At 45.4% G+C, this 565,762-nt stretch overlaps 4 protein-coding genes, 2 long non-coding RNA genes and 2 pseudogenes across 18 annotated transcripts; 7 read left to right on the top strand and 1 right to left on the bottom strand.

Moving 5' to 3' along the window:
* The first annotated feature begins 38,321 nt into the window (after positions 1–38,321).
* LOC102119177 (calmodulin-alpha-like) lies at positions 38,322–38,790 on the top strand (annotated as a pseudogene).
* Positions 38,791–56,273: 17,483 nt separating this feature from the next.
* Positions 56,274–68,664, top strand: LOC102118795 (dehydrodolichyl diphosphate synthase complex subunit NUS1 pseudogene; annotated as a pseudogene).
* A 35,798-nt stretch (positions 68,665–104,462) lies between these two features.
* On the top strand, positions 104,463–233,916 carry STK24 (serine/threonine kinase 24). 5 transcript variants are annotated; one of them, XM_065533415.1, is made up of 11 exons: positions 104,463–104,573; positions 165,561–165,791; positions 202,271–202,327; positions 209,541–209,649; positions 209,922–210,079; positions 219,505–219,690; positions 222,220–222,365; positions 224,149–224,272; positions 225,583–225,651; positions 228,717–228,853; positions 232,866–233,916. In XM_065533415.1, exons 3-11 carry the CDS (start codon positions 202,292–202,294, stop codon positions 232,900–232,902), a joined length of 1,002 nt encoding a protein of 333 aa, XP_065389487.1. In that variant the 5' UTR covers positions 104,463–104,573; positions 165,561–165,791; positions 202,271–202,291; the 3' UTR covers positions 232,903–233,916. The 5 variants fall into 5 exon arrangements, with proteins under 5 accessions (XP_065389487.1, XP_005586189.1, XP_073877404.1 ...); XM_005586132.3 differs by lacking the exon at positions 104,463–104,573 and adding an exon at positions 105,017–105,373; XM_074021303.1 differs by lacking the exon at positions 104,463–104,573 and adding an exon at positions 105,883–106,106.
* Positions 178,493–200,889, top strand: LOC135968137 (uncharacterized). Its single transcript, XR_010582646.2, has 2 exons — positions 178,493–182,411; positions 182,517–200,889. It is a non-coding gene; the product is annotated as an uncharacterized lncRNA (long non-coding RNA).
* A 2,261-nt stretch (positions 233,917–236,177) lies between the features above and the next one.
* On the bottom strand, positions 236,178–539,934 carry FARP1 (FERM, ARH/RhoGEF and pleckstrin domain protein 1). 9 transcript variants are annotated; one of them, XM_065533409.2, is made up of 28 exons: positions 539,040–539,413; positions 484,356–484,592; positions 473,273–473,466; positions 343,281–343,385; positions 320,232–320,274; positions 317,567–317,645; positions 308,301–308,398; positions 301,718–301,832; positions 300,733–300,880; positions 298,086–298,181; positions 296,439–296,602; positions 295,683–295,751; positions 292,895–292,970; positions 291,140–291,386; positions 277,041–277,228; positions 275,663–275,752; positions 274,458–274,591; positions 261,742–261,820; positions 255,067–255,304; positions 250,544–250,674; positions 247,379–247,447; positions 247,068–247,157; positions 246,225–246,307; positions 246,033–246,145; positions 245,415–245,581; positions 239,873–239,980; positions 239,282–239,433; positions 236,178–237,673 (listed from the first exon to the last, which is right to left on the bottom strand). In XM_065533409.2, exons 3-28 carry the CDS (start codon positions 473,441–473,443, stop codon positions 237,592–237,594), a joined length of 3,135 nt encoding a protein of 1,044 aa, XP_065389481.1. In that variant the 5' UTR covers positions 473,444–473,466; positions 484,356–484,592; positions 539,040–539,413; the 3' UTR covers positions 236,178–237,591. The 9 variants fall into 9 exon arrangements, with proteins under 9 accessions (XP_065389481.1, XP_065389480.1, XP_065389482.1 ...); XM_065533408.2 differs by having other exon boundaries at positions 484,432–484,592; XM_065533410.2 differs by having other exon boundaries at positions 484,454–484,592.
* Positions 257,964–259,496, top strand: LOC141408900 (uncharacterized). The gene is made up of 2 exons (XR_012426470.1): positions 257,964–258,284; positions 258,539–259,496. It is a non-coding gene; the product is annotated as an uncharacterized lncRNA (long non-coding RNA).
* Positions 496,923–514,763, top strand: RNF113B (ring finger protein 113B). The gene has a single exon (XM_074021304.1). It carries the CDS (start codon positions 505,684–505,686, stop codon positions 506,698–506,700), a length of 1,017 nt encoding a protein of 338 aa, XP_073877405.1. The 5' UTR covers positions 496,923–505,683; the 3' UTR covers positions 506,701–514,763.
* LOC141408935 (uncharacterized) lies at positions 537,528–548,790 on the top strand. The gene is made up of 4 exons (XM_074021580.1): positions 537,528–537,545; positions 538,646–539,824; positions 543,520–543,745; positions 548,295–548,790. Exons 1-3 carry the CDS (start codon positions 537,528–537,530, stop codon positions 543,535–543,537), a joined length of 1,215 nt encoding a protein of 404 aa, XP_073877681.1. The 3' UTR covers positions 543,538–543,745; positions 548,295–548,790.
* Positions 548,791–565,762: the final 16,972 nt, after the last annotated feature.

Genomic DNA, 565,762 nt, shown 5'->3' with positions numbered 1-565,762 from the left:
TGAAAAAACAGTAAAAAAATTGTATTAAAGAATAAACTGAAAGAGGCCAAGTGTCCATGCAGGTTCCCAGGTGACCTTCCAGGAGGGTGGCTCTGGCCAGGTAGGTGGCAGTGTGGTGGTGAGAAGTGGTGGGATTCTGGATATACTTTGGAGTTGATGGAGCCAACAGAATTTTCTGACAAATGGAATGTGGGAGACAAGAGAAAGATATTTGCTACTTTCAACATGGCCTGTTCTAAGGGCTTTAAGCATTTTATTCATTTAATACCCTGAACAGCCCTTGGAGGTAAGCATATCAGCATCCTCATGCCACAGATGAGGAAACTGAGGCACACTGTGGTTCAATAACTTGCTCAAGATCCTACAACTCTGTAAGTGACAGAGACAAACCCAAGCTTGATGATGACTTTCCCGTGCCTCTGTTCCCTTGAATTCTGAGAGTGCCCGCACCTCGGGAGGAAGCAGAGAGTCAACGTTTGTTTCCAACAGAAAGAAAGGTGACTACAGTGGTCTGTGATTAGAAACAGAAACCACAGTTGGGAAGTAGGAAATCCAAGTTCCCATCTGCCTTCCTGCTTAACTAGTCTAGGTATAGACTTCCAGTCTGTAACCATATCAAGGTGGAATTGCTAAGAAGACCATGTTCTCTCTCTCTCTCTCTCTCCTCTCTGTCAGCTCACCTTTAGAATTCGGTTATTTGCCTGATGCATTTCTTCAGAAAGAACTTGGGGACACTTCCCATCCCCTTCACACCTTCACCGTCATAGGAACACGGAAGGCCTTGCGAGCCAGGCAGCCCCGTCTGCGGCACAATGACCTGTGCTGCCTCTCAGGGAATAGCACAGAACGGTGGTGAGAATGCGGGTCGCAGAGTCCAAGATTTGGATTTAAGTCCCTAAGTAGGGAGCTCTTAGGACCTGTGTGATAATGGGCAATTTCTTAGAATTCTGAACCTCAGTCCTCTCATCTGAAATATGGGGATAATGGTAGCGTCAATGTCAGAGAGGGGTTGCCAGAATTTGTTGTAAAGGGACCGAACAACTGCCCTCATTGGTCCAGGACTGAGGGGATTCTCAGGACAGTCCTTGGCCAAACAGGATGAGTTGGTCACTTTAATAAGATAATCTATGTAAAGTGCTTGGACTCGGCACATTTAAGTACTCTTAAATGCTCCAATTATGTTATCTCTTCAACAACATTTATTTAGTAAGCACCTACTATGTGTTCAATGCTGTCTGATACACTGGGAGCAGAAAATAGATAAAACCCTGCCCTCAAGGAGTTTGCAGGTGTTCATGGAATGCTCAGAGCAAATCCTTGGGGTCAAACCATGACGGGGTTAATAGTGGGGCTGTGTCTAAATGAGAGGACAAAGGTCAGGCACTTCTCTCAGCTGTCCCCAGCAGAAACCACCAAACACAGCAGTGACCTCAGTGGCTTCCTGTTTCAAAAACACGGGCGTCTGAGAAGCCGGATGGCCCCAGGGTGTGGTCAAATGACCACAGGTGCTTTGCCAAATGGCTCTGGGCAAGCGTAGCTCCTGAAGCTTTTTAGACTGAGTGAGGTCCAGGCAAACTGTTCGCAAGTTCCCCAGGTTGGCCACGAGATGGCAGGAAAGCACATTTGTAGGAAAACATGGCAACAAAAGGCTTTTCTAAATGTCAGAAATCAGGAAATTTTTTGTGCATACACATCAGAAGGCCTGTCTGAAACTGAGTATTTGTATTTCTAGAAGTCTGAATCTTGGGACTGTCCATAGCGGACTTGCAGTCTGTCTGGACTCAGGTAGGGATTCCAGCAGGGATCTCAGTTCCTCCAGATGGCACCAGGCATCTTGTGAAGCAATGGGCTTTACCTGAATTAGGAGAAATTCAGGAAAGAAATTCACATTTATAAAGCACTTCCTACATGCCGGGGTTTGCATTATTTTACATATGTCCTCATCCATGTATTCATTCATTCAACAAATATTTAGTAAGCACTACTATTTTCCAGGCACGGATGTAGGCCAGATAAACTGACAGAGAATCTAACGTCAGGTGTGGGTAAGTGTCATAAAGCAGAAACAAAGAGACTAAGGAGGCAGAGAGTAACGAAGGCTGATATTTTAGTCAACTCTGATGAGTATTCTTTCAATTTCAGTATTTGAAGAACCTTTTGAAGGCCTCCAATCTGGAGGCCCGTTGTACAGCAGAATTCAGAGAAATCCTTCTAAAACTATGTTGGGTATCGACCATTGTTGGTCTGGATTATGAAACAAGAAACAAAACAAAAAACTATGTTGGGGTCCCCTTCATCTCTCCACTTTGTCACCTCCTGTAACCCGTATCATCTTCTTTCTTGACTAAGAAAGAAAGAAGACCCCTTTTGTGGTGGGGTACTTTTCTGTAGCGACTTCCTGAGAAAGGTAGTAGGGGAGGTAAACTTTTTCTAGGGTCTTGCAGATCTGAAAATGTTTGTATTCTCCCTTCTCTTTTGCTTGACATTTGACTGGGTATAGAATTCCAGCTGGAGACCATTTTCCCTGGCAATTTTGTTTTTAAAGAGATGGGCCCTCACTATGTTGCCCAGGCTGGCATGCAGTGGCTGTACCCAAGCACGATCCCACTATTGATCAGCATGGGAGTTTTGACCTGCTCCGATTCCAACCTGGGCCAATTCACCCTTTCCTAGGCAATCTGGAGGTCCCCCACCCCCGGGAGGTCACTGTATTGATGCTGAACTTAGTGTGGACACCCGATTGGCATAGCACACTACAGCCCAGAACTCCTGAGCTCAAGCGATCCTCCCCCATCAGCCTCCTGAAGAGCTGGGACTACAGGCATGCGCCACCATGCCCAGTGTACTCCAGTAATTTTGAAACTATCACTCCACTGTGTTTTGGCCTTCAATGTTTCAGCTATTGAAAAGCCCAAGGCATTCTGATTATTACTGATCTTGTGTGTAAGCATGTTTTTCTCTCCAGAAGCTTGTAGAATCATCTGTTAGGTTCTAGAAATTTGAAATTTCAAGAGATGTATCTGGCATGGGCCCATTTTTAACCATTGTGCTAATGCTCCAGTGGCCCTTTCAAACTGGAAACTCATGTCCTTTGATTCTGGGACATTTTTATGAATTTTTCTTTTTTAATTTTCTCCCTTCCACTTCTTCTGCTCTCTCCAGACTCCTATTATTTAGAGGTTAGTCCTCCTTGACCAGCTCTCTAATTTTCTTTTTTTTTTTTTTCTTGAGACGGAGTCTCGCTCTGTCGCCCAGGCTGGAGTGCAGTGGTGTGACCTTGGCTCACTGCAAGCTCCGCCTCCTGGGTTCATGCCATTCTCCTGCCTCAGCCTCCCAAGTAGCTGGGACTACAGGCGCCCACCACCACACCCGGCTAATTTTTTTGTATTTTTTAGTAGAGATGGGGTTTCACCATGTTAACCAGGATGGTCTCGATCTCCTGACCTTGTGATCCGCCCGCCTCGGCCTCCCAAAGTGCTGGGATTACAGGCGTGAGTTACCATGCCTGGCTCTAATTTTCTTATCCTTTCTCTCCTAGTTCTTTTTCTCACTTTTTTTTTCTTTTTTTTTTCTCTTTTTTTCTTTTTTTTTGAGACAGAGTCTAACTCTATCGCCCAGGTTGGATTGCAGTGGCATGATCTCAGCTCACTGCAAGCTCTACCTCCCAGGTTCAAGCGATCCTCCTGCTTCAGCCTTCCGAGTAGCTGGGATTACAGGTGCTCACCAACACACCCAGCTAATTTTTTGTATTTTTAGTAGAGACAGGGTTTCACCATGTGGCCAAGCTGGTCTCGAACTCCTGACCTTAAGTGATCTACCTGCCTTGGCCTCCCAAAGTGCTGGTGTTACCGGCATGAGCCACCATGCCCAGCTTCTACTTTGAGATTGCTTTGGCTATGCCCTAAGCTCTCTTGTGTATTTTTTACTTCCTTCATCATGTCTTCAATCCAAAGGGTTTTTTAATTACCTGCACTGTTATTGATTATAGTATCCAGCTTGTACTTCATGATTACCGTGTTTTCTCTTAGAACTTTCAGTCACTTGACCTATGGATTTTGAAGTTTTTTCACCCTATGTAATTTCTATTTTCCCCGAGTTGCCTTTTTTCCTGATGTGCTTGTTTTTTGGTATGTTTTTCAAATAGCAGATCTCATTAGATGTCTTATGACCCTTGGCTGTCTGCTCTATGTTTAAGAGTAGGGGTAGAAAAAGGAATATAAATCATTCTATTATAAGGATACATGCACGCATATGTTCATCGCAGCACTGTTACAGTAGCAAAGACAGGGAACCAACGCAAATGGCCATCAGTGATACACTGGATAAAGAAAATGTGGCACATATTATAAACCCAGAACATCTGAGACAGGCATCAATTCATTTAGAAAGCTTATTTTGCCAAGGTTGAGGACACACCTGTGACACAGCCTCAGGAAGTCCTGACGACACGTGCCCAAGGTGGTCGGGGCACAGCTTGGTTTTACACATTTAGGGAGACATGAGACATCAATCAATACATGTAAGAAGTGCATTGGTTCCATCTGGAAAGGCAGGACAACTTGAAGCAAAGGTAGGAAGACTCGAAGCAGGGAGGGAGCGTCCAGGTCACAGATAGGTGAGGGCATTGTCTTTGGACTAGGGCGCCATGTCTTAAATCCCGCCGGCTTCTCCATGAGGTCCACACAAGCTTTGCCTGAGTTTCACTCCTGCCTCTGGACGAGGTTATTGTGCTGGGTGATTTGCCCTTAACAACTCAGAAGTCCCCTTGCATTTTAGATTTAGGCCTTAAAAATTAGCATATAATTATGGAAATCAGTCACTTGGCTCTTAATATTCCAAATGAAATATTGGGAATTGAAAAATATATCTTAGAATGAAGCAAATTGCCAAATTCCAGTAAAACTCTGAAGATTGCAGTGCCTTCTATCAGTTTTAATCTATGAACCAAATATTTCCAAGGATGGACGACCCAGATTTAGCATAATAGTTCCGCCAGGGAACGCAGCCATCAATTACTACCCCTCTCTGAATAAGCAGGGCTCTCATTCTCATTACATTGTAAAAATGATTAAGTGGTGGCCTCCATGAGAAATGTAAAATGTTTTTCAATTAAAAGATAAATTTGAGGGAAATGATTTTATTTATACATGATAATAACCATATTAGTCAAATTAATGAATTTGTGTTCAACAGGAGTCCAATAAATCATATTTCCATATTGCAAGAATGATTCTGACTTTCCTCACCATACAGATTTGCACATATTAAAATGGTTAGAACTGGGACTTTTAGGACCGAATGAGATTAAAGATCACTATTACAACAAAGAACCAGTTATAAGAATAACAATTGCTGCCATTTATCCAGCCCTTCTCACGCCTGACCCACATGCCTTTGTGCACGTGCTCCCCCCAGTAGCCCTGCAGGACTGACTCTGTTATTGCCTCACTTTTCAGACAGAGCCCAGGTTCTGCTAAATGACAGGCCACATTTTGGCCATTATGCTCTTCATCCTAAGGTTTCACTTATTTAAAACGAAATCCAAGATTTGACTCTTAGAAAGGCTATAATTCAATTGTAATTAATAAGGGCCCAGATTATAAAGTCGAGCATGAGACCGGAAAAGAGGAATGTTCAACAATGAAGACAGATTTTCCCTCAATCGACTTGTAAAATTAACACACTCCATATAAAAATACTAGAAGCTTTTGTTTCTTCAATTGATTGATTTCATTTTCGAACTAGATAATTCTAAGTTTACAGGGACAAGTAGACATGGAAAAATACCAGGAAAACTAAAAAGAAGAGTGCCGAGGAGAGACAACTGTATGAGGCATCAAGGACGGTGAAGAGTCTGATGTTTTGTCCTCTCTCAAGCTAACAAGTTATCCTGCACAGTTTCATGATGCCAGTAGAAGACATGAGATTCCTGGGGAAAGCCATGTGTCTGCATTATCAACATTTTCTTGTGTGGGTTTCCCAACCCCTGATTCCCACAAGGTAGCATAGAGTGGACCAGGTGACACCGGCATGTACTGTGGATTACACTAAGGGGAAGGACCCCTGAGCCTAGGAAAGCCAAATCTTTTACAGTGGGCATACGCATGCCTGTCCTTCGCTTCAGGGAGCTACCATCTCTACCTTTCAAGGCTGTTTGCCATCTAAATATCCTCAGAAAGATAGTCTGAACCAAAGGCATCTTAGGCTCACAAGATGTGGAAAAATGCAAGAGATCCAAAGACAATTGTCTATATCCTCTATACTTAAAACAGGAAATACAGTTGTATGAAAAGACAAGTAAGCAAATGGAATGGAAGATAAAGATCCAAATGAACCCCAATCATATGGGAATTTAGAATTTGATGAAGCTGTCATATCAAATTGGTGGGAGAAAACATGGACTTTTCAACAAATGATGCTAGGAAAGTAAGATAGTTATCTGGAGCAAAATGAAGTTAGATCCACAGGTCACACTGCACTCAGAACAAGTTCCAAATGAAGCAAAGATTTAAATATTTTAAAAAAGAAATACTTTGGAATTATATCCATCAAAGTAATAATTGTGTATACCATACTACTGGGAAACAGTGGAAGTTTGACAGGGGTAATACTTAGTTTTATGTGTCAACTTGACTGGGTTAAATATTTGGTGAAACACCAGAATGTGGCCAGAATGTGGCTGTGAGGGTCTTTTTTAGATGAGCTAAACATTTAAATCAGTAGACTTTGAGCAAAGTAGATTATCCTTTCTAATGGGGGAGGGGGGCCATCCAATCAGCAGAAGGCCTGAAGAGAAAGACTAAGGTCCCCTGAGGAAAAAGGAAATCCTACCTTCAGACTGTCTTCAGACACAAGCTGCAACATCTCCTCTTCCCTGGACCACCAACCTGCCAGCCTGCCCTGCAAATCTTGGACTTGACACCTTCCACAGTTGCAGGAGCCAATTCCTTAAACTAAACCAGTCTCTGTCTGCATGTGCGCACACACACACACACACACGCCTGCACACACACATCCTATTGGTTCTGTTTCTCTGGAGAACCTTGACAAATACAATGGAGCACAGGATATATCTCAAAGCCTATCCCCACAGTTAATTTATTAATTGCAATGGGCAAAAAGGGAACTTAGCAGTGGAGAGACCAGGAGGGTACTACCTTACCTGAGTGATCAGCAATAATGGAACACATTCACATCACATGCCTCTTAATGCGTTGCACTGAGAAGGATCCAACATCATTTATGTAGAAACCCTGCCACAAATGAACAACCTGATTCTAATCAAGACAGCTGATCATAATAGCTAGGAAACAAAGATAAAATGGGGAAATAATCTACAAAGCACATGCCTGTAGCCCTACAAAATGCCAATGTCGTGAAAGATAAATATATATATATATATAATTGAAGACCAAAACTAAAAGGCTGAGGAACTGGTCCTGATAAAGGAAAGTAAAGACACATGATGACCAAATACAAGTTACAATCCTGGGCTAGATCCTGGATCAGAAAGAAATGTTTTAAAGGACATTACTGGGCAGCTGGTTAGGGTTAGAAAAGGATTGCTTTTTGTTTTTTTGTTTGAGACAGAGTCTCGCTCTGTCACCCAGGCCAGAGTGCAATGGCACGATCTTGGCTCGCTGCAACCTCCGTTTCCCAAGTTCAAACGATCCTGCTGCCTCAGCCTCCCAAGTAGCTGGGATTACAGGCATGTGCCACCATGCCTGGCTAATTTTTATATTTTTAATAGAGACAGGTGATCCCCCCGGCTCGGCCTCCCAAAGTGCTGGGGTTACAGATGTGAGCCCCCACGTCCAGGCTACTAGAAGGCTGTTATTATTCAATCTCCTGACTCTGACTAATTGTACTCTAGTTAGGTAACAGAATGCCTTTGTTCTTATGAGAGAGAGAGAAAAGAGAAAGAAAGAATGAGAGCAAGAAAGCAAACGTGTAACAATGGCTAGAATTGGTGGATTCAGGTAAAGAGTGTATGAAATTCGTTGAATTCGTTGTTCTATGTTTTAGTAGAACAGGCTGTAGTGCAGTGGCATGATCTTGGCTCACTGCAACCTCCACCTCTGGGTTCAAGCAATCCTCCCTGCCTCAGCCTCCTGAGTAGCTGGGATTACAGGCGCCCACCACCATGTCTGGCTAATTTTTGTATTTTTTAGCAGAGACGAGGTTTCGCCATGTTGGCCAGGCTGATCTTGAACTCCTGACCTCACATGATTACCTGCCTCGGCCTCCCAAAACGCTGGGATTACAAGCATGAGTCACTGTGCCCAGCCTCATTGTTCTATTCTTTTTTTTTTTTTTTTTTTTTTTTTTTTTGAGACGGAGTCTCGCTCTGTCACCCAGGCTGGAGTGCAGTGGCCGGATCTCAGCTCACTGCAAGCTCCGCCTCCCGGGTTTACGCCATTCTCCGGCCTCAGCCTCCCGAGTAGCTGGGACTACAGGCGCCCGCCACCTCGCCCGGCTAGTTTTTTTTTTGTATTTCTTAATAGAGACGGGGTTTCACCGTGTTAGCCAGGATGGTCTCGATCTCCTGACCTCATGATCCGCCCGTCTCGGCCTCCCAAAGTGCTGGGATTACAGGCTTGAGCCACCGCGCCCGGCATTGTTCTATTCTTATAACTTTTCTGATGCCTGAGATTTTCTTCAGGGTAAAAATTTTGAATAAAAAATGAAAACGTAAGCATTGTAAATTGTTAAATCAAATATTAACAAGCTTGCTTTGGAAAGACAGATGTAAAAGGATTTCCAATTCAGTTAATTCTATGGCAAATATTTCTGAGCATCTGTTCCAGGCATATAATCAAGATGAAGTAAGATATCGTAGCAGTGAGCTTGCCCTCTCCCCATTACCTGCTCTGGGGTCTCATGCGGTCCTCACTCCCATTAACAGATATCATCAGTGTCAGTTCCAAACCAGGTGTTATCTGGCTTGCTACAAGAGCTATTTTTAAAAACGCCTGTACCTATGATGTATTTTTCTTCCTTTATCTGTTTGTTCCAAACATTTCTTGAATACTAGTGTATTTTGCCCTGACAGTCTGACCAAGCCTGCTTCTACACTTAATATGGCAGCCGTGCGCTTGCTACAGGGTTTTCGGAAAAAGCCAGTACAGGAGCAGAACCTACTCAGTCTAGAGAGTGGGGCTCAGCCAGCCAACAGCCACAGGAAGGGGCCATGCAGTGGGACCAAGGCTTAGACTCTGAGAGATGGAAAGTTATTTCAGAGAACCTGACAATGGACAGTAGGGGCAGAGCCATGAACGCAGGACTTCAAAGGTAGACTTAGGGCATGAGGCGAGATCCCAGTGCTAGAGGGACCAAGGCCTCTGGACCAAAGAACTCAGACCAGGAGCAGGACAAGAGAAGGTCCAGTGCTAAAATGCTAGTACCAACCAGGGCCCTGGGCTCAAAGGAGAAATGCAGCTGTCCCTTCCTTTGGAAGAAAAGGAGATTAGTGGAGGGTAAGCTGTAAGACTAATGTTGTCACAAGCTTTTGAGCTCACAACTTCTCCAACTATTTTGGTTACCCCTCGACCTTTGCCCTCCTTGTTCTTCACTGTCCCCACCCCAACCCCTCCGCAGACCAGTCATGGAGAATGAGGTAGAGCCAGCCTGAAGGTCTTTGTGATCACATATGCATCAAATGTTTATTTTGGCCAAACGGGAATGGTTGAAAGTAAAATTCAATATTGAGCTGATGCTGAAGCCAAAAATAATCATCAAAGACTGAACCTCTGGACTACAAAAATAAATCTGAAATTTCAACAAAAGTTATTTATTATTTCAATGTTACCAAGAATTTTAGAAGTCAGTTTTTAAATTTTGACATTTCAACACAAAGCCGATTTCTTTCATTTCAACACAAAACCAGTTTCTTTCGTGGCCACAAAACCACGTTTTTATGAGATTGGTCACTTACTTTCCAATAAAATCGGTGGGGGAGCAAGATTTCTGGGGGGTTACCTTTGCCAGGGCAAGGCATTGGGGTTGATCATGTTTCACCAAGATATTAAGCTTCCCTTCCTCTCTAAGTGGCAAGCGACAAAGGCAAGGATGTATTTGTTCTTTAACTCCTGAGCTTACAGATTTGATCAATGGCAAAAATACAAGCTCATCAAAGCAATCCCATTAACTAAGACCTGTGCATTGCTTAAAGAATGTGTTTTCTGGGTGTTTTTATTACACATTAATCTGGAATATTTACTCATATTTGAAAGCAAGTATTCAGGTATAATAATAAACCTGAACAGCATTCATCACTACATTGATTAGACTTAATGGTAACCTAGGTACATGAGGTCAGGATGTCCAAAAAAGCAATGAAGTTTGCCGTCAGACACTGCAAAGGCAATCTTAACTGCAAAGCTGAATTACAGACTTTGGCCAAATGCATAGGCTAAATGAAATTTCCTTGCATCCTTATCTGCTACCAGATGCTTTTCAAGGTTTCCAAAGGTTTCCCAGTCTTTCCACTGAACAGTTTTCAGGAATATGAGAGACACAGAATTCAGACCACATGGCAGACGACTCCCAAGGGTCCCTGATCACTGCCAGGACCACTTAAGCATCCCTGGGGATGCAAGGCTCAGACCCCACAGCTTGCCACATTTCTTCAATCTGTTGGGGCATACAGAGGCAGAATCTGTCCTAAATCCATACCATCTAGAGTAGTGTCCAATGCAGAGTTGGCCATCAATACATTTGTGTTAAAAGGAATCAACAAGTGAATGAATGTGTGGTCGGTAGAATGTGGCAATGTTGATATTTCATTCAAGATGAGACCAGCAATATCTGGAAAACAAAGGCATTCCTAATTTTGCTTTAAAGATAATAATACGGATTCTTACAAAATATAGTAATTAAAGAAAATCAATCCTTTATCACAAACGCTTGTAGAAGAGCACATCTTCCCATCATCTTTTTTTAATCCTGTATAGATATATATACAAGCATTGTACCTAGGGCGGCCGCGCTCTTCCTCTTACTTTCGGGAACGCCCTACTCTGTTTATGGAGTAGCTTGTTTTTTCACCACTTTACTATCTTATTTGTTTATTTATGTATGTATTTATTTTGAGATGGAGTCTCACTCTGTTGCCAGGCTGGAGTGCAGTGGCACGATTTTTGCTATGCACTGCAGACACACCCGGAATTCTTTCTTGGGCGAGATAAAAGAACCCTCTTTTGGGGTCTAGATCAGGACCCCTTTCCTGTAACAGAGGGAAGGCGTTCAGGCTCTGTGGGGAGAAGGAAAGGTGAGGTAAGCCCTCATAGGTCCCCATCTTGGCCAGAGAAGCGTTCCTAACGTGAATAAGGACCCCCACCCCAGGTCTCGTTCCGGGCTGCAGGGAGCATTTGAAGGGAGAAACTGCCCCACTCCTGCCAGTTTTCATGGGTGGCATCAGTGCCAGGCTTGATCACTGGCAGGTTCCAGGGTCAGCCTCTGAACCAGCCCCTGATTCCTGTAATCAGACAAATACAAATTAAAAACAACAGGGGTAATTCTCCCAGCTGAAAAGAAAGGAAGAGATGCCTCACCTTTCCCTTTTCTTCCAGAAGTTCTTTCTCCATCCTTTTCAAATGTATGTGAACCTTTTTTTTTTTTTTTTGAGACAGGGTCTTGCTCTGTCACCCAAGCTGGAGTGCAGTGGCACAATCTTGGCTCACTGCAACCTCCGCCTCGTAGGTTCAAGTCATTCTTCTGCCTCAGCCTCCTGAGTAGCTGGGATTACAGGCACACACCACCACACCCAGCTAATTTTTGTATTTTTAGTAGAGACAGGGTTTCACCATGTTAGCCACGCTAGTCTTGAACTCCTGACCTCAAGTGATCCACCTGCCCCTTGGCGTCCCAAAGTGCTAGGAGTACAGGTGTGAGCCACCGCACCTGGCCTATGTGAATCTTCTTAATGGTTAAATAAGCCAGCCTTGTGACTCAGGAATGTTTCCTCGAGGAGCCAGGGGGAGCCCCCTCTTTGCAATGGAATCATCTAGGACAGGAGCGTCCCTCCAGTCTCCCACTTTCCTGGGAGGAGAAGAACCTAGAGCATCACCTGACTCCACATTGCAAAATCTGCCTAACATCAGAGCCATGACACCTTTAGCTGCCACCTGCGATGCTCATCTTGTTCTGGTTTAAATGCTTATTCAATGATAACAGTGTCTTCTTCCTCTCTACCTTTCAGGAGAGGTTTTCTGGTCTGAGAGTGGAGTTCTAAAAACTTTAATTCTATTTCACCAACACTTTGAGCAGCACCAGGCCCAGAGACCTCATGTCAGGGCCAAGGCCAGAGACGCAAATCTTCTCTGTTGATCAGACGAAGGGGGGGCCAGACCCCATGCTCTGGCTTCTTCTCCAGATTCCAAGCCACAGATTTTTTCACTCACAGACTTTGTGTTGTGGGCAGAACATGCGCTATCAGCATCAAAATATTGAGCCCAAATCTATAGGAACAGAGTTTCGAAGCTACCCACGCAGGGCTGTTACCAGCCCATGTGCTTTCATTAGGTCTCCAGGCTGAGAGGCCAGGTGGGTGCTGAGGTGCCTATGAATTGCATCACTCCGGGTGGCCTCAGATCCCCTGGCTCACTGTCCTCTCACTCCAGCAAGCCGGCTAAATTCAAGTGTCCCTCCCACTGCACAGGACACCAATCACCTGGGCATCTTTCCCTGAGACACACAGCCCGGAGCTATCATGAATGCCAGCTGTGTTAGCTTCAACCAGCATCTTTTTCAGAGAGGCCGATCACCTGGGCACATTCACATGCCTGCTTTTTTGCCACGCCCACCAAGACCACACTCTGAGAACAGAGCGTTGGAGGCAGAAGGTGAGGACAGAGGAGACGTGGAGAAGGAAAAGGTGTACTGGAGCTGGGCACATAGGTGAGGGCAGTCTGGGGAGAGGCCCTCTCTGGCCTTTATGGGCCAAGCATTGGGAAAGGGCTGGGGAGGGCAGCAAGGCCACCACCTCCAGCCACCAGCCCAGGAAGCCAAACACTAATACCTCCAATAGTGGGCCCCAAATGGCCAGGACTCGATTAATAACTGACCACTTCTCTGATGTGTGTGCCCATTTCGAGCTCAGGACCAGCTAGCTTGCCCCTGACCAATCACGTGGCTGCCCCCAGCTTCTCAAGATCAACAGCTTCCAACAGGGTACACCTGCTCATCTCTCATGTCCGCGGGAAAGCTCTCCCACTCACCTGCCTGTCTTTGAGTCTCTGCCAAATGCTAGGGATGGTGGCCAGCTCCCTTGCTATGGCAAGCTCTGGATAAATTGCTTTTCCTTGTGCTCCTTTGAATGGTCTTTGTTGATTCCTTCCGATGTAAGAACCAGCCTCTCTTGCCTAGGAAGAGAGAAGACCCTTCCAGGGTCAAGGCTGGGTGAGAGCAATGTCCTCCCTGCTGCCAAAGTAAATCCATGGTGCAGTACCCAGGAGGCCGGATGCTTCTCAGGGTGACCAAGGCTTATGAAAGACATCATGCCGTGTGCCAAGGGTGGCATGGAGTCCTCTCCCCTCTAGAACCCTCTACTGCCCACCCAGCCCTCCTGCCACCTCTTCCTGGCCCCTGCTTCCAGCCTGCTTTTCCCAGAGCAGATAATGAGACGGGGGCCTGAGGTGGTGTTCCGATGTTCGGGAGGCACTGCCCAACGTGGACGCTCCAGGCCTTGAGGCATCAGCCTTGCGGGCATCTGGTTAGAGTTTCACAGGAAGTGACACTTGGGAAAGCAAATTAAAGTCTCCAGCAGAATTCACTGTGGTGGAGGAGCAGGCAGCACGGCTGGGGCAGGGAGGAGACGCTAGAGACAACCCCACAGAATTAGTAGCACCCTTGGCAACCCCTGGGCGGATCAGATGACTGGTAGTAGCAGTGACGAGGTACAAAACACGAAGCCTCTCCTCCACGCCAACCACCACTTTTAGGCAAAGACTGAATCGGGGCCCCAGTAGAAACAGTGGGCCCAACTCACGCCTATAATCTCAACATTTTGTGAGGCTGAGGCGGGAGAGTTGTTTGAGCCCAAGGGTTCAAGACCAGCCTGGCAACATGGCGAGACACTGTCTCTACTAAAAACACAAAAAATTAGCAGGACACGTTGGCACATGCCTGTAGTCCCAGTTACCCGGGAGGCTGAGGTGGGAAGATCACCTGGGCCCCAGAGGTTGAGGTTGCAATGAGCCAAGATCCTGCCACTATGCTCCAGCCTGGGTGACAGAGCCAGATCCAATCTCAAGAAAAAACAAACAAACAAAGGAAACAGTGAATCAGACCTCAGCGTAGAGTTCTCCGTGCCTTCTCAGCTCTTCCTTCAAGGAATGGAATAACTTTAATATTCAGAGATGGCCCTTGCTTTTGTCCGTGAAGAGCAGCAAGTTGAAAGTATTTTTTTATTATGATGAGTCAGTGTACATTTTTTTCATCATAAAAAAACAACTCCTAGATGAGGTCAAATTCTTTTCTCATTTAAAGCTGTGTGCCCTCATTTGATCTGGAAGTGTTGGAGCGAGCCTTAGGAAAAGGTTAAACACTAAAGTCTTAGGGAAAAGGCTCCTATCTCACCAAAATGGTTTATCCCATGTTTTGAGAAGGTGTAAATTCAGCTATGTGGAATGTTCTAGGGCAGCGGTTCCCAAACCCCGGGCTGTGGACTGGTACAGGTTGGTGGCCTATTAGGAGCGGGGCCACATGGCAGGAGGTGAGTGGTGGGCCAGTGAGCACGCCTGCCTGAGCTCCGCCTCCTGTCAGATCAGCCACGACAGTAGATTCTCATAGCAGCTCGAACCCTGTTATGAACTGCGCCTGCAAGGGATCTAGGTTGAGCGCTCCTTATGAGAATCTAATGCCTGATGATCTGAGGTGGAACCGTTTCATCCTGAAACCATCCCCGCCATGGAAAAATTGTCTTCCACGAAACCAGTTCCTGGTACCAAAAAGGTTGGGGACTGCTGTTCTACGGGTTGTAAAAAAAAACGTACAGGACCAGGCCCCAAATGTCCATACCATCAGAGACTGGATTAGACACCAAATGTCCTTGCCAATGCCAGTATTATTCTTGGGTTTTTTTTGTTTTTTTTTTTTGAGACAGAGTCTTACTCTGTCACCCAGGCTGGAGTACAGTGGTGCAATCTAGGCTCACTGCAAGCTCCGCCTCCCAGGTTCAAGTGATTCTCATGCCTCAGCGTCCCGAGTAGCTAGGATTACAGGCACCCACCACCACAGCTGGCTAATTTTTGTATTTTGTTCTTTTTAGTAGCGACAGGGTTTCACCATGTTGGCCAGGCTGGTCTCGAACTCCTGACCTTAGTTGATCTGCCGGCCTCAGCCTCCCAAAGTGCTGGGATTACAGGCATAAGCCACCGCACCTGGAACCTTGTTCATTTTTGTGTTTGTTGTTATTGTTCACAAAAATTTTGTAGGCCTTACAGAATTAAGGAACTGGGATGAAAAGAAAGGAATCATGTGCCAACATGGGGGTTGAGATGTGATCTTGTCATTAAAACCTGGCTAACAATGGACAAAGAGCCATTCCCTGCATGGTGACGACAGTCTTGTGGGCTTGGTTCAAGAAGGTTCTCAGAACAACACCGGTGTAAATACTCAACCCGATGAACACACTGAAGTTCCCTTTCTGGATCTTTTTTGAATTAGGAAAAATGCTCTCAAAAATCTCTCCGAGGAGAAGGGCAGAGCATTTGCAAACTCCCTCAGTGTTCCAGAGCCCTTTCCGTATAATTCAGAGGCCCTCTCAGCCGTTCTCAGGTTCATGGGCAGCCTCACATTGGCGCATTTCACTTTCTCTTCCATTCGTGCTTACTCACCTTACGAATTCCTATGCATTCCTGAGCGTTATTTTAGCCAACACAGTTTTCAGTGCAATTAAAATTCCATTAAGAAGAAAACACATGGAAGACAGAACCAAAATGTGCTTGTCAATGGAGAATGCTAACGATTCAGTCAATGGAGATGCTAATGAAAGGTCCCAGTGACCTTTTCATCCCAGGCTCCAAGTAAAAGAAGTGAACCTCCTTTGACCTGGATATCAGTGAATTTCAGAGGACATGTGTTAACCTAATGATGTTAAGATGCTCTGATAAAACTAATTTACCGGATGAAGAACAGCAAGTTGAAAATGTTTTTTATTGGGATGAGTCAGAGTACAGTTTTTTTTCTAACAAAAAATAACTCCTAGACAAGGTCAGATTCTATTCTCATTTAAAGCAGTGGATCTGGAAATGTTCAAGCAAGCCTGAATGATTAATGAAGAACTTGGGGGAAGCACAGGGCTCTGCGAGGGCTTCACTGTTTCCTGCAGGGAAAACAGTTACCTGTGCCCAACCCCAGCCTTGCATCTCACTTGCTCTTTTTTTTTTTTTTGAGATGGAGTCTCGCTCTGTCACCCAGGCTGGAGTGCAGTGGCGCAATCTCGGCTCACTGCAACGTCCGCCTCCCTGGTTCAAGAGATTCTTCTGGCTCAGCCTCCTGAGTAGCTGGGACTACAGGTGCCTGCCACCATGCCCGGCTAATTTTTGTTTTTTTGTTTTTGTTTTTGAGACGGAGTTTCACTCTTGTTGCCCAGGCTAGAGTGCAATCATGTAATCTCGGCTCACTGCAAACTCCACCTCCAGGATTCAAGCGATTCTCCTGCCTCAGCCTCCCAAGTAGCTGGAATTACAGGCACCTGCCACAACCGCTTGCTAATTTTTATATTTTTAGTAGAGACGGGCTTTCACCATGTTGGCCAGGCTGGTCTCGAACTTCTGACCTCAGGTGATCCACCCACCTCAACCTCGCAAAGTGCTGGGATTACAGGCATGAGTCACTGCGCCTGGCCTCATTTTTGTATTTTTAATAAAGACAGGGTTTCACCATATTGGCCAGGCTGGTCTCAAACTCCTGACCTCGTGATCCACCCGCCTCGGCCTCCCAAAGTGCTGGGATTACAGGTGTGAGCCACCGCGTCTGGCCCTCACTTGCTCTTAATCATACTGCAGAAGAATACAATACGATTTCCAAATGAATGAAGTTGACACTTCTCTTAAGAGAACCACCAGATTCAAAGCAATGGCTGGCTTAGACCAGCCTGGGGGCTCACTAAACGTGCAAAAACCATTGACATCAGATATTTTTTACCAAAGTTTCTCAAGATCAATTTCCTGCCTCAGTTGGCATCATATAAAAACTTATTTTTAAGTTTCCTGTGGCAAAAAGCATATGCCCATCACACTGGTATTTCCACTTGGCTTGGCCAGGGTTGCTTCACAGGGCTCTGGGCTCCTCTGCCCCAGGCCCAATCAGAATGCATCTATAGTTTTTCAACTCTGCCTTCAGCTTTAGCTATTCCCTATGAGCTCAGGATCCCACCCCCCTTTTCACCACCTTTGCACACAGAATTTCAGGTCCTTCTCTGCCTGAGGATTCATCATGGCCGTGATTCCCATTTGGCATCACCATCCCACATTTTGCTGCCTCTGAACCTTGTCTGCTGTTATTGTTAAGACTTTCTTGGCATTCAAGGCTTGCATTTATTCCTGGACTTTGATCTTCAATCCTAGCATGTAAGACTTCTGTAACTAAGCCAGCATGGCAGCACATGCCTGTAGTCCCAGATACTTGGGAGGCTGAAGCTGGAGCACGGCTTGAGGTCAGGAGTTCAAGACCAGCCTGGGCAACGTAGTGAGACTTCTGCCTCTTTTTTTTAAAAAAAAAAAAAGCGGGCACAGTGGCTTGCGCTTGTAATCCCAGCACTTTGGGAGGCCGAGGTGGGCAGATCACAAGGTCAGGAGTTTGAGACCAGCCTGGCCAACACAGTGAAACCCCGTCTCTACTAAAAACACAAAAATTAACTGGGCCTGATGGCGGATGCCTGTAATCCCAGTTACTCGGGAGGCTGAGGCAGGAGAATCACTTGAAAGGTGGAGGTTGCAGTGAGCTGAGATCGCACCACTGCACTCCAGCCTGGGCAACAGAGCTAGACTCCATCTCAAAAAACAAACAAACAAACAAGGCTCCTACCTCTAAAAAACAAAAAAACAAAAAAACAGACTCCTTACTCTAGACTATCCCTGTCCAGCCTCAAGTGTGAGTTCCTATATTCCTGGTCGGAGATCTGCTCAAACTTCCTGTCTCCTACTTCTCCCCATGGTCTTCTCTCCTCCAATGTGAACAAAGAGTTCATGGACCAGGTCAGGCCTAGAGGCCTCAAAGTCACTGTTAGAATCCCCAAGAGGCAGCTTCACAAGACTCAGGTGATGATGCCGACCCTCTCTCTAGTCCAGTGGTTTTCAAAGTGTGGTCCCTGGACCAGCAGCATCAGCAGCCTCTGAGAACAACTTAGAAATGCGCCTTCTTAGGCACTGCCACAGCTGTATTGAATCAAACACTCCGCTTTAACCTGCCGCACTTGCGCTCTAACGAGTCTCCAGATGATTCTGATATGGAGAGGGGAAGTGGGCAGGGATTTCAAGGAAGGCTTTCCTGACATCTGTGTGGTTCAGGCCGTCACCCTGAGAATGCACAGTCCTCAGTTGGCCCCCTGGAGCCATAGCCCTGGAGTTTGGGGACTGTATCAGGAAGTCATTCAAATACCCCAAAACAAGAGTCAAAGATTTCCTGAAATGGGACCTTCAGGGAGACAAAGGGGATATGGCTCAAGTCATCCTGCATCCCTGCCACTTCCAAGCCCCCATGCTCCACTGCAAGCCATCATCTTCCTCCCCTCCAGCAAACAGATCACATTGTAATGATCCCAAGGACCACCTGATGCAGACCTGCCTGAGCAAAGTTGATCCAGGAAATCCAGGACTAGGGGTAAGGACCCTAATTTTATTTTTTTCGAGATGGAGTCTCGCTCTGTTGCCCAGGCTGGAATGCCGTGGCTTGATCTTAGCTCACTGCAACCTCTGCCTCCTGGCTTCAAGCAATTCTTGTGCCTCAGCCTCCAGAGTAACTGGGATTACAGGTGCCCACCACCACACCCAGCTAATTTTTGTATTTTTAGTGGAGATGGGGTTTCACCATGTTGGCCAGGCTAGTCTCGCACTCCTGACCTCAGGTAATCCGCCTGCCTCAGCCTCCCAAAGTGCTGGGATTATAGGTGTGAGCCACTGCACCCAGCTATATGTATTTTAATTTGTTTGTCTTTATTTTCTCATGGATACATATGTGTGTGTGTGTGTGTATATATATGACCTGAGCCCCTCATATATATAGTATGTAGTTATGTATATACTGAGCTCCAAGATACCTGGAAAGATGTAAATTAGAATTAGTTCTAATGTTCTAATATCAAGTTAATTAAGTATATTACTGCTACTGACTCATGCTCCAGGCATTTTACTTGGAGTTTCTTGGTTGATCCTCGGAACAACCACGTGTGGAAAATATCTATTGATGGAGGGCTGTGGAATGGTGGAGAGAGCTGGCCGGCAGTCGGATCAGCTGGGATATCTGTTGATGGAGGGCTGTGGAATGGTGGAAGAGCTGGCCGGCAGTCAGATCAGCTGGGATATCTATTGATGGAGGGCTGTTGAATGGTGGAGAGAGCTGGCTGGCAGTTGGATCAGCTGGGATATCTGTTGATGGAGGGCTGTGGAATGGTGGAAGAGCTGGCCGGCAGTCAGATCAGCTGGGATATCTATTGATGGAGGGCTGTTGAATGGTGGAGAGAGCTGGCTGGCAGTTGGATCAGCTGGGATATCTGTTGATGGAGGGCTGTGGAATGGTGGAAGAGCTGGCCAGCAGTCGGATCAGCTGGGATATCTGTTGATGGAGGGCTGTGGAATGGTGGAAGAGCTGGCCAGCAGTCGGATCAGCTGGGATATCTGTTGATGGAGGGCCGTGGAATGGTGGAAGAGCTGGCCGGCAGTCGGATCAGCTGGGTTTGGGTCTAGTTTGCTGCTAATCACAAATTGTTGCATAGGAGATACATAGTACTGAATTTGTGGGCTTTTTCTGATGGCCAGAAAAACAAAGGTGCTCAATGAATAAATCTTGGTTAAGAGTGGAGCCCTCCATTTTACACATACGGAACAAAAAGCTTTGGAGAGGTCAGCCAGAGGTTCTCAGCACCGGCTGTGCATGAGAGTCACCTGGACGGCTTTTAAATGCCTAATCCCTGGTAATCCCCAGACACAGCAGCCTGGTTGAAAAGCCCCGGGTTAAATATGTTGCAGGCAATCCCATGGCCAGCAGGTGGCAGGGCTGTGACTTGAGCCCAGATCTATTGACAGGGGAACCCAAGCTCTGGCTGAAGGAGTCAGTTCCTGGAGCTGGAAGTGCAGGTAACAGCTCCGGGTCACAAAGCAGGTGTACTGTGAAAAGGCTGCCAGTAGAAACTGGGCTTCCCTCGACAAGGCTTGTCATGGAAGGATGCTGTTTTCCCAGTTCCTCCATCTCAGGTTGTGCTGACCACAGAGAGAGAGGGAGAAAGACTTTAGAAACAGCGATGTGTGAAGCCATTGAGAAGAATCTAAAGGTTTCCTTCTAATTAAAGGGATTACTCTGCCACATTTAGGAGACAGAAAAATGCTGCCCCCCTAACATTGTATGGAGCTGTACACATCACAGCATACATCCATACCTACTTCCCAGCTCTGCCACTTCCTAGCTGAGTGTCACTGGGCAAGTTACGTACCCTCTCGGTTTCTCAATTTTCTTATCTGAAAAAGTGGGATAATGACAGTATCTACACCAAAGAGCTTCTGTGATGATCGCATGATATGTGAAGCACTCAGAACAGGGATTGGCCGGTGGAAGGTGCTCAAGAACATCAATTATTACATTTGGACTTCACAACAACACTCTAAGGCTCAATGGCTCACCCCAAGTTAACAGCCAGCAACCCAGAGCTGGCATCGAACCTATGTTTCCTAAGTCTGGGTTGAAAGGACCTGTCTGTCTACACCTGCACTCAAACATCCTGTCTTCATCCTCTCACCTGGGCCAGTCAGTGGCTGCCTACCTGTGTCCCTGTCTCCAGGCCCTTCTTCATCTAATTTATCCTTTTTATTGATATGGTTTTTAAATTTGTATTTATTTTTGTTTTTATTTTCATCTATTTTGTTTTATTTTAAAAGGACAATACTGTATTTGTACAGATGCAATTTGAAAATTGTGGGTTAAGAAAAAACCATCAGTAGTCCCACTGAATCTGGCCACAATTCTTTGCTGCGGTACGATGCCTTGAGCACACAGTTCTTTACATAGTTGACCTCATTCTATAGAGTTCAGAAGAACTGCCTGGAAGACTCATTTAAACTTCAGATTCCTGGACTCTAGCCCCAAAAGCTCTGATCCAGCAGCCCTAGGACTGGAGACCTAGATACTTCTGAGAGCACTGTCTTAGAGAAATCTTCTTGTACAGGGCTGTAATCTGGGCATCAGATACATTCCAATCCTATTTCACTGAACCATTTCACCATAAGCATCTTTCCTTGTTGCCACATGGGCTCCACACTGTAATTTGGCCTTTACAGAGCTCCCATATACATCTTAATAATGTCACAGTGCAGGTGGTATTTTCCTACCCGTCCCAGCTCAAACTCTTCCTCTGCTTTTGTTGATCTCAGATGAAAGGTATAGGATCTGGGAGAAGAAATACAATATTCCATCAAGGGGACACATAGCCATTTCCCTCCATTGGAACCTTTACATTGAATCTGTTTAAGCTCTCCAGGCAAGTCTGGATGTGATTAAGCCAGGGCTCCAGGGTGGGGAACTGGACCAAGATCTGAGCAGGTGCAGTCCACCAAGCAAAGTCAAAGTCTGGAGCAGGAGACTGAAGACCAAAAACATTCCAGAAGCCAGTGGTTGGAGCAGCTGGAAGAAGAAGGCCCAAACCATCAGGGAAGGGACTTGAGTGAGGCAGGTGCCAAGGGCACGGGAGTTAAGGAGGCTGTGCCTTAACCTTTGTTTCACACGGGTCTGCCCCACCCTACTCACCACATAGGCCTTGACAATTGCTCCAGAGAGTCTGCTTTTGAGAATCTCTTTTAGTGTGTTTTACCCTGGAAAAAACTTTTATGTCTACTGATTTGCTAGGGCCCGTCTACCTGACCCATTCCTATGACTTAAAAGGCCCTCCCTGTTTCCTAACCAGGTACCCTACTGTCTTGCTTAACTAATAAGATTATGTCCTCAGCTGGACTAATGGGGGGACAAAATCGTTCTGTGGGTCAGGGAAAGACAAACAATCAGGTGTTTCTGAGACCTTATATCCTCTCTCCATCAGCGATGTCAACCATGAAGGGTTGGACAAGACTGTATCTTTTGGGAGAACCACTCTGGTATGCAAATCTGTGCACTGAGACCCATACCTGCTGAAAACCATTTTTAATACTTGGTTTCTGAAAGACTTTTCCAGAAGCAATGTGGCCCCTCATCTTGTTGCTATGGAGGTTGCCAGAGGCCTCCAGCTCAGTTTCCAGAATCCTCAGTGTTAGAGATCCCGCCATTCAGACTTAACTCAAGGGTGAACAGGCCTTTTCCATAGGCAAGACTCAACAAAACCAACAAGCTTACTTACACATTTACAATGAAAGCAGTCAAATCTTCATTTTAGCAGGTCAATAACCTTGAAAAAAATACATTCGGGTTGGAGTGGTACTGTGAATATGAAATTAAAGTAAAAGAAGCCAGCTGTTGGAAGAAATATTTTTACTAAGCCACGGTCAGCTAACAAGTTCCCATTCTCCACTATTGAGAGACAGATACTGTTTTTCCTGCTTGTGAACCCCTTTCCTCTCTGATTTCTGTGTTTCTGACCATTTCCTTTCTCTTCACCTTTCCCTTTTCAACGCTCCAAGCCAACTCTCAGAACTCAACTCACGAAAACATTGCGTCATCATCATCCTTTGGGTGGAGTTCGTGCCAGTCCTAGTTGCACTTCCTCATTAGGATCTGACTGTTTTATGATCATTTCTCAAAGCTTTTCTTCTCACTCCTTGCTTCTGTCAGTTTGCCCTTCACCAAGTGCTTGGCCTCCTTGTCTAGAACGCCCTTGCGTGCCTTGGAATTCGTGTAATCAAGAAAGAGGAGGCTCGGAAGCATCAGAGCTATGCCACCACACCTCTCGTGACGGCAAGCTTGAGAAACTGGTTTTGCGGGAAGCTTGCTGCAGTGAGAAACAGGTTTTAGAGACAGGGCGATTGGCATGAAGAAGTCTTGTGAAGGTAGGAATGTATGTCACAGGCACAGTTTTGGGACAAAGTCCAGCTCCCTGCGTCCACAGGTGGAGCCGATTCCTGTCAGGTCAGTCTCCATCTAGGCGAAGCCCTTCCGGGAAGGGCACCGAATTCCAGGGCTTGATGACATCACTGGGGCAAAGCCGCAGAACCAGCCCCTGCCCCTGCTCACTCTCTGTGCCCTTTACAAACAATGGCCTGCCACAGGGCACCAGGGTAGAAGCCTCCACACTGTCTTTGCTTCTCTTATCTCCAAAGTACGGTTTCTCAACCTTGGCACTATTGACACTTGGGGCTGGATAATTCTTGGTTATGTGGGCTACCCTGTGCATCGGAGTAACACCCCTGGCCTTGAAACTAGACGCTTCACTTATGTCAAGGAAAAATGTCTTCAGACATTGATAAATATCCCTTCGGTGGGGCAAAATCACCCATGGATGAGAACTACGAATCCCAAGTTGCCCTCCACTTTCAGAGTAATAAGCAAGAGGACACAGGGCCTCTCCTTTCAAGTGGGTGCAGAGAGTAAGACTGGAGAGGGTTGAAGGGAGGGTTGGAGCAAGCAGGTAAATGCTGTCACAGAAGCTTAGGCGATCACCTGCTGCTACATCTCAAACACATGTTTGTGCAACAAATAATTAAATATGCTATGTGCAGAAATCTGTCCATTTGTAGATTCCGGACAATTTCAGAGACACCCTCCCGGCCCCCGCCGCAAGGCTACTTGCATCTGTTATGTTTCCCCTGCCAAGTCAAACACAAGACTCCTCTTTTAAAGTCCTCAAAGCAAAGTTCTCAAAGCCCAAATTCACCACCAGCATCTTAAGAAGTATGCTTGTTGGCCAGGCGCGGTGGCTCATGCCTGTAATCTCAGCACTTTGGGAGGCCAAGGCAGGCAGATCACGAGGTCAGGAGTTCGAGACCAGCCTGGCCAACGTGGTGAAACCCCGTCTCTACTAAAACTACAAAAATTAGCTGGGCATGGTGATGTGCCTGTAATCTCAGCTACTCGGGAGGCTGAGACAGGAGAATCGCTTGAACCCGGAAGGCAGAGGTTGCAATAAGCCGAGATTGCGCCACTGCACTCCAGCCTGGTGACAAAATGAAACTCCATCTCAGAAAAAAAAAAAAAAAAAAGAAGAAATATGATTGTTGTTGTTGATGATGATGTTATTACTGCATAAACAACATTAAGTAAAATTTAAAAAACACACTGGGCTGGGTATGATGGCTCACACCTGTAGTCACAGCCCTTCAAGGATCTGAGATAGAAGGACTGCTTGAGGCCAGGAGTTTGAGACCAGCCTGGGAAACACAGCAAAACACTGTCTCTACAAAAATTAAAACAGATTAGCCAAGTGTGGTGGTGTGCTCCTATATTCCCAGCTTCCTGAGAGGCTGAGGCAGGAGAATCTCTTGAGCCCAGGAGTTTGAGGCTGCAGTGAGCTATGATGGCACCACTGTACTCCAGCCTGGGGGACAGAGCAAGACCCCATCACTTTAACAAAAACCTGACAAATTCTACTTTTATACCATCTTTCCAAATCAAGTGGTTCTCCTTTCTTCATTTCCCTCCGGCCCTTCACCATACAAATACATGATTTTCTTATACATAAAACTCTTGAGTAGACCCATCTTCGATTTTCAACACACCTTCTCCTGAACACTATGGGGTGATGCATACATGAGGAGTCCTTCTGATGTATAAAGATATCCTGAGCCAGGCACGGTGCCTCACACCTATAATCCCAGCACTTTGGGAGGCTGAGGCAGAAGGATTGCTTGAGCTCCGGGGTTCAAGACCAGCCTGGGCCACATACTGAGACCTTGTCTCTACAAACCATCAAAAAAAATCAACCAACTGTGGGAGTGCACACGCATAGTCCCAGTTGCTCAGGAGGCTGAGGTGGAAGGATGGCTTGAGCCCAGGAGAGTGAGGCTGCAGTGAGCTGTGATGGTGCCTCTGTACTCTAGCCTGGGCAAAAGAGTGAGACCTTGTCTAAAAAAAAAAAAAAAAAAAAAAAAAAATTGAAAGAAAATCTATGAACAAATGTACATATCTTTTGCAATAGTTCATTCCACTGTGACCTAATATTTACTATAGGTCGTGGAGGAAGTCAGTTTCAGTCTAGATTCCTCAGAATTGTCTACTTCACTCTACTCAATGATGGAACTTTAAACAAGAAGTGACCTTAGGTATCACCCAGAGTTCTCACCTTACAGGTAAGTTACCTGTGGCCCAGATAAGTTGACTTTTCTGCCAAGAGAACATGAAGAGTAGATAACAAGGCTGGGAAGAAATCCCAGGCCTGCTGACTCCCTGAAACTGGTGGTTTCTCTCCACACCCTTCCCTTATTGTATGTCCATGAAGTTCACTGAAGGAAGCAGAGGTCAGAATGTAACAACAGTATTAGAAAGAAGCTGATACAAACACAGTTGATGTTCGCAAAGTGTTTTATTGTTTGTTTGTTTTTTAGAGACAAGGTCTCACTTTCTTGCCCAAGCTGAAGTGGAAGACAGATTATAGCTCACTGCAACCTCAAGTGATCCTCTTGCCTCAGTAGCTAGGACTATAGGTGTGAGCTATTATACTCAGCCTATATATATATACATACACACACATATTTTAATTATTATTTGTAGAGACAAGATGTTGCCCAGGCTGGTCTCAAACTCCTAGCCTCAAGCAATCTTTCCATTTCAGCCCTCCAAAATACTGGGATTACGGATGTGAGCCATCACACCCATCCAATTTTCACGAAGGGTTTTAATTCAGTTTCTTGTACTGTAAGGGTTACGGTTCTGGGTCTGTGACATACAGTAGAAATTTCCCTAGATTGAAAGTTAGAAAATATGGGTTAAATCTGATCTCTACTAATGAGCCCTAAAACCCAAGATGAATGGCTTTACTTCTCCGAGCCTTGGTTTCTTCATCTGAAAAAATGTCAATAATAGTTCCTATCAAGTGTAAATTAAGAATCTGAAAAGGTTCTATTGTTTAAACCAGTAATCTCATACTTCAGGAGTTTTATCATTAAAAAAAATCTGGTACCTAGAAATAGTATTATGTACAAAAGCACATAACCACTCCTCTGCTGATAACTACCTGCTATGTGATTGCTTCTCTGCTGGTTGAGTTATGTAATGGTCTCTAATCTCCATAACAAATCAGAGAGATGGGTATTACAGTGTTTATTTTACAAAGGAGAAAACTGAAGGCCAGGAAGGAAAAATGCCTTGTCCAAAATCACCCAGATGGTGAGTGGTCAGAGCAGAGGTCAAACTCCCATCTGCTTCTCTCAGCCAATTTTCCTCCTATTATGCCTTGTTACTTTTTGTAATGGCAAATATTTGGAAACAAATCTAAATAACCAATAATAGGGTTTGATTTAAAAATTCCAGAATGGAATATTTTCAGCTATTAAAACATTGTTTCTTTAAGGTTTATTAATCAGTTGTTTTTTTGTTTTTTGTTTTTTGTTTTTTGTTTTTTGTTTTTGTTTTTGTTTTGAGACAGTCTCACTCTGTCACCCAGGCTGGAGTGCAGTGACTCGATCCTGGCTCACTACAACCTCTACCTCCTGGGCTCAAGTGATCCTCCCACATCAGCCTTCCAAGTAACTGGGACTATAGACATGTGCCACCACACCTGGATAATTTTTAAATTTTTTTTTTAGAGACGGTTTCACCATGTTGTCCAGGCTGGTCTTGAACTCCTGGGCCATCTGACCTCTTAAAGTGCCAGGATTACAGGTGTGAGCCACTGCGCCTGACCTTAATTACTTTTAATAAGATGCTTCATGGGCTCTTCTGCCTGATGGAGCTAGAGGGGCACTAAGATGGAAGGGAAGGGTCTCCATGCCCAGGCCTGGGCGGGGAAGGGTGGTGGCAGGATCGGGTCACCCACCTGTGTGATGAGGCATTCACAAAGACACCAGACCAGGGGATCAAAGACCTGAGCAAGTGCAAAGCCAATGAGAACTGAATGTAAACTCACATGCGAAGGTGTATAAGTTAGAATGTAGGTTTGGTTGCTCTAACTGGGAAACTTCTATTTAACAAGATGGAAGTTTAATTTTCTTGCAGAGACATCCAGGCAGGTTTTCTGGGAATCCCAACATCATTAGTTTCTTTTCCTTCTGTGGCCTTACCATTCTCAGCACAGCCTGCATCTCATAGTGCAAGATGACTGCTCCCGCCCCCACATTCTAAAGGAGGAGGAAAGGGGAAGAAAAGAGAACACCCCTTCCCTGCAGGGCCACAGCCTGGAAGTTACATGCGTCAGTTCTAGGCACACCCTGTTGGCTAAAATTTGGTCACGATGATGCATTGGTGCAAAGGGATCTTGGAAATACAGGCAGTAGAGCTACCATATGCCAAACCCAGAATCCCAGCTATAGCAAATAAGGGGAGAATGGATGTCAGAGACAACTAGAACGGAGGGCTGAGGCAAGGCAAGCAAGACACAGGTCATGGTCCCGTTACCATCTCTGGGGACTATTAGGGGTGTGTTAACCACCAAAACACAGCAAAACATCCCCAAATCCATTTTACATCACTCTAATTTTCTAGGAATTCTCCTTGTTACATCTGCTTCAATATCCCCCATTGCCACCTCCATAAGAGATACTGGATAAAGTTTTACATTATTTCTCCTGGCTTTTTTTTTTTTTTCTGAGACTGAATCTTGCTCTGTTGCCCAGGCTGGAGTGCAATGATACAATCTTGGCTCATTGCAACCTCTGCCTCCTGGATTCAAGCAATCTCCTGCCTCAGCCTCCTGAGTAGCTGGGATTATAGCATGTTACCACCATGCCCGGCTAATTTTTCTGTATTTTTAGTAGAGACAGGGTTTCACCATGTTGGCCAGGCTGGTCTCGAACTCCTGACCTCATGATCCACCTGCCTTGGACTCCTAAAGTGTTGGGATTACAGGCGTGAGCCACCGCCCCTGACCTTCTCCTGGCTTTTTAAGGTCACATACGTTTTTGTTGGATAAGACACTGTGCTGAGATTGGTGGCTCAAACTAACAAGTTATTGTTTGCATTATATTAGGTTTAAGAACCAGGACATACGATTGTATGTAAAAGAGAATCACAACTTTGATTTTTAAATGCACATGAAGAAAATTTTGGGGAAAACCTACCATTCTGTGAGTGCATTTTTTGGGTGTTAAGTTTTTTCTTTAAAAATACTATTTTCTAAAATTTCCAAAGTTTCTACAATGAACATCTATTAATTTTGTATTCAGACATTTTAAATGCTTACTTAAAAACTACTTCCTACTTGTCAATTCTTATGTAAAACCAATGAATGTAATATAGGTGAAATGCCTTAAACTTAAAGGAAAAATTGAAAAAGCAAAATTTTTAGTATGTGTTATACTGGTGGTTATCCAAGGAAAGGGTATTACTACAAGGCAGTGGATTTAAGTATAATTGATTCTTCTAACGCTAAGCAGATCAATGGTGTTCTAAAAGAATCCTTTTGGGTATTAAAGTTCTCTGTCATACTGGCTAATATTTAATATTCACTTACTATTTGCGAGACACAAAGTCAAGGGATTTGCACATATAATGATTTTTAATTTTTACAACATTCTTGTGAGAGTCTCTCATTATTCCCTTTTTCAGACAGAAATGGAGCCTTCCATTTCTGATTAAGTAATTAGCCTAAGATACACAGTTAGTGATCTAAGAAAGAAAAACCTCCTGAAAGAAAGACAACTGGAACGTCCTACTAAAAGAACACACTACCTGTCATACCTAGGGAAATTGACTCAGAACAGCCAGCACCAAGTCGTATTTTAGCAAAACAACTGGACAATAGAGGAAGAAAAGGGGATTTTTTTTTTTTTTTTTTAGACAGGGTCTTTCTCTGTCCCCCAGGTTGGAGTGCAGTGGTGTGATTTCAGCTCACTGCAACCTCCATCCCCCAAGTTCAAGTGATTTCTCCTGTCTCAATCTTCCAAGTAGCTAGGATTACAGGCATGCACCACCACGCCCAGCTAATTTTTGTATTTTTATTAGAGATGGGGTTTCACTATATTTGCCAGGCTGGTCTCAAACTCCTGACCTCAGGTGATCTGCCACCTCAGCCTCCTAAAGTGCTAGGATTACATGTATGAGCCACTGCACACAGCCAGAAAAAGGGGATATTGAAGCAAAAAAAAAAAAAAAGGTAGCATTTTTTTTTCAAACTGGTTTAAAAGAGCAGACTCCACTACTCTCCTATATACAAGAGACGCATCTTAAAAAAGATTCAGAAAAATTAATATGTTTTATTTATTTTTTTAAGTTAAAACTTAAAAAACTTAAAACTTAAAAAAAGTAAAAAGTTAAAACTATCATAAAGCAGAACTTAAAGGACATGTGTGAGAAACCAACAAATATGCCAATAAGAGTGGACCTGAGCACTCTCAATAGAAGCCTGATCAAGTAGATAAAAGGAAGAAGGAATACAAAACTAAAAACCTATTTAATAGGTAGGCTGAACAGAGCTTACTCCAAATCCTAACGTTGGAGAATATACTTTTTCAAGTGCATATTCATGAATAACCACATTCTAGGTCACAAAGATAATATCTCAAGAAATGTCAAGAAACAGAAAGAAAGCATACAGTGGTCTCTGAACACAGTGCACCATAACTAGAAATAATGAAAGCAAAATCTTCCATTTGCAAATTTCAAAGTACACTATTAGATAATTGTTGGGTCAAAATAAAATTGAAATGGGAACTTCTTAAAAATAATGAAAATATGATGTATCAGAATCTGTGTGATACTACCAAAGCAGTGATTAGAGGAACATTTATTGCATTAAGTATCTATAAGTATGATTAAGTACCTGGGGGATATGGAAATTAATTGATTAAACCTCCTTTCTAGAAAGCTCACGATAAAACAAGCCAAAAGAAAGCAGAAGGAAAGAAAAAACACAATAAATATAAAAACAGAAATTAATGAGTTGGAAAATAAACAGAACTAATAAATCTAAAAGTTGGTTTTTGAAAATATAAACTAAACAGTTAAACCACTAGGATAAATATACAAAATTAGAAATAACCATAACACAGAGGAAATAAAAAATTGGGCATTACTATACACAACTCCTTGTAAATAAATTTGAAAACTCAGATAAAACACATAATTTTTAAGAAAAACACTACTTATAAAAATTAACCTGTTGAGGCCAGGCACAGTGGCTCATGCCTGTAATCCCAGCACTTTGGGAGGCTGAGGGGGGCAGGTCACAAGGTCAGGAGATCAAGACTATCCTGGCTAACATGGTGAAACCCCATCTCTACTACCATAAAATACAAAAATTAGCCAGGTATGGTGGCGGGTGCCTGTAGTCCCAGGTACTCGGGAGGCTGAGGTAGGAGAAGGGTGTGAACCTGGGAGGCAGAGCTTGCAGTGAGCTGGAACTGCATTACTATACTCCAGCCTGGGTGACAGAGCAAGACTCCATCTCAAAAAAAAAAAAAAAAAAAAAAAATTGTTGAAACAGACTACCTACCTTTGAAGAAATAGAAGAAGTAGCTAAAGAGCTCTTCTCAAAAATAAGCCAAGCCCAGATTTCAAAGGGGAATTCTACCTTCTATCTACTTTATTATTATGTTTTTATTGTAATTTTGTATTGGAAAACAAATATATAACTTGGAATGAATTTGAGGCAAATTGTACTGTAAGTGGATTTTCTTTCAGTGGCTAAACAAAGTTTAAAAAGCAAATAACAATTAAAGAAAATGTTTCTGCTACAGAACCAGCAGTACAAAAAGAGTATACACCAGGTGCCATGGCTCATGCCTATAATCCCAGCACTTTGGGAGGCCAAGGCAGGCAAATCACAAGGTCAGGAGTTTGTGACCAGCCTGGCCAATATGGTGAAACCCCATCTCTACCAAAAATATAAAAATTGGTTCCAAGATGGCCGAATAGGAACAGCTCCAGTCTACAGCTTCCAGTGTGAGTGACGCAGAAGACAGGTGATTTCCGCATTTCCAGCTGAGGTACCGGGTTCATCTCACTGGGGCTTGTCAGACAATGGGTGCAGCCCATGGAGCAGGGCAGGACATTGCCTAACCCAGGAAGTGCAAGGGGCTGGGGAATTCCCTTTCCTAGCCAAGGGAAGACGTGACAGACGGTACCTGGAAAATTGGGACACTCCCACCCTAATAGTGCACTTTTCCAATGGTCTTAGCAAACACTACACCAAGAGATGATATCCCGCAACTTGCTTGGAGGGTCCCACGCCTACGGAGCCTCACTCACTGCTAGCACAGCAGTCTCAGATCCAACTGCAAGGTGGCAGCAAGGCTGGGGGAGGGGTGTCCACCATTGCTGAGGTTTCAGTAGGTAAACAAAGCAGCCAGGAAGTTCGAACTGGGTGGAGCCCACTGCAGCTCAAGGAGGCCTGCCTGCCTCTGTAGATTCCACCTCTAAAGGCAGGGCATAGCTGAATAAAAGGCAGCAGAAACGTCTGCAGACTTAAACATCCCTGTCTGACAGCTTTGAAGAGAATAGTGGTTCTCCCAGCGTAGAGTTTGAGATCTAAGAATGGACAGACTGCCTCCTCAATTAGGTCCCTCACCCCCAAGTAGCCTAACTGGGAGACACCTCCCAGTAGGGGCTGACTGACACCTCATACAGCTGGGTGCCCCTCTGAGATGAAGCTTCCAGAGGAAGGATCAGGCAGCAACATTTACCGTTCTGCAATATTTGCTGTTCTGCAGCCTCCGCTGGTGATACCCAGGTAAAGAGGGTCTGGAGTGGACCTCCAGCAAACTCCAACAGACCTGCAGCTGAGGGTCCTGACTGTTAGAAGGAAAACTAACAAACAGAAAGGACATCCACACCAAAACCCCATCTGTACATCACCATCATCAAAGACCACAGGTAGATAAAACCACAAAGATGGGGAGAAACCAGAGCAGAAACGCTGAAAATTCTAAAAATCAGAGCACCTCTTCTCCTCCAAAGGAATGCACCTCCTTGCCAGCAACAGAACAAAGCTGGATGGAGAATGACTTTGACGAGTTGAGAGAAGAAGGCTTCAGACAATCAGTAGTAACAAACTTCTCTGATCTAAAGGAGGATGTTCAAACACATTGCAAAGAAGCTAAAAACCTTGAAAAAAGATTAGAAGAATGGCTAAGTAGAATAAACAGCATAGAGAAGTACTTAAATGACGTGATGGAGCTGAAAACCATGGCATGATAACTACATGACACATGCACAAGCTTCAGTAGCTAATTTGATCGAGTGGAAGAAAGGGTATCAGTGATTGAAGATCAAATGAATAGCATGAAGCGAGAAGAGAAGTTTAGAGGAAAAAGAGTAAAAAGAAATGAACAAAGTCTCCAAGAAATATGGGACTATGTGAAAAGACCAAATCTACATCTCACTGGTGTACCTGAAAGTGATGGGGAGAATGGAACCAAGTTGGAAAACACTCTTCAGGATATTATCCAGGAGAAATTCCCCAACCTAGCAAGGCAGGCCAACATTCAAATATGGGAAATACAGAGAATGCCACAAAGATACTCCTCAAGAAGAGCAACTCCAAGACACATAATTGTCAGATTCACCAAAGTTGAAATGAAGGGAAAAAATATTAAGGGCAGCCAGAGAGAAAGGTCAGGTTACCCACAAAGGGAAGCCCATCAGATTAACAGCAGATCTCTCAGCAGAAACTCTACGAGCCAGAGGAGAGTGGGGGCCAATATTTAACATTCTTAAAGAAAAGAATTTTCAACCCAGAATTTCATATCCAGCCAAACTAAGTTTCATAAGTAAAGGAGAAATAAAATCCTTTACAGACGAGCAAATGCTGAGAGATTTTGTCACCACCAGGCCTGCCTTTCAAGAGCTCCTGGAGGAAGCACTAAACATGGAAAGGAGCAACCAGTACCAGCCACTACAAAACCATGCCAAATTGTAAAGACCATCCATGCTAGGAAGAAACTGCATCAACTAATGAGAAAAATAACCAGCTAACATCATAATGACAGGATCAAATTCACACATAACAGTATTAACCTTAAATGTAAATGGGCTAAATGCCCCAATTAAAAGACACAGACTGGCAAATTGGATAAAGAGTCAAGACCCACCAGTGTGCTGCATTCAGGACACCCATCTCACGTGCAGAAACACACATAGGCTCAAAATAAAGGGATGGAGGAAGATCTACCAAGTAAATGGAAAGCAAAAAAAAAAAAAAGAGACTTAGACTCCCACACAATAATAATGGGAGAGTTTAACACCCCACTGTCAACATTAGACAGAGCTATGAGACAGAAAGTTAACAAGGATATCCAGGAATTGAACTCAGCTCTGCACCAAGCAGACCTAATAGACATCTACAGAACTCTCCACCCCAAAGCAACAGAATATATACATTCTTCTCAGTACCACATTGCACTTATTCCAAAATTGACCACATAGTTGGAAGTAAAGTACTCCTCAGCAAATGTGAAAGAACAGAACTTATAACAAACTCTCTCTCAGACCACAGTGCAATCAAACTAGAATTCAGGATTAAGAAATTCACTCAAAACTGCTCAACTACATGGAAACTGAACAACCTGCTCCTGAATGACTACTGGGTACATAATCAAATGAAGGCAGAAATAAAGATGTCCTTTGAAACCAATGAAAACAGAGACACAACATACCAGAATATCTGGGACACATTTAAAGCAGTGTGTAGAGGGAAATATGTAGCACTAAATGCCTACAAGAGAAAGCAGGAAAGATCTAAAATCGACACACTAACATGACAATTAAAAGAACTGGAGAAGCAAGAGCAAAGACATTCAAAAGCTAGCAAAAGGCAAGAAATAACTAAGATCAGAGCAGAACTGAAGGACATAGAGACACAAAAAACCCTTCAAAAAATCAACAAATCCAGGAGCTGGTTTTTGTTTTTTAAAAGATCAACAAAATTGATAGACTGCTAGCAAGATTAATAAAGAAGAAAAGAGAGAAGAATCAAATAGATGCAATAAAAAATGATAAACGGGATATTACCACCGATCCCACAGAAATACAAATTACCATCAGAGAACACTATAAACTCCTCTACGCGAATAAACTAGAAAATCTAGAAGAAAGGGATAAATTCCTGTACACATACACCCTCCCAAGACTAAACCAGGAAGAAGTTGAGTCCCTGAATAGACCAATAACAGGCTCTGAAATTGAGACAATAATTAATAGCCTACCAACCAAAAAAAGGCCAGGACCAGACGGATTCACAGCTGAATTCTACTAGAGGTACAAAGAGGAGCTGGTACCATTCCTTCTGAAACTATTCCAATCAATAGAAAAAGAGGGAATCCTCCCTAACTCATTTTATGAGGCCAGCATCATCCTGATACCAAAGACTGGCAGAGCCACAATAAAAAAAAGAGAACTTTAGACCAATATCCCTGATGAATATCGATGCAAAAATCCTCAATAAAATACTGGCAAACTGAATCCAGCAGCACATCAAAAAGCTTATCCACCACGATCAAGTTGGCTTCATCCCTGGGATGCAAGGCAGGTTCATCATATTCAAATCAATAAACATAACCTATCATCTAAACAGAACCAAAGACAAAAACCACATGATTATCGCAATAGATGCAGAAAAGGCTTTCAACAAAATTCAACAACCCTTCATGCTAAAAACTCTCAATAAACTAGGTATTGATGGGACGTATCTCAAAATAATAAGAGCTATTTATGACAAACCCACAGCCAATATCATACTGAATGGGCAAAAACTGGAAGCATTCCCTTTGAAAACTGGCACAAGACAGGGATGCCCTCTCTCACCACTCCTATTCAACACAATGTTGGAAGTTCTGGCCAGGGCAATCAGGCAGGAGAAAGAAAGAAAGGGTATTCAATTAGGAAAAGAGGAAGTCAAATTGTCCCTGTTTGCAGATGACATGATTGTATATTTAGAAAACCCCATCGTCTCAGTCCAAAATCTCCTTAAGTTGATAGGCAACTTCAGCAAAGTCTCAGGATACAAAATCAATGTGCAAAAATCACAAGCATTCCTATACACCAATAACAGATAAACAGAGAGCCAATTCATGAGTGAACTCCCATTCAAAGAGAATAAAATACCTAGGAATCCAACTTACAAGGGATGTGAAGGACCTCTTCAAGGAGAACTACAAACCACTGCTCAATGAAATAAAGGAGGACACAAACAAATGGAAGAATATTCCATGCTCATGGATAAGAAGAAACAATATCGTGAAAATGGCCATACTGCCGAAGGTAATTTATAGATTCAATGCCATCCCCATCAAGCTACCAATGACTTTCTTCACAGAATTGGAAAAAACTACTTTAAAGTTCACATGGAACCAAAAAAGAGCCCGCATTGCCAAGACAATCCTAAGCAAAAAGAACAAAACTGGAGGCATCATGCTACCTGACTTCAAACTATACTAGAAAGCTGGAGTAACCAAAACAGCATGGTACTGGTACCAAAACAGAGATACAGACCAATGGAACAGAACAGAGTCCTCAGAAATAATACCACACATCTTCACCCATCTGATCTTTGACAAACCTGACAAAAACAAGAAATGGGGAAAGGATTCCCTATTTAATAAATGGTGCTGGGAAAACTGGCTAGCCATATGTAGAAAGCTGAAACTGGATCCCTTCCTTACATCTTATCCAAAAATTAATTCAAGATGGATTAAAGACTTAAATGTTAGACCTAAAACCATAAAAACCCTAGAAGAAAACCTAGGCAATACCATTCAGGACATAGGCATGGGCAAGGACTTCATGACTAAAACACCAAAAGCAATGGTAACAGAAGCCAAAATAGACAAAAGGGATCTAATTAAACTAAAGAGCTTCTGCAGAGCAAAAGAAACTGCCATCCGAGTGAAAAGGCAACCTACAGAATGGGAGAAAATTTTTACAATCTACCCATCTGACAAAGGGCTAATATCCAGAATCTACAAAGAACTTAAGCAAATTTACAAGAAAAAATCAACCCTATCAAAAAGTGGGCAAAGGATATGAACAGACATTTCTCAAAAGAAGACATTCATACAGCCAACAGACACATGAAAAAATGCTCATCATCACTGGTCATCAGAGAAATGCAAATCAAAACCACAATGAGATACCACCTCACACCAGTTAGAATGGTGATTGTTAAAAAGTCAGGAAACAACAGGTGCTGGAGAGGATGTGGAGAAATAGGAACACTTTTACACTGTTGGTGGGAGTGTAAACTAGTTCAACCATTGTGGAAGACTGGCGATTCCTCAAGGATCTAGAACTAGAAGTACCATTTGACCCAGCCATCCCATTACTGGGTATATACCCAAAGGATTATAAATCATGCTGCTATAAAGACACATGCACATGTATGTTTATTGAGGCACTATTCACAATAGTAAAGACTTGGAACCAACCCAAATGTCCATCAATGATAGACTGGATTAAGAAAACGTGGCACATATACACCATGGAATACTATGCAGCCATAAAAAAGGATGAGTTCATGTCCTTTGTAAGGACATGGATGAAGCTGGAAACCATCATTCTGAGCAAACTATCGCAAGGACAGAAAACCAAACAATGCATGTTCTCACTTACAGGTGAGAACTGAACAATGAGAACACTTGGACACAGGATGGGGAACATCACACAATGGGGCCTATTGTAGGGTTGGGGGAGGAGAGAGGGATAGCATTAGGAGATACACCTAATGTAAATGACAAGTTAATGGGTGCAGCACACCAACATGGCACGTATATACATATGTAACAAACCTGTATGTTGTGCACACGTACCCTAGAACTTAAATAAATAAAAAAAAGAAAACACACATGCACAAAAAAATATATATATTAGCTAGGCGTGGTGGCAGGCGCCTGTAGTCCCAGCTACTTGGGAGGCTGAGGCAGGAGAATTGCTTGAACCTGGGAGGCAGAAGTTGCAGTGAGCTGAGAGCATGCCACTGCACTCCAGCCTAGGTGACAGAACGAGACTCTGTCTCAAAGTATACGAGTACCTGAATAATATACCCATTTTGCGATAGTGCCACTTTTAAGTATATATTTTTTTGTGGTGTTTGTTTGTTTGTTTTTGAGACAGTTTTAATCTATTGCCCAGGCTGGAGTGCAATGGGGCTATCTCAACTCACTGTCATCTCTGCCTCCTGGGTTCAAGTGATTCTCCTATGTCAGCTTCCCGAGTAGCTGGGATTACAGGCGTGTGCCACTACGCCCTGCTAATTTTTATATTTTTAGTAGAGACAGGGTTTCGCCGTGTGGACCAGGCTGGTCTCGAACTCCTGACCTCAGGTAATCCACCTGCCTCGGCTTCCCAAAGTGCTAGAATTACAGGTGTGAGCCACCACTCCCGGCCTCAATTTTCTAAAATAGGGTTTCAGGACAATGACAGTGAGATAGGGGAAGAACACATGCAAGAATTAAGTCCTAATTACTATTTACGCATTTGTTTTGTTTTGTTTTGTTTTTTTAACAGTAGAGAGAGAAACCTTTTACAGATAAGTTACAAAGAAAAGGCAAATAAATAATTTTGTAAAAGAAATTTAACACATGTTGTACAAGGTCTTTGCTATCATCATTTGTACAAATTTGTTTTTGTTGTTTTGTTTTTGTTTTTGTTTTTGTTTTGAGATGGAGTCTCTCTCTGTTGCCCAGACTGGAGTGCAGTAGTGTGATCTCCGCTCACTGCAGCCTCCATCTCCGGGTTCAAGCAATTCTAGTGCCTCAGTCTCCCAAGTAGCTGGGATTACAGGCGCCTGCCACCACACCTGGCTAATTTTTGTATTTTTAATAGAAACGAGGTTTTGGCATGTTGACCAGTCTGGTCTCGAGCTCCTGACCTCAGGTGATTGCCCGCCTCAGCCTCCGAGCCACCGCGCCTGGCCAATGTGTTATTTTTTAATGCGCTGTTGGATTCTGTTTGCTATAGTTAAATTTAAGAGTTCTGCATTAATATTCATAAGTGAAGTCAATCTATAGTTTTCTTTCTTTCTATGGTCTGGAATTAAGAGCATTGAGATTATCTGATCTTTAAAGCAGATGGGAATCCGAGTGGAGCGAGCGAGCCGAGTGGCCGTGCAGTCGCGTCTCGGAAACCGGTAGCGCTTTCAGCATGGCTGACCAACTGACTGAAGAGCAGATTGTAGAATTCAAATAAGCTTATTTACTGTTTGACAAAGATGGTGATGAAACTATAACAGCAAAGGAACTGGGAACAGAAATGAGGCCTCTTTGGCAGTCCCCCAGAAGCAGAGTTACAGGACATGATTTATGAAGTAGATACTGATAGTAATGGCACAAGTGGCTTCCCTGAATCTCTGACAATGATGGCAAGAAAAATGAAAGATGTAGGCAGTGAAGAAGAAATGAGAGAAGCATTCTGTGTGTTTGACAAGGATGGCAATGGTTAACTAGCGCAGCAGAACTTCACCATGTGATGATGAACCTTGGAGAGAAGTTAACAGATGAAGAGGCTGATGAAAAAATGATCAGGGAAGCAGATACTGATGGTGATAGTCAAGTAAACTATGAAGAGTTTGCATAGGCTGGGCACAGTGGCTCACACCTGTAATCCCAGCACTTTGGGAGGCCGAGGTGGGCAGATCACTTGAAGTCAGGAGTTCGAGACCAGTCTGGCCAATATGGTGAAACCTCGTCTCTACTAAAAATACGCAAATTAGCCGGGCATGGTAGCACTTGCCTGTGGTCCCAGCTACTTGGGAGGCTGAGGCAGGAGAATCACTTGAACCCTGGAAGTGGAGGTTTCCGGGAGCCGAGATTACACCACTGCATTCCAGCCTGGGTGACAGGTGATACTCTGTCTCTAATAATAATAATAATAATAATAATAATGCATTATGTGGCTGAATTTTGAGACCAGTTGTATCTTATTCCACCAATTAACAATCATGATTACTAAATAAAAACACATTTATTTTTAAAACTTGTGTAAAACATACACAGAAAAGTGCACAAATAATAGTAAAATTGGTAAATTTTCACAAATTGAACACACTCATGTAATAGGACTCGTATCAAGAGACCAAGTGTTATCAGAAGCTCTCTCATGCCTCCTTTTGCTCTTACACCCCTTTGGGTATCTGCTATCTTAATTCCTAACCCCATAGATCAGTTTTGCTTATTTTTGAACTTTATGTAAATGGACTCACACAGTATGCGTTATTCTGTGTCTAGATTCTTTCACTTGACATTATGCTTGTATGCTTGTGAGATTCACCCACAGTATTGTATGTAGTTACAGGTTGTTCATTCGTGGGTTTTTGTTGTTGTTGTTGTTGTTGTTGTTTTGAGATAGTGTCTTGCTCTGTTGCCCAGGCTGGAGTACAGTGGTGTGATCACGGCTCACTGCAACTTCAAACTCCTGGGCTCAAGCAGTCCTCCTTCCTCAGCCTCCAAGTAGCTGGGGCTACAGGTGTGTGCCATTAAACTCACCTAATTTTTTTTTTTTTTTGAGATGGAGTCTTGCTCTGTTGCCCAGGCTGGAGTACAGTGGCACAATCTTGGCTCACTGAAACCTCTGTCTCCCGGATTCATGCCTCAGTCTCCCAAGTAGCTGGGATTACAGGTGCTCACCACTGTGTCTAGCTAACTTTTTTTTTTTTTTTTTAGTAGAGACAGAGTTTAACCATGTTGGCTAGGCTGGTCTCGAACTCTCGACTTCAGGTGATTTGCCCGCCTTGGTCTCCCAAAGTGCTGGGATTACAGGCATGAGCCACTGTACCCAGCCTAATTTTTTTTTTTTTTAACTTTTCCAGAGTCAGAATCTCACTATGTTAAGCAACCTGGTTCAAATTCGTGGCCTCAAGCCATCCTTCCACCTTGGCCTCCCAAAGTGCTGGGATTCAAGTGTGAGGCACTGCACCTGGCCTTTATTCTTGGTGGACATAGTTTTGTGTACAGCAATGTGACTATACCATAATTTATTTGTCCATTCTACTGGGGTGTGTGTGTGTGTGTGTGTGTGTGTGTGTGTGTGTGTGTGTCTGTGTGGTGTTTTTTTGAGATAGGGTATCGCTCTGTTGCCCTGGCTTGAGTGCAGTGGTGTGATCACAGCTCACTGTAACCTCACACTGGGCTTATGCAGTCCTCCTGCCTCAGCCTCCTGAGTAGCCGGGACAACAGGAACACATCGCTATGCCTGGCCAATTTTTAAAATGTTTTTGTAGAGACCAGGGCTCCCTATGTTGCCCAGGCTGGTATCAAACTTCTGGGTTCAAGCAGCCTTCCAGCCTCAGCCTCCCAAAGTGCTGGGATGACGAGCATGGACCACCACACCTGGCCCATTCCACTGTTGATGGAGAGTTAAGTAGCTTCCAATTTGGACTAGTCTCATAGTGCTGCTATGAATATTATTGTATATATCTTTTGTCAAACATAGCTGTGCATTTATCTTGAACATCTACTTGTCTGTAATTGGCAAGTCATGGGATATGTATAGTAGCATTAGATAGATATCACTAACTTTTCACATTGATTGTACCAATTTATATTCACAATGGCAGCGCGTAAACATTCTGGTTTTTTCATATCCTGACTAATACTCAGTATTTACTTGTCTTTTTCCATTTAGCCATTGTGTTGAGTATGTAATAGTCTCACATTTGAACTTTAATTTGATTTTTATGATGTCTTATAAGATTGAACATGATTTTTTATGTTTATTAGTTGTTCTTGAAATCGTACTTAAAATTTTCAGGACACTTGAATTTTAAGCCTCACTTCACATTAGTAAACACACTCTTGTTAAAATGGAATGTGGGCCAGGTGCAGTGGTTCATACCTGTAATCCCAGAACTTTGGGAGGCCGAGGTACGTGGCTCACTTGAGGTCTGGAGTTTGAGACCAGCCTGGCCAACATAGCAAAACCCCGTCTCTACTGAAAATACAAAAATTAGTTGGGTGTGGTGGCGGGTACCTGTAATCCCAGCTACTTGGGAGGCTGAGGCAGGCGAATCCCTTGAACCTGGGAAATGGAGATTGCAGTGAGCTGAGATTGCACCACTACACTCCAGCCTGGGAGACAGAGCAAGACTCCATCTCAAGAAAAAAATGAGTGTGGATACCTTTTGTATCCGTGAGGTAATATGACCCCTGTAGAGCTTTCACTCACATCATCCAGTGTGAGTGGAATGCGGTTAAAGAATGGAGTTCAGTAATTACAACATTAATTTCAAAATAACTCAAGTTCTCATATAGCATTTCTCAGACACCATGAAAAGAAATACATAGACTACAATGATACATGACTAGGTCTCTCCTTGTCCCTCATCCAGGCCTCACCAATGTAACTGCCCTAACATCTTTTTTTTTTTTCCTTTTTTTTTTTTTTTTGAGATAGAGTCTTGCTCTGTCTCCAGGCTGGAGTACTACAGTGGTGCAATCTTGGCTCACTGAAACCTCTGCCTCCTGGGTTCAAACGATTCTCCTCCCTCAGCCTCCCAAGTAGCTGGGACTACAGGCACACACCACCACACCCAGCTTATTTTTGTATTTTTGTTAGAGATGATGTTTCACCATGTTGGCCAGGATGGTCTCAATCTCCTGACCTCATGATCTGCCTGCCTCAGCCTCCCAAAGTGCTGGTATTACAGGCACGAGCCACCGTGCCTGGCCCATCATTTTTCCAAAAAAACATAAGAAGGAAAGTTATAAAATAACTTTCAGTGGGAAAGCAATTTTTATCATTACTCAAAGTGAAAAATGTAAGGATAATGCGTCAGGCATTTCTTAATGATACATTATCTTTAACAGGAACAGAGAACCAAATACTGCGCGTTCTCACTTATAAGTGAGAGCTAAATGATGAGAACACATAGACAAATAGAAGGGAACAGCACACACTGGGTCCTCTGTGAGGGTGGAGGGTGAGAGGAGGGAGACCATCAGAAAAAAATAACTATTGGATACTAGGCTTAGGGCCTGGGTGATGAGACAATCTGTGCATCAAACCCCCATAACACAAGTTTACCTAGGTAACAAACCTACATATGTACCCCCAAACCCAAAATAAAAGTTCAAAAGAAAGATTGATTGGCCAGGCACAGTGTCTCACATCTGTAATCCCAGCACTTTGGGAGGCTGAGGTGGGTGGATCACTTGAGGACAAGAGTTTGAGACCAGACTGGACAACATGGTGAAACCTCATCTCTACTAAAAATGCAATAAGTAGCCGGATGTCATGGCACACACCTGTCATCGTGGCTACTCGGGAGGCTGAGGCAGGAGAATTGCTTGAAACTGGGAGGCGGAGGTTGCAGTGAGCTGACATCACACCACTGCATTCCAGCCTGGGTGACAGAGTGAGACTCCATTTCAAAAAAAAAAAAAAAAAAGAAAGAAAGAGAGAGAAAAGCTTGATAAATGCAACCTTGTAAAGTAAAAACAAAAACTACAAAAGTGTTGGCATCTTCTTTGCCATCATGCTGGAAGTCCTAGCCGGTACAATAAGGCAAGACCTAGAAATAAGCACATACACATTAGGAAGGGATCCAGATGGTTTTCTTGCACAGACAACATGATTGGCTACATAGAAAATCCCAAGGAATCAACAAAAAGCCTCTGAGATATGGTAAATGTGCTTAGTAGTTTGCAGGATACAAGGTCAACATGAAAATCAATTGTATTTCTATGTACTAGCAGTACAAAGTATATTGAAGAATTTAAATATATATACACACACATTATTGACAATTGCTCACTCAAAAATAAATGATTAGGTATGAACCTAACAAAATATGTATAGAATCTGAATACTGAAAGCTATAAAACTTGAACACTGAAAACAGTTAAAGAGACATAAATTAATGAAGAGATAGACTGTGTTCATAGATTAAGAGATTCAAGCTACTCAGGGAGATCACCTGAGCCTGGGAGGTTGTGGCCGCCGAGCTGTGATTGTGCCACTGCATTCCAGCCTGGGCAACAGAGTGAGCTCATGTCTCAAAAACATAGATTAGGAAACTCAACATAGTAAATATGGCAATTCTCCCAAAAGGAATGCAAAGATACAAGGCATACTAAAAAAAAAAAAAAAAAAAAAAAAAAATTCCAGTAGGGATTTTTGTAGATATGGACGAGCTGATTCCAAACTTTATTTGATAAGGCAAAGCAACTAGAATAGTCAAAGGAACTAGAATAGTCAAAACTATTTTGAAAGAAATAAATATATTCAGAGGGATCATACTACTAAATTTTTAAATGTTTATAAAGCTAAAGTAAGAAAGTATGGTATGGCAAGGGCTAGGCACATTGATCACTGCAACAGGATAGAGAGCCTAAAAATCGGGCCAAATATGACCAATTTTGAGTAAAATGCAAAGGCAATTCAGTGGAGAAAGCGTAGTCTTTTTAATAAATGGTGTTTGAGCAACCGAACGTATGCACACACACAAAAATGAGACCCAAATCTCACAGCTTATGCAAAAATTAACTCAAAATATATCTTAGATCTCAATGTAAAATGAAAGACTATCTTTCAGATGAAATCATAAAATAAAGTATTCATGAACTCGAGTTAAGCAAAGAGTTCTCAGGCAGAATGCCAAATGCATAATCAATAAAAGAAAAAATGGCCGGGCGCGGTGGCTCATGCCTGTAATCCCAGCACTTTGGGAGGCTGAGGCGGGCGGATCACAAGGTCAGGAGATCGAGACCATCCTGGCTAACACGGTGAAACCCCGTCTCTACTAAAAATACAAAAAATTAGCCGGGCACGGTGGTCCCAGCTACTCAGGAGGCTGAGGCAGGAGAATGTCATGAACCCGGGAGGCGGAGCTTGCAGTGAGCCGAGATCACACCACTGCACTCAAGCCTGGGCGACAGAGCGAGACTCCATCTCAAAAAAAAAAAAAAAAAGAAAAAAAGAAAAAATGATTAAACATCATCAAAATCATATGATTTTGTATCATGCAGATAAAAATTTGTTTCTGCAAAGACTGTCAAGAGAATGGAAACCTACACTACACACTGGGACAAAATGTTTTCAAATCATGTGTCCAACAAAGGACTGGTGTTTAGAATATACAAAGAACTCTAAACCGTACAGCAAAAAAACACAAGTAGCCCAATTTAAAAATGGGTAAGACTTAAGCAGATATTTCACCAAAAAGAACATAAGAAAATAATCACATGAAAATGTTCAATATCACAGTCATTTTTAGGGAAATGTAAATTGAAGCCACAATGAGACACCATTACACATCTATTAAAATGGCTGAAATAAAAAATACTGTCACCAATTGCTGGTGAAGATGAGAAGCAACTAGAATGCTCATACTTTCATGGTGGGAATGCAAAATGAGACAGCCACTCTGGAGAACAACTTGCCATTTCTTATAAAGTGAAATATACAACCCAGAAATTCCGCTCCTGGGTATTCACCATATGTTTATTCAAAAACCTGTACAGGGATGCTTTTTCTTTTTCTTTTTCTTTCTTTCTTTTTCTTTTTTTTTTTTTTTTGGAGACAGGCTTGTTCTGTTGCCCAGGCTGGAGCACAGTGGTGCAATCTTGGCTTACTGCAACCTTCACCTCCTGTGTTCAATCGATTCTCCTTTCTCAGCCTCTGAGTAGCTGGGATTACAGGTGCGCACCAAGCCTGGCTAATTTTTGTGTGTGTGTTTTTAGTAGAGATAGGGTTTCACTATGTTGGCCAGGCTGGTCTCGAACTCCTGACCTCAAGTGATCCGCCTGCCTCGACCTCCCAAAGTGCCGGGAATTCAGGCATGAGCCACTGCGCCCGGCCAACACAGATGCTTATACATCTGTATTCACAATTGCCAAGAACTGGAAACTATCAAAGTGTCCTTCAACGGGTGAATGGACAAACAGCTGTGGTACATCCATGTAATGGTTTACTACTCAGTAATCAAAAGGAACATGCAATCAGTGCAGCAACACATCAGGCGAATCTCAAGACATTATGCTTGCTAAGTGGGACAAGCCAGTCTCAAAGGCTCCAGATTTATAATTCCATTTATAAGATACTCTTGAAAAGAAAAAACTACAGTGAATGAGAACATGTCAGTGGTCTTTGGAGGAGTGGAGGGAAAGAGATAATACTGAGAAGTTTTGGGATGATGGAACAGTTCTGTCTGCTGATTGCAGAGGTGGTTACACAGTCTATACATGTGTTAAAATTCCTAGAACTCCACATCAAAAAACTCAATTTTACTGTGTGTTAACTTAAAAAAACGAAGTCACTTTTTGCATAGCACAAAGCATTATAGGCAAAGTCAGAAAACAAATGACAAAGCATTTATGTGATTTATATCACAAACCAACTACTACTCTCCCTAATACACAAAAATCTCTAAGTGTCAACAATGCCAGTACACCACCCCTGAAAGGGCAGAACATGAACAGCTAACATTAAAAAAAAATACAGATTGCTTTAAAATATGAAGACATGGTTCCCATTACACATAAACAAAATGCATATTAAAACTACGGTAAGATACCAATGTTTATGTATATTGGTAAAAATTCCCAAGTTTGACAGTGTAAACTGTTGGCCAGGCACTCTCACTCAGGAAATGGATATTAGACAATATATGATATTAGACAAATGACAGATATTTGGCAATATCAAGTATTTCCTCTGACAAGGCATACTTATTCTATGTGTACAAAATGAAGTATATTCGGGGTTATTCCTTGCATCATTTTCTATAACAGCCAAAGAATGGACACTAGCCAAATTCCATCACTAGGGAGCTAACTAGATAAATCATGGAATATATCCATTCAGTGAACTATTCTGCAGCTATAATAAAGAATCAGATAACTTCCTATGCCCTGATAATAGATGAGTTCTAATATATATTACTGTTAAATGAAAAAAGCAAAGTGTGGAAGAGTGTGTAGTATGCAAAATTCTGTATAAAAGGTGAGGGGTGGCCAGGCGTGGTAGCTCACACCTGTAATCCCAGCACTTTGGGAGCCCGAGGTGGGCAGGTGGTTCACCTGAGGTCAGGAGTTTGAGACCAGCCTGGTCAACATGGTGAAATCCCATCTCTACTAAAATACAAAATTAGCCAGGTGTGGTGGTGGGCGCCTGTAATCCCAGCTACTTGGGAGGCTGAGGCCTGAACTCCGGAGGTGGAGGTTGCAGTGAGCCGAGATGGTGTCACTGCACTCCAGCCTGGGCAACAGAGCAAGACTCTGTCTTAATAAATAAACAAATAATTAATTAATTAAATAAAATAAAAAAGGTAAGAGGTAACAGAATAGATACTGGTACTTGTACCGCATGGAGAAGCTCTGAACAAATAAGAAAATAATGGAAGTGATGATTGATGGGAAGAGAATGGAAACAAAAAGATGGGACATAATGGCAGAAATATTTTCCCTCTATGTTTTTCTGTGTGTTTAATTTTTGAGCCATTGATACAAATTGCGTGTTCAAAAAATTAAATTTACAATTATATTTTCAAATAAGATCCATTTTCTTTCTTTTTTTTTTTTTTTTTTTTTTGAGACGGAGTCTCGCTCTGTCTCCCAGGCTGGAGTGCAGTGGCCCGATCTCAGCTCACTGCAAGCTCCGCCTCCCGGGTTTACGCCCTTCTCCTGCCTCAGCCTCCTGAGTAGCTGGGACTATAGGCGCCCGCCACCTCGCCCGGCTCGTTTTTTTGTATTTTTTAGTAGAGACGGGGTTTCACCATGTTAGCCAGGATGGTCTTGATCTCCTGACCTCGTGATCCGCCCGTCTCGGCCTCCCAAAGAAGATCCCTTTTCAGTGATAGCTCATTGATCAGCTCTGTGCAATGCAATAGAATGGGCAGAAGGGCTCCCTGGCAGAGCTGAGACAGGAAGCCAGAAGAAACACTTCCCTTGCACAAAAGAAGTGAAAATGCAGAAGGAAGTGGCATTGGTGAAATCTAATGCAAAAGGAGCAGAGAGGGTATGAGAAACGGCATGAGAGAGTGGAAGACATCTGTTGTTTTGGATGTGGCCTTGAATTTAGGTCTGCTTCCTGCTGACTACGGAGTTTGGGCAAGTCTTTTAAGTTCTCTGAGTCTGTTTTCTCAACTGCAAAATGGCAGTAAGAACAAAACCTACCTCGCAAGGTGATTGCAAGTGTGAAAGAAAACATGGAAACATTTTGCAGCAGAGAGCAGGGCTGTGTGCTGACAATGCTGTATTAATAAACAGACAAAGGAGGCTGAATGTGGTGGCTCATGCTGTAATCCCAACACTTTGGGAGGCCGAGGCAGGAGCATCACTTGAGGCCAGGAGTTCAAGACCAGCCTGGGCAACATGGCGAAACCTGGTCTCTACAAAACATTTTTTAAAAAATTAGCCAGGCGTGGTGTCACATCCCTGTAGTCTTAGCTACTTGGGAGGCTGAGGCAGGAGGATCGAGGCTGCAGTGAGCTTTGATCACACCACTGCACTCCACCCTGGGCAATAAAATGAGATGCTATCTCTAAGTTTTAAAAAAATAATTGAAAAAGAAGAAATAGACAAAGGAAAAAAGCAAAGCCTCTCAGAGCTTCCTACTGCCTCCTTTCCTGCTGGGCTTCTGTACCACTGAGCCCCAAAGCTTGGACTTGCCTGGGAGGATGGAGAGACAGGAAGCTACTAAGAGGCAAAGGCAAAAATCCCCCTGGGCACACAGGAGGAGGACGACTCGAAACCCACCCAGTCTTAAAGGATTATCTTCCCAACAAACTCCAGTTTGCCAATTTGGTCGTGAACAGACCACCTTACCGTGGAGCATTTTAGGAAGTTTGAGTGTTATTCTGAGGGCAAGTTTTGAGGGTTTTGGGTGGAGGTAGGGGTGGGGTGCTGATCAAATTTGCATCCTGGAAAGATCACCGTGAACACTGTGTAGAAAGTGCGTTGGAAGAAGACAAGATGGGGGGCGGGGACCTCATTAGGAGGCTGCTGTGAGAATCTGAAGGGGAGTCGGAGGTGGCCCTAACTCAGGTGAAGGGATGGAAGAGAGACTGGCAGGAGCCTCCGAGGGCTTGGTGAGTGTGTGATGGAACGCTGAGGCAAGGAGGAGGAAGAGGCAAGGACGACTCCCAAATTTCAGGTGGAGCAGCCCAGTGAGTGTCATGAACACCATTTGCTGAGACAACAACAAAAACAGCAAGAAGCAGCCGGGCGCGGTGGCTCACGCCTGGAATCCCAGCACTTTGGGAGGCCGAGACGGGCGGATCACGAGGTCAGGAGATCGGGACCATCCTGGCTAACACGGTGAAACTCCGTCTCTCCTAAAAATACAAAAATTAGCCGGGTGTGGTGGTGGGCGCCTGTGGTCCCAGCTACTCGGGAAGCTGAGGCAGGAGAATGGCATGAACCCGGGCAGTGGAGCTTGCAGTGAGCCCAGATCACGCCACTGCACTCCAGCCTGGGCCACAGGCAAGACTCTGTCTCAAAAAAAAAAAAAAAACCCAGCAAGAGGCCACGACTGTGGGAAAGATCATGAGTTCAGCCATGAGATCACGAGATCATGAGGCCACAGAGCATCTGAGTGCCTGTGAGACTCGGGGGAAGTGGGTCATGGGCAGTTGGATGTTACAGTCCGGACTTGCAAAGAGGTCGGCGAGAGACATTTACCTACAAACAGCAGGCATGTGGGCCTGGCAGTGCATGGAGAACCAGAAAGAGAAGCCTGAGACACAGTCCTCAAGAATGTCACTCAGGGCCGAGCGCGGTGGCTCACGCCTCTACTCCCAGCACTTTGGGAGGCCAAGGTGGGCACATCACTTGCAGTCAGGAGTTCGAGACCAGCCTGGTTAACATGGCAAAAACCCATCTCTACTGAAAATACAAAAATTAGCCAGGCACGGTGGCACGTGCCTGTAATCCCAGCTACTCAGGAGGCTAAAGTAGGAGGATTAGTAGAACCCAGGAGGCAGAGGTTGCAGTTAGCCAAGATTGCCCCACTGCACTCCAGCCTGGGTGACAGAGCGAGACACCATCTCAAAAAAAAGAAAAAGAGGCTGAGTGCAGTGGCTCACACCTGTAATCCCAGCACTTTGGGAGGCCGAGGAGGGTGGATCACCTGAAGTCAGGAGTTTGAGACCAGCCTGGCCAATATGGTGAAACCCCATCTCTACTGAAAATACAAAAATTAGCCAGGTGTGGTGTCAGGTACCTGTAATCCCAGCTACTCAGGAGGCTGAGGCAGGAGAATCACTTGAACCTGGCAGGCGGAGGTTGCAGTGAGCCAAGATCGTGCCACTGCACTCCAGCCAGGGTGACAGAGCAAGAAGCTGTCTTAAAAATAGTAATAATAATAATAATTATACAATGGAATCCTCTACTTTAGATGTTTAATCTATGATAAGGGATTTAGAAAAGATACTACATCTAAAGAAAAGGTTACAAAGCAACCTGATCTAAAACTTGAAAATGTGGACGTGAAGTGAGAGGGACATCTGGCTTCTGAGCAGGAACCTTTGTAATGGGAGCAACAAAAAAAGAGTATTAAATAGGGGTAGTGTGGAGAAAGGTAAGAAGACTTTGTAATCCCAGCACTTTGGGAGGCTGAGGCAGACAGATCACCTGTCAGGAGTTCGAGATCAGCCTGGCCAACATGGTGAAACCCCGTCTCTACTAAAAATACAAAAATTAGCTGATGTGGTGGCGTATGCCTGTAATCCTAGCTACTCAGGAGGCTGAGGCAGGAGAATTGCTTGAACCCGGGAGGTGGAGGTTGCAGTGAGCCGAGATCGCGCCATTGCACTCCAGCCTGGGCAACAGAGAGAGACTCCATCTCAAAAACAAGAAAACAAAACAAAAAAAAATTCACCCTTTGCCACACCATGGAAAATGGAAGCAAGCACATAACTGGGCCAAATCCCCATGGTCTCTTTGGGCAGAAGACAAGTCAGGCAACTGGATCCTCTGGCACAGAGGCCAGTAAGGACAAAGGCATCACCTGGGGAGAGGAGACACCGATGGGGTCTTAGGAGAATCCCAAGAAGTACCTCCCTGGAACACAAATCATCTTGGCTGACATTGAGAGGTCAGAAAGGGTAGACTTGATAGTTTATCTCAAAAAAGCTGCTAATGGATAATAATTGGCCACTGCCTTATTTATTACAAAACAGAAATGTCTCATGAGTTTTCAAATGTGTTACCATAATTTGATCTCATACACCAGAATTCAGATCATGAATGACTGACAGGATATTTTGGTTGAACAGTCCTGATTTAAATAAGACTGGCTTATAGCTAAGTGAATATGATCAGCTCTTTTGAATTTTGATAGTAATTCCAATTCAGTAAATACTATTACCATTTTCCCCTTCTAAAGATATGATTGGACTTCACTAGTAATGTCCAACTTTTCCCAAAGACGGTAAATGTTGTCTCAAAGTATCTTGGAGGTCAGTTTTATCCTTACATTTATACAACTGGTTATATTTATATATTTAAATACTGGGGAAATTTCTTCACTGTCTCAGAACGAAGTAACACTCACCTGTGGTTTAATTTGTATTCATTAGCCTATTAAAGGCAAGGACTGAAGATAAGATAGCAATGTCTACTTTATATTTTTGGTCATAACTATGATAATCTAATCAGAATTCCCTGTATCTAAAATTCAGGCTTTTTGACCGGGTGTGGTGGCTCACGCCTGTAATCCCAGCACTTCAGGAGGCCGAGGCAGGTAGATCACTTGAGGTCAGGAGATCGAGACCATCCTGGCTAACACGGTGAAACCCCGTCTCTACTAAAAAAACAAAAAATTAACCAGGTGTGGTGGCATGCACCTATGGTCCCAGCTACTCGGGAGACTAAGGCAGGGGAATCTCTTGAACCCGGGAGATGGACCTTGCAGTGAGCCGAGATTGCACCACTGCACTCCAGCCTGGGCAACAGGGCGAGACTCAGTCTCAAAAAAAAAAAAAAAAAAAAAAAAAATGCAGGCTTTTTACTTATTGAAAGACATTTTAGTGTGGTTTCTGTGTAATATCAAAAAATATGTAATACGTTTCACATTTTATAGATGATCTATAAGGGCAGGTGTTTTGTTTTTGGTTTTTTTTTTTTTTTGAGACGGTCAAAATCTCACCTGTCGCCCAGATGAGTGCAGTGGCGTGCTCTCACTTCCACCGATCTCCCTGCTCAATCCTCCCCAGTGCCTGGCCTGGAGAGGGCAAGTTATAATTAGGATTGTCTTGAAACAGCTATTCAAAAACACATAAAACTACAGAACTATTGTGTATGTGTGCTTTGCCAACTCATTAGAAGAATTAAAGTAGAAGAGATATACACAAATTTATAAATTATGTGTGATCATAAGATTTAAGATAATCAAAATAAAATCAGGCGGGGCATGGTGGCTCACACCTGTAATCCCAGCATTCTGGGAGGCCAAGGCAGGGGGATCGCTTGAGCCCAGGATTTCAAGATCAGCATTGGCAACATAGTGGTACCTCATCTATATAAAAAAATAAAAGATAGCCAGGCATGGTGGTGTGTGCCTGTAGTCCCAGGTACTTGGGAGGCTGAGGCAGGAGGATCACTTGAGCCCAGGAGTCCAAGGTTACAGTGAGTCAAGGTTGTGCCACTGCACTCCAGCCTGGGCAACAGTGCAGTGTCTCAAAAAAAAAAAAAAAAAAAAAAAAAAAAAAAAAAAAAAAAAACCCACAATCACAGATTATGAAAAAATAAGTATATATGCCAGGATGTGAATAGTGACTACTATTTTCTTATATATTTTCAATTTTTTTTGGCATAAGTTACTTTAGGAATAAGAAAAAATAGTTAACATTTTAATAAAAAATTTGAGTTTCAAAATCAGAGATAATTCAGTTGATGGGTTGAAGTTAGCCTCTTGGGGACCAGATCTTACAAATTCTAAGCTGGCCGGGAGCAGGGGCTCACACTTGTAATCCTAGTACTTTGGGAGGCCGAGATGGGCGGATCACTCGAGGTCAGGAGTTAGAGACCAGCCTGGCCAACATTAGCGAAAACCTGTCTCTACCAAAAATACAAAAATTGGCCGGATGCAGTGGCTCACGCCTATAATCCCAGTACTTTGGGAGGCCAAGGCAGGTGGATCACGAGGTCAGGAGTTTGAGACCAGCCTGGCCAACATAGTGAAACCCCATCTCTACTAAAAATACAAAAATTAGTTGGGCATGGTGGCAGGTGCCTGTAGTTCCAGCTACTTGGGAGGGTGAGGGAGGAGAATTGCTTGAACTCGAGAGGTGGAGGTTGCAGTGAACTGAGATTGAGCCACTGTATTCCAGCCTGGGTGACAAAGCAAGACTTCATCTCAAAAAGAAAAAAAATTAACCAGGTATGGTGGCGGGTACCTGTAGTCCCAGCTACTTGGGAGGCTGAGGCAGGAGAATCGCTTGAACCCGGGAGGCAGGAGTTGCAGTGAGCTGAGATCATGCCACTGCACTCTAGCCTGGGCAACAAAGTGAGACTCTGTCTCAAAAAAAAATCCAAGCCAGAGTCCCAAGAGTATGACCCTTGGCCCCCATCCCCAGTGTCTGCAGGGGTCTGGACTAGAGACTGTAGGTGAAAATGCAGTCCTCTGGCTTTCCCATTTTTCCTTGGGCTCAGAGCTTTGAAAGCAACTGTGTGCTGAGTTCTTCTCCCACCAGAATGATGGTGTCTCCATGTTTAGAAAAATTCTCCATGTATTGGATTATTTCTCACCAGGAGTATATCTTCTTTAGACAGTTTAGTTTGCATTGACAAATATTTATCTTACCAGGCACCATGCTAAGTGCAGTGAGGGGCAATTTTGCAATTATGACTGTGAGATCTAGAAGCAGACTGGCTGGGATTTGACTCTTGCCTCTATAACTCACTGACGTTGTGAAATGGGCAAATTAATTTCTTTAATCCTCAATTTTTTAACATACAAAATGGAGGAATATATTTAATCAAATGTAAGATGCCTTTCATTAAAGGCTTACATTATTTCTTTACTTCTAAGAAAGACAAGTGCTGCTAATTAAACTTTGGCACATTGCCTGAAACAATAGCCCTATATAATGTATGAATTGACCACACTAGCCTCTTCTTGCTTTGAAATTTCTTTCATCTGCACCAGAGATCTGGCAGTTTCTCCTTGCTCCTATTGCATTGTTTGGTATGTAATGGGCAATTTTTTTGCACACAGGTCAGTAACTAAAGGTGACACAGCTTCATCTACCTTTGGGGGGAATCTTCGTTTTCTGGGTGCATAAAGCCCTTGGTGGTTGTTTCACAAGAAAATGTGCAAGTGCAATCATTTCTCCAACAGCAAGTTTCCAGCTTCCTTCCCATGGTTTCGCCATGTTGGCCAGGTTGGTCTGGAACTCCTGGCCTCAAGTGAACCATCTGTCTTGGCCTCCCAAAGTGCTGGGATTACAGGCATGAGCCATCGCACCAGGTCAACTTCTGTATTATATTTTCTCTGCTTTTGATTACGCAGCAACTTAGCAAACATGTACTGAAAACTTATTATGTGCAGGTGCTATGCAAAGGGCCCTCTGGACTTGTGGTCAGCAAGTGACAAAATAAAGTCCAGCGATCTGGGAGTGCTGGATGAACATGTTTGGAACCCCTAAGCATTGTGTCAATATGTGCTGAAAGTTAATGTGTTTAAGATAAAAGATGATCAGGGAATCTAAAGAATAGCTGGAGGCTGGGTGCAGTGGCTCATACCTGTAATCCCAGCACTTCAGGGGGCCGAGACAGGGTTGGGGGATCACTTGAGGTCAGGAGTTCGAGACCAGCCTGGCCAACAAGGTGAAACCCCGTTTCTACTAAACATACAAAAACTAGCCGGGTGTATTGGCAGTTGCCTGTAATCCCAGCTACTCAGAAAGTTGAGGCAGGAGAACTGCTTGAACCTAGGAGGCAGAGGTTGCAGTGAGCCGAGATCATGCCACTGCACTCCAGCCTGGGTGACAGAACAAGACTCTGTCTTAAAAAAAAAAAAAAATAGGCCAGGCACGGTGGCTCACGCCTGTAATCCCAGCACTTTGGGAGGCCGAGGCGGGCGGATCACAAGGTCAGGAGATCGAGACCACGGTGAAACCCCGTCTCTACTAAAAATACAAAAAATTAGCCGGGCACGGTTGTGGGCGCCTGTAGTCCCAGCTACTCGGGAGGCTGAGGCAGGAGAATGGCGTGAACCCGGGAGGCGGAGCTTGCAGTGAACCGAGATCGCGCCACTGCACTCCAGCCTGGGCGACAGAGCAAGACTCCGTCTCAAAAAAAATAAATAAATAAAAAATAAAATAAAATAAAATAAAATAAAATAAAAAATAAAAATAAAAAATAAAATAAAAAAACCCACCAGGAACAGCTGGAAACAAAAGAGACAGTTGGGGAGAACGTGGAAAAGAAGAAAGTACTACAGAAAAGGGAAAAGGACAAGGAATGGGAACTGGTTTCTAGTCCTGTGCTTCTCCAAGTCAACACATGGCCAATATTTCCTTCCAGATCTTTTTTTTTTTTTTTTTTTTTGAGACAGAATCTCGCTCTGTCCAGGCTGGAGTGCAGTGGTGTGTGATCTTGGCTCACTGCAACCTCTGCCTCCCAGGTTCAAACGACTCTGCTGTCTCAGCCTCCTGAGTAGCTGGGACTACAGGCATGCGCCACCATGCCCAGCTAGGTTTTTTTTTTTTTTTTTTTTTGTATTTTTAGTAGAAACGAGATTTCACCACGTTGGCCCAGACGGTCTCGATTTCTTGACCTTGTGATCCGCCCACCTCGGCCTCCCAAAGTGCTGGGATTACAGGCGTGAGCCACCGCACGCAGCCCCAGTATCTTCTTTTTGAGCATTTTAAAGAATCATTGGGGTCTTTGGGGTCTACTACCTTATTTCATTAAGAAGGATGCTGAAGCCTGGGAGGTGAGGTGACTTATTTGGAAATATGGCTTCTGGCAGGTCTAAGGGTGATTTCCCTCATTTCTTTCTGGTTTTCTGTATGGATAATTGCTGCATAATGTGTTCTCTTTATAATGGAAACAGCTGCTCTATAGACAGAAAAGTCTATTAGGCAATATTACTTTTCATCACAGCCAGGGAGGAACCTGATAATTAATATCCAATGAAATCCATGGCTTTTAGGAAAGAACAACAAAAAAAAAACCCCTTTAATCAGCCACAAAAATACCTTTCAGGCAGGCTAGAGTAGAAGAAGGAAGAAGGACAGATACCAAATAAGGAACATGGGCTCGTTTTTTTTCTATAGATAGACTTTTGGATAAGTCTATTTATAGACTTATAAATAGACAAAACATGTATATAAATATGTTTGGAATGGCAAAAGACATGAACTTTCCATTAAAATAATATTTTTAAAGCTGTTAATTAAAAATGTTCTAGGACAAGAATAATACACACATATGTAATACAGATTTAGTTATAAAATATGTATATTAAATTTATATTTATTTTATAAAAATAAATGTATATTTCATTTTTAAATGTCCAGAAATAAATGCAAAAGCATACACAGGGCCAAAAATAGCCATGATGAGTGATTTAAAGGTCTAGAAATCCTACTGAAAACCACTTTCCAGGAAAAGCATCTGATAAATTCTAAACTTGCCTTGCTGATAATTTTATCTCCCAGATGCTGGGCAATTGGAAATCAGTGGTTGCAGTGAAAGACCAAGACCTTTGGGAGATGAGATGATGCTAGCCCTGAGGGAATGCTGGGTGCCTGCAGCAAGGTTTTCAGAAATGGGCTGGTTGAAATTTAACCCAAATAGGAAGCTGGTTGAAGATTGAGGAATATGTCATAGAAGCCACAAACTGGAAGAGCTTTGGGTCTCCCAAGGGACCTGGACAAGAACTAGCAATCCTCAGGCCCAGGGCGCTCCCTCCGTTCCTCTGGGCCGCCTGGTTTCACATCTGTTCTCCTAAACGCCAGGGATTCGGGTGGAAGTGAGATGCTCCCAGGGGAAACTGGTGAAGGGGTGTGGGAATGGGGAGCTCCGGAGTGTCAATGGGACCTCAGGGTGTGTGCTGACTCAAGCAATGGAGCTGGACCTTTTCACTTGCACATGAGCCAGCTGAGGGTCACAGCCATGGGTAGGAGTGGGGCTGGAAGTAATGGGGAGAAGAGAAAACTCCTGGGGGCTTCTCGCTCTCCATATGGGTGGGATGCCTGCAACACCCAAAGGCAATCTTCAGAAAGTCACTGGCGAGGGCCATGAATGACAGAGTTTGCAGGAACTGGGCTGTGAGCATGCACAGAGCTGGTGAATGAGAGCCGAGGAGATCTGGGCAGGGCAGCAGCTCTGTCTGCTAGGGCAACCCTGCTTCCTTCTCTGCATCTGCTTTGTTCTCCTCTGTCTCTGAAAACCAACTTCCTCTGCTACCTGCATGCATCTGGGCTTGCTTGCCTTTTTTTTTTTTTTTTGAGACGGAGTCTCTTTTTTTTTTTGCCCAGGCTGGAGTGCACTGGTGCAATCTTGGCTCACTGCAACCTCCACCACCACGCCCAGTTAATTTTTGTGTTTTTAGTAGAGATGAGGTTTCTCATGTAAATTCCTTGAAGAGATAAACTGATAGACTCTGAGTCAAGGTACATATTCCCAGGAAAGAAAATCTATTGGCTTGATTTGAACCAGATGTCTTTGCCCCAGTTCAACACCCTACTGTGACCAAGAAGCCAACGGTAGTCGCTAGGCAACCATTGAGCCATCGAGTGCAGGGTTTCAGTGTGTGTGCGTGTGTGTGTATGTGTGTGTGTGTGTTGCTATATCTGGGCAGAGGAATGGGCAAAACAACAGATTCTCAGAAAGCACCAGAATAGGACTGGCCTGGCCCACTTGGAATTGGATCCCCTGTTCTGGGTTCAGCGAAGCAGATGTCAAAAATGTCCATGGGAGGGGTGGTCAAAAATGTCCATAGTGGCTCACGCCTGTAATCTCAACACTTTGGGAGACCAAGGCGGGCAGATAACCTGAGGTCGGGAGTTTGAGACCAGCCTGGCCAACATGGAGAAACCCCATCTCTACTAAAAATGCAAAACATTAGCCTGGCATGGTGGCGCATGCCTGTAAGCCCAGCTACTCGGGAGGCTGAGGTAGGAGAATCGCTTGAACCTGGGAGGCGGAGGTTGAGGTGAGCCAAGATCTCACCATTGCACTCCAGGCTGGGCAACAAGAGTGAAACTCCATCTGAAAAATAAATAAATAAATAAAAAAGTCCAGCCGGGCGCGGTGGCTCACGCCTGTAATCCCAGCACTTTGGGAGGCCAAGGCGGGTGGATCACGAGGTCAGGAGATCAAGATCATCCTGGCGAACACGGTCAAACCCCATCTCTACTAAAAAATACAAAAACTAGCCGGGCGCGGTGGTGGGCGCCTATAGTCCCAGCTACTCGGGAGGCTGAGGCAGGAGAATGGCGTGAACCTGGGAGGCGGAGCTTGCAGTGAGCAGAGATGGTGCCACTGCCCTCCAGCCTGGGCGACAGAGCGAGACTCCGTCTCAAAAAAAAAAAAAAAAAAGTCCAGGGAAAAGAAATAGATCTCACTCCACTCCAAAGCTTAGTTGGCTCAAGAGACACAAAGGCTTCACAAAAGCAAAATTCTGAAGAATCTATAACAAAATGACAAGCGATGCTCTTTTTTGAAAAAGAAATGGGAAGATATCTAAAGACAGCAGGGTCATGCATGGGTGACACCACCAAGGACAGATGATAAACCATGGTGTACACAGACAGAAGGAGGCACACAGAATCAAGTAAACAATGGTTATAGAACTGAACAAATAATCCTGAGAACCCAAAGAACAAATATTCAAGAGCTTATAAAAATAGATGTATTTGAATAAGAAGAAGAATGAAGAGGTTACTCACTGCTCACGCCTGGGGATCATGTTCAGTGGTGAGTGTGGGAAAGCGAGCCTTAGCAGGTATATTGTTAAGTGGAAAAGGCAGTTTCTTTTTTTTTTTTTTTTTCTTTGAGATGGAGTTTCACTCTTGTTGCCCAGGCTGGAGTGCAGTGGCACGATCTCAGCTCACTGCAACCTCCGCCTCCTGGGTTCAAGCAATTCTCCTGCCTCAGCCTTTTGAGTACCTGGGATTACAGGCGCCCACCACCATGCCCAGCTAATTTTTGTATTTTTAGTGGAGACAGGGTTTCACCATGTTGGCCAGGCTGGTCTCGAACTCCTGACTTCAGGTGATCTGCCCACCTCAGCCTCCCAAAGTGTTGGGATTACAGGCATGAGCCTCCACGCCCAGCCCGCCAGTGGAATGTTTGGTATACATGATTACACTTCTATTTATCCATTATCAATGAAGGGGTCTGGGTGTTGGATTTATTGGCTTTTTCTTCTCTTGGCCATCTTTTCTCTATTTTTGTAAAAGACTTCCAAGCTTTAAAGCAGGCCAATAGATTCTCCCTCTTGGGAATACAAAAGTGGGACCCAGAGTCTAACAATCTAGCTCTTCCAGGAATTTACGTGAGTAGAAACTTCCACTGTTTGTATAACGAGAATAAAGTTAGGCAATGAGAGAAAAAAAGTAGAACTATTTCATTTCAATTTAATTTTTTAAAATAAAAGTGTTCCAACTAGAATGAAGAGAACACACATCCTTAAGAGGGCATAAAGTCCTAGATAGAGTTCACAAGACAAGATCTAGATGTTTTAAATGAGGTCAGGCGCAGTGGCTCACGCCTGTAATCCCAACACTTTGGGAGGCTGAGGTGGACAGATCACTTGAGATCGAGACCATCCTGGCCAACATGGTGAAACCCTGTCTCTACAAAAAATACAAAAATAAGCTGGGTGTGGTGGCACGCGTCTACAGTCCCAGCTACTCTGAGTGGGAGGCTGAGACACGAGAATTGCTTGAACCTGGGAGGCGGAGGTTGCAGGGAACCGAGATAACACCAGTGCACTCCAGCCTGAGCAAGACCTTGTCTCAAATAAATATATAAATAAATAAAAAATAGATGTTTTAAATGAGTTTAAGACTCCAGGCCCAAGCAGATTATACCCCCAGAGTCCTGTAAAAACTTTAAAATCATCTCTGGAACCACTGCTAGAAAACTAGACAAACTCAGGAAAGCTCCGAAGGGTGAAAGCTGGATCAGTGAATAGATGTTAAAGAGGCAGAAGCTGCCTTCAATGGGAGCTGTTTAGAAAGGGCCTGGGAGGCAGCTGTTTCTGTGCCCAGACCTGTTCAAGCAGGAGCTTGGGTGACGGCCGTGGGAGGGATGTTGTGATGCGTATCTTCCATGAATAGAGGAAAGGACCAGATCAGGATTCTCAAAGAAAGATTGGGGCTCATCAGTGGACCACAAAGTTCCCCTAAAGGACCTAAAACTGATTTAAAAACTCATATCCTCTCTTTAGTATTATTATTATTGTTATGAGAGACAGGGTTTCACTCTGTTACCCAGGCTGCAGTGCAGTGGCATGATCATAGTTCACAGAAACCTTGAACGACTGAGCTCAAGCAATCCTTCCATCTCAGCCTCCTGAGTAGCTGCGACTACAGATGTGAGCCACCATGCTAGGCTGGTTTTTATTTTATTTTTTGTGGAGGCAGGGTCTCGCTATGTTGCCCAGGCTGGTCTTGACCTCTGGGCCTCAATTGATCCTCCCACCGCGGCCTTCCAAAGCACTGGGATTATAGGCATGATCCACTGCACCCAGCCCTCTCTCAATTCTTCTCCATGATTAATGCGCAAGCCATATGTTTTCACTTTACAAACAGCCAGGATCACTTATGATCTATGTGACAGGGCCATTTCTTGGAATAATTTTTCCAACGCTTCTCCTCTCCATCCCAAAATAGACATGACCTGTGTGCTCCCCCATGTCCCCCACTAACCCTGTGCCTCAGAGGAAATTGGGGCTACTTTGATAAGGTGAAATTGCTTTTAAAATGCTTTTTCCCTGGGCTTTATTTTTCTAAATTGGAGTTCACAAAGAAGATAATGTGCTCCTCTTTTGAGGACACCAATGAGAGAGAAGCATTTTGCCTTAGAGGCAACAAAAGGCAGCAGGAGGGATTTCTTCCAGCCAGTGGGCTCTGCTCTCTGCTTCTCCCAGGTTGTGAAGATTTCAGAAAGGCTGACTTGATGAGCAGGGCCCCAACCACAAGGCTCCCGGCCTCAAGGAAGCAGAGACCAACCAGACTGAAAGAAACCTTGGCGGGTATAAAAAATGAAGATAAGGCTGGATATGGTGGCTCACGACTGTAATCCCAACACTTTGGGAGGCAGAAGCAGGAGGTCAGGAGTTCGAGACCAGCCTGGCCAACATGATGAAACCCCATCTCTACTAAAAATACAAAAATTAGCCAGGCATGGTGGTGCGCGCCTGTCATCCCAGCTACTCGGGAGGCTGAGGTAAGAGAATCGCTTGAATCCAGGAGGAAGAAGTTGCAGTGAACCGAGATTGTACCACTGCACTCCAGCCTGGGCAACAGACTGAGACTCCTTGTCAAAATAAAAGTAAAATAAAATAAAATAAAATTAGTTGGACATGGTGGCATGCACCTCTAGTCCCAGCTACTCAAGAGGCTGAGGTGGGAGGATTGCCTCAGCCCGGGAGGTCAAGGCTGCGGTGAGCCTTTACTCCAGTCTGGGCAACAAAAAGGGACCCCATCTAAAAAAAAAAAAAAAAAAAAAGAGAGAGAGAGAGAGTGAAGATAAAGAGAACACAAAACACAGGATGGTGTCTTGCCTGTTTTAGGCACCACAGAGAATGTCCAACTTCTGCTGCGAGCTGGGAAGAGAAGAGACCTTAACACCAATGACAATGTAATTTTCTCCCAGCCTAGGAGGCTGAGGAGTTGAAAGATTTAGTTTGATATAATGAAAACAAAGAAATTGATACTTTATGTACACTTTGAGTTTGTGAGTCAAGATTCATACCTTCCACAGCTACTAAGCATGCTACAGTTACTGGTACTAGGGTTAGAAGTGACTAGAATTAACACAGAGGATTCTTTTTTTTTTTTTTTTTTTTTTGAGACGAAATCTTCCACTGTTGCCCGGGCTGGAGTTCAATGGTGTGATCTCAGCTCCCTGCAACCTCCACCTCCAGGGTTCAAGCAATTCTCCTGCCTCAGCCTCTGGAGTAACTGGGACTACAGGTGTGCGCCACCATGACCGGCTAATTTTCTATATTTTTGGTAGAGATGGGCTTTCACGATGTTGGCCAGGCTGGTTTCAAACTCTTGACCTCATGATCCACCTGCCTCAGCCTCCCAAAATGCTGGGATTACAGGCGTGAGTCACCACGCCTGGCGGATTCTAAGCCGGGTACTTTGCCGAAGTCTGACTGGCAGCTTGAAGTTCTTGGTGACTTGGCTGCCCTTGTGCATCCTTGGATTGTTGGGATCCTGCAGTTCGGGGAAAGGATGCTGTTTATCTGGACATTAATGATGCTGTCTCCAATTGCTGCTACTCCAGTCCTGCTTCATTTTATTGATGAATACTCTTAGTTTAGTGATGAATACTCTTAATTTAGTTCATCATCAGTTCCGTGACTACTAATTTCCATTACTATCACTGTTTATTTTTATGCTCAGGTTGCCCCCATGTTTGACCACTGGGGACTCCTTCAAGCTGGTTCCACTGTCTTTTTGATACTCTCCATCAGCCTTGGAGCTACTGTCTATCTAACATGTTTCAGGGTCATTTTGTACTTCCCCTGCCCCAGCCCTAGAGCCAGCCATTTCTAAAAAGAGCCCTGGTTTATCTTAGTAGAGAATGGCATTTAGAAACCAAGATCCCAGTTCTAAGCATGCTCATTCTTCCTAGTGTGTCATTGCTTCTAGGCCCTTTCAGCAGATAGAGCTAGGAAATGGTGTGTGTGTGTGTGCACATGTGTGTGCAAACACACATAAACATATATACGTGGGTCCGTCTCTATCTCTATTAATCCATAGAAAACCATGAGTTCACATGGATACATCCAACACCACAGGGTACATTCTAGTCTTCACTCTGTCCGTATTTATTTATTTATTTATTTATTTATTTTTTTTTTTTTTTTTTGAGACGGAGTCTCGCTCTGTCACCCAAGCTGGAGTGCAGTGGCCGGATCTCAGCTCACTGCAAGCTCCGCCTCCCAGGTTTACGCCATTCTCCTGCCTCAGCCTCCTGAGTAGCTGGGACTACAGGCGCCGCCACCTCGCCCGGCTAGTTTTTTTGTATTTTTTAGTAGAGACGTGGTTTCACCGTGTTAGCCAGGATGGTCTCGATCTCCTGATCTTGTGATCCGCCCATCTCGCTCTGTCCATATTTATAATGCCCTTTTACAAGAGCAAGAAGCGTAGTTCTCATTATCATCTGCTACAGACTTGAGGACACAGAAAATACTTCCAGTGGTAAGTTTTACCATGCGAGAAGTGCGTCTACTACCTAGAGTTAACTATTTCTTTATAGCTCTTTTTCTTTTTTTTTTTTTTTTTTTTGAGACGGAGTCTCGCTCTGTCGCCCAGGCTGGAGTGCAGTGGCCGCATCTCGGCTCACTGCAAGCTCCGCCTCCCGGGTTCACGCCATTCTCCTGCCTCAGCCTCCTGAGTAGCTGGGACTACAGGCGCCCGCCACCGCGCCCGGCTAATTTTTTGTATTTTTAGTAGAAACGGGGTTTCACCGTGGTCTCGATCTCCTGACCTCGTGATCCGCCTGCCTCGGCCTCCCAAAGTGCTGGGATTACAGGCGTGAGCCACCGCGCCCGGCCATAGCTCTTTTTCTAAGGTAAAATTTACACACACATATATAGAAAGAGACAGAGCGCACATACAATTTTTTATATATACGCTCTCTCTCTCTATATATATATATATATAAAGAAATAAAGAGAGCATACAATTCAATGAGTTTTGATGAGTGCATAAACCATACAGTCCACATACTTATTAAAATATGGGCAATTCCTATCATCTCAGAAAGTTCTCTCATACTTCTTTGCAGTTAATCCCTGTACTCTACCAGAGACAGCCACTGCTCTAATCACCTCCCCTTCAATGGATTAGCTTTGCCTGCTCTTTTTTTTTTTTTTTTTTTTGAGATGGAGTCTTGCTGTATTGCCCAGGCTGGAATGCATGCAGTGATACAATCTCAGCTCACTGCAACCTCTGTCCCCTCAGTTCAAGCAATTCTCCTGCCTCAGCCTCCTGAGTAGCTAGGACTATAGGTGCACACCACCATGCCCAGCAAATTTTTGTATTTTTAGTAGAGATTGTATTTTGTATTTTTAGTAGGGTTTCGCCATGTTGGCCAGGCTGGTCTTGAACTCCCGACCTCAGATGATTCACCCACCTTGGCATCCCAAAGTTCTGGGATTACAAGCATTAGCCACCATGCCTGGCCAGCTCTTTTTTTTTTTTTTTTTTTTTTTTAAACAAGGTTTTCCTCTGTTACCCAGGCTGGAGTGCAGTGGTGCAATCTTGGCTCACTGCAGCCTCAACTTCCTGGACTCAAGCAATGCCCCAACCTCAGCCTCCCAAGTAGCTGGGACTACAGGTGCACGCCACTATGCCTAGCTAATTTTTCTATTAGAGATATTAGAGATGGGGTTTTGCCGTGTTGCCCAGGCTGGTCTTGAACTCCTGAGCTCAAGTGACCTGCCCACCTCAGCCTCCCAAAGTGCTGGGATTACAGGTGTGAGCCACCATGTCCAGCCTGCCTGTTCTTTAACTTATGTAAGTGGAATCTTGTAGGCCGGGTACAGTGACTTATGCCTGTAATCGCAGCACTTTGGGAGGCTGAAGCTGGAGGATCACTTGAGGCCAGGAGTTTAATACCAGCTTGGGCAACATAGCAAGACCCTATCTCATGTTGTTGCATGTATCAGTCGTCCATTCTTCTTTGTGGCTGAGCAGGATTTCAGTGGACAGATATACCACAATTTGTTTATGCATTCTCTTGTTGATGAACTTCAGGATTGTTTCCAGGTTGGGGCTATTGTGAATAAAGCTGCTATGAACATTCTTAGCAAATAGGAGAAAAAAATAGCAATTGTACTAAACTTTTTTTTGTTTTTTTAAGGCAGGGTCTCCCTCTGTCACCCAGGCTGGAGTGCAGTGGCATTATCTCAGCTCACTACAACCTCTGCCTCTCAGGTTCAAGCAATTCTCCTGCCTCAGCCTCACTAGTAGCTGGAACTACAGGCACATGCCACCATGCCCAGTTAATTTTTGTATTTTAGTAGAGATGGGGTTTTACCATGTTGGGCAGGCTGGTCTTGAACTCCTGACCTCAGATGATCCGCCCACCTTGACTTTCCAAAGTGCTGAGGTTACAGGTGTGAGCCACCACACCTGGCCTGTATCAAACATTGTTTCTGCTGCATCTCCTCTTCTCAGTTCACCACTGTCTCCAAGCATTGGCCCAGCAGCAGGTGTAATCTGAAGGCACCTCACCTCAGCTGCCTCACATAGCTAGACTTCTCCAGCTCTGCAGTGTGGTACCCATGCCTGTGGAAACGTAAAGCTGGTGGATAAATGCTTCCCCTTCTACCTCTAGGGTGGGCAATTCTAGAGCCTGTTCTACATGGCCCATCAGAAGGCTCCAGAAGGATTGCACCCCACTTGCCCATGTGCCAACTGACTCATCACGCACCTGACATTGGCTTCCCCTCCTCCACATTGCATAATCCCTTACTTCTGTTCTCTAGGATCACTAGTCCAAACAAACACCCATATGCAAGCCCTTGTCCCAGGCTCTGCCTCTGGGAGGAATGCAACATAAGACAGCAGCTTCAGCAAATCATTTAGATGCATTCAGTCAAATGGCAGAGGTAAAACCTAAAAGTGTTAAAGAATAACTATATTACACTGCTCTCCTCTAACTTGGAGGTTTCTCTCTCTCTCTCTCTCTCTCTCTTAATCCTTCCCTCTCTCCTTCCCTCCCTCCCTCTCATCATCACCTATAAGATGCATTTCAATTTCAGAAATATTAAAATCTAGAATACCATGCATCTTCCGTTCAAGTACATATTGTTGTCTGCTCGTTTAGTACCTGTCTGCCTCACTCTTGTCATTTTCACCAGGACAGAGATGGAGTCTGACTCAAACATTGATGAACACATCATAGGTGTTCAGTAAATATTTGTGAATAAGAGAATAAGGGACAGCAAGAAGAGAAACTGACAAATTCTTTCCACTTTGGAATTGGTTTTGGAAGAAGAACTTTACGGGGTAGATAATTAATAAAAGATGTGAAGAGGAAAGGAAATCAGATGGAATCCCCAGGGAACTGAATGAATAAAGAGAAGATTCATGAAGAGTAAGGCTGGTACCAAGAAATAGCTTAACCACCTAGATACCCAGGGCGGAGGCTTCCTTTGGAGGCCCTCCTTCGCTGGCCGGTGAGGGAGGAGAGCTAACAACCTCAGCAGAAGGCGATACTGGCCCTAATCCTCTTCCCAGTATTTAAGAGAAAAAATAGGCTCAAAATGATTATTCGAATAACCACACTTCCTAAACTGTAACCACAGCAGCTTACAGCAACTTTTCCATAAATCCTCTCCATGCTGCTTTTGTGATCCAAAAAATTCTATTTCTCAATTCCCAGCAACAGCACTTCCTACATAACAAGTTTGGATTTCACACATTAAGACGATTACTGTGGATTAATAGAACAATAGGAGGATCAAAAATGCCATGATAGTTAGACCCAGGGTCATTTGCAAACAGAAACAGGTTTTGAGGCATCTGAAGAGTGGTCCTGACGATACGTCTCTGTCTCTTTCTGGAGCATCCTGTCAGCTCCCCAAGTCAGGACCTTGGATAGACCGTAAGTGCTTCGTGTGAGGGACCAAGGAGGGATTGTGTAGACAGAGAGTAGTTTAGGAAAATGAACAGGTTTCCCCCTCTTGTCCTTGTTAAGAAATCATAGACAGGCTGGGCGCGGTGGCTCACACCTATAATCCCAGCACTTTGGGAGGCCGAAGCAGGAGGATGACCAGAGGTCAGGAGTTCAAGACCAGCCTGGCTAACATGGTAAAATCCCATTTCTACTAAAATACAAAAAAATTAGCTGGGCGTGGTGGCGGGCACCTGTAATCCCAGCTACTCGGGAGGCTGAGGCAGCAGAATCGCTTCAACCAGGGAGGTGAAGGTTGCAGTGAGCTGAGATGGCAACATTGCACTCCAGCCTGGACAAGCGTGGAAACTCTGGCTGAAAGAAAGAGAAGAAAGAAAGAGAGAGAGAGAGATAGAAAGAGAGAAAGAGAGAAAGAAAAGAAAGGAAAAGAAAGGAAAGGAAGGAAAGAAAGGAAAGAAAAAAGAAAGGAAAGAAAAGAGAAGAGAAAAGAAAGAAGAAAGAAATCATAGCTGGATTTGCATTAGAGAATTTAGACTGGATTTTAAAAAGTAGTCTAGCGTTCTTGTCCCATCTCAGAGAAATAGCAGGGATTTCTGTCTACCAGGATGAAAAAATGTCTTCTTTGGAAAATGCTGTAAGCTTAATAGATAAAGGCAGTGTTGTTTCATGCTTTTTTTTTTTTTTTTTTTTTGAGACAGAGTCTCACTCTGTCACCCAGGCTAGAGTGTAGTGACATGATCTCAGCTCACTGCAACTTCTGCCTCCCGGGTTCAAGTGATTCTCCTGTCTCAGCCTCCCAAGTAGCTGGGACTATAGGTGTGCACCACCATGCCCGGCTAATTTCTGTATTTTTAATAGAGATGGGGTTTCACTATGTTGGCCAGGCTGGTCTCAAACTCCTGACCTCAGGTAATCTGCCCGCCTCAGCCTCCCAAAGTGCTGGGGTTACACGTGTGAGCCACTGCACCCGGCCTATGCTTGATGTTTTAAGTAGAGTTTTAACCTTTCTATTCCATCCAGAAAACTACTAGGCATTAGGCTTGTATACCTCAGTAACAGACCAGCCAGGGGCCAATTGGATTTACTGGTTCAGAAATCTCACCATCCCTCATGTCACTGCTGTGTGGGGTGGGGACAGTGGGGCTCCCACTTAACCAGCAAATGAGCAGCTCGTGAGCTGCAGATGCCTCTGTTCTCCTATGCAGATTCAGTGAGACAGAAATGTGAACCTGGCCAAAGAGCAGGGCGGGGAGGCTGGCTGTGTCCTGATTTGGGTGTGAGCTGGTTATACAAAAGATGTCCCCAAAATGCCAGTCAAGGGAGCACTGGATTAGTTCCCCAGGGTTTGCCACTGTTAAATAGGAGCTAGCCCCTGTCCTACCTTTGAAGATGCATCTCTCAGAAACGCTCAGAAATGCATCCTTCTGTGCAATCCCAATCAAAATTCCAGCAGGCTTTTTCACAGAACTTGACAAGCCGCTTTTTCTTTTCTTTTTTTTTTTTTTTTTTTTGAGACGGAGTCTCACTCAGTCACCCAATCTGGAGTGCGGTGGTGCGATCTCTGCCACTGCAACCTCCGCCTCCCAGATTCGAGCGATTCTCCTGCCTCAGCCTCCTGAGTAGCTGGGACTATCGGCATGCACCACCGCACCAGGCTAATTTTTGTATTTTTAGTAGAGATAGGGTTTCACCATGTTGCCCAGGCTGCTCTTGAACTCCTGGCCTTATGTGATCCACCTGCGTTGGCGGTTTACAAAGTGATGTTTATAAAGTGCTGGATTACAGGCTTGAGCCACCACCCCAGCCGACAAGCCACTTTTGAAATCCATATAGAAATGCAAAGGACCTTGAATAGCCAAAGCAACTTTGACAAAGTTGGAAGGCTGTTACGACTGGATTTCAAGACTTATTAAATCCTGCAGTCATCAAGACAATGTGGGATTGGTATAAAGATGGACAAATAGACCAAAGGAGCAGAATAGAGTGCCCAGAAATAGACCACACCTATCTGAACAACTGATTTTCAACGAAGATTCAGAAAACAATTTAGATGTGCACATGGGCCTGGTGATACCATGGTGGAGCAAGAGCCCAGTTTCTCGGACGTTGCACGCCTCGTGGTGTGGTGTATGGCTGTGGCCACCTCCTACATTCGCGTCTACAACCACCAACCTTTTCAAAAGAAGTAATTCCAGATTGATGGATGAAATTTTAAAACAACAGCAAAAATTCTGGGCCTAGATTGTTCAAAATACTCACCAGAGTTTGCAAATAGTAACGACAAAGATGATGAAGTTCTAAATTGCCATTTGGCAGTGAAGGTGCCGTCCCCAGTAGACGGAAAAGCAGATATTCTGAGAGCTACTCAGGACGTTTGCCAGTCAGTAGCCCAGAAGCAAAAGCGACCCCCACAGATTTGGATGTAGCTATGTTAGGCAGTTTACTTAGTTCAAATGGTTCTCCTGATCCTGATTTAGTATTGAAGTTTGGTCCTGTGGACAGCGCATTAAACTTTCTTCCCTGGCACATCAGATTGTCTGAGATTGTCTCTTTGCCTTCCTACTTAAACATCAGTTCTGAGGACTTTTTCTCTTCCCTTCATCAGTATGCAGCTGTGACCAGCGTGTGGCAAAGCAGTGGTCTTTTGTGGCATAATTGGATTTTAGGCTTTTAAAGAAAAGGACCCAAGTGACTCTGATGTTTACAAAGCACCTATGAAACCCTATACACACCTAGTCCATAATCCTCATGATTTATCAACAAACACAAGTGTCTGACTTGAGAGAAGGTGTGTATGTGTGTCTGTGTGTGCATGTGTGAGTGCACATATGTGCATGTTGGTATGTATGGAAATAAACTTATGCATGGGGACATATTGGAGAAGGAAATACATAGACGTAGAACTTTGAGCAAGCAGCAGCGATGTTTTAGGAACTGAAATGTCACACTTAAAGTCTTCAGCCCCGACAACTTCCCTGTTTTTGTGGGGAGAAGGGGGCCTGATTACAGCTGCTCTAGTTGTGTTTGGGGGGAGGGGAATAATTTTTGTTCAGTCCTTCTTAGTGACCAAACTTTACTTTTTAAGAATAGGATATTTACTTGTTGAATTGAAGGATTCTGTGGGGTTTTTGTTTGTTTGTTTGTTTCGTTGTTGTTGTTTTTGAGACAGAGTCTCGCTCTGTCGCTCAGGCTGGAGTGCAGTGGCGCGATCTCGGCTCACTGCAACCTCCATCTCTCAGGTTCAAGTGATTCTCCTGCCTCACCCTCCTGAGTTGCTGGGATTACAGGCGCCCGCCACCATGTCCGGCTAGTTTTTGTATTTTTAGTAGACACGGGGTTTCACCACGTTGGTCAGGCTGGTCTCGAACCCCTGACCTTGTGATCTACCCACCTCGGCCTCCCAAAGTGCTGGGATTACAGGCGTGAGCCACCACGCCCGGCCGCATTCTGCATTGAAAGGAGCTCCAGAGGAATGAAGTTCTGTGTTGCTCCCATGTTAAAAACTTCCTTACCTTCAGAGCAGAAGGAATACAGATCTTCAGATATCAGTCCATTTTCTTCTCTTCATTATGGTCAAACAGTGTGACTTGAGAGTGTTGCTCTGGTGTCTGTGTTCCAGACTGTGAAGATCATTTGAAAAATAACTCTTACTACATTGAAATGCAGAATTTTTAAAAGTTAAATATTAGATTAGGCAGTCAAAAAAACAAACAAGCATAAAAGGTGAATACGTTGTAATCTTCGGAGTAAAGGTGGGCACTGCTATAAAAGGAAGAAGATTTAGATTTTCTTTTTTGTTTGGTGGGCAGTATGCCATGTTATACGCAAAGTTGATTTTAAAAATATTTTCATCTGGCTGGTGTGGTGGCTCACACCTGTAATCCCAGCACTTTGGGGGCCAAGGTGGGTGGATCACTAGAGGTCAGGAGTTCGAGACCAGCCTGGCCAATGTGGTGAAACCCTATCTCTACTAAAAATATAAAAATTAGCTGGGCTTGGTGGCAAACACCTGTAACCCCAGCTACTTGGGAGGCTGAGAGGGGAGAATCGCTTGAACCAGGGAGTTGGAGGTTGCAGTGAGCTGAGATCGTGCCACTGCACTCCAGCCTGGGCAACAGAGCGAGACTCCATCTTCAAAAAAAAAAAAAAAAATTCCATCAACAAACCTCTTTCTCTTTGGAATAGCACATTTTAGGGCCGTGGTTAATACCTGGGATTTTACTCAGTAAATCCTGATGGTTACTGTGCATCAAAGGTCTTTAAGTAGGATTGAAGGCCTGTGTGGGGAATAAAAGATTACCAAATCTATAAAAACAATTTAATTTTACGTGTTCTCTTTTATGACAGAGAACAGCACTGGTTCTGTTATTTTTAAAATGAGTAACTGATTTATTGATAAGTGTTTAATATTTCTTAAGTCACTACTGATTCTTAGAAACCATTCTTTATATTTGATAGACTGTTTTCAGAAAACTCTTGTCAACAATGGAGAATAGTTATCTAAAATCATACATTTAGAATCAAGCAGTTTAATGCTAGATCTCAGAAGTTTGAAAAATAGCCAAGAAGACTGGTTTGGAAAGCATAGTCTAGAGTTGCTCATCAAATTCTGAAGCTATGAAGAATAAACATTTCAACTTTGGGTTACAAAACCCCATTTATGATTTTATGAAATAAAAATGATTAAAAAATCAGACAATTTAGAGAAAAAACGGTAGGGTTTTCAAGAAATAGTGTTGGAAAAAAATTGGATATTAATATGCAAGTGAAATGAACCTTGATACAATGATTCATTGAACCATTTACAAAAATTAACTCAAAATGGATTGTAGACCTGTATGAAACATACTAAACTTAAAACTTATAGAAGAAAATCTTCATGAATTTAGGTAAAGTAAAGATTCTTAAGGTATGACACCAAATACATGATCCATAAGAGAAAAAAATATAAATTGGATTTTGCCAAAATTAGAAACTTCTGCTCTTTGAAAGACTGTATTAAGTAAATGAGAACACCAGTCATAGACCAGGAAGAAATATTTGCAAACAATCTGTTTGACATAGGACTTGTATCCAGGAGATAAAAGCACTCTCAAAATACTATAGTAAGAAAATTACAAAATCAATTTAAAAATAGACAAAAGATTTGAAAAGACACCTTATCTTATATTCAAAGAAGATATATGAATGGCAAGTAAACACATGAAAAGGTGCTATTTTTAGTCCTCAGGGAAATGTAAGACAAAACCACAAAGCAATACCATTACACATCTGTTAGAATTGCTAAAATTAAAAATACTTGGCCGTGCTCGGTGGCTCACGCCTGTAATCCCAGTACTTTGGGAGGCTGAGGTGGGTGGATCACTTGAAGTTAGGAGTTCCAGACCAGCCTGGCCAACATGGCAAAACCCCATATCTACTAAAAATACAAAAATTAGCTGGGCGTGACACGCACCTTTAATCCCAGCTACTTGGGAGGCTGAGGCAAGAGAATCACTTGAGCCTGGGAGGCGGAGGTTGCAGTGAGCCAAGAACGCACCCCTGCCCTCCAGCCTGGGTGACAGAGTGAGACTCCATCTCAAAAAAATAAAAATAAAAAACGAAAGTAAATGACCATAGCAAATGTTGGTGAGAATATGGAGCAACTGGAACTCTCATACACTGCTGGTGGGATTGTAAAAAATTACAGCCATTTGGAAAACAAATGTTCTATGTTTTGAAATGTTAAATGCACATACAGCATATGATCCAGCTATTTTACTCCTAGATGTTTACCAAAACAAATGACAGCCTGTGTCCATACACAGACTTGTCATGAATATTTACACCAGCTTTATTTGTAATAGCCAAAACTGGAAACAACCCTGAAATCCATCAACAATAAATTAATTATCAAATTTTCAGGCCAGGCGCAGTGGCTCATACCTATAATCCCAGTATTTTGGGAGGCTGAGACTGGTGGATCATTCGAGATCGGGAGTTCGAGACCAGCCTGACCAACATGGAGAAACCCCATCTCTACTAAAAATAAAAAATTAGCCGGGCATGGTGGTCCATGCCTGTAATCCCAGCTACGTGGGAGGCTGAGGCAGGGGAATTGCTTGAACCCAGGAGGCGGAGGTCGCGGTGAGCTGAGATCATGCCGTTGCACTCCAGCCTAGGCAACAAGAGCAAAACTCTGTCTCAAAAAAAAAAAAAAAATTCATATATTCATATAATGAAATACTGCTTGCATTAAAAAAGGATGAACTATATCTCTACATACAACAACATGGGTGAATCCCACAATAGTGATGCTAAGCAAATGAAGCCAGGAAGAAAGAGTACATACTATCTGACACCTGAGCGGAATTAGGAATCCGAACGATAAGGAATCCAAGATACTGCTGGGCCAGTTTGACTACATCTGTTGCCACAGCATTCCAAGGGCAATGATCTTCCCGTCTGTACTGCATGTCTCCCTCAACTGCTGCCAGCCCGTGCAGCCAACGCCATGCACTCCTGGCTTGGTTTACAACACCGTCTCCCAAGTATCTCCTCCTCTGCATTAGTTAGAAATCCAAATGCAGTTAGACACTTAGGAATCTAAAACATAAATTGGTTTGTGTTAGAAAATACACACTAATCTATAGCGACAGGGCCAGATCAGTGGTTGCCTGGCGCAGGGATTGCAGATAGGCTTGAGGAAACCATTGGGGATGGAAGCTGTGCTCATTATCTTGATTGCAGCGATGGTTTCACAGGTATATACATATGTCAAAACTTAGCCAACTTTACACTTTCAATATGTCTTTAGCGTATGCCAGTTATCCCTTAATAAAGGTGTTGAAACAAAAAAAAATCAGTGAATGAATGAATTAATGAAATAAACATTCGAAAATGTGAAACATGTACAGTTAATTCTTTTTTTTCTTTCTTTCTTTTTTTTTTTTTTTTGAGATGGAGTCTCGCTCTGTTGCCCAGGCTGGAGTGCAGTGGCACAATCTTGGCTCACTGCAAACTTTGCCTCCCGGGTTCAAGCAATTTTCCTGCCTCAGCCTCCCAAGTAGCTGGGATTACAGGCACCCACCACCACACCCAGCTAATTTTTGTATTTTTAGTAGAGACGGGGTTTCACCATCTTGGCCAGGCTGGTCTTGAACTCCTGACCTTGTGATCCACCCATCTTGGCCTCCCAAAGTGTTGGGATTACAGGTGTGAGCCACCACACCTGGCTTGATTCTTGTTATTCATGGCAGTTATGTCCTATAAAGTCACCTGAGCACTGAACTAGCGAATACCGAACCATCTCTTCTAGGGGAAAAGACAGAGGTAGGTTCCTGAGAGCCTCAGCTGACAAAATGTAAGAGCCTTACATTTTGGCTGGCATGCTCCACCACACCCGGCTAATTTTTGTATTTTTAGAAGAGACGGGGTTTCACCATGTTGGCCAGGCTGGTCTCAAACTCCTGACTTTGAATGATCCACCCACCTCGGCTTCCCAAAGTGCTGGGATTATAGGCATGAGCCACCACACCCGGCCAGCAAAGGGATTTTTTTTTTAAGTTATATACCCACAAGAACAAAGGAAAAATTAAAGAGGTAATGGTTCGGGGCAGGAGGGAATAAAGAAAAACCTAGCTGGCATGCAGATAACCAAGCGGCAATTGACTCAACAGAAGAAAAAAAGCTGACGTTTCAGTTGGTGGTAGGGGAACCCTAGGAAGTAAGCTGATTTGGGTGCCCCTTAGGAGGCTCAGGTTTTCCTGGCTGCTGGTGTGGCAGGACAGGCTGCACTGTTGTTTAAGAAGCACTTAGAGCCCCAGACTCCAGCCTCTCTCCTTAGCGAAAGACAGAGGCTGCCTCTGAGGAGTTCAGGAGCCTTCTGAGCTCTCCTGAACTGAGGAACTTCGGGCTCAGCTGAGGGCAGGGATATTGCTTGGACATTTCACACTGAACGGTGCACTCCCACACTTGATTCCCAGACCCTGACAGCCAAGCATATTCCGGTAAGACCAAGGAGTGGAGAATTCCATTCTGGGAGTTCTAACCAGTGGACAAGAATGGCGGTCTTATGGGGAAGGTGTCAGTACACAGGGCAACGATGGCAGTGACCACCTCAGCAGGGTGAGGGGAGTGTCTGTGTATTGGTGGGGGTGAGGGGCGGGAGCCTGGCCAGGTGCAGGGTGTTGGTGCCCAGTGTGCTGAAGAGTGTGTCAGGCAGGGCAGCTGAGAGGGGCAGGCTGTGATACAGTTTGGCTCTGTGTCCCCACCCAAATCTCACCTTGAATTGTACTCCCATCATTCCCACATGTTGTGGGAGGGACCCAGTGGGAGTTAATTTGAATCATGGGGGTGGTTTCCCCCATGCTGTTCTCATGGTAGTGAATAAGTCTCACGAGATCTGATGGGTTTATCAAGAGTTACTGCTTTCGCATCTTCCTCATTTGCTCTTGCCGCCTTCATGTAAGAAGTGCCTTTCACCTCCCACTGTGATTCTGGGGCCTCCCCAGTCATGTAGAACTGTAAGGAAGTCCAGTTAAACCGCTTTTTCTTCCCAGTCTTGGGGATGTGTTTGTCAGCAGCTTGAAAACAGACTAATACAGGCTGCCATCACAAAATATCATAGACAGCGGGGCTTAAACAACAGAAATTTGTTTCTTCCTCATTCTGGAGGCTGGGAAGTCCAAGACCAAGGAGCTGGTGGATTAAATTCCCTGGGAGGCCTCTCTTCCTGGCTTGCAGACGGCTGCCTTCTGGTTGAGTCCTCACATGGTGCGTAGGGATGGGGAGTTGCATTCAAGCTCTCTGGAGTCTCTGCTTACTAATCTCATCATGAGGGGCCATTCTCATTATCTCGTCTAATCCTAATTACCTCCCAAAGGCCTGTTTCCAAATAAATCACATTGGATGTAATTAATTTGCGTATTAATTGGGGAGGAAGGGAACACATTCAGTCCGTAACAGTTACATACAGGGAAATTGATCAAATAAGTGAAAATACAGAAGAAAATGGGAGCCAGGGCCAGGCATGGTGACTCACACCTGTAATCCTAGCCCTTTGGGAGTCTGAGGTGGATGGATCACCTGAGGTCAGAAGTTCGAGACCAGCCTGGCCAACATGGTGAAACCCTGTCTTTACTAAGAATACACAAATACCTGACTGTGGTGGCAGGTGCCTGTAATCCCAGTACTAAGGAGTCTGAGGCAGGGGAATCACTTGAACCTGGGAGGCGGAGGTTGCAGTGAGCCAAGATCATGTCCTTGCACTCCATCCTGGACAACAGAGCAAAACATCTACATACGTGTGTGTATATATATATATATATGTGTGTGTGTATATATATATGAAGGGGAAAACTAGAATGGACCCTGTATTGTTGGTTTGGAATTGGAGATACTGATTGGTGTGCACTCATGGTTTTTAATATATGTAGTTAGATACATAAAGAAATATAAATGGGCCAGGCGCAGTGGCTCATGCCTGTAATCTCAGCACTTTGGGAAGCCAAGGTGGGTGGATCATTTGAGGTCAGAGGTTCAAGACGAGCCTGGTCCACATGGTGAAACCCTGTCTCTACCAAAAATACAAAAATTAGCCAGGCAGTAGTGGCACACTCCTGTAATCCCAGCTACTCCAGAGGCTGAGGAAGGAAAATCGCTTGAACCCAAAAGGCAGAGGTTGCGGTAAGCCACAATTGCACCACTGCACTCCAGCCTGGGCAACAGAGTGAGACTCTGTCTCAAAACAAACAAACAAAAGTATAAATGTAAATGAGTGAATGTGAACATTTACACACACATACACAAGCATGCACGCACGCGCGCGCACACACACACACACATTCCTTGGCTCTGTCGCTGAAAGCTCCTGGGATCAGTGACACCCAGTAACAACGAACACACCTAGTGCCGGGATTCTTACTCCTGAATACAACTTGCCACGTAAAGAATCAGAGCTCTTTGGAGAAATGGCTGATTCCGGTGCTGGAGCAGAGAAAATACTACATGAGCCGAACCATCTTGTACCAGAAGATATGGAAATAACAAACAATAACGGAAAGAGGTCAAAAGAACATAGAAACCAGCTTGAATGGGCTTCCACTGACAAATCTGGGTTAATTCTAAAATTGAAACAAATAATGGTAGTAAAGGATTATCGCTATCGAATAAAACAGGGATCCATAAGTCCATACTGATATAAATAAATGAATGAATGGAAAGTTGAGATGTCTATGATGTTGGCTATTATTTCTACTGTTAATCATCAGTCCTCTTCAATTAGGACACAAGATTTTTGTTTGTTTGTTTGTTTGTTTGAGACAGAGTCTTGCTCTGTCATCCAGGCTAAAGTGCAGTGGCGCGATCTTGACTCGCTGCAGCCTCCGCCTCCTGGGTTCGAGCGATTCTCCTGCCTCAGCCTCCCAAATAGCTGGCACTACAGGCACCCGCCACCACACCTGGCTAATTTTTTGTATTTTTAGTAGAAATGGGGTTTCACCGTGTTAGCCAGGAAGGTCTCAATCTCCTGACCTCGTGATCCACCCGCCTTGGCCTCCCGAAGTGCTGGGATTACAGGCGTGAGCCACTGCGCCGGACCAAGATGACTTTTTTCCCCTCAAAAATGAACATGGATAGTCTGTCACTGCAGGCTTCATCTTTAAGATCTTCTCATCCCTTCTTAAAACGAGTTAGCCACTTGTAAACTGGAGATTTCTTTGGCGGCATTGTCCCCATAAACTTTTCATAAAACATCACCCTTCTTCCACCTAAGTGTCACCATAAATTTTATGTTTGTTCTTGCTTCAGTTGTAGCAGAATTCATGTTGCTCTGATAGGGGTCTTTTCTTTTTTTTTTTTTAAAGCTTTTACTATTATTTTATTTTTATTATACTTTAAGTTCTAGGGTACATGTGCACAATGTGCAGGTTTGTTACATATGTATACATGTGCCATGTTGGTGTGCTGCACCCATTAACTCATCATTTACATTAGGTATATCTCCTAATGCTATCGCTGCCCCCTCCCCCACCCTACGACAGGCCCTGCTGTGTGATGTTCCCCATCCTGTGTCCAAGTGATCTTATTGTTCAGTTCCCACCTATGAGTGAGAACATGCAGTGTTTGGTTTTCTGTCCTTGCCATAGTTTGCTCAGAATGATGGTTTCCAGCTTCATTCATGTCCCTACAAAGGACATGAACTCATCCTTTTTTATGGCTGCATAGTATTCCATGGTGTGTACGTGCCACATTTTCTTAATCCAGTCTGGGCTCTTTTCAAACTGATGTCTTATCTTTAGTGCTTTAAACTAGATCCTGTTTAACCAGGTTATACCAAGTTAGAATGAGTTTTATTTTGATGCAAAAAATAGTATTGAAATCCACGCATAGTTTTTTCACAATATGCGTTTTCCATGAACTTTTTGAAGACTCTTTGCATACATAATAAACACAAATAAAAACATAAAAAATATGTATATACTATATGAGATGGTGATGAGTTTTTTCAAAGTAAGATAAAGCAGGGAGGGGGCATTGAGAGTGTTAGGAATGGGAGAGGTTACAAGTTTTAGATATGGTGGCCAGTGAAAGCCTCACTAAGAAGGTAACAATTTAGTCAGAAGGCTCCAGAACAGACCGGGCGCAGTGTCTCACACCTGTAATCCCAGCACTTTGGGAGGCTGAGGCAGGCAAATCATCTGAAGTCAGGAGTTTGAGACCAGTCTAGCCAACATGGTGAAACCCCGTCTCTACCAAAAATACAAAAGTTAGCCAGGCGTGGTGGCGAGTGCCTGTAATCCCAGCTACGTGGTAGGCTGAGGCAGGAGAATCACTTGAACCCAGTAGGTGGAGGTTGCAGTGAGACAAGATCCCTCCACTGTACTCTAGCCTGGGCGACAGAGCAAGACTCCATCTCAAAAAAAAACAAAGTGCGAGAACAAAACCTGTGGATATCAAAGGAGGATATTAGGTAAGGGTCTCTCCTAGGCTTGGAGGCAGCGGCATGCCTGGTGCACTGAGTGTTTGAGGAACAGCAATGAGGCAGATATGGCTAGAGCAGAGTGAGCCGGAGAACAAATCAGCCAGAGAAGAGGTCAGAGAGTTGGCCGAGGCTGGATCATGCAGGGCCTGGCAGGCTTTTGTGAGGCTCTGGCCTGTGCTCTCCTAGTGCAATGGGAGCCACTGGAGGCTTTGGAGCAGAGGAGTGGCATGGTCTGACCTTTACTGTAACTGGATAACTCTGTTGAAACTAGACTCGATGGGACCGAGGATAGAAGCAAGAAAACTAACTGGAAGGCCATGGCTGTCGCTATTCAGGAGAGAGACAATGGCATCTTGGACTAAGGGGTTATCAAGGAGGTGGTGAGAAGGTGTCAGATTCTGGATGTGTGTTAAAGGTAGAGCCAAATGGATTTGCTCTCTGATCAGATATGGATGGGAGAATAAGAGCGAAATCAAAGATAGTCCTAGGGATTTTGACTTGAGCCACTGGGAAAATGGCCTTGCCATTTACTGAGATGGAAAAGGCAATGGGAGGAACAGGTGTTGGAGGGAGGATTGAGAGCTCTGTTTTGGAAAATGAAGGTTGAGATGCTTATTAGTATTAAAGTATAGATGTTTAGTAAGCACCTGGATATGGTCCAGAGTGCAGAAAGAATTCTGCTGGAGATATAAATGTGAGCGTCATCAAAGCTGAATATTGATCTTACCAAAAATTACAATACAGCTATAATGAGGGGATGGTAGGAGGACAAAGTGTATGTGTGCAAGGGGGCTGTGGGGGGATTGTGTGTAAGAAGTTAAATCTTCATGTTATATAGCAGGAAGCCAATGGTTGATAACTGACTTGGGGAAAAAAATTGAGAAATAGCTGTATATGCATCACAAGAAATAACTGTTCAAAATCTTTAAAACCTTCTTTCTTGCCTTTTTTAAGGGGGGTATTTTTAAATTTTTCTTTTTATTTAATTTTACTTTTTAACAGGTTTATTGAGACACAATTCACATCCCATACAATTCCTCCACTTCAAGTGTACAATTCATTACCTTTTAGTATATTCCCAGAGTGGTGCAACCATCGCCATTATAAAACTTAGGATATTTTCATTATGCCAAAAAGAAACCCTGTACCCTTTAGCTATCAACCCTAAACTCCTCCATCCTTTCCCCCTAGCCCTAGGTAACCACGAATCTCTTTTCTGTCTTTATGGCTCTGTCTACTCTGGATTTTTCCTATGGGTGGAATTACATACTATGTGGTCCTTCTGACTGGCTTCCTTCCCTGTGTTGTTTGATTATTTTTTATTCTTCTCTTCCTCTCCCCTCAAGTTCTGTCCCTTCAAACCCATCACAGATTTCAGATTCTTTGGTTCCTACTTTGCAGAAGCTACTGTCATCTCTCCTGAAGTTGTCCCTAGAAAATCTTGCCTTTGGCTGGGTGTGGTGGCTCACACTTATAACTCCAGCACTATGAGAGGCCGAGGGCAGAAGATCACTCGAGGCCAGGAGTTCAAGACCAACCTGGGTGACATAGTGAGACCCCATCTCTACAAAAAATAAAAATCAGCAGGGTGTGGTGGTGCACGCCTATAGTCCCAGCTACTTGGGAGGCTGAGGTGGGAGGATCACTTGAGGCCAGGAGTTTGAGGCTGCAGTGAGCTATGATCACACCACTGCATCTAGCTTGGGTGACAGGCTGAGATGCTGTCTCTAAAAAAAAAAAGAAAATCTTGCCTTTGCTTGTGGCCCTCCCTGGCAAGAAGACACTGCCCTATGAGGGCACTGATGCTGGCCCCCCAGTGATGTGGAGGGATCAATGCCATTCTGGAGATGCTCTTCTGCAGCCTGCTGGCAGTATCTTGGGCTCTGCTGCCTGAAAACAGCGGTGCCTAAGGATGTCATTCAACATTCCAGACATACTTCATGAAGGTCTACCAGCAGTTCCCCCAATCCCACTGCAAATTACAACGTATAGAAAGCTTTTGAAGAGAATCCGCATTGAATTTTATATTTGGGATGGAATTCTGTAGCTTTATAAAATATTTCTACTCCCAAACTTTTCCTTTGCATTTGAACTAATGAAAGAGACATTTTTAAAAATTGAGTTTTGGACTCAACAGAGTGCCTTTGTTTTCCTAGAACATAGGTTACCAGTGACAACAAAACCTTTTTCCACACTGGCTTTTGACCTGGGAATTGAAACAGAAGGCTGAGCCTGTTTTTGACGTATTTGGGCACATCAGATGCTGTTCTTTTAAAGAAGTGGCCATCATGTCCAGGGCACTGTCTTCCTGATACAAAAATAAAATTAGAAAGAGTTTTATTTTCCATGCATGAAAACATTCAGATTTTAATCCCATCTATCCAAGGGGTTTCTCTGGAGCTTTCAGAGCATGATTTATTGGGTTTTCCAAAGACAACAACTTCTTTAATAATTAAGGGCTTTTTGTATGCATTTCTCATATGAAATAATGGTACGAACTGAGAAATAGTCCTTTTGCAAAGCAAATGTAACATTTGCACAAAAAAGAACAAAATTAAATAAAATATTTCTTGGTTTAAGGTCCTTTTTAAAAATTAAAGCTGTCAGTTTTTTTTGTCTCAAAAGAGATTTAGTAAAGATGAAAGACAAAAGACAACAGTATCTTCAATCACTAGCTTATTAAAGGAAGACTAGGTAGAATAGACTTTATTCTGAGAAAAATGGGAGGCCACTGAAGGGCTTTTAGTATGTGAGAGGCATGATTTGGTTGGCTGGGTGGAGAGTCTACTGGCAGGGGCAAGAGTGAAGCAGGGAGACCAGGAGAGAGAGAACAGTGGTTTAGAGAGATGCTCTCTAACCTACAAGTGCATGTAAATGACCTGCAGTTGCATGAAATGTAAATTCTGATTAATAGAATCAGTGTCTGGGATGCATCTGAGACATTGCATTTTGTTTGTTTGGTTGGGTTTTGTTTGTTTGTTTGTTTGTTTTTGAGGTGGAGTCTCTGTTATCCAGTCTGGAGTGCAATGGCGTGATCTCGGCTCACTGCAACCTCTGCTTCCCAGGTTCAAGAGATTCTCCTGCCTCAGCCTTCCAAGTAGCTGCAATTACAGGCGCCCTCCACCATGCCCGGCTAATTTTTGTATTTTTAGTGGAAACAGGGTTTCACCATGTTGGCCAGGCTGGTCTTGAACTCCTGACCTCAAGTGATCCTCCCACCTCGGCCTCCCCAAAGTGCTGGGATTACAGGCATGAGCCACCACGCTTGGCCTGAGCCACCATATTTCTAACAAGCCCCCAGGTAAATAATGATGTTCCTAGTGCTGAACCACACCGAGTAGCAAGGGTTTCGGGTAGGATGGTAACAGCACAGATGGAGGAAATGGATGGATCTGAGGACTCCCTGACTGACCAGGAGGAGGGGACCCAAGGATCACCAAGGATGGGTCCCATGTTTTTGAGCAAGAGGGATTGTGTGGTCTGATTAGTCGATGTTGGGAACAAGAGGAGAAGTGAGTTTCTAGGGGGAGTTCCTGAGCTTAGGAAACATCCAAATGGAGCAGGCAGGGAGATGTTGGATTTCTAGGTCTTGAGCTCAGGAGAGAGGGCTAGAGATGTACGCTGGAAATCATTAGGTAAAACAAATGGTATAGTAGACCCAAGGGAGTAAAGAGGAGCAAGAGGATGAGAGAACCTGGAACTGGCCCTTCAGGGCTTCTAGTATTTAAAGGATGGATAAGGCTGGACGTGGTGGCTCACGCCTATAATCTCAGCACTTTGGGAGGCTGAAGCAGGAAGATAACTTGAGATCAAGAGTTCGAGACCAGCCTGGGAAACATGGTGAAACCCCCATCTCTACTAAAAATGCAAAAAATTAGCCAGGCGTTGTGGTGTGTAGCTGTAATCCCAGCTACTTGGGAGGCTGAGGCAGGAGAATCACTTGAACCCGGAAGGCAGAGATTGCTGTGAGCCGAGATAGCACCACTGCACTCTAGCCTGGGTGACAGAGTGAGACTGTGTCTCAAAAAATAAACTAAAATAAAATAAAATAACAAATAAAATAAAGGATGCGTGATACTTATTAAGCCCACTGGGGATGCTAAGAAGGAGAAACCTCAAAGGTCAGAGGCAACCAGGAGAACATTATAATACAAATGTCAATGGAAGAGATTGCTTCCAGAAGCCAGCATAGCCAACCATGTCAGGTGCGGTGGTGAAAAGACAAAGGGCTGCAAATTGCCCATGAACTATATCTGCCTAGATTATTGGTGAATTGAATATGGTTACATGGTTTCTGAGGAGTGGTGGGGGTGTGCACCAGGTTGGAGGGGTCTGAGAAGGGAGGATAAGGTAAAGGAATGGAACACATTTCCAGGAAATTTGTCTGTGGAGGGAAAGAGATACTGCGATGGTAGCTGGAGAGGTATGTGAGGTGGAGGAAGGATTGTTTTTCTTTTTTCTCTTTTTTGAGATGGAGTCTCGCTCTGTTGCCCAGGCTAGAGTGCAGTGGCATGATCTCAGCTCACTGTAACCTCCGCCTCCTGGGTTCAAGCAATTCTCCACCTCAGCCTCCTGAGTAGCTGGGATTACAAGTGCCCACCACCACGCCCAGCTAATTTTTGTATTTTTAGTAGAGACGGGGTTTCACCATCTTGGCCAGGCTGCTCTTGAACTCCTGACCTCGTGATCCACCCACCTCGGCCTCCCAAAGTGTTGGGATTACAGGTGTGAGCCACTGTGCCCAGGCTGTTTTTGTTTCTTTTAAAATGGAAGAGGCATGAGCATGTTTAAATGGTGATTGGAAAGACTGAGTCAAAATGAGAAACTTAAGATATAGAAGTGATAGGCAACCAGAGATAGCATGAGGTCACTGAGAAGGGGGCGGTGGAGGAAGCGGACTCAGATGTGAGAAAGGGCACATCCCCTTTATAACAACAAGAGAGGGTTTGGACCAATGTCAATAGGTTTTTTGTTTTTTGTTTTTTTGGAGGGGGAGGTGGGTAGTCTCGCTCTGTTGCCCAGGCTGGAGTGCCGTGGCACGATCTCGGCTCACTGCAAGCTTCACCTCTGGGTTCACTCCATTCTCCTGCCTCAGCCTCCTGAGTAGCTGGGACTACAGGCTCCCACCACCACACCTGGCTAATTTTTTGTATTTTTAGTAGAGACTGGGTTTCACTGTGTTAGCCAGGATGGTCTTGATCTCCTGACCTCATGATCCACCTGCCTCCCAAAGTGCTGGGATTACCAGCGTGAGCCACTGAGCCCGGTCTAACATTGATAGGTTTACAGACATGGTAGTGAGATTCAGAACGATCTCTCTTCTGATGGATTCTGTTCTTGGGAGAGCAGGAGTGAAGGTCACGGCTGAGAGAGACGGGCGGAAGTGGGAGTGCTGGGCGGTAAAGAGCCTGGGAAGAATGACCACGTAGAGCAGCAGAGGTGTCTGCAGGCAGAGTTAGGGTCCATTTGAGACTGGTGACCCTGGCCCGGCGTGGCTGCTCACGCCTGTAATCCCAGCACTTTGGGAGGCCAAGGCGGGTGGATAGCTTGAGGCCAAGCATTTGAGACCAGCCTGGGCAACATAGCAAGAACCCATTTCTGAAACAAGAGAAATAGGGAGAGAGACAGACAGACAGACAGGCAGAATAGTGACCTGAAGCCTATAGCCAGCGGGCCACACAGAGAGATTTACCCCAGCTACTCAGCTGCCCAAAGGCAGGATGCAACAGGTGAACGTTTGGTCCATCTAGTGATGGAGATTTGTTGGGTGAACATGCAAGGAAAGTACAAAGAGAAATAGAGCTTAGTCTAAGCTTTGAAAAGAAGGTCCTCTAGGCTATGGGGCCTGGTACACAGCAGGTTCGCAAGAGTTGTGTTGATTATTATAGGAGAATGTCCTACCATCCCCTCAGCCCTCCACCGTTCCTGCCCGACCACTGTCACCTAAGCATACAACTCCAGCACCTTTGCCCCAAGGCATCAGCTATACAGATGTGAAGGTGCTTTTGACAGCAGAAGTGATATTTACTCCACATAGTCATTTTTTGGTTATTTTATGTGTCCCCACTTGATTATTCTCTGGGGAAGAATATAAAGTCTCAGAAATTGGGTTCCTTGTTCAGATGTTCACTTTACCACTAGAGTAAGGTTATGTGCAGCTAGTTCTGAGACCAACAAACGATTCCACTTAAGAAAAATCATCATCAGATGAGACATAGTATTTATTACAAACATCATAACTTTTAAGATTCTTTATTGAGAAAATCACATTTTTCTAAATATAGTTGCACTTACAGTCTTTTGTTAAGTGGCTTATGACTGTTACTAGTCTGTAAGGATTACATTTGGTCTGCTATCTGAAAATGCAAAATTTCTACAGAAGAGGATTTCAACATAAAGGTCACATTAGGAATGAGTAGTGACCAAATCAGGACATAGGAAGTTGGGCAAATAACACTGCTTCTTTTTTTTTTTTAAACAAGGTCCCCCTCTGTCACCCAGGCTGGAATGCAGTGGTGTGATCTCCCATCTCCTCTCACTGCAACCTCCACCTCCCAGGCTCAAGGGATCCTCCCACCTCAGCCTCCTGAGTAGCTGGGACTACAGGTGTGTGCTGCCATAACTGGCTAATTTTTGTATTGTTTTGTAGAGATGGGGTTTCTCCATGTTGTCCAGGTTGGTCTCAAACTCCTGGGCCCCCAAAGTGGTGCTGGGATTACAGGTGTGAGCCACTGTGCTCGGCCAACTTTCCTTTTTTTTTTTTTTTTTTTTGAGATGGAGTTTTACTCTTGTTGCCCAGGCAGGAGTGCAGTGGCGTGATCTTGGCTCACTGCAACCTCCGCCTCCAGGGTTCACGTGATTCTTCTACCTCAGCCTCCCAAGTAGCTGACATTATAGGCAAGTGCCACCACACCCAGCTAATTTTGTATTTTTAGTAGAAACAGGGTTTCACTATGTTGGTCAGGCTGGTCTCGAACTCCTGAATGCAAGTGATCCACTCACCTCAGCCTCCCAAAGTTCTGGGATTACAGGCATGAGCCACCGTGCCCAGCCTAACACTGCTTCTTTAAGACAGAGTTTCTTCATCTGTTAAGTGAGGAAATTAGAAAATACGACTTCCCATATTAAGAGTCCATAACTGAGCTATCCAAATAGCCACTCATGGTTGGCAGCTAGTCTACTGGCAGCACAGATACAGAACATTTCCATCATTTCAGAAAGTTCGCTGGACAGCCGTGGTCCATAATTCCAGTCTTAATACAATTACAATAGTGGGAAGATATTAGCATACTTCCAGAAGTTATCATATAATGATTTTCGATTTCATCACGTTGGACAACATTTCTGGAATACACCTACATCTCATCTGGCTTAATGGACCAGGAGTAAACCGAAGCAAGGTGGCCCTACTGCAATCCCATAACCTTCAGGTAATGGAGAGACACTGTATTCTAGATCTTTCCTGCCTTCCTTTCCTCCCAGCCCACCGTCTTTCCTTTCCCACATTTTCTGGAGTGTCAAATCCTGAGTCAGCTACTGGGTACACAAAGAGAATTGAACCTGTCTATCTGATGAGCCAGAAAAATAAAGAGATGATCATAATATAGTATATTTGGTAAGAAATATGATAGCAGGCACTGAGGTGCTATGGAATACCTAATTGGAGGTGCAAGAGGTGAGGGGAGCTTCCCAGAAGGAGTGTTCCCAGAAGTGATGCCTTCTAGGAAAGTAAAGGTAAAGCGAGGTAAAGGAAAGGTCAGAAGTAAGGATGCGTATGACCTAAAACGGATTCCAGGTGTGCAGATTATGGTTTGCCTTAGCTGTAACCCTGTTAAAATGCAACAACTGCCAAAAGAAAAGTGATTTGAGCAACATGAATAATGAATACCTTTTAAAATTCACAGGATTACATGAGTACCCAGAGTGGTCAGATTCAGAGAGAGAAAGCGGAATGGTGGTTATGGGGCTGGCAGGAGGTGGGTGGCGAGTTAGGGTTTCATGGGCACAAAGTTTCAGTTTGGGAAGATGTAAAAGTTCTGGAGATGGAGGGTGGGGACTGTAGTGCAACAAGGTGAGTGTACTGATGCCCCTGAACTGAATGCTAAACATGGCGAACATGGTAAATGTTATCTTTTATCTATTTAGCCATAAAAAAAAAAAGCTTTGTAATTTAACAAAAAAACACTGATAGGATTATAAGCCTCTCTGTGGTATGCCTAATTTGCAAAGGCACTATCAAAATGTGAGCCTGGGCCAAGCACGATGGCTCACGCCTTTAATCCCAGGATTTTGGGAGGCTGAGGCAGGTGGATCACCTGAGATCAGGAGTTGGAGACCAGCCTGGCCAACATGGTGAAACCCTGTCTCTACTCAAAATATAAAAATTAGCCAGGCTAGTGGCATGCACCTGTATTCCCAGCTACTTGGGAGGGTGAGGCAGAAGAATCACTTGAACCTGGGAGGCAGAGGTTGCAGTGAGCCGAGGTCGCACCACTGCACTCCAGCCTGGGCGATGGAGCAAGAATCTGTCTCAAAAAAAAAATTAAAAAGTGGGCCTGGTATTCCTCATCCATTCTACTGCCCTGTCTTTTGAGTTGTTTCCTCCTCTGTAATAAAAGAAGTGAGTTGATTCTAATACAGCCAATACCCCTAAACTGCACATCTCAAGACTATCCCATTTCAATGAGCATTGCATCTCCAATCTACTAGTTTCTCACCCCCCAAACTCTAGAATCATCCTCAACTCTTATCTTTCTCTTATACACTACATCTACTCCAGCAACACATCCTATTGTCTTTGCCTTCAAAACAGGTCTGGAATTACATTCCGTTTCACGATTCCTGTAATACCTTTGTGGTCCAGTCCCCCATCACATCCTACCTAGACCTAGAAGAGCAAGGGCCTCTCACTGGTCTTACCCCACAGTAGCCCTGGCACCATCAATTCTCCACTGGGCAGCCAACCCGATACATTTAAAACTTCAGCCAGATCATCTCCTGCCTCTGTTCCAAACTCCCCAGTAGCTTCCCATCTCCCAAACATTAGTTCAAAAGCCTTGGGGGTGGATCCCAGGTCCTTAAGTCATCTGCTCTATGTGACCCCATCTCTTACCATCCTCCCTTGCCTGCTCACAGTGCCCCAGACCCACCTTCTGGTGACTTCAGAAATGTTCCAGGCGCACTCCCTCTTCCTGGACTGCTCAAGGGTAGAAAGCCAGTTGGATCACTCCTCTCTTCATCCAGGAGTCCACCCAAACATCCTGAGACACAGAGGCCTTCCCCGTCTGTCCTGTCTGAACTAGCTCACCCTGTACAACCCTCCCGCCATCCTTCTTTATCCTTTTTCTGCTTTGGTTTTCTTCATCACACTTTATCACCATTTGATGTGCTGTGTATTTGTTTGTTTCAGAGTAGAATATATCCTCCATGAGAACATGGATTTCATTTTGTTTACCATCAGATCCTAGTTTCCTGATCAGTCTGACTCATAACAACACTCAGTTCATAATTGTTCATGATGGCATTTATTCTACTTTGTTACAGTTTGTCTATAATTGTGGGACTTCTACAGACTGTGAAGATATGATTACATATTTTTCCCGGCCCCTCCCTAGCTCACTGCTTTAAGATAAACCTACCATAAAAGAATTTCCTTGACTATCTCTCTCTCATATCAAAAACTCTAGGATCATAGATTCAAAATGAATCTTAAGAGGTTCTCTGGTTTACAGCCACACCTTCAGTGAAGACCATACATAACAATGATGCTATTTTGAAAGGTATCCAGGGAAGAAGAATCCATGATTTTATCTGTTTAACTGCATTTAGATCTAGGAGGTTCTTTTTAAAACCAAATCTAAATCCCTTTTCCTTTTACTCGGGCATCAGAAGAATTTTAATAAATAAATACTGGTCAGCATTTACTTTCTTCTTTTGCTTTTGTTTTCTTTTTTCTTTTTATTTTTAGAGATGGAGGGCCGGGCGCGGTGGCTCAAGCCTGTAAACCCAGCACTTTGGGAGGCTGAGTAGGGTGGATCACGAGGTCAGGAGATCGAGACCATCCTGGCTAACACAGTGAAACCCGTCTCTACTAAAAAATACAAAAAACTAGGCCGGGCGTGGTGGCTCAAGCCTGTAATCCCAGCACTTTGGGAGGCCGAGACGGGTGAATCACGAGGTCAGGAGATCGAGACCATCCTGGCAAACATGGTGAAACCCCGTCTCTACTAAAAAATACAAAAAACTAGCCGGGCGAGGTGGCGGCGCCTGTAGTCCCAGCTACTCGGGAGGCTGAGGCAGGAGAATGGCGTGAACCCGGGAGGCAGAGCTTGCAGTGAGCTGAGATCCGGCCACTGCACTCCAGCCGGGGAGACAGAGCGAGACTCCGTCTCAAAAAAAAAAAAAAAATACAAAAAACTAGCCGGGCGAGGTAGCGGGCGCCTGTAGTCCCAGCTACTCGGGAGGCTGAGGCAGGAGAATGGCGTGAACCCGGGAGGCGGAGGTTGCAGTGAGCCAAGATCCGGCCACTGCACTCCAGCCTGGGCGACAGAGCGAGACTCCGTCTCAAAAAAAAAAAAAAAAAAAAAAAGAGATGGAGTTTCACTCTGTCACCCAGGCTGGAGTGCAGTGGCGGGATCTTGGCTCACTGCAACCTCCACCTCCCAGGTTCCAGTGATTCTCCTGCCTCAGCCTCCCAAGTAGCTGGGATTACAGGTGCCCACCACCTTGCCCAGCTAATTTTTGTATTCTTAGCAGAGACAGGGTTTCACCATGTTGCATGCCAGGCTGGTCTCAAACTCCTGATCTCAGGTGGTCTGCCACCTTGGCCTCCCAAAGTGCTGGGATTATAGGCGTGAGCCACTGTACTTGGCCATCTTTTTCTTTTTTTTGATTTCCTTTTTCACAAAGAATCTATGACTACTGTAGAAAAAAAAGAAAAGAAAAAAGTTATCCATACTGCTCAAAGATAACCTCTATTAATAGCCTTTCAGATTTATATGTGTGTATATACATTTTTTATTTTACTTTTTAAATTTTTTTCAGACAGGGTCTCTTTCTGTTGCCCAGGCTGGAGTACAGTAGCTCTGGCTTACTACAGCTTCAACCTTCTGGGCTCAAGCAGTCCTCCCACATTAGCCTTCTGAGTAGCTGGGACTGCAGGTGTGCGCCATCACGCCTGGATAAATGTTTTAATTTTTTGTAGAGATGGAGTCTCACCACCTTGCTCAGGCTGGTCTCAAACCCCTGGGCTCAAGTGATCCTCCTGCCTTGGCCTCCCAAGGTGCTGAAATTACAGGCATGAGCCACCACATCCCCAGCCCACATATATATTAGTAAGTATTTTATTGACATGTAACACACAGAAAGAAATATACAAATCATTAACAGCTTGATAAATAACTCAAACTGGATTCAACAGTGTAACCAACCATATCTTAGGTCAAGAAACAGCTCCCCCGCATAATTCCGCCACCTTATTCTCTTTGTCTTTCCTAAATGTAACCATTCTCTGGATGTCTGACACTATAGATTAGTTTTGTCTGATTTTGAATTTTATGTAAGTAGAACCACGCAGTACTCCTTGGTATTTATAGTATTCTTTTATATCTGCCTTCTTTTATTCAACATTATATATCGAGCATCAGTGCATACACACGCATACACACAAACACACACTCACTATTTCTCTGTTTATTGAATCTCTCTTCAGTTGTATCTAATCAGCTCTTTTTGTTTGTTTTTGGAGACAGAGTCTTGCTCTGTCAGCCAGGCTGGAGTGCAGTGGCATGATCTTGGCTCACTGCAACCTCTGTCTCCCAGGTTCAAGTGATTCTCCTGCCTCAAGCTGGGACTAGAGGCATGTGCCACCAAGTCTGGCTAATTTTTGTATGTTTAGTAGAGATGGGGTTTCTCCATGTTGGCCAGGGTGGTCTCCAACTCCTGACCTCAGGTGATTTGCCAGCCTCGGCCTCCCAAAGTGCTGGAATTACAGGCGTGAGCCACCGCACCCAGCCTAATCAGCTTTTAAATCTACTGGTATTTTGTTTGTTTGTTTGTTTGTTTGTTTCTTTTTTTAACATTGAACTGTTGTATTTTCATTTGTAGAATTTTTTATTTTTTTTGAGATGGAGTCTTGCCCTGTCACCTGGCTGGAGTTCAGTGGGGTGATCTCGGCTCACTGCACGCCACCACGCCTGGCCAGAATTTTAACTCTTTTTTATAGTTTCCAATTGTCTCAAAATTCTCCATCTTGTCATTTAATCTCTTGAATGTGTTAGTCATATTTATTCTAATTTCATGCTTAGCACTTCCATGTCTCCTATGCGTCAGTTCTCACTGTATGCTTCCTCTCCTTGCTTTTGTCAAGTGTTGTCTTCTTACCTGATTTTATTTTGTAAGTTCTATTCTACTTTTCTACTTTGTCTAGAGTATTTTTTTATTGAGTACCACACACTGTGTATGAAAAAATATAGAGATGGTTTGAGACTTTAGATGACGGTATCTTCCTCCAGAGAGGATTTATGTTTACTTCCGGCATAAAGTGGGCTAGGGGAGGCCGGGCACGGTGGCTCACGCCTGTAATCTTAGCACTTTGTGGGGCCAAGGCGGACGGATCACCTGTGGTCAGGAGTTCGAGATCAGCCTGGCCAACATGGCGAAACCCCGTCTCTACTAAAAATACAAAAAAATTAGCTGGGCATAGTGGCGCTCACCTATAGTCCCAGCTACTTGGGAGTCTGAGGCAGGAGAATGGCTTGAACCCAAGTGGCAGAGGCTGCAGTGAGCCAAGATTGCACCACTGCACTGCAGCCTGGGAGACTCCATCTCAATTAAAATAAATAAATAGAAGTGGGTGAGGGACATATGATCTTAATCTAACTTTTTGAGCTGATTTGAAGCTGGACTTCATTCCTTGTGAGAGTTAGTGTATTTTCCATTCACCCTTACCCTAAGAATGGACTGCTTTGTGGTCCCAATCAAAAGCCTGGATTGTTTGCCAGAACTTCTCTTCCACAAAGGGCACTGAAACCCAAACTGTGCCCACCTGGCCCTGTCAAAGTGCTAAACCTCTGTTTTTTCCTTTTGCCACTCAGTTGTCTTCCAAATTAGCAGTTGCCTCAAGGAGAGATGCAGTACCCGGTGCCAGGCTTACCTCTCTTAGCTTCCATCTCTTCTGGATCTTGGCTCTACAAATTGCCTTGCTAGTTCTCTGATAACTCCAAGCAAATGGGTTTTGGATTTTTCCCTTATTAATTATTCTGTCTAGCTTTTCTAGTCATTCTTAATGGCAGGATTGTTCTGAAATAAACTAGTCAGCCATATCCAGAAGCAGAATTCTACATATACATGAACGAAAAATGTTATCGTATATAAATACTTTCCAATAACTTGGTTTTCTCGCTTATCCATATGTGAATCATCAACATCTTTCATAAGCATGGGGGGAAACCCCACCCCTGATATTTAACCGTGGGTTCTTTTCTATTCCCTAAGCATCTCGGCTGGTCTGAGAAATAAAGGGAAAGAGTACAAGAGAGAGAAATTTTAAAGCCGGGTGTCCGCGGAAGACATCACATGTCGGCAGGTTCCATGATGCTCTCCGAGCCGTAAAACCAGCAAGTTTTTATTAGCAATTTTCAAAAGGGGAGGGAGTGCATGAATAGGGTGTGGGTCACAGAGATCACATACTTCACAAGGTAATAAAACATCACAAAGCACATGGAGGGAGGGCAAGACCACAGGATCACAAGATGGGGTGAAATTAAAATTGCTAATGAAGTTTCGGCATGCGTTGTCATTGATAACATCTTATCAGGAGACAGGGTTTGAGAGCAGACAACCAGTCTGACCAAAAATTATTAGGCAGGAATTTCCTCGTCCTAATAAGCCTGGGAGCACTACAGGAGACCGGGGCTTATTTCATCCCTTCAGCTTCCACCATAAAAGACGCCACCCCCACGGCCGTTTATAGGCCTACCCTCAGGGGCACATTCTCTTTCTCAGGGATGTTCCTTGCTGAGAAAAAGAATTCAGTGATATTTCTCCTATTTGCTTTTGAAAGAAGAGAAATATGGCTCTGTTCCATCCAACTCACTGGCAGTCAAACTCCAAAGTCTTATCTCCCTTGTTCCCTGAAGATTGCTGTTATCCTGTTCTTTTTTCAAGGTGCCCAGATTTCATATTGTTCAAACACACAAGCTCTACAAACAATTTGTGCAGTTAACGCAATCATCGCAGGGTCCTGAGGTGATATACATCCTCCTCAGCTTACAAAGATGACAGGATTAAGAGATTAAAGACAGGCATAGGAAATCACAAGGGTATTGACTGGGGAAGTGATAAGTGTCCATGAAATCTTCACAAGTTATGTTCGGAGATTGCAGTAAAGACAGGCATGAGAAATTATAAAAGTATTAATTTGGGGAACTAATAAATGTCCATGAAATCTTCACAATTTATGTTCTTCTGCCGTGGCTTCAGCCGTTCCCTCCGTTCAGGGTCCCTGACTTCCCACAACACATGAGTATGTCAATATTAATTTGCACAATAATTTAAAATTGCTAGATAGAATTTATACCATTCTATGATTGTAGCATAATTTTTAGCCAAATGGTTATAATTGTATATTTCAAGCATTTTTCTATTTTTTCTTTCTTATAAACAGCAATATAATCTCATTTTCATATATACATTTGTAAGTAGTTGTAATTATATCCTAAGTATAATATCTCAAAATAAAAATTTATTTAAAAAGTATGAATATTTGAAAGGTTTTCTTGTTTCACTAAAGGTTCCTCTAGGAAAATCATACTAATTTATATTTCTACCAGTGGTATGTAAGTGCCAATTTCCCTTTCTTTTTTTTTTTTTGAGACGGAGTCTTGCTCTGTCACGCAGGCTGGAGTGCAGGGGAGCAATCTCAGCTCACTGCAACCTCCACTTCCCAGGTTCAAGCAATTCTCCTGCCTCAGCCTCCAGCATAGCTGGGACTACAGGTCTGTGCCACCACGCCTGGCTAATTTTTTTGTATTTTTAGTGGTGACAGGTTTTGCCATGCTGGCCAGGCCGGTCTCGAACTCCTGGCCTCAACTGATTTGCCTGCATTGGCCTCCCAAAGTGCTGGGATTACACGCCCAGCTGATTTCTCTATATGTTTAAGCTTTTTTTTTTTTTTTTTTTTTTTAGAGACAGGGTCTCTCTGTGTCACCCAGGCTGCAGTACAGTGGTGTGATATGGCTCACTGTATCCCGGAACTCCTGGGCTCAAGGGATCCCCCTGTCTCAGCCTCTCAAGTAGCTGGGACTACAGGCACATACCACTATACACTATACTCGGCTTCTTTTTTTTTGGTTGGGGGTGTTTCACTCTGTCGCTCAGGCTGGAGTGCAGTAGTGTGATCATGGCTCACTGCAGCCTTGACCTCCACAGGCTCAGGTGATCTTTCCACCTCAGTCTCCCAAGTAGCTGGGACTATAGGCACATGCCACCACACTTGGCCAATTTTTACATTTTTTTGTTTTTGTTTTTGTTTTTTTGAGACAGTGTCTCACTCTCATCTAGGCTGGAGTGCAGAGGTGTGATCTCAGCTCACTGCAACCACTGCCTCCTGGGTTCAAGCGATTCTCCTGCCTCAGCTTCCTGAGTAGCTGGGATTACAGGCATGCACCACCATGCCTGGCTAATTTTTGTATTTTTAGTAGAGCGAGGTTTCACCATCTTGCCCAGGCTGGTCTCAAACTCCTGACCTCAAGTGATCCTCCCACCTCAGCCTCCCAAAGTGCTGGGATTACAGGTGTGAGCCACCACCATGCTCGGCCTAAGTATTTTCTAAATAATAGAATTTCACGTATTCTATTATTAAAACTCAGTATTCTCTATGAAAGCTTGCCTGTGTCTGACTTATAAACAAGTATTTTCTAAATGATTCTTTTATATTCTTACAGTGGGAACACTGTCGGGATCACAAAGAAAAAAAATTAACTTGCACCCTGACCTTCCAGAGCTCATGATTCCTCACAGATGATCTTCTATGACCCCCTTTTCATTCAGGTCCATGGTGATGTTCCTGGAAGGCCTGAATCCTCTGTAGACAGGTTCACCTCTTTGTGCTCTTACCAGTTATAGACATATTTTGGACCCTGCCTTTATCTTGAACTACAATTATGTATTACAGCCCAAAGTCCAGGATGGTTCCTTCATCTCTTTCTGTCGATGCTACATATTCACATAGGATGACTGTAGTTTCTTTCTATTCCTTTGTGTTACTCCCTTAAACTTGTCCCGTTTGAACTCTATTCTATGGTTCTTACCACTCACCCAGTTTACCAAAATCACTCACTTATGTCAGAGGTCAAGAAACTATGGATCCCAGGTACAAATCTGGCCTGCCACCTGTTTATGTAGATCAAGTTTCATCACAATACAGCCATGTTCACCGTATAGGTATTGTCTGTGGCTGCTTAGTGATATCGCTGTGGAGTTGGGTAACTGGGGCAGAGACCACAAGGTTCCTGAAGCCTAATATATTTACTTTCTGGCTTTTCTGGAAAAAGGTTGCCAGCCCCTGATCTAAAGGCTGGCTATCCTTCTAACTCTATAAGAAGATCTTGAACTTCATAAAGATTTCCTCAGTGCCAGATTAAGCAGCTGCACAGACCAAACCCCCAGCTCCCCAACTCCAGTGGACACGGGGCTCTTATCTGCTCAGTATCACTTTATTTAGGGCGTACCACCCCCTCCTTCCTGAAGAAACCATCCTCAGTTTCTGGATTCAGATGAGATGGTTTTGTCCCCTCCCACCACCCCAGGCCTATCAGAGCCCTCCTTGCAATTCTTGGCAGATCTATCATGAAAGACATCTCCCTTTAAATCTAGGCTCTCAACCTGTTAGCACGATGAAGGCTAAGGCTGACAGCAACTGTCTTGCTCCCAGATGGAAGGAGCCCACCTAATAGTTATGCCAGCAGAAGTCAGGGAGCCAAAATAGGAACCCACAGAGTCCCGATTCCCTTCTTTGAATCCCTAGATGGACTTGCAAGAAGCCAGCTTCATGTCTTGCAATTTTCATCTTAAAACTTGACTGTGACTGATTTATAAATACTGGAATTCCCAGTTACATGAGCCCATAAATTACTCTTTCTGCCTAAGTTAGTGTTGACAGGGTTTCTGTGAAACCGAAAAAGTCTGGACAAGCATAAAAACTGAGACCGTGGCCCGGTGTGGTGGCGAACACCTGTCATCTCAGCCACTCAGGAGGCCGAGGCGGGAGGATGGCTTAAGCCCAGGAGTTCGAGGTCACAGTGTGCTATGACTGTTTCATCGCAGTCTAGCCTGGGTGATAGAGTAAGATCCTGTCTCTATCAAATAAATGCACAGAAACTGGGACCAGGAGTGAAAGGCGCCAGAGGAAAATTGATTAGGTAAATGGTATGCATGAGGCCGAGTGGAAGACAACAGAAATCTCTGAATGTGGGAAGTTGATGAGGCTTGGTGCCAGTGAACCTTGATTTGAAGCTGGCTTCATAGACCAAATCCCCAACTTCCCCACTCCAGTGGATACGGGGCTCTTATCTGTTCAGCATCACTTTATTGAGGGTATACCATCCTCTCCTTCCTGAATAAAATCATCCTCTGTCCCTGGATTCAGGAGAGATGATTTTGTCCCCTCCCACCACTCCAGGCCAATCAGAGTCAGGTACCTCTTGTGCCTTTGGACCCAAATCACTTACAGACTTTGGATCTGGGAGGTGCAGAGAATGAAGTTTTACAATGGTGCTTCCTCATTGACATCAAGAAGCACAGTATGTGTCAGGCATCACTGATCTAAATGGGTGAAGGTGCTCCCTGCCGGAGGCAATTGGCCTGGAGGCCTTCAATTCCTTGGGCACTACCCAGCTGTCTGGGACTCAGGGCATGGACAGCCACCATACTGGTGTGCCACACAGCCCAGTGTTTAGGAAGCTCTTAGTCTAAAAAAACCAGGCTGAGTGTCCTGGTTACTTTTGTGGCTTTTAGTAAGTTGCAAGAAGAAATAGACAGGCTTCAGCCGAGTTGGCACACCAGGAAGCCATGCAGTCTTGGATGAAAGCCATTTTTGCAGAGGGAGGACCTTCCAGCCTGCACCAACAACCCCAGATTGGAAGAGGCATGTTTCCTGCAGAATGCAAAAGCTGTATGAACCCTCCCAAGTTGAAGTAAGTGAGAGTTAGTCAGAGAGGCGGGTAAACACCTGGGAAGTAAGCCTGGGAACAGGCTTGAGGGCTAGGCGTGTGACCTGTGTGGTCGCACATCGCCCCACACTTAGAAGGGCCCTATGCTTGGTTTACTGCTCCGTTCTCATAGTCTTTAAACTATTAATATACTTTGAACAAGGGCACACATTGTCATTTTGCAAATTGTGTAGCTGGTCCTGCCTGGGACTCTGAAGAAGTCAGAGAATCAGATGACCCTAATCCTCCAAGATCCTTGGATCTAGCACAAGGCTCCTCCCTCCTCCTGCTGAGTACTAATTACTGGCTGAGTAATAATTTCCCCCATTTCCAGGCCTGGGGTGTATCCAGGGAACCAGGGGCAGATTGACCCTGCCTATCACCTCTATCAACTCATTCAGAGGCAGAGAACTACCCTGAAAGAATAAGACCATGGACCCTGAGGGGCAGAGTGCTGAACTTCCAGTGATAAGGTTTAGATTCAAAAGCCTGGACTCAATAGGCTTCTGGCTTGGGTTTCTACTCAGTTTTCAAGGGAGTTATATCCAGGACAATCACAAACTTGGTGACTGTTTAATTCCCTAAGCCCGTGGTTCTCAAACTCTGTCCCAAGGTGCTCTTGGGTACTGCAGAGAATTCAGAGATGCCATATGCAATATTTTACTTTTTTTTTTTTTTAGGAAATATAGTGGGATTCAACATCTGTCAGATGCCACACTGACAGGTAGCTCAGGTTAACATTAGATCATGCTATATTCTTTTCAGTGGTGTCATATTATTTGCAAAGTGGTTGCTTATATTTGTGGAAGTTATTGTGATTTAAAAACACAAAAAAGTCAGTATGGAACAAAAAATGAAGGTGGCAGTGTCTACTATGATTCAAAGGTTGGGAAGTTGTGCAATGTCCAACAGGAACACATGTCCCATCAGTTATTGTGATTATTTTAAGAATAAAATGAAACTATTATTTTTAAATGTACAGTAATATTTCTTCAAATGGTTACTAAGTTACTAAGACAGGAGTCCATATTAATTTGTTCGCACTTATTTTCTTAATTTTTTTTTGTTTTCGTTTTTGTTTTTTTGAGATATAGTTTCATTCTGTCGTCCAGGCTGGCATGCAGTGGCACTATCTTGGCTCACTACAACCTCTACTTCCTGGGTTCAAGCTATTCTCATGCCTCAGTCTCCCAAGTAGATGAGATTACAGGCACCTGCTACCACGCCCAGCTAATTTTTGTGTTATTAGTAGAGACGAGGTTTTGCCATGTTGGCCAGGCTGGTCTTGAACTCCCGACCTCAAGTGATCCACCTGCCTCGGCCTCCCAAAGTGCTGGGATTACAGGCATGAGTCACCGCACCCAGCCTCTATTTTCTTAATTAATTGGCCTGTTAGGTATTATCCTTTGGCACAGAGATGCTATGAAGAAAAGTGACTAAGGCACTAAGGGTGCTATGAAGGAGAATGTTGAGACCTCTGTTCTCGGATATTCCCCAGAACCCCACATCTTCAGCAACAGGAGGTGGGCTGGTCAGTCTGCCCCAGAATTCTCTCCGCGGCCATGGAGGACCACAGAAAAGGAAGCATCTCCCAAAGAGCTGAGCCAAGTGCAGTCCAGGGGCTGACCCAGGCCCCCCACCTTACGTTCCAGAAAGGTTTCATGTACGTTACGGACTGGTAGATGCCTGCTCTCTTCCTTTTCTTTTCCTTTCAAATGAGAGTTTTTAAGGTAGTTTTCAAACGTACCCTCCTCCATGATATATTAAACACATGAAGGGTGATTACATTTACCAGTTGGAGATTGCTGCCCTGTGAAGAGCCATGTCTTGGCTTGAAAAAGAGAAAGCCAGATTGTCCAAAGCCCCTGGACCAGGAAAGGAACGGCCTCAGTAGAAGGCGGTAGGGTTGACTCGCTGTGGGGAAGAGGTGAGTGTATAAATGGTTACTCATGGGCTGGATGTATTATTTGGGGAGGGGAGTACACACAAGAAGTTACACACATGGAAAAAGAGAATGTGTGTGTGTGTGTGTGTGTGTGCGCGCGCGCGTATGTGTGCATGCATGTCTGGGCAGCCAAGAAGTGGGATGTAGTAGGCCAGGAATCTTCTTTGCATGGGGGAACTGCCCCTTCCACATTCCATTATTCCATTATGCCATTCAGATTGGAGTCTTCCATCACTGTGCCTTCTTGCCCTGTGGTCCCAAGAATGGACATGCACAGATGTGAGTTCCTCCACTACATTTGGCATACAGGCACTGGGTAAGAAAAGGTCACTCTCTTCTCTCTGGGATTACAAGGACTACATGGAGCAGCTCTTGACACCACACCTAGAGAACCTAGATGAGAGGAGGCCAAGGAGAGGCTGAGAAGAGGTAAGAGGCAGAGGAAGACAGAGTTGATTTTACCATTGAACTCATCTTCTTGGATTGATCCAAGCCTGATTTAGCCAAGTGTTGATTTTTGTTGCTGAACTAAAATGTCCCTTTTGTGCTTACAGAGGTCTGAGCTAAGTATTTGTCATTTGTTATTCAAAGACTTCTGACTAACAGTATCTCCAACTTTGGGAAACCAAATAAAAAAATGGCAGGAACATTAAGGTATAAGACAACATGCTTGTCCTTTTTGCGGGTGAAGCTTTGATGATAGGGTAGTGTGTAGGTCAACATTTTTGTGATGATTTTAAGCTGACTTAAGTTTTGTGCATTCTGGAACGAATATCTGCAACTCACAGGCACATTTTACCTTTGTATGCTTGTACAATGGTCTTCAAGCACATAATCCCCTGGATCTGGTTGAAGTGAAAATTAAATTGATTTTCTACAATTTGTCTTCCTTGTCAGAAAACAGGGCCAAGAGCTTTTAAAAACTGGTACTGCAGTTGTGTGACTGTAGGCTGGATGACATCATTCTTCTGGGGATGATTTCATGTATGCCCTTTCTGGATATGTCTGAAAGCAAACCTAGCGTCAGGAGGGAGGGAAATCTACACACACAGCTCTTGATGAATCTTTGCATACTGAAGCCTTTATGAGCTGATTGGCAGGGTCAAGTGGCCACTGTTTAGAGGGCGACAAGCCCTGTTAATTGGTTCTTTGCCAAGCAAAATTGCACAGGAGAATTTTTCTAGTGAGCTTGTTCAAGTGAGTCCTTCTAAACAGCCTGATGTTCCCTGGTGTGAGCCCCCAGAACTGCAGCCAAGAGCATGTGCAACAAAGAGCCCCCTTGGAGGCTCAGCCCCCAACTCTCCTGGTAAATTGCACCTCCCAACACAGGGGAGGAGGCAGTGGGGGAGAAAGACAGATCTTGTTTAAACCACCTTTTGCCTGAACTGAGTATGGATAGGACTGCAAAATATTCTGAACCATTTTCTGGCAGAGTTTTGTCATGTGTTCCAGATGATTTCTTTTAATCAGGAATATTTTATCAAGCAAACACCTATGCATTCTCTGTTTCTGCCCTCAGTTGTACAGTGATTGGAGACTAGTGTTCTGGTTTCTATGCAAGATGAAGTTTAAGGCCTACGCCCAAGGAAATATGAAGCAATGCTTATTAGCAGAAGTGTGCAATGTGAAGCATGCAGAAAGGTCCAACAGGCCTTGCCAAGGGAGAAGGAAGCTCTCGTTCCTGAAGCTGAGCCTGGAAGACCCAGCTAAAGGGGGGCTGACCAGACATGCATTTGAAGAAAAAGGGGTATGTTATGGGCTGACTTGTGTCCCTCTAAATTTCCTATGTTGAAGTCCTAATTTCTAGTACCTTAGAATGTGGCTGTATTTGGAGATAGGAACTTTAATGAGGTAACTAAGCAAAAATGAAGTCACTGGCATGAATCTTAATCTAGTATGACTCTGGTATCTTTCTAAAAACAAGGAATTAGGGCCAACTGTGGTGCCTCACGCCTGTAATCCCAGCACTTTGGGAGGCTGAGGCAGACAGATCGCTTGAGGCCAGGAGTTCGAGACCAGCCTGGCCAACATGGTGAAACCCCATCTCTATTAAAAATAAAAAATTAGCCAGGCATGGTGGCACTTGTCTGTAGTCCCAGCTACTCAAGAGGCTGAGGCAAGAAAAATGCTTGAATCTGGGAGAATGCATAGGGAGAAGCTGGCCGCTACAAGCCCAGGAGAGAGGCCTTGGAAGAAACCAACCTTGCTGACACCTTCATCTTGGATTTCCAGCCTCCAGAATGGGAGGAAATAAATTTCTGTTATTTTGCCCATCCAGTTTGTGGTTCTTTGTTATGGCAGCCCTAGCAAACTAAGGCGTGTGCAACCGAAAACCTACTTAGGGTGATGTCCCTGCAAGAGCCTGCCCTCTGAGCTCTCCACCCATGGAATGAAACCTCAGTAGCACCATTCCTCAATGTAGCTGGGATATTTATCTAGGGCTTTGGCATACCTTTTCTTGCTATTGTGTCATCCAACAATGACTAGACATTCTTCTTTAAACTGATCTTGATAATTTGTCTTCACCTACTGAACATGTGTAGAAATTTGTCAAGCCTTCTGTTAGTTACTTATCCAAGCTACTCCTGTTTCTCCCTTTAAAGTTCACCACGTAAGTCCCTTTCTTTAATCTGTGAATTTAAATTGCTAATGCTCTACTTGTCTAGCTGTTCTTTATAAAGCAGCATTTGGGGGTGTTTATCTTTTCAACTTAGAAAGAAAAGTGAAGGGATTGATTGTGGAATTCTTGTTTTCTGCTCCTCTCTGAGCTCTGCTGAGAGTGCGTACAAACTAGCTTAGGGGCAGCAAATACATAGGGGCTTTATATTTGGAGGGGCTCCATAGAGGGGTATGGAAATATTCTTTGTGGTCCAGAATATATTTCAGAGCATAATTCATTGCCAGATCAATGTCCTTAAGTGAATACAAAAGACAAAGAGGACTGGGGAAGAAAAATAATTCAATGGATAAGTAAATAACTCAATGGGTTAGTATCTCCATGGAAACCATAAAATGCATCATCTCTATGGAGACTCTCATAATCTGCTTCTGGACTTACGGTAGTGTATAACCTGTTATAATCATACATTGGGGGTGGAGGGAAAGTGACAAGAGGAAGCAGGGGAGAGGATGATCCTTTTCTTTCCTTGGCGGATGTGATAGCTATTGCCACTCTAAGTTTAATCAATTATGGTATTGTATTCACTCAAAGTTATGATTCTGGGAAACCAGGTCCCTAGGATGGGGTAAGAGGCACCTGAGGATCTAATGTTGATAGGCCCAGTACTGAACTGGGTATCTGACATATATTAATAGTTGGTATTCAAAAAAGGTGTGAATGAATGAATGTAATAAGCAATTGCACCAGATCTGATCCCAGGCTCAGGCCCTGTGCATCATCTCTGTTCTGCAAAAACAAAAAAAGGTAGAGACCTACTTCTGCCCTGGGGAATACTCAGTACTGCCTGCATAGGGCCAAGTAGAACCAGTAACTCCCATGTTGCTTCCTTCCTTTCTTTCTTTCTTTTTTTTTTTTTTTTTTGAGGCGGAGTCTTCACTCTGTCGCCCAGGCTGGAGTGCAGTGGCACCATCTCGGCTCACTGCAAGCTCCGCCTCCCGGGTTCGCGCCATTCTCCTGCCTCAGCCTCCGGAGTAGCTGGGACTACAGGCGCCCGCCACCGCGCCCGGCTAATTTTTTGTATTTTAGTAGAGACGGGGTTTCACCGTGTTAGCCAGGATGGTCTCAATCTACTGACCTCGTGATCCGCCCGCCTCGGCCTCCCAAAGTGCAGGGATTACAGGCGTGAGCCACCGCGCCCGGCCTCCTTCCTTTCTTTCAATGAGAATGGTGCTCAACAGTATGAATGTGGTCAAAGGATGAAACAATGGTCAGTCTGGAGAGAAGATAAACAGGGTTCAGGGCAACAGACCAGTTAATGGATGCAAGTCACTGTGTCCAGAGAAGTTACATCCTGCTGGAACCTCTCTGTTCTGAGCCTCACTAGCCTCAGGACACGAACTAGGATTCCGGTTATTTTTTATACGCAGGGTACTATGCGCCTTTGTCCCCCATCTGCTGTGGCTCACTTGTTGGCAATTAGCCCACTGCAAAGTGATTTCTGAGCATTTACCATGGTAATGCCTCAGATCAGCATCCAGACATTTCTGTCCATTCATCTGGTTTCTTCCGCTTTATCTTGGTGCCAGGTTATTGCCCTGGCTCTGCTGACCCCAGAAGAAAATTTTTACTGTCCCTTTTCTATACTTAGACATGTTTAGATCCGCAAATATTTACCATTGTGTTATAATTGCCTCTAATATTCAGTTCAGTCACATGCTGTTCAGGTTTGTGGCCTAGGTGCAACAGGTCATACCATATAGCCTAGGAGTGTAGTAGGCTATGCCATCTAGGTTTCTGTAAGTACACCCTATGATGCTCACGTGACAAAATCAACTAAGGACACATTTCTCAGAATGTATACCCATTGTTAAGCAATGCATGACTGTGTGTCTGTATACCATATATAAAAATATAGAGAGAAAGCTGGGCACGGTGGCTCAAGCCTGTAATCCCAGCACTTTGGGAGGCTGAGACGGGCGGATCACAAGGTCAGGAGATCGAGACCATCCTGGCTAACACGGTGAAACCCCGTCTCTACTAAAAAATACAAAAAACTAGCCGGGCGAGGTGGCGGGCGCCTGTGGTCCCAGCTACTCCGGAGGCTGAGGCAGGAGAATGGCGTAAACCCGGGAGGCGGAGCTTGCAGTGAGCTGAGATCCGGCCACTGCACTCCAGCCTGGGCCACAGAGCCAGACTCAGTCTCAAAAAAAAAAAAAAAAAAAAAAAAAAATATATATATATATATATATAGAGAGAGAGAGAGAGAGAGAGAGAGAATAGCTTGAGATCAGACTATATACAGTGTTTTGACCCCGCATTTTCTTTAATATATAATGAATACATTTTCCCCATTACTAGATACTTAAAGACATAATTTTAAATGACTACATAGTACTCATTGTATGAAAATGCTATTATTTACTTAACCTCCGTGAGACTTTGGCTGCTCCCAGTTTCCCCAGGATTCTAAACATCACGTGTCTCTTTACGTGCGTTCTTCCACACTTCTTGGTTGTTGCCTTAGGATATGTCACTTTAGGTAGAATTCCTGGGCTGCGCTAAAAAGTAGAAACATTTTAAAGATTCACATTCTTGCTGCTTCTGCTATTCATCTCTGTAAGTGCCATGTTATTTTTTTTTCTTTTTTTTGAGACGGAGTCTTGCTCTGTCGCCCAGACTGGAGTGCAGTGGCCTGATCTCAGCTCGCTGCAAGCTCCGCTTCCCGGGTTCACGCCATTCTCCTGCCTCAGCCTCCCGAGTAGCTGGGACTACAGGCGCCCGCCACCTCGCCTGGCTAGTTTTTTGTATTTTTAGTAGAGACGGGGTTTCACCGTGTTAGCCAGGATGGTCTCGATCTCCTGACCTCGTGATCCCCTCGCCTCGGCCTCCCAAAGTGCTGGGATTATAGGCGTGAGCCACCGCGCCTGGCCTAAGTACCACATTTTTTAGGTGTACAAAATTTATACACGATTTTAAGTTCGTGGGTATCAGGGTTCATATTTCTCTTAATTTTGTATTTCCTTGCAGTCCTACTTAGGGGTGGCAGGGCTCCTCAAGGGATGGGTGTACCAGAGACAACCATGAGGTATTCTAAGGTATTCCCTAGGACTCCGAGAAAAACACTCATCTTTCCAAAGGGAAAGAAGGGATTAGATGTTAGCATCCTCGGAAAAGAAATACTCCTTACTTTGGTGGAGGCCTTTAAACTTTTGGGGGCTCATTTTGTCTGCCTAACTCGCCCAGCCAGGGTGCAAAATGGCCACTTACGAGCATGAATGAGGTACCAGCGTCCCTATAATCTAAGGGGCAGGGAGTCATCACTGGGGTGGCTGCCGCTCTACTGTTTGCGACTGTAATAAAATACTTCCTGGAGGCCGAGGGACCCGCTCCATCCTGACTTTTCCCCTCAGTAGCTAGAGAGAAGGCAGCTGAAAAGAGGAGACAGAACTGGTGCTGAGTGGGCCTGGAGCTTCCCAGGAAAAGGAAAGAGACGGAGAGGGCTGCAGTTCAAAGTCCAGATGCGCTTTCCTTCCATTCTCTTCCCTTCCTCCCTGCCCTCTGCACTCCATTTTCCCCTTTTCGTGGGTGGGTGCTCCTGACTTGCTGCGGACTCCAGAGATGGTGGGGTTCAGCCTCCTCACTGCTTAGCTAAGTTCCCAGCCCAGCAGCCCCAGCGGGGCTGTTTTCGGTAACCAAAGCGCTAGGAATCAACCTCTCTCTCGGCCTCTCCCCTTTCGGTTTCCTTCTTGGGTTGGCTGGAAACTTCACCCAGACACCGAAGCAGCTCTGCCCGGCCTTTTGGCACAGGCCACCGGCCGAGGCCCCGCGGGGCGCTCTCCCTCCCCAGGTGCCCCTGGACCCTGACCCTGCCCTCTGGGGCTCGCCCGGAGCCCGTTTCCCCATGGATCGCCGGGGCGGAGTGGGCTGGCTGGCGTGAAGAGGGGGCCACGGCCCAGCTCTCCCCGGCGCCGGCCCGGTGGGCGCACGGCCAGCCTCCGGCCCCGACTCGGTCCCTCCCAGCGCCCGCCCCAGCCGAGGCCCCCTCCCGGCCCAGCCGCCCGCCCGCCCGCGGGGGCGTGGGAGCGCCGCGGGAGCAGCTGGGACCCGGGCCGGGCCGGCAGGCGGCGGCGGCGGCTGCGGCCTAGGGCTCCCGCGCGGCCACCGGCCTCTCCCCTCCCCCTCCCGGAAGCGCGGGGCGGGGTCCCCGGCCGGGCCGCGGGGGCGGGCGCGGGGGCCGGGCCGGGGCGGGACGCGCTTGGCGCTCGCGGGCTCGGCGGGCTGTGCGCGCCCACTCCCGCTCCAGCGGCCAGCGCGCGCGGGCCCAGGCCGCCCGGCTCCAGCCCAGCAGCAGCGGCGGCGGCGGCGGCAGTTCGCGCGAGGCCCCGCGCCCCCAGCAGCTCCTCCCCCGCGCCGTGCATGGAGACGCGGCCCGCCACCCGCAGCTGAGCCCCCGCCGCCCGGCCGGGACCCGCCGGGGCTGGGGTGGCCTCGGGCTCCGGCCGGCCCCGCCGCCCGAGGGTTGCGCGCGGCCCGCGGGCCTCGCCGCCCCGCGCGGATCGCCGCGGCCCGGCCGTCCCGTGCCAGGAAGTAGCCGTCCTGAGCGCCATGGCTCACTCCCCGGTGCAGTCGGGCCTGCCCGGCATGCAGGTAGGCGGGCGCGGGCCGCGGGGCCGGGATGCGCGACCGGGGCGGAAGCGGCAACTTGGCGGTGTCCACACGGCGCCCCCCTACGCCCAGCTGGCCGGGGTCGCGCCAGAGCCTGGCTCCCCGCGCGCCCAGCTCGGCCGGGGGTCCGAGTCCGAGCCCCTGATGTCCCTGCCGGCTCTGGCGGCCGAGGTCTCCGGCGTGTGCTTGCAGGAGCCGTAGGGACCGCGGCCTGGGTCCGGATGTGGGGGTGCGGGCGCCTCGTCCTACGCGCTCCCCTCGCCCCAACACTCCTCCGGAGCTGCAGGCCCTGGGTGGCCTCCTCCCCGGGAGAAGTGAGGTGGAGGGATGCCCTTGGAGGCCCCCGCCGGGTCCCTGGGCCCTGCGTGCGGGCCGGGTTGGCGGCGGCCCCCAGGACGCGCCCCCCGAGGCTCGTCCCCCACCCCCGGGCGGGCGGGCGGGAGACCTGGGCAGGGCGGGGACGGGGAGCGCGCCTGGACTCGTCCGGGCCCGAGCGGAGTAGGCAGGGCGGAGTGGAGGAAGGTGTAACCGCGAGTTCCACTTGGAGTGGCTTTGCCTGGAGCCCCCTTGCACCTGCGGACTGGGGGGAAGTGCGAGCTGCAGACCTTTTGGAAGGAGGAATCCCTCGCACAGCCGCACACCAGGGTCGCGGGCCTTTCACTTTGAGACTTGGTTGCATTTACAGGAGTTCTTCGCCCAGTAAACCTCTCCTTCGGTACTTGGTGACATCTTGGCCTACCAGCGACTTTTTGAGGGATGGGGGAGGAGTTGAATTTCAAATTTACATGTATAAGTTAAAGGTTTTTTGTTGTTTTTGTTGCCATTGGGGACTGCTTTTAGCCCTTTGAAAAACAAAACCACCGTCCTTGGCTAACTCTTGTAAAGTTTGTAGGCGCAGAAATGGTGGCAAAATGCTTAGGATTGAAATCTTAGGATACAATTAGGATATGTCAGGAAAGTTTGCTCTCCCAGTCTAGCTGAGTGAACGTTAAGTGTTCGAAGAAAACCAGAAGCATCCAAGTAGATTACCGGTTGACTTACAGATACCAACAGGCTCATTCCCTGTGTGTTGAGGGCTGAGAAGCACAGTGCCCAGACCTGGGACTGCCTCTGGAGTCTGCCCGCGTTTTCCAGTGAGATCATCCCTCTCCCTTCTTTTTTTGAAACCATAAAAAGAAAACTGGATTTCACTGTTCACGTTTGAATTCTGGAAATATAAGAACTCAAAGTTACCGCTTTAATGGCAGCTAGAATTTTACTCCAACTGTGTATTATAAGCAGTATATATATGTGTGTATATAAATGTTTAAGCAGTAAATAAATATATATATTTAAGCAGTAACAGTATCTTAAGAGTGACTGGGAAGATGCTTGAAGAATATTCTTTTGTCGACTCTCGTTTAAGGAGCGTTGAATTTAGCATGCATTCAAAACCTAAACTTCTGCTGACTGCTGGGTAACAATCACATGTGGTTTCTTGGTATTTCCTAAAGCCGCTTTGGTATGAATTTAGAGGTGTGTAGGTCAGAGTGAACTGGGTGAAAAAACGAATTTCTTACCAGTCGAGCAAGAAGGACTCTTGTAATGATTTTTAAAAAAACTTTTATCAATATTTCCTTTAGGTTGACATTTATACCGTGTGCATCAGGTTGGAGTCTAGCACAAATGCCTCACTTACTAGGTTAATTGGCCTTTGTGGATAGCCAATCAGTTTGAAAAGGTACTAAAGCCCCTTTGGCTGGTGCTGTGAAGTCAGTATCAGATGGTTACCAGGTGATACCTAGTATCTCACCTTTTCATTTTTGTCCTTTTTTTTTTTTTTTTTTTGAGTGGATCAGAGTTCTTAAATCTTGGGAAAAGAGGATACATTTCCTTAATAACTTTGCCTCTCAACTGTTACGTATCTGTTAGATTGTGTTACATGGGAACTGTTTTTGTTTTCTCAGTATGAAAGATGGTAAGTGTTTCTCAGGAGAAAAGATGATCAGATTTTCAGCTGTTAACAGTTTTACAGTTTTAGAGGTAGGAAAGTTGGCTTCTGCCAGTCATTCCTGTACCTAAGTACATCTACAGACTGTATGGTAACAAAGTGTATCATTTGGGGAAGAACATTCTTTTCTCCTTCCCCACCCCCCAAAAGAAAAACAACAAGCACATTTATTTTCTACTTCAAATTAGCAGTTGCTGCTGCCCTGGGAGGCTTCCCTAAGAGTTGTTGCTGAAGATTCAATTAAAAGCACACCCGCTTTCAACTGGTGTCTGCTAAATGGGAGGAGAGTCCATATCTCTTCTATGGCTTGCCCTGATAGGCCTCATAGCCCCCCCTTTTTCTTGTCTCCTGACCAGGGCTTATAAGGAGTTGGCTTAGAAAGACAGCAGAGTCTGTAATCCAGCACTTTGAGAGGCCGGAGCGGGCGGATCATGAGGTCAGGAGATTGAGACCATCCTTGCTAACAAGGTGAAACCCTGTTTCTACCAAAAATCAAAAAAATTAGCTGGGCGTGGTGGCACAGGCCTGTAGTCCCAGCTACTCAGGAGGCTGAAGCAGGAGAATCGCTTGAACCCGGAGGTTGCATTGAGCTGAGATCATGCCATTGAACCTCAGCCTGGGCGACAGAGCTAGACACCATCTCAAAAAAAAAAAAAAAAAAAAGGCAGAGTGAATTTAGGTGGCCTAGGCAAGGATGCTTGAAAAATAACAACCATGTTAGTATAAACACCATTCTTCCGTGTTTTGCAAATCATTTTTATGCCTCTTGATTCTTACTGGTACCGTTTGAGATGTAGGTATTATACCATTTTGTAGATGTAGAGACCAAGGGACGCTTAACTGACCAAGGTGAGATCGTATATTATATGGCAGATTTGTTATTGGAAACTACTGCTCCTCCTGCTCCCACTCACCATGCAGTGTTACTGTTTTGTGGTTACTTTTGCAAACATTAAAGTTTATCTCATTGCCAGTTGGATTGGCCAAATAAATTAGAAATAGGAGGCCGATTTTTTAATTTATTCAATCAGCAGCCCTTATTGAACTTCCATGTGCCAGGTCCTAGGGGAGGGGTTGAAAGTGGTAGATCTGAATGAGGTTACCACTTTAAGTAAATGTTTAATGAAAGTTGCTGAAGCCTTTCCTTTTTTTCTCCTAAACCCCAGTTTTATATTTCAGTAGGGGAAAAAAATAGACATCATAAACTGAATGAAGGTAGTGACGACAAGTAAACATAAAGCGGGCTGATCTGTGGCTATAAGTACTCCGTCTTTCATTGAGCATTTCTTGTTTCACTCAATTGAGATTAAAAGGTTAGCTTCGGATGGAGGCAGGAACACCAATTGGCTTTGAGTTTGCAGAAATGTGATTTAAAAATGAGATTTCGGTTTGCACATTTCTGTTACCAAATTTTATCAGTCACTTTTCAACTTTTCTGGACCGTGACCCATGTAAGAAATAAATTTTACATCAGGATCAAAAACAAGTTTCAGGAGACAGTACTAATCCTTACTACGGGTTGAGTATCCCTCATCCAAAATGCTTGGGACCACAAGTGTTTCGAAGTTTGGAATATTTGCATTATATACTTGTTGAACATCCGAAATCAGAAGTGCTCCAATGAGCATTTCCTTTGAGCGTCATGTTGGCGCTCAAAAAGTTTCATATTTTGAAGCATTTTGGATCAGGGATGCTCAGCCTGTGCTTGTGATGTGCTGTTGTGGTACATTTAAAAAAGGAGCTGGTTGCAACACTAGATTGATTTCACAGCCCACTGGTTCCTGACCCACAGTTTGAAAAATACTGAATTATATACGTCACATGTATTGCAAATTGCAGGGCCTGGTTAATTTACCATGTTTCGAAGTTGTAAGTTTAACACAGTTTCATATTTGAAAACTCAGATAATTTAGAGGAATAGCTTAAAAACCTGAAGTTTCTCCTTGTTAACATCATCCTGTCCCCCTCGTTCCCCTTCTGTTTTTCTTGCTGCTTGGATAAACAGACCTTTGCTGAGAATGCCCCTTGCATCGGGGTAGTGAGACCGGTGTCTAATGGCCGGTTTGGGAACATAGGGAGCTTTTCTCAAGTGCTCTGCTCACCCTAGGGAAGCCTGTGCACTCTGGGACTCTGGGAAATGAAGGCAAACACAGGACAGCTGCATTTAATTGTGGCTTAAGTGCTCTTGTACTTTTTTTTTCTTGTTAGTGTCACATTTCCACGGGTTCTTTTCCGTTCCTTCCTTGGGAGATGCCTGCCCAGTTACCCTGTTACCATCTGCACCCTGGGGGAAGGTTGGTGTGTTACTGGGTGTGAAGAGTCAGGACTTCTGAGACGTGGGTTCTGAGAGCACCTCGGGGACTTGCTGAACTGTGGAGTGTGCTCTGGTGACTGACAGTATTGGACTGGGGAGCCTGCAGAGTATGGTGCCCGGAGCTGTGGGAGGCAGAGTTCAGAGCCTCAGTCCATCCTGTTTTCAAGAGGTCGGCTGCCTGCCTTGGGGCAGTGGGGTGCCTGTGGACCTGGGGGAGGCCTTGGATCTGTAGACAGCAGAAAGTATGGCACATTTTTGAGCAGATGATCTGTTCTGTGGGGCTCCTGCTTTCTCAGGTGTGGGGAGTGCTGGGTGCCCCTTTAGAAGGCATTGCAGCACTTCAGGGAAGAGGAAGTCCAGGGATACGAGTGGGGGCCCAGGTGTCAGTAGGACAGCCTAGGTGGATTTTTTTACTGTTCACTCAGCTTGGTGACTTGAACTCTCAGTGAACATTTTATAGTGTTTCATTACTCCCTTTGCTCTATGATCCTTTTTGCGGATCAATGCTAAAGAGTAATAAGGAAAGTACTCAGTTACTGTTAGTTACTGTTAGTTGCCTACGTGAGTGTCAAAAAACAAAAAACCTATTTTCACTACTCCGTGTTCCAAAGTGTAACAATGGTAAGAATTTGTTATGCTTGAAAGTGTTCTTTTTTGAGGGGGAGGATGGTCACAAGGTTTTTTTTAAATTAGAAAAACCGAAACTTTTGGAGGAGTCCAGTCTCAGATCTGGGAGTGAGCGTTCTTGATAGCATTTCACATAGAACCAAGTGAACTTCAAGTAGGAATTGGTCAGATTAGATTTTCTAGCATGCTAACGGAGCAGAGTGGCCCTGCGCTAAGCAGTTAATTCCCATCCTCTTACTGACTTTGATGCTCTTCTTGGAGCTGCGTTCTGATACGTGGAGCTGAACTGCCTAATGTGGTGCAGGTTGAGGTTCATTTTCAGTTCAGTATTTTTCGAGGATCCTGGTGCAAGATGTAAGGTGAACAGTTACTGAGGGGATGAGCCTGTCGATGGTCACTGCTGCTTTCTGCTGTGCTTGTGCAGTTACACACACTCTAAAGCTGGAGTCCAGGCGTCCAGTGCTGTCCTGAGAAATGGGTCACTTAGCTCTTTATTTGGGTGATTATTCCCGGTGATTCAGAGCTGCCGTTGTGGAAGCTCCTTACCTGCAGGAAGTGGACCACACCCAACCCACCTTTCTGTGGCTTTTTTTAATGCCTTAGCTCAGCCGATTATCATTAATGGAATCTTGTGGCTGGCGTGAGTGCAGGAAACAGAAGTTGCACTCTGTTATCCACGGCTCGCCACGTAGAATCAGCCACTGTCGTCAGACTGGTTTGTAGCACTCATTTCCCATAATTATGTTTTTGCAGTGGAAATTATAAAAAATCTCAGTGCCAAATGCTTTGGGAAAAAGAAAAAAAAAACCTGCCTCCTGAGGTTGACTATGGAGTTTCTTAATCGTAAATGGCTCCCTGGTTTGCTCCTCAGTTTATTAGGGGAAATAAACTGAGATACGCCTTTGCTTGGTACAAACTGTGAAACATCCCAAATTGGTGGTTGCCAGTCACTTTATGCGCACCCAGGGAACAACTTTGTTGACTCTAGAGACCTTCCATTGTGTTTCTTGAGGGTTCTTCGTCAGCAAAAGAAACCTTTTCTGTTCTGCGCCCTATTGATATCTGAATACATTGTGGGAACATTTCAAGTTTTAAATTAATGCTTACGAAATACGTAGCTGGGGTTTATCTTCCTATTATTTTAAGTCTCTTCCTGTTTTTTAAGAGAATTTTAGGCCGTAAGGTTTGAAAGAACTGTTACAGGTGCACATCCTTTGTTTTATTTGTAATTACTTAGGATTTTGTTTAGTTTTTATTTAGGAATGTCTAATGGGTAGTTTTGTAAGGTTGGTTGGGAAAGATAGCAGCTGCTTCCACTTCCCTCCATTTCTTATTCCCCGAGGGTAGCCCCTTTGATCTCTCCTGGTTGATTTTCGTTTTTGTTACTCCTCAATTTATGAGGAACATCAAAAATTGGGCGCCGTGGCTCACGCCTCTATTCCCAGCACATTGGGAGGCTGAGGCGGGTGGATGACTTGAGGTCAGGAGTTGAAGACCAGCTTGGCCAACATGGTGAAACTCCGTCTCTACTAAAAATGCGAAAAATTAGCTGGGTGTGGTGGTGGGCGCCTGTAATCCCAGCTACTTGGGAGACTGAGGCAGGAGAAGTCTTTGAACCTGGGAGGTGGAGGTTGCAGCGAACTGAGATGGTGCCACTGCACTCTAGCCTGGGTGACAGAGTGAAACTCCATCTCAAAAAAAAAATTGCTGCCTTTTTTTTTTTTTCTGGTTTCAGGTGTAGTCTATAGACTTTGGACCCTGCGGATGAGGATTTATTTCTCTTCTGCTTGCCTGTTTTCCTCACATGGACTCCCCTCTCTTTCCCAGCAGAGATGTGGGAATGTCAGTGAGGTCGGAATGCAGTGTGTACACTGATGGACTGCAGACTGATCCACAGCCCGGCCGTTATTACTCAGCCATCGTTACTGATCAGATCTCTTTTGGAATTCTTTTCTTTTGGTAATACTTAACAGCTCATGCAACCCAGCACTCTGCAGTTATTGCAACCTTGTCTTAGGAAGTTCGGGTGGGCACCTGTGCCCTTCGTCCCCTGCATATCTTCTGTGCTTCTTGTGCTGCCCCCATCCTCTGGTCTTCCTTTGCCCTCATCCTCTGGGGTCCTTCTGCTGCTCTCTTGTGTTGAATATCTTTTTTTTTTGGTCTCTCCTGTCATTGTCTTTCTTGGCTTATGCAGGGTGTTGATTGGGCATATAGTGTGCTATTTTCTGTGAACAGGCAATGTGGGAGACAGGCTTTTCAAAAATTTCTTTTTTCCTTCTCCCTCAGTTGATATTTTAGCATGGTATAAAATTGCAGGGTGGACATTCATTTCCTCCAGAATTTTAAAGGTGTTTCTCCACTGTGTTTTAGCTTCCGGTATTGCTGTTGAAGATGGAGGCCCCGCCAGCACTGGCTTCTGTGTGTGCAGGCTGTGCTGTTCTTCCTGGACCTAATGGGATCTGAACTTTTTCCTTGTGTTCTGAAGTTTCACAGTTATGCGTCTTGGAGTGGGGCTGTTTTCGTTTCTCGTGACAAATACTTGGTTAGGCCCTTTCTGTTAAGTGACTCAGGTCTTTTTGTTGATTTTTTTCTTTGATTCCCCCCACCCCCCTGCCCCCCTTCCATTTTCTGTGTTCTTTCTTTCTGAAAGTTTGTTACTTGGGTAGTGAACCTTCTGGACCGGCCCTCAAATGTTCTTTTTTCTTTTTTGAGATGGAGTCTCGCTCTGTCACCCAGGCTGGAGTGCAATGGCGTGATCTCCATTCACTGCAACATCTGCCTCCGAGGTTCAAGCAATTCTCCTGCCTCAGCCTCCTGAGTAGCTGGATTACAGGCACCCACCACCATGCCTGGCTAATTTTTGTATTTTTTAGTAGAGATGTGGTTTCACCATGTTGGTTAGGCTGGTCTCGAACTCCTGACCTCAGGTGATCCACACGCCTCAGCCTCCCAAAGTGCTGGGATTACAGGCGTGAGGCTCTGTGCCTGGCCTTTGTTCCCTGTTTTTAAATATGCTGCCTCTGCTTCCGGCTGTGTCTGCTGCGGCCTGGTCCATATATCCTCAATTTTTCCTTCCTTTGCAGATAGTATATTTTCCATCATTTCCTTGGCTTTGGGAGCCTGGCTGTGAGGTGTGGGGCAAGCTGTCTGACTGTCTACCCACTTCCGTAGCTGACTTTGAGGCTCTGCCTGGTTCACTCATTCCCACAGCAGAGGGACCTGGTGCGGTCATTCCTGAGAGCTGGGGGTCCAGCACTGTGAGTTAAGTTAGTTCTCTGCTGGCTGGGCGCAGTGGCTCATGCCTGTAACTCAGCACTTTGGGAGGCCAAAGCAGGTGGATCATTTGAGGTCAGGATTTCAAGACCAGTCTGGCCAACATGGTGAAACCCCTTCTCTACCAAAAACACAAAAATTAGCCAGGCGTGGTGGTGCATGCCTGTAATCCCAGCTGCTTGGCAGGCTGAGGCAGGAGAATTGCTTGAACCGGGGAGGTGAAAGTTGCAGTGAGCCGAGAGGGTGCCATTGCACTCCAGCCTGGGTGACAGAGCGAGACTCTGCCTCCAAAAAAAAAAAAAAAAAAAGTTCTCTGCTTTCTGCACTTCCGGTTTAGTGTTGTCTTCCTCTACTCCCCCCACCCCCTCCTTTTTTAAAAAAAAAACAGAACAACAACAACAAAAAACCCCTACTTACTTTCCAGCTTCTGAGATTTCATTGCAGTTGTCTTCTCTCCGTTTCAGGTATGTGGTGGTTTTTAGATTTATGGTTTTAGTGGGATTTCAGGATTGACCCAGCTAGATGCTGCTCTCCGTGTGACCCCTCTCCCTCCAAGTTGCCGTTCTTCAGTTTACAGGTGAAGAAATTCCAAGGGCCAGGACTGACTGCTGGGCCAGGGCAGCGGGCAAGATCCCGGAGCCTCCGTTCTCTTCATCATGAGATTGCGCCTCTTGTTTTCTCCTGCTGTAAATAAACAGCAGTATACATGTCTGCTTATTTTTCCATCTCTCTACTGGACAGTGGCCTCTGCCTCCCCACCTTGAACTGAGAACATGCTCTTGTTTCTTCTCATGTTTTTGGTGCTGAGATCCTGTGGACACAGAACCATGTCTGAGAGCTTCATAGGATCTCTCTGGAGAAACGCTTGCTTAAGTTTATGATGCTTTTGGGTTCCAAACCCCGGTCCAGAATTGAGTATATGCTACTTGGCAGGGCGGAGGTGGCATCAGTCTGGTCGTATGTTCCATGGTGGTCGGTGCAGGACTGGGGCACACGTGTGCCACAGATGCCAAATAGCCCGTCGGACGGCCCGGGTGCTGTGTGGCTGTCCCAGTGGCCACGTGTTGGCAGATTGCATGTTGCAGAGTCAGTGGTGGACACAGAACCATGTCTGGGAGTGATGTCTGTGCGCTGGGGGCACCGCACAGTGCTGGCCATAAATCCATAGCATGTTAATGGATGGAGGACTTGAAGGGTGCATATCTAAACAGGGAAAGCTCTTCTTTGGGGTGTGGCCTTCAAGCGATTTCTTGCTTAAGGACAGAGTAATTTCTTGGGTAGAATTTTACAGCAATGAACCATTGAGTAGAAATGAAAAACAGTCTGGAACTTGGAGACTGAGCCTTAGCCTGCAGTTATTTTAGGTATAGTTTCGTCGAACTTTGGGAACGTGTTCAATGTGGTGACTTCAAAGTTGTTAAACTGCCCCCTGAACTCCAGATGAAGAAAGGTACTGTTTGAGTATTCCTTTAGTATGTGTGATGCGGTTTCCTGGTACCACGTATTTCTTGAGCGGTAATTCACACGAAAAAACTGGTAGCACGAAGCCTCGCTTCTTCAGCAGTTCTCCAGCAGAGGTTTCTTCTCCCACCTGCTTCCCTGTTGCTTGCTGTGGGTAGGTGGAAGGAGTTACTGAGCCTGTGGCGTGGCTGGATTTATGTCAGACTAGAAAATAAACGTCTTTGGAATTTGGAAGCCTTGTAGGAAGGGGACTGCTTTGATTGAGTTTTCCTCAGGGAGGGCCGGGCCCCTTGGTGAACCCTCAGGGTCTCTGTTGAGCGAACGGCTGTCAGAATAATTTTACAGATGAGAAAACCGAGGCTTATGAAACCTGTCCAAGGCCTCGGCTAGAAAACAGCGTCAGTGGGGCGGAAGTGCTGACTCGGAGGCCAGCATGTGTGTGCTTTTCCTTCTTCCTGACTGCGCGCTCCCTGGCATGTCAGATTCCCTACACCGCATCCCCAACACAGCTCTGCTTTCCTGACCATCACATTGTCCCTCCAGCCTCTGTGAAACCAGCTCAGTTCAGGCCTGTGAACAGGGGATGTTTTGGGCATTTTTATTTCCCCTTTTTTTTTTTTTTTAATCTTTAAAGAAGAGTGTGTTCATGTTTCGTTATTATTCATTTTTTTTTTTTTTTGAGAAAAAAAAAATCTCCATTTTGTTGGGGGCAGGTCCTTCCCCCTTAGCCTGGCGTGCTTCTGGCTGGCAGGGTGCCTGGCACAGCGGGGTGGGCAGCTGGTGGTGTGGGTCCTTGTGGTCCTGTGCCCAAGGGGCCGGGCCTTCTTGGTGGTGGTTGCATGGGAGGAGGTAGCTGGCCTTGGCTGCCACCCCCATGCCCACCGCCTGGTGCTGGAGCAGAGGGAGCCCTGGGCCTTCAGCCCACCAGGCTGGCGCGGTGCTGTCTGCGCACTCCTCCTGATCGGGAAACTTGTTCCTGGATTATTTTTAACCCGCTTCCTGGAATTTAGGATTGTGGGTATGGGGGGCGGTGACTTGGACTTTCAGATGTTTTCCCTGTTCCTTTATCTCCATTCTCTGTAGTGAGCTCTGAGTCCTACCTCCTTAGGGTGGGCATGGAGCTGCTGACTGACTTCTGTTCATTGCCTTTCAGGTATTGGCCAGACAGTGGTGTTTGGATGGTGAAGAAGTAATTGATAATTTTTTTTTTTTTTTTGAGATGGAGTCTCGCTCTCTGCCCAGACTGGAGTGCGATGGCGTGATCTTGGCTCACTGCAGCCTCCGCTTCCCGGGTTCAAGCGATTCGCCTGCCTCAGCCTCCCAACTAACTGGGATTACAGGCACCCACCACCATGCCTGGCTAATTTTTATAGTTTTAGTAGAGACAGGGTTTTGTTTGCCCTGTTGGCCAGGCTGGTCTCAAAATTCCTGACCTCAAGTGATCTGCCTGCCTTGGCCTTCCAGAGTGCTGGGATTACAGGTGTGAGCCACTGCGCCCAGCCCTCTAATGGAATATAAGACCAGTCACCTGGAGGGCTTGATAAACTGCAGACTGCGGGCTTTGCCCTACCGCCCTGGAGTTTCTGATTCTGGGCGTCTCAGAGGGAGTTTGTATTTTGAACAAGTGTCCTGGTGTATTGCCACCTTGAGGATGACACTTTCAGAACCATTACTCTGGAGAATTAAAAAGAACCCTGAATCCCCATTGCTCCCACTCTAGTGCAGCACACAGTAGCCTTGCCCATTTGAAAAGGGCTTGATAAACTGCAGACTACAGTCTTGTAGGACGTTTATTTTCTAGTCTGACATAAATCCAGCCACGCCACAGGCTCAGTAACTCCTTCCACCTACCCACAGCAAGCTACAGTCAGTGCTTGCAGGCTTGTATTTCCAAAGACTGACTTTGGAACCACTGACCTAACTTTGAGAATTGAATAGGCTTTTAATTATAGGACTCATTAGAGCCTTTACTATTTTAGCAAGTATTTATAAACCTGTTGGAGGCAGAGGATGTGTGTTCCATGTCTTTTTGACCTTGGAACTTTATTTTTATTTTTAGAAATGGGAATCTCGCTATGTTGCCAGGGCTGGACTCGAACTCTTGGCCTCAAGCAGTCCTCCTGCTTTCTGCCTCTCGAGTAGCTGAGATTACAGGCTTGCGCTACTGTATGCCACTTGGCACCTTATTTCATAAGCAGTGCAACTCTCAGACCTAGGATGCAGTAGTCCTTTTGGAAAACCCCTAGAACAAATGCTCTGACCCTGATAATTCTCAGATTTGTCAGGATAACTTTTCTTTTTTTTATTTTTGAGACATACATACACACACGTACATGCACCCATACACATACACACACACTTCTTGAATGTTAGCTTTTTAAAAATTTATTTATTTTTATTTTTTTTTAAGATGGAGTCTCCCTCTGTCACCCAGGCTGGAGTGCAGTGGCCGGATCTCGGCTCACTGCAAGCTCCGCCTCCCGGGTTCACGCCATTCTCCTGCCTCAGCCTCCCGAGTAGCTGGGACTACAGGCGCCCGCCGCAATGCCGGGCTAATTTTTTTGTATTTTTAGTACAGACGGGGTTTCACCATGTTAGCCAGGATGGTCTCGATCTCCTGACCTCGTGATCTGCCCGCCTCGCCCTCCCAAAGTGCTGGGATTACAGGCGTGAGCCACCACGTCCGGCCTAACTTTTCTTAACTGTGGTATTGGGCGCTGCTCCTGACTTCCTGATCGAATGTAAGTGCCAGCCTAAAACTCAGGGCCGTTTTTAGTACCCAGCTTCCTCCTCTCTGCTCTTCAGCCCCTCTGCCCTGGGTGGGCTCAGCTTCCTGTGGTCCTCCAAAGCTCAGTGCCTGTGCCTGGGCCTTTGAACCTACCCCTCCCCTTGCTCAGCCACTGCAGGATTCTCAGACTCAGTACCCCTTGCCTTCCTCTGCCCAGGGAGCCCTTGTAAGGGGAAGCTCCCGAGCAAGCTCTGTATCATCTGTCCAGCTCCTCTTAGCTCCAGGTGCTGGGATGCCGCAGGGGTGAGAAGTGCATACCCTCCCATGTTTTTCCCACTGATGAAATGACCATCTTTGGTTAAAACTGATTTTCTTTTCTCGATAGCTGTTGTGTTTAACACTTAACTAAATATAATACTCTACGTATATTTCAGAATGGGGAAAAAGTGTTTCATATCAGTAGAGTTTTCAGTGTTTGGGATGCTGGCTTTTATGTATAGTTGATTTGACTTTTGATTCAGAAGTGATCTCTATTTCTCTGTTATCCTCCTCCCCCCTGTTTATTTTAATAATGTCAACTGTTATTAGGGTGTACTGGAATTGGCTAGACTTTGATTTTACCAGGCTTTCTTATTTGAGGGTTTTGGGGTTTTTCGCTTTGCTTTTGGTTTTAAGTGCATTGTAGTTTTTCTGAGGCTTGTTACAATTCATTACATGAGGAATTGGAAAAGTGTTTTATACGGCATTTTCAAATACAAGGGTAAACAGCACATTATACAGACTTAGGGGATTGACCATGTCAGGAAGGGAAGTTACAGAGGTTTGGGCTTTTTTTTCCCTTTGTTAATGAAGAATCTGAAGTCTTTCTAAAACAGCTTGTGTCATTCAGAATGCCTTCCCCTATGTTGTCTTCTGCAAGAAAAGACGAGCTTCTGTGAAGTGAAACTACTTGCATTTCCTGGCCTCGTTCCCCCGACTGCCTGTGTTTATTTCTAAAGAATAAAGGCAGAGGATGTGATTGAAGTGTGCCATCTAATAGCATCGGTATTCTGGGTACACACTAACAAAATTGACCTGGGGCCATCGGTGCCAGCCTTGGATGTTGTGGGATGGGATTTCATTTCCCTGGAGGCACGAAGCAGTCATCGTTTGAAGTGATCACATAGTTTAAACAACTTCGGTTGAAAACTAGTTCTCCAAGTGGCATCCCTGGTTCCTTCCTCTGGGATGCATTACTGTGTGTGTGGTGGAGCAGATCGTTTCTTGGGAGGCCTGAGAAGGCTTGAGAATCTCCCCAACCCCCAAATATACGGACATTTCTGCGCATGCATGGATGTTCATATAAAATGTTATTTCTCTCCAGTTTTACTTTTTTTTTTTCTTTTTTTTTTTTTTTAGAGAGGGAGTTTCCCTCTGTAGCCCAGGCTGGAGTGTAGTGGCATGATCTTGGCTCACTGCAACTTCTGCCTCCTGCGTTCATGCGATTCTTCTGCCTCAGCTTCCCAAGTAGCTGGGATTACGGGTATGCACCATCAATCAAAGCTAATTTTTTTTTTTTTTTTTTTTTTTTTTTGAGATGGAGTCTCTCTTGCCCAGGCTGGAGTGCAATGGTTGCGATCTCGGCTCACTGCAGCTCCTGCCTCCCTGGCTTCAAGCGATTCTCCTGCCTCAGCCTCCTGAGGAGCTGGGATTAAAGGCGCCCGCCACCACGCCTGGCTAATTTTTGTATTTTTAGTGGAGATGGGGTTTCACCATGTTGGTCAGGCTGGTCTCAAACTCCTAACCTCATGATCTGCCCGCTTCGACCTCCCAGAGTGCTGGGATTACAGGCGTGAGCCACTGCTCCCAGCCCTTCTCTTCATTGTAAAATGGCTTCATCAGTCAGCAACCTAAAAGAAACTTGTACTGTAGCACTCCTGGTCAGAAATGATTTTTCCTCTTTGTATTTCCAAGAACGGTTTACCCTGAGCATCCTGAAAAATAATTGGAGTGAAACGTTACTTAAGATGATAAAATATTGGAAGTCTTTAAAAAATGGTAAAAACCTCAGTACTTTTTACATGCCTGTTGCCTAGATAATTTCTTAATATTAGCTATAGCAATCAAACGAGGGTGTTTTTGAAATTCCCTGAAAATGATTCTTCTTGAGTTTGTCATTTTGTATCAGAGTAGTAGGAATTCCGTTCCTTTCTGCTGGAGGAACTTGTGATAGTAAGGGCCTTTGGAAACCAGCGGAACGGCCAGTTCCTTATCGGCTGTGGTGTGCGAGCCCCGTTTCCTACCCTGGCCCCGTTGTGCGTTCATGGTCTATAAAAGAATCATGTGAAGTGGGGGGTTAAGGATTGTGCAGAAATGGGAACCTTCATCCAGAAAAATATCTTTACTCCATCTCCATTAAAGTGTTTTTAAAGCAAAAGCATCTAGAATCCCACTACTCGAGTATGTAGTTCTTCCTATTTTATTTGCCAGTTGTCTGCGTACACACATTTCTTTAAGTAATTGCAGTCATAATGTAGGTACACTTTTTATATTGTTTCTCATTCAGAATTGTGTCATAAATATCATCCCACATTTCCATATGGTTTTCATGATGATTGTTTTGCTGTCTTAACTGACTTCTGTGCCTCCTTTAATACAAGGCATGCCCTATCTTTTTTTTTTTTTTTTTTTTTTTTTTGAGACAGAGTCTTGCTCTGTAGCCCGGGCTGGAGTGCAGTGGCCGGATCTCAGCTCACTGCAAGCTCCGCCTCCCGGGTTTACACCATTCTCCTGCCTCAGCCTCCGGAGTAGCTGGGACTACAGGCGCCCGCCACCTCGCCCGGCTAGTTTTTTGTATTTTTAGTAGAGACGGGGTTTCACGGTGTTAGCCAGGATGGTCTCGATCTCCTGACCTCGTGATCCGCCCGTCTCGGCCTCCCAAAGTGCTGGGATTACAGGCTTGAGCCACCGCGCCCGGCCTTTTTTTTTTTTTTTTTTTTTTTTTGAGACAGAGTCTCACTCTGTTGACCCAGGCTGGAGTACAATGGTGTGATCTCGGCTCACTGCAACCTCCACCTCCCGGGTTCAAGTGATTCTCTTGCCTCAGCCTCTGGAGCAGCTGGGATTACAGGCACGTGCCACACACCCGGCTAATTTTTATATTTTTAGTAGAGATGGGGTTTCACCATGTTGACCAGGCTGATTGGTCTTGAACTCCTGACCTCAGGTGATCTGCCCGCCTCCGCCTCCCCCAAAGTGCTGGTATTATAGGCGTGAGCCACTGTACCTGACCAGCTCTGCCCCATCTTTAGGACAGAGGACTACCAACCAGAGATACATACTTGTTTGGCTCTGCTGGTTAGAAAAAAACCTTTCTTTCTTTCTTTTTTTTTTAAAGACAGAGTCTCAATCTGTTGCCCTAGCTGCAGTGCAGTGACGTGATCTTGGCTCATTGCAACCTCTGCCTCCCGGGTTCAAGCGATTCTCGTGCCTCAGCCTCCCCAGTAGCTAGGATTACAGGTGCATGCCATCAAGCCCGGCTAATGTTTGTAGTTTTGGTAGAGATCGAGTTTCACCATGTTGGCCAGGCTGATCTCGAACTTCTGACCTCAAGTGATCCGTCTGCCTCGGCCTCCCAAAGTGTTGGGATTACAGGCGTGAGCCACTGTGCCCAACCTCCTTGCTGCTTGCTTTTGCCTTTGGAGAAAGAAAAAAATGACTCTCCTCCTCTCACCCCTGGCAGTGCTATCGGAAGGCAATGTGTTATTTAATGAGTTTTATGTAGTTAATTGCTTTGCCTAGGTTGCTAAGTGAGAATACCCACACTGTGGCGTTACACTTGCACTCCTGCTGGGCACCTTACCCTTTGCCCAGTTGTATTCTAAACCGGGGTCACCGGCTGCGGACTGGGGCCCACACATATGCTCTGTGAGAGTGTGAGAGAGCATGCACTCAAGACAGCAGAACCACTGTCCTGGCTATGTCTAGGCTCTGGGTCACTTTGAAGTGGCTGCGGGAGCCTGAGGAGGACAAACAGCTAGAATTCTGCCCGACTGAATTATGTTGTTTTGTTTTGTTTTGTTTTGTGTTGTTTTGAGACTGAGTCTTGCCCTGCCTCCCAGGCTGAAGTACAGTGGCGCGATCTCCGCTCACTGCAACCTCTGTCTCCCGGGTTCAAGCAGTTTTCCTGCCTCAGCCTCCTGAGTAGCTGGGACTACAGGCGTGTGCCACCATGCCCAGCTAAGTTTTTTGTATTTTTAGTAGAGATGGGGTTTCACCATGTTGGTTAGGCTGGTCTCAAACTCCTGACCTCAAATAATCTACCCGCCTCAGCTTTCTAAAGTGCTGGGATTACAGGTGTGAGCCACCGCACCCGGTTAGATTTATGTTTTTAATTGTCCTTTAGATGAATCGTTTATATATATATGGTAAATAGTCTGGTTTAAAATAGCTCTTATAGCTTGTGTTTCTCTTCAGCCTGTTGATTTAGTTAAAAGTTTCAGATGAGAAGGAGATTTGCAGAATAAGTGCCAATATTGTGACTTAAAATTACTACTCTGAATGAACATTCACCCCAAAATAGGACCAGTCTGCTTTTCAACAGAATCATACTGTATGCATTTTGAATGGCAGGGCAGTAGTCATTGAAATAATACATTCGTCGTTTAAAGTTTTCATCCTGTACAAGGTGCGTAAGTGGGTCAGGGGCAATATTGAGCAATAGCATCGAATAGCACTGAGTGGATGTTTGGCTGTGCCCAGCGCCCCACAAGGACTGGAGCGTTGAGGGAGGTGTCTGCCTGTTGGCACTGAGACTGTGGAGTAGCTGCACATCATTTCAGGGTTTGCTGCCAACTGGTTTCAGATCAGTTTAGATCTCACCTCCAGAGGAGTTAGAAAAACTGTTGGTTTTCGGAGACTTTTGGATTTTGAAAGTTTGGATAAGGGATGTGGACCTTTACTACTACCCTTCTATTATTATTGTTTTTTAAGAGATGGGAGTTCACTATGTTGCCCAGTCTGGACTTGAACTCGTGGGTCAAGTGATTCTCCTGCCTCAGCCTCGAGTAGCTGCGAATGCGGGGACTACAGGTGCATGCCACAGTGCCTGGCCGTTTTTTTTCCTTTCAGTGATATGAGATCTGAGAAGTTAGTGCTCCTGAATTTTGCTGGAACTTGTTTGCTTTTTCTCTTTGTTCAGATTTTCAAATTTTTCTTTCTGGTATGATTGGTTGTCTTTAGTGATTTAACTTTTGTGAGAAATGGAAACTATTTGGATAGAAGTACACTTCAAGAAAAAAAGGGAGTGTTGTCAGACTTTGTTGTAAAGATCTTTGCTATTTTAAGAAAAATGGTACATAAATGTAGACTTTGTGACCATTTAATAGCATGACAAAAACTAGGAAGGAATTGTATGAGTCCATTTTCATACTGCTATGAAGAAATACCTGAGACTGCGTAATTTATTTATTTATTTATTTTTGAGACGGAGTCTGGCTCTGTCACCCAGGCTGGAGTGCAGTGGCGCGATCTCGGCTCACTGCAAGCTCCGCCTCCCGGGTTTACGCCATTCTCCTGCCTCAGCCTCCCGAGTAGCTGGGACTACAGGCGCCCGCCACCTCGCCCGGCTAGTTTTTTGTATTTTTTAGTAGAGACGGGGTTTCACCGTGTTAGCCAGGATGGTCTCGATCTCCTGACCTCGTGATCCGCCCGTCTCGGCCTCCCAAAGTGCTGGGATTACAGGCTTGAGCCACCGCGCCCGGCCGAGACTGCGTAATTTATAAAGGAAAAGATTTAATGAACTCACACTTCCACATGACTGGGGAGGCCTCACAGTCTTGGGGGGAGGCCTCACAGTCTTGGCGGAAGGTGAAGGAGGAGCAAAGTCACGTCTCACATGTTGGCAGGCAAGAGAGTGTGTGCAGAGGAACTGCCCTTTACAAAACCATCAGATCTCGTGAGACTTATTGTCATATGAACAGCCGGGAAAAACCATCCCATGATTCAGTTACCTCCCACTGGGTCCCTCCCACAACACGTGGGGATTATGGGAGCTACAATTCAGGATGAGATTTGGGTGGGGACACAGCCAAACCATATCAGGGATATATTAATTTTTTTTTCTTTTTTTTTTTGAGATAGAGTTTTGCTCTTGTTGCCCAGGCTGGAGTGCAGTGGTGCAACCTCCCACTCCTGAGTTCAAGAGATTCTTCTGTCCTCAGGAAATAATTTTGTATTTCTTTTTTTTTAGTAGAGACGGAGTTTGTCCACGTTAGTCAGGCTGGTCTCGAACCCGCAACCTCAGGTGATCCACCTGCCTCAGCGTCCTACAGTGCTGGGATTACAGGCGTGAGCCACTGCGCCCGGCCTAGGGGATATTTTAATATTTTTATTGTAATTTACTTCTGTGGTCACCATTGTTTGATGCAAAAGAAAGCACAGTTTGTCAATTGTAAGAAATAAAGTTTAAAATATATGAACTGTTCCCAAATACATTCCCGATTTCACTCGTAAGTTTGTTGGTTAGTTGCCTGCACATTTTCGTATAGAAATGAGTTTGGCAATAGCAGTTAAGTTGTGAGGCTAGGCTAGAAAAGCCTAAGTTTCCAAAGTCTATGTAAACTATAATCTTAAGAGTTAAGTTCCTGGTTGAAGGTAGGAAGCTAGTTGGCGTAAGGGAGTTGGAGTAGGAGTAGGAGAAGGAGTTTTCTTTGTGTTTCTGGGTGCAGGTTTCTGGGTTAGTTCAGGTTGGTCTTTGGGGCTGTGCCAGGCCTGGCTGTGCTCTGCAGTACCCCCTTCCCCATTGTTGGTGCCCTCCTGGTGCTGTACGGCTCTGGTGTTTACTGCATTCCTCTTTGCTCCACCCCCTCTAGTGGGTTCAGTAGTTCCCATGAAAACAGGATTCCTCCTGTTGAAATTGTTCAGCTGGATGCTGGGAAAGTATTTCTAATAGTTCATAAAACCAGTAGGCCTTCTTAATTATGGGAAGAAAGATGTGTGTTGATCTGAATAGATATCTAATAGGTAGCATATCAGCCAATATAAGGCATAGGAGATGGTGTTTAGAGTTGAAGAGGGATCTGTCATATGTCTGGTACAGTGCTGGCATTGGGATTAGATGACTAACAGCTCCGTCTTCAAGGAGCTTATGGCCCAGTAGCAGAGGCACCATGTGTCACATACATTTCAATGGGAAAAAATGCATTTATAGAAGTATAAGACTCTGAAGTAGTGCAGAAGAGGGAGTAATTAAATATCTAGACGTAGCCGGCTGAAGATTAATAAAGGAAACAATGGCTGAGCTCTGTTCTAAAAGAATTTCTTTTAAAGGCAGAGGGCATCCAGACAGATTAGAATGTTCAAAAGCACGGTGTCTTTAAATAGCACAGAGTGTTTGGAAAAATACAAGGAATCCAATTTTGTTGGACTTAAGGGGAAAGGAAGGAGAACAAGAGACATATGCTGAAGAAGGGTAGTCCAGGACCAGATCATATCTGGTCCTAAAATACCTGCTCCCAGACTACCTTGTCATTGTCACCCATGGGACCATGCTGAGTGGTTTGGGCTTTAGCCTATTAGGTGATGTGACATTTCTGGGAAATTTGAATTGGCAGAATGAGACCCATTTTGGGCGTTGACAGTTTGGTGGTTAGACTGGAAAGGAAGGAGCGTGGTCCCCCAGCTAGGAGATCGTTGCGGTTGCCCAGGTAAAAGCTGATGCCAGATCGAACTGTGCCACCAGTGGGTGGGGAGGAGGGAGGGATTTGAGGGAGGGAGCTGTGGGGGTAAGGGGGGCAGGCTTCAGTGATGATGGCAATGGAGGGAGGGAGGTGCCCTGGGGCGAATGAACACACCCACACACCCAAGTCGGTGGGGCCGATGACTGATGACTAGCGTGGAAGATGAAGATCCTATGTAGATAAGGAATTCTGCTTCAGATGAGTGGATTGTGGGCGGAGGAAATGAACAGGCAGTTAGAAATATGGGTCTGGGCCGGGCGCGGTGGCTCAAGCCTGTAATCCCAGCACTTTGGGCGGCCGAGACGGGCGGATCACGAGGTCAGGAGATCGAGACCATCCTGGCTAACACAATGAAACCCCGTCTCTACTAAAAATACAAAAAAAAATTAGCCGGGCGAGGTGTAGTCCCAGCTACTCAGGAGGCTGAGGCAGGAGAATGGCGTAAACCCGGGAGGCGGAGCTTGCAGTGAGCCGAGATAGCACCACTGCACTCCAGCCTGGGTGACAGAGCGAGACTCCGTCTCAAAAAAAAAAAAAAAAAAAAAAAAAGAAATATGGGTCTGGAGTTGGTGGAAGAGTCCAGGCTAGGGACTAACGCTGGTGACTGATTAATTAGGTCATTTGTGCTAGCAACATGGGATGGCAGTGATCACTATACAGAGGGTGATTGAAGAGGGAGTAGCCCGTGTTTCAGAGCCCAGATCTCATCACACTTGGCTCCTCCACCTAGCTTTACCTGCTAGGCAAAGCATCGGCAGCATCGGCCTAGGTGGATGGATGGGGTGCGAGGTGCTGTGGTGGCTGATCACCAGTGGGAACAGTGTGTCAGCTGGTGGTGAGTCCAGAGTAGCTTGTAATTTCTTTTTTTTTTTTTTGAGACGGAGTCTCGCTCTGTTGCCCAGGCTGGAGTGCAGTGGCCAGATCTCAGCTCACTGCAAGCTCCGCCTCCCAGGTTTATGCCATTCTTCTGCCTCAGCCTCCCGAGTAGCTGGGACTACAGGCGCCCGCCACCTCGCCCGGCTAGTTTCTTTTGTGTTTTTTAGTAGAGACGGGGTTTCACCATGTTAGCCAGGATGGTCTCGATCTCCTGACCTCATGATCTGCCCGTCTTGGCCTCCCAAAGTGCTGGGATTACAGGCTTGAGCCACCGTGACCGGCCGTAATTTCTTAGATGACAGGAGTTTCTTTTAACAAATTTATGAGACAGATCATGTGCCTGAGCTCCACATACCTAATATATACATCATTTTGACCCTGCATCTCTTGTCCAGTTTAGTGGAGGTTACTTCCGAAGTGGGTCCTAAAGTAGTTTTCCAGTGAGTTGCATAGCAGAATTTAAGGCTGTTCAAACAGTCTCGGTCTTGGTTGCACCTGCGAAAATCAGGTAGAAGCCTCTAGGTGAGTTAAACCCAGCAGACTTTCATTTTAACCCAGGTGGGTGATTCTGGGCTGCCAGTGGTGCTGCTTTTACCACCCCTGGTTTGGTGTGGCCCAGGGTGGCTGGCATGACCCTGGCTGGTGTTGATAGTCATAACTGGGCTACATACTCATTGCCTCTCTGGTTTGGTGTGGCCCAGGGTGGCTGGCATGTCCCTGGCTGGTGTTGATACTCATCATTGGGGCACATACTCATTGTGTTACAGTGTTTTGTTTGTTTGTTTTTTTCCCAATTGTAGACAAAAGAACAACAACCCCAACTAGTTTAAGCAAAAACAAAAAGGGGAGATTCATCTACTCACAGCACTGAAAGGGCTACAGTGGGCTTGGCTTCCAGTGCAGTGGAACGTGAGGGCTTACTTCTTAGGCAGGTGTCCCCCAGCTGATGATAAAGGCGGCTACCCACAGCACCCAGCCTTATGGATGTGATCCTGGGGAACAAAGAGCACCTCTTTTTCAGTAGCTCTAGCACAAGTTCTTAGGTAAGTGCTGAGGGTCCTAACATAGTCCCTAACCCTGGACTGATCCCTGTGGCAAGAGGAGTGGGGCTCTGGCCAGTCAGTGCCCCCTGGCAGCCCTGCTGGGGAATCTAGGCCATGTGACTGACAATTCCCCAGGGAAGGAGGAGAAGTCAGGAAAGAGTTCTTCCTGAAGTGGGTCTTGAGTGTGGGACAGAATTTCTTAGCCAGGCACATCATCAGGTATATGCTGGAAAAGACCTTATCTAGAGAAAGGTAGACATTTACATAAGACAGGGAAGCTGATACGTGTAGGACGTTTTTAATTGGCTAAAACCACTCAGGAGTTTTCTGTTGTGAGTTTTTTTTTTTTTTTGAGACTGAGTCTCGCTCGGTCGCCCAGGCTGGAGTGCAGTGGCGTGATCTCGGCTCACTGCAAGCTCCGCCTCCTGGGTTCACCCCATTCTCCTGCCTCATCCTGCCGAGTAGCTGGGACCAACAGGCACCTGCCACCGTGCCCGGCTAATTTTTTGTATTTTTAGTAGAGATGAGGTTTCACCGTATTAGCCAGGATGTTCTCGATCTCCTGATCTCGTGATCCGCCCACCTCGGCCTCCCAAAGAGCTTGGGATTACAGGTGTGAGCCACTGTGCCTGGCTGAGAGTGAGTTTTTTTTTTTTTTTGAGACGAGTCTGGCTCTGTCGCCCAGGCTGGAGTGTAGTGACGCGATCTCGCCTCACTGCAAACTCCGCCTCCTGGGTTCACGCCATTCTCCTGCCTCAGCCTACCGAGTAGCTGGGCCTACAGGTGCCCGCCACCGCGTCCGGCTATTTTTCTTTTTTTTTTTTTTTTTGTATTTTTAGTAGAGATGGGGGTTTCACCACGTTAGCCAGGATGTTCTTGATCTCCTGACCTCGTGGTCCGCCCGTCTCGGCCTCCCAAAGTGTTGGGATTACAGGCGTGAGCCACCGCGCCCGGCCAGAGAGTGAGTTGTAAACGTGGTTATCCAACAATAGGGTTGTGTGTGCTGCACAGAAGGCAGGGCATATTGTGCCAGTTATACATGAGGGGAAAAGGGATGGCACGAGCTAAGCGTTCACTCCATAAAGAGCAGGTTGTGATTATAGTCAGCTATGATGGTGGCTAGGTTATAAGATACACCCTAGACCAATCAAGTGTAATAAGAAAAGATAAAAGCAGTGTTAGGATATTTTCGGTGATCATGTTCTTAAAACAATTTTTTCTTTTTTTTTTTGAGTCGGAGTCTCGCTCTGCCGCCCAGGCTGGAATGCAGTGGCCGGATCTCGGCTCACTGCAACCTCCATTTCCCGGGTTCAAGTGATTCTCGTGCCTCAGCCTCCTGAGTAGCTGAGATTACAGGTGTGTGCCACCATGCCTGGCTAATTTTTGCATTTTTAGTACAGACCGGGTTTCACCATGTTGGTCAAGCTGGTCTCGAACTCCTGACCTCAGGTGATCCACCTGCCTTGGCCTCCCAAAGTTTGGGGATTACAGGTATGAGCCGCCACGCCCGGCCTAACAATTTTCTTTACTATTTGAATGACTTAATGCCAGGTTTTTAGTTTTTTTTTTGTTTTTTTTTTTTTTTGAGATGGAGTCTGGCTCTGTCGCCCAGGCTGGAGTGCAGTGGCGCAATCTCGGCTCACTGCAAGCTCTGCCTCCCGGGTTCACGCCATTCTCCTGCCTCAGCCTCCCGAGTAGCCGTCACCATGTCCGGCTAGTTTTTTGTATTTTTTAGTAGAGACGGGGTTTCACCGTGTTAGGATGTTCTCAATCTCCTGACCTCGTGATCCGCCCGTCTCGGCCTCCCAAAGTGCTGGGATTACAGGCTTGAGCCACCGCGCCCGGCCTAGTTTGTTTTTTTATTTTGTAGAGATGGAGTCTCACCTTGTTCAGGCTGGTCTCCACCTTTTGGCCTCGAGCAATCTTCTCGCCTTGGCCTCCCAGAGTGCTCAGATTACAAGGATGAGCCACTGGCGGCTGGCCTAAAATGCCAGGTTTAATCGGGAAAGGGATTTTGGAGTTTTATCTAGGTGATTTGCTTTTAGTTGCTTTTATCTGTGAGAGGTGCAGTGTTTTAGATAACCTAGAGGTCTGGAATGACCATGAGTACAACCTGGCAGGTTACATTGGAGCACCTGTGTTGTTGTTTTAGTTAGAGGTAATTTCAGTGATTAAAATGAAATGTCCTGTTTTAAAGTAAGTTCTGTTCTGTAAGGAGCAGTAGGTATTAAATGTCTTTGGGAAGTATGAACTTTTTGGGGGGTTACCTGGAATAATGAGGATGGATGTTGTTATTTTTACACAGTGTTACATTTCAGTTTTTTTCTTTAAAGGGAGTAAGTTGCATATGGGGGGGCTTAAATGCTTTATTGACAAGAAAAAAACCATACCAGAACCAATTGATCATCATCATCATCTTCCTCCCCCTTCTCTTCCTACTTCTTTTTTCTTTTTCTTTTTTTTTTTGAGATGGAGTGTTGCTCCATTGCCCATCACCCAGGCTGGAGTGCAGTGGCGCGATCTTGGCTGACTTTAACCTCTGCCTTGTGGGTTCAAGCAATTCTCCTGCCTCAGCTTCCGGAGTAGCTGAGATTACAGGCACCTGCCACCACGCCTGGCTAATTTTTGTATTTTTAGTAGAGGTGAGGTTTTACCATGTTGGCCAGGCTGGTCTCGAATTCCTGACCTCAGGCGATCCTCCCACTTTTGGCCTCCTAAAGTGCTGGGATTATAGGCGTGAGCCACCACGCCAAGCCTCCTGTTCCTCCTTTTTCTTGCTTTCTTTCAGCCTCAGCAACTTCCTTTGTGCTGCATCAGGCATTCAGTCCAGCCTGCAGCGGGATCCTTCTCGTGCTCCTCCTCCTTTTCCTAGGCTGCTGGGCATCTGCGGCAGTGTTGTCTGTCCCATCCCTCCCAGTCCCTGTGCAGCATCACCGAGGGATAGGCCGAGATGTTTTCTTTGAATTTTGGGTGTTGCTTGGAACAGGATTGGAAAAAGGCCAGTGGGTGCCTGGAATCCTTGAGCTGCTTTTTCGTTCCTTGGAGGAGGGATGTAGGTTTCATTTCTCTTCCCGACAGGCCTGGCCCGCCTTGGCTGCGTCTTCACCTTTCCTTTCTCTTTGGCGGATGTGGCCTTCCACCACTCCCAGCACCTCTGAGAAAACTCGGAGGAGCTCCGAAGCTGCTGTCCGTGCTGCCCGCCGGCAGGTTTGCACAAGTACGCATGTGATGACATTGGCCCCTTGGCTTCTGAGGACCTCCTTCACCCTTTCCTCGGCAAGGCCCAGAGTTGCCGAGTGCCCGTCCGGCTCTCACCCGTCCCACAGGGACTCTGGAGCTCAGCCTACTGTGGTGACTGTCATTAGTTTTTAAATAAACTTTGTTTTTTAGAGCAGTTTTGGAGCGCAACAAAATTGAGTGTAAGGTGCAGAGATCTCCCATCCCCTTGGTGCCAACACCCACGGGGCCTCCCCTGGTGTCAGCATCCTGTGCCAGAGTGGTGGGTTTGTCACGGCTGATGAGCCTGTGTTGACATGTCATCATTGCCCGAATCCATCTTTGACGCTGGAGGTTGCTCTTGGTGTTGTCCGTGCAGCGGGTTTTGACAAATGTATAGTGACATGCATCCACCACCGGAGTGCCCTACAGGATAGTTCCACTGCCTGGAAATGAGTGAGGGTATCCCGAAAACATGTCCTCTTGGCTCTACTCAAGTGGTTTTTCTTTTTCCTTTTTGAAATGGAGTCTCGCTCTGTCGGCTGGAGTGCAGTGGCGCTGGAGTGCAGTGGCGCGATCTCGGCTCACTGCAAGCTCCGCCTCCTGGGTTTACGCCATTCTCCTGCCTCAGCCTCCCGAGTAGCTGGGACTACAGGCGTCCGCCACCACGCCCGGCTAATTTTTTTGTATTTTTTTAGTAGAGACGGGGTTTCACCGTGTTAGCCAGGATGGTCTTGATCTCCTGACCTCGTGATCCGCCTGCCTCGGCCTCCCAAAGTGCTGGGATTCCAGGCGTGAGCCACTGCGCCCAGCCCTCAAGTGGTTTTCTATAGGTGCCCTTTCCGCCTGGTTGGCGTCTTCTGTTTCTGACTAGACCAAAGGCAGTTTCTCTGGAGTGGCAGATCCTGGGTCTCCCTTTCTGAGTGGTCTGCCACTCAGAAAGCTGCCTGCCTTGGGGTTCTTGAGGCGTCCTCAGTAGCCACCCTGGACCTCCCCAAGGGCAGATTCTAATGGGCAGTTCTCACAGCTCTTTTCGGTCCTCTGCTCCCCCATTCACTTCGAGGCCAGGTTTGAAAGCTGAGTGCGTGTCCTTCTCTAAGGAGGGCCTCCTGCTTTGTTTTGTCTGCCTCAGATTTCCCTTTTTAGTCCTTTCCCAGCTGGATTGAGTGGAAGACGACCCTGCCCCGCTCAGCTGCAGATGGTTTGCCTCTCTGCTCTCCTGTAGCCACTTGTGTCCCCAGCTGGCCTGTCCCCACCTTGCTGACCACAGCTTCTTCCATGTTTCTGATCAATTTGGTACACAGCATCCAGGGTCTACGTCCCTCCATCATCCCTGTCCCTGTGGGTGGTCGTTGTAGGGAGGGGAAAATACCCCGTAATGCCTCTCCCTACTGATGTAAAGATTCCTTTTAATAAAAAGCTATTGTAAAGTTTATTCAAAATATAGAATTAATACATGACTAATTGTTTAAAAATTAGACAATACAGAAGTATGATTTTATTCCCCAGGAGTAACTAATGTGGACAGGAAGGATTCTGTGGTTCCCTTAATTGCAAAGGATTGTTCACTATCGTACATTTAGAACTGAAGAGAAAGCTTGCGAAGGCCATTTGACTATTTTTTTCCTTCCTTATCGCAGCAGTTCCATCAGCAATGTCACGAACCTCTAACCAAGACCCCTCAAGCAATCCATTGTCTGCCAACACTTAAGTGCTTTTCATACTTCTGATGAGACGTGATACTCATTCCTCAGCAAAGATTTATTGAATGTCTACTATGTTTAATGCACCATAGTGGAGCCTGGGGAAGATGCTTACTTTATACCTGCTGTCCTTAATGAGCTCACAGGCCAGCTTCGGGCAGACATTGCGGCAGGCTTCGGAGTCCAGGCTAATAGTAACCAGAGAGAGGCACAAACTGGGTGAAAGAAAGGAACCGTTCCTGGAGGAGTCAGCATTTGAGCAGTTCCTGAAGGTGCTAGTGGGTAGAGGGCAATCCAGGCAGGTGGGTCTCTTCATAGAGTGGACTACAGTTTGGGTTGCTTGACACAGATGAGAAGCGTTAGGTTTTTCCTTCCTCCCTCCTATATGAAATAATGGGAAAGACGCCGTGATAGAAAGATTTAGTTTGGAGTAGAATAAAAGTGCTAAGAAAAAAAGAGAAAGTATGATGGGGTTTCCAAGTCTCCTTAATGGATTAGATAACTCAGAACAGCCTTGAAGAAGGCTTGGTGGCCTTGTAGCTTATTTTTGATTTTGCTTGAGGGACACAAAACAAGGAGAAATGAGAAACGTAGGTAAGTCTTGATTTTTTATAGGCTGGTCACAATATATATGCATGTATTTCTTTTTTTAAGTTGAACTTGGTCTTCAACTTAATTCAGAAGTTGATTAAGGAACTTAATTCGAAATTGATTCAGAGGGTTTTCTTTTTGCTTTTGTTAAAGCATGAATTGAAAACACTGGAAGCAGTAAGCTGTATAAATGGTTTCATTTAATTTTGCATACTTAGAATTGGGCATCTGCAACTAAACGAGAGTTTATGCAAAATAACATGCAAATGAGTTTTTTTTTTTTTTTTTAAACCTTTGAGCCCAGAGTTTTAGGCTTCTGTCCCCCTGGGAAAAGGATGCTGCGTCCCTGAGCTTTCATGGGACACCAGTATATGTATTAGGAAGCACAGTTGGACTTGAGTGATGGTTACTGATGGGTTTGTCTTTAGAGAGAGAAGACAAAACTACAGGAAAGAGGGTGTGTGGTTTTTTTTTTTTTTTGGAGAGACGGTCTCATGCTTCATCACCAGGCTGGAGTGCAGTGGTGTGATCATGGCTCACTATAGCCTCTACCTTCCAGGCTCAGGCGATCCTCCTGCCTCACCTTTGAAGTGGCAGGGACCACAGGTGTGCACCACCATGCCCAGCTATTTTTTGCAGGGACGGGGTCCCTCTGTGTTGCTCAGGCTGGTCTCAAACTCCTGAGCTCAAGTCATCTTCCCACCTTGACCTCGCAAAGTGCTGCGATTACGGGCATGAGCCAGTGTGCTTGGCCTGTTCCTATGTAAAATGAAAAAGACGGAAGAAACAAGAAAGCTTTTACTGCTTCTGGAGAATTCCCTCAGTTGTAAGTGACTAACAGCGTTAATGACGTTTCATGAACTGGGATGAAAATATGGAGTATCGAATTGAGTCTTCAAAGGGAAGCCTGCAGTGTTACAGCCCTAGCCACTGTAAATGAAGTGTATTAATGAGCTAGTAGTATGCTACAGATGACCTGCCTGTGGAAGTGAGATTCTTGTAGAAAAGTCAAGATCATTGAAGAGATGTGAGACCACCTAACTGTGTGGTTACACCAGGCACAGTCAGGAGGGAAGGAAATAGGTAGCTACTGTGGTCCGAATGCTTATGTCTCTCCACAGTCATGTTGTAAATCTTAGTGCAGTTGTGTTACGAGGGGGGCCTTTAGGAGGTGATTAGGTGATTAGCTGATGAGGGTTCTGCCTTCATGAATGGAATTAGTGCCCATCTTAGGCTGTTCTTCTGTTGCTATACAGTCATTGATAAAGGAAAGAGGTTTAATTGGCTTCTGGTTCTGCAGGCTGTACAGGAAGCATGGTGCAGGCTTCTGCGTGCTTTCTGCGGAGGCCTCAGGGAGCTTTGACTCAGGGCCGAAGGTGAAGTGGGAGCAGGCGGTCACATGGCGAGAGTGGGAGCAAGGGAGAGAGAGGGAAGGTGCCACACACTTTTAAACAACCAGATCTTGCTGGAACTCACTATTATGAGGACAGCACCAAACAGTGAGGGATCCACCCCCGTGATCCAAACACCTCCGGGCAGACTCCACCTCCAACATTGGGGTTGCATTTCATCCTGCAATTTGAAGGGGACATCCAACCATATCGGTGCCCTTACAAAAGAGGTCCGAGGGAGCTGCTTTGTCCCTTCTGCCATGTGAGGACAGAGCTAGGAGGTGCCATCCCTGAGGAATGGCGCTCAGTACACACCGAATCGGCCAGTGCCTTGACCTTGGACTTCCCAGTCTCCAGAAATGTAAGCAATGAATTGATGTTTATAAAAGTTGCACAGTCTAAGCTGACTAAGACAGAAGTATTTAGGCTAATGGAGGAAGTTGCACAAGCATTGTTGGTTGGTTAGCTGCATGTTTCAAATGGTCAGAAGAAAAAAAATTCTCTTAACCGAAATTCTTGTGTGTTTCCCAGCACGTGTTATCTGCATGGTCTCATGATAATGTCTCCATTGGGGCTTGTATTAGCAACAGCCTAATTGCAGGAGGCCCCTGCCTCATGACCATTGTCCTACCCCAAGGTAATGATTGGAGTCTTCTCAATTATTACTAAAGGGCATACCTTGGGAGAACCACATGTATATTGAAGGACATATGGTATATCCAGTCATTTACTCTTTTTTTTTTTTTTTTTTTTTTTGAGACAGAGTCTTACTTTGTTGCCTGGCCTGGAGCGCAGTGGCATGACCTTGGGTCACTGCAACCTCCACCTGTCAAGTTCAAGTGACTCTCCTGCCTCAGCCTCCCAAGTAGCTGGGATTACAGGTGCCCATCACCATGCCTGGCTAATTTTGTATTTTTAGTAGAGACAAGGTTTCACCATGTTGGCCAGGGTGGTCTCGAACACCTGACCTCAGGTAATCCACCCACCGTGATGGGATTACAGGCATGAGCCACCGTGCCCAGCCATTTATTCTATCTTCATGTAGAAAGATGTGACACGAGGGAGAATAATAGTGAAGTGTACGCATCATCAGCTGTGTGATTTGAGGGTAAACCCTTGAGATGAGACAGTTCCTTGTCACTTGATGATTTATTTCCTATCTCAGCCTTTAGTTAGAATTTACTGGGTGTGCCTGTCACCTGTGATTCAGCTGCTCCTTTATGTAGCATTGGCAGTTGTGGCTTAGAAAGGAAAACGCAGCTGAGGCTGCAGGTCACACTGTCATGGGAACAGGGGAGCACTTAGTATGTCCAGTTTTAAAAAAAACTTTATTTTTGCCCCAGGAGGATAAGAAAAAATTATCTTATTTTAGCCCCAGGAACTATAATATGTATGCATTTTTCTGTCTGTATTTTTTACAGGTGAGTAAACTAAGGCCTAGAGAGGCAAATAACTCGTAAGAGGTGGAGGTGGATTTGAACCCACACGCACCTGGCCGTAGACTCCACGTTCTTCTCTTCCTGAGGTGTCAACTCCTCCAGTAGATTTGCTGCTGGAGCGGGGAGTTAGGGTCTCAGTTCTTAAGGGAGGGGGGAGGGTTTGGTGGCCCAGCTGCGTAAATAGCCTCATCTACCATGAGGGTTTAGCAGTAGTTTGCTCCGTGTGGATAAGAACTACAGTGTGGTATCAGTTTACGGGAGGTGAGGTGAATGAGGCTGTGATATTGAAGTACAGGAAAGGTGCTTGCACATCATATTATGTATTTTCTCAGTTTGCCCCTTTGTTTACAAAGAGTTGGTAATAAGGCCAAGTTTACTAAATTGATGGCTGAATACAACTGGGAGCCTTGCAGAGAAAACCATTTCACAGCTATTGGTTTTACTCCTAATCTTGCCTCCCTAGCCCATGGCATGTCATTACACGAATCCTGGACAAGAGGTGTCTCAGTACCAATACTGGAAAACCGGCTCACTGCAGACAACCTATTGACTTTTTATCATATTTGATCATTAATTTTGTTTTAAAGAAATAGGGTCTCATTCTGTCTCTTAGGCTGGAGTGCAGCGGGGCGGTAATGGCTAACTATAGCCTCGAACTCCTGGGCTCAAGCAGTCCTCATGCTACAGCCTCCCAAGTAGCTGGGACTACAGGCATTGCCACTGTGCCCGGCTCATTTTTTTGTGTGTGGAGATGGGGTCTCATTCTGTTGCCCAGACTGGTCTCTAACTCCTGGCCTCAAACGATTCTCCCACCTTGGCCTCCCAAAGTGCTTAGGATGACAGGTGTGAGCCACTGGGCCTGGCCACAATTTTAATATAAAAGTTACCCCTTAAAAACAATTAGATGTGGAAGGAAGGGGAACACAGATATTCAGGGCCTCAGAGATCCAGGTGTGAGTAACTAGAGTCCACATGACAAACATGAGTTCATGTGTTCTGGCCTTTTTTTAGTTGAGAAAGTCCATTTTCTTGGCTCTTCTGAGCCTGTTGCTTGGTTCTTGACACCTCACTGGAAATTAAAAATGGGAATTTGACTTTCCGTGATAGGGGCTGCCCCACCTGCGTTTGTAGAGTTGGAGCTCAGGCCTGTTGTGGGCGATGTTTGGAAGTTAAGCTAGCTCAGCTTATCTCTGGGTTGGTTGACTGTGAGACCAGGTGGAAGGACACACAGCCCATCTGGTGGTGAGTGAGGCCACTTGTGGCCAGGGGACTGAAGGAAGTCCCTGTTTACCGTATTCTTGGCAAAATCTGGTCTCCTGGCATAGATTCAGCTTTTGACAGGTCTGGGGATTTCTTTTTTTTTTTTTTTAAAGCAAAATTATAAAAAATGCTTTTAAAGTGAATCACTAGTGTGTGTTTTTGAGTTGGTAGATTGAAGGCTTTCGAAAGTATGGGCTTTCTCAGATGGGCCAGGCCATTTGAGATCTGCCTGAACTGCTCACCAGATCATCTGGGATAACACTGCCTTTGGGAGAAGGTGCCACGCTGTGTGCCAGTGGCCCTTTCGCAGCTGTCTCGTGAACAGGGGTTGGGGGACAGTGGGGTGGACACTAGGCATCAGGTGGACCCCAGCACCCTGCCCAGCCTTTGCTGCATTGGTCATCTGTGCGCTTTTAAACTGAACAATTTCGTGTATCAGAAGTTATTCCTGTTCTCTTAGCCTTCATCAGTGAAACCCAGAATGACAAGGACTTTAAGACTGGTGTTGAATTATATTCAGATCTTAAGCAATTCCTGTGATCTCCCAATTTCTTTAAACTTTCATTTTTTTTTTTTTTTAGCTTCAAAAAAGTCTTAAGGTAACATTTTTTCTTGAATGATTTCTTTTTTTGTATTTTCATTTTGTTGGTTTTCCTTATGGAAAGAATTGTTTAAAAGTCATACAGTAATTACAGTGTTTGGTGTAATATAATTCAGGATGTTTCATCTAATATAGAAAGACATTTGCTGCTTTTAGCTTATTATTATCCATATTGATTTAGGGTAATGGATTTGAATTGTCTAATCACTGACTTTGAGCAGCCAGAAATAAACTTAAAATCTTCCTGAAGCCAAGTCTGGCATTTTTTGATCTGCACGTGTGTACATTAAAAATTGAGATGTTGCTCTGCTCTTCCCAAAGCATGCATGTGTGAAATAGGCTCATTGCTAACAACTGGGACAGTGCAGAAAAACAGAAAACATACTGTTAACATCTTGGTGTACATCATTCCACATTGTTTTCTTTGGATATGCATATGAGTACGCCTGTCCCCCAACCAAAAGGGGACCAATTCCTGTCATTAATTTTACATTGATGTCTACCTAGTTTGCAGTTTAAAAACATTTTTGGAAAACTTTGGACATATCAATCTTTTCACTTGTCTTTCCCTAGGATAAACTAACTGGAAGTGGGTTTTTGTCTTTTATTTATTTTCATTTTCAGATATGGAACATCTTTTCTGATCACTTTTCCATCTTTTTAGCGCTTCCATTCTTTAGATGATATGCTTTTATGTCATTGTTTTCTATTTTTTGCTGCTTTTAATATGATGTTTATTTTGATAATGATTTTTATTACCTTCATCTCTAGCGGTGTTAATGCTTTTTGGAGACTTAAAAGATGATCCGAATTATAATTTCTTTGAGAGTTGGGAGAAGTGTTTTTCTGAAATGTTTCCCCTCTCCCTTAGGAATTTGGAAATATTTTCCTTTTGCTTGTTTTCTTTTTCACCACTGTCTTTCCTTGTAGAGGCATCTCTGCATGCCTTGGTGTGGATTCTTTGGCTTAGGAGGGGACCTGCCATGTGCCCTGGCCTGGGGTCGGTGTGGAGCGGCGGGAGCACTGCCTCCTGGGGTCAGCGGCTCTGTCCTCTCCTCTCCGGCCTGCCCTGCCTTCTGCCGGCGGGCTGTGCCTCTGCCTGCTCTTCCTGGGGGGATGAGATACTCCCCGGGGCTGCGCCACTCCCAGTGGGGCCCTTGCTTCTCAGGTGAGGGGTCAGGGCTCAGTTGCCTGGGGCCCACAGTGCAAGGCTGGCCTCTCTTCCAGGAAGCCTTCCTGGTTAGGGAAGTGGAGATACCCTCGTGGGCCAGGCCTGCTGGGTGCCTCTGTGTCTGCAGTTGGGTCGCCACGGGAACATACCTGTCACCTTAGTTTCAGAACCGCCTGCCCCAGTGCGGGCCTAGGGTCCGGCTGTGTTCTCAGTTGTCCCCTCAGCCTGGGGCAGAGGTCAGTGTGCCTGGCAGGTAGTCTGTCATCTGTGGGTTCGGGTGAGAGTAGTTCCTAGTTTTATTGCATATGGACTTTTCTTCTCATGCTCCTTCCTTTATTATCTGCAGCGTGGGCCACAGCAGCCTAACGTAAATGCGCCTTTCATTTAATGGCTTTTACTGGAAGCCTCTTCATAGCTATTTTTAAACCTGAGGTCCATTAACATGACTCCAGATTAGAGCCAGAATACTCACAACTTGCCAGTTTACATTGTGCGCTGTTCTTCTGAAGCCTAGGATCAAAAAAGACCCAGAAGTAAAATCAAGTTTCTTTTGTGTAGCGTGTGGTTTATGCGTGTGGGTGACCGAGTCGTGGATGGCAGCTTCTGGCGGCGATCCGTTCAGTAGAAGCCATTGATGACCGGCACCGCCTCGGCAGACTTCACCCTCCGGGCGGCTGACCGCTCCTCTCTCGCGGTCGGGGGGTGTCCTGCGTCCTACCGTAGTTCAGCACCGTCCTTGGGGGCCACTTAGGAGTAGAGGGCTTCCGGGCCACAGTGCGTGGTCTCCTGTTGCTGCCTCCGCTCTGTGTGCTCTCTCTGCAGCGATCAGACCCGCGTCTTCGGGTCCGCGCCCACCCTCGCCTCACCTGCTGTTAATGGAGACCAGCTGTTTGACCTTGAGCGTGTGCCTTTATTACGCACCAGAATGTTCTGAGAGCAGGACTGAGGCCCCCGGCTGAGAGGCGCAGTTTGGGCGGACCGGGAATTTGGGGCAGCTGTGTTTGTGCTTGGAGGCCTGGAGGGTCGAGGTTTCTCAAATCCGAGCGCCGAATCACAGTTGAGTTGTGTTGAGAGAGCCGCAGTTAAGTAAATGTATGCAGACTTCCTGTCGGGTCCTGCCGCGGGAGTACATTTGTTGCATTATTCATTTGGTTTGCCCTTCAAGTGCTTAGTTCTCTTTTTTGGGGAAGAAAACAACTCCGTGGGGCACTTGGGTAGAGAGGATTTTCCCGAAGCTGTAAACCTTGGAGGATGGCCTGACTGGTCTCCCCGCAGCCGGAGCAGAGCCGCGGCCTCTCTCCCCTCCCCCGGCCTTTGCTGGCACCTCTAGGCCCCCGGGGGCGTCAGTCATTGGGACTTCCCGGTCCACGCTGGCGGCTGTTCTCTGCTACAGGGAGTGGTGGGTCTGCGACTTTGTACTCGGTCCCATTGTCTCCACAGATACACCCGTTCCTGCCAGGCCGCGTGTTCTGGTGTTGTTTGGAAATGAGGGGGTCTAGATTTCTTTTTTTTTTTTTTTTTTGGGACGGAGTCTCACTCTGTCGCCCAGGCTGGAGTGCAGTGGGGCGATCTCGGCTCACTGCAAGCTCCGCCTCCCGGGTTCACGCCATTCTCCTGCCTCAGCCTCCCGAGTAGCTGGGACTACAGACGCCCGCCACCGCGCCTGGCTAATTTTTTGCATTTTTAGTAGAGCCAGGGTTTCACCGGGTTAGCCGGAATGGTCTCGATCTCCTGACCTCGTGATCCGCCCGCCTCGGCCTCCCAGAGTGCTGGGATTACAGGCGTGAGCCACCGCGCCCGGCCTAGGGGGTCTAGATTTCAGCTGACCTCTTGGGGACGTACATGGTAAGCGTTGGTACTTGGACGTGTAGATGGAAAAAGTAGAGTAAAAAACGCATAGAAAGTAAATTCCACCATCAGCCTTTCTAGGGCTGTGGTCTGCTTTGCTTCCCGTCACTTTCACCCCAGGACCAAGGGACTAATATGGAAAGGAACCAAGGAACCGGGAAACCGGAGCATTTATTAGGCTCAGCTGTCTGATTTTTAAATGTGTGTTTCTTAATCTGAGTTGCATGAACGAACTACCTTGTAGGCTGTTTCTTGGGTTCTAGGAAGCCATTTATATTTATATGCTGGTTTCCTGAAAAACAGGGGTGCTCTGTGAGTATGAGGAGTTATGGTGGTGTCACTTGAGTTGACCCTGGAGTTTGTGAGGCTGGCTCTGTTCTGGTTACCATCAGTAAAAGGCAGGGCTGGGAGGAAGTTGGAACCAACCAGCTGGTAGAGACTGGCCATTTTTTTTTTCTTTTTTTTTGTGCGTAGGATGAATGTATTGTTTTTGTCTGTCCTTTTTACCTTAGCAGACGAGAGAGTTGGCTGGAACGGTCCCTACTCAGCAATATTTATTTAGGTTTGCACACCTTCCAAAAGGTTGCTTAAGTCCCATTTACAGTGCTTTAAAATGGCTGACATACCAGTCAGCGTTGGAGTTGGTGGAGTGTGATGTCAAGAAAATATTAAATCATGAGAGCTGATTACTATGCCCAGAAAATAGGGCAGTCTTGTAAATGACCTTTGTCTTCAAGTCGGGATAAGAAATGAGTTATAAACGGCCTGTGGTTAAAGTGGATCCTTGGAAAACAGTGGGTGGAGATGGAACGAGCTTTGACTCACTTGTGTTCTGCGTCCTTTGATCTGTGCCAAGGAAGAGATTGCTTTGAAATGCACGATTTTATTTTCTGAACTAAATATTGTAGCAGCAGTAATGGAGTAGTGAGTGGAAAAGTATTGCTCACTCTATTCCACACTTCCCGGAGTTTATGTGATACGCCCTGCTTACCCCCAGGCTTCAGTAATGCCAGTGCCTGCTGTTTAGATGTGCAGATAAAATACACTTCCTCATGGTAAAAGGGTAAAGTGTGATGGATGAGGGCACAGGCTGTTGAGACTGGTTCAAACCTTTCCTACAGTTCATCTCACGTTTGTGTTGTGGTTTCTTTATCTTTGAAGAGATGGAATTACATGATTTAATTCTGTAGGGACAGCGTCTGGTATATTGGCAGCTTCTAAGTCAAAAATAAGAAATATTTCTTGAAAGAATTTAAAAGTTCATTGTAAATTAGGTTATAATTTTCCTGAACCCTCCCACTTGCTGGCTCTGATGCTGACATCATGGTCTCTATTCTCTGCTCACAGCCTCAGAAGTTTTCCTAATACTGCTCTTATGAAAATGTAAGGGAAACACTTTTTCCTTTGAACATCTGAACAGAGACAAGCTGCCCTTCTTAGTTGGTCGGGATGCAGCTGAAAGTGTTGGGTCCTGATTTTGATCAGCCTGAAGCTGTTCCCAGACCCAACTGAGGGTCAGGCTGTTTCTCGTGGCCCAGTAATGAGATGCAGATGAACTGGGGAGGAAGAGACTTTCTGTTTTCTGCAGCCGGTTACAGGGAGAAGGCCTGGAAATTACCCCCAGACCAACTCAAAGTGACGAGGTTTTCCAGAGCTTCTATACCTTCTAAGCTGTATATGCCTGTGTGTAAGTGTGCATCTAAAGACATTAGTGATTAACTTCTCAATCTGTAACAGGTCTGAGTCCTGAAGACCTTCCTCCGGAGCCTCAGTAGATTTACTTCATCTAAATGGGGCCAGGTGCTGGGGTAGATGACCCTGATTTTGTCTCCTGCTAAATCACAGAGGTTTGGGGTGTTCCTTCAGATGCCCAATAACCTTGTTTGTGGAGGCCGGGGGAGTTTCTTCAGACCCCCAGTAAAACTTGTTTAATCCTAAACGGGTCCTGTTAAGAATTCTTTGGTTGGCCGGGCGCGGTGGCTCGAGCCTGTAATCCCAGCACTTTGGGAGGCCGAGACGGGTGGATCACGAGGTCAGGAGAACGAGACCATCCTGGCTAACACGGTGAAACCCCGTCTCTACTAAAAATACAAAAAAAAAAAAAAAAAAAAAAAAAAACTAGCCGGGCGAGGTGGCGGACGCCTGTGGTCCCAGCTACTCAGGAGGTTGAGGCAGGAGAATGGCGTGAACCCGGGAGGCGGAGCTTGCAGTGAGCCGAGATCGCGCCACTGTACTCCAGCCTGGGCGACAGAGCCAGACTCCGTCTCAAAAAAAAAAAAAAAAGATTTCTTTGGTTATTTTACCATGCTTTAAGGCCCAGGAAAGGCCTAGGCAAAACTCTTGGTGGGCTTTTGTTACATTCCAGCCCTTGTATAAGGGCACTGGCTTTTTTTTTTTTTTTGGCTTTTAATATTTAGCTTATCCACTCAGTACTGAAACAGCTTTTACAGGGACCTGTGTGAGCGAGACCTGGCCTGCCACAAAGCTTCATGGACACGTTGTCAGCTTTGTGACCTGCACCGGTGATTGGTTTTGGAGATCGGTTAGGTGGAGGAGTAGACAGGAATGTGAAGTTTAGGTAAATCCTGAAGCTGTGGAACAAGACTTAGCTTTTTTTGGTTTTGTTTTCAAAAGTCCTTCATCCTCTGAGCATTTCAGCTCTCACTTGTGCCAGGCATTTTACTAGATGCTGGGGCAAGATGAAGGAAGTCTTTGCCCTTAAGGATCTCACAGTCATTTGCGAAAGACAGATGTCTAAATATATGTAATGTGTAATTTTTCTTTTAAACAACTTTATTGATATATATTTTACATATCATAAAATTCATTTCAGGTGTAAAATGCAATGATTGTAGTAATTTTACTGAATGGCGCAGCTAGCATCAATCAGAGCAGAACATTTCATCCCCAGTAAGATTCCTCATCGTCACTCACAGGTGATCTCTGTTCCTACCCTAGCCTTGGACAGTTCTGCATCTACTTTGTAGCTCTATAAATTTGCCTTTACTGGACATTTCATATAAATCAATCACACAGTATGTGTTCCTTTGTGACTGGCTGCTTTTGCTTAGCGTGACGTTCTTGGGGCTCTTGACGCAGCCTGTGTCTGTCATTCATTCTTTTTGCAGCAGAATCGTATCTGTTTGGGTGGGCCACATGTGTGTTGCCTGTTTACTTTGAGCTGGTGGACGTTTAGGCCGTTTGCACTGGCGGTTGCTGTGTATCATGTCGCAGTGAACATATGTGTGTGTGTCTCTGCGGGGACTTGTGTGTCCTGTTCTCTTGGGAATGGAAGTGCTGGGTTATAGGGTAGGTTTTTTGTTTCCCCTTGGAGACTCTCTGGTTTCCACATACAGTAGTTTTATGCTTAACCTTTTGAGAAATTGCCAAATGGCTTTCTGAAGTGGCCGCGTCATTTTGCTCCCTCCAGCCATTTATGATGTTCCCGTTTCTAGTAAGTTCTGAGATAACATAAGAGAAATAATGATGCAGTCCTCACTGCTGTGCTCTATGACTTACACCTGGTAATGTAAGTGTCCCTTTTACAAATGGAGCTTTGCAGAGATTATTTTCACCTCATTCAGGCTCAGCCTGAGATAGGAACCCTGGGCCAGCCTGACTCCAAAACCTACTCTCTTAAGCACTTTGCTTTCCTGACTTCTGATCTTTTAACATTCTAGCATTATTTTCAAATGCTGTGAGAGCACTGAAGACAAAGTATTTGATTCTTCCATGCATCCAGTGATGGTTCATCATCAAGAATCATTTTAATATAGGAAGGGGACAACAGATTATGGCGTCAATAGATTTACTCCTACTTCCATTGCAACATTAAAATTGTTACCAATATAGCAAAACGGAGAAAAGCAGTTGAATTACAAAAAGAGTTGTATTATAGTATTTACTCTCTCGGAGGATGTTAGTATCGTGGCAGGCTGAACCCACCCATGGAAGAGGTGTGTGCTTCAGGGTGGCACAGCTGGAGTGAGCCAAATGGAAAATTGTGTGCAAAGTGTGCAGCAGGCTGAGCCTTTGATGGAAACAGCGGGTGCTCTGCTGTGTGCAGGTGGATGTCAGGTCTGTGGAGTGACTGTGTGTGAGTCTTTGCTGTCGCCCTTTCCTTTCTGTGTCCCCCTCCCCACCAGCTCTGACTCCTGCGTCTCCTTAGAATGTCTTCCAGAAATTGTGACAGGTGGGGAAGGCAGAACAAAGTATTATCTTTTCTGTGGTTTTCTCAGTAATGATGAAATTTTCACCTGTTTGGGCCTCACCGAGGAGCAAGAAAGAAGGGACACTAGGGCCTGTGTGTGGGAAGGAGGCAGTGACAGCGATGAACGTAGGAGGTCAGGCGGCAGGTGGGCTGCTCTGGGAGCTACCTCCAGGAGGGGGGGTTTAGCACAAGGTATGCTTTCGTAGGCAGGTTTGTGCGTGCGTGTGTGTGTGTGTGTGTGTGTGTGTGTGTGTGTGTGTGTGTCAGAATAGAGGAAGGAGAAAGAAGGGGCAAGAGACTGGGCAAAGAATGAATAAGGTGAGCTCACAAACTGCCCTTGGAGCGGAAGATCAGTTGAAGGTGCAGTAAGCTACTGCTTGAGGAAGGGATTAAAAATAGGTACCAAGTCGTGGTGGCTCACACCTGTAATCCCAGCACTTTGGGAGGTCGAGGCGGGAGGATCACCTGAGGTCAGGAGTTGGAGACCAGCCTGACCAACATGGTAAAACCCCATCTCTACTAAAAATAGAGAATTAGCCGCGTGTGGTGGCAGGCACCTGTAACTCCAGCTACGAGGGAAGCTGAGGCAGGAGAATTGCTTGAACCTGGGAGGGGAAGGTTTCAGTGATCCGAGATCACTCCACCGTACTCTTGCCTGGTTGACAGAGCGAGACTCCATCTAAAAAAAAAAAAAAAAAACCTCCAAAGCGAAGTGATTGACCTAGCCAATGGAGAATACCCTTTCCTTCACTAAAACCTGAAGCTCAGCATCGTTCTTGGGAAGGAAGTTCTGGAAGTGATGAGGATTTGCTGACATCCCTGTGGATTAGTGACATTGATGGGCACCAGAAAGCAGGTGTCTGTTGTGGTGACAGAAAACCAGGATGGAAGCTACAGGTGACGTCTGCAGGGTAGGCCCTGCCCACTCTGACCCCCAGCTGCACCCCGAGCCAGCAGCTGAGGCATCATGGAAGTGGCTGGGCCATGCAGCCGGGCCCCGAGCCCCTCAGCAGGCTCATCCCACAGCCCTGCATTGCGGGCACTCTTGTTATCCCCACCTACAGAAGAGGCAGCCGAGGCACAGGGCATTTAAGTGACTTTGTCAGGGTCCCCCTCATCAGAGCTGGGGATTCGATTCAGGCAGACTGGCTCCAGGAGCTGTGCCCTCAGCCCCTGCACTACACTGAGGGGCAGCAGAAATGAACCTAGGTGACGACTAGAAAGATCACCACCTCTTCTGTCTCACATTCTCTACCTAGGAGTGCATGTCTCCGCCCACTTGCCACTTCCTGGGCTGTTGGTGTGGACCTGGGTGGAGGTGGGGCCCCTGTCCTGCCATGGGCAGTGAGGCCGGCACCCTGGCCAGTGTGTGGCCTGGTCCTTAGTCTGGAAGGTCTGTCTGCTCCTCGTGCCACAGCTGGCGGCTGGAGCCTCGGCTCCTCAGCTGCACTCGCCTCGCTTGTTTATTTAGCGGAAGGGGTTGAGGTCTCCCGTGTGCCGGGTGCTGTGCTGTTGTGAATGAGCCCACTGGTGTTCAAAGCCGACATTGCAGCGGCGGCAGGGTAATGCCATCCCGGGGGAAGTCCCCACTCCAGGTGGGGTGTGTGTGTTTGTGAGAGACCCCACAAAGACAGGTGTCCTTAGCCATCCCAGCAGCCTCACCCAGGAGGACTGCTTGGCGGGAGCCCTCCCAGGGCCACCGTCCAGAGAGGTGGCACTGCCCATAAAAATACTCTGCACAGGTAGCCTGCTCCTTCGGAGGTGGGTCTTGAGGGAGTCACGGTATAGGCTGAATAACACTGTCTTGAGGGCTCAAGGAGCTGAAGGCCGCCACCCTGGCTGTGTCCCTGCGTGAGTGACTTACTTGCCAAGCCTCCCCTTCTCATCTTTGGAGGTAGCTGCTTCAGGGGACTGGGTGGTAGGTAAGGAGATGAGCTGGGAGGGGCGGGCTCCGGCCAGTGTCAGGGGCACACAGGGTCCTGCTTCTCTCTCCCTTTCACTGGGTGGCTGAAGGGCAGGCGGAGGAGTGTGGCGACCGGGCGGCTGGAGGGCAGGCTGAAGAGTGTGGCCAGGCGGCTGGCGGGCAGGCGGAGGAGTATGGTGACCGGGCAGCTGGAGGGCAGGCGGAGGAGTGTGACTAGGCGAAGGAGTGTGACCAGGCGGCTGGAGGGCAGGCGGAGGAGTGTGTTGACCGGGAGGCTGGAGGGCAGGTGGAGGAGTGTGGCGACCGGGTGGCTGGAGGGCAGGCGGAGGAGTGTGGCGGGCAGGCGGAGGAGTGTGGCGACCAGGCGGCTGGAGGGCAGGCGGAGGAGTGTGGCGACTGGGTGGCTGGAGGGCAGGCGGAGGAGTGTGGCGACTGGGTGGCTGGAGGGCAGGCGGAGGAGTGTGGCCAGGTAATTGGAGGGCAGGCGGAGGAGTGTGACCAGGTGGCTGGAGGGCAGGTGGAGGAGTGTGGCAACCGGGCGGCTGGAGGGCAGGAGGAGCAGTGTGGCTGCTGGCAGGTGTGTGTTTCTGGTTGTGTTGAGTGATGCTTGGAAGATCATTCCAAGAGGTCAGGGCAGCTCCCAGGGCCCCAGGGCAGTGGGCTCCTGCAGGGGACTCGGAGGCCAGCTTTTGTCAGCTCATGAACTTTTAAAAATGGAGAGGACAGGTGTGGTGGCTATTCCCTGTAAACCCAGCACTTTGGGAGGCCAAGGTGAGAGGATCACTTGAGCCCTGGAGTTAGAGACCAGCCTGGGCAACATAGAGAGACCCTATCTCTACAAAAAGTAAAATAACAATCAGCCGGGCATGGTGGCACACACCTGTAGTCTCAGCTACTTGGGAGGCTGAGGTGAGAGGATCACTTGAACCCAGGAGTTGGAGGCTGCAGTGAGCCATGATTGTGCCACTGCATTCCAGTCTGGGCCACAGGGAGAGATCCCTTCTCTTGGAAGAGAAAAAAAAAAAAAAAGGTAGAAGAATAATACGCAACAGAGACAATTTAGCTCTCAAGGCCTAAGGCATTTGTTCTCTGATCCCTACTGAAGTGTGTTTGATCCTGATCCAGCCTGTCACCCACCCATGGAACTCTGGAATCCCCCCAGGGCTGCACAAAACAGCTGACTTGGTGGCCCGTTGTCCCACTGCTTGGCCTGGAGCTTGCAGAGTTTCTGTGAGATGTAGGATTTGGCTCACACAGATTGCATCTTGATTGCTCACGTTCCCTTTTGCCCTTGCTGCCCCACCTAGGGAGAAAAGAACACTCAGTGACCCTTTTTTTCCCCTGGTGGGCAGGATGCGTGTGTTCCTGTTTGTGACAACTCAACCTTGTCTGTGACCTTAGTACCTCCATTCCAGGAATTTCCCCTTCGAGGCCTCTAAAAGCTGAAAGATTTTCAGGTAAAGGAAGTGCGATATTGATTGAAATCTGCATACACCAAAATAATTTGGTCTGGCTTCTAGAATAGTCAGTTTCCTGATACTCATCATTGCTTCCATCAGCTCTGGTAAAGTACAGGAAGGTGAGCTCACCTGTGGGGAATGGCAAGTGGCATCACATTTTACTCTCTGTGTTGATCCTGGCATTCTGGTGTGCTCACAGGGTGAACCTTGCCAGTTAGGCACCTCTGGAGTCAGGTACCCTGTGAAGCTTGCAGCTCATGAGCACTTTGCAGTCCAGAGAATGACCTGTGACCCTTAAACCCCGCTTCCGAGCTGTGGGGGATCTTGTGTAAGGTCTGTGCCTGAATTGTCTCAGCTGTGTCATGAGGACGGTGTTCCCTTTCTCATGGGGCGGTTGTGAGGTCTAGAAACAGTATTTATGAATGCTGCCCAGCACGAGGCCTTCCCATGGGAGGAGCTTCAGCAGTGGGAGCTGCTACTGTTTGTTACTGCGTATTTTTTGTACACTGGGTATGTTTTCCATGAATTTTGTTTGCATTTGGATTTTAATAAAGAAGGTGCCAGATTCACTTTCCGAGGAACTGTATACTTTATTTGGAATGCATTACGTATATATATGTATATATATTGTTTGAGACAGTTTTGCTCTTGTTGCCTAGGCTGGAGTGCAATGGCGTGATCTCGGCTCACCGCAGCCTCCGCCTCCCGGGTTCGAGTGATTCCTGCCTCAGCCTCCCAAATAGCTGGGATTACAGACATGCGCCACCAAGCCCAGCTAATTTTGTATTTTTAGTAAATACAGGCTGGTCTCGAACTCCTGACCTCGGGTGATCCGCCTGCCTCAGCCTCCCAAAATGTTGGGATTACAGGCGTGAGCCACTGCGACCAGCCCATTGCATATTTTTTTTCAAGTTCTTGCCCAATGAAACTGTCCTGGTTATGCTGTCAGGGCCTGTTTGTTGGGACCGCTCAGTGGGTTCTCCTTGCCTGCTGCCCAAACAGAGCTGATTTATCAAGACAAGGGAATTGCAATAGACAAAGAGTTTAACTCACACAGTGCTGGCTCTACAGGAGACCAGAGTTTTATTGTTACTCAAATCAGCCTCTCTGCAAATTTGGAGATTGGGATTTTTAAGGATAATTTGGTGGGTAGGGGTTCAGGAAGTGGGGAATGCTGGTTGGTTGGGTCGGAGATGGAATCATAGGAGATCGAAGTGGGTTTTTGCTGTTTTCGGTTCCTGGGTGGGATCCCAGAACTGGTTGAGCCAGATTACTGGTCTGGGTGGCACTAGCTGGTGCATCGGAATGCTGGGTCTGCAAAATATCCCAAGCACTGATCTTAGTTTTTACAGCAGTGATCTTATCCCCAGGAGCAGTTTTGGGAGGTTCAGAATCTTGTAGCCTCTGGCCTGCGTGACTCCTAAACCATAATTTCTAATCTTGTAGTTAATTTGTTTGTCTTACAGAGGTAGTATAGTCCCCAGGCAAGAAGGGGGTTTGTTTTGGGAAAGGGCTATTACCATTTTTATTTCAAAGTTAAACTATAAACCAAGTTCCTCCCAAAGTTAGTTTAGAAGTTCCTCCCAAAGTTAGGTTAGAAGCAAGATGGAGTCGGTCAGGTCAGATCTCTTTCACTGTCATCATTTTCTCACTGTTAGAATTTTTGCAGAGGCGGTTTCATTGTCACCTCAAAGAAACCGCAGGCCTCATCTTTGAGCCAGGGAGCCTTCTGTTGAAGAAAAGTACCCCACACAAACACTGGGAGATCCTGGGGCAGGACCGAGGTTCCCTGGTGGGGACTCCAGGGGCGCTGGAGCTTTGTGACCATGGGCCTTGCCTCCTCGGCTGCCTCTTGTGGTTGGAGGAGGATGTGGATGAGAAGACCAGGCGGGGTGCCCGCTAGCTCCCGGTGGTGGGTAGGCGTCAGCAGACTAGGAGAGCCTCTGTTTAACTTGTGCTGAGAAGGAGCGTGACTCCAGGAGAGTTGGGCGGAGAGCCGCACACACCAGTGCGGTGTCCAGACTGGACCCCATGGTGTCTGAGCATTATTCTCTCTAGGGTCACCTTCCCCTGCACTGTGACCTCATGGAGCTTCAGACAGTGGTTTTCGAAGGTAACAGAGCAGGTGGTGGTGCGGTGTATGTGCGTGCATGAGTGTGTGTGTGTGTGTGTTGGGTACTGAGGCCACAAGCAATCAATTGATCTAGGTGGTACAGTAGTTTTTTTCTCATTTTTAACACTTTCCAAAAATCGAATTTACATTTTTTATTTTTAGAGATGGGGGTTCTCATTTTGTCACCCAGGCTGAAGTGCAGTGGCTTAATCATAGCTCACTGCAGCCTCAAACTCCTGGGCTCAAGCGATTCTCCCACCTCAGCCTTGCGAGTAGCTGGGATTACAGGGTTGAGCCCCCGTGCCCTGCAATATTTTTAACTTAGCTAGAGCATTTTATATCTTAAGTATTCTTTTACAAACAGTAGATGCTAGCACTGGGGTTCTTCTAAATATTAACTATTCCTTAATATTTAGGAAATATTAAGGAATTTAGGAAGACTGTGAGACAGTCTCACTCTGTCACCCAGGCTAGAGTGCAGTAGTGCAATTTCAGCTCGCTTCAACCTCCACCTCCCAGGTTCAAGTGATTCTCATGCTTCAGCCTCCTGAGTAGCTGGGAACCTGGCTAATTTTTGTATTTTTTGTAGAGATGAAGTTTCACCATGTTGGCCAGATTGGTCTTGAACTCCTAGCCTCAAGTGACCCACCCGCCTCAGCCTCCTGAAGTGCTGGGATTATAGGCCTGAGCCACCGTGCCCAGCCTGAAAACTAATTGTTTGATTATGTAGACCCAGACTTTGAAATTCATAGAATTTAACTTCTCTTTGTGCCAGTTTTCTTTTTTGTCAAATACTGTAGGGTATTTATTGAGCTTGTCTTCTAGATGATGTGATTATTGTAGGGATAAAGTAAAGTGTATACTATGGGAGAAATGAGTTTACTAAACCAGACTGTGGGCGCATGTGTTATGCATTAATACAGCTCAGGTAGATAAACTGAGTAGTGCCACTTAGAAAAGTAAATTCTCTGTTCATGGACACAGACTAGGAGGAATTTACATTGTAGTAATTAGTAGATTTATTGCAATGTTCTGTAGAAAAGCATGTTATTGTATAAAAATGATTTGTCGTCAGTTAGCTAGAAATAAGACTTTCTTCGAAAAAATATTTGAGGACTAGAAAAATCTGTCAGTTCTTTGAGCTTCTTGGAGCCATTTGCTAAGGATAGGTATTTGATAAATACTGATTTTTATTTTGGAGACCTTAGATTAACCAGCTAGTTCACCATACATGAAGCACCCTTTTGGGGCTCACCTGCAGAGAGGTTAGAATGGGTATGGGATGTGTGTGGGCTGGGTGTGTGGTAGGTATGGGATGTGTGTGGGCTGGGTGTGGTGGGTGTGGGATGTTTGTGGGCTGGGTGTGTGGTGGGTATGAGATGTGTGTGGGCTGGGTGTGGTGGGTGTGGGATGTGTGTGGGATGGGTGTGTGGTGGGTGTGGGATGTGTGTGAGATGGGTGTGGGGGGTATGGGATGTGTGTGTGGGATGTGTGTGGGATGGATGTGTCGGGGGTGTGGGATGTGTGTGGGATGGGTATGTGGTGGGTATGGGGTGTGGGATGGGTGTGTGGTGGGTATGGGGTGTGTGTGGGATGGGTGTGTGGTGTGTGTGGGATGGGTGTGTGGTGGGTATGGGATGTGTGTGTGGGATGGGTGTGTGGTGGGTATGGCATGTGTGTGGGATGGGTGTGTGGTGTGTGTGGGATGGATGTGTGGTGGGTATGGGATGTGTGTGTGGGATGGGTGTGTGGTGGGTATGGCATGTGTGTGGGATGGGTGTGTGGTGCGTGTGGGATGGGTGTGTGGTGGGTATGGCATGTGTGTGGGATGGGTGTGTGGTGTGTGTGGGATGGGTGTGTGGTGGGTATGGCATGTGTGTGGGATGGGTGTGTGGTGCGTGTGGGATGGGTGTGTGGTGGGTATGGGATGTGTGTGGGGGATGGGTGTGTGGTGGGTATGGCATGTGTGTGGGATGGGTGTGTGGTGTGTGTGGGATGGGTGTGTGGTGGGTATGGCATGTGTGTGGGATGGGTGTGTGGTGTGTGTGGGATGGGTGTGTGGTGGGTATGGGATGTGTGTGTGGGATGGGTGTGTGGTGGGTATGGGATCTGTGTGGTGGGTGTGTGGTGGGTATGGGATGTGTGTGTGGGATGGGTGTGTGGTGGGTATGGGATCTGTGTGGTGGGTGTGTGGTGGGTGTGGGATGTGTGTGGTGGGTATGGGATGGGTCTGTGTGGGATGGGATGGGTGTAGGTGGGTGTGGGATGGGCGTGCACCATCAGTTACTAGTTGCTGAAGTTATCTCGCAAGGTGGTGGAGAGGGGTTGCCCTCCTGTCGTGGAGAAGAGAGGTGGGAGAGGTAAAAGATGAAGAAGGTGAGGTGCTGGAGGTGCCCCCTCCTCTGCACTGATGTGATCTTTTTCCCTCAGGTGTAGAAAGGTGGACGTGACCCAGGATAAAAGGAGTTTTCCAGGCATCACTACTGGCATTGTGACTTCTGCAGAGCCTGGGGCAAATCTCCTAGACTAGACTGGTGGTCCTCAACCTTGGCCACATGTGGGAGTCTCTGGTTAGCTTAACTAAGCTAATGAGGGATGTGTCCCTTCCCAAAGATTCTGTTTGAATCGATCCAGACTGAGGCTGGGACATGGAGCTGCTGAGGAGGCTGCCCACACGCAGCCCAGGTGGAGAATCCCAGCCCCACGCAGCAGGGAGGGTGGGCCCTGGGAGGGCGCTGGCCTCACGATCACAGAGCAGGTAGTTCCCAAAGTGTCTTTCTCCTGGCGCAGTGTCCTGCGTCTGCAGTTCCAGCTCACCTCTAACAGAGCAGAGGCCGCTGTGGGGACGATAGGCACCATTGGGCAGTTAGTGGTGTCTAGCCAAAAACCCATTAATAACATCTGCACCTTCAAAGGGTGAAGGTGGAGTGAGGAGGAGAACAGGCATTCAAATTTGTTCCTTGGCTTCAAGAGGAGCCCTGATGTCCTGAGTCAGCACTGGTGTGAAAGCCAGTCCTGACCTTAAACTTCTTATCAAGTCAAAATCAGGAGCTTGATGTTTCTCCTGTTCTGTTTATATCAAAAGGTGTCTAGGGTTGGCTGGTGTGTGGAGCCCCAGGATCCGACTGGGGGGAGTCCCTAAGGTGTGATGCTGTCCTGATAGTGGAAAGCCCTGGGCGCTTCCCAGAGCAACGGAGGAGGCCAGGGATGCGCCATCCTAGATTGGGTTTTGACCATGACAGGTTTTTGATGACAACTGCTGGCTGGAAAACTTTCCAGAAAAGAGCACTTGGCTTTTATTTAGTCTCTCTCGTTTGGTTTATAAACTTTCCATTGGCCTTTTCTGTACATATCCCTGCATGTATAGATATTTTATAAAAAGGGCTGCTCGATTTCCCGATTTTGGGAGGGTGTATTGGAAAGACCCTGATAAAGAGTGAGCTTTAAACTGGTTAGAATGAAAGAAGACCTTTATGGATGAATAGGCTTGCTTTAGGCAAATTGTTCGCTATTCCTTTCAGCACAGAAAGCCGCTTCACATTTAATGACCAGGTTAATTTGATGAGATGGGTTTCCAGGGTATTTTGTTTGTTTGCAATTAGCTTTAGGATTTCTTACTTAGGGGAAGAATAATCTGTATTAAAGAATAGGAGATTGACCTAAAGTTCAGCCATACTAAAAAATTACTCTCGTTTTTACTCTTTGGGGACCCTGTTGTGTTGTGTTGTACCTGGTGTGTTCTCAGTTAAGAGTTTTGGCCAGCAAGTTAATGATTTCCAAAAACGTCTCCAAAATTGAGTGCTGTTTTAAAGATGACCTCCCATGGTCTTCAGTGTGCTTGCTGAAGAGTCTATGCCAACTCTGGTGAAGGTGGTGGCAGTTCACCACGTTGCTGGCAGACAACGTGGTTTGATCGCCGAACAGACATGTGAGGTCATTGTCCATTTGACTGAGAAGCTAAGAACTTGTTGGAGGTCGTGCAGCAGCGCACCACAGCTTTTCATTCCAGAGCCTGGGATTCTTCTTTTGTGCCCTCGTGTTGTATGTTGCTGTCAGAGCTCAGGAGACAGTGAAGGGTGTGCTCAGTGTTCGGAGTCAGATGGCCGTGGGTTCCTGTTCAGGCCCTGTGCCTGAAGACGAGTCACCTAAAAGTCAGAAAATGGAGCCCATGCCTCCTCCGTAGAGGGCACCCGGGCATGACAGTAGCTTTGCTTACGGCGTCATTCTGCCCAGGCCACATCCAAGACCATATCCAAGAGAAGAGTCATTGTCTCTGACTGCAGCTGTCACCTAATCTGTGACACTGAGAAGGCCAGGAGCTCTGGGAATCTAGTTCTTTATGGGTGTGTATACGGAGCTGCCTTAAGTATTCCAGGTGTTTTGCAAGACCTTCTCTTAGATTCAGTTAAGTTTCTGCTCAAATTGTTAGGATTTCTCTTGCACAGACTTTCTGGAAGTATGTGTGTGTTTCTGTCTGGGAGCCACAGACAGACACTGTCGTGTCTGGTCCTCTTGACAGGTTGTGTGTGTGTGTGTGTGTGTGTGTGTGTGTGTGCGCGCGCGTGTGAGCACCCACATACAGGGCCAGTACCTTTTGCCTTCTTTCTTTGCCATCATTTTTCCTGCAATGGGTCTCTTGTCTGACGTCGGCTTCCTTCTCCTGGCAGTGCCTGTGGAGTAGAGCCTTCTTTCCGTGGCCCTGCAGGTAGACCCTTTCTATTTTAAGAGATTTAGTGGTTACCTTTACAAGGCAATTTAAAGGTCCATGGATTTCTGCAAATTCTGGTCGCCATGATCTTGCCTCTGTGGTTCCCAGCTTCATTTCTTAGACCTGGGAGCCTTGGGGAGGGTCATTGCATGAATGGCCGAATGCGTCTTCTGGAAGCCTTGTGTTAGGACCCCAACCACACCCATCCCCGGGCCTACAGGGGCCGCTGGCACCCCCCGTTTGGTGGTTTGTTAGTCTTTTCCTCACCTCAGCCTCAGCGACCAAGGATCTGTTTCCACCAGTCAAAAAATGGTGTCACCTTGAGAATTTTCTGTGAAGGGACTCATCTGTGTGTGACCTTTGGCGCTTGTAGACAATATTAAGAAGCTGGATGACAAGAGGGTAAGTGGGGGGATTAGAAAGGAGCTTTGGGGTTTAGATTCACAAGCTGAGTGTGACCTCAGTGCGAAGGGCAGTGGGTCGTCCCCAGTTTTAAGCAGTGAAGGAAACCGTGAGCTTTTAGAAAGATCAGCTCTGTCAGCAGGGCACAGGCAGGTCTTGAAGTGGATCAGTTGGAGGCTGCTGCTGTGGGGGAGGGAGGGCAAGGCAGTGACCTGGAGGGGGCTGGATGGAGAGACACTTCGGAAGAACCATGGCACGGTTTGCTTGTTGGGGTGAGAGAGGAATGGGGGTGCGGAGGTTTCCAGCTTTGGAAATGGTAGGTAGCCACACTGTTAATGATGAAACGTGGGGTGGGGGGCCTGGGCGAGGGTATGGAAGGGTGAGCTGGAATGGTAGCCGCCAGCACGTGTCTGTGGGTGGTAGAACCAGACAGGCCAGCATGTAGGTTTTCACCTGCCTGCCCAGTTGGCCAAATCGGTGGTGACTGGCTGGGGTGAGTAGGTTCTGAGGCTCAGTTCAGCTCTAGGAGAGAGTTTGTGATTCGTTAGAGATGCTTGCCAGGGCCAGAGTGGAGGAGAGTCCGTGACTGCAGCCAACTCCCCTTCCCTGCTCCAGTGTCAGCTTCCCTGCTCCAGTCTCAGCTTCCCTCCAGCGTCCTCTTGCCCGTTCCTGTAGGGATAGTGGTGTGAGAAGTACTGGGTATTACAGCACATCACCCTCAGTTTCTTTTTGTTTTCGTGGAAAAGCATAGAGAAGCTCGGTTTCAACCAGGATAGTTGAGTGTGGTTTGACTGTGCAAGTGGTACATTTGGAGCTGAGTAACTCTGAAAGTTGATTAGTAATGCCACATGCATTTTTCATTGCCAGAAATGATCAAAAGAAGATGATGACAGCTATTCAGGTTTAAAAATATAAAATACTTAAGTCATCATAGAACAATTTTAACGAATTCTTTCAAGGGATCACGGAGTATAATAAAGCGTTGTATTGTATTGTGGAATGACCCTGCTTCTGAGCTGCAGAAGGGCGGAGCTTCGAAATTCTCTTGGTAAATCTCGAGTGGGTAACAGTAACTTCGCACTTGGGTTTTCTCCTCGAAGGAGCCAGAACCCTGGAGGCCAGGCTGGAGTTGCTGGTTTTGCCCCCCTCGTACACTGGGCTGAGGGGACCATGTTTTGTGAGATGAGAGGGAGCAGGAAAACACCCACCTTCTGGTGTTCTCATTGGGCGCAGAATCAGTCTGTGAATCAGGAGACACCTCCATTTGTCTTTCTCATTCATTGAGGTTTTCACCTTGCAAGGTAGGTGTGGTCATGACATTGGCAGGGCAAACCCCCAGGTCATGCGTAGTCTGTGAAGGGAGCCCGAGACTGATGGCCCCTGGCCTGTCCAGGGCCTCCCGGAGCAGAGGACCACCTTGGGCTGACCTGCACATCCTCATGAATGAGAGTCTGGTGGCCCAGTGGGAACCCAGGGGTGGGCCTGGTGGAGACGGCTCTCCAGCTTTGTGGAGGCCTGATTTTTAGTCTAGGGAGCTGTGGCTGAGGAGACCATCCCCCTGCAGAGCTCTCATTTTGCTTTCTGCCATTGAGTCAGGCCCAGAGAGGTACAGGAGCTGGGGTGTGGGGGTGGGGGCCGCTAGAGGACAGCGTGAACTTGGCTGCAGTCACAGTAGGGGACATTTGTTCCAATAAAGCGGTTGATGACTCTGTCCCTCCCCTTGTTTTGGGATTTTCAACTGTGTGCCTCTGAACCCCTCTGGTCTCCCGTGGCCGCTGGCTCCGCATCTGTGGCTGGGTGGTGCTGGCCAGGCAGTGCTGGGCACCCCCTACCTCCTTTGTGGCTCACACTGTCCCAGTCCCGTATCCTCTGCATCCAGGCGGCTCTGCCTCTCGAACTGTGTTTGGCCGTTCCTCAGAAAAGCCTCCCTGCTCAGGTTTGCCTGCACAGCCTGTGTGCCCTCCCCAGTCTTTCAAGGCACAGGGGCATATGGAGGTGGGCCCAGAGAAGAGCGGGGAAGGGGTTGCCGGTGGCCTGTGGGAGAGTTGCCCAGGTGTGGGCACAGCCTCTGTGACAGGGCTCCCCTGGATGCTCTTGATTCTGACCTGGTCTTTCAGGTCTTAACTTTCGTCCTCACTGGCGGCCTGCGGAGCGTGTTTCCTGGCACCCTGCCCCTGTGCAGGCCACATGTTCACACTGCTCTAATGGGAGTGGGGTCTTGGCCACTGGGATCAGATGTCCTCTCCATCTCTGGGCTTCTTAGATGAAGTGGAGGGAGAAGGGCAGACCTTTTTTTTTTTTTTTTTTGGGTATAGTTGAGGTCTCGCTTTGTTGCCTAGGCTGGTCCCACACTCCTTATCTCAAGTGATCCGCGGGCCTCCCAAAGTGCTGGGATTACAGGTGTAAGCCACCATGCCCGACTCTGCTGTGTGCACACATACATGGATCCTCTGATTTTTCAGTTATTCTCAGTGGCTGGCCATTCCCTGTGAAGAGTGATAGGCCCACATCTACACAAAATGGAAATAAACTCCAAAAGGATGCTGATGAAAATTACAAAACAAATCTCTACTTCCGAGTGTATACAGATTTACGTCACTACCTTTTCTCAGGGAATCTGACGCAAACACAGAGTGACCGTGTGGGCATGTTGTCCTCTCATGGGGTCAGTATCAGCAGGCCCATTTCCACCTGTCAAGCGTCTCATGCAAATGCGCCTGTGGACAGCGGTCTTGCGTATCTGAATAACATATTCCACACCCGCACCACTGGGATGGGCCCTGAAGCTGACGAGCAAATTCCAGGAAGCCATCTGTGGTCCTTTCCAATCACACGTTTCCCAAGTTTTGACCAGGAGCTGACAGGCACACGCTCACTCCCCGCCACAGCAGAAATGCACAACCCGGGTTTCTTAAAACACAAAATTTAAAAAGAAGTAAAGGCAACCTGATTAAGCAGCAGAAGACAGGTTAAATAAACTCTAATGCAGCCATATAATGGAAGATTTGCTTTTTTGGTTTCTAATGACATGGTCTCAAGCCTAGTACAGTGAGGAGGCAGGAGCTTGCTGGCTAGGTTCAAACCCCTCCTCCGCCCTCTGCCAGCGATGGGACCAAGGGCAAGATACTCAACATCTCTTGTGCTCAGTTTTCTCATCTGTAAAATGGTGGACAGAAGTACTTTCCTCTTAGCTCTGTCATGAGAATGTGCTGAGACAGTTCATGTAAAGCTCCTGACCCAGCGCGTGGAACAAGTGTACCCTCAATAAACCCACTCCTACGAGGCTGGCCACACGCTGTGTGCACTGCAGGGAGAAAACGCCTGAGTCATATTACACTAAGACAACAATTTTGCATCCACGAAAAAAAATACATACAGCTTGACAAAGCATCTGTTCACAGAAATGACTGAGAGAAAACAGGACCAAAATTGCCTAAAAACTGGAAAAAGCAAAGACCTATTTTGAAAGCCCCTTTCACCCCAGCATACTGCCAGTGCCCCTCCCTCCACCGCACTCCAGCCACCATCCGTCACCCCGCTCAGCTTTCCAGCTGACCACCCCTGACCTATCCAACCAAAGCCTGTCCCTCAGGCGGGGCGTGCTGGCTCCTAACCCTGAGGCCCCCCAAAATGGAAAGCTGGGCTTTTTCTTACAATTCTTGGGGAGATTTTAGGGAATTGGAAAGTTGGTGAGTAGAGAACTCAGTATTCAAGTGCCTTCTATTCAGACCCTGCCTGGGATGTGTCGGACACCTCCACGAGAAGGTGTTGGATCCTCACTCTCACTTGCACTTAATGCAGAGGTGGATGCTATTATTTATCATCTTTTTATCCCTGAACCCTTCCCTCAGAGGAGAAAGCCAGGGCTCATGAGTGTGAGGCAGCTTGTGGGGCTCGAGGCTCTGGGAGCTCGGGAAAGGGAAGTTACCCCCTTGCGCTTCCCTTGGTCATTAGAGAAGCCGATCCTCCTGCCTGTCCTAGAGTGGTGATCCCGGCTCCACTGTAGGAACAAGACATCTAATCGATATTTTCGAGTGCTGAGTCCAGGGCCTGAGGAGGGGTTGCTGTGTGCAGGCTGCCCCCAGCCCCTCCTCTATCCCCCAGTCTTGTTGCCCTAGGGGAGGTGACTTTGGAGGGGAATATTGTGGGGGTGTCTGTGTGTCCTGACCTCCCCCTGCTTCGGAAAAGGCCGAGCTCCTGGGTGTCCTGATTCTCCTGCCTGGCCCTGGCTTAGGCTTTGCTTCCTTTTAGGCGGGGGCAGAGGGGGTGAGGGGCTACAGGCCTTTCTAATCTGAGGCCATAGCCGGCGCTCAGTTCAGCCCAAACCCTTCTGAAAAGTAAATTATCAAGATGGCTGGCAGAATTGTGCCTTTTCTGCCAAGGAAATCTATGTTCCTCGGTGAATAAATTCTGGCAGCAGAATCTCGAGGTTCTTATTTGAAATAGGCCCTCTTTGGCATTGGTTTTTCTTCTGGCCATGGGGGACACGGTATGGTAATGAACCTATGCAAGAAGTGCCAGAGGGCAGGGCTGCCCGCTCGGGGAACCCTGCCTTATTGAGTGCCCTGGTGCCCTGGCCTCAGCAGATGGCTCCCTGCTTGCCAGGGGTAATTTTTAGCCTGGTGTGCAGCTGCTGACACAGAGGCCAGGGGTTCTGAAAGATGCTGCACTTGAGCAGATTGAGACAATGCAGTGACCCCTTATTGTATGGGTGCCATACGCCTCTAAAGGTCTTTTGGGATGATTGTAAAAAAGTGAAAATAGCTGTTTTCTAAGCAGTCTTGGTGCAGGCAAAAGGAAAACGGGCAGGTTACTAAAACATTCCAGAATCTGGAATATCTGCCTCCCGCCATGCTCCCCATAGACGCTTTTCTCCTGCAGTGGTTTCTGTGAATTCTATTATCTGTTGTTGTATAAGAAACCAAGAAACCACTGTAGCACTTGGCGACCTAAAACAATAACAGTTTAGCATTTCTCACCATTCCTTGGGGTGAACGGGTGGTTTTTCCGCCAGCCTGGCTGAGGCACGTTCGTGTGGCTGTGGCCAGCTGGAGAGTGTCTGGGGCCTGGGTTTAGCAGGGGCAGCGAGGAAGGCTGGACGTCTCACCCCAGGTCTAGCAGTTGGCTGCGTGTTTAGCCAGTGCCTTGGCTCCTCCATGTGGCCTCTCTAGTGGCCAGAACAGGCCTCTTCACGTGCTGCTGATGGAGGCCTTCCAAGAGGCAGAGCAAACGCTGCGGGGCCCCTTGAGGCTTGACCTTGGAGATGGTACACCAGCTCAGGAACCACAGACCAGGTGATTCAAGGTGTGGGCTGCTCTTATGGGAGCAGCGGGCAAAGTCTTGTGGGGGGGTGTAGACACAAGGGATGGGTTATTAGTGCCATTATTGTAACAATCCACAAGGTTGCCTTCCGGTCCCCAGGGTTCATGTCCCTTACACATGCGAGAGAGACTCTTCCCTCCAGCATCTCCCCACTTCCCTCCTGGCACGGCGTCCGACTCAAGGTCTGCATGCCCTGCCTGCTTTGGGCTGGGTGTGGATGGGCTGCCAGCTCTTGATTCAGAGAGCCTCAGCTCAACAAGAGTTGTGGGACAGGAAGAGTGGGCCAGCCGCAGAGACTCCTCTTCAAAGAGGGCAGGGATGGAGGCATCTCACAACAGATGGGCCGCAGCAGTTCTGACCTAGAGCCAAGCATGGGCTGTCAGGGCCTCTGCTGGGGCAGTGCCCAGCTTCTAGCATCAGTTTTTGTATTAGTTGCCTATTGTTGAGTAGCAAGCCAACCAAAACCGAGTGGCCAAAACAGCAGGCTCACGATTTCTCGTGATTCTGTGGATTGAGCAGTTTTGCTGGCCTTTTCTGGGCTCTCTGTAGTCAGCTAATGGCATGGTTGAGGCCAGGTGGCCCAGGATGACTTGAGGCACATCCTGGGACCTCAGCTGGGGTCCAGGAAGTGGGCAGATGTCATTGTCTTTCTGACCACACCATTTTCGATTGCCTGCTTTCCCCTGCCTCGTGGTCACGTCCCTCTGCGGAGGGAGCTCTGCGAGTCCTCTTGGGGCCTTGCTTAGATTATATTCATCAGAACACAAAGCAAGACTAGCCACGGAGGCAGCCACTGTCTCTTGCTGGGGGGAGTGTCCAAGTCACACTCATAGGGTTGTGGACCCAGAGAGGTGGGATTTGTGGGTGGTTCTTTTTGTAACTGTCTCCCACAGGGTCAGCAACATGGTAAGGGTTTGGATACATTCTTGTTGCCTACTTTTAAAATTAAGTCTCAGAAAGCAAAGGCCACTGTTTTCTTAGTATGGGAGCAGGACGGTTACTGGAGGGGGGTGATCAGCTGACCTAGCATGATGGTGTTTTAGTGGCATGTCCCTTGTGGGGGCTGCCTGGCCTCCTGTCCCAGCCTGTGCCGAGCGGTGGTTCTCCAGGTGTGGTCCCTGGACCAGCAGCATCTCCCTCCCACCCCGGGATTCCAATTCTTGGGCCCACCCCCAGTTGACTGAATCAGAAACTCTTGGTGGGGTGGGGCTCTGTGGCCTTCCAGGGGAATGTGAGGCTCACCCAGGTCTGAGAATCACCGCTCCCAGGAATGACAGTGCTAACCGGCTCTCCTGACCTCAGGAAGGCAGGCTCTTACCACCCTTCTCACCCTTGTCAGCAGGGCTGCCCCTTCCCTCCAGGGCCCCCTGTCTGTGTGTAGGATAGCCTTTGAGGTGTCTCATCTGTGTCCTGTTCAAGCCAGGGTGAGTCTGGGGTTTTCTTATTGCTCAGGGGACATTTCCTGACCACAGTCCCATGCCATTTGTTATACCCGGGCACAGGAGTGTAGAGGTGCATGAGACACAGCCCCTGACTCCTCAGCTTGCAGCTGAACAAAGGACACAGCGCAGAGCAGAGGGCGACTGTGGGACGACAGTCCAGCAGGGGAAGCGGCGAATTCCGTGCACACATGTTGAGCTTGAAATGTCTGGGTAGAAAGAGAGAATGTCTGGGAAGCAGCTGGTCCGGGGGTTCCTGTTCAGAAGGCAGGCCTGAGCTAGCGCTTTGAAAGCTGTCATGTACATGAGTCTTGATCACAGCCTTTCCTTCAAGGTGGTGATTGACCAGAATCCATTGGGGTGTTTTAAAAACATGGGTTATTCACCTTGTTCTCTTCTGAACTCCCATATATTTCTGCAAGAATGTCAGATGTCCCAGGTTTGGGAAACGAGGGCCCCAGACCCTGAAACACTGGGCATCTGTGGGGAGAAGGAGTAGAGGCCCAGGCTGGGACCTGGAGTAAGGGCCAGACAAGGTGGAGTCAAGTTGGAATCTCTGTGAAGATCTTTCTGGAACTAGGGGGACTGGAAGAAGCCAGCGGGAGCAGGGCTGTGGATGCTGAAGGACTGGAAAGTTACCCAGAGGAGGGGGAGGGCGTGGTTGACGAGGCTCAGACACGACACTGCAGCACTGGTGACCGGAGCCAGAGCGGAGCCAGGCTGCAGTGGTGGGGAGGACCAGGCAGGTCCAGATGACTTTGAAGGGACTCCAGAGGAAGGAGAGGGTGGAGGAGGAGGGCTTATGGGTTAGGGAGGGTGCTGTCGTTTGTTTTAAATGGGAGAAACTGGAGCATGTTGCCAAGGGCAGAGAGCCAGCAGAGGGGTGAATGGAAGAAGGAGCCGAGAAGGGGTTTACTGACGAAGCCGTATCCTGGAGGAGAGAAGGATGGACTCCAGAGCCCAGCTTTGGGGACTGGCCTTGAATAAAAGGAGGGCCGCCCTACCTCACCCTGGAGGGAGCACGGTAAGGGAGAGGGCATGAAAGCAACGAAGATAGTAGCTGCCGAAAACGGGGTATGTTTCATTATAGCTAAAAAAGGAGATGAGCGCTGCTTCCCCCGCATCCCCAAAAGCTTCTCATCCTAGCAGCTTGTGTTAGAGGAGGTGGAGGTGCAGGCTCAAGGCCGCGTGCAGGGTGAGTCAGATGGGAGGTACCCACCCGGGCATTCTGTGGCATTCCCAAAAGTGACTGGTGATACTCAACTGGTATTGACAAGCTTGAACATAGGAAGAGGAGGATATTGTAGGGCTGCTCACTAGCTCCGAAAACAGTCTTCACTTGAGGAAATTATCCTGGGCTCTGACTGTGGGTCATTGACTATCTTGGTAAACCCAGGGGTCTTGGACTATGTTTTTAAAACCTGTAAGTACACAGCCAGGCTTCCTCCTAAGTATGACTGTCTTAAGATGTTTGAAATGTAGTGCCATGACTGAAAACAGTTTAGCAACTGTTCAGGAAAAAAAATTAAATGCCTCTTGATTAATCACCCAATTGATATGTTTAGTGAAGTACTTTAAGTGGAAATGAAGTTGGATAGATAGTTTCATTTTTAACACAACGGACGTTTGTGTAGCTTTTTAGGAGCCAAGGGGGATCATGGCTAAAACTGTAGTCCTTATAATCCCTGGCAGCTCGTTAGACCTCGGATTACGCTGGCCATGACCTTCCGGTGTGGGCTGAGCGCTCAGTGCCTGGCCTCTGGCCTGTCCTGCTTTCTTGGTAACCCCAGGATGCGTTTCCCATTGGGTACATGTCCAGCACACAAGCCTTACTTGGTTCATTTTGTACTAAGATGGTTGGTGGGTTTTGTGAGCTTTTGTGTTGTTTGATGTGCAGCCTCAAACCAACATGGGGCAGGGGCACTGCTCCCCTGTGTGCAGGAGGTCACTGTGGCTATCTGCTCATGTGTCGTTGTCATGATATGTGCGTTGTTGCCATGGTGGACACGCTGTAGCACAGTAAGGCCTGCAAACCAGAAATGGGCTGACTGGCTTTCAGCAGTTCTCTTGGAGAGTAGCTGCTCGGAACTCAGTGTGTCTCACCTTGGAGAGCTGTGGCTGGGTAGCCCCTGATGGCCCCGGAGGCTGGCCTCACTCATGATGCACTGCAGTTGCCATAGTGCTGTGTGTGTGACCCACCTCACATGCACTGCTCTGTGGATACCCTCTTCTGTGTCATCTTTCTTCTCGTTCTCTTTCTTTACCTCCTTCTCAGGCCTCCCTGTCCTCCCTGTGTGCTTGTTGCTTTCCCTAGTAGTTCAGCTTCTTCAAAGGACTGACAGATTTGGAGGGTTGGCCTGGCATTCTCTTCCCTATGGACCATTTCTGAGGGAAGATGTGTCTGCAGCGGTGGCAGTTCTTAGAGTCCTTCCTTGCTCTGTGGGGTTCCAGGCTATTGCTTGTCACCAGGGTGCCATTGGCATTTTGGGCTGTGCAGTTATTTGTGGGGAGATGTGCAGCGTCCCTGTCTTGCCTTGCTAAACGTCAGGATCGCTTCTCAGTTTCCTGACAGACAGGCCCTGTGGAGGACCGGTTACTGCCCCCCTTGAGAACTCGGCTGTTCACACGACTCTGTACTGTGTAGCTGTTAGGATGAGAGCTTGAACTCTGACAGCTAGCCTTCTTGGAACTGTATACTACATATGTGTGTGTAACTAATCAGGTGGTTAAGAGCTTTTAGAGGCTATTTCCGGGGTACAGCGTTTATGTGAGAAAAGGAAACAGGCTGCTTATTATTTTCTGGAATCTGGTTAGATTGTTACCGTTTTGGTAAAGGCAGTACTACTCATGAAGAGGCATACTTACGGTATACATTTTTTTTTCTATTCTGTGATATAGCTGGTTAACATTTTAGTAAAAATCCATTTGAATTCCGGAACTTGTGGGGATTGGGTGGGGAGAAAAGTGAATTTTTGCTTAGACAAGAGTGATTTTTCATTAAATCTATGTATCCTAACATGTTCAAATAAGCACTTAGATTTTAATTTACTCTCATTATACAATAGTTGGCATCTTTTCCATGTTTTCTAATCTAGCTGGGTAATTGTTCTTACTGGATGCTTGCTCTCTTTCATAGTCTGATGCGCATGTGTAGGTGAGACCTAGGAATCTTACGCCCTGACCCTGCAGAGCTGTGGTCACTACCAGCCTGATGGCTGGACAGAGAAAATAGATGAGTCCCTGGAAGACTGTGTGGTCTATAACATTACATATAAAATGACAAAGGAGTTGTGGTGCTTTGAGGGACTGAAGTTTCCCTTTTCTCTTCCTTCTCTCTACAGAACCTAAAGGCAGATCCAGAAGAGCTTTTTACAAAACTAGAGAAAATTGGGAAGGGCTCCTTTGGCGAGGTGTTCAAAGGCATTGACAATCGGACTCAGAAAGTGGTTGCCATAAAGATCATTGATCTGGAAGAAGCTGAAGATGAGATAGAGGACATTCAACAAGAAATCACAGTGCTGAGTCAGTGTGACAGTCCATATGTAACCAAATATTATGGATCCTATCTGAAGGTAAGGCTTAAAATAACGTGCTTTTCGTTCTGCAGCACTTGGCTGAGGTGCAAGCAGGGGATGGGAAGGACTCTGATAAGATACAGCACAGCAGGTTTCAGAGCAAGGAGAAACGTTTTGACCTTCGTGATCAAAAGAACCTGGCTTCAATGGTTCTGTCATCTCAAATGTCACCTATAGAAATATTTGTGGCGAAAGTGTTTGATGTTATAATTCTCTTTTGAACAAGAAAGAGTCTTTCTGAGTGGGACTTTGTCATAAAAACTGCTTCTTATTAAGTTATTATAACAGTTATTCACGTAATTTTAGGATGGCTTATGATTAGTATTAAAAACTCATACCAACTCAAGAATGTTAATCTTTTGATATTCTCAGCTACCAGCTGTGGTTTAATTTAATGCTGTTAAAAACTGCTGATGAGAATTGATGATGTTGGTTGGTTAGCTAGCTTACCCACACTTGACTTTTAAGAATGCTAGGTAAATTAGTAATTACTTAAATAAAATGGTAGTTATAATATGATACAAAAATTGTCCTGGACTGCCACTCCGTTGTGGGAAAGAATAGTATTAAATAGGATTAAAAATAGTATTAAAAATGTTTTTCTGATCCTGCATGGAACCATTTTACCATTTTAGAACAGTCCTGTTACAACACTAAGAAGGCTTATGACTGTTCCTTGTGTTTCAAGTTCCTCGACATATACCTGTTTCACCGAACTTAAAAATGTTGTAACCTTTAAAATGGGGTTTTAGAAATCATAAGAATTAGTGAAAAAATATGCTCTGAAATAATTATTGTGGAATACAGAACTATGAAGAAAGAAATGATGATTTTCCAGGGGGGGCAGCGATAAACCTGGATAATTTGGGCTAGGCCTCTTCCTCTCTTGGCCTTACCCTCTAAAGTCTCTTGAGTTACAACTTGTAAGCTGCTCTGGTGTCAGAAGGGATGTGTAGGTTTTGCTTTTGTAGAAATATAATAAGTATAAGTCAGAGGATGGACAACACTGATTTACTAAAATGGATATTTAAAGGAAATCAAAATTGAGCAGTGATCCCTTTTTTATTCCTTGTGTAAAGGACGGCAGTATGTTATAGGTCAAATGTAGCGTTTTGAAATGGAAAGAGTGAGTTTTGGAGTCAGGCGTCACGGGACTTGAATCTTGTTGTCATTTACTTTGGCGTGTGGCCTTGAGTGAGTTTTCATTATTTTTTATAACTTCTCCACTTTCTTATTTGCAAAATGGAAAATTATGATAGATATCGTATGTTACAAAGATAAAACGGAATTAAGTATGTGAAAGTACCTGACACGTAGTAGGTGCTTAATGAGTATTTTCCTTCCTTGGTAGCATTTATTCATACCTCATCTCTTAAATTACCCTGGAATGAAGGTAGTTTGCAGTGAAGGTATCCATTGAGGTCAAACCAAGAAAACCAGAACCAAAGAATGGAGGAAGAATGCCAACAAAAAGAGCAAATGTTGCTGTGATAGGGCACCCAGTTTGGGGCTTGACACAGCAAAAAGGAAAGCACTATACGTGTGACTTCCGTGGAGGAATGCCAGCATCTTCTTGATGTTAAATATCTTTTTTTTTTTTTTTTTTTAATGAGATGGAGTTGCACTGTAACCCAGACTGGAGTGCAGTGGCGTGATCTCACCTCACTGCCCCCTCCGCCTCCTGGGTTCCAGCGATTCTCCTGCCTCAGCCTCCTGAGTAGCTGGGATTACAGGCGCTCACCACCATGCCTGGCTAATTTTTGTATTTTTAGTAGAGACGGGGTTTCACCATGTTGGCCAGGCTGGTCTTGAACTTCTGACCTCAGGTGATCCACCCACCTCAGCCTCCCAAAGTGCTGGGATTACAGGCATGAGCCACTGCATCTGGCCTCGATGTTAAATTTCGATTGAAAACAAACAGCTAAAGAAACTCAGTTTGGACTCTGTCCACTGTGCTGCCTACTATTCCCTGTGAAATGACTTTAGCAGTAGTGTTCTAGTAAATTCAGAGTTGGATTTCGTGTGGTTTGCTGATGTTGTATTTTAATATGAATTATTATTATGGTTTTGGCAAAGGAAGTGTGGAGGATCCTGACAAATACTTGGTGATTTATACCAGCTAATATTTTACTGTGGAAATTAAGGATCACTGATTCAAAACATCCTCTTCAACCTCAGCTCCTTAGCACAATTTTTACTGCATGCTGGAATGGATTGCTTTATTGTGGCCAAATAAAGTGGCCACAGTACATACCTGCACGTATCTAGAGATTCTATCCAACAGGTCCTGTTCTTGCCTGAGTTGCTAATTCTAGAACACTAGGTTCCAGATCAGCCTAACGCCTAACCTTGATCTAAGTTTGCCCCTGTATCTTGTTTAGTTATCGTAACACCAACTGTGGTAGTAAGCTCGTTAAATGTGTAATGACTCGTACATGATAGAAATGTATCTCTTCCTCACTAGTTGCCCTGATCCGTGGGCTGTTTTCCTTCAGACACTGATTCAGGAACCCAAGTTCCTTTTATCTTATTGTTCTTTCATCTTGACAAGTGACTGTGCTCATCTGCTGTAAGTCAGCGTTGGGGGAGAAATGGAGGCTCACGTGTGGGAAGTTTTTATGTGCCCAGGCCTGGACGTAGGGCACATTATTTCTGTTCATGTTCTCCTGGCCAAAACTCAGCCACATGACCACACCTGACCCAGGGGAGGCTAAGAAATGTCACTGAATCGTGTGCTTCGTGGGAAGCGGACACAGGCTGTATGCACGGTAGGCTGGCCTTTTCAAAGTTGCTTCATCTCTGTAGGAAGTGGACTAGCTCGGGGAGTGGCCTTCAGGTGCTGATGGCCTCCGGGCAGGTGGAAAAGTGTTGATACTTCATCCAGTGCGCCTCTGTATTTTACTAAGCAGACTGTAGGGAATATCTGCCACAAGAATGCCTGGAAGAACGTGGCCATTGTGGAAAGTTGGCCCGGATTTTAAAGCCATGTGTAGGACAATTGTCTTATTTGGCTACACACATCATGAACTGCTCTTCTAAACAATAATTAACTATTATAATTGAGCAGGAGAAGAATCCAGACCTGTAATTCTGTCTGCCCATTCTTGTGGAATGGAGTGTCATGAAATTCTTTGGCCCAGGAGAGGACCCTCCTGAGTCAGAGGCCATTCTTCCATCATCTTGGTAGGTTTAGAAAGTGTGGTCCTAATGTCAAGTAGGATACAGATTAAATGGATTTGTAAGACAAATGGGTCTTTGCCACAGAGCTGGAAATAGTGCTCTGTATAGTTTTCATTGTCATTTTAAAACACTCCCTGTAGCGTTCAGAGCTAATGTTCTTAGTTCTTTAAGGGTGGTTGGAGAGAGGGCCTTAGGATTTCACCCTGTGTTAAGGGACTTTTATATAGCAGGCCAGGACAAAGAAGAGATAACCAGAAACGGTTTCTTCATTGCTGGGGTAGCTACCATTCACAGGTCTCATAATTATGTTTTGGTTCATTCCTCTAGTCTAGAAAAAGAGATTTAAAACAATAGATAAGTGGTCGAAATATTCTGAACGTTACTAAGAATCTGGTGAGTGGTGTTAATTTTGACAGTAGCAGCGATCAAGTCACAGAATTGCTTTGTAGCATGTTTGTTTCCCCTAAAGATTAAAAACAAGGACTAGAATTTAGGGAGGAGAAGGAACCATACAACAGTGATTTTTTTTTTTTTTTTTTTAAATATTTATGGGTCTGAGGCCTGGAAAGGTCTTGAAAATGATCACAGACCATGGAAAAAACTCCACCCGTTGTAGTTTGTGTTTACTTTTTGGGAAATTAAACCAGCTGGGATACTTAACCAGAATCCTCCATGTCCCAGCCATTATACCCCTGGAGTTTTCTGCCACTGAAGTACCATCCACAAAGTCCAAATGAAACTGCCTATGTGTGGGGTTGGGTAGATTATGGGGTAGTGTGCAGGAGGGGAGAGAGAATTTTTTGGTTTTGTATTTTAACTAGGCAGTGAAGACATGCAATTGTAACAGAGAACAGGATGGTGTGGTACAGGATTCTGACCTGTTTTCTCTCGGTGCACCATTTGCAAATGTGCATTCCCTTCAGCACTTACAAATCTCATCTGTTTTGTTTTGTTGTTTTGGGGAGCTTGCCAGCCTATCAGAGTGTCCATATTGAGATTCACTTTTAGTTATAGCCAAGATTGTAGTCTCAAATTCTAGTACAGGTACTCAACTGGTCGCCGTTTGGGCTGCTGATTTTCTGGAGGAAATGCAGATATACTTCCATGATTACTATAAAGATTAGATCATATATGTAAAGTGCTGGCAAATAGATTTTTAGAAAATGATGATTTTCCCTTATTAAAAAATTTTTAAGTTTCTGTGCCACACTCAAAATTCACAAGTCTTAAAATAGATTGTTAGCATGCTAAAAATAAGGTTTATCATTTTCTTTTATGATAAATTATTTATTCCTCTCAAACATCAAGCTGGTTTTACCAAAGCAAATCAGGTACAAGGTCTTAAAACAAACAAAAAAAAGCTGTGCTTTTCAAATTTCTTCCTTGCCATAGTAGTTTTTGTTGTAGGGTCATTATTAAAGAAACATGCCCTGTTGTCTCATTGTGGATTCAGATCCCCAACATTATTTATAAGTTTTTATCATTTCCTAAAAACTTTCTGGGTAGTTTGACCCATCAGATTCACCAGAAGACTAATATGGGTAAGTCCCTTGGTGAGTTTTAGAAAACCAAGTACTCTCTGAAAGTACAGATGATTCTGGGAAAGGGTTGATTGTGGGTACGTTACAGGTTCGTAATCTCACTTCGCAGTCATCTTTCCAAGTTATATTCTTGGGACTTCTGTTGTTTTTTCTGCCTTCCCCAAAGGGGAAATCGTAGTTTCTGATGAAATAGAAAAACCAATCATTTTATCCTTGAGGAAAAGGGTAAGAAATACTGATAGAAGTGGCCAGCATCTCCATGAACGAGGCTGCTGTGCAGACTGTGCATCTGGGTTTTGGATGCGTCTCCTCCCTGCATAACTAGTAACTAGCCCACTGACTTTCAGATGCACCCTAGTTTGGACAATAAAATCAGCCTACTTACTGTGCCTATCTGCAGAAAAACACCGTGATTCTCTGCCTTGCCCATATTGTATGATAACTTCACATTTCAGAGAAGAAATTAGTCTAGCTACATGATGATGAATGTATCCTGTTAGGACACCTGTGAATTTTATCTTCACTCACACCTTTCTTCCAGCTAGTTCATAGCAAACCAGGCTCTTGTATTGGCCCCTGGCTTCAGGCATACTTAGGAATTCAGATGGGTTATTATGTTAGTTTCTAAAAGTATTTTAGTTCAGATATGTGCTTGGTGTGGGTGAACCTCTCCTGTGCCTCAGAAATTCTCATCAAAGCACACAGTGTCTTTCTCATTCATGTCTTTCCTCCTTCAAAGACAGTCCTAGCAGCACTTTCATTGAGATGGTGAAAATGAGATAACTATTTTAGTGCATTTAGAGAGATGATTTGCAGTTTATTTGAATTAGATAAATGAAATCGAAAGGGCCCAGAAGAAAGTTGAGACTCCGCCATATGGAGAAGATCTTGTGCAGTCTGAAGGGCTTCTGTGGTCTTAATAGAGAAGAGAACTGAGCCACCTAGATCTAGCACTGTGTACCTCTCTGTCCCTCCTGCCACTGCCCCGTGTGGACTTTGCTCACTGAAGGCACAGGTGACAGTGTCTGCAGATGTTTCGGCTGCCACTACTTGGGGGTGTGGGTGGAGGCCAGGGATGCTTGTCACATGCACAGGACGGCCCCACACAGGGAATTACCCAGCCCAAATGTCCACAGTGCCGCTGTTGAAAAACCGCTGTGTGGAATGAACCTTTTGTCCCAGAAAATAGGTATAAGTAATGGTATCTCTAGGGCTGACGTTTGGGACTCTTGGAATATCCCAAAGGGCAGTTTGGATGGAGGGTCTCGGGGGCCACGGCTGTGCCCACCATGATGTCAGTGGCAGGACCCAGTGCAGGATTTGCCAGCATCATGAGAAGGGCGTGTCCATGCTCGGGGCAGTGTGTCCACCCTGCGTGGGCTGGCCAGCCTCTGCTCGCGAGGCTGTGAACGCTCACAGAGCACCTGGAAAGGGTGGTATCTCAGGTGCTTTTCTGGGTTACTTTTGTTCTGAGGTAAGAGAGGGCAGCAGGTGGACCCCGATGGGCTGCAGAAGCTGGTTCGAGGCAGGGACTGATTACATAAGTGTTGGTGGTGACCCCGGCGAGTCTGGTGTTTGTTATAAACCCCGCTTTCCGGCCAGGCGCAGTGGCTCAAGCCTGTAATCCCTGCACTTTGGGAGGCCGAGATGGGCGGATCACGAGGTCAGGAGATAGAGACCATCCTGGCTAACATGGTGAAACCCCGTCTGTACTAAAAAAAAACACAAAAAACTAGCCGGGCGAGGTGGCGGGCGCCTGTAGTCCCAGCTACTTGGAGGCTGAGGCAGGAGAATGGCGTAAATCCAGGAGGCGGAGCTTGCAGTGAGCTGAGATCCGGCCACTGCACTCCAGCCTGGGCGACAGAGCGAGACTCCGTCTCAAAAAACAAACAAACAAACAAACAAACAAACAAACCCCGCTTTCCGCAGTTGAGCAGAAGACCCCCCACATGAGAGGGAGCCCCTCCTTCGCTGAGTCTTAATGGGACGTTTGTGACTCTCCCTTGGACGCTTGTACTCTTTCCACAAAGTTAATATTCCCTGAGATATTATTTACGTCTGGAATGGGGCTGTGTGACTGGAGGTCCTCACCTGCCCGTGTGTTTTGCATGTTTTGTAGCAAACTGACAATGACCAATGTCAGAATTATCTGGCTTTATATTTTGACCTTGTTGATTAGAGTAGTGTTAATGAAGGAGAAAGCAAGTTAGGGACCGGCACCTTGCTTCCCCCCCCCCCCCCCTTTTTTTTTCCTTCAAAAAAAAAAAAAACAAAAAAAACAACTAATTTTGGGTGCATTTAGGGTTTTTGTTTTGTTTTTGTTTCTTGGTAGACATGTATTTTTAGTGCTAAAGCAGAGATCTTCCCAGTAGCTTCTTTGAGCTTTGGACTCCTTCCTAGCCAATACAATGACCTATTTCACTCTGCTAAGTCAATTGTTGCTCATTTTCTGGTTGCATTTCTTTCTCCCTGTTCTATTTATGGACCTCAGATTAGAGTTGAGTTTTTCATATTTTGCAGTTCATGGCACCGTCATCGTCGTCCTATGTAAGATCCTTTTCTGTTTTAATCTGTGTGTCTTCAGTAGATAAAACATGGTTTTGTGTATGGTGTATGGGTGTATTTTTCCCCATAACATTTAAAAAAATTTATGTACTGTAGGCTGGGCACGGTGGCTCACGCCTGTAATCCCAGCACTTCGTGAGGCTGAGGCGGGTGGATCACTTAGGTCAGGAGTTTGAGACCAGCCTGGCCAACATGGGAAAACCTTGTCTCTACTAAAAATACAAAAGTAATTAGCCAGGTGTGGTGGCATGCACCTGTAGTCCCAGCTCATTGGGAGACTGAAGCACGAGAATCGCTTGAACCTGGGAGGCTGAGATCGCACCACTGCACTCCAGCCTGGGTAACACAGCGAGACTGTCTCAAAAAAAAAAAAAAAGAAAATTACAGTAAAATTCACTCTTGGATGTATAGTCCTATGTGTTTTAACATATGCATAGATTCTTATAAGCACCACCACACATAGGAACCAGAACAATGCTAACGTTCCAAAGGATTCCTGAAGCATCCCCCGCCCCGGCAGTCACCGATCTGTCCTTAGCGTTTTGGCTTTTCCGGAGCACCATGGATGGAATCACACTTCTATTGTTAGTGGCTTTTTTCAGTTACTGTCATGCCTGAGGGATCCATCCGTGTTCATGTGTGTGTCACTTGTTTGTTCCTTTTCACTGTTGGGTAGGGCAGTGTGGCATGTGTAACCAGGTTGACCTAGCAAAGGACGTGTGGGTGTTTCCAGAATTTGGTGATTATGAACCATGTTGCTATGAATATTGAATCACTTTTTTGGTACGAACATGTTTTTCACTTCTCTACAGTAAATACTTATGAGTAGGATAGGTATTTGATTTCTATTTAATGTCTGTTTAATTTTCCAGAGTGCCTGTATGATTTTGCATCCCCACCAGCATTTGGGATACTGTCAGTAATTTTCATGTTTGCCATTTTAGTAGGTGTGGAATGGTATTTCATTGCAGTTTTAATTTGCATTTCCCTAATGACTTATGATTTTTGAGTATCTTTTTGTGTGACGCTATTTCCATGCAGTACTCTAGACTTTGGACTAGGAGATTCATTTTAGGTAAATGTTACCATGTGGGAATATGGGGCCAGGCATGGTGCTCACCCTGTAATTCCAACACTTTGGAAAGCTGAGGTGGGAGGATCACTTGAGCCCAGGTGTTCAAGGCTGCAGTGAGCTATGATTGTGCCATTGTACCCCAGCCTGGGTAACAGAGTGAGACCCTGTCTATCTCTTTTATTAGTAAGGAAAAAAATACTGCGATGTGGTTGTTCAGAATAGCCTTGCCAGCTAAACTCCTGCTAGCAGCAGGTGTTTGTTTCTGTCTTTAAGTAAAAAAATAAAAACTTTTACTGATCTACAATTTGCATACAATTCACCCATTTAAAATATACAATTCAAGAGTTTCTGGTATATCACAGTGCGGTGCAGCCATCACCACAATTTTAGAACATTTTCATCACTCCCGAAAGATACTCTGCCCATCGTCATGCACTTCCCATTTCTTCCGAAATTCCCCTGCCCTGGCAACCACAGGTCTGTTTTCTGTCTCTATAGTTTTGCATATTCTGGACACCTCATGTAAGTGTGGTCATAGAATATGTGTCCTGTTGTGTCTGGGTTTTTCACTCAGCATGTTTTCAAGGGTTCTGTTGTAGCATGTGTCCGTCGCTTCTTTTTATTGCTGAATAATATTCCATTGTATGGATAGACCACATTTTATTACCTGTTTATCAGATGATGGATATTTGGGTTTTTATGTTTTGGCTGTTACGAATTCTGTTCCCATGAACATTTGTGTACAAGTTTTTGTGTGGATATGTTTTCCTTTGTTTTGGATGTATTACTTGGGAGTGGGGTTATTGGGTCAAATGTGTTTTGGGAGCCCCCATCTGAATTGGGGTTTCAGTATCAAAGTAGCTAGTGACTCTTCCCTAAGGGGAACTGAAAGGCAGTTGGATGTGGGTGATGACCATGTGCCTTTCACAGGATGCTTCTTTTACCTGGTGGATGGGCTCATGCATAATAGTCTGAGTCCAGATCCAGGAAACTTGTTTATACTGACAGACACCCCTGTGGGTCTTGTCTGACCACCTGGCCATCGTTCTGGTGCTGGGAGTCCAACTTGTTTGCTCCCACGTGTCCTGGGGTAATGTGGTTGGTTCTTCAGATGGAGGGTGCAGAGTCTATATACCATCACAACAGGAAGCAAGTTCAAAGATATTTTTTAGAAGATGCTTTTGAAAAATGGCTACATAATGATTGTACAGATATCTGAGGTACATGTGATATTTTGATATTACATATAATATGTCGTGGTCAAATCCCAAGTTCAAAGACTTACTACTTACATATTCTGGGCCAGGAGGACAGTCCTCTGTCCTGGGTTACACCAGGCAGGAATGAAGAGTCAGGCAGAGAGAGAGTGAGAGAAAGAGAGAGAGCGAGAGAGAGCGCGAGCACACAACTGGCAGGATACATAATATAAGAGGGAACAGGGCGTGGGGCTCTGTAAGTTCTCGGGCAGGCCTGAGCGGTCTGTTTAAAGGAAGCAGATGGAACACTGGGAGCTCAGTCTGCTGGGTGTAGGAGATGCCTCTAAATTCTTATCTTGGCCAGAGAGCTGGGCCTTTTAGGTGTGGTCTAGAACTGGAGACCATGTCGAGGGTGACTAAGCCCTACTTCTGGTTTGAGAAATCATTCAAAATGGGTGCCAAGACAACAAAAAATTTGAAGAATTTACTGTAATATGCAAAGTTTATGTTTAACCTTTTGAGGAACTGGGTTTTTTTGTTTGTTTTTGAGGAACTGTTGAGACGCTTTTCAGTAGTGGCTTATGTTCTCATGGTACTGAATGAAGGTTTCAATTTCCCCTTGTTTGTTTTTTTTACATTGTATTAGGCAGTATCATGGTTTTCATATGCATTTCCCTCATGGCTAATCATGGCTAATTGTGTTGAGCAGTATCATGGTTTGTCTACATTCCTGCCATTGATACTATAAAACTTTCTTTCACCAATCTCTTAGCTATAACACAGTATTTTATGTTTATTTCAATTTCTATTAATCATAACTTTGAGCTTCTATTTATATATGTTCTTAACCATTATGATTATTCTGTTGAATTCATATCTCCTATGAAGTTTTCTATAGTTTAATGTGTTTATTACATGTGATTATCAAATTCCCTTTCTTTCAATTTTCTAGTCAGGAAATAATTTTCTGATAATTAGGCTCATGAAATATCTTGAAACTAAAAAAGCATGCCCAAAACTATATGTTTCGGCCTGGTAACCACATTACAAATTAATTCATTACAAATTATTTCTAGTCTGTGAACAGGAGCTCTTGTGAGTCTCACCAGTGCTAGTCAAATTCCTCAAGCTGGATCCTCTCTTTGAGATCCGATGAAACAGCTTTGAAATTGGCAAAGCTAAAGAATGGACTTCAAAGCAGAGAAGGTGTGAATTGTTTTAAGTGGGAGCTTCATGGGAATGAGATATGAGGTGTGGTCCTGAAGGTTAGTTTGTGAGTTTGTTAGAAAGTTAACTCATTCTGACTTAAGACCACTTTGTCTGAGAGTTAGGGGAACGTGCTTTTTTCTCTCTGCCATAGCTTGTATGGCATGCAACCAGAAACTGTACACAGACATGCCCCTGGCCCCTTTAAAATACCCCTTGTTCCTCCCACCCTCACTTTCCCCGACAGTAGCAATAAGTTTACCAAGAAGATCTCTATCTTGTGTCCCAACAGAAATTCTAAGTAGCATTTCCACTCTCAGGCGGGGCTGGTGGTAAGTTGCATTTAAATTGGCATTGTTTTCTGCTGACCATGAAAGGCTAGTGGTTTACTTGTAGGCAAATACTCTTGCTGTTTTTTTAAATACTCACAGTCTTCTGTGAAATTTCCTGTTATGTTTCTTGTCTCTTAATGTTGGTTTTTGGTACCACAGGTGTGTTCTCTGACTTTATCACACTACTTTTAACTTTGAAGCGTCCTCTGTTGGGAAAAAATATCCTTGATTTTATTGTAGTAAATCCATCAGTTTTTCACCTTATGATTTCTTCTTTTGGGATCCTGTGTAAGAATTACATCAGCTTCACATAGGTTATAAATATATTTATTTTTCTTCTATTAGCTTTCTAATTTAGCCTTTCACATTTTAGTATTTAAAGTAGCAAGACACAGTGGGGAGGGGGAAGAATTCTGGGTAGCTTGGACTGTCGTTGCAGGCTACGCGGTTCTTTATATTTTTGAGTTTATTGTAATGTCAGACACTTGTTATGCATTGGTGTTTGAATTCTCCTTTGGTACTTTCTCTGTTGCATTTTGGGCCTTGTGGATTTATGCAATAACACTGCTTGAGCTTGACTTGGAATAGAGGTTTTAGGGTTGGAGGAAGAGATCTGCAATGGGCTTTTGGGAAGTATCATAAAAGAAGCTAGAGACAAGACCTAGTTAGAGGGGAGGCTGCCTTTACCATCATGTTTCTGTTCTTCTCCTGCCCTGATTCTGTGCTCTGGAGGTCCGGAGACCTGGAGACCTGCCTCAGGATATCCTGTCCTGGCTGGGAATGAATCCAGGGAGTGTGGTAGTCTAATTTTGGGATCTGTTTCCTCATCTGCAGAGACTGGGCATACTTGTCTTTTAAGTTATTTGCAGTCTGTAATTGATTTGGCTCAGCTGGCCCTAAGATACAGTATTCCTTGTGTAAAGTCAGAGAAATCAGAGCCAAAGATGATTACAGCTGGAAGGGCCTTTGGAGGTGCCTAGCCCTTATCTTTATTCTCTAGGCTAGAAAACCGTGGCCCAGAGAAGTTGAGTGATTTCGTTTTCTCCTGCTATCAACACTAGGACAAATACTCTCAGATTCCAGGCAAGTGTGAAACGGTGGCCCTTGGCCGGGAGCCTGCAGGCCACTGTCTTGCTAATTTGCTCAGGCTTTCAAAGCTTTCAGCCCTTTGGCTGTTGAGCTGGGATTTAGGGCCAGAGGTTCCTCATTCCTGGTCTACCGTTAGCTTCCCTGCACCTGACGGCTGTCCTCTTATGTTCTTCTCTCTCATTTTCTTACTGGATTCCCTCTCTCCGGTGGTGTGTTCTCCTTCTACAGAGGGTATTTCAGATATTTATTCAGTAGTTCAGCCATTTTACAAAGTCAAGGGAGAAGGGGGTATCGGTGGAGCGGACACAGTGGTACTGCCTTGCCGAAGGCATCCTCGTTGCGTGTTTACGGAGGCCTACTGTTGACCAGCGCTGTCATTTGCACTCAGGCCTCTGCTCACAGGTCAGCACGCCCTTTGCATGTGGCCAGTGAGGTCCCCCTGAAAGCCTGAGCAAATTAGCAAGATGGGGGCCTGCGGGCTCCTGGCCCAGGGTCACCGTTTCACACTTGCCTGGAATCTGAGAGTAATAGATAACATCTTCAAAAGACTGTATTTGTCCTGGTGTTGAATTCTTACTCACTGACACCTTATTTATTGGGTAGTTCAACGGGAGAAATTCTTGCCTTACACGTGTCCATGGTTTTAGTCCATTTTCAGTGCTTCACCGATGCTCACCTCTGTACTCATATGTATTAAATGATTGAATTTGAATTGGTGCCAGTAGCTATGCCCCACTTTGACACAGATCCAGAAGCTTAGCCAGGGTCCACAAGTCTGTCCTTTGTGTATAGGCGGGAAATTGCTCTGTGTGGATGATAACGGAGGAGCTGCTTCAACTGCTGGAGACATCGCCCTGTGACCTCAGCAGGGCAGTCCTTGTCCTCCCCTTCTGTGCTCACGTCAGCTGCTGCCAGGAGCCTCGTTTTGGTTTTGTGGTCCTGCACCTTCCCTCGTTAACACGGCTGTGTTACTCACCTGTGGATGGTCACGGTCGCCTATGAAACCGGGCAGTGATTACATACATTCTCGTTGTAGCCGTTCTGGTTATTAGGAATCCAGCTGTCCGAAAAGCTGTATCCTTCCTAACGACCTGTATTTTATTTGCTTGTCACCTTTGCATCCTAGCGCAGGTCCGTGGGAACACTGCTCTTTTCGTCTGACAGTTCAGGCCCACTGGGCTCTAGAAAATTGACTGATGTGTTGGAGTTAGTTCCTGGTCGTTTCTGGAGTGGTGACGGGTTTAGATTTTTGCCTTTTGAAAACCTACTAGACCTGAAACTTACTGGTGTTTCGGCGAGTCCTTTTGTCTGTGGCAGTTCATCTTTAGAGAAGTAAATTAATTTTAGGTGATCTTTTTCTCCTTCTTTTTTGACTGGCTATCTAAAACATATATTTGAATCAAACTTTTAAAACACAGATAACTCTCAGAAAACTCTTCATGGAAAGATTTTTTTGTCTTCCTTTGTGTGTCTGATACACAGATAACTGTTAACAGTATTCAATTTCCATTATTCACATTTCTGTAGTGATAAGGATCAAGTATCTGCAGGCATTTCTTTGTCCCAGGAAAAGCAGATTTTTTCAAGGAAATGATGAGATGATATATAATAGAACATACATAAATACTTTTGCTAGCTGTGCAGTTAGTTAGGAAGTATTGATGTTTTGACATTGCGTGGCCGTTGGTTACTGCAGATGGAATTGTGGAAAGGAATTTACATAACCTGTTAAGAGTCCAAGCATTGTTGCACTGGATTAGGTACTCAAGTTAGTTTACAGAATTTTGATTATTTTTGGTTGCCTTAGTATGAGATTGGCTTTCTGATTATATGCTTCAATTTGGATCTAATGACTTTTCCCTGTCATTATAAATGGAATCAGTGGAGACAGGTCAATGACAAGGTTGATTAGAAACCAGTGCTTACAGAAGCTAATAATCTGCAGTCTTCATTTACATACACGCTTCTGCTGTTGCTTCCAGCCAAGGCTGGTGTAGTATGGCACAAGAATTGTGGAGTCGTTATTGATCATATATTTCCAACAAGTGTGATGAGGTGGAGCTGGCTTAAGTTGAAATGTTTAGTGGAAAACATTGGTTCATTAAAAGTAACAGTGGATCTACAGCTCTTTTTTGAGAAGGAATTGCTGTTATGTTTGCTGTCTACACTGAGGCGTGGCATGAAGCCTTTCTCCTGTCTCTTTTATACCTTGCTGGATCTGTGTTTCCGGACACTTTTCCTTTTGAAAGTTGAGATCCTGTTCAGAGGCTGACAGCCTCGTCCCTAGAAGAAAGGGGGCATAAATATGCCAAATGCAAAACCACAATGATTTCCTTGATTGCAGGGACCTTGGGGCCAGCTTGCGGTAAGAACTTGCCTTTAGAAGATCCTTTGGTTCCCATCAGTGTCTCCCTCTCCTCAAAGGGATGGCAGCCCGATGGACAGTGGGCACATGACCCTGACATCGACAGACTCCCACGGAGGTAAGCTGCTCTGTCAGCGTTGCCCAGACAGACATGCACTTTCCTCATCAGCCCGAACCTGCCTCCATCCACACCTGTGCACATGTGGATGGAGTACTGGAGGCTGTTTCTCTTGCTTCCAGCCAAGGCTAGGGGATCATCGACCTCAGGTGAAAAATAGCCTTTCCTCTGCTGGGCTGAGAAATGAGTGGAGAGAAAGCAAGCTCTAGCGGCTTCCTCCTGGTTGAGGACGGAGTTCCCCTGAGATAGTGCTGTTTAGATAGTCACGGGCGACTCCACAGCTTTGTTTCTGCCCCTCACCACACAATAGGCTTCGTTCTCACCATGAACCACTGTCGTCATTTGGGGACAAGTTGAAAGAGTCTATTTCCCTTCTTGCATTAAAGGAGAAACTGTCAGCGGGGTTGCTGTTAACCACTGTGGCGGTCACCCCGACCTGAGTCTGGTGCTAGTGTTTCAGAGGCGAAGCTCAGACTTTTCTAGAAGGTATTATGCCAGATCCCGACCCAGGGAAGGAAATCTGCACTTTCCCAGAAAAAAGCTACAGACTGGAAAATGGATTGCAACCTTGGACAGGCTTGACTGTTGGTGACAGAAACTCTGCTTCCTCCTGCTCTGTTATCTTGTTATTAAAGGGATGGATGTATCAGAGCAAGTGTGTGTGTTGTTTTAAAGATTTTCTGTCTTCAGTTAAGTTAGGCTGCAGGGTTGAGAGAAGAGAAATTTTCATTTGTGTGCTTGGGAAAATCTGCTAGGAATGAACTTTCACTTTTACTGTTTAAAAGTAAACATATCTTTGGAAGCTAAGGAATGGCTGCTGGGATAAGTCGATTTTAACCCAAATGTGATCTTTCGTTCTCGATAGACTTCACATCTCCCTTTGGGACAGTAATGAGGAGAGTGAGTGTGTTCGGCCATCGCAGGTGTAGGAGGTGGAGGCACATTTGGCGTGGGTGGCTTCTGTAGGCAGATGCAGGACTGTGCGGGGCAGCTGCAGTGTTTGTGGCTGGTTGCTGTGGTCAGCAGGAGTCGCGGCATGTTTTTGGGGGCAGTCACATCTCTGTGAACATTTCCTTTATGACAGTGCAGTTTTAAAAAAGGAAACATCTTCAATGTTAACCTTTTTTTCTGTCTCTCATTCGTACCCTTTAAGATTATCTTTGTGACTTCTAAGGATATTTTAAGCTCACAGTCACACTTGGAAGCAGTGCCCTTGTAAGGCTCTGCCTAGTGTGGCTGTATTAGGAAGGTCATTCCTGGTTCTTACGTGTGCTTCTTCTTTCCACATCTCCCATTGGCGTGCTGACTTTCCAAGGGGAACGTGAAGCTGTCCGGAGTCCTCGCTCTTGCCCTTTATTTCAGGGACTGTGTGAACGAGCAGCAGCCACTTTAATGTGAGGCAGCCGTATAAGCAATGAACTTTCACTTGCTGCCAGGAGGTCATAAACTCAAGGTTACCAAATGAATTCTAGCTTCAGCTCTTGGTTTAGTAATGTACCAAATTTGGTATTACTTTTTTTTTTTTTGGGTTTAATCAGGTTTCTGCCCTCATTTTCTATTTGGGAAATTAAAACTGGTCTGTTGGCATGGCTGGTGACAAAGCAGCAGGCACAGTCTTAGTCTCTGAGTTTCTGCTGCCGTCTTTGAGTGCGTGTAAGTGTTGGGTAACACTTAACCCCACTGAATGTGCCACAGGTGTGCGGAGTTCTTCATCTTTAACTTGTTTTTTTAAAAAACACTCTCTTGGTAAATTGGGATCTCCTATTTAAAACTGTATTTGTTTGGCAGTTGGATTTATGCCTGAAACCCCTAGAGCACATTTAACTGGTTGGTGGTCAGTTTTAATATACTGGAAAAAAAAAAACACACATGGAAAGTATTTCTAATATATTCCGTATAGGATGTATGAGCCCTTAATTACCTGAAAATCTGAAGTGTCTTTCCTCACAGGTAGTAGTCCTTTCCTCACAGGTAGTAGTCCTTTCCTCACAGGTAGTAGTCCTTTCCTCACAGGTAGTAGTCCTTTCCTCACAGGTAGTAGTCCTTTCCTCACAGGTAGTAGTCCTCTCAGGTGTTTCCTTTTTAAAATTGTAAATATAATTTCACATATCCAAAGAAATTAGGATTCCCAGTGCCATCTTCTCCTTCCAGTAGCATATTTTGTATCTTAGCTTTCTGTTGTTATAACAGAAAGACTGGGTACTTACCATAGACTGGGAGATTTATAGAGAAATGTATTTTTCACAGTTCTGGAGGCTGGAAAGTCCAAGAGCATGGTGCTGGTATCTGGCGAGGTCCTTCTTGCTGTGTGATGATGTGGCGGGAAGAGCAAGCAAGCTCGTGCGAAAGAGAAAGGCACCAGGGACAGGACTTGCTGTATAACGACCCACTCTCACGATAACAAACCTGTTCCTGAAGTCACCACGTTAATACATTCATCAGGGCTCCATCCTTATGACTCAAGTACCTCTTATAAGGCCCCACCTCCTAACACTGTGGCATTGGAGATTAAGTTTCTAACCCATGAGTTTTGGGGGACACATTCAAACCATAGCATTATGACCGTGGAAGTAATTTTGTGTCCAAAGGTCTTTGTTCCTACTTGATCCTAAGACCCTGTTTCTAGGGCTTTAAGACCTAGAGTAAGGTGTCAGTCTTTTCCTCCTGCCCCATCTTTTATCAACTCATTGATTCCTATGTTTACTGGACCCAGCTGCTCTGCTTCGGGCCAGGAACGCTGATAGGAACATAGCAGATGTGGCCCTGCACCCAGAACTTCTTTGGTGTGGTGAGGGAGAGAGACAGATAACCAGGCAGTTGCCACACTGAGTAAGTGCTTGGATGATCAGGGCAGAGTTGTGCTTTGGGAACAGAGGAGAGGGAACCATTCAGGACAAGAGGCCCCAGGAGGCCAGGGTTGGGGCAGAGTAAGACGGGGCAATAGCTTCTTGGATCAGTTTTTAGAGTTTTCTGCTGGCTTAGGGTTGGAGAGCTGGGGCAGCAGCTTAAAGAGAGGACCCTCCATTGGCATAGGGGACTCTGCAAGAACACCCGCAGCAGCACCCTGGGACAGAGGGCGAGGAGTTGGGGGAAATTTAAGGAGATACTAGGAAAATTTCTTGATAAAGGCACCAAACTGATAGAGCAACAGGGGAAAGCCAAATGGGGACCTTGGGCCATGTTGGAGAGCAGACAGGTTTAGGGGAGCTGCTTACTGCGCTTATCTCACCATAGAGATGATACATGAGGATTGGCCAATGTCAGATAACTGACTTTGTTTTTTAAAATTTCTTAATTAATTTTTTTACTTAAACGTTTTTATTTTTAATTTTTGTGGGTACATAGTAGGTATATATATTTATGGGGTGCATGAGCTGTTTTGATACAGATAACTTATTTTGAATTGTATTCTGCCAATTGATTCTATCATGTACCTAATTTTTGTAGTTTATTATTCAGATAAGGCGGTTTTCTGCTCCTAAACTGGGGGGGACATCAGAATTTTCACTGAAAAATTCATGTTCTAAAAGTTTGACAGAGGTAGGTTGCAGCCTCCTCAGTTCCTGGGGTTCTCTACTGGAGTCTCTCTCAACTGCCCCAGCCCTCCTGGCCCCCGCCCCACCCCTGGCTGGCCAAGGAAGAGGAGGATTGGGCCGTGCACAGTGCCTGCCCGGAGCACACCACAGCTCTGTGAGGAGGGAGCGTGCAGGTTCAGGGAGGCTCCCCTCCTGGGGTTGCGCCACTCCACAGGCCACTCCTGTGACTCCACAGTGAGTAGTCTGTGCAAGTGAACCCGACTTCAGTTCCTGAAAACTGAGCTGTTTTTAGTCACTTTGCTTAATTAGAGACTAAAGAGTTTGAAACCACACATAAGAGGTGTGAATAATGTGATATAAATATTGTTGGAACCCTCTGTTGTGGTTTCCCTTTTTTCCCCCCTTATATTCTCATTTCAGAGTTGTAAACAGTAACTTGAATGTGTGTTGGTAAGTGTGACATGGACATGCATGTTTTACTCATCGGATGTAGTAAGAAAAGATGTGGCTACTTAAGAAAATGGAGAAAGTCTAGGTGTGTCATTAAAAAATGTGAGCATCCCAGTGTTCTCCCGGGTCTCTGGAATCATGAAATTTGCCACGAACATCACTTACACTGTGTTTTATTAAGTTGGGCCTACCCAACGCTTGTCTGTGTGCTAAATCTAATTATTGTCATAGTTGGGCTTGTGGATGGGTTGGGGGAGGATGGGGGAAGGAATGGGCGAGGTGTGGGAGGAGGCACAACAGAAGGGTCTCAGACTGACTGGTGAGCCGATGGTCACGGGAGTGGTGGGGGGCGGGGGTGGGAAGGTTTGAACTAAGGATATGTTTCCGTAGGAGTCCCATTCTTTGAGATGTTAGTAGGTGCCACCTGGTCTCATGAGTTTGGATGTATCAGGTTTAGCAGGTTTCTGTTACAGTATTCTCAGAGCTTTTGGGACTCTCTGAGGGAGGTTTAATATGCAGCATTTCCTGACAGTATTTAATTGTGGGACACCCTTCCCCTTTCTGAATGATAAATTTCAATTCCATGTCAAGACCGTGGCAGAGCTTTCTTTTAAATAGCTTCTCCAGCCAACACACTTGGGAAGATGAGGCCTTAGGAAACATGGTTAAGAACCTAAGTCCAGAGATGCTAAGTGTAGTCAGTAATAGCTTTCTGTGGGCCTCCTGCTCATTTCCTGTGGTTGAAATGCATTTCTTAAAATGTTTCTTTTTAAAACTAGATGAAGTGACAAAGGACCATGAAGCATTAAATAAAAGGCAGTTCCTGAAATAGCATATTAATGTTTTAAACAGTTTTGTTTTCCAGTAAATAGCTTTCTGAGTGATGCAGTGGGATTTGAGAGAAAAGAAGCTGTAAGGTATTTGTGAATGTCCTGTTCCTTAGGAAACACAAAGTAACATTAGCACACACATCACAGGAGCTGAACCCTGCAGTAGGTTAAAATCTTCAGCGAGAGATTGAGGGGATTAAAGGGTTCTGATTAACACTGTGTTAGCCTGAAATCTTTTTGTCTCAATTTTTCATGTTCTCTGCCTCAGGTGGGTGTGGCTCACGCTCCTGCATTTAGTCCTTTCAGTTAAGAAGTCAGTCACTGTTGGGAGTGTGGAATGCAGCTGTGGGCAGGCTACGTGACCTCTGCCCTCAGCTTTGGGCAGCAAGACCTTGTCTTTCCTGATCAGGGCTTCCAGTGCTTCCGCTGGCCCTTCCTTACCTTGGTTACTGAGCAGTGCTGCCTACTTACTCTTGGCATACTCTTCTAGTCCAAGCCTGGGTTTCCAGTCTCTGTACCTGGCCTGCCCCCTCTCCATCTCAGATCCACACAGGGAAGCGATGACCCACCCCACGCCACCCCTGAAATGCCCCATGGAAACATCACTTTCCACCTGCCCCAGCAGTGAGTTCTTTTAGCTGATGAGCCAGGACTCAGTGAATCAGAAGTTACCTTTTCCAAGGGATTGATGAGAGGGTGCTTCCTTCCATAGACAATACTCCAAGCGGGAACACACCAGGAGGGTGTGAAAATGCAGATGCCGCATCCCCACCCGACTGACCCGATTTAAATTCCCAAGGTGCAGGATTCCCTCTGCTGTGCGTCTGAGAAACATGTTCATGCCTTGCGAGGGTGAATGTGTGGAGAACATTAGGCTCTTATTTGAAGCTGTTTTTGTTTTTGTTTTGGGATAGAGTCTGTCTCTGTCATGCAGGCTGGAGTGCAGTGGTGCAATCTTGGCTCCCTGCAACCTCTGCCTCCTGGATTCAAGTGATTCTCCTGCCTCAGCCTCGTGAGTAGCTGGGATTGCACTACTATGCTGGCTAATTTTTGTATTTTTAGTAAAGACAGGGATTCGCCATGTTGGCCAGGCTGGTCTCGAGCGCCTGACCTCAAGTGATCCACCTGCTTCGGCCTCCCAAAGTGCTGGGATTACAGGCATAAGCCACTGTGCCTGCCTGAAGCTGTTTTCAAAGGAACTGTGTTGAAGGTCCTCATGGAATCATGAATGATTTCTTGGAGACAGAAAATCTGGAGACAGAGTTACCAGATTTTCCCTAGTGACCGTCTGGGATCCCTCAGCCTGGCTCGGTCCTGCTTTCCCTTCCCTTTCTGTCCCACTGGCTCCTGCTGTGTCTCCCATGGGTCTGCAGACAGGAGGACATGGGCAGGTAATGCCTCCTGGATTCTTGTACAGGGTGTACAGTGGGGAGATGGCATGGGAGGAGGGACAAAGAACCCATTCTCGCATGTCCATCTAACCTGACAGCCAGGTATTCACTTCCAGGCCTTGGGTAGCCACGTCCAGCCCCAGAGGTCCTTACACACCACTCTTCCACTTACAGAGAAGACTCAACAGAATTTAGGGGCTCATCCCAAGTTACAGGATCCCATTCTTTCCCAACCAATGCCCTCATTTTACCAGCAGACACCCGATGAGGCTGGGAGGTCAACTTGTAACTTGTCATTCAACCAATCACAGGATGAGGTCCTGGGTTTGCTTTTCAGCAATCTCAGCCCATTGACTGCAGGAGGAGAGATTTTCCTTCAGGCCACACCTAGCTGCTCTTAGATGATTTGATGCAGTGCTTGAGCTGAGCGTTTGAATTCCTTAGTTCATCCTAGTCTTTCACCACTTTGTCCAGTGACATTAGGAGCAACCAACCAACATCATATTCTCAGTTTTTCAAAGATGTTGGAAGGGATCATACACAGAGTTAACTTAGACCCTTCTTATAAGTCTTTAGAGTATCCGGTGCAAACGTCTATCATATCTCTATCAACAGTTCAAACCGTAGACCATCAGTGCTCACCTAACTGCACACAATATCATTAGCATCTTAAGATCTAATCAGATGAGGGAGTCAATTCCAGAAACTCCAAAACCAATTCAGAAAAAGTGTCCATAAGACTTTGTTCCTCTAGAACCACTCTTGGTACCAAAATATGTATAGTGGGGGTGGGGGCTTGGGACTCCCTGAAGTGAGTTGGTGGCTCAGTTGCTGAGTGCAGCCGGCCCCACTTGGTCATTCTTGATGAACTGAAGGATAGATTCCTTTAGAGAGTCAGTGTCACAGTTCACAGCTTCTGTCCCCAGGATGCTGTGCCCTGTTGTTTTTCCATTGCTGTGCCAGTTTTCTGTACACATCCTGGTATCCACCCAGCTTGCACCAGGGATGGGAGGAAGATGCCGCCTTCTCTTCTTCTATCTAAATGAGAGACAAGCCAACGGGCAAGTCTTACAGTCAGGATGTGGGTGGTTCACGGAATTTGTGTTAGTGGCTGGAGCTGCCCTCCTGAGCTTTGCCAGCAGGGCCCAGGTCTCCTGAGCCACCTCTGTTTTGGGAGCTCTTGAATTCCTCAAAGACCATGACAGGTCATTTGAGGTAAGCAGTGTGAGATTGGGACAAGAGGTTCTGACCTCTCTTTCATGGTGTCCTGGTTTTCACTGGGGCATCACCACTGCGTCTGTGACATGGAAGGTAGAATAAGGGAACAGAAACATGGGTGTCTTACTCTTCTTGATCTGGCAGGCAGGGAAAAAGAAATGTGCATTATGACTTTTGTTCATAGTCTGCCTGGAGTTTGTGGTGAGAGACTGTAAACCAGTCCTAAAATACATGGTTAATCCCACCTTCGTAAGTGCTGTGGAGAAAACCGGGGCACAAGGAGGCTTGGGTGGGGCTTCTGGAGCCCTCAGTGGAGGGGTCAGGGAGCAGCTCACAGGGAGGGTGGCTTTGAGGCAGACGCTAGAGGAAGGCAGTGCGGAAGCATGACTGTGCTGTGGGCGGGGAGGTGGCCAGAGCAGAGGCGTGCTGAGGAGTGGGCCTGACAGCCAAGGGGTTGCCTGTACCTGGGACTGCTTGGCACCTGGCCTCTGCCAGAATCGGAAATGGGTTTCTTGCTCCTAGAAATACTGGTCCCAACACTGCCCTACTCCAATCTCAGCATGTTAAAACTCGGAGGGGGAGAGTAGAATGTGTACCCGCAGATGACGTGGTTTGTGCATGTCACTGTTTTGTGACTTCTCTGTGTTGTTTTCTTAGGTTTTTGGCTGGTGATTTTAAACAAAATTGATTTAAGGTTACTTCCAAATGACTGTCCTGTTTCTGTGCCGCTTCTGTCTGTTTTCACCATTTGTTGGCTCCGATTAATCAACTCTGCCCTCTAAAGGAATGGGTTCTGGGTTTGTGATTCTCTTTAAGTGGCGCAAATATAATAAGCAGAGTCTGCAAAGTTTTATAAACAGGGTCACGTGCGTGGCTCCTTTTAGTGGCAGTTTCCCCAGAGGTTTGTAAGTTGGATTTTTATTGCATTGAAGAGGGGCACAGTGTTCTCTGAGAACAGCCAAATCGTTGATCTCGTGTGGGGACACACCCAGAGGAGCCCTTCCTGAGGACATGGAGGGTTTTTATCTGGTGGCCGTTGAGTTACTCTGGTCATTGGTTTCTGGTTGCGCAGCCACAGCCCACCAAGGCCCAGCGACGCTGGGGACTTCTCTCTCCTTGCCCTCCTTTGATGTGGTAGGGCAGTCGTAGTTGACTTATTTTTTCCATGAGAATTCCCTTCCTCTGAGCAATAAACAAAATCTTTATCCTTGTGACTTGAGTTAGGATTGTGGCAATTCTCCCTTCCACTTTTGCTGCCCTCGCCAAGGGTTGGAAATCAGATTGTTTATTCCAAACACGAGGATTCTCTGGTTCTTACAAGCATGCTTGCCGCCTCTTGACAGACACAGTCCTCACTTCCCTACATCGGTGTCTGCTCGTCTGCTTAAATCATCCCACCTATGGGCTCCCAGCAGGGAACCTGGAGACCTTCGTCCCCTCCCGCATGAGTGCAGGGTAGCCATGCATCAAGGCTTCCTTTGCCATTTGGAAGTCATTGGCTGCCTCTCTGATCAGTCTGGCACAGCTGCAACTTCTGGGAGAGGGAGAAGCACATCTGTTTTCTCTGAGAAAAATCTTTAGTATGCAAGTATCTGTCCTTGAGCTTTTGTGGAATGTTGAAATGGTTCATGGAGCCCGTGGTATCAGACTGTAATGCGACCATGGGTAAAGGCAAAGCTATTTGCTTTTGGGTGAACTAAACACATCAGCAAGGACGAAACAAATCAGCAAGGAAATCTTGCTGTGAAATCACAAGGGAGTACATTTCATTTCGCAATCAATTATGGGGAAAAAATTGTAGGCTCAGTGCCGAAGATAATATAAAAGATCTGCTTTGAAATGTTTCCGAGGACAGGGACTATGATCCCTTTCTCTCTGCTGAGCACACTGTCCTAGTGTAACTGAAAAAAGCCCCCGAAGATATTTGGCAGCTTCATTTTATGTTTTTTTCCTGCCCAGAAAGTTGAATGGAATTAAAATTCCAATTAGGCTAAATATTTTACTTCTCCAAAAAGAAATTCAGCCCTGTTTCTGGCTAATGTTACCTATAATTTAAAATAAGTATTAATGGCATTTTTAGTTCTTTTTGTCTCAATATGCACATTCTGCAAATTTAAACCTCTGTCTGGAGTATCCAAACACATCTGATATATTCCAATAAGATAATTATGCCATATCCTTTCTTTTCTAAAACTTCCATATTCCTGAGTAAATTTCTGCAATGTGGTATGATACCAGAGATCACAAATGTTAATTAGATTGTGGAATAAAGGACTGCAGGTAAGTAATTAAAGAGAAGACTTATTTCCAGGGAGGCAAATCAGTTCTCGTTCCGCAGTTCTTGTAGCGCAGCATGATTTCCAGGCATGTGAGTAAATAAAGACACCTGCTTCAAAATAAGGAAAGTGGGCTGCGGGAACCTGGCCCCTTTCTTGAATCCTGTCTGGTAGTAACAAGTTGTCGTGGTTGTTGCTGACATGGGGCCTGGTTTGCTGGGTGCTAGACGGAGCTGGGAGGCTGTTTCTTGGAGCCCGTTGTCCTGCCACCGGGTTTTATGTGCTGCCACAGGGGCGTCCTCACCGAGGCATTGGTGGTGGTTCCTTCCGTGCTGGATGCAGTGAGGAGCAGCTGTCTCTGCACCCCTCCGTGGGTCGCAGACCCTTCTCCTGGGCGTTTAGCCAGGTGTTTGTGCCCCAGGGTGCCTCAGTGCGGGTGCCCTTGGATTTGCCTGTCTGACCCTAGTGCAGTGTGACTGTTTCAGTAGCTCTCGGCTAACACACTTATTATAAATCAAGAACACATTGATTTACATAACCGACAGTTCCTTCTGGAATAGAATTGTGGAGGAAATAAAAATGAAGTAGCAAAAGGTAGGAGGGAAGAGAGCCAGAGGATTCCAACACTAGAAAAAAATCCCTCAGGACAATCAAGCATTGGACAGCCACAGTGAACAGTCCCTTCTTTTGGAAGCTGTTTAGCTTCCAAATATATGGAAATATATGAATTTGTCACCCATGCATTTGAAATACAGCATTTGGTGTTTGTGAACCTACTCATTCCATAATTTGTCCTTATAATACTGTTAGAGGCACTTCTTAATTTTGCAGAATACCATTAAGTCTTTATTCTTTCTCAGACATACTCACTTTCTGACTTGGTCTTGTTTGGTCTCTTAGGGCTGGGTCTTGAAATAATTAATGCTAAGTCATAAAAAAATCACTTTTTTGTTTTTTATTGATATTTGTAACGTGTTACGTATTGACCATTAAGATTGCCACCTGGCAGAAGAACAATATTGTAATTATTAGAAATATTTCATTTTTGCAGAAAGGACACATTACTAGCTTCATAGCAAGATTATGGCATGGAACTTACCTGACTTAGCAGTTGGTAATCATTGGCTGTGATGTTTGCTCTTTAATGAAGATGGATGGGGAGAAAAGAAAAATCTCTCTCTTGCCTCCCAGGGTACTTTTTCCTGCTTCTCTTTGTTGCTTCTTTTCTTTTCCCTCAGATTTAGGTTATTTGTAGTTGTATTTCCCTGATTGCTTTGTAAGCATCCTTAAGTTTAAGCAGAATGTTTTTATTCCTGTTAGTATCTGCTAGAATTTAAGCACAGAAACTTTCCATTAGCACATTTATTGTGTCACATTTGTGTTTATGGAAGAGGAACATCTCTGTACGTATTGTGTGCGGACGCACGCACGCAGCCCTTTCCAAAAGAGATGGTCTGTGACATAAATCCCAAGAAGAATGTTTTAGGGAATGCCCAGTGTTCTTTCCAGTTTATTAAAGGGGATCAGAACAGGAGTTCTTAAATCTGGCATGATGGAATGAGGCATGCAAATCTTTCAAATTACAGGCAATTGTTTTCATAACTTGATGTACTTTTTGGACAGTCAGATTAGAGTTCATTAGCTTCTAAAAGGAAATCAGTTAAAAATTACATGTTAAGAACAGTCAAAATATTTTTCTTACTGGAATCCTTTATAAATTAATAGTCTGTTAATTTTTTTTTTCTTGTGATTCTTATTTAGGCTTCTGATGCAATGTCAGGAAATCTGGATTTGAGTCCCAATTTCTCTCCTTCCTTGCCGTGTGACCAGGCATCTTAATCTGTAAAATGGGAGAAGGCTGATTACCTAAGGGGACAGGATGATTGGGAGAATCCAGTGGAGTTCTCTTCATGAGGATACTTAGTACAGTATGGGTTGCTGCCATATGGTACTAATATAAGATGGTGGTATGGATCCTCCCTTCTTGACCAGGGAGAAGCAGACGGAAATTCTGGGGCTGTTTTCTTCCTAAGGAAGCCTGTGGCCACCCCTCGTGAAGGAGAATGTGGCTCTCCTGCTTTCCCAGCTCAAGCCTCTTGAAAACCCTGCATCCTGCCCACCTGGGGGATGGGCTGTGCTGAACGAATCCTGAGGATTGCTAGAGGTGGGCCAGTGGTATTTGAGAAAAAAAAGCTGAAAAAGACTTAAATCCCCGGAGACTCTCATACGTCACATACTCATTTCCAAAAGCACCTTTTTTTCCTCCCCTAGAAATGGCCCTCTTTGGGCCAGCCCCTCTCACTAGACTACAGCTCCCTGTTGCAGAAAGGGCTTCGCTCTTCACACATAGAACTGCACCCTCCCTCTTCCTAGGAGTTCTCATCCTTCCTTAATACGAACCTCTTCCTCCTCCTCTCTCTTTGATTTTGGTATTATGTTGTGATGCCCTTAAAAAATACTGTGCCCTGAAGGAGTTGCTAAAATTACCAGTTCCTTCACGTTTTGGAATTACTCAAGGACAAAACCATTTGAGCCTCTTGCGATCTGTTGATTTGTTTACACACACACGCACACACACGACACACACACGACACACACACACACTTTAAAGGAGGTGAGCTGATCTGTTTCTTCACCCACCCTTTTCTGCCTATAGTTGTTATTCTTTCTTGAGTAAATTTTATTAATAGATGATTGAAATTGTCTTATTCTGTATAAATTTACTACTGTAAAATTTTGCCATGTATTGCATTAAAATTTTTTTCCTGTCTAAAGATTTTCTCCTTTTATTGCTCTATTGCAAATGGATGTGTTACCTATTTTTTTCCTTGGTGATAGTAATTGGAGGTTATCTATTTTAAAAATGATTGGATTCATTTCTCATCCCAGTATTTTTGATTATGCATGTATCTTTATTCTCTTCTTTGCTTTCCTCCTTAGACTTTTGGATTGAACACTCAGTATTTTTTTTTTTTTTTGGCTTAGTGATGAATGTATGTAATGCTGTGGGTTTTCTCGAAATAAATCTTTGGCTGGATTGTACATCTTTTGGCGTGGCAGTGTTTCCAGTATTATTTGTAGCTAACTTGTAGTGATGGTTTTGACTTTTCTCTTTGATGTGAGGATGTGATCCAGTAATTTTCAGTTGCTTCGTTTTGTTCCTCTGTGTTATTTCAGGTTTTATTTTGCACCCCTCTGTTTAAGTTGATGTCGATGTTACAGTGGCCTTTCTCCTAGTTACTGTTTGTTGCCAGCACAAGATAAACGTTCCTTGCTTTTGCTGCCTTTGGGGCCCGCTGGAAGAGGGAAGCCTGGGGTCTCCCTTCCCTCTCCTAATCAGCAGTGATCTCCCCTACCCCATGCTCATCCCTAAAAATAGTGACTAAGCCACCTGTTGGGAACTTGGACATTAGTTTAGGGTCAGCAGAGAAGGCGGTGCTCACAGGGAGATGAGAAGGGGTGCAGGTCCGGCATGCTCCTGCTGCATTCTTTAAAGGGGCCAGCTCTACCCCAGCTCATGGGAACGTGGTGAGGACTGGTGGCATGATGTACACCAGGCACCCAGCACAATGCCTGGTGTCTGAAAGGGAAGAACAACGAGTGCTTCCCTCTCCACCCTAGCCGGGCAGCTCCCCGGCTTTCCGTGCTGGGCTGGTCCCCGTACATCTTTGCAGCTCTCCCTCGTTTTCTCCAGAGAACACTTCTCATTCTCCATCCAGCCTCTTCACTGCGGGAAGCCTCCTCAGGTAGTAGTGACATGACTTGCTACAGAAACTCCATGTTAATGTAGGCTGCCTTCCCTATGGGAGTGGGTTGGAGACGTTAAGCTGTTGTATGCCTAAGTTGGACATGTTTGTTTGCGAACACCAGGGAGGATGAGGCCTTCCTTCCACATTCTCTAATCCTGGTTTTCTCCAACACCGGAAGCCGTCACTGCTGGCTGGTTCTTTTCTAATAATGATCACTTGGGAGAACGGAAGGCCAGAGCCTTTACCCCGCATTGATTGCGTGGAAGCTTTGACCCTGGACGTTAGTCCAACTCAGCGTTGTATGTCGTGCCCCACCCCTTTAATTGTGTTGCTGAGATAATGTAAGAGTTCAAAATGCAGTTTGGAACTAGGGTAGTGCATGGGAAGAGTGACCCACAGGACGTAATGTTCTCCTGTGACTATAGGGTCCTCTTATTAAATAAAGATAATAAGTGATAGGGCTGGACTTTATTTACCTAGAGTGGCTTGCATATGACCAGTGTGCCCTTTGAGTTAAAAATTTGGCAATAGTTCACTTGTCAGGAAGGAAAAACTCTTTCTCTTAGGTTCGGCATTTGGGGCCTGCAGATTAAACTGATAAAAGACATATTAATGGTAGAAAAAGGTTTATATCTATGCACACGGGAGCCAACAAAGGAAGCAGCTGGCTTGGTGAATATCCCACCAGAATGTTTCCTCAATGTCACAGAAATGTAGGCACCCATCTCCACTCCCTCCCCTGCCTACCAGCTGTTGCTGTTTGTCCTGGCAGAGCTGGCTGTCTTGGGTATTTGTTGTTGTAGGCAGTGGCTGGTCATTTGTTCTATTAGCAGAAGTTTCGGTGACTTCCCATTGCTTATTAAATGAACTTTGAACCCCGTCAGCTGGCTTCAAGGGTGTCCCTCTCATTCCCAGCTGCCCTCAGCGAGCAGGATTTTTCCTCACCTTCTGCTGGTCTTCTCCACCTGAGCCTGTGAGAAACACACCCCCTGCCCCAGGCTGGCAGGTCATAGCCCTTCAGGGAACAGCTTAGGTGCTGCCACCCTCCCGGAGGTCAGACGGACCTTCCTGAGCAACCAGGCCTTCCCTGTCTCTTTTGTGGCATCTGCCGCTGGCGGCCTGATGCTAATTATTTGCCCACTTTTCTGTTATTAGAAGTTCCTGGAAGCCAGAGCCAGGGTGTTACTCACTCTGCGTTCCCCCCTCAGCCACCTTGGGTACCTAGTAGGTACGTTATGTGTTGGATGAATCAGTCGAGAAGTCCTAGCATCTGTGAGCCTGAGGAACAACCAGATAAGCTTTTCGAGCCCAGGAATGGTTCGTGCACTTTGAAGATGGTCAGGGGCTGCTCTGAAGGTAAATTGGGCAGCAGGCTTGGATTTCTCCCGGGTTCGCAAGCCTGCAGTTCAGACAGAGGACGCTGTAGAGTTAACACAGTAACAGTGGTTAAAGTTGATGAGTCTTGCTGTGTACACAGCCTCACTTTATCGCCACTGAAGCACCTCTGAGGAGCATGCACATGAGTCCCGTGGGCAGGTGGGAAGTGGAGGCTCGTAGGCAAGGCCTTGTTGTAGTTGCCGTCAGAGCTGGCCTGGGCGGAGGCAGGATGCAAACCAGGCCTTGAGGTTTTGAAGCCACATGTGTCATCTGCGCAGAAAGGTACCTTTTACAAAAACTCACACTCTTAAGGAAGTCTGGACCCCGCGTGATTTTAATAAAGCCCGCTGCACTGTTTATACCTCTTGGTCTCAGCCTTTGGTTACAGCTGGTGAAGTGTGGAGGCTGCCGAGGGCATTGCAAGTGCAGAGCAGAGCTGCAGCTTTGAATTCCTGTTTTAAAATCTTCATTGTTAGCTGTGTGGCATCTGCCCTTTGTTGTTTGTCTTTTTTTTTTTTTTTAACCTTGGTGGGTTCGTGTGACCTCTGCCAAGCTCCTGCGAGAGTTGTTAATGTGGGGGCCCTGGTTCCGGTCAACGACTCCGGGTTCTTAGGAAGTGCTTCCAAATACTTTGGGGCAAGTTGGCCTGGAAGTGCTATGGTTATTGATACTATGTCTGTATTAAATTAATTTCTGCAAGCAAAACCTACCAGAAGCAAAAGCTAGTGTTTGCAGCTCCTATTACAGAAGGCGAATTTTCCCAATATGTTAAAAACTCCTGCTTTTTAAAAAAAGGTCGGTAACCCAATAGAAAAATGGACAAAGGATATACCCAGCTCACAGGAAAGAAAATATGCATGACTCTTCAATATATAAAGATGGCCAGCCTTACAATAGGAGAAAGATAAATAAAACTCCCCCGAAGCATCATTTGTGTATGAATGAATAACTGGCTTTAGTTTGCTGGGGCTGCCAGAACAAAGTACCGCAGACTGGGAGGCTTCGACAGGAATTCATTTGCTAACAAACCTGGAAAGGTGTTGGCAGGGTGGGTTTCTTGTGAGGCTTCTCCCCTTGGCTTGTGGATGACCGTCTTCTCCCTGTATGCTCACGTGGTCTTCCCCTGTGTGTGTGTGTGTGTGTGTGTGTGTGTGTGTGTGTGTGTGTGTTTCTTCGTCTCTTTTTATGACACCAGCCATATTGGATCAGGGCCCACCTTAATGAGCTCATTGCAACTCAGTCACCTCTTTAAAAGAGTCACATTCTGCAGTATTGGGAATTGGGACTCCAACATGTGAATCATGGGTGTGTGGGAGAGGGAAGCACAATTCAGCCCATAACAACGACAAAAAAAAAAAAAAAACTTGATGACACCGTGGCATGGTAAAGGGGGAAATTAGCACTCTCAGACACTGCTGAGGCCATATGTGGGACAGCCTCTTTGGAGGGTCACGTGTCAGTATCTGTTAAAAATTCAGATGGAATCCCTTCACCCAGCAGGTCTACTTCTAGGACCTACCAAAATTGACAAGTATGCAGCTCATCCTTGACACCTGGCCATCAGAGCAAAAAATGGAAACAGTGTGAGCTCAATAAGGCATGGACTAATTATGGTTAAAAAATGAAGTCCTTTACTGATATGGACTGCTCTTTAAGAAACTTTAGATAAAAAGCAAGATAGACAACAGTGTGTGTAGAATGCTGCTGTTTGGGTAAAAGGGGGGTAAGATTTTGTAGGTATTTGCTTATATGTGCATAACTTTTTCTCTGAGGTTACATTAGATGCTGTGATGACTTGCTGGGGCAGGGGAGGGTTGGTTTGCTGGGTAATGGGAGCCCAGGGTGGGAGGGAGACTTCTCACTCTATATACTTATTTTGACTCCTGAATTTATTAATTAAATGAATATTTTTATTTCCCTGATGAGAAAATTGTATCATGAGGTCATTCATAACATAGGTTATTTGAGGTCATTTAAAAAACATGACATTATTTCGATTAAAGTCATGGTTGTGTTGAGAATCCTGCTGGTTTATTTTTCTTGGGGAATGCGTGCTTCAGAAGTCATGGTTTGGAAGGTTTTTTGAGGACAGTGGTTCCACATCTGCAGGACAGAGCTTGGTCCTTCCCGGAGAACAGGCTGCCACTCAGAAGCTCCTGCCTGGAGGCCTCTGGTGCAGAATATGTGAATCATTGTACCAGGCTTCATTTTGCTCAGAAACTACTTAGAATTATTCATTGGGCCCTTTTGGTTTTATCAGGTTCTTCAGAGGCATTTCTGGGTGATGATGTTGATAAAGCTGATGGCACTTTGCATCTGTTGAGCACCATGAACTTTGCCAAGTGCTTTCCTACTCATGATCTCATTTAATTGTCACTGGGAACTGTGAGGTTGGAAGCACAGATCTGATTCCCATCTTGTTGTGGATGAAGAATTTAGAGGGTTTAAATGACTTGCCTGATGTCTCCTGGTGAATGCTGATCTTCCTGCTGCCGGAGTTTCAGTGTATAAGCCAAGCTGAGGAAGAATGGCTGAACAGTGCTTCTGGCCCAGGAACCATGTCATACTTGTCAGCGTCCATTGTGGGTGTAGTGCAGGGGTTTTCAGTTGGGTGATTTTGCCCTTGGGGGACACTGACGATGTTTGGAGACATTTTCAGTTATCAGAACCTGGGGTGTGTCACCGGCATCTAGTGGGCAGAGCTAGAGGTGCTGCTAAACACCCTGCAGTGCATGGGGAGGCCTGCAACAGACCTGAGCAGCCCCAAAAATCATTGCTGGGGTGGAGGACCCCTGGTGTGGCTGAAAACGAGAGCCTTGCCTGCAGCCCCCAAAGCCTGTCTCTTGCTTTCTCAAGCTTATCCGTGTGTTCGCCTTTGAACGTTTCTTCCTTCGGATTGTTGGTGGTAGAAACGATTCTTTGAGATCTCGACGGAGGCACATTTCAGGGCCCTCTCCTGGCGCCCGTGTTGACTGTCTGTTGTCCTGCCTTGCCAGTGCAGTGCTGCAGGGGCGTGGTGTGAGTGCGGCCCACATTATGGGCACCAGAAGACTGAGACCCAGCCTTTACTCTGTCCCCTTTTTCTTTCTTTACTTTTTTTTTTAAATTCTAGAATACATATGCAGAACGTGCAGGTTTGTTACGTAGGTATACATGTGCCGTGGTGGTTTGCTGCACCCATCAGCCTGTCATCTACATTAGGTATTTCTCCTAATGCTATCCCTCCCCTAGCTCCCCACCCCCTGACAGGCCCCAGTGTGTGATGTTCCCCTCCCTGTGTCCATGTGTTCCTGTCCCCGCCCCTCCTCCACTTCCTCCCATTTCCATGGGAAGGAGGGGAAAGCTGCCATCCTTCGTGGTTGGCGTTGCGTGTTGGGGTCCTCCTCTGTTAGTGGCTGGTGCATGCCGCGCACAGGAAGAGAGCCCCAGGGATGCCAGGCAGGGGTGCAGCTGCTGCCTGTGTCTAGCGGGCTCCATGCAGTCCCCTGGGCCAACCTTCAGTGGCTGGAATGGTTGCACACCTGGAACTGCCTTTGCAAAATGATGACTGAGACAGTGAAAGAGATCGAACTTAATTGACTCCATCTTGCTTCTAACCTGCAAGCTGTCCTTGTTCCTTCCTGGGGATAGGCTGACCTAACTTTGGGAGAAACTTAGTTTATAGTTTAAACAAAGACGGTAGCAGCCCTTTGCCAAAGCAGACTGCCTTCTTGCCTCGGTACCAGACTGCTTTTGTAGGACTAACATTAGCCACAAGATTGGAAATTATGGTTTAGGAGTCATGCAGCTGGGGGCTACAAGATTCTGACCCACTCTAAACTGCTCCAAAGATCAGTTCCTGAGATATTTTGCAGGCCCTGCACTTGATGGATCAGCTGGTCCCACTCAGATCAATAAACTGGTTCATCTGATCTTGTGGCCCCGCCACCCCCACCCCGCCCAGGAACTGACTGAGCGCAAGAAGACGGCTCTGGCTCCCTGTGATTCCGTCTCTGATCAGTCAGCACTTCTTGCTCACTGGCTTCGCCTCACCCCCCAAATTATCCTTAAAAACTCTGCTCCTCGAATGCTGGGGGAGACTGATTTCTGTAATAATAAAACTCCAGTCTCCCGCACAGCCAGCTCTGCGTGAATTACTCTTTCTCAATTGCAGTTCCCCTGTCTTGATGAATCGCCTCTGTCTAGGCAGCGGGCAAGGTGAACCCATTGGGTGGTGACGCACCCAATGAGGTTGAAAAGCAGGTTCCACCCAGAGTGGAGCTTTTCCTGACTCCTGGTTGTTGGTGCTGGTGTGTGAGTCACAGGCCCAGCCCAGTGTTTGAGACGCAGTGACCTCAATAAGACTTGAGCTGGTTTCCTGAGTGCCCTCTGGTAAGCCATTTGTCTGGCTAGCCTTGCCACCCAGCGCGTCTGCTACCAGGAATGAGCTGGAGGGAAACGGGAAGGCTGTGTTTTTTTCTCCATCTTCCTCTCCAGGAAGGAGGTGGCCTTGGTCCTGAGGCGGGGTTTGCTCTGGGTGGAGAGCTTCTGGATGTTCTGTTGTTGCTTGCACGTCCTGGGAAGGATCAGGGCGACACAGAAAACTTGGTTGAGGTGTCCTGCTAGATCTCCTTGAAAGGAGAAGGTAGCCAGGTGAAGGTTATTGTGTTTGCTTGGCAGGTAGTGACATTGGTGGTCAGACTGAGAGCAGCAGCGACCTGAGGAGGGCAGAGGTTTGGAGTGCAGCTGGACAAGGAGGTGGTCACTTGTGCCTCGCTGCTCCAGGAAGCTGCCTGGTGACCCTCAGTTCCCTAAGTCAGCAAAAGATTGTTTCCCAGGGTGTCATATTGCACAGCTGGCTGCATTGGGAGAAGAGGCGGGGAGATTACCTCCTTGCTGGGAGCAGACTTAATGCCCAGAAAATAGAAGGGATGGGAGCCAGTGAAACCAGTTTAACAGCAGCTGTTAAAAAGGGAGTGGGAGTAGAAATGTCAAAGTTCCCAGGTCTCTTAGAGAAAAGCCATTTAGATTTCCCATGCCATCTAGAAAGATACTGGTGTTTTCCTGGAAGAGCTTACTGTGGCATGCCCATTCCCCGGGAGCAAGGATTGTAGTAGCCTGCAGGTGAGTGTGTGTGTGAGGTGAAGGTGTGCTGAAGGACACTCTTGATGATGGAAGCTTCCCTGAAATCAGAGCCTGGGATCACCAAGCCTCCTCAAGGCAGGTGCCCATGACTGGGTGGTTATTGAATGAGAAACACGCCTGTCCCTCTGAGTTGGGTGTCAGACACATCATTTGAGGCTTCCGCGCTTGTCCAGTCAAGACTGAAGTTGTCTTTATTATCTTAGTAGTCAAGGGCTTTTAAAAGCTTGAAAAGCATTCAACATACATTAAACCCTGGGCTGTTTATTTGGACTCTCATCGAATCAACTCCAGATGGCAGGATTTAGTTTGAATGTTGAGAGGAATGCATTTTATAAACGCAGTGCATCTTGCCATTAGCGCCTCCCAGAGTCAACATGAGTTACCCTTCCTTGGTCACAGGGTCCACAGTTAACATTTGCTGGACTCCAGCACACCAGCACTGTCCCTGGGCACTTGAGTTTGCTGTTAAGTGGAAAATGCAGAGAAATAAACCTGAAATGAAAATCAGAGCAGTAGATAATAAAAGTAAAGTTTGCCTGGGGCGTGGGGAGGGGAAGACAAGTGAAGCCTTTTCCTGATTTGCGGAACCTCCAAAAGTAAAAATGCCGGGGAAGTTGGGATGTGTTCTCCAAGGGTGAGTTCATTTGGAGTCAGCACAGTGAGACCTGCAGTGGGGCAAGCTGAGGGGTCTTCCTTGAGGGGTCTTCCTTGGGTGTTCTAAGAGCCAGACGCAGTGCTGTCCCAAAGGGACCAGAGAACTTCAGAAAAGTTTCTTTTCTTTTTCTCCATGCCGGCAAAGCCCACCATCGAGCTTTTGAGTCAGCAGCGAAGCAGGCTGATGTCTGAACCCCGTGACCCCACTGTGAACCCGCACTCTGGCGGTGGCGTCCCGTGCCAGCCGTGGGTTCTTGGCTGCTCGCCGTGGCCAGGCTCTTGGCCAAGGCCTCATGTGGAAGCTCAGGAGACAGCTGCCCAGGCCCCACCTAGGTTGTGAAGTGGGAGTCGGGATCCAGACCCTGCCCAGGCTGCCCCGTGCCCTGCACTGCCTGCCTCCCCCAGGAGGGTGGGCAGGTTTGCAGGCTTGTTTTCCAGGGAGTAGCACTTTGGGATTTGTGTTTTTAAAGAGAATTCTGCAAGTGAGGAGGGCTGAGCAGCTTCAAGAGAGACCACAGGGAAGGTAGGCGCAGAGCTGGGGACCGTGAGAGCCAGGGCCTTGAGAAGACACAGACACGCATGTTAGGACAGGCCTGCTTTTCTGGAAAGCTCCCTGAGCGGGGAGAGTGGCAGCATCGGGAGGTGCTAGAATTGGCTGCCCTTCTACCAAACAGGCAAGCGAGTCGGAAGCCACGCAAGGCGGTCCCTCCGCCCACAGGGACCTGGAGACACACAGTGGGGGACAGGGGTGCAGGGGAGGCTCAGTGCCGCAGGAGGGAGGAGGAGAGGGTCTCGCCTTGGCACTGCTCTCCCGATGTGTGTGACACTGCTGCCTCAAGTGGCTGCAGGTTCTCAGGTCTCGCTGTGCCTGAGGATCCCCCCAGTGAAGTGGCCTAAAAATGGAAACACCTGGTCCTCCTTCCGAGATCCTGGGGTGGTGGGTGGAACGCACTCCCGGGAGCCCTGGAGTCAGGTGCGGGCCCCCGAGCACACCCCATGGCTCCCTCCCAGATCATGGTGGGGGTTTCCCTGTGCTCTGGGCGCCCCTGCACAGTTCTCACTTTGACACACTTCCCTTGCTGGTACATGTTTGTAAAACTTTCTAGCTCCAGTATAATACTGAAAAATACCCTTTGATTATTAAAAAAATAAAAAATTCCTGGATTCATTTTGAAAATGATTCTCTTCTTTTTTTGTTTTATAGGATACAAAATTATGGATAATAATGGAATATCTTGGTGGAGGCTCTGCACTAGATCTAGTAAGTATTATGCTGGATACAGAAGATACATATTGAGCCTTTTTCTCAGGAAACCTGGGTTTTAAAGAATCCGTTGCATGTATCCATTTCTTTTTCTTTCAAGTTGCATTAAAAAAGGAACCAAACTATTCCTTCAGTGTTTTTGCTTTTTAAATATCACTAAAAATTATCGGTCTACTTTATTTTTTATTTTTTATTTTTTTGAGATAGAGCCTTGCCCTGTTACCCAGGCTGGATTGCAGTGACACAATCTCAGCTCGCTGCTACCGCCACCTCCTGGGTGCAAGTGATTCTTGTGCCTCAGCCTCCCAAGTAACTGGGTCTACAGGTGCATGCCACTACACCTGGCCAATTTTGTGGTTTTGTTGTTGGGTGGTTATTTTATTTTATTTTACTTTTTTAATTTATTTATTTTATTTTATTTTATTTTATTTTATTTTATTTTATTTTGTTTTATTTTATTTTATTTTTTGGTAGAAATAGGGTTTTGCCACGGTGGCCAGGCTGGTCTTGAACTCCTGACCTCAAGTGATCCCCTTGTCTTGGCCTCCCAAAGTGAACCACTACACCCAGCCTATCCGTCTACTTTTGAAACCAGCTGTTTTGTTTCATGGGAAATCAATCCATTCATAGAAGGAAGCAAGGAAGGATCATGCCTGGAATTATCTCACCTAAGAACAGTTTGGTAGCTTATTTTCCAAAACAGGTTCTATTTACTTTTGTAGGGCTGTTATCTCACCATTGTTTCATATTTCGCATGACAACTTAGTTTCCAAAATAAGCATATAGTATTTTCATTTTGGAAGTAAGGAACGGTGTGATTATGGAGGTCGGATGTTGGATGTGGGAGCAGTGGCCGTGCCAAGGGGAACACACACTTCCCCGCTCCCAGGGCGTGCAGGTGGGGCTGGCCCACACTAGTGATGTCTCCTCTGAACTCTCCCAAGTGTCTTCTGTGGCCTCCAGTCCACAGGTAAGGTAGTGGAAGCCAGGCGGAGGGTGGCTGTACCGTCCTGGTCTGTGATTTGCTTGTGTAAAACATGGCTTCCTATTGGGTTTCGATGTAGTACTCACAGATAACCGGCATATGTCATGAGCACAGCTGAAGTCATCCTTGACGCACAGTAAATGCAAACGAATTCGCACAGCTGTTTAGCACTTGCTGTCTCATCCCTGCTGTGGTTATGCAGCGAAGACACTGTGATCACTCTTGCCCCACCTCTCCTGTAAGTGCAGGGCAATTAGGTGAGTGGTGATTTTCAAGATAGGCCAGATCTGTCATTGCAGTGTTAGAGGTTGGGTCCTGGATGATAGACAGCCATCAGGAGGACAGGGCTGTGGTTTCCACTGCAGTTGCAGGGAGAGCGGAAGGAAGCTGCGTTTTTTTTAGTGTAGTCTACACAGATGTGATTCATTAAGGAAAGAACACCCCTTTGAGAGGAAGCTTCTTAGGCCTGGTGCAGCGGCTCACGCTTACAGTCTCTTCACTTCTGGGAGGCTGAGGTGGGAGGATCACTTGAGCCCAGAAGTTCAGGACTGGCCTGGGACATATGGCAAAATCCCATCTCTACAAAAAATTTAATTCTAAAATAAAGAAGATGAAACTTCTTTCTCACAGTAATAGTAGCAATTGATAGTTTTTTTGGGGACGATAAACTTCTGAAACTGTGTATCTCCAGAATGCTAATGTACCCAATTTACATAATCAAATACTGTTATAAACCATAAAAATAATTGATAAAAATGGTATTAAAAAGGGAGATTTCAAGAAAAATTAATATGGTATAAAAATTATATTAAAAGGGGAAAAACAGCAATGTAGCGGGATTACTTTTACAACTTATTTTGGTTCCTTTGCATAAATATTCACATTACATAAAGAGCTTTTCATTTTTTCACTCTGTGGAAATACTACAGAAATGTGGAAAATTACCTCGTTTTATGTAATTAGATTTACTATTATCTTAAGTGAATTTCATTTGTAGCATATACGAAGTTGTTTACAGGGACTCTTTTTCCAACATTAAGGCCTTCAGAAGAGCAATTCCAGTAATGCTTTAGCGTGTTCATTTTTAATGGTATAATAATTTTATTTGATGATAACCTTCGAATTTCTTTGAATTGCAGTCGGTGAAGTTTTAGACATTACAGTTGGAAGGAGGGGGTAAAACTCTCCACTTAAAAATCCCAGATGGTATGAGACTTCCAGGAAACCATATTCGCTTCTGCTTCAGGAGTGCTGGTGACAAGGGACAGACATTCCCTTTTTTTTTTTTTTTTGAGACAGAGTCTCGCTGTGTCACCCAGGCTGGAGTGCCGTGGCGCGATCTCGGCTCACTGCAAGCTCCGCCTCCCGGGTTCACGCCATTCTCCTGCCTCAGCCTCCGAGTAGCTGGGACTACAGGCGCCTGCCACCACGCCCGGCTAGTTTTTTGTATTTTTAGTAGAGACGGGGTTTCACCGTGTTAGCCAGGATGGTCTCGATCTCCTGACCTCGTGATCCACCCGCCTCGGCCTCCCAAAGTGCTGGGATTACAGGCTTGAGCCACCGCGCCCGGCCAGACATTCCTTTTTGAATGTCCTTAATCGTCTCATTTAATTGGTGCTGGAATGGAGACCCTCAGGGTTGAGGGGTCCCAGCTAGCAGATAGCGCTGGGCCTTGACCCTTGCTCTGCCAGCTCAGAGCCTGTGGCCTCCCTTGACCCCACAGTGTCCTCTACCCACCTCTGATGTTGTCGTCTTTCTCCATTTTTACCCTTTTCTGTTGGCCTGCTCTCAGCCCCTCAAAGAGGCCACACTTTCTTGGGAAGGGGTGTTTTGGAGGTAGGCTGGGAGCTGTTGCAGTCTTTGCTGCTTTCCCACATCCACACCACCGGGCCCTCTCGAGGTGCAGGGGTCTGCTGGAGCTGAGGGGAACTGAAAGTCCATCCGGAATTTTACAGATGCATGGGGCACCCTGGAGAGGGGAAGTGACTTTGCCCCGAGTTAAAGATTGGGCGGCAGACAACATGGCATATACGTAAATCTCAGGCTCCACATTTTGGAGCGAAGGACGAAGCAGAGAGGCTTTATGACTTGAAGGCTGGGATGAGTCCAGGTCTGCTTGGGTGGCTTGCTGAGACGTCACCCGTGGACGTCTGCTGTCGGGCATGGGCGTCCCTCAGCTGGCAGGGGATGCGTCCTTTAGCAGCTACCTTTTCTGTTCTCCGGGTGCTTTTTAGCTTTTAAAAAATGCAAATTTGGGATCTCATGTGGAGAATAGAGACAGTATTATTAAGAGCCATGAATATAAAATAGGTACACATTTTATTTTGAATGCACATATTTGAGTGTGCTCAGTCTGTTGATTTAAAAAAATTTAAAATAAAATGGTAAATGGAAATTAGTGTTTATATGATCCTAAGGCCACCGGGCTCTTGGAATATAACTTGAAAACTACTTATGTCAGTCATCTCTCTAGTTCCAGCCGCCTTGCCTGTAGGGTGCCCCGACTTAGAGAGTAAGTAGTATCACACAGTCCAAGACACCCTAACTTACAGTGCAGTCCATCTTTGTAGCCTAGTGAGGGAAATCATTTTTCATTCAGCATAGACTTGTGTGCCTCCTGTGTCTCAGCAGCTGCTCTGGCCGTTGGGGGTTATTGCGGTGGACACAGCAGTGTAAAAAGTCTTGTTCTGTTGGTGAGGTTGGTCAGTTACACCGTTTGTTAGAAGGTTCCTTCCTACAAGGAAAACAGTGCAGGCGGGGGAGGTGAATGGGGGAGCTGGAGTGAGGATGAGCCACAGAGGGCCTGAGACCAGGAGGTTTTCGCTGGTTAAAAGATCAGCTAGCGTTGCCAGAGAATCCGAGGGACAACCTTGGAATCTAATTACAAAGGGACTGTGCTGCATAAACCAGTCACTTAGGCAGAGGTGTTTGACAGACTTAAAAAATGAGTCCACAACATGGGTTTTAAGAAATGAGATGGCATATTCATTAATGTTTAGGCCAAGCTGCCATCCTACTAGCTCTAACACATTGTCTCACAAAAGGTAGAAATTCATTTCTCCCCTGCACGTGGGGCCAGTGGCTCTGACCCACACTGTCACGGTCTGTGCTGGTGGGTGGCTCCACCATCTGGAGCCCCAGGCTTCCCTTGGTCTTCAGCCATTGTCCTCTCTCGCTGCCAGTGCTTCAGGGCCAAGACCAAGCAGGGGCACGGGGCACGTTTGCTCCTGTCTGTCCCGCTGGCAAGGTCTTAGTTGTGTGACCACAGGCTGCTGCTTAGAGTCTGGGAAATGTGGTCTCTTGTCGTGGCTGTGTGCCCAGCTGATGGTCCCTATTACAGAGCTTCGAAGCAGGGGAGGACAGACACGGGGAGGGGAAGTTAGAAGTCACCCAGCGGTGGAATGTAGTCTAGGTTTTTTTCCTGGGTCCTATTTGAAGAGTCTGCAAGTGCCTGAATGATGGAGAGCATGGTCACGATGGTGAACGCCAGCCGATGACTTGGAGAGCTTGGCCTGGTCCGAGCTGCTTATGAGGCACTCTGGGGTAGACAACAGCTAAATACCCTTTATAGTGGATTTTGATGCAGGAAGGATTTCTCCCCAAATAAAGGAGAGTTTTATCTCTTTTTCTCCTCTTCCTCCTCTTTCCCCATGGGCATATGAGTCAATGTTGGATGGTGTTCAGGGCAGATTTAAAGGGCAGAACCATGCAGATAGTCATCACAGAGCCAGCCCTTAATTATCCAGGGGAGGATTTTCCATGAGTGTTCCTCACCTCTTCTTCTTAGCGCCCTTTGGGGATGACAGCCGGCCGCTCTGCCATTGCTTTCAGGAGACTTGGTAATGGAAGGGAGGGTGGTTAAGTCCAGGTCTAGCCACAGGTTATTGATCGCTGGCTTGGGCATAGACTTGGTGAAGAAGGAGATGGGAGATGGGACCCAACTCTAGTGTGACTTTTGGTTTGTTTTTTTTTTTTTTTTTTTTTGTTCTTTTTGAGATGGAATCTTGGTCTGTCACCCTGGCTGGAGTGCAATGGTGTGATCTTGGCTCATTGCAACCTCCGCCTCCTGGGTTCAAGCGATTGTCCTGCCTGATCCTCCCAAGTAGCTGGGATTACAAGCATGTGCCACCAAGCCCGGCTAATTTTTCTGTATTTTTAGTAGAGATGGGGTTTCACCATGTTGGCTAGGCTGGTCTCGAACTCCCCACCTCAGGTGATCCACCCTCCTCGGCCTCCCAAAGTGCTGGGATTACAGGCGTGAGCCAGCGCACCTGGCCTCTCACATGACTTTGATCTTTGGTCGAGTGGATTCTCCTGCACTTCAGGGTTGGGAACAAAAGCAAACACTCCTCCGTCTTACCCTCCTCCCCACGTTCCACCCAGGTGATGAGAAGAGTCTGTGTTCCTCATTTTGAAAATCAAAATTTCTATATTCTATGAACACCGAAAAATAGATGTGGAGAAAACAGACTTACCACAAGGCAGGGTTTTCCAGATGGTGTTCTTTAGAAGAGTAGTTTCGATATGCATTTCTTGTAAAAAAAGACTTTTGGTCAGTTAACTGGGAAAAACTATGTTCTGGGGAGCAGAGTCTGTGCCATAATGTCTTAGTCTGAGGTAACTTTTGGACAATATCTTAATTGGAATTTGGGACAGTTCCTGGCAGGCGATGGACACGGGCATTTTGACCTTCTCCGAGCATATGCGTGAGGTCAAATTCAAAGCGACAAGTGCATTCTCTGCGCCTGGGTCCTGAGTGGAGAAGGCCGGGGTGGCTGGATTCCAGCTGGGTCTACTGCCAGGCAGGCCAGAGTCGCATCGAGGCCAGTGTGTGGGGAGAGGCCACCTCTGAGAGTGGCCCTGACCCTGGGATTGCTGTGTAGACCGGGGCGGGCCTGCAAGCCAAGGCAGCACAGCTCACCCATGAGCCGGAAAGCAGCGCCAGGTGTGAGTCAGGCTGTGGTTTCGGTGACAAGGGCTGTCTTGGTTGCCCCCATCCTGCGCCCCACAAGCCCTTCCGGATGTTGAACAGGATGTCCCGGTGAAGGAGCTGAGATATGCAAGGGGGACTATCGGGGTCTGTCCCTGATAGTCTGAGTCTGTCCCTGCACGCCTGAGTCAGACGCTTCCCGCAGAGGAGCACCCTAGTTTTCATCCCCTTTGGCTTAAAGCACGTAACTTATCTTTTTAAAACTAAGTGAAAGGCCCCAGATTGTGTCTTCCCGTTGGCTAAAATGTGTGGGTGTGGGCTTTGAAGACATTCACTGTCACGCCTGAAAACCAAGAATGGGGGACCATGATTCGGAGGAACCTGCCTGTATTGACATCTGCCCTCTGTCCGGCTCCGTTTCTGTGGTTCCGGGGAGCGTCGGTGGCTTTGCTGCTGTCGTCCGTGGAATTACTGTTTTTGACTGACTGCCCCACTCTGCAGGGGGCGGGGGCGGGGCTTCCCATCTGGTTTGAAGTGAGCCTGTTACCCTGGTTTTCCTTTCCTTTTAAATGGAGATGTGGATACCTGACATTTCTTCCTTTCGTCTTGTACAGTTGTGGATATAAAGGAGTCAGTAGGAACAATTAGTTTGAGTTTCTGAGAATAAAAGCTTTCAGAGGTAATTATTACCTCAGGGATAATATAATAATTATTTTTATTATATAATATCGATTATATAACAAATCCCAAACTATTAGGATTTAAGCTGTTTCAGCTGCATTCCCCCAAGTTGGGGAGCTTTAACTGCGGATTTAAAAAATTTCTAGTACAAGGTTATCCTCAGAGGCGCCGGGCTCCTAGGCCTTTGTTCCTAGGTGTTTTTGGATCCCAGGGGTGAGCCTTCTGATAAGGGAACCACATATGTTGGGACAGATCCTGGCTGCTCTGTGAGTCTCTGGCTGTTTGTTTCCTGGAGTGAAATCCCCAGCCTGTGCCCCGCCCCTGCCATGGCCGGTGGGGCGTCGTGTGGTCAGCTGCAGGCGCAGGCGGGGCCGCGGGCTTCCTCATTGGCTCCGCTTTGCTTCATTCAGCAAAGCCGTTTTCTTGGGCTCTTTGTTTTTTTAAGTGTCTGTCAGTGGACTGTAATTGTTAGGGCAAAATCCTGTGTTTTAAGTGAAGAAGATTTCAGGTTTTAATTACCCTTGTCCATTAACATGGATAGTGTTTCTGTTTTATCTCAAACTGTTCATAAGATAATCATTTAAGTAACTTTAAGAATTTTTTTCTCTTCTTAGTTAGAACCTGGCCCGTTAGATGAAACCCAGATCGCTACTATATTAAGAGAAATACTGAAAGGACTTGATTATCTCCATTCCGAGAAGAAAATCCACAGAGACATTAAAGGTAAGAGGACGTCTGTTTTCATTCCTTTGAAATAGTGAAGGCGGTGGTGGGGTTGCACTGAAGCCTTCTCAAGGGAAGGTGCTGGCACCCATTTGTCGTGCACGTTTGCCTTGCCTGGGCTGGGCTGGCTTTGAGGGGGTCTGACAAAAAGTGTAGCCCCCAGTGCCTGTTCTCCCTGGGCTCAACACCTAGCCGGGGAGAAGACGCGCTCGTGGCAGTGCATGGAGTTGTAAGTCCCCGCCGCTCAGGGCCCCCTTGGCTTGCTTTTGCAGCGGCCAACGTCCTGCTGTCTGAGCACGGGGAGGTGAAGCTGGCGGACTTTGGCGTGGCCGGCCAGCTGACGGACACCCAGATCAAAAGGAACACTTTCGTGGGCACCCCATTCTGGATGGCACCCGAGGTCATCAAACAGTCGGCCTACGACTCGAAGGTGAGGGGAAGGTGAGGGTGGCGCTGTGCCTCACGGGGCCTGGAGGGCTCCCGCCTTTTGTTCTTTAGCCTGGTAGCTTTTGTAAGTTGGACCGAAGCTGGTACCTTGAGGTAGGTCATAAAGGTAATTCTTCAACCTTAGTTACAGTTTTCTCCTGTCTGCTGCTGTATCATTTAGTATCCTTTGCTGATCCAGCCCACCATGATCGAAGTTTTGAGCTCAGACCATGTGCGTTTGGTGGCGGTGGGGACACAGGACGCAGCGGGTTCAGAACGGGGTGGGAGGAAGAGAAGGGCCGCGGTGGTGAGGGGTGGAGGCGTGTGCGGCTGCAGAGGGCCTCCACCTGCTGTCTGGGCACAGCTGGGGGTTGAAGTGCAAGTGCATGGAATCTGCAGCCTTGAAGGGGCCTGTAGAGAAAGGGGCTCCCATAAGAGAAAGGGAGGGAGTCCACGGAAGTGTGAGAATGGAGGAAGAACAGTGCTTTGAGTGACTGCTGCAGGGTCTTCCTATTATTTTTAGTTCTCAGGATTCTCGTTCCCAGCCTGTCCTTGTCAACATGAGATGAGACCCTAACCCTTTCTTCCCACTGCTTTTACTTGTCCTGTGTTATGCGCTCCTAGTTTTTCTCATACTCTTTTTCTCTGTTGCCCTCCACTTTTGTGAACTCTGTTAGATGGGACAAAAAATCCCGGGACTTTGCCTCCTGGGGCTCTGGTTTAACTTCAGTTCCCACAGTCTGCTCTTCTTTGGACCCTGTACGCAGTTAAGAGGCCACATGATCCACGGAGAATTGGCTTTCCTGGACCCCAACTTTCTGAGCAAACATATGCTTAGACACACATACAGGCCGAACCTTGCTGCTGCTTTTAAATAGAAATCTTCCCAGTACCCGGTAGACTTCCCACCTTGTTAAACATGGTACAGGAAGCACCAGGTGACTTTCCCTGCAGCCCCAGGGTCACCGTTGCAAGCTATAGACTGTTAGAAAGTGTCCAGGTTGTAGCTCAAGTTGCAGGTGTGCCTGGTTCCACCATGGGAGGAGTGAGCCCATCTCACCGCTGTGTGGTAGTGGTGGCCACAACTTTTCTGAGCACTATGATGGCCTTGACAGCCATTGGCTGGTGAGTGACTAGTGGGTTCCCCCCGACCCCACCCCACCCCCCACGCAGCAGACCTGGCTGGTCTAGGGTGTGTGCCCTGCCTGGGAGTGTCTCTACCCCACATGGGAGGGATGCTGCTTTGGCTGCTTCTCATCTCCAGCTACCTTGGCTGTCGGCCCTTTTCCTGGGGTCATGTAATTTTAGGACTCAACCAGGAACTTATATGTTTAGTCCATTCTCTTTATTTTAAGCTGAGGCCCATTTATCAAAGTTGATCTGTGTAGATTTTGGTAAGGCTGAGACTGGAACCCATGTTTCTTAACTCATTGGATAACACCACCTTGATTATTCTCTTCTCGTTCTTTCTAGTAAATTAGCTGTGACTGAGGACTCTGATCTTAGATTTCCCTCCCTCCCTCCCTCCCTCCCTCCCTCCCTCCCTCTCTCCCTCCCTCCCTCCCTCCCTCCCTCTTTTCCTCTCTCCCTCCCTCCCTCCCTCTTTTCCTCCCTCCCTCTTTTCCTCCTTCCGTCCCTCCCTCCCTCTTTTCCTCTCTCCCTCCCTCCCTCCCTCTTTTCCTCTCTCCCTCCCTCCCTCCCTCTTTTCCTCTCTCCCTCCTTTCCTCCCTCCTTTCCTCTCCTTTCCTCCATCCCTCTTTTTCTCTCTCCTTTCCTCCCTCCCTCCCTCCCTCCTTTCCTCCCTTCCTCCCTCTCCCTCCTTCCTTCCTCTCCCTTCTTCCTTCCTCCCCTTCCTTCCTTCTCTCTCTCTTTTTCATTATTGTATTTATTTCATATTCTTTCATTTAACCCATTCTGTGTAGGCACATTTTTCTGGATTTCAGTAATACTGGAGTAGACAAGAACAAAAGTCTCTTCTCCTATATATCTTAAATTCATATGCAGGAGACTGACAGTAAACAGGAAGAATTAACAGCACTTTAGGAGCAAGCGTGCTGTGTTGTAGTCACCATTTTCAGGGATTTACCTGCCTTAGGTGAGAAATATCCCTAGAGAGTGGCGGGGCAGGAGGCGTGGGCACCTCAGTGTGGTGTGGGCAACTCAGCGTGCATTTCAGGGTGGGGCCCTGGTGAGATGGCGTTCTAGTTGAGATGCAAGCTGAGAGTTGTTTAAAAGAGTTTTGAAAGAATCAGTGCACAGCTCTAATTGGTGTTTTTAAAGAAAACTCCAGAATAAATATAACAGAAGAATGTTTAAAGTTTAAAGATTTAAAACTTATCTGAGGTTAAGAATGATGTGAACCCATAAGTCAAAGAGAGGTTGCCTGGTATCAAGCAAAATGAATGAATAGAGATTATTACATGTGTCAGAATCTTTTCCAGAGGAAAAAAGGTGTATTACAAACAAAAAATTAAGTGCCTTCAAAGGAAGAAAATCAAGCTGGTGCCATTCATCACGAATTCGTACTGAGCAACTGCACTGTGAATACAACTGTGAACAAGACAGCACGCTCCCTCCTCTCCTGAAGTAGAAGAGACAACCAGTAAGCAGTTTCAGATCGTGCACAGTGCCATGAAGAAAGGAGACGGGGCCATGTGGAGATCTTCCGTTTTTGGTTCCACCATCACTGCTCACATGAGAACCTTTATTCAAGAGCTGTCCTGTCTGCCTGAGCCGTCCCCACCACCTTCCTCGAAGGGCAGGGCCTCCCTGGGCGTTTGCTGGAGGCAGTGTGAGGACATCACAGCTTGGCTGCCTTCTTCCCCGAGCTCTTTCAACATCAGGAGGCTCTGGCCAGGTGTGGTGGCTCACAAGTGCCTGTAATCCCAGCACTTTGGGAAGCTGAGGATGGGAGTTTGAGACCAGCCTGGCTAACATGGTGAAACCCCGTTTCTACTAAAAATACTAAAATTAGCCAGGCGTGGTGGCGTATGCCTGTAGTCTCAGCTACTTGGGAGGCTGAGACAGGACAATCGCTTGAACCCAGGAGGCAGAGGTTGCAGTGAGCCGAGATTGTGCCACTGCAGTCCAGCCTGAACGACAGAGCAAGAGCCTGTCTCAAGAAAAAGAAAAAGACCCGGCCGGATGCGGTGGCTCAAGCCTGTAATCCCAGCACTTTGGGAGGCCGAGATGGGCGGATCATGAGGTCAGGAGATCGAGACCATCCTGGCTAACACGGTGAAACCCCGTCTCTACTAAAAAATACAAAAAACTGACCGAGCGAGGTGGCAGGCGTCTGTAGTCGCAGCTACTCGGGAGGCTGAGACAGGAGAATGGCGTAAACCTGGGAGGCGGAGCTTGCAGTGAGCTGAGATCCGGCCACAGCACTCCAGCCTGGGTGACAGAGCGAGACTCCGTCTCAAAAAAAAAAAAAAAAAAACCATCAGGAGGCTCTGATCTGACCAGTAGGTGTTATAGTGTTGGGGGTGGATTAGAGTATGGTCTCCCACTTCTGGCGAGTGCACACTTGGTTGGGAAGGGGATAGTATGAGAAAATGTGTCACATTTTTGGTCTGTTTTTACCTTTACTGTGACTTGTGTCAGAAGTTATTTCACTTGCTTGGATCCTCCCCAACAACTCTGAACTGGAAATCATGAGCAGACTCTTAGGTTGATGTGGAATTGACTTTCCAGGTTTGTTGACCCGGGAGGCGTGTGGTGAGGGCCGATGAGGGTCACATCTGTGTCCAAGTCTCAAAAGTTATCAGAAGCGGGGTTTCACGCTGGGGCCTTAGGGCTGAGATTTCCTTCGTTTCCCACTGGGTATGGCTCTGGACTGGCAGCTCTTGTTGCAAGCAGGGCCTGATAAGGGTGCTCTTCCAGGCCACCCCATGTGTGTCCCTCTAGTGGTTGACTTGCCTGCTGGGCAGCCAGTGCTCTTTGGGGTACACTGGTGGCTGCTCTGGTCTCACAGCTCACTCAGCTGCTTCCCAGCTTTCCCTCCATTCTCTCTTACATGACTCGTAGACATTTCCCCTCCTAGACTGCACTGCATGTAAGGAAAGACCTTCCAGCCATTGGGGACAGGGTTCGGTATGGTAGTTATGAAGGCACGTGCCCAGGTCACACCTAGGTTCACAAGCTGATTGTCAAAGGAAGGGTGGGTTGGGAGAAGTGATGAACTTCACCTGCCTCACTAGCTTCTTCATCTCACTGAACTAAAGGGAATACAAACCTCTGTTTCTTGTATATGTTTAGATCCTGTTTGGAGCCTTTTTGAGCATTGTCACCTCTGGCACTACCTGTGCCCTGTTGTCTGGGCTGCTCAGGTGTTGCTGAATGTGTTTGCATACAAAGGGCATCTTATGTCAATCCCAGTTCTTAACCTAAGCATGATATTACGAAGTCCTGATTGTCCATATGTTGTAAGAACCTTCATTACTAATGTTTTAAGGTGATTTGAGGAAGTTTGGTTTGTTTGAAGGAGTCCCCATCCTTTGGAGATGGTGCCAAGGGACATAACTCTGCTCACTGCAAAGAAGCCTCCGGTTTCAACACTAGAGAAAGGTCTTGGACTGAAGAACTGTCATCTCCCTTTTTCCTTGTAAGATTATTATGATGGTATGTCAGTGAATGGATGGCACTTGGTTTGCAGTGTAACCATGGTGAAAAGTGGAAACTGGTGATGCATTGATGGAAAAAAATAGCATTGTTGAAGATGGGTGAAGGCGTGGTCGGATGAGCCGATGCGCTGCGAGAACCCAGGCAGCCAGCCTGTCTACCGCACTGCACACCAGCCCTTCCTGTCACTGGATGCTGAGCCCATGGCCTCCCTGCTTCTTCCTGCGGATCAGGAATTGCCCACAGGCCTGGCTGGGAGGAGGAGCCCTGAGGGCCCGGGAAGAGTGTGGATCAGGAGACAGCAGGCTTTATTTTCGCATGTAGTAATGTTGGGCCACTTTGGTCAACCACGTGTTACTCTTAATGGTCATAGATATCACGTATGCCTGTAGATGCCAGTTACGGGTGTGTTCCTAAAGATTGCATCTGCTTCAGTAATAAGCTTATATCAAATCAGATTGTGTTTTGATTAGTTACAGCTGTGACTTAGGGTTATCTGTGGTTTTCTTCTTGATTGTAGAGTTGATTGGTTTCTTCTAGAATTATTTTATCTATATAATTTAAACAATATCGCTTAGATTGTACCTTGAGACGTGTAGCCAGCGTACTTTCTTTGACACAATATTGTGAAGATGTAGGATGCTGTTGCATAGAGCCCTGCCTCTCTTGATGTGGAGGAGAGTCCCAGAGAACTCAGGGTGCTCACTCAGGAGTGCGCCCCAGGAGAAGATTTGTTCGCAGTTAATATGTGCATTTGCAGCTTTTGACTGGAGCTTATATTAGAAACCACTGTTTGTTTTCTCTGTCAGCAGTGTCTTAATGTCTCATTTCATATCTTTCCCAAATGGCCCCACACGGGTCTCTCCTTCCACCTCATTTTAATTGCTTTGGAAGGTGACTGCCTGTTCCCCACATAACGTTTACTTTAAAACTCAGACATGGGCTGGGCACAGTGGCTCACGCCTGTAATCCCAGCACTTTGGGAGGCCCTGGTGGGAGGATAGCTTGAGGCCAGGAGTTCAACACCAAGCTGGGCCATAAAGCAAGACCTCCCCCCACCCCACCTGCGACTCCTGCCTCTACAAGAAATTTAAAAATTAGCTGGGCATGGTGGTGTGCCCTGTAGTCCCAGCTATCTAGGAGGCTGAGGTGGGAGGATGGCTTGAGCCAAGGAGGTCAAGGCTCCAGCCTGGGTGACAGATGAGTCCCCCTCCCACCCCCCAAAAAACCCTCAGACACAAGTTCTTCATGTGCTGTGGTTTTTCCTGGAAGCCGGGATAGACAGACTCAGTTAGACGTGAGCGCCTCCGTCAGCACACTGTAGGACACGTCGCGCTTCATTAAGTTAACGTGCGCGAGCAGCTTAACCGTTCTTCTGAGGGTGAACGTAAGTAATGCTGCTGTTGAAGATTTTGGGCAGCATATACCATTTTCCAAATTTAAAATGTAGTGTAGATGCCTAAAAGTCGAAGTAATTGGTTTTAACAAGTTTGGATATTTTTGTGGCTTTCGATTTGTATGCCAAATTGCTTGCCATTGATTCAAGTGCCAGTCCAGGTTTCCAAATTAGTCATAGTTAGATGTCTGGCGGGAGAGCCAGCAGGCAGGAAGACCATGTGGGAGCCCCCTACAGAAGTCCTGGGGAGAAGAGATCGCTTTAGACTAATCCAAAGTTAGGAGGGGTGGAGGGGACACAGGGTGCTGAGAGCCCAGGAACCATATACCCTGGGTTGCGACTGGATTTAGGAGGATCCAAAGAGGGGATCCTAAGGAGCTGGGTGACCCTCGTGCCCCTGGCATGGCTGCCTGGGAGGATGCCCCCCACCCCACGTTTTTTTTCTTTTGATACAGAGTCTCGCTCTGTTACCCAGACTAACTATCTTGCTCCCTGCAACTTCGTCCTCCCAGGTTCAAATGATTCTCCTGCCTCAGCCTCCCGAGTAGCTGGGACTACAGGTGTGGGCCATGGCGCCCAGCCAGTTTTTGTATTTTTAGTAGAGATGGGGTTTCGCCATGTTGGCCGGGCTGGTCTCGAACTCTGCCTGCCTTGGGCTCCCAAAGTGGTGGGATTACAGGCGTGAGCCACTGTGCCCGGCCCGCATGTTTGTTCTTGATGGTGCGGTACTGGCTGCCTTCCTTGGAAGCCGGGAGGGTGATATGTGGGTTGTGTTCAGATGGGGCTGGCAGAGGTTTTCTCAGTGAACTTCCCCGTGGTACACAGTGGCGTGCAGAAGCAGGCGTTCGCTCCTCGGTGCTGGCTGCTGCCTGCTTATTGTCTGCCCCTGAACCTGAAAGCAAGTCCTTGGGCCTGAGTGAAATCAAGGCAAGTGCATCACCGACGTAGTCAGCAGAGACCGGCCTCTGCCGAGGCCTGCCTGCCAGTCACCGAGTACATTTAGCTAGTGGAGAGATGCTTGGAGATCTGGAGGTGCATCCGTCAGAGATCATGTTCAGTAGCACAATAGAGTGACCGTAGTTAATAATTTACTGTGTTTCAAATTAGCCAGAAGAGAAGATTCGGAATAACCCAACACAAAGGAATGATCTGTGTTTGAGGTGAGAGGTATCCCAGCTACCCAGATTTGATTGTTACACACTGTATACTTATACCAGAATATCACATGTACTGCCAAAATTATGTGCCCTTAAAAATGAGAAGGCTCTGGGTCTGTATGGCCAGGAGACAGCATGCTTTGAAAATAGCAGTAGCGGTAACGAAATCTGAGAGGCCTGGGGGAAGCCGACAGATGTGGAATCACACAAACTTGAGAGCCACCTGTTGGTGTGGAAGAACCGCTGCTGCACGAGAGTCACGATAGCCACCTCTGTTCTTGCCTTTCCCCTGCTCCATCCTCCCTCCTTGTGTCTGCTCACTCCTGTCCTCCTGCCGCTGCCACAGTTCTGGGTGCTCACCCACCCTGTGCTCCCGTGCACCTGCTTCCCCTCTCTTAGGGGCAAGAGACTGGGATCAGTTGCATTTCTGCTGATTTTTAAGATAACGCAATGCAAAATAAAGCAAAGAGTCCAAGTTGTAGAGGGAAGGAAATTAGTATTACTTCTAACATCAGCTCTCCTGGGCTGACCCCTTCAGCATAAGATTTAGTAGAAAGAATTTAGAATAAGACTTGCTGGCAGCTTTTCATCTTCACTGAGAATAAGGAAATAGAATATGCTGTAGGCATCATTCCCATGGACCGCTGGGCTCGGGGGCTTCCAGTAGGGATTTCTGGTACTCACTAAGGCTGCAGGAACATGGTAAGTGTGTCCTCTGGATAGTTACAGCGCCCTGCAGCCACCACAACGATGCTTCAGCCTGTGCATTTCCTTGCTATAGAGTGAGTATGAGAGATGTGTTCGATTCTCACTGAAGTTCTTGGAATAATGATGGATTACATGCACAGTGAGAACAGCAGGAAAGCTGTGCCAGACTCAGGTGTGTTCTCTATGTCCCCAAGTCGTCTTTTGCCAGCCCGTATAGGACTATATCCTGCCTCATTGTTGGCTTCTGTCCTGTTTGGGGATTGGTATCACCCGCTGTCGAAGTCTCATGAGCTGCCAAGTTCCTCTTAAGACTGCCTGGCCCTTCTCATTGACATGACATGTTCCAGGAATTCATTCCTTTGCCTAACCGCTTGGTTGTGCCACAGGCCTGTGCTGGGCAGAAGGAGGTGGGGCAGCTGGACCTGAGATGTCCTGGTGGGGGCCACGTGGCTTCTGCAGATGTCTCCTCTAGGACATTTGGCAGAAAATGCAGGCACTAGAGAGACACGGTAAATGACACCAGGAAGAAACCACCAGACAAATTGCGAATTTGGGACCTGTTTCTTCTTTAAGTTGATGCCACTGGGGAGACTGGGGAGAGGACTGTTCTAGGTTGGAAGAGCCTTAGCGACCTGACAAAGTACCCCGGGGACTTTGGATCCTGATTCAGATAAACTGTTTTTGAACAGCTGAGAACATTTAATTATTCATGACATTAAGGAATTCGTGCTAATTTCAGGCACTGATAGGTAGTAAAAAAAACAAACAACAACAAAAAACGTATATTAGCACACTGAAGTACTCGGGGGGAAATGTCATGACAACTGATTGATTTTAAAATATACTCTGGGAACACATGGACAAAGCCTGTATGGCAAAATGTTAATAACCACTAAATTCATGCAATAGGTAGATGAGGATGCATTATATTAATATTTCTCAGTTCTTTGTATGTTTGAACATTTTCATAATAAACTTTTAAGTTCTGGGCCCCTTGTAAGGCACCTTGTATGGCCACCTCCTCCTCCTCTTCCACCCTCATTCTACAGACGAGGGAAACAAGGCTCAGAGGTTAGCTCTTTCATCTAACGTCACAGGACTTTGTAGAACTGGCATTTCAACCCGGGTCTCTTGAGACCAAGGTACCCACTTTCGACCTCACAGCTGTGCCCTGAGTTCTAAGCACTGCTGGAGGGGGTGACTCACGAGCGTACACCCACCCCTGACTCCTCTCTGCTCACCTCTCTTACCCGCCTGCTGGCTCCCGGGACTCCACGGGGAATGCCGAACGCATCCAGCAGGAGGCGTAGTAGGAGTGAATTGATAAGCCATCTCCATGTAGAGGCAGAAAACATTTGGCATATTACAGTTTCTAATGTTGTTGTCTCTTTTGAAATTATAGTGAGAGCTTATGTTTTTAAATATCAGTTAAAAATGCCTTTTTCAAAACCTCGGAAGTATTGAGACGTGTTACCATTTTCCCCCTAAATACTGTGTATTGGAATTGATTCCTGCTTGGTGTTTGTAAAGATGCTTTTCTTGTTGCAGGCAGACATCTGGTCCCTGGGCATAACAGCTATTGAACTTGCAAGAGGGGAACCACCTCATTCCGAGCTGCACCCCATGAAAGTTTTATTCCTCATTCCAAAGAACAACCCACCGACGTTGGAAGGAAACTACAGTAAACCCCTCAAGGAGTTTGTGGAGGCCTGTTTGAATAAGGAGCCGAGCTTTGTAAGTTCCCAGGGATCATCACATACCTCCTCATATGTGGCTTGACTCGGCTGAGATACATCCTGTTGGGATTGCTTTAATCACTTTTCAGCTGTCTTCCTGGTATTCATTTTTCTTTTCCTAAATAAGTATGATTGACTTCTTTGGTTTGCAAATACATTTTAATTTTTAAGTATTAAAAATCTCCTTCTTTTAGATTTCCACCATCTCATACTTCATTGAATCTGAAGAATATTCTCCCTAATATTAAATGTGGAATCATAAATGTTTAATATTTATAGAGGATCAGGCCGTAAACTGTTACACTGTTTTTAGTAATGGCAGAGGTTAGCTGGAAACAAATGGCTAAATATGTCTTTAAAGTAAATGTTTTCACTTTCCAGGTGGAGTGTGTTAGGAAACAAAAGATTAGGAAATATAACCAAGCCACCCTCTGCTTCCCCTGCCCCTCCCCCTTCCTACCTACTTTCTCTTTTTAGGTTTAATAGACGCTGGCAGAGCCGTACAGCAGTAACGACTGTGTGGCTTTGCCTCGTTTTCTGTCTGAATTAGGACGTTTCTTTGAAAGGGGTGTGTGTGTGTGTGTGTGTGTGTGTGTGTGTGTGTGTGTGTGTGTGTGTGTGTGTGTGTGTGTGTGTGTTGGTGTTAGCACGTGTGTGTGTGTGTGTGTGTTGGTGTTAGCACGTGTGTGTGTGTGTGTTGGTGTTAGCACGTGTGTGTGTGTGTGTGTTGGTGTTAGCACGTGTGTGTGTGTGTTGGTGTTAGCACGTGTGTGTGTGTGTGTTGGTGTTAGCACATGTGTGTGTGTGTGTGTGTGTGTGTTGGTGTTAGCACCATATGTCCTTGTTTTGTTTCGGAGTTTTCCAGCAGAGTTAGCTGAAGGCCAAACTGAGCCCCCCTTTTCTTAACTCTTGTGTAAAAACGGATCACGAGGTCAGGAGATCAAGACCATCCTGGCTAATATGGTGAAACCCCGTCTCTACTAAAAATACAAAAAACTAGCCGGGCGAGGTGGCGGGCGCCTGTAGTCCCAGCTACTCGGGAGGCTGAGGCAGGAGAATGGCGTAAACCCGGGAGGCGGAGCTTGCAGTGAGCTGAGATCCGGCCACTGCACTCCAGCCTGGGCGACAAAGCGAGACTCCGTCTCAAAAAAAAAAAAAAAAAAAAAAAAAAAAAATGAGTGGTTACTTTTACAAGAGCACCATGGTTGCCTAATATGCCAATTTTGGTAAAAGAATTACATGAGGAATGCAACATTTTCTAAGCACCTCTGGGGAGATGCAGGCTGAGACCACCACACCAGCATTTGATGACTACATCAGCATCTTGTGGTAGTGGGGCTTGTCCTGCACGCCACGATGCTCTGCATTTTATTACAAGATGATGTTTGTTGCAGCCACCATGCACCAGCACTGGTGGAGATACGTGCAGGCATGTCTTCCTTTACAAATCATGTGTCTAGTATGGGCTTATGCTCCAGCACACAGAGCTCCACCCCACAGCTACCGAGGAGCTGGCTGAGAGGCGAGACTACGAGCACCTCCGGGGTAGCTGGGGTTTCACCCTTGGGTGGACGGGGAGGGAGAATACTCAAGGGTGATCCAGGTTTCTCATGAGTTTGAATCTGAAAACGTGCTTGGCTTTTGTAGTCAAGCTTTTGTAATTTGGAGTGAGTGGGAACTCGGTTCGACTCGGTATTTGGGTGTTCCTGGTGTCTATTCCAATTTGGGCTGTGCTGGTTTCCTTGGGAAGCACATTCCCTGTCACTGTCGCCATCCTCAAGGCAGGCAGCTGACCAGGTGCTGAGCCCAGGGCATGGGTGAAGTCTTCAGCCCAATCACAAGGGAAGGGAGGGACCTGGGAAACAGCCCTTCTCAACTGGGAAAGTTGGTGATGCAGAGCGCCCAGCTGCTCTTTCAGCAGACAGGAGAAAGGGCATCTCCTGGCTCCTTTCCGGTTTCTTTGAGAGAATTCCAAATTGACATTTCTATTATATGGTTGGATGTGGCCAAACGTTAAAAAACTGGGTATAGTGGCTCAGGCCTGTAATCCTAGCTACCCAGGAGACTGAGGTAGGAGAATCGCTTGAACTGGGGAGGTGAGGTTGTAGTGAGCTGAGATCGCGCCACTGCACTCCAGCCTGGGCAACGAGCAAAACTCCATCTCAAAAAAAGTTAAAGCGACATAGAACATACATTCTGTCAGCTATTTGCCATAAAGTATTTCATAAGCTAGGAGATAAGGTCTCTTAAATGATCCCTGTGAAGCTCTGTGCAGAGGTTTCTGTGGAAATGCATTTATTAGGGACCTCCTTAGAAAGTCACTGCCCTGCCCACCATGGTACCTGGAGCCCAGGCGTAGGTCCTGAGCGCCTCGTCTTTGGGTGAGTCACAGTGAGAAGAGGTGCGGAGTAGAATCGCAGCCATCAGGTGTCAGTGTGGCGGGTTGACATTTTGAGGCAGAAGTCTGTCCTTTGGGGTGGGATCAAGAGCTTCATCTCATATTTTGTTGTTGTGTGTGTTTTTCCAGAGACCCACTGCTAAGGAGTTACTGAAGCACAAGTTTATACTACGCAATGCAAAGAAAACTTCCTACCTGACCGAGCTCATTGACAGGTACAAGAGATGGAAGGCCGAGCAGAGCCACGACGACTCGAGCTCCGAGGATTCAGACGCGTAAGTTGGCCCCTGAGCGACCCGAGCGTGTGTGTGGGAGGGACCCACTGGTCTTTGTCACTTGTTTGGTGTGGGTTTCGTTTTCTGTTGAGTTTTTTTTAGACAATCCAGGCTGGTGGCGGTTGCTGTGTTAGCCACATCCTGGGCCTGTTGGGGAGCTGAGCCTCTGGATGTTGCTGGTGGAAGTTCTACGAGTGAACTCTGTGGCAGAGCTGTGCGTAGGGAACTGGGCCTGGCTGTTTGATTCTGTTTTGTTTCGTTCGGTTCTGCTCTGTTTTGTTTTCCATTACACTTTCTGTTCTTAAAATCATGATCAGGTGAAACTGCTTTTCATGGATGTCTGAAAGGCCAGAAATGCACGTGTTTGTGATTCTCTGTTGTGTCTGGTAGAAGCTTCTGTACCAGCGGTGACTTTCTGAGAACTGCTGTCAAGTTCGGCATCTAGGAATTCCCTTGGCTGAAGAGGCGAAGCGGGGCTGGAGCCATTTGTGTGGCGAGGGCTGGGGAAGGCGGTCGGGTAGGCTTGTGTCTGGAAGTCCAAGCCTGGGCTCGTCTGTTCTCGTGCATGCCTTGGCAGGAGTCAAACTTGGCCCACAGTGCAGGTCCATGCGCCAGGCCAGATGAATGAGGATTTCCGGGGGTGACACCCTAAGTGGGTTTTCAGTGTCTCTAGGTGATGGCAGTTTAAAGCCAAGTTTGAGACCACTGCCCTCGGAAGTTCTTGAGGTACTGCCATTGGGAGATTGCCGGGGTAGCAACAGGGATGACAAGATAGGGACTGGAGAGAGGTTTGAGAGCCAGGACGTGGCGGTGGATTTGGGTGAAGGAGGGAAGCCCACGTTCCAGGCTTGGGCAGCGTGGCCACAGGCGTTGTGATGTGTGGTGCAGGAAGCCGAGTGTGGGGTGGACCATGTATGAGTCTGAGTTGTCCAGGAGGAGACGTCCTGTGTGAAGTGGCACCGAGGTGTGGCATTCAGGTGAGAAAGCTGGGCAGGTTAAGTGGGCTTAGGGGCCACTGCTCTGTGGAGGTCACTGGAGCCAAGAGAACAAAGGGTGTCAGTCGGGGCGTGTGGGGGAGTGAGGCCGGCCCCTAGGGAAGCCGGCATGAGGGTGAGGCTCCGCCTGTGAATGAGAGGGGAGAGGTGTGGCCGAGGGGCGGGAGGAGGTGCAGGCTCAGTGGGGCCACAGGCGTCAGGATGATGAGCAGGGCCAAGGGCTCATTGCCTCTGAGGCCCACGCAGGACAGGGAGTCAGCACACATCTCATGATGGGGGAGGGAGTGCTCGGAGGGACACCGGCGGGCTTTGGAGCGAGTGGAGGGTACCAAATAGAGGCAGTGAGTGTGGATCCTGGAACCGGGGCTGAGAGACGGCCGAGGTGAGGCCGAAGTGTTGGAATGACAGGCATGAGCCACCACACCCAACACACAGACATCTGCTTTCCTGGTGAGAGGAGGAGCCCAGCAGAGAGAAGCTGATGGCCCAGAGATGGGCTCCCAGGGAGGCGGGGGAGGTGTCCTCCAGGAGGAGGAGGAGAGTGGGCACGCACACGCTGGCACACCAGGGAGGTGCGGGAATCACCTCGCGATGGTCTCGTCTCTGTGAGGGAGGAGGCGGGGCATCTCTGGAAAATCCCCAAGGGACTGGACATGGGTGTTATGGTGGGGACTTGGCGCTGGTGGGCGTGGGTTCGGAGGTCCCCAGGCGGCCTCCCCCAAACGTCCCAGCGCCCCCAGAGCAGACGTGCGAGCGCTGATGGGATCTCCCTGCGTGTCTGTGTTAAGGGAAACAGATGGCCAGGCCTCAGGGGGCAGCGATTCTGGGGACTGGATCTTCACAATCCGGGAAAAAGATCCCAAGAATCTGGAGAATGGAGCTCTTCAGCCATCGGACTTGGACAGAAATAAGGTACGTCTGCTCCCTCCAGAATGGCCACACTGACCTCAGTCTGCGGTGTTTTGGAGGCACGTGTGTGTGAAGCTTGCTGTGGGTGCGGGTGGCAGCTCTCATAGAATTTTGTTGCTAGGGGATGGACGGATTGAGAGCTTTAGTTCTGTCTGGTGATCCAGGTGTTCACACCGGGGAGTCTGGCCTCTGGTCTGTTCTGTGCCACTCCATTCTGCTCTCTGCAGCCCTGCAGTCAAGTTAGGATGTCCTGACATGTGGCAATGTCATGGGGTTTGGGGGTGACCCGTGAAATGACTTCATAGCTCTCTTTGGGGGACTGTTGTGCATGTTGGGGTTACTTACATACATATCATAATTTTGTGATTGAGTTTTAAGGACCTTATAAATAAATGCATTGCTTTTGATATTTATGTAAAACAATTTTGATTAATTGGTTTTATGCCTGTTAAATTTATGAAAGGCCATATATTTAGGGTCTTGTGTAAAACATAGTGGTGTAGTTTCTCTCAGGCAGGGTGGGCCAGTAGCTGTGCCCTGTTGATCCTACAAGTCCTGCTTTGATAAGTGAACAGGTAATGTCCAATTAGAGGCTGCAAAAGTAGAAACTCGGCCTCTGTCATAGACAGCACTTGGAATGGCCAATCTTGACCTGATTTCTATTTTCAGGGTTTCATTAGTAAAGTGCTTTTCTCTCTCTCTCTCTTTCTTTTTTTTTTTTTTGAAACGGGGTCTCTGTCACCCAGGCTAGAATGCAGTGGTGCCATCAGAGCCCACTGCAGCCTCAAACTCCTGGGCTCAAGCGATCCTCCCACCTCAACCTCCTGAGTAACTGGGATTGCAGGCATGTGACACCATGCCCAGTTTATGTAAAACTTTTTATTTTTATTTTTGTCTTTTTTTTTTTTTAGAAACAGGGTCTCACTATGTTGCCCAGGCTGGTCTCAAACTCTTGGGCTCAAGTGATCCTCCTGCCTCGGCTTCCCAAAGTGTTGGAATGACAGGTGTGAGCCATCACGTCCAACCAGTAAAGCACTTCTGCGTAGATAGCGAGACGAGGCAGTTCACCACCTGCGCCCACGCAAAGTCCCCTTCCACATGGAACCCAGATGCCGGTGTCCCTGGCGTGTGGGTTTTGCATGTCACTGCAGATGAGACTTTGAAGTCTAGCGAGAGGCAGCCGATAGTCTTCAGCTGTCATGGCGCGCAGAGGGCGTTTCCTCGGCGTGAAGTGTAGGAGTGAGAGGTTCGTTGCATTATTGCCGATGTGAACGTCAACTGTTTCTGATGACCTTTTTTTCCTCTCCCCCAAGATGAAAGACATCCCAAAGAGGCCTTTCTCTCAGTGTTTATCTACAATTATTTCTCCTCTCTTTGCAGAGGTAGGTACCTGGCTGACCTTTTCGGAGTGGGAGGGAAGAGGGAGGGAGAAGCTGGACACACTTCAGTGGTGATGTTGCCAGTAAGAGTTGGGGACATTAAGACAAACTGGCAAAGGCTCAGAAAGCCTGCATGGTGCCTCCCCAAAGGCTGTCAGCGTCAGGCACCACCTTGCACCTCCCACTGTCCTGGACGGTGGCCACTCCGCCACAGCCTGGAGTGTGCAGACTGGATGACAGTGACCCAGCCTGAGACCCTGTGTCACCCGTTGCACTGCTTTTTAGCAAATCTCATTGGGTGCAGCCTGCTTCCTTTGCCTCAGACCTATTTCTGGCCATATGAAAAGTAGAGTCTTTGTTCTAAGGAAGACGTTGGATGCCCTGGAGTCCTCCGGTCTCCCCTGAGCCACATGTTTCACCAAAGTCCCTCCTCCGCTCAGCAGTGCTGCGCTCCCGGCTGGGCCTCCCCGTGCCGTGCCCACCCTCTGCTCAGCCTCTCCCTCCCAGAGGAAAGTGCTCCCGGCCGTGGTTTGAGAGATTTTCAAAAGTAGGCTTTATAAGAATGAAGGTTGTTCTGCCTCTGGTTAGTAGCGGATTTGAAAATATGTTGGAAGTCCCCCCTTTTCTTGTTGTGCCCCTTCCTGGCTGAGGTTGCCTTTGAGGTATTCACTGTGGGCCACACACACATCTGTTTGCATGGGGATCGCCCTCTTTGGGCAGCTTTCCACTGCGGCTGTGTTTGGGGGCCCTGGTCCTTGAAGGGGGAGGCCTTCGGAGGAGGAAGCATCGTAGGAGCTCATTCCCCTCTCCTGTGCATGCGTCATGCAGTGGGGAATCCCTGGCCGTGGGCTGTGCCCAGCCTGCCAGTGCCTCTTCCCAGCCCTCCAGTGAGCCTGCACCTGTTGCCCTGCCCTGGAGGGTTTGTCTGAGGGCCTCTGACCTGGCAAGTTTCAGGGCCCAGTGCGAGCAGGGCTGTGGCCGGGGCCCGAGGCCTCACCTGCAGCTTCAAGTGGAAAACAGCCGAGCCCGCTGATGTCGGGGAAGGCACAGGGCACGCGGAGGCCCTGCTGGATGTCTGGCTTCAGCCCTGGCTCATGGTTCTGGGCACCTGTGTTCTTCCTACCTAGGATGTCCAGGTTGAGTGCCAGCTTGCTCTTCATTTTGTCCCATGGGAGTGGGCCCCGTGGGATTTCCAGGCTGCGCTCCTGCGGCTCTGCCGTTGGCCTCTGGAATCGGGTCAGTCAGGCAGTTAGGGAAAGTGCATGGAGTTTTTCCATTTACCTGAGGCTGTTTATTTTTTTACTGGGCTCATGAAGGAACTTTGACATAAGTATTCAGGACATATCCTAAATGCGATCGTATCCTGGATTTTCCAGCTAACCAAATGCTAAACTCGCATCTTTCCTAATGTATTTTTATGAATGATATTTGCTACCCTAGAGTTCAGAGTGTTTAATGTGCATTATTTCATACAATACTTGCAGAAGCTCAATAGAAGGATTATAGCCCCATGTTTACAGATGAGGCCATTGAGGAGACGGGCGTTGGCGTCCCTGCTTTCCTTCAGGGAGCACAGGTCAGGTTGCTCCGTGAAGTCAGTGGTGGGTCCAGTACGTTCCACACAGTGAGGGGACTGGCCCTCTCCCAGGGCAGCCCTTCTTCTGCCTTTGCTCCTTCTTTGAGACTTAGAGGCGGGACACGGGCAGGAGGGAGAGTGCTGGATGGTACATGATCCTGTCAGGACTTGTAAATACTGTGGGGGAGTCCTAGACAAACACAAGTGGCCATCTCGGGGCCGGCGGGGTGGGCCCTCTGGGACAGCAAGAGCTTCAGGAACAAATGCTCTCCGCACCCATTGGCCCTCTGAGGTCAGACTTTCCTGTTCCTGCCTGCCCCTTCAGCAGCGGAGAGAGAAGCTGTGGCTCTCAGGGCAGGGCTGGGTTTGGAAATGACAGCATGTGTTCAACAACCTGCAAACCAAGCTGAATGTCGCCTGAGATGTTTCTTACTTCCCTGAAAAGGAGGCGGTGTCCATCATCTCTGGAGCCACCACGAAGGGCCTCTTCTGTCGAGTTCTGAGCCATGCTGTATCTTGATTGAACAGCTCTTACTTTCACAGTTCACATTTCTGGGCCTTCCAGAGAGAGACTTAGTTGACCTTTAACTTAGGGAAGTGCCTGAAGGCACTGTTGTGATTTCTCTTGGGAGTAGAGGAAGGACACTGGAGATTCCCAGAATTTAAGGCTGCCACTTACATGAAATGGAATGTTTTGACACTACTGTGGATCACAAAGGCAGTTTGCTGGAGTTTAAGAACCAACCCATTAACATGAGGAAGTAAGCTTTGACGGCCCACGTGGCAGTTTCATATTGAGATTAGATTAACTTACGATAGCCTTTGAAATTGCTTTTCTGGTACAAGGTTATGGTTGAAATGGGAAAAGAGCACAGAGAGTACAGTCCATCATGGTGAGACTCGGGAGAGGCACACAGAGAGCTAGTCGTCTCTGTTCTGGCCTAGAACAGTCACGGTTATGGTCTGACGATTACCCTGTCTATACATAACTGCTCTCAGAGCATTTGAATCACCTTTCTTCAGAAGGAATCTGGGCTGGGCGCAGTGGCTCATGCCTGTAATCCCAACACTTTGAGGCCAAGGCGGGCGAATCACTTGAGGTCAGGGGTTCGAGACCAGCCTGGCCAACATGGTGAAACCCTGCCTTATTAAAAATACAAAAATTAGCTGGACGTGGTGGCAGGGACCTGTAATCCCAGCTACTCGGGAGGCTGAGGCAGGAGAATTGCTTGAACCCAGGGGGCGGAGGTTGCTGTGAGTTGAGATCGCGCCACTGTACTCCAGGGTGGGCAACAAAGCCAGACCCCATCTCAAAAAACAAAAAAAACCCAGGGATCTGAAGTGGTCTGGATCCCGAGTCAGAGCCTTTCCCGGACACCCCGGGGCTGGGGTGGTGTCATGGTCCACGCGCTGTGTTGCTCCTTGAAAAGCATGCTTCCCGGTTCTGCAGCTGGTGCACCTCACACTGTTCTTCCTGTTCGTGTGTTTTCAGTTGAAGGAGAAGAGCCAGGCATGCGGCGGGAACTTGGGGTCCATTGAAGAGCTGCGAGGGGCCATCTTCCTAGCGGAGGAGGCGTGCCCCGGCATTTCCGACACCATGGTGGCCCAGCTCGTGCAGCGGCTCCAGAGGTAACTGCCTGGGGCCCCCCTGGGCTGGGGAAGGAGAGGCCTGCACTTGGCCTGGGACTCGGTTGGTGAGTTTGGTACTTCGCTCTTGGCCTGTCTGTTCCTGTTGTCTTGCAGGCCTCAGGGTACACACAGAGTTGAATTAGAGGAGACTTTGTTGAATTCTAGAAATCAATGTGAGTGAAGGATCTGAATCTGGAAACTGCTGGAAAAGCCCGCAGGACTTTGTGCGTTTGTAGCTCTTGCCACACAAATACAGGGTGGTGGTGAAATAATCTGTTTCCTCTTAATTATGCAGCTTAATTATTGGCCAGAGAATGATCGTTCTTAGCCAGATGTGTGTAACTGTCTCTCTGGTTTTTGGCTTTAAAGTCAATGTGAGAAATGCCAGCAGCTTTGGTGTGGTCACCTCGGCGGGAGCAGGTGCAGGTGTGTTCGCTGTCTTAGCTGTGTGTGTCTTGTCTGCAAGCCTCCTTGGTAGGGGCTCATCTGTGCCAGCCTGTAGGGAGCTTTTGTCCCTGCCCAGTGGCCCCACCTGTTACACACACTGTGGGTGAGGACTCAGTGGGGTGACGGCTTCGCCCTCCCTGCCCCCTCCCAGCTTGTTGTAGGAGTAACCATGGAAACCAAGCCCCTCCTACCTGCCATGGGCACAGGCGCAGGTGTTTGGAGGCAGTGGATGTGTGCTGGGCAGCTGCTCTGTGTGACCCAAGGGTGATTTGTCACTGGGCTGTCCTCCCCCACCCCGGGAGGACCAGGCGTGCTGCTGCCTTGACATTCATCTTCAGGTGTCCAGGCTGATGCCCCTACCAAAGCTGGCTGAGCCTCTGTGATGATGACGGGGATTTCCAGGTCTTCCCTGAGATGTGTCCCACCTGACAGTACATAAAGAAGTTGTGCGCGTGTGAGGTCCCTTTTGCTATCTGGGAGTGATTGAAGGGGCTGCCTACTGTCCTGTGAAGAGCCCCTCTAAGTGGGGATGGCGGGAGAACACCACAGCTCTGATACTTCCGGTTTATGCTTCTGAACTCGGGTTTCTTAGTGTGCCATTTCAACTTTTTAAGTTGCTAGAAAATAAAAATGATTTATTGGCTGCCTTTAATTTTGAGGCAATTGAAGGATGATCCCTCCCTCCTTTGATACCCAAAACAGTATAGGAATACAGGAAAATAGAATGAAAAAGTCATCCATCTTTCGCCTGAACACAAATTTTTTGATTTCTCAAACTTAGTATCACATACCTCATGCTAGTGACATTATTTCTCATTAGAAAGAGCCTTATAATAAAGCAAATAGAACAAAACCAGAAACTCGCAGGATTGTTACTGTCTTGTTCGGCGTTTTGTTTTCTGCTTTTGTAGTATTACTTTTAGAACCAATACTTTCCGCATTGTTCAGAATTGCCTGAAATTGTTATGAACTGTTTGTTTGTATACATGACTTGATTTCCCCAGGAGCTCCAGGGCAGAGCATCTGGCTTATATGTGTTGAACTGATCCATGTTTCCCATTTCCAGACCCCTGTCTCCCTGTTCCTCTTCTTTCAGTTGTTAAGGCAAGTTGATCTGTACTAGTGCTGGCCAGTAGAAGTACAATGGGGGCCACATGCAGAATTTTACGTTTTCTGCTGGATGTGGTGGCTCACGCCTGTAATCCCAATGCTTTGGGAGGCCCAGGCAGGAGGATCGCTTGAGGCCAAGTGTTTGAGACCAGCCTGGGCAAAATAGCAAGACCCTGTCTCTACCAAAAAAAAAAAAAAAAAAAAATTTAGCCAGGCATGGTGACTTGTACCTGTGGTCCTAGCTACTTGGGAGGCTGAGGCTGTAGAATTTCTCAGGCCGAGGAGTTCGAGGCTACGGCTATGATCACCTCTGCACTCCAGGTTGGGCAACAGAGTGAGACCCTGACTCTAAAAACCCAACAAAAAGAGAATTTTACATTTTCTCATAGCCATATTTTTAAAAAGCAAAATGAAGTGAAATTACTTTTAACAATACATTTTTAACCTGCCAGATCCAAAGTATTATTTCAACATTAATACCAACAATCATCAATAAGATATTTTACATTTTTGGGGGGACCGTCTTTGGAATTGATGTGTCCTTTACACTCAGCACATCTCCATTCACAGGCAGCACATTGCACGTGCTCACTGGGCATCGTGGCTGGGGATGACCCTCTTTAACCTCATGTGGGTCTGTAGCTACCTGATGTCTGTGTTGTGTTTAAAACTTTACTTTGCAGTGACACACGGGGAGGCCGAGTCGGCGCTCTCTTGCCTTTGTCTGTGATGAGTGCCCCTCTTTCCTCCTCTGTCCTCAGACGACCTGCCTATTGGGGTGCTTATCGTCTCCCTGCAGGCTTGGCTGTGGCCCCCACTTCTCCCTTCCCTGCCCCTGAAGCTCCCACTGAGTATTCACCTCTGCTGGCTGCCAAAACCACGGGGCCGTGGCTTAGACTTCCTGCCAGTTTTGCTCCGAACACGTTATTTCAGTGGATGACTGTAGGAAAAGTGAGAGCTGCCTCTCGTCTGAAGCATTTTCAGAGCTTACTATGTCATCATGTATGGATCCATTTTTTAGAATTTCTATGGTACTTATTTCTGTCTCAGCTGGAATTAATGTTTGGATTCTTTTGTGTGACATCAACTCATCCTGTGATTTAGTCATTTGTACTTCTTTATAATTGAGTCTTAGGCTCCGTGGCTAACACGTGCTTTTGGGAGGACCTTATGTAACCATTCGTTCTCTGGGAGGGTGCCAAGTATTTCAGATGCCTTAAAAGAGGAGCTCTAGATGGGAAGGTTTGAGATTAGCCTCGCCAAATACGTCCTCAGCCATCTCTCCCGGACCTGTGACTTGGAGTCTGCTGTAAAATGGTTGAGGGAATCGTGGTCTTGAGGGGACCCTGTCCTCACCCTTTTTTGTATTCTAGAGACAATCTTGTAGAATTTTTGGAAGACACAGAAATTACCCATGATCCCACCACCGTAGCCCAAATCTCATCATCATCTTTGGGTGCATTGCCTTCTGTTGTCATCCCAGGTTATAAACTTACTGAATTCTCTTATCTACCTTATAGTGCAGATAAGATTTTTTAGAATTTCTATAGTACTTATTTTTAGGATACAGAAGTTGTGCGTGTAAACTATACTTATGTAGCGCACATATACAGGATGAATAGCCCAAATCCCCAATCTGAAACTTTTTGAGCACCAGTGTGAGGCTCAAAGGAACTGCTCTCTGGGCCATGTCAGATTTTGGATTTGGGGATGCACATTGGTAAGTATAATGCAGATATTCCCAGATGCAAAGCCAGAAGCATTTCAGATAAGGGATGCCCAACCTGTAATTTTGTATGTACTTTTAAACTTGTACATATTTTTAATATTGCTTTTATATATATACACGTAGATACAGATAATTACCAATTTTAGTCTGTGTTATTTCAGTTTGTATAATTTGCTTAACTGATTCTGTACTGTTGGGCATCACAGTTGTTTCCAAATTAGTGTAATTACGAAAATCCCAAGAGACATTTTTGTGCAGACGGGTTGTTCCTGCTTTGGACCGTATTTCGGAAGCAGTTCTAGGAAATAGATTCTTGGACTACATCAGTATTTTTATAGCCAAAATGGGTTTCCTGCCCTCACATCGGGAATGTATATGCATCCCTGGAATCTTACTGTGTCATCGTGTATGGATTAATTTTCACTTTTTAACAATTGATCATAAGTAAAAAGATATTATTTCCTGTTTTATTCACATCTCTCCAGAGAGGCTGAACCCATTCTAGGTTTTTGTGACACACTCTGGAGTTTTTGTGTGAGAATCATGATCTTCTCAATCTTCATATGCATTCGCTTAAAATTAGACTTACCCATTGATATTTGCTCCAGTTATTTTTGTATGACTTGGAATTTCCTATGAAAACTTAAGATTTTGGTTACTATGTGAATTTCTACACAGGGATGAGAAATGACATGTATTCACTTCTCTCTCTCTCTTTTTCCCTAGATATTCTCTAAGTGGTGGAGGAACTTCATCCCACTGAAATTCCTTTGGCATTTGGGGTTTTGTTTTTCCTTTTTTCCTTCTTCATCCTCCTTCTTTTAAAAAGTCAACGAGAGCCTTCGCTGACTCCACTGAAGAGGTGCGCCACCGGGGGCCACCCCAACGCCGGGCGCCCGTCCAGGGACACACACAGTCTTCGCTGTGCCACAGCCAGATGAAGTCTCTCAGATGGGTGGGGAGGGTCAGCTCCTTCCAGCGATCATTTTATTTTATTTTATTACTTTGGTTTTTAATTTTAACCATAGTGCACATATTCAAGGAAAGTGTCTTTAAACACAAAAACCCTGAAATGTATATTTGGGATTATGATAAGGCAACTAAAGACATGAAACCTCAGGAATCCTGCTTTAAGTTGATAGCTCCCTCTGGGAGCTGGAGAATCGCTCTGGTGGATGGCTGTACAGATTTGTATATAGTGTCATTTTTACGGAAACCCTTTCGGCGTGCATAAGGAATCACTGTGTACAAACTGGCCAAGTGCTTTTGTAGATAACGTCAGTGGAGTAAATATTCGACAGGCCATAACTTGAGTCTATTGCCTTGCCTTTATTACATGTACATTTTGAATTCTGTGACCAGTGATTTGGGTTTTATTTTGTATTTGCAGGGTTTGTCATTAATAATAATTAATGCCCCTCTCTTACGGAACACTCCTATTTGTACCTCAACAAATGCAAATTTTCCTCTTGTTTGCCCTACGCCCCTTTTGGTACACTTAGAGGTTGATTTCCTTTTTCATCGATGGTACTATTTCTTAGTGTTTTAAATTGGAACATATCTTGCCTCATGAAGCTTTAAATTATTATTTTCAGTTTCTCCCCATGAAGCGCTCTCGTCTGACATTTGTTTGGAATCGTGCCACTGCTGGTCTGCGCCAGATGTACCGTCCTTTCCAATACGATTTTCTGTTGCACCTTGTAGTGGATTCTGCATATCATCTTTCCCACCTAAAAATGTCTGAATGCTTACACGAATAAATTTTATAACACGCTTATTTTGCATACTCCTTGAAATGTGACTCTTCAGAGGACAGGGCACCTGCGGTGTACGTGTGGTCGTGCGTGTGTACTTGTGGCTGTGCGTGTGTGATGAGACACTTTGGAAGACTCCTGGGAGAAGTCCCCAGGTCAGCGCCCTGGACAGCTTGCACACTTGCTCACTGAGATGATGCGGTTGGAGGTTGCTGATCTGTGCGATTGCTGTAGCGGTTGCTGGGGACCTTAAGGGTTATTTTGCTTCTCTGAAAGGGGCCTGTGCCTGCTAGCCAGGCAGCCAGTGTGTCTATTTTTCTTGGTTTGCTGTGGGGCCTTGCTTGGCGAGGGGGAAAATCTCTGGGTTTCTGGAATGGGAGAGTTCTTGCAGCAGTTGTTGACTGGTACATGAAGCATTCTTTTATGTGTGTTGAAGCTGATGATTGACATCTCCCGTGGGTGTGCCAGTTCTTGTGGAGTGAGGATTTTTGGAAGCAAGGAAGTTAGTGGGTGAGCTTGGGGATGTAGCTCAGCTATCTGCTGGTCTAGTGGCCTCTAAGCTACAGGGGGGACAGAGCCCTGAGCTACAGATGCTTGAGTGGGTTATTGTGTCAGTTTGCTAGTGCAGTCTGGTTTTTAAGCTCTAAAATTGAGGTATTTTATTAGAAGTGGATTTGGGTTGAACTCTTTAATTTCTATAAGGGATATATTTTGGTTAGGGGAAATAGAACTGAGTTGCTAATTCTTATTGTACTCATTACTCTGCACAAGAATGTTATCTGGAATAATAAAATTGGGGAAGATTTCATTTTGTATTTCCAGGGAATATTGTGTGTGGGGAACTGTTTCCTTACGTGAAGCAGGCGGCATAAGCCAAAGGTTAGTTTTGTCTTTGTGAGAGAATCGCACAGATGAGTGTGTGTTCCCCAGGGTGTGCTGTTACCCGATTTTTAAGTGAGCCAGGGCAGACAGCAGCTTCTCTGATTCACAGAGGTCTTCAGATTTACAAATGGACAGTGACATCAGTTTTTAACACTGAAGCCAGTCTCATGCTAGTAACAGTGGTTGTGCTGCTCGAGGGACTGGGTTCTGATGAAGAATATTGGTATGAACGGGGAGTCTCTGCAGTCGCCAGACTAATCCTACTCAGCTCCTTCCCCCGTGGAGCAACAAGTGAATCTTTGGCAGCATTGAGTTGATTGGCAGCATTTCCTGTCGGGGCAGATGGGGTTTGATGGAGTTAGAAAGCTCGCCACTGTACACTGTCTCCTGGGCTGTTACTTTCTGTTGACACACAACATCAGCTCCAGAGTTTTTAAGGGCATCTTAGCCAAGGAAGCTGGCCTTTGTGTAGCCACTTCCAGGCCTGCATTAACAGAGAGCCCAGGCACCAGGGCTACAACTGGAACCTGCCTCAGCATCAGCTGCCGCTGGTCTGTAGCCAGACCCGCGGGCCCAGCCTTTGAGATGGGTTTACTGTCACCAATAGCCTCTCAGTGCCAGCCCTGAGCTGCTCCTGGCTCAGCTACCTGGAGCCTGCAGCCTGGGGAGGTGCTCAGCCTCTGCCTCTGGGAGACGAGGGCTGTGGGCTGGGTGGCTGCTGCCAGCGAGGTGGACACCAGTGTCGTTTGGGATGTCCTGGCCACCACCTGCTGGGTTCTGATTTTTTTGGAAGTGTATCTGCCTTCCTTATCCAAAAATTTTATTCCTGAATTGCTCCTGTGAAGTGGCTGGTTTGGTTCTGTAGGTAGCATTTTGTACCTTTCCTTTGGCAAAACACGGTCAATTTATAAGCATTTTTTTACATTTCCTTCTTTAAAAACAGCTTCTGTATTTCTGCTCTAAAATATGTCAGCAAAGGCAGTGACTTAATAGGGCATGTTCTTAAGCACAGGGACTGTATCATGCAGGGGCCAATAAAGCTCAAGAAAACGAGTATCTGCGTCATTGTGTGTCTTGTCTGTAGCGTGTCTCAAACTCCATCTGTCCCTGGCAGCTTGGGCGTGGACTGTTACCCACACTAGTATTTTCCTGAGGGCACACAGGAAGCAGAGGTGCTGGTCACAGGTCAGAACCACCAGTGTCTAGCAAAGTAGTTTGGAATCATCCAGAACTAGCTGAGGAGACTGCCTCGTCCCCAAGTCTCCAGGAATGAGTGACCAGTGACTTCTGGAGGGAGCCCGATAACATGGGGGCTTTAGAAACCCTTGCTGGAGTGTCCCCTTCCCCCCCCCGCCCCAACCACACACACCACACAGAAAATGAAGACTACAGACAAAGTTGGTTGTTTTGCCTTAAAACGTCAATATGTTGGATTGTGGCGTGAGGTATTTTTATTCCCTTTGTTAGTACTGGAAACCGTCTGGTACATCTTGTAAGGCAAATGATTAACACATGTCAGGCTCTTTGTTTGCAAGTTGCCGTTTCCAGGTACACCAGTCCAAGCTCCACAGAGAGGGCGTGCTCCTGGTTCTCAGGTGGGCAGGTGCCATGGTCCGGGGCACTGGAAGGAACTGGGTTGAATCGGCCGTCGCCTCAGCTTGAGACTCTCGTTAGAAAGGGCTTAGGAAAACCAAGGGAATGGCAGCCACCCCATCACCGTCGAGAACAGACAGATGTTTCCCGAGTGGGGGCCTGAACCGTTGGAAACCACGTTCCCTGTGCAGTCTGACACTACCCCATGCCTGGGGGGAATGAGTATAAAAAGGTAAATGTTTTTGAAGACAGGCACGATATATACTACTAGAGAATGCGCAGTTTCAAACCACAGTTGCAGGAGGATATAGGAATAACGACAGGTGCCGGGGACTACGTACCATGATTTCATAGTGCTCTGCAGCCAGCACGCTCACTAAACGCTCATCACGGAACATACCACAAATGGCCCTGATCAATGACATACAGGTTTTCATGCTTGTGACACACACAGCAAAACACCACGGCTTATCTTCCCATTGTGTACACCACTCACAGGACGGTGACAGTCCAGGTATTGCACTGGATCTCGGCTTCTCTTAACAGAAAACAACCCTGCTACGGTTTGGAAAGAGTTACCACTTAAAACGATTTGGTCAACTTGCACCAGGAAGTCGGGAACGGGCGTTTTCAGGTGAGCGTGAAACCCCGCAGTGGAACGCTGTGTGCTGCAAATTGCTTAGTAATCAGAGAAGTGAGTCCTACTAACTTCCTATTATTACAAAAGTAGAAAGACTGAAAAAACGAAATCTGAAAATGATCTCATTTGCTTAAGGCTGCACCGAGTGTATTGCAAACACCAGGAAATCCACTTTGTAAAATGCAGCAGCCAATAGGTGAAAATAACAAAAGTTTCTTTTTTTAGGGGAAAAAAAAACAAAAAACACTTGCCCTGTCTTGTGTTGAACGGATGTGTGTGTGTTTTTCAGGGGCAGGGTGGAGGGAAGATGTCATTTGGCACTCTCGTAATGACAATGTTTTAATACTGGCACTAGCTAAAGAACAGCGCCCCCAGCGGATGCCAGGACTGGAGGTGGGAGCGCTGTTCATTCAGATGCTGGGAGGAGGGGGTTGAAAAACGCGGCTGTGGAGACAGGAGAGCTGCTGGGAAGCCATGTTTTTGATTTTCAGACAGGTGTTAATTTTACCAGGCTTCATTAATACAGAAGAAAGAAAACGTCTTCCAGGAGAGCAGCCACTGCGGAAACGAGTGTGTCCGGCCATCAATACACGAGAGACTCTTTGTGACTCAACACGTGGGCCCGCGAGGCAGAGCTGGTGGCACTGCGGATCACTTCCATCCACCTGCAACACGGGAACGTCAGTCAGTCAACTTTTTTTTTGTTTGGACGGACTCATGACGCTTTGGTGGGCATCGCTTATGGAAACACGGGGTGAAGTCAGGTCGCCTTGTTGGCAATCTGCCACTTCAGCAGGAGAGCAAGGGAACGCCCAGCACCCAGGCGTTCTGTACAGTGGAGACCTACTGGCCTGGGCACTCATTTAATATGGAGCTGTAAGCACCTTGCTGAGGTGACACTGCCCACTCCATTGGAGCAGTTAGGAGTGAGGTGGCCTCGGCTGTTGGGGAGAACGCTACCTCCTATTTTCATGGACACTGCAGAGAATGGCGGGGCGTGTCCCATCCTGCTTAGTGGAAGCTCCCCCTTTGAGACAGGGTCCGGCTGTCACTCATACTGGAGTTGGGACTACAAGCCTGCACCACCACGCCTGAATCTCCATTTTATATGTTTGTGTATTTGCTCTGTACCAGTGATTCTCAAATGGCTGTGATGCTGTCCCATTTGGTAAGGTCTGGAGACATTTTTAGATGTCCCAACTGAGGGGTTGCTGAGGGCATCTAGTGGGTGGAAGCTAGGGATGCCCTGAACATCCTACACGATGCAGGACAGACTCCCCAAATTACCTGGCCCCAGGCCTTTCAGGATCTGGACTGCAAGGCGGGGCCCTTTGCCACAATAATAACAAAATCCCAACTTGGTTAAACCCAGCTCTCGAGCTCAGTCCCTCAAACTAAGTTTTTCAGTCCAGGATCAGATTTGAGAATGGTTCTCAAATGGTTCTCCTCTGGGTTCCTTTTCTGGTGATATTGCTTAGGAAGTGGAAGTGCTACCTTTGGATATCACAGGAGTTTTAAACTCTGGTTTTAAAGCATCGTGCTATTTCCAAAGAATTTACTGGGAAGTACGCGTAATTGTCCCCGCTGCTTTAAAAATCCCTGGGATTGATTGACAAACTGCTGTTCTGTCCCACAACATGGCCAGCAGTCCCTGAATTGGGGACTGCCCTGTCTGGTCTGCAGCCTGAGGACCTCCCTCCCCACAGGGGGTGGCTCAGAACAGCCTTAGGCCTGACTTATTTCGCTTTATTTCTTGGTTAAACGAAGTCTGTGGTCCCTGGGTCCCATTACACCATGTAGCCAGTCTCACTAATAACCCTGAAGAGTTTTCCTTCCTCATACGGTCCTTTGACCTGAAACAGCATTTCTGCCACAGCCCTGGCAGCAGCAGCGTGACTAGTACTGCTGCAGCCACAGACTGCGCAGCCCGAGGTGCAGTTTGGTTTTTGTCGTGAAAGGCTTCCACTGGGCCTGGGTGGGTAAAGCTGGGCCAGCAGAGGCCGGTGTAGCGGCACGCACTGGGGCTTAGCTTCATAGTCCCGTACACACACATCAGAGATCTCCAAGCAAGATGTCTAGGGCCTCAGCCAACGCCGTGCAGGGTAAGGGCCCAGGGAAGTCGGGACCCCACTCTCTGCCATGAGAACAATATCGCCTGCTGGTGTCAGGCAGTGGGACCCCAGGTCTAAACACTTCAGTTGGCAGGGAAGGGTGGGGCCATCTCACTTGCTAACTTGGGAGCAGAGCCCTGTGCCTGGGAAGGGGGCAGCTACCTTTCGAACGTGTACTCGCTTTCCGCCCTGAAGTAGTAGACGTGGGACTTGAAGTGCAGCTTGAACACGTAGTCTTTGTGGATGTTCTCGGACTCGGAGGGGATGGTGAGTGAGTAGCCGAGCAGAGGCAGGCTGGCGAGGGGATGATTGTCCTGGAAAGGGGAAACAAAGTGGCTTTTCGGGGGCAGCTTCTGCTGCTGGGCGTGGCTGCTGCCCCACATCGGGCAGGGACTCCGGGAGCCCAGACAGCGCCACCCTCGGGTGTGGGCCTGGAAGGGATCATGGGAGCCAGTGTTGGCCTATACATGATGGCCCAGGTGGCAAGTCCCCACCAGGACTGAGCTGTGGATAAAGCCAAACCCCGTTCCTTGTCCCGCCAGAAGATAGGTGGCCCTTCCTAGGGCAGAAGTGGTCCTTCAGTGGATAATATCAGCCTTTCCTAGAGCTGAGGGCCTCAGGTGGACAGGGGCCCCCTGCCAGCATCCCTGTCATCCCCGTGACACCTGGCTGGAGCTCAAGAGGCCTGAGTCCTTCCAGAGGAGGGCAGCCCCCTCACCTCATGCTGCCACCCACCCTGTGTGTGGCACTTACCTGGTGTGACTTGTAGAAGAACAGGCAGAAGTTTGTGAACACCACCCACAGCTTCTGCCACCCATTGCTGTTTTTGAATTTCCTCAGCAGGTTCCCAGACAACTGATTCTGCAAGGCAAGGAGGCCTGTGAGAAGCACGGCGGGCACCTGCCCCAGCTGGGTGTGGAGAGCAGCTGCCCCTGCACCAGGGCCCTGGGCTGGGGCATGTCCACGACTGAAGGTTGAGGCCTCGCTGCTCCCCCGTGTGTGGGGAGACGTGGCAGGTCCTGGAACCCTGATCTCATCACTTCCCCTTGCCATTTGCTGTGGGGCATCTGGGGGGCCCTGTGTCCCCCCAAAAGACACGCTGAGGTCCTGACCACCAGTACCTTAGAACGCAGGCATATTTGGAAACAGGCTCGTTGCAGGGTAACTAGTGAAGATGAGATCACACAGGGTAGGGTGGGCCGTAAATCCAACGGGAGTGGTGTCCCGAGGAGAAGAGACACCTGGCGGGGAGGGAGTGGGCCCTGTGACACCGAGGCAGAAATGGGGGTGCAGGACCCCACGCACTGCCAGCGGGTGGAAGGTGAAGGAGGGAAAGATCTGTCTCAACAAGCTCGGAGCAGCAGCACTCATTTTGAGGTGTCGGGCACCCTGCGCAGGAAGTGGGGCCTGGGGTGCTGGTGTGCGGCTCCCACCTGCCCTCTAGTGGCCCAGGAGGCAGCCGCAGCCCTGCCCACCTCTAGGCTCCCGGCTGGCCCAGCCCCTGGAGCATTGTTGGGATGCACTGCAGCCCAGCTGGGGGCAGGGACAGGCCCCTGTGTCCACGCTACCTCCAGACAACCCTCAGCAGGCCTGACATGTTGGTGGCTCATTTGGTTGCTTTGCAAAAGTGACATCACCAGCAGATACTCAAAGCAGTTACACCGCCTTGTAAAGGCACTTAATGCCACTGAATTGTTCATATAAAAATAGTTGGCTAATATTGTGGTATGGCTATTTTACCACAAAAAAAATACGGACTTCTGAGTCTGCCTCATTCCATGTCTCTGAGTGCCCCTGTCACTAAGCTGCTGTGCTGGCATCAGTCTGGTGTCCCTGCCCTCCAGTTGCTCAGGGTCCAGTGGGAGAGATGGACACCGACAGTGGGTCCATGAGGGGCTGCAGGATGTGGAGGCCCCCTCTGTTGGCAGAATGAGAGGGACCCTGCAGATGGGGGAAAAGGGGGTTCCAGGCCAGGCAGGCAGCCCCAGCCCTCCATCCTCCTCCCCCAATGGCAGAAGGGAACAAGAAAATGCAAGGCTCTAGGTTCCCAGAAGGTCCTGGTGGCGCCCGGGCTGGGCTGATGCCCGTGTGGCATCTTGGGCCATGCACCGTGGGGCAGGGAGAGTGGCACACTCCCCTCCTGTTTTCATACGGAATCACAGTTTTCCCAGCCAGCCCCCCCGCGGTTCGTACATGTCACCCATCACAGTCTGGGCCCATTTGTTACCAAAGCAGCTTCCTTAGAGCTCTCCAGCTTCTGCCTGGCCATTCTGGTAGCCTCTGGAAACCTCTTCATCAATACGCACATCCAGCGGCCCTTCCTTGCTCCCCACCACCCAGCGGCCGAGCCTCCTGCTCCCCCCGCATCGGGTCCATCCTGGCCTCCAGCATGTTACAGGCCCTGCTCGCCGCGACTCTCCTGCCCCACACTCGGGAGGCCGAGGCCATGCTGGTGGCTCTCAGACCTGTCTCCATTCACTGCCTTCACAAGAGGGTCAACATCCTTGTCCAGAACCAGACCAGCCCGCCCTGTCTCCTCGTGGCCCTGCACTGGGGCCTCCGCTCCTCTCCCTTCTTGGCTCTCATCCCCTCGGCCCCTGCTGTGGGTTGAACGCACCCTGCAACAAGACAAGCTCAAATTCAAACCGATGGTGGCCTCATACAGACACGGGGTCTCTGCAGATGCGATCGAGGTCAGGCCACTATGATGAGCCCTAAGCCTAACGTGAGCCGTGTCCTTAGAAGAGGACATTTGAGCGCAGATGCAGGGAGGACAGTTGGTGACATGGCAGACCAGAGCCCTGCGACATGGGTAGAGCCAGGGACCCCCGAGGAGAGGACTGCCGCAGCCACCAGATGCTGTCAGAGAGGCGGGAACATCTTCCCTGAAGGAACGCACCTGCCAGCAGCTTGATTTTGGACTTCCGGTTTCCAGCACTGTTAGAGATGTTTCTGTGGCCTCACCCAGTCTGAGGCTGGTACTGTGTGATGCCACGGGGAACAAGTATAACCCCCGTGCCCGCCACTCCCTGGCCTCTGTGTCCCTTCCCTCCTCCCAGTCCTGTCGGCACTCCGTCTGCTGAAGAACCTCCCTGCTGTCCCCCATCTCGCCACTCCAGCCTTAAAAGACAACTTGCATTGCTTTGCTTCTGGCCCTTCACCGGCTCTAGTGCCCACGGGCTGGGCAGCCCTCTGGCCATCCCAACATCTGACCCTCCAGTGGGAGCCCCCAGACCTGCTGGCTTGCCCACAACTTTTAGCAGAGGCCACTGAGTCCACACTGTCCCCAGATATGCCCCTTCCTCACGTGTGCCTGCATGAGTCAGATGGGAGCGGGACTGGAAGAGAGGCGGGGTACAGGACTGTGGAGAGGAGGCTGCCGAGTCAGGAGGAGATGGAGCTGCTTCGTCCTCTGTCATGCAGGGCGGAGGCCCTGGGGACGGCTCCTCTGCGAGTCAGCGAGTATTTGGCGTCTGGCACGCGAGGGCCGCCTGCCACTGACGCCAGATTGACGCCACACGCCTTGGGAGGGGGCTTTCTGGCAAGGATGGACATCTGCAAAGTGATAGAGCAGCCAGGTCCCTGACTGTACTGGGTGGTCACTGCCACCTGGAAACCCCACTGGCCGGTGGCTCACTCTACTGCTCTCTGCTAGGGGCAGCAAACTTTTCCTCCAAAGGCGGACGGCAGATACTGCAGGCCAAGGGGCAAAACTGAAGACATTATTTAGCAGCCATTAAAAAAATGGTAAACCCATTCCTTGTTCACAGGCCGTAAGCCATCAGACTGGGGCTAGATCTGGCCGGGGGCCAGTCTGCCCCTGACTCAGTGCCTTGACCTGATCATGCACACGGAAGGCTGCGACCATGCAGATTTGTTACCCAAAAGAGCTGGGCTGCAGGGGGCTCCCGCCACCTGGATCCCACTTGGGTATTTCCTGCCTTGTTGAATGGCCTGGGTGCCTCCAGGTATTTAAAAAGCTTTGAGGCCTATGACAAATAGGCCTTCAGAGTCGTACACATTGCTGAGGTCAGAATGAAGCAAGGTCAGGACAGTTCCTCCCCAATGGTGGCGCCACACGTCGACTGGCTTCGTTTCAGACACACACCCACAGGTGAGAGCTGATGGGCCTCTTTTCCCATGAGACTATCACGGGTTCTTCCCTGCTCCTCCGCCTGGGGGTCCCTTTCCTGCTGTCATAATCCCCATGCCCTGGGAGAAGTCTCAGACCCGCAAGCTTTGCACAGCCTGGAGGTGGAGGCGTGAAGCTGGGGAAGAACAGTTAGCGCTCTTCACACTTGGGCTGTCAGGAGGCAGAAGGGAGGCCCGGGGAGGGAATATTCACACCTGCACACTCAGGGGAACCCTATGGGACAGAGCCTTGTATGTGGGGCCAGCTGGACTGTGCCCGTGGGGGAGCCAGGGCCTGCACCTCGGATGTGTCCCGTTGAGGATGTCTTCAGAAGCAGGCCTGGGCTTAGAAACACTGGCTTGTAGCAGGAAACTCAATAAAGGCAGGTCTGAGCAATGGGGACGGTCGTTTCCAGGGAATAAATTCCAAGACTCCCTCGAGACCCTCCACGAAGCACTGCTGGCTCATTCCTGCTGCTGTTGGTTCCAAGAGCCAGCAAACTCCTGTCCCGGCCATAGTCTCTTATGTGACACTGTTTGGACCAGGCCTGTGTGGGAACCGGACCTTTCTGCGTTTTAGAAGGTGAGTCCTGCCTGTAGCGCAGCAGCCCCGCAGAGGGCGCGGGGGCAGAGGTTCCGCAGTGAAATGTGGGCATTCACATAGAACACAATCACAATGATGGATGGCCTCGCCCCAGCTCAGGGCAGGGTCCACTGCCAGTGAGAGATTAAGAAAGCTTTCTTGTTTCAGACCTTCATGGGTTTGAAGTGTTCTGAAATACAGCTGTGGGCCTGGACTGAAGAATGTTTAGGGAACGGGTGTTTGGAAAGGATTCATGATCTGGGAGAGATGCCATCTTCAAAGCCAGCTTTCAGGTGGCAGGATCAGAAAATAATACCCTGAAGTGAAAGGCTCAGAAGCCAGGCCTCCCTGAGCACCTCCTGCCTCGCCCCTTTCCTCCCCCAGGCAAGCCACAGAAACTAGAATCCCCCTTCCTTAAGGCGGGTCATTGAAACCAGAACCTCCCCCCGGCCAAAGCCAGCCATGAAACCAAAAACGGAGACCCTAACCTTTCCCCACTGTTCTGTGTCAGAGCTGGCTACAAACTTACTCCCCGGCCCACCTTGTGTGAGAAGAGGGTCTAAGACCCCCACTGCGGAAAGGGTCCCACCCACACCCAGGAGCAAGGAACGCTGCTCAGAGAGGCCAAGTGAACCTGGAGGGGCCCTGCTGGGCTCCTTTCACCCTCTGGCATTAGCTCTCAGCCTGTCCCATCATCAGAGAGGCCACGTGAACCCGGAGGGGCCCTGCTGGGCTCCTTTCACCCTCCAGCATTAGCTCTCAGCCTGTCCCATCATCAGAGAGGCCACGTGAACCCGGAGGGGCCCTGCTGGGCTCCTTTCACCCTCTGGCATTAGCTCTCAGCCTGCCCCATCAGCTCCACTCGGCCACCCGCTCTTCACCCAACCGAAGCATAAAAACGACCGTTTTCGCCACACCTCTGGGTCTTCATTCTGAAGGCTCCCATGTCATGTAAAATGACGATGAAATAAACTGGTCATGCTTTTCCCTTGTTAGCCTGTCTTTTGTCACAGGAGTGTCTGCCGTGACCCTCATGATGGGGAGGAGAGGGATCACCCCCTTTCTACCCCTCCACAGGGATGGCTCTCAGAGCCTGCGTCCCCTTCTCCCTGGGTTCTTCCATGAACCAGGACACTGGCTTTGGCTGGCACCTGCTTGCCATCATGCAGACTCTCCTCCCGCCCATGCACCCGATTCCCGTGGGCGGTTCAGGATGTGACAGCCATGGAACTGTCCAGTAGCTGTGCCCTGGGCACCTGTGTTCTAGGCTAACTGCATGAGAGGTAAGAAAACAGGTGAAGAATGAGAGAAAACGATCTTATGGACGGCAACAGGGACTGATGAACACCAAGAGACATGACTGCATTTGCGGGAGGTTGGCGCCCACTCCACGCCACCTACAGGGATACCTCCGGCAGGCTCCAAAGGGGGTCCAGCGTTGATCCTTCCCTGCTTAGCCACCGTGGGTGGGTGGGGCCACCCGTGGTGCCAGCCTCCCTCAAGGCCCTGGCCCAGAAGTTTGCCTGGGTTCTGCCTGGGCCAGCACAAGCTGGGAACCAGAGCTGCCCTGCCTCCGCGTACCTCCACTGCGATGCTGAAGTCCACCATGGAGACGCTCGTGTTGCGGTGCCAGCACACGTGCACCATTGTGTTGCCACGGTGCGGGGCCTGGCGCTCCAGCGACGTGCGCGAGGCGCTCAGGTCATCCTCTGACTCCTGGTCAGCCGCGGTGGCTTCATCAGGGGACTCTACAGGATGGGGCAAAAGGCAGCGCTTCGGATCTTTCCTGCCAGCACCCCTTCCTGATACCCTCTGAGGTGCCGGGAGGTTGGGGGGCTCACTGCAGTCACGCCCTGTGGTACCTAACCAGAATCTAATGAGGCCCCCACTGAAGGGGGACGGACCCTGGAGCCCTGGTCCCTCCCGGGTGTGTGGAGTACAGCCCTCACTCTGGGTGTGGACAGCCTGGTGGTCTCTCCGTGTGACAGGGGTAAATGCTGCCCCAGAAAAGGTAACTTCCCAGCTCCCTCATGCTGTTTTCAGGTGTTTTAGGAAAATGAACCGTCTTGATCTTTGGCTTTAAACACAAATGTAGACCACAGATGTGAGGCCCACCCGATGGGGTGGCTTTAGATGCAAAAATGCTGTCCCTCCATGAACCAGACCCCAGCATGGGCAGGCTGCCCTGGCCACACTCACTGTTGTCAGGGGGGCTGCTGGCCAGGAACTCGGGGGCGGGGCTGCTGCTCTTCTCCGCCAGGTCAATGGCCATCTGGATGTCCTCAACCCACTTCTCCATCTCAGACCGAGAACTGGAGACAGAGACGCGTCAAGTATTCAGGCCGCAGCATGTCAAAGGGGACACAGGCAAGGGGCGGGCTCCCGAGTTACCTGGCGGCCACGATGATGGACTGCCGCTGGCCCCGGAGGGTCAGGCAGTGGGGCACCCCCCACTCGTCTTCGCTCTCCTCAATCTGTGGGCAAGAGAAGATAACGTCACCGTGAGGGACGTGATGCACTTCCAAACGTCCCTGAGCTGGCAGCCAGGCAACTCGGAAAAGGAGGGGTGCCACTGAGCCGGGCTCAGGAGACCCAGAGCCCCACAGAGGGAGGAGGCACTTTGAGTTGGAAAAACCAAAATCGGAAAGGCGACAGGAAGATCGCAGCACGCTGAATGCTTTTGGCAGAGCCCACAAACTTCCCTCTCTCCAACCCCGGAGGACAGCGTGGGCACCAGCCAGGGCCACATCCCAGGCCCAGGCACCCTGTACACCTGCCTGCCAAGGGGGACAGGAGGCAGCCCTGAGCCAACTCGGGGGAGGATGAGGTGGCTGGCCCAGCTCCAGGGAGGGGCGCTGTCATTTTTGTGTGTGGCGAGGACTGTCGGGGCCCCTGGAGCCAGGCGCAGGCAGTGGGATACGAGTTCATGCCAGACGGCCTCATCGGCTTGCCCCTTCACTCGATTCTATAAGGAAGGGACCCGCACATCCCACGTGCAGGAGAAGGAGCCGTGTCCCCAGAGCCCCACTGGAGAAGCCCGAGAAGGCTGGATCTTTTAGGTGAAAGGGTTGCATGGTCTTCGATGGTCTTTGAGCCCAGGTCTCGTCACCAAGGTGACACTGGCCGCCCTCTCCCTTCCTATCCAGTCTCTCCCTTCCCCTCCTCGTCGCCGGGTCAGCAGTGCCCGCGGCCCCCCGAGGACAGGCCCTGGCCTCAAGCCTGCGCCGTACTCACCGTCATGCCATAGAGCGGGAGCTGCCCGTGGACTTTAAACTGATTGGAGGCCGTCAGCCCCCGGCTTGTGTACAGCAGGACGTCGTTGAACTAGAGGAACCAGAAGTGTGTAGAGGTGAGACCACATGTGGACAGCAAGCCTCCCTCCAGCCTTCACCGTCCTCATCAACTGTCCTCAACTGTGCCTTCACTGTCCTCACCAACTCGGGCCTGGGCACCTCTGGCTGCTCCTCCTCCACCCCAGGTCCCCCCTCGGGGGCCTTGCTTGCCCAGGTGACACGATCCTTGTGAGGACGAACCTCTCCACTCACCAGGAAGAACATGCGCTGTTGGAGCCCCTTCCCCGAGAGCTTGCTGAGGCTGCCCAGGCGGATGAACTCCTGCAGGGGAGACAGACCGGGGGGCTGGCCACAAGCATGCAGACCCCGAGGGCTGATGGCCAGTGTGCAGACCCTGAGGGTTGACTTTGTAGCCCCTGAGGGCTGACTGTGAGTGTGCAGACCCCGAGGACGGACTGCGAGCGTGCAAACCTGCTGGCTTCCTCCCACCTGGGTCCCCTGCATGGTGGAAGTTACAGCACTCAGCTGCGATTCACTGCATGCTTGCTCTGCCCCAGGTGCTGTGCTAAACCCTCACTAGGGATCGCCTGTCTCCTTCCCAGGAAGGTACAGGGCGGTACCACCAGCAGCTGCCCCAACAAAGGATACTGACGGTCGGGTTCAAGAGTGCCGGGGCCTGAGGACCATATGCATAACCCCAGGATCCCCAGGGCTCCCCACGGTGAGGGAGATTAGAAGGACCCCAAGCAGTTCTCAAAGAAGAAGGAGGCTATAAAAAGTGGCAGCAAGGGACCCCTGAGGACGGAGAGGCCACATGGGAGCACTGTGGCTGGAGGAATCTTCTCCGTGATTTAAAACCCTGCTTCTCAATGAGCAGGAACTGCATTGAGGATAAAGGAGTGAGAGGCAGACGTGTCCAAGGCACCTCTGCATCCCGAGTGACATCCTCCCCGGGGCTGTACACTCTTGAGGGCATGCATTGCAGGGGCGCAAGCACTTGAAAAACAAACAAATGATCATTTTTCAATTGTGGTGGAATCCGCGAAACACTGAGCATGCGTGGCCTTCGCGCATTCACAAGGTAGCCCCACCATCACCACCATCTACTTCCAGAACGTGCTCCCTCGGGGGTCTCCCATCCCACCCTCCCATTCTGCTCTGGGTTGACTTGAAACAATGAGTGGATGTGAGGCAGCCTGATGAGTGAAAGAATCAGGGGATCATCTGAGCTTAGGAAGCAACACCCCAATTCCATCTTCACCTTTACTAATACAATGGCCTCCTCTCTGGAGCACATGGGATGCGCCTGGCATGTCCTAAGTATGAAGTCCTAATAAGGGAAAAGGAGCCAGGCTGGTGGGATCGAGGGAAAGCAAAAAGACAAAGCAGAGAAGCTATACAGGTCTGCCTTTCTTCATGGTCCAGGACACAGCCCTCCTGCACAGATAATTCACCATCTTCCTGCACCCAGCTATCACCAGACCCTTGGCTGATAGAAAAATGCAAGTGAGTTCGCTGCAGCCGTGGCGTTATCATACTGCACAAAGCCCTTGTTGGCACACAGCACAGACACCACCTGATGAAAGTCCCCAGCAAGCCTTTGTCTCCTTGCAGTCACTTCCTCTCTTGCTGTTGCTTTCTGGCAATGTATTTTCCTACTTCTCTAATAAGCCTGCCTTTATCTATAACCATCTTAGTAAGTGATTCTTACCGCCTGCACTGCCAGCCTCAGATAGTCACTGATCACCTGCAACACTGAGTGATTACAGGAGCTCCAGACGTGAGCCTGCACCTTCAATATCATTATTCCCATGTTTCAGATAAGGAGACTGAGGGGCAAATGATTAAGAAACTTGCTCACGATCACCTGGTCAGCCAGGGTGTGACAGAGCAAAATGCTTTCCATTGTGCTGTGGAATGTAATTAATGCCACTATACTACGTGTACATTTCATCTCTTCAATTAAATGTAGGTGGGGAAAAGGAAGATAATTAATAGGTATTACGTCATTTTCACATAGCACATCTCATTTGATCTTCATGACCTGTGAAGGAGAGGCTATGGTCTCCATGTTACATGGTCCCCTGCCACCCCAGGTTCTGGTAGAGCGAGACTTTGAACCCAGGGCCACCTCCTCCAATCCAAGGCTCTTTCCATTGCAGTGGAAAGTATTTCCTCAGAATAAGGAATTCTTTATCAATGGTCTCTTCACCATGTAGCATGATATGCTAAGTATTTTATACCTTTCAAAGCTGAGAGAAAATTACATCGATTCCGCAGGGCTTTTCTGAGGGTTCTGTGTGGATGGGTAAATAAGGTCATTAAGTGCCAAGGCCCGGCGGGATCTTCTCACCAGCAGAGCTGAGGCAATCCCAGCTCTAATTTCTGCCAGTGCTTAACCGCACCGCTCTTCTGACAATCTCTCACAACGTGGCTTCTGGGCAGTTTTGTAATGAGGCTTCCTGACAGAAATGCTCCAGTACACGGAGAGCTTCCCTCCCCTGCCCTGAGTTACAGATATCAAGTTTCCAGGGCAGCTGCCTGTTGGAAAAGACTAAAAGTCCCTGAGATCCTGGATCCTGGCCTGCAGGGTCAGGCAGGCCCGCAGCAGATCAAAGCAGCTACAGTGAGTTGTCTCTTGACCTAGGTGACGTAGGGTTTGAAATGGGAGTGCCACAGGGTAAAGATCCCAGAGAGAGATTTGATGAGATGTAGCAACTGAATAATACGTTTGATTCGTGGGTGATGATGGCTTCCTAGGAAGGGAAGTGGAGAAGGCAGGCTTTGTCCCTGTCCTCCACATTGTCACTGGCCTGGAAGGAGTGTGTGTAGGAAGCCGTGTTCGGTGGGAAGACCTGCATCTCAGGCAGGGGCTGGGGAGGGGAAGGCGACAGTGTCAGTGAACTTGCATCTCTCCTGGACTTGCTTTCCAGCTAAGATTTGGTATTTTAATTTTGAACTGAAATTAAATTATATATAGAAGATTGAATTTTAAAAAAACTCTTCATACCTGCATGGGAATTCCTAGCATAATTTAATGCACTAACTTTCTGGCTTTATTACTATTTACCTAATTCTTTTTTTTTTTAATTTTCTATTTTCATTTATGCACATTTTTAAAAAATGAAATAAGCAATCTGAAATCTTCTGTGGGATACGGTAGGGGAAAAGGTAAAGAAGCGAATCACCCTGTAAAGAGAAAAACAGAATATGAGGTCAGAGGATTGCTTTATCTCCTCCGAACGTGATGATTCCGAAACAACGACACTGTCGTGTTTTTCCAGTTGTCTCCCAGGTGGATGGAAAGAGGACATTTTGCCTTGCAAGTGTCTCTATTCAACAGGTTCCAATGTAAGTCCCTCCGATGCCTCCTTTCTGCTCCCCTCTGCAGTGCATTGTGAGGCCACTGCCGCTTACCCTTCCTGGGACCACGAGATTGTCAATGCCAATCAAATCTTTCTTGAGTTCGTGCAGCTTCTGGAAATTCTCCATCTTGATCATCGTACCGTGGAGCTGTGCCACCATCTCCGTGATCTCTGCCAAAGCGGCTGTGAAGGAAAGACACACACAGTCTGCGGTGGGAAAGGCAGGTGGGGTCTTCCCCAAGTAGCTGTCAGCTCAGCGCTGCGGGAAAATCACTCCAGTCCTTGCATAGTATTCAAAGGTATCTTTTGAGCGAAAACAGTGTTATTTCTCTATAACGAAAATTGATAGTGCATTTTCTGAATTTATTTGCTTCCTTTTAGCATGTTAAAACAGTAAGTGACCCGTGCATGGCTACGTGGCATACGGCTGTCCTTCAATGAGACGGACTTGTTGGCTTAGAGGGGAAAGACACGGGGGGAAGAAGACTGCCTTGAATTGTGTCCCTGGGTAGACTTTTCTTTTCCCTCCTGTTACTCGGAAAGAACAAGGCACAGTGAACACAAAGAGGCCACAGAAAAATCTGGAGCAAAGTCGGCATCTCTTTGAGAGGAGGTGTAATTGATATTGTGAAGTGTCAGTATCACTCCAGGTAACTAACATTCCACCACACCCCAGTTCTGCCTTGTGTGGAAATTACACTGTTTGTCAAGATGGTTGCGAAAAATTGCTGCAGAATTTAAATTTTTTTATTATTATTTGTTTGAGACAGAATTTTGCTCTTGTTGCCCAGGCTGGAGTGCAATGGCACAATCTCAGCTCACTGCAAACTCTGCCTCCCAGGTTCAAGTGATTGTCCTGCCCCATCCTCCCAAGTAGCTGGGATTACAGGTGCGTGCCACCACGCCCGGCTAATTTTGTATTTTTAGTAGAGAAAAGGTTTCACCATGTTGGTTAGGCTGGTCTCGAACTCCTGACCTCAGGTGATCGACATGCCTTGGCTGCCCAAAGTGCTGCAATTACAGGCATGAGCCACCGCAACAGGCCTTTATTTTTCAATAGAGGCATAGCTCCCCTATACTGGTGGGCATCCTGTATTTAAAAGGAGCTAGTGCCTGATTAATACAAGCTTGGGTGGCACGCAAGTCCCCAGCGGCTGACAAGCTTGGGTACTTAGGTCAAGAAAAGCGAGAAATACTTGTTGACTGAACTTTAGGCTTCAGAACACTAAATACCTCTTTGACCGCTTCCCCCAGCATTTCCGTGTTGGAAGGGAAGCATTTAGTTTTCTTGTTTTTTCCCCCAAGGATGCAAGTTAAATTCTCCCAGGCTCATCAGAGAATGTGGTCTCAGCCATAGTGACAAATCCCAGGCCGCGCTCGATCTTCAGATATTACCACCCAGTTTGGTCCAGTAAACATTTACTTGGCACCCAGTGCTCAGTGGCAGGGCTGGGGGGAGTGACGGGGTTCTTAGAGGAAAATGATGGAATGATGGCCCCCTGGCCCCCAGTGCTCATGGGCAGGGGCGTGCTGGGAACAGCCCTTGGCACTCAGTATCCCTCCAGCTCTGGAAATCTAGGCTCCTACAGTGCTGCCACCTCATGCTTTAAGCTAGCTAGCACTTTCTTCCTCAATCCTCAAGGATAGACTGTCTCCATTGGGTACTGTTTACAGAAATAGCAGAATGAAACTGGATCAGTCCACCAAGGACAGTGCCTGCAAAACCACACACACTGCTCTCACCCCCATGGGCGCTAGATCTGAGGAGTCCTCAGAGTCAGGAGAGGCCCTGGGTCCTTTCCTCCGGGCTCAGCCAACACATAGGCAATGCCCGTGTGACAGGACAAGGCGGACAGGAGGTCAGCTTAACATCAGGGGCCAGGCACAAGCTGAGGCTTAAAGGACGAGAGAGAGCTGGCCAGGAAAGGCCAAGGAGGTGGTGGCCAGGACTCTAAGCAGAAGGAACGGAATGCGCCAAGGTGTGGAGGCAAGAGGCAGCATGGTTTTTGTTTTTAGAGACTGGGTCTAGGTCTGTCGCCTGGGCTGTGGTGCGATCATAGCTCACTGCAGCCTCCAACTCCTGGGCTCAAGCGATCCTCCCACCTGAGCCTCCTGAGTAGCTGGGACTATAGGTGCATGCTCGTAATTTTAAAATTTTTTGCAGAGACAGGCTCTCACTATGTTGCCCAGGCTGCTCTTGAATTCCCAGCCTCCAATGATCCTCCCGTCTTGGCCTCCCAAAGTGCTGGGATTACAGGTGTGAGCCACCACCCTTGGCCAGCATGGTTTGTTTTAAAGACAGATGGTCAACGACAAACCACGTCAGGAGGCACTTGTGTTCCCCTTCTGTGAACTGTCACTGTCTTAATTACTTTGTCGTCTACATATTGGGTTGCCTTTTTTAACAACTAATTTGTAGGAGTCCGCCATATATTCTAGATATTAACAATGATTTTTCTAGAACAAGCCTGATATCACTGGTTCCCTCCTTAAAACGCTTCCTGTTCAGCTTCTGCTGTTAGGTTACGGCTTTGCAGGGTCCATAGGGTGCAGTGGGACGTGGCCCCTGCTTTCTGTCGCAGCCTCACTTTGTGGCTCTCCCTGTGCCCTGCACGCTTTTCACAATGTTCCGGTCTCTGTCCCCTCTGAACCTGAGCTGGTGGTGTTTCTAACTCTATTCTCCACACCCTCCCTTCACCCAGGAAAACTCCTATTTACATTTTAGCTCTGAACTTAGACACCATTTCCCTTCGAGATCCCCCCAACACCCCCCAGTGCCCCGGCTCCAACTGCACCGTCCACTTGTCTCTCACGGCCCTAGTGCAGGGTCGCCACTGCCCAGGTACCTGCCTGCAGACCCTCCAGCAGGTCCTGTGAGGTCAGGGGCCACACTGTTCCTTCTCCCTCACATGCCCAGGACAGGTTTATCCCTCACCCCCTTCCCACCCTTTCCCCACAAGTCCCCAAAGTCCATTGTATCATTCCTATGGCTTTGCATTCTCATAGCTTAGCTCCCATTTATGAGTGAGAACATATGATGTTTGGTTAATACATGTCCCTTATAAAAGTGTATTAACCAAATACAGCTGGGGTGTGAGAGCTGGCCAGGCCAGGTCATGAAGACTTTCAATTTTAGCCTGAGGCAGTCAGCTGTCACCCAGGTTTTAAGCAAATATATAAGATGATGGATTTTTAAAAAGAGGACACGTTTGGCCAAAGAATTGGAGGTGTTTCTGACATTTCAGGCAAGACATGAGGGCCTTGCCCTCCTAGTGGGTGTGCAGATTTGGGCCACCTGTGCGACAGCCACCTACGCAGGGCCAGCTCCGCGTGCTTAAAGGCTAGGTCAGGAAGTGCAGACACTCACAGACCACACGTGACACCAGACAGAACAACTTCCTTTCAGAAGAGCACGCGTGGCCCTGTGGGAAAAGCAGGGTCTGGAATGGGGCTCTGACCTCTGAGTGACCCTGCAAGTCCCTTCCCCTGAGTCTCAGCGTCCCTATTTGTAAAATGGGATAGATAATGCAGCTGATCTAAAGGGGTCATTAAAGGAGTAACGGTGTGAGCATTAGCACAGTATCAGGTACACGGTACCTGGCCTGGGGCTGAGCAAGTGTGAACGGGTAGGACTGTCCATGAGATAGAAGGGCAGGACGGTGGTGACCATGGGTTCTAGGTATAGGTTCCAAATTATTTCCCTCCCAGCTGGGTGACTCTGGGCAGGTTCCTTAACCTCTCTAGTCTCGGTAGTCCCCGTAGGTAAGACGAACTCACCTGTGCCTGAGGCTTGGGAAGAGTTAATACAGCAGAGGTGCTTCTACGGCGTCAGGCACATTACCAACGCCCGGCAGCAATGAGCAACAGGATTTGTGACAAGCTATGTTCCGTGGCCACGGTAGAGGGATGAGTTTCAACCATGTGGGTAGAAGCAAGCTTCCTGGGTGAGGGCTAACTGTAAGCGGAGTTCTCTAGGGATCTTTGCACAAAACCACCCGGGGACGGGAGGAGAAAATGCACACAAGAGGGAAAGGAAGAAAGGGGTCACGATGATCATTAGCACCTTCTTTACTGTCAAGGTGTGGCTGGGCGTGGTGGCTCATGCCTGTAATCTCAGCACTCTGGGAGGTCAAGGTGGGTGGTGGATCATGAGGTCAGGAGTTCGAGACCAGCCTGACCAATATGGTGAAACCCCGTCTCTACTAAAAATACAAAAATTAGCCAGGCGTGGCAGCGTGCGCCTGTCATCTTAGCTGCTCCAGAGGCTGAGGCAGGAGAATCACTTGAACCCGGGAGGTGGAGGTTGCAGTGAACCGAGACTGCACCATTGCACTCCAGCCTGGGCAACAGAACGAGACTCCATCTCAAAAAGAAAAGAAAAGAAAAGAAAAAAATCAAGATGTAACCAAACACCAGATCAGGAATAAAAAGCAGCGCCTGCCCTGATGAAAACCTGGGACCCAGCATCGGCTGGTCTCTCTCCCTGGGAAGCCTCTCCCTGGCTGGGCTCAGTCTGGGAGCACCCGGTCTGAACCGTGCCATGGGCACCAGGTGGCACAGGCTCCCGGCACTCACCTCGGCAGTCCCTGAAGTCGGCGTGGCTCGGCGGGTGGTGTTTGCACAGCCGCTCCAGGACCTGCTTGTAGTGCATGAGCCGGTGCAGCGGCCGCAGGAGGAAGGTGTTGAGCGGTAGGTAACACACTTTCTGCAGCTCGAAGTCCCTGCAGAAGTTCTCCAGCCGCCGGGAGCTCTTGATCCCGTTCTCCAGGGCCTCCAAGGCCTCGCTGTGCTTCCACAGGTGAGCCGCCAGGTGCTTGGGGGGCAACAGAGGAGGAGGGTCCTGTTCAGCTGACTGGGACCTGCGTTCCGCCCAGTTTCACTTGGGAAAATGAAGCGCACCTGCACTCTCTTTAGTTCATCGATTTGTTTAATTCCCTTAAATTTCACATTGTTCATAGTTCACTCTTTGGTATTTCACTTAAGTTCTCAGGATGAAATAAAAAGGCCTATTAAGGTACTGAGCAGTTTAAAATACACACGGATCATAAAATATATGAGCTGTAGATATAACATCAGAGGCATAAATGTTCCTTTAAAATTAAGCCTGGAAAAACTGGGGAGAAATATATGAACAGGAGCTCCTTAAGGGGGGCTGTGGTTTTCTTCTAAATGTCATCAGATAACCACCCGGGGTCCATCAATAAGCATTACGTAGTTTTAAAACCACATTCCTGCTTCCCTCGCCCCATCTGCTCAGACAGTAACTAAGCAGCTATGTGAGCCCCTCCTCTGCCAGGTCAGGGAGATGGATGCGAGTCAGAAAGCGCCCTCACTCTCCCGGAGTCATGGTGGGGATGGAGACAGGGTAAGCGTTTGGATGACAGAGCATTAAAGGAGGAATGAATTCACCTGGGTGGGAGGGAGGAATTCCAAGGCAAGGACACTGCCAGGCAGATAGGGGGAGAGCAGGGGACAGGGGACACCACGGGACACAAAAGCCGAGGTTGCTTTCTTCAAGTCTCACTTGATAATCACCTCCTAGAGTGGGCTTGCTCTCTATGTGCTGGTAACTCCCAAATCTAAATTTTTATTTTGTGTGACAGGGTCTTGCTCTGTTACCCAAGCTGGAGTGCAGTGGCACAATCTCAGTTCACTGCAGCCTCAAACTCCTGGGCTCAAGGGATCCTCTTGCCTCAGCCTCGGGCGGCTGGGACTATATAGGCTTGAGCCACCATGCCCAGCTAATTAAAATAAATAAATAAATAAATAAATATTTATTTATTTAGAGAGACAGGGTCTCACTATGTTGCCCAGGCTGGTGGTCTCAAACTCCTGGCTTCAAGTGATCCTCCCACCTTGGCCTCCCGAAGTGCTGGGAGTACAGGCATGAGGCACCACGCCCGGCCCAAAGTCTAGATTTTTCTATCATGTATGTGGGTGTATATTTGTATACATGTCTGTCTATAGATATAAAAGGCACAAAATGATGAAAGTTTTTGTAATTGACTTGTTTTTATAGAAAAGCCCATGGTAGTATCTGGCACAGGCGAGTAGCCCAAGTCAGAGAGGAAAACGCAGCACCAGACCCAGATTTCTCATCCCGGCTATGGCCTAACCTCAGTGGCTTCTCCACACCCATGCCCCGGAAAGAGCTGGAAACATAGGCTGTCCAGACACCCACTTCCTGCTGCCTCACCCGGGGCCCCCGTGTTTATTCTCTAACTTCAGAATGGATACCACCACCAGCCAGGTACTCAGGACATTAAAACCTGGGGTATACTCCACATTGTTTCCTTGTCTGAACCCATCCCCAAGTCCTATCAATTTGTCCTCCAGAAAATGTGGGACCTGCTTTTGTCTTCTTTCCCATGGTCACTGTTCTCATTCCGGTCTGGCATCGTCCACTGCTGCGTGCTCTCCAGCCCCTTCCACTTCACTGTGAGTTGAGCCCCTGAATGAACTTTCCGCGATGCCACTCAACAGACTCCTCTTAGGCCGGAATCCCTCTGACCTCTCTGGCACTGATGCTTGCCACTCACCCCGAGCCACCCACTGACCACCTTGCACTCAAATGCACCATGCTCTTGCACCCAGAGCCTCTGCCCACAATGCCCACTGCTGAGGACCCCCCCATCCCTCGGGGTTACTCCAGGGCCTGCCCTGCTCTGTACTCCTGCATCCTCCTGCACTCACTGCTGTGTCTGTCCACATCAGCCTTTATCACACAGCCTGCCTGCTGGGTTGATTTCATGACTTTCTATTTTGACATAGACATTCATAGGAAGTTGCAAAGACATATACAGGGAGGGACTGTGCACTCCTCACTCAGCCTCCCTCAATGGTGACATCCTGCAAAACTAGAGTATAGTATCAACACCAGGAAATTGGCATTGGTACCGCCCACAGAGCTTATTCAGATGGCACCAGTTATACACGCTCTTGTGTGTGTATGCATGTGCGTGCATGTGTGTGTCGCTCTGTGCAATGCTATCACACCTGTGGTCCCCTATTTGATTTTGAGAGAGGGCATCATCATGTTGTAACATCCTGGCAAGTTGTCACATCCTTGGGGCCTGCCATATGCAGTGGGTGTCCAAAGGTCTTCCCTGTACATACTAAAGAGCAAACGAAGCAATGCACATACCCAGGCCAAGGCAGGGGTCTTGGGAGAACACACGAGTTGGCAGTGGCCGGAAGGCAGGGTAGAAGGTGAAGGGTTGGGAGCAGGGTCTGGGAAGATGGCCTAGGACTAGAGTAGAGGCTTTCTTCATTAGGTCTAGAGTTTGGATTGCATTCTCCAAACCACAGAGAACCAGGAGGGCTTTGCGCAGTCAGTTTTGTGTTGTATAAACAGCGACTCCAGCCGTCATATAAGTAGTGGGTTGGGAGGCTGGGTTGGTGGGAGGGGACTCATTGGGAAGCTGGCCCGGTCGCCTAGCAGGAAGAAAACAGAGAGCCAGGAGGAGCAAAGTGGTAGAAGTGTGAGAAGGAGGTACAGGTGGTAGAAGCGTGGAGCGATAGGCGATATAGGAAGGAATGAAGGTCCCCACTTGCAAAGCAGGTAAAGGTCAGGATGAAAGGCCCTTTCTTTGCATTGATTTCCAAGTGCTTTTGTGTGTCTGGATGGATGTGTGCAGGTGGAGGTCACAGCGTGGGCTGGAGGTCCTGATTTGGGTGTCTCTGATTCTCTGGAGGTGGTTAAAGACCCTGGACTACCTTCCCTTGGTCATGTGACCTCACTCCTGTGTGCAGAGGCTGGGAAGAGCCGATCAGGCTGAGACTGATGACAGCAGGTGAGTGCACAGGTCGGGGGTGGGAGTGGAGTGGGAAAGACACTACAGGCTCGAGAACACTCTAAGCATTTGGACAACAGCGCTGGCCTGGGCTTCTCACATTTCTGGAAACTTCGGCTGTGCCCCTCCATGCTTTATAGAAATTCTTTAAAACAATAAATACAGCAATTTAAAAAAAACCCACAACTAACTTCTCAAAAAGGCTGCCAGTGGCTCTCACAGCCTCTCCATCTATTTTTATTTTGCTTGCACAGAGCTCCATGCTATAAACGCTCGTGGCATCAGCACACTCCTGAGATGCCAGCACAGCAGAGGAAGCTGGCTGAATGCAGAAATGCCAGCTCCCCAGACCGAGGAGAAATAATGCCAGGCGCGGAAATCAGGTGTATTTTTAGGTGGTCTTCTGCGCTGGGTTAGCGGAGGGGAAGGTGGGATGTCAGCCTCGGCGGGAAAGCAGTGGTGGGAGTTGGCACATAACCTGGAGAAGCCACGAAGGACACCTGCTGAACAGCACCACGCTGTGGACTATCTCCGCAGGTAGGGAAGAGCCTGGCAGCTCTCTGCTGCTGTCCCCAAAGGCCCACACCAGAGTCCAAGCCTCCTTGAAGAGGGCGCCCCCCTGGGGAGCTGTGATCTCAGATTGAGGAACACGGGGAGAAAAGCTGAGAAACCAGAACAGCGCGAGAAAAAGTACAGAGCACGTGAAAAGAGGGAAAAGATGGAAGAGAACAACAGAAACAGCGTCATGTTACATAAGAGAGGAAAAAGGACGTTTCTGAGAACCGAATGAAGCTGGTCTGCAGTGACTACATCCTGTCTGATCCCAGCTATGTGACATCTGGAAGGCAAAACTATGGAGATGGTAAAATATCAGTGGTTGCCAGGGATTTGGGGGGCATCTAAGGGGGATGAATAAGTGGAGCCCAGAGGAGTTTTAGGGCAGGGAAACTGTTCTGTGGATCCCTGTCATTATATATTTGTCAACACCCACAGAATGTACACCACCGAGAGAGCCCTAATGGTCAACCTTGTCAATATTGGTTCATCAGTTTCCACAAGTGCACCAAGCCAATGCAAAAGGCTAATAGCTGGGGAAACTGTGTGTTTGGGGGTGGAGCGAAGAATATGAGAACTCTGTACTTTCTGCTCAAGTTTTCTGTAAAGCTAAAATTGCTTTGAAAGATAAAATACATTAACTTCAGAAACTCCCATGGAAAGTGGAAAAGATGTCTGTTGTCCTTCCGTCTGAATGTTGTCCTCAGCCGTAGCTCATGCCATTCAAAATACTGTGGCTGTGGAACATCTTAGGGAATTCTTGCTTTTCTTTTTCGCATAGGATTCTGCAACCCTGATCATTCCCACGGCCTCTCTCTGGTATTGCCCCAAATTGCAAAGGGTTGCTGTTTGAACACAGTGAAAAAACAAATAATACCTCAGGATTCAGTCAGTGTTATTGTGGTCTTTGTTAAGAGAAAGAGATTGACAGGAAATCTCTTGAGTGGCATTTGATCCTATCTTTTCTGTGCCACCCCCCGACCCTCCTCCCCTTGTCTCTCTCTCATGAGATTCATCTTTGTTTATTTATTGTTTATTTTTGAGATAGGGTCTCGCTCTGTTGCCCAGGCTCGAGTGCGGTGGTGCCATCATGGCTCACTGCAGCCTCAACCTGCTGGGCTCACAAGTGATCCTCTCCCCTCAGCCCCCTGAGTAGCTGGAACTACAAGCACTTACCATCACTCCTGGCTAATGTTTTTTATTTTTCGTAGAGACAAAGTCTTGGCATGTTGTCTAGGCTGATCTCAAACTTGTGGGCCCAAGCAATCCTCCCACCTTAGCCTCCCAAATTGCTAGGATCACAGGCATGAGCCACCACACCCCGCTGAGATATATTATTTTAATGGGAAAAACTAAACGCCAACCCACTTAGCTAGGTTCATGGGAGTTAAGACAAACCCTAACGGTAATTTCATTCTATGAGTGTCCTGTGTATAGTAGGTGCTCAGTTAGCACTGGGTGGATGGATGGGTGGGTGGATGGACTAAAATGGGGGCAGTATGAGCACCTTCTTTAGGGGGTTGCTAGCTTCTCGGGGCAGTTGTTAGTTTTTAAGGTTGTCATACAGACTCTGGGCAGTTGAGATTCAGGAAGATTGCTTTAAAATGTGAGTACAGGTGTATTCAAAAGACATGCTGTGTGGATTAAAACATTGTATGTTAAAAGAATTGTTAATGGAGTCAAATGAAAACAAAAAAAGGAAAATTTCTGATATAAGAGATGGGGCAGATTTTTTTGAATATGGTAGAGTATTAGTTTAATGTTTATTGACTTCTTTGGATATACTTTCACTTTTATGTCATTCATTGTAGATATTGCTGGATGATTAAAAACATATTTGCGACCAGGCGTGATGGCTCATGCCTATAATCCCAGCACTTTGGGAGGCCGAGGTAGGTGGATCACCCAAGGTCAGGAGTTTGAGACCAGCCTGGCTAACATGAAGAAACCCCGTCTCTACTAAAAACACAAAAATTAGCTGGGTGTGGTGGCACGCACCTGTAGTCCCAGGTGCTACTTGGGAAGCTGAGGCAGGAGAATCGCTTGAACCTGGGAGGCAGAGGCTGCAGTGAGCCGAGATTGCGCCATTGCACTCCAGCCTGGGCGACAAGAGTGAAACTCCGTCTCAAAAACAACAACAACAACAACAAAACCAACCAACCAAAAAAAAAAAAAAACCATATTTGCCTCGTACACTGATTTAAAGTCATAGAATTTACTAAAACATCTACATAGCTCTGAATCTAACATTTATGTCATGGTTATTAGAAGAAACCAAAACAACTGGCTGAAAATGTAATGTTCAGACAATGTTTGTCTATGCCTTTTTTTTTTGAGGTTTTGAATCATCCATTCCCAGAAAACACTTGTTCTTTTGGGTACAACGCAAAACTTTCCAAACAAAACACCTACTAAAGATGCTTTCACTAAAGTGATTGGATTTTCATTCCTGCTTTGAAATAAAAGTATCTAGAAAGGCTGGAGAAGGGTTTGCCAAACAGTCATCTTCCTGCTGTGCCTTAGATTAGACCGGGGTGTCCGATCTTTTGGCTTCCCGGGACCACATTGGAAGAAGAATAACTGTCTTAGGTCACACATAAAATACACTAACACTAACGATAGCTGATGAGCTAAACAAAACAAAACAGAACAAAAAAACCCAAAAATCACCAAAAAAAAAAAATCTCATAATGTTTTAAGAAAGTTTATGAATTTGTGTTGGGCCACATTCAAAGCCGTCCTGGGCTGTACGCGGCTGGTCGGTGGTGGGTTGGACAAGCTTGGTGTAGACAGTTAAATCAGGAGATGCACGCTGATGGAAATGGCTTATAGCCTACACTCACAGCAGCCCCGCTCGATTTTCCTTGGTGAACTTGCTCCACCCAAATCTCAACCAGCTCACCTTCATGCCCTGAATGTTCTTCAGCATGACATCGCCGATTCTTTGGTAATCTCTGATTTGGGCATTCGAGCGGCCTTCCCTGAGAGCAAAAGCAAAGGGTTGAAAATGCAAAGCGTTAGTAGTGACATGACCAGAAGAGGCCCAGCCCTGGGTTACAAATATCAGCCTACTGCTTTCTTTCTAATCACCCCTCCCCGGACATCTCCTGGACCTCTCCTGAACTTCTTATGGAGTCACGGAATGTTACCGTTGGAGGGAGACTTGGAAATTACCCCAGTCATCCTGCGAAGAATTCCACTTAAGATTTGAAAGAGACAAGAGAGAACCAATTTCCGATCCTTTTAATTTGGTTTAATTATTTTACTCTACCCATCTGCACACTGGAGTTTGATTTTATATTAATTTTTTCCATCCACACTTGGGTGATTTTAGCATCATTAGGTCAGCACAGAGATCATGTGCAGTAAGTGGCTTGTAAACAGATTCTATCCTAGAGATGGGTACCGCTAGACACCTGCAGGAAGCAAGACTCAGCCCCAAAGCAAGGTTTCTGCTTCTAAGAGTGCTTGCCTGAAGCAGACCAATAGCTGTCCATAGCCCTTGGGAAGAGAAATGCATAATTGAGAAAGGACAGGAGATGGTACTTGAAGGTGGGAGTGACGCAAATGCCATAGAATAGGGTAGGGTGGGTGGCCCAGGAACAGACAGGCATGGAGGGGAGGGCCATGGCCCCCCAGACACGTTGGGTGCTAGACAGCAAAGCTGTGGGCACTTTCAGTGAGGTTTGGGGTACACGTATACCCTTCCAATGGCTCACTGATCAACGCAGAGAGAAATATAAAAACATGGATGGTAGCGAGTATTTATTAAGTACTGTCCATGCACCGGACACCATGCAGAGTTCATTACAGGCATGAGCCCTTTTAGTCCTCATAGAAACCCTCTGCGGCAGGTACCACTATCACCCTCATTTTATAGTGAAGTAGACAGAAGCATAAAGCAACCATGAACTTGTCTGGTATCTGTCATCACGAGGTGTGAACTCACACAGGAGCTAGCTCTGGTTTCCCAGGCCACACACCTAACCGTTATGCCAGTGCATAGCTGCAGACTTTCCCATCAGTGAGAAAGGAATTTCCCAGAGACAATTAAAACATCGTTTTCAACAATCAACCTGGCAATTATCTTTAAACCAACTGTCCAGGAAAACCAGAAGCCAACTTACATGAAAGGAACGAATTAAAAACAACAACAAAAACCCGGCACCAGGCTTCTAATAGGAAGTGAGAAATCCTCAAAGTGGAAAAAAATAGCTGGTAACTGAAGTCAGGAGGGACCCAGGATCTACATACACCTTATGCTGGTTAATATCGAGTGTCAACTTGATTGGATTGAAGGACGTAAAGTATTGATCCTGGGTGTGCCTTTGAGGGTGTTGCCAAAGGAGATTAACATTTGAGTCAGTGGAGTGGGAAAGGCAGACCCACCCTCAATCTGGGTGGGCACAACCTGATCAGGTGCCAGCGTGGCCAGAATAAAAGTAGGCAGAAGAATGTGGAAAGACTAGACGGGCCTAGCCGCCCAGCTACATCTTTCTCCCATGCTGGATGCTTCCTGCCCTCGAACATCAGACTCCAAGTTCTTCAGCTTTGGGACTTGGACTGGCTTCCTTGCTCCTCAGCCTGCAGACGGCTTACGGTGGGACCTCACCTTGTGAACGTGTGAGTCAATACTCCTTCATAAACTCCCCTTTATATATACATCTATCCTATTAGTTGTGTCCCTCTGGAGAACCCTGACTAATACACACCCCACAGATGTGGTAGCTAAGAACCTTCTGGCAACGCGAGAAAAGGCTTCCACTGGGACACTGAGAGCCTTCCTGTTGACTCAATCTCTGATTCATCAAGGATCTTCTGATGAACAGAAGAGGGCAAGAAGGATGCACACGCTTAATTAAGCAAACCCAGAAGATACAAAAGTCATCGTGTGTAGAAACAGGTTGCTCCTGGCTTCACAATCCAGACAATCAACAGCATTATTTATTCTATTGGTTCCAACTAAGCATATAGAGCAAATTACATCACAGGGGAGACTGAGGGCACCCAAAGCTTTTAGATAATGAAGTTTCTCTAAAATGAAAGAAAAGAGAGCATCCCCAGGCTCCCCAGCTCCTTCCTGGGTCTTCGTTCCTGCCCTGTGTGCTAGGAGTCTTCAACCTGGTCCGTTTTCTTCCATCAGCACAGCATACTCAGTCCTTTGCGTTCTCTTAGCTGCCTTCATTGGCACTGCTCGTCTGCTAATTAAACACATCTCTCCCCACCGCTCTCCTAAAAAGGTTCTGGGAAGATGGCCATTAGCCTCTGAGCCACCAGAGCCCATCTCCCCTCCTCCTATATTCGGGCTTTCCGGGCTGGTCAGCCCCACTGCATGGCCCTCCAAGCTCATCCGCTAGGGGACGCTTTCCTCTCCAGACTCCCTCATTTCTCTTCAGGCCAACCGTTCAATTCTCGTGGCCACCTCTTCAGGCTGCTCCCAAGCTCTCTGTGTGTTTTGGGAGCCCTTTGGTGGTCCTCGCTTTTCACCCTCTACTTCTTCCTATACAAGCCCTCCTATTTGCCCCATGGCAAATAGGAGTTCATGATGAAATATCAGTTCATGATGCCAAACCACGGCTGATGCAGGTAATGCATTTCTTAGACCATCCAGAATGCTCCATGCGAATGACCCCACATCTTGTATCTCAAACATAAGATGTTCCAGATTTTAGGATCTTACTTCCAACACCAAATCCTCTTCCTCCATTTTCTTTAATTTTTTTTTTTTTTTTTAAGATATGGGGTCTTGCTTTGTCACCCAGGGTGGAGCGTGGTGGTATCATCACAGCTTGCTGCAGCCTCAAACTCCTGGTCTCGAGCCATCTCCCTCCCTCAGCCTCCTAAGTAGCCACTTAGAGGTGTGCACCATCATGCCAGCTTATTTTTTTTTTTTGTAAAGATGGGGTCTATTTTGTCGAAGCTGGCCTTGAATTCCTGGACTCAAGTGATCCACTTGCCTCAGCCTCTCAGCTGGGGTTATAGGTATGAGCCACAGTGCCTGGCCTTGTTATCTGGAACTTAAATAATTGGCCCCAGAATTTTTTGAATGGATCTGCCATTTGAGAACATACAGAAACAAAGGACTGAAGTTCAGAGGACATCATTTAGATATTCTAGTGAGAGTCTGGATTTCGGGGGAAGAAATGGGGAGGCTTCTGGCTTCCATTAGTAATAAGCAACACCCTCTGTCTCATAGACACCCCTATTCAAGAGAAATGAAGGGCTGGGAAGAGGATGCTGGGTGAGGGCAGTGGGGACTGAGATGGAAGCCAAATGTCATCTATTTCACTTCCTCTGTTCTTTTGCCAACTATTTATTATCTACTGATGTTAAAACTCCAAACTCGAAAGAACCTTCCTTCCCACATCCATCTCTCTCTAAGTCCCCAGCATCTTTCATGGGAGAGACGGCTCTGGGTTGACACCATCAGACCCCTGTGCGGCTGGGACGATGCAGATGCCTAATTGTAAAGGGGTCAGGTTACGTGATGTGGTGAGTACAGGCTGGGGGTCTCTGAAGTCACTGCAAACAGTACAACACATCTGTCTTTCTCGTCTCGTTCTGTCCCCACCTCAGGTCACATAGCAAGTCCCAGCCCTGCTTGGTTCCAAATACACAGGATACAGCCCCAGGGACTGGGGGCAACATCCAAATTCCTGCTGCCCATCTAGAAATATCCTCATGGTGTTACTTCCTCTACATGTCACTACCTCCAAATCTATAAAGCCAAAGTGTTCCTTCTATTATGAACAGCTAAAAGGTCACTGGACTATCAAGAACATGAAAAGGAATTCTAATCCTTCCACCACGTCCTCCGGATGTTAACCTCACAAGAAAGGGGTCCTTGTCCGCAAGGCAGGGCCACATATTTGTTGCCTGCGTAATTACCACACAGCAACAAAGATGAAAATTCTTTTGACAATTTCACTTAGGAAAACCATGTAAAGTCTGCTAAGAAGCTGCGTGGACGCTCCATTCTGACCTGTGCAATGTGATGAACTTACTCCCAGGAGCCACGACACATCACCTCAGCAAAGGACTCAGCACATACTCACACACTTCATGAATTTTCAGGTCTTCCTGACCTCATATCCAAACTTCATTCACCACAATGTGAGCTGGTCAGTCATTCAGCAGCAGACTGACTGACGGCAAGGAAGAAGAAAAGGACATGAAAATGACCAACTGTGGGCGGGCCGCTGGCCAACAGCAAGGTTGTCTCCAAGGGTGGACTGTGAGTGTTTTGCCCACCATCTCCCTAAGAGGAGGCGGAAGGACAGCCTGTACGAGTTTTGTCTCTGACTGCCAAGAAACACTCGTGCAGGCTGTCGTCGCAGGCAGGGGCAAAGCCAGTCACGATCAATCAATACTTAGCCCTCTTACTCACCTCCCCAACTGCAGGGTCAACATAAAGCCCATTTAGAACATCAGAGAAACAGTTCACAGTGTGCTGGTGACCTTGGTGGCAATAACATCTCCCAACTCTCCTCTAAAGCATCATGAGCCCCAGGGCGTGGGCTCCCTCTGACAGGGCGTGTTTTCCGGAAAGCAGTAACATTTGGCCAGGCTGTGGTGAAGTGCCCGGGGAGATTCCTTAACCATGAAAGAGGGCAGTGACTGGCACGCTGCATATCCCGAGGGCCCAACGTAAACCCAAGCGTGTTTACTCATCACCCAGCTCTCCCCTTTTCTCCTTGCCACAATACGAAGAACCGTCTCCTCAGAGTACACACGCCAGCAGTGCAGCGTGGAGCTCAACGGCTCATTTTTGTCCCCTGGCTCTATCTCTAGATGCTCACTCAACCCTGAAAACGGATCTTTTTTTGAAGCCTCTTAGTCTTCACTTGCAACACCAACACCACATCATTGTCCTCACTACTCCCTGCAGTGTCTAGGATTCTAAATGGAAAAAAAAGTATGAAATTATGTATGCTTGTGTGTCTGTGTAAGCGAAAAGCATAGTGTGAACTGAGTAAGTGGGAACAGACGGACCCTACATTAATATATGGGGTGGGGAGGGTGGCTGGGTTCCAAAAGCAAACAAATTAGCCGAAGTCACAGTGTGTGTGTGTGTCTGTGTGTGTGTGTGTGTGTGTGTATATACATATAGTTTTTTTTTTTTTTTTGAGACAAGAGTCTCGCTCTGTCACCCAGGCTGGAGTGCAGTGGCGCGATCTTGGCTCACTGCAACCTCTGCCTCCCGGGTTCAAGTGATTCTCCTGCCTCAGCCTCCCGAGTGGCTGGGATTACAGGCGCGTGCCACCACACCCAACTAATTTTTGTATTTTTAGTACAGATGGGGTTTCATCATGTTGGCCAGGCTGATCTCGAACTCTTGACCTCAGGTGATCCACCCACCTCGGCCTCCTAAAGTGCTGGGATTATAGGCGTGAGCCACTGTACCCGACCTAATATATTGTGTATGACATATGTATCAGCCACATGTGATATATGCAGATTTTTCAGTAAAGTCCCATTAATCTTAGCATTAATTCACATGCCTACTTGTCAAGACGACATTTGTGCGAGAGGCATCTTCCATGGGCCGGGGACGCCGCACGTGAAACACAGAAGAAAGAAGCCCTCCCATTCTCAGCCACCCTCAAGTCTGTCAATTACACTCTTAGGTTGCTCAAAACTATGGCTTCTTTCTTGCCTTCCTGAGGTTTACCAACAGATCGAGTTGAAAAAGAGGATCAAAAGTGACAACCCAGTCACGGGCAGGTTTGATAGCACCCAGGTGAGCCCCGGTGTCACTCCTGTTGCCAACAGGGCACGTACTAAAATACAGCAGAAGAGAAGAGCCGTGTCAGACTCGTCAGTGGCCTGGAGAGTGCTTTCTCTCAAGTGTCTTCTAGTAGAAACCCACCTGCAAATTCTGGCAATTGGAAAAAGAGTTTCATTTGTCTTAGGGAAACAGCTTGCTCTCAAAGCACTGTGAACTATACAGTCATGAATAAGGCAGAAAATCCAAGAAAAACTAGTTCCAAGCTATGCTTAAGCACATGAAATCTGGCCAGGCGTGGTGGCTCAACGCCTGTAATCCCAACACTTCGGGAGGCCAAGGCGGGCAGATCACTTGAGGTCAGGAGTTCAAGACCAGCCTGGCCAACATGGCGAAACCCCTTCTCTACTAAAACTACAAAAATTAGCTGGGTGTGGTGGTGCACGCCTGTAATCCCAGCTACTCAGGAGGCTGAGGCAGGAGAATTGCTTGAACCTGGAAGGCTTAGGTTACAGTGAGCCAAGATCACGCTGCTGCACTCCATCCTGGGCAACAGAGGGAAACTCCATCTCAAAACAAAACAAAACAGCAAACAAACATGCAATTTTACTCATGCTTAAAAAGGAAACAAGGCCAAGTGTGATGGCTCATGCCTATAATCCTAGCACTCTGAAAAGCTGAGGTGGGGGGATTGCTTGAAGCCAGAAGTTCAAGGCTGCAGTGATCTATAATCATACCACTGCACTCCAGCCTGGGCAACAGAGTGAGATTTTGTCTCTAAAAAACTAATAAAAATATAAATAAATAAAAGGATATTCCATCATACATTTTGTTTAGCCACTCATGTCAATGGACATTTGGGTTACCTCTTCCTTTTGGCTACTGTAGATAAAGGTAGAGTCCCTGCTTTCAGTTCTTTGGGGCACATGCTGAGGAGGGGAACTGCTGGATCCTATTGTAATTCTGTGCTTAGTTTTTTAAGGAACCCTTATGATTTTTATTTTAATGATACCTAGCACAAACACTTGAAGCTTCAGAGAGCTGGTAGAATGATAAGAAAAGTATTTAATTCATTTTTGTTCTATGATGGCTCACTAGTGCTTCTATAAAGATGCTCCATTTTTCTGGGCAGTGAAACAATTTTCTGACCTGCTCAGTCATCTGCACTTCAGCCACTGGCGTCAAAGCAACACAATGCTGCTCCCCTGTGAAACTCCTGACAGCAGCTTGTGAGAGTGTCCCATCCCGGAAAGAGCCCCCTCTCTGCCCTGGAGGGCTCTCCAATCCCTCAGGACGCCCTTCTCACATCTCTTACCCCTGCAGGACTTCCTCCTGCCTGAAGTCTGCTCCTGTACACCAAGAACTACCTTCCTCAAACCATCCTTGCCCTCCTGGCTGCCATTCTCCAAGACCTGCTGTCTTTTGGACCCTCCACCCCTATGTGTTTTTTTTTTTTCTTTCAAACCTCTGGTGGCCTCTTCTGTTTCTTTTACTGGTTTTTATGCTGCCATGATCTACATTTATGGAAAGCAAGCTGCTTTCCATAAATAGTTGATAAAGGTATAGTCGAGAAGATTCTGCCCTCGGCTCTCTTTTCCTCTCAATGTTCTCTTCCTTGAAGATCTGATTCTTGTGGATAACTTCCAAACCTACACCTTTCTGCCTCATTTCCTTCCCAAGCCTGGGACCCACATTTCCAACTGTCTGGAGCACTTTATCATGGGGCCTCAAAATTATCGTTCCCAAAGCAAGCTCATCTTCCCTTATTGTACTTGTATGCTTCTTTCTTCCTGGCTTGATTTCCCTCCCATTTTCATGACCATCCTCTGAGCTGACTGTGTTCAAAACTCTAGGTGGCCTCCCCTCTCCTTCTCCGCTGTCCCACAGAGCCCTGGCCGCCCAGTGATATCTCAACATTCAGTCAGTCTGGTCCTCCCGGCCAGTCTCCTGCATGCTTTCCACATGACTCTGGCCAAAGTTTCTCCTAAAATGTGCAGCTGATCCTCCATGAAAACTGTGTGCACCCCATAGCCAATTCTGAGGGCCCCTTTGTACGACTGACTGTTTGCTGTCTTCCAGCTCCCAGCTGGCTCGTAAGTGGAGTTTTGTACCCTGCAGAATCTACCAAGGCACTCTGTAGCAAAGCAGGCCTTCCATCCATCTCGGGGAACCCAGCTGGTCACCTTGCACTCAGCCTCTGCCTGTCACCTCAGGGCTGGCATTTGGGAGTCCTGACTGCATGCCAAAGGTTGTTAAGTGGCTCTCTCTGAACTCATTTGAACAGCTGAGTAAACTGTTCTTGCCTTCACAAGGAAAAGAACTCCTGAAGTTATTAGAACTCACCAAACCAGTTTCTTTGTTTTTGAAGAAAGCAGGTAATGTGGCTTTGCCAGCAAGAAGCAGGCCTTGGGCGTCCTCCTTCTCAGATGTGTTTACTCAGGAGAAGGTGACATTTGGAAAGGGGCAGGTGTGTTTGCTGAACTGAGCTTCAGCCTAACAATTCCGGAAAACTTCCTGAGACTTTCTCTGCCCTGTAATTTCCCCACTGTTGATGGAAATATATTGCAGTCTCATGCAGGACTGCAAAGGGAAAGTCACACTCACTAGATCACTTATGTACCAAATTCTGGGGAACTTTTGGTGCATATTACACTTTAGATCTCTTTCCATTAATGATAATCATTGAAAATATTATCATGGAATAAAATCTACACTTTAGTTAACATAACGTACCAACGTTGTTTTCTTAGTTTTGCCGACTCTCCTATGGTGACATAAGATGTTAATGGGAAGTGGATGGGTGCAGACCATATACAAACACTGCTGTCTTGGCAACTTTTCTCTGGGATTATTTCCAAATAATTATTTCCAGATAAAAAGTTTATTTTTAAAAAATGATCAGCTTCCCTGCTTTCTCTGTGCAGTGCAGTATACTAAGTCCTTTCCAGACACTGTGCCATTTGCGTAACACCCTGCATGGGAGATGTCATCCACATTTCACCCAGAAGGAAATGTGGTTCAACAAGGCCCACACCTACAGCTGAACACACCCTCACAGCAGGGGTGTCACCTCAAATTCGGATCTTACCCATCCTCATCGACAGGAGCCAACCTGTGCTTCCTGTATCACGGCAATAGAGGAAAGGCGTGGGTACACATACATGCACTGAACACACACACGTGCAGTTTGTCATTCGGTAGCCAGGGTGAATCCTTTCTTAATAAACTTTCCTGTGACCCATTCTTCTCACTGAATAGATTCAGCCAGAGGATTGCCTGTTCTGCATAGGCAATGATGGCCCATGTGTGTCCTCAGGGACAGAATTGGCAGCGACGCTCCATGCCCACCCTGGATGTGACACCCACACCTGCGAGAGGACCCGGCCCTCTGTGCCCTATGTGCCTGCCTCCTCCTTTGAGAGTACAAGTCCCCCATGGACAAAGCCTGCCACTCACACACTCACCTACTCATTCATTCATTCATATATTCCTTCATGCACTGCTTGTACACTAAAGAAGCAAGAGTTATAACCAGTCTATGACATGCAAACCAAGGAATCATAGACCGTAAGGACTGTCAGAGGCACTGCAGGGTTGGTTGTTGCAGAAGAGGTATTCATCATGATCACCCCAAGAAGTACTTAAAAAACAGATTCCTAAGTCTCACTCCTAAAGTTCCGATTCAAGAGCGTTGGATAGGGCCTGGCAATCTGCATTTTTCAAAGCCCCCTCTAGTTCCCAAGCCTAGTGACTCTGAGGCACCGCCAGCTTTGGGGTTTTGCTCCACAATAAATCCTGTCTGGACATGGCCAGTCAGTCTCTGCTGGAGCACCCCGGAGGTGAAGGAGCTCCTGACCTCACAAGGGAGACTCTCACTGCCACGCTGCTCTTAGGCTTCGGAAATCCTTTTCTGCGTTCAGACGTTGTGCTTCTTGGGAAATTCACTCCATTGTTTCAATTTTGTCCTCTGATGCCACTAAGAAGATGCGTATGCCCTTTTCCACAGGACCAGACTGCAGGTACCTGATAGGAGCCATCATGCTTTCGAAAGTCTCTTCTCATCCACTCACTCTGTTGTGATGGAATGCATTCTCATCCCATTTCACACCTGAAAGTCGAGTGTGGCGTAGTGTTCTGCGAGAGTGCCGAACCTTGAATTTTGAAGGAGCCACCCTTTTCCAGGTTCTGGGCTCTTTTTAATGAGGCATTTTAGGGCAAATGTTCTTGACCTTGGCTACACTTTGGAATCACCTGGGAAGTTTAGAAACTACCAATGCATTGCTTCTACCCTTCAGAGACTCTGATATAACAGGGCTGGGTTGTATCAGGCTGCTCAAGGTGACTTCAACGAGGAGCCAATGTTGAGAGGTGCAGATCTAGAGAGACACTGCTTTCTCTCTGTGTTGGTCTATGGCTCATACTACACTCATTCACACTCAGCCTTTTTCCCTTGGAACTCCTGCCACACCAGGTCCTCCTCATCATGTTCTTGAGTAATTGATTAGCTGAACTTCACTGCAGCCCTTTCCAATGATCCCTGACCAGTGTTGTGTATTTGGGTTTGGGTCTATTGTTGAAAGGCTGCAACCACCAGTGCAGGTCCCACTGATGGAGCTGCTTGTTGACTATCTGCTTTCTTTCTAGCTTTGAGAACTTTACATGCTTCTGGTGTCTTTCTGTAAAACATGGGTTAAATTATGGATCTTAGAAAGATACTTTACTGAAAACCCTCTGGGAATCAAATTATATCAACTGCTTTTTAAGCAACTCAATACTCTTTCACAGATAAGGTAACGACTCATGGTCATGGAAGATCCATGCATGCATACGGCATTTATTCTGAAAATGAGTCGTATTAGACAGCTCTCTGCATTTCTCTCTGGTGGCATCCTCCAATGGGGAAGCCAGCTGAAGCCGCCATGACGGGCTTTTAGGGTACTGCAAACTGATGACATTTCCTATGTGTGGCCTCTCCAACCTTATTAAATCAACTGCCACATGCACTGAGACTGCTAGAGTGACGTCAGCTCAAGAGGCCGTGAGCCTCCAGGAAGATGTGCCTAAGACAGTATTAACACATGTCTCGCTGGCCAGAGAACAAACTGCCAAATGGGTTCTCCAGAGTTGTAAGGTCTTTGACCCCATTATGACAGCATCATTCAACTTTGTATGAATGATGAGACACGAGGCAGGACACACGTGAAAGGTTCTAGGACAAGCTTGGGAAGGTAAAGTTACATTTGCTAGAATTTTTATTTTTATTTTAGAGACAGGGTCTTGCTCTGTCACCCAAGCTGGAGTGCAGTGGTGCAGTCATAGCTCACTGCAGCCTTGAACTTCTGGGCTGAAGTGATTCTCCTGCCTCAGCCTCTCCAGTAGCTGGGACCACAGGTTTGCATCACTACGCCTGGTTAATTAAGTATCTTTTTGTTGAGACAGGGTCTTGCTATGTTGCCCAGGCTGCTCTCGAACTCCTGGCCTCAAGTGATCCTCCTGCCTCGGCCTCCCAAAGTCCTGGGATTTACAGGCATGAGCCACTGTGCCCGGCCAAATTTTTATTTTTAATTTTGAAAAGTGACATTTCTCTTATATTCATAATACCAAGACTCTAGATAACGTGGCATTTTCAATTTTTCCCATTTCCAGCAAGGCTGACCTTGTAACTATTATTTCTCCATTTCTGGCTATGCTCTCCCCACTGGGGCCTCTCAGTAACACCTGCCACCTCCTTCTCTCAAGGGAAGGAGAATTGCACTGAACTATCCTCCAGGTATAAAAAATGTACAAAGCCGGACATCACTTAGGGGGATCAGAGAGCTCCCGCTGCCCCAGCACATTGGCTTCACCACACAGAAAGCAGCTCTGCTTAGCTATTCAACTGACACTTGAATGCCGCAGTCTGGGATCACCCGAGGCAGGACAACCTCACATAGTGCTCCTTCAGGCCCTATGGTCACGGAGGGCCCCTGAGGCCACTCCAAACCAAATTCTCACTGGTAGTGAGGATACAGCCCATAATGGGTTCTATTTCTGCCAAAAACCTTTTGCTATTTTCTCCTGGCATTTTTCAAATGCATGTTTAGTAGACAATCAACTCCCCATGTGTCTCTCTCCATATAATTGTCTTTAAAAAACTGCCATAGGAATTGTCTACAAAACCGTCTATTTTAGGTAAAAGTGCAGCAGATTCTGCATGTGACAGTCCACAAAGCTTTTCCTGTTTTTTGTACCTCCCTCTTCTCTCACATTAATGTTTCATCTGGTATTTAATGGACAGGCTTAAGATTATTTTTAACCAATCTGCTATTGATGGACACTTAGGTCATTTCTATTATTTTAATTATTCATTGGATGTCTCTGTTCAAATGGCATTTCATGTATTAAAACAGATCCTTCTAGTTCAAGGTAAGGTAAAAGTGTGTGTGTGCGCGCATGCACATGCTACATAGATCCGTTTTTCAAAGCATGTTTTAGACACTGGAGTAGAATACGGAAAACTGCACAAGGCATATATGTACTTCATAAATGACTTAAAGCAAGCACCAGTAAAATATTACCAGCACTCCTCAAAGCCTTTCTAAGCCCCTACTCTTTATAAACCCTATTTCCCCTCCAGAAGTAACTACTGTCTTTATTTTGTGATAATCATATAATCATTGTAAAAGAGGTAAAAAATCCATCTTGAAGAACTGCAAACCAAAGGAAAGAAACTGTAAGCGAGATCTAAGTGCATGTTGGATTTCACTGAAAATCATTTGAAGGCTGGTTTGTTTTAAGCCAGTTTCCTGCCTTTCATCTTTGTTCCTGCCTGCTGCTTACCAGGGACAACAACATAAAAATAACACGAGAAAGAGGGAGGGAGAAATGTAACTGGGAAGTAGAAATGTACTCACCACAGGGCAAGTCGTTGCTCAACTTCCTTGAGAAAATTGGTATGAAATTTGTGCAAAGGTTCAAAATTCGGGAATATGAGACTTTTCAGCGTTTCTGGCATGGCGTCCTCCTTGCTCACCGTGCTCTGAAACCACTGGAAATAAGAAGACGGTGCACTTACAGGTGGAAAGATCAATGGCGAGTGTCTGCAGTTCTCCAGAAGTCACATGCAGCCAAACGCACTGGGAGGAGCCACGGCTTCCTGCAAGGTTCTTGGCATTTCAGGGACACGGGGCTGCCCAGGCCTTACTGCTTCCCCTTTCTTTCCTTAGATGGGGTAAGAAGCAACCATCTGGATATTACTGCTCTCTGAAGTGTGCTACCCATCGACTGTTTAAGCCAGGAGAAATCTCTTAAACGGGGAACTACTCGAATCAAAACCTCCATTCTGGCCAATTTACTGGATAACCACTAATTTACGGCCACTGAGTATTCTGTGCTTCATTCCTTTAGGAACTTCCATCTCTGTTCCTTTGTGAAAACACTGGGCATGAAGGTGGCCAAACTTGGGAACGAAGCCACGGCCTTCACACCAAGTCGCTGCTGTGGCTGAGGTGAGCTGGGTGCACGATGCTTAGTAAGTACCTGTCCAGGGCCTAACACAGTCCACAGCCCAGAGGAACAGAAATTCACAGACCCCAATTTCCCTCCCAACTGGCTAATGCTTTCTCGGAATCCAGGGGTCAGGAAGACATCTGCAGCGCCCTGAGTTTGTTTTCGAGACTGAGCAGGACGGATTGAAATAATAAAAGGGAGTCTTCTGGTAGAATTTGCTGACAAGGCCCAATTTATTATCAAAGATAAAATGAATCTCCTGTTCACCTCCAAGGTCTCCCGTGAGCAAAACTCAGCAGTTATACTTGGCAATGGGCAAAACACGAAATGTTCTGGGCTGGTGCACACAGACAGTAAAACGTTTATTCATTTTCTCTACCTCAGAACTTCCTTCTTTTGCACTTGAAAATCATCATTATGAAAAACGTTATAGCATATATTCCCAATTAAATATACTATTAGCATTTAATTTCTATACCCTAGGACCACAATCCTTTCAACTGAAGTCAGGGAATCCAACATTTCATTAGCTCCAGCCTCCCCTGTAGAGCTGAGTATTAACTGAGATAAATCATGTAACTGAATGCTTTTGGGGAAATACCGCACATACCGAAGTGATAACTTCGAGATCCTTCAGATACGTTCGCTCGGTGGTAGACACTTCCTTAGCTATGAAGTATGCTTTATCAGTTGGGAATCTCTGCAAAACCCAGCCAAAGAAACAAGGCACAACAATCATTTTTGAGTATACGTCTTGGAGAATATCCTCATTAAAGTGATAATATTACTAACTTGGGATCTTTTGTTAGCTGGCATCAATGAGAAATAAAATTCTTAGTTATTCTCCTTTTTGTGTTAGGAGAATAAATAAGAATGTATTCTCCTTTTCGTGTTAAGAAAATAAATAATGTATTCTCCTTTTTGTGTTAAGAGAATAAATAAGAATGTATTCTCCTTTTCGTGTTAAGAAAATAAATAAGAATTACTCTTCTTTTCATGTGAGGAGGAGCTAGGCTAAGATAATGGATTTCCATGATGAGAATATAGTCTAGGAAGGTTTCCTTCCCGGTAAAAATTACCATCAGCAAAAGGACCAAATTAGGCAAAGGAAATACATAAAAAAGGAACTGTCTTGTCCTATGTCCGCTGGCGGAGTTGGTGTTCATGACATGGAAGTTACATTGTGGGAACACATGGTAGCTGGGTCTAAAGGGACAGAGGTGAGATCAGCTGGTGGCATCATCGGCCTCAACTCCCTTGGCGGCTGTCAGTCAGGTGGGCAGCCAGCCCCACCGTGGAGCAGGCCGGCCATCCAGCCTTGCTTTCTCTTTAAACAGTAAGTGCAAGGAGGTCACCTGTTGTCCACCATTTTGCCGTCTTCTCATAGGAGTCCACCTGACTCCACTGCTGGGTGTACACACAACAGACTTCAAAGCAGAGACTCAAACAAATACCTGGACACTCATGTTCACAGCAGCCAAAAGGTGGGAACCGCATGACTGTCCATTAACAGAGGAATGGATAACAAAGTGTGGTTTATACACACAGCGGGACATCACTCAGCCGTCAAATGCCAGGCAGTTCTGACCCGTGCTACATACGGATGAGCCATGAAGACAGAATGCTAAGTGAAATAAGCCAGTCACAAAATGGCAAATACCAGATGATTCTGCTTATATGAGGTGCCTAGAGTAGGCAAATTCATAGAGACAGAAAGTAGAATGGGGGTGCCAGGGGCTGGCAGGAGGGGTAAGGAGGAGTTAGTGACGGATGGATGTAGTTTCTGTTTGGGAAAATAAGTTCTGGAGATGGATGGTAGGGACAGTGGCACGACAACATGAATGTACTTAATACCACCAAACTGTACAACTGAAAATGGCTCACATGGTGCCTTTGCTCTTATGTATATTTTCCAATTTTTAAAATTCATACACACACACACACGTGCACACACAGTCACACACGTGCGTGAGCCCTCGGCCCCGTACCTTCCTGCGGCCCTCATCCTCATCGTCCGTCCTGGGGCAGGCCTGGTCATTCAGCAGTGGGCTGATCAAGGGAGAGGTCTGCTTGGTGTCCGGGCTCAGGTTGGGAGACAAGGTCACGTGGGCAGGGGCCACTCCCCCCTGCGAGTTCACAGACAGCTCGGAAAGGTGAGGGCTGCCAGTCAGGGAGCCTGTTTGGGGATGAGAAGTTTTAAAGAAAAAAAAAAAAGGTAATTTTTTCTGGGACCTGATTTCTATTCACTACTTTCACCTTTTTCAAATTGTAAGAACTTTGACTACCCCCCATGGCAAACCTAAAGCGATTCTTTATTTTCTAGTTTTTTTCCTAAGTCAAAGCTGCCTTAATAAAGATAGCATGAGTAATTCAATGGAGACTCTGTTATGTAATTAATTGTAACATAGAGAACTCTGCTTAGATAGCAATTAAAATAGCTGAAAAGCATAGTGTATCCCAAAATAGGAATTTCATCTCCCAACTACTGCTTATTTCTAAGAATTACTCAAGAAAGACACAGTGTCTATGTCACAATGAGACGTGGGGAAATGATTAGAAAATAGAACTATACTAATAGGCATCTAAGCAACTGGTGTACTTAGGACACACTACGTCCCGTAACAATGGGTCGCAGCTAACAGAAAGGTCGAGCAACTAACTCCCCATTCTACAAAGAACAGAAGCAAGCTTGTTATACCTGGTGATGTCATTCCATGTCTCTCACTGTTTGGGACAGAAACACTAGCATCACATTACAGGCATCTGTGATCACTTCAACACGCAAAACCAGACATCATTATATTATCACCATTTCCCTTTATGAGACAAGAGTGACAGGGCACCATGAGTCCTGGATAAAGGATATCATAGTAAGAAAGACGAAATTGTGGCTGGGCGCGGTGGCTCACGCCTGCAATCCCAGCACTTTGGGAGGCCGAGGCAGGCGGATTGCCTGAGGTCAGGAGTTTGAGACCAGTCTGGCCAACATGGTGAAACCCCGTCTCTACCAAAAATACAAAAAAATTAGCTGGGCGTGGTGGCATGCACCTGTAATCCCAGCTACTTGGGAGGCTGAGGCAGGGGAATTGCTTGAACCAGGGAGATGAAGGTTGCGGTGAGCTGAGACCGTGCCACTGCACTCCAACCTGGGTGACAAAGTGAGACTCTTCTCAAAAAAAAAAAAAAAAAAAAAAAAAAGGATATATCACCCGCTATGAGTCAGCCAAGGGAGATGATATGTACAGGACACTCTTTGCCAATATACTTTTGCAAATATCTGTATCTCAACCCACTGAAACTACATGGGATGTTTCAGAATATACTTCTAACCTAAGTGTTTTTGCCTAGCACTTATATTTATACTAATAAAGCAGATTTGCTAGAGGTAATATGAGGTAAGCGAAGTTAAAGTGACCTGTAGTCTTGTCTATCACCATGATAAGGAAAGCCAAAGTCAGAGATTTCTCAATTTCTCAGTCTACAGTTTCAGGCTCGCTGCTACTTGGTACGCTAAAGATCTCTCAGGGAAAAGGGGGAGGGCAGTTTTCTGGGAGCACCCCCATTTTCCTGTCATCTGTTCTCACCCTCTGGAGTCATGCATGTGCATTTTGGAATGACAAGATACAACAGCCTACCTAGAATGGAGCTGATGAAGTAAGGGCGGTGAATCTGATCCCAGTATAAACCAACCCTGGAGAAACCACCATCAGCCCCCACCCTTGATGCCAGGTTGAGCAGTCGGTAGCACCACCAACACAGTGGAGGGAGAACCACTGTACCTGGAGAATGACAGAAGGCAGATGTCCTGCCCAGGGACTACTGGTTAGTGCAATGATCCTTGGATAACAAGGTTAGCAAATGTGAGGAAAAGGCAGATTCTGTAAGCTCGCATTTTTAAATCCCTCTGCTTTTAAATCCTGTTTTTAATACACCTCACTAAAATGAAGCCTTGTGTTAGACAAAGACCCCATCACCCAAAACACCACCAGACCCAGAAAACCCCGGAGAAAAAGGCCAGAAATCGCTTCACAAATGTCAATTTTATTGACACTAGTGCACAACTAAGTACAATAATTGCAAAGGAAGTGGAACTTGTCAAACAGAAAAGGTGACAATGAGTTAGAACTGCAGTTATTTCAAGGTACTACACTATTCTTAAAAAAAAAACACAAAAAGAAAAATGTTATCACTACAAATAGGAAATAGAAAAGAGAAATTCTGGCAGTCTGTCTAGAGGTTAAAACATTTCATGCATTTGTGAGTTGCTGTTGGAGAGTTGTTTTTTGTTTGTTCACCATCATCTGGCAACATTCGGGGCTTACCTTCAGCTCTCGCACTGTGCGTGAGATCGGGTGAGGCAGTTTTAAGTGAGAGCATGCTGGACCTTGACTTTGCAGTGACGTGGAACAGAAAAAGCATTCGCCTCATCATTGAAAGAGTTGGAGCCGAGAATGAAAGGTAGTTAGAAGGCTAGTGGGAAGTGGAGCAGAGGCAAGGAAATAGCGAGTAGCAGGCCCTAGACAGCATTCGGCAACACACAGGAAATGAACTGCCACTTGGGGCAAGGGAGAAGTAGGGTGTGCACACTCCGATCCAGCCACCTCCACTCTCAGAGGCCAACAGCGAGCCCCCGTGCTGCATTGCACCTGGGAACACTTATATTTAGGGGACAGGGCAGTTGGAAGAAATGAGGTAACAGACTATGGTTCCAGGAGAGAGCCTGCCCTGCCAAGAAGGTGTGCCGCAGTTGTCAGCTGGATTTGGAAGACTCCTCGCTGTGCTCGAGGAGACAGGACTCAGAAAACAGAGGGCTGAGTGGGAGCTTCAGGGTCACCTGTGGACCTAAAGTAGGGAACAGCTCAGGATCAGCCCACAGGCTGCTGGCGGAAGGCTTGCTGCATTTCACTCATGTAGCCTAAAGATGTCAGTAACAGCTACTCAATATGTGCGCCCTGCAGACTTGGAATGACAAAATTAGGGTGATCAGTTGGCCTTTTCCTAAGACACTACTCCAGCTTTGCTTATAGGGCCTAAGAAAGGACGGATGATGGGTGTGTTTCAACAGCAAGACCAATAAGCCAATAAATATCAAGCAGTCTGGTCTAGAAATCTATCAGCATTTTAAGGAAGGGAAAGGCCTGAAACTCTCCAGTTCAGTTTTGCTAACTTGAGCTGCATCTGTGGAGAAGAAGCCCCTTCTCTCCTTGTAAGATAAATAATCCGAGGCTTTGAAAATGTATAGGTGACATGGGCCAAACAAAATATGTAACTCATTTACCTTTCAGCAATTAATGAAATATGCTGACAAGGGGGCAATTAGTAGAATTTGGCAGCTTGATAAGTAATTAAAATTCTCTTTTGACTTTGAGCCAGGGTGTGTGACAACAGTCTGTACAAACTGGTGTCCACACCAGCAGGTGTGAAGAGCTGTGTCTATAAAAAGCTAATGTCCAACGTCGCAGTTATTAGAACTACGTGGAATCAATTTTCACTGAAGTAGTCCATTTTACAAAAAAGCTAACAAACATGGTTCTGTTGTTAGGTAAAATGAGCCCAGTTGGATTTATATGGCATTATAAAGCTTGTTCACATCTTGCAGTGTGTCGCCCGCTTTGAAGGCACAGCCCCAGGCAGCAGGGAGAGGAAACTGTGACTGACACTCATTGCTACTCCATGAAATTATCAATGCCTTTGGTATTTCCAGCACTTCTCCCTTTATGAAAAATTAATGCAAAGTAATTTCTTTCATTAGGGAGCTCGAGGTAAATAATTTGGGGGGACCCTAAGAGGAAGCACCTGCTATTAAGGCAATAGGTGGAAAGAAGTTCAAAGAGATTAGAAAAAAGATCAGTCACACGCTGAAAGTCTGGAGGCTTCTGGTGTTTTCAAAATTATTTGTCCTATTTCCTGAAATTGTCTTGCAACTTCTTAGGCATTCAGTTAGATGTCAGGTTAGTAGCTCTCAAATCCTTCACCTCTTCCCTGTGATTTCATGACCCCTCCCGCCCCCCGCCATTCATCTAGAAGAGGTTTGAGTTTTTGCTGCCCCCTTGCACTGAAAATGCCTCCAGTCATACAGCTCTCAAGGGAGGCATTTCTAGTAATTGCTTTATAGAATCCTTTTAAGCATACACATTCTCATGGCACAAACAATTATGGAACTTCAAATTAGCACTGCTGTATTTATGGATTTCAATTTATCACTCAGCCCAGAAACTGCCTGTGCTGCTCTATCTTTGTAATTTAAAACACGCTCATCATTCTTCCCTCTTGGCTGGTCTGGGGAAGCTGGGTCTGCAGCGTCTTGATCAGCTCTTCCTCAGAGCTGCTGAAAGGCAGTGGGAGGAGGCTTTACCATCAATGAGCCAAAGCCAGGCCTTTCTTCCCGCTTTGGGATCGGGTACAAGCTGCCTGTTAACCATGTACCCATATTCTGTTAACCATGTACCCATATTCTGTTAACCATGTACCCATATTCTGTTAACCATGTGCCCATATTCAGGGCTTCAACACAAACTCACACAATTCTGGGAAAAGAAAAACACTTCTAATTTATTTTTCAAGTAATAAAAATGGCATTTCTAGTTCTTAACTGTACCTGTCCTGTTTTTTAAATTGGTCTCCAGTTTTTAACTATATAGGTACTATTTTTTCCTATAAAGGGGGAAACTAGAAAAACTGATAATTAAAAAAATAGTAATCCAAGATATGTTTATTAAATAGCTAATATTTGAGAGTGAGAATACTGACTGAAATGAGAATATTGCTTTCTCAACTTCTCTTTTCCAAAATTTTAAAGTGCAATTATAAAAAAGTTGATATGTTTTTTCTTCAATAGTCCCCCAAATAAAATTATTAATTTTGAAATCTTCTGGGTGCCACTTATCTACCATAATTTGTCTTCTTTTATTCTGTTCTAAAATATAGGAGATTTTATCTCTATGTGCCCAGCATATGCTCAAAAGGCCCAAGTAGGAAATATATTACAGATGGAAGTTTTCATCTATTTTTTTTTTGAAAGGCTCTATTTAAATCCATATGCTCTCTCTAAGAGGATACAATGAAGCCTCTCTAGAGATTATCCCATTTGAAAGCCAGTTATCAAAAAAAGGGCAGTATTATGCTGAATAATAGGTAGCTTCCTGAATAGGCAGGCCTCACTAGAGTCCGATATCTAGGTTGGGGCCCTGCTCAGTGGAATACACAAAGCTGGCGGTATTTTATAGAAGTTACAAAGTTCCACAAGAAAAACCAGGTTACAGGATTACCCATGTTAGCAGTGTGGTCCTCTTCTTGATACCTGAGGTTGCTGAGGGTAATGTATGTGTGCTTCTTACACCCAGCTCCTTTAAGAAAAGTTTCACAAGCAGCTAAGCATCAGCTTCACAGTTCATCATCAAGCAATTCAGAAAAGCAGTAGCAATGCAACTTCCAGAAAAAGAATTGAAATGCACTAATGGAAAAGACACAGGAGAATGCTGCTTTGTTTGAACACGGAGGTGGCCGTGGTGGTGATGGTGGTGGTGTGGTAGTGGTAGTGGTGGTGGTGGTGGTGGAAGTGGTGGTAGTGGTAGTGGTGGTGGTGGTGGTGGAAGTGGTGGTAGTGGTAGTGGTGGTGGTGGTGGTGGTGGTGGAGGAGGAGGCAGTGTTTGGGTTGGGAACATGGTGCTTCGTACCAATGAAAAATACCATCTTGTACTCAGGACAAAGCTTCAGCCATCAGTGGCAAAGAACAGTTACAATGGACAGTTTTTACAGCATGACACCTGTTAGGACAAGTAAAAGCCCCTTCAGTTTAGATCAACAAGAGATATTAATACCGTGCATACACCGTGACATGAGCTTGGCCTTCCATGCTCAAAGAACCACCAAGCTCATTGTTACTGGAGAAGCCAGCATTCTTCCCAGTGGTATGAGTCCATGCTTTATTGACATACTGCATTCTTCTGCCATGGAGAGAAGATGAAAACAGACAGCATCTGTGAGAACCTACATGTTGGGTGCCCATCAAAATGAAAAACAGCTCATCGGCCATCAGAAGTCAACCGGGACCAAGTCAGGTAAGGCCTTCTCTACATTCCCACCTACTTCCCCACCCAGCAACACACACACATATCTCCATATCTATAAGCTCAATTATCTTACAGATGTGACATAGGTAAAGGTTTCTATCCCCATTTAAATACATGTTTCCGTTCAAAACATAAAGGCAAATCCATGGGTCGGCTGTGTAGGCTCTCCATGCAAGCTACAGTCACAGATGCGCTCTGTTTCAGTGAGACCTCTCCTCTAGCTACAGTGATCCTGCTCACCCCCAAGGGCCCCCCTTCTCCGATGCACTGCCCAGAGTACAAAGTGCAGGCCTTGTCAGAAGAGCAAAGTTCACCTCCTCTTTTCCCACTTTAGTGAAATCTGGCACCACCCAGGACGATGACTTAGGATATGCTTTCACATGAAAGCTTGCAGTCTGGGGAATAGGATCACTGTATTCTAGAGGAAAGAGGTATTCCAAGTACAAATTGGTATTCAGCAGTGTTAAAAAAAAAAAAAAAAGACATCAGACAGTGCTCCAACAGTGCAGGAACAGAAGCTACACCATGCTTTGAGGGTAAAGACAGAACGCTGAAAACAAAGCCGTTTCTCCTAGATAGGTACATGCTGACAAGACACTGCATACAATGGAACAATGGAAAATGTTTTCCCAAACTGATTAAACAAATGACAAAAATGAGAATGAAGTCCCCAGCCTTTTCTATTTCAAATTAATTTGGTGTATTAGAAATTTTAAATAAAACATATTATCTACAGTATTAAATATACACACAGAGAGAACAGAAGGGAATTTGATTAATAATATAGGCCAAGCTGGTGAGGTTTGGTTAGTCAGGTTTTCACAGCAACCTTAGGCAGAAAGGGGAGTAAGGGTAAGGGATTTATCCATCAGCCATTCTCGGTGCTTCTGGAGCAAGCAGCCAGTGTGCGTCCTTAACTAAGGAAGACCTGTCTTCGGTCTTTCTATAAATCACTGCAGGGAAAGTGAAAAATGCTTTACTTCCTACAAAGAAACTTTGAGGCCCAGAAAAAAAGGAGTTGTTAGCTTGGTTTCAAGAGCCAGAAAAGGTCATCTATGAGTAGTAACAGACTGGTCACCATGCCACTGCAGGCTCCTAAGTGACCCTTCTATCATTTCCCACTTTAAGGCCAGCTATCAATCCTGATTCATAATAAAGCAGAATCACTCCTTCACAACCCCCCACACCACTACTGCCTCCACATTTCACTCAAAAGTAGAGTCAATCACGGTCCGATGCTTTTTACTCCACACACACACGCCTGCCCGGTGGTCCTTGCTCCCTCCTTAGCGTCCTTGGTCTGTGTGCTTTTCCATGTTGCAGTGATTTCTAGCTACTCCTCACTCCTCAACATTCTGCAATTGCTGCACCTGGCCCCAGCAGCACACTCAAGTATCTCACAGCACGAATTTCCATGACCGCATTGGTGGCGCCGGCCCTGTAGAGTTAACCTTTTAGACTGGCTTGCAACTACTCATGGAGATCAGATATCCCGTGGCAACAGTTGATTACTTTCATACAGAAAGCCACTCCAAGACAAATCAGAGTAACCTGATCTGGAGACTACATGAAGACGCAAATGCACTGCCTCCACTCCAAGTAACACTCAAACACTAGGCACCGAGAAGATGCTGAAGGCTCGGTTTCTAGGCTACCATGCTGTGATGGCTGTGTCAAGTGGCCAATCCACACCGAAATGATCCTGAACAAATCAGAGTCTATTCAATGTTTAAAGCTTTCAGGAAAAGAAGATTTTCTAATTCTTCCCTAGCGTCTACCAAGATGTTTAATTGCTTTCACTAGGGGTTAAAAAAAAAAGTTCCTTGTGCTTGAGGTTTCGTTTTTTTCTTTTCTTTTCTTTTTGGAGTGGTGTGCTGTTTATTTTATGAAATGAGAACCTTCTTCAAAACAAGGTGCTACCTCCCCTCCTCCCAAACACACATATGGCACAACAAATCAGCATTTACCACTTCTGTTCACGGGGAGATGCTTGGAAATCACTCTCTAGGTTACTCTAGGAAATGACAAAGCTGCCCTTTTTCAAGGATATATCCAAACAGCTGGTACCAGACCACTTTTGATCTCTGATGTCTACAACTCCAGGCCAAATCATCATAGAGATTTTATGTGTGTGTGTGTGCGCTTTTTGTCATTCTTTTTTAATAGAAAGAAAACTGCTATATTAAGTGTCATGCAAATTTTGGCCTAAAAGTCACAGCTTCATTTCAAATTCCAACAACTGGGAGAGATGTGCACATGTGCTCACTAGAGACACCATTTTTTATTAAGTTTCACTCAATTAAACAGAAACAGATGGAATTAAACTAACAAGGAAAAAAACAGGACCAGTAAATTCTTTAATGTTGTCAGAGTAAATGTCTTTAATCACTTGCTGCTCATAGAGGTTCACTCAATGGTACCTTTCTCTCCATATGCTCTTACGGGCTTGGCTAACAGACAACCCATATAAAACTCATCAGAGAGCTACCACTTTAAGTGGAAATGGTAGCATGGATTATTTTTAAATGGCTACCTCTTTAAATTTATGCCTGAGGTTGCAATTTTGTGAATTTCTGTAATCGGACCTTGATGATGACCTTGAGCGATAAGATATAAATAACTCCCACATGCTTAGCGTTCCAATAATGGAACACTAGGCATAAATGGCTATGGTTCAAAGAAACTTGCTCTATCACAGAGATTACCTAGAAAGCCTCTTCTGCAGTTCAATTTGTAAAATGTAGTAGGAATAGAATAGACTCATACCATCAAACTAGAGGCAGGCCAGTCTTAGAACTAAGCCTGGAGAAATGTTTACAGACTATAAAAGAGAAAGTCGAGGGAGAAACAGTCTTTCTGGGGAATGTAACTCTAAGAGCTCTTGAAATTCTAGCTAATCAGAATACGGTCCCAGGCAAAGAGAAGGGATCCAGACAGAAGCGAATAAAACCAACATAAACCTGACAGTGAAAGGAACCCAGATTTGTTAATTTAAGGCTGGGTCTGCCTGTAATCCAATTACTCACTAACAGCTACAGTTTCACCAAAGCCATTCTGTGCTGAACTATGGAATAATTAATGCTTTAAGTGGAAACAGTAGATTAAAAGCATGTGAATACTGATTACAGGTATGAAACAGAGCAGTGTGCACACTCACGGCAGTTTCAATAACATTTAAAATGACAGATTGATCTTTACATTATTTCTTCCTTTAGAAATTGCTTGACAACAAAACCAAATTTTTGCTCTTGGAACCAAATTCCAGGGCTAATAACCAAAGCTGAGTTTCGGATGCACATTCAGAGCAGACTGGACTTTGCATATTTGGTGGGAATTTTGAGAGGCTCGTGCTAATGTTTCAGTTTTGCAGGTCTAGCTTTTTTCAGCATTGCCTGGCTTCAATCTTCAAATAAGCTCTCGAGAATAAAATCAGAATTACTTACATTTCAAGTGCAGGCCACCTGGCACAATTGGGGGAGATAAATTAGAAATTCCCAAACATGAATCACACATGCAGGGAGGAATCCGGCCCACAGACTTCCTCTAATTAAACACCTATCTAATAAAATATTGTCAATGGCACACAGATGACTGTTAAAGGAGCTGAAGCCATTTATTGTGAGTTCTGGAGCTCATTAAAAGCATTTCTTCATGCTAAAAGAATTTCTTGCGTTTTTATTTTGCCCTTAACAAGCAGCAGCAAAGGCAGCCACAAAAGGGTCTAAAATTTACATATTTTGACATAATGTCCAACGAAAGATATTAGCGCAAGGAGGCCCTGGGCTTTAAGATTTGTGTTTATACAGGGCTTGTTTTCCATGCATGGTCTTGAGACAGTATGTCACAGAGCAGCTAGTGAGTGGCTGGTATCGGAAGGCCTGGCTCCCCTGTTGAGTCAGAAGAACCCTACACTAGCTATTGTCCTAGAAAGATTGGTTGAGAAGTCTCGGAAACCCTTTGGAAATCTGAATACATTCAGAAATCTCTAATATCTGCTGCCTAGTATCCCACCCAACCCCACCTCTGGCCTTCCTCCACGCTTAGCTCAACTCCATGCACACGCACGCCCTTCTTAAGCTAGAATGAGATCTGCAGGCTGAGTAAAGACCTGGAGGACTGGAGTCTCCCCAAAGTCAGAAGGCATGGAGGGTGGCATGGTAGATGTTGCTGGCTTTTCCTGACTGAGATCGTCACAGTGACACTGCAGAGACCACATCAGCTCAGCAAACATGCTCCACCAGGCTCAAAGAATGTACAAATGGACTCTTTGGCCAATGTTATGGAATCTTTATTAGCACAGGACAAGCTCCTCTTGAGGCAAGTAGTGACTGTCCGCAGCACATCAGGATGTATGATAAACAGCCTTTAAACAAACTATAAGCACCATTAATTACACCAGGATTGCTGCTTTTGTAAATACTGGCCAAGAAGCAGAAATTGAGTTGCTTGCCTGGTACAAAGCCAATGAGGAAAAAACTCTACGAGCAACTCTTAGAGTGAAAAATTTTGTCAACACAGAACTGAGTATACTGCCATTGATCAACTGCTCTTAAAACACTTAGATAAAAATCACTGCTGTAGGAAAAAGCAAAACAAAATAATGATTGAAGCGTGTTTTGCTCTGAGATGCTTATATGTGATGATTCCTGCCATAGGCTGTGTAAATTCATACCCAGCGATCAATGGTATTTCATTATCAGACTGCTGTATAATTAGAGGGGAAAAGAAAATTCATTTGAACAAACCACTTCACAAACCACAGGATTCCACACTGGGTTCTGTTTAACTCACACTTCACTAAACACTCATATAGCAAATTGACATTCTTTCTATGTCTGAACGGATTATGCAAAAATGTGTTATAACTGCAAAACCCCCACAATATAAAAAGAAGTAGTTCTTCCCACCTATTATGGCCTGTAATTGCCTAAGTCTACTCGATCACTCATTTCCACATCTGATTTGAATTATTAATTCATGTAAGACTCTCCAAAATTAAAATACTGAATCAAAAAGCTCCTATTGCACCAAGATATCACATAGGCTAAAAAAGTGAAGTCTAGAGACCAGGTTACAGTTTCAGCTTTGTCATGCAATAGCTGTATTACTTATGCAAAGTCACTTAACTTTTTCAGAACAAGAAATGAAGGTTTGCCCAGATGAACTTCTGAGGTCCCTTCCAGTTTAAAAAATTCTGTGATTCTGTTAAATACATAAATTTAAAGCAAGACGTAAATAGACTACTTCAATGAACAACTCTCAAACGATCCAACAATGAGCTTGATTCAATCAGGCACTGAATCAAATGATTAGGAAAACAAAAAAAAAAAAGTCTGTATAAAAACGGATTAAGTGTTCAGATTCTTTAAAACCGACTTCTGGACATTCATGTGGACAAATACTCATTTGTGAATGAGATGAGCCAATACCCCTCCATTTTCTACGCTGCTGCCAAATTCTACTCGGTGTCCTAAGCATGCTTGGTTCTCCCCTTGTGATCAGGTCACGTGATGAGCCCAGTGAGGCCCTGGTATGGTGGCACATCCGGGAGCTATCACTGTTAGGACTCTTTTCAATAATTTTGTAGTTACTTAGGATCTAAAAATTTTATTCTACAATTTATCCTTTTTTTTTCCCCTAAAAAAAGTACCTAAGGCTGAAAAGTGCAAATCACAGGCATCAAGAAAAAGCAGTTTGTTTGCGATGTTTTTCTTATTCTGCAAGCAAGCCAAAAATTTAGCTAACACTTTTACTGTATTCCACTAGATTCGAGAAGGCCTGGGTAAGAAGTGACCCTGGCTGCCCAGGACAAACAGCTGGGAAGGCCAAGGAGCACTCCAGACCAATGAGATCAAAATCCCTAGGGTCAGGGTCCCGGCGTCACTAATTTTTAAAATATCTCAGAAAATTGCAACGTGCAGCTAAGGCAGAGAAACTTCAAGTGAAAACCAGGCTCTTTAAAATGCAGGAATGCTGGGTGAAAGGCAGTGACACTGGTGGGCAGGATTTAAAAAGAAGTCACTCTCTCTCCTTACACTTTCTTTTTTCTGGCTCAGAGAAACATCCAAGTATCACTATTCCCAACAGAGGACACTGTTCACAAGAGTGTGAATGGTAAGACAGTGTCTGTAAACCAACCAAGAGCAACCAAGCTGGAAAATAGTCCTTTGCGCCGCACACAATTCAAAGGCAGGCGTTTAGTTTGTTAACCTACTGGTGACAACAGTGCCTATTTCAAGGTGTTACTCTTCCCCGCATCCTGCTCAGCAGTATTTCAGTCTCACCAAGAGATTCTGAGAGGCAGAATTGTACTTCTTAAAACATAACAATATGATCCACCAATGCAAACCTAAACCAAACCCGCAATCCCAAATAGATTACAATTCATGAAGATTTGACAACTTTTCTAGTATTTCACAGGAAGCCTGGGAAGCAGAAATAACCCCCAATTCTTCCCATTAAAATATTCATTATTCTTGACTAAAGATTTCACCAACACAATCTCAACTAGCTATCAGTTTACATTTGGCCTTGAATAGTGTCAATTCCTCACTTCATGAGGCATGGACAAAGCAGCCCTCCTTTTAAAAAAGGGGAGAATGGGAAACCGATCCCTTTCCTGTAATCTCAAGGATGCGTCAAACTCTCAACCAACGGGTAGGTGATCTGCATAATTGAACATACACAGAAAATTGCCACATAAATATAACACACTATACACATGATCAGATACATCATAAAGTGTTTCTTGCTAGCCTTCAACCAGCAAAATAAACAAGTTCCTGGGAACTTGTCACTAGGACTTTCTGTTTATCTTGTCCACCTTTTCTGGAAAGCAAGCCACTTATGTGAAGTTGTGTTTTTCTTAACGATTTTTAGAAGTCAGGCAGACCCTTTCAAACATGTGCCTGTCCAAAACCTCCTCTAACAAATGTAGACTACAAATGAATGAGTCACTAGAACAGATCAGCTCTAGGGAAACCCTGGTCTCATGACCCCAGGTTGCTCGGGCTGAAGACTTGCCTCCTGGCCTCCTCACTCATCTTCCTCCTGTTCCTCACTCAAACACAGGCCACCCAAGGACCCCCGGCTTCTCAGGAGGGACGGGGAACACAGCACTGCAGGGTTACCAAACACGAGGGGCTGGCTCCTGGGGCTCAGCATCTCAGAGTCTGACTCGCTGGACTCCGTCCCACTGCTGGTGGAGCCCTCGGTCACTTGCAGAGGTGCCAGTTGCCCCGCTATGCCACTGGCACACACCGACTGCATGGCAGGGACCTTGGAGGCTGCACCCACGGGGGTGGTGCCATTAGCCAGCCTTCTACCCTCGGGAGCAGCTGCACTGGCTTGCCCCCCCTTCCCACGGCCACCAAGCCCATCCATGGCCTCCGGGGTAAACGCTACCTGGCTAAGGATGAGTGGATCTGTCTCTGACTTATTATATCTACCAGGAAGATTCCGCAAGTATGGCTTTGGCGAGGTGGGGGAACAGCGTTCATAAGGCGGACCCTGGCCCGGGAGAGGGTCTTCCCCCATACTCCCCTCTCTACGGTCATGTCCATTTTCAGAAACATAGCCTTGAGACCCAGTTCTGTCCCAACTCATATTTGGACTTGAACTTCTGCTGCTGGGAGACAATGGGGTGGCCAGGGGGCTGTGACCAGCAGAGCCCTTGAACATTTCATCTATGAGAGAGCTATGCCTTGGGAGTCGAGGGCTCCCGCTCATATCAAAGGTTATGTCTGCTGAATCGTCATCAAGGAATTCTCTGGAAGGAGGCCGGGAGGACTTTGCAGAGTGCGGGGAAGCCCTACGCCTAGCCTCTCTTGGCCCCTCGTCCCTGGACAGCAGATAGACACCGCTGGTCAGATCACCCTCATAATTGTCATTTGTTTGGGACCGGGACCGGGACCGGGACGCTTGTTCTCTAAGAAGGTCGTATTCACTATCTACGTCACTGCAGTCAATGAAAGGAATGGAAGTACTGCTGCCTCTGGCAGCCCGGGATGCTGGACCTGTGCTTGGCTGCGGGGGCTGAGGTTTACTCTGCTGGGTCCTATCCTTAACGACCTCCTCCTCTTCCTCTGTGGGCGCCGAGGCGGCTCCGTCCACCTGCTTGTTACCCGCGGGGCTTCTCGGCGCAGGGCTCGGGCGCGACCCCGGCTCCCCGGGGGAAACCTTCGGTTCCTTTCCTTGCTGGCAGCTCTGGCCCGCTGGAGATTCGGCACCTTCTCCAAATGTAAGGCTGGCGCTCTGCTGAGACTGGGCGGGGTGGGGAAAAAGGTGCAGAGAGATGGAGAAGAGGGAGACTGTTACTCCAAGGCTGAAAACAGAAGAGTCAGGGCCTCCCGGAAGAACACCCGAGGCCTCTGCAGCGGGAGGACTGCCCCAAAGCGCTCTGACATAACAGCAGTCAGGGAAGCACATCTGGGCGTGATCCAGAAGGTTCCTTCTGGGCGTGGCGGCTGACAGCACTGTTCCTGGCAGCACAAGCCAGGCCCGGTCTCTGCTTTCCAGGGCCCACCGACTCATGCTGGGGTTTGCTCTTCTTTTCTTTTTTTTGGACGGGTAGACAGGGTCTTACTCTGTCACCTAGGCTGGAGTGCAGTGGTGCAATCACAGCTCACAGAGGCCTCAACCTCTTGGGCTCAAGCAATCCTCCCAAGTAGCTGGGACCACAGTCCTGCGCCATCATGTCCGGCTAATTAAAAACAATTTTTTTTGTAGAGATAGGGTCTCCCTGTGTTGTCCAGGCTGGTCTTGAACTCCTGGGGTCAAGCGATCCTCCTACCTCAGCCTCCCAAGTGGCTGGGACCACAGGCATGTGCCACCACACCCGGTTAATTTTTAAATTTTTTTATAGAGACAGGGGTCTCCCTATGTTGCCCAGGCTGGTCTTGAACTCCAGGGTCAAGTGATCCTCCCGCCTTGACCTCCCAAAGTGCTGGGATTACAGGTGCCAGCCACCACGCCCGGCTCATACTGGGCTTGTAAAGCTTCTATGGAACAAGACAGCCCTTCCAGCCCACAGGGGGTCTCCAGGGAAGGGTGGGCAGGCACATCAGGGACCCCTGAAGGCAAGCTGACACAGTCATCAGAAAAACGACAAAGGACACTTATACTTCTCAGGGCGGCCTGGATGGGGAAAGGGGTTTTTTTGGATGCACACGACGAAACCTCCTTCATATTCTTCCCCAAGTTTCTTTTCTCTTCTAGAGAAGGCCCTGAAAACTTACTCAGAGACCAACTCCAGGGAAAACGAGCTTTTGCCACCCTCAGAGCAAGAGTGATAATGTCTCTTACTGCCAATTGTGGTCACTGCCCCGTAATACGAGCTCTGGGAACTCGCCCGCCAGTTCTGTGCCAGCAAAGGCTTCTGGCCTTGGCACCAGGCAGGAGCTACCCATTGGTTACAAAGCGGGTCCTCATCTCTTCCCACGTGGACCCATTCAGCTGGAGAGCTGGTCTCAGCTCTGCCTACTGCAGCGATGGTTCCGCTGCTGAGCTGAGTTCTCAGTGGCTTAGGGTGCCGCATGGGAGATCAGAAGGCAGCTGAAAACACAACGCGCTCCAGGGTCTCTGAGCTCAGGCTGCGGGCACATGGCACAAAGCCTATGTCTGGTCAAAGCCAAGGCCCCTAATCAGATTCTCATCTGCTAAAAACCCCAAAGGAAAGGACGGAGAACCAGAAAGCCCACTATGAAGCCCAGGGCTCCGTGGAGGAAGTGTGGGGAAGAGCAGAGTTATCAGAGGACAGCGCCGTCACTGACCTGCTCCGGCACTTCCGAATTCAGTTCTGTGGGCTGTGAAGCAAGGCTCCGGACAGAATGAATCTTGCTGTGCTTCCTGGGAAAAATCACACAAGATCATTAATGTTAGGTGAGGTTTTTGTTTCTTTTTTCTTTGTTTTAAATGAAACAAAGGTCCTTTTGTTGGACGCATCAGTGCCTTCCTCAATAATGATGGTACCCAGCGCCGCCTTTACAAACGCTACTTGGAAACAGACACGCACTCATCCTTTGATAGCACTTGCATGGCCCAAGGGTTATTTACATCTTGGAGAAGTTCTCAGAAGCCCTTGTGGCAGTTCTCACGGTGCAGCCGGTGAAGAAACATTTAGCAACTGAGCAGGACCTTTCTAGTTAAGGGGAAAGTCACAGAGAAGGGAGGACGTGGCTGGGCCCTTCCATGCTCTGAATGGCCAGCAATGGTCTAACAATACGAAATCAATGCATGTACTTTAGGTAATTATTTTCTAGATCAGTTCTATAACAGAGGCAATTATCACTCATCCGCTCACTCTATCAAAGTGGTAAGTTCAGAGGAAAAGGCCTGCCCTCAATAGCAGAAGGAACTGACTTTAACAGCATCTCGACACGTCTCTTTCATCTCTTCTCTCTCAGTCCGCCTATTCCCCTTTTCCCTATCAAACAGGCACCCAAATGCTCAGGTCCTGAAATTTTATAGATTCTATTCCCAGATACATCCAGCTCTTCTTCAAAATACTCCAGGTTAGCACAGAAAAGCTCTAGAGATCCACAGTCTGAAACAGAGAACTAGGCTACTTCTTACATGGTCTTCAAATACTAAGCATTGACTGTCTAAGAAAATGATGGGATTCATCTCCAGACATGCCTGCAAAAAAACCTCCTGAACGTGACATTTCTGGAGACAGGGCATGAGAAAGCATCACAGAGTTGCGGTAGAAGGAAGACGCAGGGATGGCCACAGAAGCAGGTTTATTTCAGCAAAATCAAAACGAAACACTAAAATAACCTGGATGGTTCTCAATAGGGAATCAGAGAAATACAGTGCAGTATCTTCATACTACTTACTGTGTGGCACTTAAAACAGATCTCAAAAAAAAAGTAGTATTAAAAAAGCAAGATGAAGAATTATATACGAGAGTACTAATATGAATGAAAAGAACACACTCAGAGCAATTCCTTTTTTTGGGACAGGATCTCGCTCTGTGGCCCAGAGCTGGAGGGCAGTGGCACAATCTTGGCTCACTGCAGCCTTGACCTCCCAGGCTCAAGCAATCATCCTACCTCAGCCTCCCAAGAAACTGAGACCACAGGCGTGCACCACCACATCCACCTAATTTTTTTCTTGTTTTTTTTTTTTTTTTAGGTAGAGATGAGGCTTTGTCATGTTACCCACGCTGGTCTCAAACTCCTGAGCTCAAGTGATCCATCCACTTCGGCATCCCAAAGTGCTGGGATTACAGGCATATGCCACAGTGCCCGGCCTCCACAGCAATTCCACACACTCTGCTGGGATGCAGTAATATGCATATAGAAAGAAGCCGAAATGTGGCAGCTGCCTCTGAGGAGGGGAGAAGGGAAATTACCAGAGCTGGTGGTTCAAGGGGTTTTGCCATGTCTGTAACAAGAGCTGCAAATAAAAGAAGAAGAAAAAACAACCCCAGAAATAAATGTGTCCGGCTGTTAATGGCTGTTAATTCTAAGTAGTAGGAATCTGGGTGTTTGCTGACTTCTCTGTACTTTATTATAATTTTTTAAATGTATGAAAATGAAAAAGACCCTACCTGCACTAACTAGTGCTTGAGGCCCCATGCTTTGCTCCTTTACCCTCCTCAGGTTCTGCTGCTCCGTCCTGGAGCACTGGGCTCGGGAGCTGGCTGGCCAGAAGCTGCTTAGCAGCTGTGAGACCTGGGCTACTTATTTACCTGCTGGGGACTCAGTGTCTCCATCTTTACAAAGGGAATAAAAGAACACTGACGTCACACAGCTGAGGTGAAGACTCAATGAGTTCACACAGGCCTAGTGCTTGGAACAGCCTGGCACACACGAAGGGCTGTAAGTGTTTGATAACAACAACGACGACAGTAATAAATCCTGTTTCTGGCTGGGCATGGTGGCTCTTGCCCGTAATCCCAGCACTTTGGGAGGCCAAGGCGGGAAGATGGCTTGAGTCCAAGAGTTTGAGACCAGCCCTGGCAACATAGGGAGACCTCATCTCTACAAAACATTAGCTACAAGTGGTGGTGGGCACCTGTGGTCCCAGCTACTCAGGAGGCTGAGGTGAGAGGACTGATCGAGTCCCAGAGGCTAAGGCTGCAGTGGGCTGTGATCACAGTGCTGCACTCTAGCCTGGGTGACAGAGTGAGACCCTGTTTCGAGGAAAAAAAAAAATCCTGTTTCTGCTTATCCAGATTTACTTAATTAAAAAGTTCATAGACATACTTTCAGTACAAATCCCAAAATATTGAAGGACTCACCATTGAGCTAGTTTTTATGACACTTCATTCCCTGCGGTGACATCCTGAGCCCTTCTCTCCTTCCCCTTACTAATGTCCTCTCCCACCTCCCCTGGTCCTCTCGTCTGTATCTCATCCCACTCTCCAGGGCATGTCTCTGGGCAATAAAACCTTCATCTCTAACGCTGGACTTGCTGAGGGTGACTGAGACTGTCATTTACAACTCAAGGGACACCAAGTCTGAAGTCTGGGTGAAGACATATTTAGCAGCAACAAACATTACCTGGCAAGTCTGAGCCTTCTCAGACTAGAAGCAGCATCAAAGCTTCTCTTACCTTTCAAACTGCACCTTCTTATGTCCTCCTTCTTTAACATAGTCGAGAACCTGCTTCTGAGTCCGACCACTGAAACAGAGACCACAACAGGGAAGGGGAGAAATACCAAGATATTCTCATTTAAACACGCAAATGATGCTTCAGAGGCGTCACTTTCCCTCCTTCCCTAACTGGGAGAGATGCAGGATTTCTCGGCTAGCCAGGACTAAAAGCAATCCTAACAGACTCTGTATTTTTGGGTCCATTCAGTCTCTTGATATTTTCCTTGAATATACAGAAAAAATGTTCAGTTAACTAAGCCCACTTGATAACTGTGTTTGGTTACTAAGCAACCATCCCAAGAACGTGTACCTTTCATGAAGGCAGGGATCATTGGGCTCAGAGCCTGGAACAGTGTTTGACACATGGCAGACAATGATTTGTTAAAAATGAATGGAAAAGTTAACCAATAACGTGCAAGTCCACATATGCTATGAAGCAACACCAAATGTTAATAAGATATTTGTACCTCTACAGAGAGAGGAAATCCTTGAGACTCCCGCTAGGCGTTTACCAGGACTGGGTGGCTTTGCCTAGTGCCTCTCTGCTGCTCAAACAGAGCTCACTGGGATTACGACACAAGCGCCCCCACTTGGTCACAGCTCCCGGAGGCCAATGAGCGTTCACCTCCCCTACCTGCTGTGTGTCACAGCGGCTGTGAGAGGCAGGAGGAAAAACATGCACCCAGTAAATGGAGGCACGAAGTGGCGACCTCACCTGAACCGAAATGATGACCCCCGGCTAAAGAGGACGGGCTTGGGCTTTGGTTTGGGCTCTTCAAAAAGTCTAAAGAAGGCATGATGTTCAACGCAGATTTTCCAGAAGGACTTGCAGAAATCCCGACTGGCCATCAGGAATTCCAAGGTATCCTGGTACGCACTCTAAAAAGGGAAAATACAATGTTGGTTTTTTCCATTACCCACAGATACGTCACTGAAACAGGAGAAAATGGGCAGAAGATAGCTTTGTCCAATAAAGTTTTCGCTGTGTATTTTATTATAGCATGACCATCAATGCAAAGACTTACTAAACTCTAGTTATTCTTAAGGACAAGATGCAGTCCCTAGTCCATCATTTTCTGCCGCAGAGAATCTCTTAGATGAGTAACAGAAACAGCCACGTGGCTTCAATGGAAGGGACACCATCTTTTGACAGATTTCATGTACAAATTATGTTTATTTTGCTTACGTTTCCTTGAAAAACAAAACCCAAATACTGGAAGTCCCTTCCTGCCTCCTTAAAATCACTGAAATGCAACGTTCATCCTCTTCCTCACACTTCGTGTCAACATTGGCTCTTACGTGGTTTCTCTGTAAAGTCCCCATGGCTCCAGGCTCCAGGCCACCCCAGAAACTACACAGAAAATGACATTTTTTTTTTTTTTCTGGAGCACAAAAGTATCACTCTCGGCTGAAAAAAATCATGCCCTTTGATTCTGGAAAGGGGATGTAGAAATTGCCTGCTCCCAGTTGAAGTGGCCATATTATATAAATCAAAGTTACTACCGTCCTTAGCATTCCCAGCAGTTCCAACTATTTTGGGGGATCTCACAGTTATGGGTGGATCCAACTTACAAACAAGCTGTGATGCAGTGCTTTATTTATAAGGCAGCTTTTTGGAATCCAGTGAGTTTTTCCATGGAAAACCATTTAAAATGGGTAAATGCTTCCCAGGTTGGGCCACGAAAGCCTGCTGAACGCAGATTGTACCTAAACTATAAGCCCGATTGCCATTTATCATCTTCTCTGCCATGGGAAAAAACTCTACATGCTGGTTGGGGACAGACGCCCAGGGCACATAACCCACCTCCTCCGTCACCATTTCCGGCAGACAAAGAAGAGGTTGCTCCTCCCTTCCCGTCCCAGTCCTGGCGTGGGTCACAGCGATAGGTGTGTTGTGGGAAGTAAGTGGGGAAGGGAACCTAATTAGCCCATGCAAATGAGTTCCACTGGGGGCTCAGGGCCTCCGGCAGGGATTGGGGAAGTCAGTCTATGCCTGGGGTAGGGCAGGATACTGAATGGGGTCTCCAGGTGTAGCCTGGGGCTGGATGCGCAGCAACAGCACAGCCCAGGTTGTTTGTCAGGAGGGGCTGCCTGGATTTGTGCAGGGAAATGACCGTCTCCCCAGGTACACATTCGTGTACCTCCTTTACGCTCTCTGTTTACCAATGATGGCAGCCCTGGAGTTACCGACCATTTGGATACATCTGTCCTGGAGATGCTCGGCGTTCATGTGGACCAAAGCACCTGGGTGGCACTGGCCACAGGTTCAGTGGAAGCCCTGCCAAGTGCAGACCTCCACCCTTTGCAGGACACATGCCATCCCATGGCTCAATGGGTCTCCTGTCCCACCGAGACCACTTACATTGGCATCTGGCCGGAGCTTGATGAGAAAGCGTTTCCTCTTGAAGCTCAGCTTCCGCACCTTGGCCCAGTTGAAGGCATTGATCTTAGTGAAACCCTAAAAGAAAGACAGTAGCAGTGAGCCAGGAAATGCATAACAAGCAACTTACAAGTTGGTCTGCTTTGCTTATGGGAGCTAAAGGAAGAGGGCTGGCAGGAGATTGCTCAGTAGAGATGCCTTTTGCAGAGAACTCACAGGATCTGTGGCTATCGGATGATACCTGTTCCTGGATCATTATTTCTCACTAATTATAGGATTTTGGCATTCAAACTAAGTCTACCTCTAGGGAGAGAGGAAACTAGCCAAGGTAATGATGAGAAGAAAGATAAATAGAAATAAAAACCATGACAACCACCACAATCATTAGCTGCCAGGACTCATGAAGTGCCAGGTACCATCCTGAGGGCTTTATACAGCGTATCTTAACAACCCTTATATGATAAAATCCAGCAAGATGGATTTATTATTTTCATTTTATAGACATGGAAACTGCAACATGGATATATTCTAATTTGCCGCAAATGACACATTTAATGCGGCAGAAAGAGACTTCCAAGCACACGCCTTCCTGGCAGCTATGGTTGACATTCAGCAGGTTTGCAATCAACTCCCTGCTTCATCTACGCTGGTCTGGCTCCTGGGCCCATCCCAGCTTCCAATAGCACCGGCAGAACTGAGGATGGGAGGCCAGGCCTGCCGTGTGTCTTCAAGGCCAGCACGGTCTCCGGGTGGGGCTCACACATCCTCATCGTGTGTGGCAGCCAGGTAGTCACTGTCTCCAACCAAGGTGGAGAAACAATGGGGAGCTGCTGGATACCAACTCCCGTCTGCCCAGTCTCAGCTGAAATTAGAATTCCTCTGGAGCCCAATGGAACACCAGGCCTGTTCATTCAGCGTGGCAAGAATGAAGCAATGAGGCACTGGCAAGAAGGTGGGTTCCAAGACACAGGCTTTGTAGGTGACTACATTACCCAGGTATTCCCAGTACTTAGGGTTGTGTCAAACACAATCAAAGCACATTAATTCAATTGTTAGACACTTCTTTTCCTTCTTAATACTTTTTAGAAGTGGTTCAGGGTTATGATTTGAAATTTAATGATAGTACTGAAAACTCCACTTGGCTTTATTGTTTTCCTTTTTTGAGACAGTCTTGCTCTGTCACCCAGGCTGGAGTGCAGTGGTGCGATCTTGGCTTACTGCAACCTTCGCTTCCCAAATTCAAGTGATTCTTCTGCCTCAGCCCCCCAAGTAGTTGGGATTACAGGTGCATACCATCACGCCCAGCTAATTTTTGTATTTTTAGTAGAGACGTGGTTTCACCGTGTTGGCCAGGCTGGTCTCGAACTCCTGACCTCAGGTGATCCACCTGTCTCGGTCTCCCAAAGTGCTGGGATTACAGGCGTGAGCCACCGCACCCAGCCTATTGTTGTTTCTGTTATCAGGTACTCAGAGGCTATGCATGCAGGTCAAAAACTGTCGAGAAAAAATTCGCCTTGACTACCACACTGCTCTCACAATGTCACTCCCTACCACCTGGTAGGAAGCCGGCTTAACTCCTCTTGGGATGTGATTCTGTAATAATTATGCTGTCAAAAACTTCTGGTGCATGAACACAGAATCACTGCAACTCTTTTGATAAAAGATGAGGGGGAAATATACGCAAACCTGGAAGAGCTCAAAAAAGGGTTTTAGGTCCTGAACATATTTACAACTTCATAACTGGGTGAAATCTGATCCCATTTCATGACAAAGGCAGGTGCTTTCTCTATATCCATTTGAAACTAAAAGCACAGGTTACCCGCTTGTGTTGAAAAGGAATGTACTGAACCGTCTTTTGGGGGTGAATATGTTCATTCTGCTGGTTTTGTTGGGAATTTTACAGGATATACACATATATAATAAAATCCTACTGAACTATGCACTTCAAGTGTGTGCACTTTATTGTACATCAGCAATACTTCAATAAGGCTATTAAGAGAGAAGCAATGATCAATGAAACAGTCCAATAGCAGAATGATCAACAGAGCACACCTTTTAGAGTGCAGAGAATCACTATGTCCTTAAGTAGAATACACGTAAGAATTCAAGTGCAGTATGTGTTTTGCTACAAAATTGCAAGAATGTGGCTTTTATGAATTTATAAAACTGCTATATCTTAACACTCTTTAAGTATATCTGAAGTCCCAACCAAATAAGCTGGCTCAACCCAAACTGGGTTTGGGGGAAAAAAAAAAAGGATCACATTACAGCAAAGTATCATCTGTAAGTGTGAAAAAGGTGTTTATTCGGGGACCTAAAGTCTCGATTCCATTACACTGTGTTCTAAGTGTAGGTCCATGGAGAGCTACATGTTTCTGTGATGCTACAAAGTCAATAAAACCAAACAAATCTGTAATATGGATTCCCCAAACAGGGCAAAGGTAAGTGAAATAGAATCTGGGAGCTGAGGGCCTGGGAAACAGAAAGCCTGAGATGAGGTTAATTTTTCTTTGTTCGCCGCAAAATAAAAATCAGAGGTCTTGGCCCACTGAGTATGAATCAGAGTTGAAGGGCCACCTCTTCTCTCTCTATCACCAAGGGAACCGGGCCGTGTTCTCAAGGCTCTCACCTGAAACACTAGAATTCCCGTGTTGGCAACGGCCAGATTGATCTTCGTGCCTTCCCTGTCCTTGGCCGGGTGCAACCGGATTCCATACATCTCGAGCCGACGGGCAATCTCTAGGAGCTGGAAATCTGATTCTGCTGGTGTTTGTCCACTGACAAAACAAAAATTAAAGAGAAAGGCCAGGAGATTTGAATTCCCTGTGTCTGTTAATTGGAGATTAAGAAGCTTCTCTTGGGAAATAAAAAGACATTTCATCACAAACACTGGGGCTACCCGATCAGATGACACTCAACCTCCCATTCACTGTAACCCAAAGTCTAGCAGCTAGGACAAAAGGTCCATTGCTCTTGGAACATAAAACCCCAAAAGTCTCCAGACTCAGCCAGTTTTGTTTTGTTTTGTTTTGAGAGGGGGGGAATCTCAAAGAGTTTCCTTTAAGGTCATATAAAAGCAAAACACCACTGTGTTAAAACAAGATTTTAGTTGCTTTCAATAATCTAAACCTGCAAAAAAAAGTTCAAGAGAACACTTTTCATATGGCCATCAGGCTCCAATGTTTCCTTAAAACAACAACGAAAAGCACCATGAGTCCTCTGAAAATGGTTTATTAATCCAAACAAAAACAAAAATGGAGATGCTAAAAAGGTTCTGGATTTTTATGATACTCTGACCTTGTCCCAAGGTAACCATGTCTCTTTCCCAATTTCTCATTAGGATGATAACTGGATGGTCCTTTGCTCTTACTTTCTCTTTGGTTCCAAAGCCTGGGCATCCCTAAGCTCCAGGCTTCAGTGCACCGGCGACCTGTGCTTCTGAGAGCCCAGGATGAATCGGCACATCCCAGTGAGCCTCTGTGATCTTTTTCCGTCACCCTTAGTGTTTTTCTCCACAACAGTTTCTGTGGGGGGTGGCTGGGATGTACACCCATGTAGGTTGGAGGCAGAGAGAACCGGCTCAGAGGGAATATGGAGCCAAGAATGAGACTTACATGTGGTTATGGTGAAATTCCACGATTTTGTCCTCTAGTGCGTCTTGCTGAGGTATGTATTTATTTTTTGCTAAGTGCTCTCTGTCCAAGGCTTCATCAAAATCCCCAATCTCAGCTAAGAGAAACAGAAAGAAGAACAGGTCACGTAGGAAGGACACTTCCCAGTCTGTCAATATTCCCCAGCTAGCCCAACAGAAGCTAGCAGACGACATAAGGTGAGTTCAGTTGGTGGGGAACATCAGAAGGGTTAGATCCCAGAAACGGGATGCGAGGATACATTTATCAATTGTGGTGACGTGAGAAGACAGTTTTCACTCCTCCTCATCTCTTAACAGTCGGAAAGAAGCTTCAAGGCCAGGCGCAGTAGCTCACCTCTGTAATCTCAGCACTTTGGAAGTTCAGGGCGGGCGGATCACTTGAGGTCAGGAGTTCGAGATCAGCCTGGGCAACATGGCAAAACCTCATCTCCACCGAAAATACAAACATTAGCTGGGCGTGGTGGCGGGCACCTGTAATCCCAGCTCCTGGGGAGGCTGAGGCAGAAGAATCGCTTGAACCTGGGAGGTACAGGTTGCAGTGAGCCGAGATCACGCCACTGCACGGCAGCCTGGGCGACACAGCAAGACTCCGTGTCCAAAAAAAAAAAAACCTCAGAATCATCCATCTTCAGCCATACCTGCCCCCGGTTTTTCTTTTCTCCCCATCCGCCTGGCAGTAAATTCTACACATGTGGGTGGTAACCGTATGACCTCCTAACAAGCCCTAAAGCTTCAGGACTTTGTAAAAATCAAAGTGAAACTTATATATTAGCAATGACTAGTGCAAAACCCAAATGCTTTATCATGTAGAGAAAGGAGGATTGTCAGTGGGTGCAAAGGTAGATAATCTAACGCTTAAAAAATTATAAGAGTTTATTGAACTTTTCGCAGTCTTGTCAGAAATAACAGATCAGATTGCAAAGTCTTACACGTTTTTATCTATGAGAAATATGATTCTCACAAAACCTTGTTTTCTCGCATAACCTCAAGACAGTCCTCAATACTGCTGGAATGTGGAAAGGAAAGGATAGATAGAGCTTTAAAATCAGACTTGCGCCTTAACAACACTAGCTCAAGGTCAGTGTACACCCACTGTTACACCTCTGAGACAGTACACCTTTTTCTTTGTATCACATATACTGTAAAACAAGCTTAATAAAAAATAGCCTAATGACCTGAGCCCAGCTGTTTCGATAAAAACCAAGGGAACTGTTGCTATGAAACTCACCTTTCATTCTGTCACATGAAGCAGCTTGTCACACCTAGGGCAATGCACTCCAATAATCAAGCAGGACATGGCCTGGGTGTTGTCATCAATCACACCCACTGAGGATATCTATTCTGCACAAAGCCATGCCACCACACCTGGCAGCAGCTGGGGCACTGGAAGAACCCCTCCCTTGCTTGCTTCCTCATCATCCGAAAGACCAACAACACTATTTCCTAACTGCCTTTTCTGGACTGATTTCTCTCTTCCTAAATAGAGTAAAATTGCCACCCTCCATCACAGAAAATGGCACAGAAATGGGGGCATGCCTGGTCATACTGCCATCATTATCTGTCGCCTTGACAATAGAGGGCCTGGCTTCTCTGCAATTCCTTCTATCTGGTCCCAAGGAAATGCAGTTGATGCTCATTATTCGAGGCAGTTATGATCTATAAGGTTACCATAAACACTGAATTAGCCATTCCTGAATCATTTCTCCTAGGGGAAATATGGGGTGAGTTTCCTCCAGTAGTCTTGGAACAACATTTCAGTTAACTGGCCGTGTCTTATGTGTGTTTCTGTTGAAAGCCATCTTAAATACACATTGTCAATTTCTTCACACTGAGCTCATGGCCAAAAGCAGCTGAACTCATGCCTGAATGCCGCTTACCTAACACACATTTGCTCTATCAGGCAGATGGCGCTGCACGCGGGAACACAAGACGGACAGCGCTTCCGCACAACGCCTGGGGACTGTTTAAACAGTGAAATCACCAACAGTACACACAAAAATGCAAGAAGTGTGGCACTAAATAGACCATAAAAAGGATACTTATTAACAGTGCGAGAAAAAAACCAGAAGGCAGAGCTTTGCCTCATTTGACCTCCACTAGGAATGCACATCAGGTGACTACCATTTTTCACCATCCTGGGCATATCCACAAATGACCGTGAAAGCACATGAGTGTTCATTTGGGGGTTACAAGTAAATAAGCAAATCTGCAAAGACAGAATCTGAGAATAATGAGCTTTGACTGTCTATGGAGGAATTCCTTAAATCCGAAATGTCCTGTGAGTTTTATGTTTGGGCTTCTTAATTCCTATGATTCTCAGAACACACTCTTTCCCATCATTCCATATAGAGATGGCCAAATGGTCCAGTTTTTCCTATGGCATCGGGGTGGGGACACCTAATTCTCTTTTCTTCTGGGTCGCTTGTCTTTTCTTGCCCTCCTGTCACTCCACAGTGACGTGACTATGAAACTTATTCGCTCCTCACATCTCTCCTCTTTGAAATATGGAAATAGGCTGCTCCTTAAATTTCTGGAATTTGAAAACAGACACATACTCAAGATCTGACTTCCTTTTATTTTTTTTCTGAGACGGGGTCTTGCTCTGTCACCCAGGCTGGGGTGCGGTGGAGCGATCATGGCTCACTGCAGCCTTGACTTCTGGGTTCAAGTGACCCTCCCATCTCAGCTTCTCAGGTACGTGGGACTACTGCCACATACCACCACACCTGGCTAATTTTTTTTGTTTGTTTTTTTTTGGGTAGAGACAGGCTCTCACTATGTTGCCCAGGCTGGTCTTGAACTCTTGGCCTCAACCTAATTTTGTTTTTGTAGACATGAGGTCTTGCTATGTTGCCTAGGCTGGTCTCGAACTCCTGGCCTCAAGAGATCCTCCTGCCTGGGTCTCACAAAGCGCTGGGGTTACAGACATGAGCCACTGCGCCCAGCTGACTTCCTATTTTTTACACGTTTTATGCTGAAAATATCACATCAGCTTATGCATATACTACATTCCTTAGCAGTCTACTCAGCAAAATAATTAATAGGAAAAACAGCAGCAAACCCATATCCTGTGATTTTAATAAATGGATGGAACTTCCCCAGAGGACAGGCGTGGACAAACCCACCTTACCACGTGGAACCCTCAGAGCAGGGACCACACGACCTGCACAAACACAGCCCTGCCTCGCCTCCATGCTGCCCACGTGTGACCTTTACATCAGTGTCAACTAGTAGATGATTCTTCTCTTCATCAGTTTGTCCTTCTTAGTCAACCCACAGTAAATTAAAGAAAACTGAAAGTTCAAAATACTGCAGGGAAGATACAAGGCCAGTGACGGAGGAACAAATGAAAAAATACAGACTATCTTCAAGAGTCCATGTATTCAAGCGAAAGAAGGCAGGAAAATAAGACATCAGCTTGGGTGTACAGAGACGGACAAGATAAACATCAGCTTACCAGAGATAATTTTCCATTAACGGTAATATAGTTTCTGCCAAAGGGAGATGACTTGACCCCTTATACCTTACCAATAATCACCAATAATTGAAACCACGACACAATCCAGCGAAGATTCTATGAAATGCCTCCTTTCATGACTGAGTGCATGGGATGCTTTAAAAAATGCAGAAATGGGGCCTTACACATATCGTAAGATTTTAAGAATACTGTGTGTCTCATGACCGTATGTCGAATACCATGTAAACAGCAGGGGAACTTCTGAACCCATCCATTTGCCTTTCGAGAAGGGAAGATTCTTTGGGGATTTTGAGCCACTTGCTGGTTTCTGGGAGGGAAAATGGTATACTAGACTGAGACCACGGTTTTCTGGATGTCAGCAAATCTCTCCTCCCAGATATGCGAGTGAAATTCACTATTGTTAACAGATCTTTATTTTTTTAAGTCACTTTTTAAATTGACAAAATAAAAATGATACATATTGGTCAGGCATGGTGGCTCATGCCTATGAATCCCAGCACTTTGTGAGGCCAAGGTGGGAAGATGGCTTGAGCTCAGGAGTTTAAGACTGGCCTGGGCAACATAGTGAGACCTCAGCTCTACAAAAAAAAAAAAAAAAAAAAAAAAAAAAGACAGAAAGAAAAAATTAGCTAGACCTGATGGCACGCACCTATAGTGCCAGCTACTTGGGAGGCTGAGGCAGGAAGATTGCCTGATTCCAGGAGGTCGAGGCTGCAGTGAGCTGTGATTGACAGACTACATTCCAACCTGGGTGACAGAGACTCTGTCTAAAAACAAAAAAATTTTTTTGGTATATATTTATAGTGAACATCATCTTTTGATATATGTATACATTGTGAAATGGCTAAATTAAGCTAATATACGTATTACGGCATATATATATATATATATATATTTATATATATATTTGTGGTGAGAACACTTAAAATCTACTCCTCTTTTTTCTTTTTCCTTTTAGACAGAGTTTCACTCTGTCGCCCAGGCTGGAGGGCAGTGGGGTGTCTCCCAGGTTCAAGCGATTCTCCTGGCTCAGCCTTCCGAGTAGCTGGGACTACAGGCGCCCACCACCACCTCACCCAGCTAATTTTTGTATTTTTAGTAGACACAAGGTTTCATCATCTTGGCCAGGCTAGTCACTAACTCCTGACCTCAAGTGATCCGCTCACCTCGGCCTCCCAAAGTGCTGGGATTACTTACAGGCATGAGCCACCGCGCCTGGCCAAAATCTACTCTTTAGTGTAACAGATCTTTAAAGAAAAAAACATAGGAGGAAGGAAGTACACAACTAAATGGCATCAGGAATCTTTGAGTAAGGTCAATTTCTCTTCTGCTTACAAAATGCCAAGGGTCAGAGACATTTTATGAAGTTACCATTTCAAGAAGGAAGCTTCGTTTTAAAGTTTCATATTGTTTGGAAAAGGAGGATTGCAGGTGAATAAGGATAAAGGAAATTAATGTTTGCTGAGCACCTAGTATGTACTGGGTATGGCTGGCCCTCTGTATCTGTGGGTTCCATATTCATGGATTCAACCAACCATGGATTGAAAATACTTAAGAAAAAATACTGCATCTGTACCAAACGTCTAAGATATTTTTTTCTGTCATTATTCCCGAATAATGCAATGTAACCATATAGCATTTACAGTGCATTCATTATTATAAGTAACCGAGAGATGATTTACAGTCTATGGGAGGATATATGTAGGTTATATGCAAATATGACACCATTTCATTTTAGGGACGTGAGCATCCTCAGTTTTTGGTGTCCTTGGGAGGTCCTGCAGCCAATACCCCCTGGATACTAAAGGACAACTGTATATGCTACCATTTAATTTTTACAGCCTTATGAAAAACATTCTAGTATTCTCATGTTCCAAAAGAAATGGAGGCTGGGGGGTTAGTAACCTGCCAGGGTCACCAACCAATGAACAGAAATCAGGTCAGCCAGACTCAAAAGCCTCCTCTCCCTCCAAAGGTAAAAATTACGTTAAGTTCTGTGCTAAGGATTCCTCCCCCGTAAAATCAGGATAATGACAGACCTGATCTCGGGGGCTGTTAGGACAATTAAATGAGATGATATAAATACATATATATATAGTGCTGGCACATGGTCAGGCTTAATAAAGATACTTATTTTTTTTTCTTGCCCATGTCACTTTTTTCAAATTGGTAAGAAAACACCTATCTATTAAGTGATCATATTCAAAAAACAAGAAGATACGCATCATCTACTGAAACACCTTACTGTATTAGACTAAGGCAATTTTTTGACTACTAAGAGTGACACTTCCTATAAACCTTTGTAAATCTAGTTAACTAGGCACATATCAGGATAGGAGGGGACTGATTATATGAGACTAATTCATATACAGTGGAAATGTAAAAGGTGATATGATAACACAACTTTCCTTCATAGTAGTGCTTATACACTGAGCGTTATACTCACAATTACCTTTCCGAAACATAATGTGTATATTTTATTTCAAGTAATTTCTGCCTTGGTCAAGAGGGAAAACACACCCAGGTGGCTTGTCAGCAAGCCTTGAGATGAGCACAATCTGATTTATCCTTTGTCTGTATTAAGGCAAATTGAAACATCCGGGGTCCAGCTCCATTAACCCAGCATGAGTCTTGATTTACTGAATTCTGGAGAGCAAGAATCTCTAGAGAGAAGTGAAATCTGTGGCAGTATTATGTCTTAAGGCTACTATGCCGTATTCAATGATAAAGTTTAAATCCACGAAAAGGACAGAACAAGTTTAGTCTATTTGGCAAGCATCCATCCAAGCTTATTCTTTGAGACAACTGAAGTATCAACTGTGTACTAGTCCTTGAAGAAAGACAAACACCTGAACAGGAAGTACGAGGGTTAACATTTGGGGCTATGCATATTAAATGACATCAGGAGTATTGTTTTTCTCTTCCACCCGCAGGCCTTCATACGAACAGCAAAAATAACACAAAGATATTGACACTTTCTTTTTTGGTGGATATGATTCTTTTTCCCATCAATTGGATCACTGTGTAATTTCAAACATGATTTTCAAAGGAAACAAATAGAACTTACATTGCACAATGTGTGAAATCAAGAGAGCTGCGCTGGAGTCATTACACGTCAGCCTGCCTTGAGCCAAGTCCTGCTTCACCTGCAGCGCGAACAGGTACCTGCAAAGATCGACAGAGCTGGGCGTCAGGCAAAGAGGGCATGAGGTCTCTGGGAACCTGGCCTCACTGTGAGAGGCCAGGGAGAAGGTTGCAAACCCCAACCAGGAAGTCTGCATGGGCTGGAATGGATTCCAGCTGCCATTCACCACAGTGTAAGTATCTCCCTCCAAAATACAAAGAGACATATGCTACCATCTTTTCACAGTATGAATGGGGAGAGAGAGCCATAAAAATGTGAGACCATAACCTAGTATGCTATGTATTTTTGCAGGGTATAGGAAATATTTACCTTTTTTTTTTTCACAGAATCCTTCATCCATACTCTAACATGGTTCTATGGCTCAGACAATAACAGCAATTTATTATGATGAGTCAGAGGATTGCCAATGAAATGAGAAAAACAAGGGGGTGTCTTTTTGTGGTGTAACTACTTCCGTAAGACCCAGTTACCAGATTTGTAAAAATCCATTATCTTTTTTTTTTTTTTTTTTTTGAGACAAAGTCTTGCTCTGTCACCAGGCTGGAGTGCAGTGGCACAATCTTGGCTCACTGAAATCTCCACCTCCCGGGTTCAAGCAATTCTCCTGCCTAAGCCTCCTGAGTAGCTGGGATTACAGGCACACGCCACCATGCCCAGCTAATTTTTTGTATTTTTAGTAGAGACAGGGTTTCACCATGTTGGCCAGGATGGTCTCAATCTCTTGACCTCATGATCTGCCCACCTCGGCTTCCCAAAGTGCTGGGATCACAGGCATGACCTACTGCGCCCGGTCAATTCTTTTCTTTATATTATGGTATTAAGCATGTCAACATTTTTGGTGTGAGAGAAAAAAGATATTTGTAAATCAAAGACATTAAGTAAAAACTGTGCAATAGCAAACAGGCATATGAAAAGGTGCTCAACATCACTGATCATCAGAGAAATGCAAATCAAAATTACAATGAGATATCATCTCATCCCAGTTAAAATGGCTTATGTCCAAAAGACAGGCAATAACAAATGCTTGGATATGGCGGGAAAAAAAACCCTTATATACTATCAGAGGAAATGTAAATTAGCACAACCGTGATAAAGAACAGCGTGGAGGTTCCTGAAAAAACTAAAAATAGAGCTACCATATGACCCGGCAATCCCACTATTAGGTGTGTACCGAAAAGGAAGGAAAACAGTATGTCAAGAGAGACGTCTGCCCTCCCATGTTTACTGCAGCACCATTCACAACAGCCAAGATTTGGAAGAAACCTAAGTGTCCATCAACAGATGAACGGACAAAGAAAATGGGGTATGTATACACAGTGGATTACTATTCAGCCTTAAACAAGGAGATCTTGTCATCTGCAACAGCATGATTGGAACTGGAGGGCATTGTGTTAAGTGAAATAAGCCAGGCACAGAAAAACAAACTTCACATGTTCTCACTTATTTGTGGGAGCTAAAAGTTTAAACAATTGAACTCATGGAGCAGAAAGTAGAATGATGTTACCAGAGGCTGGTAAAGGTAGGGGGTGGGAGGGAATGGGGAGTTAATGGGTCCAAAAAAGTGAGATAGAATGAAGAAGATCTAATATTTGATAGCACAACAGGGGATTATAGTCAATAATAATTTATTATACTTTAAAAGTAATGAAAAGAGTATAATTGGACTGCTTGTAACACAAAGGATATATAAAGTCATAGATACCACCGCCCCCCGCCCCAGCACAACAACACAAAACCAAACCAAACCTGTACAATGTTATAATGGATGTGAAAATAATGATACAAACTGATTTTTAGAAATCTAGTTTACCTGCGGCCTGAGAACAGCGTCCTCTCAGTAGCACCCTTTGCAATCAGATTCTGTCCCTCATACAATTACCTGTTGGGGCCGCATGCTGTGGCTCCCAGCACTTTGGGAGGCCAAGGCGGGTGGATCACTTGAGGTCAGCAGTTCAAGACAAGCCAGGACAACATGGCAAAACCCCGTCTCTACTAAAAATACAAAAATTAGCTGGATGTGATGGCGCACCCCTGTAATCCCAGCTACTCGGGAGGCTGAGGCAGGAGAATCACTTGGACCTGGGAGGCGGAGGTTGCAGTGAGCTGAGATCGTGCCATTGCACTCCAGCCAGGGTGACAAGAGCAAAACTCCGTCTCAAAAAACAACAAAAATTAAAAAACAAAAACAAAAACAACAAAAAACAATTACCTGTTGGAAGGACAGAGAGATAGGGCCTTGGAGACATAGTAGATTCCAGGCAGATCAAAGCATCTCCTTATTTAAAATTGGTAACTCAAGGCAAAGAATTGAGTGTGTAAGCTGCGTGGCCAGAGGAAAGGGTGTTTCAGGACAGCCAAGAAGTTGAAGAAAGGTTTTACAGGTTTATCTCCCATAAAGTAAAATTTTGCCTCAAGTATTTGGCAAAAAATTGTAAGTGCCAATTTATAACATAGCAAGAATAATAGAATTAGAAAATCCTCATTCCACAAACTCTAAAGAAATTATTGATAAACCATTGATAATCCTCCAGCAAGGATTATCAATGGGTGAAAAAACCATGTAGGGGATTGGACATTCACATAGGGCAAAGGTAACACGACTTTACCTACAATGGAGTAATCAGAATGTCACCACCTGAATGCAATGAACAATCTCTAATCATTAATGAAATATGAAGCACACAACATCACTTATGACAGACTCCAGCCCAAATGTTCAACGGTGTCAGTCAAGCCCCAGAATCAATTTCCTGTCCTCTCCAAACTTCATATTGAGATTTCATCCTCAATGTTGGAGGTGGGACCCAATGAAAGGTGTTTGGGTCGTTGGGGTGGATCCCTTATGAATAGACTAATGCCCTCCCTTGGGGGTGAGTTCTCACTCTGTTACTTCCTGTGAGAGCTGGTTGTTACAAAAAGCCTAGCACCTCCCCGTTCTGCCCACGTCCTCTCCCACCATGTGATCTCTGCACATGCCGGCTCCCCTTTGCCTGCACCCATGAGTGGAAGCAGCCTGAGGCCCTCACCAGATGCCAATGCCCAATCTTGAACTTTTTAGCCATCCAGAATCATGAGCAAAATAAACTTTTTTGCTTTATAAATTACCCAGCCTCGGGTATTCCTATATAGCAGCATAAAATAGATTATGACTTCCAGTTTTGGAAAAATTCAAAGGATAGAGGAACAAGTTAAACAGCACCACAAGAAAGCTAGCAGGCAAATTCAGAAAGCAGGGTATTGTAGCTGGTCCAATTTCTTCAACAAGATGCTTTCATGAGGAAAAGAAAATGAGGGACTAACCTACATAGGTCTGGATGACATGTTAACTAGATGCAATATGTGGTCCTAGAGTGGATCTGTTTTTAATTGATTGATTAATTGACTGATTGAGACAGGGTCTTGCTCTGTTTTCCAGGCTGGAGTGCAGTGGTGCAATCACTGCTCACTGCAGCCTCAAGCAATCCTCCTGCCTCAGCCTCCTGAGTAGCTGTGACCACAGGTACACACCACTATACCCAGATATTTTTTAAAATTTTTTGTAGACACAGGTCTCCCTGTGTTGCCCAGGCTGGTCTCAAACTGCTAGGCTCAAGAGATCCTCCTGCCTCAGTCTTCCAAAGTGCTGGGATTACAGGCCTAAGCCACTGTGCCTAGCCAATCTTATTTTAGAATAAACAGATATAAAGGACAGTTAGGGGATAAATAGGGAAATTTGAATATGGCCAATGTATTAGATGAGATGAAAAGTACATATGCATGCATAGAAAAATTCAGAAAGGCTATCTTACTAATCTGATGGGCAATGGGAATGCAGTGTTTCTACTTTCTTAGTCTTATTCATATGTCTATTCTAACTTTCTACAATGTATATTTACTACTATAAAAATAATGAAAGGGTATTTTTGATTTTCAAAAGGGCCTTTAACAGTATTAGACACAGAGGTTTCCATAAGAATTAAATAAGATACATGGAAAACACTATTAGAACAAAAATATTCAATAAAAGTTGGCAGTTTTTAAAAATAAAAGAATAATCCATTTTAAGTCATTTAGGAAGTTTTATTATTAAGAACTAAAAAACCACAGCAGCAATTGTATAACCAGCAAAAAGCACCCTACAGACTACAGACCTACCAGTAGGCCTTTCTCTGACCTCCCTAATTTTATTCCTGTTCTCTTGCTCTACCCTTCTGTCTCTCCTCCCAACCCCCTTTCTCGCTCTGTCTCTGTGTGTGTGTGTGTGTGTGTGTGTGTGTGTGTGTGTGTGTGTGTGTGTGTGTGTGTGTGTATGTCTGTCTCTGAAAAGTCAAAGGAAGAAAAGCAGAGAATAGAAAACAATCTGAACCTCATATGGTAGGAGGGAATACAAACTATCATGCTGGATTACAGTTACTGTCTTTTGAGCCCAACACTTTGTAGAGCTACAGGCTTTAATTCTAATCTGTGTGGTTGGTTTTTCATTAAACAGGAGGGCTTCATGTTTTAAAATGACATTCTGAATATTTTACCTGCTTTAAAAGGACATTCTGAATATTTTACCATTTATCATCTCAAACATGAGGTTCTGTGTTCGCAAAGAGGTTTTCAGGGACAAATGCATGGGCAGAGTCTGGCAGGCTCTGGGGACCTTTGGTGACAATCGCACAAGGGCTGCAAGATGGCATCAGGTTCTGAAAACGCACACATTTACTAGGAGGGCACATGGTTATTTTAAAGGCTGAGGGAAGAAGGTGGCTCCCCTGATTACGTGGCCTCTTCCTGTTCCAAGGCCCTTGTAACATGAGAAGTAGCTTCCTGGGTACTAACTCTGTCCACTTTTCTTACCATGAGCTGTAAGCTGAGCACGCTGGCCGTGATGCTAACTTTAGAGATTTTGCAACACCTTTAGTACTGTCCACTGAAGCAATTCCAATCAGTCTCACAGGAGCCAGAGGCTAAGGTTTACTTGCTGGGCACTAAATAAAATTAAACCGGAAGACACAATGAAAACATAAAGTGCTCAAAATGCGATCAAGTTTCCTTAGCAGAAGGGTGGACATGAGGAGAGTGGCAATGATTGTGGCAGGAGCAGACAGAGGGACTTCACTTCTAGGGACAGCAAGAGTCACACATCACACCTATTTGATGCCTTGCTTTCAGTAAGAGTAATTTATTTCATCTGGAAGACCACCGTCTTCTCTTTTCTTATTAAATATAAGCAATTTACAATTCCCCTGCAGTCTAAGAGAACACTTCAGCAGGACGCGCAGGGCGCAGAGCAGCAGGTTCTGATAGGGTCCCCTCACCTGTAAGAACACAGGCAAGTAGAAGCTGGATCCAACTGAAGACGGGATGCCCAGAGAAAAGGGGAAGAACAAAGGGTGGCTAAACTGGGCACAAGGAAAGTGATTCCAAGCCATGCAATAAGAAAAACTGAGATCATCTGGCAGGACGCAGTGACTCACAACTATAATCCCAGCACTTTGGGAGGCTGAGGTGGGCGGATCATGAGGTCAGGAGTTCGAGACCAGCCTGGCCAATATGGTAAAACCCCGTCTCTACTAAAAATACAAAGATTAGCTGGGCGTGGTGGCATGTGCCTTTAGTCCCAGCTACTTGGGAGGCTGATGCAGAAGAATCACTTGTACCCAAGAGGTGAAGGTTGCAGTGAGCCAAGATCATGCCATTGCACTCCAGCCTGGGCGACAGAGTATCAAAAAAAAAAAAAAGAAAAAGAAAAACTGGGATCATCTTTTCCAAAGACCCCACTTGCTGTTTTCAAGCTGCACCCAGGAGTCAATACGCTTCTCCTTCTAGATGTCTGGGTGCTGCTGTCAATAGGATGGCATTCCACTTGCAGTTCAATAAATAGAAAAGAATCCAGCTTCTTGTTTAACAGCAGACTGCAATTTAATCTCCTATCTATATCAATGAGAAGCTGAGAGAGCTATTCCTGGAGGCCCAAGGCATTAACTACGGGGCTAGAGTCACTTATGCTTTGCAGAACCACAGGCCAGTTTCTCTGTCTGTCCCACTTCTGTATATGCATCCCTTATCACAAAGCACAGCTGACATGCAGCTTCTCCCAACATCCCCTCATTCACCATCTGCCAAAGAACAGCACCTGAAATCTCAATAGTCAGTCCGTTTTTGCTTCTATAGGAATTTGAGATGCGAGAGTCCCAACACATCGGCCCTGTGAGGGTCTCTGTGCCTTGTGCCAAGTGGGGAGTGATGGAGAGACGATAAATACCTTAGGAATTTCAGGTCAATTTCAGATCAATTTTATTCAACAGTGAGCCAAAAGAACTGTCTCCTTGGAAAAGACTTCTTAAATGTCAGTTCACACTGGGTGCCAGAAAACAAAAACAACAAAACCAACAAAACCCTGCTCCGTCCAGCTGAGCTCGTGTAACTTGAGGAATTTCTCAGCACTGACAGAGGTGCTGGCCATGCACCGGGCACATGCGGCTTGATGGTAACAAGCTGTATGGAGTTTCAGAGCAAGGGCCAGACTGGTAGACAACTGCAAACCTCTAGAGACAGTGATTCACAAACACTGAAAAGGTGCAAAACTATTTGCAAAACAGAATTTTTAATGGGAAAAAAAAAACGGGGGGTAGGGGGATACAGGATTTGTGCCTCCAACTTCCTGAGCAAGAAAGAGGCCTGTTGATTCACATGAAGAAAAGGCACGCTACTGACGCTGCTTATTCCAAACACGACGACATTCCTCCAACAGCCGGACCTGCCCTTAGATTTATTTCAGCACGCAGAGCTCAGGGCAATGCAGGTTTCAACGACAGGAAAACCAGCCCCAGTAAACCAAGACCCAGCAGCCTCAGTAAAAGGCCCTCCTGTGGTCAGCCAGCCCTCCGTCCTGTGTTGCTCGGCTTAGCAGCTCGGGCTGTGCCTCCTCTGCAGGTAGCTCCCAGAAGGCTGCTGCCAATTCCCGGCTGCCTTTGCCTTCTTTGCTGATTTGAGGATTCTAACTGGACGTGGATGATTAGCAGCAACTCGTTCAGAAAACATGAAGCAGTGGGAAGTCTTCATCACTGTCTCCCCGGAGCTGCACGTTCTTGTATCTGTTGTCCTTCCTGCCGCTGCTGTGGTCATGGGACATCTAACAGGTACCTCAAACGTGACCTGGCCAGAAACACCCTGACTCTCCACTCCCTCCGCAGTCCTCCACTTCCCTCCATCCTTTTCTCACTTGAGTAACCCCTAACACCATCTCCCCCCAGTCACTCAGGTCAAAAATCTAAGCGCCCCCTCTCCCTCCCTCAGAGTCCACCACCACCTCATCACCAAGACAGAGTGACCCTGCTTCCAGTACCTGTTCCAAACACAACTACTTCCCTCCATTTCCACTGCTACCTATTGGCGGCTTCTTTGCCCCCATCATGGCCATAGACCACTGTGACCACCTCCTCACAGGATGCCCCGGGACTCTGCTTCTCCCCCCAAAACATCCACATGGCAGCCGATCTTTCAACACTACGTGCATCACGCCTCACTCCTACCTCACCATGGTGCTCCCAACGCTCCTGCCATGCTGGCCCTCCTTTATGTATCTGAATGCTTGCAGCTGACTCTCGCCTTGGGCAAAGTACTGACTGCTCCATCTCTCCAGAAAGCTCTTTCTCAGTAAATGACTGATGGCTCCTTCTCACTTCCTCAAGAGGCATCCCAGACCAAGCAAGCTGAAGTCATCACCCAGGCACCTCTATCACATCCTCCTACGTCAATTACTAAAGAGTTCTTGCCGCTATCTGATATTATCCTGTTTATTGAATCGCTTTCTCTGTTTCCATGAGAGTATTCTTGTCTTGTCATCACTGCATTCCCAGCGCCCAGAACAATGCTGGCACACAGGGCACACTTAATAAATATTGCTAAGATATCAATATCTTCATCCCTTTGATAAATGATGATCAATGATGACCCAAGATACTGTGCTCTGTACTGAGAGGGATGAGGAAGGATGTGATGGCCTTGGTATTAAACAGTCACTGCTTGAAAACCATGTGTGATAAGAATTAGGCTGCTCAGATGAGTGTCCTCTGAGGGATGCTCTTGAAAGGGAATCATTTTATCTACACATGTTCCGGCCAGCTCTGCCCTCTTTAGAACACGGACAGTCTTGCCTCAAATTATAAAATGAGGCTGGGCACAGTGGCTCATGCACATAATCCCAGCATTTTGGGAGGCTGAAGCAGGTGGATCACTTGAGGTCAGGAGTTCGAGACCAGTCTGGCCAACATGGTGAAACGCTGTCTCTACTAAAAATATAAAATTAGCTGGGTGTGGTGGTGTGCACCTGTAGTCCCAGCTCCTCAGGAGGCTGAGGCAGGAGAATCACTTGAATTCGGGAGGCGGAGGTTGCAATGAGCCGAGATTGCATCGCTGCACTCCAGCCTGGGCGACAGAGAGAGACTTCGTTGCAAAAAAAAAAAAAAGTATATATAAAATGAGTAGAAGTAATGATGTGATGATGGTGATAATGACGATGGTGATGGTGATGATGACGACAATGCAAACAGTGATGGTGATGACAATGGTGGTGATGATAGTTACCATTTACAGTGTCCCTACTGGATCCCAGCTACTCTAGTATAATACTGCTTATCCTCAAAACCACTCTTGCCAAGTGAGCATTAGAGTCTGCACTGTAAGAGGGGAATTAATGGCAACACAAAGGGAGAAAGTAACTGGCCCGTCACAGCAAGTGGCAGGATGGTGGCCGAAGCTAGGTCTGACTCAACGCCTGCACTTCTCCCACTCAGCCACTTTCAAAAGAACTGACCTCCGGTTCCTGCCAAATCCACCACCCACGGCAGCGGCAAAGATAAACTCTGAGTTGACGTGTTGGTTTCACAGAAGAGATTCACATCCAAAACAGTCCATGATGTGACATATAAGATGGAAAATATGATTGACATATAAGATGGAAAATATGATATCAACAGAGTGTAAGCCCAGGATTCACTTCATATCACAAGAAATCAGGCTTTAGGGAAAACAGTACTTCCCCCTCCACCATTTTTGTAAGCAGGACTGGGAAAGAGGAAGGTTAAACTGTTCAGTACAGAACAGATGCTGGTCAAGTAAACATTATGAAAATGTTTGTGTCATTAATTGAGAACATTCATTTTCTCTTTTCCTCTGTACCCTGTAGCAAAAAAATATACAGTTTCCAAACCACTAACCTTGTGAGTTCTTCTTGGAGTTGTGTGTGGTCAGGCGGAAAGAATTTCACCACAAACTTAACAACAACATGCTTTGGCCCTAAAGAAGAAGAAGAAAAAGAAGTAAAGCATTTATTGACTTGTGTTTCAAATGCCATTAAAGAAAAAGACTTTACAAATACAAATAACGCATCTCATTCCAAGCTCCCAAGAGCACATCTGCCATTTTCCAAGTCACTTAACAACTGGCCAGGTTCAGCCACTAATTCACTCTTCCATATTGTGGGGAAAGAGAGATTCGTTTTTAAAAAAAATACTATGACCAAAGTACCACATCGAGCTATTAAACTTTTTCTCTGGAGACTTAAATTTTATCTAGGTTTTTTGAAATAGTCATTTATCTTCAAAAATGTATCTAATTGGCTACTTTTACCCAAATAATGAAAATGTACATCAGTTATGCAATTCATTATATTTAACTATTTATAAGGTACAGTTGCAAATGCGTTCATCAAATATGTTTTCAGCCTTTTGGTGCTCTTCTGAGCTCTGGGGAAAAGATACACCAGACGTGGCCCTGGCTTTGTCTCAGCCAGCCAAGGCCTTTATGAGTATCTTACAAACCCTCTTACCAATGAGTTTAGACAAAATCAGGAAGTAGATAGGGAGCAAGGGCAGGGGAGAGATTGAATAAGATGAGTAACTTTTCAGAATTAAAAAGAAAAAAAAAGAAATAAAACAGGACAAACAGACTATAAAATAATAATCTGTGGCCGGGCGCAGTGGTTCACACCTGTAATGCCAGCAATTTGGGAGGCCGAGGTGGGCAGATCACCTGAGGCCAAGAGTTTGAGACCAGCCTGGCCAAGATGGCAAAACTCTGTCTGTACTCAAAATACAAAAATTAGCTGGGCGTGGTGGCGGGCGCCTGTAATCCCAGCGACTCGGGAGGCTGAGGCACGAGAATCATTTGAACCCAGGAAGCGGAGACGGCAGTGAGCTGAGATCGTGTCACTGCACTCCAGCCTGGGGTGACACAGCAAGACTCCATCTCAAAAATAATAATAGTCATCATCATCATCCTCTGCGATTTGGGTTGGGGTTTTTTTGTTTTGACGCGTAAGCTACAATATAAGCCATCTTAAAAGGTCTGCCATTTGGAATGATAGCAATATATTTATGTTCTATGAAATATAAGATACCATAATGAAATCCAAATTTTAGCAGTATTACAAAAGCAGAAACATGTCTGTTTTACGTTTCACGATCATATACAAATAGTAATTATGTATTATAATTTCTGTGATCACATATTCAAGTTTAAAAAAATGCAAAAATGACATAAAATAAAGATGTTGACAATATCTACAAAATCGGGAGAAAAAAAACAAGGCATGAAAATTAACAAACTCTTCCATGTCAATTCTGGAGCACAAAATAACAGTAGCAAAATGAGGAAGACGAGAAGGCTGTGCTACTTATTCTCTGCAATTTTCACTGAGTGGCTACTCAGATCCTCAGAAAACTTGAAACTAGGAAGATGCTAGCACTCAATGCCAAGTGACAGCTTTGTCACACGTGGCCTGTCACAGCATATGGAGGAGACAACTGCACTAATGCTCCAGCTCTGACCCGACCACAGTCAACTCTGTCTTCAGGTCTGAGCCAAAGATATACCTTCCCACTGTTAGCAGCTCCCTTCCTGCAGGGGACAAATGTCAATCTTCTAGACTCTATGCTACCTGGGCCCATGAGGCCGGGGGGCTTCTCTTCGCCCCCAACATTAGTCACTGCCTGCCAGGCATGTTCGGGACACCCAGCAAATATTAAATGATGGCCATTTCATTGTCAGTAACTGCCTAATTTAAATTGTAGATGATCAACATCAATTTCAATTGTGCAAGGACCACGCAGAAATTGTGCTGCGTGTTTATTATATCCACATAAATTGCTGTAAGTGGCCCAGTGGGGTTTCTTAATCAGACATACAAATGATCCCTCAGGTATCGTAAGCTTCCTGCTCAACTAAAAGGACACAGTATTCTCAGATTTTTGTCCTGACAAAAATCTGAGAATAGAGAAGGGAAGACACAAGAAGAGAGAGAAAAAGCAAGCATTCTTTTTCTTTGTTCCTCCCCTACACATTCCTTAATCTTTTCTTTCCAACACACAGTCTAAATGCATACATGCCAGGCTCCCTTCAGGGTTCTGTTGCTACTCAGAAAAACACACACACACACACGCACACACATTTTCCGCGACCCTTTTAACCAAACAATACTTGCATTCTGATTTCACAGGCTTTGAAGAGGAAGGACCAAAAACCTAAAAACGATGTTAGGAATAAATGGCTCCACCTCTCCCCTTCGAAAGTGACAGAAAGGAACAATGGCATAGACAAGACAAGCTCAATTATTCTGGGGTTTAAGATAATAGCAGGCTTCAGTTGTTAATCAAAACGATATTTTATTTTCCAAGCTCGGTTTTGATTACCAAACTGTTACACATTAAAACTGCAGAAGACACACATTTTAATAGTACATGGATTAGTGGATGATGAAAAGCAATTATGGGGTAGAAGAATTTGCGTTTCCAGTGCTTCATGCCACAGGGCGAGAGATGTCTAGACATGAAACTGTCTGGCTTCAGATTTCACATCACTATTAAACATATGGTATATACTTACTTCTAATCTGTTTCACAATGGGTTTTAGGAGATCCAGCCACACCTAGAGGGGAAAAAAGAACAGATTGAGACCTAAATTCTCAATGAAAGAGTGCGAGTATTTTGAGATTTTGTTTAAAGCTGTTTAAAATCAAAATATTTTTGAGGATATGAGGCCGTCTGTTCCATTTTTCTCCAGAATGCCATATCTTACATTGTCTACCGCTTTTATAGAACAGATCCTAATTTGCTAATATTATCCCTGAGCTTGAAAATTAAAATTGCTCCTAGACTCAGATACACATGGTTAACTAAGAATTTTTCTACTCTCATTTATACGTTTATCATATTTACCTATTTGGAAATTTTTTTTTTTTTTTTTTTTTTTTTTTGAGACGGAGTCTCGCTCTGTCGCCCAGGCTGGAGTGCAGTGGCCAGATCTCAGCTCACTGCAAGCTCCGCCTCCCGGGTTTACGCCATTCTCCTGCCTCAGCCTCCTGAGTAGCTGGGATTACAGGCGCCCGCCACCGCGCCCGGCTAGTTTTTTGTATTTTTTAGTAGAAACGGGGTTTCACCATCTTAGGTTTCACCAGGATGGTCTCGATCTCCTGACCTCGTGATCCGCCCGTCTCGGCCTCCCAAAGTGCTGGGATTACAGGCTTGAGCCACCACGCCCGGCCTGGAAAATATTAATGAATGATTTCATGTGTGACTACTAGCTGAGTGAAATATATACATTCCTTATTGAAACAGAATACACAGAAGTGTCTAGAACAACACATCTTTGAGGGATGCGGAAGGGGAATGAATATTTACAGACCACCACCTCTGCACCAGCGCTACCTATAAGCTACTGACCTTTCCAGACAAGGCCAGAGGGATTCTTGTTACCCAGGAGTGACATCTGAGACTCGCAGAGGCTAATCTGTCCCAGGTCCCTCAGCTAAAGAGTGGCATTGCTAGGATTGAAATTCAGTCTGTCTAACTTCAAAGTCCAGACTCTTTTTCACACATCTGCTTCTTGGTACACAGTTTGAGTAACAAAATTTTCAGGGAAGAGAGAAGCCTGCTGCCCTTATTAATGTAATATAAGTTGACCATCCCATTTCACATGTTTTTTTCTTTAAACTCCCCCTTGAATTTCTAGTCATTTGAAAGGGTTCCACAGAAGCTCATATTTGCATATATGACAAAACTAAGTTAATGCGCTTAACATAAAGAGGGTTTTATAAGTAAATATGAAAACGAGAAACAGCCCTTTAGAAAACCATGCTGAGAATCACATATAATTTACAAAGAGAAAACGCCAACAGCTAACAGAAAACTGTTGACGCTCAGGAGTAATTTGCACTAGAAATGCATATTAAAACAATTAAATACCATTTCCACCCATTAAATTTCCATCTAGATATGGCTGTACACACACTTACTTGCATGTTTATATTTTATAATAGCCAAAGTTGGCCAGGGTTCAGGGAAGCAGGCACTATCTTACTCTACTGATAGATGTGTGGATTAGTACAACTTTTCTGGAGGCTTATCAGAGAATCAGGACCTAAGGCCTAAAAAGTATTATCCAGCCATTTCACTTTGGGAAATTATGCATTTCTGCACACACAAGGAATACTAATTGCAGCATTTTTATAATCATAAACATTTTTTACAATAACCTAAATTAAGTAGAATAATGTACATCAATATGACACATTACCATGCAGGCATTAAAAATCAAAAGACAGGCCAGGTGCGGTGGCTCACACCTGTAATCCCAGCACTTTGGGAGGCTGGGGGGGGGTGGGGTGGATCATGAGGTCACGAGTTCGAGACCAGCCTGGCCAATGTGGTGAAACCCTGTCTGTACTACAAATACGAAAATTAGCTGGGCACAGTGGTGGGCACCTGTAATCCCAGCTACTCAGAAGGCTGAGGCAGGAGAATCACTTGAACCCGAGAGGTGGAGGCTGCAGTGAGCCAAGATCATGCCACTGCACTCTAGCCTGGGAGACAGAGCAACACTCCGTCTCAAAAAAAAAAAAAAAAAAAAAAAAAATTCAAAAGACAGGAGCCACAGGAGAGCCTAGACCTTTATTGAGATTTCCATGGCTGGGCAAGGCCGGGTGCACAGTTTAGGACTGGCTCGTTGGAATAATTTTGGCAGTCTCTTAATTATAGGAGTGGTCTGGAGTTGCTTGTGACCAGGCGCTGAGAGGATTCAGGCAGAGGAATATTGCTCCCAGGGATGGGCGGGTCAGATAAAGGAGGCAGCCCTGGATTGGTTTCTTTGTATATCAAAGGTGGTACCCCCAGCTGGGCCCTGCTAGCTCTAAGAATTGGCTAGCACTGGGAGCGGTGGTCTCTTCTTAGCAACAAAGGTCTTTTAAGATGTCAAAACACCACAATATGCAGAAAATTCTCTATATATGCAATACATATGGAAAGAGCAGAGGTAGGGGGCAAGCTTCCCTGAAAATGACCCTGTGCTAAGATCTGAAAGGGAAGAAAGACAAGCAGAATCTATGAAGAAAGACAGTAAAAACCCTAGTCCTGATGCCCGGACGATCACCACGGCTGCAGAGCAGGGCAGGTGGGTCAGGAAGAGGCCTGGCCCCACCAAGGCCACATGCAGATGCTTTGTCCTTATCCTAAAACAATGGGAAGGATCTACCCCATGGGGAGGACACGGTTAGATTTGCATTTTTAAAAGATGAGTCTGGCAGCATGAGAACAGGTTAGAAGGAACAAGAATGGATGCAGGTTGAGCTGTTGGCAATTGTCCAGGCAAGACAGGACGGTATTTTGAACCAGAATGGCAGAAGTAGAGTTTGAGAAAGTAGGTGGATTCAAGAACAACTGAAGAGCTAAAAACCAGTGGAATGCACTGATGGATATGACGCCCAAGGAAGGAAGGTGACAATAACCGGAATGACACTGAGATTTCTGCAGCGGGCATCTGGGAAGCCACTGGTGCCATCTCCAGAGATAGGGAGCACTGCAGGATGACTGGGGCTGAGAGGTTCTAGCCATGTTAATTTTCTGAGGTGCCCTTGGATCATACAGGAAGAGACAGTATACAAACAATGACATACATTTATCTGGAGCTCAGAGGAGAAGCCTAGCAAGACATCTCACATTTAGAAGTCGCCACCACCCTGACTCCGTGTGTGATAAGATGGCCAGCATAGAGTCTAAAGAACTAAAATGCATGAGCATTGGCCAATACGTCCACCATGGACAGCCAGGTAGGAGCAGAGGAGGCGCGAAGGAAAGGAAGGAGAGAACTGTATCATGGACATCGTGGGATGACAGTGTCCGCAAAGGAAGAATCCTGAGAACTGTCTCAAACTCACAGAAGATGAGAACTAGTCCTTGATTCAGTGATTCAGCGGGTCACGTGACCAGTGATGGGTCTGAACATCTGGTGGGTGGGGAAGAGAATGAATGGCTTCATCAAGAAGCTTGGCTGTGAAGCAAGAGGCAACAGGAATGGGGGGTGGCTGGCTGGGGAATCAGGTAAGGGTATTGTTCATTTGCTTGTTTTGTTGTTGTTGTTTGAGACAGCGTCTCACTCTGTCACCCAGACTGGAGTGCGGTGGCATAGCCTCAACTTCCCAGGCTCAGGCAATCCTGAGCTTGGGCTCCCACCTCAGCTTCCCGGGTAGCTGGGACTACAGGCACATGAGGCCAGGCCTGGCTAACTTTCATATTTTTCGCAGAGACACGGTTTTGCCATATTGCCCAGGCTGGTCTCGAAATCCTGGGCTCAAGCAACCCACCTGCCTTGACCTCCCAAAGTGCTGGGATTACAGGCTTGAGCCACCGTGCCCAGCCCATTTACTTGTTTTTAATTGGAATGACCTGGGTGTATTTGAGAAAGGGAGGGGTTGAAAATAGGGGCAAGAGGCGATGACTGGTGTCCAAAGAGACCTGAGATGATGCGAAGACAGAGCTCTAAAACCCAGGACACTGGCTAATGACAGATCCAAGGAGGTTCATTTTCTGTGTTAGGAAATGAAGGAAACTCCTCTCCGATGCCTTCTGTTTCCCTTGTAAAATCAGAGGGCTGGAGGATTGAGGAGAGTGGAGAAGCTTCCAAAGAGTCATGCTGCCTGAGAGCATGAGTTAACCAGAGAGCCCACTGGGAGCCTGCTGTCCCGGCCACTAGACTCTCTCACCACCGCCAGGGTGGCCACAGAACCAGCCTAAACTTCTGCAAACTGCCCAGGACGAATCAATGACACTTTGGCAGTGTGGCTGCCTATTTTATGAATTGTTTTTAAACATCTCTCCTCTGTTTCTGGCATTTCTATGGAAAGCATCAAACACAGGCGCCGATGTGAGCCAAGGGAGCATGTGGTTTTATAACACGTGGGGCTGGGAGCGCAAGATGGGCCTGGGTAACTCAGTGTATTCAGCAGCTCCGCAGCGGGAACGCTACAAGGCGCCGATCACACTCCAACCCAACAAGGCTGAGTGAGGACGCACGGTCTGTGGGGACCTATCTGTTTCCCAGCTAGATCGCAGAGCTGAGGGAGAAGGTCTGGGGCACGTTGGACTTAAACCATTAGAAATGGATGAGCTGGGAGCAGCAAAAAGAAAAAAAGAGGTTGCCAGTCAACTGCAGTGAAAGCACTGGCCTTTGCTATGCAGGGAGGGTCACAGGGAGGCGAGCAGAGCTGGACTGGGTCATCCCGGGCTCGTCACTTTTTCCCGCATCCTAAGCACACTGAAACCAGTTACAGATTAGTTAAAAGGTGACAGAAACACCATAAGCTTTCTCTAGAGGGTCACATTTGTTATGATCTCTTTAACCCCAAACCCCTACCCCTTCAACCAAACCGTAGCCCCTGTTCTCACTGAAATCCATGCCGCTGATCTCAGAACACACTTACACATCCACATGGCCTGACTGGAAAGGCATCTGGCTGAAATGAATGGACCTCTAGAGAAATCTCATTCCCCATCAGTAGGATTCAAAGATGCACCTGCTTACTGAATCCAGGCACTTCTACCAGGGTTTGAAGGCCTACTGTATTTACTAGTTTGCTGAGGCTGCCGCATCGAAGGACCACAGACTGGATGGCCTGAACTACAGAAATTTATTCCCCCACCATTCTGGAGGCTTAAGGTGCCAGCGGCTGTGGGTTCTCCTAGAGCTCCCATCCCTGGCTTCCAGATGGCTGCCACCTCGCTGCATCCTTGCCTGGTCTTTCCTCTGTGTGAGCATTTCCAGTGTCTGTGTCCAAGTGGCCTCTTTTAAAGAGTAGGGCCCACACCAAGGGCCTCATTTTAACTTAATCACCTCTTTACAGACTTAAGCTGAGTGCTCACGCCTGTAATCCCAGCACTTTGGGAGGCCGAGGTGGGTGGATCATCTGAGGTCAGGAGTTTGAGACCAGCCTGGCCAACGTGGTGAAACCCCATCTCTACTAAAAGTATAAAAATTAGCCGGCCGTGGTGGCGTATGCCTATAATCCCAGCTAGTTGGGAGGCTGAAACAGGAGAATTGCTTGAACCCAGGAGGCAGAGGTTGCAGTGAGCCAAGACAGTGCTACTGCACTCCAGCCTGGGTGACGCAGGAGACTCCACCTCAAAAAAAAAAAAAGCAACACACTCTCTGAATACACTCACATTCTGAGGAAGTCAGGGTTAGGGTTTCAACACACACAATTTTGGAGGGGACAAATTCAGCCCGTGGCACTGTTTTTCCACAATTCAGCTGCAATACCGCCTTTGAGCCCATTTCAGTCAGGACCCTGATTTCCTCCAATCCGATTTGTCTCTGATCCCTTGTTAATGCTACTTTCCCTGTTTGGAACACACACTGCTTCGCACTGAAATACAGTCTGAGAAACGCATCATTAGGTGACCTCGGCATTGTGTGAGCTTCATAGAGTGAACTTACACACATCTAGGTGGCATAGCCTACCACTCACCTAGGCCAGGTACAGACTACTGCTGTCAGGCTGCAAACCTGCACAGCCCCTTACTGTGCTGAATACTGAGGCAATTCCAACACAGTGGTAACTACGTGTGCATCTAAACACAGAAAAGGTACAGTGAAGGTCCAGGATTATAATCTAATGGACCACCATCGTACATGCAGTCTGTCATCCATGAGGTCAGTACGCGGTGCGTGGCTGTACTCTCAGGTGAGAGGAGATACTAAGGTCAACGTATCAAAGGCAGGGCAAGCTGAATCACTGTCCCCAAAGCTGTTCTCCTCTTTCTCAAAACATCCTTTTTTCCTCTGTTATTCTGGTGAGTAACATTTTAAGTGGATTTCATAAGCAACTGGAATGTTTGAGGTGTTTTGGAAAGCGTGTTATTAAAAGATAAACAGTGACTTAATATAAGACAAGGGGCAGGGAAAGGACTAATATTTCTTGAGCACCCACTGTGTGCCAGGCAGCGGGTAAGTGCTCCACACATTCTCATTTAATATTTGAAACAATGTGGTCATTTCACTCATGAATGAAGCCAAGCTCAGAGAGCTTATTCGAGTTGCTCAATGTCACACAGCTGGAATCTGACATCAAGTCCGGCTGAATCCAAGACTAATATGCTTCCCTCCAAAGCTAAAGGACTCAACAAAAGTTCAGTTCTCTTCTTAACTACCAAAACAGCATATGACAAAAACAACCTGTCAACTGTAACATATACAGGAGCCAAGAAAATATTTGTCATAGAAAAATATTCAGTGTCTAGAATTCATTGCAACAAATTAGTCTTTCTGCAGCTGACTCCTAAAAGAAAAGCCCGGCGCAGTGCGTGGTGGCTCACACTTTTAATCCGGGCACTTTGGGAGGCTGAGGCAGGCGGATCACAAGGTCAGGAGATCAAGACCATCCTGGCTAACACGGTGAAACCCCGTCTCTAAAAAACTACAAAAAAATTAGCTGGGCATGGTGGCGGGTGCCTGTAGTCCCAACTACTCGGGAGACTGAGGCAGGAGAATCACTTGAACCTGGGAGGCAGAGGTTAGAGTGAGCCAAGATCGTGCCACTGCACTCCAACCTGGGTGACAGAGCAAGAAAAAGAAAGAAACAAAAAAACTTGACTTTGAATTCTTTGTAATAATTTGTTTCAAAGTAATTTAAAAAATTATTTTACTTTATTAATTTTACATTTGGTTATATTTAAAAGATATGTTAAGTGTGACTTTCCCTGTAAACACCTATTACTTTCTAGAGATTTTCACTTCTGGTCAAAATAGAGTAACAGGAACCGGATTTATTTTCCTACATAAAACAACTCCAAAAATGGAGAAAATATATGACACAACAGATCTGAAAACACGGGACACCAAGCAATGAGAAACGGTGATCTTTAAGAGACAGGAAAATGAAAATGTGATCCCTGTGAGCGCCCCAGCTTGCTGCCTTGAGTGAGTTTCCAGGCTCTGGCGTAGGAAGAAGGAACACAGGTAGGATGTGGCCAAATCCACGAGTGGAAGAGATGGAGGGGAGAGTTCAGGGGGACCAAAGGGATGCGAGTTCACAGGACAGAGTACCAGAGAGTAGAAAGATACCTAAAGAAAACTTAAGAGAGCTACAGGGGGTTATTCTTGAATGTGTGGGAAGTAGTCAAGGTCATGAAAAAAAAAAAAACAGGAATGTATTAGAGGTAACAGTGCCTGGTGCTTACAGGGGGCCAGGAATACTACCTATTCCCATCAGCCAGTCTGGAAAACCTCATGATTCTTGGGGCCTTGGCAGAGTGCTGAAGAGTCCTGCTTTAGTAGTCAGGAATAATTCACCCCAGACTATGCCCTACAGTGTCCCAGCTAACAAGTCTTAAAAGCCAAATCCAAAAGGATCAAATTGCTTCCCAATAACTGTATCCCAGAACAAATTCAATAAAACTTACAGTAATACAAAAGTATGCAGCATATCTGACATCCAATTTTTAAAAATCAGGTACAAGAAGCAGGAAAATGTGACCCACAAGGAAACAAACAAAAGTCAATAAAAACTAACCTAGAACTCACACGAATGACAGAATCCACAGAGAAAGACATGAAAATAATTATTCTAACTATATTCTATATGTTGGAAAAGTTGAGATATGGAAGATGTAAAAAAAGATCCAAGCTAAACTTCTATAGTGAAAACTGCACTGTAAGATATAAAACGTTATGCTCTCTGGATGACTGTAACAGCAGATCAGTATTGCAGAAGAAAATATTAGTAAAGTTGAAGACCTAATAATAGAAATAATCCAAAATGAAACACACAATATTAAAAGAGCAACAAAACTGTAGAACACTTAAGCTGCCTAATTTACAGCACATCCTCACTTACCATTGTCAATAGGTTCTCAGAAAACTGGTACTATAAGCAAAAGGGAGTATAACAACAAAGGATATAAAATGAAATCATCAAAAAATTTCAATTGAAAGGAAGGCAAGAAAAAGGAACAAAGGATGATGGCTAGACAAAAAGAAAACAAACAGCAAGGTGTCCAATTTAAACTATATCAATAATCACATTAAATGTAAATGGTCTAAACTCTTCACCCCCCATTAAAAGGCAAGGATTGTTAGTTTGGATTAAAAAAGAAAGAAGCAAGTATATGCTGCCTACAAAAATATACTGCTAATGTAAAGACACAAATAAGTTAAATGAAAAAGGGTAGAAGTATACCATACTAAAAAATAATAATTTAAAAACTGAATTGGCTATATTAGTGTTGGACAATGCAGATGTAAGAATAAAGAATATTGCTGGGGATTTTTTAAAGGGTAATTTCTTGGCTGAGCTCGGTGGCTCACGCCTAATCCCAGCACTTTGGGAGGCAGGTGGATTACCTGAGGTCAGGAGTTCAAGACCAGCCTGGCCAACATGGTGAAACCCTGTCTCTACTAAACATACAAAAATTAGCTGGGCGTGGTGGCGGGCATCTGTCCCAGCTACTCGGGAGGCTGAGGCAGGAGAATTGCTTGAACCTGGGAGGTGGAGGTTGCAGTGAGCCGAGATTATGCCACTGCACTCCAGCCTGGGCAACAGAGCGAGACTGTCTCAAAAATAAATAAATAAATAAATAAAAATTTAAAAGGGTAATTTCTTAATGATAATGCAGTCACTCAGTCAAGAGCACAAAACAATCTCAAATATTTATACACTTAATAACAATTTTAAAATATGCATGATGAGGAAACTGATGAGACTGCAAGGAGAAACAGTCATGCACCGCATAATGACAATCGAGCACAGGCACATAATACATCAGTGGTATATATTATAATCCCGTATTTTTACTGTACCTTTTTTAGTTTAGAAACACAAATACTTACCATTATAATTGCTTACTGTATTCAGCATAGTAATATGCTATAGAGACAACCATATAGCCTAGGTGTGCAGTAGGCACACCACCTGTTTAAGTATACTCTGTGATGTTCGCACAATGAAATTGCCTAAAAACACATTTCTCAGAACATATAGCCACCATTAAGTGATGCACGACTGTAGACAAATCAACATTTACAGAGATTTTAATATTTCTTTCTCAATATTAATATGTAGGCAGAAATAATAGATTTGAAAAACACTATCAACCGACATAACCTCATTGACATATATTGAATATTCTACCCAACACAGAACATACAGTCTTTTCAAGTGCATGTAAAACACTTTGTCAAAATAAGACATATTCTGAACCATAAAACAAATATCAGTAAATTACTTTAAAAGCTTCATGTCATATGAACTACAATTTCTGACCACTGCGGAATTCAATTATAAAGCAACAATTGAAGAATTTGTGAAAAATCCCCCATAAATTTGGAAACTAAATACCATACTTTTAAATAAATAAGAAACCAAGGGGAAATGAGGAAGTACTGAAAATGAAAACACAATTTGTGGATGCCACAAAGAAATCAACCTTTGTGGGATGCCACAAAAAAAAAAAAAAAAAAAACCCTATTAATTTAAAAAATAATCTATTACAATTTAAACATATGTAATCTAGGAAATTAGATCATTCAAATAAGCAAAAATTTTAAAAGTATGTTTTTCACCATTAGGAGATCATCGTTAACACTTTAGGAAGTGGTTCTCAAAGTTGAACATGTATTAAAATTGCCCTAGGTAAGGGCTTGTTGAAACATACATCACCGGGCCCTGTTCCCAGAGTTCTTAATCTGGGATGGGGCCTGAGGATGTGCATTCCTAGCCAGTTCTCAGGCAATATGGATGCTGCTTCTTGGTCTGGGGACCACGCTTTAAGAACCAATGCCTTAGTACATACATTTCCAGATCTCTCATTATATGTGATGTGTATGAATATAAACATTCATATACTTTTTAAAAACCAAAATGAGATTTTGTATTTTTTTCAGACAGGGTCTGATTCTGTCGCCCAGGCTGGAGTACAGCAGCGCGATCTTGGCTCGCTGACACCTCTACCTTCTGGGTTCAAGTGATCCTCTTGCCTCAGCCCCCTCAAGTAGCTGGGACTACAGGTGTGAGCCACCATGCCTGGCTAGTTTTTGTATTTTCTGTAGAGGGGTTTCACCATGTTTCTCAGGCTGGTCTTACACTCTTGAGCTCAAGCGATCCACACGCCTCATCCAACCAAAGTGCTAGGATTACAGTGTGAGACATCTTGCCCGGTCACCAAAATGAAATTAAAATTTTTTTTCACATTTTATTTAACCCCATCCATGTAAAATATTACCAATTAAATATGTAATCAATATAAAAACATGATTAATGAGATATTTTGCTTTCTTTGCTAGTCTTTGGAATCCCATGTCTATTTCATACTTAGATTACATTTCAACTTGCACTAGCTATGTTTCAACTGCTCATTACCTAATGCTTAAGAACTTTGGATAAATGAAAATATACTTCTGTCTAAGACTTCTTTCCCTCTACATAATGTAGTATACCATAGTCTGTTTATCCATTCTTCTCCTATGGGTACGTGTGCGATTTCCAGTTTGGGGTTATGAATAAAACTGCAAAGAATATTCTTATACTTATTTTTATGAACATATGCTTTCATTTCTGTTACATAGATACTTAGGAGTAGAATCACTGTGTCAAAAAATTGTTGTATATTTAGTTTAATAAGAATCCTACCAGACTCTTTTCAAAATTATTTTATCAGCTACTTCTTTTTTCAAAGATTTGTACTTTTCCATTTTGTAAACTTTCCTCTCATCAAATACACAGGCAATTTTCAAATTCCTCCAGTTAACTAAGAAATATCCTTACTGATAATCTGTCAAAACTAATGCTCAAACCAGGACCGTGTTTCATAACTGGTTATGTCTTCTAAGTCTCTTTTAATCTATCCTACTACCTCCCCCTACCTTCCCTTTTTGGCAACACTAACCTGGTGAAGGAACCTGTGTTTAATAAAATTTGAACTGAAAACAGTAGAATATGGTTTTATGTATTTACAAAAATAAAGCTTTACATGAAAAACAAAGTAAAGACAGATCTGTAAACCAAACTACAAAATCAAATGTAGTACAGGCTATCCCTATGCACTTGTGTACTGAATTCATTAAGTAGGATTTGGTATTAGAGATATATGTGAAGGGAAGTTCGGGAATCAAACCAAGACCATATTACAATGCAATATGTGGGGTTTCAGGGAGCCTTGACTTGGATGGGAAGCTTTAATATCTGCAATCTTTACTTCTTAACCAGGATTCAGCAGACCTCAGGCATGGTCCTTGTAAAACATCAATTACTCAGTTTAAACTATTTTAAAAATCATTTGTTTAATTTTCATGGGCTTCAAATGATTCATTTCAAAAGATTTCACATGGGTATTACAGTTAATTGAACTTTTAAAAATTATGGTAAGAAGACTTAACATGAGATCTACCCTCTCAAAATTTTAAGCATGCAACACAGTGTTAACTATAGACAAAACGCTATACAACCCTTTACACTATCATTTGCTTATTCTGCTTTATACCTTTTTCCTTTCAACCTCAAAAAATATTTAATATTAAAATAAACAGATGCTTAAAACTGCACAAAGCAAGCCGGGCGTGGTGGCTCATGCCTGTAATCCCAGCACTTTGGGAGGCCGAGGCAGGCAGATCACCTGAGGTCAGGAGTTCGAGACCAGCCTGACCAACATGGAGAAACCCTGTCTCTACTAAAAATACAAACTTGGCTGGGCATGGTGTAATCCCAACTACTCAGGAGGCTGAGGCAGGAGGATTGTCTGAACCTGGGAGGCAGAGGTTGCAGCGAGCCGAGATTGAGCCACTGTACTCCAACCTGAGCAACAACAGTGAAACTCTATCTCAAAAAGTAATAATAATAATAATACTGCACAAACCATATGTATAGCTTAGTGAATTATTAGATGGTAAACACCCTTGTATCCATCAACCAAGTCAAGAAATAGAACTCTGCTGGTCAACTCCTTCCAAACTCAACTCCCGCCCTCTACAGGTAACCACTATGCAGAGTTTCATAGTAACTGCATGAGTCTGTAATGTTTTATTTTGCCACATGGTGCATCTTTATACACCAGAGTTTAGTCTTAAGACTCAACCACTCTAGTCTTAAGACTCATGAGTGGTTTAGCACCATCGCCTTGGGTAATAAGTATGTTTTCACTCAGAGTTCATGGGAGATCTGGTTAAAAGTGTGTGGTGCCCCCACCCCCAAATTGCTTAGTCTTTAGTCTTAAGACTAAACTCTAGTGTATATAGATGCACCATGTGGTGAAATAAAACATTACAAACCTATGCAGTTACTCTGAAACTCTGCATAGAGGTTACCTGTAGAGGGCAGGAGTGTATACTGTTTAATCTATAGCTTCCTCTTCCATCTCTTTCTTTTCCTCACTGTTGACTTGTAGGGTTTCCTGGAGTTTGGGTTTTGCTGACTGCACGCTCACAGTACTATTCAACATGATCGTCTTCTCTGTAGTTTCTGCAATTTGGCAGCTGGATCCACCTGGATCCTTTGGCAAGGCCAAACATGGTGTCTCAGGAAGAACACATTGAAGTCTCTGTTTTTTAAACATTATGACCTTGATACATTTACATTACTCATTTTTATGTGAAAATTGTTTCCTAACCTATTTAGAAGTAGTCATGGTTCAGAGTAGCTTTCCCAAGCTACTCCCAGAGCCTCCTTGTCTATTGTTTCTGTACAGTGTTGAAGGATATGGAAGCATGCTTTCTCAAGTTCCCTGGCTTGATTTCCCTCCCCTTCTCTGTCATTTCTCTCTGTTGTCCCAACTCAGTTCCATTTGGGCTCCCTTCTCGGTAGTCTCTCTTGAGTGGTGGCCTGTCTCAAGGGGCAGTTTGTGGTCACTGGAGCACAACTGCTCCAGCCCTGTTAGGCCTTACCCATTTCAGCTGCTCTCTGAAACCACTCCCCTGTGATTTCCAGTGGCAATTTGAGGGTTCTTTTCTCCGATCCGTCGGATGCCCTATTGTTTCCTTGTTTCTTCCTAAACAGACACCCATGGTGTGCAGGCCTTGGGGCTGCTGATGTTCTGTCTCCAGCTGCTTTTTCTTTGGGATCTAGGACTTACTCTGTCATCTAGTTTTGCCACAGATGTTGTCTGTGGGTTTTTGATCTTGCTAAGTAGCTGTCTTTATGTACGACCTTGGGTTTGAGAAGATCTAAAAACGATGCCTCCATCACCACCACCATCTTCTTAGAACTGTATATCCATTTTGAAACATATTAATATTTCCATGTATTTTTTCTTTAACCACTGATATGGTTTGGGTATTTGTCCCCTCCAAATCTTGTTGAAACGTGATTCCCAGTGTTGGAGGTGGGGCCTGGCATGAGGCGATTGGTTCATAGGGGCGAGTCTCTCATGAGCGGTTTAGCACCAGACCCTTGGATAATAAGCATGTTTTCACTCAGAGTTCATGGGAGATCCGGTTGTTTGTGTGTGGTGCCCCCACCCCCAATTGCTCCCTGTCTTGCAACATAACACACCTGTTCCTACTTCACTTTCTGCCATGAGTAAAACCTTCCTGAGGCCTCGTCATGCTTGTAGAGCCTGCAGAATCATGAGCCAATTAAACCTCTTTTCTTTATACATTACCCAGCCTTAGGTATTTATTTATAGCAACACGAATGGCCTAACGCAAGCACATTTCTTATTCAGGTATGACACAGCCAACAGACCAGAAGGCCACTGCCATTCAGAAGAGGGTTTATTATTCACAGTTCCCAAGAGGAGGGGGCCCAGCACTCCACAAGGAAGTACCAGGGCTGGGCCGGAGGCAGAGGGAGCGGGGGAGGGGAACAAGGGCAGGATCACTTCTGTGGGAAGGCCAGGCTGGGCAGGGGAAGCAGGTTTAGCACGGGCTCATCTGCATCATTTCTGTGGGCTCTGGGGTGTGGCTGGCTCTGGTTGTGGGTACCTGGCCCTGGAGTGACTCTAAGGCAGGGGACTGTTGCCTCCTGGAGTGTGAAAACCAGCAGGAAGGAGGTGGCTGGATAGGGCTCTGGATTGGTTAATTGGCAAATAAAAGGCACATTCACAGGGAGCCATCTGCCATCTCTAAGAGTTGGCTAGCCCGGGGAGGAGAAGCAGCTCCCCAGTCAACAAGGCCTCAGGTATCAGAGAGTACAGAAAATTTAAAAACACAGAGGGAAAAGAGCAGGGGTTGCCAGGGGCTCACGAGGAGAGCAGGATGAACTGGAGGAACACAGGGAAGGATTAGGGCGGTAACACAACTCTTTGTAATACTGTTGTGGTGGATGCATATCTCCAGACACATCCGGAGATACATGTGTCAAAACCCACAGAATGTTCAACCACAAGAGTGAAGCCTCATGTCAAGTTTGGACTGCAGTGAATGACTGATAATGGATTGACACTGGCCCATCAGTGAGGATGGGCCACACCTAAGGCTCAGTGTCAGTAATGGAGGACACTGTATGTACAGACAGAGTGGGAGCAGCATATAGGAACCTCTGTACTTTTGGCTCAATTTTGTTGTCAACTTAAAACTGCAATATAAATATTAAATCTATTAATTAAACAAACACCCCCAAATCCCCCAAATCAGTTATTCTCCTTCACACTTGAGAGCTGGAGCATCCCCCATGGCTGTATTTTCCCAGGGACCTGTCCTCCCAGACTCTCTGCTTGAGGGGAGCTTTGACTCCCCTAGGGACCTGCCTGTCAACACAGTCACCATCAGATGGTGCTGTCCCTCAGGGTGACCGAGCCGCTGTACAACCTCACCTCTGCTGGCTTCCCACACCTGCAGACTGTCCTCGATCCCGCGACATTCTTCATCCTTTACACCTGCCATGTTCCTCAAAAAGCTCCTCCTCACCTCGGAGGTCCTCAGACCCCCCAGGAAGAGGCGAGGGCAGAGGCTGCGGCTAAGCACAGATGAAGGAGGTGTGTCTGACTCCAGCAGGGTCTGGAAACCTCCAGCAAGGAATGCCTGTCATCCCCGGGAGCCGCAGTTTCCATGACCTCCTGTCCCTCAAAAGCAGGCCCACGATTGACAAAGCTTTTCTCCTAGCATGGAGGACAGAAAATGAACGACAAGGTGCCAATCTTCTTCCTGGAGCTTCACCAGTATTTATTTATAAGAAACTAGAATTGTTTTTATCAGGCCAGTGAGCAATGTCTTTTGTTTTGTTTTGTTTTGTTTTGAGACGGAGTCTCGCTCTGTTGCCAGGTTGGAGTGCAGTGGTACGATCTCGGCTCACTGCAACCTCTGCCTCCTGGGTTCAAGTGATTCTCCTGCCACACCCTCCCAAGTAACTGTGACTACAGACGCGTGCCACCACACTGGCTAATTTTTGTATTTTTAGTAGAGACGGGGTTTCGCCATGTTGGCCAGGCTGGTGTCAATCTCCTGACCTCAAGTGATCCGCCTGCCTTGGCCTCCCAAAGTGCTGAGATTACAGGCATGAGTCACCCACCCAGCCGCAATGTCATTTTGATAAAAGAGTGGTGGGCTGGCTTCATTGGTTTCTGAGTTAGACTGCAAAAATGAAATACAACAGATACCTGAGTGCCTACTATGTGCTCATGAGACCTGCTGGGCTCATCATTGTAAGTATCTGATTAGCCCTCATAATAACCTTGTAAAATGGTCATTTATTCCTACCATTTCTCAGATGAAGTGCAAAATCAAGCAAGAATCCACCTAGCAGCTAAATGACAAAGCAAATGTTTAAACAGGTTTACAAGCCACAATGCAGAGCTTTTCCAGCTAGCCTCAATAGGCCAATGAAATAAATCTTCCATGTACAACTATCTCTGCTGTTACGGTCTGTGCAGCTCTTTCAGACAGGAGATCCGAGGACAGGCAGCCACGTGCGACATACAGAATGTGAGCTTTGGCTAAGAGAGGCTCTGTGGGGATCCCGGTTACACACTTCATTGTTAAGGATTGGGCACCTTACTTCTCTGGATTTGCTCACTGTAAAATGTGGATGATAAAATACCTACCACAGTGACTGGCAAACTACGGCACATGGGCCAAATCCGGCCAGCCTACTGCCTGTTCTGGCACAGGTCCGAAGCAGAGATTGGCTTTTACATTTTTCAGTGGTTAAAAAAAAATTAAAAGAATCACATTTCGTGATATGTGAAAACTATATGAAAGCCAAATCTCTGTGCCCATAAATAAAGTTGTACTGGAACACAGCCACGTCCATTCATTTCACGTCTATGGATGCTTCTGCTCTGTGAAGACAGAGCTGAGTGTAACAAAGGCTCTCACCAGGCCTGAACTTCAGCCAGGCTCTTCTTCTCCATGAGGCCTCAGCCTCTGGCTTCCGTGTCCAGTTTTAGCAAGAATCCTGTGAAGTTCGTTTCCAGGGAATCCCCTGGCTAGCTCCCGAAGCTTGCCCCATGGCAATCTAATGGCTTTCTGGCCCTTTCCCAGCCTTCAGACTTTATGTGCCAATTAGCAGCCGTATTAAGCACAGGGTCTTGGTTCCGATGATCAATAGTGTTTCTGCCATGGAAAGCTCAATCTATACTTTTAAACAGCTGATTAAAACACTTTTCTGTTCCTTGGAGAGATCCTTTAGGGATAGTGCTGGACAAGAGCAAGAGCAGGACAAAGCCAAGGGCAGGAGCAAGCCAAGCTTGCGTGTCAACACTGCAATCAATCAACTCTTTTAATTGACGAGCCTTGGGACAAGTCTAATTAAGAGTAGAACATAATTATTTCATAATGATAGCTAGTTTATTTACCATCTTGAGAAACACATCTTAGACTATGAAAAACACTTATTTTCCCCTTAAACTCCTTCACATCCTTACTATGAATAAGCCTCTGACTTGGGTATTTACAAGACAGAAACGATGAGAAGAAAGACAGAAGGCTGGGCAGAAATTCAAGCTGCCTAAATTCAACAACTTATCGCCTAGAGACAAGGACTCACAACCTGACATGCCAGGTGCTTTGGGGAAACTCGTTTCCCACGCATCACACACAGAGAAATGGGTGAACCCAGTCATTACAGCCCGATCATTGGGCATTCTGAAACCAACCACGCTTTTTCTCAGGTTGGAAGATGGGTGCACGGTCTCCTAAATGAAGACTGGCCGAGGTGATAGTCACAATGGTGGTATTAAAAAATAACAGTGATGGCACACCCACGTTCATTGCAGCATGGCTCACAATGGCCCAGAGGTGACGGCAATCTAAGAGTCCATCCATGGAGGAATGGATACTGGAGACGTGGTGAATACACACAATGGAAATGGTATTCGGCCTTAAAACCGAGGGAAATCTTGTTGCATGCGACCGCACAGATGAACCTCGAGGACATTATGCTGAGTGAGATAAGCCAGTCATGAAAAGACAAAGACCACACGATTCCACTTACCTGACGAGGTGTCTAAAGTAGACAGACTCAGTAACAGAAAGTAGAACAGGGGCTGGGGAAGGGGATCTGGGGAGTTGTTCAATGGGTGTAGAGTTTCCATTTCACAAGATAAAAAAAATTCTAGAGATCTGCCCTACAACAAAGTAAATGTAGTTAACACTCCTGAACTACACACTTACCAATGGTTACGATGATACATTTTGTGTTACTTGTTTTTGACCACAATTTAAAAAATAATAACAAAGAAAATAAGGATGGTAACAAGTTTCCGTAAATAATGCTTTTGGACCAGTTTAGTGGATCCCAGACACTGGGCTGCATGCTAAGAGGCATCATCAAGCAACGGTGTCTGGGGCGGAGGGGAAAAATCCAGGTGGTGCTTGAGATTCTCACAAGGTGAGATGCTCTCCCTCAGTCCATACAAGCAAGACTGGCCTGTGGCCCTTCCAAAATAGATTCCGTCAGATGACCTGTTGGTCATCATTTCTGCTACTGTGTGCTTTCACTGCATTTTGGAACTTTTTTTTTTTTTTTTTTTGAGACAGAATCTCTCACTCTGTCGCCCAGGCTGCAGTGCAGTGGCGTGATCTCCTCTCACTGCAAGCTCTGCCTCCCGGGTTCACGCCATTCTCCTGCCTCAGCCTCCCGTGTAGCTGGGACTACAGGCGCCCGCCACCGCGACTGGCTAATTTTTGTATTTTTAGTAGAGACGGGGTTTCACCGTGTTAGCCAGGATGGTCTCGATCTCCTGACCTCACGATCCGCCTGTCTCGGCCTCCCAAAGTGCTGGGATTACAGGCGTGAGCCACCGCGCCCGGCCCATTTTGGAACTTTCATTGCATTTGGATCTATAACTATTATTGAAGTTATAGATGTCACATGTTGTAAGGCAGAGCTCACTGGATTTTTATAAACTGATTGTATCCACGGAACCAGCATCCAGATCAAGGGAGAGAACATAACCAAGACCCTGGCAGCAATCCCTATAACTCTTCTGGTCATTTATGGCATCCCCTCGATTACCACAGATCGATTCTGTCAAAAGAACTTTTTCTTTTTTTGAGATGGAGTCTCACTCTGTCGCCCAAACTGGAGCGCAGTGGAACGATCTCAGCTCACTGCAACCTCTGCCTCCTGGGTTCAGGCGAATCTCCTGCCTCAGCCTCCTGAGTCACTGGGACCACAGGCATGCGCCACCTCACCCAGCTAGTTTTTGTATTTTTAGTAGAGACGGGGTTTCACTATGTTGGCCAGGCTGGTATCAAACTCCTGACCTTAAGTGATCCTCCTGCCTTAGCCTCCCAAAGTGCTGGGATTACAGGCATGAGCCACCACACCCGGCCTCAAAAGAACTTTTAAAAATTGAGGCAGGCAGATCACCTGAGGTCAGGAGTTCAAGACCAGTCTGGCCAACATGGTGAAATCCCATCTCTAACGAAAATACAAAAATTAGCTGGGCATGGCAGTGGGCACCTGTAATCGCAGCTACTTGGGAGGTTGAGGCACGAGAATCGCTTGAACTCAGGAGGCAGAGATTGCCGTCAGCCAATCTCGCACCACTGCACTCCAGCCTGGGCGACAGAACAAGACTCTGTCTTAAAAACAACAACAACAACAACAAAGCAATTAGCTCAGGTTGGAATTCTGTAATTGACAGAGTCAAGTCAGTTTAGTGACATGGTCAGAACAAGATGATGACTGAGAGCAGGTGCTTCTAAAGATCCGAGCTTCAATCCCATTTCTTTGCTATGTGCCTCTAGGAGAACGACTTAACCTCTTTAAGGCTTAACTTCCTCATCAGAAAAAGGGGATATAATGCGCCGTTGCAGGAATAAATGAAACACTGTATGTGAACCTAGCACGGTGCCTGGCAGTTTCCACTCTCTAGAGCATGTGTTGGCCTACTACGGCTTCCTGTTATATGAAGTTCTGCTGGAACAAAGACACGTATTCATTCACATATCATCTATGGCTGCTTTTGCACGATAAGGGGAGATTCGAATAGTTGCAGCAGAGACTGCATGGTCTGTAAGGCGTTCAGCACTATCAGGCCCTTTACAAAGAAGGTGTGACCCCTGCTGTAGGATGTGGGTCATGTGTGCTGCTGCACCCACAGGGACTAGAACACTCCAGCACATAGGAAGTACTCATGCGGCGGCTTTTGTGTGACATGTAACAAATAAACACTTACGTATTTAAGTCATCAACAGTGGGTTTTATTTTGCAGTTGAATACATTCCTAAACAATATTGTAAGAATGGAGTGAAATCATAAAAATCAAGCCTGGTAACGACTTGAAAGAAGGCAGCCCTGCCCGATACCTAGAACAACAGACTTACAAATTCTAGCAAGAGAAGCACCTACGGTTAATAAGAGACACTAAACTTGCAGCCAGAAGAACACAGAATTTTAGCTGTGCCATTAGCTAATTGGTAGATACAGACATGGGGAAATTCTCAGAATCTTAGCGCACTCAGCGATGAGGCCTAAACACTGCTGCTGATTTCTGGTTTAGACAAACAGCTCCTGCAGGACTGGAATTGGACAAGATTGGAGTCAGGAAAGCCATCAGGAGCTTAAAGGAATTCAGGCAGGCACAGAACGGGGTTGTTAGAAATAACGAGATAACGGTATCTTCAGGTGTTTTGAGAATCATTATTTTACCATGAAATAAGAGCATGAAACAATATTCCACAGAACTTGCTGGAATATTTTCCTGGACTTGAGGAACTTGCTGGAATTGTTTCCTGGACTCTCTTAAGAAGCTGTGTGTGCCTAGTGAATGGAAACCGCAACTACTTCTTGCTAGTTGCCACTTTATCTCATCTTTCGTGTGAAGTCTGATGCCAGACACGGTGTAAGAACAAAATAATTGTTAGCTGAATAGGAATAGGAGAAGGTAGAATGAGATTTGGCAGGTCTGTGGTCATATGCCACACTGTAAAAAGGGCTGGGAGTCAGGGAAGCTTGGATTTGAAGTACAAACTAGAAAGCGACAGAGTGTTTGGAGGTGGGAATAAATTGAGAAAATACAACTTGCTCTCAGTTTTAGGCCCGTGACAGATCCGCTCATTTGCCACCGGCTCCTCTCGGAGCCAGGCTCGACCTGCACTGCCTCTGAGGGTTCTTCCTTCAGATGCTGCCGTCCCACCTGTGGCCACCTTCTCTTCACAATGAATGTTCTCATCCCATTTCAGAGCTTCGACAGACATTCATAATAATCATAAGATTCTTGAATCCAACTTTCCACCCAGATCTCTTTCCTGTGCTCTAGGAAATACACCTTCTGGCCCTGCTTGCTGGATGCCTCCACTGAATGCCACGGATGCCCCTGCCTCCTCAAGCTGGAATGGGACTCATCTTCACCCCGGGTATGGTCTTCCCCAGGGATGGACACTACTGTTCACCCAGATGGCAAAGCTGGAAACCTGGGCCACTACAAGCCCTCTTCTCCACCTTCTCCACAAGTGTATTCATTCAACCAGATCCTCTCCTACTGCCCCCAACCCCAACCTCTGGAATCCATCCAGCTCCTGCCGGCCCCTCAACTCTCCCTTACTTGTAGCCAGCACCATCTCCAACCAGACTCATCACTAGAACCTAATGGCTTTCTTGACTCCAGTCTGGTCGTATTCCAATCTGCCTACAGTTCTCTTTCTAAACCAGAAATCAGGTCATATCACACGCTCTTTTAAATGCATTAACAGCTTCTCAAACACAATAGTTTGGGTATAGAACTGTGAGGGCCGATACAAAGCCCTTGTCCACATGTGATGACTGAGTACTTGAAACATGGCTCATCTCAACTGAGAGGTGCTGAGGTGTCAAATACACACCAGATTCGAATACTTCACAGACAAAACAGACAGCATGAAAATATCTCATTCGCAATTATTTAGACTGTGTGTTCAAACGATAATGTTTCTGGATATAGGAGGTTAAATAACACATTTGTAACATAAATTTCACCTGGCTGTTTGACCTTTTCAACATAATGCTAGAAAAGTTACAATTGCATATATGGCTTATTTCTCCTGACTGTAATGGCATAGAAAGCCCTTCACCATACAGCTCCCTGCTGGGCTTCCAACCTTCCTTCTCTCACTGCCTTTACCACTGCCCTTCTGTCCCCCTCAACTCTGGCCTTCTCTGCAGGCTGCTGAATAACTCACTTGCTTTCTGGTTTTTGTACGTGGGGTGCCTCATCTCTCTGGTACATTCTTTCTATTAGAGCAAGTCCTGCTGGTCTCCCAGGATGCAGGTTTGCAGAAGGATCTCCTGAACTCAAATGGTGTCTGTCGCCCCCACTGCCCAACACCACTGCTCTCCGGGGAGAACCTGTCACGCATCCTATATCTGCACGGCTCCCCACCGGGCTGATAAATTCCCCGTGTCTCATTCACTACTCAATCTACCGTGCAGGGACTAGTAGAAGTTCCAGGAACTCAGTATGCATAGAATCAAAGAATAAAAGCATAGCCAATGAACTTATAGCTCCAAAAGGTGCCTAATAAAAGGTAGCTTCAGATATAGGCTTAAGCAAGTGCCATCAACCCAAAGAGACAAAAATACGAGGAAGCTATGCTCTACATTTTGGATTCAATTCGGTGCAACCTTTATCCAGAACAATCTGACATATTTAACAACCTTAAAATGATCGTACCCATTAAGTGGGTAAATCCGCGCCATTGGATTTGAACTACTGAACAGTTAGCTATGAGCACAAACACAAACGTACTCAGTTCACTGGGGCCATATCTATAATAGCAAAAAACTGAAAAGAGCGAAGCATCCCATCAGTTACAATGGAAGCTGTAAATGAGACATGTCCCTCTGGTGGAATGGCATGCAGTCATGAAAAAGAAGGAAATGGACTCCATGTGCTAAAAAGGAAAGATTTCCCTTGAGCAGGGAGGGAAAGCAGAGGGTGCTATACTATTTCCTCACATTTGTGTATTTCAAAGATATATGTTTGCATATGCATCTACACAGAATTTATCAGAAATATACTCAAACGTGTGTGTTCACGAGATAACAGCTCCTGGGGGCAGAGGTGGGAGGGCAGCCATCACTGTGTACCTTCTTTGAACTTGCTAATCATAGGCACGAATACTTTTATTATAAAACATATTAATGAGGGCTTCCTGCATGGACCACAGAAAATCACCAATTATTTCACCACCCCTGCCCAGCCCCCCACCAAGATGAACAGATGGTAAAACAGCAACATTAAGTTGACATCACCTACCGTGATCTTTTTGTGATCAGGAAACTCGAGGCCAAAATAGTCACCTTCCACGAGGTTGAGGTGGTTGCAAACTGCATCCAGCAGCACCTTCCCAGGAGCTCTTTGCTGTGAGCAGAAACAACAGGGGTTATCCCTGAAGCAGGCAGGGATGAAAACAAACCACAGCTCCTGGCTGCAGGAAACCTCTGGATTCCTAAGTCTATGGGTCCTTCACAGCTTGCCACCGCCCACCTCCGTGACACCCTCAACACCAGCCCCGTCTACACCTCCGTATCTCAGCACCTGCTGTTCCCATAATTGGATGCAAATCTCTCAGCATTTTCTTCCCAATCCAATCCCAGGCATCACTCCTCCCTCCTTATTCAATTAATTGACTATTTTTTTTTAGAGTACTTTTAGGTTAACAAAAAGTTGAGCAAAAACTTCTTCCCACCACACAGTGTCCTCTGTTATTAACATTAGTGGTAGAGATTTGCTACTGTCGGGGAGCCAATATTGATACAGTATCATCATTCACACTCCATAGCTCACATAAGGCTCACTCTGTGTGCTGTAAAGTTCTATGACAAATGTGTTGTGACCTGTCTGCATTACAGTATCATACAGAATAGTTTCACTGCATTATATGAATTTCACACTAAAAATCCTCTGTGTTCCAGCTATTCCTCCCTCCCTCCCTCCTTCCTAATCCCTGGCGACCACTGATCTTACTGTCTTTATAGTTTGCCTTTCCCAGAATGTCATCTAGCTGGACTCATACAGTATGTAGCCTTTGCAGACTGCCTTCTTTCATTCAGTAATATGCATGTAAGGTCCTTCTGTGTCTTTTTTTTTTTTGAGACAGAGTTTGCTTTTATTGCCTAGGCTGGAGTGCAATGGTGCAATCTCAGCTCACTGCAACCTCCGCCTCCTAGGTTCAAATGATTCTCCTGCCTCAGCCTCCCGAGTAGCTGGGATTACAGGCATGCACCACCATGCCAAGCTAATTTTATATTTTTAGTAGAGATAGGGTTTCTCCATGTTGGTCAAGCTGGTCTCAAACTCCCAACCTCAGGTGATCCACCTTCCTCAGCCTCCCAAAATGCTGGGATTACAGGCATGAGCCGCCGTGCCCTGCCCCCTCCATGTCTTTTTATGACTTGGTAGTTTATTTATTTATTGAGACAGAGTCTTGCTTTTGTCACCCAGGCTGGACTGCAATGGTACGATCTCAGCTCACTACAACCTCAGCCTCCCAGGTTCAAGCGATTCTCCTACCTCAGCCTCCTAAGTAGCTGGGATTACAGGCACCTGCCACCATGCCCAGCTAATTTTTTTGTATTTTTAGTAGAGACGGGGTTTCACCATGTTGGCCAGACTGGTCTCGAACTCCTGACTTCAGGTGATCTACCTGCCTCAGTCTCCCAAAGTTCTAGGATTACAGGTACGAGCTGCCGCACCTAGCCAGTTTGTTTATTTTTACTGTGGAATAATATTCCACTGTCTGGATGTAATACAGTTTGTTCACCTACTGAAGGACATTTTGGTTGCTTCCAGTTTTGACAATTATGAACACAGGTGTTATAAATATTTCTGGACAGGTTTTATGTGGACATTAAGTTTTCAACTCATGACCCCAGGTCTTTTTTGTGACAGTCAAAGCCCTGTTCCTGTGCCTCTCTCCTTGTCCACAGATATGACATGGATGGTTTTCTTCTCTATATTCCTGTAGCACTCTGTGCAGTATCTCATCGAGACTATACCCACATTGAAGGGAAACGCCATATTTTTTCATCCCTGTATCCACAATGCCTAAAGACCAACCAATTTTGTTGAAATGAATGAACAAATCAATAAAAGGTATCCATTCCACTGTATTATAGATGGTTTAGTATCTATGTGTCTATGTCCCCAAGTAATATCAGGTCACTTCTTCATTTTTGTATTCTTATTGCCTAGCACAGCACCTGGCAATCAATCACTGTCTGCTGAAATCCATACTATTCATGCATTTTCTATATGCTGGATCTATAGGGAAAGGGAATATTATATATAAGAACCCACGTTCTATCCTAAAGAGCTTAGAATCACATGCCTCAGTTTATCTTCATTATGTACATTCCCAGTGACTTATAGTAAAATGGATCAATTCCACCATATAGATCAAATCTTGGGAGACAAATGCTTTAATGACATTGCCATTCACAGTTATCAGCCTGACCTCATTATCAGCTCACCTCAGCCTCCCAAAGTGCTGGGATTATAGGTGTGAGCCACTGCACTCAGCCCACAGTTACTTGTTTTATACTTCTCACCTCTTCCCTGAGAACAGAGCATTTTAGGAACCAATTAGTAACCCAGGTGACTGAGTGATAGCAGGAGTCAAAGCCCACCAAGTAAACGGATGGGCATGTCCATGAGTCTGTACCAGCATGAACAGAGAAGCCAAGAAAGATGCTGCTTGATGTTCAACATTAAGCACTTTTTTTAAACAGATAACACTTTACACCCCCACACTAGCGCTCACTGCAATCCAGAAGATACACATTCTCCACAGATGATCCCAAACTCGCCAGGCTCTAGATCTTAAATGCCTGACATTGGCAGAGTCATGTCACCTGCAGGAATGTCAGGAGTCACATGTGATTGTGTGGAACCCCTATTGTTGCCTGCCAAGCTCTCCTCTTCTGCAGGCGGCTTATCCAGAGGAAACAGTCAGGAGAGCACAGTGGAACACTGGTCACCAATCTTATCTTCCACTGCTTTGCTACAGCACAGGGTCAGACTAGCTTTTCCCAGCTCGGTTGATGTAGGGAGCGATGAGCTGCTCCATTCCAGTCCCTAATCTTGGGTCTGAGTCCCCACACCAGCTGCCAAGAGCTGCATGGTTAACTTATGCACAGCAACTTATTCGGGCTCCCACGTCTCACTCCAATAACATCTGCAGACATTAATAAGAACATTATAGGCTAGGTACAGTGGCTCATGCCTGTAATCCCAGCACTCTGGGAGGCCGAGGCGGGTGGATGATTTGCGGTCAGGAGTTCGAGACCAGCCTGGCCAACATGGTGAAACTCCATCTCTACTAAAAATACAAAAATTAGCCAGGTATGGTGGCGGGTGCCTGTAATCCCAGCTACTCAGGAGGCTGAGGCAGGAGAATTGCTTGAACCCAGAAGGCGGAGGTTGCAGTGAGCTGAGATCACACCACTGCACTCCAGCCTGGAAAAAAAAGAATGTCATAAAAAATGGACCAAAGAATAAGAACTTGTGGAAGAATTCCCATACTGTAAGATTTTCTTTTAAGGAAAAACACATTCCAGCTTCAGAACCTTTATTCTCATAACTCTTAACATTTCCTATTTGTGATGAAAATAAACCACCAATCATCTGACCAGCTGGCAAGCACTCACGTTTCCCAAAGAATTCCTGGAACTAAGGGAATTTGACAACTTCATCTAGATTTACAGAGTCAATGAGACTTAATAATTCAATACTAGAAATCTTAAAAAGTTTTAAACAAAAAAACCTAATATATAATGGATGTCTTTATGCACATGGTGTTAAACTGAGCACTTTAGAAGAGGGGACAGGGAGAGTTAGCCTCTACACTGGGTACTTCATGGCGTCAGCAGCGGTTTCTGTGCATGTTTGGAGTGCTTTTGGTGATAATATGAGGGCGTGTTGAGTCCTAGAACCTGCAGCCTTGCTGCCACAGCACTGCACACTCCTTAGGGCCTGTCAGAGACAAGTGAAGCAATGATGATTAACTAGCTGCTTGTCACGGGTTTGCAGTAGAGACTTAGGATCTAGCTAATAAATGGCAAGTCGATCCTTAAAATTGTTAAAATTTATTATTTTATGCAAATGTTTATAGAAAATGACTTTTCTTTGGCACCAAATTTTTCATAGGGTGATGTCAACTTATCATTTCAATAATATCTTTATAGCTTCTAAAATTCATCTGTAAAATAGATGTCCATAAAGCATTATGCGAATTCCCCTGTGAATGCTGGCTATATCTACGGTTGTAAGGGCACTCCTGTATGTAACATCACTGGAATTTACAAGGGCTTAAATGCACCCACTACATGACAACGGCATGGGTAAATGGCACTACAATGGTGATATGGTTTGGCTCTGTGTCCCCACCCAAATCTCATGTTGAATTGTAATTCCCAATGTTGGGGGAGGGACCTGGTGGCGGGTAGCTGGATCATGGGGGCAGATTTCCCCCTTGCTGTTCTCCTGACAGTGAGGAGTTCTCATGAGATCTGATGGTTTAAAAGTGTGTGGCACCTCCCACTTTGTTCTCTCTCTCTCTCCTGCTCACCATGGTAAAACAGGCTTATTCTCCTTCACCTTCTGCCATGACTGTAAGTTTCCTGAGGCCTCCCAGCCACACTTCCTGAACAGCCTGTAGAACTGTGAGTCAAGTAAACCTCTTTTCTACATAAATTACCCAATCTCAGGTGGTTCTTTATAGCACTGTGAGAATGGACGAATACAAATGTGCTACATGAACTGTGCATTAACACCCCAATGTGTAGCGGGCAGCTGAGCCTAAAGCGCTTCCAGGCATAAAGATACCCTGATGGTCGAGGACTTCCTCTCCCTTTCTTTTAGGACTTGGTCCTGAACTATCTAAGGGTGTCAACGCACACCAGGTTAAAGCCTGCTTCTGAGGAAGCTTCTCGGAGAAGAGAGGCAGAGAAACAGCTTGTATTTCACTAAGAAAATGATTCTTCCTTTTGTTCCTATAATACTTTTACTTCATCAGCCTGCAGCATAATTTCTCTGTACTTCCCAGTGAGATTTTGAACTTCACTCTGAAGCGCATTCTGTTCCACGTCACATCCCAGAATGCAAAATGGTGCAGCCACTATGGTAAAACAGTATGGCAGTTTCTCAAAATAATGAAAATAGTCTTATCCTAGGATACAGCAATCCCACTTCTGAGTATACAACGAAAATAACTGAAAGCAGGGTTTTGTAAATCCACGTTCACAGAAGAATTATTCACAATAGCCAAAAGCTAGAAGCAATCCAGGTGTCCACTGCTGAATGAGTGGATCAACAGTATGAGGAGGACAATTACACACAGTGGAGGACGATGCAGCCTTCGGGAAAAAAGAAAACAAGATTCAGGAACACGCTACACCATGAATGAAACTTACGGACACTATTCTAAGTGAAATGAGCCAGTAATCAAAGGACAAATATTGGATGATTCCACTTCAATGAGGTACCCACAGCAGGCAAATTCAGAGACAGAAAGTAGGATGGGGGGGTTGCCAGGGGCTTTGGGGAGGGGGAACGGGGAGTCAGTGATTACCGGGATCAGAGCTTCAGTTTTGCAAGGTAGGAAGAGTTCTGGAGATGGCTGGTGGTGATAATTGCACAACAGTGTGAATGGACTTAATGTACTTAGTGCCCCTGAGTGAACGTACTTAATGCCCCTGAACTACACATGTAAAAACAGTATATTTTGTTACAGGTGTTTCACCACAATTTTAAAAATGCAGAAGGGAGAAAAAGTAGTTGAGGAATGGGGCTCACATCTATAAACAACTGAAAACAGTTATTCACAATGCAATCTGTTAACATTACTTTTAAAAATAAGAAAATAAAGAATCTATTTTCTTTACATGAGATCTTAGAAAAATACTATGGGGTAGGATCTCATCACATGAGGAAAATGGGTGAATATCCACGTGTATGCACTAAATATTTGCTAATATTTCTTTACACAAATAGCTCTTTTTATATGTTTGGCAAAAAAGGAAGAAACTGAACATCTTTGGAAATAATGGCAAATTATGCATTTGGGGCAGGCTTTGTACTGAAAGCCAACGATGAGATTCAACAGCCACAAATCCACTAGCCTTTTATTAACTAAAAAACCAAACCTGTAAACAAGTCAGTAAAGCTTGAATGGGGAAAAGGTAGAAACAGCACAGATTAAACTGACAGAACTCAAGAAAAAAGGCCCTGTAGAAAATTCATCAGTAAAAGTATTTTTTTTAAAGGTTAACTTACTTCAACACACACACACACACACACACACACGGCGACACAGACTATTATATACAAGGAAGGAAAACCCACTTATCTAGGCATCATTTGAAAACCTATATATGTGAGTAATGGTTTAATATGAAAGGGATCTGATGACAAATGAATGTTTTGTTGTTTTTGAAAAAAATTATTTCTGTTATTCAAGCTTTTTTTGGAGACAGCGTATTGCGTCACCTTGGCTGGAGTGCAGTGGCACCATTGTAGCTCACTGCAACCTCAATCTCTGTGCTCAAACAATCTTCCCACCTCAGCCTCCCAAGAAGCTGGGACTATAGGAGTGCACCACCGTGTCTGGCTAATTTTTTATTTTTAGTAGAGACGAGGTTTGCTATGTTGCCCAGGCTGGTCTCAAACTCCTGAGCTCAGGCGATCATCCTGCCTCGGCCTCCCAAAGTGCTAGGATTATAGGTGTCAGCCACTGTACCTGGCCCAAATGACTGTTTATGATGTCCTCAAGGGTTTGTGCTGGGGGTAGGGGCAGACCTCTAAGGCTCCCATCAGCTCTAAGCAACCACCCCGTTCACTACCAGTCTCGATCATAATATTCCTGAAGTGTTCTCCTTATAAGAGGCCAAATATTCATTCTAATGTTCTATTTTGGATAACAAACCAGCAATTCGTGAACTACATAATCAAATTTTTGTCCCTTATTTTTAAAATGATGCTCCAAAAGGCAGCTGAATTTTAATCTAGTGCACAAACCAGTTGGCTGGCTCCACACTCTGTGTCCCTGTTGCCTTCTCCGTCCTCAATTGGCTTTTCACTGGAGCCTCTAACATTAAATTTAGGAGGAGGTTTACATTCGTGGGGAAAGCCTGGCAAGTACGCACTGAATACTAAACAGCACGCATGTTCACACAGCGCTTCAAGCTATTACAAATTGTGACTCAAAGTTGCTCCAGTTTATTGTGACTTTAAAACATTTCTAGGCCGGGCACGGTGGCTCACACATGTAATCCCAGCACTTTGGGAGGCCAAGGCAGGTAAATTACCTGAGGTCAGGAGTTCGAGACCAGTCTGGCCAACATGGCGAAACCCCATCTCTACTAAAAATACAAAAGAATTATCTGGGCAGGATGGCGCGCGCTGCTTGTACAGTCCCAGCTACTTGGGAGGCTAAAGCAGGAGAATTGCTTGCACCTGGGAGGCAGAGGTTGCAGTGAGCCAAGATTACGCAACTGCACTCCAGCCTGGGCGACAGAGCAAGACTCCCCGTCTCAAAACAAACAAACAAACAAACAAAAAACAAAAACAACAACAACATTTCTATGTCTTCAGGTCATTTCTATAACAAAGTTTTAAACAGGAGTATTTTTTGTTTTCTTTTCTAAAAGAATAAAGACACCATTCCTTCTGTAGGCTGGGAGTATATTCTCCCTCTCCCTCTCCCTACCACATTAAATCGTCTAAATCAATTAATTCCCTACCTGAGAAAGCTAAAGTACTGCCTTGTGGAAATTATCTCATAGACAGAACTCGATCATGTTTGACCAGGTTTACAAGGTTTGCATCTCCTGGTGTTACAGAGAGCCATTTCGGGAAGTGTTTTATTTTTGCTGTTTTGGGATTAGCGTAACTATGACAACCAAGGCATGCTCTCACTCAGCAGAAGGGAATGGCTGCTCTCGAAGGCCTTGTGCCCTTCTCCCTATGACTGATACCTATCAGAATATTGTTCAAAATCCCATAATCCATCAACCCTCTACCCAATCACAACGTCACAGATTTTCCTATAGCCTTTTGGTAGATTTTGACCAGGTGGGCAGACGTATTAATAACTATGACGGCTTGAGGGGGCTGGGGTATATTTATCGAGCAAGTTGCAGTGTGCAGTCACTATGTTAAGCAGAGAGAAAGGAAAGCAAGAAGATGAGCATCTCTCTTTGGGTCAGTGATACGGTTTGGCTGTGTCCCCACCCAAATCTCATCTTGAATAGTAGCTCCTACAGTTCCCATGTGCTGTGGGAGGAACCCTGTGGGAGGTGACTGAATCATGGGAGCAGGTCTTTCCCATGCTGTTCTCGTGATAGTAAGTCTCACCAGGTCTGATGGTTTTATAAGGAGAAGTTTTTCTGCACAAGCTCTCTCTTTGCCTGCTGCCATCCATGTAAGACATGACTTACTCCTCCTTGCCTTCTGCCATGATTGTAAGGCCTCCCCAGCCATGTGGAACTGTGGGTCCATTAAGCCCCTTTCCTGTATAAATTACCCAGTCTCAAGTATGTCTTTATTCGCAGAGTGAAAATGGACTAATTCCATCGATGATGTACAAAAATAACCAGCTAAATTGGAGTACATGGTAAGTGGCACATTAGAGGAACTAGCAAAAAGCCATAGAAAGTCAGAGAATAGAGCAACTGGCTATTCTCCCTGATGGTGGTGTTCTTTGAGAGTGGAGTACCTCATGTGTTTTAGAAGTAGCCCATTTGAATGGGTCTTGAAGGATGAGTAGGAGTTTGCTAGGTAAACTCAGATGGAAACATGATGACTTAGTCTGCCCAGGTGGACATAACCAAACACTATGCACTGGGTGGCTTAAACAACAGAAATTGATGTTTTCACAGTTCTGGAGGGTGTGAAGTCTACACTCAAGGTATGAGCTGATCTGGTTCTCTGAGGGCTCCCTGCCTGGCTTGCAGATGGCTGCCTTCTCATTGTGTCCTCACATGGCTGAGTGAGAGCAAGTGAGAGCTCTCTGGTATCTCTTCTCCTAAGGTCACTAGTTCTATCAGATCAGAGCTCCATCCTCATGACCTTATTTTACCTTAATTACTGTACTTCCTTACTCCAAATACGGTCACATGGTAGGTAGCGCATCAAGAAATTAATTAGGGTGGGGAGTACAATTTAGTCCACAGCACACGAGTCATGAAAGGGCTAGAGATGCTATTTTATGCTATTATTATCTCCCTTTTAAGACTAATGTGAGAATTCAATGAAACCATGACCACAAAGTACCTAGCAAAAGGCCTGGCACATGACACACAGTCTTTATTATTGCTGCCACCGTGATGGTGAAGGGAAATGGAAATTTACAGACTGAATGACAGAGGATGAGTTGACACTGGAAGGAGGTCCCACTTCCCAACCCCAAAGGTGTGTGCCTGCAAAATCCCAAGTGGAGCCCATTAGCACAGCAGCGTGCCACGGGGCTAAGTCCCTGGGGCAGAGTCCCCAGAGGGTCGCTGCCTGCAGTCACCTTGGAATTCAGCTGGAGGTGACACAGAGCTACGCTCTTCCAATCAAATGTGCTCGTGGGTCTCCTTCAGACACTGATAAGCTGCAGATGCTGATTCCAGAGGCCCCAGGATCTGTATTTCTAATAAACTTCCAAAGAGTGCTACTGCTGGGGCAAGGACCAGGTTTGAGTAGCCAAGTGCCAGACACATGGATGAGATACTATCAATGACACGGGGTCCTCTGAGGCCAGGCTGGCTGCCTCTGGGGTTTCTCACTCTGATTTCCATCCGAGGTTAATATCAAGCCAGAGACGCATCCACAGTAAAAGATACCAAACCTGGGCTAGGTGCGATGGCTCACACCTATAACCCCAGCACTTTGAGGATCACTTATGAGACCAGCCTGGGCAATATAGTGAGACCCCCATCTCTATAACTTTTTTTTAAAAATTAGCAAGTAGAGATCAGAGGCAGGCAGCTGCTAGCCAAGGGGCACCAGGGACCACCGGCCACCCTAAAAGCCAAAAGAAGCCGGGAAGGAGTCTACTCAGAGTCTCCGAGGAGGCACAGCCCTCATGACCCCTTCATCTCTGACTTCTTGCCTCCAAAACAGTGAGAGAATACATTTCTGCTGTTGTTGGCCACTTGGTTTGTAGTATTTTGTTGTGGCAGCCCTAGAAAGTAAAAGCTGCCTTAGGGACGGCCTCATCACCTGTTCCTTTGCCACGGCATGCAGGAACAATGCAGTTGGGTTGAGCAGTTTTCTTTCTGAATAAACAGATTACAGTGAAGTAATAACCCTGTTAGTGAATTTAGAACCATACAAAAATTGTGGCCTTCAAAATTTCTCTATCTTGATCTTCAAATATACTCAGCAAATAGTAGACTCATTATGGGAGATGATCTATTTTTCTCACTGCTAAAAGGCATTCTTCTTTCGATTGCTGTTGCTCTAGGTGTGAACAGTACTCCACAATAGAAATATTTTCAATTGAAATATTTTCAATTCTCTTTACAAAATATTTTCTCTTTTGAGAGCTTCCCCTACAGCTTGGTGAGGTAGGAGGGGTCAGATGCCAGGCCCAGAATCACACAAAGTCCCAGCTGCCCACCAAGGACAGCCTCTACCTCAGCCCAGCCCTTCCCTAGCTCCCAGGCTCGTGTGAAAATCTGTCAATGAGAGCAGTTTGAGAAATTCTACAGGAACTCGCCTATCTGTCTGGAAATGCATATTTTTCCTAGAAAGATTAGCACAAGGCCACTGCCAGACAGGGCTTAATACAAACCAGGAGACAAATGTCGGTTGTGGCTAAATGTGGCAGGCTGAACACAGAAGCTTATCTCCACTGCATCCGGAAAGCCCACTGCAACAACAGTGAAAGAATTAAAAAGGAAAGGGCAAGGTGGCTCACGTCTATAATCCCAGCATTTTCGGAGGCCAAGGTGGGAGGATCACTTGAGGTCAGGAGATTGAGACTAGCCTGTGACACACAGTGAGACCTCATCGCTACAAAAATAAAATTAGTTGGGCATAATGGTCTCAGCTACTCAGGGGCTGAGGTGGGAGGATGGCCTGAGCCTGAGAGTTGGAGGCTGCAGTGCTATTATCATGCCACTTCACTCCAGCCTGGACAAAGTAAGGCCCTGTCTCAAAAAAATTAATAATAATAATTAAAAGGGGGAAAGGAATAAATTCATGGAAAACAGAGCAAAAGAAAGAGGAGACAGGAGGGGACAGAGTTCCCCCAAATTGTGAAAGGTGACCAAGAAGAAAGGAGAAATCTAGTTACAGACGAGAGGAGGAAGAGTCAGCAACAGGAGGCGGTCACATTACGCAGAGTGTCCCAAAAGGTCAGACATGGGAGATGCCAGGTACTTGCAATAATGCACGAAGAGGGGAAAACTTTTAGAAATACTATAATTTGTACCCAGATATAGCTAAGAGTTTATAAGTTAAAACACAGAAAGTTATAAACAGGAACATTTGAATAACAAGAAAGAGCTCTTAGAAATAAAAAAAAATAAAAGAAATAAAAATGTCACTCAAAGACTTTAAAGTTGAGAACTCCCCTAGAAGCTAGACTTGAAGGCAAAGAGATGAGAAAGAAGAAAGGATATAAGACATTTAGAGCCACAAGTCAAGAGCTTCAACATCTGAGTAACATGACTTCCAGACAGAGAGACCCCAAAGGAAAGGAAATTAGGCAAGAATAAGATGAGAAAAATTTCCAGAACCTTTCAGATTGAAAAGGGCCAGAGAGTACCTCACAGAATGAATGAGTAAAGTTCATCTCAAGGCAAATTACTGGGAAATCTGAAAGTCAAGGAACGAAAGGAAAATTGTGAAAGTTATGAGAGAGAAAATCAGAATGGCTCAGGGCTTAATGAAACAGGAGAATTCCCTGGACCCCTTCAGGGGACCTGTCACAGGGGTGTGGCTTGCTTACTCAGCCACCAGGCTCAAATTTCTTGCGAGTTGGTGCTTGGGCCAAGGCAAGCAGCTTTTGGGCTCCGGTCCCATGGTAGTCTCTAGTGCTGTCAATGCTCTTTTAGCAGTTGCCATGTGAGGATGTCCAAGTGTTTTGTTTTTTTCTTTTTTTTTTTTTTTTTTTGAGATGGAGTCTTATCCTGTCGCCCAGGCTGGAGTGCAGTGGCGCGATCTTGGCTCACTGCAAGCTCTGCCTCCCGGGTTCACGCCACTCTCCTGCCTCAGCCTCCTGCGTAGCTGGGACTACAGGTGCCCGCCACCACGCCCAGCTAAGTTTTTTTATTTTTAGGAGAGACAGGGTTTCACCATGTTAGCCAGGATGGTCTCGATCTCCTGACCTTGTGATCCTCCCGCCTCGGCCTCCCAAAGTGCTGGGATTACAGGCGTGAGCCACCGTGCCTGGCCAAGGATGTCCAAGTGTTAACCAGCTCAGTGGAGAGTCAGGGTGACAGCCTTTTACACCCTGCCCTCTTGGTACCCAAGTTCTTGTCCAGCATCCTGGAAGAATCAGGTCACAGGGACTTGAAGGGTAGTGAATGTGGAGGTTTTATTAAGTGGTGGAAGTGGCTCTCAGTGGAAGGGGAGCTGAAAAGGGGATGGTGCGGGTAGAAGGTGATCCTTCCCTGAAGCCAGGCCATCTCCAGCAGGATTGCTCTCCAAAGTCGTGATGTCTGAAGTTAAGTTGCATCTATCTGTAGTCTCCGACACTCAGTTGCTTCTTCTCCTCTCAATGTTCAGCTGCTTGTCACTCTGCCAGCTGAGGTTTGGGGTTTACGTGGGCACAGGATGGGGGGTAGGGTGGGCCAAAAAGCAACACTTGGGCACAAAAACAGGAATGCCTGTTCTATTAGGGCTGTGGGTCCAGGCTTGAGGGTAGAGCCTTTGCCAGGGACCCTGCCCTCCTGCCTCTTGTCCGTATTAAAAGTATGTTAGAAGCCAGAACAGCGTTCCTACCTTTTTCACTTTCCAGACATCAGCAGTAACATTTGTGTAAGTCTGGACACTTGAGACCATATGCAATGCTCTGGGGCTTTACCCTGTGGGTAGAAGGGATCGGTGCACCTGCACACCTGCACCTCAGCTCTGCTGTATCTACTGGGACTTTCCAGGCTGGAGGACAATGGAATGCCCAAGGTCACATCCACTAGAGGCAAGCTACTTCTTGTGCCTCAGTTTCCTCTTACATAAAATGGACGTAAAGATTGAACCACTTCATTGGGTCACTGTAAGGATTCAGCAACTTAGTATACACCATGCCCTTAGAACGGCATCCAGACTAGGTGAGCTCTAATGGGTATTTGTGATGATGATGATGATGTGGAGGAGGAAAAATTAAGTGACTCAAAAGCTGAACAGCAGACCGGATGGCCCCCTCTTCAGGAAACTGCGATCACCACTGACAGGAACTAAAACTTTAAATCCAAACCCTGGGGAGCTGGAACAGGCTTTCATTCTGGGGCAAAGTAGCTAAATGTTTAGGCCTGCCCATCGGTTCTGCCCACAAACGCTGCGATTCTTCCTGCTTGCTGTGGCTCTAGGGGCGGTCACACTGCCCCTGAGGACACACTGTCTCCTTGTTCCCCTCGGCACTAAGTCCCAGCGTTCAGAACCCTTGTTAAACACACTTCAGATTAGGTTTCAGAGTCCCCGACTCCCGGCCGTGAAGAGAATGGGCGCTTTCAGCTCCCTCACTGCAACGGAGCAGTGACACACCCACCGCATCATTAGTACACGACACACCCACCGCATCATTAGTACACGACACACCCACCGCATCATTAGTACACAACTCCCTCCTTTCATTCCAAAACTCTGCAAAGACAGAGAGACAGAGTGTGTGTGTGTGTGTGTGTGTGTGTGTGTGTGTGTGTGTGTACGTGTGGGAGATTTCTACTGCTTTCTTACAAACCTGGTATGAAGCAAGCAAAAGAAACAAAAACATTTAGGGTAGAATCCAGCTCTTCATAGTGCTAGGTTTGTCATCTCCTGATCTTGACCAATTCATTGTCTTTTCATCCCTTTTAGAAATAGATGAATAAAAAATTCTAAAATTTATCTAAATTAAAAAATCATGCTTCACACTTTGATACTTTCATATGTATTAGGCAGAGAATAAAATATCACACAAAAACTGAACAAGGCAAGTATAAACCAGATAATGACTGCTTGTAGAAAGGAGGACACCACTTCCAGCAAGAGCAAAAGACGTGTCTTTTTCCTCGTGTCTAGTAAGATTGGCGCTTTCTCCTTGGGCTCGGTGGTCTAATGAAGTCACAAAAGTGCATTCACCCACTGAACCTGAATCTTTAGAAAACACCTGATATCATATACTAATACCTGGCTTCCAAAACTATTATTGCAAAGGAAGGCGGAAAGTAGAAATTGTGTTGAACTTAGTCCCATGACTCAGCAGAAAGGTGAAGACTTTGTAAAACAAAACCACCAAATGACACCTGTTTCCCACTGTCATCTTCCATCATATGCACGCAAAGTTCTTCAACCTTGTCTCTGAAACACAGCTTTTCCCCAAGAGCCAATCTTACGTGAAAGAAAAATTAATCTGTTTACAGACACTTTCTACAGAAAATATTTTTTAACCTTTTTTTTTCAAATAGTTGGGAGAATGGGAAGATTTTCTTACCCCTTAGAAGGGGACTTTAATGTTTTATGCAAAAGGCTTTTAAGTTAAAAATCCACGAATCAAACTCAAGTATGAAAACGCAGCTTTCCAGATCCTTTAAGAATTCTTAGCTCTTTAGTTTCCAGAAAACTTCCCAAACATTTTTACTTGTCATTCTTTTTTAAAAATGTACTTTTCAGATTTAATATTCTGTTAACCATGGGAGTGAGTGGGGGGGTAGGGGTGGCCTTCAGCTCCAGCTTTATGTTCTGCAAAGAGGTCAGAGTTCTAACCAGATACTTGGAATTTATTCTCCTTCGAAAAGCTGGAAAGCTCAGATGAATATGGAAAAGACCTTTACAAACAGGCGTACAACAGAAGTACAACAATCATATCCAATAGACACAGAAAGGAGAATGGTGGTTGTGGGGGCTGGAGGTAGGGGAGGGGGAGTGGAGAGTGGGGAGTTAGTGTTTAATGGGGACACAGTTGCAGTTTGGGAAGATGAAAAAGTTTTGGAGAGGTGGGGATGGCTGAGCAACAACATAAACATACTTAATACCACTGAACTGTATACTTAGAATGGTTAAAATGGTAAAGTTATATTATGTATATTTTACCACAATAAAAAAAATGGGAAAAAAGCATATCTGAAAATACTGACAATCTACAAAATGGACTGGTAAACTGGGTGGGTGTGGGGAGGGTAGAAAAAGCCAAGCACTATAAAAAGTGTTTTCATTATAAAGAAAGATGGAGGGAAAACTAACTTTGACGTCATTTTCAACAGATGAAGCTATTACTATTAGGCACAAAACTGTGGGAGATGTTCGGGAACAGCACAGAACAGGGGAAGGCAGGGGTTCTAGGCGCATCACGTAAGGACTTTGAGGCTGGCTTGCCACTTACCAGCTACGGAGCTCAGGCAGGTCTCCTGGCCTGCGTGGGCACTGGCTTTTCCATCTGAACAATGGAATGATGACACCCCATAAAGGAGTGGTTGTGAGAGTTAAATGAAGGAAATATACCTAAAGTGCTAAGCACCAGTGCCACCATCCAGCAGGGATTCAAGAAGTCAGTAACCCACCTTGCTTCATTTTTAGTTGAAGTATATTGTGCTATTTTCAACTTTTGGTAGCTATGAAAATTTTACCGTCTGTATTTTTAAATCTCATTGTACTTTAATCACTGTAAAATAAAACTTACACTTTCCCTTATATTTCACTATCTTCGGATGAGCAGCTGGGGAATGAGACACTGACTAGAAGAGGAAAAAGGTGGGAAATGGGGTCTGTATGATCCACAAATGAGGAAACCACTAAGAAGCAAAAAATGATATGGGTTCACTACGGATGGCAGTCTCTTCCCACTGAAAACCTGCTAGAGTAAGACAAAATACGAACACAAAGATTCTCGATTGAGGAAAAAGAAACTTACAAATAAGTATATAACAAAAGTCCATAAAGCATATCCAACAATGCTGACAGTCTAGAAGGACTAAAAGATTCTGAATTACTAAACACATTTTTAAAAATATGAATATCAGACAAGCAGTTCCTTAGGTGTTAACAAACCACAGTTCTGGGAAACAAGATGGTTCTGCTTTGTTTACAACACAGATTCTGTCAAATGCAATAGAAGGCGATGCTGATCGATGGCCAGGATTTAATTAAGGAACTAATTCTGATCGATTATAGCAGTGATTCCAAGGGCACCCTGGAAATGAGGCTTGCCTGAAAACTTCTAAGCACTCACGTCCTCTGGCCCCAAACCTAGAGAGCCTCACGTGCCTGAAGGTTCCTGCAATGACTCCACTGCACATACACACTCACACGTTTGTGGACACACATTCATGACACTCAGGAACGGGAATACCATGCAGCTGAATGACATTCTTCACCTTCTGAGTACCTTGATGAATTTTTTGCCCAGGCTGGAGTGCAGTGGCACGATCTTGGTTCACTGCAACCTGTGCCTCCCAGGTTCAAGTGATTCTCCTGCTTCAGCCTCCCGAGTAGCTGGGATTGCAGGCACATGCCACCATGCCCAGCTAATTTTTGTATTTTTAGTAGAGACAGGGTTTCACCATGTTGGTCAGGCTGGTCTCGAAACCCTGACCTCAGGTGATCCATCCGCCTCGGCCTCCCAAAGTGCTGGGAGTGAGCCACCACGCCCTGCAGATGACAATTTCCTTGAATTTCTCTGCCTGCATGTAACCTCTGTCACTTATGATAACCATCTGACTTATCACATAAACAATTTCCAAATAGCTTCTCAAGTCAGCTTTATCAGAAACAGTCATCTTTTACTTTAAATCAGACATGTCACTCCTCTACTCAAAACCTTTTTCACTCAGAGTAAAAGCCACAGTCCTCACAATGGGAAAAAAGGGTCCCCAGTGATCTGCCCCACCCCTGTCACCTACCTGAGCTCGTATCCCAAATGTCCTCCCTCTGGCTCACTCCTCTCCAGCCAGGCCAGCTGTTCTCTAGCACACGAGACACACACCCACCTCTGGGCCTTTGCACAGGCTGGGACACTCTATCCCCAGAAATCTTTGTGGATAATTCCCTCACCTCTTTCTTTGCTTTGCTCACATGTCAGGTTTTCAACAATGCCGACCCTGACCGCCCGACTTAAAATGACAATTTGCCCCACACCTCCATCCCTGATTCTGGTCTATTTCTATTTTTCAATTTTACATACCACTTTCTACACCCAAAAGACAGCATCTTCTTCTAGCGCTCCTTACACAGTGCCGTCTTTCTCTGCTGGAGGGCACACGCCCTCGGGATATGGATCTTGTTTTGTTCACGAGAACAGCATGATGCATAGTAGGTGCTCATAAAGGTTTGCTGAATAAAATAATTTTAAAACTATAGTTCCCATGAAGAGACCATAATAGTACAGCCTTTTAACAAAAACGACTATAAGTCAGGATCAAGATTCTAAAGCCAATTAAGAGTCTTGCTCTGTCGCCCAGGCTGGAGTGCAGTGGTGCCATCTCGGCTCACTGCAACCTCTGCCTCCCGGGTTCAAGCGATTCTCCTGTTTCAGCCTCCCGAGTAGCTGGGATTACAGGCGCACATCAGCACTCTCGGCTAATTTTTGTATTTTTAGTAGAGATGGGGTTTTGCCATGTTGGTCAGGCTGGTCTAGAACTCCTGCCCTCAAGGGATCCATCCGCCTCAGCCTCCCAAAGTGCTGGGATTACAGGCGTGAGCCACCACACCTGGCCGAGAATATATTTTTTTATTTCAAGAAATTGTTGCTCAAAGAGATGCCGTCTGCAAAAAGCCATAAATGCTGACCACTAAAACAAAGGCCAACTATACAAAAAATGCTTACAGGAAACTGAGAAAATAGAGGATGACATTCTTTCGACAGGGAAACATGTTAACTTCTACAACAATGCACAACAAAACTAGTCATGTGACGGTCACACAGGAAAAGAAACACCGAGGGGAAGTTTAAACTTGCAGAGTGAACGTGTCACATCACAAGTGTGTGCCAATCACAAGAATGTGATTGGCAGCACAGCGTTTCTACGTTTCTACGATATCCTGCAGGAGGCTTTTAAGAAAAAATTAAAGATGTGCTTCCATCGATGTGTTGATTCAGTGCTCTTGGAGTACAGGAGGCCCCTCCTTTACCCTCAGTCTTGCTTTCTATGGCTTCAGTTACCCTTGGTCAACCTCAGTCTGAACATTTTCAATGGAAAATTTCAGGAATAATCCCTAAGTTTTGGATTTCCCGCTGTTCCAAGTAGTGAGGAAATCTCTTGCGGTCCTCTCTGTCCCACCCTGGACATACCTCTTCCCTTCACCCAGCAGATCCAGGCTGTCTACGCTCAAGGGCCACTTCGGTGAGCAGATCGACTCTCAAGATACTGCAGTGCTTGTGTTCAAGTCTCCCTGAATTTACTTCCTAATGGCCCCAAACAGTAGTGATGCTGCAACTGGTGCAGGTCAGAGCGAAGCCTTAGAGTGCTTCCTTTAAGCGAAAAGGCCGACAGTTCTTGACTTAATGCGGAAAGAAAGAGAGTCATGTGCTGAGGTTGCTAAGATCTGCAGTAAGAATGAATCTTCTGCCGGGCACGGTGGTTCACACCTGTAATCCCAGCACTTTGGGAGGCAGAGGAGGGCAGATCACAAGGTCCAAAGATTGAGACCATCCTGGCCAACATGGTGAAACCCGTCTCTACTAAAAATGGAAAAAATTAGCCAGGCGTGGTGGTGGGAGCCTGTAGTCCCAGCTACTCGAGAGGCTGAGGCAGGAGAAAGGTGTGAACCCGGGAGGCGGAGCTTTCAGTGAGCGGAGATTGCGCTCCAGCCTGGGCAACAGAGTGAGACTCCATCTCCAAAAAACAAACAAAAAAAAATGAATCTTCCATCTGGGAAATTGTGGAAAAGGAAAAAGAAATTAATGTTACTTTTGCCGTCGCACCTCAAACTGCAAAAGTTACAGTCACAGTGTGTGGTAAGTGCTTAGTTAAGATGGAAAGGGCATTATATTTGTTGAAGACATGAACAGCAAGAAAGAAAAATAAAATCCTAAGGCTCTGAACCCACCAAACAGACCCTCCTCCTGGCCAAGGGGACCCCTGAGTAACCTTAAAGCTGGGTCTGTGGCTGTGAGGGGATGGGAGGTCCGAGGAGCCTGGTTATACCCCCATCCTTGCTTGCTAAAGGCCACAGGCTTTCCTCCCTAAGGGCTGAACAAAAGCCAGTTCTTTCCAAAGATTGCACCTGGGACTTCAACCAACAGCCTGACACCACCCCTCCCCTTCTGCCATGTCAATGGAACAACAAACCAGCATTCCACCAGCCTGTGGGGGGTGTGCAGTGAGAACCTGCGCGTCCTCGCCTTCAGCTTAACACATTAGAGGCCAGAAAACTCTGCCCTCGGATCATACTAACCCTGCCGTGTTTTGAACATGGGACCCATCAATCTCAAATGCATGGCGTGTTTCTCCTTTCATGAATATTCATGACTCCTCCTATAGCTTATTGAATATGTCTTTTACCCACCCCATTCAGCATACATTTTTGTCTTATTCTTCCCACTCTGAAGTGTCTGTTTTTGGCTTCTGACCAGAGGCTATGCTTCCCAGTCTGTCAGAATGCCTGCTTTGCAGGCTGCAGCCCTTTATGAGAAACAAAGAGCTCCTCTCCAGATTTACAAACTATCTCATTCTTCAGCTGACAACAGAAACCTGTTTGGACTGACAACAATCAGGTCTGGTACTATCCACGGCTTCAGGCACCCTCGGGGGTCTTGGAATGTATCCCCGGTGGACAAGAGGGAAGGACCTTATGAGAAACTTCAGTTCTCTTTAGACTGGCTCACCAGTTAACTCTGTTGCTCTCATGTGATTGTTTCAAAATCTGGCCAAGAGAAGAAGCCTGGGCCGGGCGCGGTGGCTCAAGCCTGTAATCCCAGCACTTTGGGAGGCCGAGACGGGCGGACCACGAGGTCAGGAGATTGAGACCATCCTGGCTAACACGGTGAAACCCCGTCTCTACTAAAAAATACAAAAAACTAGCCGGGCGAGGTGGCAGGCGCCTGTAGTCCCAGCTACTCGGGAGGCTGAGGCAGGAGAATGGCGTGAACCCGGGAGGCGGAGCTTGCAGTGAGCTGAGATCCGGCCACTGCACTCCAGCCTGGGCGACAGAGCGAGACTCCGTCTCAAAAAAAAAAAAAAAAAAAAAAGAGAGAAGAAGCCTGGGATTTAGCACATTCTATTCTTTTTTTTTTTTTTTTTTTTTTTTTTTTTTGAGACGGAGTCTCACGCTGTTGCCCGGGCTGGAGTGCAGTGGCGCGATCTCGGCTCACTGCAAGCTCCGCCTCCCGGGTTCCCGCCATTCTCCTGCCTCAGCCTCCTGAGTAGCTGGGACTACAGGCGCCCGCCACCGCGCCCGGCTAATTTTTTGTATTTTTAGTAGAGACGGGGTTTCACTGTGGTCTCGATCTCCTGACCTTGTGATCCGCCCGCCTCGGCCTCCCAAAGTGCTGGGATTACAGGCTTGAGCCACCGCGCCCGGCCTAGCACATTCTATTCTTAACTCATACTGGTTTTGAGTTTTTTGCTCAGTTTAAATCCCTTGTTATAAAGCCTTATCTTAAAGTCAACCATCCCAACAAGCACCACTTTAATGATAATTCCCTTTTATACAGATATCATCACTGCAAAAGTTAGCTGTTTGAAAATTGAAGGCAAATATAAGATATATAATAAGAGACATGGGTTTAGATGACACATTTTAAAGAAAATCCTGCCAAATTATAAACTAAATTTAGTAACATGGGCAGCCTACAGTGACCTAACACCAGCACTGACATAAAAGTCATACTGGAAAACATAGACAGGTTTCTGAAAAACCAACACAAGCAATAACAGCCATCTTTAAAAACAAATATTTTTTAACACTTCTATGATTTGACAGCATTCGAAATGTGAATCTACAGTGGTGACCTACAGCAAGGAATTTACACAAATGAAAACGGAGTGTGTCTCCTTCCACAGAGAGTTAGGGTTATTGAGAGCGACGGTATTCCACCAATCGCGTGTACTCATTAAATGCATTTGGTCCACATTTATAAACAATGACATTAGTGCTCAAAACAAATCAAATCAAAACATCAAAGGACGGCCAGGCACGGTGGCTCATGCCTGTAATCCCAGCACTTTGGGAGGCCGAGGTGGGCGGATCACAAGGTCAGGAGATCGACAACATCCTGGCTAACACGGTGAAACCCTGTCTGTACTAAAAAAAAAAAAAAAATACAAAAAATTAGCCGGGCGAGGTGGCGGGCACCTGTAGTCCCAGCTACTCGGGAGGCTGAGGCAGGAGAATGGAGTGAACCCAGGAGGTGGAGCTTGCAGTGAGCCGAGATCACGCCACTGCACTCCAGCCTGGGCAACAGAGTGAGACTCCGTCTCAAAAAAAAAAAAAAAAAAAAAAAATCAAAGGACAATAAGCACATTTTTGAAACAAAGAATCTGTCACCTATCAAAAATTAAACATGCCGTAAAAGAAGAGAGTTCAGAGGTTTGCCTAGGAATTAGACAGTTGAGACTCAATTCTAGCTGACACAGGCAGCCAAATGATCTAGTTTTAAAAGCTTAGATCTGCCTTCACCATCTAACTCCTCAACCATGTGAGATGACTTCAACATATTCTAAAGAATTATGCCAACAGAAAAGTTTATTAGAGCTGCATATCCTAGTGGGCACCTACCAGGTACTCTATTTTACAAAACACACTGTGAAAATTACATATTGTTCTCTCCTCCCTAAAGGCATGATTAGTCCAAATTGTACTGAATCAGGAGAGGAGACGCAGGAACCAGCACGTGTGGAAAAGAAATCAGGCAACAGATTCGTAGAAACAGAAAATACAAGGGTGATTACCAGGGCCCAAGGGAGGGGGAAATGGGAAGTTGTTGAGAGGGAATAGGGTTTCAGATTGCAGGATGAAAAGTTCTGGACCTCTGTTTCACAGCAATGTGAAAATACGAAAAGCTACTGAACTGTATGCTTAAAAACAATGAAGGTGGTAAATTTTATGTAGGTGGGTTTTTTTTTTTTTTTTTTTTTTAACTAAAACGAGAAAAGAAAGCAGTAAAGGCTAAATCTCCAAGTCTGAGCCTATGAAAAAGAATGTTTCCAGAACGATATAGGCCAGGCTGGTTTATTAATTGCTTGGAACAAAAACACAAAAGCAGAAACAAAACACTATAGACAGGCAACACACCTGCAACTGAATGTCCTTTTGCATATGTTTATTCATTGCCAAGCAGACGAAGCCATTTGTGTCTTTATGTTTGATTTTCATTCATTTTTCAAAGCAGTCAGCTATTGAGGGATTGCCCAACAGAAAAATTTCAAAAGCATTTATTATATCGGTAACAGCTCCGTTTTCACTCAATGTGCCTCTAAGCCTGTCAGGGAGACCTGTGAAGGGCAGCTATAAAACAAGCTTTGTTTTCTCTGCTAAAATGCCCTGTGGCTGTTGCAGGGTCTTGGGAATACAGTGTGGCTTTCAGGCCCTGGCGGTTTCAGGTTTTGTTTTGTTTTAAACACGAGATGTAACTCTCAGCAGCATGCTGCATTTTCCCAAATCCTCAGCCACAAAGATTTTCTCATGACAGCCACATGCGGATCAAACTGGACAAGCTACAAACATTATGATAAATATTCTTGAGGAATCTTGAGTACGTGTTCGAGAAGTATGTGCCCCCCTGATTTCTCAATGCCTTGTGTCACACCTGTGTAATCTCGAATTTAGGAACCTGATTCTGGGTTCCAGTACAAGGTTAGATTAGCAAGACAGGGAAGACCAGCATTTCTCTTGGATTTCAGTTTGTAACTCTCAACCCAGACATTACCACTGGTTTACCAGTGAAGAACTGGAACAGTGCTGGTGAGATGGTTTACTCCTGAAATCCTCAGCCTAATCTAAATTTAATCAGCAAGCTGGGGAGCCAGGCAGGAGCCTTCATGTCCAGCAATGTCGTACAGATCATCGAGTACCAGAAAGAGAACATATGAGATAGAGAGCCATGACAAAGACGAGAAAAGAAAAGGAAAAAACACTTTTATTAACCAAGTTAGTAATAAGTTGAGTGTAAAGATGAATCCAATAATGTAAAAAACAGAAGCACTGTTTTCAGTACTCATGGAAAGACAGGCTGTTGAAACATAGAAACAAAATAATTTCTATTCCAACATCAAATGCATAAACCGTATTATTCAGGGTTTATTTCCACAAGTGTTCCTTACGGACTACTTACCCATCAGTCTGGGAAATCTTCATTATTTTCCCATGGTTCATGACAGAGTCTCCTGAAGTGCTTCTACAGTATCTATTTCACACATTCTCTATCCAGTGTGGCCAAGAAATTTCAACTATTGTGTTAAAGCCTCAAAAAACAGAGCATTAAGGCATGGCCAACAAACAGAATCCCTCCATGTCCACCATAAATAATGGTTTGGAAGGCAGCCATGGGCCATAGAGGCCAACAGGTCAGAAGGTCTTTGCTATGTGGCTCACGTCAGAAATGCAGCACCCAAAGACCCCTGGACTGGGGGCTCTGGCTCATCAGGGCCTGATGCTTCCAAGAGTCTTTACTAGCACAAACGGGAAAGGAAAAAGGAGAGGAATTTGGAAAAAGGAGAGGAATTTGAAAAGAGAATGGTTGTGAAAGCAGAGGCTGCCAAGGACGCTCAGAAACACACCCCACGGGTGGGTGGTCAACACATTCTGATCACAAAAAAATAGACCAGTGAGTACATCACCTTTTTTTCTGAAAATAGTAAACCATTTTTTTCTTTTGAAGACATTAGATAAAGAGCTAAGGGCATCCTTTCAAAAAGTAAACTGTTTCCAGAAAATACCAAATCATGATTCCAACACACTCTTCAGACTGAACTGATGGATCATCAATTTCAGCTTCATAATGCAGACAGTTATGAATTAAATGTGAAAACACTGAAAGCCAAGGTTACCCACTACAAAACAGATCTTATACAAGAAGCAGTGGGCACAGCAGGAACTGTGTTTCACTTTTCCAAACTGCCAAAATACACAAGCTGGTGTAGACATGCCAAGATTTCCTCATAAAAATGAGGCTTCCTTCATGAAACACTGGGTGATAAAGCATGAGAGTAACTTGAACTTTGTTTTTCTTTCCAAGCCACAAATGAAAACACAAAGAAAATCAAGAGCCACCTGGAATTGAGAAACTATTTCACAGCCACCATTATACAAAACGTCAATGTACAAATGAAATAAAGGACTATCTTAACTCCTTAATGAAACCTCAAGAGAAAATTTTCCTAGTGCATTTAATGTATTAATCAAGTAATAAAATCCTTTATATGCAACTCCTCAGACATGTTCAAATTGTGATGAAATTCAAAATGTGTATTAGCTATAAATATAAAAATGACTTAATTCAATTCTGGTTCTTGAGTACTTAATTGCTCTGAAGTTAGCTTCCTTATATAGGCTTTAAAAAACTGTTGACACTCAACAGGAAGATAAAATTATGGGGCTTGAATTCTGGAAAGGAAGAGATATTTTCCTCTATAGACTGAATAAAGTTAACTGCAAACAGTATGCAAGAATTGGAGATTTTTTTCTTATCAAGTAGCAAAATAAACTAGATATACATTTTTTGTTTTTACAATCTGTCTTTCTGCTCTCCTTTAAAAGTAAAAAGTTAATGACCAGAGCTGTGCCAATTAGAGAAACCTTAAAAGGTGGCCTTCAAGAATTTTCCTTTAAAATGGAAAAACTTGGAAATAACAGAATACAAATAGATCAAAACAGGTATGTAAAATTTTCATGTGTTAGGAGTAGGCTAAAAATATTTAACAGGCATAAATTCAGTGTATTTATTACTGATCTTTTAATAATAATGGAAGTCTCAAATAAAAAAATAAATACTCCTATTGTAAAGAACTACATCTCCAAAGCCAGCAGAAAACTCATTAGAAAAAAAAAAAGCCATGTGAATTTCACATTATAGAGACCACCTGAAACATATTTTAAATAAAATCTAGTTGCCTTTCTGATTCCACTACCTGGGCACACCTGCTTAAATGTATTAATGAAACTGTAGCAAATCTAAAATCTTACTATAAAATATGCACGTGACAATTGCTCTTAACTCACAACCAAAAACCAACTCCCTTTTAAAAGTGTTAAAATAATATATTGATCATTTTAAGGATTATAAGCAACAAATCCTTTCATCATGGATCATTAAAAATGAGATCAATATACCCATTCCTAAAATGCATGTAATTTTAAGCAATGTTTAATGTTAGTAGCCACTGTTATTACATCCTGCAATTGTGTAGTGCCAGCAACCATATATCTAATATTACTGTTTTTTTCAAACATGAGCTTATTCACAACCATAAACTCTTCCTATTATGAATGCAAATATTTTCCTCCCTCTCCCATGACAAATAGCTATTCTGCCAAAAGGTCTGGAGAAACAAATTTCTAGGCAAATCATCTGTGTGTGGCTGACATGCATGTGTGTGTGGTATATACGGTATGTGTGTGCCTGTGTTTTCAGTCGGTTGGGTTTCAGCTGCCTTTGTGCAAGATGGCTACTGTAACCATGAAATTTAAAATCTGTGAAATCCACAGTACCAGAAAGTCCTCGGTTGAGCTGTGACTCTTGAATAATTCCCGGGCAACAGCCTCTACTCAGCGCCTTCTCCCTCTCACTCGAGAGTTTTCCTTCTGTTTCCAATAACGAGCACTGAAGCTCCGGGTCTTGGTCACACGGCAGTCAGAGAGAACTGTACTTGGCTAAGGAGCACTGACAAGTGAGAGGGATGATGGTGCAGCATGGTGGCTCTTGCAAACAAGGTGAACTGCAGTCCAAATCCCACTGTTCCCAGAAGCACGTGGGTTTGGGTTGGAGCTAGGCTGGTGTTCACCCTGGAAGTGGCATCATGTCACTAACAATCCTTCACATTGCCGGTATTTTTCATGGAGTGCCTTTCAGGTGGTGCTGATTCCCTGCTAAGCCATATTCCAGGCATGTTTTTCTGTTTGTTTGTTTTTGAGATGGAGTTTCACTCTTGTCACCCAGGCTAGAGTGCAATGGTGCGATCTCCACTCACTACAACCTCTGCCTCCCAGGTTCAAGCAATTATCCTGTCTCAGCCTCCCAAGTAGCTGGGATTACAGGCACCTGCCACCATGCCCGACTAATTTTTGTATTTTTAGTAGAGATGGGGCTTCACCATGTTGGCCAGGCTGGTCTCGAACTCCTGACCTCAGGTGATCCGCCAGCCTCGGCTTCCCAAAGTGTTGGGATTACAGGCGTGAGCCACCGCTCTGGCCCTATGCTAGGTACTTTTCAAACATTACCCATTTTTAACCCTCACAGAAACTCCACCAGGAAGTACTGGAGGAAGAAACTGAAGAGCAGGGAAGGTTGGTAACTGCCCCAGCTATTATGTGGCAGATCTAAGATTTCAACTCAAGTTTGCTCAGATCCAAAGCCCAGGCTGGAAGGTGGTGACATCAAATTCTCTCAGATGATTAATAATATCAAACATTCTTCTATTCCATAAAATTTCCAAATGACAATGTTCAAAGAGCTATGGTTTTCTTTTAATGACTAAGTAACTAAAATACAAAAGTCATATGAGACCAAGAGGCTTCCCTTAACTGATTTCACAGAAGCAGCACCTGTGTGGCACACACAGGTGATCTGTCACACAGCCTTCCGTCCCCGCCTCCATACTAAATCATTTCTTTTCTGCAATGGTATCAGGTCACCATCCCCCTGGAATGTCTTCGGGTATTGCTGCTGTGGTCACAGATCTAGCAGTCTATCTGACACTTAAAGAGCATGATATAACACAACCCCGGATGAATCAGATGATTTTTGTCCTTTCCCTGAAGCTGTTTTCAATTCTTAGAACCTTTTTCAGAGCCAACCATTTGTCTAAGTGTGGGTTTAACTTCATGCTTTCATATGTAACTCAAGTGTGCTTTAGTCAAACCTGGACTCAAGACTTTGAACAAGTTAACTCATTGGCCATGAGCTGATCCGGCTGAGTTTCTCGAGGACTCCACAGAAGCAAATGGAATCCTCAGTTTCAGGTCACAGGGGATACAAGTGAAAAGAGAGTGGGATCCTCCATTCCACAAGCTCAGGGGTGACCCTCAGCTCTTCTGGAAAGACCAAGAGTCCTGGACTGTTTGTCGGAATCCAATGGCTGAATAAGACCAGCAGCCACGGGGACACTCACACATCATAGCTTCAAACAACGTCAAAGGTGGTGATGAGAAGTCACCATCACATTCTTCTTCCATAACCCAAACACTCCTGGTTTGTGAGTCACAGACACTGAAAGGCACCTGCAGGGGTCACCCGCACCTTCTCAAACTGGAGGTGTCTCTTGGGGAGGGAACAACAGCTCTGGTTTTACATTTAGATTTCCGGGCCTTCTGCATGACTCGGAGGAGACAGGGCCCTAATCCTGAACATGCCAACAACAGCAATTGCCTCACTGTGTCTATCTAAACCTAACTGTGTCTATCTATCTCGCCTAGCAGCTCATATCAACCTACAGGGCCCAACCTTTGGGAGGCTTTTTAGAAAACGAGATGAGAATGGTATGCAGTTTGAAGATCACTGTTGAAGATACCGTTGCTGGAGGCGTTCTGAATAAACGTTTTAAAACAGTTTTGTTTACCATTTAAATTTCAACAAATCCTGAGAGTTTTCTAACAGTCTAAGGTATCACATGGATACCAAAAAAGCCAGTTAAATCTGTTCATTCTTATCTGACTTAAGAAACTACCTCAGTATCTCTGTGAGGTGTTATCTGCTGTTAGGGATAAAGAGGTAAAAGGAGAAGTGAATACCTGTTCTTGGTTCTAGTTCATTCTAGTCATCCAAAGATGATTTTGAAACTACAGCTTCACATAGATGAGGACAGGCACAGGTGTTATTCCCAAGCGGTAACTGGCAAATTGTGTACAACTATAGTCGTACAGATACCTGGCAGCAAGACACGCACATCCAGATTGTATGGAGGGTGGGGGGTGGGGATAGAGGGAGTCCTGAGCACACACCTGGGCCGATCGGGTACCTTTTCAGGAACCTGGAACTGCAACTGAGAAAATAATTTTCTCTCTCCTTGTGAGCCTTGACTCCCGGCTCACAGATGAGAATGGCCATCTTCCATGAGGCCTGGAGACACCAAGCATGCAGGTCTGCAGATGAAGGGAAGGCAGGCAGGCACAGAAGACCAGCCCGGGATGAAAACAGACAGGGTGTCTGACCACACAGGCCTGGCTCACATAACCTCACCATCCTCAGCTGCGTTCCACCCCAGGTGTTTCAGACACCTCCCCCCCATAATATGAGGATCAATTTCCTTTTTCTGCTTAAGTCACCTCGAGGTAGTTCTTCATTTATAACCGAAGAAGTAATATGTAATTCGGAAATATACTTTTAACTTTCTTCCAATTTATTTTCAACAAAAAAATGTATTGTTTGTTTGTTTTTTTCCCAGCAACTGTAGGTATCCAGATTTCAAAGATAAAGACTGGGCTTGGGTTTGCTATAAATCTACTAGAATAGCAGATTATAACAAGTTATTTGAGGAAAATAAAAACAATTTGATCCTGACAAAATATGAATCCACATGCTCTATTGTGGGTTTATATTTCATACACATTTATGAACGGGAAGGAGAGAAAGAAATGGAGGCTGTGAACTGATTCTTGATTTTCTATAATAAATTGTATTATTCTCTTCCAAGTATTTTACTATTTAAAAACTAGGTTTCAGACCAGGTGTAGTGGCTCATACCTATAATCTCAACATTTTGGGAGGCCAAGGTGGTGGACTGCTTGAGCCCAGGAGTTTGAGAGCAGGCTGGGCAACACAGCAACACCCCATCTCTACAAAAAAATAAACAAAAATTGGGTGGATGTGGTGGTGCACACTTGTGGCCCCAGCTACTTGGGAGGCTGAGGTGGGAGGATTGCTTAGGCCCAGGAGGCCAAGGCTGCAGTGAGCTGAGATCCTGCCACTGTACGCCAGCCTGGGTAATAGAGTGAGATCCTGTCAAAAACAAAGAAAAAACAACAGCAACGAAAACACTAAGCTCCAAAGGAAGCAACAGGTACATATGAAGACGTATATGTCTTATATTTCAAAGATGCATATATGAAACACACATACTTTCCATAAAGATACAAACGCCACCAAGTGAGGGCAGCCCTACTGTCTACTGCCTACAACTGGAGGGAGGGGCCGGGAGCTCTAGAGAGACAGGGCAGACAGCAGAAGAAATGAAGGAGAAGGCAGACTGCTGGGTGGGGTGGTGGCAGTCCGGGCAACCAGCAATCCCTCCCAGCCTGGCACCATATAAGGTCAAATGGGGATAGTGGGGCAGCCCTGGAAAGCAATAGCCACCTCTACCAGGGAGACGCCAGGGAGCCTCAGGGCAGCCTGCGGCTCTCATCCTTGGTCACCTCTTCCCCGATTAAGTGAGATGGCAGCTTTGACACTGCTATGGACCGAACTGTGCCCATCCAAATTTCCAGGTCGAAGTCCTAACCCTCTCTGTGGCCGTGTTTAGAGTAAGGAAGTACAGCAATTAAGGTTCAATGAGGTCATAACGATGCAGCCCTGATCCAACAGGATTCAAGACAGTCGGGAGTGGTGGCTCATGCCCAAAATCCCAGAGTTTTGGAAGGCCAAAGTGGGCAGGTTGTAAGCTCAGGAGTTTGAGACCAGCCTGAGCAACAAAGGGAGACCACATCTCCACAAAAAAATATAAAAATTAGCCAGGTGTGGTGGTGCATGCCTGTAGTCACAGCTACCTGGGAAGCTCAGGTAGGAGGATCGCTTGAGTCCAGGAGCTTGAGGCTGTTGTGAGCCATGATCGTGCCACTGCACCCCAGCCTGGGTAACAGAGCAAGACCCTCTCTCAAAAAAAAAAAAAAGGGGAGAAGGAAGGAAGGAAGTGAAGAGGGAGGAGGAGGAAGAAGAAGAGGGAGGAGAAGGAGGAGGAGGAAGAAGAAAGGCAGGAAGGAAAGGAGGGAGGAAAGAAGGAAAGGAGGGAGAGAGAAAGAGGGAGGGAGGGGAGGAGGAGGAGGAGGAGGAGGAGGAGGAGGAGGAGGAGGAGGAGGAGACACCAGAGTCTGCTTGCTCTCTTTCTGCCATGAGAGGACACAGCAAGGAGGCGGCCCTCTGCAAACCAGAAAGAGGGCCCTCACCAGGATTAGAATTGGCTAACACCTTGGTCTTGGACTTCTAGCCTCCAGAACTGTGAACAAATACAATTCTGTTGTTTAAGCCACCCAGTCAATGGCATGTGGTTATGACAGCCCCACCTAAGTGGTATGGAGCCACTGACAGCAAAAGACAGGGGGGAATCAATTAAAGACTCCAATCCCATCTTTACCTTCTTTGGACAACAAGCAGATAGCAACCAATCACCTTTACAGCTGAAAAGGGTCTTAGACTATAAGGAAGGGGATTTTGTCTTGAAGACAAATTTCCATTTTCAAATATACTTATGGAGTCAATGCCTCCAGTTCAAAGCAAGGAAGGAGACCACCCAAAATGGGGTTTCATTTGCTAGCTGTGTGGGTGAGTGGCTGTGCCAGCTACTCAGGAAGCTGAGGCAGGAGGATCCCTTGAGCCCAGGAGTTCAAGGCTGCAGTGAGCTATGATCACTGCAGTGAGCTAGTGACCACTGCATCCCAGCCTGGGTGACAGAGCAAGACCCCAGCTCTAAAAACAAAACAAACAAAACCACACGTGTAATTTCCTCTCCTCCCTTTTCTCTCTCTGGTACCTGCAATTTCCTTTAGGATTAGCTTTGGCCAAACTAATAACCTGTCTTCCTGGCAGCAATGCTAGAAATAAGGAGCGGCAGCTGGAAGCAGAGAGAAATCGCCCTGCACGCCACACAGCTGTATGGGCCCGTGTGCTGAGCATGGAGCTGTTGCTTCCCAAAAGGAAGCCCTACACTTGCAAAAACTGTAATTCTGGGGGTGATTTCAGAATCAGCCTCACAGGTGTTCCTTCCTAAACTTTCCTAACCTACTGAGAACGTGTAACCAAAGTGGGATGTAAAAAGCACCCCTACTTGCTTTCCAACTGGTTGCTTCTGAGCTGGAGTTAATTCTTCACAATGAACCTACCTACACACATCCTCAAATGTCAGGCCTAGTGTTATCTTTGGTTCCATCACAGCGGTGGCTGCTCAAACCAACTGAAGGGGACAAGACTCATTTCGGCACAATCTTCCCATGACGGAATCACTGGGTAAAGCTATACACACACTTGCAAGGCACTGTTCTGACATCCACCAGTTACAGATAAAAACTTTAGCTGTGTTACAGAATGTGTTATGACCAAGGATGAAGATGACTTGGGAGACCCCCAAGGCGAAAGACCTGGGACTTGTTCAAAGGCATGGATGCTGGAGGCTGAGCTCTCCAGGGCAGTGGGCCTCCTCTGGATGGGGACGGGGCTCCGGGTCCTGTGTCTGCAGCGCGCGTGGCACCAGGAGCTGCAGGGGGTCTGCCATGCATGGGCTGTGTGGCCTGGGACAAGTTCTTTAACCTCTCTATGCCTTTGTTTCCACATCTATAAAATTTGGGATGATCCAAGAACCTACCTAGCAGGGTTCTCATGGAGATTAAATAGTTTTTCACAAGGAAAGAACTTCTAGCAGTGCGTGGCTGCCAGCAGCAACAGCCCACTGGTTAGGGGTTTTGCTTGTTAATGGTGTTATGGCTTTTCTAGGGAGTCCACATCTGAGAATAGGGGACAGCTGGTCCCAGCCAAAGCGGTAGCTCTTCACTCTACAGTTATAAATAGCTCAGCACCTTCCTGAGACAAGGGTTGACACACACTGAATGAGAGCAGCCTGTTCACAAACGAGAAATTCAGCAGCAACCGTGAGGGTTGACATACTCCAGCTGAAAGCATCTCATGTGACAGATTCCTCCTCATTCCCCTGGTCCATGACATAAGCCACACTTCAGTGTCCCTGTTGGAAAGCGCTGGTGATAGTGTCCGTAGGAGGGAGAGGCCTGAACATCTGAAACTGTTGAAGATTATCAATGACAATAAGACGCTGAAAAATGTGAAGTTCTAGGAGCTGTTTTGAGGATCACAATTATAACTCGGCCTTGGAAGTGAAATCACCACAAAACTTCTTACTCCTCGACTGCTCTTACTACTGGGCTGGGACCCAGAAAACCACCAGTGAATTCTGAAGTCTCCTCACTGCAGTGACTCAAGCATTCAGTCTCCTCCTGCATCTTTTCTTTTCCAGGACACCATGAGGTGAAGGAAGGAAGAGCGAGCAGATGTGTGCTCCTAAGCACAGCCGTCTCCACCCACTCCTGCACTCCTCAGCCTTCCCAGACACAGCCTGGTTCTTCTAGAGCACATGGCACTTTCATGAAAGGCCACCTGTTCTCACATCTATCTCCTGAAACCCCTTTAGGAGTGGAGACAAACGGGCACAAGTAACTTGAGTTGTGACGTTCAGGAACTTAGACAAGTGCTTGATCATAACACGTCGGCTGGTTTAATGGACCATCTCTGCATAAAACAATTCATCCTTGGCTGGGAGGGGAGGCTCACACCTGTAATCCCAGCACTTTGGGAGGCCGAGGTGGGGCACTGCAGGACCCCAGGAGTTCGAGACAGCCTGCGCAATACGGTGAGACCTCTGTCTCAGCAACAATGTTCAACAGCTGGGCGTGGTGGTGCGTGCCTGTGGTCCCAGCTATTCAGGAGGCTGAGGTGCATTGTGGCTGCAGTGAGCCAGAATCACACCACAGCACTCCAGCCTGAGTGACAGGGCAAGACCCTGTTTTAAAAAAACAAACAAATGAACAAAATTTCATCTTGAACTCACAGTTGATTGTTATTGTGAAACCATCTGAGAAGGGCCCAAGAGCTGTCTACAGAGCCCTGAGAGCACTGTCCTGTTGGCCATCTATGACTTGGCTTCCCAGCTCTGGGTGTTTTAGCTTCTCTCTCGCCCACACAGGGTCCTGGTGTTTTTCAAGCCTTCTCCGCTCCAAGTCTTTGAACCATCTGCTATCTTCAATCCGAGTCCCAGGCAAATACAAAGTTCCTCCCAACAACACATACACACAATATGGACAATCGGTCTGCCCCTCTCTTCCCTAATTGGCTCATCCCATTTCCCTAGAGGTGCTCTGGAAATGCCTCCCCGCAGGACAGCTAGAGCTGGATTATTCATGAGGCCTAATTGCCTCAAAAAGGAGACAGCAATTTGCAGTGCCTGGCTGATTTCATTTAATTTGCTTTAAGCAAATTCTGCTGTCATGTCAAACCACCCAGGATTCCACCACAGACACTTCCCCACCTCTTTCTTTTCTGAGCCATCTTGAAATTATAAAATGAATAACAAGATGACATAGGCCAGGCACGGTGGCTCATGCCTGTAATCCCAGCACCTGTGGGAGGCTGAGGCAGGCAGATCACAAGGTCAAGAGATCGAGACCATCCTGGCCAACATGGTGAAACCCTGTCTCTACTAAAAATACAAAAATTAGCCGGGCGTGGTGGCACATGCCTGTAGTCCCAGCTACACGGGAGGCTGAGGCAGGAGAATCGCTCGAACCCAGGAGGTGGAGGTTGCAGTGAGCCGAGACTGCACCACTACACTCTAGCCTGGCGATGTAGCAAGACTCCATCTCAAAAAAAAAAAAAAAAAAAAAAAGACATAAAATAATAAATGTTGCTAACAAGCAGAATGCCAGGTATATAGTAGGATCTCAGGAAAATGTTTGCCACTTTCACTTTCTCAGCAAGAATGTGACTTATAAGACTGGCTCCACGTCAAACACTGAGGTAAGATTTAGGGTTCAACCCCAAGCCTCCCTGCCTGCACCTGCACCCACTCACACACACGTCCTTCTCCCTACACACCTGAGCTTGGACCCAGTTCAATCATGTTACACAGGAGGGATCTGTAGCTTGGGCAGCCTTGGCAACCTGCCAAACAGTGAGTGAGCCGCCAGGATGGGACCCTCATCCTAAACCGAGTCTTTGTTTAGATGACGGTGACTTGAAGGTGATGGATTTTTTTTTTTTTTTGAAGTCTAGTCTTTCCTAAAAGTGGGCTATCACAGGCGCTCTTGTGGGGCGAGGAGGTGAGCAAAGAGCAGACTGAGATGAAGAGGTGACTGGCAGGTCCTTCCGTATCGTCCCTTCCTAGTGTTGTGCCGTTACTTCTTCAGCATTTTTTTTCTCTAAAGGAACAACGCTAGACTCCTGCTAAAAGGCTAGCAGGTCAAAGCAAAAATCTTTCAGCTGGGGCTGCAAGGGGATCCTTAGGTATCATAGAGAGTAAGTCCCACAGCAGCCTTAGGTAGCAGGCTTGAGTATCAGTTTCTTACGGACAAAGGTCCATTCATGGGTGGCTTAAAGCAACAGAAGTTTATTCTCTCACAGTTCAGGAGGCCAGAAGTCCAAGGTCAAGGTATCAGCAGGGCCAGTTCCTTCTGAAGGTTCTGGGAGAATCTGCTCCATGCCTCTCCTGGTGGCACTGGCAAGCCCTGGCACCCTGCTCCTGGGTGTGTGGCTCCGGCACTGCAGTCTCTGCCTCCATCATCACATGGCCTTCTCCCTGGGCCTGCACGTTCGCGGAGATTTTCGTGTGTGTGTGTGTTTGGGGGAAGGGGCGGATTATGACCCACCTGATTCCAGAGTGACTTCACTTTAACTTATATCCTAATTACATCTGCAAGGACCCTGCTTCCAAATTAAGTCACATTCACAGGGCTTAGGACTTCCACATATATTTTAGAGGGAGCACAGTTCAACCTACAACAGCTTGTCTTCTGGAGTAGCCCATGAAAGAAAACCCCTGTCCACTTTTCCTCCTGCCCTCTTTATCCAAATTATGTCTGTGATAAAGTCAGAAGCTGCACCGTAAAGACCTCGAGTAGGCCAGTGAGCCCGGCTGAGGGAGAAGGCAGAGCGCCCTGTACAGACGGCCTTTATGGTGACTCAAGAAAACGCTGCAGCTCTCTTCCGATTGTTCTTATGCAAGAAAGGCTTATAAACCGATGTAAGAGATGCTTCAAATATTTTTCTTATAAATAATGTCCCCATCTTCTAAAGCCTCCTACTTTTACAAAACAGCTCTGCCCCAGCTGGGTGTACTAATTAGTCATTGAGTTATAGTGACTTCTTTTCCAATGGAAAAAAAAAAAAACAAAAAAGCATTCTGAATTTCTTGTATCATCAAAATTAAAACTAAAATGATAGAATAAATCCATCTTTTCTCTATCTCAAATATTTACAGTTTGAAGCACAAACATGCACCTTGCAAACTGAGCTATGACCATCTTAAAACCAGCATTTACTGGCTGGGTGTGGTGGCTCATGCCTGTAATCCCAGCACTTTGGGAGGCTGAGGCGGGTGGATCACAACGTCAGGAGATCGAGACCACCCTGACTAACATCGTGAAACCCCTGTCTCTACTAAAAATACAGAAAACTAGCTGGGCACGGTGGCAGGCGCCTACAGTCCCAGCTACTCCTGAGGCAGGAGAATGGTGTGAACCCGGGAAGCGGAGCTTGCAGTGAGGCGAGATTGCGCCACTGCACTCCAGCCTGGGCAACAGAGCGAGACTCTGTCTCAAAAAAAAAAAAAAAAAGCAGTTACCACCTGCAATCCCAGCAGTTGGGGAGGCCAAGGTGGGCAGATCGCCTGAGGTAAGGAGTTCGAGATCAGCCTGGCCAACATGGTGAAGCCCTGTCTCTACCTAAAAAAAATACAAAAATTAGCCAAGCATGGTGGCAGGCGCCTATAATCCCAGCTACTCCAGAGGCTGAGGCAGGAGAACTGCTTGAACCCGGGAAGCCAAGGTTGCAGTGAGCCGAGATCGTGCCACTATATTCTAGCCTGGGTGACAGAGCGAGACTGTCTCAAAAAAAAAAAAAAAAACACAAATGAACAAACAGCAGTTACACTGCAGGGAGGCAAACCCATCATTACGGTAGCCATTCCTGCTCATCAAAGTTTATTTTTGAAAGTACAAGTTCTCTGTATTCCTAGAGTAGGAGTAGAGTCTCTTACTTTATTTAAAGTTTCAAAGTCTCTTACTTTATTTAAAGTTTCTCTAGAAAGAGAAGGTTTTTAAAGTAGAAGAAAGGGCCGCCAACCAAAATGCTGGGGTTGCATTGAAAAGCCACCACTTTCCCAACATGTGCGTGTGCGTGGATGCACACACACGCACATGCACACACACACCTGCACACACACACAGCGCCCTCATTTTCCATCTGCTGATTTTCCTTGCTCTGAACTGGCAGAAAAGGATGAAGAGAGCGTGACATGAAATTAAAAGATACTAAAATGTTTAAAAGGCCAAAATTCATTGCCCTAACAGGAAGCAAACCAGGGCCGGAGATGGGAGTGGGAGTCACACACAGACCTGCTAGTACTTCGGCAACTACATTCCTTTGGGAGAGAAAAAACCAACCAACCAACCTGGAATTAAATCCCACTCAGTCATTCCTTAGCCATGGGACCTGGATATGGTACTGATCATTTTGGGCTTCAGTTTCCTCATCTGCAGAATGATAACTTCCTGAAGCTCGCAGGTTTGCAGTAAAGATGAAAAGTATCACACGTAACAGATACATGAGGCCACCAGGGCCACGGCGAAAGTTCGATCAAGGGTGATGCTGCTGTTAATTTGTAAGTGTGATTGTTCCTTCTGTAACTAAGAAATTAATGATTACCAACAAGCAATAGGTCCCACAGCCCGTTTTCCACTGAATTTCCTTACTACCTCCTTTGCCTTTCACAAACTGCCCACAAATAGAGCCTGTTTCCTGCTCCATGAACCCTAACAATTTCTGGGAATGCTATTGCTATGCCCTTTGACCTCTCCTTCTTAGGTAATGGGGAAGAGGGATTCTGACCCTGCGTTTCCAAGGAGCTTCTCTCCCAGGAGGCCGGAAGAAGGATATACTGAGATTCATCTTCAACAGGAAACTTAAGAGAAATAAAATCAAATCTCAATAAACAATTTGAGTGTACTCAAAAATACTGTCTTTCTTGGGGGATAAAGTTACTCTCTGAAACAAATCGACATCCTGGCCCACACCACCCACCACCACCAGTTACACCGTGCCTCCAACTGGATAGACCACAGGTTTCATCCCATCCTCTAAAATCTACCAAGTGTTCACACTTGTAACTGATATCTACCCCATCTCCAAATGTCAACTCAAAACCGCCACATTTCAGACTTTACGAATTAGCAAAATAGTCATTTCTGAAAATTTCACTAAGATTGGGATTTTTTTTAAATTCCTAGTTTCAAATTCTTCAATCTAATGTGCTCTGGGCCACATGAAGGCAGATGCACCTGGGCATAAGCACAGCTGCGTGGATGAGGAGGATGTCTGCATCATCTTTGTGACGCCTAATTACTGATATACAGATTTATTCCAGGCTGTGGCTGTAACCCTTGGGAGGAGAGAGGGGTTTAGCCGTGGTATTTAGGAAATACCACTAAAGGAGCCATTCCTGGGGAGGCGCAGGGGTGATCTGCCTCTCTGGAGTGATGGGATCCGGTCTACGACTGTCAAAGCTGCCGTCGGGAAGGGGAGGCAAGCAAGCTGCACTGTGGAAATCATCGTCATTCTGTGTCTTTATTTCCCTGGATGCTATCGAGATTATCTTACACTTAAGCCTATTATGGAGAAGAAAAAAAAAAAACATGTAATCTATTAGGTGAAACAAAAGAGCAGATTGGAGAAATAGAGAGAGAGAGAAGATGGTCCCATCGGCGTAAAAACCAGACATCAATGCACACAGACAGAGGAAGAAGTCGGAGAGAGGACAGTATCCCAAGTATAAGGGGATTATTTCTGAAGACCAGGATTACAGATGCGGAATATATTTTCACCTTTTTGCTGTATCTCCGATTGTGTTAAAGTGCATGGGAATGGCTTCGTCACAAGGGAAAACAATGCAAGCCTTCACCCACCGTTTCGAGTTCGCCCGTCTGGGGTAAGGGGCTGCTTGCTGCCTACACAGGCAAAGTTCGGCATCACCTATCCCCTCAACAGTGCCTTGACGGCGTTTGCTGTTTTTGGCAGTTGCTGCCTTCCTTGCTCTGCCAAATATGGCAACTCCTCCCTCCTTTCGTTCCACTTTTTATTCTTTTTTAAGCATTTTTTTAAGCATGGAAGTCTCCCATCTTGCACCAGCCTCTTCTGCTTCGTACACCTTCTCTCTATCCCATCTCTGTCCAGGAGAAATAGAATATGAGCTACAAATAAAAGTTAAAAGTTTCTAGTAGCCATATTTTAAAAAGTTAAAAAAAAAAAGCTCTCTTGAAATTAATATTAATATATTTTATGTAATCCATTAGATCCAAAATTATCACTTTAACAAATTAAAATGATCTATTTCAAAATTGCCAACAAGATCATGTGAATTTACAAAGATCACTTTAAATTATTATGTCTAATATTTTATAATAGAAAATTATACCTATTGGCTGGGCGTAGTGGCTCACGCCTGTAATCCCAGCACTTGTGGGGGGCTGAGGCGGGCAAATCACTTGAGTCCAGGAGTTCGAGACCAGCCTAGGCAACATGGTGAAACCCCATCTCTACCAAAAATATAAAAAATCAGTCAGGCATCGCGATGCATGCCTGTGGCAGCAGCTAACTCTGGAGGCTGCGGTGGGAGGATCACTTGAGCCCGGGAGGCAGAAGTTGCAGTGAGCCAAGACTGTGCCTCTGCACTCCAGCCTGGCCAACAGAGTGAGACCCCATCTCAAAACAAAAAATAAAATTACACATATTAAAACTTCAAGATAAAACACTGCGTTATCTTACATTCTCTGTTGTTGCTGTTAAGTCTTTGAAATTGAGTGTGTCTCGGGCACGTCCAGCACACTGTAGTCAGGAGGTGCCATGTCTCAGGTGCCCTCCACTGCATGTGGCTCACCAGGCTGTCCTGGACAGCGGCTCCAGCCTCTGACCTCATCTTCTATCTTCGTCCATCCCCGGTTCCTTAGGTGATGCATTCACTGCACCACCTAAGGGGGTACCACGTTTGTCAGTCTCAGCTACGGGATCTATAAAGGATGCCCTTCATAACCTTGGCACTCAGGCCGCACACGCCCCTGAGGGAGCACGAGAAAAGTGGGGACCTTGAAATCGATTCGCTGAATATTTACTGAACATCTACTACCTGATTAACACAGATAGGACAGTTGTCATCCTCAGGGTCTCGACACAATCCTTTGGGAAAAACCACGTGAACAAAGTCAAATGTGATACGTGCTATATTCAAGGAATACATGTGCCGTGGAGCCACAGGAGGAAAGAAGGCTATGATAAATTCCGTGGGTTTCACAGTCCAAGAAACCTTTGGAGCTGCATTTGGCAAAAAAAAAAAAAAAAAGAGAGAGAGAGAGAGAGAGAGGGCAGTTCAGGCCAGGGGCAGCCTGTTCAAGGGCTAAGGAACATAAGGCAGGAAGCTAGGCTGGTGTCAGATTGTAAACGATCTTGCGTGCCTTGCTAAGTAATTAGAACTTTATCCAGCAAGCAATGAAAAGTCACCGATAGTTTTTTTTTTTTTTTCCCCCAAAAGAGTAACATCAGATTTGGGCTTTAGAAACTCTGGCAGAGAGTAAGATAATATTGGAGGGAGAAAGACAGAAATGTAAGGGGACCGGAGAGCCTTCATTATTTCCAGTTAGTTACTGTAAAGATCTAAACAAAGCAGCAGAGTCAGAGATAAACAAGAGGAAACAGATGTGAAAATATTTATTTAGCAGGAAATACAAGGGGACTTGAGACTTGGTGTGGCCTCGGGAGAAGGAGGGAGCTGATGAAGAGGCACCGGCATGAGCGTGCTGTGAGCCTGCAGTGCAAATCTCAAAGACTCGAGGCCTGCAGCGTGTGAACAGGACTCACGACAGCACCTCGGGACACCCACGCGGCTGGGCGGGAGATACCAGCTCATGGCCCACAAGACGGAGATGGGGAAGTCAGAGGTCAAGGAAGGCTCCGGTGGTGGGGGAACCGGGGCAAGGGACGCATTTCAGGAGGAGCCACTTTTCATTAGGTATCAGTTCTGTCAATGCCATCCATAACAGAATCTGTGTGAGGTATTAGAATTTAACCTCTAACACATCTCAAAAAATTCTCAACCTAATTCAAAAATCAGTGACTTCATATCAGCCCAAACTGCCTTCTGAGAAAAAGGCAATCAATCAACTTTATAGGTAAACCCCTCATCCTTTGCTTTCTCTGGCTTTCTAATCTGTGGAATCATAACTTATAAAGCAAGAATGAAACTCGAGACTAAAGCCTAAGAAACAGCATGTGAGTCAAGAGGAGCCTCTCATCCCTGTCCTGTCATTTGCAGTTGAGCCCTCCACAGTTAGCCAGCTGTGGCCCGAGGTCAGCTGCTGAGCTTCTCAGCTCTGCTCTGTTTCTTCGTCTGTAATGGGGACAATAATAGGTTTCCGGGAGGACAGTCATGAGAAATAAGAATGACACAGCCCAAGCCCAATATTTAACGAATATTAACTCCTGTCTCTTTTCCTAACACAATATCTTGTTTCTTTTCCAAGAGTGGTATGGTATGAAGAGCACGGATTTTGGAGCTAGAGGCCAGGCATGGTGGCTCACACCTGTAATCCCAGTACTGTAGGAGGCCAACATAGGAGGATTGCTTGAGGCCAGGAGTTCGAGGCCAGCCTGGGTAACAGAGAAAGACCTCATCTCAACAGAAAAAAAAAAAAAAAAAAGATGAAATTAAAAAATAGTTAGCCAGGCGTGGTGACATGCACCTGTAGTCCCAGCTACTCAGGAGGCTGAGGCAGAAGGACTGATCAAGCCCAGGAGTTCGAAGCTGCAACGGGCCACAATTGCACAACTGCACTCCAGCCTGGGAGACAAAGTGAGATCCTTTCTCCAAAAAAAAAAAAAAAAAAAAAAGATTTTGGAGCTGGAAGGCCTGGGCCTGAATTCTAAGTCTTGTCATTTGTAACTGTATTCAAGCAAGTGACTAAACACTCTTCAACTGTTTTCTTTCCTACAAAATGGAACATGTAAAGTGTCTAGCAGAGGGGATACAACAGAAGCTGAGTCACTGCTAGTCTCCTCCTACCTCTTCCCCTCATAAGAGAGGGGACTGGAGCGGGTCAGGCAATTTCTCCTTTTCCCATAGGTTTAAGCACACAGGCAGTCCTTGCTTGGCATGGTTGATATGCACCAGTTTCAGTTACTCTGGTTCAGTTAAATCACACCAGTCTCCCAACAACACAATGCAAACTTCAGCTATTACAACACAGTTAACCTAAGTAACTGCATAAAGCACAAACATTGCAATCAGCTCTCCAGTCTATACATCACTCCATGAAATACAGATGCACATTATGCATGATCAGTGACCAACCCCATCACTTCTTTCATAGTCTACTGAAGACGGGTCCCTGCACATGGATAGTTCAGTCTCCACACAGATAGCAAAGCGTGGAGTTATGTTGCCTCCTTGTCGCCCAGTGATTCGCCCAGAATCACATTTTACAAAAATGGATAACTGAAAAGAGAAACTGGCCAATGAAGACGACAGTGCAAGAAAAAAAAGAGGGGGAAAGTAACAATACAAGAAGTAAAATTTGAATTGAACTTAAGTGGAGTTTTAGAAGAAACAGTGGACCAGGGGAACGTCGACACTGGCCTTTTGAGAGACTCTAGAAGTGCAGCCAGAGAAGCTTAGAGAAGGTGGATTATTGACAGAAATGAGGAAAGAGGTTGTGATGGAAACAGTGAAGACGTCCTTAAAGAAGTGAAGCTTTTCACATTAAAGAAATTCTCAAGGCCCGGCGTGGTGGCTCATACCTGTAGTTCCAACACTTTGGGAGGCCGAGGTGGGAGTATCACAAGTCAGACGTTCAAGACCAGCCTGACCAACATGGAGAAACCCTGTCTCTACTAAAAATACAAAAATTAGCCAGGCATGGTGGCGGGTGCCTGTAATCCCAGCTACTCGGGAGGCTGAGGCAGGAGAATCGCTTGAACCCGGGAGGTGGAGGCTGCAGTAAGCTGAGATCGCACCACAGCACTCCAGCCTTGGCAACAAGAGTGAAACTCCGTCTCAAAAAAAAAAAAAAAAAAAAAAAGAAAGAAATTCTCAAGAGATACGTCATGGCATTAAAAGTTCAAGAGATAAAATGTTGGAAACTGATCTAAATGCATGAGTACCCAAATGGCAGCCAGTAATAGGATTGCATCCTCTCTGACAAATACAAGTTGTTGTTAGCGAATGAGAAAAGGATTTTCCCTAAGGGGAAAAAAAAAGATATACATTTAAAAATTCTTACTGAGCCCCTATCATCTTTCAACCACAAATTACAGTGAACTTTCACTTATCTCTCTCTCTCTTGCTAAAAGCATTATGGCCATGCCTAATACTTCGCTACTCAACACAAAGAATACAGACCACAGACAGGTGAGGCTGAAAGACGTGCAAGCAGAATTCAAGTATATTTCTTTGTGGCACATGCTTTGTTATATTCTTTAAGGTTAAATGGAAAGATATGAATAGCATGTTCCAATGACTGACAGAGAAGACAATATGTTAATCTGCTATGTATGAATTTATGGCCAGCTCAGACAAGGTCACAACATTTTAGTAGTTGAAGAAAGACAGGGAGGGGTGAGCTGTGAGAAATAAATGCCTTTTGGCTTGAGACAGAAACGTCAGCATCACACACAATTTCTCAGTTCATCAGTTTGGTCTGCGAAGGTGATACCATTTAAAATCATGGCACCCGCCCGCCTGCAAGAAACTTGCGCAACCGCCTTGGCTGCGCCCATCGAAAGGGTAGCTTTCCTGGTTCCTGTGTCTCCAGGTTCCAGGCCTGTACCACTCTGCAGCCCTCCTCTCCACCAGCCTAGAGTTATCTCAAAGCAGGACCCACCTCAGAATCTCTAGCTTTCTGGACCTAACACCCCAAGGAGTACATGTTTGCTGACTGACTGAATAAACAAATGAAACAGAACCGCGAGTCACTTCAAAAGCCCTTGATAATCTATAAACCATTTAAAAATAATTTTTCTTCCCAACTAGTACTTAGAGGAATAAAAATCATAAAGATAAACTCCAAGTAAATATGGGCAAAACCAAGAGCCTTCAATTAAGCAGCTAAAAGTCCCACACTCCATTACCCAATAATTTTATTGGCTTCCATGTGCAGGTCTGGCAGAGCAGCAGACCCTTCTGCTGGAGGGGTCTCAGGCTCCACTATGTCATACACCAAGACGAATCTACCCGTGGGGATAGGGGAAAAGGGAGCTCACGGTTTGTTTTTACCAGGCCTGAAGTGACTCTCAGCAACCTTGCTAATAAGCGCTGCATTTCCCAAAATAAACAGAGAAGACCATTAGGTATAGAGTTTTCTAAACACCAGGGGAAAAGGAGACTTGCAATTAAATTCAGACCACCACTTCGGTCAAGTAACGAGTGAACCCTGATGAATGAAACTTTCTAATCAAAGAGGCATTAATTAACTTTGAGGTCTTTCAATCAGCTAGTCAAATACAGTACAGTCTTTGAATTTCTTAATTGTCTGTTTTTCTTTGCAGAATTCCTCCTCCGGCGCTTAACTTTTAAAGGCCTTTCCAACCCTGAGATTCTATAGAATTCCACTCCTGTTACACATATCGATTTTACTAATTTGGACTAAAGTAAAATATTACAGTTAGTGAGATTTTCCCGTATACATAAATCTATGTCCTATATATATAAACCAAGAAGCCATTTGTATGTTGAGCATTTCAGAAGATGATAACAGGGACTCTGGAACATCCACTTACTAAAGCTAAGGGCGCAGGTTCAGATAGAACCTAGTTTACAAGTTCCAACTCTTAACAGCATCATTTATGAACATGTTTCCCCAAACCAGAACATACACAATGAGGACCAAGTTCCCCCATAAAAATCTTTTTGTAGGTTCTCAATTCCCACCACAAGCCTAAAAAAAAAATCCAGTTCAAATAAAACGTTAACAGTTTTACTGCAGTAGATTTACATTCTATAAAATTCAACTACTGTAAGTATACAGTTCAGTGACTTTTTAGTACATTTATAGGGCTGTGCAAACACCACCACAATCCAGTTCTAAAACATTTCCGTATCACCCTTAAACCTTCCCTCAAGCCAGTCTGCAGTCAATTTCTGTTCCCACTCCCAGGCCAAAACAACCACCCAACATCTGCTTTCTGCCTCTGAGATTTGACTTTTCTGGACATTTCACATAAATGGCTTCAAACAACATATAATCATGTGTATCTGACTTTATTCACACAGCATAAAGTTTTTGAGGTTCGTGCAAGTTGAGCGTAACCAATCAAGGTAAATTATATTGATATTCCCTTTACAATCAAAACAGAGCCTGCTACACACAGAGTTGCCCGAAAATTCATTAAAACTCCACCAGGGCCAAGTGGCCACTTCCACACTTCTACCCGCTGCCACATCACTACCTCTGCCCTCAGCTCAGGAGCTCTGCCCGTTGGGGCTGGATACTCCCTGTTCTCTCACTTGTCCAAATGGGCTTACTGCACTCACCTTAACTCTCCTCGCCCCTGGTTTCAAAGCACCCACAGCTGCAGATAAGAGCTGCTCCTGCCCCTACTCTGGTCCCAAGGGATCAGTGACAACCATGCCACCTCATCCCTCATTCTCTCAGCAAGGAGAGATGCATCCCACAACTGAGAACTAATGGCTTCCATTCTCATCCCAATGGGATCCTGAAGAAGTTCCTCTTCGCTCTTCACCTTGCCTTTCCTTGATCTCTCCAGAGAACTATCTTATAGGTAAACATTCCTCAAATGCCCAGACCTTGGTCATTGCTAGCACCCAGGCTAGGTCGGTGCTAGGAGAGAGGGCTGCAGAGCTTTTTGCCTGAGCACACCCATGAAGGGTAAAGTGTGGCAAAGCAGATCCGCCCCGGTCAGGAAGAAGCGGCTCTTGGAAAAGGAGAGTGACCATCTTTGGCCACTGGTGTCTGCAGGGGTGAAAAAAAGATGAGTGTGGGAGGTTGAAAACATAGCAACTGGGGAAAATGGAGGAATGACTGTGAGCTAGAAAAGAATTTTTTTATATAGGTAATATTACAGGCATAAACTGGCACTCCCTGTTCACGGTAGAGTTTACAAAAGTGGTGGAAACAGAGTTCATCCCACGTGTTTGCCCCATTATTCTGGAGGTTTGGTTACGGCTTTCCATGAAAGAGCAGAGTAACAGCCAACTTGGTGGCCCCTGCTTTTGTGCCGAAATGTGGCAGCTAAGTCAGCCCAATTCATGGGAAGTTCCTTTTTGCTTCCTACTTCTATGCAGAGAAGTTAATGGGTACAGAGCCAGTCTGTGTATGGGGTCAGTTTTGAGGTGTGTCTACACTATTCCTTAAAAGGAATCAGGTTTCCTCAGGGGGAAAAAATGATCATAAATTTTAAAGGCGACAGACAGGCTGATCTGTTTTGTTTGAGAAATCCGGTCACCTGAATTAATGAGGCTGTTGCACGCACCCTCCATGTCCTGGCTTTTGCTCAGAGGAGAGTCTTTACTTTCTGCTTTTTAAAGAGGTCTGAGCCATACACCACTGAGTACATGTGCACTTAAATAAAAACACTGGCTTCTTAAGGCAAGTTAAGTATCCCTCTGTGTGTTTTCACTGTAGTATCATTCTGGGGACTTGATTTTCCCCCAAAAGCCCAAAAGGTTTATATGATCAAAACATCTCTTCTTTAGGTTTTACCCCCTCTAAAATATTAAATGCACAGTATCATCTAGAAAACGCTGAGCTTTTAACAATCCAAGTCCCAGGAATGTAGAAGGACATAAACAAAATGGAAAAGTAAACAAATGCCAAGCTCCTAAGTCACTGCCAGGAAAATTCTGACAGAGAGAAGAAAACGAGCCACACATTTTTAATGTGGCTTAGAAAACCCACACCTCCGCGGAAGGCTTGACTTCAGGCTTCTCCCACTTGCCAGCAACCTCACACAATAGAAGCTCTGTTTCTGCCAAGCAGGCCTGTCTGACTTCTCCACCTCTTCACCTACAGAACTTTCAGATGGTAAACAGGCGTGGAAAGTGACACGTGGACCACAGAAAGCCCTACAAGTCCAACAGAGAGAAGGAACAAAGTGCGTTCAAGTGGCCAGGAGCTGGTCAATGTACATGCCCAGGGCTCCTCCAGGTGGGGGCTTGCAGGACCTCTGCATGACTGACATTTGGGCAGGTGTTCCTTTGTTGGGGACGGGGTGGGCTGTCCTATGCCTTGTAGGATGACCAGGAGCGCCTTGGCCTCTTTCTTCTAGATGCCATTAGATGACAACCAAAGCAGTCTCTGGACCCAGCTCAATGTCCCCTGGATGGCACAATGGCCCCAGGTTGATGACAGCTGGTCTGGACCAACTACAGGATCACCAGTTCCAGGGTTGGAGAGCCCTGAGAGATCATCCAGGCAGGGACTTTGTCATTTAGGATGCATTCATGGAGTCCCTTAAAAGGTAACTCTCCAAGGCCATGGAGCCCCCAAGTCGGCGGCAGCACAGAAGCCAGAAGCCTCACTGCCTGACCAGGCCAACGTTTTTGGAGAAGTCTCCTTTCAAAGAAAACTGGACATTAAGCGCCCCATAGATATTTGAAACCATCATTTGGTAAAGCAAATAATATTCATAATGCTGTTCAATATTCACAATTCTGCTCTCTTTTTTAGAAAAAAAGTACAGAGGGGACAGGGAAGGGTGGCCCTGCTGGGCCGAGCAGAGAAGTGCTTCTCCACCTGCAGAGATGGAAGAGCTGATGAAGCCACTGACAAGAGGGCACAGTCACAAGGCAAGACCCTTTCATGTACAGAACACATTTTGTTCATGTTTATAAAACTGCTGTCATATAATTAACATTTTCCCTGGAAATCAGTCCACTCAAAAAGAATACGTGGACATCCTGGGAACCAAACCAAGAGGGCTCCCAAAGCATCTACCCAGCTCTCTTCACTGCTGGTTAGAATGATGATAGTGACATGGTTGGATGACTACTACCAAGGCTGAAAGAGACATGGGGTCCGTGCAAATGACAGTGGCCCAGGCCCCCAAAGAACAGTTCCCCGTGACCTCTAAGCGACTAACGTGAAAGCCTGTCATCCCACACTACTCGAGGTCAACCCCGTGAGGCAGCATGGATGACTGTCTTCTCTCTCCAGACCTCCTAACCCAACACCAACTTTCTCTTTGCCTCAATAAATACCTTAATCTAGATACAGTGCTCTCGGGGGAAAAGGGTGCGGCCAAATTCGGTGTGTGGTTGGCTTTTGGCCTATTACTGGGACTGAGAGGGAGTGTTTTAATAAATTCTTAGAAAATTATTTGGGGGAACATTAGAAACTATTCAATAGTGAGGTCAGAACAAAAGAGGAAGCTTTCAATGCTCCTGTAGCATTTCAGTCCACCTGATTAGCTACTGATTAGCACAAATTACTTGAAGCAGCAGACGACCCGGGAGGCCGAAAGCATCCAAAAACATAGAAACAGAAAACTATTTTAAAATAATAAAGAGTTAGAATCAAATGCACCGATTATTAAAATAGCAGTGATTTCAGCACCACGTTTTTGCTCGTGCAGTCATGCGTCGCAGCCATATAGCTTCACCGAACAGCTTTTTGTTACTGTTTATTTTCCTAAGCTCTCAAATAAAGTGATTAAAGAATTACATCTTCCTAAGGCTGCAGAAGGATGGAAGGAATTTATGAATTCAGGTTTCCAAGGCTATAACTGGAGTTAAGACTTTAATGTGGTTCTTTGGGGCCCAGACTGTATCTTTATTAATATTTTTCCTACTTTAGCATTTCTGCTGCCACCCACGAGCATAACTCCACACACAATTGCTCAAGGCTTACGAGTCTTCTGTAGAATAGGCAAGGAAAGGAATACTTTGAAGGCGTAATGTCAAAGCTCTCACTTCAGTAGGCAGCCCCTACGTTTTCATACATTTTGCCTGCTGGGCCCCATCTTTCCAATAGAACCAGCCAGAGCATGCTTTTATGTCTCTTGGCTGGTGGCCATCTTGTTCTCAGTGCGGGAGACAGGGTGTGAGGATAGAGAGGAAGAGAAAAGTTTGTTTCTAGCAAAGGTCAGTATTAATAAAATACCCTATGCCAAAAAAACAGACACAAAAGTTTTATAACAATGGTTACTTCTGCATGGTAGAAGTGTGTTTTTTTTTTTAGTTTCTGTAGGTTCAAATGTTTTTGACAGGAACATGTATAACTTTATTACCCAGCATTAAAATCAGTATTTTTTAAATACAATCAATATTTTCTGAAGTTGTGCACATAATCCCAAGGGGGCCACTCACTGCACTCCCAAAGAAACCTCCGCTTTCCTGTTCCATCCCTCCCATCAGATAGCATCTGAGCAGCGTGCACCTTCATTTTTACTCGGCAGCCCCTCCACTTAAAACTTGCAGTTCCATTCAGCACAGGTCTGAAAACCCTCATATACACAATGTCAGTAAATGACCAAACACATTCCTAAAGCCTGCCCAACCATTTAATCTTTTCTATTTCCGCATTACAGCAAGAAACACACTACTCATCCGTCAGCAGGTATAACTCACCTACATTGTTACACAACCAAGGCGCTGAAAAGACAGAAAACTCCTTTGTGATGCTCGAAACTCCTAGAAGGTCAGCGACTGTTTTTAACTCCTCTATACATTGATCATGTCCCATAAGCAGAAAGTTAATGAAGGGCTGATGAAGAAAAGATATGAAAGCCCAACAGCGTAAACACAGAGATGAAAACAAAACAAGGGTTTCACTCCATTCCTGGGAACAGCTGGTAGAGCAAACACAAAATATGTGAAAGCCACAGGTAAGGGGAAAAGAATTAAGCTGATGGCTTCAACCAACTCTTTCATACAAGCAGATGATAAAACAAAAAGAAGCATGGAATACAGTCCCGTAAGAGTTTCTATCTGCACCTTTGGAAACTGTCTTCTATGCTAGTAAATTACATCTAACAAATGTTTAGTGAGTCCACCTCTGTGCAAGCATGGGACCTTGTCAATCCGTCTTCAGATTACGTGACATGAATGACAACGTAGAGACGTGTGATTCCCCAGGCAAGGTATTTAAACACGAGCCATGGTGTCTTCCCTTTTCCTTGGCAAAATGGGATAACTAAGCCTTGAAAATGCTGTTAAGGGAACTAAAAAGGAAAGTATACACACAATGCCTGACAGAGGATAGATGCTCAAATACGCAGAGCACACGCAGGGCCACCGTGCTGCGCAGCTCTGGGGCCTAGGGCGCTTCCCAACACAGTCCTACACAACCTGACATGGAAATCCTCGGTCGCCCTGTTTCTTGGCATGCTGCTTTGTGGTTTATTTCATTTTCTACTTCTCTGCCGTTTCTCATCAGAAATGTCAAGGTCAAAATGCAAACGCACAGGATGATGGCAAACAAGATACAGGGAATGTGGGTAATTCAGAAACCCGCTCTGATAGGGATCTTCTTCTGTGCCATGTAATATGACAAGGAACTTATTCAAAATCTATCTGTAATTCCTAGATAGAACTGACAACTTCCAAGTAACATAAAACAGCATTTAAGACTCTTGTTCCTATTGGTAGGGGGTGCAGCGGTGGGGGGAGACAGAACCCTTCTGAGAGTCAGATGAGACGGGGGCTTCCTTCCCCCAAACATACACATCTACCCAAACTTTACTTACATGTCAGACCATTCATAACCATAACGTCCCTACCCAAATGTCCTCTTTCCGACAGTAGTAACACTCCAAAGAGAATCAGACAGACCTTCTCATAATTTCATTTAAATACGGGGCAGGTTGAGTTTTTTAAATTATTGTACCTACAGCTGGCTGTAGTCACAGTTATTCACCCTTTCTCTCTAGGCTGTGTTAAAATTCCTAAGAACAAAATAGCATGAACAAAGCCTGGGGAGTTTTAAAGCTAGTCTCGAATCCCAAATGCCTGCTGTTTCACCAAATAATTAAGCTGCTACTTCATTTCTGTCGCACACCTGCAACTTAATTGCTTCACAAAACCACACGCACAGATGGCTTCGAGAGAGGTAAGTCCACATAATAAAATTTCATGGGCAGCTCAGTTATTTGGACAAGGTTTTGGTTCTATGGAGCTGCTGCCCAGGGCAAACACATCATCTAAGTAGCTCCTGCTGATGAGCTGAACGTCACTTTGTGTTGACAGCACTAGGGCTACCCTATGGCCTATCTTCCTATGGGAACAATCCGGCATCTCTCCTGAGGGTAACCAGACTGTGCTATGAACAATAAAGAAAGCCCTATACCCCACGTTCTGACTTGAAGAAAAGCAGAGATTACAGGAAGGTGATATATGAATATTCATTTGCTGTTATTAAAAAACCATCATTTGAAATCATTTAAATCAGTGTCATTTAAAAAGTCATTTAGAGCCGTGTAATCCCAGCTTTGGGAGGCCAAGGCAGGAGGATTGCTTGAGCTCAGAAGTTTGAAACCAGCCTGGGCAACGTAGTGAGATCTTGTCCTTACAAAAAAAATACAAAAATTAGCCAGGCATGGTGGCTAGCACCTGTGGTCCCAGCTACTCAAGAGGCAGAGGTGAGAGGATCCCCTGAGCTGGGAGGCAGAGGCTGCAGTGAGCTGTGTCACTGCACTCCAGCCTAGGAGACAGAGGGAGACTCCGTCTCCAAAAAAAAGAAGAAAAAAAAAGCCATTTAAGTCACTTTAGAATCCTTTACAGTTTACAAGTACTGTAAAATCCTTTACAGTTTATAAGTACTCTAACATGGCTTAGAACCTCAGAAGGGAAAGCAGATATTCTACCCAAAAAAGGCTCCCATTAGTAAAGGCTTTCTGAACATCTCCTGTGCTAGGAGTGGAGGATGTGCATGAAGAGGGGGGTCCCTGTCTTCACAGATCATAGAAACATAGGAGAAGGATGCCCATGTCTGCTCTGGGGAGAACAGGGGTTTCTACAAGGGGAGAAGCATTGATTTGGATTTTTACAGGGAAAGTCGTTTCATCCAGAGAACTGGAATGGGAAGAAACTAGGGAAATAGCATTCAAGGCAGAAAGGAGAGTGTGCAGATGTGGTGGTGGCAAGGTGTACCTGCAATCAGGGGGCCATGGGACAGGAAGGAATGATGGGCGTGAGGCTGGAGAAGGTGACGAGCCTAATCCATGAAGGTCTTTCCAGTGATGGATAATGGGAGTTTATAGATGAGGAAACTGAAGCCACAGACCTGCTTGAGTAGCTGCTGCCAAACCAGGACATGCTCCACGTGGAAGCTCTTTTAAAAAATGTATCGCTGCTCGGGTCTCATCCCCAAAGCTCTGATTCAGTTAGCTGGTGTCGCACCTGGGAATCAGTATTCTTTTAAAAAGTTCCCCAGGTGAGGCTAATGTGCAGTTGGCCCGGACAAGCCCTGGGCTAGAGGTTAAGCAACCACCTGAGGTCATCCAAGTTCAGGGCTCTTTCTTATACTTTAAACTGCAGTGATTATGGCCCTTTCTTATATTAAGAATGCAAAAAAATAAAAGGATGGGAAGAAAGGACTCTCAAAATACCACATGCATACATACCCTAGTCTTCCAGATACAATTCTTTATTATTCCAGAAAGAATTTTAGCATTTATTACTTGACATGCTGGATGTCCTAATTAATGCAGATGTTAACAAATCTGAACTGACCTTTATTTCTGAAGTAAGTCTTTAGGCTGGGAAGAAAATTCCAAATGTCTCTTTATTATCTGAACCATTCTTTAAGATGGTGATGCTTTATGGAACAAGATCAGCAAGTCAAAGATGCATAAGAAACTGACTCACCCAGCCAGAAGAACATGGGGGAGGAGAGGGGCCCTGGGAGGTTATTTTTATCTACAGGCTTTTAATGCTTTCAAAGGTCATCTTATTGACAAATCTGGAGTTTATAAGCAGAAGCGGTGAGGCAGAGGTAGCAGCCGAGCAAGCTTCCTTAAATCTAAATGGCTAACATTCGCCCACGGAGCAAGAATGGCAAACCTGGGTCATGTCCACTGCCCCTTCATCCTCCCCACATCCACTGAGGACACGCGAGTCTCCTGGCATTGCTTGTCCAGGGCTCCCTCTGCTGCCATGACTCCTTTAAACTTGGCAGTGGAATCAAAATCAATTTATGATTCCTGCCCTAAAATTTAATATCACTTCAAAAGAGCACCAAGGTATACCAGGCAAGAAGCCCGAAACATGAATCCCCTTCATTTAAATTAACATTGTAGCCCTTTATGTAAGTAGATACAGACTTGCAAAAAAATAAATAAATAATGCCTGGGTGTGTGTGTGTGTGTGTGTGCGCGCACGCATACTTTTTTTTTTTTTCTGAGACGGAGTTTTGCTCTTGTTGCCCAGGCTGGAATGCAATGGTGCGATCTCAGCTCACTGGAACCTCTGCCTCTTGGGTTCAAGCGATTATCCTGCCTCAGTCTCCCCAGTAGCTGGAATTACAGGTGCCCTCCACCACGCCCAGCTCATTTTTGTGTTTTTAGTAGAGACGGGGTTTCATCATGTTGGCCAGGCTGGTCTTGAACTCCTGACCTCAGGTGATCTGCCCGCCTCAGCCTCCCAAAGTGCTGGGATTACAGGCGAGAGCCACCATGCCTGGTCTTGGGGACATATATATATTTTTTGAAGAATAAAATGCTTTTCACTCCTGCCAAAACAGAAAGAAGAAATACAACAAACAAAGCCAATCTCTAAAGTGCTCTCTCCAAATTAATAATACTGTAAATTTACCTTTATGCCAAAGGCCAGGTTTGTGTCTATTTCATCTTTCCCCATAATGACTTACACAGAAAAGTAATAAGCAAGCACCGTCCTCACCTCACAAGTTTGTTTTTATTTTAAAGTAAGTAATATGACATGTGGGAGAACTCTTAGTCCACTGCATGACATGATACAAATAAACATTATAACATCATTTATCAATATTTGTTGAATGCTTGATAAGAGATGGTTGAACCCTTCATGGCATCCCACAACCTGCGCTCCTTGAGTTAGTGGCTTTGCAAGTGAGTTGCTTCACTAGTGATCATAACAAGAATAATGTAAATTTCATAGAGCTGTGATTTCCACAGGCCTCAGTGAGGAGGAGGGCCAAGGGTCAGATGAGAGCAAGAGAAGCCACAGTGGGGCCAAAATGCTGCAGTGGAAAAGACCTGTTTGTTCTTTTTCCTCCTTTCAGGAATGAAAAGTGACTGATCAGCTTGGTTAGAGATGATCAAACGCCAGGGAAATAGCTCGAGTCCACAGACCATTCATAGACGGACTTCGACACACATGAATATCTACTTGGCAAAGAGTAAGACCCAGCTAGACCAGCATCTCTTTGAGGCATCCTCACATGTGCCTTACAATCCAAAAAACATCTGGAAACCCTGCCATGATTAAAAGATTTGTTGATGCAATAGTGAGCTGAGCAAAAAAATGTGGGTAAGCAAAACGGCCATCTTAAGTAAAATGACCGTCTTAGTGTAAAGATGGGATGTCTGGCCCTTTCTGCCAAGTGGGCAGGAGGCAGCACCCTCTCCACTGGCCCATGCTAACCTGATAAATCCCTGCCCTGCCTTTCTCTAGGCTCAGGGAGGTCACCTTCTCCTCTTCCTATTTGTCAGTACACTATCCCCTGGCTTTACTTTAACACACATTCAGGATAAGCTGTGATCATGGAAATTTCGATTCCTTATGCTGACTGACTACATTTTACGTATTGTTGACAGTATCCCTGTGCCATTTGCAGCCTGCTTCCAAACCTCTCTGTGGGTTGCAGGACACCCAGAGGTTTCTCCATGGATTCTGGTGTCACCCACAGCATGTAGCTTGGTACCTCAGAGACGGGGTCCACCTTTCTTAGTGGCCCAGTGTCTGAAGTCACGCAACCTTTCCTCAGGTGGCCTGTCTTCCCCTCCTCTGAAGTATGACTCTGAGCCTGCTGGGTCATCTGGCAGTAGCATGACATGGCTCTGCTATGAGGAGAATGTCACTTACTCCTGGGCATCCCCGACCCAGCCCTGTTCTCGCAGACCTCCTTAGCTTGGTAAATATTTATCCAGCATGTCTGGTCTCAGTAAAAGCATGATAACCATCCTTTGCCTGCTCTCTAGGCTGGAAAACAATTGATTCTGTCTAAATGTAACTGGAAAATAGGGCAATGTCAGTCATCCATCACTGCGTTAAGAGAAGATCCGTCCATCTGATTCTCTTTTATTGAAAGTCAGATCACACACACACCCAGACAAACAGGGGACTTTCAAAATTCACTCCAGCTCTGCTTCCCCCTTTTCTTCCTACATTTTATTTACCCCATGAGTTGAAATGACTCCATTATTTTCTTATTAAAATAGGTTATATTTTCTATGTAAGTGTCTTAGAAAGAAGCACGTTATCTACACAGGATCATACAGCTCAGAACACTGTTACTGCCCTAGACTAGAGTTACAAACAGGATAAAGGTTCCAACTGAAGGGTACAAAACGTGAGCTTCCCATCCTACACCACCAAGATCATGCCACTGTAGAACAAGATTTTCTTCAAGTCCCTTAGCATTCCTACCCCCAGGCTTTGGGCTGGACAACAATGAGTGACATGTATGATAATTTATCATAGATGGTTCCTATACTATATTCTCCATCAGCACTGCCCAATACAATGTTCTACCAGAGAGGGAATGTTCTATATCTGTGCTAATTCAGTAGCCACTGGCCACAGATGGCTAGTGAGCCCCTGAGTATGGCTAGTGCAACTGTGTTTTCAATTTTATTTAATTTAAATTTAAATAGCCACATGTGGCAAGTGACTACTGTATTGAATGTTGCACTGCCTGGCCATGAGATACTACATTTATTGTTACGTTATTTAGGCTACAGTGTTTCGACAAATACATTTTCCCCATGGCTTCCCCCCACCCCATTTCATTTTTGCCAAGTACTTGGCATCTACTGTAACTTACAGCTCCCATTTCCCTAATTTAAGAAAATGTTAAGAGTCAAGTTCACTGGAGAAACGGGAAGCAAATGAACACTTCAGATTTCTGGTTAAAAATGTGGATGCTATGTATTGAATTCAGTGGGTCTTACACTCCCCCTCCAACTTGTAAAATAAATGGGTACTTTTAAAGTTATCCACAGCATGTAAGATACGCTGAAAGGGCTGTGGATGCTTCCAGAACAACACACTTAAGGGCACACACTGTACTTTGTTAGGAACAGGAAACGTCAACAGAAAAACTCCTGCAGAGGAGGATAATTACATTTTGCTTCCTACCCTTGGAAAAGCCTTTTCAATGTCCACCCACCCAAGTTTAGTTTACTCTCCAAAGAGGTTCTTGTGAAGAACATAGAAGCTATTGTTTCCCCCCAAGGACTCTCCTCAAATAAGGCTTTGTCTCAATGCTTCACAAGACAATCACTGTCCAAGAAAATGCAAGGGAATTGGGCCAGATGGTGTCAACTTGGTGGTGTTTACACAGACTGTTCTTTGAATGACCGAGAGAGTTGGCAGGGCCACTTACACCAAAGACTTGGAGACCTGGAGGCGCTCAAAGGAGAGAGAGCAACCAGTGATGAGAAGGTAGGGAGGGAGGTTGACGGGGCAGGAGGTACTCTGCTAGCTTGGTGGTGGGTACGAGGAATGACTCCCTGCACCAGGATATGGAATCTTGCTGAGGGGCTCAGGACAGTATTGCTGGGATGGGATACACCCGCTGGCAGAAATTTGTCCCTCATGACAGTTCCTTTGCAGGTTTGGAATCCAACCACCCAAGTTCTGCTGAACAAATGATTTTATAATCGGCAAACTCTGCCCACGATGGAAAGGAAAGGCCAGTTTCACAGACCCAAATACATTTGGCCTCTGAACGACATGGATTTGAACTGTGAGGATCCACTTACATGTGGATTGTCTTCTGCCTCTGCCGCCCCACAGACAGCAAGACCAACCCATCTTCCTCCTCCTCCTCAGCCCACTCAACATGAAGACGATGAGGAGGAAGACCTTTAGGATGATCCTCTTCCATTTAATGAATTGTAAATATAGTCTCTTCCCTATGATTTTCTTAATAACATTTTCCTTGACTCTAGCTTGCTTTACTGTAGGAATCTCAGTATATAATACATACAACATACAAAACACGTTAATTGACTATATTATTGGTAAGGTTTCTGATTAACAGTAGGTTGTTAGTAGTTAAGTTTTTGGGGAGTCAAAAGGTATACGTGGATTTCTAACTGCACAGGTTGGGCACCCCAATCCCTGCACCGTTCACAGATCAACTGTAATATCAAGAACTAGGCAACTATAATATTTACTTATATATTCCGAGATGTGCATCCTTTCAAATTTCAAGTTCCTTTCATATGGAGCAAAGAAAGTATCTAAATTCGGGGGCTAATGTTCTTTTCATGTGTTTGCCCCCTTGGTCTTTCCCTTCTAAAAACGGCAACTCCATTTTGCCAGCTGCTTGGGCCAAAAACCTTGGAGTCATTCATGACTCCTCTTTCTCACATATTTAATACCCAATTCTTTGGCAAATCTTGTCAGCTCTACTGTCAAAATGTAGCTGGAACCCTAGCACTTCCCCCCACCTACACCAGTACTATGTTACTCAAAGCCACCGCCATTGGTCTCCTGGCCACTGCTGTCCCAACTCAGCAGTCAGTGTGGTCCTTTTGCAAAGTCAGGGCAGATCCGTCCTTCAGAATAAACTCTAAACTTTTCCTGGCCTACTGCAATTTCTCTGGGCACCCACCCCTATACCACGCTGTCCCTCACCTGCTCTCTGCAGCCACGGAGGACACCTTGTGGTTCCTCAAAGACAGAGAACACACTCCTGCCTCAGGGCCTTTGCAAATTATCTTTTTGCTCTCTGAAAGTTGGACATTTAGCAGAGACCTACGGGAAATGAGGAAGTCATTTTTGAGGTCATTTCCCGTAAGTCTCTGCTAAATGTCACTTTTTCAGAGAGACCTGTCTGACAAGTTTTATAAAATACGAACATGTATATATCCATTTGCACACCATTATGCTCTCTCCTTCCTCCCTGGCTTTGTTTTTCTTTGTAGCACTTAGTACCACCTGGCATATGATGTAGTTAGGTCTTTTCCTGTCTTTCCGGACTGGAACTAAGTTCCCAGCCCTCTACAAGGAGGAAATCCCCCAGAAGTAAGGCTTGGGGATGACGGACTACCCTTCCCGACCTCACCACCCAACAAAAAAAAAAAAAAAGAGTTGTATTAAAAGGTGTAAAATGGGGGTGTTGTGGGGAGAAGTATGTATCTGTATGAAACACTGACCTTTGTATCAGGAAACCTATTCAAAAATCCATGTATTTCCAGGACAAACATTCCTATCTCCCTGACAGTTCCTGTGCTCTTTTTCTGTATGGGCTAATTTTAATTCCATCTCATCAAGTCCCTGTAGTAATCGATGTTGACAGTCCCAGATGCCAGGCTTTCGGTAAGGGCATCTGCTTATTCCCTCAGGATTACACTAAGTGACTTAACCCACAGGACAGCGAGCACTTCTCTAGAATTTTCAAGAAAAGAAGCATGCAGTGCACAGTCCACACCAAGAGCCAGAAGGGTCCTGCGGGGCCCTGAGCATCTGTGTATCCAGACAGTGATCTCCTTGAGAGCAGGGACCTCGTCTCCTTCATGGCTGGCCCAGATGCCTTGCACGAGATCTAGACGTAGTTAAGCTCCACATGAGCTGGAAGAATGCTGCCCAGCTGAAGACAACGAAGTATTTTACAGATTGTTCACTGCACGCAGATGGCTCAAATAAATGCTTTTCATCTATCATTGGAAACAGATGCATTTTTAAAGCATTAAGTATTACAGCCATTCACCTTGAGTATATGGAGACACCAGATTTGCACTCAGAGGGAATGAAATGGTTTTCCATTTTAACCATTTAGAATTTCCTATGTTGTGCTTAATTTAATTTTGAGACTTTGCATTGGCCAAAGTACAATAACATTAACATTAATTCCTTCTTTAAGGGGAGAAAGGTATGACTGGATTAATGTGTCTGTGAGCACATACACCAGGCCTGGCACGTGGTTCCCAACTGCTGCTGGATCAAGTCTTGGCATAGGACTAATTCAGCCTAAAAGTACATTTTGATGGTCTGTGGGATTGATCCCAATGGCAGCTGACAGCTGACATTGAATATTTGAGTACACAGTATTGCAAACATTAATGAGTTATAAAACAAAACATCATCCCACTGAGTCGAATTGCTCATACACAGGAAAAAAAAAAAAAAAAGCCATAGAAACTGTTGTTCCTACAATACCCAGAAATAGAATTCATAACATATGACCAGCACAATTAAGACATTTGAGAGCTTGGTAAAAATAAATAATTATGTAACAGAAAAAAAGCAGTGATAACTTTCAAAACATTTAAATGCCACATAGGCCAGTACCTCACCCAACGCTGAAATCTCATTCACTGGATCTCCAGCAGAGGTATGTGTATTCGCCCAAATACTTGCGGAACCCAGGTGCTATTACCACCATCAAAACAATCATCCATCTGCAGGCACCACTAACCATGAGACTCATCCAGCACCTATCATATGTCAGATGGTAAGATAGACACTCAGGATAAAATGACAGAAAACAGCATTTGTGCTCCCGAGGGGCTCAGAAGCTACTTAGAGGAGACAATACAAAATTACACAGTGAAGGGGTTGGTGATGGGGCACAGTGAGGCCACAAGAGCACCAAGGAGAAATACCATGAACAAGAAAGCAGGAAAGGCTCCCAGGAAGTAACAGTGCTTTGGCTCATACTGAAGTCTGCTCAAGAAGCAAGAGGCCAAGGCATTCCAGTGAAGTGCAGACGTGGGGCAGGAGCGTGAAGAGGATCTGCAGGCACATCAAGAGGCTCCTGTGAGTTCCAGAACAGCCTTATGTACATATTATGAAGCTTAGATTTTATCCCAAAGATCAAGGAAAACCACTATAGAATAACACGCTTAGATATGCATAGGCAAACCTATGCCATCCCTTGTCAGTCTTTATTGTGCTACTTACTAAATGAACGTCAGTCCTCCCCCAGCGACCCTAAGCTCCATGAGGACAAGGACTGCATGGGTTTTGTTCACCAATGTATTCCTATCATCAAAAGAAGTGCCTGGGGCTGTGCGCAGAGATTCATGCCTGTAATCCCAGCACTTTGGAGGGCCGACGTGGACGGATCACGAGGTCAGGAGATCCAGACTATCCTAGTCAACATGGGGAAACCCTGTCTCTACTAAAATTACAAAAATTAGCTGGGCATGGTGGCAGGCACCTGTAATCCCAGCTACTCGGGAGGCTGAGGCAGGGGAATCGCTTGAACCAGGGAGTCGGAGGTTGCAGTGAGCCCAGATCACGCGGCTGCACACTCCAGCCTGGGTGACAGAGAGACTTTGTCTCAAAAAAAAAAAAAAGTGCCTGGGACACAGCATAACCAGTTTTCAAGTTGTCAAATGGCACAGCATAAAGCATCATATTGGATTTTTTTAAAGATTATGCATGAAGAGAATTAAAAATGAGCTAAAGAAAATTGAAATCAACTGTAGCTTAGGAAATTCACTATGTTGAAATATGTGCTTTTAAATACAAGATGGGGGCAGACTATAATCAGTCGAGTAGAATCTGGTTGCCAATATGTAAAAAAAAAAACCAGGATAATCATGGTAAACGCACATCTGGGCTGGGCGTGGTAGCTCACACCTGTAATCCCAGCACTTTGGGAGGCCGAGGTGAGCAGATCACGAGGTCAGAAGATCAGGACCAGCCTGGCTAAAATGGTGAAACCCCATCTCTACTAAAAATACAAAAAATTAGCTGGGCATGGTGGCGGGCGCCTGTAGTTACTTGGGAGGCTGAGGCAGGAGAATGGCGTGAACCTAGGAGGTGGACTTGCAGTGAGCCGAGATCGTGCCACTGCACTCCAGCCTGGGTGACAGAGTGAGACTCCGTCTCAAAAAAAAAAAAAAAAGACACGTCTGATGGTTAATTTGGAAAGGACAAAAGCCTATGACATTGACTTTACTGCAGAGAAAATAGAAAACTATTTGGAAGATGAAAGGAAAACTGAACATTTTGTATTTGTAGTGCAAAGCACAATGACCATGGCAGAAACTGGTTTCTGTTTTGTTGGGGAGCATGTCATGAAAATATATGCAAAGATTAAGTTGCAACAGGTTGGGTCAGTACAATGCTACATAAACAGTATAAGAGTTTTTGAATTAAATTGGCTCATGCAACAAAATGATGTAGTATCATCGTAACAAAATCTGATTGGATAAGCTCATAGTACAGCAAGGATCCCTGAAGCCCATTAATCCAAAATTTTGTGTCATTATTCTTCCTCATTGTTCTTTTTATTTATAAAAGCTAATTTCTTTAAACAACAACAAAAAGAAGTGCCTGGGACAAAGCAGGTATTGAGTAAATGTTGACTGGATCAATGAGTCCATCGATAATCAATGTGTCATCTCTAGTAGGGTGGATTGAAAAGGGGTGTATTAGTCCATTTTCATGCTGCTGATAAAGACAAACCCAAGACTGAGCAATTTACAAAAGAAAGAGGTTTAATGGACTGACAGTTCCACGTGGCTGGGGAGGCCTCAAAGTCATGGTGGAAGGTGAAAGGTATGTCTCACATGGCGGCAGACAAGAGAAGAGAGAGAAGCAAAGCAGAACCCCCTCATAAAACCATCAGATCATGTGAGACTTATTCACTACCATGAGAACAGTATGGGAGAAACCACTCCCACGATTCAACGATCTCCCACAGGGTGCCTTACACAACACGTGGGAATTACAGGAGCTACAATTCAAAATGAGATTTAGGTGAGGACACAGCCAAACCGTATCAAGAGGATACTAAGGGAGGCAGAAAGACCAGTTGGTCACAGGAGGGCTCTATGAAATAATGAGGCTTGTGCTCAGGAAGGAGCAGATGCAGGAGAGAGGGACAGGTAACAAGAGGCAGGATCACAAGATCTGGTGACTGCTTGGCTACAAGAGACGAGTGGGCAGGAGAAACCCAGGGGCCATGCAGGTTTCTGGTTTGCAGAAGGGACAGTGAGGCCAGGGGTTCTAAGGGCAGAAGGGACAGTGAGGCCAGGGGTTCTAAGCAAGGAAAGAATAAGGTATGAGCAGTGAGAAAGTCAATTCAGTATTAGATATACTGATCTCAGGGCACCTAAGGGGCAGCAAAAAGGAACTGGCATACATGGGTCTGCATACAGAGGGAGACATGGCCTGAAATAGACACAGGGGACCAGGAAGGGGCCGTGGAACCGTGGGTGAGAAGACAGTAGCCTGGAGCAAGGCTTGGGATCATTTTTCTGGCAAATACTGACTTCTATCAAGTTCACTGCTACTCCCAAACGATGGTTGGAAAGCGACAACTTGTCTTCCTACTAAGCTTCCGGCTATAAGCATTTTATTTTCAACTCTCAAGACTAATAACAGCGGAAGCTGTTGAACGAGATCATCTCCATAAAGGAAGACAGTTGTCTGAATGCTGTCTATTGGGTTAAAAAGCAGCTAAGGCCAAATACGCACAACAAAATTACCCCAGTGTCAGATGTAATAAGGGCTGATGATGATTCTTTTCATTACAACCAGGATCCACTTAGGTTTTGAATTTCTGTGAGACAAGGAAGCAGATTACAGGAAAGATAATGAGCGTGTTTTAATGTCTAGCAGGCACCTGGCTTTCTCAGACTGTGAGTGACATCACCAAACAACCACGCCGTTTCCTGGAGGCTCTTTGAGATGGAGAAAAGAAACAGAAAATTCTGAATGAAATAAAATGAGGAGCTGATCCAGGAGAAAAGGGAAAGGAGCTATGGAAAAAGGCAGGCATTCATGATGAGAAAACACACATTAATCTGTTTTATTTCAATTTTTTAAATTTCTTATAAGTAAGAATGCCTCCAGGTTAAGGCCAGGGGAGGGGGGTGGGGGGATTCCATATTTAAAAAATTTTTAATGTGTACCTGTTATATTTTTTCCCTCCAAAATTAAAACAACTTTGTTAAGTCCAATAAAGGGACATGTACATTGTTACAATCTAGACTGCCTACTTGATTGAATGGAATACATTTCCATGAGCACATCAGCATTACTTTTTAGCTACTGAAATAATAATACTCGCACCTTTTGTAAAAGTAGCAACATGGAAGCAGGTTTCAAAATCTTTCATTCCAAAGTCAGATCTAGGGCCAGACCATAAATTAGACTCTGTGTGGTTTTCAGGTCCAGGGGAGCCCACCTCTGTTAATAAGAGTGACATTTTCCCATCTGTCTAATACTAAATGAATATACAGAGAACTAGCAAGATGTGTGCCTCAGCTCAAGGAGAGTCAATAGCTAGCAGCTGGCACAGGAAGAACGATTCTGGAGCCTGGTTTTAATCTAACACTTTACTCAAATTACTCTGAGGCAGACTGAGATCCTCTCAATATTAGAAATTAACTTTCTCAACTCTTTAAGAGTAGAAACAAACTTCACTTGCAAATATAATCAGGAAAAAACATTGAGGGACAAAGGAAGTAAGTCAGATAGATAATTGAGACTGGGCCTTTGGAAAAGTCTAGATATCCCTAATGTAACCAGAAGAAGAAAAAGAGCAATGGATTCATTCACCTAATTCCGTAATGAGATTGCTATTTTTTTTTTCCCCAAATATCTATGTGTCTGCTGAAGCCAGTTTAGCCACTTGTTCTCAGGGATCACATTTCTAGCCCTTGGGGTGGGTGAGCATTTCTCAGGGATTTAGCTTTGTTTGTTGCCTAGGTACCATGAGGTGAGGGCAGGGATGGGGCAGGGCACAGGTAGGGCAAGTTATGGATATGTATCATCTTGGTCATTTAAAGACATTTAAACATAGAAGGAAGGTGGTGGCGTTGGCTATCCAAGTGTTGACCAATAGAGCTCTCTGCGATGATAGGAATGTTCTAGATCAGGAGGGTCCAATCTTTTGGTTTCCCTGGGCCATACCAGAAGAAGAGGAAGAATTGCCTTGGGCCATACATGAAATACACTAACACTAACAACAGCTGATGAGGGGGAAAAAAAATCACACAAAAAAACTCAATGTTTCAAGACCATTTACGAACTTGTGTTGGGCCTCATTCAAAGCCATCCTGGGCCCCACGTGGCCCACGGGCCACGGGTGTTGGACAAACCTGTTCTAGAAATATCTGCACTGTCCAGTATGGTAGCCACCAGCCACATGAGGCTATTGAGAACTTCAAACACGACCAGTGCAACTGAGGAGCAAACACTTTAATTGTATTTTATTTAAACTGAAATCACTGTATGTGGCTGGAGCCCTTCCACACCGCACAGCATAGATTTAAAGGACACAACCTACCTTCTTTGTTAGCTGTCCTGCCAAACAGAAAATTCTAACTTTGAACATTTTGGGATTTATTTTACCCAGGAACGTGTACCTCCTTAATTATAGTCAGCAAATACCCACATTGTGGCAGTGTGTTCTATAAACAAGCTAAGTAATTATCTTCATCTTCAGAGATATATAAACTTACCACATTATAGGCTGAGAAACATTTCACTTAAAGGTATATGCTAATTATATAAGAGTACAACCTCCAGGGTGATTTCTCCCAAAGCGAGAACAAGTATCTTAAAAATATTAGTGGATTGGCTGATAAAATCAGAAAGTTTATTATCCAAAGATTTTTCTCAGATGAGAAAAACAGAAACAAAACCAACTTCTCAGGACGCCAGAACACCCAACACTTGGATTCTGTCCTGTTTGGTAGCCTCTGTTTATTATCCTGCCTCTCTACAAAGCCTTCGGTAAACCCTGCTGCATCCTTAGGCTTTTAGAGAGAAGACTAAGATTTTAATTGCTGTACGTGGCATTTTCCAAGATAGCCTCCTGCATTCTACTGTGCTGAACAATTTGAAGACAAAACCCCAAGTAGTTTTGGTCTTTCTTGACCTTAAACTTGCATAAATGGCTTCCTCTCAGACTTCCCTTTGGTTTTCTCCTTAGAATGGATGAAGATGTCCTGATTTTCCTTATGAAAATTCCTAAGTCAAATGACAGGAAAGCCACTTTCAAAGCATATAGATTACAGCATTTATGCAGAGTTATCCTGTTCAATCAAGTCAAAATGATCCTCTTTAAGGTGTAGTAAATTCAAATGCACACAAAGTCCTTAATTATACAGAGAAATGCATAATAACATGTGCATACTGATAAGCATGATTATTTCAGTAAAATGGACCTTCTAAGATAGTAGGTATAATGACACATTGTTTTTAAGGCAATGTCAAAAAAAAATAAAGCATTCAACAGGAGAGAATTTTCCAGAAATTCTCTGGGGTTTTTTTTTGTTTTTTTTTTTTGTTTTTTTGTTTTTTAAAACGGAGTCTCGCTCTGTTGCCAGGCTGGAGTGCAGTGGTGCCATCTCCGTTCACTGCAATCTTCACCTCTTTGGTTCAAGCAATTCTCCTGCCTCAGCCTCCCGAGTAGCTGGGACTACAGGCACGCACCACCACGCCCAGCTAATTTTTGTATTTTCAGTAGAGATGGGGTTTCACCATGTTAGCCACGATGGTCTTGATCTCTTGACTTTTTGATCCGCCTGCCTCAGCCTCCCAAAGTGCTGGGATTACAGGTGGGAGCCACGGCGCCCAGCTGAGAAATTCTCTTTTAAGATCAAATCTTTTAATCCTCTGATAGAAATAATTTCTAAGTACATTTATAATTCCTTGAGTCTTAAAGTGGCCTAATAACATCCAGAGAAAGAATACGATCGTGCTTTTGTAAAATGAAGAATAAAAATGGAGACAATGAAATTGAGCAAACGACGGGTAAAGAAGTTGAGGGATAAAGTCCAGGCAGTTGAGTTTTCTGGGAAAATTCATTAATTTATCAAACTTAGGATTTGAAGAATTATGTGTGAACAGAAATCCCCCAAGGTTTGGGTTACATGATGAACTTGTTCAAGTTGCTCATTTACCGAACACAGTCGTGGGTGCTGACAGTACACCGGTGTCCGGCCAGGCTCTGTGCAGCTATACGGATTCAACAGGGACACAGACAGGAGCAGACAGTTGGGGTGGGCGGGGAGCACACGGGAAGGACACCTAAAGCAGGGTCTTCTCGAACAAGACACGAGGAAGGAGTGAGCCTGGGATGAAGCCTGGCAGAGCCGCTCAGGAAGGCGTGAGAGCAGCCCCCGAGGCCCGGAAGCTGAGGCTGCACCAGCTCGGGCCATTTCCTGTGGGGGCTCGGGCTGGAAAACCAGCTGGGGTGGCGGGGAGCGGGGGAACTGATTCCGGAGACCCCGGAAGCACATCCAGGAGGCTGTTTTCTCGGGGAAGGCACTGCTGGCTTTTAAGCAGAAGTGACGCAGGCTGATTTGTGTGTTAAAGGAGGATTTAGTCAAAAGAATAGTCAGCACTGAAGTCATGGAGAGGAGCCGCGGGCACTGCAGGCAGAGAGGAAATGGAGGCGACACGCATGGGTGGCAGCGGGGCAGGCAGGGGCGGGCACAGGGGCACTGATGTGGCAATAGTTACCTCTCCCTGGGAGGAGCCAGGAGCAAGAGAGAGGCTGAAGACACCTGAGAAAGGTGCCGGGAACATCAGGGCCAGACAGCGCAGAACATGGGGGAGACCCGGAAGATAGAAGGGGGCGTCGCCTGGTACCCGGGCCGCAAGTCTTCATTCTGAGCTGCGTCTACACCCCACAAAGCCAAATCCTACATCCTTTCTTGGGATCACTGATTCTCGTCCAAGCCTCTACAAGTAACAATAGCAAGAGGAAGGATTTCAGAAGACATCCCACCCACCAGGGTACATGGAATGGTGATGTCCCTGGCACCCGCTGGGGCAGCTGTCACTCTGCTGCAAGGACCCCACCCAAGCTCCTCTCAAGCTGAACAGAACCAGCCTCGGCACTTGCTCTGCCCACTGGGGCGGGCACTAGCCACGTGTGGCCAGTAAATTAATTAAAATTAAATACAATAAAAATTCAGTTGCTCGGTCAATCCAGAACCACATTTCCCGTGGCTACAGAAACAGAGAAGCCCAGAACATTTGCATCATCACAGCAGTTCCACCATTTGGCACTGCTGTAAAACTAATATGTGTGGAATTTGTTTCAAATGGCATACACAAGGGGGGAGCAAATTTTTAACTGCATTAATAAAAAGAAATTTCACTTCACAATCATTGATTATTTCAACATTCTCAGCGAAGAGAATCAATGTGGAAAACAAAAGTAACCACCACTTCAACATTCTCTTGAATCTATAAAATTTTCAAAGCACTGTAATGGAAGAAATAAATGTTAATATTGGCACATTTCATGAGCAACTTTTTCTATTGTACTTAGAAATTTAGTATTTATTTAGCATGCTGTCAATGTGGATTAAAAAACATTAAGAAAAAACATTGCAGCCTAGTCACAGCAGGTATCAAAATGTCTTTATAAGTGTTCATAATTAATACTAATAAATTTATGACATAGTCCATGAAACCACAGGTAGAAATCTAGAAGTGAAGAAGTGAAAAATCTACCATTTTCCCAGCTAGCAGGTCTTATGGGTCTTTACATAGGTTTATCGATGAGTGAGTGGTTATTATGCCAATCAATATATACCCAAGAACCAGAAAACGGAGGATGTTCTCCAGGGAGGACAGAGACAACACTCAGACACAGCCCCGGATCTCAACCTGTTTGCACATCAGGGTCATCTGGTGAGTTACACAACACACTCACACACAACACTGTCTCACACACACACTCTCTCACATACACAACGCTGAAACATGCACTTACAACATACTCTCACATTCACACTCACACACATATACACACACTTGCAATATACACACACACCCCCACACATACATACACATTCACAACATATATACATACACACACAACATACACATACAACATGTTCTCATATAATACACTCACACACACACACAAAGACACATAGAACATACACACACACACACACACACACTCATACACACATCCTGGATATTAAAGTCTCACTGTGGACCTGTGGAAGAAAACACAGCTCTTTTGAGTAGTCACAGTAATACTTCTCCTTAAACTCCACTTAAAACAATAGCTTATTAAATAACAGATCACCAGATTTTGACCCTCGCTGCACAAGAGAGTCACCTGGAAAGCTTTTCAGAAATAACAATGCCTAGGCCCCCACCCAACCAACTGAATCAGAATTTTTGGGGGGTGGAAGTTGGGCATCCATGTTTTCCAAGAGATTTCTAGATGATTCTAATAGGCAGCTGGGATGAAGAACCAGTGCACTCAATGAACTGAATTCCATGTTTCTTAAGAACTTGAAACTGGGGCTGCATGCGTAAAACAAACCCAGGGAACTGAGACTCACTCGGCTAACTCTGAACCGCGCTCTGCCACTGGCACAGGACTCCAACCTCAAGGTGGCATCCAGGAAGGTCTCCCAGAAGGCCTTACCCCTTCCCCAGCGCCACCACCCCTACCTCCTCAGAGGCAGTCTCAGCACTGAAAAATGGCTTGTTGAATAAGCAGAACCAATTTATGTGGACATGGATCATCTTTTTATAGATGTTAATTAATATATTTCTTTCTAAGGCCAGGCATGGTGTAAAACCAGCACTTTGGGAGGCTGAGGCAGGAGGATCACCTAAGGCCAGGAGTTCAAGACCAACCTGGGCAACAAAGCAAGATCCTGTTTCTACAAATAAATAAATAAATAAATAAAAATAAAAATTAGCCAGGCAAGGTGGTGTGTGTCTGTAGTCCCAGCTACACAGGAGGCCATGGCCGGAGGACCACTTGAGTCCAGCAGTTCGAAGTTACAGTGAGCTATGACCACACATGCCACTGCACTCCAGCCTGGGTGACAGAGCCACTCCCTGCTTCTAATATATACATTTAGGGGTGTGTGTGTGTGTGTGTGTGTATTTTTCTAGAGCAGATCCAAGAGCTCAGACATGTTCTGAGACCGTATTCTGATTTGATCTAACAAACATTTTGAACAAAACAAATACTTGTGTTTGAACTGTTGACATTTTCATATCAGCTTTTACAGTCAACACAAAATATCGAGCAATCTTAAAATTAAGAACAGAATAGCAAATAATCTGTATATGAACAGCTATTGCGGTCCTCCCTCTTTTTACTTTCCTCCCACCCCACCCATGCACCCCCTTGCTGGGCCACACACCCAGTGTGGGTGGCAGGGGTGGAGGACTCCTCGCTTTGCCTGTGAGAGGTATCATTCTGGTCTTGGGGAAAGCAAGGGATATTCTCCATCCTATGCAATTATATTATGGTTCATTTATTCTTCCTAGGAACCTGACCTCTATTTAAACCATCGCATTCTGATGGCAAAATTCCATCTTTGGAACTTTTGAATACCAAAAAGCTGACTTACTTTGGTTCTTTTGTAAACAAAAATCCAAATGTAAAAACAACATAATATTAAAGATGTTTTAAGCAAAAAAAAAAAAGTTATCCACATCCCCTCTAGTCTAACCCAATTATTTTTACATTTGTTTAGCTCCTTTCTTTTGTCTATACCGGTACAAAATCGTCACACAGCTTTTGTAATCAAGTCTTACCTATAATCTTGTGTTTTGCTTTTCTTCAGTTGTTACACTGTAATATTATGAATCAACAACTCTATAAACAGGGCAGAGTAGACCATACTGCCCAAAAGGGAATTCTTGCTCTGTGTCATTGGTTATATATAAATCCTAAAACCCAGGCAAAATTAGGCTCTGGCGCTTCTAAATGTCTTTTTCAGAGACTCTAAAACCCTCAATAATTGAGAAATGGGTCTTGTTCTCAGCATTTTGCTTCCTCATTTCATCAATTACATCAATAGAGGGAAGGCTAACCTTCAGCTATGCTTAATTCCTTTGGGGACAGGCCATGAGCCCTCAGGGATAGCCAGGCCAGCCATCCTGTGAGCCTCTCAGAATGAACATGCAGAGATGTCAACATGAAACAAGGCAGAATTCCATCTGCCTATATGCCTCAGAAAAAGAAAGAAGGGATTTCCATGATCACTTAGGACTTTCGATAATGACATCCATCATATTCCCCGCCGACCTTTGTTGTGTTTCACACACAGATCATAATTTTTGCAGTCTTAATGAAAACACTTTAAAAATGCATTAAGAAATCAATGCATGAAAAGAATATTTTATGATTCTCAACTATGTTTAAATGTTACACAAATCATGCTGCTGCCAGTCCAGAAAGTGACCAGGAGGTCACGAGTCAACCATTCATCCTTCAGTAAAGCTTTATTCTCTTCTCATGCCTGAAATTGCTTAGCCACCAATGTCAACCACTCACCAGGAAAGTGGGACATTTTATATATTAACTAATTGTCACAATTGTTCAGCTCAGTCTTTCAGAGATACAAAAAAAAAAAAAAAAAAAAAAGAGAAAGAGATAGGAATTACTCTATTCAGCCAAACAATCTCCTCCCTAGAAACTTGTCAGATTTTGCCTTTAGGAAAACATAATTAAACCTATTAAAAATTCACAAAATATTTTAAAATATATACCAAATTATTACCTAACTTCAACAACCATCAACTCATGGCCAGTCCTGTTTCATCTACATCCATATATATGTCTCCTTACCCACGTTCACCCCCACCTATTTCTATGTAGAAGCAAATCTCTGACATCATTTATTCCATGCATAAATAGTTCAGTGTGTCAAATCTACTTTTGAAAAATAATCTGAATTCATTTGTTCATGTTTACAAAATTCTATAACATTAGAGTCTAAGTTAAAGCATTAACTTATTACAGAATCACATATAGAAAGCCAGCGAAATCATGGCCTTAGACCTCTCACAGATATCATGTTACTTTCAAAAGATATCTGTCAGATAAATGTAGTCCTGTATCACAAGGGAATTCACTGACTCACTCAAGGACGGCAAGATGAATACAGTATTGCACGGCTGAAGAACACTTTTTAATACAATCATATTACTTTAGGAACAAACAGATAGTGTTATGGCCAAGCATCTATTATCTGACCTAAATTAAAACCTTGAAAATAAAGTGATCTGATCTGATTACAAAATTTACCTGATGTCCAGATAAACCCCTAACATATTAAAGGAAGTTTTCACTTATTTGAAGGATACTAGTACCAGCTTTTAACATGTGAGATTTTTGATGGTCACCAACTTGGGAGCTGGTTAGTAATCGTTTACTAGTGTTTTATGTTTAGACTGAAATCCTCTCAATGGGACCATCCAGTCCCTTTGATTTTAGGAAGTCTGCTGGGGAGGATTTCAGAAAGTAAATTATTATGTTGGAGCAAAAGTAATTGTAGTTTTTTCCATTAAAAGGCTGCTGTTTATCTCATTGTTTACTTCTAGAGGAGGAGTTTGTCTAAAAGTTCAGGTTTCAAACTTTCAATCCCTGATTTTTGCTTTGTTAAAAACAAACAAACAAAAAAAACTATTATCATAGAAATATTAGGTTGGTGCAAAAGTAATTGCAGTTGTTGCCATTAATCAATGAGATAAACAGCAACCTTCTTTCCTCCCTCAGTCTCTTTTGCCCCAGGGAAATCTCAACTCAGTTAAGGAGTTTGTGAAGCTCAGCATTTCAGACAAAGAGAAACCAGAGGAGCCCCACACTGCCTTTTCTAAACCAAGCACGGCCCTGTGAGCCAGCAAAAGCTCCAGGGAATTTCTCCGTATAACCTGGGGATATCTCGTGCTCTTCTTGACCATTTTTCATATCTTTTCACTTTTTTCCTGTAACAATCACACTGACAAAATAACCAGGCCTATAGATACCTCTGAATAGGGACAACGTATGGCGAGAAAAGCAATCCTAGATAAAGCAACCTCCCTGTGCTGGTGGAGAGGGTGGTTGCCCCAAAAAGCCTGTCCCCTCAGAAACAACCACAGCCAATAGCCAGACCTAGCAAACTCCATTTCTTCCTCCCTAACCATGTCAAACCATGGTGTTGCCATTTTTATTTTAACTTTTTTTTTTTTTTTTTTTTTTTTTGAGACTGAGTCTCACTCTGTCGCCGAGGCTGGAGTGCAGTGGCGCAGTCTCCGCGCACTGCAAACTCTGCCTCCTGGGTTCAGGCCATTCTCCTGCCTCAACCTCCCAAGTAGCTGGGACTACAGGCGTCCGCCACCATGCCCAGCTCATTTTTTTGTATTTTTAATAGAGACGGGGTTTCACCATGTTAGCCAAGACGGTCTCCATCTCCTGACCTTGCGATCCGCCCGCCTCGGCCTCCCAAAGTGCTGGGATTACAGGCGTGAGCCACTGCGGCCCAGCCGGTGTTGCCATTTTTAAACAAAAATTGACTATAAGTCGCTAAGTCTATCATTAACCACCATCATTCTCACATTTCCTTTTGTGGGGGAAAGAAGATGAGCTTCGTTACGAGGCAAACCTAGGTTCAAATCCCTGCTCTGCTGGGCCCACTACTATGTGACCTTGAACTTCTTGGAGGTCTCCCCAGAGTCCCTCACAGAGCTTAGTTCATCGTGGGCTCTGACATTCTATTCCTCTACACACAAAATAGCATTTGCTGCTTTACACGAGCTATGTTATCAACAGAATATGATTTCCATCAATGTTACTTCGACAAATGCTTACTGAATGCCCACTGTGTCAGATGCTTCTATGGACAAGAAGTTAAAGAGACGAGGCCCCAGGCCTTGTACAGCTCATGTCAATGTAAACTAAAAAGAAATTCCTAAGCCTTCCACCAACTGAACAAACCCCTCTTGGCCAACGGGACACCAGAAGAACCTTAATAACTGAATTCCTGGCCAGGATGGGAAGGGAGGTTAGACATACCTCCTTACATCCCCTCCCTTTTGGAGTTTAGGCACAACTTACCAGCATTAATGTTAAACTAGAGATCATAAGACTTGCAAAACGGACTCTTTGTGACAGCAAGACATCAAAGGACCCAAAGCCAAACAGACAAGGGTTAAGTCCCACATCCCTACAAGTGACTCTGACCCAGTCTCTTGGTTAACAGACTTCCTTATCTTAAACATTCCTTTCTGCTGACTCCACATTTTTAGACAAAGCTTTGCTCTTTTAACCAATGACACATTGAAGAATCTCTGAATCCACCTATAAGCCCCTGCCTCAAGATATCCCACCTTTTCAGGGCAAACCAACCTATACCAACCCTGTAATGATTTATGTCTTCACCGGCGCTCTTGTCTCCCTGAAATGTACAAAACCAAACTGTAACCCAACCACCTTGGGTGAACTTTCTCAGGACCTCTTGAGACTATGTTGCCCAGTCTCTTTTACTTGCTCAGAATATACCTCTTTAGAATAATTTATGGAGTCTGGTTTTTAAATTATGGAGTCTGTCCCAAGTGTGGACAGAGCCCTTCTAGCTTTTGACTAAAATTGAACATACTTGTTTTGGGTGCCCATTCAGAGGTCAGCCAGGGTCTTCTTTCTGCCCCGTGGCCCCATTCTGAGCTCAATCCTTATAGTCCTCACTAATCATCTCAGAAATGTGAGCTGATAGGAGCTCAAGCCAGGGTAGCAACCATGGCAGCCAGTCCTCCTGGTAGAAGACATTACTAATCTCTTACAGCCTCTCTGATCCTCAATTCAAACTCCCAGTCTTTCAGGACAAGATACTCCAGGCAGTCACTACCAATTGATTTTAGAGCTGGCAAAACTGCAACCAAACAAGTGACATTTTCCCCACATATCTGCACATTACTACGGAACCCCTAGTGACTTAAACAGAAAGATTCCTTACGCTCCTACACACAAGGGCAAGGAAGTAAGAGGGAAAACAGAAGCGTATGCATTTTACAAACAGGTTCCCAAATGAAAATGTCCTCGTCTTTTACTGAAGATTATTCTCTATCATAATGATTGTTGGGCTTTCCATTAGAGTGCAAAAGGGCTATTTTGAGGTACTTTTAAACAAATGTATTTTGGCCAGGCGTGGTGGCTCACACCTGTAATCCCAGCACTTTGGGAGGGCGAGGTGGGCGGATCACCTGAGCTCAGGAGTTTGAGACAAGCCTGGCCAACATGGTGAAACTCCATTTCTACTACAAATACAAAAATTAGCTTGGCGTGGTGGGAGGCACCTATAATCCCAGGTACTTGGGAGACTGAGGCAGGAGAATCGCTTGAACACAGGAGGTAGAGGTTGCAGTGAGCCAAGATCACACCATTGCACTCTAGCCTGGGAGACAGAGTGAGACTACACCTCAAAAAGAAAAAGGAAAAAAAAAAAGTATTTTGAGACACTATGGTGATTCCTCAAGGATCTAGAACCAGAAATACCATTTGACCCAGCAATCCCATTACTGAGTATATACCCAAAGGATTATAAATCATTCTACAATAAAGAAGCATGCACATGTACATTTATTGCAGCACTATTTACAATAGCAAAGACTTGGATGCAACCCAAATGCCCATCAATGATAGACTGGATAAAGAAAATGTGGCACATATACACCATGGAATACTGTGCAGCCATAAAAGAGAATGAGTTCATGTCCTTTGCAGGGACATGGATGAAGCTGGAAACCATCATTCTCAGCAAACTAACGCAAGCACAGAAAACCAAACACCGCATGTTCTCACTCATAAGTGGGAGTTGAACAATGAGAACACATGGACCCAGGGAGGGGAGCATCACACACTGGGGCCTGCCAGAGGGTGGCGGGAAAGGGGAGGGACAGCATTAGGACAAATACCTAATGCATGTGGGGCTTAAAATCCAGATGATGGGTTGATGGGTGCAGCAAACCACCATGGCACACGTATACCTATGTAACAAACCTGCATGCTCTGCACATCTATCCCAGAACTTAAAGTCAAATTAAAAAAAAAAAATACATATACTTGTCAGCATTGTCAATGTAAGATGAGATAAGACTCACCACTGTTAAGAGGAGCATTTAGCAAAGGACGCCAAGTGGGTCCTTGGAAAAAAAGTCGTCACTGTGTGCTGGTTAGTAGATGTGTTCTCTCTTCTAAACTCTAGGCTTCATTAGGGCAGATTCTTGGCCTATTTTGTTGTTTCTCAACAACTAGCATAGTGTCTAAGCCAGAGCAGACTCTCAAGTGTTTATGAATGAAGGAAACAGTTCTTCCATTTCCTTGAATAATCCTAAGTAGGCTGCTTTCAGCTCTTCTGTCATCCTGACTTGGGAAATTATTGAGACATCAGCAAAATGTATAATAATCTTTATGAAAAGAGAGCTCACACAACTGCAATTCGTCTTGTCTTACATCATGCTTTCTGATTCAGAGGACAGCAATGTAAAACCGTGAAGAAACGATGGCTCAGAGGGTGGCATCTAGACTCGTACCCTGGCCTGCCCTAGGGCCCCTGCTCTCTGCAGTATACCACACCATCTCTGTACACTGCCTTGTGTGAAAGTTCCATTTGGAAGAGAGGAGAGAAAAGAAAAACATTAAAAGATATACATGCTTAGTTTCCCAATTTCTGAGTTGTCCCAATTCTCAGGCTAAGAAATCTGTTCTCACGATGTAAAGTTAGCCATGTGCAGGATGAGTTAACTGATCCAGATCATGAAAATATTCACCATCCTGCATCGCTCCTCAACAGGTTCGAGTCAGGCCATCATGAAGCTGGTAATCTGCAAACTCATCAGTTTCCTGCACACAGAGGAACTCTTAAGGTGCCAGGCACTACCTCATTTCTAGGAAGGAAGCTGAGTCCTCAGGATGAGCATTCAACAAAATGAATTGTTCCTAGATACACTGAGGCACTGTAAGTCATGAATAGTTTAAAAACCAGGACCCAACAATGCCCATGTCCACACATATTTAAAAGCGGATGTGCAATCTCACATGTCCATATAAAGAATTTAGAGCACCAATGAGAGCTCTTGGAAAATAAGCACAAAACCCTTTTGATGGATACACTACTTATATATTACTGAGGATGTGTGAACCGCTCAATCTTCATTCAGTCATCATAGAGACCAAGGATGGACCCTGACCAAATGAGAAGGGATGGGCTTAACACATGTTCTTCTGTGGTCAAATGTGCAAGAAAACACCACTGAAAAAGCACCTAAATTTACCCAACAAAAACAATTTTCTTGGTATTCAAGATAAACATAAAGCCAACTTTATGTACTGCATTTCTCCTTCTATAAAGTCTTTCAATTAGATTCAGTAATCTCGGCTCACTGCAACCTCCACCTCTCAGGTTCAAGCGATTCTCCAGCTTCGGCCTCCCAAGTAGCTGGGACTACAGGCGCGCACTACCAAGCCCGGCTAATTTTTGTATTTTTAGTAGGGACAAGGTTTCACCATGTTGCTCAGGCTGGTCTCGGACTCTTGAGCTCAAGGCGATCCACCCGCCTCGGCCTCCCAAAGTGCTGGGATTGCAGGCGTGAGCCACTAGGCCTGGCCCATGGTAATAACAACTGAATTGTATTCTTACCTGAACTGACATCTTCGCTGACACCCCCCACCACTCACTCAGGCAATATGGTCCAAGTAGTTAAGAAAAATAGTAACAAACTAAATTTTCTCTTCCCCAACCCCTTTCTTAACAAACAACAAGGTCAAGAATGAGCAGTCATTGAAAGTGAAATACTACATTGACCCAAGGGTAGGACAAGGTCAGTGTTTCTGGGCCTGACAGACCCCTCATGAGCCTCATGTCCTCATTCGCCAAAAGTAAATCGAAATATCTGCCCCATCGATTTCATAGTGCTGCTGTGGATGAGTCTGTTGAGATGCCCAATGGCTTTAGAATACAGTACACAAACATAAACACTAGGAACTAGAATCATCTTGGTGGGGAGGGCCTCAACATCTGAACTTAATGAACAGAAATGATTACTCAATTCAAGCTTATTTTCCTGTTAAAAAAAATCTATGAAGATTTTGTTTATACTTAAGTTATTCACTTAACTACTTTCATCCTTTTTCACAGATAATGAAAGAGCATCAAAAAGCAGCTCATGACATTCACCTAGAAAGATCACCATTAGAACTGCAGGGAGATATATTTAGATGAGGTTGACTGATTGAGGGAAGGTACGGTAGAAACAAGCATATCAAGGGTCAGGGCAGTTCATTTTACCATAATTTTAATATTAAAACAAAGCCAGTAAATTACCAATATTTATTAAATACTATAGCTGCACAATAAAGCCATCCACAGAGTCCCTTAACTCAGCTGTCAGGAGGGAGAGGCTGGGCACCATGGCTCATGCTTGTGATCCCAGAACTTTGGGAGGCCAAGGCAGGAGTATCCCTTGAGCCCAAGAGTTCAAGACCAGCTTGGGGAACATGGCAAAACCTTGCCTCTACCAAAAAAAAAAAAAAAAGGTAGCCAAGTGTGGTGGCACACACCTGTAGTCTGAGCTACTTGGGAAGTTGTACACACACACACACACACACACACACACACACACAAAAGGGAAAGGCCAGATGCAGTGGCTCACACCTGTAATCCCAGCACTTTGGGAGGCCAAGGCAGGAGGATCACTTGAGGTCAGGAGTTCAAGACCAGCCTGGCCAACATGATGAAACCCGTCTCTACTAAAAACACAAAAATTAGCCGGGCGTGGTGGCGGGTGCCTGTAATCCCAGGTACTCAGGAGGCTGAAGCAGGAGAATCATTTGAACTCCGGAGGTGGAGGCTGCAGTGAGCCAAGATAGTGCCACTGCACTCCAGCCTGGAGGACAGAGCGAGACTCCATCTCAAAAAAAAAAAAAAAAAAAAAGAAGGGAGAAACAATCTTTTAGTCAGCATAGATGTGCTCTGGGGAGTGGGAAGAGGTTTCTGCTCGCCAGTATCTCTTCCTGCTGACCCCACTCCATGGCCTTATCTTCAGCTGAATCCTCCAGAGGCACTAATCTACCTATTCCAGGCGCCGGCAAACTTTCACGGCAAAAGACCAGACAGCACAAATTTCAGCTTTGTGGTCCCCTTGGTCTAGATTCTGCTACTGTGGCACAAAAGCCCCCCTAGGCAACCCCAAAAGAAATGGGCAGGGTTTTATCCAATAAAACTTCATCTCTAGACACTGAAATGTGAATTTCATGTCATTTTCATGTGTCCCAAAATAGTCTTCTTTTTCCATTTTCAACCAGTTAAAAATGTAAATGGATACAGAGTTTCCAAGTTCTGGAGGTCCAACAATGTGCCTGTATGTAATGCTGCCCAACTGAACCCTTGCAAATGGTGATGATGATAAATGGTATGTTATGTGTATTGTACCACAGTTTTAAAAGATTTTTTTTAAGTATCCGTGTCTGGCCTTGAAGCTGTAGCTTTGCTGCCCCTGAGGGAGCCCCACCTTCCAATTTCATTTTGAAACAGGGTATGAGGTATACTGCAGGTTAACCGAAAGTGGCTAGAAAACAGCAGTCAGACATCACTGGACAAGACCCAGGATCAGAGGCCCCAGGAACCCAGCACGTCCTGCAGTCTTCAGTGGGAAGGCAAAGGCCTGAGGTCCGCGGCTGGGCGTGCAGGGTGAGGGGACACACATTGCCCGGATTCCTGTCGTGTTTCTGTTGACCTTGCCTGAGGGCTTCTGAACTGTGAGGCACATCCCTTCAACTTGTGTGGACCTACTAGGCTGGAATCTTTTCCAATAAGGATATAGAAATTGGATTTGAGAAGGATCCACAGGCCTCACCAGCAGCCCTCTGTAGGCCGAGAGTCCAATCTTGGGAAGGACATGGGGGCGGTGGGAGCATCTGCAACCCCCAACCACAGCAGAAGACCAGCAGAAAAGTCAAGAATGGGTTTGGGCAAAACAGTCTGGACAGGCGACAGAAAGCATTTACACCACCACCAAAAGGGAAAATGAGCTGGGCTGACACAACCAGCCCTTTCTACATCCAGCCAATAACCAGAGGTGCAGAAGCCAAGTTTACTCAAAGCAGTGACTGTGAAGCAGGAAGATACGCCCCAAAGACAACTGCAGTCAGCCTGCCCCACGCTGCCATGGAATCACAGGGTTAAGTCATAGTGTGAGTGTATCTTTAAGAAAAATATAGTGGTGGCCCTTGTCCAGATTTAGCCTGTGGCTGAAACCATTTATGTAAAAATATTTTTTTCTTCCTGTGCTATTCATTTAACACCTAGTGAAATAAAAACCCCTTTCTTGTACACCATCTCTTTTTTTTTTTGAGATGGGAATCTTGACCTGTTACCCAGGCTGGAGTACAGTGGCATGATCTCGGCTCACTGCAACCTCCACCTCCCAGGTTCAAGTGATTTTCCTGCCTCAGCCTCCTGAGTGTCTGGGATTACAGACGTGCACCACTGCGTCCAGCTAATTTTTTGTATTTTTAGTAGAGATGGGGTCTCGCTATGTTGGCCAGGCTGGTCTCCAACAGCTGACCTCAAGCGATCCACCCACCTCGGCCTCCCAAAGTGCTAGGATTATAGTGTGAGCCACCACGCCCAGCCTCATGCCATCCTTGTAGAATTTTCAGTGTGTGTCTTATTAACAATTAAAGAACATCTTGGAGTTGCTTTTCCTCTTTAATCTAAATGCAATATATGGAAATTTTATGAACTGCTTTGAAATCTGCTAAAAGTAATTTTTTCAAAGAGTAGTTCAGACCAACGCAGACCTCTTGCTTCTTGACGGAGCAAGTAAGCTAGCTAGCTCTGGGTTAATGTTCACACCAGGGTGATAAGGCCTGATGGGAGTTTGCTGTGGACGCTGAGCTGGGCCCAGGGACTTCACCTCCAAAGGACAAGGTCGCTATTGTGAATCCTGCTTTACAGAGCAGGACAGAGGCCCAGAGAGCAAACCTGCCCAAGACCACACAGCTAGTATGTGGCCGAACTGGGACTGGAGCCCAGATCTTTGACACCAAAATTAATGTGTGTCCCTCTGTCTCGCGGCTTTTCAGATGGATCACACAGGAATGGGATGAAATAATGTGAAAACCACTGCCAATGTGAGCTGGAAATCCACAGACACAGAATGCCCACCCACTGGTCACTCCTCACCAGGTCCCACCCTACTTATCTAAAACAGGTTAGTGCAAATGGCATTCATTCATTTCATGCCCATTGACACCCATTTTGCCCTCATTATTCAGTCACTCTAGAAAAAAAAAATGGGGGAAAAATCACTTTAAAGTCATTTGGCTGCTTTTAGCCTATTTTTACTGTCACATAGGATGATCTACATCACCCTTGGGAAACAAGGGATTACTCTGGCAAGGAACTTTTGCGGCAAGTCACAGAGAATCAGCTAGTCCCAGTGTACCATCTGACGTGCAGCTTGACACAGGGACGTGGCACTTACATTGGCTGCCTCCCCTATCAGACTGTGAAGTCTGTGACAGCATCCCCAAGCCCACAGGATCCAGAGCTTCCAGCAGAACAGAAGCCCCATATATATGAGTTGTTGCAAGTAGAAATGAAATAAACATTTTTACAGTAAAGCCACAAGGGATGGGTGTAGCTCAGAGAAGTACAGTTAAAATCACCTAATTGTGTGTGTCTAAACAGCTGGATGTGAACTTACCTGTCGTTTATAAATTCAGGAAGGAAGGGTGTGGGTGGGTGGGGGTATGTCATGCACTAACCAGCATTGTTAACACAAAAACATCACAATCTGTTGTCCAACAATAACATCTGGCCATACCCAGGGAGTCAAGACACCACACTGAGATGTCCTCAATAATACCACTCTCACATGCTTTGTACTACATGAGTTCCCAAGTGCCTTAAACTCAGTTCATTTCCACAAACACTCTACAAGCACTAGTGTGGGCCAAGAACACCACTGGCACCTAGTTGGGTTACAAAGTGAACTAAGACCAGGATCTTGCCTTTAATGGCCCAAAGTCTGGCTGAGTACCATGCTAGGTAAGCAAGTACTAAGAATACGGTTTGTAAGGTTCGGTAACCATGTCGGAGGTACGGAGGTGGCATGGACTTCCCAAATGGGATAATGCCCAAGACTACAGAATGAATAGTAAGAATTCTAGCTATAGAATAATAATGATTACTATTGAATAGGAATTCTATCGATATTAGTAATTCTATTACTATTGAATAGTAAGAATTTTAGCTATAGAATAAAAATTCTTACTATTGAATAGTAATTCTTACTAATCAATAGTATTCTTACTATTCATTCTTACTATAGAATGCATTCTTGGCAACCTTGGTATATGAGCTTTTCCTTTCCTTATTTAGTAGAGAACTTCTGCTTTTTCACTTAAAGGAAGGACTTCATGGCATCTCTTTGGCATATCCAGATTGCCAGCATCACCACTCTTGTGCCTTAGGGCACAAGAGTCAAATAAGGGTGACTTGAACACAAGCCCTGTGGTGCCACGACAGTCAGTCTGGGCACCAAGGCAGCTCCTGAGTGACTGGTGGACGGGGAGCGTAGGCAGCATGGATCCACTGGATAAAAGAAGGATTCATGTCCCTGACGGGGCGAAGTGGGATGGCGTAAGAGTCTATCACACTGCTCAGAATGGCATGCAATTTAAAACCTAGGAATTGCCTAGTTCTGGAATTTTCCCTTTAACATTTTTGAACCACAGCTGACCAAGGTTAACAAACTACAGAAAGAGAAACTGAGGATTGGGGGCCCTGAGGGAGGAGGGATGGCCCTACTGCCAAAAGCATCTCCCCAGCTAATCCCTAAATAGCTTGTGGGAAATGAGGTAGATATTACTAGTGCTGTTTTGCAGGTTAGCACATTAGGGCAGAGGTAGATGACCCAAGGCTCTGTGGGAGTCTGGCTGTGCCTGCCTTGTGCCCTCTGCCTAACATACTTTTGCCCAGTGCTTGCGGCTCAATGAATGGTGACTTATTCAATGACAACGGAAGGCGATTTGCGCAAGGCCATCAATAAATTAGTAACTAAGTAAAAGTTAGAATCAAGGATGCTCCAATGCTTATAACAAGTCATAGTACTTCCAAACTAGCTGGAAAAACTAATAAAATGTTACAGGGGGAGCCCTAAAAATAAATGGGAAAAGGAAAATCAATTGAAGGATGTCACAAAAAGGTTAAGATTCACAAACTTGAGATCAATTCTAAGAAGATAAATATCTTTAATACTCAGAGAACATATTACTGGATGGATGTACCATGGTTTACTCAATACCCTACGATTATTAAACATCTACTGGGTTACATTTTTGCACACAGATCTACCTATTTCCTTAGAAGAGATTGCTTCAAAGAACAATTGCTAATTGAAAAACTGTGTATTAAAATTGCATACTGGATCACGGATGATTTTTATTTTCTTCTTTATTATGTTCATTATTTTATGAATTTTCAATAGTGAGCATAAACTTTTTTTTTTGAGAACAGTCTTGAAAATAGAGCCAAGTACAAAAGATGATACAAGAGTAATGACAAATATTTTCTCACATTTCAAGTTTTATAACATTATGAATAAAATTATTCCTATTCCACCTAATCTTTCTAAATATAAACACAGAGATTCTTTCTAAACATAAACATTATAAATAAAAGTAATATTTCTGGGCACGGTGGCTCATGCCTGTGATCTCAGCACTTTGGGAGGCCGAGCCAGGCAGATCACCTGAGGTCAGGAGTTTGAGACCAGCCTGACCAACATGGAGAAACCCCATCTCTACTAAAAGTACAAAAATCAGCCAGGCATGGTGGTGCAGCATGTAATCCTAGCTACTCAGGAGGCTGAGGCAGGAGAATCGCTTGAAACCGGGAGGCAGAGGTGGCGGTGAGCTGAGACTGCGCCACTGCACTCCTGTCTGGGCAACAAGAGCGAAGCTCTGTCTCAAAAAACAACAATAATAATCATACTGTTGAAGATGAAACTGTATTAGGAAAGTAACACTGTAAAAGGGGCAGAGACTTAGTAAGATGACTTGCTAACTCCTCTTTATAAATGTTACCGTCAACATTTATACTAGGCCACTGCGATCTTTAGCTTCTCCAAAACAGGCCCAATACCTCCACGCTCTAACGAACAGTAATTTCAATGATCTGGTAAATTAACTTCGGGTCTGACAGAGATCAGGCCTGACAGATTACTGACTCTATTTCCATTGCTTTAATTTTACTTCTTGAAAAAAATTTTCAACTAAAAGTCATGTGCAACTAATGTCATCAAAGTCTCACTTTAACACGTTAATCCAATGCTAGTGAGTATGACCATTCAGTATTCCAATAAACACAGAATGCGTGAATTTCATTAACATATGCCTGGAATAACTAGTTTCTATGAAACCTGTAATGCGATCTTTTCATTTCTGTCTATTGTAACTGCCAGTCTTTGCAAGTCTCCTCCATGACGTCAGCTTTCCACGATCTTCAATAGAAAAACACGTGATCACCTCACCCAACACAGAGAAAAACCATATTCACAGGCTGCCCTCAGCCACTTAAGTGTCCCAAAAACCAGCTGAGGGTGTTGTACATTACATGTCTGGAGACTGGAGGAAGAAGAAAAGTTGGCAAATAAAAGAATGCAGTATTGCCAGGCCTAGTGGCTCACGCCTGTAATCCCAGCGCTTTGGGAGGCTAAGGCAGGTGGATCTCTTTGAGCTCCAGAGTTCAAGATCAGCCTACACAACATGGCAAAACCTTGTTTCTAAAAAAAAAAAAAAAATAGCTGGGCATGGTAGCACACACCTGCAGTCCCAGCTACTTGGGAGGTTGAAGCTGGAGATTCACTTGACCCCGAGAGGTGAAGGTTGCAGTGAGCTGAGATCACACTATTGCGCTCCAGCCTGGGTGACAGAGTAAGACTCTGTCTCAAAAAAAAAATTGGGGCGGATGGGGTACAGTATCAACCTATAGGAAGCAAACTAGCACAAGGAGGGCAGTTAAAGGAATTGGGTGTCCCCTCCAGATCTCATGCTGAAACATGACCCCAGAGTTGGAGGCGGAGCCTGGTGAGAGGTGTCTGGGTCTTCGATGCCCTCCCCACAGTAAGGAGTGAGTTCTCGCTTTATTAGCTCAGGAGAGTGCTGGTTTTAATGCAAAACATGCTAACAGGAATCATCTGTACACAGAAATTTGAAGCATGCCTTGCTTCTTTCTCTGGCTTTTCCTCCACGCCTACACAGCATGTTACATTATCCAAAAGATATCATCTATGTTACAAACTCCCATATTTTTACAAACATCCATCAATGTTCTTCCTATAACACCATAAATTCCTTCCTGCACATAATTTGTCCACCCCACCCATTGCATTCAAAGCCCAAAGCAAACTTCTAGGCAAAAAAAAAAAAAAAAAAAAAAAAAGTACACAGACATGCAGACTTGTGGGAGCTGACAGAAATCTATAGAAAGGAATGTGATCTGGTCAATGAAGAGAGGAGGGGAGTAAGATGTTATGGACCAAAAGGTTGCATCCAATGGGAAGTCAAGGTGAACAGACACCCGGATGTCCTTCTGGAAGGCAGTACTCTTTCCCCCAAGGATTGGCCAGGTTCTGACCACTCCCCAGTGCTGCAGCCACCCAGAGCTCAGGGCCAGGGGCCGCCCACAAATGAGCTCTGCCAGCACTTCTCTGTGGGACCCTGGTCTGGGCATCTCCTCTCTCGCTGCCTCAGGCCTCACCTAGAAAAGCAAAGCATGAGACCACAGCAGTGGTTCCTCCCAGTGTCTGCATGAGCAGTGTGCCCCATCAGCAGCTGTCATCACGCAGCCATGCACTGTGCATTCCCATAGGATGCGGACACCAGAGTCTCCCCTTCCTCCCACAGAGCTGCCGCACCTGCCCACCCTGGAGTCCTAATACACACCCCTAAACAGAGCAGGATTAAATGTGAACACAAGTCCAGGATCCTGCAAGTCTCCGAATGTCCCCTCCTCCTGCCTCGGTGTTTAACTGATGGACACTGAAGGCCCTGACTCACTCCAGCCCCCTGGGATTTGGAATTGTGTCCTGGCCTTTGCATCCTATCTGTGGCCTGACTGAATACCGGCGAGAAGCAGATGAGAAGTTAATTTCAAACAGTGGTCAGCTTCTCAGCAGGACAGGGAGACTAAAGCCAGAACGTAGATTATGTGTTAGAATTCACGGCCTTGAAACAACGTGAAAAAGCCCCTCTAGCTAAAGCATCAGGGAATTCCAAAAACAGGGGACCAAAAAGCAGGTAGAGTGAAGAGTGTATGGGCAGCTTTCATAAAGCAAGTGCTCGTGGGCCAGCTGGATTTGTCCCCATGGTTTTGCTTTCACGGGCCCAGAGTTGAGCTGGATTGAGGTCCAGACCGCTGTGTATGACTGACTGGGTCTTTCGGATGCTGCAGAGGTAACCAGGGAGGAATGCATATCTGCAAAGGCTAAACTCAGTGAGGATGAAGCTGACTACACCAAAATGGAATAAACTGAAGAACAACAAAGAAAAATGTTAAATGAAGCAGTATTTCACCTATCAATAGGCAACAGAGGGGTGTGTGAACCCATGATTAGTAACACCTTGAAATATAAGACAGGCTTTACCGTCAGATGAGCAATGCATTACTAAATGCAACAAAACTCAAATACATAAAACCTTCTTCATACTGTTCAGCACCTACCTAGAATTATAAGCAGACAGTGAAGTAAAATTTGTATTAGGAAACTTGATGAGGGGTGTGTCTGTGTGTGCTTTTTTAAAACTTGTATTTACCCAATGTAAGGCTTAGTTATTCTAGAATTTTCCCTGAAATGGGTCGCCTACCTAGCAGATGCAATTTTTACACATTTAACATAGTCCACAGCCCCAGTGGGTTAAAGAAGGAAAGAACTTTGAAGAATCAATTATTCCAATTCCTTTGTTTTATCAACATGGAAACTGAGGCTCAGAGGGTAACTCAGAGGTCTTCTCAATACACACACACACACACACACACATACACACACAAACACATTTTCAGGTGTCTTTAAATTTCCTATTTCTCAACTATCCCAAATATTCTACACAGGCCACCTTCCCTTCATCTGACCAGGTGGATCATGAGGTCAGGAGATCAAGACTATCCTGGCTAACACGGTGAAACCCCGTTTCTACTAAAAATACAAAAAAATTAACTGGCGTGGTGGCGGGTGTCTCAGCTACTCAGGAGACTGAGTCAGGAGAATGGCGTGAACCCAGGAGGTAGAGGTTGCAGTGAGCCAAGATCGCGCCACTGCACTCTAGCCTGGGCAACAGAGTGAGACTCCATCTCAAAAAAAAAAATATATATATATATATATATACACACACACACATATATAGAGAGAGAGATGGTGTATGACATGATGTTTTGATAGACGTACACACTGCGGAATGACTACATCAAGCTATTTAACATATGCGTGACTTCACATCTATGCATTATGTGTTCAACATAAAACACTAGTATCAGATACATCAAAAGGTTTAGCTTGGATATCTCCACGTAGCCACACATCAATTAGGGTTCTACTTTTGTTTTTCTTTCCCCCCCTCAAGATGGAGTCTTGCTCTGTCACCCAGGCTAAAGTGCAATGGTGCAAAATCGGCTCACCGCAACCTCCGCCCCCGGGATTCAAGTGATTCTCCTGCCTCAGCCTCCCAAATAGCTGGGGTTACAGGCACATGCCACCACGCCTGGCTAATTTTGTATTTTTAGTAGAGACAGGGTTTCACCATGTTGGCCAGGCTGGTCTCGAACTCCTGACCCTGTGATCCACCCACCTTGGCCTCCCAAAGTGCTGGGATTACAGGCATGAGCCACTGTGCCCAGCCTCAGGGTTCTACTTCTTAAAGAGGGATTCAAACAGACATATAACAGAAAGTGCAGAAAGAAGGGCATACAGAATAAGGAGAAAGTAACAAAACAGACGAGGAAAAGAAGAATGTGTATTTTTGACATAATTAGATGTGTCAATGAGAAAGATTAGCAAATCCTATCACATTCCCTTTCTCCCTTCATAAAATCCTACCAGGTCCAAAAGTTCCCAGAACACATTTCTATTGTACCAGATTATTGACACTGCCAAGACTAGTGTTGTTTTAAATATACAGATGATTCCACCTCCAAAAAAGCTTGAGTTAAGTTGAAGTTGATTAAAATCCTGTGTTTTTTAATCACAAAGTTTTCCTTTGTATTCAATGATATTTGGAAAATTTTAATATCTGAAGTGTGATGAGGGAATAGTGATTGTGTTGAAGAAGTCTTGATCTTTTAGAGATATATACTGAAATAATTATAAATAAAAACCAAACTTTCCTTCAGAAGGAAAATCTTTCGGGGTGTGTGTGTGTGTGTGTGTGTGTGTGTGTGTGTGTGTGTGTGTATACACACACATATATATCCCCACATATATACTTTGAAAATTATTATTATTTATCATTCTTTTCATTATTGTTCCTTTTTAAAAAAAAAATTGTGGTAAGGCCAAGTGTGGTGGCTCACAACTGTAATCCCAGCACTTTGGGAGGCTGAGGCGGGTGGATCACTTGAGGCCAGGAGCTTGAGACCAGCCTGGCCAACACTGTGAAATCTCATCTCTACTAAAAATACAAAAATTAGCCAGGCATGGTAGCATATGCCTATAATCCCAGCTGCTCGGGAGGCTGAGGCACGAGAATCACTTGAACGCGGGAGGTAGAGGTTGTAGTGAACCGAGATCACGCCACTGCACTCCAGCCTGAGCGACAGAGTGAGACTCTGTCTCAAAAAAAAAAAAAAAAAAAAGTAGTAAGATGCACGTAACACAAAATGTTACCATTTTTAAAGGTACAGACCAATAGCATTAAGTACACTTGTCACAGTGGTGCAACCATCACCACCATCCTCTCCAGAACATTTTCATCCAGCAAAGCTAACTGTGTACTCCCATTTTCCTCTCTCCCCTGCCTCTTCTAAGCACCATTCTTCTCCCCATCGCACATGTATCTCACAGTGCTTAGTTTCATGAATTCAGCATTGTTAACTTTTTTAAAAACCTCAAATTTCAAATACTGATTCATTACCTAAAATAGAGCACAACGTACCTGTTCGCTCTCATTTTTAACAAATGTTTATCAACATTTTAATGCCTCTGTAGAATGATGAACTGTAACTGAGGTGGACCTATGGTTTTCTTTGATCATTAACCACACTTTCATGAACACCTTTGGATGGGCATTTCATTTTATAAGAGCACCTCCTAGCAGCAAACCTGCTGGAACAAAACTGTGCACATTCTTAAGATTTTTGACCAGTTGCCAAATGGCCCACCAGAAGGGTTGTTGCTTTAACGTTTACTGGTGTTTCTAATGTTCAGACAGTTTGTTCTGGATTTGGGGGCTGGGGAGGGAGGCTAACTGCACACACAATGGCCTACAGTTCCAGCTACGTGTTTCTACTACGCTTCCTTTTCTTGCAGTCATAAGAGACCTTCCCACATGAGCTCTGCCTGACATACAGTATAAGAAATCCACAAAGGTCAAGCACAGTCATGAGCTAGGAATCAGATTTCCAAAAGGGTCTTTGTTTTACTAAGAAAGTTGAAGGTATGATCTTACCGTTTGCTGTCTTTTAAATCTACTAGGTAGATTTAAAAGACAAAATACATTTTCCATCTTATTCATATTACTAACTTTTTCAAAACCAACCCATGAAGGTAAATACAATTAAAAAGAGCATTGTTTCATAATATTTTAACGTATCGGCAAAACAGTGTATTTTACGACACAGCAACCACTTTTACATTTACAAGAAAATTGCCAGATTAACAACACTGTCTGCAGTTCTTTTGTCTTGGCTATTCACTGAGCTTATCTGAAGGTAGCCAAAGGGGCCCTAAAAAGAGACCTCCCTCCCTACTCTTGTTTTACCCAAAATCTCATTTCTCAAATGAAGCTACGTTCTCTGGTTATGGAAGTTCATTGTTTCATAAATTGCTCCTACAAGTAAAAAATTCTTCCTTTGTTTTCCAATGCAAAACAACCTGTAAAAAAAAGGAAGATGCCATAAAAGGATCTTGTAGTAAATGTGTCTTTTTCTTTGCCCCAGCTACAGCCAAGCCAGTGGTTCTTCTCCATGAAGTGGTTCCTGAATATCCCATCGTTACTTTCCCATTCCCCCACTGCCATCGGTTATACTAACATATGTTTTCATTTATAGCATCATGGACATTCTCTAGACAGTCAGTCTGTTGAAAAGAAATTAATCCCAGCAGTGAGCTCAGATCCTGAATTCTCAGCAGTTTCTTGTGAATTCATGGCAAGGCTATTTCTGCTGAGGCTGAATCTGAATGTGTAAACAGCTGGCCGGGCTACACTGCCATGTATTTGGCTTAAATCACATTCTGCACCTACAGCAACACAGGCAGAAGGATCCACTTCTCATCAGGAGATTCTTCACAAATACAACAGACACAATTTTTGTGCTCATCATCACTGGGATAGAATACCCACTTTTTATTGAGCACCTACTAGATGCCCAGAACTGTCTGATCATTTTACATATGTTATCTAGTCATTGTGCAGGCACCATTATTAACACACAAGGAGACAGATACTATTCTCATCCACACTTTACAGATGATGTAACTGGCACTCACTAAAGTTAAGAAATTTGTTCAGAATCCCATAGCTTTTAAGAGAGGAGCTAAGAATTAAACTGTCATCTCTCTCCAACCTCAACCTCAAAATGCAAAAATGACACGAACACCAATAATAGCAGGTATTAGTGCATCATTATGAAATGAGTATTTGGGAACAAGTGAGGGGAACACTTAGTGCTTTTCAGGGACACCCACACACTACCGACTGACCACTCAGATCATCACTTTGCCTGGAAACTCAGAGGTCCCCATAATGACGGGCAAATGAGTTGGGGTGGTCTCAGAACCCTGAAATGATCACATGAATCAGAAGCACAGAGTGGTATTTTCAAAGCTGCATATAACTATGTGATGGGCCTCGCTTTGTGTTGTGAAGAGCCAAAACTGCTCATCAATTTGTTCCAAATCCCACATGGAAAGCATGCATGCAAACTGTCACATACACACACAGAAACAAGACAGTGGATTCTGACCTCAAACCCAGAAATTCGGCCTCCACCCAGTGCTCTCTTCATTACAGCAAACCTAAAACTAACCACATGGCCCAGTTTCCATGAAATATTTGCTATGAACTGATGCAGTAACTGGAAAATAAAAGGCCAAGAGCAGAGCACATCTGGGCTGGAAACCGAGCTCAACAATGACTTAGTGGTGTGACCTTGGATGAACGCAGCAAAGCCTGCGGCAGTCTACACTGCAGCAGTCTACACTTCCTACTTCGTAAGCGATGTGTTGTTATAAACATCATCTCGCTTAATCCCCACAACCACCCTTTGAAGTGGAGACCATCGTCCTCATTTCACGAATGGTGAAACCCAGGCCATAGTTTAAAAGTGGCAGAGGCAGGTGGGGTCCAAATCCAGTTTTTGTCTCACATCAAAGTCTTTGATCTGAGTCTCAGTTTCTTCACTGATAAACCAGACTGGGATATCTGACTCATGCGGTTGCTATGGGCATCTCCCGCAAGAGCATCAGGAAAATCCTCTGCAACAGCACTCAGTCAACAGCAGCTACTGAGACTTTTATTACCAATCACTGGCGTCACCTTCTGCAGCCCCAGCAGTGGGTTAAGAGAAATAAAAGGCTAAACTCAGGACTACTTGCCAACAAGCATTTAACAGCATTCCTTAATGCTTCAGATTATTTTCGTCTCCCTCAACACCCTTTTGAAAGATCAGAAACTTAACATTTTTCCTTGGTGGACAAAATTGGCTTGAACATTGCTTTTGTTGCAGACTAAATCAACATACAGCTATTAAAGCACCACACTCCCTACTTTGAGTATGGGTGCCACCAGGGTTCTCTCCAACCTTTGGAATTCTATGCACTTATAGCTAAGTAGCTAGTTTTGTTTTGATAAAAGCTACTTTAAAATCTCAGGGGCCTATGCTTGCCAAAATCAAGTTGAAAAATGGTGGTGTCAAACAATTTGGAAGTATTCTTCTAAAAGTAACACCCTGAGAATCTGAGGCAGACATATTTTCCTCTAAAGCATACAGGATCACCAGGGCTCACCGGGTCACTGACTTGAATGTTAGAGCAGGATAATAGATAACTTTCCTTAAACAACAACACTGGACACTTTCTTTGACATGGACTTACATCCAATTTCAGGTCCTGGGAAGGCACAGGCAACTGAGTGGGTATTAAAGACAAAGGTCTTCAATAAGTATTTAAAGAACACAATACAGAGATGCCTGGCATTTCTGGAGAGCACATTCTACAGCAGCCTGTGAAAGAGGAAATCTCAGCATTCGGTAGCACCCATGAGGGTCAGGCTGGACCATCTGCCCCAAGGGCACTCCTGTCCATTTACTGGGCCATTATTGGCTTCTCTTTGAGGTACAAGTCAAAGTAATGTGAAAAAGTCATCTTCACTATGTGTTGGGGTAGGTTTTAATTTTAATAAATTAAAATATGCAGGTAATGAATGCTCTATTGAACCTACCCAAGAACATGGATGTGAACCTGTTAAGAGCCACGCTGAAGTCTTAAGTTATTGAGTCATATCACATGCACTGATTTTCTTTCAGTCTTATGAGTTTCACACTGAATAGTCAGGAAGCCTGAACAGTCAAAATGCAAACAGGCATTCTGAAAAATTCATCTGATAATAAAGTCATTATAACTCTAATCTCCTAATATGCTAATATAATACATATTATTAACATTGTTATTAAATACATATACAGGTGGGCACGGTAGCTCACGCCTGTAATCCCAGCACTTTGGGAGGCCGAAGGGGGCAGATCACTTGAAGTCAGGAGTTCGAGACCAGGTTGGTCAACATAGTGAAATCCTGTCTCTACTAAAAATACAAAAATTAGCCGGACATGGTGCCGGGAGCCTGCAATCCCAGCTATTCAGGAGGCTGAGGCAGGAGAATTGCTGGGACCTAGGAGGCGGAGACTGCATTGAGCTGAAATTGTGCCACTGCACAACCTGGGCAACAGACTGAATGAGATACCATCTCAAAATACATACATACATACATACATACATATATATATAATTAGTTATATTACTATCACAATCTAATATCTTTTTATGGCTTATCATGGACTTTATCAAATTGTGTGATGCCAACAGGTGATACTGGAGGGCTTTGGTACTTGTTTGTCCTCCTTCTTCCCTAGTGGGGACTTTTTTTTTTTTTTTTTTTTTTGAGAAGGAGTCTCACTCTGTCACCCAGGCTGGAGTGCAATGGCGTGATCTCAGCTCACTGCAATCTCCGCCTCCCAGGTTCAAGCCACTCTCCTGCCTCAGCCTCCCAAGTAGCTGGGATTACAGGCACCCGCCACCACACCCAGCTGATTTTTGTATTTTTAGTGGAGACGGGGTTTCACCATGTTGGCCCAGCTGGTCTCAAAGTCCTGACCTCAAGTGATCCACCTGCCTCAGCCTCCCAGAGTGCTGGGGTTACAGGCGTAAGACACCATGCCTGGCCCCCAGTGGGGACTTTCTATTAAGCGAATAAAGTCATCTATATCTCTCGTATAAAACGATCTTGAGAGTGCACAAGGCCTAGAATCCTAGACAAGTAGGCAGAAGATGTGAATTGTGGCCCCACCTTAGCCACCGTCTAACTGAATGACCTTGGACAAAGCACCTGTTTGAGCCTCACTCCTCTCTTTGAGAGATGGGCATCCAGGTCTTCCAGTTCTAACAGCTGTTCATTTAACTTCATGGTTCGAGAATAAAATTTAACATTCTTTATGATTCAAATATACATACATTTATGTGCCTCATTCATACATCAGAAATAGTCATTTTTCTAAGAATAAACACATTTATGTATTCATAAGTTCATAAACATCTATGAAGTCCCTGTTATGTGCCAAGCACTGTGCTCGAGCATAGGACAGATCAAAGACCAGGGGCCACACCAATCCCTCTCCTTACGGCTAAGTGGGGAAGATAGGCACTGAACCAGTAATTTACAAACCAAATCATGCAGTGGTTTAGAATTACACACATGTGTGTTAAACTATAAAAAGAGGCAGATGAGTGACCAACACAGAATTCAGGCTGAGATTACTTCTTAAGGGATGGGGGTTAAAGCATTCAGAGAGTGGCCCATACTGGTAATGTTACATTTTTTTTTTCTTTCTTTCTTTTTTTTTTTTTTGTGAGACAGAGTCTTGCTCTGTCACCCAGGCTAGAGTGCAGTGATGCTCACTCAGCTCACTGCAACCTCTGCCTCCCAGGTTCAAGCGATTCTCCTGCCTCAGCCTCCCAGGTAGCTGGGATTACAGGCGCCTGCCACCATACCTGGCTAATTTTTGTAATTTTAGTAGAGATGGGGTTTCACCATGTTGGCCAGGCTGGTCTCAAACTCCTGACCTCGTGATCCACCCGCCTCGGCCTCCCAAAGTGCTGAAATTACAGGCGTGAGCCACTGCACCTGGCCCTCATATTTTTATTTGTTAAACTATACTTACACTTTTTATAGCCTCTTTTGTAAATATGCCATATTTCACAATTTGAAGTTTTGACAGATTACGTGAGAAAGAAACAAATCATGTATAAACCCAAAAGACTGGCATTATTGTACTTTTCTTTAGAAACTAAACCATTCAAAACACGTATGGTTTCAGATTTTAACATAATTATTTTGTGACTTAAGATGGCAATTTTTTTTTTTTTGAGACAGAGTCTTGCTCTGTCACCCAAGTTGGAATGCGGTGGCGCCATCTCCACTCACTGCAAGCTCCTCCTCCCGGGTTCCCGCCATTCTCCTGCCTCAGCCTCCCGAGTAGCTGGGACTACAGGCGCCCGCCACCACGCTCGGATAATTTTTTGTATTTTTAGTAGAGACGGGGTTTCACCATGTTAGCCAGAATGGTCTCGATCTCCTGACCTCGTGATCCGCCCGCCTCGGCCTCCCAAAGTGCTGGGATTACAGGCATGAGCCACCACGCCCAGCCGAGATGGCATTTTAAAGAATGGCAGACTCAGTTTTGCAGGTTTTTAAATCCTATATTTCTTTTCAAAGTGTCTATGTTTCTCCAATTAGGTCACCGGGCCACCCCAATGTTTGGTGTTCAGAAATCATTGGTGAATCTCATTAGCAAATGTAAAGCAATGTATTTTCTCATACATATAAAATCATCTGTTTTCTCTTTTATTAAATGCATATCCATATCCAAGGCTTAAAAGATTGAAAACTTAAAAGTTAGGTTTTCAAAAAAGGTCAACAATCTAAACCCTGATGAATTTTGAAGATTTCCAAAAGAAATTTGGGGAAGGAGCTGTCAAACATCACATATGTAACTGACGGGAGAGAGGTGGGTAACCAGACTGTTCATTTGCCCCTGGAATTTCATGTTTTCAATACCACCACCGGGAACCATCACTAAGAAATGGTATGGCCTCAGGTTTCCATCTGTCTTTTTTCTTCTATAATGCTCAAAGACAGGTGGAAACACAAGTCCTGTGTGATCTTTCTTCGGGAGACATACATCTGGTTACCTTCCTGCCTCCCCCTGAGACACAGGCCTGAGTGACATCAATCATTCCAATAGCCAATTTCTGTGTCATCAATGGGCCATTACCTGGGTGGAGAACACGGTGGGGAAACACAAGACTTCTGCCAAAATGTCTCCATTGCCACAAGGAAAAAGTAAAACATTAAGCAGACCAGAAGTTCTTTTTAATGATGTATTACTCAAGCAAAAATCAGACCTCTTCCCTCAATAATGGGCTCTAAGATTCTTGCAAAAAAGTATCTATCTTACAAGAATTTAAGGTCTTACCATGTCACATAAAAGAAGTATCACATCATTAAAAATGTTACGTTCCCAAAAAAGTTCACCAAGGACATTAACAGGGAGCGATTATACTTGCAATATTTCCAAAGGCAAAGTTGTAACAGTAAAATAATTCAATTAAAGCATCACCTGGTCTGTGGCCGTCTACACAAATGATTCCTGAAAATTCCTATTCGTCTGGTTAAAAATCATATTAAAACTATGACACAAAAAAAGGAAATGAGCACCCATGGGTGCTCATTTAGTTGAAATACAGTCGATTCTCATTATTTGCTGTAGTTGCACTCTACACGGTCACCACTGAACTTGGGAACACCGAACTGTTGCATCTAGGAGAAATACAAGGTTAGATCTGAGATCTGTCGTATTCTCATCAACTGAACGATATAAACTTGTTTAATGTGTGTTTTTGTTAAAAGACACTTTATTTAATATACACTGTTGACTCGTTAATGTTGAATTCATGGCCAGTAGCACCAGCACTTATGCCTAAATGAAGCTCCCCTAACACCCGTTTTCTCTATAAAGCACATTCTCAGCCTTCTTGCTCTCAGGAACCCTAGGCAGTGCTTCTAGCACTACACTTCAGGGCCATTTTAAACAGTGAAATCACCAACAAAAAGCAAGAAAACATGGCACTAACTAGATCATCAAAAAGGCACCTGTTTGCAGCGCAAGAGCTGAGACAAGAAGGCAGACCCTTGTTTGAGTTCAGCTGAGAATGTGTACACTGGGCAACTCAAATTTTTCTGTCATCCTGACCAGGAAAGTACCACAAGCTAGATTTGGGGATTATAAATCCTGACCAGGAAAGTACCACAAGCTTGATTTGGGGATTACAAATAAATTTTAGGGAGTAGGTGAATTCACAAATATGGAATCCAGGAAGAATGTGTTATCCGGTGTAGCTCAACACGTGGTAAGGACCCAGCATATCCTAGATGTAACATTAATATCTAAAAGTATTTCTGAAGCTTTTCATGATTTCTTAAAACATGAGACATTTTGTTTCCTGACACCATCCCATCCTATAAAAGGATACTCTATTATGTCTATGGCCACAGGAAAATATCTTGGAGAAGCCTTCTACCCGGGGTGAGACAGCTCACACGGCTGCTAGGGAGGTATCTCCTCACCCTGCCCTCTACCCCCAGTGTCCCTGAGTCCACTATTAAATCTCACTCCACCCAAATACAGTAGAAAGAGTTCAAAAATCACAGACTATTTCAAACAGAGAGAACTGGTTCACTATTTTTCTAGGTACTGTAACAAGCTATCCTTCACCCATGCTACATACTAGACAGAGGTGTCATTGGCCCATTTCTCCCATCAGAGTTGCTGTTTGCTGGGCTGGATGGGGGTGCACCTGTTGGCCTGTTTGGGAAGATAGGTCCGAGGGCCCCGCCTCTGACACTGAGAGAGGCTGCAAAGGTTGCTGTTCATAAAACTCGTTTCCTTCACGAACCCTTGGCAGAGAAGCATTTCTGGTCTTAAGTGTCAGGAATCTGCGACTCTTCTGAGAACCGGTTTATTCTCATCATATGACTGCTAATCAAGTGTCCAGCATTCAATACACAGCTCTTCACAAGCATCGCTGGAAGCTCATGACCACATTCGTGGCTTGGTGGCATTCACTTTGTGAAGAGGCCTCCTCCTGGATGCTGCGGACATCTTGCCCCTGTTCTCTGTTTTCCCGGACTTTCTTATCGGCTCCCAGTCCACATCATCTACACTCTGGCTCCTCGTGAACTGCCTGGAATCCACTGAAGGTGGGAGCTGGGGTCAACCATCCAACCTTTGCTCACCTTCCTAACTTTCTCTAGGAAAGGTTCCTCCCCTGCCCTGGATCCCAGCAGAGCCCCGAGCTCACCGTCTGTTGTATCCTTCTCCATCTTCCCTCCTCCCACATTAATTCAAATAGCTCTGTTTCACACCACCTGTCCTCCCAGTGCACTCCACTCCACCTGCAGGGCTGTGGGGATGGATAGCCCAGCCAGTCACACCGGGGAGTCCGTGTTAGTGACCTGGCCTGGTCATTTAGAGCTTAGTGTGACTTTCTTAAAGGGCAGTTAAAGAACTCTATGTGGGGGCCCAGGTGGGCCCAGCCAGGGGTGTGGAAGGCTGCACACCACCAACAGAGTACACACCCTAGGCGTGACACTATTGGCAGATGGCACGCATCGTCTTCTAGATGTGCAAAGAACAGCTACTTTTTTTTTTTTTTTTTTTTTTTTTTGAGACAGAGTCTCACTGTCACCCAGTCTGGAGTGCAGTGGTGTGATCTCAGCTCACTGCAACCTCCACCTCCTGGGTTCAAGAGATTCTTATGCCTCGGCCTCCCGAATAGCTGGGATTACAGGCATGCAGATCACAGGCATGCGCCATCAAACCCCGTTAATTTTTGTATTTTTAGTAGAGACATGGTTTCACCATGTTGGCCAGGCTGGGTCTTGAATCCCTGACCTCAGGTGATCCATCCACCTTGGCCTCCCAAAGTGCTGGGATTACAGCCGTGAGCCACTGCGTCCGGCCAAGGAACAGCTACCTTCTTAAACACAGGAGTTCCATCAGTTCTGTGTAGAAACATGTATGCAGGAAGTGCACAGACAGAATCCATGGGCTCAAGGACAGCTGGATTTTTTAAGTTAATTAACAATGTTCCATTTCAGGGCTCTGGGTAGAAAGCTCTGACAAAGCCACTATTCACTAACGTGCTGTGTGCTTAGTGATGTCATTCTGTCTGTTTGTAGTGTAAGTACCTGGTTAAATTAAACTTTTCTAAATGTCTCCATTACAGCATTGTTTCAGTAGCCAGGACTAAGAACTTTGAGCTTTTTAAATTATCCCCAGAGGAGGAGGGAGTATAGTATGTAAACACACACACACACACTACTCACACACAAACACACATGCACACAAGCAAGCACACACACACAACTTATTTTGAGAATATAACAATGAAAACTGACAACCATGTTTCCTAGAAAAAAAACTATAGACTCTTACTTTTTTTTTTTTTAAGTTACAAGAATCAGAAGACTAAGCTTATTTTGCTGATCTACAGGTGAGAATTAAGAATTTATCCCGGCCGGGCGCCGTGGCTCACGCTTGTAATCCCAACACTTTGGGAGGCAGAGGCAGGTGGATTGCCTGAGCTCATGAGTTCAAGACCAGCCTGGGCAACATGGTGAAACCCCGTCTCTACTAAAATACAAAAAGTTGCCTGGGCGTGGCGGCATGGCAGGGTGTGTCTGTAGTCCCAGCTACTCGGGAGGCTGAGGCAAGAGAATTGCTTGAACCCGGGAGGCGGAGGTTGCAGTGAACCAAGATCGCACCATTGCACTCCAGCCTGGGTGACAGAGAGAGACTCCATCTCCGAATAAAAAAAAAGAATTTATCTCAAAAATCCTAAGAAGAATGGGATACATTTCTGCATTTTCAGTGCCGCTTGAAATTGTTACTGCAACCATGTAATAATACCTTTGTAACACAAAACAAGTTCTTCTTCTAAAGAAAAGTTCTATTAACCCAAAAAGATTCCTCTTGTATTCATAATGAAACACACATCTGTTATTCTATCTAGCTCAGGCTTGATCATCCACTTCCTTTAGGAAGGAAAACTGGGGGAGGCTTTTTAAAAATTAAGCTTTGTGTTTACACAAGTAGAAAATGCCTTCTGTGTCACTCTAATTGTCTATTTCAATTAAAGTACTCACTTCATACTACTTAGTTGCTGCAGTATATGATTTTGTCACATAAAACACTGAATATGGGAGCTGAAAATCTATTTTCTCATTAAAATTAACTGTTCTCACATAAACATCTCACAAAATGCTCATCAATAAGTTGGTAAGACAAACATGAATTGAAGTAGATCTCTGACTTTACTTGCCTTCCTAAATGGCTTTACAATTAACGATCCGTTCTTTGAATAAAAAAGTTACACAAAAATTACTGTAGATTTCTCAGAACACAGTAATATGGTAAAGGAGTTATTCCTTTTCAAATCTAAACTCTTTCAGGAATTAAACTTCAGCAATTCCAATTAACATTTAAAAACTAATGAATCTAATTAAGAGACCACTTGGGAAAGGGAGACGGTTTTTAACTTCTGTACTAGCAATAAACCAAATCCCTCTCTTTGGTCTAATTTATGGCTGGAATAGAAATGAATCTTCCCCTAGTGGCAAATAACCCACAGCGGAAAAGCTGTATTGCTTCCCTTTAAGAGGCACCAAATTTAGTAGATCAAACCAAGCCTCCTGGAGACCTATTTAGGGGGTGGGCCCGTCTGTATGCAGCTTCACGTATCTGAGAGCACATCTCTATCTACTTCTCAGCAGAAAAATCACTTACTGGGCACTGAAATGTGTTAATGTCACCTTTTAGTTTAACTCTGGCCATTGCGAATCATTTTCTTCGAAAGAAACAGTGAAACAGGACTTTAAGTCCTGACTCAAAAAAGATGAAGAAGCTCTTCAGTGACTGTGACCGTTAAGCTTCTACTTCCAGCCCAGTTTGTGGAAGAAATAGAGCCTGTAAGACGAGTGAAAATTCCGTCCTCTCCAAACTTCTCAATGATACACGAATGGTGCTTGGGCTTCACGAGGCATCTCAGTGCCCAACTCATCCAGGAGGAGCCGGTGGCTTTGAGGAAGGAGGATGAGGACAGTGTCTGGGAAGAGAGGAGAGCAAATGCTACTCCCTTGAAAGGGTACTTTTTGTTGTTTTTTTAAAAACAATAACAATAAAGGGATACAGCAAAGTTTTGGAGGTGATGGATATGTTTATTACCTTGACTGGGTGATGGTAACACCAGCCTATACTTATATCCAAACTCACCAAATTGTATACATCAGTTATGTACAGTTTTTTATATACCAGATATACCTCAATAAAGATAGGATGTGGGTTAGAAAGGATGTTTGCTGGGAAAACCAAAATAGCAATCAGCTAGGAATGGAGTGGACTGTATTTTCATCATTCATTGTACCCAATTCTGTTCAACTCTCTAGTGCTGACATGAATACATTCTCATTGAAAAGGCCTCTCTGAAATTTTAATGAAGCTCAAATGGGCCCCAGAGGAATCTGCTCACTGATATTCCCTTTCAAGAGATTGCTTAGGAAAAAAAAATCTAGAAATAAGATGCTCAGGGGAGAGAATTTGCTTCTTTTGTAATTATTTTGTAATAGCACTATGAGTTTCGTGTATTTTACAGAATTTGGCTTAAAGTTACACTGAAATTCCACCTGTATGGCAGGGAGTAAAAATTTAATACTCCTCTTGAAAAAGTCAACAGTGAATTGAACTTTAGGTCCAGTTTTTGTTACAAAATAACTGATAGTCAATACTGCAATCCTTCACCCTGCTGGAAAAAAGGGTGATTAATTATCTGAAAGGGCAATACAAGTTATACAGATTTTTTTTTTTTTTTTTGAGATGGAATCTCTCTCTGCTGCCCAAGCTGGAGTGCAGTGGCACGATGTCGACTCACTGCAACCTCTGCCTCCCGGGTTCACGCAGTTCTCTGCCTCAGCCTCCCAAGTAGCTGAGATTACAGGCATGCACCACCATGCCCAGCTAATTTTTTTTTTGTATTTTTAGTAGAGATGGGGTTTCACCATCTTGGCCAGGTTGGTCTTGAACTCCTAACCTTGTGATCCACCCGCCTCAGCCTCCCAAAGTGCTGGGATTACAGGTGTCAGCCACTGCACCCGGCCATACAGATTCTTCTTAATCAACAGGACACAGAAGAAAAAGAAATCTCTCTTCATAACTGACTTTCTATCCTACAGAGCTACACACGTTGAGGCTGGCACACATTCCACAATGCACCGCGCTTTGGTATATCTGAGATAGTCAAAGGAAATGTTAAAATGAATGAACAAATTAACAATTCAAAACCAAAGCCCAAATCTTAGTTTCGGAATCAACATCTGACCAATATTATTAACTTTTTATGGAGTTGAGGCACCTTATTGTTAATCTGATTTTACAGTATCACACTAAGTAACACTGAACAGAAAATCACTACTTACTGATTATAAGCCTGGGGAAAATGAACCACACAGTTCCTCACGGAAACAGTAAAACCTTTTGACATAAAATACAGCACGTCTGGAGAATGAACAATAGGTCTTGGGGCAGAAACAGCGAAAAGTGAGCAGTGAAAGTACCTTTTCCACTTTCTCTGAGCTAACTGCCTACAACCTAAGTTCTTCCCATAGAAAATGCACTCTGAAGACAGATGTTGAAGCTCTGACTTATTAGTGAAAGACAATGTAGATACACATATTAAAATCTTACTTTCTTCCAAAATACATTTATACAACTGAAGATAAAATTAGCCTTTCAAAAGCTTTCATGCATTACAAAATATTCTTGAATCATTTTTTACTATGCTTTTCTATAGCCTTACATCTTTCAAAATTTTATATTAAGGTAAGTCCAGATTTTTTTTTTTTTTTTTTGAGATAGGGTCTTGCTCTGTTGCCCAGGCCGGAATGGAGTGACACAATCTCAGCTCACTGCAGCATCAACCTCCTTGGCTCAAGCAATCCTCCCATCTCAGCCTTCTAAGTAGCTGGCGCACAGCACCACGTGTGGCTAACTTTTAAATGTTCTTTGTAGAAACGGAGGTCTCACTGTGTTGCCCAGGCTGGTGTGGAACTCTTGGCCATATGAGATCTTCCCACTTTGGCCTCCCAAAGCGCTGGGATTACAGGCGTAAGCCACTGCACCTGGCCTCAAATTTTTAAAAATCCTCTTTAGGATGAAAAACAATCCCCTCTGAAATAAGTTTCCTATTTAGCTAATGAATGTTTAGTGCTATTCGAGACAAAAGCATGGAGAAAAACAGTTTCCATAAGGTAGTAAACACTAACCGTCCCTATGGCCTCGAGGGAGGCGGAGCACACTAAGAACATTCATAGCAGTATGTTTCTTTAATAGATCTGAAACAACGCTTTCAGGGTGGCCCATCCAAAAATAGGCTGTGTTTAATACAAAACGACTGCAAGCAGAGCCTGTCAATGCAAGACGCATTGCTACATCTGTCACATAAAATAGAGAAATAAACAAGCTGTACAGGAGAAGACCTGTCCATGGACCTCCCAGGCTCAAACGATCCTCCCGCCCCAGCCTCCACGAGTAGCTGGAACTACAGGCACACACCACTGTGCCTGGTTCATTTTTTAAGTTTTTAAATTTTTGTTTTTGTTGTTGTTGTTGTTTTTTAGATAGAGTCTCACTCTGTCGCCCAGGCTGGAGTGTAGTGGCACAATCTTGGCTCACTGAAACCTCCACCTCCTGGGTTCAAATGATTCTCCTGCCTCAGCCTCCCGAGTAGCTGGGATTACAGGCATGCGCCACCACACTCAGCTAATTTTTGTATTTTTAGTAGAGATGGGGTTTCACCATGTTGGCCAGGCTGGCCTTGAACCCCTGATGACCTCAGGTGATCCACCTGCCTCAGCCTCCCAAAGTGCTAGGGTTACAGGAATGAGCCACCGCACCTGGCCAGTTTTTAAAGTTTTTTGTAGAGACAAAGCCTCGCTATATTGCCCAGGCTGGTCTTCAGCTCCTAGTCTCATGAGATCCTCCTGCCTAGGCCTCCCAAAGTGCTGGGATTACAGGCATGAGCCACCATGGCTGGCCCCATTTTTCTAAAAAGAGAAACTTGCATTCTAGTCCAGATGTGCAGGACACGTCCCTGCAGAGAGGTGGTCGCTTCCATGTGCGCTTTGTGGAGTCCATCCCCTCATGTGCAACGTGCGGTATTTAAGGGCCTTGCCCATCAAAATACCCCACACTCTCCTGGAGGTGCTTCTCAAAAGCTTCTGGACCCCCAGCACATGCCGTCCACCTCCCCGGAAGCTCTCAGGCTCACCCTGCCAGCAGCACCCCAAGGACCCTGGAACTATGCCCGCCGCACCCATAGCCTTCTTGAAAACTCCACTTAGACCTCACCTCTGGCAGAAACCACCTCATTCCTGACTCTTCCCAGGGCCAGTTTTTGCATCCCTTGGCACTTAAGAATTTCACTCACCCCATACGACAGTCCCTTATGTTTGCCCACTGTCCACACTCTGTTCTTCGACTGCTGTGTGCACGTGCTGTGTTAGAATCTTCTCTAGGGCAGGGATTCTGCCTTCTGCCTTCCTTCCCCTGAGTCACCCACCACAGTTCTGCTGTGGATCTCAAACAGCAGCTTCAGATCTTGTAACTTGCAGGAAGTCAAAGGCAAAGCTCAATGCCTGATTTTAAAGGAATGCCGGGTTTCCGGGTTCTACTAAAGCCTCTTGGTTCTGTCGTTCCCCGAAAGCTCTTCCCTGAGGCCTTGCCATGCTAAGATGTTCACGATGAAAACGCACTAGAACACGACATAAAACCAACCCACTCCCTCGGGTGCTATTTGTCAGTATGGTGATCTTGTGTTGAAATCACTGAAATTCTCATGCTCTCCCGACCAGTGAGATGACGTCCGCAGGCAGACCACCTCTCCAGACTCCAGTCTTCCTGGTCAGAGTATTTCTTTTCCTTTTCATCTCAGCTCCGATGTTTTCTTTTTCTACCCAAAGCCCCAGACCATCCACTAACAAAGGAGCTGGTACAGTTTCTCATAATGCTGTGAATTTGTCATAAAATGCAACCGTCCTTCTCTCTTTGCCTGCCTCCCAATGCCCTGCACCTCCCTTCTTCTCTCAGAACAGCTGCCAGCAGGGAACAAAGTCAGGTTTCAATAAACTGGGAGCATTGCCGCATCCTCCTTTCCTGCCTAGGAAGGCCACTGCAGCCGTCACCATCACCACGCAGGCAAGACTCCCACCAAGGCCAAAGCAGCTTGAGTTTCGAGGCCAGCACGCGCTGACCCTTCCAAGGCCTCAGATCTAATTATTCGTTCGTCATCACATGTTCCTTTTCAAAAAAGCAAGCCCTGAAAAACGTGCGTCTACCCTTAAATCAGTGGTGCTAATAATTCATGCTTTAAGCAGCACAAGGCCCCAGCCACTGGCCACAGGCTTCCCTGGCCAAGGGTGACCCCGTGCAAGGGTGGAAGAGATGATCGAGGCCCCTCCAGTCCACAGGGCTAAAAGAAAAGGGAGCTAAAGCCGCCTCCCCTCCTGCCTCCTTCCCTCCTTGTGGAAGGATCACTACAGATGTCACCTGCTCAATTCACTCTCACTCTCTGGGGAAGACTTCTTCCTGATGAAGTTACTTGTCCAACTGTCTTTGGGCCCCTCTTCGTTCACCTGCTAGGAGGCAAACAGTAGCCCTTTCTCTCTCTAGCACAGTCCGGACCAGCAGCCCCATCGGCAAGCCCAGGTGGGACTCCCCGCTTGGAGCCAGAGAGTCACCTGCTCCCCAGAAGTCTCACCTGAGCACCCCTGCCCCCCTTATCTCCTCCGGGAGCAGCCCTTCACTAACCAATGCCACCCATCACTCAGGGGCCTAGCCAGAAACCTGAGAGGCCACCTCTCCCTACTGCCCCCAGGCCATTTGGTGCCTGCCACCCTGCCTGGGGCCTGCTGGAGTCTGTAACAGCCCTGCCTAACCCGGACCTCAGCCCCACTCTTGCTGGAGATCGGTTCTTCAGCTCCAGCCATGTCTCTCTCCCGCTCCGCCCCTCACACCACTTAAAATGATTCCACAGTATAGAAATCATATGAAACAGCTAAAAATGCTGGATAAAATATAAACAACATTTTTGTCAATGCACTGCTGATCAAGCAAAAAAGGAAGGAAACTCAGGCCCAAAGAGCTCGAATTGCAAGCAAGCAATAAAGGGGCAGTGGAGCCAGTGTTTGCCCTGAGGGCCGTGGCTGAACCCGGATGTGGGCTCAGTTTTTATGATGGGATGGGGGAGAGAAAACACAACCAGGGCCAGTCCAGGGCAGAGAGCCTAATCCGAGACACCTGCGTAAACCGGCATTTGTTCCCTTGGGGCTGCTTTCTCCCTACGGTAAGTATCTTAAGTGTTCAATGGACTGAATGCTGGTGTTATTTTCCCACAGCTGCCGTAAATCTTCAAAAATATGCTGAAAATAGTCGGTAGATATATTAACCCATGAAGAAGTCCAATTCCCTGTGAGTATTAACAGGTAAGACCCCATCCATACCACTAATCAGTCTTTCCCAGGCAGGAAGTTGGGTTTTTCTCTAAAACAACAAAGGTAACGCATGCTAAGTAGGTTAGTTACTTTGCTACCTCCAGTACAGATGACCCTTGAACAATGTGGGGGTCAGGGCACAGACCCCCTCCACAGTCAAAAATCCGAGTAGAACGTTTGACTCCCCCAAAACTTGACTACTCATAGCCTACTGCTGACCTTATCAGTAACATAGACAGTTGATATGGTTTGGCTGTGTCCCCACCCAAATCTCATCTTGTAGTTCCCATAATTCCCACATGTCCTGGGAGGGACCTGGTGGATGGTAACTGAATCATCGGGGCAGGTCTTTCCTATGCTGTTCTCATGATAGTGAATCAGTCTCAGGAGATCGGACAGTTTTATAACGGGGAGTTTCCCTACACACTCTCTCTTTGCCTGCCGCCATGTAAGACATGCCTTTCTCTTCCTTTGCCTTCTGCCATGATTGCGAGGCCTCCCCACCCATGTGGAACTGTGAGTCCAATAAACCTCTTTTTTTAATAAATTACCCAGTCTCAGGCATGTCTTTATTAGCAGCATGAGAACGGACTAATAGTCGATTAACACATAATTTGTATGTGTATTACTACTGTGTTCTTACAAAAAAGCTACAGACAAGAAAATGTTATTAAGAAAATCTATTTACTAAGTGGAAGTGGATCATCATAAGGGTTCATCCCCATCAGCGTCACCTCGAGTGGGCTGAGGAGGAAGAGGAGGGGTTGGTCTTGCTGTCTCAGGGGCAGCAGAGACATCTGCATGAAAACCTGTTTCATAGATATCCTTTCTCCTTGATGATTTTCTTGATGGCATCTGGGAACTCATCTACTGCCTCCTGGTCGGGAGAAGCTGCTTCTCCTGTCATCTTAACATTTTTTAGGTCAAACCTTTTTCTACAATTATCAAACCATCCCTTTGCTGGCATTACATTCTCCAGCTTTAGATCCTTCACCTTCCTTTTGCCTTAAGTTGTCACTTTCCCCAAATCATATTAGAGTCTATAGGTATGACTTTCTTAGAGCAAGCCTGCACTCACATAAAAGCTGCATTTTCAATACAAGATAAAATAGCATTTCGCAAAAAGCACAAGGTTTTCACACCTGCTGATGTAGCCATAGCAACCACTTCACTAATTTTTCTTTTAAAAAAAAAAAATGGTCCTTATGCTAGATTCATTTATCTTGAAATGGTGGGCGACCACAGCTGCAGTCCTCAATCTAGCTACGTAGCAAGCAATTCAACTTCTTCCTGTAATGACATGACTTTTCTCTGCTTCTTGAAAGCATTTCCAGAATCAATGGTGCCACTTCATATGGGTCCCACGGTGTCATTCAAGGTTTACAGTATTGCATTAAATGTGATGAAAAATACGCAAGAACCACGAGCGATCACTTTTTACTGAGATAAGCAATTTACTGGAGATGAACTGCTCATGGCGGAGATGATCCACATTTGAAGCAGATAGTAACACTTGAGTTCACTGCAACAGCAGCGGGAAATGGCTATGAGACTGGGACAGTAGTACAGTATTACTACAGTTAATTTCATGCAGTCATGATTTAATGCTGCATCTTTACATTTGTTTACATTTCTCTCAACTGCAATCTGCCACATACAGTCCATCAGTGTTTGTGTAAGTTTTAATAAATTTTAACTTTTTTTTTTTTTTGAGACAGAGTTTCGATCTTGTTGCCCAGGCTGGAGTGCAATGGCGTGACCTCAGCTCACCACAACTTCCGCATCCCAGGTTTAAGCGACTTCTCCTGCCTCAGCCTCCCAAGTAGCTGGGATTACAGATACCTGCCACCACGCCCAGCAAATCTTGTATTTTTAGTAGAGATGGGTTTTCGCCATGTTGGTCAGGCTGGTCTTGAACTCCTGACTTCAAGTGATCCACCTGCCTCAGCCTCCCGAAATGCTGGGATTACAGGTGTGAGCCACCCGCCTAAATTTTAACTTTTTCTTTTTTTCCCCGAGACAGAGTCTCGCTCTGTTGCCCAGGCTGGAGTGCAGTGGCGCAATCTTGGCTCACGGCACCCTCCATCTCCTGGGTTTAAGCAATTCTTCTGCCTCAGTCTCCGGAGTAGCTGGGATTACAGGTGCATGCCACCACACCTGGCTAATTTATTTTTGTATTTTTAGTAGAGATGGGTTTTACCATGTTGGCCAGGCTGGTCTCAAACTCCTGACCTCATGATCCGCCTGCCTTGGCTTCCCAAAGTACTGGCATTACAGGCGTGAGCCACCACACCTGGCAAATTTTAACTTTTTATAATAGATCTGTGTTCATTTTATGGTAGTAAATGATAAAATAGACTATCAACATGTATTTTATATATTCATGACATACCTCACTTTAATTTTTTTATTTCTTGGCTATGAGGTTGTCTGTTTTTTCAAACTGTCACATACCTCCAAAAAATTTTCCAATATATTTATAAAACTCTGCATATCATTGGACTTGAGAAGTTCAAACCTGTGTTGTTCAATGGCCAACTGCATTATTTTAGAAATGCACATAGGAGATGTTGGCAACAGCTGTGCATTTTCTGCCACAGCTAAGGAAGGCTCTCAGCAGGTATCATATTACTAGATTTATGGCCCTATATGGTTTTAATTAAATCGTGTTTGGAAGCATAGTTCTTTTTCTTAAGCTTTCATACAGGTGCTGCTTAGATGGAAAGCTCCATATCTTCACAAAATCACTTTTTACTGGCTACAAATAAAGATTTTTGAAGAAAAAAAATGCCATGCGATGAGGGTTATTTATGGTGAAGCAAAGGTTCATCCCTCTTTGTTCTAGAAATGGGCCTAGAAAAGAAGCCAGTCACAGAAAGGTCACATATTGGATGATTCCAATTATGCGAGTTTTGAAAGGCCGAGGTGGGCGGATCACCTGAGGTCGGGAGTTCGAGACCAGCCTGACAAACAAGGAAAAACCCCATCTCTACTAAAATTACAAAAATTAGCTGGGCGTAGTGGTGCATGCCTGTAATCCCAGCTACTCTGGAGGCTGAGGCAGGGGAATCGCTTGAACCCAGGAGGCGGAGGTTGCCGTGAGCCGAGATCGCACCATTGCACTCCACCCTGGGTGACAAGAGCGAAACTCCATCTCAGGAAAAAAAAGAAAGAGAGGTGAACTGTATGGTTTATGAATTATATGGAATAAAGCAGTGTATGAAATGAGCCTAGATGATTGGCAGGGGCTGGGGGACGGGGAAATGGGGGTTGTTTACTGTGTCTAGAGTTTCAGTTTTGCAAAAGGAAAGCGCTCTGGAGCTCTGATGCATAGCAATGTGAATATACTTATTAACACTAGTGAAATGTATACTTAAAAATGATTAAGATGGTAAGTTTTATGACATCCCACCGACTCTAGGCTATCGCCAAATGTTCTATTCCTCCCTGGAGTGTCCCACACCCAGGCGTCACTCCGCTGTGGAGAGAGGCAGTTTCCCCCATCTCCAGTACCTGTTTAGCTCCTTTTACCACCTCCCCAGGAGATTTCTTTATATTTGAAACATCAGGCCTAATGGAATTCTATGCATGACATCAGACATAAATCACTTTAGAATTTCTTCTCAGTGCCTTCAAGTCACTTGTGGCTTTTTTGAAACTTTTGATCTGTGTTAGAATATTACCCTCAATTCCCTAGGGCCCACAGCCTTGGGCATTGCAAGGAAACTTATGTGACTCCAATGTGGCTCTGGGGGTATCGCCTGGGAAGGATCACACTAAGTTCTCTGTAAAACTGATGGAGGTGTTCAGGGGTGTGAAAATGCCACGCAACTATGCCACAGCCACCAAAGAAGCCAGACAGTGGGGTACACACACACGGACTCAGACATCAAAATCTCCCCACACTGTCACTGCCACCAAGGTCAGGAGAGACCCAACCTACCTACTTTTTATTACTCAATGAGGGATATGGGAAGAAATCTAGTTAGCTATGTTTATCCTCTATAAAGATATTATATAAATTTATTTTGTATTTTGATTGATATAAAAATACAATCTATAAAACTTATTTTGATTGATATCATTGGAATTAAAAGTTGTTACTAACTCCTGGCTTAAAAGGCATTATTACAAAATCCAGTGTTTTTAAGAGAATATTAAAGAAAAGTGGAGAAGATGGGAATGTTTCAGAGTCTTTTGGTCCTACGTGGAAAGATGGGCTTGGTGGCACCTGTCAGCTCAGTTGGCTTTCTCAGAATGGAGGCTGTTGGTCATATTTAGACAGACAGCCAAAGAAATACTACAGAATCTCTGAGCTTCCTCTTCAGCTGCTTGTCCATACATTCATTTCTTTCTCTGTTTGTTTCCTGCTTGTCAATACTTCTAATTTAAGAGCAAGTAAACATATTTCAGGTTTAATTTTATGGAACAAACACTCTGCTTGTGAATTTTCCACATTATTTCCATAACAACTAACACACTATCACTCAATCAGGTTTCACTACACAAAGTCTTGCGAAGTAGAGGTGGAAATTTTTTTCCAGGTGTTTAGACAAGTATTTAATGAAGATGAAGCAATATGTTATTTGAGCATTTTAAAATATTTGAGATTAATTTCAGCAGATGATTTATTTATCAGTAAACTGGCTTAGATAAGAAAAAGTCAGAATATTATTAATGAACCTAATGCTCTCTAATGTTTGAGACCAGCCAACAGGCCACTTACTTACACCCTACTTGCCTTAAGGAATATGAAAGAAGTCCAGCTTTCTTAGTCTAACTGGTAGTTTCCAACAACTGAACCTCCCATCCATCTAAGAACAAGGAACGAGAATGAAGGCGAGGTGAGAGGAAGCCACGGGGTAACATCCAGACAGTCTGAGGATGCCAGCAAGCCCGGGCCAGAGTCCTTGAAGAAACCGCTGACCTGCACAGCGGGTAAAACTGCAGGACTCAGCCCGAATGTGGATGCTCAGTCCTGATGAAATAAAATGGAAGCTTAGAAGCGTAATGACTTGGTGGCAAATGTCAACTTTTTCCTTATTGAGGAAGAAATCCTCAGGGTTGGAGGCAGACACATTCATACACATCAAGAAAAGATGTGGGATGGTAATTTCCTCTTTTTTCCATTTCTGACTTGTAAAGGAAACACATGAAGCGAGTCCTTGCGGAATGGACCCGACAGCCTGAACCTTTGCGAGATGAGCAGGGCACTCTTTCAGGGGGAAAATCCAAGCCTTCTCCACTGGCAGAAGCCACCACATCAGTTAGCATGGGTCATAAAAAGTCAGAATCCCGTGTCATTCCTTGGACCACAATTGTGAAGTTTGAAAGGAAGTGAAAATGCTTCCTAGGAACTCAAACCTTCTGAATCGAATCGAGCAGTACGTGATTTCCAGAGCTTTTCAGTTTCCCTCGAGAATTCAAACTTCTTTACATGCATAGAACCTTCGAGGACTTGTAATAACATTTAAACACAATTTCCTCTTCATGGTACCCGTGCGCGAGCTTCAGCTGGGGAACCCTCCCAGCCCCACCCTGGGGCTTGTCTATCTAATGAGTGTATTTGGAGGAAGGAGCTGGGACTTCTTGGCTCAGTTCTTTCCCTTCTCCTGTAACTTCCACCTGCTCATCAAGAGCACGCCTTCTGGAGAGTTCTCACGGTGGGGGAGCCTGTGGCTGCCCAGTCTGCACACCAGGACTGACTGTCTAACCCAGGTCATAGTTACCAGCCCGGCTGGCAGGCATTAAAGTCCAGCATTCATCAGTAACAGGAAGGTAGACACTGTGACTAGCCATGGATATCATGCCTCTTTCTTAATTAGTTCTAAACTCAAGAGAGGAAGAAAGTGTTATTTATTAACACCACTCCCTCAACATTAGACAACACCTTTGTTTTAACGAAGAATTCTATATAAATGGAAAAAGTGAGATGGTCTGGATGAGATGCTCTGCCAAGCCGTCAACCACCCATGCCTTGGAAAAACCTACCCACTGAGCTGGATGGTTACACCCAGGCAAGTGCTCGCTTATGTCCTCCCTCACAGCCACAAAGCCTGCAGGCCTGGGACCCAGAAGAACACACCAGCCAGCAGACAGAGGCCCTTGAACTTCTGAGCCTCCTAAATGACAACAGATACCATGAAAGGCCTTCACGGGGTCCTCACTTGATCTGTCAATAGGGAACCCATTAGAGACTGATTTCTGGCAAAAATCAGACAATAGTATTGAAATCACCATTCACTCTCAATATGAAGTTTCAAAGTGTAGTTTTCTCAGAACAGATGTCTAGGCATACCTTGGAGATGACTACAAGTTCGGTTCCAGACCACCGCAATAAAACAATCATTGCAATAAAATTAGTCACACAAATTTTTTGGTTTCCCAGTGCATATAAAGATTATGTTTACAGTGTACTTAGTCTAGTAAGTGTGCAATAGCATGTCTTTAAAAACAATGTGCATACCTTAAAAATACTTTATTGCTAAAAAATGCTGACACAGAGACATGAAATAAGCACATGCTGTTGGAAAAATGCAGCCAATAGACCTGCGAAATGCAGGGTTGCCACCAACCTGCAACTTGTGAAAAACGTAGTATCTGCAAAGGCAAATAAAGCAAAGAGCAGTAAGATGAGGCATGCCTGGAATCTGTAAGGAGATGATCTTTGTATACATTATTAATTAGGCACATTGGTGCCCATTTATGAAATCTACCCTCCCAGCATGAAAATCTGAAAACTACTTCGACAGAAATCTTTTCCTACAAATTCCAGCCGTTCTCCTTCAAAATAAAAATAAATAAAATCTGAAGTGACTGTATACCAAACTGTAGTTTAGATGGTGGTAAAGTGAGACGAAGTGAAGGAAAAATAACAGGCCCCTAAAGATTCATTAGTTAAGCAAAAAAAAAAAAAAAAAAAAAAAAAAAAAAAAAAAAAGCCAGGCGCAGTGGCTCACGCCTGTAATCCCAGCACTTTGGGAGGCTGAGGTGGGCAGATCGCCTGAGGTCAGGAGTTCAAGATCAGCCTGGCTAACATGACGAAACCCCATCTTTACTAAAAATACAAAAAATTAGCTGAGCGTGGTGGTGAGTACCTGTAATCCCAGCTACTTGGGAGGCTGAGGCAGGAAAATCACTTGAAGCCAGAAGGCAGAGGTTGCAGTGAGCTGAGATTGTACCACTGCACTTCCGCCTGGGCCACAAGGGCAAAACTCCATCTCCAAAAAACAAAATAAAATATAATAAAATAAAATAAAAATAAAGCAAAAGGGCAAATTTTAAGGAGGATATTTTATTCTCTGAGGAAAAAAAGTACTCCAGTCCCTTTATAAATCTGAACTCCAAAACAGAAATGAGGCCCAGGCACAGTGGCTCACGCCTGTAATCCCAGCACTTTGGGAGGCCGAGGCAGACGGATCACCTTAAGTCAGGAGTTCAAGAACAGCTTGGCCAACATGATGGAACCCTGTCTCCACTAAAAATACAAAAATTAGCCAGGCGTGGTGGCAGGCACCAGTAATACCAACTACTCTCAAGGCTGAGACAGTAGAATCACTGGGTCCCAGAAGGCGGACGTTGCAGTGAGCCGAGATTGTGCCACTGCACTCCAGCCTGGGCAGCAGAGCGAGCCTCTGTCTCAACTAAAGTAAAATAAAACATAAAATATAAAACAGAAATGAATGACAACACAGTATCTACATGGAAAGTATGCACTGCCCTGTAAACTGCTTGACTGCTTCTGCTTTCCTTGACTGCCACTAAGCTCGTCCAGAGTATTTTTTTCTTTTTTTGGCCATCCTCTATTCTCCCTAGCTCCAGAGCTTAAGAATTTATTTTCTGTGTCCTCTGTCCCAGTATCAGCTTGGCCGAAGCAGTATCTTAGGGTTATCTTGCACACAGGCTTGTCATGGTAAACTGCTAAACCATTCCCTGCTGATATGATTTGGCTGTGTCCCCACTCAAATCTCATCTTGAACTGTAATAATTCCCATGTGTCAAGGACAGGGCTAAGTGGAGATAACTGAATCATGGGGGGACAGTTCCCCCCATACTGTTCTCATGGTAGTAAATAAGTCTCAGAGATCTGATGGTTTTACAAAAGGCAATTCCCCTGCACACTTTCTCTTGTCTGCCGCCATGTAAGACGTACCTTTGCTCCTCCTTCATTTTCTGCCATGATTGTGAGGCCTCCTCAGCCTGTGAGTCCATTAAACCTCTTTCCTTTATAAATTACCCAGTCTCTGATATGTCTTTATTATCAGCAGGAGAACAGACTAATACACCTGCTAATTGCATGGCTTACTGACAAACTAGAGGCTGTTTCTGCATGCATCTCCTTTACCTGTAGATCCTTCCTCCTTGAGACTCATTATGCCCATCACAGCAGTGTTTCCCAAGGCACAGAAAGTGAGGAACACGCACCATGTATAATATATTCTGGTTTTATTAAAAAAAAAAAAAGCAGAAAAGACAAATGAGGTGACTGCCTAGCTCACAGTAATTCATGTCCACACTCTTTGACCATGGTGAGCTGCCCAGGGACCTCACAACAAGCCCACTTCTCTGCTGACATTAACCAGAGTCATTTACTATTGCTTACAAGCCACAGGTTCTTAATTGAGAACATAGATAAAAGAAAACAACTGCAAGAACATAAGCTAAATCATCAATGCTTTTGTTGGGTTGAATGATGGAGGTTTTTTTTTTTTCTTTAACCATTTATGCATTTTCTCACTTTGCTACAATAAACATAGATTGCACTGGGGTGAACAGTACGGAACTTGGAGGGTTTAGGGTTAATTTCTGTGAAAGACCAAATATGTTTCTCTAGTTCTCACTAAAGCCTATAATGTTTTCAAAGATGGTAAAACCTCTTATACTCAAAGTTGTAATGTTAACATGTAATTATTAAAATCACCTGTAACGGGCTCATGGACAACGACAAATTTTTTTCAATAATGCCCAAATAAGTCTCTCTCGGGTGAGTGGGTGAGGGGAGGGGAGTGCCCACTTCTCTAAAGCAAGTGACAGGCAATGGCTCATTTATCCTGTGGTAGCAGGCATGACCAGTGACCATCAGGCTGCCTGCTAGGAAATGTCATTATACCATCACAACTTGGATTTTAAACAACGCTTGCTTTCTGAGTACTTCTTCAACACTCATACAATAAATCTGTGTACTGTCTTCCTTTTATTTTTATTTCATATTCTTAACCCATAATAGCCAATACAGTAGAGATAAATGAAGTGTACTAAAGTGAGATATTGCAAGCCCCATGGCTTTCTACCAGGGTTGCTGACGTTACATTTCTAGTTTTTATCATATACGATGCTGTGTAACCCTTATCCACTAAAAAAACAAAAACTGAAGCTTGACAAACAAAGCAAGACACCATCTTTCTTAAAAAAAAAAAAAAAAAAAAGAAGAAGAAGAAAGTATATAAATCATCATCATCTAAAAATTAGCTGGTGGAGACTGCCTGTGGTCCCAGCTAAACAGGAGGCTGGGGTGGGAGGACTGCTTGAGCCCAGGTAGTTGAAGCTGCAGTGAGCCATGACTGCACCACTGTACTTGCTCTAGCCTGGGCAATAGACAGACCCTGTCTCCAAAAACAAAAAAAAAAAAAAAAAAAGGAAAAAAGGAAAGAAATCTGAGATTATTATTAATGTATATATGTCCTGTCACTGTTATAACAGTTAATAATATTTTACACTGTTGCTCAGAGGCCTCATGTTGTAAATAAAATATAAATAAGAAAGGTTTCATAATGGGGAAATTTACCCAAATGCTACCCTTTTATTAAAACACAACTTTTAAATTTCTTGCAAAAAAAAATCCCTCACTGCAAGTTTCTGAATGCTACAACACAGCAGCACAAACACCATTCTTGATGTGTTCTATCTTCATCTTCACCGTTAGATGAATCTTTGCAAAGGAGGGGAAAATGTGGGTAGAAGGGTAAACAGAAAATGTGTCACTAGCAAGGAATTAATTAGAGCAAGGTCCACATGCTACGTCTTAGCAGCTCTCTGCTTGGAATGTCTTATGTTATTCAAAAAACAATATTTAATTGCAGGATCTGTATGTCAAGAGCAGCAGGGAGATGCTACTTGGCTTGCTTGCTCAAAGGTAAGTTTTATACAAATATTAAAAGATTCTGTCATCTTGTATTGTTAAAAAGAATTACAAATTCCTGTTTCTGAGGTTGTGAGAATCTTATTACTCAACTGGTCAGTGCATATAGCAACTGCTAGAAAATAAAGAACATCTAATACCTTTAGTAACTTCAGTATCATTTTAACATTGTATATCTTTGCAATGTGTTTTCAATCATTAGATAGCCTAGAAACCAAGCAAATCATGCAATACGAGGTGAACCCATCCTTAGAATTAGGTAATTTGCAGAAGATCCCATAAGTGGATCAATGAACAAAAAAGAAGTTCCATTAACTTTTTACTCTTGGTATGTGCAGGAAACACACAGGCAACTGGGGAAATCCCAGAGAAGCCAGTTACAGCCTTAAAGGGTGTGATGGATCTGGGAGGCAAGATCCACAACATGGTAACTAACAATATACTATACAAACAGAAGATAAGCACCAAATGAGGCGATCAATGCTAGGGAAACTTGAATTTTTGACTTCAATCAGCTGGGGCTAATGTAACTAGTTTCCAAATCACATTGCTGCTCTGTGGCATTGTTTTTTAATTGTGATTTTAAAAAACACATAACATGGGGTTTACCATTTTAGCCATTTTTCTTTTTTCTTTTTATTCTTTTGAGACGGATTTTCACTCTTGTTGCCCTGGCTGAAGTGCAATGGCACTATCTTGACTCACAGCAACCTCCACCTCCTGGGGTCAAGCGATTCTCCTGCTTCAGCCTACCCAGTAGTTGGGATTACGGATGCCCGCCACCACGCCCCGCTAATTTTTTGTATTTTTAGTAGAGACAGGGTTTCACCATGTTGGTCAGGCTAGTCTCGAACTCCTGACCTCAGGTGATCCACCCACCTAGACATTCCAAAGTGCTGGCATTACAGGCATAAGCCACTGCGCCCGGCCCATTTTAGCCATTTTTAAGTGCACAGTCAGTAGTGCTAGGTATATTCACATTGTGAAGAATATCTCCCAATTTTTTCATCTGGCAAAACAAATCTGTACCCATTAAACAGCCCCCATTTCTGCCTTCCCACAGCAAACACCATTCTACTTTGTTTCTATTTATGTACCTCGTATTAGTAGAATCATATAGTATTTTTCTTTTTGTAATTGGCTTATTTCACTTAGCATAATGTTCTCAAGGTTCATCTATGTTGTGGCATATGGCAGGATTTCCTTCCTTTGTAAGACTGAATAATATACACAGTTTTGCACGTATATAGCACACTCTGCTTCTCCATTTATCCGAAGATGGATGTTTAGGATCCTTATACCTCCTGGCTAGCGTGAACAGTACTGCTATGAACATGGGTGTGCAATTATCTCTACAAGATCCTGCTTTCAATCTGGGCATGCCCCCAAAGAAGGATTGCTGGATCATACAGCAACTCTATTTTAAATTTCTTGAGGAACTGCCATAAAATTTTCTACAGCAGTTGCACCATCTTACATTCTGCCCAACAGTGCACAGGGTACCAATTTCTCCATATCCTTATCAGTACTTGTTTTTGTCTGGTTTGTTTGTTTGTTTTTAAATAGTAGCCATCCTAGTAAGTGTGAGCTGGTATCTCACTGTGATTTTGATTTGCATTTCTTAAATGATTAGTGATATTCCTTGACATAACTTCTTGAAGACTGAGCAAAACGCTAGGATAATAGTGAAGACAGTTTTTCAACATGGACTAATCCATCTAAAGAACAGACATTTGCCAGAATGAACATGAACGTTAGAAATGCAGCAGGAGGCTGGGCGCAGTGGTTCACACCTGTAATCCCAGCACTTTGGGAGGCCGAGGCGGGAGGATCATCAGGTCAGGAGATCGAGACCATCCTGGCTAACGCGGTGAAACTCTATCTCTACTAAAAATACAAAAACTTGGCCAGGCATGGTGGTGGGCGCCTGTAGTCCCAGCTACTCGGGAGGCTGAGGCAGGAGAATGACATGAACCCGGAAGGTGGAGCTTGCAGTGAGCCGAGATCGCGTCACTGCACTCCAGCCTGGGTGACAGAGCAAGACTCTGTCTCAAAAAAAAAAAAAAAAAAGAAAGAAAGAAAAAAATGCAGCAGGATTGGTTGGGAGGTGCTCCTGGTAGCTTCAAACTCGCACTCTCCCACTACTGATCCACTGGGAAATGGTGGGAGAGGGATGGTGAAGAAAAATAACTCAAAAACAACAACAAAAAAAAAACACTCACTCCTGTAGTTCACTAGATTAATACAGCTGAGATTTCTCATCTCATATGGCCACCCATACTTCAGTTCTAATTCCAAGTACACATACATGTGATTTAAGAGTTCTGGTCTCCTCCACTTACTGGGAAAATGTCCCAGACTACATTATGCTCCAAAAGAACAAGAGCAGAAAACTGGTGAAATGAGTTATACAGCTAGAAGTCACAGCAACAGTCAATAGCACATTTTTCAAATGGTTTGTTAAAATAAAACAATGGGAGTTGTTATACAGTTGTGTTGAACTACATCTCCCCTCCTCCACACACTAAAAAAGATGAAGTCCTAATCCCTGGTACCTGTGAATATGAACTTATTTGGAAAGTTTTTCTTTGCAAATGATCAAGTTGCAATGAAGTCAGTAGGGCAGGCCCTAATCACGTATGACCATGTCCTTATGAAAGGGGAAAACACAGAGACACAGACTTGCACAGCAAGAAAACCACATGAAGATGATGGTAGAGACAGAGGCTCTATCTATAAACCAAGGAAAGCCACGGATTACCAGCAAACCTCTAGGAGCCAGGAGGGCAGCACAGGACCAATTTTTCTTCACAACCCTTGGAAGGAACCAGCCCTGCTGACACCTTGATCTCAGACAGCTGGTCTCCAGAGCTGAGACCATACAACACTACGATTCTTCAAGCCCACCAGTTTGTGGTACTTTGTTACAGCAGCACTAGCTAACTCATACACTATAATTCAATAAATGTCAACTTAAGTCATTAAGGGATGGATTAGCCCAGAAAAATGGGCTACGACTAACGCGTTCCCCCAACGCTACAGCAGACACGGTGCCAGCGGGGACTTCCAACCATCACTGACCTCCCCAAGAGTTCATGTGGGTACAAGGGATGTACAAAAAAGCCCTTGTTTTCAGTCAGTACCTTGTGTGCCACTAAACAATAACCAGAGACAAAACCAACTCTCCAGGCCCCTGGATCCAGCATTTTAGAAGCCAGAGAAGAGGGCAAAACTAAGTTTCGTAGCTAAGCAAGGCAACTTGTACCCACCCACATAAAGACTCTAACAGCCCGGCTGGCAGGACGCCGGAGGGCTGTTGGCAGTGTCTTGGTTTCTGCTGAACCAGTTTTCTGGAGAAAATCAGAACTTTATTTTCTAATAAAGCTCGGACCTTTCAGGAGCTTCAAAAGAGACACAAGGCGGGGAGGGTCCTGACGGGAAAGTCTGCCTTAGAGAAATGGTCCTTAAAATGGAAAGGAAGGGAAACGGAAGAAGAAACACTCTTGGTTTCATGAGGGAGTGCAGAGTCCACAGTTAGCAAACACTCGTACTGTTGTGCTTGGAGTGAGGGTTCTCCTCGTTTCATGGGAATAATTGATGAGATCGTAATAAACCCCAAGGCATGTTCAGAGGAATGATGCAAATCCAAGCAGCTCAGTCCTGTGGGCAACAAACAGGAGGTCCCATCATCATGGAGAAATCTACCTGGATGGATACAATGAGCTGTGAAATGCAACCGAAATCGAGTCAATAAAGGGAAAAGAGTTGTTCTCAGCACTGGATCATGAAACCAGACATCCCATTTAACAGCTCTAATAAAATATGTCATCTTCGTCCTTACAAAAATAATTAAATCAGGCTAAGAGATAAGATGGTTAATAGTAACATCTGAGGATTTTTCAGCTCTTATATTCAAATTATGCTGTGACTATTACATAAACCAGTCTCTTTCTTCATCATTTGAATTCTACTGCTGAGACTGTCTAGGAATTAAGAGCATGTCTGAGAATCCCAGGACTGATGTGTGAATGAAAGGTATTCTTACTGAATGAAAGGTATTCTTACTGACGCCTGCCATGTGAAGCCATGTCCTGTAGGTGAAGGGAGGAAGGATCAGTCGGGGGGTACAAAGGATCCCATGGTCAGAGAATGCAGGAATGGAAGCCAAGGCAGAGGAGGAGAGCCTGAGGTTAGCGAGGCAGGGGTGGAGGCAGCCCACGCCTCGCGGCCTTCATGTTCTCTGTGAGGCAGAAGTGATGGTCTCCAACCACAGAGGCTGGCCTGGCTCTTCTCTCACTGTCTGCCTGCGGGCCGAGCTCCACAGACTGCTCACCTCGGCTCTCTTACTCCGGGGCTTCTGGCTGGGGTCAGCAAATGGGAGTCCCTGGCAAGGGATGGGTGGTCAGGAAGATAGGGACTCGGTTGTTTCGCCTATCCCTCCAGAACTGTGAGATAGTAACTGCCTATTGTTGAAGCCACGGGTTTGTAGCACTTTGTTATGGCTGCCCTAGGAAAGTAATTCAGCTTTCAAACATGAAAAAGTGTATCGTTGTGATAACCTAACAACTCCACAAATGCCCTCTGGTCTTGCTCTGCAATGCTTTACACACTCAGTCTTATGCCAAGATCAAAGGAAATGGAGCACCTGAATTCTATTTGTGGCAGAAATACTTACTGACAAATGGTCACTGGAAGATGGGATAATAGCCAATTGCACTTCATAGTTCACGTCACAGGCAAATTACATCAAAACTAAACAATGAGCTGAAGAAACTGACCTGCTCCTTTCTAATGCTTTTGAACAGAGTCCTTTGAAAACACTGGATCTAAATGCTTTTCCAGCGTGGTGGTCACCCAGGTGTGACAAGCTTAACAGAGGAACTTCTGGGAAGATGAAATTGGAATGTAACGAGGAAATACAACTTTCCTAACATAAATTGAAACCAAGCAATCAACTTCCATGTGTTACTTCCAGTTTGTACCATTTACATCATCACTAAGAATCTTGGAAGTTAATTTCCAGAGCCACAGATTATTCTTTGTGATAAAAAAACAAAGCAGTGTCTTCTATGGCCAGGTGCTGTGCTTCACGCCTGTGATTCCAGCATTTTGGGAGGCTGAGGCGGGGGTGGGGGGGGGATGTCACCTGAGATCAGGAGTTCGAGACCAGCCTGGACAACATGATGAAACTCCATCTCTCCTAAAAATACAAAAATTAGCTGGGCATGGTGGTAGGTGCCTGTAGCCCCAGCTGCTCGGGGGGCTGAGGCAGGAGAATCACTTGAACCCGGGAGGCGGAGGTTGCAGAGAGCCAAGATCACGCCACTGCACTTCAGCCTGGCAACAGAGCGAGACTCCATCTCAAAAAACAAACAAACAAACAAAAGAAATGCCTTCTATTGGCAACATTAGCAATGTTCCTTTCACGTCAACTGAAGGAAGACTTTATTTCAAGTAAAACATCTGTCACAGAGTTGACTTCCTAGTCCTCGGTGACAGCACTGAGCCATCCAGGCTGTAAACCTGACGACTGTGGGTGCTCTCCTACTCCCGGGGGGCTCCCTGCTTCTGTCCCATCAGCTGCCATGCCCTGTCAGGTCTACCTCCTGGGTTTCTCCTGTATCTGTCAGCCCTCTGACATTCCTTCTGCAGGGCCCTGGCCCTTATCAGTAACTACCATGTGGAGATGATATTGCCAAAACCCCTAGTCACTAGGCTTTCCTTCTGCAGACCCCGCCCTCTTCAACCCATCCTGCCCATTGAAGAGCACCTTCCAGCCAAGCACGGTGGCTCACGCCTGTAATCTCAGCACTTTGGGAGGCCAACGCGGCCGGGTCATGAGGTCAAGAGATAGAGACTATCCTGGCCAACATGGTGAAACTCCATCTCTACTAAAAATAAAAAATTAGCTGGGCATGGTGGTGCATACCTGTAGTCCTAGCTATTCAGGAGGCTGAGGCAGAAGAATCACTTGAACCCGGGAGGTGGAGGTTGCAGTGAACCGGTATCGCGCCACTGCACTCCAGCCTAGCAACAGAGCAAGATTCCATCTCAAAAAAAAAAAAAAAAAAAGAGCACCACCATCCACTGGCACCTGTCACAGGCGCTAGCACAGCTAACATGCCGTATTATCCTAACGGCTCTGTATGGCCCCAGACCATTAACAAAGTGAGTGACACACAGGCGTAGGTGTCGGTGCTCCTGGGCTGGAACTCCATCTCCTTCTCTCCAGCACTCTGATCCGCCCCAAGTCACTTAGTCCTGTGAGACTAATCGGTGTTATTCACACCTGCCTCATAGGTTCACTTAGCAACAAATGAGATAATGTACGCACAGACTTGGCACAATGTCTGGCACACAGCAAGGGATTTTTCAGAGGGTGGTTATTATTTTCATTCATTTTCTTATCACCAGTAGCACCTTGCTCCCATGTCGATACACATTTGTGAAACCCATATCATGTTTCCAAGACCACATTCCATAAAATGAAACCAGAGCCACAGAATTCCATTGTGGGTATCTGGTCCAACTTCCTGTTTGTATAAATGAGGAAACACAGACCTATGAGGCTCTCGTTCAAAGTTACAAAGTGCTAACAGCTTTGAGAATTGCTCTTTTACATGATCATTCTATCTACAGAAGAGAAATCCCAAACTGATTAAGTCATTTTGTGTCTGTCTTATGAGTTAAAATCATTATCTCCAACTCAAATGCTCAAAGTGATAGAACACAGCAAAGAACTGAACGTTCAAACATGGCAGATAGTTTTTATAAATCAGTCCATTTAATATGTGCAATGTTTTTATACTTACATTCTAACATAAGAACATCCAGCTGGCTGAGCGCTTCCTTCAAATGAACCCGCACAGCCCATATTGAGAAGACCTGCCCCAGAGGATCTTGAAATCCTATGTCTACCTTAAAACCATTCATTTAGTCTATGGTAGAGGGATGCATGGTTCACCCAGGAACATCCTGACTCCAGGAAAATGGAAGTTTTGAAGCTAAGAAAATAGAGGAGATCAAGAAATCAGCAAAGCAAAACTGCACGTACAATTTCTGAGCTCAAAGGGCAACCCCCTCGATTTTAAAGTTGATTAAACTGAAGCTCACAGAAGCTGCAGGTAAGTCCACGAAAAGGCACTAAACGAGCTTGGCAGAAATGGAGGTTTCACGGCAATTGTCCAAGTGGTGCTGGGTTCTTACAGACCTTCCTAAAGCCACCTGGGACTCAGCTTTGGCTTAGGTAATGATCCCCCTCCAAAGAAAGCCCCAGTTTGATGTGAGACTCCCGACAGCTGTGGTCTAAGAGGAACAACTCCATCTGACACAAGCACATGATTTTTTATTCTCAAGGGCTTTCATTCGCTTTCTTTTCTCCCATTGATCCAGCCAACAGCTCTACATTGAAAGCAGGGCCTCAATTCTGTGAAAGAACAAGAAGGAAACTAAAGTTCAGGGTGAAAGGAAGGAAGAGAACCTACTTTCATGAGAACCAAATATGTGTTCTCTGCAAGGTGTTTTTGCAGAAGATCTCATTACAGCCTGGGCCTCAAGTGGTAGGTATTCTCCACGTGTAGAGATACGATGTCCAGCCACTCAGGCAGAGCCACACAGGTAGGAAGTGAGGCGGCCCGGACCCAGGGCCTGCATTTCCCCTTAACCCCTCTGTTTCTTATCATTGAGAATATTGTTTTCATTTAAAAGAGAAAAAAAAGCAGCTTTGCAAACTTCCTACATTTTCTCAGATTACGGCCCATTTTTAAGTCAGATTCAGACGTTCTCAATTAGTTTATTCTTTTTATTCGGTTCTGATTTTTTTTTCTGGGAGAAAATAGCAAACAGCTGTTAAAGAATTACTGCAAGCATATCAGAGCTGCAGAATTGACTTTGATCACAAGGGTCTTAACTACAGCTGAAAGGGGTGCACACAAACATTTCAGACCAGCACTTAAATTCTACTCTTTGCCCGTGAGACGCCAGAAAGGAAAGCTAACAGTATTTAGCTAAAATGATTTATGAAAAAATTTTTTTCCTCTATTAAAATAGCCAAAATAGCCTTTAAATGTAATCTCATGGGGCTAGACTCAGACAAGCACCATTTATCACTCCAAGTTAAATAAAACACAGAAATGACCATGCGAAGCAAAGTAGCCTTAAATTCCGTTTCAGAAACTTTGCAAATAAAGGGAGCCAAAAGCAACAGTGATAAGAAAAAAAGAAATGCTGACTTATTTTTTAAAGCTGGGGGAACATGCTCAGTTCCCTCTGCTTGCTCTAGTTCAAAGTGTAGCTGCGTACGGCAGCAAAAGCAGTTCCGGGCACACACGCCTCCTTGCAGGTCTGAAAGGGCCAATTAAATTTTATCTGGGTCTATCCTCCTCCTCTCCTCCTCCACCACCTCCACGTCTTACGTGTGAAGCATTTGTGGCAAAAGAAGAAAATTAAGTAGTCCTGGGATCTAAACACCTTCCTTCCATTATCACTACAATGAGACCACTGGAGGGACAGCCCCACTGCCAGGGACGGACTCCATTCCAGGAGAGTCAGAACTGCAACACTTATAGAAAAGACAGACCCCGCCCCCTCAAGACCTTTAGTTAAATGTGTATTTCACCTCTTTTGGGGGAGAAAAATAGAAAGAAGAAAAAAAAAAAAACTTTCTTCAGCTTACAAAAAGGGTGCATTCCCTAAGATGACTGAAAAAGAAGTTAAGAAGGAAAACAGGCCGGGCACAGTAGCTCATGCCTGTAATCACAGCACTTTAGGAGACCAACGCAGGAGGATCACTTCAGTTCAGGAGTTTGAGACCAGCCTGGGCAACATAGCGAGACCTCTGTCTCTACAAAAAGTAAAAAAAAAATTAGCTACATGTGGTAATGTGTGCCTGTAGTCTCAGCAACTAGGGGGGCTGTGGTGGGAGGCCTGCTGAGCCCAGAAGGTCAAGGCTGCAGTGAGCCAGGATTGCTCCACTGCACTCCAGCCTGGGTGACAGAGAAGACTCTGTCTCAAAAAAATGAAAATAAATTGGGAAACAAAATTCATTAGAAATAAAAAAGATGTGGCTGGGTGCAGTGGCTCATGCCTGTCGTCTGAATACTTCGGGAGGCCAAACGGGAGGACTGCTTGACCAGGAGTTCCAGACTGGACAACATAGCGAGACCTCGTCTCTACAAATAAAAATAAAAATAAATTAGCCTGGTGTGCTGGCATGCACCTGTGGTCCCAGCTACTAGGGAAGCTAAGCCAGGAGGGCTGCTTATGTCCAGGAGTTTGAGGCTGCAGTGAGTTATGATCGTGCCACTGCACTCCAGCCCGGGTGACAGAGCAAGATCTCAAGAAAACAACTTTTTAATAAACAAATATAGACAAAGAGAAAATGAACACACTTCCACAAAGGCACAGTTGCTACCAGTGAGCACAAGGCCAGCCCCTGACACCAACTGCAGGGCCACAAAGAGGAAACCCTGAGCTTTCTGAAAAGACAAACTTCGGCTCTGTCCCTTTTGCTGAGATGGAGCTTATGAAGTAAGCTCTAGAATCTGTCACCAGTGGAGACCTTACCCTGAACCAGAGCCCTCGGAGAATAAGCCCCCTATTGATCTCAAATCTAGGTTTCAGTGAAAATTAAAGGAATGAAAGAACTGTTACATTTCAAAAGGTATAATAATGAAATGAAATCAATGTTTAATCAAGTATGGGCTGAATTTGTAACACTCCTCATTAGGTCTCCAAGATAGCACAGGCAATTCTGACACCAGGAAAGAACCTATGTGGTCTTTTATGATATATAAACTCATTACTTTTCTCAAAAACTTTAGGTCTTCTCTGATTTCAACTTAAACTTGAGTTTTCTACTAATAATGTATTATCAAGAAAATATCTGATTTCTTTCCATCTTCCATTTCCCGTGGTCAAACAGCATGGAGTTCAGCCCTATGTGATACAGTGAGTTTTATGTAAACAGCCACCCCACACGCACATAAGGCCAGTCATGACATTTCCCGAGGCCCGCGACTGGCATGTGACATATAAATCGTGGCATGCATCTTCATTCTCATCACACAGCTTTCTTTAGCACTTAGGAGGCACACGGTACCCACTGTGTCTAACCAGGTTTTGAGGGCCTTAGGGTTTGCTGTAAGGTTAAAAATCTCTTTCCTCAAAGATTTTACCATCTGTCTGGAAAATTCACAAATACAGTCACAAAAAGTTAATTCGTCAAGAAGGATGTCAACACAGGGTCCTCACTTCCAAAGAAGGAAAGGGATTGGGAGCAGCCTTTAACATCATCTGGCCCCAGTGCCTAATTTTGCAGATTAAAAAACTGAGTCACTGCACCAGGAATAATGAGTGCGAGGGGCAAGATTAGAGACCATGATTCAAGGTCTGATTGGAGGGGAGCTATCAGCACTGCAGGGAGAGAAGGCTGGCCTGCAGCACGAGTCTGGGAGAGGCCCGCCAGTTGGTGGGATTTTGACCAATGTGTTTGGGGTGAGGATGGGGTGGGTTTTTAGAAAGTGGTGAGAACAGCGCAGCATGGGATGAGGATGTGGGATGTGGGGTGTTAGAGGGGCAGGCCAAGCTGACCAGGGACCACCTGTGTGGAAGTAGGAGGCAGAGGAAGTCCGCAAATCTCACAAAGGAGGCGGCTTAGTGCCCAGAAGATGGGTAAGTTGAGGGTCCTGTGGGCCGAACTCCAATCCCAGCACCACCTTCACGCTGTGAAAACACAAGGAAGGGACTCAGAAGCTCTTCCCACTTGCTCTTTCCCTTGTTATGCTAAGACAGCACCAACTCTCCTATAGTTAAATGACACAGCAGAACTGTGACAAGTCAGTTTCATGCACAGGCACTGTTGCGGTGTAGGATATAATGATGAACAAAAACAAGAGGCCTTGCCCTCCAAGAAGCGGCCACTGGGCCGGGCGCGGTGGCTCAAGCCTGTAATCCCAGCACTTTGGGAGGCCGAGATGGGCGGATCACGAGGTCAAGAGATCGAGACCATCCTGGCTAACACGGTGAAACCCCGTCTCTATTAAAAAAAAATACAAAAAACTAGCCGGGCGAGGTGGCGGGCACCTGTAGTCCCAGCTACTCGGGAGGCTGAGGCAGGAGAATGGCGTAAACCCGGGAGGCGGAGCTTGCAGTGAGCTGAGATCCGGCCACTGCACTCCAGCCTGGGCGACAGAGCGAGACTCCGTCTCAAAAAAAATAAAAATTTAAAAAATAATAATAATAAGTGGCCACTCGACCTGCAAGAGGCCAATACTAAGCAGGTAAACAAATAAGAGGGTGTTCCGGCATGAGAAGCTAATGCAGAAGACAAACAGCCAAGGACTGTGCTTGAGAAGAACAATGGGAGCTGCCCGGGCACCTCCCAGTGTACAGGGCCCCTCCACGCAGGCTTATTGCTCTCTCCCAGGCTCCCCGAGCTACGAAGCCCACACTTGATCCTCAGGCAAAGGATGAATCCTACATAAGTCTCAGGAGCTACAAAAGCTGGAGTACAGCAGTGACAAGACAGGAACACGAGAAAGTTACAGGGATCGTTTCCTGCGATGATGGTTGTCAGCGCCGAGTTCCCTCGGCCACAGCTAACTCCTGCCCCTGCTCTCCTGGGGGGCTTCGGGGCTTGTGCCACCGTCCACCTTCCTGCAACTGGCCACTCCCTCGAACCCTTCGACAGGCACTAGGTGTCTTTTTTGTCACCTGTGAGCATCTTCCCCAAGCATTTTTTACCACGGCTGCTCAAAAGAAGCAAAAAATAAAACTATAAAAATTAAAACGGCGGCCAGGCGCGGTGGCTCCACGCCTATAATCCCAGCACTTTGGGAGGCCGAGGCAGGCGGATCACAAGGTCAGGAGATCGAGACCACAGTGAAACCCCGTCTCTACTAAAAATACAAAAAACTAGCCGGGCGCGGTGGCGGGCGCCTGTAGTCCCAGCTACTCGGGAGGCTGAGGCAGGAGAATGGTGCAAACCCGGGAGGCAGAGCTTGCAGTGAGCTGAGATCCGGCCACCGCACTCCAGCCTGGGCGACAGAGCCAGACTCCGTCTCAAAAAATAAAAAATAAAAATGGCTGTGTCTGATTTCCTCTGCTCTTCCTATAGAAACACTGCTAATGAAAATACATAAACTGAATAAACACTTGGAGAGGAAACCATCTGCTTCATCCTACTGTCAGTGGGAACAGTGTTTGTTTACTAGCAGGGTCATGAGGAGGGGACACAGAAAACCTTCCCAGGAACCATCAGGGAAATGGTCTGGGCGGGCATAGGGGCACCTTCTTAACCCTTTCAGATGCCCAAGAGTCACTCCGTTTCATAACCTCTGGTTGGAAGAGAAAGTTACATATATCATAAACCACAGGCTGAAGCTTATTTGCATAGTGTTTTCCACACAAAGATGATAAAACACCATGCAATTTACTATACATACTGCCCTTGAACTTTCCACTCCGCAGAGGAAATACCTAAAAAGACCATCCAAGTTCAACCGCAAAGGTGCTTGTGGAACCAGCTACGGAACAGAAAAGATCTTGGAGCTAACTGCCAAAGCCTTCCAAAAGGTAGAGCGCTTTAATAATAATAGTTTTTGGGTACAAAGAAGGACGCAGACACCATGGAGAAGATGGTGTGGTTCTTTCTGCCAGGAAGCATTTAGGGGATTTGCATTTTAAACGACTGCTTTACCTGCAAATCCATATTTTAAAACAAAATTAATAAGCAAAGGCCCAGGAAATTCAACCCCCAGGGAAAGACACCAGTCATCCCCAAAGGAAACTGCAGGGACTTCTGGCCCAGCGCCCGGCTCAGCTGCGTGGTGAATGTAACTGGGCCATGAGAAGTCCTTCACTTGGGGCACTCCATCAAAGGATGTTTCCAGGGTCAGACACTTGGCCTTGAATTCCCAGCAAAAAGTTCCACAGCAAGGTTTTAAAGCAAGACCAGGGGGCTGAGTCTCTCACAATCCTGTAGTCACCTTCCTCCCAATCCCTGATGACTGAGCCAGCACAGCCGATGCCTTCCAGATGCCGCTGGCCTGGCTGTGGCTGCTCTTAAAGAGCACGAGGTAGTGACTCAGAATCAGCTCCACCACCAACAATGCTGATATATGACTTTCTACAGCCAGTTAAGGAATATATCTATTGCCCAGAGGCTAAGAGAAACATTCTGACCAAACTAGAAAAATTAAAATATGGCCGGGCATGATGGCTCACGCCTGTAATCCCAGCACTTTGGGAGGCTGAGGTGGGCAGATCACAAGGTCAGGAGATCGAGAGCATCCTAGCCAACATGGTGAAACCCCGTCTCTACTAAAAATATAAAAATTGGCTGGGTGTGGTGGCACACATCTGTAATCCCAGTTACTTGGGAGGCTGAGGCAGGAGAATCGCTTAAACCCGGGAAGAGGAGATTGCAGTGAGCCGAGATCGCACCACTGCACTTCAGCCTGGAGACAGAGCAAGACGCCGTCTCAAAAAAAAAAAAAAGAAAAAAAAATATGAATGGAGTAGACATGTGAAAACAAACAATGGCATTAATTCTACTTGTAAAATAAACTCACTCTAACAGTGAGTAAACATTTAATTAGCACCTACTATACACCAGGTGCCATGCTAGATGCTGGGGATATAGACAGAACAGGCAGGCAGTTGGAAGTGCACGTCATACTACTAATCCTGTGTTTAGTTAAGCTCTTACTACATGTCAAGAATTGTTCCAAACACTTTGTCACCTCTTTTTTTATTCTCATATAGTATAGAGTTTATTATTAGCCTCATTTTATCAATACAGACAGGTTAAATAACTTGTTCACGCTGCACAACTATCAGTAGGAGACGCCGGTATTTGAACTCAGGCTCCTTCATGCATCCGATAGGTGTATGAGTAAAGAGGTCTTCAGGAAGAAAGAAAAAGCCCTGTCCACTGCCTGAGAGAGTAGGCATTCAGGTAAAACTGATAGGGCTTAGAAGAATGCATAGGAGTTTATCAGAGAGCATGAGAAGGGTTCCTTCCAGACAAAGGGCTTATAAATGCAAAGCATAAGCCATCGGAAATTATGAAGAAAAATAATTTTAAAAGATAAAAACACACTTTTATTACTACTTCTTGGGCAGGGAGTTCCTAGATAGGTGCTAAATAGTAGCTAGGAATGGGGTCTTGACTTACTTTGGTTTCAAGAAGAACTGAAGGTGAGTGCAGCCCAACGATCCCTGGAGTGAGTGCACACAAGAGCGGCATGTGCCAGTTCCACAGTCCAACCCACTCAGCAGAACACCGTGTAATAGAATGTGCTGATAGAAACCTGGGCTCAGAAGTCCTTCAAAGTACTGAATAGGAAACACTGAAACCAAACACCTCACTGAACCAGCCTGACAACACACACAAAAAAGCGGGTGAGGTGGCACACATATGGAACACATGTGCCAGGAGGCCCAATTCTAACCGGACGGCAGGGGCTCTCCTCAACAGAGTCTATGATTTTAGGAGATTAACAATAGCTTTGTTCACCAAAATACAAAGCTGTCCCAAGTCCTTGAAAGATACAAATTCCACAAGAAAATCAGAAAACACAAAGGTGGTTTGCAGTGTGCAATAAATTGGTGGTTTTAAGCATAGCTATTCTGAGTTTATCTTTTCCTGAGATGTTTAATGTTAGTTCATATGCTCTGAGCGATGTTCTTTGAAATAAATATAATTTGCTGACTCATATCCCATAAATGATTCAATGATGGGTTACCAACGTTAATGCCGGCTATTAAATTCCAGCCCCTCTAGCCAACAGGAATGACACACAGATCGTCTCCACATTAAAAACAGGTGTGCTCCCAGAGTTCTTGATAATTTGGCTGCTTGGAATTCAAGAGTTATTTTCCTCCCCCACAAACAATATTAGACGTGGTATTTGATACTCAAGACAGAAAACCCAAAATACTAGATCTGAGGCGTGCTTAGAGTTCTCTGGACTGAGCCCATGAGAGGGAGTGGGCCGGCCGCTTAGCCAGCCAGACACTCCCACTTCCTCTCCTGCGGGGAGTAAGATGTGCGGCAGCTGCACGAAGCAGGCGGCAGCAGGAGCGATCTGAGGAGGAGGCTGGGAGCGGCGAGGCTGGGAGCGGCGAGGCTGGGAGAGGCGAGGCTGGGAGAGGCCAGGCAGGAGCTCAGAGAAGAACAGAAGTGAGTAGTGCCAGGGCTCCAGCGGCTCCAGCTGCTGAGGCGCCCAGGCTGCAGGCTCCTCCTGTGACCGCTCTGGGCCCCAGGCTACTCTGTCCAGGGCCCTGGAGTGGCAGGGCCTCCCCATCTCTAGGGCTGCCATATGGTAGGCTCAGAAAGAGGCTTTTCGATACTCCCACACCCACCCTGTGGGGTGGCATCCACAGGCTCTCCTGATTCCCTCACATGAAAACACACGTGGCTCTTTAATGATGTTCTCGGGATTGTTCTTGCCAGTGACTAGAGTTCAACAGCCCCCCGGCCACAAACACACACGCACAAGCACCAATGTGACAGAGGAACTGCCTATGACCAGTAAATTAAACTGGGATCCAGCCACAAGACCACTCTTCCCTCCAGTTACATATATATACATAATGTATACATAAGCACTTACATTACATATGTATTCGAATGGAAAGTCACAGTAAAATTCAAGTGCCGAGGCCACTGACATCACTGTATGGGTGGTTCATGCATAACTCAGACACTGGAGAGCTCGAAACCAGAATGGGTCAGCGGGGCCATGAGGGGATGGCGAGGGAGGTGCTGAACACGCAAGCCCTCCAGCCGCCTCGTGTCACTGGCCATGGGAATGAGCCGAACCTCCCCACACCAAAGGCTGCCCCCCACCACATTCCTGGGTTCACAGATAAGCCCCCAACTTACTGGAACTTCAAATGCCTCCTGGGTGTCATCCAGCATCTGGATTTTGATGGACACGAGTTTTCCTGAAGGCGTTGGGGGCGGCTTCTGTCCACGTTCCAAGGTACTGATCCCCGAATTTTCCGGGGCCCCCAGTCGTGATCCTGGGGTTGGCCTCTGCTCTATTTCTCCCATGATGAAAGTGGCTTAGAGAATATCTGCAGGAAGCAGTGAGAAAGAAAAACACATCAGAACAGGAGACTCACTGATACCACCCAAGCTGTGTGCCACCTTCTCCCCTTTGTCACGGGAATTTCCCTGAACCCACCCAGGTGGGCAGGGGGCTCCATCCCCTGCACAGGAATCCCATACGGGGAGGCGTCGGTTCACTCACAAAGTCACCTTTAAGCACTCAAGGTATGCAAATACTTTTTGCATACTTTATTCTTTGGAATAATTTTGCATATTGTTGCATATTTTATTCCTTTCTTGTTTTACAGTCTGTTCTTAATTATTCAGTGTCTACAATGAGCTAGGCTAAGCACTACTTTTTTACACATCGAAGTCTGGTGGGAAGATGATAAACAGCACCTCAGCCATATCATTAGCATCCATTAATTACCTTTTATGGACACAGTCACAAGCTAAGTACCGTGGGTATTCTAAAGATAAACAGGTAAAACATGCACTGCAGAGCTCGGGCTTATAATCTGGTTGAGGAAATAGACATACACTCACAGACATATACTCACGAAGACAGAGGCAACAGAAAGTAGGGTCATTTTTCTTGGTTTCTAGTGTCTATTTCTATTAAAATAACCACCTAATAATTCCTTTCTTTCCAGCCACCCACCCCACCAACTATTCCCCCTTTCCCAAGAAGCCATTCTACACACTACACTATAGTATCAACAAAGTTATTTTCCTAAAAACAACCATCTTTCCTCTCCAGATAGTCTACTCTTGCCTAACGACACCCTCAGCTTCTCCCTCCCCTCTCGCTGTCTCTATCTGGCTCCAGGTCTCCACATGCGTGGCTCACTGTGGCTGAGTGCTTTGCCCACTTTCTTCACCTGGAAACTTCTATCATTGCTTTAAAACTCAGTTCAAATGTCACATCCCGGCCAGGCGTGGTGGCTCACACCTATAATCCCAGCACTTTGGGAGGCCAAGGTGGGTGAATCACCTGAGGTCAGGAGTTCGAGACCAGCCTGGCCAACATGGTGAAACCCTGCCTCTACTAAAAATTCAAAAATTAGCCAGGTGCCATGGCGTGTACCTGTAGTCCCGGCTACTCGGGAGGCTAAGGCAGGAGAATCACTTGAACCCAGGAGGTGGAGGTTGCAGTGAGTCGAGATCACACCACTGTACTCCAGCCTGGGTGAGAAGCGTGAAACTTAGTATCAAAAACGAAAACAAATGTCACATCCTGGCATCTGGTGCAGAGTACGTGTGCTGCTATCCCCTCTGTGCTCATTGCTGTCAAAGCCACACCGTGGTGGTTGAGCCCACGTGTGTGGAGAATGCATTGTGATGCCCTTAAAAAGCAGGAACCCAATCTCGAATGTCCCTTGCAGCTCAGTGCCTACCTAGGCACAATGCCTCACACAGACTGGAGGTCAATATTGGCTGCTTAACAAGTGGACCACTCGGCCAGTATATTTATATGTGGCTGCATATTTAGTGTCAGAAGGACACAAGGGAATGAGATTTCCATGTGAGATGAAGTGGTTGAAAGAGAGGGAAGGCTTCCATCATGGAGAAGGTGAGAATTGAACTCAAGTTGGTCTCAAACATTGGATAATACTTGGAAAGAGATAGGAGACAGACAAGGAAAAGGCACTCCTGGGAAGTAGAATGGCATCCACAGAGTTACAGGACAGAAACATGATGGCACAGAGGAAAAAGAGTGAGAATCAGAGCCAGAGAGTTCAAGATGTATTTTAGAAATGATTTGAAGTCAGGCTCTAGAGCAGCGGTCCCCAACCTTTGTGGCACCAGGGACTTGTTCTGTGGAAGATGGCTTTTCCACAGATAAAGTGGAGGCAATGGTTGCGGGATGAAACGGTTCCACCTCAGATCATCAGGCATTAGATTCTCATAAGGAGCACACAACCTAGATCCCTCATATGCGCAGTTCCCAACAGGGTCCATGCTCCTATGAGAATCTAATGCTGCAGCTGATCTGACAGGGGGTGGAGCTCAGGCGGTGATGCTCGCCTGTTGCTCACCTCCTGCTGTGCAGCCCAGTTCCTGACAGGCCACAGACCACTGCTCCACCGCCCAGGGTCTGGGGACCCCCCTCCTTTAGAGGACTCCAAATGCCCAGCTGAAAAATACGGTCTTTACCCTGTAGGCAGCAGGAGTCACTGAGGGAAGACTAACAACACAACAACAACAACAATTTCAGAAAAATGAACCTGACGACGGTACTATATATAACTAAAGAAAGAGGGCTGGGAGGGCAGGGGCTGGGGCATCCAGTCACAAAGCAACTGTCACAGTTCATGCTTGAAATGCCAATGTGGACAGCAGCAATGGAAATCAAAAGGTGATGCTATAAAATCTATTTTTGTGGAAAAACTAACCCAATGTTACAAATGGTTAGCTACTGAGAGGAGGAGGTAAAAGTCTAACACTGGGCCGGGCATAGTGGCACAAGCCTGTAATCCCAGCACTTTGGGAGACCGAGGCGGGCGGATCACGAGGACAAGAGATCGAGACCATCCTGGCGAACACGGTGAAACCCCAGCTCTACTAAAAATACAAAAATTAGCCAGGCGTGGTGGCAGGCGCCCGTAGTCCTAGCTACTCGGGAGGCTGAGGCAGGAGAATGGCGTGAACCCGGGAGGCGGAGCTTGTAGTGAGCCGACATCGCGCCACTGCACTCCTGCCTGGGTGACAGAGCGAGACTCCGTCTCAAAAAAAAGAAAAAGAAAAAGAAAAAAAAGGTCCAACACTGATGAGAAAGTTTGAAATCAGGGCAGAAGGGAGGAAGTAGGAGGGGGAGGGGGAGGTGTGAGTGTGCTTTGGAACGTTCCCTAGGGCTATAAAAGGACATCCTGTGGGCTTTCCTGTCTGGAAGCTGGAGCTGGGTCTGGGCTATGGGTTCAGGGTGAAAGCCGTGAGAATCAAGGGAAGGGGTTAAATGTGTAACCAAAAAAGCAAAATGAACCACCAGGCCCAATGGTGAGGGTCATGGAGAAAGAGGAGATGGGAAAAAGAGACCCCCAGGGGGCAGTTCTGGACAAAAGGGCACAGAAGGGGCACCAGAGAGCTATCTGGGGTGCGAGGAATAGAACTGTGGGCTGCGTCTCACTCACATTGGAGAAAAAGTCACCCTTTCTTTCTTTCTGGCCACCCACCCCTCCAACTATTCCCCCTTTCCCTATAGTATCAACAAAGTTTTTCTTTTTTTCTATTAATTTTTTTCTTATCTCATTTTATTATTTATTTTTGCAAAGGAGTCTCACCCTGTTACCCAGGCTGGAGTGCAATGGCACGATCTCAGCTCACTGCAACCTCTGCCTCCCAGGTTCAAGCGATTCTCCTGCCTCAGCCTCCCCAGTAGCTGGGATTACAGATGCCCACCACCATGCCTGGCTAATTTTTTTTTTTTTTTTTTTTTTTAAAGTAGAGATGGGGTTTCACCATGTTAGCTAGGCTGGTCTCAAACTCCTGACTTCAAATGACCCAAGTGCTGGGATTACAGGTGTGAGCCACCACGCTGGCCCCTTCTCTTTTGAATGCCTGATTCCACAGGTCTGTTATATAAGTGCCTTTCTCACTTCTGCCTCAAATAAGCTTTTTCTGAGCATCTGTTTCTAATCTGTTTGGTTGTGTGATCTCTGCTTTGGTTCATTCACTCATTAGCCTCGAGGGATGAGACCAGCCTGGTTAATCTAGAATCCCAGCCTAGTGCCCTTCACCGAAGTGGAAAAGATACCCTCAATATTGGGTCAATTAACCAAAGTGTGTGTGTGTGGAGGTGGTGGTGGGGGAGCAGTATATTCATTATGAAGTCAGTCGTATCCAAAATAATCTTCACAAGCCAGGCAAAATTACTTCTATTCCATATATGTTTTCTGTTCACTGTCTCATGGTTAAAAATAAATGCAATCTCCAGAGAAAGCTCTACCATCAGTCAAGTTGGCCTTCCCCCTTCCCAGTCCCTCCGTGCACTTTTCCTACTTTGGTGTGGCCCCTCCCCACCCACCCTCCTTCCCTGTACTTGCTCAGCAGGGACAGGCCCTGTGCACGGTCATTTACACTGGGCTTTAGCTGGGCTTGTCAAGCAGGCATGGACCTGGCTACGGTGTTGATGCCCATCCAGGGAGCCAGTGACGGCAGGAAGGAAGGGCTCTACTCTCCCACCTCACCCCAGCCTAAATGTGCTCAGACCCTCCCTGCAAATATTTTCTCCTTGTCCTACCTAAGCAAAAAGCAAGACTCCTCATTCTCTGAACTGAACTCCTCTCTGTCTCTCTTGCCCAAGATCCCCAGATAAATATATATATTCTGATTTTTAGCACCTTGGCATTTAAAAATTTAATTGAGTTAGTCATTAACAGATACTTGGTAGCTTAACTTCCTTTCTCTTTAGTTCTCAAATGATCTCATGTCTAGGTTATTTCTACTTCTGGATAATGATGCTTGAACAAAGTATGTCATACTTTCTTTTTGTTCTCATACTTGCGTGCAGACTGTTGCTGTACATGGAAAGGTCTGTTTAATTCAACCATAAATCCAGCCAAGAGTTTTGAGTTGAGCATCCTAAGAACGCTAAGGGAACATCTCAGGAACGCTGGCAAGTCATAAATGGGTAACCACAATTGATGCTTGATAGCAAAACTGGTAAGCCCAGTAATGCAACGCCGTCTTCCAGATAAACAAATCCAACAAACCTAAAGGCCTCTAGTGTATAAATACTAACCTATGCTCTATTCTGAATTTCTCTCCATTAACTTCCTCTGACTTCTCAATTTCTTGAGGAATAGTCAAAATAAAAACTACTATTTCTTTCCTTGTGATACCTATTACTAAAATGATGATTCTAGACCTTAAAGTTAAAAGCTGCTGCAAAACTACTTTATTAGTTAGCTCTATCTGAAAAGTTACTTTTAAAAAGTAACAACAACAACAAAAAACCAAGATTTTTAACTGCCAGAGAAAAGGTAAAAAACTAGAGTTGTCTTGTCATAGTATCCTGACTTATAAGGACTTCCTCTTGGAATTCACCCAAAAGCAATAAGCAGTACACTAAAAAATGCAAATTCCATCCCTGAGGAAACTGGAAGACATCTGTAGCCCCGAAACCAGAAAATGTAAGAAAGATGTGCCAAGCTGCAGTGAAGGTCAGAAAGAAGGGAAGGAAAATGCTTGGAGAGGCTGCTCATGGCTGTAGATCTCAGATAAAAATGGCGGAGCCTCAAATAAACAACAAACCAGTCATAACTTTCTTGGACAGGGACAGGTGCGCAGATTCACGGTAACAGCTTCCCTGGGCACAGTGTGATTGATATGGAATGAGAAACCATACAGGCAAGCCATATTTGTAAGCAGCAGTCTGTTGCTGAGGCAAGATGAAAAAGAGACTGCATTAGACACACCACCAAGGTTCACTGCCAAAGTTTCAGCAAGTAAGGGAATAGCAAAGGTTGAAAGGATTACACACACACACACACACACACACACACACACACACACACCCCCTCAAGTCATGAAAATTCCTATTAGTATGGGACACGGCTCTGTCTGCTGGCCCACTGAGGCTCCTGCAAAGAGCTACTTCATACCTACTAACCAAAAAACAAACAAAAAAGCCTTTACAAAGATGGTGCAAGAAAAAAGAAAAATGACAGATGAACATCCAAAGAAATGTTACATGCAACAGATTAAAGCTTTGTCCAAACATATTGTTATAAATTAATAAAACTTCATGAAATAAAACTGATTCAATAGACAAAAACATAAAAGAATTTACAAGAGTTCAGGGAAGCTATGGGAAGACATTAGCAGGAAATAAAGAATGAGGGTGGCAGACCTCAGGAGGACAAAATGGAAGAATGAAAATATCACCAAAATACAGGCCAAATGGGAAGCAGCCAAAAGGAAATGTGCACTGGTGAAAATAGGAGGGACCTGATGGGAAAGATTGAGAAAAGCAACCAATAGATTTAAAACACAGAGAACTGGCGGCGCACAGTGGCTCACGCCTGTAATCCCAACACTTTGGGAGGCTAAGGCAGGCGGATCACAAAGTCAGGAGATCGAGACCACCCTGGCTAACATGGTGAAACCCCGTCTCTATTAAAAATACAAAAATTAGCAGGGCATGGTGTCGGGCGCCTGTAGTCCTAGCTACTCGGGAGGCTGAGGCAGGAGAATGGCATGAACCCGGGAGGTGGGGCTTGCAGTGAGCCGAGATTGCACCAATGCACTCCAGCCTGGGCGACAGAGCGAGACTCCGTCTAAAAAAAATCACAGAGAACTGACAGATATGGAAGACAGAGAGAGATGATCCAACATACCCACAATCAGTATTCCTAAAGAAACAGAAATCAAATAATAGAACAAGAAAAAAAAAGTTTAAGGCATAATTCAGGAAAACATTTTAGAAATTGAAGATACTTGTCCATAATAAATGAAGATATCGTATTCCAGGGATAACTACCATAAAATGATCGCCACAAAGATAATTTGACAACTCATTTCCTGAGTCATCACTGGTCCTCAAACTTTAGGAAGGAATCATTTGGGCAGCTAGACAAAAAGTTCAAATAAAGTATGAGGGGACAAAATTTTAGAATTGTCCACAGCAACATTCAAGGCTTAAATGCCAAAAACGTCCTCAAAGAATTGTAACAGAATCAAAACTTTAAACATAAGCAAACTTTCATTCAATTATAATAGCCAAATTTTTTTTCTTTATTTTTTTTTTAGATAGGGTCTGTCACCTAGGCTGGAATGCAATGGCATGATCATAGCTCACTGTAACCTCGAGCTCCTGGGCTCAAGCAGTCCTCCTGCCTCAGCCTCCCAAGTAGCTGAGACTGCACATATGCACCACCACCACCACCAGTTAGTATGTACAGAGTCTTGCTATGTTGCCCAGGCTAGTCTTGCACTCCTACCCTCAAGCAATCTTCCTGCCTTGGCCTCCCAAAGTGCTGGGACTACAGGCATAAGCCACCACATGCAGCCCACAGCCAAACATTTTAAATAGGTGAGAATTCAGAAGAATGTTAGCCAATCCCTTCTCAAAAAAACTACTAAACTTCAGCAAGACAAAATGTAAGTGGTGAAAGAATGAAAAACAGTTATTAGTAAACTTTACATCCATTTATACTTTAAGAGAAAGAAAAAAATAATTGTAACAGCCACAGAATATGATATAACTCCTGACAATGGAGAAATAATGCAGCTAAAAAACTGGCAGGGAAAGGAGTAGAAATGGTGAGAGGCACTGTAAGTCAGCCATTACCTCATGTTTTAAAACTGATAATAGGAAGATTTTAAATCTGCATACGACATAAAGATGGTGAAGCACATGGAAAGATGTTCAACATCATTAAGCATTAGGAAATGTAAATTACACACACAATAAGATATTTCACACCCACTGTAATGGCTATAATGAAAAAGACAGACAATAACGTGTTATCAAGAATGTGGAGAATCTAGATGTGAGGGCCATCTGGCTGTGACATCTGTCACCCCATTGATCGTCAGGGTTCACTGGGCTGGGGGTGATTGCCAGGGTTGATCTGGCTAACCTGGCTCACTAGGCAGATGTTCCTTTCCTCCCTCACCACTCCATGTGTGTCCCTCCCAAAACTGTGCTTGGTCCAAGAGGACGACCATCCCCGATAGAGGAGGACCGGTTTTCGGTCACGGGTAAATGAGTAGCCGCGCTCCCCTGCTAGAACTTGCAAACAAGCTCTCAAGAATGTGCAAAATCGGAAACTCATATACTGCAGGTTGCTGGAAGGAATATAAAATACTGCGAAAACTTTAAAAAGCATTTTGGCAGTTTCTTAAAATTTTAATCATAAGTTTGGCATGAAACCCAGCAAACCCTTCTCCTGGTGACCCTGCAATTCCACTCCTAGGTGTCTTCCCAGGGCAAATGGAAACATATGTCTGCACAGAAGTACATGCAGATGTCCACAGCCAAAACAGAGTCAACAAGTGGATAACCCAATAACCCAGATAGTCATCAACTGGTGAGTGAATAAACCAAATACAATCTATCCATACCTGGGAATACTGTTCTGCCACAAAAAGACACAAAATGCTGACACACACCACATAAATGGACCTCGCAAACATTTTGCTGAGTGACAAGGGCCACAGGCAAAAGACACCATAAACCTATGACCCTATTAAATGTAATATCCAGCAAAAGCTTTATCAGGAGGACAAATATCCAGAAAGTAGTTGCCTGGGGCTGGGATTAGGAGCTGGATCAACAGCCAAGGAATTGTGGTCTTTTTGGGGAGACAGAAATGTTCTGAAACTGGACTGCGGTGACAGTCACACAACTCTGTTAACTGACTAAAAACCTTTGAATTGTACACCTGAAACAGGTCAAAGTTATGATTTGTGATTACACCTCCATAAATCTAAAAATGTCTATGTGTCCATGAATATTCCTGTGAACACAAAGAGCCTCTCTGGAAGCAGAGGGAGGTAACTGGAAGGAGAGCTGACTCCAGTGAGGTGGCCAGCCTGACCTGGGACAAAAGCAAGGAAGGCTGGGGACTGGCTTTTCATCAGATGCTCTTTCAGACATTTTTAATTTTGTACCATATACCTATATGTTTAATTAAGAAGGAATTTGGGCCAGGGGCAGTGGCCCATGCCTGTAATCCCAACATTTTGGGAGGCTGAGGCAGGAGGATCACTTGAGGCCAGCAGTTTGAGATCAGTCTAGGCAACATAGCAAAACCCCGTCTCTACAAACAATTTAAAAATTACCCAGACATGGTGGTAAGCACCTGTGGTCCCAGCTACTTGCAGTGCTGAGGCAAGAGGATCACTTGAGCCCAGAAATTTGTGGCTGCAATGAGCTATGATTGTGCCACTGCACTCCAACCTGGGCAACAAAGCAAGACTCTCTTAAAAAAGAAAAAAAAAGTAATTAAGAAGGCTATGTTTAATTAAGGAGTAATTAAACAATATTTAATTTAATCTACTAAAAGCATACACTCCTACCAACTACTCCTGCCCTGTTGAGAGCATAAATCGAGTGAGATGAAATCACAGTGAAGAGGAACTACTTTCAATCAAGCCGGGTAGATGAAGGGAAACTTTTTGCAAGAGTTTGTTTCCCCTCTTCCAGTTTTAAATACAAGCAACTGAAAAATTCCAGGTGAAGAAAAATTCATAGGAACGTGTTATTCAAAGAAGAAGTCCAAGTGGCAGAGCTGCAGGAAGCCAAAGGGCTGGGTTCTGAGTCCTCCAAGCACTTCTGTGGCCCATGTAGAGAACAAAGAAGTGTGGATGTGGCATTGAGTGAGGGCAAAACATCAAGTGTCAGACACCTAGGAGAGCAAAAGGCAAAGGGCGTGTGATCAATCTCCAACAGCTCCATACATCTGGCTCTGCTCTTAGGAGCCGGAAGCTGTCACAAAGCCACCTTGTGCCTCTGTCCAGGGGAGCCACACGCCAGGAGCTGACCCCAGGGGAAGGCAGGTTGGAGATAAACTGGAAAGGCTGCCAGCCCGGACCTCCTCAAGAGCAAAGCAGCTCAGTTTGACTTCTCACAAGGAGTTAGATAAGGGGTTTTGAGAAAGTTCAACAACAGCTATCTGTGCGGATAGATTTGCTTATTTCCAAAAAGTCTGTGAGCAAGAGAAACAACTACAGATCAACTGTTTTACATCAACCAGACACTTCAAACAGAGGAGAAACTGTTCGGCCTGTTTGATCATTTGGGAAAAGGAGACCAGGCTATTAACTGTCTACAAGTAGGATGCCCCTATTTCAACAAGAAAGCAAGGAAATGAGAATTAACTGCAGAGCTAAAGATTCTCGCTTCACTGTTCCTTCTTGGCAACCATATTTTTAACAAAATTTTTTTAATTAAGTAGGTTATCTTAAATAACCCTGACAAGTCTCTGAAAAATAAGGAAAACTCAGAGCAACAGCCTGCTGTTCTGTTTCTTCCTGCTAAAATACCATCGTTTGGTTTTTTTTTTTTTTTTTTTTTTTTTTTTTGAGACGGAGTCTTGCTCTGTTGCCGAGGCTGGAGTGCAGTGGCCGGATCTCAGCTCACTGCAAGCTCCGCCTCCCGGGTTCACGCCATTCTCCTGCCTCAGCCTCCCGAGTAGCTGGGACTACAGGCGCCCGCCACCGCGCCCGGCTAGTTTTTTGTATTTTTAGTAGAGACGGAGTTTCACCGTGTTAGCCAGGATGGTCTCGATCTCCTGACCTCGTGATCTGCCCATCTCGGCCTCCCAAAGTGCTGGGATTACAGGCTTGAGCCACCGCGCCCGGTCCTAAAATACCATCTTTGAGTTGGCTAACGGGTACAAAAATACAGCAGGGAAATTATAGTTAACAATAATGTGTTATCTATTTCAAAAGAGCTAGAAGAGAATTGGAATGTCCCCAAGAAAAGAGACGATGGCTATACCAATTACTCTGATTTGATCATTACACATTGTATACATGTATCAAAATATCACATGTACCTCCAAAATATATACAACTATGAATCTCAATTTTAAAAAGATAAAAGATGGGAGAGAAAAATAAAACACATATTCAAAAGAAAAAAAACACTTCTCTCTTCTCTAGCCAGTCCCAATGTCACCTCCCCCAGAAAGACGTTCCTGATCCAATCATTGAGGAAAAAAATACTCACTTCATCTTCCCTGAGGTGTTGTTTGCATTTAGCTTCTACTTCACAGGCTTTACAGGCCTTTCTCCTCTTTTCCAAGGTGCCAGCTAGATTACAAGTCCCGAGGGCAGGCGTCTCCCTTACCTGGGAGCCTGACATCATTTTTTTTGTGTAAGTGTGAGAGACAGCCCTAGTCTCAACTTAGGAACCGTGAGAACATCAGGCCAGTCACTTATCCACCCCGGAAGTCATTCTCCTTACCTAAAAGATGGAGAAAAAGCCTACTCTCTACTGCAGTGCTTCTTAAAATGTGCCCACCAATCATCCTCCACATCACCTGAGAAATACAAATTCTTCACCTCGGCCCAGCCCAGCCCCACTGAATCACAAAGGGGGTGGCGGGGGCGGTGGAGGTTGCATTCCAGGTGATTCTGATGCAGGCTCTGGTCTGAGCAGCACTGCTCCAGCTCCACTTCTGAGGCTCTCGGTGAAGATGAGCTAAAAGGACAGTTGTAAAACCATCAGACACAAACCAAGCACTTACTAGGTTAGGTAACTTCCCCAAGAAAAGAGGGACACTCTGCCATGTTCTGCACATGCGCCAAAGGTCATGAGTGCCTGCTTTTTTCAACACCTCCTCGCAAGAAAAAGTGGCATGCCTTTTCCAATCAATTTTTAATTTCTACTCCAACCTTATTCTAAAAACGATCTAAGTCAATACTTTGGCTTTGCACTTTCACTGATTTGGTAGAGCACATATCCTCCATTAAACAGATATGCAAAGACAAAAATGTGTAGAACAGAAGTGGAGATGAAAATTACCAGAAGAGAAGGCTTTTTTATCTCCAGAAAAATCAGGAAACCGGAAAAAAATCTCCAGTCATTCCTATTCTAATGATGTCAATTTCTCAATGATTCTTAGAGTACGAACTTTAAACTTTAGCTCACTCCTCATTCTACCTCTAAGGAAAAGGTCAGGGTAAATTAAATGTAAGGAAGATGGTCACCAGCTTCCAGCCCCTCTGAATTCCCACACTAACAAGGTCCCTGCAATGTAAACAGAGGCGTACTTTTTAGTCTGCAGCCAACCTCACTCGACTTAACACACATCATTCTCTTCACTCACTAAAGAAAATCTCTCTAATCGACACCAGTCAGCCTCTCCAAATATTTGTAGAAAGCACCCAACCCTTGCCTGGCCCATAATGAGGACGCAGTGAATTACTGGCTTTGCTTACTCAATGCCTTTGAAAATAACCCAATGTTGAAAGTATGCTATCATTCAAAAGTCACCATAATCGAGATCATCACCATTAACAAACATTTATGAGGGCCTATTATGCTTCAGCAACTACATTTCACACCGTATAGGACAGAAAGCAATAATGTGGCACAATATCGTTTTGTCTTTATGGGATGCATAATCTATCAGGCAAGAGAAAAGGTAGTTCAGAGATGAGTGTTGAAGGCAACATGTTTACTTCTGATAATAGGTATTAAATGAATTTTAAAAGCCTCAGAAATAAGGATGCCACCTCACTGAGGAACTGAGACATCAACTAGTCCCCGAAAAAAGGTTCTTAAATAGTAGTGATGGCAGGTGGCATGGTGTGGGTAGGACACACGTTTGTGCAACCGGTGGTATTTACTAAGCATTCACAGTGTACCGAAAGGTGTGCCAATAGTGGATCCGACTAATAGAACTGCGAAAACAGAAAAGAAAATGAAATACGCAGGTGAGAGGCAGCTTTTGGTCTGCCTGAAATAGCTCACAGCTGCCTCAAATTCCTGGGCTCAAGTAATCCTCCAGCCTCAGACTCCCGAGTAGCTGGCCAGGCGCGGTGGCTCACGCCTGTAATCTCAACACTTTGGGAGGCCAAGACAGGCAGATCACGAGGTCAGGAGATCGAGACCATTCTGGCTAAATAGTGAAACCCCATCTCTACTAAAAAATACAAAAAATTAGCCAGGCGTGGTGGCAGGCGCCTGTAGACCCAACTACTCAGGAGGCTGAGGCAGGAGAACGGCGTGAACCTGGGAGGAGGAGCTTGCAGTGAGCCGAGATCATGCCACTGCACTCAGCCTAGGCTACAGGGCGAGACTCCGTCTCAAAAAAAAAAAAAAAAAAAAAAAATTAAGGAAGTTTTTAGTAAAAACTTATCCTACCCTCTACCATTTTCCACTGAAGTTTTGGACATTCTGAAAATGATGCTTAAGAAATACATGCCAGGCCTGGCGCGGTGGCTCAAGCCTGTAATCTCTGCACTTTGGGAGGCTGAGACGGGCGGATCACGAGGTCAGGAGATCGAGACCATCCTGGCTAACATGGTGAAACCCCGTCTCTACTAAAAAATACAAAAAACTAGCCGGGCGAGGTGGCGGGCGCCTGTAGTCCCAGCTACTCGGGAGGCTGAGGCAGGAGAATGGCGTAAACCCGGGAGGCGGAGTTTGCAGTGAGCTGAGATCCGGCCACTGCACTCCAGCCTGGGCAACAGAGCAAGACTCCGTCTCAAAAAAAAAAAAATAAATAAATACATGCCAAAATTTAAATGTGCCCTGCATCCTGTGTAATCATCCACAGACATCTATTCTGGAATGAATAACATCATCTTTTTTATTTTTTATTTTTAAATGGAGTTTCGCTCTTGTTGCCCAGGCCAGAGTGCAGTGGCGCGACCTCGGCTCACTGCAACCTCCGCCCTCCCGGGTTCAAGTAATTCTCCTGCCTCAGCCTCCCAAGTAGCTGGGATTACAGGCATGCGCCACCACGCCTGGCTAATTTTGTATTTTTAGTAGAGACAGGGTTTCTCCATGTTGGTCAGGCTGGTCTTGAACTCCTGCCTGGGCCTCCCAAAGTGCTGGGATCACAGGCGTGAGCCACCGTGCCCAGCCAACATCATCATCTTATACAACTTTATGAAAAAGGAAGCCATTTCCTAAAGCTTACCAAATTCAGTAAATTAGAAATGACAGGGCTTCCTTCAAGGTGGGAAAAGGAAAGCAATTTCTATTAAGCCATTAAAAAAGCAGACTATACAATTTTCTAACAGTTTCAATATTCTTCAAGAAATAAACTATGCAATATTATTATAAGCCAAAGGATACTATAAAATACAACAGATGTGTAAAGGGTACCCTGTCCTGGAATACTTCAACTACAATTAATGATTAATTACAATAGTGAAATGTCAAGGAAAAAAAGTATGTAATAAAATAGTGAAATCCCTTGTGGGAAAATGAGAATGTTTAAATGTCAGCCTGGTTGACAAGGCATTTAATTAAACAATGTCTACTAAAGAAATTAATGATTACGAACAGCACATTGTTGCTGCAGATTGCTGAAAGGGAGGAAAAATTACTTAGGCGCTATCAGGTTGACCACCAGACTGGAGTCATTCTGCAGCACGACAAAGAGAAAAATCACTAGCCGAGACAGGCCTGGTTCTCATCTGAACTTTTGACATTTTGAGTGTATTGTAAAATTAACTTCCTCTTTCCTGGATTTTAGGTTTCTCATTCCTGGAATGTGAAAACACAGTAAGTATTATTATTTTAATTTAGCCAGCACTTACGTAGCACTTTCTCCATGGCAGGTACTGTTCTCAGAGCTTTATAAATTCTAACTCAATCCTCACAACTGCCATTAGACGGATACTACTACCCTGACCCCTTTTTACAGATGAGGAAACTGAGGCACAAGAGATTAACTTGCCCACAGTCACCCAGCTCGTAAGTGGCAGACATGGGACCAGATGCAGACAGGCTGGTGCCAGAGTGCTTGGTCTCAACTCCCGTGCCAAGGGCTCTCTTGTACATGATGATTTCTAAAGCCGTCACCCTCTCTACCATCCAGCGACTTTATGATTCAGTCATTTTAGATGCAATCACAAAGTCTCCCCAAACCTCTCACCTGTTTGAGCATAAAAGTGCCAGTCAAGCCGCTGGGCAAATCACTAAGCTACTGAGGATGCCTATGGCAAAAACCTATCACATCATCAAAATGTGTACTGGAACTATTACTAGGCCTATAAAGAGGTCTAGTAATAGGTCTTGGAGACAGTGTCTTGCTCTGTCACCCAAGCTGGAGTGCAGTGATATGATCACAGCTCACTGCAGCCTCCACCTCCCAGGCTCAAGTGATCCTCTCACCTCAGTCTCCTGAGTAGCTGGGACTACAGGCATGTACCACCACGTCCAGCGAATTTTTTAAAATTTTTGTAGAGACAGAGTCTCACTGTGTTGCCCAGGCTGGTCTCGAACTTCTGGGGCAGTGATCCTTCCATCTTGGCTTCCCAAAGTGCTGGGATTACAAGTGTGAGTCACCACGCCTGGCCGGTAGTCTTTTTATGGATCCAAATTATGAAAGTTTTAAATGTCTTAAAACACTTCTCCCTCCCATTAGCAAGGATTTATAGAAAATGCTCTATTGACCCAGTGGATCAGAGAATATACTGAGTGCCCACAAAAGAAAGGCACCATGGCACCCACTGCCCTCCCTTCCCTGTGCAATCAGAAAGGTGCTCCAACAATGCTCCGGATGCCCCCCCGAAGTCTGGGTTAGAACTAAACACACTCAGAGCACACGCAAACTCACTGCCCTTAAATAAATGTAGTTTAAAACTGCAGAGCTTCCAGAAATACTGAGACACACACACAGTAGACACTAGCAGGCAAAAACAAAACAAACAAAAAAACAGCCCAGGGGGAATATATATATTCCCCAAAGCAAATACTCAGTTCCCATGTAAATCACAGCTTGGTTCAAACAGGCAGATCCAGGATCATCCTTAGGTGCACATCACAAAAGGGAGAAAGGACAGTGGAATGGAATTGAGGACTAAGTCCCAGGTCACTTTCCAGCCAAAAGGACAGGCCACGGTCTGAAATGAAACATCCAAGCACCGTGTCTCTATTTCTGTAACTGTTGAGAAACACAAGTTTTTCACTCAAATCATTTCGCTTTCCCACAAAGTGCTGTTACATAATAAGAAGGGCCAGTCTTGAAGAGCTTATTTGCATCATTTAACACTCGCGATTCTACACAATGACCCTATGGCGTAGGTACCTGAAGAAGAAAGCTTTACTTGGAGCGTCTGCGAAAAACAAGAAAGCTGGGAAGGGGCAGGGAAGGCCAAGCACATTCTGAATAAAAACTCTGCAGAAAATCAGACAGTGTTTAATTTTTGAAAACTTCCTCTCTGTTCAGTAGATACCAGCCACTGATGGTTACATACACTAGGAACACTTTAAAATTAGGAGATGCTGATCTCTCACATTATGAATTTCTAAATCCTAGAAAGAAAGGCTTGGAGAGCTTCTGAATATGGAGAAGTTCCATTTAAGGACCAGGTCGCCCTTGTTGATGTATCAAAATATTAGACTCTAAACTGAGACTTAACTCTCAAATGTGTTTTACTCTAAAATAATCTGTCCACAAAAATAAAATTCTAAGTAATAAATTGTTATTTTCCCACCGTGGGAATCACTAACCCATTTATGCCTGAGGTTGCAATTTTTTGAACTGGAAAATCAGACCTTGGCGATGACTTTGAACAGTAGGATATAAATAACTTCCACATGCTTCGCGTTCCAATAATGGAACACTGGGCATATAATGTGAAATGTATTCTATGAAAAGAAATTTTTAAAAATAGGGGCCAGGCACGGTGGCTCACACCTGTAATCCCAGCACTTTGGGAGGCCCAGGTGGGTGGATCACAAGGTCAGGAGTTCAAGACCAGCCTGGCCAATATGGTGAAACACTGTCTCTACTAAAAATACAAAACTTAGCCAGGCGTGGTGGCACACGCCTGTAATCCCAGCTACTTGGGAGGCTAAGGCAGAAGAATCGCTTGAACCCAGGAGACAGATGTTGCAGTGAGCTTAGATCGTGTCACTGCACTCCAGCCTGGGCGACAGAGTAAGACTCTGTCTCAAAAAACAAAAAAAAGGAAGAGTCTGGCTGTCTGGTAATTGGCAACCATAATTATTGGAAGACAAGGGCTGGCAACATGGCATCTTACTTGTGAATGGTTGCTGATACACCCTGCTGGGGTTCGCATGTGTGACACATATACAACTTGTGGCTTAGAAGAGGTACTGAAAAAACACAGACATCCCATTAAATCTACTTCACTTGATAAAACACCAACTCAAAATTAGACAGACGAAATTCTTTATTACTTGTACAAGCAAATTTATCTGGCTTCTTCACTTTTCTCGTCAATTTAAAACACCTGCCTATAATCATTGATTTTTTTTTTTTTTTTTCTTAAAATGGCCCAGGAAATTTTTCTGGAGATCATCTTTTTGAAAGTTGAATAACAAGTCAGCCAGGTACGGTGACTCACACTTGTAATCCCAGCACTTTGGGAGGCTATGGCGGGTGGATCACCTGAAGTCAGGAGTTTGAGACTGGCCTGGCCAACATGGTAAAACCCTGTCTCTACTAAAAATACAAAAAAAATTAGCCAGGTGTGGTGGCAGCTGCCTGTAATCCCAGCGACTCTAAAGGCTGAAGCAGGAGAATCCCTTGAACCTGGGAGGCGGAGGTTGCAGTGAGCTGAAATCACGCCACTGCACTCCAGTCTGGGAGACAGAGTAAGACTCCATCTCAAAAAAAAAAAAAGTAACAGTCAATGTTACATTGCCGGGGTTGATGGCAATGTGATTCAACACACGCAGAAATCAATGTGGACCAATACCATAAATACCTATAATTTGTCACTTATGGGAATTTGGCTTTGGGAAATCATCCCAAGGAATAAAAAGGCTATAAACACAACTGCGTTCCTTGTAGTGTTACTAACGTCAACTCAAAACAACTAAAGAAAGGTTAACCAAACTATAGCATATCTGCTGCCTGGAACAGTATACACTCAAAAATCACAAACATGAAGACTGTGAAACACAGACGACTCAATTTGTTATGATGTTAAATTAAAAAAAAATTTTTTTTTAATTGTTTCTGCACAATGAGTAGGAAAACAGTGTCTGGATGTCAGATGCAAAGAATTTGACTTGTTGGGGTTTCAGGACTACAAGTAGTTTTTCTCTAAAATTTATTTATGTACTTATTTAATTTATTTAAGACAGAGTCTTGCTCTGTCACCCAGGCTGGAGTGCAGTGGCGTGATCTCGGCTCACTGCAACCTCTGCCTCCTGGGTTCGGGTGATTCTCCTGCTTCAGCCTCCTGAGTAGCTGAGATTACAGGCACGTGCCACCATGCCCAGCTAATTTTTGTATTTTCAGTAGAGATGGGGTTTTTCCATGTTGGCCAAGTTGGTCTCGAACTCCTAAACTCAAGTGATCTGCCCGCCTCAGCCTCCCAAAGTGCTGGGATTACAGGCATGAGCCACTGTACCCAGCCAAATTTATTTAACTAAGAGGTTGGTCTTATTGCTATATTACAGGAAGGAAAAAAAGAAATATTGAAAATAAAATGAAGAAGCATAGTCTCCCAGAATGCTTTCATAATTGAGATGAAATTCACATTGGTAGTCTATAGATTATGAACAGGTTTATATATTTACTCTCATATTAATGAATACTTCATACCCCAAAGCATTTTCCACTATTACATGGTGGAAGAATTCTCAAGTCAACCCTAGAAAGCCTATTTCACCACAATGAAGCTTAACAACACTATGAACCAGATCTAACTGCTATTTAGTTTCATTTCTGTTGAAAAGTATATTCTGAAGCCCAGTTCAACATCCCCAATGATCATTTCGCCCAGTCAGAGACTCCTAAGGTTGCTCTTTCATGTTAAGAACACAGGCAGTGTTCTCAAAGGTTAGTACGGTCAAGGGTTCTACGGGTTGAAGCTCCTGGAAATTGGAAAAACAGGCACCATTCTGGGGAACCTAGCAGCACCAGAGGTCACACGACAGCCGGGGCAGGCCCGGGAGTTCCCTTAATGCCTCCGGCAGTGTCGGGCAAGACAGGAAAGGTCCTGGCCGTGTTGTGTGTCAACTCTGCTTTTAGGAAGGATTGGGCATAGGTGGGCACGGGGCCAGGAGCAGGACCAGGGGAGGTGATAAGATGCAGTGTCCATACATCCAGAGCACTTGTAATTGGTATTCTGGAGTCAAGGACTACCTATGTCACCGTTTATTTTAAAAAAGAAAATCGTGGAAACGATCATTCATAGATCTACTTGAAATATCATATGAGGCTAGGCATGTTGGCTCATGCCTGTAATCCAAGCACTCTGGGAGGCCAAGCGGAGAGGATCACTTGAGGCCAGAAGTTCAAGATCAGCCTTGGCAACGGCATGGTGGCATGCACCTATAGTCCTAGCTTCTCAGGATGCTGAGGTGGGAGGATGGATTGAGACCAGGAGCTGAGACTGCAGTGAGCTGTGATTGCACTAGTGCACTCCAGCCTCGGTAATAGAGTGAGATCCTGTCTCTAAAGATAATAAAAAATAAGTAAATAAAAAGAAATATCATCTGATGCTTATTACCCATTTCCCAGCTGGGAAGGAAAGGGACCTGGCAAATTTCCTATCAGTCAACCTCGATTTTGCTTCTAATAAGTTTGGAAGATAGGAGAAAGCACAAAATAAACATACACAGAGTTAAAGACTTTGAGGTAGGAGCTTCCTCAAACACTGATTTATAATGAATGTATCTCTAGAAACAATAGCCTGAGAGAGAGGGAATTTTTCAGAGTTTGCCATTTACCCTGGTAGTGTGGAGGTACAACACAGGAATAAAGTTCGTTGTAAAAGGTTTGCACCATAATTGTTCCTATATTGATGCAAAAAAACCATGTAGAAAAGGAGAAAATTGTAAAATATTTTTAAAAGGAAATGACAAAGAAGTGGGGATCTCTTTAATCCCACCACCATTAAAATTTTTCAGCAGATCAGCTCAAAAAGAGAAAAGTTAATATAAAGCCATTACAGACAGGGTCAAGAGAACCAAAGGTGCAGGGACGAGGGGGAGGGACAGTGGCAACTGGCCAAGAACAGAAGACAAGGGCAAACTTCGGTCACTAAATACAGACATTTCTAGTAAAGAAAACATGGTATAATTTGAAGACAGAGAACTTACATGAAAAAGGTAAAAATTTTTTAAATAAGCAGTAAAAAAGAATTTTTAATTAAGTTTTTCAACAAGAAGAGCCAACCCAAAAGGCTTTGGTTAACAGAAATCACAAATCTCAACTGTTGCTCCTGAAATTGTGAGAATACACTATCTAGATCTGAAATCTTTCCTGGGGAACTGAAAATAAAAATGCAAAACAGATTTATTACATTATGCCTCAAACTAGTTTTAAAATTGAAAATTCAACGATGCCTGACTTGAGAAGGTTCTATAATATGCATGGCAACAATAAGTAAATATTCTCCCTCTCAAATACGTATTTAATTTGAATACATATTGGGTTGGTTAGGGAGTTTCTATTCCTCCAATTTACACAATCTGGTTAACTAATTTATCATATACTCAAATCCCTTTCTGTTCTGCTCATTTTAATACCAGGTTTCTTAACAGAATCTTTAATGATTCTCTCATCATCAAAAGCTATTCTTGGTCAGGTGCGGTGGCTCACGCTTGTAATCCCAGCACTTGGGGAGACCGAGGCGGGCGGATCACGAGGTCAGGAGATCGAGACCATCCTGGCTAACACGGTGAAACCCCATCTCTACTAAAAAAAATACAAAAAAAAATTAGCCGGGCATGGTGGCAGGCGCCTATAGTCCCAACTACTCAAAAACCAAAAAAACAAACAACAATAAAAAAGCTGTTCTTGTCTGCTTGTTACAATGACCAAAGTATGGCACAAAAAATGAAAAAAAAAATCTTCTGTGAACTTGGCCTGAAAGAGTCCATGGTAATTTAGGTAGACAAAGAACATTCATTTAGGAATGCATTCTAAATTAAAGGCCTTAAAAATATTTTAAGTGCTTTTCCTGTACTGCTTTAAGATGACCAAAAGAAAAAGAAAGTACTCATTTCTGACCACAGCCTTAAGAAATCTGCCCCAGTTGCCTTACGTACTTGAAGCCCTGCAAAGGGGCATGGGTTCATGTTCTTGGCCACTGGGCACATCTGGCTCTTCCTCCTTGTTAAGGAGTACACTCCCACCGGCCAGCACCCATCAGGCAACCCCAATCCAGGCCATTCACTGGGGACATCATGGGAAGTGGCCTGCATCACACGACAGGGAGAGAAGGAAACGCACTCTCCTGCCCTGAGGCACGTCTGAGACCTGCAGAGCTGGCGAGCCTCCATGGGCCTTATCGGTTTGCCACCAACTTGGAGTTGTAACCTCAGAAACATCCTGGGTCCAGGGCCAAAGACTGCCCTCAGCACACATAAGGTCAGTCGGTGTCAATGAGAGAAAGGAGACTGGGCCCATGTGGTGAGCCTTGGATGTGCAGGACATGCGTTTCACGCCCCAAACACTTCTGAAGGAGGACTTCACAGGGATGTCTCAAGGAAGGAGGGTCCTTCAGAGTGCAGGGGGTGTGGACACCACAGACTCCGCCTTCCTTAGAGCCACAGTGAGGCCCACAGGGGACCCGCAGGTCAGCCTGGGCAGCCCAGGAAGCAGTCAAGGCACAAGGGCACTACTTTAAGCCTTAAGACATCTTAGCCTCTCCTTTGTATGTAGAAAACTTCTTTTTTTTTGAGACAGAGTCTCGCCCTGTCACCCAGGCTGGAGTGTAATGGTGTGATCTCCGCTCACTGCAACCTCCACCTCCAGGGTTCAAGTGATTCTCCCGCCTCAGCCTCCCAAGTAGCTGGGATTACAGGCACACACCACCACACCTGGCTAATTTTTTTTAGTAGAGACAGGGTTTCACCAATGTTGGCCGGGCTGGTCTCAAACTCCTGACCTCGTGATCCGCCCACCTCGGCCTCCCAAAGTGCTGGGATTACAGGTGTGAGCCACCGCACCCAGCCTGAAACTTCTTTCTTTTAACAAATATTTATGAAGACTTCTTTCTCACAGAAACTGTTCTGTTCAGGACAGTCCCGTGAACAAGAGGCCCACATGGGTGCTGCCCAAATGCGAGGGGCGTCCGGCCCCACCAGAAGAGTCCACTTACCCTGAACGATGAGCAGCAGCCATGTTCAAGCGGGCAGGGCTGCCAACTCACGCTCAGCAGAGCAAACTGCACCCAATCCAAGGGACCGCAGAGCTCTAAGAACATTTGCTCTCCCAGATTAAAATAGCAAATGTGAACACTTTCCCTCAGGACTTTCATTTTCTTTTTCTCAAGTCAAAATAGTTGTCTGAATGATTGGACTGACACCCCAGAGAGGGTTGGGTTCAACATTTATTACATGTCATATTGAACAGCATGCTTTACAAATTAAAATGGAACAAGACTCTGGTCACAGAAATTACATCAACAAGAGGAAAATGAAAATAAGATAACTAAATGTACATGTCATCAACAGCCCTCTCCACTAGATTATTTCAACAGCCACATGGTTTCTGCAGCTATAATTTCCAGCTCCATATGGTATTCCAGCAACTTTTAGATTAAAATGATTTCCACTCAGCTATAACCATGTTGCTCTCCTGTTGAAAGCCTTCCACAGCTCTCATCACCTGCGAAGTTGAATACGTTATTTCGCCTGACATTCAAGACCCTGTAAGGTGACATGAACTTACCTTCCAGGGCTTTCTCTATTTCTCCCCAGGACACAGAGCCCCCTTCCTTACCACTGCCTGGATCCTCCTCCCCCACATCTCCACCTGCCAATATTCTGCTCCTTTATCAAAGATTATCTCAAATGCCATGAAACTTTTCCCATTCCCCTCTATTTGGGAGTTCAAAGCATCTTGTGTTTCTCTTCTGTCACTTATCATACGATGCCTTATGTGACAGTATCTCCACTCTTAATTGGGTATCACATTGCAATGTAAACATTCAAATATGAGATATGTTGAAAGAACACCATCACCAAAGAGGAGGCTCACAGAAAGACATTCTACCTGCAAGGGAAGGGATACAAGTCAGTGCAATAATTTTGGAAAGACACATTCGCTTCCAGGTCAAAAAATAATGAATGAGCTGTAGAAAATGGAATGGCAATTCCTCAAAAACTTAAATCTAGAATTGCCATAGAATCCAGCGATTCCACTTCTGGGTATAAACTCAAAAGAAATGGAAGGAGGGATTTGAACAGATATATCTGTATGTGCATGTTAATGCCTTTTTTTTTTTTTTTTTTGAGACTGAGTCTTGCTCTATGTCCCAGGCTGGAGTGCAATGGTGTGACCTTGGCTCACTGCAACCTCTACCTCCTGGGTTCAAGTGATTCTTGTGCCTTGGCCTCCTGAGTAGCTGGGATTATAGGTACACGCCACCACACCCAGCTAATTTTTGTACTTTTAGTAGAGATGAAGTTTCACCACATTGGCCAAGCTGGTCTTGAATTCCTGACCTCAACTGACATGCCCACCTTGACCTCCCAAAGTGCTGGGATTATAGGTGTGAGCCACCATGCCTGGTCCATAACATCTTTATTCACAATAGCCAAAACTTAGAAGCACCAAATAGATGGATAAACAAAACGTGGGATATGCATACGATGGATTATTAAGCAGCCTTTAAAAAGAAGGAAATTCTGACACATGCTACAACATGAAGCATGAAGAGATGATGCTAAGTGAAATTGTGACTGCACAAAAGGATGACTACTGTGTGATGCTCCTTACATGAGATATCTAGAACAGGGAAATTCAGACAGACAGGAAGTAGAAGAGTTACCAGGGGCAGGGCAGAGAGGGAGAAAGATGGAAAATGTTCTGGAGGGCCAGGCGTGGTGGCTCACGCCTGTAATCCCAGCACTTTGGGAGGCCAAGGCAGGTGGATTAACTGAGATTGGGAGTTTGAGATCAGTCTGATCAACATGGAGAAACCCCTTCTTTACTAAAAATACAAAAAATTAGCTGGGCTTGGTGGCACATGCCTGTAATCCCAGCTACTCAGGAGGCTGAGGCAGAAGAATCGGTTGAACCCAGGAGGCAGAGGTTGCAGTGAGCCGAAATCGCGCCATTGCACTCCAGCCTGGACAACTAGAGCGAAACTCCGTTTCAAAAGAAAGAAAAAGAAAATGTTCTGGAGATAGATGACGGTGATGGTTGCACAATAATGTAAGCGCACTCAATACCACTGTGCTGCATGCTTGAAAATGATCAAAACAGTAAATGTGGCCAGGCACAGTGGCTCACGCCTGTAATCTCAGCACTTTGGGAGGTCAAGGCAGGCAGATCACCTGAGGTCAGGAGTTCGAGACCGGCCTAGCCAACATGGAAAAACCCCGTCTCTACTAAAATTACAAAAATTAGCTGGGCATGGTGGCGCACACCTGTAATCCCAGCTACTTGGGAGGTTGAGGCAGGAAAACTGCTTGAACCCAGGAGGCGGAGGTTGCAGTGCACTGAGATCGTGCCACTGCATTCCAGCCTGGGTGACAGAGCGAGACTCCGTCTCAAAAAACAAACAAACAAATCCAGTAAATTTTATGCATATTTTACCACCATGGCCAAAAAAAAAAAAAAAAAAAAAAGACTGAATAATTGTCAGAATCAAAGTCACCTGGGATATATTAAAAGGTTTCTAAAGGAACCTATGCTGCTTCCCAGGAATGGTATCAAGAAAGGTATCATCTCATTTCAAATGCCAAGAAAAATACATACTGAAGAGCAGAGCACTTGCTTATCTCCCCAAGTCTTCTATGGGTGTTCTGATCACAAGGAACCTTAAACAGAAAAGCAAGCCCCCCCAAAATAAAGATCTAGGGCAAAACGACACCTGAAGCAACCACAGAGAGCTTTATCTTACCAATCCCAACGCCTGCACGCTTCACTTTCTTGACTTGCCCTGTTAAGCCCTTTTGAAAACTTCAAGCGCTCTTTCCAGTGGTATACTGCTTTTGTATCAACTCATGGGGACCCTCTGTTAAATTTTCAGGAATTTTTACCAGTCAGTTGTTAAATAAAGACATGGATTAAAATAAATTATATCAATATTTATTAAGCATAAATTTTACAGAAGTAATGAATACTCAAAAATCACTTCCTAATTATTTTACATTTTACTTTTATCTATCTGTGATTGTGAGGTTTTGTCTGCTGCATCTGGATGGTAACCATACTACATAGGAATGTGCTACTGCACACTTCTTCCTAATTCTGCGTGCAATGGTGTGTCATGTTGGCAGCCTGCAATTGGCCATGGTGGAAATATATACGCCATGGAAACTGGCAAATTCTATGAATTAAGAGTTTTGTTTTTGTTTTTCAAGACAGCTGGTCGTGAAACTGGTTCTTCCCTATTCAAAGTATCTTGTCAATAAAATTATGTATTTTAAAATACACTTGGAAGTATTTGCCAAAACATCAGAATGAATTTATTTTAATCCACAAAAGAGAGCAGACACAGTACTAGAAACAATCTTTTTAAAAACAAGTCCCTCCCAAATTCTTAGAGCACAGGATCACCGAGAAAACGTAAAGGCTGTGGAGTTGGCCACTGCTACACGCCATCACCAAAGGCGGAAGCAGGATGGACGTTAGGAATCCAGGCAATCACATTTTGGTATTTTTTCCTTCCAAATATTTTGTAATGTAGAGTCGTACTTCCTTAAGAAGCAACAATAGGCGAATCACACTCCACATACTGTTTTATAAAGCACCTTTACATATTAATATAGTATGAACAATTCTCCAAAAATCAAATAACCTCCTACACCCTTATTAACACAGAACTTAAAAATGACTCATTAAAATGCTTGCTGGTGGCCAGGTGCAGTGGCTCATGCCTGTAATCCCAGCACTTTGGGAGGCCGAGGTGGGTGGATCACCTGAGGTCAGGAGTGTGAAACCAGCCTGGCCAACATGGTGAAACCCCGTCTCTATTAAAAATATAAAAATTAGCTGGGTAGGGTGGCAGGCGCCTGTAATCCCAGCTTCTTGGGAGGCTGAGGCAGAAGAATCGCTTGAACCCAGGAGGCAGAGGTTGCAGTGAGCCGAGATCTCGCCACCACATTCCAGCCTGGGCAACAAGAGTGAAACTCTGTCTCAAAAAAAAAAAATTGCTTACTGGCTCTTTGGGTCTGACACTGCTTTCCTGTCTCAAGTATTTTAAAAGTTAAAATCTGACTGGGAAGTGGAACTGAAGGAGAAACCATGTGGATGTCATTTTTAATACCTATGACCTGGCCTGGATTAACAAGGAAAGTGAGGATGAAGAAAGGGCCTGGGAGAATAACCGCCACGCCCACCATATGCCAAGTCTAGGCTCACAAAGCAGGGGCCCTATGGGGACTGGCTGTGAGACACACAAGCCTCCTAAAAGTCAAAAACTGAAGAAGGATTATTCTCAAGGTAAAAGAAATAACACAATTGTTCGAAGGACAGTGGAGGCAGAGAGTGTGAGCAGGTTTCACAACACTCCCCACCCCTGCCTTTCAGTCCTCAACATACCCCACGCCAGTTTTTGCAGCAGACAGCTCAGCCTCATTCAAAGATGAGTGACCACAGAATAAGAACGCAGGCAAAGGCAGATAATAAGGTGCATTTGTAAAAATAATCAACAGAAGCTGCTGCATAACGAAAATGCAGTGCCCGCTGTTCAGAAATTATTAACAATTTCAAGACAATGACAGGGGAGCATTTGTCCAAGCGTGGACCCTTATGTGGATGCACAGGTCCCATGGCCAGGAAGCTGGGCCTGAAAAACAAAGGTAACAGACTAAGAGCTCAGAAAAAATAGTCCTCCATTGTCTCAAAAATATCAAAGATAAAATGGTCCTTCTAAAAATGGGGGGTTCAGAGACTAGATAGGAAGTTCCAAAGAACTAACTATCATCAATCTAGGAGATTTTAAATGGACTGATAGAGCTGAAGAAATAAATGGACTAGAAAAAAAATCCAGAATGGAAGCCACACAACTACAATAAAACATAGTGTAAGCTCTTGTAAACAGAAGCAGAGAGCAAATAAGGAAATCACTCAAAATTACTAAAAAGGAACAAAGACACACAAATGATAATAAGAATAGATGCTAGATTTAGAAGACAAAGGAGATAAAACCTAACAACTGTGGTTCCCAAAAAGTGAGCACCATTCAAAATATATGCAAAAATATTAAAGGATCTTAAAATTTTACTGATACAAAGACAGACTTGAATCAACAGATATTATAGTATAGGACGTACCAAGAAAGTGACATAGAACAGCCAATGACCACGCAATGCTGGTAAAACTCTAAACTTCAAAAAGAATAAGAGAACCTCACGGGCACATCCAATGGAAAAAGCTAGTCATGTGCAAAAGAAAGAAACATTAACCCAGCCTCAGCTTTCTCTTCCAGAAATATCCAGTGCTAAAAAAGAAAGGGAGCAATGTCTAAGAAATTCTGAGGGCAAGAACGTGGGGCTCAAGACCTTGGTACTCGGCCAAATTGTCCTTCAAATATAAAAGCAAGGAACAGCTATCCTTAAGTGTAAGACCTCAAGGAACACAGTACCTACCAGGGCTTCTCTAAATAAAACAATGTGGCTAGGTGCGACCACTCTGGGTTTACCCTTGTAATCCCAGCACTTTGGAAGGCCAAGGCCAGTAGCTCACTAGAGCCCAGGAGTTTGAGACCAGCCTGGGCAATATGGGAAGACTCCATCTCTACAAAAAATACAAAAATCAGCCAGGTGTGGTGGTATGCACCTGTAAGTCCCAGCTATTCAGGAGGCTGAGATAGGAGGATCACTTGAGTCCAGGAGAGTGAGGCAGCAGTGAGCCATGATGGCAACACTGCACTCCAGCCTGGGTGACAAAGCAAGATCCTGTCTTAAAAAATAAAATCGATTAAATAAATAAAACAATGAACCAACCAACAAGTCAAAATTTTAAACTGAGGCATGGTAAAAACACAGTAAAAAGACTAGCAATAAGTTCTGAATCTATGCTAAAAGAGAACTAAGTCAAAGACCTATGGGAATTGTGGCATTATTAGACTAGAATAGAAATGTTACAATCCTTCACATTGTAAAATTCATAATTAACTGATAAAATTTTGGAGCTTGGGAAAGAGGGACAGCATAGGTCAGTTCTAATTTTTTTTTCTAGCTTTCAAAGGAGAGTGTCTCATAAACTCATAGTTTATGAGAAATTATTCTAATTTCAGTATTTATCATCTTCTGTCATAAATTTAGTTTTTAAAAGATAGCGCTACTCTCTCTTGCAATGAAGTCAGCATTTCTATCTTGCTTTAGTTTCTTTTCCTTTGCTTTAATTAAAGTCTTTTATTTTATACCTTTAAGTATTAAATACCATGTATGATAAGATCCCATGCCCATGGCAAGTTCTAGACAGGGCTCGCAAAATGTTACCAACATCATTGGCCGGGCACAGTGGCTTATGCCTATAATCCCAGCACTTTGGGAGGCTGAGGCAGGAGGATCGCTTGAGCCTAGGAGTTTGAGGTTACAATGAGCTGTGATTGCGCCACTACACTCCAGCCTGGGTGACAGTGAGACTCTCTCTCAAAAAAATTAATTAATTAATTAATTAATATTATTTCTAAACGGTAAGATTTAGGGTGAGGTTTTTCATTTCTTCTTTTTACTTTTTTGTATTTTTTTTTTGTAATAAAAATGTATCACTTCTTCCCAAACAAGTCACTTTTTAATGATAAAGAACAATCTTATCATTACTACCTAAGAAATTGACTTTATTGCTTTTGCTCTTCTTCATTGCTGCCAGCCAGGCAAAAATCTAAACCTAAGTCTATTCACTTATTATTTTTCCTTTTATTCCCCACTTCACAGGGGATAAAACTGAAATCCAGGGTAGTTAAGTCATTTGCTCTAGGTCACAGAGCCAGGATGTGACCTCAGACAGTCAAGCTTCATAACATGTGAGCTGACAGAATTATTGAAGTTCATTTGGTTCATCCCAATTTTTTCCTTCACTTAGTAGGTACATGTGGTCCTAAACCAGCAGGGAGAAGTGCTATCTGCAATGAAATGGCCATACTCACGCATGTCTGGTGAATGTACATACAATACAACTCTTTCAGAAAGCAGTAAGAGCGAAATTCTGTCTTAAAAAAAAAAAAAAGAAGAAAGTTGAAAATGCTTAAACTCTAATTCTGTAGGAATCAAACCTAAGAAAACAAATGTAAAGACAGGGAAAGGTATATAAATGAGGGAACACATAATCTAACAACAGAGTATTAGGACAATAATGCATGATAGAATCATACAACTGATCATTATGCAGGTATTAAAATGCACATTATGGAGAAATACTAAGGAACAGGGGAAAATACTTATCAAGTGAAGACAGCTCACTAACATTCCTCATTCAACACAGCGGACTGCACTCAGGCATTCAGCCCTATTCCCTCCCAAAATCCCACTAAAATGATAAACATTACTTTACAAAGGCAGATTCCCACCAAAGGAGCCAGAAGAAAGAGACACCAGAGAAAACAAGAACATCAACAATATTTTAGAAGAAAGACAGTGAACTGAAAAATATCAACTAACTTGGAAGAAGGCTGAAACTGAAGGCTGCAGAGGGAGATGACAAGCAGCAGCACGCCAATTTCAAGACAAATCCCAGGAACAGCAAGAATCACATACCACTGGAAACAGATATGGCTCCACACAAGAAGACTGGCTGAGAATGTGAAAAATTTCTGATATGGTTTGGATGTTTGCTCCCTCCAAATCTCATGCTGAAATGTGATTAGTGTTGGAGGTGGGGCCTAGTGGGAGGTGACTGGATCATGGGGGTGGATCCCTCATGAGTGCTTTAGCACCATTCCCTGGGTGATAAGTGAGATCTTGTTCTGAGTTCACGATCTGGTTGTTTAGAAGTGTGTGGCCCCTCCCCACTCTCATTCCCACTCTTGCCATGTGACACAGTCTGCTCCCTCTTTGCCTTCCACTATGATCAACTGGAAGCTTACTGAGGCCATCAACCAGAAGCAGATACCAATGCCATGCTGCTTGTACAGCTTATAGAACTATAAGTCAATTAATCCTCTTTTCTTTATAAATTACCTAGCCTCGGGCATTCCTTTATAGCAATGCAAAACTAACACAATCTCCCACCACATGCAGCCAGGCACCTACCCTTTCCCCAGCCTGGCAGAAGCAGGAGATATCTCTTCTGTGGAGGCTGAATCCGAGAGGACCTATGCTTAAAGGGCCCGGGAACAACCAAAGGTGGGAATCAGATGCTGTACTGAAAATGAGGGATTACGTCAAAGTTTATACCCCAAATTATAAGGCCTTCCCTTCCCAGCCCACTTCTACAGCTCTTATCATAGAATTCTGGCAGCAAAGATCACACCCCACAGTGGAATGTGAGATAAGTCTTCTCTGTAGAAACTCAGAACCCAGCAGAAAAGACCTATGGACACTGATATGGTTTAGCTGTGTCCCCACCCAAATCTCATCTTGAATGGTAGCTCCCATAATTCTCTTGTGTTGTGGGAGGGACCCAATTATCAGAGATAATTGAATCATGGGGGCAGTTTCCCCCATACTGTTCCTGTGGTAGTGAATAAATCCCATGAGATCGGAAGGTTTTATAAGGGGAAACCCCTTTCCCTTGGTTCTCATTCTCTTGTCTTGCCTGCCCCCATGGGAGACGTGCTTTTCACCTTCCGCCATGGATTATGAGGCCTCCCCTGTCACATGGAAATGTAAGTCCATTAAACCTCTTTCTTTTGTAAACTGCCCAGTCTCAGGTGTGTCTTTATCAGCAGCGTGAAAACAGACTAATACGGACACCAACATCTAGGGGTCCCCAAGAAAAAAGACGGTTTCCAACTGAATCACACAAAGGACAGTCCGGTGTATAAGTCTGACAATACCAGTGCATTCCAGCCAGCTTTTAGGCACCTCACTCTTAAGTATAAACAGCTGGAGATAACCAAGTATTTTAGACAAGCTTCCAACATGAAAGATGGGATCTAACAGTTGAAGAAAAATCTAGAATTACTATCCCAAGAGGAAACTGACAAATGACGAATTATTCTTTACACTGTAAGCTTATTCATCACATTTCCTCCAACTGAGGATGCCTTGGTGTCTAGGAAGGGAGACCCACACAACTTCTCTCTCAACCCACAGTAGCCAGTGTTTTGGGGGCACTACAAGGGAGCTGAATCTCATCTTCCATTCTAGTAAGTAAAGAGATAGAACCTAAATTAGAAAAAGAAATTGCATGTAACACTTTATGGCATGCACTGACTAAATAAGAACTGGAATCCATTTACATTATATAAATGAATTATTTCACAACTTGATATAAACTCAAGAAAAAAAGGGTTGAAAATATTTGAAGGCCGGCTGCAGTGACTCACGCCTGTGATACCAACAATTTGGGAGGCTGAGGTGGACGGATCACCTGAGATCAGGAGTTCCAGACCAGCCTGGTCAACATGGTGAAACCCTGTCGCTACTAAAAACAGAAAAGTTAGCTGGGTGTGGTGGCACACGCCTGTAATCCCAGCTACTCAGCAGGCTGAGGCAGGAGAATTGCTTGAACCTGGAAGGCAGAGGTTGCACTGAGCCGAGATCGTGTAACTACATTCCAGCCTGGGCGACAGAGCGAGACTTTCTCAAAAAAAAAAAAAGAAATTGAAAATGATTATCTTAGGTACGAGGAATTGGCGTGTAGAGGGGCCAGGCAGGGGACAGCCGATTTCCAGTACAATAAGTGCTTGATGATATTTTTTTAAATGTTTACATGTGTTACTTTTATTTCAAAATGAAGCCGGCTACGCAACCACAAGTGCAGCGTGATATGACAGTCTTTTAATAAAGGCTAGATGAAAAGAAGACACACGAAAGTGTTGACGTGGTTATCTTTGAGGGGAGGCATTATAGGCGTCTTACTTTTTGCTTGTATCTTTTTGTTTTTGTTTTCTGCACTGCGCATGTTGCTTTTAAATACACATTTCAAGCGCCTGTGTTTTAGGATGAGCACCACGGGTTCGCTATGGTCTGGATTGATTCCACCCGTGGCCTTTCAGGAATCTGTCGAGAAATGAGTGTGCACCGAGGGAGCTGAGGAGCAAGTGAAGATGACTCTCTCAAGGAATCCATCTGAGGGCCAGGAGACAGATCAAGGGAGGGAAACAGGGCAGATGCAGGCTTTTTTTTTTTTTTTTTTTTTTTGAGACTGGGTCTCGCTCTGTCACCTAGGCTAGGCTGGAGTACAGTGGCGTGGTCCTGGCTCACTGTAAACTCTGCCTCCTGGGTTCAAGTGATTCTCCTGCCTCAGCCTCCCAAGTAGCTGGGACTTCAGGTGCCCACCACCACACCCAGGTAATTTTTATATTTTTAGTAAGGACGCCACCTTGGCCAGGCTGGTCTTGAACTGCTGACCTCGGGTGACTCTCCCACCTCAGCCTCCCAAAGTGCTGGGATTACAGGCGTGAGCCACCGCGACTTGCCTAGGAGAAGCTTTTCTTTTACTTGCTTTTGCTTTTCAGGACTGGGAGGGCCCACGCCCCACGTGCAGTGACACAAGGGTGACGCAAGGGCGACGCAAGGGCGACGCACGCCACGGCCGTTTGGAGCCTGAGACTCAAACATGGCAGCACCACCTTCTCCAGGAAGGACGGCCGACCAGGCAGACCAGGTATGCACCTTCCTCTTCAAAAAGCCTGGGCGGAAAGGGGCTGCAGGCCTCAGAAAGCGCCCGGCCTGCGACTCCGAGCATGGAGATAGCAGCGGCAGCGGGGACGACGGCGACGCAGTGGCTCGGCCCCCGCGGGTGGCACCGAGGCCCCGGGGCCTCCACAGCTGTCAGAAGGCGGCGGCTCACGGCGACCGGAGGGGCGAGGAGGCAGCGCCTGAGAGCCTCGGCATAGTGTACAGGTCCACCCGCTCGGCGAAGCCTGTGGGGCCGGAGGACATGGGGGCCACCGCTGACTTCGAGCGGGACACCGAGAAGGAGCACCATACGCAGACCATCTTCAAACGCAGCCAGCGGGTCCAGGAGGCATTGTGGGGCCGGGAGCACGACCAGATCTACCGGGGAATCAACAGCTACCCGAGGTACCTGAAGCCCAGGGACACGTCCATGGGCAACTCCTTCTCGGGGATGGCGAGGAAGGGCCCCATCCGTGCGCCCGGGCACCTGCGCGCCACTGTGCGCTGGGATTACCAGCCCGACATCTGCAAGGACTACAAGGAGACCGGTTTCTGCGGCTTCGGGGACAGCTGCAAATTCCTCCACGACCGTTCCGATTACAAACACGGGTGGGAGATTGAACGGGAGCTTGAAGAGGGTCGCTACGGTATCTGCCAGGATGAAAACCATGAAGTAGAAAGCGAGGAAGAGGAAATACCATTCAGGTGTTTTATATGTCGCCAGGCCTTCCAAAACCCAGTCGTCACCAAGTGCAGGCATTACTTCTGCGAAAGCTGCGCGCTGGAGCATTTCCGGGCCACCTCGCGCTGCTACATCTGTGACCAGTCAACCGGTGGCATCTTTAACCCCGCCAAAGAACTGATGGCAAAACTGCAAAAGCTTCGGGTTGCGGAAGGTGGGAGCAATTCCCATTTCACAGAAGACCCAGGTGAGGGTCCAATTCCCATGGCTTAGGTTTCCCATAATTCTCACATTTAAAAATAAATTGTGGTGTTCTTTTAAAAGAACAACAAAAAGAGATGAGAAAGACTCAAGTCTGTTTGGACACTGGGGAGAAGCAGCCTGTTGAATAAGATGAGAGAGATGACAGTCTTCCTGCAATCCCACGCCTGAGTATGTAACTAAAAGAATTGAAATCCGGATCTCAGAGGTATTTGCACTCCCATGTTCACTGCAGTATTACTTGCAAAAGCCAAGAGGTGTAAACAACCCAAGTGTCCATGGATGGATGAATGGACAAACAAAATGTGATACATACACACAATGGAATGCTATTAAGCCTTAACAGGAAGGAAATCCTTTTAAAGATTTAAACGGATCCTTTTAAGGATCACATGCTACAACTTGAATGAACTTTGAAGACGACACTGTGCTAAGTGCAAAAAAGACAAATATACTGTATGATTTTTCACTGAGGTAACTAGAGTTGTCAAAATCACATAAAAAGAGTCGAATGGTGATTGCCAGGGGCTAGAAAGAGCGGGAGTGGGGAGCTGTCGTTTTAATGGGTACAGAGTTTGAGTTTTGCTAGATGAAAACTTTATACAACTCTGTTACACATCAATATGTATATAGTTAATATGAGTGAACACTTAAAATGGTTAAAGGTACCTTTTATGTTTTGTACTATAATTTAATTTTTTTTTTCAAAAAAGCTAAGAGATACCAGAGAAGGAAGGAATGATGGAACCAAGACTGGGAGGGAGTGGAGGGGATGGGGTTCAAGATTTAGCAAAAGAGCAAATAAAGTATATCAGTTAAGAACCAAGGAGGAGAGGAGTTGACAGAAGAATATCCACGCTGAAGTTTGGTTGATTTTGTTTGGCTGATGTTAACATCCTCTCACTTAAAATGGCAACATATTCCTCTCCCAAGACAAATACCAACAGATCCACCCTGGGTTCCTCACAAGGAACTGACACAGATTATGTAAATTTTCATGAGAGCCTATCTCATATCTCAACTTTGGCTGTGAATTCCTTGAAGACTGAAACCATGTCTCATATACTTCCTGTTTTTTAATGGCCAACAGGTAGCTCAATAAAAAGTTAGTGAAAAGTCAGTCAAACCAAGCTACCTAGCAGTCGGCTATCCAAGCACCTGCTGCAGAGCGAACTTCAGCAAAACTTTCCATTTGATTTTGACCTTGAACCACACCCATCCACCCACCCACCGCCATGGCCAGGTTCCAGGCAAAAGCAGAGCAGTAGTTGAGGGCACAGATCCAGGAGCGAGATAGGATTCAAGTCATGGTTCTACCATTTGCAGCTGCATGACCTTGGGTATGTTACTTTACTTCTCTGTGCCTCAGTTTCCTCATACATAGTAGTATCTATCTCACAGGGTTGTTTTGAAGCAAAAACTAACATATTTAGAACAGTGCCTGACATATAGTATGTGCTGTAAACATATTGATTATTATAATTCGAGCAGGGAAAATGGCAGCTTGATAGTCGACAAGGCAGACAGTTCAAGTGCCCCATAAAAGTGAGCCATTAATTCTGGCATTTCACATAGAGCTTTGTCTAAGAATTGTCCTTGCCAAAGCTAACAACACAAAGCTTGTGTACAATGACTTACTGGGCCCTCCCCCTAAGTCCCTCCGTTTTTGTCAGTTCTGTCAAAGGGCTATTTTATTCACTTTCAAGCCTTCCAAAAACATTTGGAACCTGCATAAAAGAAGAAATATGAAACTTTCAGGCACTCCGAAGCAGAAACTCTAAGCTCTGGCTCCAGCATTTTCCTCGCAAGGCTCACTTGAGTTTCTTTACAATGCTTCATGTGTGTTTTAGACCCCCTCATAGACGATGGACTCAGCTACACTCGTGAACCTTGTCAATAAGTGCTCCAAGTCACCAACCTTTTGAAAACATTCCAAATATGCACTAAGATATATAGTTCTTATTCCATTTTTTAAATGACAGAATAACGTTCATGATCGATCATTTGCAAAATTAAGCAGAAAGGCGATCATTGGTAAGCATTGCTGAATTTGGCAGTTTGGTTTACTAACAGAGTGAGTAAACAAAAGCTGCTAGCATTTTGGCCGATTTCCTTCCAGTCTTTTCTCTGTGTATTTTTCATATTAACGTATGAAATAAACATTCTGGAGTTGGAAGGAAAGAAGCAAGCAGGACCGCAGGGAGTGCACACGTTCCCTGGGAGCTGTGTCCTTCCCACCACCACACTCCAAGGTCACAACGCTGGAGCGACCCCTCACAGACTTTTGCTGAAATAGCAGAGAACAGGGATGAGGACAATCTCCCATCAGCACCACACCACCTTACACAGCACACTGCTGGGGAAGTGAAGAGCAGTGTGGGGCCAGCTGGCTTTCAAAGTTAGCACCGTGGTTACCGGCACTTTATCCTGTCTGGATCGGTCCTACCACATCACACCCCAACCCCTATCCTTCCTGTCAAAAGAACACATCAGCCAGGCTGCAGTTAAGCAACAACTGACTTGACCTTTTTTCTGTTCACTGAAGGCACACCTAATGGTAAGTCCTTCTGAATCAACATGAGCAACGTGAGAAAAATCTGGCAAAACCAAACAATGCTTTGATGTTTTCATTAATTTGCTGGACTTACGGAGGCAGCTCCAGTCCCTCTCCCCATGACTGCGAGTTTCTGGTTAGGCCCTTCTGAAATCCTGAAAATGCTTCACAGGCCTGCATTCCAAGGTCACAAACCCCCTAGGATTCCAAAGACTCCAGGCAGAGGCAAAAACCTAGAGTACATGAAAATCAAAACCTGAAGACATTTTACCCAGATTGATTAATATCCTGAAATATACAAAATTCCATCTAAGGAGTTTTCATAAGTACCACCTAAAATTGAAGAAAACAGGAACATTTTGTTGTTTACTTTTTCTGTGTGCCAACTGCCCATAAAAATTCCTCTCCTGTTTTGCAAGGACAGAACTCTCAAGAACAAATGACCTAATTAAACCTGAGATTTCCTGGCTGAGAGCTATGTATAAAGCTGAAATGCACTGAAATGATGCTGAATTTGAAAAGAGCTCTATGCCAAACTGATTCAGTGAATTAGGTTTGCCTTTTTGTAAGTACATATCCAATGCTGGAACTAAAAAACATGAGAATGATAGACATCCTTAACTACTTTTATTTATGAAGCAACCAGAACGCGTATTTCCCCACTTATCTACTGTACATTTTTCAAAATGTGATTATACCGCACTACAAATGCATCTTCTTGGCACATTTCAATGGTCTGCCTTTGCTATTGGGCTGTTGCCATTGCAGTACAATAACATGGATCTGCTGTCTCTCATCCTAGCTTTCAGAAATGTGCTAAGTTATCTCACACTCTCCACGGGCTCTAGACTCCCACTCCCACTGATTTGCACAGATGTTCAAGGAGAAAGAATTCTTTTTTCCTTTAAACGAATGTCAAGGGCCTGGCAAAATCCTGTACTAAGAAATGCAGAAGTCAGCACTCTGGAAAAGCTGGTTATTAACTCACTTCCTTCTCTCCCCAGCTTCTTCACTTCCAAAAAATAAATATGGAAACTATAACACTTGCCCAAGGTCTAAAAGAAACCAGGAAGCGGGCAGGTTAAGGGCTAACAGGTAACTTTTCTCTGCTCCTGTCTGTTAAGGAACTGTTCGCTTCATAGCTGAGCATTTTAAGGGTGCTATGCTAGAGGCAGCTCTGTGATTTTCATTCTTTTGGCTACAACCCCTGGGGAGATGAGGTCATGGGGAAATTCCAAGGGGGTCAAGGAGACCAGAAACCTAGCTGGTCACATAACTGCTCAGTGGCACTGCCGGAGACCAGTCCCGGTCGCCGTGCCAACCCCCATGACGCCCTATTTTCAGAGGCTTGCTGGTCCTGCCAGTTTCTCCTGCCTTCCAAGCACTCTGTGCCGACAGCCACCAAGACCTCCCTAAGCAGCAGAAATGAAATCAGTCACCACACCCTGGTGTCTGCAGGACTCCCACGGAGAAAAGTCTCATTCACGGCTAATCAGAACTAGAATTCTCATCCTTTTTCCCACCCCGCCCAACAAACAGCAGAGCACAGAAAAAGAACAGCCGATTTCCATGGCCCTGCATTGCCGGTGACATCTTCTCTTTGTTACCATCCAGAAGAGAACTGCTGCACTGATGTGAGGCTGGAAGACACCCCCAGAGCGCCACAACATCTGCAGTTAGACTTAAAACCAAACATCAGGCTGAATGTGATTTTCTGTGTGATAGGGAAGAAAATGAGATAGAGAAATGTGACCCAGCGCATGCGCAGATACATGCAGGGGCACAAGTCTGAATGGTCAATTCAAAAATGTCATTCACACTCTCAGACGAGTTCAGAGGCTACCTCATTGATGGGGAGGGGGATTTTAAACAAGTCATATAAATTAGACTAATCTGTGAATATCTGACTGAATCTGCACCCTTAGAAAATAACAATTTTGCATAATTTTTAACAATGCAGCTCTGGTATGATTACTGCTATTACAGTGAATTTTTAAATCATCTTATTTTATACCTTGGTAAAATAAAATGGACTTCCAGTTGAACATGGCAGATTAACCACATGCCTGCACCAACACCAAAAATCCTATAAAAATGACAGTAACTATACTTTAAGAGGACTATAGCAGCAGGAACAAGATCAGATACAACATTCTACTGACTTGTGGGTGATGGAAAGCAAGAGAGAGGTCTGTGATGATTTGTATCATAAGTGATCCTCAGAGAATTCCAACAAAATAGTCCAAAGCCCAGGAGGCTCACACTGAATGGGAGGGAGAAGGGTGTGGGAAACAGAGGGTGCAAGTCACTATACGAAGAGGCTAGACCTTTGCACCCAGGAACCCTCTCCCACCTACCCAAACCCCAAAAAAGTTTATTACCCAAGGACACTGAACCAGGAAAATTAGAAACTCACATACTCCAGGCACAATGACAAAGAGGGTATGTGTAATTCAGGGCTGAAAATGAGGCACGAGGTGTTGGGAACTGAGGAAGAATCAGTCTACTTACTGTACCAGGGAACCCCCACAGTCCCCTTCTTTCATCCTGCTTCCAGAATAGCTTATCCAGGTTTGTCCCAGGCAAGGCTGGTGGAATTATTCTCAGGACCATCTCAACGAGCACATATACTGATATTTGAGGGCTTCCTTTGACAAAAAAGACCAGTTGTTGCTTCATCATTTTAAAGAAAAATCAGCAATTGACACATCCACAGGCACAAAAATTCCAACCTGATTTTAAGTACCTTGGATCTGCCAAAGATCAGTAAACATTCAAGGAAAGCCTGCAAAATGAAAGTCAGATCCAAAACAAAGAGAAGGAAAGAAAGCCTTCTAAAAACACGTAGATGGCCAGGTGTGGTGGCTCACACCTGTAATTCCAGCACTTTGGGAGGCTGAGGTGGGCAGATCACTTGAGGTCAGGAGTTCGAGACAAGCCTGGCCAACACGGTAAAACCCTGTCTCTATACTAAAAATACAAAAATTAGGCCAGGTGTGGTGGCTTACGGCTGTAATCCCAGCACTTTGGGAGGCTGAGGCCGGCAGATCACAAGGTCAGGAGATGGAGACTATCCTGGCTAACACGGCGAAACCCCATCTCTGCTAAAAATACAACAAATTAGCCGGGCATGGTGGCACACACTTGTAGTCCCAGCTACTCGAGAGGTGGAGGCAGGAGAACTGCTTGAACCCAGGAGGCGGAGGCCACAGTGAGCCAAGATCGCGCCATTGCACTCCAGCCTGAGTGACAGAGCGAGACTCTGTCTCAAAAAACAAACAAACAAACAAAAATTAGCCAGGCATGGTGGTGCGTGCCTGTAATTCTAGCTGCTTGGGAGGGGAGGTGGGAGGATTGCTTGAACATAGGAGGCGGAGGTTGCAATGATCCAAGATCACGCCACTGCACTCCAGCCTGGGTGACAGAGTAAGACTCTGTCTCAAAAAAAAAAAAAAAAATGCAGACATTCTAGGGAGCAGAAGAAAATGTTTTAAAATCTAGACTATTCCCCGAGAGAATAAGAATCTCTTCTACAATACAAGAAGAGATGCTATGAAGAAAGGTCAACAGTTCCCCAAAACTGACAATATGGATAATTGAAAGTTGTATTTCTATTGTTAAAGATTAATTTGAAGAGATCTCATAGAAAGTAAAGCAAAACGTAACTAGATGGAAAATTTTAAAGGTAGGAAAGTAGAGAATCTTCCTAAAGCCCTAATAAATAATAGGAAGTTTTTTTTTAAATAATTTTTTTTTAACTTAGGAAATATCTCAGACTGATGGACGACGGTTTCCAGACTAAATGGAGAAAGCAAAATGCCCAGCATAAATAATTTTAAAAGGATCTACACGGAGATACATGACAGAAGTTGTGACACTTTTAAATCTTCTTAAGATTCTAAAATGTTCCAGAGAGAACAAGAAAAAATTAAATCAAACACAAAGTATGTTAGAAGACAACAGAGCAGTATCTTCAAAATTTCAAGGACAGCAATTTCCATTTTTAATTCTGTATGTAGTAAAATTATCAAGGAAATCTAAGCATGCCTTAAATTTTTTTGTTATTTGTTGTTGTTCTTTCAAGAGAAGAGACAAGGTCTTGCCATGTTTCCCAGGCTGGTCTTGAACTCCTGGCCTCAAGCAATCCTCCCACCTCAGCCTTCCAAGTAGCTGGAATTACAAGCATGCACCACTGCACCCAGCAAAGATATTTTTACATGTTAAAGATTCAAAAGAAATGTAGCTCCTTGTACCTTTCTGAGAAAGCTACTGGTGTATGTGTTCTACCAAAACAATGCAGTAAGTCATGAAATGAGATGATACGGTATCCAGAAAAGAGCGTGTCCAAGAAAGGAGAAGAGTAAAGGCAAGGCCCTAAATGATGGTTGTGAACTAGGCCTAGAGTACAACCCTTTCAGATAGAAGCTGAAGGATAGGGGTGCTACAGAAGGTGAAGCACCAGGAAAAAGGGTGATGGGGGAACTGAATGGCTATATATGGCTTAGAGATCAGTACAAATTAGCTGAGAGAAAACTGATAGGTCGGTTCAAGTTATTAGCATTGGATACGTAGAAAAATCAAATTTTAAAAAATGAATTATCTCAACAACAACAACAAAAACACAGTTTTTGAAGAAAACTATCAGAGTGCATTATCTGGCTTGGCAGTGAACACGTCCACACAGTCATAATGACATACACACCAACACTGAGTTAAACGAAGACTGTACTGCGAACCACATTGGGTGAGTGCAGTAGGGGTTGAGAGCTGATCCCCCCTGCCCACAGCAGGAAGTATAGGACACCTGAACATTTCAACTACTTCTTAAACAGCCTGTCAGCTTAAGATCCTGTTTTCTGATCTTCTAGCAAATCCACAAGGTCTCAAAGCATTTATCACTCCACACACTTTGGGAAGGGCTCCACCAGAATGAAGGGAACACAAACACACAGAGAGAGAAAGAGAGAGAGAGAAATCAGAAGACAAGCTCCAGGAAACAGATTTCAAGAAAGAGAAGCAAAGGGGATGACTAGGGTCATGGGGAGATCCCTGAAGCTGTCCAGGACAGAGATCCTACATAACGTGATAGAGGAAAGGGAGACCACCACCCCCCCAGATTACAGTGGGGGAGATCTCACTGGACTGATCAGGCCAGTGAGAAACCTGGCCCAGGCTGAAGACTTCTGGACAAGGGTCTCTCAAGGATGAAACAGGATATCTAATGATCCGATTAATCTGAAGAGACTAAAAGGCGATTTAGGCAACAGGTGAGAGTTTCAGAATCAATTAGATAAGTAAGTGGAAAATGAAGCAAAGGAAAAGCAAGATAACTATTAACTCCTCGGAAAACAAAACTAGGCGACAAAGGAAAATTAGTTATGGTATATACATGAGCCACAAAGCTCATGACGCAATTCAGCTGTGAATAGTCATAGCAAGGTCAATTACAACAGCATGGCACCAAATCTTTCTTTTTTTTTTTTTTTTTTTTTTTTTTTGAGACGGGGTCTCACTCTGTCACCCAGGCTGGAGTGCAGTGTTGCAATCTTGGCTCACTGTAAGCTCCGTCTCCCAGGTTCACACCATTCTCCCGCCTCAGCCTCCCAAGTAGCTAGGACTACAGACGTCTGCCACCTCACCCAGCTAGTTTTTTGTATTTTTAGTAGAGATGGGTTTCACCATGTTAGCCAGGATGGTCTCGATCTCCTAACCTCGTGATCCACCTTCCTCAGCCTCCCAAAGTGCTGGGATTATAGGCATGAGCCACCGCGCTTGGCCAGCATGGCACCAAATCTAATCTACTGGAAGGCTCTTTATTCTTGTATAGCTGTGCATCATTACTACTAATTATTATTAGAAAAAATAAAATTAGATCCCAATATTACTTGAGTAAATGTAGATTTTTTTTAATGAACCATAAAGTTCTAGAAGACAATAAAAGATTTTTTAAAACTGCAGCCAGGCGCGGTGGCTCATGCTTGTAATTTTAGCACTTTGGGAGGCTGAGGCTGGCAGCTCACTTGAGGTCAGAAGTTTGAGACCAGCCTGGCCAACATAGTGAAACCCTAGCTCTGCTAAAAATACAAAAATTAGCTGGGCATGGTGGTGGACACCTATAATCTCAGCTACAAGGGAGGCTGAGGCAGGAGAATCACTTGAACCAGGGAGGCGGAAGCTGCAGTGAGCTGAGATCACACCACTGCACTCCAGCCTGGGTGACAGAGTGAGAGAGTGAGACTCTGTTTCCAAAAAAAAAAAAAGTAAAACTGTTCTCAAATTGCAGATCTCTCTAAGCATGACCTAAATGCTACATGCCATAAGGGGAAAAAACTAAAAAAGTGCAAAGCCAAAAACAAACTAGGAAAAACTACTTGAATTACATATTATAAAGGGCTGATTTTCTCCATATACAAAGGAACGCCTATAAATCAATAAGAATTCTCCACATATAAAGGAAGGAAGTCCTATAAATCAGTAAAAAAAATATTTGCAACTTCATGGAAAATTGGGCAAGGGACAGGAACAGGGAGTAGAAGGATGGTCAAGAAAATACAAATGGCTTGTCAAGTTGTCAACATTTGAAAATGTATTCAACTACAACGAGTAGTAAGAAAAGTGCAAAATGACAATTAAGAAAAACTGGGCCGGGTGTGGTGGCACATGCCTGTAATCCCAGAACTTTGGGAGTCCGAGGCAGGCAAACTGCCTGAGTCCAGAAGTTCAAGATCAGCCTGGGCAACATGGCAAAACCCAATTTCTACTAAAAATACAAAAAAATTAGCCAGGCGTGGTAGTGCATGCCTGTAGTCTCAGCTTCTTAGGAGGCTGAAGTGGGTCGATCCCTTAAGTGCAGGGAAGTCAAGGCTGCAGTGAACCATGATCATGACACTGTACTTCAGCCAGAGTGACAGAGCGAGACCCTGTCTCAAAAAAAAAAAAAAAGAAAGAAAGAAAGAAAGAAAAGAAAAACTGGCATCTCGCTGATCAGATTAGGACAGGTGAAAATATTTGCCATCACTGTGGGTTTCGGGTTGGGGAGAAATGGCCTAAACACAGTGATTAAGAGCCATCAACAGATCCAGACTGCATGGGTTCAAATCTCTGCTCTGCTTTACTGGAAGTGAGCCTTGGGCAAGTTACTTCATCTCTCCTGCCTCGGTTTCCTCATCAGCAAAACTGTGATAATGATAATACCTCTCCCCTACAGGTAGTTTTGGGGATTAAACAATATTTGTAAAACATTTGATATAGTTTCTAGCACAAAGTAAGCACCATATGCAAGTTCATAAAACAAATGAATGGTTATAAGCTGTGGAGGACAATATGGCAATATCTATGTATATTAAACACAAATACAGCCTTTGACCACTGATCCTACTCCTAGGATTTTATATTTCAGGTATCAACAATCTTCAGTGCAGCATCGTTTAGACCAGCAAAATATTCAGAACAACCTAGATGTCTATCGATAGGGAAAATTTTTACAGATTATTTAATGGTACCCCTCTGTTTATATGCTGATAAAAAGAATGAGGCCAATCTGTATGTACTAATATGAAACCATCTTTGGAGTGTATTAAACTGAAGAGAACAAGCACAACACCATATTTAGGGTATGCTGCTATTCGTGCTAAATGTCTATGCATAAAAGACTTCTGGGCTGGGCGCAGTGGCTCACGCCTGTAATCCCAGCACTTTGGGAGGCCAAAGCAGGCGGATCACCTGAGATCAGGAGTTCAAGACGAGCCTGGCCAACATGGCAAAACCCCATCTCTATTAAAAATACAAAAAAATTAGCCAGGCGTGGTGGTGTGTGCCTGTAATCCCAACTACTCTGGAGGCTGAGGCAGAAGAATTGCTTGAACCTGGGAAGCAGAGGTTTCAGTGACCCGAGATCGCGCCACTGCACTCCAGCCTGAGTGATAGAGCGAGACTCTGTCTCAATTTAAAAAAAAAAAAAAAAACTTCTGGAATTTTTTTTTTTTAAATGATGAGAGATTATCATATTAAGGCCTTACCAGGTTTGTTTTAATGCGAAAGAATTACTAATGATGCTGAAGTGTTGGGAAAAGTCTTTTTTAAATAGAGTAAACTTTCCCCTGTAAGTTTTCATTATTTGTGTAACAAATTTTTTCCCACGGCCTTCTGTTAAAACAAACTTCAGACTGACAAAGGTCAAACTGTCCTGAACTCTGAATTAGTGGGGTTTAAAACTCAAGGCATGTCTATCTTTGGGCACAGAAGAGTACTCACAATATCTTCAATAGTTACAATCTGCCTCAAAACACTGACATTTCTCCTCAAAAACTGTTTCATTTCTTTTAATATCAGCATAACATGCCAAGTTACAGTATGATTTTAAATTACTTAAAGAAGAAGGAGACCAATGAAGCAATCATCACGTCATTCACTTTGGACAATTTTTTTTTTTTTTTTTTTGAGACAAAGTCTTGCTCTGCGTCACCCAGGCTGCAGTGCAATGGCGCAATCTCAGCTCACTGCAACCTCTGCCTCCCAGGTTCAAGTGATTCTCTTGCCTCAGCCTCCAGAGTAGCTGGGATTACAGGTGCACACCACCACACTCAGCTAAATTTTTGTATTTTTAGTAGAGACAGGGTTTTGCCATGTTGACCAAGTTGGTCTTGAACTCCCGACCTCAAGTGATCCACCTGCCTCAGCTTCCCAAAGGTTTGGGATTACAGGCGCACACCAACACACTCAGCTAATTTTTGTATTTTTAGTAGAGATGGGCTTTCACCATGTTGACCAGGCTGGTCTCAAACTCCTGACCTCAAGTGATCCACCCACCTCGGCCTCCCAAAGTGCTGGGATTATAGGTGTGAGCCACTGCAGCCGACGCACCTGGGACAATTCTAACTGACAAACCTCTCAACCTGCCAGACCATAGCTCAATTTCAGAGATCTTCCCCCTCACACATATTTACACATTAGATGGTGGAGGAGGAAGCCAGAACAACAATGAAAAATGTTATGTAATTCTTAAATCAATTAAGAATATCAGCTTGTTTTGTATTAAACAAAAATCTAAGTTCTCTGAAAGACGTCTCTCATTGGGTTCACAGCAGTAGGTAAAGATGCATACAAATGAAGGCCACAGATGGTGTCGCTTTGTTGTTTAATCAAATACAAATCAAAAGAATCTAAGCCAAGGGATTCAATTAGAAAGAATTAAAAGGCTTTTGAGCATAAACCACCAAGAGCAACCCAGACTCTCTGACTCTTTCAAAGTAGAACTAAAATGTCCTAGTTTCAGACTAGAACTAAAATGTCCTTTCCCACATTCTCAAGAGTTCCTGAAATGCTGCCCTGTGGCTATCAGGTAAACAGAGTCCAGATGTTCTGTCACCCACCATATGGTGAAAACAAATGCCACGCCCCCAAAACTGACTAAGGTGGCCCGTAAATTAACAAACGGAGGCAAACTATCCATATGCCAATTTCCTGGGCCTTTCTGTCCTTTGTTTCCTGCACAATCTTACATGCTATTAGGTAAACCCTTCCTTAAAAGTAAGGCATTCACAGGACTTGGTGCCAACAGGATTATTCATGGAGGTACAGTTAAGCAATCAGGCAATTACAATTCAGCTAAAGAAGGATAATCTTGAAGTATTTAGAAAAGGTCATGCTGGCCGGGTGCGGTGGCTCACGCCTGTAATCCCAGCACTTTGGGAGGCCGAGGCAGGTGGATCACCTGAGATCAAGAGTTCAAGACCAGCCTGGTCAACATGGTAAAACCCCATCTCTACTAAAAATACAAAAATTAGCCAGGCGTGGTGGCAGGTGCCTGTAATCCCAGCTACTCGGGAGGCTTAGTCAGGAGAATCACTTGAATCTAGGAGGCAGAGGTTGCAGTGAGCTGAGATGGCGCCATTGCACTCCAGCCTGGGCAAAAAGAGCGAAACTCCATCTCAAAAAAAAAAAAAAAAAAGAAAAGGCCATGCTAATTTATAAGCCACTAATGTATGATACCATACTACCAAGTAGGTATTTTTGATTGCTTGAAATCTGGGAGGCAGAAGTTTCAGTGAGCCTAGATCACGCCACTACACTCCAGCCAAGGTTACAAAGTGAGATCCCATCTCAAAAAAAAAAAAAAAATTTGATTTTCCTAAATGGCTATTTGGGATTTGAAGGGGAGGGGTAATTTTTGTTTTAATGTTTAACTTTTATTTTAGGTTCAGGGCGTATGTGCAGATTTGTTACATGGGTAAACACATGTCACAGGGGTTTAACAGACTATTTTGTCATCCAGGTACTAAGCCTAGTACCCAAGAGTTATTTGTTCTGCTCCTCTCCCTCCTGCCACCCTTCTCCCTCAAGTAGGCCCCAGTGTCTGTCGTTCCCCTCTGAGTGTCCATGAATTCTCATCATTTAATGGCCACTTATAAGTGACAACATGCAGTATTTGCTTTTCTGTTCCTGCGTTAGTTTGCTAAGGACAATGGCTTCCAGTTCCATCTATGCTCCTGCAAAGGACATGATTTTGTTCCTTTTTATGGCTGCATGGTGTTCCATGGTGTATATGTGCCACATTTCCTTTATTCAATCTGTCACTGGTGGGAATTTAGGTTGCTTCCATGTGTTTGCTATTGTGAACGGTGCTGCAATGAACAGTGGCGTGCCTATGTCCTTATGGTAGAATGGCTTATATTTTGGGGGATATATACCCAGTAATGAGACTGCTCAGTTGAATGGTAGTTCTGTTTTTTTGCTCTCTGAGGAATCACACCACACTGCTTTCCACAACGGTTGAACTAATTTACACTCTGACCAACAGTGCATAGGCATTCCCTATTCTCCACAACCTCGCGCCAGCAACCTAAATGGGTATTTGTTTTTAAGATCTTGTAGCTCCAGACTTGCAAGGTGCCTCAGCCACTCCTAGAATATTGTTAGAGCATTTCTAACTTTACCAGAGGCTAACAGACCTGGATGAGAGAGACAGAAACAATCTAGAAGTCAAAGGATGGGTAAAGTAGATAAACAGTGTCTGACGACTAAGATCATAAATGTATATTTGCCACCCATTTGTGACTATAAATTCAAGGCTTTTACAGACCATGGGAGCCAAACAGCTGGTGAGGTCAGACCAGGTTTGAAAGGTTCAAGGTAAGTTTATCCAGAAACCCCAAGAGGGTTTCTTCAACAAAGATTTAATGAGCACCTACTACAGAACATGCCCTGAGCTAGGAATAGCTGCACAGACACAAACAAAATAAGCCAGAACTGTTGGTACACAAGGAAAAGATTCTCTTCTGCACATCAATGAGAAGGCAGACCTTGTCAGTTCTTGCCTACCCACCACCTCAGAAATCTGTCCGACGCCACTCAGAAACTCCACACTTGTACGCAGGCATGGCACACAGGAGTAGTAACTGATTCATCTCACTTAAGTGTCTCCCCTGACACTTAAGACTTTTCTGGAAACATTCCCACTACAGTTCTATTTTCTAACCCATGAAGAACACTTTTGATAGAAAGTGAATCCCAAACCCTCTCCCCCAAGTGCCAGTGAGAAAAAAGTCAAGTGATAAAAGAGACAGGAAGAGCCAGGCACAGTGGTTGACCTGTAATCCCAGCACTTTGGGAGGCTAAGAGGAGAGGATTGCTTGAGGTCATTTTGAGACCAGCCTGGGGAAGATAGCAAGACTCCCATCCCTACAAAAAAATTCCAAAAATTAGCCAGAAGTGACAGCCCGCACCTGTAGTCCCAGCTACTTGAGAGGCTGAGGTGGGTGGATCATCTGGGCCTAGGAGGTTGAGGCTTCAGTGAGTTATGATCACACCGCTGCACTACAGCCCTGGTGACAGAATGAGTCCCTGCCTGGAAAGAAAGGGAGAAAGAAGGAAGGAAGGAAAAATGGGGGGCAGGGGTGGGAGAGGGAGAGAGGGAACGAAAGAAAGAGAGAGAGACGAGAGAAAGAAAAGAAAGAGAGAGAGAGAAAAGAAGGTAGAGACTTCATAGCCCCTAAAGCCTTCTATACACATTCTGGGAATTTGATCTGCATAATAAATATTCAAGGACTTGAAAGACATCTGGGAACCCCCTTCCCCATCATGTGAACTCAGCTGCATTCCTCAGAGAAAGGTCAACAGGAAATGACCTCAAGAGACCTTTGACTTGACCTTAATCATGTTGACTTAAAGACTACTGAAGCAGCTGAGCACAATGGCTCACGCCTGTAATCCCAACACTTTGGAAGGCCAAGGCGGGCGGATCATTTGAGGTCAGGAGTTCGAGACCAGCCTGGCTAACATGGTGAAACCCTGTTTCTACTAAAAATACAAAAAATTAGGCTGGGCACAGTGGCTCATGCCTGTAATCCCAGCACTTTGAAAGGCCAGGGCGGGCGGATCCCGAGGTCAGGAGATCGAGAGACTACCCTACTAAATATACAAAAAATTAGCCAGGCGTGGTGACGGGCACCTACTGTTCCCAGCTACTCGGGAGGCTGAGGCAGGACAATGGTGTGAACCCAGAAGGCGGAGTTTGCAGTGAGCCGAGATCGCGCCACTGCACTCCAGCCTGGGTGACAGAGTGAGACTCCATCTCAAAAAAAAAAAAAAAAAAATTAGCCGGGTGTGTGGCAGGCACCTATAATCCCAGCTACTCAGGAGGCTGAGGCAGGAGATTCGCTTGAACCTGGGAAATGGAGGTTGCACCACCAGGAGGCGGACGGGGCAGTGAGCTGAGATCGCACCATTGCACTCTAGCTTGGGCAACAAGAGCAAACCTCCATCTCAAAAAAAAAAAAATTACTGAAGCAAGATAATGGAGGGCAAAGAAATTCACAAAACATATGTATAATATATTATCAATTTGAAAAAAATACAGCATTCTCAAAAATGTAAAAATTAAGGAAACTGGGATATTGATGGTAGGGGAGGTTCAGGGGGAGAGCATAGGGGAATTCTAACTTCTGCTCGATTTTGCTGAGAACTTAAAACTGCTATAAATAATAAAGTCCATTTTTTAAAACTTAAGGAAAGAAAACAGGCTGGGCGCAGTGGCTCATGCCTGTTATACCAGCACTTTGGGAGGTCGAGGCAGGCGGATCACGAGGTCAGGAGATCGAGATCATCCTAGCTAACACTGTGAAACTCCGTCTCTACTAAAAATACAAAAAATTAGCCAGGCATGGTGGCAGGCGCCTGTAGTCCCAGCTACTCAGGAGGCTGAGGCAGGAGAATGGCGTGAACCCGGGAGGCGGAGTTTGCAGTGAGCCAAGATCACACCACTGCACTCCAGTCTGTATGACAGAGCAAGACTCCATCTCAAAAAAAAGAAAAAGAAAAAGAAAAAAAAAAAAAAGAAAAAAAAAACCTTAAGGAAAGAAAACAAAATAAGGCAAATATAAGCCAGGCGTGGTGGCTCACTCCCGTACTCCCAGCGCTTTGGGAGGCCAAGTGGGTAGATCATCTGAGGTCAGGAGTTCAAGACCAGCCTGACCAAAATGGCAAAACTCTGTCTCTACTAAAAATACAAAAAAAAAAAAATAATTAGCCAGGCGTGGTGGCGGGTGCCTATAATCCCAGCTACTCAGGAGGCTGAGGCAGGAGATTCGCTTGAACCTGGGAGATGGAGGTTGCACCACTACACTTTAGCCTAAGCAACAGAGCAAGACTCAGCCTCAAAAAAATTTTTAAATTTAAAAAAAATAAGGCAAATACGGTCAGGTGCAGTGGCTCATGCCTGTAATCCCAGCACTTTGGGAGGCCGAGGCAGGAGGATCACAAGGTCAGCGGTTCGAAACCAGCCTGACCAACATGATGAAACCCCGTCTCTACTAAAAATACAAAAATTAGCCAGGCATGGTGGCAGACGCCTGGAATCCCAGCTACTCCGGAGGCTGAGGCAGGAGAATCACTTGAACCCAGGAGGTGGAGGTTGCAGTGAGCTGAGATCACACCACTACACTCCAGCCTGGGTGACAACAGCAAGACTCTGTCTCAAAACAAAAACAAAAACAAAAAAAAAAAACACAAGTAATAAAAAAAAAAATCCACAATGAACAAAGCAATAAAATTTTCAATAAAGATTTAGGTCTGACCCTGATCTTGCAAGATTTGCAAGATACATCTCCTCTCACCCTCATCTGGCATACTCAGGGACACCTGTACTACAAGAAGACCCCAAACTGTGCCTCCGAGAAGAGTGTGGACTCTGGGAAAACCTGATTTCGCTTGTTAGCTGTGTGACATTGGGCATAATACCATACAGTCTAAGCCTCAGCTTCCTGTCAAATGAATACCTTCCTCATTGAATGGGCAAGTAAGAATCTATGCGACATGGTGAGCACAGTGCCTCGCATGACACTAGCACAACACTGGCCGTGGGAATAGCACCCCATCAAGCAGCACAATTCCAAGGATGGGCCAGAAGGTGCTTCCTACGCTCTTTGCCATGCTCGTTCACGCACTAGACTTTCCAGCAATTTTCAGGAAATGGGTTTTGGCAGATCACTGGGATTTCTCTACCTTGAAGATAGACTTTTCTTATTTTTCTCCTCAATCTTTAGGACGGATGAACCTTCCTGGCCCAAAATTATGCCGGGGAAAGCAAGGAATGGACCAGCTTTCCCAGCTCTCCAAGGAATGGAGGAGCCATCCTGTCTAACTTCTCCAGGTGAACAGGCAGGTGCGGCCACAAATGGCATGACACAGACAGAAGACACAACCATCTCCGCCTTTCTCAGAATTTTCTTTCCTAACAGTGAAGCATGCCATTTTTTAAATAAAAAGAATCAAACCACCAGACAGTCTCTGAGCCCCTGCAGTCCTGGCTAAATTACCTATAATCCTGAGAAAAACCAACTGTTCCCTGGCCCTGGTCCCCTGCCAAAGGCTCTGAGCCTGACCTCAAACTCACACTTTGGGGTTTATTTATGTGACTTTGGACTTACTCTTCTCAAATGGTACCTAGAGCCTGAGTTCATGCTTATGCTACTCTACCTCCAAAACCAAAGCATTCCACTGACCTGGACAACTTTGATCTGACAACCTTGAACTTCTGAACTACAAATAAACTCTTTGGAATAACCGTCTCCCCAAGACGACCACCTCTCACTCAAGTATCATGTGCGCCTCTCTTACTTTGTTATGTGCCTTTGACACACTGGAATAAGAAAATGACCTTTGGGTAGATGGTTTCAATAGTAGAGTAGGAACAGATCTGCAATGCATGTTCTGTAGCCAAAGTATGTCTCACGTGACTTTTTATATGTGTGGCAGGCTTAGCTTAATCCACAAGGGAAAAAAATTTAAGGTTTTCCTTTTCATGCACTCCGAAAAAAAATAGTTTTCTCTTCTCATTGTAAATAACATGGCTTGGTAATTACAAAAGCAATAAAAATTTGTGGGAACTTTAGAAAATACAGAGAAGTTCAAAGCAGAAAATAAAAACCACTGGGATTAATCTCATGCAAAGAAACCATAAGTAACATCCTTTTCTCAATGCATATAAGTATATGTCATGTAGAGAATTTTAAGCAAACATGCTCATCTTTTAAGCAGCAAACTAACAGTATAATCACAAAAGAAGTGGTAAGTGACCCCCGGCCAGCCACAGGAGGGACAAGGAAGAGCAGTAACTCAGAACCTCATCCTGCAGAAGTCCAGGGGAGGCTACATTTTACAAAGAAATGTACAGAAATAATTTGTGATGACGTTTACCGCTTAAGAGAGTTCATCTTAAACAGATATTTATTGAGCACCTACTATGTTCCTGGCACTCTGCCAGGCATTAAAAATGCAGATGTGTAAAATACTTAAGTAGAAGTTGCTCTAAGTGAGGAAAAACTTCCTGAGCTTCTATCTGTGCTCTGCCAATTACACGCTGTGTGACCTTAGGCACACTTAACCTCTCTGAGCCTTCATTTCCCTCTCATGTAAAATGAGGATAAAAATCAGGGTGGTTGGGCTGTTAGAACTCAGCCTAGGACTTCAAACGTTCAGTAAATGTTAGTGCTCAAATAACCAAAATGAGTGGGGAGGAGAGTAAACACGCCAGTAAAAGCACGGAGGGTCCACACTGGCACCGGGGAGGAGACGTTAGCCTTAGGGAAGGCTTCTGGAAGGAGGCAGGCAGGGACTGGGTGAATCTCAGAGCAGAGAAGGACTTGGTGGAAGGCCGGGGCAGTGGCAGATGGGAAGATGTGACAGAGGAAGGTTCTGTGGCTTGTAGAAGGTCACCTAGACGAGCATGGGGGAGGGGGACTGATCAGAGGGAAGAGGGAAGTACAGGAGGCTGGGAAAGAAAACGGGGCTAAAACACCAGGTTTCTTCCAGCCAGGCTCACTATCAATTCCAGCAAAACAGTAACATGATTTCACACAATGATCACTTCAAAACCAAAACTTTTCTTGACTACTCAAATCAACTCAAAGGGTGCTGATTCATGCATTCTAAAACTACTTTTACAAGTGAGCATTTTCTAAAATCTCCATAAAGAGGTGGTGATGCAGTGGGGTGATCCTTCATGTCCACTCTGCAGACATGGTAAACTCATCAATAATGTCTCTCGGCGTCCTTCCGGCATGACCCAGCAGACCTCAAATTAGGTATTTCTTATTTGGGGGTATTACTAAAGACTAGATGAGGAATTTGGGTTTTGCTAATTCAGTGACTGGCTTACTTCTTGCAGGAAAGGAAAACATAAATAAAAGCATATATAGATTCTAGGTCAGGTGCAGTGGCTCATGCCTGTAATCCCAGCACTTTGGGATGCCAAGGCAGGAGGACTGCTTGAGCACAGTTCGAGGCCAGCCTGGGCAACACAGCAAAACACCGTCTTTTTAAAAAAATAAAAATTTAAATTTAAAAAACCCAGATTCTAGTGGGGGCCAGGTACAGTGGCTCATTCTAGCACTTTGGGAGGCTGAGGCAGGAAGATCGCTTGATGCCAGGAGTTCAAGACCAGCCTGGGCAACATAGCAAGGTCCCATTTCTACACAAAATTTAAAAATTAGCCAAGCACACTGGCTCATGCCTGTAATCCCCCCACTTTGGAAAGCTCGGGTGGGAGGATCATTTGAGCCAGGAGTTCAAGGCTACAGTGAGCTATGATTATGCCACTGCATTCCAGCCTGGGAGATGGTACAAGATCTTATCTATAAAAATAAGTGAAAGAAGCTGTATGACTAAGACTTTTACTAAAAAGAACGTTATTATAATTTAATGTTTATCTTTGTTTTTATGCTTACACACAGTTCAGATTCAAAGCTTTATAGTTAAATAATACATATAACAGCTACCACGTCTTAAGTCTTTTATAAATTGCCAGAGTATGTTTTTATATCTTATCTTTCATTCTCAAAAGAAATTACAAATGGCCAAAATTCCAAATCTTAAAAAACACTGATCACAAGGACTTTTATAATTAGTTATTTAGAATCCATTATTTGTATCATAATGGGCATTATTCAGAAGGTATTATTTTTATTTTTAAAATATGGAAGGAAACAGGGATTCAAATGAAATGACTTGCTCTAGACAACGCAACTTTTGAGAAGTAGAGCGGGGATTTGAACACAGCTACCTCAGGGTCCTGTGGCAGCCAGCTTCCAAGATAACACTCAATGATTCTTGCCTCCTGGCATCCACACTTTTGTGTAACTGCCTCCCCTTAAGTCATGGCTGGCAGTAGGCCCAAGAATACTGTGGAAGTAACAGTATATAACTTCCATGGCTGGCATATCAGCCATGGCGAGGCCAGGCACAGTGCCTCACCCCCATAATCCCAGCACTTTGGGAGGCCAAAGCAGATGACAACTTGAGCTCAGGAGTTCAAGACCAGCCTGGGCAACATTGTGAGACTCCCGTCTCTACATAGATACAAAACTTAGCCAGGTGTGGTGGTGCACACCTGTAGTCTCAGTTACTTGGGAGGCTGAAGTGGGAGGATCACTTGAGCCTGGGAGGCAGAGATTGCAATGAGCTGAGATCACACCACTGTACTCCAGCCTGGGTGACAGAGTGAGACCCTGTCTCAAAAATAAGTAAAGTTAAAATTTAAAAAAAACACAGCAGTTTCGCCTTGGTTTCCTCATGGTTCACTCACTCTGGGAGAAGCTAGCCACCATGTTGTAAGGTATTCAAGCACCCTGCCTAAGGAGCTTATTGGGCTCCTTGGTAGCAGACCCCACAGTCCCAGTTGACTTTTTTTTTTTTTTTTTGAGTTTCGCTCTTGTTGCCTAGGCTGGAGTACAATGGCGCAATCTCAGCTCACCACAACCTCCGCCTCCCGGTTCAAGCGATTCTCCTGCCTCAGCCTCCGGAGTAGCTAGGATTACAGGCGTGCGTTACCACGCCCAGCTAATTTTGTATTTTTAGTAGAGATGGGGTTTCTCCATGTTGGTCAGGCTGGTCTCAAACTCCTGACCTCAGGTGATCTGCCTGCCTTGGCCTCCCAAAGTGCTGGGATTACAGGCGTGAGCCACCGCGCCCGGCCCCATTTGACTTTTCCAAAAAATAGAGATGGGGTCTTGCTATGCTGCCGAGGCTGGGAACTCCTGGGCTCAAGCGATCCTCTCCCCTCAGCCTCCTGAGTAGCTGAGACTACAGGTATGTGCCATCATGCCAAGCTCCTAGCTGACATCTTTATCGCAAACTTCCAAGCCAGAACTGTTCACTGAAGCCACTTCCAAACTCCTAATCCACAAAAACAGCAAAAGATACTCAATATTTAGCATTGTTTCAAGCCACTCAACTTTGGGTGTAATGTGTCATGCAGCGATAGATAACAAAGGCATGCCGTGGCGCCTGCATTCTTTTCTCCACCTTCACAAGGCCTTGCAGTTGCTTCGGTAATTTTATTTTTGAATGATTATCCCTATATATTCACACAGAGAATTAACAAACTAGTTACCGGAATTAAACCTACATGCCCCATCAGGTCTTTGAGATAAGCACCTACAGGACTGACATCTTATTTATTCCCACTGACACTGTTCCATTCTGGGCCTGGAGATTTTAGGCACAAATTGCTCTTTCCAATCCATTCCTTCAAAACGCAGGCAGCCAGCAGAGCTCCTCCACTCTTTCTCTGTCAGAGGGTCCAGGAAATTATTTAGTCACATCTTCAGGTAAGCCCTTCTTAAAGATGTTTTTCTCTATACTTTTTTTTTGGTTAAAAAAATATATAACCATGATGAGATATCACTACACACCTATTAAAATGACTAAAAAATACTGATGATACCGAGTGCTGGTAAGGATTTCACGTCTAGCTATTTGTCCATGAGAAATCAAACTTCGTCCACATCAAAACCTGTGTGCGAGAGTTTGTAGCAGCTCTATTCATAATTGCCCCGAACTGGACACAAGTCAACTGTTCTTCAATAAGTGAATGGATAAACACGCTGTGGTACATCCATATGATGGATACTAACTAGACAGCAAAAGTGAGCGAGCTCTGGGAATCGCAAAGACATCAGGCTGAATGAAAGAAGCCAGTCTCAAAAGGTTACAAATGCTAAGATTCCATTTAGATGACATACTGGAAAAGACCAGACTATAGTTAGTGCCAGAACAAAGATGGGTGGTTAACAGGGGCTGGGGGTGCAGCACAAGGGAATGTTCTGAGTTGACAGAAATGTCCCCTAGCGTGACTGTGGAGTTGGTTACACAAATCTACACATTAAACCTCAAAGAAGGACAGGCATGGTGGCTCACGCCTGTAATCCCAGCACTTTGGGAGGCCGAGGCGGGCGGATCACCTAAGGTCAGGAGTTGAAACCAGCCTCACCAATGTGGTGAAAGCCCGTCTCTACTAAAAATACAAAAATTCGCCAGGTGTGGTGACAGGCACCTGTAATCCCGCTTATTTGAGAGGCTGAGACAGGAGAATCACTTGAACCCGGGAAGCGGAGGTTGCAGTGAGCCAAGATTGTGCCACTGCACTCCAGCCTGAGCAACAAAGCGAGAGTCTGTGTCAAAATAAATATGTATGTATATTTTTAACGTTATTAAATCACTTAACTTTTCTTCACAGATTCACTAAAATGTTTGTCTCATTTAGAAAATCTCTGGTTTCCCCCATATCCTGATATTTCCAAACAGCTCACTCCACTTGGATCCATCTTGGCCCCTGCCAACACCTGATATTAGAGAACCAAAAACTCCAGTAAGATTACAAAGGAAGATCACAAACCCCTGATTAATAAGTTCCTCACAATATTAAATGTGCAGACAGATGCTATTCGAGATTGACAGAAATGGCTGGCGCTTCCCTCATTTTTTTTCTCGAAGAAATGAAGCAATACTCTCAAGTATGTTCTGTAACCCAAATTGCCTAATAGTAGATTCCAAGCAGATGCCGTGCAAGGCCAGCTTAAAAGGAGGTGAAATTCACGCAGACTCTGTTGCATGACTTCAACACATTATCAAACATCTAAAGTTCTTACAAAGAGATCATCTCTAACAGTGATTTGATATGACTTTAAGTCACTTTCCACATAATTAACAGGTAGAAATCAGTTTTCTCATAGATAATACTAAATAGCAGATGAAAGATAAAGTCTCCCAATTAATACATCAGTCATGATGCTTTAGATGGCACTAACCAAAAACCCCAACTCAAGTAGGATGAGAAAGTACTTCTCGTATTTTTTGGTATCCTAAACCAGATTAGTATTTAGCATGCTAAGCTCAGGTGCAGAAGATCTAAATGACTCAATGATGCATTTATGGACTCTGGTTCTACCTTTCAGCTCCGTCACCCTCTTGCCTGCTTCAGGTCTAGTAACAACATGGCTGCTGTGATTCCAGGCATCACATCTAGTCTTTGGGTCTCTTTTTAAGAGCACACAAACATTCCCCAGAATCCTCTTCAAAGACCTCCCAGATGCTGGAGGCTTCTGGGAAAAATTTTGCTCAATGAGAAGCCTATGCTGCTACTGACCTGGTAACAACAAATGTGTGAGAGTATGAAGCTTGGAGCTGCAACTGTCATTAGGTATAATGACTAATTAGGCTGCAGCAGTCTAATTAACCACGGGCCAACAAGTCCAAGTGCAAAAACCAACATGCCGAGGGGCAGCAGAGTAGAAGGACAGAATGCATCTGGGTCCTTGATGATATTTTGGGCTGAGACATGGACTGGGAACCCCTTTATTACTTGAAGCAACTCAGTATTTGACGGCTGAAACTGCTATTAGTCAGACATTCTGCCACTTGCAGATAAATGTACTCTTAAATGTCCCCTTGAGGTTTTAGCGAAAGAGCATTGATAACTTGTCCAACATCAAAGATGGAAGATATGGCCAGGCATGGTGGCTCCCACGTGTAATCCCAGCACTTTGGGAGGCCGAGGCAGGTGGATCACCTGAAGTCAGGAGTTTGAGCAACCTGGCTAATACAAAAATTAGCCGGGTGTGGTGGCATGCAGCTGTAATCCCACCTACTTCGGATGCTAAGGCAGGAGAATTGCTTGAACCCGGGAGGCAGAGGTTGCAGTGAACCAAGATCGCGCCACTGCACTCCAGCCTGGGTGACAGAGCGAGATTTCTTCTCAAAAAAAAAAAAACAAAAGATGAAAGATATGTAAGGGCAGGTTTGTCTGGCTTCAACACCTATACTCCAAATTCTTGTCACCTTTGATATCATCCTATGTCTTCCTTATTCTAAAATGTCATAGAGAGTGTAGATTTCACAAATTTTAGCTCAAATCAACCAATGTTTATCACTGGGCTTCTATGGGCAAGAATACCAAAAATTAGAGAAACGTACTTCCTGACCTTACAATTTTTGTTCTTTGGCCCAGAAACTAAGGACAATACGTTAATAAAAAGATACAATTACTACCAAAACAGAGAAACTAATATCCCCCTCTCTAGATGGTTTACATTCCAAGACTCCCAGTGGATACCTAAAAACCGCAGATGGCACTGAACCCTACATATACTCTGTGTTCTCCTATACTTACATACCTGTGGTACACTGGAATGTATGCAGTAGGCACAGTAAGATTAACAACAACTAGTAATAAAACAGAGCGACAATATACTGTAATAAAACTTACGTGAATGTGATCTCTCAAAATATCTTAATGCACTGTACTCAGCTTCTTCTCATAATGGGCCGGGCGCGGTGGCTCAAGCCTGTAATCCCAGCACTTTGGGAGGCCGAGACGGGCGGATCACGAGGTCAGGAGATCAAGACCATCCTGGCTAACACGGTGAAACCCCGTCTCTACTAAAAAATACAAAAAATTAGCCGGGCGCGGTGGCGGGCGCCTGTAGTCCCAGCTACTCGGGAGGCTGAGGCAGGAGAATGGCGTGAACCCGGGAGGCGGAGCTTGCAGTGAGCTGAGATCGCGCCACTGCACTCCAGCCCGGGCGACAGAGCGAGACTCCGTCTCACAAAAAAAAAAAAAAAAAAAAAATGAAGAAGGGACAGAGTGCGATGCTATGAGATTTCATGGCGCTACTCATAACAGCACACCGTTTAAGACCTGTGAATTGTTTACTCAGACTGTGGTTGACCGTGGGTAACTGAAACTGCAGAAAGCAAGACTGCAGAGCTGTGTATCTGCCACACTAACCTCTTTTTAGAATGTTACAGCTTGCTTTTGCCCAGGGCACCCATTTTTCATTCATTTCCAAAACATTTTTTCCCATAATCCTTCTGTGGGAACAAGAACAAACACAACTCAATTTGGGACTTTTAAAATCTGTTTATTTGATCATAATGTTACACACTTATTTGCTTATATTTTCAAATTAAGCAGGAAATTTTTTCTTCATCTTTAGGTTTTTTCCAACTCCGTTTTAGTTAGATAAGAACAAAACTGTTCTATCGCCATCCAGTAAATGGAGCCTGACCTCTTGAAAGGAGCAATATGCTCTTTTTCTCTTGCCTTAAAGACAAGAAATGTGCTATTTTTCCAACACTGAATATATTTCCTGACGTTAAATAAGTTCAATAACTAGACCATATAAAACATTTTCCTAATAACTTTTGCCTTTCAAAAGATAATTTAAAAATGAAAAGGCAAAAATAGGTTGGGTGAAAATATTCATACTATATAGATCTTTACAAAGGATTTATACAGAAAATATATAAAGAACTACAACTATAAGATGACATTAAGAATGTGCAGTTTGCTGTATATCAAGTATACTAAGTAAAGCTATATAAAACAATCTGAACAAAAAAATTAAAAACAGTAAACATCTGCCGGGCGCAGTGACTCACGTCTGTAATCCCAGCACTTTGGGAAGCCGAGGCAGGTGGATCGGTTGAAGTCAGGAGTTTGAGACCAGCCTGGCCAACATGGTGGGCCAGGGTGCCAGGGATGGGTTTCAGCCCCATCTCTACCAAAAATACAAAAAATAGCATGGTGCATGCCTGTAATCTCAGCTACTCGGGAGGCTGAGGCAGAAGAATCACTCGAACCTGCGAAGCGGAGGTTGCAGCGCACCAAGATTATGTCACTGCACTCCAGTCTGGGCGACACAGTGAGACTCTGTCTCAAAAAAAAAAAAAAAAATCTAACAGGCACTCACAAAAGAAGATATACAAATGGTCAATAAGTACATGAAAACATTTCATTAGTTATCAGGAAAATATAAAACAAAACCACAGTGAGATATTGCTACATAGCCACTGGAATGGCTACAAGGAAAGACTGAGTATTTCAAGTGTTGATCAGGATTGGAGTAACTAGAAGTCTCATACGTCACTGGTGGGAATATAAAGTGGTGCCAACACTTTCTTACAAATAGCTTATTACAAAGTTATGCACACACTTAAGACCCAGCAGGAAAAATAAAAAACATCTCTCTACACAAAGATTTGTTCACAGATGTTCACAGCAGCTGTATTCATGATAGCCAACACTGAAAACAACTTGAATGGCCAAAGGTGAGTAGATACGCAAGTCATAGCATATCCAGCCACTGAAATATTGCTGAGAAACAGAAAATAAACTAATAAAGAGGATGGGAAAGACAGTAGCATGGGAGCAGGGAAGAGGAGCAGAAGAGAGGGGGAGGAGAAGAGGGAAGAGAGAGAAGAATAAAAGTAAAGGAGAGCCAGGCTGGTGGTTCATGCCCATAATCCCAGCACTTTGGGAGGCCAAGGCAGGAGGATCACTTGAGCCCAGCAGTTCAAGACTAGCCTGAGCAACATGGCAAAACCCCATCTCTAGTAAAAATACAAAAAATTAGCCAGGTGTGGTGGTGCTTGCCTGTAGTCCCAGCTACTTAGGGGGCTGAGGTGAGAGGATCACTAGAGCCCAGGAAGTTGAGGCTGCAGTAAGCCGAGATCATGCCACTGCACTCCAGCCTGGGCAACGGTAGTGAGACCCTGACTCAAAAAAAAAAAAAAAAAAGTAAAGGAGAGAAGAAATACCTAGACATGTCATAGCCAGACTGCAGAACACCAAAGGATCTTAAAAGTAGCCAGAGAGAAAAGACAGACTACTTACAAATAATTAGACAGCAATAGGAATGGGACCAGAACACAGCTGATTAATACAGGAACAATACAGAATTGCACAACTAGATACATTTACCATTCAAGAACAAAGATATCTAAGACATGCAAAAACTGAAGTTACCACCAACAGATGCTAACAGAATTTCTAAAAGATGGATCTCAGGAAGAAGGAAAATGTATCCCAGAAGGCAAGCTTCAAAGTACAAAAAGGAACGGTGAGCACATTCAATTTACAGACAAGTACTATATAAAACACGTATAATGTCAAATTTGGGGGAGGTTAAGAAATGAGAAGGCTATATAAAAGAACAGATGCCAAAATGCTAAGGTAGGAGTCAGTAACAGACGGTAGGATTTCTAGTTTGTTTTACTTTCTTCTTCATGCTTTTATTGTTTTGTTTTTTCTTGAAACAGAGCTTCATTTTTGTTGCCCAGGCTGGAATACAATGGCCGTAATCTCAGCTCACCACAACCTCCACCTCCCGGGTTCAAGCGATTCTCCTGCCTCAGCCTCCCGAGTAGCTGGGATTACAGTCATGTGCCACCATGCCCGGCTAATTTTGTATTTTTAGTAGAGACGGGGTTTCTCCATGTTGGTCAGGCTGGTCTTGACCTCCCAACCTCAGGTGATCCGCACACCTCGGTCTCCCAAAGTGCTGGGGTTACAGGTGTGAGCCACCTCACCTTACTGTCTTTTTTTAAAAGGAACCTCTGTCTTTTTACAATCTGACTCAGCTTTAAGGATTAAATTGCTGAATCAGAATGAAATGAAAACAAAATCAAATATCAAACTGCCAGAACTGCAATCTATCAGTTCTAATAACAAGTTTCCTTTAAAAATCCTAAAGACTAATTTGAAGGGATGGTAAAAACTGGATTTATTATTCATTCAACAAGGATTTACCAGACTGGGCAATATATTGGTGAGACTCTAAGAAAAAATTTTTAAAGAAAAAATTAGCTGGGTGCGATGGCATGCGTCTGTAGTCACAGCTACTCGGGAGGCTGAGATGGAAGGATTACTTGAGCCCAACAGGTCGAGGCTGCAGTGAGCCATGATCACCACTGCACTCCAGCCTGGTGACAGAGTGAGACCCTCTTTCAAAAAGAAAACAGAACACAAGAATTTATCAAATGTTTGCTATATTCAAATACTATACTAGATCCTACATGAATAAGAACAAAAACTGAAAGTCATCATAATACTGGATTTTTAAGTCTTCTAATTGATAATTTATGCAAAACATTTCGTGAAAGTCTGCACATAAAGTGAAGTTACTCTTGTGGTCAGAGGTTATTATCATAATTGAGAGTTAAAGGCAGTCTAGTGTGGCCTGAGGCTTTTTTAAATGTATGAACAAATATGACAGTCTTACATATGAAATTCAGTGTAAATGATGAATTCCCACATTAATTGCAAGTCTTGAAGTTTGTCTATAATTTCCACCCACATTAAACTAAGAAAACTTACAATCTGAGTTAATAGTTTGCAGGCAGCACTGAGCATGCCTCAGTTTCAGTGTCACTGGATTAGTATCAAAAGCTCCAAGCATGATATTTTAGTAATGTATGAATTATCCACTTTTGCTCAAAGTATCCACTTGGCCAAACATTTTTAACTAACTCAAACCAGGGCAAGGGCATCCTATAAAAAGTTTTGCCAGTTTTAAATACACGTTTTCTGGGGGCTTCTTGATTAAAAACAAAGGCTGCATTTGGCAGAACGGGACGGGAGAAATCAGGATTTGAAGTAACTTGAATGAAAACCATTTGGCACTGATCTGCCTGGCCATGTGGAAGTGGTTAAGGAGGTAACAGCCTACCTAAGTCACCATGGCTGAAACAGAGAGAAAGAGGACTGCCACCCAGTACCACCACAGAATAAACTCTGACACTAAAAGGCAAGAAAAGTTGATCCACTGCTTCCCATTCAATAGCAAGGCTTGGAGAGGCTCCTTTCAATCAAAAGCAGCAAATAGGAGAGAGACTGCCACAAGCGCCTAAGACCCCACACCCTCCCCTCCCAGGCAGGTGGTCACCAATACAGGGAATACCTGTGCACCCAAGGTAGAAAGACTCTAGCACCTACATTACAGGATTATATCTGCCCCTCTTATCTGTAGCACCTTCAGCTGGTGAGGAAAGTGCATTTCTTAAAAACACTAAGCAGTTATCTGCAGTAAGGCAGGCCAGTTACAAAGGGCTTCTTTAAAATGTCCAGTCCACCATGCTATCAAAACATCAGGCAAGGCCGGGCTCCATGGCTCACGCCTGTAATCCCAGCACTTTGAGAGGCCGAGGCAGGCAAATCACCTGAGGTCGGGAGTTCGAGACCAGCCTGACCAACATGGAGAAACCCCCCCCCCCCCCCATCTCTACTAAAAATACAAAATTAGCTGGGCATGGTAGCGGATGCCTGCAATCCCAGCTACTCCGGAGGCTGAGGCAGGAGAATTGCTTGAACCTGGGAGGCAGAGGTTGCAGTGAGCCGAGATTGCACCATTGCACTCCAGCCTGGGCAACAAGAGCAAAACTCCATCTCAAAAAAAAAAAAAAAAATCAGGCAAGTACAGTATTTACAAATCCATAGAATTTCTCTTATCCTCTGGGAAAATCACAATGCCATTTTTCCTAAGTCTATTCTGCTTGCAGAAACCAGCTTTTTATCCTTTCTCTAGTATTCTCTAATCCCCTCCAGGGTGAAAAGAGTTCTTTTTTCTGATATTTATCACAAGCATCCTCCTCCTAAGTATTACACTTTTCCAAATGAATTAAGCTATTATATGTTCAATAAATTAAATGAGTATAAGCTTCACTGTTTAAAAAAAAACTACCTCTTTCAATGCTATATTTAATTTGTATCTTTAACCAAAAAGCAAAACAAAACAAAATTTCCTTAGGCAGTTTCCTTTTTTTTGTTTTTTTTTTTTGTTTTTTTTTGAGACAGAGTCTCACTCTATCACCCAGGCTGGAGTGCAGTGGCCCGATCTCAGCTCACTACAACCTCTGCCTCCTGGGTTCAAGTGATTCTCCTGCCTCAGCCTCCTGAACAGCTGGGATTACAGACGCCTGCCACCATGCCTGGCTAATTTTCGTATTTTTAGTAGAGACGGGGTTTCACCATATTAGCCAGGCTGGGAACTGGTCATCTCAAGTGATCTGCCTCGGTCTCCCAAAGTGCTGGGATTACAGGTGTGAGCCACCACGCCCAGCCCCCTTGGACAGTTTAATGAAAAGTGAAACAAAAACATTCCTCCAGGTTCCTTGCAAACTCAGGATAATTTTGAGGTGAATGCAATAGCCCAGTAAGAAACTTCTCCGGGATAAATTATTTAAAGATCTTCTTTGATAAGTTTGGCTACAAAGTTAGCATTCTATTATGAACCAAGGAATAAATCCATCCCTGTATCAATTCAAGGAAGATAATATCACTATGAAAGGGGGCATTATAAACCAAACTTCCAAAGGATTCCCACAATGACAGAACTTCTCAATGAAACACCACACCCCAAATAACGGGGGGGGGGGGGGACAGGATGCGGACACCATAGAATCCCTGTCTCTAGGAGGCACAGCTACCTGCACACCAAGTATTTCTAGTTTCCCGTTCACATAAAAGAAACAAGTAAGAGATTCCGGGAGGCACTGGGCTAGGAAGGCATCTACTCGCTGTCTCCACCAACAATTCCCTCAGTAAAGCAGCCACTGCCCAATAATGCTTCTATTTATTTTACCCAGAAGCAGATCTATTAGCCAGACATTCTAAAAACACAAACGCTTCGCTGTGCTTGGAGTAACTCCAATATTGATGCCTTGCTGCAGAACGATGCTGCAGGAATATAAAGTGAGCCATGTGCTAGCTGTACCCACTTATGAAGCACACTGTCAGAAACTGTCACATCCTGGAGGCCAACCCATCCGAAAGACTGAGAATAAACCCCCTACAAGAACACTGTGGAAGGAGGGAGCAAGCCAAAGAGAGGATGAAACAGGGCCCTCCTAAAGTCTCCGGAACAACGAAGCCAATTTTTAAGGCAACTCCCCTAAAGCTTTCAGGACCAGAAAGATATTTCTTTCTCCTCCCCTTGTTCAGACTGAATAAGAAAAGCAAGACAATGCTGGAGGATGTTCTGAAATGGGCTCCGCAAGTCACCACGTGCAAAGCAAATTAAACGGAATCCAGTGCTAGGCCAGGGTTTGGCTCAGAAGATGCTGCCTACTGGAAGGAGAGGGGCGCCCAGAGGTTTCCATGCAGAGGCCAGGGCTGGGCGGTCAAACCTGGTAAACTGACAAAGAGAACGGCCTTAACAAAATAAACTAAAACGACCAGAGGCCACCGGTACTCCCCATGGCTGGGAGAGAGAGGGAGGCCAAGGCTGCTAAACTGTTCCAGATGAGAAGCAGGCTCTCCCACGTCTCCACGAGCTGATCAGACACCAGGGCCTCGCTTCTTTGTGAGCCTTGGCTCCCTCCTTTCTGGGGAACACTACTCGATCCCCAACAGCCGCTGGTCTCCAGCTGCCACAAACGAGATCCAGACTCATTACAGGGAACTCATATTTCCCCCCTCAAATAAAACCACACACACACACACACACACACACACACACACACACACACACACACAGTCTCTGGGGTCCAGCCGGATCACACAGCTAAAGTTTCCGGAACTTGAATCGTAAAACCACAATCAGAAGTTGTTTGGAAATGCTCGCTGCAAAACAATCTGTCCTTTGCTTCAAAAAATAAAAAATAAAAACTTTGCCCTGCATAAAGGCAGACAGTAAAGAGAGACACAAAATTAACTTGGGCAGAGGGTGTGTTCCTCTTTGTCACCCGCCGGGAACCTCGCGCCGCGCGTGGGTGAGCGGCGGGCACCCGGCGGCGCGGTGGCAACCACGCCAGCGGCCACCTCCCGGCCCGCAACCGGCCTCACGGGCCGAGATTGCGGCCCGAGGTCCGGAAGCGGCGTCCGGCGCTGTCAGCGGGCGGGTAGGACGGGAGGAAGCGGGGGAAGGGCGCCAGGGTCGGGAGAGGCTAGCGGAGACCGGCGCGGAGCCCGGCAGCCCCAGGTCGGCGGAGGTGAGGGGAGAGGGGCGCAGGGGGCGGCGCGGAGCCCCGAGGCCCCCGAGCTCCTGCGATGGTGGCCAGGGCTGCCCGGGCCCGGCCCGCCGCCCGACTACGCGGAGCAGGACCCCGGGGACCACGCGCCCACCTTCGCCCGCGGCCCCGGCCGTGCGCTGCGGGAGCCTGGACTCGCACAAGTTGCAGCCCGCGGCCCGGACCCCGCCGGCCCCCGCCCTCCCGCCGCGGTCATTGTTCACCGCGCGCCTCCTACCTCCACAGCGCCGGCGGCTGCGGCGGCTCCCTCTCCCGGCTCGGGCTCCGGGCTCGGCGGCTCCCAAGCCTCCGGCGGCCGAGGGCGCGGCGGCGCCGGCTATTAATACCCGCGGGCGGCGGCGGCGGCGGCGCGGGCGCGCGAGCGGGGCTGGCGGTGGCCGGCCGAGGTCCGAGCCATCAAAGGTGGCGCGGGGCGGAGGGGAGGGCGGAGCAGGCGGGGTGGGTGGGGAGCGAGCTCCGGGTCGCCATGGCCGGCTAGACGCCGGGGGCAGCGCCACTCGCGCAGGGAGGAGCGGCGCAAAGCGGGCGGCGGCCGCGTCCCCGCCCCGCGCCCCAGCCGAGCGCCCGCACCGCTGCGCCCGCGCCGGACCCGCCGCCTCCGAGGCCGGCGAGCGGGAAGTGCTGTGGCCGCCGCCCCTCCCCGGGTCTGGGCCGGCCCCTCGGCGGGGGGAGGCGGGCGCCGCGCAGCCCGAGCGGCGGGGACGCGGGAGACCCACAGCCCCCTCCAGCGTCCGGGCCCGCGCCCTGCGCCCGCCCCGCTCCGCTCGGGCAGGTGCGCCCAGGGGCCTCCTGAGCCCAGCGCGCCACCGGGGATCTGCGCCTCTCTTGGGCGTCCAGCCAGGGCCGGGCTCCGCGCGGCGCTACCAAACCGAGCGCGGGGAGCGCTACCGGCGAGACGCGAATCCGGCCGCTGTGGCGAAAAACGAACCGGGGAGAGCGGGAGACGCGTGCACGGCGAAGCCGGGAGCGGCAGGCAGGCGGTCAGGGGCTCGGACTCTGCAGGTTGCTTTTTGAGGTCCTGCCTGGGGCTGCTTCGTCTGCGACGTCGCGCGGGGAGGACCGTCTTCAGGGACCCACCGAGCCCTCCCCCGGAGCCACAGGCACGGGCTTCCGGCACCACCCCGGGCTGCACGGGACTTAAGCTCGGGGGAGCGGCGGCCACCCCGCGCCCGCCCACGTCCTGGGCCAGCGCCCTCCGCCCGAGCGAATCCCATGACAGTTCCCGCCCGCCCAGCCTCGGGGGACAGTGCTCTTGGGGAATGGGTGGGGGAGGTTAGGAGTGGCTTGTGGTGCTTGAGTGCCTTTGGGGTTTCGGGAACTCCACGGAGCGGGGAGCAAGATTCAGGACCCAGGAGGCAGCGATCTAGGGGCACAGTCATCGTCCCCACACAGCAGCTGCCGCGTTACCTTCTCCACCCCCTTCTGAGCCTCCAGTCATTCTCTCTAAGCGTGGCGGGAAGAGGCCTAGGGCGCAGCAAGTGACGCTCTGCCAGACCCGGGGCTAGCGGATTCCGGCCTTCGGAGGCCACTGGCTCAGAACCCTGGGCCTTTTGCGTCTTACAGGAGTTCCCTGACCTCAAACCCAGAGGGCGGATTTCACGGGAGAGGCCTCAAGTGAACTCACAGCTGGACAGGAGCAGAAGTGGAGTGTAGGGACCCTGACAGAAGGGCGGGTTGAGACAAGAACAGGGGTCTTGGAAGTAGGGGGTGCTTGTGGGCAGCTCCCGGGGAGGAGCAGAGATTTAACACTTGCAGATTTGGTGGTCTGTGATTAAAGAGAAGAAATGGTGGGTTTGAGGCTTGGCTCTGTCAGCCCAACCAGCTGTGTGTCACATCAGATTTTTTTCTGCCCGTGATTCTCTAAGTGTGGCTCTCAGACCACGACCAGCAGCAGCAGCCCCTGGAAACGTCAAGAAATGAACACTGGGCCCCATCCCCGACCTACCTAATGAAACCTTAGCAAGCAGGGCTTGCTCATCGCCTGCAGGGCTAAAGGACTCTCAGGCTCCAGCCCCAGAGCTGCCGATTCAGTAGGTTTGGGGTGGGGCCTGAGAGTTTGCATTTCTAGCAAATTCCCAGATAGTGGTGTTGCTTTGGTCCTGGGATCACACTTGGAGGCCCACGGTGTTAGGACAGTGGGTCTCAAACTCATGGAATCACCTGCGATTAAAAACCAACACCCTGGCTGCACCCCAGCCAAATATATAAAGATTCTAACCCAGGCATCCGCATCAGCAAAGTTCCGCTGGTGATTCCAACGTGTAGTCAGGTTTGAGAACAATTGCTGTAGGCTGCTTTTTAAACTCTAATGTATACCTGAATCACCAGGGAATCTTGTTGCAATGCAGATTCTGATTCAGTAAGTCTGAGACTGTTTCTAACAAGCTCTCAGGTGTTACTTGCTGATCCAGGTGGATCACCTGAGGTCAGGAATTCGAGACCAACCTGGCCAACATGGGGAAACCCCGTCTCTACTGAAAATACAAAATTTAGCTGGGCGTTGTGGTGCACGCCTGCAGTCCCAGCTACTCAAGAGGCTGAGGCGTGAGAATCGCTTGAACCTGGGAGGCAGAGGTTGCAGTGAGCCAAGATCATGCCATTGCACTCCAGCCTGGGCAACAAAGTGAGACTCCATCTCAAAAAAATAAAAATAATAAGAGCAAAAAATCATAGAAAGCACAGAAAATTAGAAGAGTGACATTTTCCCGGTCACCCTCTTTGCAAGACCAACATTTTCTACATGTTACAGCATTTCTTTCATAGTCTCTGCATGTCTAGAATTAGATTTAGTTGTGATCTTAAAACTACTTATAATAACACATATTGATCATATTAATCAATATGATCATAATACATAACATCCCATGCTGCCTTATCTCAACATTATCAACATTTGTGAAGGTGACTTAAAGGAGCAAATCTGAGGTTTGCAGGCTGAGGGCAGGAGCCCATGGGGAGAGAGTTAATGGGGGAAAAGAGAGGGGAGAAGGGGCAGTTCTGGCAATCTAGTTAAAGAGGTTATAAAGTGACGGGGTCACACTAGAGAACTTCCTCCATTTCCTCCCAGTTCTCACCAACATTCTGCGATTGGTACCTAACCTAATAGGAAGTACTGTTTCTTTTAAGAGAGGGTCTTGGTGGGGCACTGTGGCTCAAGCCTGTAATCCCAGCACTTTGGGAGGCCGAGGTGGGCAGATCACGAGGTCAGGAGATCAAGACCATCCTGGCTGATGCGGTGAAACTCCATCTCTACTAAAAATACAAAAAATTAGCCAGGCATGGTGGCCGGCGCCTGTAGTCCCAGCTACTGTGGAGGCTGAGGCAGGAGAATGGTGTGAACCTGGGAGGCAGAGCTTGCAGTGAGCTGAGATCGCTTCACTGTACTCCAGCCTGGGCAACAGAGAGAGACTTCATCTCAAGAAAGAAAAAAAAAAAGTCTTGCTCTGTCGCCCAGGCTGGAGTGCAGTGGCACAAACATAGCTCACTGCAGCCTCAAACTTATAGGCTCAAGTGATCCCCCTGCCTTGGCCTTCCAAAGTTCTGGGATTACAGGCATGAGGCCATCGTGCCTGGCCAGAAAGCACTTTTTAAATTCCTCTCCCTGAAAAGCCAGGGGTACTTGGCCTGGAAAATCCTCAACCTAGAAAATCAACTTCTGAAAAACTTAGGTGTTTGTCACTGTGTGTCATTTATGCTTAACTTTCAGAATATAAAAATGTATAATCCCCCTAGATCCCCCTTTTATCCCAAGCTGTGGCATGGGTTGTTTAAAAATCTCTTTGGATTAAGGAATCACCCTGTTCTTAACAATTCCTCTTGTTAATTTTAGCTGTTTTACTGTAAAACGTGTGTACATGTCAAGAAGTTAAGCAGTATAGAAGAGTAGGAAGTAAAACCTAGAAGGAACCCTTCCTGCATCCCTAATCTCGCTTCTTAGAAATAATTTTCCCAACAGTTTTTACAGTCTTTCAGAAATTTTCTGGTCATATACAAAAGTGTGTGGAGGCATGTAAATCTTTTATATTAAGATATCACATGTCACAGTGAAACACCACTTTTTATTTCATAGTTAGCACCCCTTCAACATATCACCTTTCAGGGAATCTGGGTTTAGGGTGATGCTGCTCTCTGGACGTGACAGTATGCACTGTCAGTAACTGAGGCAGCCTGTATTAAAATCCAAGGCGGAAAGAGATCTGCTTGTAGCATTTGTGGTGGGCTCAATCTGTGTAATCCCCCTGCCTTGAGTGTGACCTAGTGACTCACTGCTAATGGATGGAATACAGAAAAGGAAGGCAATGTCACTTCCGTGATTAGGTCACAGAGCACTGTAACTTTATTTTTCTTTTTTTTTTTTTTTTTTTTTTAGACTGAGTCTTGCTCTGTCGCCCAGGCTGGAGTGCAGTGGTACAATCTCAGCCACTGCAACCTCTGCCTCCCGGATTTAAGCAATTCTGTGCCTCAGCCTCTTGAGTAGCTGGGATTACAGGCGTGCGCCACCATGCCCAGCTAATTTTGGTATTTTTAGTAGAGATGGGGTTTCACCATCTTAGCCAGGCTGGTCTTGAACTCCTGACCTCGTGATCCACCCTCGTCGGCCCCCCAAAGTGCTGGGATTACAGGTGTGAGCCACCACACCAGGCCCGTAACTTCTTACTGATACGGTCTTGCCCTCTCATTTGCTTGCTTTGATGAAGCTGGCTGCCATGTTGTAAGATGTCCTATGGAGGACCAACAGTGGCAAGGAACAGAGGGAAGCCTTACTCCAACAGCCCTGGAGGCACTGAATTCTGCCAACAACTGTGTAATACAGAAGTCCTTTCCAGCTGAGACTTGAAGTGATGTCAGTGTCATGAGGAACCCAAAGCCAGAGGACCCAACTAAGCAATTTCTAGAGTCTTAACCCATAGGAAGCATGAGATGGTAAGTGTTCTTCTATGCCACATTTTGGAATAACCTGTTTTGCAGCAATAGATAACACAGCATAATGTGGTAGGAGGAAGAATATTAGGATGAGCAGTTTCAAAGTCGTGTCAACAGGAAGAATATGAATCTCCTTGTGTAGTTGGTGGGAAATCTTGGGATTTTGAGCTCAATTTCAGCAGCCCTTAATGGAACCAGCAGAAACTGAGCTACAGAGAAAGCAACTGACATGAAATAGACATCTGAGGTTGGAGAACTTACAAGATATTAGTTGGGATCTGGAGGTGAGACCTTATTCTTCTGCAAAGAATCAAGACCTTGGAAGGGAAGGGACCGTACTTCTGGTGACAGAAACCAGATGGAGAATAGCTTAAGGAGAGAGTGAGGGAGGTAGAGGATAGGAATCCCGGGACTATCTGTGTGGGATGTCTTTGGTTCAAAAAACAGTTGTATATTAAGATTTGGTAGATATTGCAAAATTGTACTTCAAAGACATTGCAAAAATTTATTCTTCCGCTGGGCGCGGTGGCTCACTCCTGTAATCCCAGCACTTTGGGAGGACAAGGCGGGTAGATCACGAGGTCAGGAGATCGAGACCATCCAAGCTAACACGGCAAAACCCTGTCTCTACTAAAAATACAAAAAATTAGCCGGGTATGGTGGCGGGCTCCTGTAGTCCCAGCTACTCAGGAGGCTGAGGCAGGAGAAAGGTGTGAACTTGGGAGGCAGAGCTTGCAATGAGCCGAGATTGTGCCACTGCACTCCAGCCTGGGCGACAGAGCAAGATTCTGTCTCAAAAAAAAAAAAAATGTATTCTTCCACTGCAGAGATTTTACAACATGGCCACAAATTATTGTACACTCCTCCCACTGAGAGGTCAGATCTATGTCTATGCCCTTTGAATCCAGACAGGCTTGTGACTGTTGCAGTCAATAGAATACAGTGGAAGTGATGTGACTTTCATGGCTAGGTCAGAACAAGCCATGCTGCTTTTAACTTGTTCTTTGCATACACTTGTTCTTGGAAGTCTGAGTGGCCATGTAAGAAGTCCCAACAATCCTGAGACTGTCATACTCAAGAGGCTCATTTGGAGATACTCCATTTGACAGTCCCAGATGAGCTGGTCTTTCAACCATCCCATCCCTCGTGTCAGGACATGAGTGAAGAAGCCACCTCAGAATGAGTTCTTCAGCTCCCACTGTCCCTGTTCCCAGCCATTCCAACCACCCAAACTTTTGAGTCATACCAGCTAAGGACACCATGGATGGAGAAGAACCCTATGTTCTTTCCAAATTCCCAGTCCAATAAACTGGTAATTTCATGCCATTAAGCTTTGCATGACTTACTATGGAACAATAAATGAACCCCCTAACCATGCTTGAGAATAATCATTCTTTAGCCCACTTTGGATATTGGCAAACTTAATATTTGTCAGTCTTTTTTTTTTTTTTTTTGAGACAGAGTCTCACTCTGTCACCCAGGCTGGAGTGCAGTGGTGCAATGTAGGCTCACTGCAATCTCTGCCTCCTCAGTTCAAGCGATTCTCCTGCCTTAGCCTCCCAAGTAGCTGGGATTACAGGCTAATTTTTATACTTTTAGTAGAGACAAGGTTTCACCATGTTGGCCAGGATGGTCTCAATCTCCTGCCCTCATGATCCGCCTGCCTCGCCCTCCCAAAGTGCTGAGATTACAGGCATGAGCCACCACGCCCGGGCATATTTGTCAGTCTTACAGGCAAAAACAAAATCTCATTATTTAAAAAATTATCCATTGGCGTTTATCCATTAACTGCCCTTCATGTGCTTTGCTCATGTTGCCATTGGGTTGTTTATCTTTTTTCGTTAACTCTCAAAATGTTTTATATGTTAAGGAAATTAGCCCTTTGCTGTCATGTAGTGAATATTTTTTGTGTTTTTTACTACGGTACTCTTTTTCACAACAAGTTCTTAATTTTTGTATTGTCGGATTTGTTGGTGTTTACTTTTATGATTTCACATTTTTGCATCATGCTTGGAAATGTCTTCCCTATGCAAGATGTTTTTAAAAATTATCATGTTTCTGTACTTTAATTTTTTTTATATTTTATCATTGATCTATATCTTATTTTGGCATGAGAAATGAGACATGCCTCCAACATCTTTTATCCAAATGGCTGAGCAGATACCATTTGAAAACCCATCTTACTTTCATCTTCCATACCAATTTAAAATGCCAACTTTGTCCTACCTTAGGATCCGCTTTTCCACAAATATTCTTTTCTACTCATCTGCCTATCCCTGTGCCAGTTACCAAAATGTTTGTGTTTATGGCTTCATAATGTATTTTACTATCTGATAATGCTTGTACCCCATAATTATTGTTAATTTCAAAAGTTTTCCCAACTAGTCTTACATGTCTGTTTTTCCACATGAATTTTATTTTATTTTATTTATGTTTTAATTTTTTTTTTTTTTTTTTTTTTTGAGACAGTCTTGTTCTGTCGCCCAGGCTGAAGTGCAGTGGCACAATTTTGGCTCACTGCAACCTCTACCTCCTAGGTTCAAACAATTCTGCCTCAGCCTCCCAAGTACCTGGGATTGCAGGCGCCTACCACCATGCCCAGCTAATTTTTGTATTTTTAGTAGAGACAGGGTTTCACCATCTTGGCCAGGCTGGTCTTGAACTCCTGACCTTGTGATCCACCCACCTCAGCCTCCCAAAGTGCGGGGATTACAGGCGTGAACCACCACGCCCAGCCCCACATGAATTTTAGTATCATTTTGTTAAGTTCTGAAAATAATCATATTACAATTTTGATTAGAATTGCTGACATTTTGGGCCAGGCATGGTGGCTCACACCTGTAATCCTAACACTTTGGGAGGCCGAGGTGGGTGGATTGCCTGAGCTCAGGAATTCGAGACCATCCTGGACGATGTGGCAAAACCCCGTCTCTACTAAAAAAAAAAGAAAAGAAAAGAAAAGAAAAAAAAATAATAATTAGCTGGGTATGGGGGCATGCACCTTGTAGTCCCAGCTACTTGGGAAGCTGAGGCACAAGAATTGCTTGAACCCGGGAGGCAGAGGTTGCAGTGAGCCAAGATCACACCACTACACTCCAGCCTGTGACAGAGTCAGACTCTGTCTCAAAAAAAAAAGAGTGCTGAGATTTTGACCTTCAACTTCAACTTCTTTGGACTTGTATTATTATTTCCATTTTACAAAGGAGAAACTGAGACACAGAGAGGCTAAGTAATTTACTCAAGGTCACACACAGTACACAGTCAAGAAAGAGATTCAGACTCAGTCAAGCTTCAGAGGCCACCCTCTTAGCCGTGATCCTGTGTTGTGCCTCCATATTCAAAAATCTAGGACAACTGGAGAAAGTATTCAAAATGCACTTTTTTAGGATAGAAAGTAGGATAGGATAAAAAGTAAAGACTTCAGGTCATTTATTTTTCACTTCACTTTCAAAAGGAGAACTTTAGGAGGGAAGCAAAAGAAGGTCATAGACTGAAATCATTTTCAGTCCGGCCTAGGATCTTGCCCTTTGATTCTCAGAGAATGAAATGATACGTAAAGGGAAGGTATGTCATTGTTGATGACTACCTGAAGTATTTTTGTTGTCCAAAAATGCATTGAGCACCACACACCCAATAAGAAAGCTAAAATTTGGTTGGGTGCAGTGGCTCACACCTGTAATCCCAGCACTTTGGGAAGCCAAGACAGGTGGATCACCTGAGGTCAGAAGTTCGAGACCAGCCAGGCCAACATGGTGAAGCCCTGTCTCTACTAAAAATACAAAAAATTAGCCAGGCGTGGTGGCAGGCGCCTGTAATCCTAGCTACTTGGAAGGCTGAGGCAGGAGAATCACTTGAACCTGGGAGGTGGAGGTTGCAGTGAGGTGAGATCACACCACTGCACTCCAGCCTGCGCGACAGAGCAAGACTCGGTCTCAAAAATAAAATAAAAAGGCTGATTGATAGATATGTGACGAAAGAAGATTAAAATTTTAATAGAATTATGGTGGTGACTAGAGGGACATTCACTGTAAAATTCAACTTTGTTGTATGTTTGAACATTTTATAATAAGATGAATTCTACTCCTAGGTATATATTCAAGAGAAATGAAAACATGTCCACAAATTCATATGAGCATTATTCAAAGTAGCCAGAAAGCAGAAACAACCTGAAAGCCCATTAAATAATGAATGGACAAACAAAATATGGTATATCTATTCAATGGAATATTATTTGGCAATAAAAAGAAAGTACTGACACGTACTACAACATGGATAAACCCTGAAAACATCATAAGTGAAAGAAGCCAGACACAGAAGACCTTATTGTATATGATTCTATTTCTAGAAAAGATCAAGAGTCAGCAAATCTGTAGAGACAGAGTAGAGATTGCCAGGGGCTGGGGAGTTGGAGGAGAATGGGAAGTGAATGCTAATGAGTACAAGGATTCTTTTTGGAGTGATGAAAATGTTCTAAAATTGTGGAGATGATTGTGAAACTCTGAATATACTAAAAGCCTTTGAATTTTACACTTTTTTTTTTTTTTTTTAGATGGAGTCTTATTTGGTAACCCAGGCTGGAGTGCAGTGGCATGATCTTGGCTCACTACAACCTCCACCTCCCAGGTTCAAGTGATTCTTCTGCTTCAGCCTCCCAAATATCTGGGATCACAGGTGCATGCCACCACGTCCAGCTAATTTTTGTATTTTTAGTAGAGACAGGGTTCACCATGTTGGCCAGGCTGGTCTTGAACTCCTGACTTCAAGTGATCCACCAGCCTCTGCCTCCCAAAGTGCTGGGATTACAGGCATGAGCCACCGTGCCAAGCTGGATTGTACACTTAAAATGCATAAATTGTATGGTGGGTAAATTTTATAGTATGTGAATTATATCTCAATAAAGGTGTTAAAAATAAAATGTCAGAAAAAATATTACATTCAGCCCTATTATCACCTGATTAATTGCCGTATCACCTACAAATTTCTTGCTTTAAATGAAGATAAAGATCATCATAAATTCAAATATATTCTGTGTATATTAACACAAATTTCTTAAGGAATTTCTAAATTCAATTCATGGTATTAATCTTTGATTTATCAAACTGGTTCTAACTGGAGGACTCTAATATTCTCTCAAATGTCTTTTTTTTTTTTTTTTTTTTTGGTAACAATGTCTAGTTACAGATGCCTCAGGATAGACTCACATGGTATTTAAGGCTACTAAAGTCAGAGAAGTCAGAGCAAGAGTAAGTAAATGCTTAAACACTGCCCTGCTGGTCACTCCAGAGCCCTGTGAAGTCCCAGAGGGAGAAAGAAAGAGACAGAGCATGACAGTGCATGTGAAATGAGGAAGTTATTCTTTAAACAAGCCACTGGTTCTCAAACTTGGGTGCATATTGGAATGGCCTGGGGACCTTTGTTATGCACTGATGCCTAGGTGCTCCTCCCCACCCAGAGATCTTCATGTAGCTGGTCTGGGGTGCAGCCTGGGCATCAGGATCTTTTAAAGCTCCCTAGGAGATCCTAGCACGCGGCTGGATTGAGAATCACTGGCCCAGGACAATCACCGTAGCTCTGGGAGGGCCAGGCTAGAGCAGAGGCTTAGCTCAGAACCTAAATCCAAATGGTGCAGGGATTCACCATTCTCTGCATGACCCCAAGCTGCAAGAAACTGAAGCAAGGGTGAGTGAGCACAGATGGAGAGCGCAAACATGGAGACTTAACATCATCCTCATCCTCTAATTCAAAAGACAAAATTCCAATCAAACTCTATTAAAAGGTAGTTCATGAAAAGCTTTCCTCCTACCCTGTTCCCCTGTTGCTGCCATGTGCCCTACCTCCAAACAGGTCACCACTTTATCTTTATCTTTATAGCTTCTTCTTTATCTTTCCAGAAAAAGACATGCTTATCTTTTAGCTTCTTCTTTATCTCTCTAGAGAATTCAAGCCAACCTAGATATATGTTGTTTTTTTTTTTTTAACAGCAAAGATAGAATTTCATACTATTTTTTTCCTAGGAAAATCTTGGAAATAATGTCATATCAATGCTTAATTTCATATCAATTTCTCTCATATTTTTACATCTACATAGTATTCCATTATAGAGATGCACCATAATTTACTTTAAGAGTTACTTATTGATGGGCATTTAAATTGTTTCTTAGTTGATATTATGCCCAAATGCTTCCATGGATAACACTGTTCATGTCATTTTGCACAGATACTAATATAACTAGAGGATAAATTCCTACAAGCAGAATCGCAGGGTCAAAATGTTGTACATTTGTAATTTGATAGACACCACAAAATTTTCCTCCGTGGGGTGGTTGCGATTTATACTTATACCAGCAACATGACATTCCTCTTCACTCCTGCTAGCCCACCCCCGCCCGCCTCACCACAGTAGGCTGTCACACTTGTGTGTTGTTTGCCAGTCTGATAGGTTAAAATATGATGTCTCAGCTGGGTGCAGTGGCTCACACCTATAATCCCAGCACTTTGGGAGGCCAAGGCAGGTGGATCACTAGGTCAGGAGATCAAGACCATCCTAGGCCAGGTACGGTAAGATCAGCCTGGCCAAGATGGTGAAACCCCGTCTCTACTAAAAATACAAACAAAATTAGCCAGGCATGGTGGTGGGCGCCGGTAATCCCAGCTACCTGGGAGGCTGAGGCAGAGAATTGCTTAAACCTGGGAGGTGGAGGAGGCAGTGAGCTGAGATCATGCCACTGCTCCAGCCTGGGCAACAGAGCGAGACTCCGTCTCAAAAACAAAAACAAAAAAAAACCATCCTGGCCAACATAGTGAAACCCCGTCTCTACTAAAAATACAAAAATTAACCAGGTGTGGCGCGCACGCCTGTAGTCACAGCTACTCGGGAGACTGAGGCAGGAGAATTGCTTGAACCTGGGAGGCAGAGGCTGCAGTGAGCCAAGATCGCGCCACTGCACTCTAGCCTGGGCGACAGAGAGAGACTCCGTCTCAAAAAAAAAAAAAAGATGTCTTCATATACGGGAGTTTGCTTTTCTTTCCCATTTGTGAACTTGTGTGTTTTCCCATGTTTAAGACTATTTTATAGTTCCTCTTCTATCAATGGTCGTTTGTAGCCCACAAGTGAACTGTGCTCCACAATAGTCAGCTGTGGCCCAATGTTCTTTTTTGGCCCACTAGCAGCATAGACGATATAAGCACGCCCCAGTCAGTTAGCAATTTTTCTGGGGAAGAATAAGGAGGTGGGTGAACAGGTGGACAGACCAAGAGGTGAAAGCCCTTCATCCTTGACAAAAGGGACTCAGGCTGTTTACTTGCCCCAAGAGGTCATACACCATATCTCAGTCATTCTGCTAATACTAATTGAATGCCTGTGACATGTAAAACATGTCTAATAGATGAAAGAATGAAAGCATCAGGATATACCTCTCAAAATTACATTATAATAGAAGTCTTTCTACCAATATTCCTACGTATTTATTTTTTGTGGATATTGATGTGCAATTGCACTATCATTAGTAGTAATTAAACTGTCATTTCATACTTTTTGCATTTTCCTTGCAATTATCCAAACTGATAATTTTCTTTTTTCTTTCTTTCTTTTTTTTTTTTTTTTTTTTTGAGACAGAGCCTCGCTCTGTCGCCCAGGCTGGAGTGCAGTAGCACAATCTCGGCTCACTGCAAGCTCCAACTCACAGGTTCATGCCATTCTCCTGCCTCAGCCTCCTGAGTAGATGGGACTACAGGCGCCTGCCACCATGCCATGCTAATTTTTTTGTTTGTTTGTATTTTTTTAGTAGAGACATGTTAGCCAGATGGTCTCTATCTCCTAACCTCGTGATCCGCCCGCCTCGGCCTCCCAAAGTGCTGGGATTACAGGGGTGAGACACTTTTTTTTTTTTTTTTTTGAGACAGAATTTCACTCTTGTTGCCCAGGCTGGAGTGCAATGGTATGATCTTGGCTCACCGTATCCTCTGCCTCCTGGATTCAAGCGATTCTCCTGCTTCAGCCTCCCAAGTAGCTGGGATTACAGGCATGCGCCACCATGCCCGGCTAATTTTGTAGTTTTAGTAGAGACGGGGCTTTCTCCATGTTGGTCAGGCTGGTCTCAAACTCCTAACCTCTGGTGATCTGCCTGCCTCAGCCTCCCAAAGTCCTGAGATTACAGGCATGAGCCACCCCGCCTGGCCCTGATAATTTTCTAACATATTCTTTGAATCTATGCTCCTATATATGTAATCTTAGTACTTTTGGCATTTTTTCCACCACCTGAAGAAAAAAAAACAAACCCTGATCCCCTCTTTATGATTCTTCCAAAGCCTTTTCTGACTTGAGCTTTGTGTGTGCCTATTCTCTTATTGAGTTTCGTTTCTTTCTGTGTAAATTACAAGCCCTAATAAGGACTTTCCAATGGCATCTAGCCGATCCCTGAGGCGCCTTGCTAGACAGAGGTATCAGTCTTTCCTGTTTTAAAGCATTTCTGAAGAAAGACCTTTCATTTTCTCAATAATCTTCCCATTCCAGTATTTATGATCTAGTCATGGAAATAACTTTCCACCACCTATCTCCCCGGGATGATCTCATTGACCATCTTAATGTAATTTGATGCTGATTACTTCTAAATTTTTCTTCAGTTCTCACAAATTAGTCATCAAAACAGATTCACACTGTAATTAACTTGTGACTTTGATTTTTTTTTCATGGTAGAATTAAGAACTTTGATTTTTTCCCCCATGGTGAAATCACTCTATATTTGTTTCCCATTTAAATAACTACATTTCCAAATTCAGGCATGCAAGGAATATCACTTAATTTATATTCCAAACTTCTTTCCACCAGGCAGGAAAAAACTCAGCCCCAGCCATTGCGGGGCTTACTGCACTCCCTTCCCTGGATGTCTTGCTGGACAGTAGAGTCCAGCAACTCAAGTAGCATCAGGGTATCAGGAGACCCTCTGAGGACCACTGTCCCAGCTGCATGTCAGGTCCGTGCACCTGCGCTGCAACTTCCATGCCCTGCTTAGGGCAAGGGAACTGCCAGCAAGGCTGGGAACCGCAGATGAGGTGGGGTCCCTGCTGTCTGCAGGACCACAGACCCCTCCTTCCTTTTTAGCTTCTCTTTTCTCCTTTCCTTCAGAGGCACAACCTTTGGCTCCTCTATTCCCACAGAACACTGAACATACTTAGGGTTTTGGCTTTTGAAAACCTGAATATCTCAAAAACAAAAAAAAAATACCCTTCATCCATTTCATGTTGAAAACATATCACATGTCAAGGTCTGTGCCAGGAGGCCCATGAGCGTTGATGGTGCCGCCAGGATGACAGGTACATTAACAGGAGGCACCACATCGCAAGTGCACCAAGCCCACCCATGTGGAGATGACAAAAGAAGCCTTATTCACTTCCAGGAGGAAGGGACACTAAGTCGGGACCTGAAGAGGTAAGAAACAGGTGGAGGGCTCAGTGGGCAGTGGAAAAGATGGTCCCAGAAGATTTTACTCCACAATTGTTCTTTTCAACATTCTTTGCTCAAATATTTGTGCATTTTATGTAGCTTCTCTTTTTTAGTGCTTTCATGATGGGTAAACTGAGTCTTCTCTATTGTCCTAAATGATAAGGAATTACAAAAGGTTAACTTGTAAATGACACAATTTATTGTCAATTAACCCAACAAGTTGTATAATGTAACTGTGGAAAGAGCATTGGGAGGAGGAGGGGCAAATGCTGTCTTAGCAAAATAAATCCAGAGTATTTTTAGCAAAACTAGAATCAAAGTTATGTTAATACAGGGAATATGAATCTCCCTAGTAGATCAGACTGGGGCAGAGATGAGGGTGGGTTGGGAAAAACCTGCAAAGGAAATGATTCCTGCTGGGGAGAAGGAAGGGAGGTTTTGACTGGGACCTAAAGCTTGGCACAGACATACTTAGCATCCCAGCTTCTTCCCCAGACCTCATCCTCAGGAGCAAGCTCACCTTTCTCCTAACATGGAAGGGGTTAAACATACTATATCAAAACCCACTCCTTCTACTTTGGGGTCTCTGTAATTGGCCAAAGAGAAAAGCCATTGAATGATGTCTGAGGCTGCAAAATGTGCAGGACACAAGAAAAGATCAAAGGGTTCTGGAATTTAATGACAGTCATGCCTTGCTTAATGACAGGGATACATTCTGAGAAATGCATCAATAGGCGATTTCATCATTGTGTGAACATCACAGAGTGTACTTACACCCACCTAGCTGGTGTAGCCTACTACGTACCTAGGCTATATGGTACAGCCTGTTGCTCCTAGGCCATCAACTGGAAGAGCATGTTACTGTACTGAAAACTATAGGTAATCATAACAAATAGTAAGTATTTGTATATCTAGACATATCTAACATAGAAAAAGTACAGTAAAAGTATGGTATAAAAGATTAAAACATGGTATACCTGCAGAGGGCACTTACCATGAATGGAGCTTGCAGGACCGGAAGCTGCTCTGGGTGACTCACTCAGTGAGTGAGTGGTGAATGAGTTGAGGGTCTAGGACATAGCTATATGCTACTCCATTTTTATGCTGCTGACAAAGACATACCCAAGACTGGGCAGTTTACAAAAGGAAGAGGTTTGATTGGACTTACAGTTCCATACGGCTGGGGAAGCTTCACAATCATGGTGGAAGGCAAGGAGGAGCAAGTCACGTCTTACATGGATGGCAGCAGGCAAAGAGAGAGAAATGAAAGTCAAAAGAAACAGGTTTCCCCTTATAAAACCATCAGATCTCATGAGACTTATTCACTACCATGAGAACAGTATGGGGAAAACCACCCCCAATTCAATTCTCTCCCACTGGGTCCTTCCCACAACACATGGAAATTATGGGAGCTACAATTCAAGATGAAATTTGGGTAGGGACACAGAGACAAACCATATCAACTGCAGACTATATAAACACTGTACACTTAGGCTACTACATTGTATTAGTCCATTTTCACACGGCTAAAAAGAAATTCCTGAGACTGGGTAATTTACAAAGGAAAGAGGTTTCATTGACTCCCAGTTCCTCATGGCTGGGGAGACCTCAGGAAACTTACAATCATGGTGGAAGGGGAAGCAGGCACAGCTTACGTGGCAGCAGATGAGAGAGGGAACTCCAGGGGAAACTGCCATTTATAAAACCATCAGATCTCATAAGAACCCCCTCACTATCATGAGAACAGCCTGGCGGAAACTCCTCCCATAATCCAATCACCTCTCACCAGGACTCTCCCTCAATATCTGGGGATTACAATTCAAGATGAGATTTGAGTGGGGATACAAAGCCTAACCATAATATACATCTATTAAAAATATTTTTCTGGCCAGGTTCAGTGGCTCACACCTGTAATCCCAGCACTTTGGGAGGCTGAGGTGGTGGATCACAAGGTCAGGAGTTCAAGACCAGCCTGGCCAACATGGTGAAACCCCATCTCTACTAAAAATACAAAAATTAGTTGGGCATGGTGGCATGCACTTGTAATCCCAGCTACTCAGGAGGCTGAGGCAGGAAAATCACTTGAACCCGGAGGTTGCAGTGAACCATGATCGCGCATTGCACTCGAGCCTGGGTGACAGAGCGAGACTCCATTTCAAAAATATATATATATTTCTTCAATAATAAATTAACCTTAGTTTCCTGTAACTTTTTAAAAATCTTTTTAAACTTTTAGTCTCTTGTGTAATAACACTTACTTAAAACAAATACATCGTACAGCTGTGCAAAAATATTTTTCTTTGTTTATATCCTTACTCTATAAGCTTTTTTCTAGTTTTAGAATTTGTCTTCTTGAATTTTTAAAAACTCTTTTACTAAAAACTAAGATACAAACATATACACATTAGCCCAGACCTGCACAGGGTCAGGATCATCAATATCACTGTCTTCCACCCCCACATCTTGTTCCACTGGAAGGTTTTTGGGGCATTAACATGCATGGAGCTGTCATCTCCTATGGTAATAATGCCTTCTTCTACACACCTCCTAAAGGACCTGCTTGAGGCTATTTAAGAATTAACTTTTTTCCTTTAAAAGTTAAAGGAACAAATAATATAGTAAATACATAAACCAGTTACACAATCATTTATTATCATGATCAGGGATGATGCACTGTACATAATTGTCTGTGCTAGACTTTTATAGGACTGTCAGTACAGCAGGTTTCTCTAAGCCAGCATCACCACAAACTCATGAGGTACGTATTACTCTACAACATTACTACAGGCCGGGCGCGGTGGCTCAAGCCTGTAATCCCAGCACTTTGGGAGGCCAAGACGGGCGGATCTACTACTTCAGTTCTCCTTGGAATCCATTGAATCCCCTCAGAGAACAGCGGGAGAGGTGGGAGAGGTCGTGTCTGGACCAGAGAAGCCCTACAGCTGAGGTAGGCCCGGACTAGGAATTAGTTAAGTCTGCTTTGTTAGTTTCCCATGGCTGCTGTGACAAGTCACCACAGGCTTAGTGGTTTAAAACAACACAACTTTGTTATCTGATAGTTCTGGAGGCTGGAGGTCCTGAAACCACGATGTCAGCAAGATCACTTTTCTCAGGAGCATCTCCTGCCTCCAGCAACCCCTAGAGAACTCCAGCACTGCTTGGCTCATGGCCCCTCATCTCTCCCACCTCCACCCCCTCCTGACATCACTCCTCTCACCTTGACTCCCTGCCTCCCTTTCTTTCTTTTTCTTTTCTTTTCTTTTTTTTTTTTTTTGAGAAGGTCTCTCTCTCTGTCACCCAGGCTGGAGTAGAGTGGCACTATCTAGGCTCACAGCAAGCTCCGCCTCCCGGGTTCACGCCATTCTCCTGCCTCAGCCTCCCGAATAACTGGGACTACAGGTGCCTGCCATCATGCCCGGCTAATTTTTTGTATTTTTAGTAGAGACAGCGTTTCACTGTGTTAGCCAGGATGGTCTCAATCTCTTGACCTCGTGATCCACCTGCCTCAGCCTCCCAAAGTGCTGGGATTACAGTCTCTGCCTCCCTTTCATAAGGACTCTTGTGGCTGTATTGGGCCCACCTGGACATTCTCCCCATCACAAGACCCTTAAATGAATCCCATCTGCAAAGTTTATTTTACCATGTAAGGTAACATTTTGGGAGGAGGCCGTTATTGTGCCTACCACCCGCATCAGCTCCTCAACTTTCCCTTCCCAGAGGAGAACCAGGGACAGAAAACAATAATTACACCGTTCCCTGAGTACTTACTGAGCACGTATTATGTGCCAGGTATTGTTTCAATCAGCTGGAACAGAGCAGTAAATAAAATAGACACAAATTCTTCACCACACAATGTTTATATCCTGGTGTTGGGGAAGAAAGAATATACATAATATATAAGCAAAACCTTTAGCAAGTGAGATGATGAAGAATTCTGGGTTGACTGTGGTGGCTCACACCTGTGATCCCAGCACTTTGGGAGGCCAAGGTGGGAGAATTGCTTGAGACCAGAAATTTGAGACCAGGCTGGGCAACATAGCGAGATCCCATCTCTTAAAAAAAAAAATTTCTGGGCAATGTGGTGCATTGTGGTGCTAGGACCTGTGGTCCTAGCTACTCAGGAGGCCAAAGCAGGAGGATCACCTGAGCCCAGGAAGTCAAGGCTGCAGTGAGCTGTGATCGCACCACTGCACTACATCCTGGGCAACAGAGTGAGGCCCTGTCTCAAAGAAAGAAAGGAAGAACTCCTAAGAAGAATAAACAGTAATTCAGGTGGTGGGAAGTAAGTGTTTAGATGCTGTGATTTTGGGTAAGGTGGCCAGGAAGGCTTTATGAAAAGGGGAAATTCCAGAAAAGATCAGAATAAAGTGAAGAAGAAATATAATAAATATCCATATTTAGAGGTGATACAAGAAGTATCCATGTGGATATTTGTGGAAAAATGATGCAGGCAGACAGGAGGCACCAAGAGTCGCTGGGTGGGTGCATGCCCAGTGTGGTTGAGGAACAGCTGGTGGCCACTGTGGCTGGTGTGAAGCGAGCCAGACTGGACTCATGGTCATTGAGGGCACAGTGGGGAAGGGGCCAAATAGTAGAGAATTGTAGGACTTTGGCTTTGACTTAGAGTGAGTTGGAAGTGATTAGGGAGTTTTAAGCAGAGGAGAGATGTGATCTGACCTGATTTAAGGTCAGATCAGATTTAAGGCCAGAGGATCTCTCCGGCCATTGTGCTAAGAATTGACCTAAGGGCAGAAGCAGGTGTCCAGCATGGTGGCATGGCCCAAGCTGGAAATGGTAGAGGTGAGAGGAAGCAGTCAGAGCCTGTGTATCTTGCAAAGGCAGAGTCAGGGGGATCCAGTGACAAACTAGATGTGGGATGTGAGAGAGACATGAAGGGGTCAGGGATGACTCCAAGTTTTTGGCAGATGGACAAGTGAAGTTACCATGTATTAAGCTGGAGGTGACTGGGGAAAGGAGCGGGTTTGTGGGAACAGATCTGTTCAGGGTTGAGCATGGGTTGAATCTGAGTTGTCAATTCAGTACTGTGTTAGTCCGTTCTTATGCTGCTAATGAAGACATTAGCTAATGAAGACTTATCAAGACTGGATAATTTATAAAGGAAAAAGGTTTAATTGACTCACAATTCTGCATGGCTACGGAGGCCTCAGGAAACTTACAATCATGGCAGGAGGGGAAACAAACATGTCCTTCTTCACATGATGGCAGGAAAGAAGTGTGGAGCAAAAGGGGGGAAAGCCCCTTATAAAACCATCAGATCTCATGAGAACTCATTCACTTATCACCAGAACAGCATGAGGGTAACTGCCCCCATGATTAAATTACCTCCCATCCCTCCCACAACATGTGGGGATTATGGCAACTACAATTCAAAATGAGATTTAGGTGGGGGCACAGCCAAACCATATCAAATATCAAAGACAAGATGACAGGAGACAACTGGACACAGTCTCAGGGGACAGGTCCAGACTGGAGTTAAAAATTTAGAACTCGTTAGGAACTGAATGTTTATGTCTCTTGCCCCCCTACTCAAATTTATATATGTTCAAGCCCTAATGCCCAGTGCGATAGTATTTGGAGATGGGGGCCTTTAAGAGGTAATTAGGGTTAGGTGAGGTCATGAGGGTGGGGCCTTTGTAGTGGGATTAGTGCCCTTGTAAGTGGAGGAAAGAGAGAGAGCTCCTTCTCTCTCCATGTGCACATGCCAAGAAAAGGCCATGGAAGTGCACATTGAGAAGAAGGCCATCTACAAGCCAGGAAGGAGGCTGCACCAGAAGCCCAATCTGCTGGCACCTTGATCATGAACTGTCTTAGACCATTTGTGTTGCTAGAAAGGAATACCTGAGCCTGGGTAATTTATAAAGAAAAGAGGTTTATTTGGCTCACGGTTCTGCAGGCTTTACAGGAAGCATGCAGCATCTCTTTCTGGCGAGGCCTCAGGCTGCTTCCACTCATGCTAGAAGGTGAAGGGGAATGCTACATACAGATCACATGGTGAGAGCAGAAGCAAGAAAGAAGGAGGCAGTGCCAGGCTTTTTTCAACAACCAGGTCTCTCGGGCATTAAGAGTGAGAACACACTCCTGTGAGAATGCTACCAATTCATAACTGAGGGGGATCCACCCCCACAATCCACCTCCCACCAGACCCCACCTCCAACATTGGGGATCAAGTTTCAAGATGAATTTGATGGGGCCAAACAAACCATATCCAAACCCCAGTATGGACATTCCAGCCCTCAGAACTGTGAGAAATACAGGTATGTTGTTGAAGCCAGTCTATGGTAAATACCTAGTCTATGGTATTTTGTGATGGCAGCCCAAGCCGATGAAGACAGAAGTTAACAGCATGTAGATGGCAGTTGAAGACACAGGGAGAAGATGGCATCTTCAAGCCAAGGAGGGAGGCTTCAGAAGAAAGACCCTGACCGTGCCCTGACTTCAGACCCTGGCCTCCAGAAGTGTGAGAAAATAAATTTCTATTGTTTTCTCAATATCGTTCAAACACTATCCTTGTGTTTGAACACAAGGACCAGATGAGCTCGCCAGGAGAGGGGAGTGAAGCTGGACACCCAAGGACTGGCCTTGGGAGCTCCCATGGTTGGAGGTCAGGAAAATGAGAAGTGGTTTCACTGATTTCTGTGCTACTAAGTCATCTACAGTAAGTAACGTCTGCGCCATGTGGAAGGAAGAATGGAGATTGTTCAGAGAGCCACTTTTGTCCACCACATATTGCAATGTTTTGCTTATTTCCAATTGGATGTTCATTTAAGTGTCCTCAAGTATGAGGGCAACCTCAATGTATTCGTTTGCCAGTGCTGCCGTAACAAAGCCCCACAGTCTGGTTGGCTTAAACAATAGAAATTTACTATCTCACAGTTCTGGAGGCCAGGGTCTGAAGTCAGGGCGCGGTCAGGGTCTTTCTTCTGAAGCCTCTCTCCTTGGCTTGAAGATGCCGTCTTCTCCCTGTGTCTTCAACTGGTCTTCCCTCTGTGTGTAGCTGTGTCCTTATTTTCTCTTCTTAGAAAGGACGCCATTCAGATTGGATTGAGGCTCACCCTGATGATCTCATTTTAACTTAGTTACTTCTTTAAAGACCCTGTCTCCAAATACAGTTTCATTCTGAAAGGCTGGGGGTTAGGACTTCAGCATAGGAATTTTGGGAGGCCACAACTCAGCCCATAACACTAAGTCAGGAAGAAGTAGATGATTTTCCTTTAGTTTTTGTCCTCTATATAACTTCCCATCCCATCCGTGACAAAGGCTAAGGCATGCTAAACCCCTCAGTGTCCAGTCTGGCTCCTGATAAAGAGACCCTGTCTTCTCAGGATACTACAGTCACAGCCTATAATTGAATGGGCGTCAACTTGGCTGTTGGTTCTTGGGCAGGATGTTCACAGGCCAGGGGTCTGAAGTATCAGCCACCCAGTAGGCTGAGATGTCTTGTCATGTAGCAGAAGAGAATATAATCTGAAGATGTCAATTCCTAGCCTTTTCTCAACTCCACAGTAACAACTCTCACATAATGTTTGTGGCTATGGTTGTGGTTTTAATTTACTCTACCTTTTACATGGGAGAGCCATATTAGGTTATAAAACAAAGATGCTGCAGAAGTACTAGTCTGACAGCGAGGACACTTAAGCAAGGGCGGGTTAGTTTTATTTATTTTTATTTTTTGAGACAGTGTCTTGCTTTGTGACCAAGGCTGGCATGTGGTAGTGTGATCGTAGCTCACTGCAGCCTCAACCTCCTGGGCTCAAGCTATCCTCCCACCTCACTCCCCCAGGCAGCTGGGACTACAGGCACACACCACCATGCCTGACTGATTTTTTAATAGAGATGGGGTTTGCCATGTTGCCCAGAGTGGTCTTGAACTCCTGGACTCAAGCAATCCTCCCACCTCAGCCTTCCAAAATGCTAGGATTATAGGCATGAGCCACTGCCTGGCCTTTGTGGGTTAGTTTAAGTAACTAATTTAGGCAAGTTGCTTCACCTATCTCATCACTTCTTTGTTGGGAAATGAAGACAATTAATCTTTTGTCTCTTGTATACCTTGATTGCTTTTCTTTTTTTTTTTTTTCCCCCAAAAGCAAAATAGTTGGGGCCCAGTTTGCAAAGCACAGAGATAGCAAGACACTGAGACACAGAATAAGGGCCCGTGAAATAGAGACTCTGAGCTGTGCTAAAAACTAAACTCGGGGCCAGGTGTGGTGGCTCACGCCTGTAATTCCCAGCACTTTGGGAGGCCGAGGCCGGCTGATAACGAGGTCAGGAGATCGAGACCATCCTGGCTAACACGGTGAAACCTTGTCTCTACTAAAAATGCAAAAAATTAGCCAGGCGTGGCGGCAGGCGCCTGTAGTCTCAGCTACTTGGGAGGCTGAGGCAGGAGAATGGCATGAACCGGGAGGCGGAGCTGGCAGTGAGCCAAGATCACGCCACTGCACCCCAGCCTGGGTGACAGAGTGAGACTCTGTCTCAAAAAAAAAAAAAAAACTAAACTCAGGGCACACAGAAAAATGATTTAAGTCTTATAGGAGATAAGTCTTAGAGAAATGAGAGAAAGCAGCAAAGACGAATGCCATGGGAACAAAGTGAAATAGCAAAGTAAGTGGTAGAAAAAAAATCCAAAGAACAAAATCTGGAATCTGACCTCAACCTAATAATCCTTGCTGAAAGAAAAGAAAGAAGAGAACTCATTGCCCCAACCAATAGAAGAGGTCAGATTGGGGAGGCCCCAAAATAGGTACTCTTTAATATACTGCAGTGTGAAATTTTGATACTTAAAAGAATGAATAATAGAAATACATGAAAAAATTTGACCAGCTGCGGTGGCTCACGTCTGTAATCCCAGCACTTTGGGAGGCCAAGGCGGGTGGATCACGAGGTCAGGAGATTGAGACCATCCTGGCTAACACAGTGAAACCCCATCTCTACTAAAAAAAAAAAAAAAAAAAATTAGCCGGTGGTGGTAGTGGGCGCCTGTGGTCCCAGCTACTCGGGAGATTGAGTTAGGAGAATGGCGTGAACCCGGGAGGCGGAGCTGGCAGTGAGGCGAGATAGCACCACTGCACTCTAGCCTGGGGGACAGAGAGAAACTCTGTCTCAAAAAAAATAAAAAAAAGAAAGAAAGAACTATGTGAAAAAAAAATTATGTCCATTAAAACGAGGGATTCTCGGAGATTAGATCAGAGCAGGAATATGATTTTTTCTTTCTACAAAGATTTTTTATATTGTACAATCTTATTAGGATATTATGAAATCAAATGGGAAAATATGAAAAGTACTTCAAGGTACCTGTAAAACAGATATCGCATAAAGGTTTGTCTTATTGCTACTGCTAGGAATCTACATTCCTAGAATTTTCAGTTTTTGTAGGCTACAGAAGTTATGTTGTTCAACTTTTCTCATCACCAGCCAGCATCTCTCTATGCTTCTGTCCTGCCTCCTACACACTGCCAAGGTAACCTTGAACATCTAACTTAATTTCTCAGATCCTTTGTTTCTTCATTGGTGGAGATGAAACTTGCTCCCTCACACATGAATTTTGGGAAGATTAAATAAAACCATATAACAGTAGCATTTATAAAAATAAAATATCCTTGGCCAGGTGCGGTGACTCACACCTGTAATCCCAGCACTTTGGGAGGCTGAGGTGGGCAGATTGCCTGAGCTCAGGAGTGCGAGACCAGCCTGGGCAACATGGCGAAACCTTGTTTTTACTAAAAATACAAAAAAATTAGCCGGGTGTGGTGGTGGGTGCCTGTGATCCCAGATACTTGGGAGGCTGAGGCAGAAGAATCGTTCGAACCACGGAGGCGGAGGTTGCAGTGAGCTGAGATTGTGCTACTGCACTTCAGTAGCACAATTCAGCTTGGGTGACAGAGCAAGCCTCCGTCTCAAATAAAATAAAATATTTTATTTTCGTAGAGACGAGGTTTTGCCATATTGCTCAGGCTGGTCTCGAACTCCTGAGCTCAGGCAATCTGCCCGCCTCGGCCTCTCAAAGTGCTAGAATTACAGGTGTGAGCTCGGCCCCTTTTTTAAAAAAGAAAGAGAGGGAAAGGAAAAGAAAAAAGAACAGCCTGAGGAGAACACCATCCTGTAGGGAAGCAGTGGCGAACCCAGCCGTTACCTCTGGCTCCCCGGCCTTCCCCTTCCCTCAGTGTTCCCTCACCTCCCTGCCTGCAGCCAGCTGTGCTCCTTCTCTGAACCAACGCAGCGGGCATCTGTGAGATTATCTGACCACCAGCCCCCGCAGCCCTTCCACAGATGTGACCCTACACCTTCCTGCCTGGGCAGCAGGATGGGCCTGAGATGGGTACTCTGTTCAAGATAGACCATGGGTCCCTTCCCCAAGACTCTGGAATGGAATGAAGAGAAACTATTTAGTCTCTCTCTTAATTATCTCAATTGCTCTATCTATAGATCTACCTATTTAATTTTTTGAGAGGGAGCCACTCTGTCTCCCAGGCTGGAGTGCGGTGGCTCCATCTTGGCTCACTGAAGCCTCCGCCTCCCAGGTTCAAGCTTTTCTCCTGCCGCAGCCTTCCAAGTAGCTGGGATTACGGCGCCAAGCCCGGCTACTTTTTGTATTTTTAGTAGAGACAGGTTTTCACCATGTTGGCCAAGTTGGTCTCAAACTACTAACCTCAAGTGATCCGCCCGCCTCAGCCTTCTGAAGTGCTGGAAATACAGGCATGAGCCACCGCACCCGGCCTCAATTGCTGTATCATTGAGACAAAGCAAGGACCTCTCTATCGGGTCTGCTGGGACCTACTAAGCATGGAAATAATGGAAGACCTTGAATTCCTTCAAGGGAAATTCCAGGCACCTAGCTATCCTTGAGAAGTAAATGAGTAACCTAATAAACAAAAAGGAAATAATAGCTTAAAACAATAGCTACTGGGCCAGGTGTGGTGGGTCACGCCTGTAATCCCAGCACTTTGGGAGGCCGAGGCGGGCAGATCATGAGGTCAGGAAATGGAGACCATCTTGGCTAACATGGTGAAACCTCTCTCTACTAAAAATACAAAAAAAATTAGCCAGGCCTGGTGGTGGGTGCCTGTAATCTCAGCTACTCGGGAGGCTGAGGCAGGAGAATCACTTGAACCTGGGAGGCAGAGGCTGCAGTGAGCCGAGATCGTGCCACTGCACTCCAGCCTGGATAACAGAGTGAGACTCCATCTCAAAATAAAAAAAAAGAAGAAGTCCAGAGGTGGTGGCTCAAGCCTGTAATCCCAGCACTTTGGGAGTCCAAGGCGGGTGCATCACGAGGTCAGGAGTTCAAGACCAGCCTGACCAACATGGTGAAACCTTGTCTCTACTAAAAATACAAAAAATTAGCTGGGCGTGGTGGCATGCCCCTGTAATCCCCAGCTACTCAGGAGGCTGAGGCAGGAGAATCCCTTGAACCTGGGAGGCAGAAGTTGCAGTGGGCTGAGATCCCGCCACTGTACTCCAGCCTGGTGACAGAATGAGACTCCATCTCAAAAAAGAAAAAAACGAAAAGAAACATTTAGTTTGCAGTGTGAAAACGATGCAGATATCCAGAGGGAGGCAGAGGCAAGAGAGAAAGTTGCATTGGTTTTCTAGGACTGCTGTAAAAAGCGCCATAGTCGTAGATGTCTTAAACAACAGAAGCATATTCTCTCTCAGTTTTGAAGGCTGGAAGTCCAAAATCAAGGTATCAGTAGGGCTGGGCTCCCTCTGAATGCTCCAGGAGAGATTCTGTTTCATGCTTGTCTCTTGCTTCTGGTGCAGCTGGCAGTCCTTGGGGCTCCTTGGCTTGTAGACAGGCTCCTCCAGTCACTACCACCATCTTTATGTGGCCTATTCCCCAACCTCTGTGCCTGTTTCTTCTCCTCTGAGAAGACCGACCATCATGTTGGATTAGGGCTCACTCTCAAAAAGGATGACCTCGTTTTAACGTAATTACATCTGCAAAGACCCTGTTTGCAAATATGGTCATATTCATAGGTATTGGGGCTTAGAATTTCAGCATATCCTTTTGGGAAATAATTCAATCCCCAACGCAAAGATTTCTTGGATTCTCTATGGCACAGCAGGCCCTGGGTCCATCTTGAAGGCCTGGCTGTGTCCTTGCCCTGGAATCTTGCACTTCCTTAATAACGAAATCTATGATCACATTAGCTAGTCAGAGCTGGTTTCCCTACTTATTATCAAGAGAGGCCTAATTAATATGCTAGTCATAGTCCAATCCCATTACTGTTTCTTCTTCTCACTTCTGAGTCGCACTGCAGCTTTTAAAATTTTTCACTGGCCAGGTGCCACGCCTATAATCCCAGCACTTTGGGAGGCCGAGGCAGGAGGATCACGTGGTCAAGAGATCAAGACCATCTTGGCCAACATGGTGAAACCCTGTCTCTACTAAAAGTACAAAAATTAGCTGGGCGTGGTGGCAGTAGTCCCAGCTACTTGGGAGCTGAGGCAGGAAAATCGCTTGAACCCGGGAGGCGGAGGTTGCGGTGAGCTGAGATGGCGCCACTGCACTCCAGCCTGGCAACACAGCGAGACTCCATCTCAAAAAAAAAAAATAA

The sequence above is a fragment of the Macaca fascicularis genome, chromosome 17 (assembly GCF_037993035.2).
Source record: "Macaca fascicularis isolate 582-1 chromosome 17, T2T-MFA8v1.1".
In the NCBI taxonomy this organism is placed as follows: Eukaryota; Metazoa; Chordata; class Mammalia; order Primates; family Cercopithecidae; genus Macaca; species Macaca fascicularis.
Note: the sequence above shows the minus strand (reverse complement) of the source record. Positions and strands in the feature narration are given on the sequence as shown.

Coding starts and splice junctions, on each gene's coding strand:
- STK24 (XM_065533413.1), top strand. CDS start 163,166: ATGGACTCCAGAGCCCAGCTTTGGGGACTGGCCTTGAATAAAAGGAGG. Junction 209,650..209,921: donor AATCCACAGAGACATTAAAG/GTAAGAGGACGT, acceptor TTGCTTTTGCAG/CGGCCAACGTCCTGCTGTCT. Junction 210,080..219,504: donor AGTCGGCCTACGACTCGAAG/GTGAGGGGAAGG, acceptor TTCTTGTTGCAG/GCAGACATCTGGTCCCTGGG.
- FARP1 (XM_045376837.2), bottom strand. CDS start 473,443: ATGGGAGAAATAGAGCAGAGGCCAACCCCAGGATCACGACTGGGGGCC. Junction 301,833..308,300: donor GATTTCACACATTGTGCAAT/GTAAGTTCTATT, acceptor TGTTTCTCTTAG/CTGAGATTGGGGATTTTGAT. Junction 255,305..261,741: donor AGAACATTCAGGGCATGAAG/GTGAGCTGGTTG, acceptor TTGCCCCCCAAG/CACCTGGCGGCTCACCTGTG.
- RNF113B (XM_074021304.1), top strand. CDS start 505,684: ATGGCAGCACCACCTTCTCCAGGAAGGACGGCCGACCAGGCAGACCAG.